The sequence below is a fragment of the Meriones unguiculatus genome, chromosome 2, assembly GCF_030254825.1.
Source record: "Meriones unguiculatus strain TT.TT164.6M chromosome 2, Bangor_MerUng_6.1, whole genome shotgun sequence".
Classification (NCBI taxonomy): Eukaryota; Metazoa; Chordata; class Mammalia; order Rodentia; family Muridae; genus Meriones; species Meriones unguiculatus.
Window position 1 is genome coordinate 29,462,321 of NC_083350.1, and position 430,090 is coordinate 29,892,410.

The 430,090-nt window shown below is 38.9% G+C and overlaps 1 protein-coding gene, 1 long non-coding RNA gene and 2 pseudogenes across 4 annotated transcripts; 3 read left to right on the forward strand and 1 right to left on the reverse strand.

Annotated features, from left to right (window-relative positions):
• Positions 1-1,254: 1,254 nt before the first annotated feature.
• Positions 1,255-2,374, forward strand: LOC132652110 (small ribosomal subunit protein eS12-like; annotated as a pseudogene).
• A 70,634-nt stretch (positions 2,375-73,008) lies between these two features.
• On the reverse strand, positions 73,009-332,015 carry Chsy3 (chondroitin sulfate synthase 3). Of its 3 annotated transcripts, XR_009589791.1 has the most exons (6): positions 330,861-331,792; positions 327,764-328,047; positions 78,607-80,993; positions 76,561-76,693; positions 74,553-74,594; positions 73,009-74,450 (listed from the first exon to the last, which is right to left on the reverse strand). XR_009589791.1 is itself a non-coding variant. In XM_060377234.1 (3 exons), exons 1-3 carry the CDS (start codon positions 331,666-331,668, stop codon positions 79,431-79,433), a joined length of 2,655 nt encoding a protein of 884 aa, XP_060233217.1. In that variant the 5' UTR covers positions 331,669-332,015; the 3' UTR covers positions 78,572-79,430. The 3 variants fall into 3 exon arrangements, 1 of the variants encoding a protein (XP_060233217.1); XR_009589792.1 differs by lacking the exon at positions 74,553-74,594 and having other exon boundaries at positions 73,010-74,450; XM_060377234.1 differs by lacking the exons at positions 73,009-74,450; positions 74,553-74,594; positions 76,561-76,693 and having other exon boundaries at positions 78,572-80,993; positions 330,861-332,015.
• LOC132652111 (uncharacterized) lies at positions 113,318-114,024 on the forward strand. The gene is made up of 2 exons (XR_009589597.1): positions 113,318-113,633; positions 113,900-114,024. It is a non-coding gene; the product is annotated as an uncharacterized LOC132652111 (long non-coding RNA).
• Positions 258,676-263,613, forward strand: LOC132652239 (elongation factor 1-alpha 1-like; annotated as a pseudogene).
• Positions 332,016-430,090: the final 98,075 nt, after the last annotated feature.

The following is a 430,090-nucleotide window of genomic DNA, read 5'->3' on the forward strand; positions in this document are numbered from 1 at the left end:
CTATTACTATGGAACCACTTGGACACTGAATTGCCATGGGCTACATCTGTGCAGGGGTTCTAGGTTATCTCCATGCATGGTACTTGGTTGGAATATGAGTCTCAGGAAAGACCCCTGTGCTCAAATTTTTTGGTTCTGTTGCTCTCCTTGTGGAACTCCTGTCCTCTCCAGCTCTTACTATTATTTCCCACTTCTTTCATAAGATTCCCTGCATTCTGCCAAAGTTTGGCCATAAGTCTCAACATCTGCTTTGATAGTCTGCAGGGTAGAACCTTTCAGAGGCCCTCTGTGGGAGGTTCCGAACTTGTTACCTGTTTTCTTCTTCTTCTGATGTCCATCGTCTTTGCCTTTAGGAGTGGGGATTGAGCATTTTAGCCAGAGTCCTCCATCTTGATTAGTTTCTTTAGGTGTACTGATTTTACTGATTAGCCTGCTCTTTGATCACCTCCCCCTGAGGGGGGAGCAGCCTTACCAGGCCACAGAGGAAGACAACACAGCCACTCCTGATGAGACCTAACAGACTAGGATCAGAAGGAAGAAAAAGAAACCCTCCCCTACCAGTGGACTTGGGGAGGGGAGTGTGTGGAGAAGGGGGAGGAAGGGAAGGATTGGGAGGGGAGGAGGGAGGGAACTAGAGGAGGGATACAAAGTAAATAAAGTATAATTAAAAATAATTAATTTTTCTTTAAAATAGATTAATTTTTCTTCTATTGAAAATAGATTTTAATACACTATATTCTGAATTTTTTTTTCCTTCCAATGCACCTCTCAGGTCCTTCCTACCTCCACTCCCATTTGGATCCACCCCCATTTTAGCTCTCCTTAGAAAGCAAACAGGCATCTAGAGGATAATAATAACATAATAATGTAGTATAATAAAATCAACAAATCAGAATAGGACTAAACAAACTTAAAAAAGAGAACCCAAGAAAAGGCAAAGGAAACAGATACAGAAGCACAAAACCACTCCTCACCATTTCTTAGTTGCCTGTAGTTCCTTGTGTAGGGTTGAGGCTAGTAAATTTTTCCTGTCCACTATTTATTCTTGTCCTATCCATCTCCTGTTTAGGCATAAACTGGTTCTCAGGAGAAATGTCATATAACTAAGAACTTTCCTGTACTATTTAGATGGATTAAGGTTGATAATAAAATAAAGAGCAATGACAAGAAATGCTTTTCCTTCCTACCTCTGTAGTTAGCCGAGTCAGAGGCGTGGGTGCAGTCAGGATTGAGCTTCAGCAGTAACCCACCAACATGATGGAGGGAGGAATTGCTTCGGGAGTTCGAATGGAGCTAATTCTGCTTTTCAAAGGTGCTGAAGACATCCCTCATCTACTAGAGCCCATCACGAGGAGTTCATACAGCTGCCAAAGCCCTTAGCCAGTGCCAAGCCCATCTGTGTATGCTTGCACAGAGTTGTGATGAGCCTATAAATGTCAAATTGGTCTTACTAACTCCCAACTCCCCCTTCTTTTGTATAATTCCATGTACTCTGCCCAAAGTTTGGTTATGATTCTCAGCATCTGCTTTGATATACTGCTAGGTAGAGAATTTCAGAGGCCCTCTGTGGTGGTAGGCTCCTGTCCTGTTTCTTGTTTTTTTCTACTTCCAATGTCCCATTTGTCTTTCTAAGTGAGGATTAATCATCTTATCCTGGATTCTCCTTCCTGTTTAGCTTCCTTAGATGTACAGATTTTAGTATGTTTATCCTATCTTATAAGTCTAGTATCCACTAACAAGAGAGTACATACTGTGTGTGTCTTTCTGCTTCTGGGATACCTCACTCAGGTATCTTTTCTAGTTCCCACTATTTGCCTGCAAATTTCATGATTTCCTTGTTTTTAATTGCTGAGTAGTATTCCATTGTGTAAATGTACCATAATTTCTGTCTCCCCATCTTCCGTTGAGGTACATCTGGGTTGTTTCCAGGTTCTGGCTATTACAAATAAAGCTGCTACAAACATGGTCAAACTAATGTCCTTATTGTGTACTTCAGCTTCTCTTGGATATATGCCTAGGAGTGGTAGAGCTGGATCTTGAGGGATCACTATTCCTAATTGTCTAAAAAATGCCAGAATGATTTCCAAAGTGATTGTACCAGTTCACATTCCCACCAGCAATGGAGAAGAATTCACCTTTCTCCACAACCTCTCTTGTGTGTGTTGTCAAGTTGGTGGTGGCATTTTGTGCTAAGCGGCAAATCAACCTAACAAAGGTTGATGACAAAAACCTAGCAGAATGGGTAGGCCTCTGTAAAACTGATTGGCAGGGAAATCCCAGAAAAGTAATTGTGGCTGTGTAGTAGTTAAGGTCTATGGCAAAGAATTTCAAGCCAAAAGAGGTTAGCAAAGACTACTTCAAATACAAGGAATGAACAAATAAAACTTAGGGCTCATTTTTTTTAAAGAAGAAATGCATTTGTGTGTATTCCCTCTCCCACACTCTCGTTCTCATAGTGTGAATGGAGCATTTCTCATGAACATCACATCCCAATGACTCTTATATGTGCAACTTAAAGGAAAAGACCTAAGCGGTAATACTAAACATGCTCAGCAGCAGCACTGCAGAGAAATCCCGAAGCTAAGGCTTTTCTCTGAGTAAGAAAATGTTGACACCTTAATTATTAATACATCGTCCATGCGTTCTCAACATGGGTGTCAAAGCCAACAATATGTCCAGAGTTTTAAAGGATTTATATAATATGCTCAATGAAGTAGAAATGTTTCTCATTCATTTCAGTTTTCTTTTACTAAACAAACTAACCCAAAAGCATATATTCAGTTGGAATGCTTTTAATGGCTGCTTCTATATCCTTAGGGGTCATAGAACTATTTAGATTGTTAGCTGATAGTGATGTAACTTTGGTAAACGGAATCTAACAAGAAAACTGTCCATTTCACTTAGATTTTCCAGTTTTGTGAGTATAGGCTTTTGAAATAAGATCTAATGGTTCTTTGAATTTCCTCAGTGTCTGTTTTTATGACCCCTTTTAGTTTATGATTTTGTTAATTTGGATATTATTACTCTACCTTTTAGTTACTTTGGCTAAGGGTTTGTCTCTCTTGTTGATTTTCTCAAAAAAAAAAAACAGCTTTTAATTTTGTTTATTCTTTGTATTGTTTATTTTGTTTCTAAGTTTTTTATTTCATCCCTGAGTTTGGTTATTTCCTCTTTGGTGTGTTTACTTTCTTTTTGTTCTAGGGCTTTTAGATGAGATCTCTCTAATTTCGTTGTGAAGGCTCTTAATGCTATGAACTTTCCTCTTAGCACTGTTTTCATTGTGTCCCATAAGTCTGGGTATGTTGTGACTTCATTTTCATTGTATTCTAGAAAGTCTTTAATTTCTTTCTTTATTTCATCCCTTATCCAATGGTCATCGAGTTGGGAGTTGATCAGTTTTCATGAGTTTGTAGGCTTTCTGTTATTTCTGTTGTTTTTGAGCTCCAGCTTTAACCCAAGGTGGTCTGATAAGACACAAGAGGGTATTTCAATCTTCTTTTATTTGTTGACACTTGCTTTGTGACTGAATATATGCTAAGTTTTGGAGAAGGTTTCATGTGGTGGTGAGAAGAAGGTATACACTTGTGTTCTGGTGAAATGCTCTGTAGCTATCTGTTAGGTCCATTGACTAATGATGGCCATTAGTTTCATTATCTCTTTTTAGTTTCTGTCTTGTTTGCCTCTCCATTGGTGAGAGCGGGATGTTGAAGTCACCCATTATTAAAGTGTGGGGTTCAGTGTGTGATTTAAGCTTTAGTAATGATTCCTTTTCGAATGTGCGAGCTCTTGCATTTGGGGCATATATTTTCAGAACTGAGATGTCATCTTGGTGGATTTTTCCTTTGATGAGTATGTAGTGCCCTTCTGATTATTTTTGCTTGAGGGTCTGTTTTGTTTCTTGGGTTAGTTTACTTGGAAAAGCTTTTTCCAGCCCTTTACTCTGAGGTAATATAAATCTTTGTTGCTGATGTGTGTTTTTGTATGCAGCAGAATTATGGATCTTGTTTTCATATCCATTCTATTAACCTGTGTCTTTTTATTGGGGAATTGAGATCATTGATGTTGAGAGATATTAACGAACAATTATTGTTTATTCCCGTAATTTTTATATTGGTGGAGTTAGTGTAAGTGTGTGTACTTTTCTCCTTTTGTTTTTGCTGGAATGAAATTATTTATTTCCTGTATACTCTTGGGTGTAGTTACTCTATTCATTTTGGAGTTTTCCTTATAGTATCATTCATAGGGCTGAGTTAGTGGAAAGATGCTGTTTAAATTTGGTTTTGTCATGGAATATCATGTTTTCTTCATCTATGTTGACTGAAAGTTTTGCTGCTTATAGTAGTCTAGTCTGAATTCCATGGTTTCTTAGAGTCTGCCTGATATCTGTCCAGGCCCCTCTGGCCTTTACAGACTCTGTTGAGAAGTCTGGTGTAATTCTAATAGGATTGCATTTATATGTTGCTTGGCCCTTTTCTTTGTAGGCTTTTAATATTTTTCTTTGCTCTGTACATTTATATTGTTATGTGGTAGAAGGATTTTCCTTTTTGATCGAATCTATTTGGTGTTTTGTAGACTTTTTGTTCATATAGGTTTCTCTTTCTTTAAGTTAAGGAAATATTTTTTAGGATTTTGGGAATCTTCTCTTTTTTTCCTATTTATTCTTAGATATGGTCTTTTTATGGTGTCCCAAATTTTCTAGATGTTTTGCATTAGAAACTTTTTAGATTTTAGATTTTTTTGACTGATGTATCAATTTCTTCTATCATATCTTTTATGTGTGAGATTCTCTCTTTCATCTCCTATAGTCTGCTGGTGATACTTGCATGTGTAATTACTGTTCCTTTCCATCTCTAGGATTTCCTCCGTTTATGTTTTCTTTGTTGCTTATATTTTCCATTTTCAGGTCTTGAACAGTTATTCATTTTCTTCTCCTGTTTGCTTGTATTTTCATGTTGAAGAATGCAAATAGATCCATATTCAAAATTCAAGTCTAAGCAGATAAAAAACCTCAACATAAAACAAGATGCACTCAATATAATAGAAGAGAAAGAGGGGACTATCCTTGAACTCATTGACACAAGAGACAACATCCTGCACAGAATAGCAACAGCTCAGGCTAAGAACAACAATTAATAAATTGTCTTTCAAAAAAACAGAAAAGCTTCTGTAAGGCAAAGGACACTGTCAATAGAACAAAATGGCAGCCTACAGATTGGGAAAAGCTCTTTACCAACCCTACATCCAACAGAGGGCTAATATCCAGAATATAACAAGGACATTTGCTCAACCATATTTGTAGCAGCTTTATTTGTAATAGCCAGAACCTGGAAACAACCCAGATGCCCCTCAACTGAAGAATGAATACAGAAATTGTGGTACATTTACACGATGGAATACTACTCCAATTAAAAACAAAGAAATCATGAAATTTGCAGGCAAATTGTAAGAACTAGAAAAGATCACCCTGAGCAGAAAGATCATCCTGAAGCAGAAAGACACACATGGTATATACTCACTTATAAGTTGATATTCGACATATAATATAGGATAAACATTTTAAAATCTGTATACCTAAAGAAGCTAAGCAAAAAGAAGGATCCTGGGTAAGATGATCAATCTTCACTTAGAAAGGCAAATAGGATGGACATTGGAAGGGGGAGAAAACAGGGAATAGGACAGGAACCTACCCTAGAGGGCCTTTGAAAGACTCTACCAAGCAAGGTATTAAAGCAGATGCTGAAACTCATAGCCAAACTTTGGGCAGAGTACAGAGAATCTTATGAAAGAATGGGAAGATAGGAAGACCTGGAGGGGACAGGAGCTCCACAAGGAGAGCAACAGAACCAAAAAATCTGGGCACAGAGGTCTCTTCTGAGACTGATATTCCAAACAAGGACCATTCATGGATGTTACCTAGAACCCCTGCTCAGATGTAGCACATGGCAGCTCAGTATCCAAGTGAGTTCCTTAATAATGGGAACAGGGACTGTCTCTGACATGAATTCAGAAGCTGGCTGTCTGATCACCTCCCCCTGATGGGGGAGCAGCCTTACCAGGCCACAGAGGAAAACAATGCAACCAGTCCTGATGAGAACTGATAGGCTAGGGTCAGATGGAAGGGAGGAGAACCTGCCCTACCAATGTACTTGGAGAGGGAGGAGATGAGAGAGGGAGGATGGGGTTGGGAAGGGATGAGGAAGGGGGCTACAGCTGGAATACATAGTGAATAAACTATAATTTATTTTAAAAAAACAAGTTTTTTAAAAAAAGAACTCAATAAATTAAACAACAACAAGCAAATAATCCAATTTAAAATGGGGTACAGAGATAAATAGAGAATTCTCAACAGAGGAATCTTGAATGGCCAAAAAAAAAAAAAAAACCCATAAATAAATATTTAACATCCTCAGTCATCAAAGAAACACAAATCAAAATGACTCTGAAATTCCATCTCACACCAGTAAGAATGGTTAGCATCAAAAACCCAATTGAAAGCACATGCTGTTGAGGATGTAGAGCAAGGGGAACTCTCCTCCATTGCTGGTGGGAGTGCAAACTTAGACAACCATTTTAGAAATCAATCTGGAGCTCTCTCAGAAATTTTGAAATAACTCTGCTTCAAGACCCAGCTATACCACTCTACCATACAACAAAGACATTTGTTCAATTATGTTCATAGTAGATTTATTTTAATAGCCAGAAATTGCAAACTACCCAGATATTCCTTAACTGAAGAGCAGATAAAGAAATTGTAGTACATTTATACAATGGAATACTTCTCATCATTTAAAAACAAGGAAATCATGGAATTTGCAGCCACATATATGGAACTGGAAAAGATTTTCCTAAGTGAGGTAACACAGACACAGAAAGACACACATGGTATATACTCACTTGTAAGTAGATATTTACCATTTAATACAGGATAATCATACTACCGTTCATAGACCCAAAGAAGATAACTAGCAAAGAGGGCCCAAGGAAAGATACTTGAATATCACTTACAAACACTAGCAAAGAGGGCCCAAGGGAGGATACTTAAAATCACTCAGAAACGGAAATAGAACTGATAGCAGAAGTGGTTGAAGAGAGGGAACGGGTTGAAGAATGAGCATGGAGAGAAATGAGGGTGTAGATCAGACTGGGAGAGGGGGCAGGAGGACAGAGGGCTTGCAGAGAGAAGAGAAACTATGGGCAGGGGCACCTCTGCAAGAAGCTGGAAACTTATTACAGGTTAGGCTGCAGGGAGGATATGGTGATAACTCTAGCTGAGACGTTCAGTGGAAGGGGTCATGGAGACTGAAGAGGCCACACTCTAAATAGAGGACGGACTGGTTAGGAGTCCACTGGAATGGACTCCTAGTGGAGGGAGGAGAACACCAACCCACTCACAAGTACTTTAACCCCACAATTACCCTGCGTACAACATATGGAGGGATAAAGATAGAACAGAGATTGAGTAACTGTCTAACCAATGCCTGGTCTAACTTGGGACCTACCCATGGCAGAGAGCCATGCTCCAACACTATAAACATTACTCTGCTATGCTTGCAGATAGGAGCCTAGCATAGCTGTACTCTGAGAGGCTGCACCTAACAGTGGATTAAAACAAATGCTGAGATTAGCAGTTAAATACTGGGTGGAGCACAGGCATCTTGTGGAAGAACGGGAGAAAAAATGTAAAGACCCAGAGTGGGCCAGAGCTCTACAAGAAGACCAACAGAGTCAACTCACCTGGGCACATGGGGGCTTATGGAGCACCAACAAGGACCATGCATGGACCGGACTTTGGCCTCTAACCATACACTGGTGATGGGTAGCTTGCCAAACTTGTAGGTCCCTTGAAAGGGGAGAGCGGGCTGTCTCTAACATGGACTGTTTTACCTACTTTTCTACCATATCCTCTTGATGAGACTGCCTCCCCAAACCACAGGGGAAGAAGATCGGTAAATCCTGATGTGGCTTGATGTGTTGGTCTGAGTTGGTAGGGGAAGGTTGCCCTTATTTGAGAAGTATGGGAGTAGGAGATAGGAGGAAGCGAGAGGAAGGATGTGGGGTGTGAATGAGAGGAAAATTGGGTGGGCCTATGATCAGGATATGAAGTGAATAAATAAATTACTTAATTTAAAAAGGCATATATTTGAAAAGAAGTGGCCAAACCTCAGAAATATGAAGAATTATCAACTTCTCAATAAGTAAATAACTCAAATTGAGGCAAGCTATGTGACCAGACAAAGTAAGAGTGGAAAATAAGGACTAGCAAGGATGATGTATAACATCTAACACTCAGGTAATACATATTAAACTCAGTGATGCACACCACTGTGACCGAATTAGACTAAGTACGGTTATAATCAGCATAATAAATTCCAAAAGAAGCCAATCTGTGCCACTAGAATTGTCCAGCATTGCTGATGAGATGGCAAATGGAGAGCAGCTTGACAGCTTGCAAATTAAATATATAATGAATTCACTATCCATACATCCTAAGCATGCATTCAAATAAAATGCAATTTATCTTCATGGAAAAATCTCATAACTGAAAATTTTAAAATAATGCAAATCATTATTTGCATTATTTGAAATAATACAAAATTTTGAAATAATGCAAAAGGTAGATAGATAATGAGCTAACTGGTTACTCAACAATGTAAGTATACTGAACACTGATACAACAAATATGATTGGTGAAAGAAAGCATGTTAGGCTGAGAAAGGCTGAGCTCTGTGTAACTCCTTTTTAAATTTTTCATTATATATTAATTAATTTATTTGTTTGTTTGTTTGTTTTTACAAATTATTCACTTTGTATCCCAGATATAGTTCCTTCCCTCGTCTCTGTCCTACCTACAATCTCTCTTCTCCCATTATGCCCCTCCCTTAGTCCACTGATAGGGAAGGACCCTTCTATCTGACCTTAACCTATCAGGTCTCATCAGGACTGGCTTCACCATCTTCCTCTGTGGCCAGGGGGAGGTGATCAAAGAGCCAGCTACTGAGTCCATGTCAGAGACAGCCCCTCCTCCCCTTACTAGGGAATAGTGCTGGTCTAATAGATGTCTGCATTTAGAAAAATGCAAATAGATCCATACTTATCACCCTGAACAAAACTAAAATTCAAGTGGATCAAAGACCTCAACATAAAACTAGACACACTAAATCTGTTAGAAGGAAGATGTGGGGAAGAATCCTGACTGCACTGGTACAGGAGACAACTTCCTGAACAGAACACCAACAGCATAGGCTCTAGGTCAACAATCAATATGACAACTGAAACTAAAAAGCTTCTGTGAAGCAAAAGATACTGTCATCAGAACAAAATGACAGCCTACAGACGGGGAAAAGATCTTCACCAACCCTACATCTGACAGAGGGCTAATATCCAGAATATGTAAAGAACTCAAGAATTAAATGCCAACAAACCAAGTAACCCAATTACAAAAATGGGGTACAGAGCTAAACAGAGAATTCTAAATAGAGGAGTATCGAATGAGAAACACTACAAGATATGTTCAATGTCCTTAGCTATCCAGGAAATGCAAATCAAAATGGCTCTGAGATTCTACCTCACATCCACCAGAATGGCTAAGACCAAAATCTCAAGTGACAATACATGCTAGGGAGGTTGTGGAGAAAGGGGAACCCTCCTCCACTGCTGGTGGGAATGTAAACTTGTACAACTGCTTTGGAAATCAATCTGGTGCTTCCTCAGACAACTAGGAATAGTGCTTCCTCAAGATACAGCTATACCACTCCTGGGCATATATCTGAAAGATGCTCAACCATACAAGGACATTTGCTCAACCATGTTTGTAGCAGCTTTATTTGTAATAGCCAGAATCTGGAAACAGCCTAGATGTCCCTCAACTGAAGAATGGATAAAGAAGTTGTATAATTCCTTGTTATATGTCATTCCACACCAGAGAAAACCATACTGTGAGGTCTGATCAATATGTGACTGGAATTTTGGATCAGTGTAGATTTTGGCTTTGCAAGGGCACCAGCACTGACATTTACCTAGCCTCAGCATACAGAGTTAACACTTAATAGCATTTCAAACAATAATCAGTGTTAATGAATCGTCACTTGTCTTTACTATCGAATTGTCAAATAGAATCTATGACTATACCATCCTGAATGCATGTGAAATCATCTAATTTCAGAATTATTAAATTGAAATTATAGAATCCAAGTAATTAACACATTAGTGACTAATCTGTTGCATCTTTAGGAGTATTTTCTTTTTTAAAAAATATGTATTTGTTATGTATAGAGTCTGCATCTATGTATGCCTGTACTACAGAAGAGGGCACCATGTCCCATAATTGATGGCTATGAGCCACCATGTCCTTGCTGGGAATTGAACTCTGGACCTCTGGAAGAGCAACCAGTGCTTTTAACCTCTGAGCCAACTCTTCAGCCCTAAAGTAGTGCTTTCAATTAATAAAAACATAAGAACATAATTGTTCATAATTTTAAATCTTTGCTCATTTTTATAATCAAAATACCTGAAATTGGTGAGCAATAACCGACATTAAAAAGAAAGAGAAAAAAAGTTGGAAGAGGGAAAAATAGGGGGAGGAGGAGAAAATATTATGTCTTGAGAGAACACCAGCATACACATTTTGTTTCTCCATCCAGAAGACCTAGTTCTGCTTTTGAAGTTATACCAAGGCACACTTAGTCTTTTATTTAGGGGCAGCATTCTAAAGACTATAGGACTATTAAAGGAGTTGGTAAACAATTGCATTGGGAAACCCTTTGGCGACTCCATTAAGATTATTTAAAATAGATTCTTTCTCGTGATGAGCGGTTTAACTAAGTTACTCCACTTCCTGGCCAGGATGACTCAAGTATCTAGAATGAGTCTATTGAGCTCTTCCTGTTAAGGCAGGAACTGGACGAGATACTAAAGATAGGAGCACACATACCTTTCTGTCTGAATCTAAAAAAGAGGCCTGCATGTAAGTTATGTTATGATAACTATAACTACACACGGGTTCATGTTCTCAGTACCAAGAACACTGAAAAAAGTAAAATTGACTAATACTCTCCATCATTCTTGCTCAGGGAAGAAGAAAGCATTTCACAACAGAAGATGTGTGAGCTAAATCTGTGGAGAAAGAATGGATATTTTCAAGGTGGGGGTGAAGTGATTGGCCTTTAAAGCGGTGAAAGCTCCTTACATTTTTATACAGCCATTAAAACCAAATGGCTGTCCTATACACATCCCGCAGTATACTGAGCTAGAAGAGCAAATGAGAAGCAGTCATGTAGATTTCCTGCAGAATATTTGGGCTATAAGAGCATATGCACAGATGATAAGCATAAATGGATTTAAATCAGGATCCTCATATCTGAATTTGTCTTAATAAAACAGGCACACATTTAAAGACCTGGTACAAAACTGGATTCTTTTTTTCTGGTTCATGATGGGGTATTTCCAATTCCAGTAAATGGTATAGTTGGCAAGGTGGAATTAATTTTGGCAAGATGGTATTAATTTTCATATGAAGACCTTGACATCTGTCTTCAGATTTTGTGAATATTCATTACATCTTAGGTGGAGAATTAGTAAGACATGTTCAAGAGAAGGAAACTTTATTTTCTTCTATTAACATATCCAGGACTTGGTTCTATACCTCTTTCATATATCTTAAAATGGGATTCTTCCAAAACTTGCAACTATGCAGCCTCTGAGAAGCAGGCTTTCTTTGCAGTCTTGGTTTGCTTCACTCACTGTTGCTGTGATATATATATATATATATATATATATATATATATATATATACTACTAAAAGGAAATTGGCAGTAGCAATTCAGGAGGTCCAGGAGCCTGTGATGATACCAAAGAGTTACAACCCCTTAGCTAAGCCGTATTAATGGGATGGGGGTGAAAGCTCATGCCTGGTCATCTTGCAGCTGAAACCCAGGTCTAGTGAGGCCCAGGCACAACAGGCCAGGAGACAGGTCCAGTGAAATGGAAGTCCAGCAGGTTGCAGGTCAATGGTAGCTCCCTGTAGGCATGACAACCCACCCACTGGCAGGCAAACCCCAGGTGGCATCACGCATCACACAAGTTTATTTCATGTGAAATCAGGGACATATAAACCTTGGGCAGTGGGAGGGGTTTCAAGAGTGAATGTGTTTATTCGATGGGGTCAGGGAGTCAGGGATACTTTATTTACTTGGACTGGTTCCGTATCTCATTTACATGCAGCAGGACAATGTCCTAAGACAAGAAGGAGAACATAGTACTTAATTATCCTTTGATGGGAGGAAGAACTAAGCCAAGACACCTAGGCATCTCATTAGCATAGGATGGGTAGCTCCAGGAATCCCCAGGTGTCTACTAAACAGGTTTTTTTGTCAGGATAGGGTCAGATCTGTGATCTTTCTCTGAGGGCTATGTGATGCTCCTTATAAGAACTGCGTTTACAGAATCAGGTGGAAAGAAACCCTGCTGAGGAAAGGGAGTCGGTCATCATAGCCCAAGTGCAGAGGCGATCCTGAAATGTCAGACTTCAACCTTATCCAGCCGAGTTCCACAATAAAATAACAACAACAAAGGATATGAATTTGAGAGGGAATATAATGGAGGCCCTATGGGAAACGTACTGTTGTTAATTTACTAAATGACCATGCTGTCAAACTGCCTTCTACATATTCATGCTTACTCTGGGAATTAATGCTGTTCTAAACCTTGATCAGAGATGCTTCTTTTTAGAGTGTGAAGTGGTTAATGCAGAGACTCACACTGGGTCAAAGTGCCAAGTATAGGTAACTGTGAGTACCCCATCACTTTCCAAAGCTCCTCTGCTATAGGTGGGGTGGAGCTGCTGAATCACTCTCCTTTGAGGACTTGGCCTCTAACAAGTTGCCTGTGCCCCAGTGATTGGCAGTCTATGCATACGTGAGAGCACTATTTGAATTTAAGGGGTTATTAATATTTCCTTTTAAAAAATACATGAAGATTGTAGAATGATGGGGTAAGGGACAATAAGATGATGTGGAGGAAGGCAATGATGAATAAGTATGATCAATTATGTGGTAAACAATGTATGAAGTTTTTGAAGAATAAATTCTACCATTGTAATTTGAAGGAGAAAATCCTCTACTTTTAGTTCCCATGAAGCAACATTCCGTTTTTTTAAGGAAAGCTATCAAAGAGGCTGATTAATGCTTGAAATCTTTTTTTTTTCAGATTTATTTAGAGCCACTAAAGAAATGGCTTAAATGTATACTTGCGAAGAGATGTATTTGCAGCTGTAAATAGACCTGTTCTCATATTCCACTCAAATAAATTTTGTATCCACAGTGACATGTCAGGGGCTTCTTGTTTATTCGCCCATTCAAGTCATTTGTAAGTGAGATGTAGATTAGCTTTATCTAAAGAGTGTGGGTTTTACTTTAAATATACTCATGTTAAGGAGATTAAGGAGGTATCTTAACATCATTGGAGTAAAAGGAGGGGCTTGCAGGGAAAGAGCCTACCCAGCTAAGCTTCCAACTAGTGAAAGGAAATGGCCTAAGAAATTTCCTGCTCCTAGAAAGAGACAAACAAAAGTTGTTGCGGATGAGATTTGACAGGGCTGGGTTCCATCCAAAGCAGGTAGCCAAACTTGGCACTGTCATTCAAGTGTTTCTGGCATTAGAGTCTCTTAGGATATACGAGTGAAGGGTTCATAGAGCACCCTTCCTGGTAAAGGAGAGCTACCAAGGCCAGGAATGTGGCAGGGGAATCACTGAGAGGCCACTGGATGAAGGTATGAGAGTGAAAACTGGATTATGTGGGAGACTCCAAGATGTTAGAGGTGCCTGAGCTGTGAGACATCTACCAAGAAAAGCTGCAACAGGGAGTGGACCAAGCCCAAGAGAGCTGTATCTTGCAGACAGCAAAGCTGAGGAGATGGAGACATCTCAGTCCTTTGCCATCAGACATGGATGGGTGCTTCTCCTACTGGGTTTCACTATTGTTTTGTTCCAGTATTTCTTCACTATGCTCTGATCCTTCCACTTAGATAAGTTAGTATATATTCTGTGCCATTGTATATTTGAAGTATTCAGTTTCTCTTTTATTTTGCAGTGATTACAATTAAGGAATTGCCTTGAGTCTCAGAATAGACTGGACTCTTTGAACATTGTTGAGACTATGAATGACCGGGACCTTTGGAAGTTGTTATAAATACTCTTTGCATTATTATGTGATTGCAAGTCTATAGGCAGCAGGTAGTAAAATGTGCTGGACTATATGGCATGCCCCTCCTCCTGTAAGTCTCAAGCATTTGAATACTTTGTATGCAATTAATGGCTTTTTGGAGAGAATCAGGAGTTTTAGAATTGCTGGAGGGAGTATATCACTGGGGCAGGCTTTGAAGTTTCCAAAGACTTTTACCACATCTAGTTAGTTCTCTGCCTCCTGACTGTGCTTGAGATGTGAGCTCTAACATCTCAAGGTTGGCTGCACCTACCACCTACAGCCTCCTTTTACTCCACTCTCACAGACTTTAAACCTCTGAAATTGTAAATCCCAAATAAAATTTTTCATCTGTAAATTGCCTTGGTCATTGCAATTTTTTCACAGCCGTAGATGAGTAACTAATGCAGACCCCCTCTTCAATTTTTAAAAGAAGGTTAAGAATCAGGATTGTTATTAAATGTTTTTAATTGTTTAGGGGAATGTAGGCCTGAAGCTCTTCGGGTCCCAGCCTTTTGTAGCCTTTTATTATGAATAATACTGGCTTATCTTTTTTTGTAATTTATTAGTAGTCTATTTAGATTTTCCACTTTATCATGATTCTGTGATTCTATCTTGTGAGATTTTATGTGTCAAGGATTTAATCCACTGTTTTGTAGGTTATCCAACTTGTTGGTATGTAATTGTCTACAGAGTTCGTTTATGCTCTGTGGGCTTCTGTATTAACAACTGTAAAGCCTTCTCATTTCTGAGTTTGAGTCTTCTCCTAGTTTCATTGATCTACCCTGTTGTTCTGTGAGGTTATGCTCTGGTATTTACCAGTGATATGCTTCTGCCATTTCCTGGTCTCTACTATTAACACATGACAATTCTGTTGAGTATTTAGTACTCACAGCTGAAGTATTATTTCAGGTCCGAGTGAATAACACAGTTCTTAAAACTATTGGTCTCTCACATTGAAACAAAATGCATTTCAAAGCTTGAGCATATTTTTATTGGAAACACACAAAATAATATGAAGTCTCCCTGGCCACATGGTGAGGCAAGAAAGGGAAGAAGACAGCTAAGAGCACTTGTCTGAATATATGCTGAGAAACATAGCTATGAAATATAATGATGACAGAAACCTGAACACAAAAAGATAAATTTCAAATAAGTGTTGTGGGTTTGGATATTTTAGAAAACAAAACAACAATAGCAGCAGCAAAAAAAAAAAAAAAAAAAAAAAAAAAAAAAAAAACAAAACTAAACAAACAAAAACCAGCACCACCAAATACGAATGTGAACAATCAAGGGAATGTTTTATTTGCTGAGTTTAGCAATAAAGAAATGTCACTTCTTTCATAAGATTCCCTGCACTCTGCCCAAAGTTTGGCCATAAGTCTCAGCATCTGCTTTGATAGTCTGCAGGGCAGAGCCTTTCAGAGGCCCTCTGTAGGAGGCTCCTGACTTGTTTCCTGTTTTCTTCTTCTTCTGGTGTCCATCTTCTTTGCCTTTCAGAGTGGGAATTGAGCATTGATTGTAGCCAGAGTCCTCTCTCTTGATTAATTTCATTAGGTGTACAGATTTTAGTAGGTTTATCCTATATTATATGTCTATATGAGTGAGTATATACCATGTTTGTCTTTCTGCTTCTGGGATAGCTCACTCAGGATGATCCTTTCCAGATCCCACCATTTACCTGCAAATTTCATAATTTCCTTGTTTTTCATTGCTGAGTAATATTACATTGTGTAAATGTACCACAATTTCTGCATCCATTCTTCAGTTGAGAGGCATCTGGGTTGTTTCCCGCTTCTGGCTATTACAAATAAAGCTGCTACAAACATGGTTGAGCAATTGTCCTTATTGTGTACTTGAGCCTCTTTTGGATATATGCCTAGGAGTGGTATAACTGCATCTTGAGGAAGCTCTATTCCTTGTTGTCTGAGGAAGCGCCAGACTTACTTCCAGAGTGGTTGTACCAGTTTACATTCCCACCAGCAGTGGAGAAGGGTTCCCCTTTCTCCACAACCTCTCCAGCATGTGTTGTCACTTGAGGTTTTGATCTTAGCCATTCTGATGGGTGTAAGGTGAAATCTCAGGGTCGCTTTGATTTGCATTTCCCTGATGGCTAATGACTTTGAGCATGAAAGAAGTGGGACATAATAGTAAGAGCTGGAGAGGACAGGAGATCCACAAGGAGAGCAACAGAACCAAAAAATTTGAGCACAGGGGTCTTTCCTAAGACTCATACTCCAACCAAGTACCATGCATGGAGGTAACCTAGAACCCCTGTACAGACCTAGTCCGTGGCAATTCAGTGTCCAAATGGGTTCTATAGTAATGGGAACAGGGACTTCTGACATGAACTGATTGGCCTGTTCTTTGATCACCTCTCCCTGAAGGGGGAACAGCCTTACCAGGCCACAGAGGAAGTCAATGCAGCCACTCCTGATGAGACCTAACAGACTAGGATCAGAAGGAAGAATAACAAAACCCTCCCTTACCAGTGGACTTGGGGAGGGAAGTGTGTGGAGAAAGTGGAGGAAGGGAGTGTTTGGGAGGGGAGGAGGAAGGGAACTAGAGGGGGTTGCAAAGTAAATAAAGTATAATTAATATGAAAAAAATAAACATCACTGGTGACTTTCGCATTATTATTATTATTTTTTTATTTTATGTGCCCGTGGGGTTTACTTGTATGTATGTCTTCATAATACATGAATGAAGTGCCCGTGTAGACCAGAAAAAGGTGCAGATCCCCTGGAGCTGAAGTTATAGATGCTTACAGGCAGCCATGTGGGAGCTGGGAATTGAACCCAGGTCCTCTGCAAGAGCAACCGTGCTTTTATCTGCTGAGCCCTCTCTCCAGCCCAGTCACTAGTGATTTTTAACTGTACTAAGCCTATCTTAAATTGCTAAAAGGCATCGTCTTAAAGGGCAGAATTAACACCTATGTCTCAAAACTGAGAGACTTTAGCTTAACAGAAGCATTAACTGAGAATAATTCTGAAACTAGAGTAAATTTTGTTTTACCTGCAGCTTCTGTAACAGAAAATAATGATTTAGCCCAAATAAATCTAGAAAATTTGTTATTATGTGTAATTATTTTATTAGAGCATGTTTAGAAGTCCCAAATACAGTCTTACCTCTTTAGAGCAAAGACACTGGATGTTTGCCCCACTGAAGGAGTAGAGACTCCTATTTCATCATGGTAGTGGCAGAAATGACACCACAAGTTACCTGAAAATCTTCAGCAGGCTAGACTTTTCTGTTTTGCCGTACCTATTAATTTATCAAATTATTTATACTAATAAGGACTCACTAACTGTACTTACAATACAAACTATATTATAAGCTCTGCTAGTTAGTTGTTATTTTATTAAATTGTTTTGGCTTTGGTCGAACATCTAGATGCTGACACTCCAAAGTGAATGTGACGCAGTGATAATAGGTCCATGTTTTTCTATTCTAATTTACTCCAACTAATCATACAGATTACATCATAGCCATCTTTAATACTTTAGTATGAAAAATTCTATGCAGTATTTTTAAATCTTTCAGAGTTCGTTGGAGCTGGTGTTTTGGATATGGAAGGTCCATGAATGTTACACAACAAAAAGAATAAACCCAGGATGGTGAAGCCATCTGGAGTTCTTGGACTAGAGGAAGATGTCTGCACTGACACATGCATTTTCAGAATGTTGATCTCCACATAAATTATTTTTTGAAAACAAATTTTCCTCATAATATTTAACACATGATGCCTAACACTGACAGGGCTGCCTACACAAAAAGGCGTTCTGGAAAATAGCCAAGACTTTGATCTGTAAATGTTGAAGAGTCAGTGGTGACCTGAGTGCAATAATTGTACTGTCTTGGATATTTTTTTTCATCGGTGGGTTCTGTGGACAAAATGAAATAAACACCACAAAATCTGTCATGCTGCCTGTTTTACATAGGTCCTAGGCAGTAAGTGTTAGGTCTGCGGCATGTTTCAGACTACTGTGGTCATTGGCATGTGTAAACAGGACCTCTAAAGGGACCAGATGATCAGTGGTGATAGACGCATAGAAAGACAGAATATTATTAAGTGTATAAAAAGCACTCTTTGAACTCTTAGCACATTTCAGGCAGTGCTCTGAATCTGTAAAAGTAATCCTATTTTCTTAAGAAGAGGAAATAAAATATCACAGAGTGTTACAGGTTCAAATAAACTCTCAGGCTGTATGTTTATGGAGACATGAAAAGGAATTATTATCTTTTAAATAATCATTTTTAAACGCTTTAAAAGTGAACAATCTAAATTTTTAAATTTTGTGGAAATGACAAACAAGATAGCAAAGATAGTTTGAAAAATTTTTGTTTTTCTTTGAATTTTGTCAACTATGTGAGTTTAGAGAACTTAAAAAAACTCAAATATCATCCACTTTCATTTGTTCAATGACTAAGGTAACTGAAGGTATTTCACTTTCTTAATCAAGAGGATAAAAAGTTTCTATTAAAATATTCTTCTTTTTTTAAATTTTTTAATTCTTTATTAATTACACTTTATTCACTTTGTATCCCCCCTGTGGGTCCCTCCCACCCCCTAGGCATATAGCCAAAAGAGTCTCAAGTGCACAATAAGGACATTTGCTCAACCATGTTTGTAGCAGCCTCATTTGTAATAGCCAGAAGCTGGAAACAGCCCAGATGCCCCTCAGTGGAGGAATGGATGCACAAATTGTGGTATATCTACACAATGGAATATTACTCAGCAATAAAAAACAAGGAAATCATGAAATTTGCAGGTAAATGGTGGGATCTGGAAAAGATAATCCTGAGTGAGCTATCCCAGAAGCAGAAAGATGCACACAGTATATACTCACTCATATAGACATATAATATAGGATAAACCTACTAAAATCTGTACACCTAAAGAAACTAATCAAGAGGGAGGACTCTTACTAAACTGTTCAATCCCTATCCAGAAAGAGAAAGAGGATGGACATCAGAAGAAGGAGAAAAGAGGGAACAAGTGAGGAGCCTGACACAGAGGACCTCTGAAAGGCTCTGCCCTGCAGACTATCAATACAGATGCTGAGACTAAAATATCCTTCTAACCTAACCAACTTGAAGGGAAAGCAGGTAGCTTTTTATTTATTTTATTCAGTGGGCACTACAATAAAATTAGCGCATAAAAACATGCTTTTGTCTGAACAATTAAAATTGAAATTTGGTAAAAGAAATAGAAACCAGATAACATCTTATATAGCAGAAGAAAAGTATAAATCTTATAATTCTTTTTAAAATTAATTTTTATTAACAGTAAATAAAATGTACCCAACACAGAAATGAAAGCCAAATATCTGAAGTGATAGCCATGATAATTAGTTTGATTACAATAGCCACTTTGCAATGTTTATATATATCAAACTATTACATTTACACAATTCAATGTATGCAATTATTTGTTAATACTTATCACAGAAAAGCTGGAAAATGTAGAAATTTAATTGTAAGAGGATATCAGTGTTTTTCAATGGTCAATGAGGCCCAATCTCATGAGAAGATAAAACATTCTAATTTTCTTATAAATGGAAAAGGAGATTGTTGTTGCAGATTACTAACATATTACTGGGCAATTTTCCATTCACTGTGACAAAGAGGTTAGTTAAAGGATGAAAATAGATCTTAGAAACATCAATAAACTCTCTTCAGTGTCTAAGATTTCATACTGATGCTGATCAATTCTTTCCTAATGGAATGAAGGTTAAACCTTTACCTTATGAAGTATCTATTATCAGAATAGTTAAAACTTTAGGGAGATAAAAGTGCCCACTTCTCCCAATCAAAGTTGGCTTATTTAAAACTAGGATGGAATAGAATGGAAGAAGGTTTGCTCATGGCTATCATGATCAGCAACTGCTAAAATAAAACACAAATGAGAAATGTGTTTGTTTGTATACAGTTGGCATTTCTCTAAAGCTGATGAAACATCATAATCTTTTAAAAAATGAAGAATCTGAAAATAATTCCCTTGTAAGGTCCAAGTTCTCATGCCAGAAACAGAGGAGGGTCATATAGGGTCAGGATGTTGAAGATAATTTGAGGAGTAATAGACAGATTGTTACGTTATCAGACATGAGCTACAAAGCAGGTGAATTCTGGAACATGGTGGTATACATGGGCTGCACATTTACACACAATTACCTGCACAGGCTAGCTGAAAAAGATAAAGGGCTAAGGCAAAGAATTAAACTCTGATGTAAGGTCATACTTATCCAAAAATCACACAAAAAAAGTTTTCTTCCATATTACTTGTTACTCTTAGGTACCCCAGTCATCTGATGTCAGCCATTTTGTGCTGACTCATAGCCTATCTGACGTCCAACATTAGGCATCTTGGTCTAGGCTTGGTATTCATGTCACAGCCGTGATTGGCACAGCCATATCCACTGGAATCAGTGAAAGTAATGAAGCCAGCAGAGCTGTTTGAAATACTTGCAACACAGCAGAGCCAAATGTTGCAATCAATGTCATTCTATCTCTCAGTTTTGGGTTTGATCTCCGTATTTTATATTCTTAGGGACTTTATGCATTATGATTGAATTTATGTCTTTTCTTTTTATTATTATTGTTATTATTATTATTATTAATTATACTTTATTCATTTTGTATCTCCCCATAACTCCTCCCTCCTCCCCTCCCGACCCCCCCTCCCCCCCCTTTCTGCATGCAAGCCCCTCCCAAGTCCACTGATAGGGGAGGTCCTCCTCTCCTTCCTTCTGATCTTAGTCTATCAGATCACAACAGGAATGGCTGCATTTTCTTCTTCTGTGGCCTGGTAAGGCTGCTCCTGCCTCAGGGGGAGGTGATCAAAGAGCAGGCCAATCAGATTGTGTCAGAGGCAGTCCCTCTTCCCATTACTATGTAACCCACTTGGACACTGAACTGCCATGGGCTTATGTCAGAATCTTTCTGAGAAAGTTTTACACTTACTTAAATTTCTGCTTTAAATTTTATAAGGCCCTATTTGGAAGACTTCCTTATGCAATGAAGATCATTAAACACAGATAATGACTATTTTTTTTTAATTTTATTTTTCTTCTTAGTTACATTTTGTTAACTCTGTGTCCCAGCTGTATCCCACTCCCTCATTCCCTCCCCAACCCCACACTCCCTCCCTGGTCTCCTCCCTGCCCCTTTCTAAGTCCACTGATAGGGGAGGACCTCCTCCCCTTTCATTTGACCCTGTTATCAGGTATCTTCAGGGCTGGCTGTAGAGTCCTCCTCTGTAGCCTTGTAAGACCTGGGGTCTCACAGCTCAGGAGTTCAATCGCACCCTTCCCAGAAACTCCCCCAGACCAAGACTCGTTGCAAAAGCAAGAGGTTTATTAACCATTGTACAACGGGGTCACCCCTGCTGGTCAGCAAAGAGTGGCACCGGGAGACAAAGGCCTTTAGGTTTTTAAAAGAAAAATTGTGGGAAATTTGAAGTTGCAGTTTTGGCAATTTAGGATTGGATGAGGAAGTTATAAAGTAAGATAATTGGTTAGTCTTAGGTGTTTAAGCTTGGCCAGTCCTGCCAAGTGTGGTTGCAGCTGCAATTTAAGGTGGGGGTGGTTAGCTCATCCTTGAAGATTAGGGGCTACAGACTTTTGGCTGGAGGTCAAAAGTTACTCAGAAGAAGTCTAGGTTTGTTGCTAAGAAACGCTATCTCAAGGACAAGGGTCTGGTCCTTCTTTTGCTGAGTGAAGGTCATTGCTTGCTTGCCCTTTTTTTATATCTGTCCTCACAGAAAGGGTCACATTCCTTCACTGTCTGGAAAGGTACTAAGATGCTTTAGCTTAACCTGAACCTAAAACTCAAAACTATAGGCTTTAGAAGACATACAGTTTACAAAGTTAGTCTAACCCTTTCAGCCTAACAGGACTGCTCCTCCCCTGGGGGGGGGGGAGTCAAGGAGCCTGACCTTGAGATCCTGTTAGAAATAGTCCTTGTTCCCCTTACTTTGGAAAACTACTTGGTTATTGAGCTACCACGGGCCACATCCAAGCAGAAGTTCTAGGTTATATCCATAGATGGTCCTTGGTTGAGTGTCAGTCTCAGAAAAGACCCTGTGCCCAGATATATTTGGTCCTTGTAGAGCTCCTATCCTTTCCATATCATACTAACTCCCCCTTTTTTCATATGATTCCCTGCACTCTGCCGAGGGTTTGGTTATGAGTCTTAGTGTCCACTTTGAAACACTGCTAGGTAGAGTCTTTCAGATGCCTTTTGCGGTAGATTCCTGTCATACCTTCAATGCACATCCCATTTGTCTTTCTAAATGAGGATTGATCATCTTCACCCGTGTCCACTTTCTTGATTATCTTCTTTAGGTGTGTAGATTTCATTATGTTTATCTTATTTTGTAGGTCTATATAAGCGAGTATATTTGTAATAGCCAGAACTTGGAAACAACCCAGATGTCCATCAACGGAGGAATGGATACAGAAATTGTGGTATTTTTACACAATGGAATAGTACTCAGCAATCAAAAAGGAGGAAATCATGAAATTTGCAGGCAAATGGTGGGATCTAGAAAAAATCATTCTGAGTGAAGTATCCCAGAAGGAGAAAGACGAACATGGCAGATAATGACTATTAAGTTAGGTAGTCATAAATGAGTCCATTACTCCAGAAATATTTTTGGGGTATCCTCCCCTAAGCAAACTCAAACAGTATAATCGGTGCAGGGTAAACAGAGACAATTGATAACTTGTGACTAGAATAGGTTACATATCCAAGGTCTCTTTTTACAATATGTTTATAGCTCTGATAATGTAGTTTAAAGATAGGGGATCATACAGAGTACACTCATGGAGAAATAGAACTCAATAAATAAGAGATAATTAAAATAATCTTCTACTTTATAGTGTAGATGATGAAACGACATAATAAAAAAGTTATGTACAATGGAGTAGTACTCAGCAATGAAAAATAAGCAAATTATGAAATTTGCAGGTAAATGGTAGGACCTGGAAAGGATCATCCTGAGTGAGTTGTCCCAGAAGCAAAAAAAAAAACCACACATGATATATACTCACTCTTACAAACATACAACATAGGATAAACCTGCTAAAATCTGTACATCTAAACAAACTAAGCAAAAGAGAGGACCCTAACTAAAATGCTCAATCCCCATCCTGAAAGGCAAAGAGGATGGACATCAGAAGAAGAAGAAAACAGGAAACAACCTAGGAACCTGCCACATAGGGCCTCTGAAAGCCAGAAGAAAACAGGAAACAACCTAGGAACCTGCCACAGAGGGCCTCTGAAAGCCTCTGCCCTGCAGACTATCAAAGCAGATGCTGAGCCTGATAGCCACCTGTTGGGCAGAGTGCATAGAATTTTATGTAAGAAGTGGGAAATAGCAAGAGCTGGAGAGGACAGGAACTCCACAAGGAGAGCAACAGAGCAAGAAAATTTGAACACAGGGAACTTCGCAGAGACTCATACTCCAACCAAGGACTATTCATGGAGATAACCTAGAACCCCTGCACAGATGTAGCCCATGGCAGTTCAGTATCCAAGTGGGTTACATAGTAATGTGAAGAGGGACTGCCTCTGACACAATCTGATTGGCCTGCTCTTTGATCACCTCCCCCTGAGGGGGGAGCAGCTTTACCAGGCCACAGAAGATGACAATGCAGCCATTCCTGATGAGATCTGATAGACTAAGATCAGAAGGAAGGAGAAGAGGACCTCCCCTATCAGTGGACTTGTGGAGGGGCATGCATGCAGAATGGGGAGGGAGGGTGGGATCGGGAGGGGAGGAGGGATGGGTTTATGGGGGGGATACAAAATGAATAAAGTGTAATTAATAAAAGTTAAATAAAAAATTTAAAAAAATCCAGACTGCTAAACTAAAAAAAAAAAAAAAAAAAGTTATGTATTAGTATTTGCTATTCATAAAAAGACCAGTTCAGATGTTTTCTGTTTGTCTGGAGTGCTTTAAAACTGTAAACACTGTCAGCCTCAACGTAGGCTACCATATAATAAATGTGTTCACTTTGGAAGAGACATTCTGTAGATTCTTTGGATCGGAGCTATGGGGCTGATAATAAAACTAAAATCTGTACCATTTGTATTTTCTAATTGTGACTGAACTTATTAACCCTGGACATGTAATTAAAAAATTCAAATATATAATCTGTAATTCTTGAATAAGCATTAGTCTGTCATTGCTTTCTAAATCCTGTATAAATAAAGAAGCACCCGATTGCTAGTCAGTCAGAGCTACAGATCACTCAGACCACTGTGCCTGATTCACTTCCTCCCACAGAGGACACCTTAGGTCCTTTCAAAGAACCCTGTGGACAGGCCCCAGCACATGAAGACTTGACAAACTTGCCTAGATGGCCTTTGTTTCTCTTCAATCTCCTCCTTAAAAATATTTTAAAGCTCATGATTTAAGGTTTAAGGTTGCTATAAGCAACTGTATATGGTTAGCACTCAAGGACAGAGGTTCTCAACCTTCCTAATGCTGCAGCCCTTTAATATGGTTCCTCATGTTGTGGTGACTACTGACATAAAATTATTTTCATTGCCCACTTCATAACTGTAATTTTGCTGCTGTTATGAATCATAATGTAAATATCTGTGTTTTCTGATGGTTTTATGCTACCCATGTGAACATTTGATCCTAAAAGGGTTTGCAACCCATAGGTTAACAGCCACTTCTTTAGGCCTGTTATGAAATTATCTCAATTTTTAGTTAAAGAGTTCAGGACAGAACTGCTATTGTTCTGTCTAGTTTCCCAGTGGGAAGGCTGGGGTATAAGAGGTGATGTAGGGGTACAGGGTAACTGCTGTAAGATTCATCCTTCCAAACTGAGCACTCCTGAGCCTAGCTTGTAAGCCAAGATCTTTACTATAAATTGGCTTCACTGAAGAACTGTTGATCCCTAGACTACTACTCAGGAAAATCCTTTCAGAGTCCTGGAATGTGGCTTTGAAAAAGTCTGTTTAACAAATGTACTAAAACGTTTTTTTTTTTTTTTAATTTGGCTTTTTGTTTTATGTTGTTTTTACCTAGAAATGGGTCAGTTCACCTTTTTGAACAACTGATTACATTCAGACTCAAACTCCTGTGCATTTTTTTTTTCTGAGCCAAATTTCACTTACCAAGGTCAAATGCTAGACAATTAGGGAGAGCCCTGTGCTTCGAAGTCTATAATCATTTGAATTAGCCAATCTAGAAGGAGCCTGCAAAATCCAATTAGCCTCATCTTCCTTGCCATATGTAATCTCATCTATAAGTTCTATTACTGCCCCCGTTTTCAGGGTCAACTCCATATAGCTCATGCCTAGAGGCTTCTGAGTTGTAATGCCATTGTGCTGTACACCTCTAAGGAAAGGATATTTAACAGCTACAAAACAATTGGCCTTGTGTGCAGGATGGCTGGCGCTGATTGCTGACTCAGACAATTAGTAATTCCCAACTCTCCTCTAGAGGCTTAACCTGAAACTTCAGCTCTGGTTTGTTACCTTCATGTGTCTACCAACAGAGCTCGTGTCTGGCAAAACCCATTCCTAAGTTGCCTCACTTTTGGGTTGGTGTTCGCTGTAGGTTGGTCTTTCTGTATTTTAAGGGTCCCCAGTTGGTTGGCTTCCCCACAGAGAAGTAGCAGGTAGATGGGTTCCTTTGCTACTCAGATGATCATGGCAGATGTTGGCTTACCTGGCCACTTTGCTACAGCAAACCCTGCTGCATCCATCAGCAAATTTCAGCCTCCTCAGTTCTTAGTGTTTTAACTCTGGAGACAAGCAGCTGAAGGCTTAGTGCAGAGAGTGCTTCTGGAGCAAGTGGATGGATACTATAGTTCTTCCCTACATACTCTTTCCCCTAGAAACCCAATTGTTTAAATAATACACAATCTAAGCTGACTGTCAGCCCTAGAATAAGTCTCAGAAGTCTTAGAATGGGAACTCTCTGCCAATAAGACAAAGAAGTACTATGTCTTATCCTACAGCACCTGCATTTTTCCTGTGACCACCAATCATGTCTGTACTACCGACACCAGAAAGACTGAGAAACTAAGAAATATACAAACAAACATGCATCTCTATCCATGTCTGTATTTCTTCCACATCTATAATTAAAGCTATGGGTAACAAAGGTCCCTAATTTGATCCAACTAAAAATACAAAATCATCTCTTTACAAAGATTATTTAACAAACATGGCATTAATCAGCTTCTGTCCTTGTACAACACACATTCTATTAAAAATTATTCTCTGACACTTTCATGCATGTATACAATGAATTTTGAAAATTTCACCTCTTTTGCCCTCTCCCACCTCCTTCTCTCTCCTGCTGACATCACTCCCCTTCTACTGTCCCCTGCTACCCCCTTTCTCTCTCTTCCTTGTGATCTTCTGAGTTTAGAAGATTAGATTTGTTTGTATGAGCATGGGTGAGGGATTGAGTGTATACTGAAGCATGGACAACTTCGTTACTACAAATAATATGTCCTTGCTACCAGTTGTTAGTTGCTCAGAAAGGGTCTCTCTTGAACCTTTTCTTCGGTCCATGATGACATGCTGTCTGCCCCAATATTGAGCAGTATTGAGCAGGTATTGTTCTTAACTTTTATATTTGCTAAAAAAATCACAGTATTAGAGATATGTTCCCATATATTTTTTAAATTTCCTGATGATGTGATAAAATACCCTGACAAAAGCAAGTTAGGGGAGAGAGGTTTTCTTTTCATAGCTTATAGATCCAGATTGTAGACCACCATTGCAAAAAAATCACAGTGGCAGGAGCTCAAGACCATTGATGCACCCATAATTAAGAAACAGAGGGTAAGAAATGTATTTGTGTGCTTAGTCAAAATGTGCTCAGCTCAGCCACTCCTGATGAGACCTAATTGACTAGGATCAGAAGGAAGGAAAAGGAAGTCCTCCCCCATCAGTGGACTTGGGGAGGGGCATGCATGCAGAAGGTGGAGGAAGGGAGGGATTGGGATGGGAGGAGGGAGAGAACCACAGGGGAGATACAAAGTGAATAAAGTGTAATTAATAAAGAAAAAAATGTGCTTAGCTCATTTTCAACATTTTAAAAAGTAATCCAAGATCCAAACTGAAGGATTGTGAAGCCCACTTTTCTGTCTTCCTGTATCAACTAACACAACACAATCCCCCACAGGCCATCTTCACAATTCCTCACTGAGGAACTCTGAGTTTCAGGTGACTCTAAATTATGCCAAAGTTGACTCTTAAATTAATCATCATAGTTCCTGATTCATTAAGACACAAACTTAATCCTCAATTTTATTAAAATTACTAATTCCATCTAATCTGCAACCACTAAGTACTTTGCTCTAATACATCTGGAGAATGTAGACAGAAAAAAAAATGTACATAGATAAGCACTGGAAAAGCCAGGTAAGCAGGCATCCCTCCTAGGAAAGAGATGTTTAACCTGTCCTCAGCCTGTAGTCCTGGGAATGGATATAGTTTACAACCTGGCGATCTTTCGCTGTCTGATGAGCCAGGCTTTGCCCATATATTTGAAAAATTATGTTTTTCTTATCCTAGGCCCTTTTCCCTTCAAACCTTGAGCATAGCTTCTAGGCCATAAAACCCATCCTCATGAGAGATATCATTTATGCTTTACAGCAGGCTAAATGACTTCTACGTTATCTTAGGGACAGGCCAGTCCCACAGGCATTATGTTTACCTCAGCCACTCCCTACACCTCTATCTTGAGTGTGGTTTCTAAGTCAACAGAACTCATCTTACAGACAAAGCCACATGTACTTTGTAAAGAGCTTCAAGATAAACATGAGCTTTATTGTATTCACAGGGCTGAATGAATTGTTACCTGAAAACCTTTTTTTTAAATTGTGTTATGCTCACATATAGCAAAAGTATATGAGCTGATGTCAGACTCCAAATAGTCTTGGTCCAGTCCAAGTTACCTAAGTCAGGCTGATAAGTTTCATTGTTACCTCACCCTGATTGTTTTCTCTAATGACTGTAAAGCCTGCAGGGACCCTTCACAGGTGAATATGCTGCCAACAGCCTTTTGACCACAATTTGAGTTCATCTCTGAAGAAAAACACACTTATCTACATTGATACCATAAGGAACTCAGCACCTTTGACCCCCACATGACATATTTTCATAATATTTAGTGTATCTACCCTATTCTGGGAACGTAGCTGTGTGTGGTGATTTGAATGACAATGTTACCCATAAGCTCCTATCTTTGAATACTTGGTCCCCAGTTGGTGGAACTGTTTGGAAAGGACTAAGAGACTTGTTGAAGGGGTGGGGCTTTGAGGTTTAAACAGCCCACACGAGGGCTAATGTCTCCAGATTCCCACCTCATTTTTATGGATCAGATGTAAGCTCTCAGCTATTGTTCCAGCACCATGTCCGTCTTCTTGCTGTCTTGCTCCATGTCATGGTTGTCATGGACTCACCCTATGAAACTGTAGATCTCAACTAAATGATTTGTTTTTTTAAGTTTCCTTGGTCGTGATGTCTCTTCACAACAATAGAAATTAATGAAGACAATGTGATATTGTATCGGTGACACTGTCTGCAGGGTTTTATTTGACAAATTCACTAAAGACATATAAATCCAATACCTTTCAGTCATTTTGGATCCTAGAGGATATCTGTTCCTTATTTATACATTTTCTTAATTACACTAATAAGACTCAGTCCATCATTAGTGGACCTCTCGAAAAATGGGCCCTCACACCTGCCTAGCATTTAATAAACAGGCCCTCACACCTGCTTAGGATTAGTGTTATCATAGATGTCCTTAGAGCACAGAATTTAGAAACTTCACCACCTTTCTAAAGGTTCTGAATCTGGGGTATTTGAATTCTCAAGCTTCTGCGATCTCAAATAAAAGAACACACTAGCCTCTTGATCCTAACTTGTACATATGAAAGCAAATGAAGCTCAGAAGGGGTCTAGTGAATTCTGGAGCAGAAGCAAAAAGTGGAGGAAGCATTGAGTTTTTAAAATCATAGAGTATTTTAGGATAAGTAAATCCACACATTTATGTTTAAAGTATAACTACATAAAGAAGGGCACAGGTCAGACAGACTGGGTAAAAATAAAGTATAGAAGTATGTAAGAGATAATAATGGCCTCATTTAAGAGCACAATAAAGATATAAAGAGCAGAAGTTCCTGAGGTAATTTCTCATGAACCTAGTGAAAAAATTGAAATTGAAACAACTGTGTATTATTAAATGTCAGGCAGGAAAAAAAAACCTGTAGTGACAATTGTCAATCATCAAGAAACAAAGGCCCTTTCATAAGGCTCTTGAGTAATTTAAGCTCCAAGTTTCTACCATGTTTCAAAAAGACAGAGAAGAATCCCTCAGGACATGCCAATTGGTTGTTCCAATCTTGGAATGTAAGGGCAAATTTTATATATATATATATATATATATATATATATATATATATATATTAGAAAAGAAAATGAAAGTTATGATTTAGAGCCTTTGTTGAAGGCATCCACAACCTCTGTCTCCTACAGACTTTTCATACTCTCTTCCATATAGAGCCTTGACAGGAGGGGTGTGATACAGACATTCTATTTAGGGATGAGTGCTACAAAGTGTCTTATTTTCTGCATGTCGACCAATTTTAAGTCTCTGTATTAATTGATTTATGCTGCCAAAAGATCTTTTCAGATGAGGGTTAAGGGATCTATACTTATGAAAGTAAGTCATTAGGAGTGGTTTTATGGATGTATCTAGTAGTGGGGTTTCCCCAAGGGCTATAACATATCTAGAGACAGGCTATTGGCCTCACTGACAGTATCAGCTAGCTACACTATAACTCTGGAGCCATTTAAATTTAAAAAAAAAATTTAAAAAAGTGATTGGTTGTTTCCCTAACATTGGTGCCACTATTACATACATGGGCATATTTTGTAAAGAGGTCATTGTTGTAGCTTGCAGAGTTCACAGCTGGGTGAGACTGATGATTATTTTCCTCCTCCAGTAGCATGCACGGCACTTTCCAGCAGTATGAATGCTAGACAGTGGGGCTGAAGCTTCCAATTGAGTACCAGCTTGATATCTCCATGTTCTAACAAATATGTGGTGTCTTCAGGAATAGGGTCTCAATAAAAATTTTTGGAGAGAGAGTAACCAATAGCATTGGCAATATCCTGGAGTGTTTGGTGATTGTATGGTGTTCTATGGAACCCCACTGGACAACTCATCTGGTACTGGAGGTTTTTATTTGGTTGCATATGGTTTCTAGTTGAGAAGATGTCCCTTACTTTAGAATAACTCCATTTAAACTTATTTTAAAATGTATATTTTTCTGGAAGTTTGTATAGTAGTATTTTTAATGTGGCATTTTTCAAAAGACATGTGGTATTAATTGTCTCTAGTAGTATTACTTAAAAGAATTACTGGAAAAGCCACTGGATTGTTCAATTAAGAAGTTTTCAGCAACTTTGTAAAATTAGTTTCATATAAAATGTTTTCTAGTGGTGGATGGAGAATGATTTTATTCGATAAATATTTTTTAAAATTTATATTTGATTTATATATTCACTTTACATCCTTGTTGTAGCCACCTATCTTCTCTCCTTCCAGACCTACCTTCCAAACTTCTTCCCCTTATCCCCCATTGTCTTCTTCTCAGAAAAGAGGAGCTCCCCAACCAATTCACCTCAGTACAATAAGTCACATTAGTACTGAGCTCATCCTCATCCAATGAGGCCAAAGAAGGCAGGCCCATTAAGGGGAAGTGATTGGAAAGCAGGCAACATAGTCCATGTCATAGACAGCACCCACTCAACTTAGTAGGGGACCCACATGAAGATCAAGCTGCCCAGTGGTTATATTTGTGTAGGGAGCATAGGTCCAGGCCACGCAAGCTCTTTGGTTGGTGCTTACATCTTATAAGGTTAGTTGATTCTGTTGATCTTCTTGTGGTGTTCTTGTCTGCTCTGGGTTGTTCTATCCTTTCCCTCTACTCTTCTTCGGGGCTCCCTGAGCTATGCCTAATGCTTGGTCGTAAGTCTCAGCATCTGATTTGATCAGATGCTAGGTGGGGCCTCTCAGAGGACAGTTATGCTAGGCTCCTGTCTATAAACAAAGCAGACATCATTAATGGTGTCAGGAGACCCATGGGGTGGGACTCAGGTTGGGCCAGGACTTGGCTGGGTAATCCCTCAGTTGCTACTCTATCTTTTTTTATTATCTTTTATTATAATTTATTCAATTTGTATCACAGCTGTGTCTTTCTCCCTCATCTCTTCTCAATCCCATCCTCCCTAACTCTTTTTTCCCTATAGCCCTCCCCTAGTTCCCTGATAGGGGAAGTATTCCTCCCCTTCTACTTGACCCTAGCCTATCAGGACTCATCAGGACTGGTTGCATTTTCTTACTTTGTGGCCTGGCAAGGCTGCACCCCCCAGGGGGAGGTGACCAGAGAGCCTATCTCTGAGTTCATGCCAGACCCCTGTTCCCCTTGTTAGGGAACCTACTTGGAGACTGAGTCTATGGGCTACATCTAAGCCAGGTTTTTTCCTCATTCAGAAGGACAAATGTGATAGACATTGGAAGCAGGAGAAGACAAGGAACAGGAGAGGAGCCTACCACAGATTGCCTCTGAAAGACTCTACTTATTGAGTTATCGAGGCAGAGGCTGAGACTCATAACCAAATGCTGGGTAGAGTCAGGAAATCTTATGAATGAAGGGGGAGATAGAAAGACCTGGAGGGTACAGGAGAGCTCCAAAAGAAGACCAACAGAGTCAAAAATAGAGCCCTGGGGGTTCTGCAGAGACTGATACCTAACTAAGGACAATGCATGGAGAAGACCTAGAACCCCAGCTCAGATGATGCCCTATCTTTAACTCTACACAAAATCATACAATGGAAAAAGATAGTATCTTCAACAAATGGTGCTGGTCTAACTGGATGTCTACTTGTAGAAAAATGCAAATAGATCCATATTCATTAACATGCACAAAACTCAAGTTCAAGTGGATCAAAGACCTTATCATAAAGCCAGATACAGTAAACCTACTAGAAGAGAATGTGGGGATCAGCCTTGAACTTATTGGCATAGGAGAAAACTTCCTGAACACCAAGAGCTCAGGCTCTAAGATCAACAATTAATAAATGGGACCTCATGAAACTGAAAAGCTTTTGTAAGGTCACTGTCAATGAAAAAAAGAGACAGCCTACAGATTGGGAAAAGATAGTCACCAACCCTACATCCTACAGAGGCCTAATATCCAAAATATATAAAGAACTCAAGAAATTAAACATCAACAAGCCAAAGAATCCAAATAAAAAATGTTGTATCAAGCCAAACTCAGATTTCTCACAAAGAAATCTTTAATGGCTGGGAAACACTTAAGAAATGTTCAACATACTTACTCATCATGGATAAATATTTTTGTATTAATGAAAAATATGTCAGTAAGTAGATGACAGAATGTAGGGTGTACTGCCTTTCAATAAAATGTAATGGAAAAGAGGTATAAAGAGGATAAAGGATAAAAGAAGTACATATTTGGCTCTTTTTATTTGGTTTTTGTTTATTTGTTTGTATGTTCTGCAGATGGTCAAAATAAATTCATATGAGAAGTAATCAAATTAATTTTAAAGCAATATTAGCAGCTCTAAGAAGAAGGCATTTTGTAGTCATGACTTTTATTAATTTATTAAATTTTAGATCTCAGACCAAACTACTGTGTAATTATATGAAGTATTTTAGAAAATAGTCCAGACAGTTGTATCAATATCTTAAGTAAAATTAAATAAAATAATAATAGGATAATACACAAAGGCAGAGAAATGGTAAGGTGAATAATCATTTTGTTGCTCTGAAATAAGTCAAGATAAACAATAAAAACATCCATGATCTATTTCAGAATCACTGGCTAAGACTCAATTAGCACTTGTTAAAAACAAGCATACTGAAAGCAATTGAACCATCCACTCAAATTTCTAACTAAAACAGCAAGATTATTGAGGTTGGTGAAGCAAATGGAACTAATTTAGAAGGCATTAACCAACTGCTCCTGATGGAAACTGCATTTGAAAATGCTATGAAATATTTGTTTAAATCATTGATACCACGTAAGTGGGAGAAAATAAATGCTGAACAGCATGTGTGTGTATGTGAAAGGAAGAGTAGAGCCCCAGATGGAATTCTCAGATTTGAAAGAAAGAAGCACAACAAAAACATGGGGAAAGCAAAGGTAGAAGAATGGAAGGTGTTGGGCTTCATGAATAGGGTTTAACTTGGTACAGTTCCTATTTCAAGAAACATTCCACGATATTTGGAGATGTTTCAGCGTGTCAAAATGGGAGACTACTGCTAGGGCAAAGTTAAAAAGATCCATAACTGTTGTAACCTGCTTGAACTCAATAGTCCCTCTGGTTGAGACCTACTTTAGTTCCTAGCATAACTGTTGCTCCTCTGTTAACACCTGCTGTCACCTTTAGCATATAAAAGCCATTTAGCCTCCCAAGTGTCTATTTTAATCATAAAGTGAAATTAAGTTCAAGTTTTCAGGCCTATGTACATGAGACCAGGATACAATTCAATAGTTCAATACTTGACAGTTAGAATAAAACAATAGATGATAAATGCATGTTCTGCTTAAATTAAAGATAAATGTATGTTCTGTTAGAATTAAGACTGCAACATCCTGCTATGTTCCTTACTCCCAGAAAGCTGGAAAGCCTCCAAGAGCTCCTTTATCCTAAATCTTAGTGATCAGCTAAATTGTTTGTCTAGCTACCTAGATACAACACAATACACTTGGAAAAAAAATGATAAAGTTTAGCTCATCAAAATGATGTAATACTGCCATGGGGTACATCTGTGCAGGGGTTCTAAGTTCTCTCCATGCATGGTCCTTTGTTGGAGTATGAGTCTCAGGAAAGACCCTTATGCTCAGATTGTTTGGTTCTGTTGCTCTCCTTGTGGACCTCCTGTCCTCTCCAGATTTTACTATTTCCCACTTCTTTCATAAGAGTCCATACATTTTGCCCAACAGTTGGCCATAAGTCTCAGCATCTGCTTTGATAGTCTGCAAAGCAGAGACTTTCAGAGGCCTTCTGTGGCAGGTTTCTAGGTTGTTTCCTGTTTTCTTCTTCTTCTGGTGTCTATCCTCTTTGCATTTTGGGATGGGGATTGAGCATTTTAGTCAGGGTCCTCTCTCTTGCTTAGTTTCTTTAGATGTACAGATTTTAGTAGGTTTATCCTATATTATATGTCTATATGAGTGAGTATATACCGTGTGTACCTTTCTGCTTCTGGGACAGCTCACTCAGGATGTGATCAGAGCATCCGTGTTGCTGAGTAGAATTCCTGTAAAAGGAAGGGGGAAAAGTGAGCAGCACGAAGCAGAAACAAACATTTATATCTGTGATGATTCCTTACCCTAGAGATGGAAAATTGGTACTCAGTTTTTCCCTTTTTTATTTTTATTTTTTTTTTTATTCTTTCTGTACAGAGAACCAAATTTAAATTGGAAAAACTATAGAACGTTTTGAAAAGAGCAAAATATAGCTAAGAAGGGTTGACCTTACAGATTTAGGTGACCTCCCTCCAAATTCTATTATTTTGCAGTGGGAATATTAGATGATGTAATTACCAATCCTTGCTTACTTCCAAAATTCCTATAAAGATAAAATAAGTTAGCCAAAGGTAGTGGCTCATATTTATGATACTAATGCTTGGGAGGCTGATAGAAGAGGATCAGAAATTTAAGGCTAGCATTGGCCAGATGGCAGGGTTGAGGCCAGTTTGAGTTACATGAAACATTTACTAAAAAAAAAAAAATATGTACACGGAAATTCCAGAAAGACTTAAAATTTCAGAAAACCTTAAAGTTAATAAATTGTGGTAATAGTTTCCAGAAACAGTGCAACAGCTTGTCCCTAATGAAACCCTAATAGTCAACCTCAAATAGCTTGTTCAGTTCATTTTCTCATTTTTATAATCCGCTTATTCTTTCAAAATTGGTTTTCCTCATATATTGTTGACACTAGACCCTTATTGAATTATTAGTTTGTTAACACTTTCCTGCAATCTGCAGATTGCCTCTTTGCTTTGTCAGTTCTCTACAGTTCCGCATAATTTCAAGCTTCTCAATTTCACATAATCCTTTTTTTGTGGCATTGCTTATGTTTTTGAAGCCATATATAAATAGTAATTGTCCATACCAATGCTGTAAAGTGGTTCTCAATTTTTGTCTAGTATGCTTCATAGCATCAAGTCTTACACATACTTACAAGTAATTGGTTTGCACTCTATGTTAGTTTTATGCAGGATGAAAGGTGGAGTCATGATTTCACTCTTCTGTGTGTGAGTGTCCAGCTCTTCAAGTTCCAGTGACTGAGGAGGAGCCCTTTTTCAGTATATGACCTTGGGTACCTCTATTAAAAATCATTGACCTATGGTAAATCATATGAAAAATTCTCAAATCAAAAGTCATCATGGAAATTCAAGCCCAAATTGCATTGAGACACTCCCTCATTCAAATAAGTATGAATATTTTCAAAGTGAAAAAATTGAAAAGCTCTGGTGGAGATATGGAGAAGGGGAAAGACTTAGACAATATTGTTAAAATGCAAGTTAGTATAGTTATTATGGAAAATGACACAGTCTCCTCTAAAATTTATGTTGAGCTACCACATGATAGAGCAATTCCACTACTGGGAATACACAAAGACAAGGAGATCAGCACAGTGAAGAAAATGCTGGTAACCCCATCTTTCTTGTAGCACTATTCTTAGTAGTCAAAACAGAGAATTAATGTTGGTATCAGCAGATGAACTAGCAGTTGTTGTATTAGTTCTTTCAACAATACTATATATGGTAGTATACATACAAAATAGAATATTATTCAACCATATCCTTATATGTATCAAGTTGGGTTACTCTGGAGGACACTAAATCAGACGAACTACATCAGACAAGGAAGGACAGTCACCATTGTTCACTTACCTGGAAGCTAAAAACATCAGTCTCAATAGCAGTAGAATATAGAATGGTGATTACAAGAGGCTGGGGAGGCTGAGGAGGAAAGATAATAGGGGTGAGTTGGTTAATAACTACAAAGTGAAGTTAGAAAACTAAGTTCTAGGTGTCTTGTAGCAAAATGCGATGATTATAGATTTATTGTACATTTTGGAATGACCAGAAGAGAAGATACATGTTTCTAACACACACACAAGATAAATGTTTAAGATTGTGGACATGCTGACTGCCATAGTTTGATCATTGCACATTGTATACATGTATCAAAATATTACCTTGTGCTTGATAAGTATGTAAAATGTTACCAATTGAAGTTATTAATAAACCTAAACAGACTGGCTTTACAACTTTAAAGAAGGATTCATCATCACCAAACATCTCATAGGTTTATGATGGGTGAGGAATCCAAACCAACGGAAAATTTAATTGCTTTATCTTGATTTATAAAAGCACTTGTTAAAAACAAACAAAAACCATCCAAGACACTGAAACAGAAAAAGATAAATGTGGGTTATAGATATACCTACAGTTCAAATAACCACAATGACAAAATATAATTTAAAAATAAGACTTTCTCCTTCTGGGATATTTCACTCAGAATGATCTTTTCTAGATCCCACCATTTGCCTGCAAATTTCATGATTTCCTCCTTTTTGATTGCTGAGTAGTATTCCATTGTATAAAAATACCACAATTTCTGTACCCATTCCACCGATGATGGACATCTGGGTTGTTTCCAGGTTCTGGCTATTACAAATAGAGCTGCTATAAACATGGTTGAGCAAGTGTCCTTTTTGTGTACTTGAACAAACTTTGGGTATATACCTAGCAGTGGTATAGCTGGGTCTGGAGGAAGCACTATTCCTATTTGTCTTAGAAAGCGCCAGATAGCTTTCCAGAGTGGTTGTACCAGTTTACATTCCCACCAGCAGTGGAGCAGGGTTCCCCTTTCTCCACAACCTCTCCAGCATGTGTTATCGCTTGAGTTTTTCATCTTGGCCATTCTGATGGGTGTAAGGTGATATCTCAGGGTCGTTTTGATTTGCATTTCCCTGATGGCTAATGAGGATGAGCATTTCTTTAAGTGTTTTTCTGCCATTCGATATTCCTCTGTCGAGAATTCTCTGTTTAGCTCTGTTCCCCATTTTTTAATTGGATTACTTGGATTGCTGCTTTTCAGCTTCTTTAGTTCTTTGTATATACTGGATATTAGTCCTCTGTCAGATAAAGGGTTAGTGAAGATTCTTTCCCAATCTGTAGGCAGTCGTTTTGTTTTGATGACGGTATCCTTTGCTTTACAGAAACTTTTCAGTTTCATGAGGTCCCATTTATTGATTGTTGCTCTTAGAGCCTGTGCTGTTGGTGTTCTGTTCAGGAAGTTGTCTCCTGTGCCAATGAGTTCTAGATATACTCACTTATATAGACCTATAAGATATGATAAACATAATGAAATCTATACACCTAAAAAAGATAATCAATTGAGCGGACATGGGGTAAGATGATCAATCCTCATTTAGAAAGACAGATGGGATGTGCATTGAACGTATGACAGGAGTCTACTGAGCGCATCTGAAAGACTCTAACTAGCAGTGTTTTCAAAGCAAAGACTCATGACCAAACCTTTGGCAGAGTACAGGGAATCATAAGAAAGAAGGGGAGTTAGTCTGATGGGGAAAGGATAGGAGCTCCACAAGGACCAAATATATCTGGGCACAGGGTCTTTTCTGAGACTGACATTCAACCAAGGACCATGTATGGATATAACCTAGAACCTCCACTCAGATGTAGCCTGTGGTAGCTCAGTAACCAATTGGTTTCCCAAAGTGAGGGGAACAGGGACTATTTCTAACAGGAACTCAATGACTGGCTCTTTGGTCTCCCCACCCCCGAAGGGAGGAGCAGTCCTGTTAGGCCACAGAGGAGGGCTTTGCAGCCAGTCCTGAAGATACCTGATAAAACAGGATCAGATGAATGGGGAGGAGGTCCCCCCCATCAGTGGACTTGGAAAGGGGCACAGTGGAGATGAGGGAGGGAGGGAGGGAGGGACCGGGAGGGAATGAGGGATCGGGACACGGCTGGGATACAGAGTTAATAAAATGTAACTGATAAAAAAAAATAAAATAAAAATAAATAAATAAATAAAATAAAAATAAGACTTAATAGGATTACATTTATAATGCTGCTTTTAAACAAAGTTTTAAGATACATATACTAAGGAAATAAAAAATGAGGACTCAAATCTAACTTTTCTTTGGTGTCTGTTATAAAGCCATGACAAAACCATACACTTCAGACATTACCCCCTATGAACTGACCTTGAAAAATAAACAAGAAGCAATAGACAAACTGAGATTTTTAGTTTATATTAAGATTCATATTAAATGTTCAATAAAATATAACATCAGCTGTTTTAATGAGCTTTTGTTCTAATATTTACAACTGATATCAGATACTAGATAAAGACAGTGAGTGAACAATCTTTTGATGTATCACCTCCAGGACCATGCCCATTGACTAATGGAAAGCACGCAGACCAGCTGGTGAGACTTGGAAGAGAACTGACTTCTAGAAATAAAATTAGTAGGCAAGTTAGTCAGCTATATTTGCTGAATGATCTGGCTAGCCATTTTGAAATTGTGTTGGATGCAGATTTTTGAGGAAACAGTTATTGAGTCTGTCTGTAAGATTGGACCTGCTGGACTATTTGTCTTTGTTGTTTTGTTTGGAGATTGTATGTTTGTTTGTTTGTTGTCTGTTTCTCTTGCTCTGAAAGTATTAACTTTTAAAGGTTTTATAATCCTGCAATAATGTATGTATGGGCTGTGCACTGAGCACAGTTCAGTTAAAGATGACTCTCTGTTCTTTGTTCTAGCAGGTAAGGAACCAAACTGTTATATAAACTTTTATCTACACTGTTTAAAAAAATGGCATAACAAGTCCTGGGAATTTTGTAGCCAATGATTTATTGGACATGCATAACTGATATCCTGGTTAGAGACATGTTTTCTGTCTCAGTCAGTCTTAGAGCTGTTCCCGTATGGAGGTATCAGGAAATTATGTTACCTGTCCTGTTTGAGCTTCATGATTATTTTCCTTCTGTCTACAGCCAAGATCTTCAGGAGGTTGCCTTCTGTCAAATCTGATTTCCATAAGTTTGGATGGAATGCATAGCTTTTTGTTTCCTGATAAGACAAGAGCATTTTCTCTTTCACAATTTAACACATTTCCTGTCTTCCATTTTGGAATTAGCACCTTTATATGTTTAGCTAATTCAGCAGGCCTTTCTAAGATTCAGTGTATCTTAGCAAGTGTGCTACCTGTCTCATTAAAAAAAATTAAAATCAACAAATCATTATTTAACCTATTTTGGTGAGATATCGTATTTCCCTTTTGCATTGTGACCACCTATTAAATCATTGTGAGATCTTCTTACAATTTTATGACCTATAGAAATATGAATTATATCTGTAACAGGTTTCTTATCATAACGTCTAAAAACATTGTATTCCAACGGATAGACATGCTGAAGCACCATCAGCCCCAATTTGCAAAGGCATATCCAAGACTGTCACCATCTCTAATAACTGTGAAACATTAGAATCATGCTTTCCAGAATTTAAGGCAAAAGCCCATTGGATTTCCGAATATGAACCTATGGCATGGTGCATATATTTTAGTTCTTCAAACTCTTCAAAATGGAGCACACCAGCCATTGTATGACCTTGTTCCAAGGCAATACCAAACATGATCTGCATTTCTATTTTAGCATATACTCGTTCACTCAGTAATTGAACCTTGATACTTAACATACAACATCTCATCTGACCATGCTGGTCTATAGCCGAAGCCATTCTACCCAGCATCTCAATGGGCATTGCAATTTTTTAAGCCTTTGTGGGTTTTCCTTATCTAGAACTACATCTTTAGGTATTATTGTAAGTTTGAGATTGAATTTCTATGAAGTTTCCTAGTTTTGCTTCAAAGATTCCTCCAACCTCTGTTCTACGGCCATTCATTTAGGATCTAATTTCTCAGCTCCTTCTTTTTTCAAGTCTGTCTTATTCTGATCTCTCCCAAAGAGGATATACAAAGCTGAAATCATCGTTTATAACAGAAGTTTTGGTTTCTTTGTAAACCCCGTTATGTTATATAAGTATGTTTTTGTTTTAATCCCAAGTACAGAATTCTAGTTTGGGCTTCAGTTTGTCCACAGCTGATAATTGTCTCATTCGTGGTGTGACCTTTGCCAGCTGGTGATAGCCTGCCTCCTGGGGCATGGTGAGGGGCATGGTCAAGAATTATAAGGGATATAAATATGGTAGCACGGGGAGAGAAAGAGGGCATGGCATGAAGTGTTGGCATGTGGCATGTAGCATTTTGGAGAGACCAGAGATGGATGGTGTGGCATTTTGGAGAAATGCTTCATGGCGCAGTGGCTTGGAGATTGCTTGCTGTGCTTGCTGTTGATGGAGATTGGTATAGCCCCATGGATTATACCATTACCATAAACAGCAAGAGAAGTAAGTGGGTCTGCGCCCCTCTTCCCACCTAACATTCTCTCTCCTACATAGGGTTGGGAGTTGGAAGAGAGAGGCTTTAAGGAAGCTCTAATAAAGTACAGTTTTAAAAATGAGTGCTTCGGTCTTTGAAAACATTATTTGTATGGTAAGAGAAACAAATTCAAATGAAATCCAGATGTACTGTGTCACTGTGTCTTCCTCCATTTTCAACTTTGAAAATAACCTTCTTTAATCTCAAAACTTTTCCCTAATGACTTCATTTGCTTAGACCCAGATTCCCCTCTAGACGTTACCAGTTAGGATGCTTGAGGCTTTTTAGTTTGTCTCTGGCTCCTGGTGCCAGAGAGAGGCTTTTTTTTTTTTTTCCTGCTGCCTCAATGCTTCCTGACTCCTCTCCCATTCTGAGAAGTTATTGGGTCCACAAGTGTTTGCTCTTCTGGCCAGTAAGAGTCAGGCCAGAAGGAGCCCCTTCTCAAAGTTTCCACTTTTGGCTAGGAAAGTCTGGCTTTGAGAAACTTGCTGTGTTAAAGAACTACTTCTCCTCCTCCTCCTCCTCCTCCTCCTCCTCCTCCTCCTCCTCCTCCTCCTCCTCCTCCTCCTCCTTCTCCTCCTCCTCCTTCTCCTCCTCCTCCTTCTCCTCCTCCTCCTTCTCCTCCTCCTTCTCCTCCTTCTCCTCCTCCTCCTCCTCCTCCTCCTCCTTCTCCTCCTCCTCCTTCTTCTCCTCCTCCTCTTCTTTCTTCTTCTCCTTCTTCTTCCTTCTTCTTTCTCTTTCCTCTTCCTCTTCCTCTTCCTCTTCCTCTTCCTCTTCCTCTTCCTCTTCCTCTTCCTCTTCCTCTTCTTCTTCTTCTTCTTCTTCTTCTTCTTCTTCTTCTTCTTCTTCGATAAGGCTACCTAAAAGAATGACTTTTGTTTTGTTTCTCTGGGGTTTGTATCAGTTTTTTGGTTTTCTGCAGCCAGTTGGAGGCTTTGCTGCTCTGTGTCAAGAAGCTTTGAATAAAAGCTATGAGAAACTGACTTAGAAACTGCAGTTGCTCTCTTAATGAATAACTAAGAAACTGCATTCTGTTTAATTTTAGACTCTATGTAAAATTCTGGCTAGATTTATGTAAGTTCTGCAGCAACAACATTGGATGCAATATGTTAGGGTAATTTTTATAAAACTATGTTTTTTTCTGAGTTTCATTCTTGACCTAGCTATTACCCAAATAGTTGAGACCCTTTTATATTTGTTTTATAATAAGCTTCACAACACAATAACTGAGCAGTTATTACTATATTCTTAACTCTCTAAGCCAATTTGGTTTCTTCCCAACGTACATCTCAGAAATACTTGCACACTGTAGCTTTTCTTGCAGATCTCTCCTTCTTGGTCTCTCTTGGACATCTGCCTGTGTCTGACTCCCCTAGTTCCTCCTCTGACTCCTCCTTCCCAGGCTGGTAGGAAGTCCAGCCCAATTCTCCCCCTGCTCAGTGATTGGCTATAAGCTGCTTTATTTGCATATCAGGTTACAATTGGGGAGCATTGTTTACAGAACTTTGAGACAGGAGATTCTCAGAATAAAGATTACAAACAGATTTGAGAGGTACAGAAATCATCATTTGAATTACATAATAACCCTATGCCTACAAAATATTGCTATATCTCTGGGATGACACCTACTTGATCATGGTGGATAGTCTTTTTGATGTGTTCTCATATCTAGTTTGCACATATTTTCTTGAGAATTTTTGCATATATATGTATATATGTCCAAAAGGGAAATTGATCTGTAAGTTTTTCTTTTTATTGTATCTTTATGTGTTTTAGGTATCAGGGTTCCCTAATAAAGGAAGTGGGGACTGCATCAGACAAGGACTCACTTGTTGGCTTTTTGATCACTACCCCTTGATGGGGCTGCCTTACCAGGCCACAAGGGAAGAAGATGCAACTTCATGAGCTGGTGTGGATGAGAAACGGAGCTCCCCTTTTTTTTTCTTTTTTCTTTTTAAATTTTTATTTTATTTTTATTAATTACAGTTTATTCACTTTTTATCCAAGCTGTAGCACCCTCCTCTATCCCCTCCCAATCTTACCCTCCCTCCCTCTTCTTCTCCTATGCTACCTCCCCAGTCCAATGAATAGGGAGGTCCTCCTCCCCTTCCATCTGATCCTGTTTTATAAGGTCTCATCAGAAGTGGCTTCATTGTCTTCCTCTGTGGGCTTGCAAGGCTGCTCCCCCCTCAGGTGGAGGTGATCAAAGAGCCAGCGCATGAGTTCATGTCAGAGACAGTCCCTGTTCCTATTACTGGAGAACCCTCTTGGACACTGAGCTGCCATGGGCTACATCTGTGCAGGGGTTCTAGGTTATCTCCATAAATGGTCCTTGGTTGGAGTATCAGTCTCAGAAAAGACCTGTGTGCCCAGATTAATTGGTTATGCTGCTCTCCTTGTGGAGCTTCTTTCCTCTCCAGGCCTTTTTACCTCCCCTTTCTTTCATAAGATTCCTTGCACTCTGCCCAAAGTTTGGCTATGAGTCTCAGAGTGTGTTTTGATACCCTGCTGGGTAAAGTCTTTCAGAGGCCCTCTGTGGTAGGCTCCTGTCCTGTTCCCTGTTTTCTCCCTCTTCTGCTATCCATCCCATTTGCCTTTCTGAATGAAAATTGAGCATATTACCCAGGGTCCTCCTTCTTGATTAGCTTCCTTAGGTGTACAGATTTTAATATGATTATCCTATATCAATATGGATATAGGAAATGGAGGAGGAAAAAGGGAGGAAAGGTGGGATAGGAGGGGAGGAAGGATAAGGCTACAACCAAGATGTAAAGTGAAAAAAAAATAAATTTTATTTTTTAAAAACCCTAACACTACCTGTCAGTTGGGACCTACTTCTTCAAGATTGCAATGTAGACAAGACCAGCAGCTCTTTGAAAATTCCCCAGGAATCCAGCACCAGTTGGGGACTTCTGAGACAAACAAGTACTAACAGCTGCCTGATTCCTTTGTTTCACACATCTACATTTTTAAAACGGGCTTCTGATTGAAGATGATCTATGCAGTGGTGTAGCTGAAATGCATGGGAAATGAAGTCCAAAGAAGTTCAATTATTTTCTAAAGTTGTGTATGACTCCAGAACCAAAATTAATTTTATTTTCCTCACTCAGTGGTAATTGCAGTGTGATAGCATGTATCAGGTTGAATACAGATGATGAAAATGCACTGCATATTTCAAATAGAGGAGAAAAAATACTTTGAAAGTCCATATAATTTTGAAGTGAAGAGTCCTTGAGGAGATCTATGCACATACACTAACCTGAACAATGTATGATATCTACACATTGAAACATCAAAGCCTTACATGGCAATATATAAATGCATATATGTTTTCGTGTTTGCATCAGTTAAAATAAACTAAAAATAAAGCTGCAGTTCAACAATGTGTAACAATCAGAATAAATATACTTGTAATTGTCTGAATTCTATTACAGGTCGGAACACACCTAGAAGCAGATCTAAGCATTTTCGTAGAAAGTGTGACAGTTACTCTGTGTCTATCTGCTTTATATGCTGTCATCTGATGGCAATAGATGGTTCTGAAAAAACAGCCTAAGATAACTTTTGTGTCCAAATGTCATGCTACAGTTCTGAAAACAGTGACCGCACCAGTGATCCCCAGTATGTTATCAAAGTTTAGTGGAAGGGTAAATGGTGACAGCCCTGCAGCTGTCAAGCTTCTTACTATGCAGCCACACCTCAGCAGCTGACAACTTGCCAGGAACATGAGCTTTAACACTCTGCTCCAGCCTCAGCCAACAGCAAGTGTTTGAACGACAGTCTCCAAGCCTGGGAAAGAAATATTCCAATAGATCACATGGAAATATTGGCCTCATTAGCATCAAAAGAAACAGGGAAGTAATATAATATATAATTTCATACATACCATATATAATATATACACATGTACATGTGTTCTGGAGTCAGACATAATTTAAGAAAACCATCAAACTTCTTTGGACTTCATGTCTCATGCTTTTCATCTATACCATTGTGCATATATATATATATATATATATATAATTTATATATATATAATAAATTTATATATATATTGCTAAACATAAGGCTATTTTTAAAAGTGGGTTCTGGCATATTTATAAATGTTTTACAAAGGAAAACCCGTAAGTTGTGTGTTTGTATCTGTGTCTGTGTCCATGTCCATGTCATTGCCTATGTGCCCGTGTGTGTGTGTGTGTGTGTGTGTGTGTAAAAAGAGAGGAATTTAGTAATCTGAGTCATAAAGCCTTACAAGTTCCATGGGTATAGTCAGCAAGCAGAAGATCCAGGGGTGATGACACTGTAGATTGTTTCCAAAGGTTGCCAATCCTGATACCCATGGTATCAATTCAATCTGAAGGTATTAAAAAACTGATGTCCCAGCTCAAAGCATTTAGGCAAGAGAATTATCCTGCTTCCTCAATGTTTTTGTTCTAGTCAGCTCCCAAAGAGAGTTGTTGACTTGGATGCATCCTGTGCTAGGGAAGGGAATATACTCTCTCAATCTATTAACTTCAAATGCTTATTTCATCTAGAAATGTCCACACAGATTAATGTGCAACATACAGAGATGGCATTTTGAGTCACATTACCATGTGAAATTCCTGTCATACTCACCAACTAAAGGAAGAACCTTGAGTATCATAGATGGAGTATTAAGAAAGTAATCCTTTGGGTTGGAGAGTTTGTTCAGATTAAGACTGTGCTGTGCTTGCAGAGGAGCCATATTCAGCTCTCATATTTCATATTGGATAGATCAAAAATCCATGTAACTGTAGCTAAAGAAAATCTATTGTCTTCTTCTGGCTTCTGGCAATCGCGTACACATAGGCATACAGACACACACATATACATAATTAAAAAAATTATTTAATGAAAGTAATCTATTTCATAATCCTACACAGAACTTTAGATAGAACATGATTCATTTAGTTCTAATGCATATTAAAAAACACTGTCAAAGCATGTTCAGAAAGCATCTTCAATATAACATAACACAATATGCAAAAATAAGAGCATTTATTTAAAAAATATCTACTGCAGATGTAATCTCTGTATAAACACTTTGTAAATTAAAGCATGCATACTATGGGACATTGACGTTTAAATTTTAAATCTTAAAATTTTTTAAACAAGTTGCAGGCTCTTTGACTCCCCACCCCCCTAAGGGAGGAGCAGCCCTGCTGGGCCACAGAAGAGGACTTTGCAGCCAGCCCTGAAGATACCTGATAAAACAGGGCCAGACCAAAGGGGAGGAAGTCCTCCCCAATCCGTGGACTTGGAAAGGGGCAGGGAGAAGCTGAGGGAGGAAGGGTGGGATTGGGAGGGAATAAGGGAGCGGGATACAGCTGGGATACAGAGTTAATAAAATGTAACTAATAATAATAAACAATAATAAAAAAGGAGAGCAACAGAACAAAAAGAAAAAACAAGTTTCAATTTGTTTGCAATCTGTGATCCAACATGTCATTAACAACAGATAAAAATTATTATTTTATTTTATATCTTTTAAACTTTGCTTTTAGATTTATTTGTTTTGTTTTATGTTTATGAGTGGTTTTCATTGCATGTATGTCTGTGCATCATGGATGATTCAAAGATCAGAAGTGGGCATTGGATCCCCTGGAACTGGAGTTAGGAAAGTCTTAAGACACCATGTGGGTTCTGGGAGTGGAACCCATGTTCTCTCTGGAAACATGTGTTCTCAACCACTGAGCCATCTTCCTAGCCTCATCATTTTGCTTCTTTTGTCTTGGGGTAATATTATTTAAAAGATGACTTATTAGTGTTAATATTACCAAATAAATATACTCAGGAAGAAAGATAAATCTTGCTGAACTGATTCTATGTTTAAGGAAACAATTGCTAATGTATTTGTAGAATCCTTTCTAGTATTCCATTACACAGTAGTTCATTATACTCACCTATACTCACCGTTAGGATTTATTCATGCTGTTCTAGTTTAGAGAAAAACACAAAATGAAAAATTGCAGTTTATCATCATAAAATCAGCCAGGAAAGCAAAGAGTGTGAAAGCCAGAGGGAATAAAGAACATCAGTAGAACTATCCCTCTAAATCAACTAAGCAAAGATCATCTGAACTCACAGAGACTAAAGCACAATTACTGGGTCTACACAGGTCTGCATCAGGTCTTTTGCATGTATAGTGTCGTGTTTTTATGGAACTCCTGAGTGTATGAACGAATGGATCTCTGATTCTTGTGCTTTTTCTTGTTTCTTTTTTTTCCTTCTGTTGGTTTGTCTTGTCCAACTTTGATGTTATAGTTTTTATTTCTGTCTTGTTATATTTTATTTGTTATGGTTCGTTGTCATCTTCTAGAAGCTTGTTATTTTCTAATTAGAGACAGAAAATGAGTGGCTTGGATGGAGGGGTTTGGAAAGGAATAGGGAGGAGTAGAGAAAAGGGAAACTGTAACCAGGATATAGTATATGAGGAAAAAATATCTATTTTCAATAAAAGGGGAAGAAATGTGTTTGGAAAAAAAAAAAGAAAGAAGAAAGAAAGAAGAAAAGCTGGTTTTGAATTTTTGAGTTGGGCTAATGACATTGCTTTCATGTTGAAAACTAACTTCAGCTCAGAAGACCAGACAAGCTTACTTATGTTCTGCCAAGTGGACTCAGTAATTCTGACACTGCCAAGCCTAAGAAAAATAAACCATACATTGGCATAACTAATTTTGAAGACCTTGAAAAGAAATACTTAAAGGATTTCAAAATGCTGCAATGTTAAACCTAAATTTACCTGATTTTCCAAGACTCATCAGTACCTCAAAATGAAAGCACCTACTCAGTTCTACTGTGCTAACCACCATGATGTGCTTGCAGTTCATCAAACCAGACACAGCAGCTGGAATGCTCTGTCTTTATAATGGAAACTTGTCAGACTTTGTCTAGGATAGCCAGAAACCTGCTCCATACTGATTATATAATGCAGAAACAAAATAGGATGAAATCATAATTTCTCTAACTCTCTCCTTAGGGAAACTTTTGCTTGCTAGTGCTAGCCTGAGTTGGTCTGAAAGCTTATTAAGAGAAAATGAAAGATCTGTAACTGATTCTATTTGTTTTAACTAAGAATAAGAATGTGTTGCTTTTATTCCCTGGAGAAAAAATATGCAGCGACTTGATTCTGCCCTTTCCACTGTAGAAGCCAGAAGCAATTTCCTCATAAACATTTCCATTCTTTTACTCCAAGTCTTCCATAAAGTATTTTAACAGCAGAACGTTCCAGAAAAAAAAAAGCAGGAAAACCATAAATTATGAGCAAAGATACATATTTATATTATTTCAATTGGAAAGCAAATCAATGTGAACTACATGATTTGAGCTTTTCTCCTAAGCTCATGGAGCTATTTTGGTGGCCTGATTCATACAGCGTTGCAAGAAGTTTATGTGAATGTGAAGGCAACCACATTGTCCGTTGGCCGTGTTGTGTTTGGGATGTATGGATTATTCTGACCACATAATAAATTGCAATTTACAGTTTTACATACTTTTATCTACCTCATCAATCACAAACTGATAAGGGTTTATTTATATTTAGGTACAGCTCTTTGACATACCACTAAGAATTTTTTGATTTATGTATTTTTGTGGTGTGGTGGCTGGGGGGATAAAGTCACTTGAAAGTTTTGTTCTTGTTAAGGTTGCATGTTTTGTAATTCAAAGATGAGGGTTTTTATTTTATTTTATTTAATAATTTTTCCTTGAAAAAGCCATTCATTCCTTCTACCTTTTGGCTAAGCATCCAAATACATTCTTTATCCATTGGTAACCATATCTACAGCTAAGTATTTTCCATTCTTTTCAGCTTAGTCATAATCCAACTCTAATATACAGACAGCTAATGACCAAGTTACCACTACTAATACAATAATAAAATAGTACAGGAAGAATAAATCTGAAAACTATTATACATAAGCATGGAGAAAAATTATTGTTACGGTTGCTTCTATAATTGTTCATGCAGTTGGAGTTGGCGTTTATTATTTCTGTGCTTCTTAGCTGCTTAGATTGAGTGACACATACTTTCCCCCTTGTGGGGACAGAACGTTAGTAATTTTTCTTAACTAAAACTGCTTGAAACATTGCTAACATATACAGCTAGAAGTGGGGATTGGAAGAAAGAGCTCTGGATTTCAGAGATGTTTGCTGTCCTTTCACCCTACAGCATTAGTCATAGTCACACGCTGAAATGGATCACTGCAGTCTAGCAATCCCACCCATTGGTTAAGGGCATGAATAATGCCAATGGCTAAACAGCAGCCTCAACATTTAAACACCGTTTTAGCTCTCAAGAAAGCATTCTTACCCTGGAAAGTAAGAATTCTACACTTTCCAAAAATCATAAAATTGATGAAAGCAAAATCTTGTGCACAAGGCTCTTCAGAGACATAATGGAAACTACCAAGTTCCGTATTCTACCTAAGGAAAGGAGGATGCAGGCTACTGTGAGTGAGCATCCTGAAGGATAACAGCTCACTTGCAAATAGTTATCAACTAATTGGTGTAAATTATTTTTAATTTCCCAACTTGTGATTAATTTATCTTTTGTTGGGGGATGTGGTTGAAAGAGGATTTTTCTTTTTTTATATAACTTTTATTTTTTTATATTAATCACAGGTTATTTACTTTGTATCCCAGTTGTAGCCCCCTCCCTCACTCCCTCCTAATCCCACCCTCCCTCATCTCCTCCCTGCCCCTTTCCAAGTCCACTGATATGGGAGGTCCTCCTCCCCTTCCATCAGACCCTAGCTTATCAGGTTTCTTCAGGACTGGCTGCAATGTCCTCCTCTGTGGCCTAGCAAGGTTGCTCCTACCTCAGGGGGTGGGGTGGTCAAAGAGCCAGCCATTGAGTTCATATCAGAAATAGTCCCTGTTTCCTTACTAGGGTAACCTCTTGGATACTGAGCTACCATGGGGTGCATCTGAGCAGAGGTTTTAGGTTATATCATACATGGTCCTTGGTTGGAGAATCAGTCTCAGAAAAGAACCCTGTGCCCAGATATATTTGGTCCTTGTGGAGCTCCTGTCCTCTCCAGGTCTTACTAACTCCCCCTACTTTCATATTATTCCCTGCACTCTGCCAAAGGTTTGGTTATGAGTCTCAGCATCTGCTTTGATACACTGCTACGTAGTCTTTCAGAGGCCCTCTGCCGTAGGCTCCTGTCCAAAACAGGATTTTTCTATGTTGCTCTGGTTGTCCTGTAACTCATTATGTTGATCAGTCTGGCTCTGAGCTCACAGGGATCTGCTTGACTCTGCTAAGTTCTAAGATTAAAGGTATGTGCCACCACTCCCAGCCAATTGTCATGAAATTCTAAGGGATTGGGTTTGTTCTTATTTTGTATTGTTTTAATTTCACAATATAAGTGATATATGAAGGGTCTAGAAATGAAAAATAAGCCATCAGGATTGGCTAAAGTAATGCATTTTTTTCCCATCTCTGATAACTCAGCTGGCTTTTGTAACTGTTGATATAGCTAAATTTCTGCCTGTGCTAATAACAGACTAAACACTTAACAGTGTGGCTACCAGGATCAGCTTTGGTAGAGGAAACTAAGGTTCTTGAGCAGACATGTGATCTCAAGCCTTGCTTCTGAGGCCACTTTTTCCTTCTACCCATCATGCAAATAACCAGTAAGGTATTAGAATGTGTCCCATTTCTATCTGAATATTGACAGTCTTGTAGTAAGTAGGTGTCATTGTTAGTGTTTGCAAAAGACACATATTTTCTTTTACTTTGGGCCAATTCTGAGAGTAACACACGAAAGCACAACAAAATCTTGTTTCTAATCCTTACATCTTATTTCTCCTATGTATATAAATATTCCACCCTTAATTTAGCTACTATCTTTGAATCAGTATACATTCATACTTATTATCATCTCATTTAATATGTCCTTGTCTGATCCAAAGACAGATATCTGAGTATTATCACTTCATTGTTAGCCAGAGATGCTATATAATACACACTATGCCTTTTCTTAGTCAATTATGTATTAAGTATCTTAACATGTGTCCTTAGATGCAGTAGTGAGGTGCAGGGAAGGACATGCTGAATATCATCATTCACTTGCTCAAGCAATTTACTGTGGGAGCATGTTATGTCCAACCTTAAATCTAATACATCCTACTATCAGATAGAATTCTGTCACAGAAAATATAAAGCCATCTCATGAAGAGCAGCTAAATTACTATAATTATTTTATACTGTGATGTGATTTTATGCCATTCACTATTAAGGAAAAAGAGCATCTGTAGAAATAAGAATGTAGAGGAAGGAAGAAGGGAAGGAGAGAGAAAGCTATAGAGATAGGGTATTTAGATAGATGGATAGATAGGTAGATAGGTAGATGGATAGATAGATAGATAGATAGATAGATAGATAGATAGATGATTGCCTAGAGAGAACTACCTGACTCTAAAACTTTAAGTGTTTACGAGCTAATTCTCTTTAGCAACTTCTGTCATCATTAACTGGTCTAGACATTTTGGTCAGTGCTGGACTGTCAGGGTAATTAAACTAAAGACCAGAGTTCTCATTTATGAATTACTCATGAATGAATGGTATATTGAAAATGCTTTCTGATATACCACAAACCCAAATGTTCCATTTTATTCTTTGATGACGGTTTACATACTGCACCTGAATCTCACTGTTTCTGGTAGGCTGGCAGACTGCTGAGCTTCTGGGATTCACCCTCCTTCACTCTATGATCATACAATGATTCTCCCTGTCCACCTTGAGATCTCAGAAAGGGTGTTTCTCAGGACAATCAGCTTCATGGAAAAGAGTGTTTGTGGAGAGAGGTGAAGAGGGAGAGGGGGGGAGTCTGGGAAGGAGACAGAGGAAAAGAAAGAAACTGACTCTGACTTCAGGATCTTGAAATCAATCTTGTTATGTTTCCCTGTGCTTATGTTCTTTAATGGCCAATGAGGATACCAACTGTTTACAAATCTCATTTGGAGACAACTTTGTAGCAATATCGAGTGATTTGCAGTTATATATTTATGGAAAATGTACAGCTCCTTTTGCTTTAAAAATGAGTTTATTGTTTCATGAGAAGAGACATTTTGCTTTGTTCTATCATTTCCAATAGTTTCCCTCAATGTGGTCTGTGAGTAAATAGCTTCCTCCTTTAATGTCTTTGTGCTGTGTGCATGTGTATGCTTGTGGTGTGTTGTGAGTGTGTGCATGTGTGGGAGTGTATGTGTGTGTGCACTTGTGCATGTTGCTGAGGGATAAAAGCCAGAGCAAGATAAAAGCAAAAATCAGTGCTCCATAACTGAGCCAAATTTCTAACTCAGAACTTTATTTTGCATTTTGAATATGGTGTCGCTTTCCTGACAGAACCCTAGCCAGTAGCGCTAACATAAAGAGATTTTATTAATCATGTTCTCAAATATAATTGCACTGAAAACTACCCTGATATTCACATAGTGAAAGATAATTATAACCAGAACAAAGAAGTTAACTAGCACTTAGTAATGACAACCATTACAGGTATAATTCTTAATTTCAAAAGCCAGAAAGGAAGGCTTTTCTGAATTCTAAATGAACGTCTCTCTTATCAGATGCCTAAGAAGTGAACTAAAAATGCAGGGTCAATAACATAACACATAAGGTTGGAAAACATTCCAGGTGATAATCTCAGTACAGGCCTCCTGCCAGCATGGAGGAAGGAAACGTATGCTGAGTCCCTGGAGGAGGAGGTGGTATTTTGGAGACAGACATCTGCTACAAGTAGAAAGGAGAAAAACATACACATGAAGTTCCTGCCTTCTGCTCCCTGTGGGGCTGAGTTTCCGGTGTAATGAGTGGAAGAAACTTTACATAGGTCTTCTGAGGACAGAAAACTCGTGCATTCTACATTATGTGCATTCTACGGAGGTTCTTGCTCCTCAGAGACCAGTACTATAAGCTGCACCCAAGTGAGAGCTGAGACAGAGGTCTAGGCAGAGACCAGAAATCAATGCCGCAGATTCCTAGGTTGTTTATTCTTCACATTGATGTAGGAGTTAAAAAACCATTGAGCAAGTGAGGTCCTGAATGTATATGTATCTTAAATATGGACACAATCATGACAAGGACATAGGAAATTAGGAATTTTCAAAGCTGTTCCTCATATGGGTCAGGCTGGAATCTGGCAAAAATTTCTATGTCTGGTCCAAGTAGCAGTGTTTATTAAGGATTGATCAGTGTGTACAAAAAACTAGCAACACCAGCTTCCTCTTTCAGGATGTTTATATCCTGAGAACACTGTCTACAGAGACTGCCTACTGAAACTAGCTCATCAGTCAGCCTATGCTGTATAATATACACCCCGAAGTTCTGGGTTGTTTCAGTAGTGGGTGTTGCTTGGCTTCTCAGAACACATAACCTTCCTGAAGCCAGATTTTCTTTACCTGCATGTCTGTATGCCTCTCCTTTCTTCATTCCCTTGCCACCCCTAGTCAAGGTTTCAAACCCAAGCTATAGTAGTAAGTTAAGGCACCTAAGTAGTGTTCCATTAGGGAGAGAAAATGACTATGGGAGAGCAAGGAGGACATTAAAGACATGAATGACAAGTATCTGATGTGTGTAGATGTTTAGCTTTACATGGTAGATTGGAATGGCAGGTCCTATCCCACTATGTTGTTATTGAAGCCAAGACCAGAAGCCCTGTTTAATTGTAACATTAGATGTTTTGTACACAGCCAGGGAGATGAGGTAAGAAGAAAAAGGAAGATAGACACCTGAGTAGCCTGGGCTAGGGGGTGGATATGGCTGTGTATCTCTGTGAATGTATATGTTTCTTTGCATATATGTATGTGAAAGATATGTGTGCATATGGAGACCAGCCATCAGCCATGGGTTTTGCTCTAAGAACCATCTACCTTGGCTTTTGACAGGGTCTTTCTTTGATTTTAGAATCACTGAGTTGACTTGGTGAGAGGACAGTGACACTCTGAGATCCTGCTGTGTCCACCTTTCCAGTGCTGGACTCGCCACCATATCCAGCTATTCTATATGGGTGTGCTGGAGCTCAAACTAATGTCCTTATGCTTGGACAGAGAACATTTTACTAACAGTTATCTCACTTAACCCCGCTTTAGATCCTTTTTTTTTTTTTTTTTTTTTTTTTTTTTTTTTAATGATTGACCTCTAGACCAAACATTGCTAGAAGGGCTACAGCAGGCCCAAGCATGACAATTATGGCTCTGGAACATCTTGTCCTTTACCTTGATAAACTCTTAGATTCCATTCCTAAAGGTAGCCACCTTGGTGGCTACCTTTATTTGGTCACCTACTATTCCTGAAGCTGATCATCAAAGCCCAGCTATCAAAGTATTTAACTCCGTCAATCAAAAGCTCCCTTTTGGATACCCTAATTAACCAACCAATCAACAAACCAACTCATCTTAAAACACGGCTGTTGGAGCTACCACCAGGGCATTAGCCATGAGTCATACTGGACAGACTGCTCAGACCCTGAATAATCATTTAGCCAATGTAGCTCATGCCTTAGTTGTACATAAAGGAATTAATGCTCAACTAAAAGGAAGCTTGATGGTGTTCAATCAGAGGATTGACCTCTTGCAGGAGCAAATTGATACCCTATGGCAAATCGCTCAACCTGGCTGTCAATGAAAGTATGCTGGACTTTGTGTCACTAGCATACAACATGAGAATTTTTCCTGTGCTGCAAATCTGTCTAAACAATTGTCGAGCTATATTTTAGGTAATTGGACTGGAGAATTCGATACTACGATGGAGCAGCTGAGAGTGGCCATTGTCACAGTAAATTCTACCAGAGTGGACGCAGGACTAGCCACAGGATTATCAACATGGATTGCTGCAGCCATGAATCATCTGAAGGAATGGGTGGGCATGGGAGTGTTAGCAGGCCTTCTGGTGTTGGTCTCCTTGGTTTGCCTGTGGTATATATGCAAGATTAGTGTCTCACAACAGTGTGATGCAGCCATGATCATTCAGGCCTTTACAGCCATTGAAGCAGGACATTCTCCCCAAGCATGGTTGGATACCATAAAAAGCTAAAATGATACGCTCAGGATGCGAGGCTAAGCACTGCCCTCAGGGTCAGCCGCTTTGGACCCAGAGAAAAGCATGTCTGATTGCATGCGGGTTGATGCCCCAGGTACCGCCTCTGAGAAAAAGGTATTGGACGGGTCTGATGCTCTTTGGGTGGATGACACCTAAATGAACATCTGTACAAAGTCCCAATTTATTTCTAATATCAGAGATCAGACCTCTACTCTTGCCTGATGCGTCTAAAACAAAAAGGGGGCACTGTAGAGAGCTGCGGAATGCTATGCCTTAAAGATGGAGCTGGTTTCCGCCTTCCACCTTCCCGATGGTGAGTGCTCTCTGTCACGAACAACTCCACATTTGGCTAAGGCCGAGGATCTGGCTTGCTTCCATGTATGTGGACCTATCTGCATTGCCCCCGTGGCACGCCTGGGTTGGCTACCCAGAGGCTATTTAAGCTGTGGGCTGGCTTTCCCCGGGGTCCGAGGATTGTTCAATGTTCCTGAATAAACTGCATTGAAAAAAAAAAAAAAAGATAAAACACCAAAGTAGTTTAAATCTGCTTTTCCCTAATTACTAAGGATGCTAAGGAGATATTTTATAGCCATTTTTATTTCTTCCTTTGAGAATTCTGTTTGGTCCATAGCCCATTTTTCAAATGGATCATTTGTTTTCTTGATTTTTTTTTGAGTTGTTTGTATATTCAGGATATTAATTCTCTATTGTATCAATAACTGAAAAGCATTTTATCCCAATTTGTGGGATTCATCTTCACTCAACTGTTTCGCTGCATAGGAGTTTCCATTTTTCTTAAACCAGTATCATTTCTAACTGTATTCCAAATACACATGCTTATAACCACAAATAAATACAGCTCTCATCCCTCATCAAAAAAAAAAAAAAAAACACGGTTTTCACCTTACCTCTTAAAAACTGCTATTTGCATAATGGTTATGTTTATCTTCTGTCTATCCAGAAGTGGTCCTTTGTCCCTCTGGGGCAAATATCCCTTGCCCATTTTTCCCTTCTCCCTCTATGTCCTGTCTTTGTCTCTTATTCCCTGGCCCTTGTCTTTCTAGTGTAAACAAATCTCCTTTGTGCTAAGTTGGTCTTAGTGTGTCTTGTGCTGGTTCGGGTCCTTTCATTACTGAGTCACTTCAGTTGGCATGTCTGTCTCCCATCATTAGCAGAAACTGCAGGGTTTGAGCCACACAACTGATTCATGCAGAAATACATGTCATCACCGTATTTATAGATACTGTTGTGGAGGCTGTAACCAGAGAGAAGGCAAAGGCAAATTTCAGCCTAAGCTGTCCCACTCTGAGAAGGATGCGTGGTTTGCCTATTTTGAAAACAAAAGTGATGACAATTAAATGGGACAGTTATTCTCCTCTTTCCTTCAGTTTCCTAGAAACACATTACAGGGGAGGTTGCTGAGAAGAATAAAAGTCTGTCATGTGTTATCAAGGTAACTGAACACTGTATCCCAACTTCCACTACCTTTAAAGTGAAACTAAAGTATGGAAGATTCCCTTTAATCACATCCTGATTCAAATAATGGAGTTTTCAAAGAGATGTCACCTGAGTGATTTGAAGTTTGAGTTGATGACAGATGATATCTACCCATTTCCATTTTACCTTAGCATTGGGTAACATGTATGTGGAGGATTGTCTTCAACCAAGCTGCTTGACACAGGAAATGGGTTGCACTTAGGAAATAAACAGTGCATATGGTTTTGTTTTCTAGTGTTCTGCTCTACACAAGTCACAGAATATAAAAAATGTTAAAGCATGGAGAAGCAGGGCAATGCCACTAAGAATCAGGATGGACAAAGAATAGAAACAGAGATATATCAATAAATATGTCATTGTAATTGGATACAAATTTTAATACTAATACTAGAAGGATAAAATACTTTTAATTAAAAATTTAATTTTTTTAAACTCGAGTAATAAAATAAGATTTCAAAGGTTATTTTTCTCCCTGTAGCATGCCTGTATGTTATATCATAATTCATTATAACTGAGTAAAGGAGAAGCTGAAAAAATACAAAAGGATAACTAGCATTTTAAAAATTTTTCAACATCCGTAGCAATCTAAGAAATGCAAAGTAAAACTACAATTGAGATTTCACCTCATCCTAGGCAGAATGGCCAAGATAAAGAAGGAAGGGATAAAGAATGTTGGTGAAAGTGAAGAAATGGTAAATTTTTATATTCTCTTAGTAGGAGTATAAATTGATAGTTACAATGGAAACAGGCATGGAGGGTCCTCACAAAATTCCAAGCAAAAATACCATTTGACCCGGTTACACCAGACTTGAAAGTATAACAAAAGGAATCTATATTCTACAGAGATACCTGCTCATCCACATCCATTGCTGCCCTAATCTCAATATCTGGGTCATAGAAACAGCCTCAATACCCATCAGCTGATGGAAAGACAATGACAGGATAGTGTATTTATAAAACATAGTTGTATTCGTCTGAAAATAACATAAAAATAAAATTTTAAGGTATAAGGGTGGAACTGGAAAATATCATATTGAATGAGGTAATCCAGATCAAGAAAGACAAATGTCAGATATCCTCTCTCATGCATGGAGAGGCTTTAGAGTAGGCTGCTTAAGTTGGAATACCAGAAGCCAGAAGACTTAGCAAAGGGCTCTGGGGAGGAAAAGTGGCATTCAGAGAGTGGAGAGTAAAGTTGATATGGAGTGCAGGAAGGAGGTGAACAAAACAAAGGCTTGAGTGGAAAGGGGGATGGGAAGTTAGTAGAGAAAAGGAGCTAGGAGAAGAGATGATTGACATTAGGGAACTTTTCAAAAGCCACAGGAAAATCTACTATTGTATAAACTTCCCAAAAATATATTTAAAAAACAGTTTAATCGGACTTACCCTACATAGGGTTGGAGTATTCTCTCCTCCACAGCCTGTGCCAGGCGTGAGATGCCCTTCTTTAAATTGTTATTAAAAGGGGGCCAAGGAGCCCCGGACAGTACAGACTGTTGTATTGTTGCAATAGGAACTTGATGGTAAGATCCTGTTGCTGAGGTCACCGTGCACCTAAGTCACAGGACATTAAGAATTGATACTCACCTGGACCTTTCTTCCATACTGACTAGCTTTCATAATACCTGTAGTTTCAAAGCGTATCTCTTAAAGATATATGTGTTGATTAAAAATACTGCAAGTCTCTTGTTTTAAGGAAGGTCAGAAATTAAAACAAAGAAGTAAACAAAAAACAAACAAAAAAAAAACCCACAATCATTTCCCAGTAAAATATGTCTGGGAGTTGAATTTATTAAACAGAGCTAAGTGAGGAACTTAGTTTTCATATATTGCAATATTTGAAGAAAGGGAGAATACTTTATAGGCAAATACACACGTTAAGGTAGACAGTTTTATAAACGATACATTTAAGTTTTCACAAACAGAAGATAAAGATTGTGAACTTTAATATGTATGCATGGATAGAAATTTTAAGTGTATATTCCCTTGTTGTTCCTCACTCAGTCCTTATTTCCTGAATACATTAAAAAATAATCCTTGTAATTGTGGATCTTAGCAACACATGGAGAAGAACACTTAATCGTACACATGTTTTGTTATAAGTATGCACTTCTCTTCCTCTTTTGAAGGAGTACAAACTCTTTCAGAGCAATAGATCTTCAATCATTCTTTTATATGTGTAGTACATATATATATGTGTGTGTGTGTGTGTGTGTGTGTGTGTGTGTGTTCCCAGGAGAGGAACACGAGTATAAAATGAACAGAACACAGAAAAATGAGGGGATGGACAGGTGGTTGAAATAATTAGAATCGTCTTATGTTCTTCAACCCAGTGTAAAATATGAAGAGCAGGAAAGTTAGCCTTTGGTTGAGGGTTGATGTGGACCACGGCACACATAGCAACGGATTCCAGTATCCATTTGGAGAGCAATAGCAACTCTTCAGAGCCATTCATCCAAGTTTACTTAAAGAAAAAAAAATGATTGTGATAAACTGTCATAGGCTTGAAAAATATCAGTATTTTACTATATGGAAAGCAATTTATTTCCAAAATTTTATTATAGAAAGTTAAATTTTTAGATAGCATCAATATTAAAAATACATATAAATTAATACTCTTCTGAACTATGAAAATCAAAGAAAAATCAAGAGAGAAATTCACAGATAAAATATAACATTACAGAAATATTCACTGAAGTAATGTTGATTTTGTTTGGTTTTAGAATGAGTCTTATGAATGCATTATAAAAAATCTTTAATATAAACTTTCTGAGGGGGATATTTTATGTATCTGTGATTTTAAAAAATGTTTTTTTTTCCATGTGAAACTGTAAATTTTTAAAAATTCCTTAGACAATTGCTAGAAGCACAAAGCACCTAGTTAAAGATACTCTTGAGATATAGAGTTTCTGTTAAGTTCAAACTTTTGTCTAATCAGACAGTGTGATAGGCAGAGCCTCCTATTGCGGCATTTGCAGCCTGCCAGGAATCCTTTGTTCCTATGAGAGGTTGACAGATGACCTTATAAAGAGGTTTTGAAGGGCTGTTTCCAACCTTGTTCCCTGAGTACATCAGTCCTGTGCTTGAAAATGAATGAATAAATAAATAGGCAACACTTAGTCCTTTTCTTCCATACTTTAATACATCATTTTGTTTCAGTATTATCTAATATTGTCCTTGAAGTTTCAAGCTTTGACGAGAGTCAGTTTTTCACAATTATTTATTTATTTATTTATTTATTTTGGTATGTGCACATGTGTATATCATGGCATCCATACAGATGTCAGAGGACAACTTAGAGGGGTCAGTTCTTTCTACATTGTGAATTCCAGGGATTGAATGCAGGTTATCAGTGTTTGCAGCCAGAAACTATACCTGCTGAACCATCTCAACAGTTCATCTCTTCAATCAGTACATTTATATTTGTTTTAGTTTCTAGTTTTCAGGAGGAGATGAAACATTTTTTTAATTAATATCAAATGTATGATACATGGGGTGGCTTGAGAAGAAATGGCCCCCATAGGCCATAGATTTGAATGCTTGGTTGGTAGGCAGTAGAAATACTTGACAGGAATTAAGAGATGTGGCTTTGTTGAAGTAGGTGTGGCCTTTTTGAGGAAGTATGTCACTGGGGGTGGGCTTTGGGGTTTCAAATGCTCAAGCCATGCCCAGTGTCTCTTCTTGCTGTTTGCCAATCTGGATGTAGAACTCTCAGCTCCCTTTCTAGCATCATGTCTGGCTGCAGGCCACCACGCTTTCTGTTATGATGCAATGGGCTAAACCTCTAAATATTAGTGAGCCCCAATTAAATGCTTTCTTTTCCAAGAGTTGTTGTGGTCATGGTGTCTCTTCACAGCAATAGAGCACTGACTAAAACAATACATTTTATAAGGAACAAAAATTATTTCTAATCATTTTCACTGAGCTATTGTGTTATTTTCTATCATTATAACAGGTACTTAAGATGATCATCTTATTGAAAGTAAAGGGTTATTTGGTTCAGATTTGCAAGTTTTATGCTTATTGATAAGCTGTATTATTTTTGGCCCTATGGGAAGGCAATACAATATTGTGGAAATGTGCAAATCTACTTACCTCCTGGTTAGAAAGAAAACATGCTTAGAATGAAGAGCTCAAATCCCACAATCTTTTTTGAGGATACTCAAATCCCAATGCCCTAAAGACTTCCTACTGGACCTTATGCATAGAGCTCACCATTTCCCAAAAATGTTATCCTGAGGGCCAAAGCTTTAACACAAACACTGATAAATATTTAATATCAAATCTAGAATGAGTAGAATTACATTTTCTCTATTTAGTGACATAGTTGGCAGATAGTATGTGCAACTCTGAAAGCAAGTTAGAGAAGCTTCCAGACTTAGCTTTACTCTCTTGGAATACTTATTTTGGACCTTGAGATATTATGAACAAAGCTAAGCTATCCTGGGGCAGCCATACTACAGTGAAGGAAATCCTACTCAGAGCTGTTGAAATTTTCTTACATTGTAGAATCACAAAATTATGACACTGAAAAGTGTAGGTTTTACATGACTAGGATTTAGGAATAGTAGATTACATATCAAGAGTTAATCAGAACAAAACAGAGTCCAGTGAATTTTTTTAAATATTTACTAGATTATTTTTTATTCTATTTTAGGATTTTATCAGGAAAACATAGGTAGAGCATATGAATGTGTCTCAAACAAAATTAATAAATTATCCTAATTTGCTTTCTGTTGCTGTGATAAGCAGTATGATAAGCAACTTAACTAGGAGAGGAAATAGTTTATTTTGTGTATGCAATCAAATCATATTTGATTACTGAGGTAAGTCAGGGCAGAATTCAAGCATGGCCAGAGATATAAACTCTGCTTAGTGGCTTGCTCATCTTGCCTACCTAGACAACCCAGGAACATATGCCCTTTGGTAGCAATGTCCACAGTGGGCTTGGCCCTTCCACATCAATCATTAATCAAGTACACAATAAGGACATTAGCTCAACCATGTCTGCAGCAGCTTTATTTGTAATAGCCAGAATCTGGAAACAACCTAGATGTCCCACAATGAAGGAATGGATACAGAAATTGTGGTACATCTACGCAATGGAAAATTACTCAGCAATAAAAAAAAAAAAAACAAGGAAATCATGAAATTTACAGGTAAATGGTGGGATCTAGAAAAGATCATCCTGAGTGAGCTATCCCAGAAGGAGAAAGATGCACATGGTATATACCCACTCATATAGACATATAATATAGGATAAACCTACTAAAATCTAAAGAAACTAATCAAGAGGGAGGACTCTTGCTAAAATGCTCAATCCCTATTCAGAAAGGCAAAGAGGATGGCTATCAGAAGAAGGAGAAAAGAGGGAACAAGTCAGGAGCCTGACACAGAGGACCTCTGAAAGGCCCTGCTTTGCAGACTATCAAAGCAGATCCTGAGACTTATGGCCAACCTTTGTGCAGAGTGCAGGGAATCTTAGGAAAGAAGTGGGAGACAGGGAGAAGTCCTGTCCTGGAGGGGACAGGAGCTCCACAAGGAGAGCAACAGAACCAAAAAAATCTGAGCACAGGGGTCTTTCCTGAGACTGATACTCCAACCAAGGACCATGCATGGAGATAACCTAGGAACCCTGCACAGATGTAGCCCATGGCAGCTCAGTGTCCAAGTAGGTTCCATAGTAGTAAGAACAGGGACTGTCTCTGATGGGAACTGACTGGCCTGCTCTTTGATCACCTCCCCCTGAGGCAGGTGTAGCCTTACCAGGCCACAGAGGAAGACAATGAAGCCACTCCCGATGAGATCAGAAGGAAGGAAAAGAAGACCTGCCCTATCAGTGGACTTGGGGAGGGGTATGCATGCAGAGGGGGCAGGAAGGGAGGTATTGGGACTAGAGGAGTGAGAGAAACACAGGGGGATACAAAGTGAACAAAGTGTAATTAAATTCTACCAGAGTGGACGCAGGACTAGCCACAGGATTATCAACATGGATTGCTGCAGCCATGAATCATCTGAAGGAATGGGCGGGCATGGGAGTGTTAGCAGGCCTTCTGGTGTTGGTCTCCTTGGTTTGCATGTGGTATATATGCAAGATTAGAGTCTCACAACAGTGTGATGCAGCCATGATCATTCAGGCCTTTACAGCCATTGAAGCAGGACATTCTCCCCAAGCATGGTTGGATACCATAAAAAGCTAAAATGATACGCTCAGGATGCGAGGCTAAGCACTGCACTCAGGGTCAGCCGCTTTGGACCCAGAGAAGAGCATGTCTGATTGCATGCGGGTTGATGCCCCAGGTACCGCCTCTGAGAAAAAGGTATCGGACGGGTCTGATGCTCTTTGGGTGGATGACACCTAAATGAACATCTGTACAAAGTCCCAATTTATTTCTAATATCAGAGATCAGACCTCTACTCTTGCCTGATGCGTCTAAAACAAAAAGGGGGAACTGTAGAGAGCTGCGGAATGCTATGCCTTAAAGATGGAGCTGGTTTCCGCCTTCCACCTTCCCGGATGGTGAGTGCTCTCTGTCATGAACAATTCCACATTTGGCTAAGGCTGAGGATCTGGCTTGCTTCCATGTATGTGGACCTATCTACATTGCCCCCGTGGCACGCCTGGGTTGGCTACCCAGAGGCTATTTAAGCTGTGGGCTGGCTTTCCCCGGGGTCCGAGGATTGTTCAATGTTCCTGAATAAACTGCATTGAAAAAAAAAAAAAAAAAGAATTGTTACCCCAGATTTCAACATACCCTGAAAATATTCTTCAGAGACAAAGATGCTCTAAATACAACAAAATGAAATGTAAGAAAAAACAAAGAAAAAGAAAAAAGAAAGAAAATGCACCACCTACTTGCTTACAGGCCAGTCTGGTGAGGCATTTTCTCTTCAGAGATGACTTTAGTTTGTTTCAAGTTGACAAACAAACCACACAATTGATCTCTTGTCAAATTGACACATGGGCACACCCAACCTTACCTTTCCTGTTTATCCCCAACTGTTCATGTTAACATCATAGTATATTAACACAGTATGTTAATGTGTAGTCTAACTTTAAAAGTCCCATTGTGTCTAAAACCTTCAACTCCTTAAAAACCCATGTCTCTTTCAGAATTGAATCTATCAGCTGTGGGCTCCTATAAAATACAAAGCAAGTTAACTCTTTTCTTACACCAAGAGTGAAGAACCAAGACACAGTAACAATCAAATCAAAGTAAAACCCAAGTCCAGTAGTATAGACAGGACAGTGTTTGATATCTGGAATTCATTCAGGATCCTCTGGCTCTCCCTTTTACAGTAGATCCAACATTTTTTGTATGTTCAGGCAGGCTCCACACCATACTGGCTACTGTTTGTGGCAGTAATTCCATGGTCCTGCCATCTCCAATCTGCTAGTGTTTTCACTGAAACCAAGGTTACACCTTCATCAGTGGCCTCTTCTGCCCTCTTCAGGGACTCTGACCCTGCCACCTGGTGCCTAACCCCAGCTTCTTCCCATGCCCAGTCAATCCATGCTGCCAAAACCAGTTCCATATGGAAGACTCATACATTAGCAACTTCAGCTACCAGTTTGAGATGAGCTTTAAAGTTTAAATAGTATAGAGGGAAAGCTTTTCAGTCCCTATTGCCAGTGGATGACCAAATAAATGAGATTCATTAGGACAAACCCACACTGATTTAAAGGGTGCAGCCAGTCATCACCAGACTCAAGAGTGAGTTTCCTATTTAGTGTAAACCACTGGATTCAGTCTCTAAGAGGAGGAAATGCCTTCTTTGAAGAGGTCCACATGCTATTTGAGCTCATTAAGAAGGTGACTCTGGACACGGGGTTTAGTTCTCCTATTTCAGAACCTCCAAAACCACCTTTTCAGAATTAGGCTGGAAAGTTCCCCAACTCTGTGACAGGAAGAGAGGAGAACAAGAAAACAGCCAAAGAATAAAGCTCCATCTCCATCCTTTAGTTACTCTCACTCAAAATCAAAACCCAGTGTGGTTGTTCACCCTGTACTATACACGTTCCTGCCCTGTGTTTTCCTTAAGGTTTCCCTGGAAACGTTCCAAGCTGCACAGTTAACAGTACACACACAGTTAGCATTAATTTATTATGTACGGAGTTTGGATTCACCATTCTTTCATTCGGTGGTATTACACAGCAGGATTTCTCAAGCCAAACAAATGCCATGCTATCCACTCTACCAACTTGAAAGACATCATCAAGGCCACTTCTATTGACTGTTGATTTGTTTATGTTCTTATATGTCATAAGAGGTTGGATGTCTTTCCAATATGAAAAAGAAAGGTGGAAAGTTAAACAAGTTATAAGGGTCTGAGTAAGATATGCAAAATGTCAAAGTTCAATACACTGATATCAAACTTTTGATTAAATCAATAGAGTTATTGATCTACTCTGTGTAACAGTTACAATATCTGGCTGAAAACAAAACTATCTGGTAATTTATGTAAGTCTTTGTTTTTGTTTTTTTTTTCTCAAGCTTTATCTAAATATTACACAAGAGGTTAAAGTACCAGACAAGTGCAATTGTCCTCTTGGGTGTTCAGTAACCATACTTTGAGACTATATAGGGTTAAGAAGAAAATTCTCCTCTTGGTGTCATCTGTTCTAGAAGATTGTGGGGCATAATATGAGGAATCAGATATCCTCTTCTTCATGGAGACCCAACTTTGTGAATTCTAGTCACTGCTACTCTACAAAAGGAGTGTCAAGAGAAGGGAAAAGTGAAGCCATGGTCAAACAAAGTCTTTGATTTATCCTCACTCTATAGAAGCCATAAAGAAGAAATATCATACTGATTCTAGCCAAACCTACAGTCATCAAAGTGCTTGTACCCAGGTCCTGAGTTCATCACTTTCAAGAACAGCTTTATACTAATAGATACATGGGAGTTTTCTGAGAATGGCCATCCTGCTCTGTCCTATTCTGTGGTGGCCTCTATTATTTTCTCCATTCCTTCATCCCCTCTGTTCGTATAGATGGAGCTCTAGATGTCTTGCCTCCCAGAATTTTACTGCAGCCCTCTGTACCAGCCCTATGAAATGGCCTTATATAAGTCCTTTGTCTTGCTTCCACATTTTCTAGACCAATTGTTCTCAACCCTAATGGTGCAACAGTTCATTAAAGTTCCTCATGCTGTTATGACCCCCAAACATAAAATTACTCCACTGCAATTTTATAACTGTAATTTTATACTACTGGTATGAATTTTAATGTAAATATCTATTATATCAGATATCTTTAATGCAGGCTCAATAGGGGTTGCAACACAAACGTTGAGAACCACTGCTCTTTCTAGACTATGTCTCCTCTCAGCATGAAGCTGTTAGAGCAGGCATTACTCTTCCCCTTGGCATCAGTCACTGTCTGAGATGGGAAAAATGGGTGAGAGTTGGAAGGGCATGGAAAGACAAGGAAAGCAAAAGTGTGCTTGCTGGGATGGAGGCTTCTTGTTCTCCAGAAGACATTCTGAGAAGAAGAGTGAGAATAACATGGGTAGGTATCTAAACAGAACCAGTAGTTTCTAGAACGGGAATATCCTAAAGGTCCTATAATATACTAAATTCAATATCTTTTTAGTGGACTTCCAGCCTCAGGACTCTCCCATCCCAAAGGGGAAAATTGTTAGTGTCTCTTTCTCCAAGGTTTGGTCTTCTGTCTTTCCAGGCAATTCAAATAGTAGCCTTTGCCACAGAATGGACTCAGCAATCTCCTAGATGACCACCAGTGCTCTTGTTATGCAATCCATCCATGATATCTTCTCAAGCAATGAGAAAGTGCCACCATTTAAAGGTACCTAAAGCATTTCTGCAGAACATTTTTCACCTGGCTGAGAACTGATGAGAAAAGATATCAAAGTCCATAAAAAATGACAAATGTTTCCTCATTGGGGATATATTAATCTCTCTGTTAGTAGAAAAAAACACTTTCATTTAAAGGAAGGTCGAAGACATTCCTAATGTTGAAAATCTGCTATAACTAAAAGTAACCTTTAGCAAGTCAACTTTCATTTGGAATTGAATAATTGCTTCAATTTGTAAATATGGGTATTAAAATTCATATTTTCCCTAAATAATAAAAGTTTAAGAAATGGTTGTATACTAAAAAGCAAGACAAAAAAGTAGAACACACACACACACATACACACACACACACACCTTTTAAGAAAAAAATGCTGATAGTCTTCTGGACAAAATACTGAAGCAGATGTGGGACTTCCATTTTGTTTTTCCTTTAAAGTATATACTATACTGCTTCCTTTGGTTTTCTGAATCAGTAAAAAAGTGTGTCTTCAAAAATTGAATTCCCTGACTTGAAAAGTTAAAACATTGTAAGAAGAAGGGAGACACAATCCTGGTAACTCAGGATTGAGAGAAAAGCCTCAGGATTGAGGCTGCAACAAAAACTAGATAGGGTGTAGTCATTTCCAGCCTGGTGATGAATCCATTCTCATTGGATGCTGCATAACACACCACACACTATTGAATCAGTAAGCGTTGTCCTTGTGGAGTCCACTGGAGTGTCAGCTGAGAATGTTTCATAAAGAGGTCACAGGTTTTCCACGTCTGAGCTTTTTGAGCTGAAAGGACAAGCACTCCAACTCAAAGATAAATAAAGAGCAGACATACTGGAAGTTAAATTCAGATCAAAACTGTAGTGACAGTCTTTTACTCTGGAATTACTTGGACTAACTATGTTAATGATTCTGGAGGCCTTTCATCACAAAGCAAAAACAAACACTCTTTGCACAAGAGCAGTAAGTTCTGTCCCTTGAAGTGTGAATGTACTGTGCAAGCTGGAGAGTCACAAATGCTGGCCTCTCTGAGATACAGGTCTCCCACCTATCTTGAATACATTGGGTAGAACACATTTCCCCATAGGGTCAGACTGTAGGAAATCAATATGAAAGGTAAGGAAGCAACCAGTCTGTGTTCTATGTCAGAAGCTGCATGCTTTCCTGCAGGACAGATACACAGACATAATGAAAACCCAGGAATGGTTTACATAGGAAAACCCCCACCCTTATGGGAAATGTAAGGTCAATTTGGATTTGGTGTTCCTTGACCCTATTGAATCACACTATTATCATTATTCATTTTTTTCTATAATGCCTGGAAAATTAAAAAAAAAATAAAGTTAGTGCAATGTCCTTGACATAGACCTCTGAGATAAAAATCAACACCATTTAATATCATAAAGGAAGGTTGCCTGTTGCCATGATAGAGGAACAGGATCTGCTGCCTGGAGCCTGAAATGAGAGTCATGGAGGAGGAACTTCATCCCCTCTTATGAGAGCAGCAAGCAAGAGTTGCTCATGCAGTCTTCAGAACAGGCTGAGACTGAATAGAGGCTTTCAAAGCCTTGAAAAAGCCCTCAGTGTCCACCTGGGTCATGGCCCTCCCAGACATTACTAAATCATTCCACTTGTATGTGGATGAGGCCAGAAGCATTACATAGGGAGTTCTCATGCAGGTTGACTAGATGTGCTTTATCTGACTTACTGGAAAGTCACACCCTAACTCTACGTATACTGTTCTGTGTTATCCTTCAAAATATTCATATGGTAGTGAAGCAGGGATAGCTCGTACTGGCTTTGACTCAATGCTAAGGTGAAACAGGCTCCAGTTTCAGTTCCAGTCCTAGTAGAAGCAGGGGTAGTTCAAATGCCAAAGTGCCTCAGCCTTGACCATTGGGAACCAAAATTTTAGGGAACTCATTTCCCATGTGGACTTAGACCTAGGCCATTTAAGGAAATTTATTTCCAGATTGGAGAGGCAAGTTGACCCTGGTGCAGAGGTATTCTTATAGAACTGTGGGAGGTAGAACTACTTTTCATGAAACAGGGAGAACTTTGCATAGCCTTGTGAGAAACTTACTGTTTTTATGGCAACCAATCAATTAGGTGTAATTAGAGAAAACTTTCCATGGTCAGGAAAAAAAAAAAAACTCAGAGAAAGGAAAAAAAGAAAACATAGATCAGATAGTTGGTATCAGTCTCTGTTGACTTTACTGCCAACCTTAGTTAGCCTACCTGTTGATTCTTATCCTCATCAGGCTAATGGTGAGACCCTGTATGCTCAACTGCATGTCTATAGGATCAGTCAGAGACTAAAGTCAGTTAATCTATGGGTCTTTAGGACCAACTCTGGCCCCGTTGAACAGGGCAATTCAAATGCTTTGACTCATGCCCATAGAACAAGTGAATGACAGTGGAAGAGATAACAGAGGTTCCTATCCCTTGTGTTCTTACTGAGGCCAATTCAGGTTTAACTATAATTTAATCTCCTTGATGGAGGATTTCATGGAAAATTACCCAGCTCTATTCTAGGAACCCAAGTTCAAGATACCTCAGCTAATTTATCTTAGCTTCTATCAAAGTACCTGCTTGCACAAGCCTTCCTGTCCATATAACCACTTATTAGCTTCTGTTAAAATGCTTGCTTGTGCAAAATCTCCCCCTGTATCTGCTGAGAAAGGTACTCGAATGTAGTTTTTGTCTTTAAACCCCCCTTATTCTAAAGGGTTGGATCTACACTTAAGTCTTTACTTAAGTTGTGAAATACCCGAATGTAGTCCCAGAGGGCTGAAATAAAGACTTTCAATTGGCTATAAACTGTGCATGACTGGCCACTGCTGGTGGGCTTCCCTTAATAAAATGGAACATCATTTATCTATTTTTCAGGAAATTGTTTTTTATTTTAAAAAGCCCAATGCTTACAACAATTTTATTAAATAGTTGTGGGAAGAATTTCAAAACGTTGAGTAAAAACACAAAACTTTTCTAATGTCTTCAGTTTCTGAAGATTCTGAAGAAATCAAGTTGAATGAAAGGATAACTTAGCTATTCTGTCTATCTTAATCAAGCATGGTTCCCAGGACAAGATAAGGAAAAGAGCTACAGGTGACAGTTACTGGTTTTAGAATATTTTCCCTCTAAAGTAAAAGGTAGTAGGCCAAGTCATGGTGGCACACACCTTTAATCACAGTACTCAGTAGAGAAAAGCAGATGGATTTTCCTGAGTTTGAGTCCAGCCTAGTCTACAGAGTGATTTCCAGGACAGCCAGGCCTACTCAGAGAAACAAAAAACAAAACAAACAAACTAAAAAAGAGGTAGTAATATCAAAAGCCATCAAGAAATAAAGAAAATATAATATTATATCTATCTATCTATCTGCCTATCATCTATCTTTTATCATCTATCTCCCTAGATAATTTCACATAGAAAGAAGGAAGATAATAGATTCTTATGAAATTAACCCTCAAGAAATTCATTTTCCATGCCATTATTATTCTTTTGTGTGTGACAAAATTTAAAGGTAATTTTGTGTGTGTGTGAGAGTGGAGAATACTCAAAGAAACTGACTCACAAAAGAACTTCATATACTTAAAGTGTGAGGATGCAAATTGTTTAAGAATATTTGTTGCTTCAAAAACAATTCGATATTTTTCACACAATTAAATCAAATAATAGTTCATTACATATAATAATTAAGTGAATTTAATAAACATCCCTAAATCTAGGAGGGTGGAAGCAATGAATCATACATCTTAAAAGAATAAAGTAATTGATAAAATTACTTATATTTAATAAGTAAACCCTGAAGATTTTGCATGCTAGAAGCACATGAACATGTGATTTCACTACAGTGAACAGGAATGCTCTGCTTTGAAGTCTTGTAGGAATTTGTTTGAGTCTTTTCATGATCTACTACTTCTCTCTTTAGTATTGTGTGTTGATTAATCATGAATTGCTGAATTACAGGTTACAGGAAACTAATCTTTACAACAAGTTCATTAAATAGCCATCGGGAGAATCTCAAAATGTAGAGTAAAAACATAACACTTTCTTAATGTCTTCAGCTTGTGAAGAAAAATATGAATGAGAACCCTCTACTGCAGGTTGAGGCTTTCCACTATTTACACAGGGCTTTGAGCAAAATAAGATGTTATTACAGTATACAGTCCCAAGTAAGGCATAAATGCACATTCAAGAAAAGAAGTAAGGGAAGAGTTGAGAGTAAGGAGAATGGATGGTATATTACTGGCATTGGTACATCTCTCTCCTGCTTGGAATGCTGGAGTATCCACAGGTACAAGGTGGGGAAACGCTCCTACCGCCTGAATTGTTCTAAAATGAAGAAAATGGTGCTTTGAATATATTGTTAGAAGATGAATGAAATTCATTTAGAATGGATCCAGTCCTAAATCAAATGATGACATTTATATTTTGGGTAACACAATGAATTTTATATTTTTGATTAATTTTGCTTGTCTGTACAGTAGCAGCAGTGATGTCTACTTTATATATGATGAGGCTGAAGGGAGAGAATGCTACATAAAAAAAGTGTGAAGTAAATGTGCTGAAAAACTATTCTGTCTGGTGTAAGGTGGAATCTAAGAGTCATTTTGATTTTCATTTCTCTGATGGCTAAGGACATTGTGCATTTCTTTAACTGTTTCTCAGACTTTTGGTATTCTTCTGTTGTGGAATTCTTGGTTTAGCTCCTTACCCCATTTTTAACTGGATTATTTGAATTGTTGGTGTTTAATTTCTTAGGTTCTTTGTATATTTTAGATATCAGCTCTCTGTCTGATACAGGGCTGGTGAAGATCTTCTCCCAATACATCAGCTGCTGTTTTGTTCTATTGACAATGCCCTTTGACTGACAGGAGCTTAAAACTCAAGTGACAACAAATGCTGAAGAGGATGTGGAGAAAGGGAAACACTACACTATTGTTGGTGGGAATGCAAACTTGTACAACCTCTCTGGAGATCAATCTGGTGCTTTCTTGGGAAATTGGGAATAGTTTTACCTCAAGACCCAGCTCTACCACTCCTGAGAATATACCCAAAAGGTGTTCCAGCATACAACAAGGACATTTGTTCAACTATGTTCATAGTGGATTTATTTATAATAGCTAGAAACTGGAAACAACCTAGATATCCCTCAACGAAAGAATGGATACAGAATTTGTGTTACATTTACACAATGGAATACGACTCCATTATTGAAAACAGAGAAATCATGAAATATGCAGGCAAATGGATGGAACTAGAAAGATCATCCCAAGTGAGGTAGCCCAGACCCAGAAAGATACAGTAGTATGTAGTCACTCATAAATGGATATTGGACCTATAGTACAGGATAACAATACTACAATCCACAGACCAAAAGAAGCTAAGTAACAAGGAGGGCCCAAAGGAGGTGCTGAAATGTCACTCAGAAGGGGAAATAGAATAGACAGCAGAAATGGATGAGGAAAGGGACCTGAGTGGGAGATGGAATGGGAAGGGAAACAATGATGAGAATCAGATGTGAGGAGAATGGAGATGGTAGGTGAGAGGGCTGGAAACAAGAACGTAAATTGGGGAGGGGTATCTCTTGGTCAAGCTAGAGGCCTGCTATGTGGTAGGCTCCTGGGAAGACATGGGTATGATTCTAGCTGAATGGGAGGGGGGCATGAAGACTAAAGTGATCACCTCGTAGCCAGGCAGGACTAGTGGAAGGAGATCAACAACCCATAGACAAAACCTGGATCCAAAAACTACCCTCCCTACAAGAAGTGTGGGGATAATGAGGGAATCAAGATAGAGGGAAAGTATAAATAATAATTGGCCCAATCTAAGACCCTCCCCATGGTAGAGAGCCAGCTCTGACACTAATAATGATACTCTGCTATGCATTCAGACAGGAGCCTGACTTGACTGTAGTCTGGAAGGCTCCAGCCAACAGTAGATTGAGATAGATGCTGGAACTTGCAATCATGGGGTGGAACTCGGGGATTCCTGTGGAAATGTTGGGGGAAAGATGGAAGGACCTGGAGGGGACAAGAACCTCATAAGAAGACCTACAGAGACAACTAACCCAGTCACATGGTGGCTTACAGATATTGAAACACCAACTAAAGAGCATGCATTGTCTGTACCTAGGCTCCCTGTACACATGTAAGCCAATGGGCAGCTTGGTCCTCATATGGGGGGGCAGGTGAGTGGGTGGATTGTTTCTAACAAATACTTTATTGCCTGTTTTTGGAACACTTCCCCCTGGCAGCGCTACCTGACCTCAAAGGGATAAAAATATGTGCAGTCCTGATGTGATTTGATGTGTTGGGGAAGGTTAATATGGGGGGGAGCTCTCCTTTTCTGGGGGCAAAGGGAGAGGGGAAGGGGAAAGGAGAGGAGAGGGAGAACTGGCAGGAAGGAAGGGAGGGAGTATCATCAGGATGAAAGTAAATACACTAATATAATTTTTTAATTGTGCTAAATACTAGTTGCTGTTATAATGTCAAACAACAAAAACAAACTTCTTTGGTTTTCTTGCTTGTTAAAATGACCTTTCATGAAATGATACAGGAGAGACAAGTTTGGAGACAACGCTGCTTTTTCAGATTAACTCCGTATTAGCTAGGGACTAGATGTGGAAATGTCAGTGCTTATGAACAATAATGTCCTTCCTTTTTATTAAAATTCTGTTGAGCTTTAAGCTCTGTTTGTCTTGTATAAAACATAAAAATATAAACATTATCAATATAAAAAAACAGTGGAAACTATATAAAAGCAATTTTTGACCTTTTTGGTTCCCATATATTAGCAGTATCTTAATAGAAAACACACACACACACACATATAGTATACAAATATTATTACATTGTAAAAACAAAATAGTTTCTAAAAATACACATTATGTTTTATTCATGAAATTCATTCCTTAATGGAAAAATTAGCTCTGTAAAATTTTGATGCAATACTTTTTTCATTAAATTCAGGATTGAATATTGAACAGATTAATTAGGAAATGATAAGTGTTTAAGGGGGATCAAAGCATTCTAGCAATCTCTGTTCCAGTTTTTAGTCTACATTCTCACCAGAACATATACAATCTTCTGGTCTAGGAGAAGGCATATATTTCAGCACGCTTTCAATAAACTAGGATTGCTAGTGAAGAAAGTTGACAATATCATGTGAATATCATCATTCAAGCTTCTGAGTTACAGAGTAACATGAATTCACAGACCTGGCATGAGAAGCTTGCTGTTTAAATTGTATAATGCTTATATCAAGACATTTCTGTGTGTGATAGACAAAAATGTAAGTATAATACTGAAAGTTAGAGTCAGTCATGAGCGTGCTTAAATACCATGGAAAGTGTGAGGGAAGTGGAGTAGAGGAAAATAATACATTCCGTTACTCTCTTATCTTTAACGTTGTGTTCTCCTTCAACTAGACTTTGCTTTAGAAATAGAAGTTGGAGTAATTTAGATGAATGGGAATAAATTTTAGGAATGTTTGCTAGAGTGGGGATGGACTGATTTTGGAGGTGGAAACAAACCTGAAAGTTGGGGTCATTTATTTTCATTTTTATGTGAACATTCGGCAATGCGTTAATTTAACCAGTATTTGGAGTCTTTACAGTTTTACAGTTTTGACTGGAGAGAGTACTTTTGCCAAATAATTTCTCAATGAAGATTTGCTAATTGTTTAATGTGGTGGGTAGCATGAGTGCTTGCATCTGGGCACCATCCTTGTTGGTACTGCTTTGTGTTTATGTTTACAAGAGGAGGCTCTCTTTTCATGACAGGGCCACTTCATATAGCATTTAATCAGGTCAATTGCAAATGGACAAAGTTCTCTAAAATGTGAGAGCAGAATTCCAAAAATGTGCAAGTATACAGAATGTATCTACAAACTCAATGACAAGTTTTTGTCAACCTTCAGAACTAATATATTGATGGAGTTTTATTGAGATAAAACCAAATATGAAGAGAATTCCACACGTAGCTCAGATGTTGGTGGCTTTGCAGATGAGAACAGAAGAGGGAAATAGACAATTGGATGGGAAATTGAAGTTGACACTAAAATGTCCTGGCAGGCAGGGTGGTTTCTGGTTTGATCCAGATGCCGCTTCATCGCCATCTGGGAGAATGAATCATTGCTGGTATCTCACATCATCCTCACCATCTGTCATGGCAAACTTGGCAGCATGGCTGACTTCTGAGTGAGGCTGTGGGTTGAAAGTAGCTGGACCACACTGGCCAGTTCTTGCCCTATTGATGTCCCTCAAGGATACAGGGACTGTTCATCAGCACAGACATTATCCTCTAATACAGCATGCTAAAAATGATTAAGATGTTGAAAAGAAGGTGTCAGGGGAAAGAAGGAAAGAAAGCAGCAGTTAGAAAAAAAAAATCCCTTTATTGTCCTTGGTGACCTCACCTTGTCAGCTTATCCTGGAACATCTCACAACCCAGGGACTTTCTGAAAATGAAATGCCTTTAGTAATTAAGCATAAATTAGAACATAAGTGTACAAGTTACTGGATTCCTAGCAGTAAAATTTCCACTAGAGTAAAGCATGCTAGCATCTTAGAGTGTGCAGGGCCACAGGCGAGTGACAGAAAGCAAGAGTCAGCAGAACACAGTGCTAACTTGGTCACAAGAGCAGAATGTGGAGAAGGCTTTGTTGCCACATTCAAATCATATACTCAAGGCCAATATGAAGCTACAGATATTTCATGGGCTGCTGACGCCTTGTACTGCTACATTTATTTACATGAACCAATTTGTTGTTGGGAGAGAGAAAAGAGACAGTCCATCGCCAGATTCAGCTCTACCGACAGTATTCTCTGCAGGACAATATGATGAATAGTGGAGTAAACTTCTGAACAATCAAGCTAATAGAAAGGGATTTTGTACACTGAGCCCTGTTCCTAGAAGGAAGTGGTTCAGGGTTAATCTGAGCCAACTAATCAGTTTCTCCTGCCATGGTGCTCCTGTGTATGGCAAAATGTTACTTTATTTTTCTTAATTTTCTTTTTTTTAATTTTTTAATTTTTATTTTATATATTAATTACAGTTTATTTACTTTGTATCCCAGCTGTAGCCCCCTATCTCATTCCCTCCCAATCCCACCCTCCCTCCCTCATCTCCTTCCTGCCCCTCTCTAAGTCCATTTATAGGGGAGGTCCTCCTCCCCTTCCATCTGACCCTACCTTATCAAGTTTCACCATGCCTGGCTGCAATGTCCTCCTCTGTGGCCTAACTAAGCTGTTCCTCTCATGGGGGTGGGGAGTGGGGGATGGAGAGGTCAAATAGCTAGCCATAGAGTTCATGCCTGAGACAGTCCTTGTTCCCCTTACTAGGAAAGCCACTTGGATATTGAGTTGCCATGGGCTACATCCAAGCAGGGATTCTAGGTTATATCCATGCATGGTCCCTGGTTGGAGAATCAGTCTCAGACAAGCCCCTGTGTCCAGATATATTTGGTCATTGTGGAGCTTCTGTTCTCTCCAGGTCTTATTAACTCTCTCTTCTTTCATATGATTCCCTGCACTCTGCTTAAAGTTTGGCCATGAGTCTCAGCATCTGCTTTAATATACTGCTATGTAGAGTCTTTCATAGGCTCTCTATGGTAGACACCTATCCTACTTCTCATTTTCTACTTCCAATGAAAATGTTACTTTATTCTGTATATTTATTATGTATATGTATATTTATTAACTTGTTTGGATTATGAGCACACATTTGCATATTTCATTTCTGCATTAGCTCTCATACTATTAATTGTTTATAATGGGCTCAACTCTTAGATCTTGAAACATTTTGTTTTATGACAGTGTGCTCATCTCACGTCTGTGTGGGAATTACAGGAACAGCCATGGTCACATGCCAGCTTTTCTCAGTGTGGAAACTTTCACCTAGCTGGCTGAGGTGAAACAAAAGGAGAGCTGATGGCAGCATGAATTTTGAGATTTTGTTTCTTTGCTGAATTCCAGTAACTTACATGCAGGCAGATAGCAAAGATTCCCCTCACCCACAGAGCTCTGTACAAAGGATCCAAACAACTGGGAGAGGATTGTGAAGAAAGTTGGAGGATACGGCAGTCTTAGCTCTTCCAGAAGAACATTTGGCAGCAGAAGCAAGTTCAAGGGTGGATCAAATACATCTATGGTGACAGCTGACCTTGGCCCTTCATTGATTACTGTATCCTGCCCAACACCTGAGAAGACATATTTGGCAGAGGCCCAAGGCACCTAGATTCCCATCTGGACATCCTTTAGCTTAAACCTGCAGTCTATAGAGTCCCCTAATTGAGGAGGACTTCCGTTTCTTCTGTTGAATATATAAAATATTCTGAATTGTCTTGAGAGCTGTTATTAGGACTGTGCTTAGGAGGAAATTTCAAGTAAAACGGACTGTATGGTGTTGAGTTGGGGGTCACATACCTGCAGTGCTGCTGAAGGACAGTGGGGCTTTTGAGGTGAGGTCACAGGTATCCAACTAAGAGGATGCTGGGTTTGTATAACATCTTTGTCTTCTGATCACATTCACATTGTAACGTCCTTTAACCTTAACACACTGAGAAAACAGACACCATATAGAACACACTCAATTTTACTAAAAACAAGGCCCTTAAATCTTTAGTCAGGAAATACTGTATTACCTGGAAAAAAAATTGTTAGAAACTCATGTTTAATTATACAATAGATTTTAAGTGCACCTAGATTAGTTGCTCGCTGTGGTTTGTTGTTTTGAATTTATGTTCAGATGAGCTCTCTTCAGCCCTTCTTTTCTTCTGTACAGTTCCACAATTTAACAAGGCCTCAACTCTACAAAGAAGTATGAACAGCTAAGGAATATTGAGAGTGGGAGAAAAAGTCTTCTCTAGGAAAGAGTACACCAACTGGTTACCCAATACCAAATGGTCAGCCCTGAATAAGTACATACAGGTGACATTGTCCAGAGTGAGCAGGTTATAGTTAAGAATATAGGGAGACAAGACATATAAATTTAACAGCCATTAGTGAAAAGGGGGACTGGGAATTTGAAAGAGAGCAGAGGGGTTTATGAGAGAAGGAAAGGGAATTGATGAAATTTTAATGTAATCTCAAAAATGAAAAAAAGAAATAATAAAATTAAAACACTGCCTTGTCCCTTGGTTAACCCTACTGTGTAGAATGTTAAATGAGGTGTTCATGTTTATTATTCAGTAAAAACCCCTCGCATCACTCATTTATATGAAAGAAAAGAGTAGTCACCCCAAATTAACTAATTATGATCATTTAGTAATGATTGTACAAAATGACTAACTGAATGTTAATACATTTGCCTTTTTACGAAAATAAAATGTTCAAAAAAGAGCTGTTACGTAAGATAAGAAAATAAGCTATTAACATAAGCATTTGTGAAAGCCTGAGACAATGTAAGAGCAGAGATCAATTTTAAATTGTTGGTCCTGTCAAGACAAACATTTAAAAAAATGAAAATGTCATTAATTCCTTTCTAGGGAACTCAATATTACTAAGATTGTATGTTTAGACAGGGAAATTTTCATGCTGTTTTTCTCAGTACTAAGTAATGTTATTTTGAAATCTGAAAATATTTTCAGTAAAAAGGGTTTTTACCAGATTAGGACCCTTCATTGTTTTGTGACCTTGTGGATGTCTTTTCAAAATAATGGCAACAATTTGTGAGATTCAAACTCAAATTAATCTTGATGCAACTTGTTATCTTATTTAAAGTGTAAATAAAAGTTAAAGTGTAAATTAAAGTGTAAAATGAAAGTCACTTGCTTCACTTTGTTCACCAAGGGTCAAATGTAAACGATGTATCTTTTCTTCATTAGAAAATAATGACAGGCATGCAGACATGTGGGCCAAACAGTGGTCTGTGTTCTAATAGGAAGGTCTAGGTGAAATGCAAGAAAGCCAGGTAGTTACAGATATTTAAGCATTTTTGTTTGATTTTTATGTAAATGCATTACCTGTTAGCAAGGTGATTTTTTTAAATAAGTCTCTGACTTTCTTCATAGGTATATAGATATCCATTCTCTCTTACATTTCTTAAATATGATAGTGCTTCTCTAGAAAAGAAAACTAATGAATTAGGTCTTTCCCTAGGTGTTTTTTTTTTTTCAGAATTATAAATTCTTTTTTTTATAATTTCCTCTAAGATTATTATATTTTTATATACTTTCCAAGGCATATTCTGAACTACTCTTTTGTGTTTAAACAAATCCCAGGTTTCAGAGACTGATAAAAGCCTCCTTTCCAGATGGTAGATTACCGAATTAAGAATTTATTCTTGTGAATCACTTATGAAGGCTTAAAATAAGGTAGAATGCAATACATTTTTCATGATTCTATGGTATTTTTTTCCATCTAATGAGGCCAGCATGTTTTGGTGAACACCACTTTGAAAATTACATCAAATAAGACAGAAAGGAAACAACAGAGATTTATCGATGTTTTTGAAAAAGAATACGGTTATACCTGTGTTTTATTATAAATAAACAGGTTCAGTCATAGTTTATCTTCTTGCCAGCAAATGAAGGACATTGTTTCATAAAGCTTCTAAAATGTACATGAATATTTCATTAAATCATATTTCCTTGAGAAAATAAAGTTCCTTCGCATTTATAGCAGACAATTGTGAGGAGTTTGCAATTGTAAGACCAGGGTAGCCAGTACCGGTTGCTTGTGGAACAGTACTCCTCAATTTTTAAAACTTTTTCTTAAAAAATAAACATACAATCATAGGTGTTCATTTACTTTAAAAATTCTAACGATGAAGAAAATTATTGTCTATATATTTAAGTCCTTGTATAAATTACAAAACTCAAGTTTATGTCACAGAGTCCCTTCCCCATAGGAAGCATAAAGCACTTTTGTGGTACCTTTCACTGGTAAATGTTTATATCACATTGAAGTTGACAAACAAAAGAAAAGTCAATATTGCATCTTTAAGCCCTAAGAGAACATTCTTCTAAGCTGTCTCCTGTGATGAGTGAGCTTCCAAAGTCATCGGATTGCCATGATTTAACTCAATCTCAAATAAAGTTATATAAAGGTAATACATGTATTGACTTCAGTAGAACTCTGACTGAGATATCAGTGAACTGCAGATTCTTCTTGCTTGAGGTTAACAAACACCCTCTGGAAGATAACCAAGAGTACTTTAAGACCAAGACAACAAAATAAAATTATAACAACAACAATAATAACAATAATAAAATAACAATAATAAAATAAAAATAAAAATAGCCAACACTGAGGTAAGCTCCCCTTTCAAAAGGCAATAAGTGTTGCCTGGATTGTCAGGAGAGAGTTCGATTGTCCCTGACACCCAAGTGTTTTTCTAACCAGAGTTCAGCCAGTTGCATGGTTGAGGCAAAAGTACTTGCTTTGGATCCTAAGCACATTTTATACTGCTTAGGGTCCAAGTGAGGATCACAATGAACTGGATGGAAAATATGCACCACTCCTACTTCTTGACTTCTGAAGGGCTGTAAGCCAGATAGGATAACTTTATTGTAGAGATCTACATCTTCCAATCCCCAGCCTTGTATCGAGGTATCAAATCCACCTGCACCCAGCAGATCGCTTTTGTAAATACAGGTGATTCCGTAGCCATAGTCTCTCCAGAATCCAGTTTCCTTTGAGAATACAAAGTCATCCTCTGTGGGAGGATTTCCCGTATGGGTCACCTTTGGGTCATACTGGCTAAAGATGATGGGGTAGTACACCTGTTGTCCCTGAACTGTATTATCTCTGCATCGTTGGAGGAAGTCTCCTCTGAAAATCAAGTCAACATCACAAAATAGCAGCAACGTGTCATTGTCAAAGTGGGAAGAAGCCATTTCTAGACCAAGGCCCCTGGAAAACTCCCCCTTCATGGGAATCAGCATAATTTCTGAGTCAGGGTACCTGTTCTGATATTCTTGTATCAGCTCAACGTGCCTGATAGTCTCTTGGCCAGAATCCCCGCTAAAAAGGATGATGACAAGCTTTACATTTTGCTTTGGGATGAGACACGTACTCTCAAAATTTTCCATAAATCTCAAGAAAATATCATACCTTCCAATAAGGGGGACAAGAATGTGCACTTTCTTTTCATTGTGCCCTCCCATTTCTTTGGCCTCTTGAAGAGAAGAGAGGATTTTTAGAGAGTTGGATAGAAAGGAGAAAGACTGAGTACCACTGTTGATGTTCTCCACCAGACTGTTGACATCGAATTCTTCCATTTCTCTGAAGAAAGGCTTACTGAACAACTGCTGGAGATAGGCATGTCGCCTCACGGGCACCGTCAGTTTCCTTCCCTTGTGCCTCTTGTACAGGAGTAGCAGGTCCAAAATGTACTCCACCCCGTACATGGGATCAACCCTGCGGTAGCCGTACTGAATTTCCTTGAAGTCAATGAGCCGGCCCCTCGTCTTGGCGTTCTCGTTGATCATTTCCATCACCTGCAGGACAGTGTCATCCAGGGCTGACCTTAGGATGCTGTTGATGCTCTGTCGAGGGGGCTGATTCTCTGCAGCAGAGTAGAGCAGCTTCCCCGTCAGGAATTCCCACTCGATGACCTCATTTCTCTCCCGGGGCTGGAAATGGTTGAAAGAGGGCATCACTCCCAGCTGCTGGTCCTCTTTGCTCACTTCGCTGTTGCTAAGCTTGCTCATGAGCGCGCTTTCCCTGTGGAGCTGGATGGTGCGGTAGCGGAGCTCCGAGATCTTGCGGCTCAGCATGTAGTTATGCAGTCTGTACTGGTACGCGGGCCTTTTGTTTGGATGCAGTGTGATGGCTGCATGGATTTTGCTGTTGTGAAGGTCTTGGATGTAACCCTTGCGATTGTGTTCATAGTTTTCATGGAACAGCTGCTGCATCTGAAAAAAGAAATGTTGGCCGGAATGTGAGATCAAGAGGAAAATGAGCATAAAAGTAAAACACTTAAATGGAGATAGTTAAAATGTGTACCTACATGGCAGTTCATAGCTAATATGCTTTGTAACATTTATTTTTATATGAGACCACAATTTTTATTTCTAAAAGAAATAGGTCATTGTATTTACCATGTACAATATGAGGTTTTAAAAAGTACATGAAGTTAGTGAAGTGACTAAAGCTAGCTAATTAGCATATTTGCTACATCATAGTTACCTTTTCATGAAATCCATCCTTCAGACACACACTGTATTATAATTGACCTCAGCTTCTGTTTTGTATAGCAGAGCCCTTGACCTTATTTCTAGTGTGTCAGTGAAACTTTTATCTCAACCCTCCTGATAACAACCATTTTACTTTCAGATTCTAATTAGATCAACTTTTTTTTTTTTTTAATAAAAATTTCCACCTGGACCGATAACAAATGTCCAGAACATAGGAGGGAATCCTGTAAAGCAGTGGCTTATGTGTTTTCAAATACTTTGCATCTTTGTTTCTCCTGAAACCAGCCCCAAATCATTCAAATATTTCTACAGTCTCCTAATAGACCCTTTAGATGCAAAGAGCCACTGAAGAGGTGGCATAGATATCACTAAGAGGATGTTCACTGAAGAGTAAAACAAAAGGCATGTTGCTCAGCATGGCAGGAACGGGCTCGATGCCAAGTGAGACATGAACATCGGTTAGTGTCCTGGCACACCAGTTTCACTGAGGACATCTCTGGTGAGATGCTGAGATGCACCGCTAACAGCAAGTTATATCCGGCTAAACAAGCCTGACACCCTATGAACCAGAAGAGCATTTAGATCATCCAAAAACAAAAAATAAAAACAAAAACCTAACCCAGAAACAGAAATGAAAACACATATATTTTTTTAAAATTAGCAGCCAAACTTCCAGGTCACACTTATTTCTTTGATAGGAGATGAAGAACTCTCTACCAAACCCATCAAGATAAGAACCAAGGATAGGAGGAAGAAGAGAATGGTGGAAGAAAAAGAGGAGAAGGAAGCAGAAGGCAGCAAGCAGCTTCAGTGTGCATGAGATGTCTGTCAATGAACTGATGACTAAGAAGAAAGGACTACTATAATTACAATCGTAATAATCTATATTATCACTTACATACAAATATAATAAAAGCAATTTAGCTCTCAGAAATAACTTTAAAGAATCAATAAATAAGCTCAAACCAAATAAATGGATAGTGGTGGAGCTGAAAAATAAAAAAAAAAAGTCTACCTATTGATAGTTGTATTGAAAGTAGATAGAAAATCTCACAGAAGACATTGTAGAAAAATAGGAAAACCAGAGAAAATTTAGAAAAAAAAAGATAACAGAAATATAAAATAAAGTTTTCAGAGACAGGCAAATCCCAGCAATTTTCTGGCCAGCCTAGTATTTTATTTCTGTGTAAGGTGATTTCTAGTTCTGTGAGAGACCCTCTTTCAACGCAAGAGGGCAAAACAAGATGGGGAAGATACATAATTCCTGCTTGGACTCCATGTGGATAGGGGTGCAGGCACAGGCCCACCTGCACAAGACACACACACACACACACACACACACACACACACACACACACACACAGCAGAGGAGTGGCAAACCCAAACAAAACAAGAACTGTAAGTTTTACTGACAACGTTAATAGCTCCTAACCAGAAAGGATTGCAATATATTCATAAAATAGAAAACAATACTTCCATTATGTAAAATATTACTGTTTGGAACAACATGGACAAAATTTCACAGAAACCTGAAAGGGGGCTGGAGATGAATTGGGTGGTTCAGCATGCATTGAATAGACTTGTGACTTGGTTTCATCTCTTGCTCCTTTAAAAAAATATATTATAAAATCAGCTACATCTTAAAAGAATGTGTTTTTGTAGACTTCCATTTAAAAAAAATGTGTAGATTAGCAAATGCTGCTATTTGCTAGGACAGTGATGAGAAATCATGATCAGAGACTTGTGAAATGTCCCACTGCCTGGTTGCACATCTGTGTCCACTGCTTGAATTTTTATAGAGCTGTTATTTAAGATAAGCTTGTTTCACTTCAACTGATAAGAACTATTTTAAAGGAGAAGTGTGCATAAATATACAGGCAGGGTTGAATGTATTTTCTTTTATGTAAGCACATAAGCCTGGGTAGATGAAGGGAAGGAGGAGAAAGGAGAGAGGGAGAAGAGGAGAGAAAAGAAGAGATTTTTTTTCTAGAGAATCCTGAAAGCAAAATGTAGTATTATGTCAGAATTCTGCTGTCAGCATTTCATCTGGTTCCTTTTCAATAACTGGGCAATTTTTTTTTTGAATCGACATTATTTAACTTTGAGGCTTAAAACAGTAGATATGTGGAAGAAGATTTTAGATTTGAGTCAAGATGCAGTTTTCTTGGGTTCACCCAAAATATTTTTTCCTGAAAATACATGCTGATTTTCTCATGAAATTTTTGTCAATGATAAGTATAAAAGAATTCAGAATAATCAGTAAGTTGATGTAGCTCTCTTATGTAGTATTGCAATTTTTACCTAAAATTTCTTGAGCGTTTTACTTTATATAATTTCCATGTATTTTTTTTTATTTCTGTGTAAAGTGATTTAAAACCTGAACACATATAGGTCACCTATCATAACATCTTCAAAGGCATTGGCTATTAGAAACTGTTCTCTTTTAGGAATGCTTTATATTACTCAGATATATAAGAGAAAATGGTAAAATGAGTAAGAAACAGAGAGCAGAATGAAGCTGTTAAATTGTAGATGTGTTTATCTGACATTTGTGATGCTAAGGTGAGTAATTCAAAAGTGGCATTTTATTATAGAACAGCAGTCATATGTGTAATTATAGGGCCGGAGAGATAGCTTAGCCATTAGGAATACTTGCTGCTCTTCCAGACTTTGGTTCTCTTTATACATCGATGTTGGACAGCTCACAATTGCCATATGTGTAATAAAAATTAAAACCATGTAATTAGATTATATAATGTTTCCCTGGGCTTCCTATATGTTATTTATTTGAAAAATTTATTTCATAGCAAAAATAAAATAGGCAGAAGAAAGACAGTGATAGGAAGTATTCTTTCTATTTCTTTTCCTTGTGGCTCCTTTGACACTTTTAATAATTCATTATTTGAAAATGTCACATAGTATATTCTTATAATATCATTCCCATCCTCTAACTCCCTCCAGATGCCTCCACCACACTCACCCAACTTCATGTTCTTTCTCTCTTTTCAAAACAAAAAAAAGCCACTAAATACAGAAAGTTCATTTTGTGTTAACCATCTACACCTGGTCATATGGCCCACGCTGGACTGTAACTATTATACACAGTGTCACTCCGGTGAGACAAGTCGATTTTTCCTCTACCAGTGGCTATGAATAGCTACTTGGTTAGGGGTATGACTTTGTGCCCACTTCCCCTTCCTCAGTGCTGGTATTTTTGTCTGGCTTGCCTTTGCAGGACTTGTGTATGGTGTCACAGTCTGGCTGTGTTCACATGAACATCAGCGCTCTCGTATCTAGAAGAGGCTGTTTCCTTGAAGTCCCACTATTTCTGGTTTTTATAATCTTTCTGCCTGTTCTCCCACATAGGTTTCTGAGCTTTGAGTGGAGAGAGAGGTATGATGAATACACACCTTTCAAGTCTGGGCCCTCCAAAGTCTTGTACTCTTTGTCCGTTGTTCATCTGTAGGCCTGTGTTAATTACTAACTACTGAAAGAAGAAGCACTCTCGTGAAGGTTGAGCAAGACACTGATATATGAGGACAGCAATATGCCTTTGGAAGTCACGTTATGGCTATGTTCATTTTGCAGCATACTACTAGAAGGTTTTCCTCTGTGTCCATAACTATCTAATCTCAGGTTCTTGACCCCATTAGCTATGTCAGGTATGTGTTCTATATCATGAAGGGTGCCTTAAATTCAACCCCAAAGTGGATTTAACTCCTGAATATTTGTGCCACCATTGTTTCAGTAAGCATACCTTGCAGGCAGGTCATTATTATATAGCTCATAGGGTTCATAACCAGGTGAGTTTGATTATTGCTTTTCTTCTCTACTAGCCTGTATAGTACCTTCCAGAACTATGAATGCCAGCAAATAGCAAATAGGCTTTTACCATTGAATAAAAGCAACATTTCTCCATCTTCAGTGCTGAAAGCATGTGGTGTCTTCAGGAATAGGTTCTTACAGTCATATTGTACAGAGTAACCACAGTGTTTGGGAATTCTATAGGACCCCATTAACCAATGACTCAGGGAGAGGTAATACATTCCCCTACTGGGGGTTGTTCGGTAGCACTTGGTCTTTAGTTAGGGGTAAGAAAAAAAATTAAAACTAGCTCATTTATACATATTTCAAGTAATATAGTGATTATGATAATGCCTTCAATATAGTGCTTACTAAGAAGCATATGGCTTTTTGTTGAAACATTTTTACTTTCATATTTAGAGAGTACCAATCTATAAAGGATGGACCATGACATTAACAGATAGACTTTGGAACCAGCTGGGATTAAGTGTACATAGGTTCTTGAACACTGGGATCTATTATGTCTAGCCGATTTCATAGTCAGTCTGTTTATTCCTTTATTTTCCCTATACAATGGGATAATATCAATCACTTCAATGCTTACTGAAATTGCATTAAATAAGATAGAAGCATGCATGACTTTTTAGGATTGTAGTCTACCTAGTAGACAGCACTCAGGAAAATAATCATATGGAAATAACTATTCAAGGATGAGGCAACCTTATATTAAAATTGTCCTTTTTTATTTATCTGAGAGTCTTCAGAGAATGAGGCTTGCATCATCAGTTAATGCATGTCCTCTTTATCTTCGTGGTTATCAATGCACCCTTTAAGTTTGGCTACATACAGTTGGTGCTTCAGTGCACTTATCATACTGTTCGGCATATTTAATTACACAAAACAATAACATTGTGAAGATTTTACCAAATTAAAGTTCATGGGGATTAAGTTGTTTAATTAAGAGCCTATTAAGAATAGAGGTAAAAACTAAATGGCACATATGATATTACATATGGAGTAGAGCAAAACTTGAGAAAAGAACGTAAAGTTTAGACTTGGAAACCACAAGGGTTTGCTTTAAATGATTTATCACTTATAATGACTTTGTTGTTCTTTATAGCAGAGCCATGTTACAATAATAAAACCATAGCAGTAATAACACCAATAGCTCTAGCCACCCACAACCTCAGCACCTGAGAAGCTATGAAACAAACCTATTATGAAAACAACAATTATACATGGATAATTTAATATGAATTTATTGTTCCACTTTGCTATATTAAGTTCCCTCTGCCTTTGCTTTAATTACTAATGGAAATACTACACATAACTTATGGAATGATCAGAAATATGCATAAGAAAACTTTAGATCTTTTAGATACACAGAAAAGAGTTGGATACTTATATAAAGTCATTATGAGAATAATGGAGAACTGATTTAATAGATTTTAAAATGATTATAAAAATGTATCCATTTACTAGATACCATTAAATCATACAACTGCAAGAGAAGACTTTCATGGAATGTAAGCCATTTAAAAAGAACAATACTTGCATTTTTCTACAGGTAGACATCCAGTTAGCCCAGTACCATTTGCTGAAGTTGCTATCTTTTTTCCATTGCATTGTTTTGGCTTCGTTGTCAAAAATCAAGTATCCATAGGTGTGTCGGTTTATTTCTAGGTCTTCTATTCAGTTCCATTCATACACCATTATGTTTCTATGCCAGTACCATGCAGTTATTATTACTGTTGCTGTATAGTACAGCTTGCGATCAAGGATGGAGATACCTCCAGATGATCTGTTATTGTTTAGATTGTTTAGGATTGTTTTAGCAATTCTGTTTTTTTTTTTCATATGAAATTGAGAATTGTTCTTTCAAGTTCTATAAAGAATTTTGTTGGATATAGAAATTGTGGTACTTTTACACAATGGAACACTACTCAGCAATTAAAAACAAGGAAATCATGAAATTTGCAGGTAAATGGTGGGAACTAGAAAAGATCACCTTAAGTGAGGTATCCCAGAAGCAGAAAGACACAGATGGCATATACTCACTCGTAAGTGGATATTAGCCATATAATATAGGATAAACATACTAAAATCTATATTTCTAAAGAAGCTAAACAACAAGGAAGACCCTAGGGAAGATGCTCAATCCTCATTAAGAAGGAAAAATATGATACATTGGAAGCAGGAGAAGACAGGGAACAGTACAGGAGCCTACCACAGGTGGTCTCTGAAAGACTCTACTGATCAAGGTATCGAAGCAGAGGCTGAGGCTCATAGCCAAACTCTGGGCGAGTGCAGGTAATCTTATGAAAGAAGGGGGAGCTAGAAAGACTTTAAAGGGACAGGCGCTCCAAAAAAATATCAACAGAGCCAAAAAACAAAACAAAACAAAAAACAACAACAACAAAAACTGAGCCCTGGGGGCTCTGCAGAGACAATGCATAGAGATGACCTAAAACTCTGGCTCGGATGTAGCCCATAAACTCAGTCTCCAAGTGGGTTCCCTAATAAGGGGAGCAGAGGCTTTCTCTGGCATGAACTCAGTGACAGGCTCTCTGATCACCTCCCCCTGGGGTTACAGCCTTGACAGGCCACAGAGGAAGACAATGCAACCAGTCCTGATGAGACCTGATAGGCTAGGGTCAAATAGAAGGGAAGACCTCAACTATCCGTGGACTAGAGGAAGGGCATAGGTGAAGAAGAGGGAGAGAGGGTGGGATTGGGAGGAGGTGAGGGAGGGGGACATATCCAGGATACAAATTGAATAAATTGTAATAAATGATAATAATAAAAAATTTAAAATAAATTAATAAATAACACCACCACCACCACCAATACTGAAAAGGAAATTCACCCAACTCCAATTTCAAACTCATAATTCAGAATGACGTTGTTCATCAAGAAAGTTGGGATTTCCAAGGGTTGCTGGGGATGATAAGAGCCATCTGAAAGCAACTCGTCACAAAAGAGCAAGCAGAGCCTCACCTGTGAAGAAAGCTTCTGCAGACAGAAGAGCTCACAAAACACTAGAAAGGAAATGGTATTAAAATGCTGAGCACAAAATCCTAGGTTTATAATTTGATGAAGACACTTATGAGAAACCCAGATAGAAGCAACCACTGGGTTCAACCTCTGTTGCAGAGAAGTAGAAAAACAGAGCTACAGGAGGTGTGAAACACATAAAACAAGTTTCCATGGAACACATTTACTACTAGACTACTACTAGAGAAAAATCAGTGTCTTGCCTTTGTTGAAATTAGCAAGTATAGAACTGTTTTGAACATATCTCCAAGATAAATCTAAAGTGAATGTCTTGCCTGCCTAGAAGTATTTCTTTGTGAAATGAGTCATTTTTCTAAGAAAGAAAAAATAGTATAACAAATACAAATTCCAAGCTAAAAAATTAAAATGAAGAACTACCACTTCCCTTGTTTTCCCCACTTAAAAAAAAAAATCCATGGCGTTGAGGAAAACAGTTAGCAAGGCGGAAATATAAGATGGTCAGGTGGGATGAGATGTAAGCCTATAGATTTAAACATAACACAAGTAATCTGTCACAGATAGACAAATAAAATGAAAAGAAAGAAAGGTAGGTCCTATAGAATGACTGCAAATGTAAGATACCAGAACACACATTAGAGTGAGGATTCGAGAAGGTGGGTTTTGGTGAGGAGTGGAGATGATTCATATGGTAAAGATGCTTGTTATCAACCATGATGACCTGGGGTTGACTCCCAGGCCAATACAGTAGAAGGAGGAAACAGACTACAGCAAATAGGCCATTGTACTCTTATAGCCACATGCATAAACGTGCACACACACAGAGGAAGAGAGAGACAGAGAGATACATACAGAGAAACAAAAATAAATGCAATAAAACAATTTAAAAAAGAAAATGTTGTTGAAGTAAAAGTATAATATCTATATGCTAAATTCATGTCACTATATTCAAGATGAAATTAACTCAGAATAGTTTTAAAAAGAGAAACATCAAAACCTTTGAGAGACAGACAAAATTTTCCAGCCAACTTCCTTGTAATAAATGGCAGCTTTAGCAGTGATTCCCATGTTTCCTAAATTAAACACAAATAGTAAGATTTTGCAAATATATGCACATAAAGCAAATGAAGGGTGGGAACACTAGAACTGCTACAGATAAATGATAATGGATTCAGGATTGTAACTGCTACAGATAAACAATAATGGATTCAGGATATAATAGAGAACTGAACATTGAAAATTGCAATGGGAAGAAACTGGAATCAACTTGAATAAGAAACCTTAATAGGAATCTGTAGAATAGTAGAGAAAGTAGCTAGTGTTAATGCCATCTGGCAGACCAGACAATTGCTCCTTTGTATGCAAAAAATATGTTTAAAAACATATTTTTCTAAATCTATAGAGTGGCTACTCTTGTCTTAGCACTCAGGAATCATTTGTATTTTTCAGAAACTCTAACCAGGTTTTTTTTTTTCTTCTCTTACCTTTAGTGTGTGTGTGTGTGTGTGTGTGTGTGTGTGTGTGTGTGTGCTGCATATGGAGAGAAGAACTCAGATTTGGGTTTCTTCAATTACTCTTCACTTGTGTATTTTTAAAATAGTACTTTCTCCCTACTCTTTAAAAATAAATTTACACAACAAAGTTAACTTCCAGCCTCCCTAATCTCCCACACCCAGTCTCCCTCCTAATTTCATATCTTTTTTCGTTGTTATTAATAATTCCTTGAGTTCAACCAGTATAAAATGTGTTAGAGAGCATTATGACATTTTCTAAAGAGATGTGTCTTGTGATTCTCCTTCTGCCTACCCTTTGTAACCCCACTTCCCTCTATATAGCTCCCAGTCCCATATTCATTTCACTTTTTCTGACTCATATGTGCTTTGCCCACTCCTCATCCTTTTTTATGACATAGTGTTACTCTCTCGGTCTGTTTTCTAGATATTTAGACTTTCACATGTTTATACAAATACACATATACACTGTAGGCCAAGATAGATGGGAAAACATGCTTATTTCTATCTTTCTGTATTTTTATCACCTCACTTAATAGTATACTTTCCAGATCCATCAATTTTCTGAAAATTTTATGATTTCATTTTTCTTTATAGCTGCAAGTATCCCATTGTGTATATGAGTCACATTTTCGTTAGCCAGTCATCTAATGATGACGTCAAGACTGGTTCATTCCCTTGATCTTATGAACAGGGTGGCGAGACTTACAGTTGTACAAATGCCTCTGCAGCAGAATACAGAATACTGTGGAAATATATTCAGGAAACCCTCCTTAGTTTTTGACACGGGGTCCCTCAATAAACCTGGATCTCATTGATTTGGTGAAGCTGGCTAGCCAATGCCCTTCATAGATTCTTCTGTGTCTGCTCTCCATTGTTCTGCCTATGCTAATATGTGCTTCAGTTAGGGTTTTGCATGAATGCTGGGGAGTCAGATCTTAATGGTTACACAGCAAACATTTTACTCAATGAGCTATCTCTGTACACCTCCTTATTGTTAATTTTAAACATTTTATCAAAGACGCCAAGAAAAAATTAAGTAATGTCATCAGAAGGATGAAGAAAGTTGTTGAAATTAATTAGTATGGTGATATAAGGTCATGCTGATACTCCATTATACTTCTCTCTATATATAAACCAAGGTCACTCATAGAATAAACACAGCAAAAATTAGATGTAACAGTAGAAATTTAAATTAAAGAAAAAGAAGCAGGAATTAAAGGTGCTTTAAAGATTCTATGAAGTTAAACTAAAAGACATAAAACTATAAAACAGTGGCAAAAGGTTAGAAAATGATTTCACCTCACACCCATCAGAATGGCTAAGATCAAAAACTCTAGGGATGGTGCATGCTGGAGAGGATGGAGAAAAGGAAACCCTCCTCCATTGCTGGTGGGAATGTAACCTTGTACAACCACTTTGGAAATCAATCTGGTTCTTTCTCAGAAAATTAGGACTAGTGCTACCTCAAGATCCAGCTATACCACTCATAGGCATATAACCAAAAGATGCCCCACCATTCAACAAGGGCATTTGCTCACCTATGTTCATAGCAGCTTTGTTTGTTATAGCCAGAGTCTAGAAACAACCTAGATGTCCCTCAACCAAGGAATAGATACAGAAATTGTAGCACATTTACACAATGGAACACTACTCAGCAATTAAAAACAAGGAAATAATGAAATTTGTAGACAAATGGTGGGAACTAGAAAAGATCATCCTGAGTGAAGTAACCAGAAGCAGAAAGACACACATGGTATATGCTCACTTACAAAGTGGATATTAGCCCTTATATAATATAGGATAAACATACTAAAATCTATGCTACTAAAGAAGCTAAACAAGGACCCTCAGGAACATGCTTAATCCTCATAGAAGAGCAAGCAGGATAGATATTGGAAGTAGAAGAAGACATGGAAAATTACAGGAGTCTTCCACAGTGGATCTTTGAAAGACTCTACCCACCAGGATATCGAAGGAGATACTGAGACTCATACCCAAACTTTGGGCAGAGTGCCAGAAACCTTATGGAAGAAGAGGGAGATAGAACGACCTGGAGGGAGTAGGAACTCCACAAGGAGAACAACAGAGCCACAAAACCTGGGCCCAATGGGCCTGCAGAGAACAATAATCCAACCAAGGACCATGCATGCAGAGGGCCTAGAACCCTGTTCCGAGAAAGCCCATGAGCTACTCAGTTTCCAAGTAGGTTCTCTAGTAAGGGGAGCAGGGACTGTCTCTGAAATGAACTCAGTGGCTGGCTGTTTGATCACCTCCCCCTGGGGGTTGCAGTCTTGCCAGGCCACAGAGGAAGATGATGCAGCCAGCCTCGATGAGACCTGATAGGCTAGGGTCATGTAGAGGGGGAGGAGGTCCTCTCCTATCAGGGGACTTGGGAAAGGGCACAGGGCAGAGAAGAGTGGAGTGGGTGGGACAAGGAAGAGATGAGAGAGGGGCTGCAGCAGGGATAAAAAGTGAATGAATTTTAATAAACAAATAAATAAATAAAATTTTAAAACAAACAAACAAACAAAAGAAACGAAAATGAGCAGATCCAGCTGGGAGATCTGGACTTACCCATATGACAGTCATTTCAGAAGAACCAACAGAGAAACAGGCAAGAAATTATCAACAACATAACACAAGAAAATCCTCCCAAACTCACAAAGGGGTGGTCTTTCCAAACTGAAAAGGCTTATTCACCAAACCATAATGATGGAACTACTTCATGGAATGTAAATCAATGAAATTTTAGGATCCTTTGGTATAGAATATGCTGAAAGCCTGCTAGGGGAGGAGAAAGATAAAAAGCTTAGGAAAGTAAGTGTCTTCAGACATCTCAAAAAATAAAAGTTAAAACAGGGAAATGATTGTTTCAAAATTTGATGGAACAAGGATGTCATCCCTTAACTGTTTGTCCCCAAAACAGAAGACAAGGTCATGTTCTGAGTTCAAAATAAAATCTCTCTATCACATTTCTCAGAAAACCATTAACAATCTCTTTTACCAAACAGAACAAATGAAAACAGGGACATGAAAGTCAAACAAAATGAAACTGGTTATTATGGAAAAGGTTGTGAGAGGAAACTGTACACAATTAAAGATATTATTTGTCCTTTATGAAGGTACACAGGGCAAGATGGACTTGTGCAGTGAGTGAGAAAAGGTTCTGCCTTATTTAATCACCCTTCATCCATGAGAGCACAACTGAATGGATACATAATTCTCACACAGTAAAAAAAAAAAAAAAAAGACAAAATTAAAACTAAAAAGTTCTAACACAAATACAAATAATATAACACAATATAATTAACATAGTATATGAGAAAAAGCAATCTGATCCATTGTAATCTTCCTTGCCTTCTTCTAGGGATTAAAGAAGTGTATTTAAAAAAAATGGAAAATATAAAATAAGAAAAAGTTCTTAGAAACCATAAAAAACAACAACAAATGTTGATGAGTCAATCAGTTGGAAAAGCCAGGTCTTTTGTTTTCTATTATAAATCTCAAAGCATGATGTTTCAACTACTTTGCATATAACAATAGCAAATTGTATACATGTAAATTTTAACAAGTACTAGCCACACATGTTTTGTTAGAAAACATCTTAGATAAGGTTTGGGGTTTTATGTTGAGTTTTTCATCTTGTGGTATTTGACTTTTGTGCAGGAAAAGAGATAAGAATGTAGTTTCATTCTTCTACATATGGCTATGCAATTTGACCAACACCATTTTAGAGATGCTGTGTGGAAGGTGCTGCTTCCTTGCAGTCATTTGATGGAGATTGCATTGGATCTGAAGATTGTCTTTGGTAGGATGGCCATTTTTATATTTATCTTGCAAAATCATGAGTGTGGGAGATCTTTCCTTCTTCTGGGAACTTCAATAGTGTAAGGGCCAGAGGTGGTAGATGAATACAAGGAAATCACATCTTACAGACACAAAGTAGCTGCACATGGGATTTCACAATTATTCTTACAGCCTGCGAAAGACCTATGGAGGCTCAAGCCAGACCAAATTCCAACATATGGTGGGGTAGATAAGCATAAAGTCCTACTCTTTGCCAAGGATCTATTAGCAACTGATAGTTGCTGTGGGCAGGAGAGAGACAGATTTCTTTGAGTGTAGCCCCGGTAAGTTGATCTCCTCCAGTGGAAGACCATACAGCCAGGAATATACAGACAAAACAAAATGGACTCAATTAGTATTGGGGAGAGGAAAGAAAGAAAAAGAGTCTTAACATTGGGTGGGTAAGGAAAGATAGCCATAGATCTAGAGGAGTTAAAAAAAAAAAACTCTGATAAAATAACAATTTTATAAAAATTGGTTTTAATTTTTCTTTTTTTTCTGCTACTGTTGTTTTTAAAATTAGGAAATGGCGTTAACATGCACAAGTTCTATGTCCATCACCCTTTCCTACTATAGGAAGCTCAAGCATTTTCTTTCCAAGTATCTTTTCCTCTATTCCCTAACCAGCCCTTCTGTTTTACTTTGTTCTATTCTGTCAGTAAAACAAATCACTTCACAAATGAGGTCATGGTTGCAAACCACATGGAAGAACTTCCAATCCCTTAAGAATTTTTAAAAATTCTGCTGCTGCATTTCTTAGTAGCTCTGACCACCTACAGTCTAGTCTAGAAACATTTGCTCTTTCTCTCCTATGAGATTTTAAACATTCTGAAGAAAAGAGCTATTTCTATTTGTTTGTCTCAACATAACTCAGGCAGTGGATGGATGTTCCTAGTAATTTAGCACTCAGTCAGTGAGGCCAGGCCATCAGGGATGGAACTAGTACTGAAGCCAAACAACTATGTGATCTTGGGAATACTACTTACTTCCCCAAGCTTCAGGTTAAACATTCTTAAAACAGGCATGCAAGACCATGTGGCCCACAGAGTACTGTTAGCATTAACTACATTTACCTGAAGCACTTAGAAAAGAACATGCCATATAATAATTGTCATAGGAGTCACCATTTTGATTGTACCCATTTCTGTAGCTATTTGCTTTTCTAATAGTATTTAATGAGGGCATTGATGAGTAAATAAGAATGGCCTTGATCAGATTTTCCTTAGAAAAAGTTCGCTAATCATTTGATTTACCACCTGAAAACTAACAAATTGACTACTTGTATCATGAATTTTTGGTGAGATAAAGGAGAAACAAGAGACAAGGCCATTACTTGGAGAACTGGCTGTGAACATTTTTCATGCTTTTCATTAAGGAGAAATGATGTGTTAACTCTTCTCTCTCTCTTTTTTTCTATTTTTGTTTTTTGTGTTTTCTATAATTTTTTTATATTTACAGTTTATTCACTTTCTATCTCAGCTATAGCCCCCTCCCTCATTTCCTCCCAATACCACCCTTCCTCCCTCATCTCCTCCCAAGTCCACTGATAGGGGAGGTCCTCCTCCCCTTCCCTCTGACCCTAGCCTATCAGGTCTCATCAGAACTGGCTTCATTGTTTTCTTCTGTGGCCTGGTAAGGCTGCTCTCCCCTCAGGGGGAGGTGATCAAAGAGCCAGACACTGACTTAAGAAAGTATTTTATTCCACTAATATCTGTTCTCAGACTATGTTTGACTGAAAAGAAAAAAAAAAAAACCTTTAAATTGCAGTCACTTACATACACCCATAATATGAGATTAAGGAGGGCTGGAGCAAGGAGGCATCCTTATACTAAGCAGTGGATACTCTATAGTTAGGACAATTATGAAGGCTTACAAGACAATAATGAATTATTGACACAGTATAAAACAAGAGTGACTATGTGTTATGGACTTCATAATTAGCCCTTTGAATATTTAAACTTATTTAATTTTCTGTGATTTAGTTATACAATACTATATAACTAAATGGAGAGTATTACTGCCCTAATGCAAATGCCTAATGAGGCATCTTTTATTTTACAATAGAGTGAAATTAGAATTCCTAAGAGAAATAGTGATTTCTCTAATTAATACTATTAATCTCCTTTAAGTACTGGCTTCAGATATTAACAGGAATATACATAAAGCGTGTCCTACTTCTCTGTGGGAAGAACGCCACAATGAAGGCACAGCTTGATTTTAAATCTAAAGAAGTAATTTTAGACAAAATCATTTAATTCTATAATTATAGAAAATAAGTTAAAATCGTCAAAGGATATATGGTAAATTAACAATTGAAAACAGTAAGTTAGTGTAAGCATAACAAAATATGCCCTTTTGCACATCATTTATGTCTTTCATATAAACTGTTGTTTTGTCATAGAGAGTAATGAAAATAATAGCACTTTGCAAATAAGCAAACTTTATCTATACATTTTGCTTTTACAATTCACTGTACAATATGGAGGAAGATTACACGGACCAAAAGACCCATGAGACACACACACACAAACTTAAGAGAAAGAGTTGAATAAGATAAGCTATCAGTGTGCTAATTGTCAAATTTAATTAAAGAGCTATAAGATGCTATCTTAGTTAGGAATCCAATTGCTGTGACAAAACACCAAAGCAGCCTGGGGAAGGCTTCTCTCATTTCACAGATCACAGTCTATGGAAAAGAGAAGTCAGGGCAGGAGCTCCAGGAAGGACCCTGGATGTAGAAACCGAAGCAGAAGCTGCAGTGAACACTGCTAACTGGCTTCCCCTCCTAGTTTGCTCATTTTGTTTTCTTATGTACCCCAGGACTGCTGGCCTGAATATGGCACTGCCCACAGTGGCCTAGCTGTTTCACATCATTCATCCCTTGACAAAATGCCCCACAGGCCAACCTAATGGAGGCATTTTCTCAGCTGAGGTTCTCTGAACCTCAGATGTCTTTATCTTCTGACAAGCTGACAAAACAAACCAAAAGAAAAGAACGGAGCAGAACCCGAATAACACCACAACCCCCCCAAATAACTAGGACAGGTGGCGTAGGAGGGGGCTGGAAAGGGGTATAGAGAATTTGTGTATTGTTTTGATTAGCTTATGTGAATTGATCACAATCTCAGAAAGTTAATAAAATACAAAAAATGAAACAAAGAGTTTTACGTTTTTGTCTCTTCTTAAAAGAGATCACCACACAATATATTTAAGGTAAGTTTTGAAAACCTGAAGCCCAAAGGTTGCACTTGTAATCATGCCAGTGTTTTATTTCTTTTTCATTGGGAAGTCCAGCACTTTGAATATTCTTAAATTAAAAAATATTATGTGGGCAGTGAATTTTCAGTCCTACCAACTTTCTCCATGTTTTTTTTTTTACAAAATTAATTTCTGTTTTCACATATCCTTTATTTATTTATTTTTCACATATCCTTTAAAGTCACAAAAACTTATGTCTTTTTCCTTTGAAATCATGTGACTGCTACACCATGAATCAAACTTGAGAATGCCATCTACGTGATACAAGCACACACACACACACACACACACACACAAGCACAACCAGCTACTATCTGAGAATTCCATTTACTGGGGTTGTCTAAGTCATCAGGTAAAGCACATATAATCAACAAGAATGATAGATGCCAGGAACTGCAGGAAGAGGACATGGGAGTGGATACAGGGTGGGTACAGTGACCCAGCTTTGCAAGGAAGGTTCTAGAAAGGCCTGCTGTATAGCACTTGAAGGCATCTGACGTTACTGAAGTATGCACTGTAAATGTGAAAAAGAGCTCCATTTATTTTACATGATGCTTTATTTCCCAGGGAGAAAATTCATACCGCACTCTGACTAAAATTTTGTCATAAGTATTTAGGTCTGGGTCAGTTTTGTGTATGTGCAAGATCTCTCTCCTTAACAATAAGAGCAGAAAAGATACTCTTCAACCCAGTTTTTCACACTACACCTCAGACAAAGAAAAAAGAGTTTACCAATCAGACAAAGCAAAGAAAGAAAAAATAAATAAAAAAGTGCTGCCGAGAGCACAAAACAGCAGGGCCTCTGGCCAGCTGCCTCAGAGCTCTGAGGGCCTCAGAAGTGTAGCTTCCCACACCCTCCAGCTATGGAGTCCTTTCAGAAAGACTCGTCCTAATCCATTTCAGGGTGAGGACTGTGCTAACTCTGTATGATTCCAAACTGGGCTTGTCTTTTGCTTAATTAGCTAGTTCATTCTTGGTTAAAATGCAAACCATGTATTCACATGGGTGATCTATGCCATTAAAACAGATACCTCATTTTGCTTTTTTGCTACCTATTTTAGTTTCAGAGGTTAAACGAATTTAGGAAAAAAAAATAACTACCAGATAATGAGCAAAATAGTTCACAGATATGCCTAGATATGTTGAAGATTTCCACATGGTATATATTCAATACTGCAGGGAAATATTTCAGCCACATAGCAAGCATCTCAAAAGTATTAACTATCAATAACTTGTGGAGACGTGTCAATGAGATACGTTCTAGGTATCTGATACCTCAGGCAAATACAAAGACTTAGAACCATAGCAAAATCACCAAGTTTATCATATTTCAGTTTATAATAATTCACACTGATGCAATCAATGATGTCATTCTGCACACTTTGAATTGCCATATGTATTCAACCACAATTCAAAAATATTAAATGGAATGACATTTCGTGATGTCCTTCTCTGAGCTAGGAATCATTCCTCTGTCCAGCAGAGCCACTGTGGACGTACTACCTGCCTGCCAGTCATTTGGCAGCTATCTGGATTACGAAAGGAAACCTGACGGTTTTGTAACCTTGGTCTTTGGTAGCACTTCACCTTGATCACAGAGGCACAAGAGCAGCGGCCCTGCCAATGGCAGTTAGACAGGGCCCAGCCACGAAGCACTCCCTCTGTGTGAAAAGACAAATGACCCTGACTTCATAATAAACGAGGGGAAAGTGTGGTGAGGTTAAGAGATGTGCTAAGAAAGAGATATTCAAGAAGGAGATGGTAAGCATACACGGGCTTTACCGCTGAACAGTGAATGCTGAATGTTTACTATGGTGAAAACAGCATTGGATCAGGGAACTTGGGCTGTCTGCAGTTGATGGGTGTCCACTGTTTTTGTTCTTAAAATGCACCTACCAAGGAAAGGATATGGCAGTTTCTATGATCTGTGATATGTTAGGATAATAAAACACTTTTTCCATTCCTAAATTGAAACTACCCTGTTAGAAGTGAACTATTACTCTAGTAAATGTAGAAACCACCATGGTCACAAATTTAGTAACTAAACTTGAAGTTCAGACTATATTAATTAAAAAAGATGGGATAGGACATCAGAAGAAGGAGAAAAGAGGGAACAAGTCATGAGCCTGACCCAGAGGGCCTCTGAAAGGTTCTGCCCTGCAGACTCTCAGTGCAGATACTGAGACTTATGGGCAACCTTTGGGCAGAGTGCAGGGAATCTTATGAAAGAAGCAGGAAACAGTAAGATCTGGAGAGGACAGAACCAAAAAATCTGAGCACAGGGGTCTTTCCTGAGACTGATACTCCAACCAAGGCCTATGCATGGAGATAAGCTAAGACCCCTGCACAGATGTAGCTCATGGTAATTCATTGTCCAAGTGGATTCTATAGTAATAGGAACAGGGACTGTCTCTGACATGAACTGATTGGCCTACTCTTTAATTACCTCCCCCTGAGGGGGAAGCAGCATTACCAGGCCACAGGAGAAGACAATGCAGCCACTCCTGATGAGACCTAATTGACTAGGATCAGAAGGAAGGAAAAGAATATCTCCCTATCAGTGGACTTGGGGAGGAGCATGCATGCAGAGGGTGGAGGAAGGGAGGTATTGGGACGGGACGAGGGAGGGAACCACCGGGGGATACAAAGTGAATAAAGTGTAATTAATAAAGAATTTAAAAACAAAAGATGAGATAGTTGATTTGATGATAATGTATCAATGTATTTCTGCTGCTGTGCCTGAGTGTTTTTGAAAGAAGACAGTTAACACCTATAACTCAACTTTCTTTTAGTTAGATTTTAGCATCACTAATTCTGCTTGTCTTGCAGCAGAAGTATATAGCTTTGGTGTCCTGGTGGTTTTGCTATAGATTACATCTCTGATTTTTCAATTGCTGTGACAAAACACCATGACCAACACAACTTATAAGAGATAGTGCTTGATTTGGGGTTCACAGTTTCAAAGTGTTGGAGTTTATAACCGTCATGGTAAAGAGCTTCTCATGACTCCCAACATAAATCCTATACCTGAACATTGGGCAAGATGGACTTTGATGTTGACAGCCCTCTTTTTTGGTTTGCTAGCTTGCTTTGAACCAACAGCTTGTCCTTGAGTTGGTCTTCTTGAGCAATAAGTAAACTCAAAGTTGTCATTTCCTCTGCAAACCTATCCTGTTACCATCCTCCCCACAATTTGCCTGTCTCTCCAGCAGCTGCAGTCATTCATTCATTTGCAGTTATTTAATTTCTAAAGGTCTCATTTATTATGGATAGGAAAACATCAAAAATGCAAATATAGTTTCTAAGTGAGATACAACACAACACATATATTTTTATTCAGCTGAGTACTTTTGGCAGGTAGTCATTCTATTTACTGGCCCTAAAGACTCACTGCTTTAAATGATCACATGCTTTTCTTTTTCTTTTTTTTTGATTCTTTGAATTGTTCAACTTTATTTTTTTCCCCTAATTTATTGATTTCAGCCCTGAGTTTGATTATTTCCAGCCATCTACTCTTCTTGGTTGTGTCTGTTTCTTCTTCTTCTTTTTTTTTCTCCTAGTGCTTTCAAGTGTGCTGTTAAGTTGCTTGTTTGAGATGTTTCAAATTTCTTTATGAAGGCACTTAGTGCTATGGATTTTCTTCTTTTTTTTTAAAATTTTTCATCAATTACACTTTATTCATTCTGCATCCCCCCATAAGCCCCTCCCTCCTCCCCTCCCAATCCCACCCTCCCTCCTCCCTCTGCTTGCATGCCACTCCCCAAGTCCACTAATAGGGGAGGTTCTCCTCTCCTTTCTGATCTTAGTCTGTCAGTTCACATCAAAAGTGGCTGTATTGTCCTCTACTATGGCCTGGTAAGGCTGCTCCCCCCCAGAGGGAGGTGATCAAAGAGCAGGCCAATCAGATTATGTCAGAGGCAGTCCCTCTTCACATGCTTTTCTTGCTGGCTGGTTCCTACAATGTAGGCCAGGCCTGCTATTTTGTAAAATATTTGTAATTAATCTAAAGGTATAAGCTCTCAAAAGAGCTTGTAAAGAAGGGAACCAGCATGTTTAAAACACAACTATGTCCTTTTAAAAATTGTGGCTACTTTAACGCTTTTCTTTCTTAGTATTTCCTAGTTCCCACCTTGTCAGCATGAGTCAACCCTTTAGAGACATTTCACTTTCATATTATACTAATAAAACTCTACAGCCAAAATCAAGTCTTCCAAAAGGAGAACGTAATTGGCCCTGAATTTGCATTTTCATTAAATAAATGGCTCCACACCATAACGCTTGATCTTACAGAAGTCATCACATGCTGGAATATTCTTAGTCTATACCTTGGAGTCTGTGGCCTAATTGAACTTGAGTCCTTCTTCCTAATGTTATTATACTCATCATTTACATGGGTGGTCGAAGCCCAGATCTGAGGACTAATAACACCTCTCTATACCTGATGTGTATAAATACGTATTTGTTACTTTTTTAAAAATATATTTTCCTATACTGTGGTCCTTTGAAATTCCAGTTTACAGGCTGTTGGGGATGTGCCATGCCACAGTGTTGCTCCAGAAACAACTCCTTCCTAAATAAAAAAATTAAAAAAAAAAACACACATGAGGGTTAGAGGCTCACTCAGCTTGTTTATTCAGTGCTGAAGACTGTACCTGGGGCTTTGTACATACTAGGCAAGCACTCTGTCACATGAGTCATATCCATGAGGTGAGAAAAGCATAAGAGAGCCGTCATACTTCCCATTCTGTGCTACTAAGATATGAGCTGGACTCTCCGAATTTCAACTGATTCTACATCACAGTAGAATTACTAGAATGAAGGACTGCTGCAAGAGCACCTTCAATGGGAATGACTGGGAGTGGAAGGCTTTCACCACCTGTGTGGAAGCAAGAGTCAAGAATCAACACACAAATAGGGTTGCTACAGATATATGTAAATTGATGTGGTACTGTTACTGGCTTTGCAGGATATTTAAGTTGCTTAAGGAAAGCAAAAATCAGCTTCCATACATTGCTCTGTACCCCCATCAGCCTTTGTTTGTACATGACTATCTGAACTAAGATCCTGGTTTTGATATCTGCTCTTTTCATTCCTAATTTGAGCTTGGACAAAGTCTATATTTTTGGGAACACAAGTGCTTCTAGAGTGTTCTCTATGAAGTATGAGACAAGATTAAAGCTGTCCAGCATGAAGTATTATAGGAGTATTGTTACTTGGCTGGCTACAGAGCCATAGGAACAGGAAGTTTGCTGTGAGATTGTGTCTCCTAGAAATATCAGGTTACATATGAAATCAGCAACATGGCTACCTAAACAGACCTTGACAATGACACCAATGGACACGCTAATATGAAAGGGGAAAGCTCCAGGAATCTCAACTCTGGGCAAAGACTCAAAGGAAAAGTGAAGAATGGTAAGAGTGGAAGAAATGCTCTTCCTAAGGAAAGATGCTCCTCCCTCCCCAGCTGGTTACCGATACCAAGTGGTTGGCCATGAGATCTTATACATACTGACAACATTGTACAGTGTTTGTGTGTATGTGCGGGTATGTCTGTGCATGTGGTTGAAAATTAAAGAGGCCATGAGTTTGAGAAAGCAATGACAGGTACATGGGAGAGGTCGGAGGGAAAAATAGTAAAGGGGAAATGATGCAATTATAATTTCAAAATGTAGGAATTATTATAATTAATTCACTGTGTATATGTATAGCAAAGCATCCTATATGATCACATGTATACAATTTGGTGTGCCAAGAAGGAAAAACAACAGCCTCTTATACTGTTTCCTGATTTTTGTTTCAGTGAATTTGAGTTTAGTCTTCATACATATTCTAACGGCACTGAATAAGGACTCCCTTGCCTGTTTTAACTCTGCCTCTGGTAATTTTTGTTTAATTTGGGTCATGGACAACACTTGGTGCTGCACTGAGCCACAGCACTTTTATCCCCTGACAGCCCTAAAACTTGCACATGTTAACTTGAAAAGAAAAAAAAGAAAAAGGCTCAAATTAAGATGCAGCTCTTTATGGTGTAATCAAGGATATAAGTAGTGCCTCCTGTTAGATGATTTTATTAACATTAATGTTTTATAATAATTTATGATGCTATTTAGAGCTGAGCACAGAGCTATAACAACATAAGCATGCTGAGATCTATTACAATGTTTTCCTTAGAAGAAAAATCTTGATTATAGTTCTGTAGACTTCTACAGGGCCACAGCACAGCTTTGGGAATGGATGGCAACAAGACTCTAATTAATATCTTGGGTACCTCCAAGATGGCACTAACTAAAGTAAGTGAAGTCTAATCAAAAGGTCAAGTTTTCTGGAAGTTTTAACCTACATCAACTTGAATCACTTTGCATTTGACCTTTTTAATTATATTGAGGCATCTTTATTCAGGGATCTTGTGTAGTTTATTCTCTTAGGCTCTCAAGTAAAAGCATAGTGGAAGTTTAGTTGTGTTGTGCGGATATGTTTTTGTTGTAGTCCCTTGTTTGGGTTGTGGGAATCTTTGTTCATAGTGGATAACAGCCTAGTAAGAGGGTGAGTAATCCTTGTCAAGAGGAAACTGTCTCGTGCATGGGGCTTGGTTTTTGCCAGCTGAAAAACATCCTGGTATGAACTCTGAGAACTCTGAAAAGGTATAAATAAGAAGAGAGAGGGAGAAAGAGGGAGGGAAAAGGAAAGAGAGAGAGAATGAGTGATAAAGAGAGGGATGCTTCAAATTGCTTCACTCCTAGAGAGAATAGCTGCAGGGAATCCTTCCTGGTGCTTTTGCTGAACCCTGCTGCTGCTTCTGGGGGTCCTTGTTGCTACTTTGGCTATTTCTGGATTGCTAGTTATCCTGACAGCGAAGAGTAGGAAACATGTAGACACGTAGACATCTAAAGAGGTCCACATTACCCGTCCCTATTAACCTTTTTCTCCTACCTAAGATCATGGGCTTGAAAAGAGGTAAAAGTGTTTAAGGACCCTAAAAAAACTAGGTTTTAAAAAATCAAAGCCTGCATATAAGGTTGCCATAACAAAAAGATGTAATTTATGCCAAAGATTAATAAAACAATGTCATGAGACCCAGCATATTTCATGCGGTCCACACAGTCTCTGTATTAGCTCTGGTGAAAGAGTAAGAAGTCACTTAATTTTAAATAAACAGAATTCTTTTCTAATCGCATATAAAGGATGTATAATTGTTCCAGTTGACTGGAAGAAATGAATGAAGTACTCTGGGAATCGAAAGTAATCTACTAGTCAAACATAGACTCTCAAGATAAAGCTGATGGCAGTTGAGAAAAATGTGATTGGGAATGAATCAGCATGAGTCAAATAGTTGGTTGAATTTCCTTTCTTTTTTCCTTTTTTTTTTTTTTTTTTTTTGTTTTCAGACAGTCTTACAATCCAGTGCTTGCTGGCTTGGGAATCACTGTATAGGCCAGGATGGTCTCAAACTCACAGAGAGTTGCCTGTGCCACCCTGCCCAGCCAAAAGCTGTGTTTTATTAATAAGCTTAAGTACACATTATACACCCCACTAGTTAGTGTAGGGAATTTTTTTTTCAGAAAGATCAAGACACTTTATTTATTTATTTTTATTAATTACACTTTACTCACTTTGTATCCCCCCCATAAGCCCCTCTCTCCTCCCTTCCTGATCCCACCTTTCCTCCCCCTTCTTCACGCATGCCCCTCCCCAAGTCCACTGATAAGGGAGGTCCTCCTCTCCTTCCTTCTGATCTTAGTCTATCAGATCTCATCAGGAATGGCTGCATTGTCATCTTCTGTGGCCTGGTAAGGCTGCTCCCCAATCAGGGGGAGGTGATCAAAGAGCAGGCCAATCAGATTATGTCAGAGGCAGTCCCTCTTCCCATAACTATGGAACCTACTTGGACACTAAACTGCCATGGGCTACATCTGTGCAGGGGTTCTAGGTTATCTCCATTCTGTTCCAACACTATTGCTACAAATATTGGCGAACATTTTTAATTTATTACATATAATATTTACAATGGTATTTATTTTTAAACAGATTACTTAAATGAAAAAATGTACATGGATATAGTGTGGCTGATTCATTGCAAAATATTTCACATAAACACAAGTGACTTTGACTCACAAATTCATCTGTAGGTTCAGAGCAATTATCAATTTAATAGGAAATAATTAAATCAATTTTCATAATTACCTCATGCTTATACTACATGTATAATTTTATATGGATGCCTGTGTGCATATATGTATAAACATATATGTGTCTTAATGTCAAATATATGAAAGATGTATATTTTCACTAGTAACAGTCAAAATTTTATTTTTTAATTAAAAATATATTTATATACCCATGAAACAAAGGAAAGAAAACACAGGTTAAGTATTTTTTTTCCTAGGCATATTGGGAAATCCTTTCTAGTGAAAAATAAAATTACAACCAAACCCAACAGATTTTAATAACATATTAACACACAAGATTTTCTGCAATAACCAACACTAAAGGTCTCTTGAAAAAGCCATATGGAAATATGCACATATAGAAGAAGGAGTTTAAATGGCAGATCACCTCTTTTTGACTTGTTGGCTAATGGAATCCCATAAAGACACCAAACATTAATTATCCAAACCAATGCTTTTGTTTGCCTTCAAGCACTTGATGTCAAACCTTGTTGCCAAAGACACTACATACTTATGTTGTAGAACATGGAGAAATCTTGATGGTATTCAATTAGAATACTTATTACTACTAGCTAGAACTCATAGTTCTAGAAGGTGCTATACAAACTAATTGAGGACGAAAAGTAATAACCAATCTTACCCTTCTGTGAACAAGTTACAAGAACCTGCCCGATGGAATTTGACCACTGGTGTAATGGTCATGAATGTCATGAGACCACCCAGCTATGTTTTGACTGTATGTAAGATCCACTTCAGGAGATATAACTCCTATCCAACGCTGTAAATGAGGCCAAGAACCGAAAGCTCCATAGTCCCAGCAGGAAACCTGCTATTCTGCTAACTGGATGAGGCTAAATAAATAAATAAATAAATACCCCAGCTCATAATGCCACAGTGCTGCAGTGCTGTGCCCTTACATAGGTTAGTGCCTTATTCAGCCATCGCCAGAGAAGCTTATTCTTGCTGTAAACGGTAATCAACACAGAACCTCACAGTTGTTTAACATGTAGAGAACAAGAGACTTTGGGATGTTCATCCTAAATGTGATGCCTTCGTTCCACTCCTCCCCTCAAGGCTTAGGGAATTTATGCATAAGAAGGAGTGGAGAGCTCTAGGAGCCATAGGAAGTGAAGACTTCAGGGAAAGATTACTTTGCAGGAACGGCAGGGTGGAAGCAGTAGGAACTCATGGAGACTGACAGCATACCCAAAGCCTGCACAAGCTCCAGGCGATAAAATCCCAGTAGGCAAGAGTATGCCCAGTAGGCAGGAAGTCTCACCCCTAGCCAAGGAGCTATTGGTATCTGATTAGGAAGTTAGTTATGTTCAGTAGGGTGACACTTTATCAGGTACACTCTGTGGCAGGCTCCACGTAAAAGAGTAGCCAGCCATTACAAACCAGGCTCCGTTTTTAAAAAGAGAGTGGAAAAAAGAAACAGGAAGGCAGGTAGGTGGGTAGGGTAATATCTGTGAGAAATTGGGGGAGGATAACAAATACCAAAATATATTGTGTGAAATTCTCAAAGAATAAGTAAAAAATATCATTTAAAAACTAGTACGACAAAGGAAAATCACAATCAGCACATTATCAAAGTGACCTTTGAAGAATACAGATGTTGTGTCTAGTAATGCTTAGATCTACTTTCTAAGTCATTACTCTGCAATTATTCTTTTAACCCTCCTTACCAACTCCAATCTCTTTCCTTCTTTCACAGGGCAGCACTCTGTAGGCCAAGCTGACCTCAAATTCATGATCTTCCTGCCTCAGACTTCAAGGTTCTTTGATTACACTATGCCTGCATCCCTAAATATTCTTGTGGACTCAGGGCAGATACAATGTTCCAATAACCGCCTGTTTGTGGTATGTCTTCTGCAAACTGTCTGTACTCTGCTCTGCATGAAGAAACTGGTGGCTATGATTATCTGACCTGCCTTCCCTGCCTGTGTCATCCACCATCACAGAACAAAGCACTCAGAGCTATGTAGCCTCCTTTTTTCTACAAAGATTTCCCTTTCTCTCATTCTCTGCACTCCAGCCACACTTACATCTTTTATTCTTAGTGCATAAGCCCTGTCCTCTACTTGGCATGGCCTTCCATCCATTGTTCTCACTTTTGTCCTATTACTTCTTACTTGGCTTTAATTTTGTTATGTGAAAGGTACTGCTCTGCCTCCATTAGAAATGGCATAGCCTTTCTGGTACCAGGTGCTAATTCCTAACTAACTCTGGGTTAATTTTCCATTTGTTGCTTTATCAGTGTATATTTCCTTCTCCAAAGAATGCTGCTTTCCAAAGGATTAGACTGTGTCTCCTTCCCTCAGTGCCTGACGTTGGTTTAAGTGCAGGAATAGGTGAACTATTTGAGTGCATATCACATGCCTGTAAACAGAACCAGCTTTTCAGGAAACCCTAATATGCAAAGATCAAATCAGAGTAACTGTGGTCCTTAGGAACCTTTGATAAGCCATCTTAACATTGTGATATATGGAATCCAATGAAAAACTGAATAAAATAAGTATGTATGTAAAATATATAGAGATTTTTTTAGCTTTCTAATTAAACTAAGTAGTAGTGGGTTTTCTCCCCTGAGGCAGATATTAGTTCACTGTCATCCCAGACTTCTTTCCTGAAACTGGTAGCATGATAATCAATTAATTCTATTTCTTTCATTCATTTTTTTTACAATTACTGCTTAATTATATGTTTCTTGCCACTTATTACCTGGACTTTGGTACAAATATGAATAATTACAAAAAGTCCCTCTTATGGAACTAAGATATTAATGCTCAAAGAATTCACAGAGGATACAGACAAACAGGATAAGACAGAATGGGTAATTTTGAGAAAGCTAATTCAGAGGCCATGAGAAACTGTTAATAGGACTCTGGGGTCCCATTTTCTTCTTCTCTCCAATAAAAGAGATTCTGCTTTAAAAGCTGATGGATTTTAGGTTTCTAAGCAATAGCTATAAATGGGGAAAACATGCTTTAAACCATTATTCTGAATCCCCTTTCTTCTAAGGCTCTGACAATTCAAATGACCTCAATTTTATTTCTTTACATTATTTATGTTTGTGGTGTTGGGTATTGAATGTGGAGTCTCACACACCCTAGGCTAATGCTCAATCCACAATCTGCATCCCCAGCTCTGCAATTCTCCTCTAAATCTATGGCTCCTCCTACCACACAGTTGCAGTGTCCACAGATTCTCCAGCACCTTAGCTTTTTGTAAGGCCTCCTAAAGCCAGCCATACCACACAGTTTATGTTCACTACGAAGCCTGGCTTTCAAAATGTTCTTTTATCAAATGATAGGTCTAGTCGCTGAATGGGAATTTCACTAGCTCATTAGTATTCTTTTTAATCCTTCACAATAGTTACATCAAAACCTTACTTTGGTAAATGTATCTTAGTCCAGTTGGTGTTGGGAGTTATTAAAGACAACCAGAAAACCATTAAATGGTGTGGTTCCATAGAAAACAAGGAGATGGCACTGCTTTAGGACGAGAGATTGATTTATCTTAGATGAAGATTTATAACAAATGGAAGTAGCTCTGGAAGGCTCCATGCTGAGAAAGATCCAGAAGCAAGAGACAAGACAAGCTGGCCTAGAGCCAGTCTGCAGGGCTTGTGTCCCTTTGTGAGGGAGTAAAAAAAATGTGAGGCCATCTCCCTCAATAAAATAACTTATTTTTAAAGGTGTATGTGTGTGTATGTGTGTGTGTGTGTTGAGTTTCTAAAAAAGTAAGGACAATTAACAAAGATAAACTTTCTATTTTTTGATAGATAATTTGTGCTTCACAAAAATCACGTGTATTGCCAATAGATTTATTTTACTCTATACACAATCACACAGAAGCTCATGTACATAGAATATGCCCAGGTGTGCACACATATACATGCACCCTTTCCTGAGGCAAGGTCCCGTTATGCAGCCCAGGAAGCACTTGAACTGGGATCTTCCTGCCTCGGTTCTGAAGATCACGTGTATGTACCTTCACTCCACTTCCCATTTAGATTTTTTTATTTTTTAAGAATGAAACTCAACTCACCCATTAAATTTCCTTTCATGTAATCTTTCCTCATTATTTTCTTCTTTTTCATTAACAGGGGCTGGGCATTAAAATATATGCTAAGTGATTTAATTTATATTCTGAGTGCTGTTTTGTACAAGTTGAGCTGATTGAAAAATTACTTGTTTGACGACAAAATAAATTGGAAGGTAATTCATTTACATAGAGAAGGCACAATACTCCTCCATTCACACCACCTGAGTTTAGATCTGAGTTGACTGTGGCTATGTAACTGTATTCCATCTGCGTTGTGTCATCCTTAGGACAATTGGTATCTGACTCATCTATCATCTTCAGAGATCCCAGTTTTAGGGTGTAATATTGGCTGTTTCTAATACCATTGAGAGGAAACATAATGAAAAATAATATACAAAACAAATATATAAAAACTAAAGATAGGGACTTAGGGTATTTACAAGAAGGAATGTGAGGCATCAATTGATATAAGATAGACTCTTAAGCTGGAAGTCAATTGATCAACTCTATGATCGTAGACACAACAGACATCTTTATTGTCTTCTTATTGAGTGAGAAGAATAAAAGCCAAAAGCAAGCTTTGTATGTAATTGTTACAATTAACTCAATCACTGTGTACAATTAATGCATGCCATTTAAAATACAATTAAAATGATATGCATGTTCATACAGAAAATTATGTGAGACAATTAAAATACATTTACATAAGATATAGCAATTAAACGAGCATCTTGAAAAAAGAATGAAAAATGAATCTCAGTTTAAATGTCAGACTTTTTAAACAAAACTTGCTCAACAAAACAGTGAAGAGAGATGTCCTAAGAGGGTGGTAAAGATACAGAAATGAGGAATCTAGCATAGCTGTCCTTTGAGAGGCTCCACCCAAAGGCAGATCGAAAAGATGCTGAGTCTCACAGCCAAACAGAGTGCAGGGAGTCTTGTGGAAGGATGGGAAAAGAATAGAAGGATCCACAAGGACAGGAGCTCCACAAGAAGACCAACAGAGCCAACTAACCTGGGCCCAGGGAGGCTTATGAATCATCAACCAAGGGCCATGCATGGACCCAGCCTAGACTTCTTACACATCCATAGATGATGGGTATCCTGGCCAACATGTGGGCCTCTTAGAAAGGGGAGAGGGGGCTGTCTCTGACATGGACTCTGTTGCCTGATTTTCAATCACTTAACCCTGGAAGGGTTGCCTTGCCAGGCCATAGGGGATGAAGATTCACTAAGTCCTGATGCGACTAGATGTGCTGGTCTGAGTTGGTAGGGGAGAGGTTCTCCTTATCTGAGGAGTAGGGGAGGGGAGACAGGAGAAAGTGGGAGGGAGGATGAAAATAGGAGGGCCCAAAATTGGGATGTAAAGTAAATAAATAAATACGTTAATTATTATTTTTTTTTAAAGAAAGAATAGGAGACTGCAGTGTTCAGCCCCCAAAGTCACACTCCCTTCTCCTGGAGCTCAGTGATCATCATGGAAGGATTGTAAGAGCCTCAAGTTTTAAAAGTCTGACTGTTACAAAATGGCATTTGTAGGACACGAGGGAGTCATAAGCTCTACATTCCATATCTCACATTGTAAGTACATGCGGGACAAGCTCAGTAACTGTGGCTGCCTGCACAAGACGTGCACAGAAGGAAGGTAACCGTAACTCTACCATGAATGGATTGTGGAGGGTCCCATGATGTCCCACCCACAGCTCAGGAGCTGCTGATAGAAGTAGAGACAGTTCTCTTCAGGATGCGGCCCCTAGCAGGCTGTCTCTATTGCAGTGGCATTCTGTTACTAATACCACCATAATAAATGGACTGAGTGGATTACAAACCAAAGAGTATATACAAAGCTGAGAGGCAGAAAGGGTATGAGGGAGCTTAAGGGAGAGTGGGGGGTGATTCTATCAAAGCACATTCTGTACATGTATATCATTCTCAAAACATTGTTAAATAACATGATCAAAGGGGAACTATGTATATGCTTAGGGAAGAAAAAGTTCATGTATATGGGCAGCACAAGAAATCCAGTTAGAAGCAGTTTTTCTTTGGAAAATTTTCAATTCTGAAAGCCATGAGGATCTGAGTGGAGAAGCTATTATATAAGTCTGTGTTAATTTTTAATTATTCAACTGTGAACTCTTATTTATTAAAATGTTAAATTGTGATTCCAAAAGGTAGCTGAGTAACAGACCTAAATGCTAGGTTGCTTTTCTAGTTTAAAAAAAAAATGTTAAGGCTTGTTAATAAAAATAAATTGTAATAGTACTTTTATGGTATTTGGATTAGTAAGAACATTGTCTTAGTTACGGTTTGTATTGCTGTGAAGAGACACCATGACTATGGCAACTTTTGTAAGAAAAAACATTTAATTGGGTCTGACTTACAGCTCAGAGGTTTAGTCCATTATTGTCACCATGGGAAGCACGGCAGTGCCCAGGCAGACATTTTACTGTAGAAGAACCTGAGAGTTTCTACATCTGGACTGGCAGGCAGGAAGATGAAAGTGCCATACTGGCCATGGCTTGAGCATTTGAGACATCAAAACCCTGCCCCCAGGGACATACTTCCTCCAACAAGGCCACACCTTCTAAAAGTGCCACTTCCTATGGACCCATGAAGACCATTTTTATTCAAACCCCTACAAATTTCTATATTGAAGTTGGAGAGATGGCTAGCCACAAAGAGCTCTTACTGATTTTGCATTTCCATGGTGGTTATACTAAAATACTAAACAAACAACCGAACAAAATATTTGGAAGAAGAAAGAGCTGGTTTCTTTAACTGGTTTCAACAGTGTGATGATAGTACAGCAGTAGACGAATAGATCAATAAAATAAAATGGACCATCTAGAAAGAGATCTATCTAGATACATTAGTTTAATACCTCTGTTAAAAAGAACTTTACTGATAACTAGATGGAGAATAAATTGGTCTATAATTTAGGAAAATAGCTCTCTATAATTTAGGAAAATTTAGTTGTCTATAATTTAGGAAAATAAAGTTGATTTTCAACTGTAACACCCACAAATATAAACTTTTAAATAACTAACAATCTGTATTTTAAAAGATAAAATGTAAATGTTACTAGTAAAGAAGACCTCACACCAACTCTGACAGTATCCTTTGTGGTATGCTCTGAGTAATAGGAAAGATTTTCATTGGGAAAAATAAAAGGATTAAACAGTGGAAAACAATCTTCAAAGAGGCTCCAAGAATTCCCTCTGCTACTTTTGGGCTTCCTTTTCTCAAGAAGATACTTAGATTAATTCACTTTTGTCTTTGTCTTTTTTAAAAATTTAATTTTATTTACATATTTATTTATTACAATTTATTTACTTTGTATCCCTGCCGTAGCCCTCTTCCCTCTTCTCCACCCAGCCCCACCCATCCTTCTTCTTCTCCCCCTATGCCCTTTCCCTACTCCCCTGATAGGTGAGGACCTTCTCTCCTTCTATCTGACCCTAGCTTATAAGGTCTCATCAAGGCTGGCTGCATCATCATCATCTTCCTCTGCGGCCTGGTAAGACTGCACTCCTCAGGGGGGAGATGAACAAATAGCCAGCCACTGAGTTCATATCAGAGACAGCCCCTGTTCCCATTACTGGGGAACCCACTTGGAGACTGAGCAGCCAATGGGCTTCCTTTGAACAGGGATCTAGGTCTTCTCCATGTATATTCCTTAGTTGGAGTCTGGGTCTCTGCAGGACCCCAGTGCAGTTATTTTGGCTCTTTTTTCTTTGTCTATGTCTTTTTTTTTTTAAGTCAAGTGTACCAAAGTCCCCAAATATATTTGCCTGATATTTGCAAGGAAGTTTTACATGGTCCTACTTATACTGTCTTCTTCTGTAGACTACAGAGAATGTACATATTCTGTCCCTCAAGACATTCATAAGGTTGTCTTGAATTTCTGTGCTGGATGAATCCTGACCCTGTTACCTGGGTATATGTTCTGCTCTGCCTAATGCAGCTTTTTTTCAGCAGGGGATATTTCTGCATCCCCATTTTCACACCAGGGAAATGTGGGAACCATGACTATGATGAGTTTTAATTAGAATATGCAGAGTTTTTGGAAGATTCTAGCATTTATTAGTAACTCACAATTTTAGCGTTTGAGTAATTATATTTCTGTGATAGTTGATAACCTATTCTGGAAAGAAGGGGAAAATAAGAGAAAGAGAAAAGGAGAAAGAAAGGAAGGAAGGAAGGAAGAAAGAAACAAACAGTGGGAAAGAAATAAACAAGGAATGAGGGAGAAGGGGGAAAAAGAAAGACAAGAGCTTTTTGCCACTTTCTCTCTCCAAAGGGTTAGCTGCAGCTGTCATTAAACCCCTTTACTGGGCAGGCCTCCTCCCCCTCCCTTCCCTCACCATTTGAAGCAGCACTTCCTGGGTCAAAAGATTCCTGAGAGCAAGAGACTTACTTCTGCAGTGGGATGCCGTGGAGGTCCCTTCAGGCAACAGACAGGACATTGCATTTATATCACGGAATGGGACGGCATCAGGAATCTTTTCCTCTATGATGATAAAAGAGTCAAAATTCCCTTTAATTCAGAGACATGAAGCACCTCGAAATACAGAAATTGCAGAAAGAAGCACAGCAAACAGATGAATGGAGTTTGAAAGGGAAGTAGAAAGCCATAAGCAAAAGGAGGGACTTACAAAGAAGAGAGAGCCTCTGAAAGTGAACTGGGACATCAGAGGACACGCGACCCCCTGGTAGGAGAAAAGATATTTCCTATGCTCTAGTAAGGTGGCATGAGGAGGGACACACGCCTGTGTGTGCGAGCTAAGGCTTCTGAGAGCAGGGAGACAAGCTGGTTCCCACCTCCAAAACTCCTTCTAAGTTAGGCAAGTATTGGAACCCGATGGATAAGGCACTTACTATTCCCAGCTTAAGTCTGCTAAGCTGAACTGTGTAAATCTGTAGTTTTGATTTACATAATTGTCCAGGACTGAAAATATTCAATCTGTTCCTAATTTAGATTCAAATGGAGATGCAAGATTTGACAGAAATAATCTAAGCTGAAGTTATCTTCAAGTGGTGCAAAGGAGTTTCAGGATTACGTCCCATAAACCCTGCGCATCTTTTGATGTCCACACACAAAAACACTACTATGAGGAACTTTTAGCAGGGCAAGGTCTGTGCCATTAAGGACTGCTCCACAGCTTCTGTTTCATGGTAATGACCGGCTGGGACTGATTTCCTTGAGTGTGGTGAGTGGCTGATTGTCAGCAATCATCTAAGCTCATTTCTGCCTGTGTTCATTCTGTTGTTACCAGGATCCTAGATTCTCCTAGCACTCACACCTCCAGTCATTTGTACAGATTTGCTGAGAGGAATAAATGACATATGCTAATTCTACCATTTAAAGTTATTAGGCTCAATTTGCATTTTTACATAGAGAATGCATAATTATGTACTGGACGTTTGTAAAATTGTACTCAGGGTTTGGTTTCATTTACTGTGATGACTCCATCAGGAGAACCGGAGGAGGCAAAGGGGGACAAGACAGAAACTTTTTTCTTAGAACTAAATTTAATGTGATTTCAGGTATAACTGGATAAAAAAAATGCTTTTAAATATCTGAATATAGAATTAGGAAAGCATATATATATATATATATATATATATATATATATATATTTTTTTTTTTTTTTATTAACACAGAAAATCCCTGTGGCTAACATTTACCCTTGCAGTTTAGTAGCGCCTTTCAGACTCGCTGTAAAAACTGCGTGATGATCTTTAAAGCCACCCCTACTTCCTTTCATGTGGGAATCTCACCGCCATTGACAAAATTCACACCCCCCCACTTAAGCATCTACTCCATCAAAGGTTGTCTGGGGTACCATGTGAGGGACCTTAAGGTATTTTTTTGTGTAAGTCTCCTGGTTGGTTATAAAATTCATTTTATTAGATCTCTTTAAATTGAGAAATTCCAGGTGGTATTCTACGGTATTCAACTGAGGCTGTATCTTGATACTAGTTCTGTTTGTTCTTGAAGAACAGGAGGACATCAGAGAAGCAGGTTTGGCGTTCTGACTTTTACAGGCCAGTCTCCAGAGCTATGCTCTTCCATCCACCAAACCAAACCACACAAAGTGTAGTATCTAGTACCTGTGCTCAACTCACTTCTTCTTATATACGCTTCAGACATGTCTTTTTACTCAATTGAATTATCACATCCTTTAACTTATAGTCCCTAGCACTAATTCTCATTATTTGTGCTGCAGGGCCAAACTCAAGATTTTATTTTTTTCATGAAGTTCCCTTCATGTGCGACAGGTGAAGTCACTTAAGTTGGCTGCTGTGCAGATTAAAATGGATCCTGCCATTTCCCATATTTCCATAGATTTTAGTTTTCTTAGTAAGTATTAACCAAAACTAAATCCATAATAGAGCTTCATAATATGGCAAGAGAAGCTCAGATGGGTCGTTCTTTTTGCCATTTGAAAACACAAGGTCCCACTCTCTTAACCAATATTTATACTATTTACTTCAATTGTGTTTTGAAGCATGGTGTGATTGCTGTGTATATCTTTACCCAAGTTATTGCTAAAATAAAGAGAGAGGCAGAGGACAATAAGGGGGGGGGGGGAGAGATGGAGAGCCCCAGGTTGGTGCATTACCTTATTTCCTCTACATCTGGAGACCACAAACCAGCTAGTAAATTTGCATTTGAACTTAAGTCCTAGCTGTAATCAGGTAAGTGGTTTAGCTAAGAGATTTAATCATAGGCCTAAATTATTAATCTCTAAACTGAGGACAATACATCTGTATAGCTGTCACAGCAATGATTATTTTCCCATAGAATGAGCAATAAAATGCATTTTCTTGATGATAATATTTCCAGGCTGTTCTCATAAAGGTGCTTGTCAAAAATCTAATTCCACAGCTTTAGTCAGGAGCTCTCTGTAGGCAAGTGCTTCTGTGGGGTGCATTTTGCTTACATATAGACAATTAAGTCTGTAAAACAATCCATTAAATGTGATGAATAGTGCCTGTGAGGGCTGAGCAAACAACTTTCGCAATTGCTAATATAAGTCTTTTTGAGTACTGACTGAGTGCTGATTCCTAGAGACTTCTATACATTCGATGTCCAGGATGGTGCCACAGACCCTCCTTGTCTGCTTTCGATTGGCCATGGTTTTCATTCAGACAACTCCACTCTGTCAGCCCACTCCTCTGATATATAAAATGGTGATAATGATGTTGACCGATCTCTTAGGCATGCTGTGAAGAAATGCTAATTAATGTTCACAAAACACTTTGAAAACACAAATTGCCATTTAAATGCTAAATATGTGTATTCAACAGACGCCAAGTGTCCCTTGGGATTAGCGTGTCCTAGATGCTGAAATGCCTCACAAATGAAGTGTAGAAACCAAACAAACAGCCTGACACCTGCTCAAAATTCATACTCTCTTTCCCACTCTACTTTCAGTAACACTCTTTTTATGGATTTTTTTTTTAACTGAAAGCTAGAAATAAGCAGTGACTTGAATGTCTCCCTTACAGCAAAGCGCAGAGGATGTACTCTAAGTGATTGCTAGAGAGCTAAGCTATTATATTGTTCAGAGGTATAAGAAATGAATGTAGGTGGTATATGCTATAGTACGATAACTGACAATTCCTTTTTTGTAAGACTCGCTGTTGCTAATAAAGGCATAATTGCAACCTTTTCAAACAGGAAGATCGATTGCTTTGGATTAAGACAAACAGCTGAATTAAAACCCTAACCTTCCAGGTTGGAAACAGAAAATCATTTTCAACTGTACAACAGAAGGGACTTGTACAAGGATTCAAAGATAGGAGCCAAGAAGAACCACCCCACCCCATGCTGAGGCAGGGCTGAGGCAGCAGCTGCTGAGCAGAGTCCCACGAATATTTGCTATCCCAAGAACCCTGTCCAAGCCTTCCAGGGCTCCGGGAAAGCCTGCCAAATAGTCCTCCTCCCTGTGCCTCTATCAACCAGTTCATTCTGGGACCCTCCCTCGCTTTGAGGACATAAAGAACATAATGCCTAAACCATCTGGAACCGTTTTACTCCAGTTGTCTTTTTAGCCCACCAGGGGCCTGTGGCAGGATTTACATTTTCAAGGCTTTTCAGTTTGCAGCAGTTAATCATCTTAGAGGATAGGGATGTGCAAAGCTGGCAGTGTTTCTTGGGCGACTTGATAGAAACTCGGTAGAGGGAAGGAAACATTTTTGAAGTGGAGGGTTGCATTAAACATGAAATAAACATTCCACTCCTGTGCTGCCAGTCTAAAAATAGCTGTGGGCCAGATTTTAAAGAGCCTGTTCTATGCCTTCTCCAGTGAAGCTACTTGCATTAGCATTAGCCTGATTACTACACAAGGCGAGGGCCAGATGGCCTGCCCTTGAACTAAAATCAAAGGGCCTTCTTGTATTTGCAGCGGGGGCTTCCTAAACAAGTAATGTCCCTTGGTTATTATATAAGGTGATTTTGGGGGCTCTATTATAACAAACTCTTCAAGCTGAGTTCAGTATTCTGTTTTCTTGGCATAGTGAATAGTTAAAATTAACATTAACTCTCTTGGAAACACCTCATCTCCACATTTTAATGTATCCCAGAGCAAAGCAATCTACCATTGAACCAACGAGTCATATGTTGGGTTTGCTCTTCAAGGCATCATTTGGGGTATTATCTTAGAACCTGTGAGAGATGTGGGCTTCTAAGCCCATTAGGACTAAATGAATCAGAGATTGAAATTTAACAAGATCCCAGATGATTTGGATGCAAATTAAAGCTTCCAAGTACCAAGGAGCTACATATAGTTTCTGCCCAGTTCTTTATGTCCTAAGGAATACCTCCAATAGCCCTGAGCAGTCCCATAGCAGAAACTTTAACTTCTGGTACAGAAGAATATGGAACAGAAAGGTGTTTGATCTTATGCACTACCATACCAGATTTAGTTACAACATTGCTGCTTATTAAAATTCTATGTGTTATATGATGTTCATAAATAAAGAGAATACAAAAATCTCGCAATGCCTAGTTACACATGCACACACTGGCTGATGGATGGATGTAGAGCAATTACATTCAGGAAAGCACCAAGTGTCTCTGAAGGGAAGAATAAGAGCATGGATGGCTTCACTGATCTAGAAAGGTCATCTTGTCCCAGATACAATGTTTTGTTCTCTATTGTAAAGCTTGTGAGGTTTAACTCATGGAGTAGGACACATCATGATATCTCCAAGGGCCAAGAGCAAATGCACTTCAGAGACCAGGTGAAAAAGTATTTGTCCTAAAAGGAACTCCTGAAATTGCAGGCTACTGGGCTCAGTGTTGCCATCTTACCTAGCTTTTATATGTCATCAAGAATCAGTATCTTTATGAGGTAAGCCACTTTTAATGTTTAAAAAGGGGTTGCTATTTATAAAAATAACCAAACACATATCCCTAAAATTGAGCATCTCTATGGGATGAAATATACCAACCAAGTACTAGTGCTTTGCAACCTCAAACATAAAGTCTATGCAGTGGTTCTCAATCCTCCTAATGCTGCTACACTTTAACATAGTTCCTCAAGTATAGTCCCAACCATAAAATTATTTCATTACTGCTGCATAACTGTAATTTTGCTACTTATATGAACTGCAATTAATTACCTGATATACAGAATATCTGATAGGTGCTTCATAAAGGGATTTCAAACTACAGGTTGAGAACCACTGGTCCACACACTTTTTTATGTGAACAGGTTTTTTTATTATTATTTACTTTTATTTTCTTTATTATTTTTTGTTTATTACAATTTATTTACTTTGTATCCTCCTCCTTCATCCACTCCCAATCCCACACTCCTTTTCTCTTCTCCTTCTATGCACCTCCCCAAGTCCACTGATAGAGGAGGTCCTCCACCTTTTCCTCTGACCCTAGCCTATCACGTCTCATCAGCACTGGCTGCATTGTCTTCCTCTGTGGCCTAGTAAGGCTGCCTCTCCTCAAGGGTAGGTGATCAAAGAATCAGCCACTGAGTTCATGTCAGAGACAGTCCCTGTTCCCATTACTAGGGTTTCCACTTAGAGATTAAGCTGCCATGGGCTACATCTATGCAGGGGTTCTAAGTTACCTGCATGCATGGTCCTTGGTTGGAGGAGTAGCAGTCTCAGAAAAGATCCCTGGGCCCGTATTTTTTGGTTCTGTTGCTCTCCTTGTGGAGCTCCTGTCCCCTCCAGGTCTTTCTATCTCCCCCTTCTTTCATGAGGACCCCTGCACTCTGCCCAAAGTTTGGCTATGGTATCTGCTCTGATACCCTATTGGGTAGAGTCATCCAGAGGCTCTCTGTGGTAGGCTCCTGTCCTGCTCCCTGTTTTTTCCTTCTTCAGATATCTATCCAGTTTGTCTTTCTGAATGAGGATTAGGCATCTTACCCAGGGTCCTCCTTCTTGCTTAGCTTCATTAGATGGTGAGGGGTTGTGTCGTGTTTCAGAATTCTCTCAGTGTACAGTGTTGGACCCAGAGAGTGCTGGCAGAGGTTACCGGTGCCAGTTAGTGGCACCATGAGGTGGATGTGCTCTCAGAGCACTGGAGGTGAAAAAGAATCAAACTGTTGGGATGGTAAGGAAAGAGTTCCCAGATTTGGAAATATTGGCTGTGACTTCAAGTTTCAAGAAGTGCAAAAATGAGAAAGAAGACAGTAGGAGGGAGTGTTGCAGGTGAGAAAACTGCACTAGCAAATCGTGAAGGAGGGTGTTGTTTGGATAAAGCATAGGGCGGGGCCAGGTGGGAGAGTATGCAAAGAGGACTCCGTTTACTGAGCTTGAGTTAGTGACAAAAACTGTAGTTTTTCTGTCTCTTCTTCTTCTTCTTCTTCTTCTTCTTCTTCTTCTTCTTCTTTTTTTTTTTTTTTTTTTTTTTTTTTTTTTTTTTTTTTGTTGTTGTAAGATGGGCAATGTCTGGGCTGTGGTAAGTGCAACAAAGAACTTTTCTTTAAATAGTTCCCCTCACATGCTCTGCCTTTGATTTCACTGGGACCAGAGAGCCAGAAGAATAGAAAGCAAGGATTTTATATTTCACCCAATGTAACGCTGTTATAGCTGAGGCTAGCAAGTGGTTTCTTATCATTTCTTCAGTTTCAGAAATTACCAAAAATGAAAGAAGACATTTAACAGATGTTTAAAGGGCATTAAATATTATCATTCAAGCTGACTCCATATTTCTTTGAAAAAAACAGCTGCGCATCTTTCTGGACTGCTTTTAAAGGAAACTGTGTGACTATTGCTTTATCTATAGATTTAATTGGAGGTATTCCATCTGTGATTTTAATTATTTATTTACATCCAACTTTAGCAAAAGAGCATTAATTGGGAACTAAACACTCTCCCTTTTCCACATCATGGATTGACAGGAAAAACTTTAAATGTCCTTTGGTAAGGAAAAATAGCCTATACAAAAATATCTCTAGAATTATAGAGAGGGGAGAAATGATGAAATTGAGCTGAATATTAAAACATCCTGTTAGGCATATTTTATTAAAATTTCCAATCTGTGTTCTGGAAGTCATTAATTTTGCAGTCTATAGTTGTTCTTTCCAAACTTAGAGTGCCAGAATGGTCAAACTGAAGTTTTGATGGCATACCAACAGTTCTGGCTGAGGTCACAAGGAATATAAACTACTTTGGATCTCAGTGTGTTATTTTTTTGTGATAGATATTAGGTACATATGCTTGTATTAGTTCTCTCTCTCTCTCTCTCTCTCTCTCTCTCTCTCTGTGTGTGTGTGTGTGTGTGTGTGTGTGTGTGTGTGTGGTACATGTTCTTGAGTGTGTGGATGCCTCCCATGCATGTTCATATGGAGACCAAAACAGGACTTTAACCGTCGTTCTCTGTGTCTGTGAACCAGAAGTATACTATTTCATCTAGTCTGGCTGGTCAGTGAGCTACCAGGTTTCCGTGAACCCAAAGCTGGGATTACAGACATACATAGTTTTTGCCTAGGTGCTAGGATTCAAACTCAGGTTCTCAAGTGCATTCACCCATTAAGATATTTCTTAAGCATCAGGGTTTGTTTGTTTTTTTTTAATTGTAAGGTGTCTTTTTAATTTTGGTTTTTGAGAATTTCATATGAGTACCGCATTGTGCTTGTTAATTGTTTTCGTCAACTTGACACAAGCTAGGCTTATCTGGTAAGAAAGAACAACTGAGAAAATGCATCCATCACACTGGCCTTAGGCAAAGATGAGGGGCATTTTCTTGATTAGCAATTGATATTGGAGGGCCCACCTCAGTATATGTGGTGCCATGCTTGTACAGGTGTGCCTGGGGGTTACATGATTAGGAACCTGAGAGCAAACCAGTAAATATCATCCCACCATGGTCTAGGCTTTAGTTCCTGTTTGAGTTCCTATCCTGACTTCTTTCAATTATGGGCTGTGGATGCATAAGACAAAATAATCCTCTTTTTCCCATAGTGGGTTTTAGTCGTGGTGTTTATAACAACTATAGAAAGCAAACTAGGATACACACACACACACATACACACATGCATGCACAAGCACATACACATGAACACACACATATATACATATATATACATACATATATATATAATATATATAACATATATGATATATATATATATATATATATATATATATAACATATATGATATATATATATATATATATATATATATATATATATATATATATATATAACTCCAGTGAGGTCCTGCTAGGCCAATTTAGTTTAGTCATGTGTATGTGTTTAGGGATGACAACTTAGAATCGGATAACCTATCAGGGGGTTCATCTCTGAAGTAAATAGACTCTCCTTCTCTCAGGAGTCATTGAGGGAATGGCTAGCTTGTCACCCAGGGGTAGGACCTTGTGACATTTTTTATTCTTTCTGAATAGGCATATCAACAGCTGTTTCCATCATTTAGGTCTTATTTAGACACCCATAGTTTAACACTATTTCATGGCTACAGCTCTCGTGCAGACCCTGGCCCTATTTCCTCTCTTCTGTGATGTTTCCTGAGCCTTAGGTCTAGCAACTGCATTGTAGGTGTACTAATCAGAAATGGGAACTGCATGGCTGCCTACTCTCTACAACCTGACAAGTTATGACTTTCAGTAGTACTCTATCTGCTACAAAAAGAGGCTTCACTGGTTGGATGTGAAACCAATACACATCTGTGGGCATACGAGTAAGTACTTAGAACACAGTTTAAAATTATATTGGTTTAAGAAAACAGCAGCAGTGCATCTTCTCCTATGGTCCATGACATCACCAGCCATGGATAGTTGGCTAGGTTTACAGTATTATCTATAGATTGTCTCCATGTGAGTAAGTCCAATTAGATGGCTCTTGGTTTACTGCATGCTTGGGAATAACTTGCCATGCTCACCATTGTTGTGGTTTTATCATGTGATAGGAAGCTGAAATGCTATCTACATTGCAGTGTCCCTGCTTTTACTCAAGAGTAAGCCTGGTTGTAATTATTTTTAAAGGCATCTGAAGTGATTCTATTGGGAGTAGTCCTTGAATTATGTTTTGAATATTGTTGGGTTGATTATTCTAGACCAGCTCAAGGACACAAGAAACTAACCACAGCTAAGTCTTCAAGAAAATTAAAAGCTTCTGAGATATACACACCATGGTAATGTAGGAGAATTACAGGCTTCATGAAAACTGAACTTTTCTTGATTTGTTCTTTGCCATGATCCCAGTACTCACATCAGCACCTAGCACAGACTTACTCAGAAAGTATTGAATAAACACACACACACACACACACACACACACACACTGAATTAAGCGTGTCAGTGCTTGATTAGTGACATCCACATATTTTAGTCTATCTTCTGTACAAAGGTAAGCATCAGAAAGTGAAGGACATGTCACCGTGAAAAAAAAAATCTGTTAATTAAAAGTGTCACATATGGGCTTCCAATGGTGATAGTACGCAAAGCTTATAGCTGTCCTGGTGTTACCATTATGGTGGGTTTTTTTTTTTTCTTTCTCTCAGAACACCCAGCACTGAGAAACAACCCATGGAAGCTATAACACCACAGTGGATCACGATTAATCAGGCCCAAGTCAGAATGTCGTCTCCAAGACACCACAGGAAGGAACTAGGATTACAACAGTTCCTTCAAATGCCATATGGTTTCAAAGGGAATCATGATGAACTACAGAGCAGCCATGACCCTGATACTCAAGAGCTTGTGAAATGGGTCTGTATTAGTTGTCATACACTGAAACCTATTCCGTGTGGTGTTTCAGATGAAGCTGGAGGTGATGGGAAGAGACACAAACACATGCTTTATGTGAAGAAACCTCTAACAATTTCTCCAGAGTGCATGAGAATATTTCATATAAATTTAAAGTTGCATAAAGCTCAGAGGAAGTTTTATTCCTCTACGGAGACAAGGGCAGGATGGAAAACCTATTCCATTGGCTACTGCAGCAGAACCAGCACTCCTTTCCACCGTGTCTTTTATTAGCAAGGGCATGGGCTAGGAAACAAATGTGGTTTATAGTTCTGAGGCCTTATTCATTCTGAAAGCTAGCACTGTTAGAGCGAACAGTTCACAGAACCCTGGGCACCATGGATGAAAAAAATCCTGGGGCAGTTCACTGAGAATGCCCAATGGTTAGAAATCTATTGGTACTCTGTATTCAAGTGTTCTATGCTAGTGATTAATGTGGGTTTGCCAACACTTCTCTGGTTATCAGTAATATTTTCAATGATTTTTAACACATTGACTCTAGGATCTTTTTTCACTTAAAATAATAATTATTACAAAATTTTGGGAACGTGAAAAATATACTCAGGATTCTAAAAAACATTGACCGTACCAATTAATATTTTTAGGAACTTGCTTTTAAAGTTTTTCTGTGTTATTTGTAAACAATTATTAAAAGATAGACAATTTTATAATCTACTTTCCTCAAATATTTTAATTTATTCATTGAAAATTTTATATATGAATAGAGTGTATTTTGTTTATATTCATTCCTTATTAACTTCTCTTTTCTCCCTCTGGACCCTTCTTTCTAATCAGTTCCTCCTACTTTCATGTGTTTTTTTTGAGTTAATGAACTATTGAATTTAAATAGAAATGTTTACATGAACTTGGCTGTGGGTTTATTGACTAGCACAAGAGCAGCTTCAGAGTGGCTATATCACTGAAGATAAATGATTCCTCCTCCACAATGGCCATTAAGTGCCAAAAGCTCTTCAACTAAGGGTAAAGCCTTATATTTTCCTTCACAATACATGCTGGCATGTTGAGTGGCTTGATTTTCAGGTAATCATAGCTCTGTAGGTTCATTAGGACCATGGCTATGTCATGTCCAGGAGACACGCTGCTCAAATTTCTGAGAATAAGTCACTATTGTTGTTTGCTCAGCCCTTATTAGGATAACTATCTGAAAACTAGGACTACCACCATCACCCCATCAAGACTCAAAAAACATCACAAAAGAGGGGGTGAAAAGAATGTAAGATGCAGAGGATGGGAAGAAGGCCTATGAAATGCTGTCTCGTAGAGGAATTTCAATCCAGCAACATGAATGCTGGAACAGGATCACATCCAAAGACCTTCTAAGACTTCATGATCTGGTTGAAATGCAGACACATGCTTAGTACATACCTTTAATTCCAAACAATGAAAATAAGGTTAATTTATAGAAAGAAGCAGCCATGTTGAAAGTGATGTCCTTTGACAGAATGAGTCAGAGATAGAATATTCCCAACGCATATGAGAATAGAACAGTATAGAGAGGCAACTTAAGAGAGGAGACAAAGAGAGAGAGAGAGAGAGAGAGAGAGAGAGAGAGAGAGAGAGAGAGAAAGGAGGCAGTTTTACTGGAAAAAAAATTGTACAGAGATAGATTTCAGAGATCAAACAAAATAGACACAGGGAAGACAGAAGGAACCAGAGAATGAGAAGAAGCCAGAAGATTAGAACATATTGCCAGAAGTTACTGTGAAGCCAAGCAGAGAAATTCGGTCAGAAACTGAGAGAAGGAAGATTGAATCAGTCATTCGGGAGAGTAGTGAGCCAGAACAGCGGAGTTGAATCAGCCAGTGAGAGATTAGAAAGAACTAAAAAGATTGAGCTTATTCACCAACAAGTCTCAAAGGCTGAAAACATTCTAGGCCTAGATTAGATTGAATAGAGGCAAGAAACTTCCATAACTAGGCATATGTGAGCAGACTGAGGCAGCAATCCTCCAAGACAACAATTACACTTGGTGAATACAAGTTACTTTTACACTCTCTTCCAGACATGACATCATGTGCTTTTAAATGAGTTTGTCTCATGTTATTCATAAACATAATTTTACATTTGCATAATAATTTTAGGTATTAATTATATATATATATTTTAATTACTCAATTTTATATTTCATTAAAGAAATTTGGACATAATACTAGTGTTTTTATCAATAAATATACAATGAAAACTTTGTCCAATTCTTGGGAATATATGTCATACTAGATTTTTTTAAATGTATACTAAAGTTCTCATTCAATCAGAGTCAGGGTCAGAAGCTTTGTCATTTGAGCTATCCAAGCCTTCTATAAAGCTCTCATTCTCTAAATAATCGATTTAACTAAAGATAATATTTTGTCATCATAGGGGTTGTTGCATATGTGGTTCATACGCTCAGCGCTACAAAAGCTAGAGACATCTTTGGCACTTTGCATGTGGAGTGGCATCTTCTGGGAATATTCATCAGGGATCAAACCTCTTTATGACTTAATTTCTTTTTTCCTAAGTATTAACATAAGATCACCATAAAAACTGGTAGTGCTATGGATAACTTGAATAAATAAAAATCAGCTTACATCATCACTAGGAACTTGTATTTTGAAAACTTTGGTTCAGGGAGATGCTCAGGGAAAAATGGTTCCTCACCCTATACATTTTATGACTAGATAAGCCCAAATGGAATGTGGAAATTATCAAGCTAAAGGCTTTAACCTATAGCTTTTATGAATCTAGAGAGCATTATGTAGGAAAACAGTGCTGCCATTAGATAATAAAATGCAAAACTATGAGGTTTTTTTTAGGAAGATTTTCCTTTATCCCAAAATATCTTTATTTATATGAAAATAAGGTTAGTTTATGGAAAGAAGCAGCCATGTTGAAAGTGATGTCATTTAAGAGAATGAGTCAGAGATAGAATACTCCCAAATCACATAAGAACAGAACAGGAGAGGCAACTTAAGAGAGCAGCAGAGAGAGAGAGAGAGAGAGAGGAAGTTTTACTGGGAGAGTGGTACAGAGATAGGTTTCAGAGATTGGCTTCAAAAGTTGTAGGACTGGCAAACATGGAAAAACTTCTGAACAATGCCCATCTTCAAAATGAGGTGCACATGGAAGAAACACCATTAATTCACGTATACACTGAAAGCTAATGGGGCCTTCAGATTACTATTATCAATACCAAGATATCTTTAGATTAGAAAACTTAGCAGTCATAAATCTGTCACATTGTGATACCACCCCCCACACTCAACATAACGGTGTTGAAGTCGGAAAAAGAGGATATTCTATAAGCATTCACTTATTTAAAGATCGGATAGCACAATTCATTTTGGCCATAGAACTGTTAACATGGTTTGTCTTTCAACATGTCTTTGTTATACATCTTGCTTTTTTTTTTTTCATGCTCTCATAACTGCAAAATTCTAAAAGGGTATTCTCTTTCTGTTTCAAGACTAGTTCTGTTAGTGTAGTTATAGCAATGATCAGAAGGCAGAAAAGAAAACATGCAAGCCCTATATGAAGGGCAGTCCCTATACCTTTATCCATAAAGGCTTTTCTCTGTGCTGTAATTAAAGATTTATTTTCCAGGCATGTATGAGGCAACCATAGCAATGCTGATTAGTGAGAAAATAATGTTCACAAGTAACAGTATTGTGTGTTAAATAGAGCTTTAGCACAGCAGAACAGTCAGCACCACCTGCACTCTTCTCTTTAGAGGTGAGTAACTGCCTTTCCAAGACCTCCCGGGTTTTAAAGCATGGGTAATCTTAACCTCTGTCCATTAGTGTTCACCGGACTGCTTCATTTTCCCTGAGAACAGTCCTTCCAATTCAGCTAAGCACTCACCATGGCAGTTGTGAAGGTGAAGGTTGTGGATTCTTCATCTATGGAAAGTAAAGCTTAGGGACTCGGCACCAAAAGACTCAGGCATTCCCTGTACATTAACACTTCAGCACACAGTACCATTCTTTGCATTGGGAACATTCAAATCCTTTCTGCTATCTATTCTGATGTATACAGTTAATTGTTGTGAGCCACATGTATTCTGCAAAGCAGTGGAAGTGATTTATCCTCACAAGCGCATCACTGTAGCCTTTAGCCATCCTCTCCACATACACAGTTCCTAGCCTCTGATGGCCGTTGTTCTACTTTCTTCTTTGGAGACTTTTAGTCTTCTCTATAAATGAGAACATGCACTGTTTTAATCTCCCTTATTGTATTATCTTACTCATACAATGCCCTAATTGTCTACACATTGTTGCATAAAATAAAAATTTACTATTTTATGTGTACTATTACACATACACCACATTTTCTTTGTTTCTTTATTCATTTATCAATCAGTGGACATGTAGGATGATTTCATACATTGACTACTTTTAGCACACTGGTTTTATGTGTATGTACTCCCATTTTTCTGGTGTACAGACTTCTCAATACAACTGAACACTAACAAGGGCAGCTCTGAAAATTATGGTTGTGGATTTTTTCATCTTTGGATGTTACCAATATATACATATATATTGACATCTCACTACTGTTTTAATTGTTATTAATTCCTCAATGATCAGTGACCTCCTAGTGTAACACTTGGCATAAAGTCAGAGCTTCACATAGCATACATGAGACTGACCTAACTGTGATGAATTTTTTTTATATAATTTTGGAAATTTTAACATTTGTATATGTCCAAAAGAAGTTTTGTGAAATGTCAATTCATAGCTTTTGTTCACATTAATTAGATCTTCTGTTTACTGCTTAATTACTAGGGTTCCCTACATAGGTCTGTGTATTAGTCCTTTGTTGGATAAATAGTTCATGAAGATGTTTATCTCATCCAATAAAAGATCTTCTGTGGAGGTATTTCCATCCCTGATCTCAAGCTGAACTGCAAAGCAACAGTAATAAAAACTGCATGGTACTGGCACAGAACAGGGATTGTCTCTGACATGAACTCATAGGCTAGATTTTTTTATCACCTCCCCCTAAGGGGGGGAGTAGCCTTACCAGGCCACAGAGGGAGACATTGCAGCCAGTCCTAATAAGACCTGATAAGTTAGGGTCAGGTGAAAGGGGAGGAAGACCTCCTCTATCAATGGAATTGGAGAGGGGCATGGAAGGACATAAGGGAGGGAAGGTGGGATTGGGAGTGGATGAAGGAGGGGGCTACATCAGAAATACAAAGTGAATCAAATATAATTAATAGACAAATGATTTAATTTAAAAAATCAATGTCTACTGTGATCTTGACTCCTTAAGGTTGTTTTAATGGTATCTTGCCCAGGAGAACTCCTTAGGGCAACTGAATTTGAGTTAGCTCAATTGATATTATAGATACTTTATTTTAAGTCTCACCATCATTCTACTTGAAAAAAAGGATTTGGGTTCCATTTGTTGGTATTGTCTTAGATTTTAAGTTGATATGTTTTTATTCTACCACTTGTCGCCATTTTGGCAATCTCTTATTGACAGCTAAATAAAATTAAGCCTTTTTTTTCTTTATGTGCCTCTCTTATCTCTTCATTAGGTGTTTCTAGGTTTCCTAGCAACCTATGACATCCTTACCTGCCACCCCTGTCAGGTACACTCCAGGCATGTGCCCAATAGAAGGACCCACCAGCCTTTTTCTCTCTCTCATTCCTCTTACTTCTTTATCTATCCACTTATGATCTCCCAACTGTCTCTCTGTCTCTCTCTCCACCCTCATGGCTAACTCAGGCTCTAACTCTCCTCCCTTCCTCTTCTCCCCTCAAATAAACCTCTTTGTATCAGATCTGTTACAGGGCATACAATTCCTTATATATTATAACATTATTATCTATGTCAGTACTTACAAAATGGCACCGAACTGGTTCAGTGATCTGTTTTGTATATTATATATGATTATACCCCTAATCACTTTAAGAAAGTAACTAATTTATAACTATGGTTTAATGGTATATATCTGCAGTAGCATGAAAGAAAATGGCCGACATAGGGTTAAAGGGAATGGCACAATTAGAAGTAGGTATGTCCTTGTTGGAGGAAGTGTGTCAGTAGGGGTAGGCTTTGAGGTCTCAAAAACTCAAGCCAGCCCAGTGTGTCTCAGTCTCTTCCTGCTGCCTGTGGATCCAGACTTAGAACTCCTAATTACCTCCCCAACACCATATCTTCTTATATGCCACCATACTTTCCACCATGATAATAATGGATTAAATTTCTGAATTGTAAGCCAGCTGCAATTAAATGTTTTTCTTCATAAGTGTTTCTATGTTCATGGTGTCTCTTAACAATAGAAATTCTAACTAAGACATCATCTTAATGAGCTAAGATGGCTCTTTAGAATTAAAAGTAGAAATAATCAAGACTCTCATTATTTGCTTATCATTAACAAAATCTAAACTTGATACTGATTAGCATTCTCATGAAAAACACACCCTTTATATAAAAGCACAGATCTAGAGAAATGTTCATTTATATCTTCATAGAAGACCTTAAATAACTTTTTTTATTTTATAACATATGAATTCATCCAACAACTATCAATCAACCATCAATGTACACTGGGTACCAGATGAGGTCAGGGAGGTAGAGGCAAGTTCAGTGATATGTTTCCTGCCTTCCAGCATTTTCTCTAGGCTATTTATTCATAGTTTATTTCAGAATCTCATCAGGGTCATCAATATGATAATTATAAAAATCAATTAGTTTTTGTTATCATCCTTTGGCTTTCAACCATCTGGGATGAGGGCAATAATGATTAAATGGCATAAAGTTTCCAAGATCTCTGCTGTCTTTATCTGTTAAAAATAGATAAGAGCACATAATTAACCCTGTAGAATTTTTGGAGTATCTTCCACTCAAAACTGAGCTACAGAAATAGCCCCATTTGGTATACTTACTATGAAAAAAATTAACAGCTGTACAGGGGGAAATTGTTTGAATTACTGCTTCAGGAGAGGTCTTCGCTGTAAGATTGCTTTTCCCAAATGTTTATTCCTTTTCCAGAATTCAAAATTTACTTATTAAACCATCTATACTTTTAAAGGTAGAAAATATTTTAAAAACTAGACTAAACAACAAAAAAGAGAGAAGGTATCTTCAGGAAATGTCACTTTAGAAATATTATGCATAAAAATGATAAAAACTATATAATAAGATCCATATTATATAAGAATATGCTACATACATATATGATCATATGCCTAGCCTTGGCTACATCAATATTTTGAATATTTCTCTTTTTAGTTTCCTCATTGTTCTACAATAACAAAAATGGTAACACATGTCTGTTTGTATATTTAAAAAAAAATAGTCCCTAGGATTATTGGACAAATATATTGTATTTACAATAACACCTCTTAACATGCTTCTGCCTACCTATTTCATCTTTAACACTATCCATCACCTTCTACTCTTCATAGACTTAGCCTCAGGTTAGCTCCCAAAGAAGTCCTACTTATGGGCATAAAAGATGTAGATGAATTGTTCTGGGCCAGTCCTTTCTGGTTTCTTTATAGTCTTTCAATAAAGCCTGCTACCTGAGATTTTTCCTGGCTGACTGCCTGTGTCTACCTTCAGCCTCATCCTTCCCTTGAACCCATGCTGATATGCTGTCTTTGGCTTATACTCTATGGGCACCTGGCCCTGGCTCTGACCTTGTTCATACTCTTTGCCTCAGCTATTACTCTCCCACTCCAGTCTTCTGCTAAAGTGGCTTCAGTTCTGAAGACAACATCAGTTACTACTGCTGAGAATGAATTATAAGTCTGCTGACTGACATACAGAAGCATTTGTTCATTTTGTTCCATTAGCACACTGTTGATGCACTGGGTTTGTTTTACTTTCTCTCCCTCCATTGCTTTTTTTCTTTTCTTTTGAACTGTGTATCAAATTTTAAAAATAAGAAAATTTTATGAAAATACAAATAAAACTGGATTTCTATGTAGGATGGAAGGTGGAACTGTAGCAATACTGTGTCAGCATCATCACAAGACAAGTGTTCATGACTTTTCAGGCTGCTAATACCTTTTCAAATGATACAGTTCTACTGTAGACTGTCACTTTCCTCATTGAGGTCAAATATAACTGACCGTTATTATGTTTATATTGTAGCTCTTTCTTTACGGAAGACGAACGTGAACAAGAAAAGATTTAACCCGTATATTTAAGATTTAAGTTAACACATTATTTTGTCTCTACTAAAAAAGTAGAAAAAAAGGATTGATATAGCCATATATTAAATATATTTTTTGGAGAGACGGGAAGAGAAAAGGAGAGAAGGGAAGGGGAAGAATAGAGGGAGAAAAAGAAAAGTGTGTGTGAGTGTATATGTGTGTGTGTGTGAGTGTATGTGTGTGTGTGTGTGTGAGAGAGAGAGAGAGAGAGAGAGACTTATATGTGATCAGACATATTTATTACTGAATATTTATCACATGTGTCTGCTATAGCCCCAGATAAACTCCTGCATTCACATTACCTGCCTGATCCCTGTGGCTACTGAGATTTCTGAAACCCATTATGATAGAATTCTTGGAAGAGGGTATTGGAAGTCAAAGAATTTAAAGTCAAGAAGAAACTAGAAAATATTAGGATCTTTATTCGGAAAAGAGAAAACCTGTGCTGGATACAATAATCCCGTATACACCAAACTGCTCTAAAGACTTTCTATTCTATGTAGTATCACAGGACTGAAAGGAAGAGCTGTGGGCAAAGGCGTTTTTATAGGTCAGTACAGACAGGAAGTGTTGTGCGATGTTCTCCGACTGCAGATGCTATGAGCACAGCCCACGGGAACTCCTCTCTGCCTTAAATGTTCATGCCTTTAAAATAGGTGTGAGTCATTAGATCCAAAATTGTGATTTGTTTCCAGTGTTTTCCGGAACACTAGAGAGATGTGCACAAGGCAAAAAAAAAAAAAACGGAAGGTAGTCAATGAGTTTGAGCGGGTACTCTTTGAAGCCAATTGAAATCAATGAGTCTTTGTAATATTTAGCACCTAAGATGAAAATAGGTGAAGGGGGGGAAAACCCTATATTTTAAGGCATTTGAATATTCATTGTTCAAGTACTGCAAATGATGAGACTCAGACTGAAATTTAAAGAAAATTAAAATCTATACTTAGATTATCAACTCTAATTATAGCACTAGACATTTGAAGTTGGATACTGTTGTAATATATGTTGTTGAACTAAACATATGAGGCGTATGAATGTAAAAAAGTATTATGATCTTCCTTAAAATATGTTTATATTTTGAAAATAGAAGCAAGGTAGAAAAATCACAAATTACATCTATCTAAACAACATCATGATCTGTGTCTAGATCTCAGTGATGGAGAATCTACCTAATATCCAGGAGGCCCTGTGTTCCATCTCAGCAATACAAAAGGAAAGCAACATCTGGACTATTGAATTTGGCACCTTCATATTTCAAATGTGTCCTAAGCATCTGTTACATCTTAGCCACAAATCTAGGGTTGCTTGGAAATAAAACATGGCAAGTGGGCAAAAAGCTAGTGTTTGCAGCTTCAAAATAGAGGCTATTGGAAGAGGAATGAGGACAGAGTAATCAATCAGATAAAATCCCAGTGCCACTTGCCATGAAGTGATAAGCTCGAGAGAACTCTATAAAGATAGATGAGAAACAGTTTGTGTGGTGTACCACACATCAAGTCAGATATGTCTTCTCCCAGGATGTAGCCAGTTAAGAAAACATTTTTTGATGTATAATTTTATTTTTTATTAATTACACTTTATTTGTATCCCCCCATAAGCCCCTCCCTCCTCCCCTCCCTATCCCACCCTCCCTCCCCCTTCTTCACGCATGCCCCTCCCCAATCCCACTGATAGGGGAGGTCCTCCTCTCCTTTCTTCTGATCTTAGTCTATCAGATAACATCAGGAGTTGCTGCATTGTCATCTTCTGTGGCCTGGTAAGGCTGCTCCCCCCTCAGGGAGAGGTGATCAAAGAGCAGGCCAATCAGATTATGTCAGAGGCAGTCCCTCTTCCCATTACTATGTAACCCACTTGGACATTAAACTTCCATGGGCTACATCTGTCCAGGGGTTCTAGGTTTTCTCCATACCTGGTACTTGGTTGGAGTATGAGTCTCTGGGAAGACCCCTGTGTTCAAATTTTCTGGTTCTGTTGCTCTCCTTGTGGGATTCCTGTCCTCTCCAGATCTTACTATTTCCCACTTCTTACATAAGATTCCATGCACTCTGCCTAACAGTTAGCCATAAGATACAAGCTGAAGAGGCTGTGGAGAAAGGGAACCCTCCTCCACTGCTGGTGGGAATGTAAACTTGTACAACCACTCTGGAAATCAATCTGGTGCTTTCTCAGACAACTAGGAATAGCACTTCCTCAAGATCCAGCCATACCACTCCTAGGAATATATCCAAAAGCGGCTCAAGTACACAATAAGGACATTTGCTCAACCATGTTTGTAGCAGCTGTATTTGTAATAGCCAGAAGCTGGGAACAGCCCAGATGCCCCTCAACTGAAGAATGGATGCAGAAATTGTGGTACATCTACACAATGGAGTATTACTCTGCAATGAAAAATAAGGAAATCATAAAATTTGCAGGTAAATGGCGGGACCTAGAAAGGATCATCCTGAGTGAACTGTCCCAGAATCAGAAAGACACACATGGTATATACTCACTCATATAGACATATAACATAGGATAAACCTACTAAAATCTGTACATCTAAAGAAACTAATCAAGAGAGAGGACCCTGACTAAAACGCTCAATCCCCATCCTGAAAGGCAAAGAGGATGGACATCAGAAGAAGAAGAAAACAGGAAACAACCTAGGAACCTGCCACAGAGGGTCTCGGAAAGACTCTGCCCTACAGACTATCAAAGAAAACACTTGTATAGAGAAGACTGCCAGGGATATGCCTCTAAATGGGAGTGAGGCTGAAGTTTTAAAGAAAAAGGAGCAAGCTTCATCAAAAGGATGAAGAGCAAGCTTCATCAACCCTGAGTTTGGGTGTGCTAATGGGAGGAGCTAGGAAAACCTTACCCACCATAAGGAAGAGTGCTTCTAAATTTTATTAAGCTGCTGCTGATTTCTAACAGTATATGTTATGTGTAAATGGATCAATCTTCGTGGATATTAGCAATCATGCGCATAATTTCACCACTTTTCTTATGTCGGGCAACACCGCCAATGTCCATTTGCACATATTCATTCAGTCACCAACTAAGACCAGTTCTTAAAACTCAAGGTTCAAACCCAACAGGACTCTCTTCCTCTAACTATAGCCTCTTTCATGCTGTGGCCTGTTCTTGTTCACTGGGAGTTGTCCTCCAGACCAGTGTTACACTGACCCTTCCCGTTCATGATGGATCATGACAGATCACGCTCCCAAATTCTACTTAGGATGTCCATTCCCCTGTCACTGTTGTATTGTCACACTCACAGTTCAATTGCGTTTCTGTCTTTTTTTCCTGTCTTACACCTTACTCCGACTCCTATCTGCCTTCCACATGAATTTCACGGTAAACTGTTTTAAAGGCCCACGTAGTTTTAAAAATCTGCCATTATTTCATTTCCCAGCAGGCAAAGTGCAAATCCTTTATGAGGACTATGAGGCCTGTGGGGTCTCTTCTCTGATACTATTTTTGCCATTTACATGTAGGTCTCTGGCAGGATAGAACCTGACAGTTAGCAGACAGAACACTTTCCTTTGAATCTGGATCATTTTTTTTTTTTTTTTTAATATGGAGAGTGTGCACTGCACTTTTCTGGTAATTTCCCTCTTTTTTCACATTTTCCAGGAATTCTGTATATTTTGGACAGAGCCTGCTGGTCAGTAGGTCCCAAGTATCCATTTGTTGAATGACTCAGCATTGACTTAGGTTTTGTCTGTTCTGTTTCTAGATGAACCTCCATGTATTTTTCTTTCCACCATCCGTGCCAGTGTCTAAGTCTGTCTTCCATCATCTGTTGCCTGGACTATTTCAAGTAGCTTCTGAAATGGCCCATTCTCATCTTTCCCAACTCCATCTGCCACACTGTTGCCAGACTTAGAATCCACTCATTACTTCCCTGCCCTCAAACACAGTTGCTCAAAACTCCGTGGTATCAGGCTTCATGGATTTCTGGATCTTTTGCAACCATATGGGTAGCATATTCCAATGAAATGAAGCTGCTTCCAACTTCCAACTATATTATGTTGCTTCTTGCCTTTCCTAACTTACTCCTCTGCCTGGATCTCTCTCCACTTCTCAGCTAGTTGCATCACCACCTCACTCTTTTCTCTATCTGACTTCATCTCATTTACCGCTAGGATTCCAATAAGGAATTATTTTTTTCTGAAGCCTTCTCCATTTTCTTCCCTGTCTGGTTGTGGCGGATAACATATTCTGGGTTTCACAATATTCAGTGCACATCTGGGCTATCCTGGTCCTAAAATTTCTCAACAAAGTGGCTTGGTTTTTCTCCTTTAACTCTCTTCAAGAAGAAAAGTGTCTAGTAGTTTTCTTTTTTTTTTTTTTTGTGGTGCATTGTGAAATTTATTAATGTTTAAAAATGAAACAAATTCATTCAATAAATATTCAAGAACTTGTAAGTTAGCAGCATGGTACACAGTATGATATTGTAAGAATGCATACATTCCCTGGGCTTTCAGAGAAGATTCCGTAGACATACATGCATTCATGTATCATACAAGCAGACATACATTCATGTGACATACATACACACATCATATGTGCATTCATGTGACATCATGCATAGAGTATCCTAAACACATGATGTAATGCTCACAATTTGAACAACCTTAAATTAATATTTGAAAGAACAAAAACATTCTTAGTTTTGTTTTAACAGGTTATCTAAAATTTTGAGATAATTATATAAGCAAAACAGCAATAGAGTTTGTGGTTTTGTTAGCCTGAAGATTAACTGTGATGGTTAAATAATCTTTTGTATATAATATATATTAGGAAATGTATAATCAAGAGATAGTCCCTCCTGAGGAAAGCTAACTCATTTTTCAGAGATCTGAATAATGAGATTGCCACTACATACAAAGCCTGAGAGATTTCTAAGCAATATTTCAGTGATGGTTCTGACATTCAAGGAAATCAATTCATAGTGATACAGAGAAGTGGAAAAAATTGTGGCAAAAACCCACATAAAATGAAGTGGAATTTAAAAGTGTAAAATGTCAAGAAAGAAAATGACTGACATCAGACCCAAGGTTAAATAAAACACGAAAATACTGCACGACAACAGAAGTAACAGTCTCTCACATGGTGAGGATGCTTCATGTTTTTCTCAATTCAAAAGTCAACATCTGGTGTTTTAAAAAGCAAGTGGGCTGGGTGTGGTGGGTCTCCATTTTAATCTCAGCACCTGGGATGCTGAGACACAGATCTCTGTGAGTTCAAGGACAACCTGGTCTACATAGTAAACTTTAGGATAGCCAGCACTACATAGAGATACCCTATCTCAAAAACAAAACAAAACAACAGCAACCCAATCACACACCCGCCAAAGAAGATACCTCTGCACTTGTTAGACTGCAATAAATTTTCAGAGACATAAAACATACCCCCCCCAAACGTGTATACAACTCCATGAAAGCCTAAAATGAGACATTACACATAACAGGTACTTACATAGATGTATATTTATTTACATGTGTATATGTGGCATATCTATGTTTATATCCAAAGTGGCAATATAATTACCAGTATCTATATGCAAAGATATTCCTGGAAACATTCACAAATAGGTGAAAAGAATGGGCATCAGAATCTGGTTTTGGGAGAGGAAAATACATGTAGTAAAATAGTTGGGTCAAAACTGAAACCTGAAGGTGTAGAGGTACACGAAAGCCGAGATGGCAGTGCAGCTCCACTACTCACCTTGAGACAATGAGATGCTGTAGCTAACCATCGAAATTCTTTGTAAGATGAGAAATGCTGGGAGAAAGACATAGGACTACAACTTCGGTGGAAAATGTGATGATCGGAACCTCCTGACTAAGTTTATGCAGTGGTATCTCTAGTACTTAGGGACTGAAAGGGTAGCCGATCTTTCTTGGAATGGAACCTTTAAATAAAACAGTATTCTCCAATCAACCGGTAAAACCCCTGTTCAAGAGAATAAATGCCTTTGCCAGGTATGATGGAACAGCCCATGAGATTCTGGTTCTATAGTCAATGAGCACAGCAGGCTTGAGAACGGTAGGTATATTCTTAACCATTCCCTGCCATTGACACAAGATCCTGTGTTTTGTGCTTCACCAAAATATGTAACTTCTAAAATATATTTTAATTTATAAGCTCTCTCTCTCTTGAATTTATAAAATTTATGAGTATATATAGATATGGTAAACTTGTTTAAACTTTAAAATTAAAGACTACACATACCAGCTTAATAATGATATGAATACACAAAGAAAGGACCCTCCGTATAATAGTAGACAAACATGGGTTTAGATGCAAGTCTGCACTTACAGGCCTTCGACTGCAAAAGCAGCATTGTTTTGTCAAGCCTCATTGCCCTTTTCCATAACAGCAAATATGTCTCAAGGAGTTGTTTTAAAAGATTAATGGAGAGACATAAATAGCACATTAAGCAGTGCAAATGACATAGTTGATACTAAAATGTCCACCTGTAACATGTTATACATGTTTCTAAATTAGTATGAATCAGTTTTTATAAAACACTGAATCTGAGCACAGGGGTCTTTCCTGAGACTGATACTCTAACCAAGGACTATGCATGGAGATAACCTAAGACCCCTGCACAGATGTAGCCCATGGTAGTTCAGTGTCCAAGTGGGTACCATAGTAATAGGAACAGGGACTGTCTCTGACATGAACTGATTGGCCTGCTCTTTAATTACCACCCCCTGAGGGGGAAGCAGCCTTACCAGACCACAGAAGTAGACAATGCAGCCACTCCTGATGAGACCTAATTGGCTAGGATCAGAAGGAAGGAGAAGAAGACCTCCCCTATCAGTGGACTTGGGGAAGGGCATGCATGCAGCGGGTGGAGGAAGGGAGGGATTGGGATGGGTTCAAGAATCAGGACTGAATGAGGCGAGGAACACATGTGGTCACATTAATGGAATCCACATATCCTAGAAAACCTACAACAGATTTCATTTTTATTGCATGTCCTTGTATATTGACACTCTGTTTGCTATGTACTTACCTTACAAACATATCTCCCCATACTTTTAGAAAACAAATATTTTGCAGTATTTCAGAAATAATAATATCCCATCAATACCAAAATCCTGCAGGTAAAGATATAGATCTGAGGGTCTAGAGGACATGATTTAGTAGGTCAAGTGCTTGTTGTACAAGCACAAGAAACTATAGCAGCATAGTCCTTTAGTCCTGGAACTAGGGAAGTGGAGACAGGAGAGTCCTGGGAATTCACTACCCACTAAAATCTCATCTGAAGTTTTAAGGTGGAGAGTGATTAAGGAAGACAAGTAACATGACTTCTGGCCTCTAAATGTGTGGAAACAGGCAAGCACATATGCAGACACACACACACACACACACACACACACAAACAAACACACATTCACACAATTTATGTCCCAGGATGGTATCTCGGACCACCAGGTAATTATGAATGTCAATGACCAGAATGAGGCCAGTCTCAGTCTTTTGAAAAACATAATTTCATAAGCCTAACCTCAGACACATTTTACCATGCTTGAGGAAAGAGGGCATCTAGTTGGCAGAGGTCATGATAATGACCAAACATCCTATAGTGAGAAAGAGTCACACCCTCACTTACAGCAAATATTATTATTGGCCTAATAATCAGTAGTATCAAGGCCAATAAACCTTCAAATTGCCCAAGAACCAGAATTTTGTACTCTCTCCAAACTTAACAAAATCTATAGTGAATATTTTCTAAGCCACTTTATTATGTATAATTCGTTTAAAGGATTTCTAATAATGTATCATTATGATCATATTAGATATAATGCACTAAGAGTAGGGTGTCTCTTAGAATGTAAGAGAAGCTTCTTTTTCCAGTAAGTGGCTATCACATCATGTTAAATTAGGATTGTTTATTGCTGGTGTGATTTTCATTATTTCTTCTTGAATCCTGAACTCTAGATTTCAGAACCAAGCTTAACTTTTACCATGGCAGTCACAGTTCCTAGCAAGGGATTAGCCTTAAGATAAATGACTGAATATTTAATCAAGTTAATCACAAACCAGGAATGAATCTTGATGTTTCAAGAAGGTACCTCTGACCTAAAAGTTGACCATGAAAAGTTATTTCAGTCAACATGTTTTGCGGAATGTTTGCTATGAAAACTGAGTTTGCAACGGCAAGTGCATCTATGCTCTTGTGCCCTTGTGGGTAAGTAGAATGGAAGAGAGTAAATTGGTATATAATAAGTTTAATTTGGGAAATTGCTGAGAGGAAAATTGAACTCAGCTATCAGGTAAGAAAAATCCAGTGAGACTTGCTTTAAATGGGTAGTCAGGAAGTGTGGGGATTGGGCTAATAGTGGTGACAGCTTAAGAAAGCCATAAAGACAAGGTGTGCTTTCTACAGTAAGATTTACAAATGTGATGCAGGTGATGGGATCAGCACTCACCAAGTCCACAAGTAGAACAGAGCTCCTCTCCTAAGCGAACACATTATCCCAAGTTCTGGGGAACTGCAGTGAGCCAAACACTCAAATGGCTCTTTCACTGCAAGGTTTATATTCTAGTAGACACGGTAAGGTTGATTGGATGGAAAATGGCTCAATTCTTGAGAGTCTTTTAATACAGAGCTTGTACTAGTTCATAGTAGAGGCTCTGGGAACACTGCCAAAATTTAAATCTGGGCTCAGTATTGCCCAAGTGGCTTTGGACTAATTCTTTATCTATAGAATGGAAATATTAATAATATTTACTTAATAATATTTCTGTGATTATATAAAATGATGCATTTAAATATTATTGGTTTTAATTTGTAGGTTGGGAGAGAAAGTAAATTTTAAGTCCAAAGTTAAGCCTTTACAAGTTTTGAGTAGGCAAGAGGCATGGGGGAAGGGGAGGGGAAGGGAGGGGAAGGAGAGGAAGGAAGGGGAGGGGAGAGGGGAAGGGAGGGGAGGGGAGGGGAGGGGAGGGGAGGGGAGGGGAGGGGAGGGGAGGGGAGGGGAGGGGAGGGGAGGGGAGGGGAGGGGAGGGGAGGGGAGGGGAGGGGAGGGGAGAGGAGAGGAGAGGAGAGGAGAGGAGAGGAGAGGAGAGGAGAGGAGAGGAGAGGAGAGGAGAGCAAGGCCTGGGGAGCAGGACTGGAGAGCAGTCAAAGAACAGGGAAGGTATAAAGAACTAGACCAGACAGAAAGAGGAAAACACAATCTGTCTATGAGATTAGCAGAGGGGAAAAGATCGAAAACACTTTTACAGCAGTGGCTTAGAGCAGCTGTGTGGAGGATGCTGTAGACTTGAAAGAGTAAAAGACTGAAGTTAAGGATGATACAAAGGAAACTTCTGATCCTCAGGGAAAGTTAACAATGGCCTGGGCATGGCTGATGCAGAATGGCAGAGAGAGTATGATGCGCACATGATTTCTCTCGCCAGCTGAAGTGTGGGTAGCCGTGCTGACAGTAAAGTGCGGCACTTAGCTAACTTCGGGAGCACTGTCAATGACTGACAAGAGTGGATGCCTACAGAAAAGCTTTATTCTAGCAACATGGCTACTTTGGCAAGAGATCATATCCAAAGACCTAGGTCTGTGTGATCGGGTTGGAAAACATCCCTCTGGCTGTAATAAACACCTTTAATCCCTCTGGCTGGAAAACAAACATACTTTAATCAGTACTAACTTTTAAACAGTGACAATGGAGGGACAAACATAATAATGAATTAGAGAAAGATCTGACTGAGTCAGAGATAGGATACCCCCAGCTCCCACAAGGACAGGAAAAACAGGCTACTTAAGAGCAACACCCAGAGGGTGAGGGATTACAGTGCAATACAGTAGTTTACACTATAGGAATACAGCAGAATTCGTACAGTCAGTACAGTACAGTTTGGTGCAATTAGATTGAGTTAAGAGCAGGAAATTTGGTGCTGTTCAGTTCATGGAGTTCAGAGTCAATTTTTCCAAGGAGAGCAATTCAGTCAGAAGCCAAGAGAAGTTAATTTGAATCAGTCAGCTTGGAGAGGATTTTTGAGCCAAAACAGCTGAGTTAAACCTGCCATTTAGAGTTCAGAAGGAACTGGAAAGAGTGAGTTTATTCAGCAGTAAGCCTTAGAGGCTGAAACATTCTAGGCCTAGGTTAGAAGACAGAGGATAGAAGCTGAAGCCTTCATAGTCCAGGCTTGCAAAAGATTAGATTGTATAGAAGCTAGAAGCTTCCAGGCCTAGGCCTAGTAACAGTCAGATAGAAATGCTCTAGGCTCAGCCCAAGCCATGTATTCGCAAAGCTTGGGTACGGCTCTCTTCCTTTCATCTGAGGAAATAAAAACATTTATCGATGCCAAAGAATGATGTACCTAGATGAAGGGCTACTGCAAGCCGAGTTCTACAAATAATGAACAGAGTAAAAAGCAATGTAATGATAAATTACAGTGTCATCTTAGAACTGAAAGCTAGGAAAGGAACATTGAATAATTCGGGATACACACAATAGACTAAAGAATATACATATAATTATTATATGACATGAAATTCTGGGGAAAGTGGTGCATGAAAATCATAACTACATAAGGTAGGAGGAAGTCAACATGCTTGATTTAGGCTTAGGTCTGATATTAGAGAAATTACAAAGGACGGGAGAGGGAAAATTTTAGGATACATACAGTAGAGCTAAGAAAAAGTTAAATCATACAAGTGAAAATCTGCACCTTCAATCTTTATATAAACTCTAATACACCGACAAACATCTATAATAGATCTTGTTTAACCAATTATACTGATATGCTTCTACTTTCTAATAATATTGCCTTAGCAGTGAACTGACTCTTCTTGGCATCCTAACATTACCATTGAAAGTCAGTTTTTTCTTGCTTAACAGTCAGATAAAGAACATTATATTAAAAACTCATTTTCAATAATACAAACTTCTTTCATGTTTATATAAAATATTTTGATTGTTTTCCCCTCCTCAGACTCTGCCCAGATCTCTCCACATCCCTACCCATGCAAGTTTTTTCTCCCTTTGCCTCTCTCTCCCTCTGTCTTTCTATCATATCATATCATTATCTATCTTTCTATCTATCATGCATTTTATCTAATATTTATATCTCTATCATCTCCTTTTTCTATCCATCCATAATCTATCTGATTTCTTTATCTCTATTAAAGACATCAGATTTATTTTGAATGCTTGTATTACCTCCAGCACTTTTATGTGTTTTTCCTGTGTAGGTCCTGATAGCAATAGAGCTTACACATGCGGTTTCACACACAGGTCAACAAAAGAGATACAACGCTGGGGCTACTGCAGCCTCCCTGGGCTTACTCTACAAGAGAGTGGAAGGGTCCCTTGCAAGGGACAGCTTTTGACAAAACATCCATTGTTCTCTGCATTACAATGCTTTTGTAAGAAAAGTTAGTCATTTAAAGTCGTATTTCCCCCCAAAATTCTGAGGTTTCTGTGTGCATTCATATTACTGTTTTCCAAAGAAAATGAAGAACTGAGCATATTATTGTTTTCATAAACTTAACCAAATAAAAGATGCTTCAGATTTTATCTTTGCCTGTTAAAAAATTCATAGGAGAGGGAAGTCTCGTGTGTTATCAATTTCTGCCAGGTAACAAAACCAACTGCTACAGCTGCTTTCCTAAAACCTGTGGACTCTTAAGTGTGTGCAATGGGATGCATGCCTTGGACAGAACTCCTGATGAATCAAGTCTTTTGTAGCTATTTGAGTTTCAGATCAGTGAAACATTACTTTCACTTAAGCTCTTCAGTTTAAAAAATGGTATCAATTAAGTTAATAATCTCTTTATGTTACATTTATGTAAACTATGGTGGATTTCTGTACCTAAACAACAAAACCGTATATGCTCTTCATAAAATCGGTGCAGATTATGACAGTCCTGACGGGACGTGAAAGGCTAGGGTCAGACAGTAGGTGAGGCAGATTTCCCAAATCAGTAGATTAGGGGAGACAGATAGGTGAGGAAGAGGGAGGGAGGGTAGGACCAGGGGGAGATGAGGGAGGGGGCTAGTACTGGGATACAAAGTGAATAAATTGTAAAATAATAATAATAATAATAATAAAATTGGTGCTGAGTATCTTGAAGAACACTGGCATAGCAAACTTTCTCTGTGCAATCCCCACCCTGCCTAGTTCACATGTGTAACTAGAAGAGAACAGAAAACTGTGTGTGTGAAATTTCTCTAATTTACTGGATAACTACAATAACCAATATTTTTATGTGTGTTCTCTATACAGAGGTGTTAGAAAGAGTTAAAAAGTCATAATAAATTCAATACACACATCAGTATTCACGATACTATCTTAAAGGGTAATGTTTATAGTTGTGTTAGATTTTACATATTCAAGTACTATTTCATACATAAAATATATATATAATAAATGTACAAGAAAGAGAGCAATTAAACATATATGGCCAGGTTGAAGGTGAATGTGTACTTGTGAAAATATATTTATAATCCCTGAAAGCTTTCTACTGAGACCTTTGGTTCATTTGTATGCAGTAAGAAAACTTAACTTAAGATCTACCCTCAGAAAAAAATTCAGTGTACGGCACAGTATTATCTCCAATAATCATGCTGTGCAGTAAATCTCAGGGACATCCACCTTTCAGGACTAAAACTGCCCACACATTGGCTATGACTTTTTATCTTTCACCTCTTCACTTTGCCTTCTGAGCCTGGTAGTTACCTGTCTTATTCTCTGCTTTGTTAGTTTTGCCAGTTTAAATTTTACATAAAAATTAAATCAAAATATTTTAAGCTGACGTTATGTATCTTAATGTCCTCCATGTCCAATGGTGTCACCAGTGACCAAACTTTCTTCTCTGTTCTGATGAACAATATTGTATATGTATATATACATAATATATATATATATACACACACAATATAGCTTTCATCTACTCATTTACTAATGGATATTTACATTATTCCCACATCTTGACTATCCAAAACTATATTTTGAAATTTCGTTTACCTTTTGAAAATATAACTTGTGAGGAAGAAATACTGGTTTTTCTCTGTGGGATTTGTACTGTTGTCACCCACGATATTTGTCCACTCAGAAAAGAAAACGAATCCTGGGTTCTAACTAAAAACAATACTTTGTATTAAAATCTCTGTAAAGTTGGTACATATTTCCTTGAATAACTTTAAGTTACATATTGTCAGTGAGGAGGTAATAATTTAGTACAGACTTCCTTACTTGTTGGATAAGTGCTGAAGTAATTTAAAGCCTATATATTTATAGAAATGAGAACACTAATACTGTGTAATCACAATAAAGCATCCCACACTCTGAATTAATCTTTAGAACAGAACAAAACTTTGTTTGTTCATCATCACAGGGAAAAAAAATATCACTGAAACAAGTTTGCTCTCAGGTTGTCAATAAATAATATGTTGATGCTTCACCATTGTTAAAATTTAAGTCATGATTATATACATAAACTTTGTGACTGTGAAGTTTTCCTAGACTTAACAATAGTCTAGAACAAGAAAACCAAACCATAGTGCTTTTATTCTTGTATGGTAACACATGTCAGGTGGTGAGTGAGTGAAGACATTTCTGTGTTCAGGGACTGCTGATTAAAGGCATGTAAGGATTTAGCAGAAGGTCCATGTGTTTCAAGCCAGCCAGACCTACGATGTGATCCAGAATCTACTCTTACTGCCTGTGCAAGATTCTTTATTCCTCTCCTTTGCTTTTTCTTTATATAATATATGGTCATAAACACTAAGGTTCAGGGGTTGCTTAATAATGAGAAATAACCCTAGGAAATGCATGTCACAACATTGAACATAAAATAGAGGCTGGATTTAGAATGGTAATATTAGTGTTATTACCTAAAAATTAACATTGGGAAAAAGGGAGAAAGTAAATCCGTGATGATGGGCTCTGAAGAGGAGGTGGTGTAAACTCTGCTGCATCAATATGATGACTTCTCTCTTTCTTTTCTTTTCTTTCTTTTTTTTTTTTTTACTTTGTGTATGTAAGAGGGTGCTACATGCCTATGAATTCATAAGACAGCATCCGGGGCCTGGGAGCTGGAGGTGGCAGTTGTGAGCTGCCTCACATGAGTACTGGGAACTGAACTGAAGTCCTCTGGAAGAGTTGTAGATGATGATACTCTTAACTGCTGACCCAACTTGAGCTCCTTTAGCACTTTGTCACATGTATAAGTTGAAAATATAAACTCAAAAGATGAAGATTTTGCTTGGTTCAGATTACGTTCTATCATAGCATTCATATATCAGAAAAAATAAAACAAACAAAAAACAGTCACTGTCTTTCATGAGAGCCCACCATCTTTCATGACTTTCTGAAAAATGCTCCAATGGCTACATAGCCATACTCTCAGAGCTGCAGTTCTGCAGCAAGCTCCTTCCTGAAAGGCATCAGGACTGGCTCTGGGTAAAGTAAGCACTTAAAGGGACTATAAGGCAATAACAGCACGATTCTACAATTTGAGTTTATATGTCTCTCCTTGAATAATAAAGTTACCCTTTTTATCATCTATGTGTTCTGCTTTGCATGCTGTTATAGTCCTGCTATTACCAGATTAAAGGATCAAAAAGCCAAAATAAAGCAGGACGCTTTGGGCCACCCATATTGATTCTTTCCAGAGCATAAAAGCATGAAAACCTTTTTTCAGGGAATGACTGTAGACTCCTTATTTTGTACGCAGAGCTTACAACCTCCAATTCCTTGGTTTTCTTTCTCTTCCACAACAAAATGACAAGCTGATCTTATCATTATGGGAAAAAAAGACAGGATTTACCTGGGAAAGTGACTAATTCTATGCACTTTTGACTGTGAGTTGGCATCCGAATGACTACAAACACAAATCCAACATTGTACAGAAGGACCCAGCGACTGGGAAGCAACAAGATCTGCTACTGCTCAACACCCGCCATATTTTCCTCTGTGAAACCAACAACAGCTGACCTTTCTTCCTCAGGTAAGGTTAATGAGCCCAGCAGGGGCGACTCAACAGGAAATCAATGCACACAAATTCATCAAATATCCACAGTGTAAAGGACTCAGCATTGATGAGACAGCCATACTAGACTGGTGATATGAAATCTGTTCTCAGCAACCTCAAAATGTCGTTATTAATTAGGCTAGCATTCACCAAAGACAAAGACAAGCGAACAAGTATGTAAAAGGCTTTGCAAATTTTAAATTCAAGGAATTATCATAATACCAGACTTGTCCCCAAGAAAAATGTGTGAAGGAAGCAACTGTGAGCTTGGAAGTTTTATTCAGGTGAAAATCCCTGAATAGTTGTGCCTTTTTCATTAGCTAGGAAGTAGAAGAGGTAACAGTCTTGGCATTGCTTTGAACACTGTGAAAGAAAAAATTAGTTTCCTACAATGTAAATGTGAAGCTTTCCATCTATTCAGGGTCATGAGTATCCTTCTTGCATAAGCCTCTCTCCACAAGTATTTGCATTCCTTGGTTTGAGGTTTTCCACCAGTGACTCAACAGATTTAAGTCCAACAAACCTGTTTCCAAGACACCTTTACAGCAGAATGAAGATTTAAGGCCAGAAAGGGTACGAGGTGCTCAATTTCAAACTTCATATTTTTACATTATATTCAATGTTAACTTTAGGCTCATCACAGCTTCAGGGTTGAAAATTCTTATTTCTAGCTGAGAATTTACTCTCCAAATTTTATTATCTGTTGTTCTCTGGGGATGAATGTTGAGGGAGAATCAACTGATGGTTCAGCACATTTATTTTTCTTAAAAGTGTTTTGTGTTGAATTTTTACTGGTATTGAGAACAAAATGCCAAAGGTACCTTAAAAATAAGGAGAGTGACTTAGAGCCAAGCTTAGAGAGGAGCATTTTTGAAGAAAAAAAATGTTGAAACATTGATACCTTTATAAGATGCAGAAACACTATTTCACAGACTGGTTATGGAAACTTCCACTATTTTATCCTCAATGGGAGCATTTCCATGAAGATTTACTGGTAACCAGAGGCAGACAAGATATACAGGTAGCACCTCATTTGACAAGGCTGGCTTAGAGAATGCAAAGCTATTTAAGTTCAAAGACTACCTTACTACCAGGATTTCTCTAACATCACTTAAGAATCATCCAGAAAACACCTCCTTCGGATTCATTGCATGGCTTTTCTATATCTTATATAATCCATTCTATGCTTTTTACCCCACAGCTCTCGGGGCTGTTAACTTCTTTATGTTAGTAATCACTCTTTATACAGAAGTAATTTAGAGTGCCGACTGTATGCATCTATGCCTCATACATGTGCAAGTGTGTATATGGAAAGAATACAATCAGAGGTTCATGGACCCTAATAGCTTTATTTGAAATACCCAGCCTATTTTATGAAATTGAAAACACTGAATTTAGCACCTTAAACATTGTCCTTTCTTGAGATTAAAAGAAAAAATGGTTTCCATGCTAAAATCTCTACTCCTAAAGAAGCTAAACAAGGAAGATTCTAGGGAAGTTGCTTGGTCCTCACTCAGAAGGGAACAGGACAGGAGCTTGCCACAGAGGTCCTCTGAAAGACTCTACCCAGCAGGGTATCAAAGCAAATGCTGAGACTCACATCCAAATTTTGGGCAGAGTGCAGGGAATCTTATGAAAAAAGGAGGAGATAAAAAGACCCGGAGGAGGAGGGGGTCAGGAGCTCCACAAGGAGAGCAACAAAACCAAAATGTCTGGCTCAGGGGACTTTGCAAAGACCAATGCTCCAACCAAGGACCATGTATGGATATAACCTAGAACCCCTGCACAGATGTAGCCCATGGCAGCTCAGTCTCCAAGTGGGGTCCATAGTAAGGCGAACAGGGGCTGTCTCTGACATGAACTCAGTGGCTGACTATTTGATCACCTTCCCCTGGGGAGAGCAGCCTTACCAGGCCACAGAGGAAGACAATGCAGCCAGTCCTGATGAGACCTGATAGGCTAGGGTAAGATGGAAGGGGAGGAGGACCTCCCCTATCAGTGGACTTAGGGAGGGGCATAGAAATAGAAGAGGGAGGGAGGGTAGAATTGGAAGGGGATGAGGGAGGGGGCTACAGCTAGGATACAAAGTGAATAAATTGTAATAATAAAAACCTAAATAAAAGAATTTTTAAAAGAAATGTTTTCAAATTATGGTATTTGTATTTTTAGCATAGCAGCAACTGTATACAAATAATGTTATTTTAAAAATATGTGATGATTCTAATTTTAAGGTTTTTTTCCAAATAAATTATTGCTATTATTATTTTATGTGTTTGGGTGTTTTCTCTGCATACATGTCTTTGTAACACATGCATGTTTGCCACCTATGAAAGGTAGAAGAGGGCATCAGATCCCCTGGAGCTGGAGTTTATACAGTTGTGAGCTGCCATGTGGGTGCTAGAATCAACCCCAAAAATTGTGAAAGGGCATCCAGCCCTCTTAACTGCCGAGCCACCTCTCCAACCCCATTTGCTGTTTAATGACATTTTTACCCTTGCACTTTAAAGAGTGGCTGTCACGACTAGCAATTAAAAAACAAACAAACAAACAAACAAACAAAAAGTAGCCAGTTGAATGGATTCCAAATTAATTTTCCTCCTTCATACACCACACAGGCAATATTTATAGATGACCTAAAAGAGAGCACTCAAAACTTGAATGACCCTTTCCAGATTATATATACATATATATACACACACATATATAAATTGGAAGTGCTCCAAATATGTATCACTTTGTCCAGGGGAAAAAATCTTTTCGGTTCTGGAAGTGGCATACACAGGCCACCCTCTCACCCTGAAGCCAACAGTGGCTGTTGTGTGCCTGTGACTTGAGCACTGTCTCAATGCCTCTCTTTGAGATCTGACACAAATACTGGCTTCAAGATGGTCTTACTAGAAAGCTGAGTGCTTCCTCTGTGCTACTTGCCTCAGGCTGCAAAGGGATAAAAATGCACATTTTATTTTATTTTTTCCTAGAAAGGCTTCTTGAGAAAAACCTAAGATTCGAGGTCATTAAGAAGTAAAAGAAGACCCATACAAATTCACAGATTTGACAGGTTTTATTACCCCTTTGCCTTGTCCTAATAGCGTCTTAAAATCTGCAAAGGGTAAAATTCAGCTCTAAGAATGCATGCAGTGTAACAATCATGGAGGGGGGAAACAACAAAGAGAACTGTGAATTGGAAACCACCCACAGCTTCAGACAGACTGACCTACGTGTGTCTGGAGACTCCCATTTGCACATTGATTTGCTTGTTCACTTTCTGCACATGTGTGTGGAGAAATCCGTTCCATTAATTCCTTTCTCTATTTATTTATTTGTGCACTCATGGATTTTTGGGCACATTTCAAAATTTTCTGACTTTAAAACTAAACACAGGTTTGTGTGCGTGTGTGTGTGTGTGTGTGTGTGTGTTTAGGAGGGCTATCCCAGTCAATGATTATATCCACCCAGGTACAGATTTTCTCCCAAAAGTAACCCCTCAGAAAGTCAGAAAGATCAAGGCTGGCTTTATGGTTGAACAGGTCTAGGCCTCAAAGCCCTAGGAGAACTTCCTGCCAGTGATTTGACAGACAGGAAACAACAGGAGCCAATGCCCTGCTCTTTACTTAATGATGAATACCTCATGGCCAGCTCCTTTGTTTCCAGCCTCATCCATCTCAGCTGCGTCACTTTCTCCAATTCTAACATAAGATAAGCAATCTGGAGGCATTCAGGGCTCAATCAATAATGCTGTTTACCTCAGCACTTGTCCATCATCACTGACAGAGTATATGTGCTTTCTGTCATTTCTTTGGGGGAAAAATGACGTGTTTCAAAGCCATTCAACAAGATTATTGCCCTAACGTCTTCAAAATTAGCATAAATTTTAGGGTTCACAAAAATCAGATAGTGGTTACTTAACTTGTGATTTTCCCCTAGATTCCATTTATTCTAGAGGCTGTGATTTTTTTCCTTTTTTTTTTTTTAATTTGAAATACAGAAAGCTCTGAGAGAAAGTAAAGTTCTCTAATGGATTTATTATCTGGCTCTATGCTGTCAAAACTGTTTACCTATGTAAAAGTGTTCACAACTCTCTTCCATCACTTGGTCTTTATTTGGCATCTTTTCTCTAAATATGTTAGATAAATGGATTTCCAGTTCCCTACTACATATGAAATATGGCTTCATCCTCCTCTTCTGCTTCCATTTATCCACGTAGAGGATGTTTATTTATGCGGCCCATACTGTATGCTGAGAGTGCCACTTAGTTTTAGGGGCTGGCTGCTCAAAGGGTACGCGAACAGCATTGCAAACTGGAAGCGCTGACTGAGAATCCATATTTTCACAAGTCTCCAAAAGCTGACTCATACACACTAAGGTTGGGGAATCACTCTAAAGACACAGTCTCACTCATGAGATTCACAAGGGCTATTTAATGGCATCACCAATGACCATGACCACCACAAACAGAACAGATGGACGTATTTTTCCAAGATGGCTCGACAAGTGGAGATTTTGTGCAAAGTAAAAAAAAAAAAAAAAAAAAAAAAAAAAAAAAAAAGGAACCTTCTCTTAAAAAGTTACCTGCACATGTCTAGATACAAGAAGTAACATCGGGACAACTTTGTACATAGTGTCAAAGAAATAGTCCTCTCCTCACCCTCTCCTTCCTCCCCCTCTTCTTTAATGCTTTTTCACCCCCCAGCACCTGGAAGCCTAAGTAGCATGTTATTGGTCAAGGAACTCAACTCATGTATATATAGATATATGTGTACATGTTTATGCTGTATATGTACATATGTGCTATTATATGGTTTGTTTTTCAGAAATGTGACTCTGGTAGCGATATTAAGAAACAATATTAGGGACTAGAGTGATGGTTCATGGGTAAAGGCCCACATCACTAAGCCTGATGACTTCAGTTCAACCTTCCTGACTCACGCGGTAGAATGAGAGAACCGACTCTTGCAACTTCTTCTCTGACCTCTACAGTAGGCTGCGGCACACGGAAACCCACATGCACACATGTGCACGTGCACACACACAAACACACGAATACTAGTGCAAAATATTAAAAAGAAAGAAAAGCAAAAAGGAATATTGAGACATTTCATATACTAGAGGTATTAAGGCATTGGCAGGAGCAAGGACTCCAAGAGGCAAAGACTGAAACAATCCCTGTAAATGCACAGGCAGGAGTTTGAAAGCAGGACGCTGGGAAGCCCAAGCCTGGGATAGAGATGAGATCTCAGGGATATTAGGGCTACAAAAGGAAAATGACATGGAGGTGGCATGGGAGGCTTCTTCTTGAGGCTAGAAGTTCCTCAAATTTCACATGTTAATGCCATGTAATGACTATTCATATAAAGAAAGCATTTAGACCAGTGTTTGTCAACCTTCCTAATACTGTGACCCTTTAATCCTCCTGTAGTGGTGACACCCAACCATAAAATTATCTCATTGTTCCTTCATAACTATAATTGTGCTACCATTGTGAATTTTAATGTAATGAAATATCTGTGTTTTCCCATGGTCTTGGCAATCCCTGTAAAAGAATCATTCAACACCCAAGGGTTTTTGGCCCACAGGTTAAGAAAAACATCTGATTTAGATGTTCAGTGAGGTCCATTTTTAAGGGTTAGGTCTGCTTACAGTCCTAGCAGCAATGGGATGCCTGTACCAATGGTTTAGAAACCTCTACTACACAGAGATAACACAGTGGCAGTTAGCTCCAGCACGGGTCCACTTTCTAAACACACCCTGTGAAACCTTTGTTTTGCTCTCTGAACAATGAGAAGCCCTTTCCAGGAGGTCACTTTTCTTGGTGGACTCAGGACAAACTGTTTTCCCCGTGAGTAATTTTCAACTGTGTCCCCTTTCATCTTAAGACAGTCCCAGTTTGAAGGTCTAAGAGTCTGTCTCCTATCCTCAAGAAACCTAATAACATGTTTAAGCCACCACTGTATTTGCCGCGTGATGCTCCTTCCTCTTACGTTCATATGAAGGATGAAGGGGAGCACGGGAGGTGGGTGGCTGCTACACACTTGACTAATGGCATACCTGGAGGCCAACACACAACAGAACTCCTATTTTGTGAAACCTTAAGCTATAGAGTCACTTTAGTAAATCCTTTTCCCAGTGTGACTTAAGAAAGAAACTGCTGCCTCCTTTTTAAAGAAAAGTAATGGCTCTTCATTTTAAGCTTACTCGCAAGGAAAGTGATGGTAATTTACAAAATGACTACTGAACAATAACTTACCCTGTAGCTTGCGCTCCGTTCCATCTTCTGAATGTAGACAAGTAGCCTCAGGTCACTGTTGATGCTGTTATTAGCATATGTATAACCCCAATGTTAAAACTGACTGCACTCAGAGTAGTCATGTTCCTTGATAACACATCTTGGCAAATTGTTTTGATAAATCTAACCTCTATTGAAAACATTACAAATGCTTTGACCTACACAGACTGAAATAAAAGCTACAGTTTCATTTCTAATGATCAGAACTTTGTAGAATACAGCAGTATTTCTCTGAGCACTGATAAAAAAATGATCTGGAAGCATCAATATCCAGCAGGTGTCCATTACACTTGATATTATGTAGCTTGTTAGACATCCAGTCTCATTAACAGAATTTTTTGGTGAGCAAGTTGAGAATACATTCTTTTTTTTTTTTATTGAATGTAGTTTCTTTTTTTTTAGATTTAATTTATTTTCTTTTATTTTTTGTTTCTTTTTTCATTTTTTTATTAATTACACTTTATTCACTATGTATCCCCCTATAAGCCCCGCCCTCCTCCCCTCCCAATCCCACCCTCCCTTCCTCTTCTTCACAAATGCCCCTCCCCAAGTCCATTGATAGGGGAGGGCCTCTTCTCCTTCCTTCTGATCTCAGTCTATCATATCCCATCAGGAGTGGCTGCATTGTCCTCTTCTGTGGCCTGGTAAGGCTGCTCCCACCTCAGGGGGAGGTGATCAAAGAGCAGGCCTATCAGTTTATGTCAGAGGCAGTCCCTCTTCCCATTACTATGTAACCAACTTGGACACTGAAATGCCATGGGCTACATCTGTGGAGGGGTTCTAGGTTATCTCCATGAATAGTCCAGTAGCAGCTTTATTTGTAATAGCCAGAAGCTGGAAACAGCCCAGATGCCCCTCAACTGAAGAATGGATATAGAAATTGTGGTACATCTACACAATGGAGTATTACTCAGCAATGAAAAATAAGGAAATCATGAAATTTGCAGGTAAATGGTGGGACCTGGAAAGGATCATCCTGAGTGAGCTGTTCCAGAAGCAGAAAGATATACACGGTATATACTCACTCATATAGACATATAACATAGGATAAATTTACTAAAATCTGTACATCTAAAGAAACTAATCAAGAGAATGGACCCTGACTAAAATGCTCAATCCCCATCCCAAAAGGGTAAGAGGATAGATATCAGAAGAAGAGGAAAACAGGAAACAACCTAGGAACCTACCACAGAGGGCTTCTGAAAGGCTCTGCCCTGCAGACTATCAAAGCAGATGCTGAGACTTATGGCCAACTGTTGGGCAGAGTGCATGGAATCTTATGTAAGATGTGGGAAATAGTAAGAGCTGGAGAGTATGGGAACCTCACAAGGAGAGCAACAGAACCAGAAAATTTGAACACAGGGAACTTCCCAGAGACTCATACTCCAACCAAGGAGAATACATTCTTATAAGCTTTTGCAATCATAGAAAATATGAATGAAAGAGTCAAGACTTTGCTTATTATATGCCAAGATAGCTTGTCTGTGAAAGAAACAGCCAGCTAAAATAGCTGCTTGAGAGGAGACTTGGCGTATTAGTAAGTGTTTTCAGTAAAATCAGCCAAGGAAAAGGCTCTCCATTGAGAATTAGAAACTCAGGCATATATTCCTAGCAGACAATGAGATCTCAAGAGGACCTCTTGCATTGTAAGCCTTCCTTTAACTCATTCCTCCATCACCCACCACCTCATGAACCCGAGGCCCTTAAAGACTGCTGGCCTACAACAAGTCTCCTTGTACACATGAATGCACTTACCACTCTTAACATTTCCTTGTGCTTCACCAAAAGCCTCCGTTTTTACACTCTGCTGGTACAGAAACACGTTCCCCACTGCTTCCTTACACCACTAAGGTAGATTTCTAAATTCTCAGCACACATTCACCCAGCTCTGCACAACTGAGAAGACTGAGAAGAACTAAGACATTTTACAAGAACTAAGATGATTTTATTCCCTTATCTCTTCTTTGAAGGCTGCCTAAGCCCCTTGCCCTGAAATGATGCCAGGTTTTCATACAAGTGGCGATACTTAGTCATCATGGCTATTTTTTTAGTACATTAATGACTCATTAAGTCTCAGATAATTTATGCTAAACTGGAGAGGTGATTTTTTTCCATCAAGGCAAGGCAGCCAAGTCTTCTAGAATTCTGCTGACCAAGCCTTTCAAGGTCTAGATCATTTTGACTTAGAGAGGCATGACATATCTCCTGCCCTCCTGACCTCCACTTTGTGTGCTGGCTCAGACTGCCACAAGAAATCTATAAAGTAGCCAGATGTCCATTTCAAGAGGTGATGAACTAATGAAATCAGGAGAATCAGTCCTGTTTGCATCAATCAATTGCCCACTGAGATATAATGGTTCCTCACAGCCAGTGTATTGACTATTACATAAACAAGAAAGGGAAGCATGGAGCTGTTAAGCTTCTTGCTCATACTGCTGAAGTAACACAGGAATAATGCTCACACATCTTCTTACTGCTTGACGCATTTAAACTCCTTTACAGTCTACACCAAGAATGAGATATCAGATATAAAAATAATATCTGATAACATGTTTTTAAATGTGGAGGTTTTATTCGAATTTTGAATATACTGTTTATAGCCTCATCATGTCAGAAAGGGAACATTGTGTACTCTTTGTCTCATATGTCTGAATTTTAATACAATGGCCAATTAAATCTTAGGCAATAAAATTCTGTCATTTAATGTTAGACATGTTCTTGCCACTTGGGTCAAGTGTCTTAAAACTTCCAAGAAGGAATTTCCAAAAATAAGCCTGGAAGACAAACAGAGGAATCATTAGAGAAATTCTGGAGACGAAAGGAATGTTGATAGACTTAAGCCTTGGGAAAGCACCCTTTAGATCAAACTCTAGAACCTCAGAGGGGAAGAGAAGCATCTTGGAGCTATTCCAGAAGAAAGCTGACAGGAGGCTCTGCCAGATGCCTCAGGGAGGGTGGGACAGATTGCCGTACCCTAGACTGCTTCTCCAAAGAAGAGCCAAGGCCAATGTCATTCTCAAGAGTAGCTCTGTTATTAGTGTCATAGTTTGGTGGACCACGCCCACACCAAGTGTTACTTAACACCAGGAATTTCCCACGCTTTCTTCTCCATATCCTGAAATCTATAGAATAGCTAGTCATAGGCATCAAGTTGAAGGGGGGGGGGCAGTAACTCATGATAGACAATCTGTAAATTAGCAAAGTCTGGACATAGGCCTTGGAGAATCAACTACTACAGAAATAGAGAGGACAGCTAAGGACTGCTTGACAGGTAGGGTAGGAACAGCCCAGTAAGGGGTCAGATCTTGGCCCTGCTACAACACCCACAGAGTTCTTCCTCAATAAAGATAACAAGAAGGAAATAATCTGCAATTCAAACCGTAGTCACGTGGAGACACAAAATATTAAGAGGAATGTCAGAAAGTATTGAAGTGTGGGGATTATGTAAAGGAAAAAAAAACATGCAATGATTTTCAGGAATCTTTTCTGATATAACACTGTAGTCATGGATGTAAATCGATTACAGTTAATAAACAAATCTTATTTATGTTCAGAAAATAATTATGTATTTCATGTGTATGAAAATATAGAAAACAAAGCAAAATTAAAACATAAAACTTTGTTTTAGAAATAGGGTTATTATCCACTTATAAGAGAGTATATACCACGTGTGTCTTTCTGTTTCTGGGATACCTCACTCATGATGATCTTTTCTAATTCCATCCATTTGCCTGCAAATTTCATGATTTCCTTGTTTTTAATTGCTGAGTAGTATTCCATTGTGTAAATGTACCACAATTTCTGTATCCATTCCTCTATTGAGGGACATCTGGGTTTTTTCCAGGATAATGTATGTTACAATGACAACTACATTTGGAGAAACCATCATTTGAGGTTTCAATCCTGCAATGATAATGTGCTTGTTCAATCTTTTTTATTGTAAATTATTTATTGCAGCAAAAAAGAGAATATGAACAAAAATCATGTCTCATGATTCAAGACAGAACAGATAGAAGGCCATTTCCCATGTCCAGACACAGATTGTAATTCTTTTGGTGGCACCAGTAAACTGAGGGTATAATTTCAAAAGTTAGACTTACAATTCATACTGGTTCAAGGACTGGAGAGAACTGTGGAACTGTGTTCCTTCCCTTTCTAGGAATACTTTCAAAAAGGGACATAATTTTAATACAAACAAGTTGGGGAGTTCATAGGTATCTGTTGTAAAAACAGGGTAACAATCATGGCTGGCAGAGCACTCTAGTTGGTTGGGCTCTCCTTCAGACCTGGGTCTCCTGCCCCTTGCTGGGATGCACTGGACTTAGGGCTCAGCTGGAGCCTACTCCACACACAGACACGTAATACAGTAGGAATGGATTCCACCATACACTGGAAACCTAATTTGCCAACGTTTGTAAACAAGCCTGTGTAGGCTTCCAAGGTGTCAGGCCAGTGTTTTTGTTTCATTTCATTCTGGGTTACTATTTACTTCAAAAAAGAAATTTATGGTGACTGAATTTAAAATATTATTTCAATAGATCTATTTTGCTTCTCAGTTTAAATGCCTATTTATTAAATAAATAAATAAATAAATAAATGTTATTCACTCTAAAATATATCACAAAGCACACAAAATAAAAGTTCCTATAGAGGCTGAAACACTTGTGTTTAATAAGAATGTAGGAATGATCTAAATTTGAGGCAAAATATGTTTGGACACTATGTTTAATTTACATGGATTTTAAAGCTTGGATACACTATAAGAGTAATAAATGATTTCATCATTTATTATATCTCCTGTCATGAACACCATCTGATGTTCTATTCCATATTTTTGTAAAAAAATTATCTGATATAAAGTATGTGAGATTTTAATAGCATGATTCATGATTACAGAATTCTAAATATACCTTTTATCCCAATACAGCTGCATAAGGGCTAATACTACTAGCTTAAAATGTGACTTCTAATTACTTCTAAATATTAGCTCCAAATGGTTTCATGATAGTAATTATCTGCATTATGTTGTAAGCTACTGTGCGATTTACTCAAAGAAAAAGGGAAGGAGGATAAATTAACCAAGGGGCCTAGAAGGAAAAGCGATTGGGGTTTTGGTTGAAGTAATGGTGAAAAGTGACTATGGTATCTCTGTAATTTCATTCTTTCACATCTTAATTATTTATTTACTCTGGTGTTCTCAATTTCTCCTCAGGAATACAGTAGTATCTTGCTCAGTTTACACAGGGAATGGTTGTGTTGAATCATTGAATCAACTCTTGTAGCAGTTTCATGAGGTTTGCACTCTTACATCTCCATTAATAGAAGAGAAAGTTGAGCCAAACACTTCCCCTGAGCAGGGCTGGACCTCAGAACCTCTGCCAAGCTGTGGAGTCCCCAAGCATGGTCCCTTGAATTGGCTGTATCAGATTCCTTAGAAAACCATCACTTGTGATTTACTTAAAATAAAATAAAAAGAAAAACAAACAAATAAAAAATAAAAAATAAAAAGAACACAAAAGGCTTGTGATTCCCAGAGCTGGAGCTACAGAGTTGCCCACAAACTTCCTGATACAAAAGTGTCAGATAATGCCCACAGCCCACCTAGCAGCTTCTAAACACTTTCTTGAAGTTTGTCTAATAGGGATGCTGATGAAAGTGCTTTTACTTTAAGTTCAGAAATAACTTTCAGGTTCTAACGGAAGGTTCTCGTGTAGAAATTGCTGGCACAAAAATATTTAGACCCACAGACTTCTAGCCCTTCAGCAGCTAAGTGCTGAAACCAAGGACCTGCATTTCTAAGTGCTCTGGTCTGAGCATGCTTGTGAGCTGCAGGGAAGTCAACTAGCTAGTATGCTTCCCGGCACCTTGGGACCCCATGTATGTGTTCACTAAAAGACGGTGTGTGACATCTATTGCGTGCTATCTTTTACCCACCACAATCTCATTGCATACGTGATATCTGTTACCATTTTCTTTCCAGATAGAAGAAAAATATCATAATAATGCATTGGGTCCTGAACATGGTTGACTATTAGATTTACCTGCTAGCTAAAAATTACTGGTTTCTTTCCTTGGGTTTGTTTGATCTAGCCAGAAGTTTATTTCTTGGGATATTTTAAATATTTCTCTAGACAATTCACCAGAAACTATTACCTTCATTTATGAATAGACAATATGCTTTCAGAATAAAATGGTCATACATGGGATCTATTGTTACACATGGAATCATTGAATAAATCAAAGTTCTCCTGGTCCATATAGAAATGTTTAAACACTTGAGCTTATTCTCAAATGTGTTCACATACTTAGCAACAGCTGAATCCTGATGTAGCTAAGACCTTGGGACAACTCTCACCCCATGTAATAAGGATCTTAAATAAGGATCTCAGCAATTCACTAGTTTAAAGATCTTATATAAATGCTGCACATTTTACCTAGGTTTAACAGTTCCCCATGTTAATCAAGTGTGATGAAGTCTACAGCATGCCAGTGATCACCTATTTTATATTCACCAATCTAGGGCAGAAGAAGTATATGCCATCAGTGGTTTCATACATGCATACATATATGCATTCATATATACATATGTACATATATATACATACATGAAATTAATGTATCTTTCAACTAAGTTGGGGAAAGCACATATATCAGTATCCATACATTATGACGATTATCTCCCAAAGGCTTAAAGCAGATCTTCTATTAAGAGCTGGGTTTCATGTATTGTCATTATAAAGCCTCTGGCAAAAAGAAAGCTGCAGATTAGGCAGCGGTTTATGTTGCTTTGCCTTTGGGGAGTATTAGAGCATCTTTCTCGGGAATCACATGTGTTTTAAAAGCAGTGGCTACCTGATAAAACAGGATCAGATGAATGGGGAGGAGGTCCCCCCTATCAGTGGACTTGGAAAGGGGCACGGTGGAGATGAGGGAGGGAAGGAGGGACTGGGAGGGAATGAGGGATCGGGACACGGCTGGGATACAGAGTTAATAAAATGTAACTGATAAAAAAATAAAGTAATAAAAAAAAAGCAGTGGCTTTCCATAGCTACTCTTTCTTCTTGAGTGCTACAATGGGTATAACAGGAGAAAAAGACAAGCAGGAGGGACTTACTGTTCTCCTAAATGTTTTGTGCCCATCCGCCCACCAACTGCATTTCTTTTAGTAGAGAGGAAACAAAACTCTATTAAAATCTGTACCAAGAAATTAAGTGAAACATAGTAACAACTATATAAAACCCTCACTACTTTGTAGCTTATATTCAAAGTCCTTGCAAATCCCAGGGTGGGATCCAAAACAGCTGGTTTTACCATTGATAACTGACACCTTTTCTCTTTCCCTCTCTCCCTTTTTCCTTTCCTTTTTTTTCTTAGTTTAAAAAATACATTAACTAAATTGTGTGTGTGTGTGTGTGTGTGTGTGTGTGTATGTGTGTGTGTGTGTGTGTGTGAAGGGGCATGCTATGCATACGTAGAGTTTGAAGAGTAACTTGTTAAACTCAGTCCTCCCATTGCATTATGTGGGTCCTGGCATCAGACTTAGTGCCTTAACTAGCTGAGCCATCTCTCCAATCCTTCTTCCTGGTATTTTGAGACAGAATTTAACCATGTAGTGCAGGCTGGCCTTGAACTCATGATAATCCTGTCTTAGATTCCTAAATTCTGGGATTCCAGGCCTGTGCCATCACACCTGGTGGCACATTTCTCTTTCTTAGACTCATCACGGTTTGCTTGGGATCTCCAATTCCAGGACTGATGTACTCTGTCTCTCATGTCTTGGAAGGGATGGTCTTGCAAGCATGTCCAGACTTCCCTTTGTTACATCACCCCTGCTCCTTATCTAACACCCAATTCCATCACATGCTGCAGCATGTTCAAGTACAGGGAGTTTGAAAAGCACATTGTTATTACAAGGTGTAAAGATGTGAGAATCTTAGTCGGGATAGAACCTAAATCTGTGTAAACACACAGTCTAACACTTTTCAAATTCCCAACTAATATTTTCAAATATACCTCTGTAAAAAAGTTTTTTTTTCTTTTTATTATTCTTTTATTATTATTGTTATTTATTACAATTTATTCAACTTATATCAGGGCTGTAGAAAGTTTTGCAAAGCACACACACACACACATATATATATATATGTATATATATATATGTTTTTCAAAATGTTCCTCTCGTTAAAATAGGAAGATCTGTTCTTTATAAAAGAATCCTAGGTCTATCTCTGCTCCATAAAAAGGAGCTTATACTCTGATCAATGAGAGAAAATAAGTGAATAACCTGTAATTAATACAAAAAATAAAAATTTAATTAAAAAGGATTACTGAAATTTGGAAATCAAGGAAAATAAAAATGTTTGACCAGCTACCTGCCTTTGACATTTACAAGTATGAGTTTGTAATGAAGATTCCAATGTTCCTCTTGGCTGGATCCAGATTCAAAGGCATTGATTTAATTTTCTTTTTCTCAAAGCAATTTGTTGAAAGCACTTTAACTTAACTTACTGTTTTTTTCAAATGTCCTCCCTATTACTTTCAATAAGAGATCACCCCCTAGTGGAAATGCAGTACATATTAGGGTGTTTCTGTGCCCTGCTGGGAGAGAGTTAATGGAAATCTATGTTTCTTAAAATAATATTTATGTTCCAAAGCAAAGAGATGATTTTAAAAACAGGGATTTTAAGTTACAGTTAGCCCCATATTCATAAAGAGAGATTTGTAACTGTAGTGTTCCTTGGACTTAAGTTAATAACTAGTTCCTTAAAAAAGTTATTTTTAAATACATTTTGAGGTTATAATATACCAATTAGGGTAGAATATAAAATATATACATGGTAGAGTTTATCTTCTCTCTTCCCCAAATCTTAATAGTGTAAGACAGATGGGTGAGATCCATGCTTTGGATTATTTGGGTCTATACCAGGCAATAATTTGTACAGAATATGAAATATTATTATTGGCCTCAAATTAATTAAATTCTGAGATCTGGGTCTATTCTTGGAGCTTAAAATGTTATTACCCTAATAAGCTTTAAGTATACTAATGTACTGCCTTATTATATCTCCATGAATCCATTTCCAAGTTAATATATGTATATGAATATCCTAACAAAAGCCTAAACAGTGAAAGTTTTCAAAATGCAGTAAAAGTTTTATCATATTTAAAAAGCAAGTAATAAATTTAATCAAACTTCACATTAGTATGTCACCACTCTACCCAAATGTAATACATATGTTTTATGATCATATATGTATATTATATATGTGTGTGTATCTTTAACAATGTTTCATAGACTAAATTAATTAATCAATGCATTTTTCTATTACTCATTGGATCTTGATTGAAAATATAGCTACTGAAAACAGAACATCAAACTTAGATGAATAAGAAATCGCCACTTTAAAAGACAAATGAAAATTGCTTGTACCTTATACAGACTCTGGATTTACCCACCTTCATTCTAAAATATACAATATTCATTTTTCTGAACTAGTAGGAGCTGTGAGTTACTATTGTTAACATTAGCTTTTATAAAATTGTGAATATATCAGATGAGTTTATTCTTTATATAATAATTAGATGGTAAAACAATTCAGATCAGATTAATATTTGTTTTTATAGGAAGAGGATAAAGAACCAAGGCCATTATCCATATCCTACAGGTTACATAGGTGGGACTCATGTTTCTTCAGACAGCATAATGTTAAGTAATAGCCACCGTCAATATCATATTATATAACCATATTAATACCAGTAGTTCCTAATGTTTTAATAAGCAATCTCAGATCTTTTGATAAACTGGACATAAAACCAGAAATGGACCTTTAGGGAGAAAAAGTGATAATAACTGTTATTCAATATTAACTTTTCAAATCATGACCACAGCATAAATAAATGAAAAAATAAAATATGGTGCATATGCACAATCCAATTTTATGCAGCCAAAAGAAAAATGAAATCATCATATTTCCAGTCAAAAGGATCTAACTGGATGTTGTTATAGTAAGTGAAATAAGACTCAGAAAAAGAAAGGCATGTTTTCTCTCATATGTGGAGCTAATGTTAAACGTGTGTGTGTGTGCACATATGTATATGTGCATTTGTGCATTGTCTGTAGTCTCTGTGTTGTCTGTACTCTCTGTGTTTATGTATTTATACATGCATACGTGTAGGTCCCAAACCTTTAAGAAGATAATGAGAGAGACGAAAGCAGTGTTAAGATAGTAGGAAACAGAGAAAGGCTGAAACACCGGTGTAACTGTAGGAAGAGAGGGAACTATCCTCGAGCAGAAGAAACACAAGGGAGGAGAATGAGCAAGGAGACTGGATGAGAAGAAAGTATAATGACACATACACTGTCATGTAGATAAGGATACCACAATGAAACCTAGTACTCCATGTGCCACTTTAAACTGTTTGAAAAATCATAGAGATTTAAAGCACATATTCAAGAAAACTCAGAACTAAAATGATAAACCTGTGTAACCATGCACTCAGACCAGGAGCTTTTTTAATTAGTCTAGTCTACAGATATCCCTGCCTATTCAGTAATAAAGAATGTACATGATGAAGTTAGAGGTAGATGTTATAGCTTTTAGAACAATGACTGCAGAGACCATAAATCTATGTTTATACACAGGCAAACTGTAACAATGAGTCATAAAGGTGAATATTTAAACAGATGATGTTGTCATATCAAGGACAGGTGAAATTGTGCTCAGTTCCTGCTCTTTCTCACTTCTATGCCACTTTGTTTTCTGTCACAAAGTTTGATCACAGAAATATCACAAAAATGTTTATTATCCCTACCAATTAGTGAAACATAAATCAAAACAAATTTGAGATTTTATCTTATTCTAGTTAGAATTGTAAAAGATCAAAGAAACAATTGATTACAAATATAGAGGGGGTATAAGAAAAACAGACTACTCATTGTCTGTTGGTAGGATTACAAATTGATGCGGCCACTCTGAAAATCACTGTGAAGAATTCTCAGAAAATAAACAATGCCTTATAACCCAGCTAAATTACTCTCTAGCATATGCCCAGGGGACTTTACACCTACTCCACAGACCCTTGCTCATCCATGTTTATTGCTGCTCTGTTCATAATAGCTAGGAAATGGAAGCAGCCAAATGTCCTTCAACCAGTGAGTGGATAATGAAATATGGCACATATATGCCTTAGAATACTATTAAACTATGAAGAAGAATAAAATCATTAACTTTTCTGGTAAATGAATGGAATTAGAAAGACCATATTGAGTAAGGTAAAACAGGCTTAGAAAGACAAAGACCACATGTTCTCTCTCATTGAAGGCTCTAGATCCAGATCTTCAGATATGAGTACATATCCTGGAGGAAATTCAGAAATCAGGAAAGTTAAAAGGAACCATTGGCAGAGTGTGGGAGTTGGAGAGCAGTAGAGAAAGGAATAGCAGGCTACAAGTGATCCGATTGAGGAGATAGAAAAAAATGTGGGGGTCCTAATTAGAAAAGGGAATGAGATAGAGAAATACACATTAAGAAGATGGGAAAATAAACAGTAAAGATGTCTGAAACGTCATTAGGAATCATACTATTGTGATATTCATGAAAACTCTATAATACTCTTTCAGTCTCATCTTTTTCTCCCTCTCTGTCTCTCTCACACAAATGTGCGTGCACACACACACACACACACACACACACACACACACAGTGAAATTTTCACATCTGGGATGATAATGCTCCCTCCAAAAGCCAAATATCATATACTATAAACCCCAAACCAGACATAAAAAAGCCTTTTGAGTTGGTGGTCAGGCTATTGCTATTACTATTGTACTTGGTTGCCCCAAGGAGGTGAAAAATAAGTCTCAATTGCTGAGGTTATCATACAATACAGATGCAGGGTCAAGAGGCCCTTGAGCTGGAATTGACCAGAAAGCTTCTACTCTAAGAACTAGATTTCATGTTACCAGAAGGAACTATGCAATCTTCCAAAGGAGGGAATCAACCAACAGCCCTATCTAGCTATGAAACCTATGGACCACACCAACAACCAGCATGGAAAAGTAACACTAAGGGTATAGTAGTGGCCTGCCTACATTGGTGGCAACCAACAACTCTCTAATTGTACTTAATACCCACCTACCAAACAGGGTAACCATGGCTGGTACTGGAAAACCAGCCAGCTACCCAGGGCTAGAGAAGTCTTAAATCTTGGTGGGGAATCTACAATCACTACCTTACTAACTCAGAAAAGTTCTTACCTACATTACAAAGGTTTGTCCTTATACCCACAGACAAATATAGTCTTCATTCCTAATGAGGGAAATTTCTCTTTGCAAAAGACAGAGACTATTCAATAATACCACAACCAATCGGAATACAGACTAGCAGGGTCCAGCCACAAAGGATACACTGACCAAACAACTCCCACAACTAAAACTTGGGAAACACTGATGAATGTTTGATTAATGAATAAATTCAGAAAGACTGTAAAAGCCAGTGGATTAAGAAGTTTACTATGAGAATGTGTCTCCTGGTAATGTCAGAAGATACACTCATAAAATCTTATCAACATGACTGACTAATGAGCTGAACACTAGCCATGCTGAAGTGGTGTGGGTTCTTCTCCTTTGATGGTGGAGATGAGATATCAAAGCAACAAAATGATTCACTGATAAGATTGATTAGTTGCATCATTAGGACTCAGGTAATTCAGGAATGCCAACAACTAGCAAATGGTATTTTATGAAATTTTAAAGCCACTACAAAGCAAAAGAAACAATCAAGTGAAAAGACAACCAACAGAATAGTAGAATCGTAGACAGTCTTTGCTAGTTATGCATCTGATAAAGGGTTAATATCTAGATCATTCACAGGATTACAATTACTAAGTTAGAAATCAACCTGCTGGGTGGTGTCAGCACACACCTTTAATCTCAGCACTTGGGAAACAGAGCAGGAGAACTCTGAGTTTGTGGCCAGCCTACTCTAAAGAATGAATTTCAGGACAGCTAGGGCTACACAGAGAAATTCTGTGTTAGAAGAAGAAGGAGGAAGAGGAGGAGGAAAAGAGAAGGAAGCAGATGTCGAAGCAGAAGAAGTAGAAGAAAGAAGATGAGGAAGAGGAGGAGGAGAATCAACACAGTCAATTATGAATCAATAGACAGTGAAATGAAATGAACATACAATTATACAAAGACAAAGTACAAACAGAACCAGTAAACATGAAAAGAAAAAATAAACTAGTTATCAAACAAATTAATACTAAAACTAGGCTGTCCTCTCCAGGTCTTACTAACTCCCCCTTCTTTCATATGATTCCCTGCACACTGCCCAAAGTTTGGTTATGAGTCTCAACATGTGCTTTGATACACTGTTAGGTGGAGTCTTTCAGAAGACCTCTATGGTAGGCTCCTGTCCTGTTTCTTATTTTCTCCTTCTTCCAATGTCCATCCCATTTGTCTTTCTAAGTGAGGATTGATCATCTTACCCAGGGTCCTCCTTCTTGTTTAGCTTCTTTAGGTGTACAGATTTTAGTATGTTTATCTTATCTTATAGGTCTAGTATCCATTTATAAGTGAGTAAATACTGTGTGTGTCTTTCTGCTTCTGGGACACCTCACTTGAGATGATCTTTTCTAGATCGCACCATTTGCCTTCTAAATTCATGATTTCCTTGTGTTTAATTGCTGAGAGGAATACTTTCCATTGTGTAAATGTACCACAATTTCTGTCTCCATTCCTCAGTTGAAGGACATCTGGATTGTTTAGAGGTTCTTGCTATTAAGCAACAGAACCAAAATATCTGGGCACAGGGGTCTTTTCTGAGATTGATACTCCAACGAAGGTCCATTCATGGATATAACCTAGAACCCCTGCTCAGATGTAGCCCAATGACAGCTCAGTATTCAAGTGAGTTCCCTAGTAAGGGGAACAGGGAAGGTCTCTGACATCAACTCAATGGCTGGCTCTTTGACTCCCCCATCCCCTGAGGGAGGAGCAGCCTTGCCTTGCCACAGAGGAGGACACTGCAGCCAGTCCTGATGAGATCTGATAAGCTAGGGTCAGATGGAAGGGGAGGAGGACCTCCTTATCAGTGAACTTAGAGAGGGGCATGGGAGGAGATCAGGGAGGGAGAGTGGGGTTGGGAGGGAATGAAGGAGGGGGCTACAGCTAGGATACAAAATGAATAAAATGTAATTAATGTAAAAAATAAAAAAAATAATTAAAAGAAACCTACGCTCTGCTCTCACTCAGTGGGAATCTCAGTTAATAAGAAAACAAGTAATCAAAATTGGTAAGGATGCAGAACTCTTCCATAGTGCTGGCAGAGACGTAGTTTAGTCTGGCCACTATGGAAATCAGTTTTGAGGTTCTTTATAAAATAAAAATAGAGCTACCATATGACTGAGCCATACCAATCCTGCACATTAGCATAGCACCGACATATTTGCTTATCAACATTTATTGAAGCACTACTCACAATAGCTAAACTATGAACCCAAGATGGTACCCAACAACTGAAGAATGCACCAGAAACATGTGCGAGCAAGCACATACACACACACACACACACACACACACACACAGGAACTGTTGTCAGACATAAAAAAATAATATCAGTCATTTCTTAATTTTTACATAAAGATACAATTTTGTGTATGTATATTTGACTCAAAAGCAGAAGAAAACCTGTCTAGTGGAACAAGGGTTATGATGAGAAATAGGACTGAAGAAGATTAGGGTAGAATGAGAGAATATTCTTGATGTATGGCATATACTTGTAAAATGATATATGTCCAAGTACCATGCCTAATGAATATGCATGAATGGATATAATATGCATGAACCATTTTTTATGTGAATTGACAGAAGTCCACCTGGTTAAGACATTGCTGAGGCAAGCATGATGGGAAATTATCTCACAATGCTCAACTGACGGTATGCATCACCTGAAGCCATAAAGCAGCATCATCAAGAGCCCTTTGCTAGCAGAAGATGGAGACCCTCAGAGCTAACATCATTTAGGCTTGTTTGCTTTGAGATGGGAAAAAAGAGTCCCAAAAGTTACATATAAGTTCCAGATAGTCACAATGAAAAATACTGACATAAAATTTGTTTAACTTAAATGTTTATTTGAAAAAAATTATATCCTAGCATACTCATTATCAGGGTAATGTCACCCTATAGTTAAGTACATGTAGGCAATTACTGACAGTTATCAACTGACACTTCATCCATAGTGCCTGAATCGATAGTTCACATATGGCCAGGACTGTTTTTATATTTGATCTTTACACTGGATATTTTGGCTAAGGTTCCATGATCATGACAATGGTGCTGACAAAACTTAACACAAGTGACTGAAGTTACTTCAGTGAAATTCTACCAGAATTATAACCAGAAATAAATTGCTTCAAATGTAAATATAGCTCAAAGTACCTAGTTAGTAGCTGCTCTATAGAAATTTGCATGATATGACAGCATTGCTATAAACTATTTTCAGAATAGAAGTGCATGAGATTAAAAGTTATGCTAAATTCTATGGCTCTTTATTCCAGGAATGTGTTACTTCATGCAGGGCTTTCTGAGACAAATAAGAAGTCTGTCTGTCATCCCTGCAAATAGTTGACCTGAAGTGACCTGGGGAATTGCTAGCAAGTACAAATGTCAGTGTAAGACATTAACCTAGTAGCAAGAGTTCCTCGCTCAATAGCCACTTCAATCTCACATTTGCACACTCCTGGTAAGAGTGAAATAGTATTCAAAACAATTGGTATTTGAAAGTAGTGTCTCAGAACCCTAATATTCACATGTTTATATTATTTTGAAGAGAAGAGGAGAGCAAGGCAAAGGGATGGGGAGAGGAGTATACACCCAGGGTGATCTTTCAGGAGTGACTCACACATTATTTTCCTTACTCTGATATTCATACTTTTCACTTATGATTTGCTGCCACAGTGCTGTCACATTAATTGTCTTCAAAGACCTAAGGCCACTCTATCCAAGCACCAGGAATATTTTCCTTGACCTGATGAATTTCACTCAGGCCCCACTGTCTATCAGTTGAGGCCCTGATGACTTGACCTTGCCCTACCTGTCTTACATTAGTGTCCCTGATGACACTTTACAAAGTGCCTTTCCCTTACGATTTTGCTCTTCCACGTTGTGCTGGATAGCTTCATGTCAACTTGACACAAGCTATAGTCAGCTGAGAGGAGGGAACCTTAGTTAAGAAAATGATTTCACAAGATCAGGCTGTAGGCTAGCCTATAGGCTATTTTCTTAATTAGTGATTAATAGGGGAGGGCCAACCTCGTTGTGGCTTCAGTAAGAAAGCAGGATTACTGGATTCGGTAAGAAAGCAGGCTGAGCAAGCCATAGACACCATGCTAGTAAACAGCACCACTCCATGGCCTGTGCATCACTTCCTGCCTGCATGTCCCTGCCCTGTTTGAGTCCCTGTTCTAGTTTTCTTTGATGATGAACAGTGAGATGGAAGTGCAACCCAAATAAAGCTGTTCTTCTACAAGTTGCTTTTGGTCATGGTATTTCATAGAAACCCTGAGTAAGAGACACATAAAGTCTTCCCTTTAGTTGTTCCACATCCTATCTTACGAGAACAGGAGTCCTTGGCTTTTGGCTTATGGTATTAAACCTTTCCTAAAAAGGGTAATATCCACACTAACCCTCAATCTTCTCATTTTTCTTTCTGGGTCACATTACTCTGCACTATAGAAGCACATTATCATGATTGAATGGAATATTTAAAAGCACATTTATTAATTTGGTCACAAGTGTTAATTCATTCCTGGAGTTGTGTATGCATGTGTGAGCACTCTTTGGTAAAAAAGAATTCTCACAAGAAAATATCTCAGCTTCAAAGTATTGAAATATGTGTTTAATCAAAAGTTTTGGTTTTAATCTGCTGGCAAACATTGTAAGAATATTTTTTTATTCAATGTGAATAATCAGGCTATATATACTTCTGTTGGGTTTTTATGGACTATTGATGAATTAGGACAATGAAAGCAACTAGAAGCAAAATTCAACTTAAAAGCAAATCCCCACAAAACCAAGGTGATAAAAATGAGCTTTCAAATTTAACAACCAACGCAACAAATGTATCTAAGTACATGTGAAAGAAATACGCCCAAATTTCAAAGTCCATTGATTCATATTTATTTTGTCTATAATAAAAACATGATTTTTAAAATTAACTAACTTTATATCCTGACTGTAGCCCCCTCCCTCTTTTCCTCCCAGTCCTTCCTCCTTCCCTCTTCCCTCTACACCCCCTCCTCTACTCCTCAGAAAAGGGGAGCCCACCTCACCACCAACCTACCCGAGAGTGCATCAACTCATACCAGGACTGAGTGCATATTTTCCACTTGTGGGCTGGTGGGGCAGCCCAGACAGCGGGAGGTGTCAAAAAGCAAGCTACCTAGTCTATGTCAGAGACAGCCCTTGCTCCCTTTACTATGGAGCCACATGAAGACCAAGCTGCTCATTGGCTACACCTGTGTAGGCATCCTAGGTACAGTTCATACATGGTCCTTGGTTGGTGCTTCAGTCTCTGTAAGCCCCCTGTGCCCTGGTTAACTGGCACTGTTGGTCTTCTTGTGGCGCTCCTGTTCCCTTGCTTCTGTCTTTCCTCCAACTCTTCTACAAGTCTCCCCGCACTCTGCACTCTGCCCAATATTTGGCTGTCAGTCTCAGGATCTGTTTCAATCCACTACTGTAGGGAGCCTCTCAGGAAACAGCTATGCTGGGCTGCTGTCTACAAGCATAGCAGTGTCATTAAGAGAGTCAGGGGCTGGCTTTCTCCCATGGAGTGTATCTCAGGTTGGGCCAGGCATTGGTTAGGTTTTTCCTCAACCTCTGGTCATAGCCGGGAACTAGAAATAACCCAGATGCCCCTCAACAGGAGAATGGATAAAGAAAGTGATACATTTTACACAATGGACTACCACTCAGTTATTACAAACAAAGACATCTTGAAATTTTCAGGCAATTGGATGGAACTAGAAAAAAAAAAATCATCCTGAGCGGGGTAACCCAAATCCCAAAAGACATGCATGGTATGTACTCACGTACAAGTGGATTTTAGCCATACAATATAGGATAATCATACAATTCACAGACTCAAAGAAGGTAAGTAATGAGAAGGCCCTAAGAGAGGATGTTTAAATAAGCACATGATTTAAGTTGTAAGCCACATTAACTATGTAAGACAGCATAAGGCGACACATTATTAATGAATCATTACAGAGCAAACAATCTATCTCCATGAAATTAGGTAGAGTTCCTAGAGGCACATATAAAGCAAAGGCTAGCCAGACTAGGGTGGTGTTCCGTATGCAAACAGAACAGGCATGGCCTGGCTATGTATGGAATGCCTGTGCCCCAGGTGAAGACATGCATAGTGTTTCCTGACGGTTTTACTTTTAAATTAAGTTGCTCAGAAAAATGTTTCATTCCCCGTAAAAAAATATTTCATATATCATCCACATGCACGTATCTGTTGTTTTTTTTTTGTTGTTGTTGTTGTTGTTGTTTTTTTTTTTTTTGTCTACATTCATTCTCTAAAAATCGCTACTCAAAGTTTATGTCTACAGTATAGTCATCCAAATGTTGAAACCCAAATAGGCCAAAATATAAGAAGAGGATAATTAAAATAAATGAACCTGGTGCTCACAAAGATAACATTTGGGCACACCTTCTCAGTCATGCATAGCAGGCATACATTTATCTTATTTTCTTTTCTCAATGTGGTACAATGCCACAGAAGAAAAGCTTGTCTAGAGTAACAAGCTGACTTATAACATTAAGGCGCACTAATTCTAGATCTGCACAGGCCCTTTCCTTTCTGTTCTGGATGTTTGCAACCCATCTTAGGCATAAGTACTTTTTTTTTTTTAAACACAGCTAGAAAGTCTGGCCAGAGGACTTAACACAACCACAGAATATAGTGTTGCTAGAAATTTTCAACATTCTAGAAATGGCTCTGAAAGTGCATGGCTTGTTCCCAGTTGGAACATTTTAATTAGTCTTTGCCATATGTTCCATCTGGCTGAATCTATAGTTGTATCCCACACAACAACACCTCTAGGCACAAGACCGCAAAGCAGTCCTATTTTTCTGACAGGGTATGTGATTCCATTGATGTTGTTTTTAGGCAAATAACTGGCTCTTCTTTTGCCCTTTGAGTTACCAAGTAAACATTTTCATTCTCAAGTAGGATACTCTGCTAGATTCATAACCTTTCCTCAAAGAACAAGCTGCTAGGGAAAATGTATGGGGAAAAGATGTATAGACAAAGCATCAAGTTACTGATTTAAAAAAGCAGATGCTAGAATTTTCCTTGCACACATTTCTGCGTTCTCCAAAAATCAGTCAATGTTTAAAAGCTTGAATGCCTGATAAATCCCATTCCAATTTTGGGTTTTGTTGTGAGGACTATGGGTAGTTATCATATTTTTTATACTCTGTTACTCCTATGATCTCATACCTATCACATGAAATAGTGTACATATGCTTGAACATACTTGAAATAAACTCACTCAGCCCATCTGAATGAAGGTGATCTTCCTTCTGCTCCTGCTCTGGATCACGTCAAAGCCATGTTGGCTATTAAAACAGATAAGGTTACTGCTCAGTTGTTGGGAGCTGATTGTGTTGCTGTTGTTTTGGTTTGTCTTGTTTAGCTTTATAAGAGGAGAATGGTAAAAAAAAAAAAAAAAAGTAAAGGAATATCTTTCTAAATTGTCAATCTAAGAACAGCTTCCAAATTCCATGGTGAATAAATCATGAGCATTTAAATCTTGTTTAAGTACAATGGTATTCAATATTAATAGTGAAAATAAAGGCATGTGACTAATCAGCAGATGATTATCACTTAGTTAAATGGCTTTTAGTAATGAAAATTAATAACCTCAGCACTATCTTGCTGTTGGAATGTTGATTTTCTTCCTTGAGTTTTCTACTGATAGATATTCATTTCAATTTATCACTAATAAGCCAGCACAGACAATTAAGAATTGGTAAGAATGCATCTTATAGTAGCTATGGAGTCCAATTCTTGACAAAATAAAACAACTCACATTTTCTAAAAACAAAAAAAAAAACCAAAATCATCACGTAATTTAAATATAACAAAGCAATATTTTCTATAATTAGTTGTTACTTAAACATACAAAGGCATTAGAAGTCTAGATACTCAAATGGATGGGGTATACACAGATTTCTTCTCTGTCCGGTGATTTGTTCCTATTTTGTACTTATGCTTGTAAAAACTTTTGTCAGCAATCTTTGATTTTTTTTTTTCAAATACAGTGTGTATTTTTAACATCTCTGTGTGGCACTTTATTTTTCTGTAGTAGACACAATTCAAAAATATAATAAATAGCAGATGCCCAGAGCCCATTATGGGTGGGGTGCATTCATTACAGTAGGCTGCTTCTGTTTAGGACAGCCTGATTTTGAACCAGCTCACTGGAGATACTGCAGCAAAATTCAGCAAACCCTGAGGCTTTGCAGTATCTATTCTGAGAGTCTGCATTATAGCTAACTTCATGATTTAAAAAAAAAAGTTTCATACTACGATGGAGCAGCTGAGAGTGGCCATTGTCACAGTAAATTCTACCGGAGTGGACGCAGGACTAGCCACAGGATTATCAACATGGATTGCTGCAGCCATGAATCATCTGAAGGAATGGGCGGGCATGGGAGTGTTAGCAGGCCTTCTGGTGTTGGTCTCCTTGGTTTGCCTGTGGTATATATGCAAGATTAGAGTCTCACAACAGTGTGATACAGCCATGATCATTCAGGCCTTTACAGCCATTGAAGCAGGACATTCTCCCCAAGCATGGTTGGATACCATAAAAAGCTAAAATGATACGCTCAGGATGCGAGGCTAAGCACTGCACTCAGGGTCAGCCGCTTTGGACCCAGAGAAGAGCATGTCTGATTGCATGCGGGTTGATGCCCCAGGTCCCGCCTCTGAGAAAAAGGTATCGGACGGGTCCGATGCTCTTTGGGTGGATGACACCTAAATGAACATCTGTACAAAGTCCCAATTTATTTCTAATATCAGAGATCAGACCTCTACTCTTGCCTGATGCGTCTAAAACAAAAAGGGGGAACTGTAGAGAGCTGCGGAATGCTATGCCTTAAAGATGGAGCTGGTTTCCGCCTTCCACCTTCCCGATGGTGAGTGCTCTCTGTCACGAACAACTCCACATTTGGCTAAGGCCGAGGATCTGGCTTGCTTCCATGTATGTGGACCTATCTGCATTGCCCCCGTGGCACGCCTGGGTTGGCTACCCAGAGGCTATTTAAGCTGTGGGCTGGCTTTCCCCGGGGTCCGAGGATTGTTCAATGTTCCTGAATAAACTGCATTGAAAAAAAAAAAAGTTTCAAATTTTATATATATATATATATATATACACATATATACACTTAGGTACATATATATACACATATATATATATGTATCTATATACACACACATACACACACACACACACACACACACACACACACACACACACACACATATATATATATATATATATATGTTGAGCAGAAACCCGATTGCTAGAGAAAGGGCTAAATGGGCCAGGGTTTTTGTGTGGTTTCTTGAACGGACTGTTGTCCTGGAGAATTTTCCTGGGAAGGGGAATGCTGGGAAGGTTCAACATCGTGGGCAGTGTAAGCTTTCCCAAAACACTCAACCCCACTGAAGCCGAAGTGGAGCTGGGGAAAACCAAACACCAAGCAGAAACCAACTGACTGGTGTGAGGGATTGTAGTCCAGTCTCATAGCCTCAGAAGTTCCATGGCCAAACATGCTCAAAGGCCTCTGGTTGGCTGCTCTGCAGGTTACCAGAGCCATCAGTAGAATTGGTTCTTCAATTGATGAAGGTCACCAGTCATAGTTTCTTGTAGAGTCTGTGGCTCACAGCGTTCCTCAGTACAGCTGAAGACACAATCATACAGCTCCTGGAAGCTCGTCACCGAGATAGAGGCATTGAAAGACTGGGACAGGGAGTCTGTGATGTCTTGAAACACATTAAACTTGACCTGGCCAGAAACCTGGTCCTCTTACTCATGAGGGTTTTCACAATTGCTCATACCTCATTTTCATTATCTTCAGGGCTGTGACATCCTTGTGCAGTGTGGAGACTTCTTCCTCCTGCCTTTTCTTGTCCTTGTGTAAAAGCTGGATATAGTCAATGGTCTTCATGATTTTCACTCAAGGACCTTTGTGAATAATTATCTTTAGAAATATGTCATCTCTTGCTTTTGCCCCAATTCTGGGCTCAAAATTTTAATCATCACAGTTGATGCCTCTTCATGCAGGTATGGAACAAATGAATCAGTAGAATTCTTATCATCACCTTTGTAAGTAAAGACAAATTGCATATAAAATATACCCATTTTCACACATTTGTATATGAACTATTGCATTAATGTACTCACAAAGACAAGGAAATTCTAATCACTTTCATTTTAAACCAAATAATTTCGAGAATTGTATAAGACTTTGCACAACGACAACATCTATGTTAGAATGTGCCTCAACTTTAGTAAAAGAAAACATCACTAACGGTAAACACATGTCTTTGCCTCCGCATTACTGTCAGCACATCATCAAAGGTGACGCGGAGAAGTGGAAGGCACTGCCTCCCACATGTTCTCTCTACTGTCTGTTTGGAAAGGATCATTGTAAATGCCACAAAGAAAAACAAATCCAACATAATTAGTCTATTTTTATCAGCCGTCAAACAAACATTATTTGTCCATCTTCAAACAGGTTTGCAGGAGGCAGAATTTTGGTTTATTTTAGATACATACAGTTGCCTGAGGAAAATAAGTGTGTTAATTTTCCAGTGTATTCTATGAATTAGAACAGGCATGGCTTTGTCCCAGTGCTCTGGGCAGCCACATGTCTAGTCCAGAGTGGTTTCAACCATGCCCTGGGGAATGTTTAGGCCTGTGTAGCCAGACCTGCCCACACAATATTACGAAGGCATTTCTTACAGTCAAATTATAGCTAAGAATGAACATCAAATGTTAATTATTCATCATTCACTCTACTCATTTAAAATATAGAGAACAAATGCTTTCTAATTTGAATTTGAATTTTGCACTTCTAGAATACTGAAGTGATTTATTAATCCTTCTTGTGAAAACCTTGTATGAGTTTGATGTTCTTACTTCTTGATAATGTAGAGTTAAGAATGTGGAGCTCCAGCTAGCAGTAGCTTTCTCCAGGCCCTCCTAAACCCTATAACAGGACCACCAGGTGACAGCATGTACCAGATGCTCTGCTGACGAATATACTTAAAAAACATCTCATTAGTTCTGCCTTAATCAATCTGGTGTAAACATCATTATTTATCCCTTTCTTTTTCTGAAAGCTTCAGAAGTCTCCTAATTTGTCCACGGTCACAGATAATATTGCATACTCAGTGAGATTCTAATCCTTGGCATCTCTCTGCCTGACCTGTGGCTTTCTTACCAAAGCAATTAGAATTCTCACGAGTGCTGAAGCCCACAGAAGGCTCTAACGATTGTCTACAGCTGTGGTGGTACACTCAACACTGGAAATGCGTGTGTCTGCGTCAACTGTGTTCTAAAGCAGTGCGTATGCAAAATTCACTCACTCTGAGTCACTGATGCTCATGCGCTCCTTTTATAACATCACAAGACTACATGGGTTCCATGACCCAGCCCCATAATCAAACCATTTCCTAAGCACCCCTAATTTTATTCATTGTAGAATGGCACTCAGAAGCTAACATTTAAAAAAAATTACTGACATTATAGTAACAATGTACCTGAAAGTCAGTATGGTGAAAACCATCAGAGTAGCTGTTTTTAACTACATTATTCTTCAGATGTAGCTTTTAAAAATACTTTTAGCTAAATTTTCTTTCAATTACATAGTGCAAGTTTTTTTTGTTTTTAGAATGTTTGCATTTGGAATTTCTTAAGAGGTCTAGAGTTTGGTATACATATAGGATAAATAGAGGAAATACCTGCCTCCTCTTCTATTCTTCTATGTGGTACAAGAAACTAGTTCTCACTTGGATAGGTATATTGGAAATCTGCCAAAGACTAATAGAAAGGCTGCCATTATGCACCCGTACGGTGACCTTACTGGGTGTGCAGAACAAAGAGCTAACACAGAGAGCTACTACAATTTTGTATAGAGTATGTCTATTTTTATCATTAGGAAAACGTTAGTAGTGATGATCCAATGTAAAGTGGAAGGTATTAGTGATCATAAAATTTAAAGAAGAAAATAGGTAGGTAGGGAAATAGATAGTAAAAAAAAAATAAAATAAAATAATTTGCGATGCACGCAAGGGTATGTGGAATTCTTCAGTGTCAAAATAGCAACTCTGAAGAGTACACTCCCATAGTTACCGCCAGGGTTGCAGAAGCACATGAGGTGAATATGAACATCTTCCTCTTTGAGAAGATGCTCTTTCCTTAAAGAGTAATGAACCAGAGAAGATATTAACAAGGGCAGACTTTACTGTCCTGTTGCGCCAGCTACTGGGTGACTCTGTGCAACCTACTACATCTTCCCTGAGTTACTTTGTATGTCAAGTAGGCCACATAATACCTAACAATCAAAGTTGCCATAAGAAATTTCACATGTAGGAAGCTAGGAAGCACCTAAGATAAATAAATATATGATGGTCACCATAATTATTCTTATAATATTTATGCATATTTTCTTAGTTACTAGGAATAATCTGGTTAAATAAAAATTATAGTTTCAATATTTATAGTCATGAATAAGTATAGCCATCACTTCAAAGAGCACAGTGTGATAAGAATAGTCAAATAGACTAAACAATTTTTTTTTGCTTTAAAAACATTGAAAATGTTTACATTTTTCTTTGTGTCTGATGCTTATAAGCTGTGGAAGTTTTCATAAGGTTTATTTGTGTTTTCATCAATATTTTTCTTTTAGAGATTTCAGATATCAGCAATAAGAAAATCTTTTAGACAGTCTGTGGAACTTGGCTATCACTGTCACCCCAAGTGGGACAACTTCATATATATATATATACATATATGTGTGTGTGTGTGTGTGTGTGTGTGTGTAATTTTAAGGAAATAAAATTGTATGATTCTGTGTGGATTTTTCAAACTTACTCAGAGTTATTTAAAAACCTCAGTGTTAGGCATAAAAATAAGTATCTCTCTTTATGTTGTTGGTCAAGAGAAAGAATAATAATAATAATAATAATAATAATAATAATAATAAAAGGCCCAAACAGTATAGGTTGTTATTGTTGCCTACGGTTGCCTCCAAGAAATTAAAGGTAAGATATTATTACTGAAGACATCACACACTTTGGACATAGGACTTAGAGAAGTAGAGCGGGAACCAACTTGGAAGATTCTTCTAGAGGAGGAGGACTAGCCCTAAAAATACCAGAAGGTGTTATGAAGCTGCCAAGGGGAAAAGCAGTCACTATCCCTACCGATCTTTAATGCTGATAAGCAGCAATGACTAAAACGGCCAGATATCCTGGAAGGTGCAAGAGCGGTATTAATATCCTGGGGTAACCAACAGCAGTCTAATTGAACTGAATGAAGAGTATTCATACTTCTTACTTTATTACTTATTATTTTTATTTTTTACAATGAATTCATTTTATATCACAAGTGTAAACCCCTCCCTTATCTTCTCCCAGTCCCACCCTCCTTCTGTCTTCCCCACCTATCCCCTTTCCCTAGGCCAGTGAAAGGGGGAGTTCTCCTCCCTGGCCATCTAGCTTATCAAGATTCATCAGTGCTGCCTAGATCTTCTTCCTCTATGGCCTGGAAAGATCGCATCACCAGGGAGAAGCGATCAAAGAGCACTTCTTCTGGAAAGAGAGAGAGAGTCTTACGAAAGAAGTGGGGAATAGAAGGACCTGAAGGGACAGGAGCTCCACAAGAGATCAACAGCACTAAAGTGTCTGAGCAAAGGGGCCCCTAAAGAGACTTGATGGCCCAACCAAGGACCATGCATGGAGAGAACCTAGGCCCCCTGCTCATATGTAGCCTATAGGCAACTCAGTCTCCATGTGGGTTCTGCAGTAAGCAGAGCAGGACCTGCCTCTGTCGTGCCTCTTACTTTAAATCTAGCCAACTATCCATGGCCGGTGAGGTCATGTACCCTAGACCCTGTTACTACCACTTTACCAAATCAGTATCAAGATAACAGTGTTATTGTTGTACCGTTCATGATATACTGTTGGGACAGTCATTACTGTAGTGTATAAGATTTACAGTTGGGTAGGACTATTGATTGGTTTTCTCCCCTTAGTAATTTGCATACTATTCTGCTGAGAGCTAGTCCTTGAAGATGAGGGTTCTGGGTCGATTCCAGAACCCCTCCTAGACCTGTGCCTAAAGAATGTGGTATTTTCAAGAGTAGAGTCTTGCTTTCAAGTTCTCAGAGAAAAAGGGGAGTAACAGCAGTAGGCTATATTGTTTTGAGTCTATCTTGGATTCCCTAACCTGTAACCCAAGAAACATCCACATTTCAGTACTTCAAGGAATCAGAATACTGAATTTTAGAAATAACTGAATAGTAGTTTCCTTGAATCTATCTTTCTAGTCATTTCACATCAGGTGGAAAGCTGAACCTAAGTAGAGTTGAGGTCCCAGAAGAAGTATGTCTTGAAACAACAGTGGGTCATGGTGAAATTTTTCGACTATGGATCACTAATAGGACAAGCCTGCCAATACTTAATGCATTTTGTCATTTATAACTTGGATTTGTCTCCCACACTATTGCTTTTGTGGTGTGAGAAAGTGAGGATGGTGGAAGATAAACTATATCTAGAATCACCATGAAATAATCAGGAGTGACTTCAATGTGTTGAGGGTCTAAACACAGCTAGAGAGTGGCCAGAGGCAAGACAGCAAACACTGTGGGTCTTTACATGGCTTAGTGATTGATGTCTATCAATGCAGATGGAGCAAGAGAATAAAACTAATAGATCATAACTAGTCACTGATTGGAACTATTCAGTAGAATAACTACTTAGGATTCCTATCCAGAGAGCACCAATTGCCATTTGTATCATTGAAAAGAGAAAGAGTTAGTAAAATAGGAACTTTCACTACAATGTGGTCTCATTTTAAACTCAAGGCTAGTTAACCTTGTGATGCATGAGGCCTAGATGTCTTGACTAACTCAACAAATAGGCTGCTGAAAAGATAATTTTTATAAAACTTCCCATAATATCCTGTTTACTCCAAAAATACATTTGAAAAAATGTTTAAAATGCTATATGCCCATATCTAAACTACCACAGATATCCCCTAAAAGATTCTACACAGCAAAGTATTGAAGCAGATAAAGAGACCCACAGCCAAACTTTGGACAGAGCACAGGGAGTCATATGAAAGAGGGGGAAGATAGAAGGACCTGGAGGGGGCACAAGCTCCACAAAGAGACCAACATAGCCAAAAAAAAAAAAAAAAAACCTGGCCTCAGGCAGACTGCAGAGACTGATGCATCAACCAAAGATCATGCATAGAGAGAACCTAGACCTCCTGCTCAGCTGTAGCCCATAGGCAGCTCAGTCTCCATATGGGTTCCCTAGTAAGGAGAGCAGAGACAATATCTGACCTGAACTTGGTTGCCTGCTCTTTGATCACTTACCCCTGGTGGGGCAATCTAGGCAGCTCACATAGGAAGAGGATTCAGGTAGTCCTGATGGGACCTGATAGGATAGAGCCAGACAGTAGGGAAGGTGGACATCCCCTATCAGTGGACTAGGGGAGAGGGTTAAGGGGAGGAGAAGAAGGCAGAAGGGTAGCACTGGGAGGAGATGAGGGAGGGGCTACAACCTGGATACAAAGTGAATAAACAAAAAAATAATAATAATGATGATGATAAGAAAGAAAAAAGAAAGATAAAGAAAAAAGTACTTGCTATTGGAGAAGAGGGCAGTCATTTATCATGGTTCCTTTATGGGGACTATTATATAATACTCTAATGAACTTTTGAATTAAATCATTTTCCTTAATTCTACAAAAGAACATGGATATTTAAGAACCCCTGTTTTATTTATTTGTTCATTTGTTTGTGGTGTTTTTTTTTTTCCTTGTCTAGTAATTCATGGCCATGTTCTTATTTTACACAATTGAACTTAGGCCTAAAGATATCTTATTTGGCCTGATCTTGCCACCCAACATGTAAGAGATGCACAGCTATTTTGTTGATAATGCAATGGATACTTAACATTCTGCCCCATTTCTCCCTTACTCTATTTCAAGAGTAATTCTCTTTACCAAGTAGTTCAAATTAATTTGTTTATACTTAGTATCTCAAAGGTACAACTGGAAACAAGATGTTGCTTTGGGACAAAAATATACATATTCTTTTTGTTTGTTTCTTTTTTTTTCAAACTGAGGACATAGGGATAATTACATACTAAAAAGCACTGAATCACAGTCTGACAGGAGAAAAGCAAAACCCTATATAATTAAACATAAGAAAAGCGAGACTTAGTTATTTTATTTTATTTTTTTAAGTTCAGAAACAGCCAATCTGAAGCATGTGGCACCAGTCCAGACTCAGCTCTGGTAAACAAGAATTACAGACAGAACATCTCCAATGATAAAGAAAAAAATAAAAATAAAAGTTAAGTAGATCTGAAAGATAAGAAATAAGAAGTACTCATGTGTGAGACGGATAGCATCTAGCTGGCTACACCAAAAGAATGCTATAAATAGCTTATCTGCTCACTTGTTTCATAAGCAAATAAATGCAAGTCCAGCTCAATGGTTTTCAACAGAGAAGAGGAAGCATTTTCTTACTAAGTGATCTTCCCCTTCTCTCCATTGGTGCTATCACCCTAATGAGTGTAAAGGTTAAAGAGAAACAGTTTAGAACAGCATGTGTTTGAGTAAATGAACTGTGCGCATTAAAGTCTATGCATGCTGGCTATAGCAACTCAAAAGAGAAGGGGCAGGGTAATGTAGTAATTTACACATCCTCCAGAGTTTAAGGAATGTACAGGCTGGTATTGTCTAACAGCTATAAATGTTTAAATCCTCTAGAGCTCTGCAAAGTCCTATATGGTAAGGGGGGGGGGGGAATGTGATTAGGGAAAAGAGACGGGGACTCTTGAGAAATAAAGCAGTTTTGCTTTCCTAAATGTGACTGCACCCATGTGACTGACAGACAAAAAGAGATTGCTGGGAAACCAGTACTTCCAGAGAGTGTGTTGTATAGTGTTTTTTGGATGTGCCTAAATATAAGAGAGGGTCGAAGACCCCAGCACCATATTACAGAGGTCCTCACAGAAGAACAACAATAAAATCTCAAGAGAAAGAAAACCCATTGGAATGTCCACATCTAGCTCTTAGATGGCACCAAGACCAACACGGGATGAGTCTTTCCTGTGACCTCTTTTCTGCTCTTCTAACCCTCCAAAGAAGAAGCAATGTCAGGAGAGAAGAAAGAGGGAAAAGCAAGGCCTGACTTAAGCAAAAGACAGAATTCTCTATTTAGCAAGACACTGAAAATGTCGATAGTAACACTTAGGGTGAAGATGAAAGTCCTGGAAACTTAATAGATTTTTAGCCAGAAGCACAAAGGCTAGATAATGGAATGAAAGCATATAAATGTGTGTATGTTTCTGTGAGTCCTGCTGTATTCAGGTAGTTCAATAAATCACTTACAACTTCATTTTCACACTAAAGTATAAATACTGGGAGAACAGCATCATTTGTCCCCAGTTGTTAACTGGGCACATGCCAGTAGGAATTGGCCTCCATTTCCCTTGTCATCAGGAATCCATCACTGCCAATCTACAGAGCTTTGCATTTCATTTCCTTGTCAGTCTACATATATCCACACAGAGATAAAGGCATGCAATTCATGTACACATAAACATGGGCAATCTTATTTTCAATGTAGCACAGGTAAAAAGACATCAAAGTCAATAGATACCTGTTGATCTAAAGGCAACACTGTTGACTCTGCTAGAGGAACGTTTGTGACTGTAATGTTGCAAATACACCAAATGCTGAAAATTTAAGTCAAGATTAAATGGATACATTTTTTGTTGTTTGTAAATTAAGTCTATTGATTAGTAAATGAGGAATACCCACTTAAAAGTATCATTTTTACCCTCTGCTTACCACTTGAAGCTTAATCTATAAAAATGAGATTTTGTTGTTGAACAAAATAACTCCATGTCAATCAAAATAAAATACTCTAATATTTAAAAGCCTTCATAATCATGAACTGTGTTGTTCTGACATCAATTTAATTAATTTTCATTTATTGTTATATTTTCAAGGTTATAAAGTTATAAATGCATACATATTGGTAAAACAGTATGTTTCTTTTTTCTACTTAAACATTGAAAAATCTTATATTTTTTCTGGGCAAACAATATATATATATATATATATATATATATATTTGTAGAACACAGTGTAACAGTTTGTGAATTGTTGAAAACATGTAAATATGCATATTTATCACCTCAAACATTTTTCATTTCTTTATGAGAACATTTAAAATCTCTAAGCTAGTTTGAAATATCCCCAGCCATATATACTACTTAAAGGTGTTGAATAAGTAATTTCTCATCTGTTTAACACAGTTAATTTTCTGTAGTTTCAGGTATTAATAACATAGTTACATGATTCTGAACACAGACACGTTTTTATGGACAGATTACATTAACTAGTTTAATATTAGTTGTTTGGCTACCTAGAAGTAAAGAGTGAGAAATAGTGGAGGTAGGCAGGAGGGCTATTTATTAACATAAACACACACTTCTGTTTAGAGGAAAAAAAATCCCTGTCAAGCCACTTACCACACATAAATAAAAAATAATAAAGGAAGGAAAATAGAAATCTTAGCATAAATCTGCTTATGAAAAGGTCAAAGTATATAGTTAAAGATATCTGACTTATTTCCATATGAAAAAAATGAATAACAAGCAATCCAATGACCTTGAACCATGCTATATTTTGCTGGAATTCAGAACTGTATATTTCAGTAATTTATTGCAACATAAATGCATTTTAAAAAGATGCATTGGAAAATCATTAAGATGAAAATGAACATAGAAAAGTTAGCCATTGATTACCAATTCATTTTTTTTTCAAAATAGTCATTTTTATTTTTCATCTAATTATTTAATAATGGCAGATATATGTTACCACATTTAATGATTCAAAATGGCTTTACCATTTTTCTTGTCATATTCATACCTAAGTAATGAAACTTCCTTATCAAATGGTATTGTTAGCCTTGGGGCAGTGGAAATGAGTTTTGAGAAAAGGGAATGATAGAATTACTTTCCTACGCATACATTTCCATAAGATGTTGACAGGGCAGAGATATATATTTCAAATTATAATAGAGAAGCCTACAAGATGGCTTGGTAGATAAAGGTACGTGCCACTAAGACTGATGGTCTGCTTTCCATCTCTGGAATTGATGTAGTGGAAGGCGAGAACTTACCACTACAGGTTTTCCTCTGACCTCCACATATTGAAGACTGAGTTCATTTTACAGCTGATCAAATGTGCACCTCTCACATGTAAAATACAATAATCTAAAGGAAACCAAGCGGTATATGTGAATCACAGAAGTCACTAGTATTGAGAAAGAGAAATAGTCTCATTTGAGGCGAAGGTGGGAAGGTATGTTTTTATAGAGCATTCAGCAGGAACTTCCGCCATTCCTCCTGTCATGGCACTCCATGTGGACTTAGGTCGTGAAGCCTTCCACTGCATTCAATAGGAACTTACCACATTACTCCCGCTGCCACCTGTATTTCTACCCCATCATAATCCTTCTTTGGCAAAACTCTTCAGTACCTCAGGAGAAGTCTTATTGCACAGACCTGGGTGAGTAATTAAATACACCCATTCCTTTAACTGAGAAATTGATTATCATGTATTTCCTGGAGTCATTTGTATAAATACAATAAATGTCATCAGGCACAGGTCTAGAGATGTCTGCCTATCTTTATTCCATGTCCATTCAACCATATGTGCCATTTGGTGATGAAAAATGACATGCTTAATCGAGAAAACCGTCACTGACAAAACTCAACAGGCAAAGATTTTTGTCAAAGAGTGTGTGCATGAGTGTGTGTGTGTGTGTGTGTGTGTGCGCATGCGTGTGCGCCTGCATATGTATGTGCAGGCCCGGTGGGTGTCCATGTCAGGTATCTATTACTACCCATTTCACCTTTTGAGCAAAACCACTCGCTGAAGTTGATTCGTGTAGCCTAGCTGGGCAGCAAGCCTCAGGGAGCCTGCTCCTGTCTCTGCTTCCTCATCGACAGGATGAAATGCTAGCTTTTATGTGAGCGGTGGAAACTTGCACTCAGGATTTCATGCTCATGTGGCACCTACTTTACCTTACTTAGCCATCTCTGCAGCCCTTTGATCGGGTTTCTTTTTTTTTTTTAAATCAAGGGATTAGCATTAATGAAATTTATCCAGATAAGCTTTTGTAAGAATAAGGAGATGATTCATCACTGAAAGCAAAGCAGGATAAAGCATAAAGTGAAAAACATTTTATTAATTCAAATACATCATTTGAAACAAATTATATACTGTGACTTGGATTTCTTGGCTGTGAGGAAAAAAAAACAGAAACTCTTTCTCAATTTTGTCATTATCTAGACTCCTTTAGATTAATTTTCTATACAGAATGCCTGTTTCTAAAAATTTATGAATTCCATGCAGTTATCAGTAAGTTGTTACCCTTTATTCAAAGTTCTTTTTATAGAACACATGAGTAAAAGGTCATCAATCTGTTCCAAAGTTTTGCTTGGATTTTAATTGAAATTCATCACCATAATAATTCACTACACCTTCACTGGGGATGACAAACGCTTATAAATGCCTTATAAAAAAAAGTGGGAGCAAACATGTTAAGGTTAGCACGTTGTGACTTTATGATTTGGTTATTTGCCAGGGTTTACATTAAGGAATTAGATAATTGCTTTCACATCCCTAAATTTTATCAAATTAACTTAAGAAAAAGGTCAAAATATTACGAGCAAAAGTAACACATTCATTATAAAACACTATGGTTTGCAGAAATACACTGTGAGCAGAAAAAGATGCTTCATCTGACGGCTCACAAGAACCAGCCCTTACTTTTCAAACAGCCTGCACTGAGCATGGAGGGGAGGTGGACTAGCACAGGGAAAATGCTAATGACTTACAGAACTGAGAGTGTGGAAGCAGAAGTCCCACCTAGAAGTCCTGGTCACACGGGGATTAGGTTCCTGGTGCAATGAAAGCATGTGCTGTTACCTCAACTTAGTGGGCAAGGAAAGGCTTCCTTGGCCAAGTGCTCTATATGATAAGACTATATCATGCTATATCAGAGCTCTAGGTAGAAATAAAAAGTAAAAACAAAGGCTGATAAGGCTGCTCGCCCCTCAGGGGGAGGTGATCAAAGAGCAGGCCAATCAGATTATGTCAGAGGCAGTCCCTCTTCCCATTACTATGTAACCCACTTGGACACAACTGCCATGGGCTACAATAGAGGACAATGCAGCCACTTTTGATGTGAAATGATAGACGAAGATCAGAAAGGAGATGAGAACCTCCCCTATCAGTGAACTTGGAGAGTGGCATGCATGCAGAAAGGGGATGGAGGGTGGGATCAGGAGGGGAGGAGGGAGGGGCTTATGGGGGGATACAAAATGAATAAAGTTTAATTAATAAAATAAACAAAAACAAAGGCTGAGAACTTAACATTTAGAGCATGCTTATTTCATAGTCTCCTAAAGACAATAGTGTCCTAAAGACACTAACGACCAATGACTTCACTCTGTCTACACACAGATGAAATTCAACATGGCTTGCATAAATAGCTACATGGCATATGGTAGAGGACAGGCAGGGGAACGAGAAATACAAGTGTGTGGGTGTGTGTATGTATTCTCATACATATATGCATGGATATAATGCGTAGAGGTATTCATTAAGGGCTAAGGGCACTTTGCTGGGCAAAGCTATCTCGAAGTTTGTCAGAAAGTACTAATGTTCAGAAGTCATGAAGTCACATTGATTGCTAGAATCTCAGAGAGAAACGTCACCTTTCAAATGCCCACAGTAATGTCCTGACCAACCTCTTTCCTCTTTCTATGGATTTTAAAAAGTACATAAAGCTAGGTAATCAAGACCATTTCCAACCTGGCAAGGACTTTATAGTTTCTGCTTTCTTCATAATAGCCCTGCAGAAAGTAGGATGTTACTCTACTTCAAGTTTTTAAAATGTGTACCATATGCCTGAAGTCAGGGAGGTGTTAAGAGTTAGACACTAGCGCAAGCCTGTAAAGCTGTTCTTAAGCATCACCCTGCTCTGACTTTCCATAAAGCTAGCTTCTATAAAAATCCAAACTCCAATCTACATAATAAAGCAACCACTAAAATCATAAATGAAGTAGAAAAATACTTGCTTTTCAATCCCAGAAGACAATATGCTGCTATTTTCCATATACACAAATATCCTGGAGTTTATCCAAATGTTAAATAAGGTTTTTATCATGATATTTGCCTTTGGTCTTTCAACAGGGAAATTTCCATGTTGAAAAAAAAAAAACACATTCATAAGTGTCTAACTTAGATTTGAAAGGAAATGTTCTCCTCAGAAGTGACTGCAACACCCAGGCTTAAATGTCTATGGAAAGCGATTCTGACCTTAGCTTTGAGTCCAGCACTCCTTACAGCTGATGTCCAGGCGGGGGGTGTGGCAGAAGGGCTATTGTCATGGGTCTAAGAGGCAGACAATAGGGGAGCAAAGAATGATGTTCTGCCTCAGAAAAGGCAGCACTTGATTTTCAGACTGTGCCTTTTCTCTAATGTTTGCAGGAATCTTTAACAAACATAATCTTATCAATCCTTATAATAACCTTGAGAGGAAACAAAATCCCAGCACTTAATGTCCTGCTTTGATGCTTGTAGCATATTGGACGAGTGAGCCCCGAGAGAGGACAATGAAAGAGGAAGAGATGGAGTGTGGGAGACAGTGAGTGGGCATAGCCTGCTGGATTTCACCTCACTCTCTGCACTTCTGCATGTCTTCATAGCAGATAACTACAGCTCCCCTTCTTCTCTGAACCCCAGAAAGCTGATTAAAACTATGAAGCCAGCTTAGATGACATGCACAGGAACTGCCTTTTGTATTTTATGTTTCTAAGGGCCATCCATATACCCTATGGTCTTTAGTACATTGTTTCAATTAGGACCTAGAGAATATTCTGAGTCAGTGATGACTGAGTAAAGCAATGAATTTAAATTGTAACTGTACATTCTGAATACCTGATACAAATTCAAGTGAGCCTCAATGGACAATAAAACTAATGTGTAGACAATGAAAAGTACTAAAGATAACCTCAGAAAAGAATTATTGTAGTCTTGAAGTGACCAGATTCCTCAAGCTGGGGTGGCTTCATAGGGACCATGGCACATGTGCCCAGCATTGTCTTCAGAAATAGACAGACAAAGCCATGGCCCAAGAGCATCACAGTGTAGCAATGATGTAGACTTCATAGAAACTACAGTTGGTGGTCCAAATTTACCAGGCTGCCGGTGAAGCATTTGCTCCTCAGGAGCCCAGGACTAATCAGTTGACCTTCCATATCACATGTTTGGGGTCTGGAATCAGACAGCCTCATTTAAGATCCCACCACAACCATATAAACAATTTCAACTTCTAGGACTTATTTGTGGTCTCTAAAGCTCAGTTTTCCCACATATAAATGGGAACAGTATTTCAGTGTATTGTGGTGGAGAGCAAATGCATGCAAATTGCTTGGCTCTGTGACTGACAAAGATTAAGTATAGACAATAGACAACTGTCATGTATTCAAAAGAGGAGGGTCTTATTTTATGGCATTTTCAGATGGGGGCAATTATCAGCCCAAGTGACATAATGTTTTGAAATATATACTTCTATTTATATGTGTTATATTTAATTTCAGCTAAATATAAAATAACACAGTTTTTAAAGCTTTTCAGACAACTTTGGTGCTGTTAGTCTCTCATCTCTCTTGACCTCCCTCCTCTCTTGCCAGCTGGATCTTTCTCTTCGATTTTCTGTTTTTCCTTCATACGACTATATCCAGCTGTTCCTCTCTCATGTTCCTTGCAGGCATGTTTTTTTTTTTTATATGTTCCTGGTTTCTGTGGTTATTCTGTATTGTATACCCACATCTGAGGATCCAGAGCTATGAAAGCAGATGAGCGAAAACATATAGCCCCTCAACTGGAGGAGGATTGTGCCCGGTACTAGAAACCTATCCAATTCCTGAGGGTTAGTGAGGTCATGCATCTCAGAAGAGATTACGATGGCCATTTTTCTAGACCAGCATAATTCCTAACTACATTCTAAATCTTATCTTTGTACCACAGATAAGTGTAGCTACCACTACTCATCAAACTCCATTCTCTTTACAGTAAAAGAAGGCCATCACAGAAATTCATAACTGGACACTAGAGCGATCAAAAGACTGTGGAAAGGCCAGAGCCAATATATAAATGTACACCATAGCTCCTGTATCTATGGCTAAGAAGGCATCGAAGGGGGACGGGAAAACTGAAAGAGCCAGAGTATCAAGAAGCCTGGTGTGTGACTGCCTGTCTTATAAAGGGATACATAAACAAGACTTAAACAATGAATATCAACAGACATGCAGATAAATAAGGGGTAAAATCTCATGGCTATCCACATCTACCTTAGACAAAGACCTACCACAGCTAGTATCAGTGAGTGCTGAGAGAGGGAGAATTGCTTCTCCCAGGGCTGATGCCCCCCAATTGGTTATCTAATACAACATATTAGCCCTGAAACCACAGATACACAAACAACAAAAATGGACTTATCAAGTTATTTTTATATATTTATGCATAGTTATATATCAGACATGCATATATATTCATATATATATATATATGTACATATATAAAAGAAGGAAAAGTGGTTATCCATTTGAGAGCCGTGGATGACATGGAAGAAGTTAGAGGGAAGGGACTTGGAAGAAGACTAAGGAAGGAAAGGGAAGTAGGAAAGTGATGTAGCTATACTTTAATTGAAAAGTGTATAAAAAATAGAGGAAAAGAAAGAAAAAATAATAAAATATGCACCAAAAAAAACTTTCCCAGCTTCTCCTTCCCTATTTCACTACACTGAATGCACTTCCCTAGCTAGCAGAGGGTGTGCAAAAGTCAGTACTCCATCTTCCCCACACTGAGAGGGTACTGTGTTTGGTCTTCCAAGCTTCTTTAAAAGTCTTTGCTCTTGCTATCCAGGAGCCTTCCTGTGATGTCTTGCTGCTAATAATACAGAATATGGTGCTGCTTATCAACTTTCCTCTTGTTTTCTCAGAAGACACTCCAGCTACATGCAGGTACTCTTTGCAGATTTTTGTCCACCCATAGAAAGGAGTATTTTCCTATTTCAAGTGCTTAACTACAAAGAAAGACCACTGACCACTCTACAAAAGCAACTGATGCCCAGTGTTTGATTTAAATCCCAGCAGAAGTAATGTATGTTCCTTTGTTAATTCCAAGTGTAAACTTTGAGAAAAAGAAGGAAAAAAAATCATATCTGTGTAGCTAAATATATATTATGTCTTTAGAGAACTTTTTAAGTATGCATGTAGGAACATTTCCAAAAAGATTAATCTCAAAGAAATGTTAAATAATTTAAGTGTGAAATTAAGATTAAGCATTCATGTATTCATAAATGTCTATACACAAACATTTCTTACTGTTTTACTTCAGAAGATTCAGGAAACTCAAATGACATAGTCTTTTTTTCTCAGGGTTTTTTAAGCTAAAAAAGGAGTAAAGTTTGTTCTCAAATCATTATAAAGTGATATGGAACGGGATAGAGCCATGGAAGAAATAAAAACTGGGAGTCATGAACTTTCACAAGAAGAATTTCCATGTAGTTGAGAGTGCTGGCTTCCAGAGAAGAGATGAAGGCATAGAGTGAGGAACAGGAACAGCACAAACAAAATAGTAGCCAAGCCATCTGCTCATGGGTCTCAGACATCACTGTGAATGAAGGGAACCCTGGACAGAGGTAGGCGTGTCTGAGGAAAGGGATGCAGTTGCAGATGGGATCTGCACAAGGCAGGGAGTGAGTTGTAGGGCGACAGCCAATGCTGTAGATGACTCCACACAAGGGGTCACTGAAGGACACATTGCTCAATGTCCTTGTGAGCAATGAGGAAGGGCTTCCGTGCTGCAAATATGTCAAGCATTGACAGCTGAGAAGGTGCTGATGCCCTTAGGTGGGAAGATGAGGTAAAACAAGACAACATCTCAAAAAAGATAAAGTCAGGTTGTGCATCGTTGAATTTGAGGTACTGTAAGAAACAGTAGAAATGATCCCAGGTAATATGAGAGGATTCCAGGGCCACCCATGATCTCAGGAGGCATGTGCCAGAAATAACCTTATGTCTCTCACATGGTCCTTTTCTTTCTGGAGATGGCATTGCTTTATTTTTCCCAAGATATTTGTATTTTAGCATTTGTCTTTATTTTATTTACAGAACAAAATGCTAAACAATTTGAGATCATGATTTAAAAAAGAAATCTGAGTCTCAGATTGAGTGGGTTGCATTTATTTATTTAGGAGTATTTCCAAATGCATATATGAAATATATATAAACATAAATAATCTCAATGATTACTGGAGAAAGAAGCCATGACACTGAAAAGCAAACAAACAAGGAAGGTATATGTGAAGTTTTGGAGAAGAAAAGGGAAGGGGTAAATAGTGTGATTGTATTAAAATCCCCCAAAATGAAAAATAAATATAAATATAAAATTACACTCTGCCTTTTCCTAAAGCCTACATTTCATACTCTTGTTTCTTGAGGAACAGGAGTATGAATGAGTGTAGAAAGTAAAGAATTGTAACTACAGAACCTATGACAAATTAGCAGAGGTCAGTGGGCCTGGCCAAATGGGCGTGATTTGGGTAGAATGAATACAATTACATGAGCTGAAGTAAATGAAGTGCACATGAGCACACTAATAGCTTTGAATTTTCATATTGCTTCTTCTGCATTATCACTACATTTCAATTAGTTCTTAAATACTCTGAATATGTAACTGTCCTAGAAGCAAAATTTCTATTTTAATAGATATGGCTCAGGGTAATAATAAAGGTGCTTGTGTTTTATCACTAGGACTCTTTTTTTTTTTTTTTTTAAGCACAGCTACGGTTAGGATAACTAGTATTTTCTTTTTCTGGCCTTGACAAAAAGAAGAGAACTGTGATTTTAAAACAGTTGGTGTAGCATCATGAGTAAGTGCAAGACTCCTCAGTTCCAAGCCCTTTATTCCGATGGCTCCTCATGACAGGCTAGTAACGGAGGGACTCTAATTCCATTCACAAGTGAGCGAAATAAAGATAATGCGACAATTCAAAAGCTGGATTATTGTCACCATGGATCTATCTCATTTAATTATAAGTGTCTGTTTGAGAATTGCAACTTTCTTCTGTTTTTGGTATTTAAGCCAGGATTCCGAACTCTATTCAATAAGTATTAAATTCTAAATATAGTGAGGATATAGCATTGTACATTATGTCAGTCTGAGGTTAATGGAAAAGTGAAGAAAGAACAATCTTATCACCTTTAATAAGCCATTTTTTTTCTCCTGGGAGCATTACCATAAAATACTTTCTTAATTTAATTTTATTTATATACTTATTTATTACAATTTATTCACTTTGTATTCCTACTGCAGTCCCCTCCCTCATCTCCTCCCAGTCCCACCACCCTTCCTCTTCTCTCCCTATGCCCTTTCCCTGGTAGGGGAGGACCTCCTCCTTTTCTATCTGACACTAGCTTATCAGGTATCATCATAGCTTATCAGGTATCATCAAGGCTGGCTGCAGCATCTTCCTCTGGCCTGCCAAGGTTGCACCCTGTACACCAGGGGGAGGTGAGCAAAGAGACAGCCACCCTCAAAAAGCTAAACAACAAGGAAGATTCTAAGGAAGATGCTTAATCCTCATTCAGAAGGGCAAATAGAATAGACATGGGAAGTAGGAGAAGACAAAGAACAGGACAGGAGCCATCCACAGAGGACCTCTGAAAGACTCTACCCGCCAGGGTATTGAAGAAGATACTGAGACTCATAGCCAAACTTTGGCCAGAGTGCTGGAGGAGTCAGGATCACCAGAACGAGAAAAACAGAGTCAAAATATCTGGGTCCCAGGGGTGGGGGGCAGAGGAGCTGCAGGGACCAATACTCCAACCAAGGACCATGCATGGAGAGGACCTAGAGCCCCTGTTCAAAGGAAGCTCTTTGGCTGCTCAGTTTCCAAGGGGGTTCCCTAGTAAGAGGTACAGGGGCTGTCTCTAAAACTACTTATTTTTTAGAACTAATGAGTACTTAAATTCCAGACACCATGGTCCTGTGAACACTACGTACGTGAAATTATGTTTCACACTATGCCACAATTTTATTTTCATTACTTTCTAATTTGATAATAATGAATGTATACTCTCACGGACCTGTATTTTATTCTGATGTATATGATCCTAACAGTTTTATTCTAAGAATGTCCAACACTGGTGCTGGAGAGATGACTCAGTGGCTAAGATTACTTGCTGCTCTTTCAAAGGACCCGAGTTCAATTCTCCACACTCACTCAGGAGGCTTACAATTCTCTGGCACTCCAGTTCCAGGGGACTCCCAACCCTCCTCTGGCAACTGACAGTGCTGCACATATAAACAAGCAGAATTTATGTCATATACTTTGGCAGATAGTAAATTGGCACATTGTTTCTTTTTTACAAAGCCACTTGCATGGTAACACCCCTGGGAAGGTGGTCTTGAGGCCTATAAGAAGGAGTGCAGAGTATATACCTGAGGAGCACACCAGTAAGCAGATCCCTACAGGCACTCTGCCTCCGTTCCTTCCCGGACATCCCCCAATAATGTACTGTGATCAGGACATGTAAGTCAAATGAACTCTTTCCTCCTCAAGTTGCTTTTGAAAATGATGGCTTATTACCTCAATAAAAAGCAAAATAGGTCATCTTGCTTTAAAAATTCTGTTAAGTTGTCCAATATTCAAACATAGCACAAGAATGCAAAGGGTCAAGTGAAAAAAATAATCTGAAATCCCACTTAGAGAAATACTGCTTATTGTAAACTAGCTCTTGAGAACTTGGACTCACATCAGACTGTCTAATTCCTGCTGTCTCCGCCAAAAGAGATGGACTCTACCCTAAAGCGCCTTGAGAAATTCACATAGCAAATAATGGTAAACATTCTTGAAATTTAATAAAACAAAGTGTAACATGAAAATTTCACGAAAGTTAGCCATAATAATATATTCTTGTAATCACAAAACGTGTAAGTTGGAGAATCAAGAATCAAGGCCTACCTTGCCTACACAGTGAGTTTGGAGACAGCCTCAGCCACATAAGACCAAGAAGAAGAAAAAGAAAATTGGAAGATTTTGGTTTCACTAATATTTTGCCAAGGGAGATATCTGTGTGTGTGTGTGTGTGTGTGTGTGTGCCGAATAAACTCTTTCCTCCCCAGGTTGCTTTTGTTTATGATGGATTGTCACTGAAATAAAAAGAAAAATAAGACATCTTTCATTTAAAAAGAACAATCTGTTAAATTCACCAGTATTCCAACATTTTACCATATACATGTTCTTGTGTCAGGTGTGTGTGCGTGTGTGTCCTCGGGTTCCATCTACATTGTTTTCAGAGACAGACTCTTCAGTAGGCTACATTAGTAGCAGTAGGTGGGTTAGGCTGGCTGACCAAGAAGCTTTGCAGATCGCTAACCCAGCATCAAATTCACTAGTGCCTGGCTACACCTTGCCTTTTCAGGTGGGTTCTGGGGATTGAAATCTAATCCTCACATTTCCACAGCAAGCATTTTACTAACTGACCCATCTCCCCAGCATACTTTCAATTTTATTCCAAGTGGATATGCAATAAGCAGATATGTTTATGGAACACAGTGTAATGTTTCAATCCTGGTGCTTGCTGTGGAATTTCATAAGCTTATATATCTGTCCTGATAGCAATTTTATAATTATTCCTGTAGCAAGGATATTGTACATTCTATTCCTGGTGCATGCTGTGGAATTTCATTAGCTTATATATCTGATGTGATAGAAACTTCATAATTATTCTTTTAGCAAGGGTGTTGTATATTCTTTTTAATGCACATCACATTGCTACCAAGTGTGTTCACCATGCACTATAAACCATCATTTAGAATTCCTCCTGTCTAACTGAAACAGTTACCCTTTGACCAACAACGTTCTTTTCCCCACATCTTCTCCTTCCTGCCAACATCTGGTAGCCACCTTTCTTCTCTTTATTAGCTATACTATTTCAGTTTCCAAAATGAATTCATTTCACACAGTATTACCTTTGTGTTTTTAGACTGTTTCACGTAGGAAACTGTTCAACTCATGTTGTCAGAAATGACAAAACCCCAACTCTTGCTTTATTTCTTTGCTTTTATGTTTGTATAATATTCCACCTTCATGGACTAAAAATGTTAATACTGTTAAAGTATCTCTATGACCCAAAATAAGTTACAGATTTTACGTACTTCCTCTAAAATTCCAATGAATTTTTATGCAAATAGAAAAAGAAATCCTAAAATTTCTTACAGAGAAACAAAAGTTTGAATAAGCAGAGTATTCTTGTGAGGAGGGAAGTTCAATAGATATGATAACTTGCCCTTGCCTGATTTTAAAAATCTGCTATAATGCTGATATCTCAAATTTAAATAGATAGATGATAGATAGATAAAAAGAGATAGAGCAATTAAAATATAAAGACAGACACAAATACCATAAAGCCAAATAATGATCTCAGAAGTACATCTACACATACAGAATCAAATTTTTTTTCCATAACAGCCAAGAAAATATATAGAAAATAAAATTTTCATTCCTATGTTTTTAGAGGCCTAGATACCCAGATATAGAAAGATGTAGTTAAACCACTGAGGCACACAGGAAAGGTTTTATGACATCAGTCTACACAATGGCTTCCTAGAAATTACTCCGAAAGTCAGACAGCAAGTGTAAAAACCAATGAAAGGAAACATCAGCAACCATGAAGCTTCCCACGGGACAGCAGACAAGCAGAAGTCCACACCGCAGTCTGAAAAGAGGCTAATACATACAGAAGTCAAGTCTCAGCAAGAAAACAACTAAACCTGATTGAAAATGCAGCCAAAGGATCTGAAAGAACATTTGAAAACTGTTCAGCATCTCAAATCATCAGTAAAATGAAAATCAAAACCAAAACTACATATTACTCGACACCTTTTTGGAATGTCTTGCAGAAAATACATTAATAACATGGACTGGCAAAGATGTGGGAAGAGGAAAACTCTTTTATAGAGTAAATTTGTAGAGATGTTTTAGAAAATAATATAGGGATTCCTCAAAACCCTTAAAGTAGCTGGCATAACTCCAGAAGGCACACACTTGGGTCTGCAGCCAAGTAAGATTGAATCAGGTGTGCAATACTGAAGGGCCATCTGTACTCCATGCTCACTCATGCTCCCAGGTCACCATGAATGAATGAGTAAATGAACAACACATGGTGTGCCTATGTGTGCAGAATAGATGGGGAGGCTTACCCAGTCAGCCACCCTTTGTTTTTTCCTATGACATCAAGGTAAACTCCTTTCCTTGCACAGACATGGACTTTTACTAATGTAATCATTCTGTCCAAACTGTTTGGAAAATGCAACCACTTACTCTCACAGCACACAAATATCAAATTCCTAGGGTGGGTATTGTTTCAATTTGTTTTTGTCATTGAATATCTTGTTTTCTCCATCTATGATGACTGAGAGTTTTGCTGGATATATTAGCCTGGGCTGACATCTGTGTTCTCTTAGGGTCTGCATTATATCAGTCCAGGCCCTTCTAGCTTTCATAGTCTCTGTTGAGAAGTCTGGTGTGATTCTTATGGGTTTGCCATTATATGTTCTTACTTGATCTTTTTCCCTTGAAGCTTTCAGTATTTTTTCTTTGTTCTGTATACTTAATATTTTGATTATTATGTGGTGAGAGGATTTTCTTTTCTGGTCTAATATATTAGGTGTTCTGTAGGCCTCTTGTAATTTTATAGACCTCTCCTTTAAGTTGGGGAAATTTTCTTCTATGATTTTGTTGAAGATATTTTCTGGGCCTTGGAGCAGGTCTTAACTAACTCTCCTTCTTTCATATGATTCCTTGCAATCGGCCCAAGGTTTTGTTACAAGTCTCAGCATCTGCTTTGATATACTGGAAGGTAGAGACTTTCAGAGGCCGTCTGTCCTGTTACTTGTTTTCTCCTACTTCCAATGTCCATCCCATTTGTCTTTCTAAGTGAGGATTAATCATCTTACCCCCTGTCCTCTTTCTTGGTTATCTTCTTTAGGTGTACTGATTTTTTTGCAGGCAAATGGTGGGATCTAGAAAAGATAATCCTGAGTGAGGTATCCCAGAAGCAGAAACACACACAGTATATGCTCACTTATAAGTGGATATTAGATATATAATATAGGATAATCATACTAAAATGTATCTTTATTACTTATAAAACTCTGTGTACCTCACAGTTCTTATAAAAGAGAGAGTGTTGCTTTCCATTAATTGACAAATTTGGGCACATTACTGCATGCTGCACAGCAAAATTGCTATTATCTTTTTCTTTTAATTTTTAAAATGTAGTCTTCTCTCATACATTACATCCTATCTCAGTTTCTCCCTTTACCCAAAAGTCTCCCCTGTTACTCTGTGATGCTAAATGGCAGAGAAATATTCATGAATCAGCCCAGTGATCAAAGCATGTATGTCTTTGAAAGTTCACACTATTTCCCCTGAAATTAAAAGGGAATTAAAGGAAAATGACTTCTGATTCTTGTAAAACACAATGAGGACATGTGGAATTGGAGCAGCTAGAATGTTGCTGCTCTTATGTTTATTCCTCACCAGTTTTATTTTGACTGCTTTTGAGACACATCTTACTTTTTTAATTTTAATTTTTATATTAATAACAGTTTATTTTACTTTGTACCTCAGCTGTAGCCCAACCCTCATTCCCTCCCAATTCCACCCTCTTTCCCTCATCTCCTCCCATGCCCCTATCCAAGTCTACTGATGGGGGGGTCCTCGTCTCCTTCCTCTGACCATTGTCTATCAGGTTTCATAAGGACTGGCTGCATTGTCCTCCTCTGTGGCCTGGTAATGCTGCTCCCCTCTCAGGTGGAGGTGATCAAAGAGCCAGCCATTGAGTTCATGTCAGAGACAGCCCCTGTTGTCCTTACTAGGGCATTCACTTGGGGACTGAGCTGCCATGGGCTACATCTGAGCAGGATTCTAGGTTATCTCCATGCATGGGCCTTGGTTGGAGTTATCGGTCTCAGAAAAGACCCCTGTGCCCAGATTTCTTGGTTCTTTTGCTCTCCTTGTGGAGCTCCTGTCCCCTCCAGGTCTTTCTATCTCTCCTTTTTTCATAAGATTCCCTGCACTCTACGCAAAGTTTGGCTATGAGCTTCAGCCTCTGCTTTGATACCCTGCAAGGTAGAGTCTTTCAGAGGCCCTCTGCAGTAGGCTCCTGTCCAGTTTCCTGTTTTCTCCCTCTTCTGTTGCCTTTCTGAGTGAAGATTGATCATCTTACCCTGGGTCCTCCTTCTTGCTTAACTTGTTTCGGCATACAGATTTTAGTATGTTTATCCTATATGATATGTCTAATATCCACTTATAAGTGAGTATATACCAAGTTTGTCTTTCTGCTTCTCCAATACCTCACTCAGGATATTCTTTTCTAGATCCTACCACTTGCCTGCAAATTTCATGATTTCCTTGTTTTTAAATGCTGAGTAGTATTCCATTGTGTAAATAGCACAATTTCTGTACTCATTCCTCACCACCAACTCCACAATAAAAGGAACTAACATTCATTGGTCACTATTATCTATCAATATCAATGGATTCTACTCTCCAATAAAAAGACACAGACTAATAGAATGGTTGCGAAAACAGGATACAACATTCTGCTGCACCCAAGAAGTGTTGCACACCTCTGCAACAAAGATAAACACTGCCTCAGAGTAAAGAGCTGGAAAATGTTTTTCAAGCAAATGGACCCAGAAAACAAGTCAGGGTAGCTATCCTAATATCTAGTAAAATAGACTTTCAAAGTTAATCAAAAGAGATGAGTAGGGGCACTTCATTCTCATCAAAGGAAAAACCCACCAGAAGGGCATCACAATTCTGAACATCTGTGCCCCGAATAAAAGAGTATCTACATTTGTAAATGAAACATTATTAAATCTGAAATCATACATCGATCCCTTCACTTTTATAGTGGGAGACTTCAACACTCCACTCTCACCAAGGAACAGATCATCTAGACAGAAGCTAACTAGGCAAATAATGACACTTACAGAGGCCCTAAATCAAATGGACCTAATAGATGCCTACAGAACTATTCACCAAAACTCAAAAGAGTATACTTTCTTCTCAGTACCTCATGAAAACTTCTCAAAAACTGATCATATAGTAGGGCACAAAACAAGCCTCAACAGATATAAGAAGATTGAAATAATCCCTTGTACCCTATCAGACCCCCATGGCCTAAAACTAGACCTCAACAAGAACAGAAATAACAAAACTCCTACATATACATGGAAACTAAACAACTCTCTACTTATATTACTTTTTTCTTTTTTAATTTATTTTTATTAATTACAGTTTATTCACTTTGTATCTCCCCCTTGTACCTCCCTCCATCCTCCCCTCCCAATCCCACCATCCCTCATCCCCACCTGTGTCCCTCTCCCAGTCCACTGATAAAGGAGGTCCTCCTACCCTTCCCTCTGATCCTAGTCTATCAGGTCTTATCAGGATTGGCTGCATTATCTTCTTCTATGGCCTGGTACGACTGCTCCCCCCTCAGGGAGAGGTGATCAAAGAACAGGCCAATCAGTTCATGTCAGAGACAGTCCCTGTCCCCATTACTAGGGAACCCACTTGGACACTGAACTACCATAAGCTACTTCTGTGCAGGGGTTCCAGGCCATCTCCATGAGTGGTCCTTTGCTGGAGTATCAGTTTCAGAAAAGATCCCTGTGCCCAGACTTTTAGGATTTGTTGCTGTCCTTGTGGAGCTCCTGTCCTCTGCAGGTCTCACTGTCTCCACTTCTTTCATAAGATTCCCTATACCCTGCACAAAGTTTGGCTATGAGTCTCAGCATCTGAAAGGGTAGAGCCTTTCAGAGGTCCTCTGTGGTAGGCTCCTGTCTTCTTCCCTGTTTTCTCCCTCCTCCAATGTCCATCCTCTTTGTCTTTCTGAATGGGGATTGAGCATCTTAGCCAGAGTCCTCCTTCCTGATTAGCTTCCTTAGGTGTACAGATTTTAGTATGTTTATCCTATATTATATGTCTAATATTTACTTATGAATGAGTATATGCCCTTTGTGTCTTTTTGCTTCTGGGATACCTCACTCAGGATGATCTTTTCTAGTTCCCACCATTTACCTGCAAATTTCATGATTTCCTTTTTTTTTTTTTTTTATTGCTGAGTAACATTCCATTGTGTAGATGTACCACAATTTCTGTATCTGTTCCTCAATTGAGGGGCATCTTGGCTATTTCCAGCTTCTGACTATTACAAATAAATCCACTATAAACATGGTTGAACAGATGTCCTTATTGTATACTTGAGCATATTTTGGATATATGCCTAGGAGTGGTATAACTGGATCTTGAGGAAGCGCTATTTCTAATTGTCTGAGAAAGTGCCAGATTGATTTCCAAAGTGGTTGCATAAGTTTACATTTCCACCAGCAATGGAAGAGGGTTCCATTTTTCTCCACATCCTCTTCAGCATAGACATTACCTGAGGGTAAAGGGCTGGAAGATGGTTTTCCAAGCAAATGGAAACAAGAAGCCAGTAGGAGTAGCCATTCTAATATCTGATAAAATAGACTTTCAACCAAAATTAATAAAAAGAGATGGGGAAGGACACTTCATACTCATCAAGAGAAAATTCCACCAGGAAGACATCACAATCCTGAATATCTATGTCCCAAATACAAAGGCACCCCATTTGTAAAAGAAACATTAATAAAACTTAAACCACACATAGATCCCCACACATTAATAGTGGGAGACTTCAACTCCTCACTCTCAATGAAGGACAGGTAAATAAAACAGAATTTAAACAAAGAAACAATATCTCTAATAGAGTTCATGAATCAAATGGACCTAAAAGACATCTACAGAACCTTTCACCCAAACACAAAAGAATTTACCTTCTCAGCACCTCATGGAACTTTCTCCAAAGTAGACCATATGGTTGGTCACAAAGGTAACCTTCAACAGATACAAGAAGATTGAAATAATCACTTGTATCCTGTCTGATCACCGTGGACTAAAGCTGGACCTCAACAACAACAGAAATAGCAAAAAGCCTACACTCACATGGAAACTGAACAACTCCCTACTCAATGACAGGTGGGTCAGGGAAGAAATAAAGAAAGAAATTAAAGTCTTCCTAGAATTCAATGAAAATGAAGACACAACATTCCCAAACTTATGGAGCACATTGAAAGCAGTGCTAAGAGGAAAGTTCATAGCACTAAGTGTCTTCAAGAAAAATTTAAAACATCTCCTTCAAGCAACTTAATGACTCACCTAAAAGCCCTGAAGGGGGAGAGGCGGGAGAAGCAGACACAGCAAAGAGGAGCAGACATCTGGAAATAATTAAACTCAGGGCTGAAATCAATCAATTAGAAACAAATAAAACAATTCCAAGAATCAATGAAACTAAGAGCTGGTTCTTTGAGAAAATCAACAAGATAGACAAACCCTTAGCCAAACTAACTAAAAGGCAGAGAGACACTATCCAAATTAACAAAATCAGAAATGAAAAGGGGGAAATAACAACAGACACTGAGGAAATCCAAACAATTGTTAGGACTTACTTCATATTACTTTTTAAAAGACTTATTAATTTAATTATGTGTGGGGGTGTATATATACAAGTGAATGCTGGATGCCATGCCACCAGGGGCCAGAAAATGGCGCCAGATCCCATGGAGCAGCAGTTACAGATGGTTGCAACATATGAGTGCAGGTAACCAAACCAGGCTCCACTAGTAGAGCAAATGTGTTCTGAAACACTGAGTTCTTAATACTTCAACAGTACAAACATTGGTAATTTTATCAAAATAGTGATAGCTGAATTTATTTTGCAGTCACTGTAATATATAAGCCAGGGGGAAGCATTTGGCTGCCTAGTTGAACACTGGCCTTAAAATTGGTCTGTCATTTCAACTCTTCAGTTAATCTATTGTGTTAACTCATTTGAGTGTTATAGTGCTGAACTATGAACTCCATAGTTAATTAAACTTTTACAAATGGAAAATGTTTTTTCTTTATTGTTTTAAGCCAGCAAAATCCACAGAACGTTTATTGAGCTGCATCAGGCAAATTTGGCCTTGGGTTTTGCTGCCTCTTCAATTACATTTTCCACCCAAAGGTTAATTAAGGCTTAGACTGACTGATAGAAAGTATGGATCTTTTATGACAAGATGTTTACAGATAGGAAGATATAGGCATGCTTGGCACAGCTCACCTACTCACACATTCATTAAAAGAAACAAACTAATTGAGTTGTAGGCTAGCTGCTGACTCTAGAGGTGTCAAAGCTGCAAACCTGACTCTTTTCCACCAACAGGACTGTTTTACAGTAGCTTTGGAACTTGCTCTGTAAGTGGGAGAAAGATCAGGTCTTTAAGCCAGAACTCGAGAGTGGTGGGCTATAAACAGGATGACTTGCAGGCACCCCACACACCGCCACAGCTGGTGAAGGCTTAGAAAGTATCTCCCTCGGCAAGCTGTTCCGAACTGTCCTTCATTGAGGAAACACTGGGACTTACTTTCTATGAACTGGCTCCATACTTTCTGTCTAGACTTCTGTGGTTTGGCCCTCCTTTGCCCCACTGCATCACTCACGGGTGTCCAGAGAGCGCTCCACACCTTTCCATATTAGGAATAGAGGAGCAGTTTTGTTTCATAGCCCTTTGGGGGCTTTAGGCGTGTGCCTTTTGAGGGTTTTTTTCTGGTAAAGATCAATAAACAGGAAAGTAACACCACAGTGGGGAGGGAATAACCTACAAGTAGTTGGAACATCACAGAGACACACGCCCATCACAGAGACACTTCAAGAATTGTAAAGTCTTCTGAAAACAAATAGACGAGTAGCAAAATTTTCCATCCTATTTTTAAATTCTCTTGAAAAATTCAAGTGTATTCAATTCTTTCACTTACAATTATAGGGCTAATTAACAGTAACTACAGGTTCTCTGTATATGACTATCACACCAAGTTCCTGCCTGAAAGACCAGCAAAGAAATACAAATCCAGTTCGATTCAATATTAAAACAAGTCAGGGAAGGGGTGGAAGCAGGTGCTGAAATTTTAAATTTATACTTAAAACATTTCTTATAGTTGCCTGGACTTATGCTGAGTATTAGGTTATTTATTGGGATGTTTCTATTGAGCGATGAGCATTGCATTTTCACAGACTGAAACTGTAGCTGGCATTCACTTTCTAAAAAGATCTGTGTTATTTGCAGCAGCTATACCACATTAAATCGTTCAGTAATCCTACATTATGAGATGAGTGAAACGTAAGGAGGAGTGAGGTACACTCACTCCGTGCCTTGGGAATCATAATCAAGGAAGAGACTTCAAAGTCAGTTATAATAGCAGCCACCGTCACTCATCCTCACACTTTGTCCTGACCATTCCTTGAACCTCTTGTTCAATCCTGTTTCCTCTGAGGATGATGTATTCCTGGGCCCTTCTCCAGGATGGCTCTTACCTCTCCTCAAAGCTCAGCATCACAAAGTGCAATCTTGAGTATCCTTCTTGTCACCTCTAGCTAATCTTATTTCCTCCAGCATGAAATCTCACCTTCGATTTCTATAGTCGCAGATTGTATCTAAAATCCCAATATCACCATCCAATCTGTCAGTTCTGAGACTCTATTGTTCAAGTCGCAAAAATAAAGATATCTGCTAAGAATTTTCAAGGCAATCCCAGTTCTTTTACATATCAGCACCTACAGCAATCATTCTCTCAACATTGTACTTTTAAGTCTTAATCTCTTCATCTTCCATGATCTAACAAGCTTTCCCTCTGTATAACCTCAGCCGTTCACTCCCAGGCCATTTTCTATGCCTTATTAAAGTCAATTCATCCTTTCCACTGTCTGTTTCCATTAGCCTGTTCTACAGCCTCCATCTGTTCTCCCTCTATCTCGCCAAAATCAGTCAGCCTTTCTAGGACCGACAACCAGTCAAGCTAATCATTGCTCTATTAATGTTTCAGAACCCACAGCCCATCATCACAGTCTCTGTCTTAGATAAACCCTCTGTTCCTTCCACTCTCTTGGTTCATCTGTTCACTAGTAAAGACCTGTGACTAAATCCAATGGTTTATTTGCTTTCTGGTACAGGAGAAGAAAAGAAAAGAGGAGACAACAACAGAAACACACCAAACCCTGAGTCCGACATCTTCCCTTTACTCCAGTATCAGCTCTATCGTTCTAGTCTATCAAGCAACCAGCCCCAGAGTTCAGTTCTCTGGTTATTCCATGTCTTATCCAATCCATCATCAAATTATATTGACTTTCTTTAAAGCATATCCCTCACATTTAACTATTTCTTACTATTCATACCAGCCCAGTGCATTCCATGTGGATTGATAGATGGCTATTCTGTGCTTCTTCTTTTGTCTTCAACAAGCTCTCCTTGCCCTTTGCCCACAAGTCATAGTTGATTTCTTTTGTTATTTTTAGAATAAAACATAACACTCAACATGTTCTTTGATCTAGATTGTCTTTCCCTAAAAACGCACATGGTTTGTACATCAGGTCAGACGTTATTTACATTGTTATGATTTTGAAACTTGGAGCCAATAAATCAGTGACAATATAGAAAGAACACGTGGGCAGTGCTAATGAGAGTGAGACGTAGGGGCAGAAAGATCAAGTAAGGTGCAAGAAGCTATGAAGAATTCAGGGGGAAGAATATCATGGGAACACCTGTGAAGACTCCTCTAATTAGAAGAAACATCTTTACAGACAGATGGATCCAGGGGTTTCTGAGTCAGATCTGATGGCGCTACATGTCTGAGTCACATGGCTTTACAGTTGCACAATCCATGCTTTCCACGGATTGTAAATACACAATACGCATGGGATGTCCCTTAAACACTAGTGTAGATACTGAACAGACTACTCATGAAATGCAGTCCCTTTGGTATCGTTTTGAAATGCTGCTATGATTATAACAATTTAGCAATCCAGACTTTGGTTTATAGGCAAAGAATGTGATGCTTAATAATGTGAATGTGTTAGACATGGTACAAGCAATTTTTCACTAGTAACCTGACATTTTGGCAGCCTCTTCCATAAATTAGTTTTTTTTTTTTTTCAAAGCAAATATTTCTCACCAATGAACTAAGTAACTATGGATATCAGCTTATACAACATGTATGTCTCAAACTCATAGCAGTAAATTCCATAGCAGAAGTCCCCCTGTAGAGGCGGTCCCGTTTGTGTAGCTTGTGTAGAAGCTTGTGGCTTCTGCTTCATTGTTTTCCAAGGTGATTTCCATTTCTGATTGAGAATGGAGGTGATGAAATTCTCAGAGGAGTCCCTGCATTCATAACAGAACAGCAGACAGGATTTGCTCTTGGGCGTGCTATTGAATGTATGTTCACATGGCAAAGCAGCAATCTGAAATAATCCCTGGCTCTCAGCCAGGAAAATTAGAGAAGGTTTCAGGAAGGAGTTATTGAACTGTTACTGGAAAGCTCTATTTGTTTGTTTTCATAAACTAACAATAAAAGTAATTAAAAAAATGTCATACCTAAAGTCAGCAGAGCTTGTGATAACGTGACAAAAATGAAATGCAAGCAGAAAGAGAAATAAATAGGTGTTAATTCACAATGTTCCAGCACAAGACCATGAAACAAGTTCCTTACAGTATCAGGTCACAGAGAGGAATTCAGCACCCCAGGCTGCGCTGTCAACAGCACTGGCACTCATTCACTCATTCATACAGTACCTCATTCACTCTTGGCCTAAGTGGGCACTGTAAGCCAATCAGGGACACCATATTCTACTGGTGCTGAGATTGTGAGAATGATGAGGTTTGCTCCTGCCCTGAATTTTATTTTATTTTTTACCTTGAATAAGCTGAAGGTATTGAAATAAATGATTTCTTATTTGCCTCATAGAAATATTGGATTGTATTATACAAATCACCCAATGTCAATGTTTATGGAGGCCAAATGCAAATAAAAATTAAGAGGAGAGAGTAAGTATAAAGGTAACAGCCAGAATTCTCAAATATGCTTTGTTTGGGCTTGTCAGCATATTGCCTGAAGGTAATTACCTTCTACAGTGTTAAATATTCCAACACAAGTTTCTTTTAGAGAAAAAAAAGTATAGAAATAAATTTGAACCCACAAGAAGGCTTTGCAAGTTCAAATTTCATCTCCGTTACTAATTGTGGCTCCACAGTAGCTCTTAGTATTCAGAAGATGAGTGTCCAGCCTCTCTGGCTCAACCATACTCTATTGTTTGAAGTCTAGCAAATGATTAGACCTAAAATATCCTGGAAAAAAAAACCCACTCAGTGTATTAGTATATACAATCAACATGAATAGAAGCCCTTGGTCAGGGGCTCAATAATCACTTATGCTTCTTGTAGACTATGATTAAAGAGAGAAATACAGCTATGAATATCTAAAATGAAGTTCTGATGACCAGAACTTCACTGATGGAAACAGTGAAAAAGGCTAGTCTGAAGAAGCATGGAGAAATGAGAGCAGATTCTTGGCCCCTTTTGTTGGTGTACTCTCAGAACATGTGTATCCAAGTTTGGGTTTATTTTCCATGGTAGGAGCCATGGAACAATGTGTTAATGCCACATAAGTGAAAGCATATTGGGAAGATCTTAAGATAATACAAAGCAGCATGAATAAGGACATTGTTTGGGATTAGCAAAACTGTGGGTGCTAAACAAATGTGACAAGGGAGGAAACTGTGATGCAGACACTTCATCTCAGAAAGCTGGAATCTCTCCAAACATACAGGCGATGAATAGATGTAATTAAACTATAGTGTTAGACAGCAAATTTAGGAGTACATTAGCAAACCCAATCAAATGTCAGGCCAGAAGCTCATCTTTCTTTTGATCATTTTATTTTAGAAAAACAGTAGCAGTGTCTTACATACTTCACACTCAGCCAGCTTGTCTTGCTCTATGAATCAGAAAGGCTCTCAGAGGGAGTATTAGGAAGATCCCCACAGATTCCTTGGATGTAGCTAAAAGCAAGAAGCTGCTTACTCTAGGATGTATAAAGAACACCTTTAAAAAAACGGTGATACCTTGAAGGACTTCATATAAATACTAGCAAGCCAACTCTACTAGCAAGTAGCATAAAGTCCCCATAATCAGAATTTTCTAAGAAAACAAACAAGTGAAGAAAACTAGACCACATTAAAAAGCCATTTTTAATGTGCAGTAAATAGAGGTTGAAGACTAATCACTAATTCTTCCATGAATATTTAATTAAACATTTTTTAAAAAGGGCTTTTACAAAGCTGGTTCTAAATGCCAATGTTTTTTTATTAGCTAGCAAGTGTTCTTGCTTTAAAATGAAACTATTTTTTTTAGAACAATGAACAGTAGGTTCATATTTGAAAGGCAAGATTCAAACCACACCACACACAAAAAAATAAAAAATAAAAATAAAAACCACTAACAGATTTCTAAATAAATCCAATCTTTTGTAGGCATTTGCATCTGTTGACAAAGTAGTAGCTAAAGAATAGGCTTCTTTTAAGATGAATGAGGTACAGGAAGAAAGTTCTATTCAGATCATATGCAGGAAATCATTGCAAACAGAGTAAAGAAAAGAAGTGGAGAAAACTGCTCTTGCAAACTGATTCATGCAAAGTGCAACTTTACCTCAATTCCTGGCTGTTTGTAACACAATATCCTCCTAGGAAGCTATTCGGGAATGTCCTTGAACTCCATAGAAAGGCAGCATCAATAGAAGAAATGCGAATAGTGTCTCAGGCTCAAAACAATTAGTTGGTAACCCCTCGGACTTTTCTATCTGCTCATGGCCAGTGACTTTGTTTGGACTTTCTAGACTTTGCCATCTAGTTAAAAGAATTCTGGGAACAGCCCTCGCTCTTGGGAATTCTCTCAGACTTGGCTCCAAATAAAGAATCAGACATATGCAGATTTAAACATCATAGATTCGTTATGCAAAATGTGGAGTCAGTGAATAGCAGACAAGCCTTTCATCTGTTTCCCAAATTAACTGAAATTATTTAGACTTTCCTAAATTCTTAACATATGCCTCAGAAATAGCCCTGCTTCGGAGAACTGCCTAAAGCAAGTAAAAAATCATTTCAAAATCACCTTCCCTATCCAAATACTACAGGGATGATCAATGGTGAATTGAAGCAATAAATAGACCTACTCTCTGGTCCTGCCACAGCCACTACAGAACTGTGTAAAAATTCCTTAACTTCTGTCATTTTCAATTTCTTGGTGAAAAATGGACCTTGTATTGGCACACACCAGGCTGTCACAGGAACAAGAGAGTACTTCTAAATCCTTAGGCATGTTTCTCACATGGAATTTGTGTATAAAACTGATGAGTGACATTATTATTAGACAGGACACCTATCATATTATAGACAAATATTTAAAGTATTTAATTAAAATTGTCTGTCTATCAAATGGCAACTGCATCATTTTATCTGAGACTCTGTTCCTGTATTGTTCAAATACGAGACATACAGGCCATAAAGAGCAAATTTCCCTGTAGACATAGACACAATTTTCATTAGAAATCCCATAATTCCTGTATGCTATGATTCAAGTGTCTCCTTCATTTCAGATAGAGCCAATCTGAGAACATTGTTACATTGGACCTTAAAGAACCAATTAGGCCATTAGGGCTCTTGGTTCAAACCAATTAATCCAATTTAAAATGGGGTACAGAGTTAAACAGAGAATTCTCAATAGGGGAATATCAAATGGCAGAGAAGCACTTAAAGAAATGCTCAATTTCCTTAGTTATCAGGGAGATGCAAATTAAAAGTACCCTAAGATTCCACTGCACACTCATCAAAATGGCTAAGATCAAAAACTCAAGTGACAACACATGCTGGAGAAGATGTGGAGAAAAAAGGAACTCTGCTCCATTGCTGGTGGAAATGTAAACTTGTACAACCACTTTGGAAATCAATCTGGCACTTTCTCAGACAATTAGAAAAAACGCTTCCTCAAGATCCAGCTATACCATTCCTAGGTATATATCCAGAAGATGCTCAAGTATACAACAAGGACATTTGCTCAACCATGTTTGTAACAGCTTTATTTGTAATAGCCAGAATCTGGGAACAACCTAGATTTCCCTCAATGAAGGAACAGATACAGAAATTGTTGTACATTCACGCAATGAAATACTACCGAGCAAATAAAAAGAAAAACATGCAATTCGCAGGCAAACGAATGGAACTAGAAAAGATCATCCTGAGTGAGGTAACCCAGAGGCAAAAAGACACACATACTATGTACTCACTTATAAGTGGATATTAGCCATATAATATAGGATAAACATACTAAAATCTATAATCATAAAGAAGGTAAACAACAAGGAGGACCCTAGGGAAGAGCCAAAACCTCATTCGGAAGTACAAACAGGATAGATATCGGAAGTAAGGGAAGTCAGGGAATAGGACAGGAGCCTTCCAGAGGGGCCCTCCGAAAGACTGTCCAGAAGGAGATGCTGAGACTCATAGCAAGAGGGCAGAGTATAGGGAACCTTGTGGAAGAAGAGAGAGATATTAAGACCTGGAGGGAACAGGAGCTCCACAAGGAGACCAACAGAGCCAGAAAACCCGGGCCCAGGGGAGCCTGCAGAAACTGATACTCCAACCAAGCACCATGCATGGAGAGGACCTAGACCTGACCCCTGCTCAGATGAAGCCCATAGGCTGCTCAGTTTTCAAGTGGGCTCCCTAGTAAGGGGAGTAGGGTCAATCTCTGACATGAACTCAGTGGCCAGCTCTTTGACCACCTCTCCCTGGAGGATGCAGCCTTGCCAGGCCATAGAAGAAGATGATGCAGCCAGCCTTTATGAGACCTGATAGGCTAGGTTCATACAGAAGGGAAGGAGGTGCTCCCCTATCAGTGGACCAGGGGAGGGGCATAGAGAGAGAAGTGGGAGGGTGGCTGGGCCTAAGAAGAGACAAGGGGCGGGGCTACAGCCAGGATATGAAGTGAATAAATTGTAATAAATAATATTAAATAAATTAAAAAAATATTGCGAAAAAAAGAAGTTTCCTTTAGTCTTGTACTACTTTGCCCTCTAGCCTTTCCACTTTCTGCCAAGTCCTGACACCAAAAGCATTCTTACCAAGCGCTAAAATCCTTGACCTTGACCTCCCAAACCCCAGGGATGTGAAAATGAATTTCTTTATTAATAAATTATTCTGTTGTAAGGGCACAAAGGCATCCCAGGCCTTTTAGAAATGAAAGCATTGCTTTTCTTTTTTCGTAAAACAGGGACATGGCCTTCCTATATTTTGAGAGAGCAGTATCAATGGAAGATCTCACGTGGAATAAAGTTGTGATAAACGAGAAGAGCAGCACAAAGCTGCTATGCAAGTTTCACAGACATGCAGCAACACTAAATCAACTAGAGGGACGTTACTGTCTGGTGAAAGCTGCTGTACTGAAAGCACCGTTGTCCTTAGGTTGAGGTGTGTGCCCCTAATAACAACTGGTGTCCTGGAATGTACATGAGAAGTTGGCTCTGGGAGCTACTCTGCAAACCTAGAATCAGCTCTGCCAAGCTCCCTCCCTCCTTGTCCCTGGAGTGCTCCTCCTCATCCTCTCCCCACATCAGGTGCCTGATGAGGTGCAGGCCAGGAGACAGTCACAAAACGGTTCCTTAACTTACAGGAATATAATAAGAAAATCTTTTAAAAAAATGTATACTGCCCATATACAAGTGAGAGTTAAGAAATACAGCTGTTAGTGACACAAGTTCAATTTATACTGCTGATGCACTGAATCATAAGATTTTTGAAATGCAAGGAAAGAAAAAAATGCTAAGAAAGGTTACAGTCAACAAAACCCAGGAGCTGATGACTATCTACTGAGTACAAAATTACTTTTAAATAGTGGTCTGGCTTTCATTTGAGAAATAAATCTTATCCGGAAATGTTTTCACAATCTTTTCTAAAGAAGCTGTGGGGAAATAATACATACCTTAAGATGCAGTCATTATTTGTTTTACACAGAATTGGGTTGACTTATAAGTTGTAGCATAACTTTCCAATGAACTGGACCCTGTGTAGAGGTTAGTACAGATTGTATTTATTTTATTGATTTGCTCGTGTGCCAGACTCCCTGTAGGTTCTTCCAGTGAATAATTAATTTTTTGGAGAGATGGCTAAGTAGTTAAGAGCAGTCCTGATCTTGCAAAAGACTTGAGTTTGGTTCCCACGACCCATATCTGGTGGTTCATAGCTGCCTGTCACGCCAGATCCAAGGTGTCTGATTCTTCTGGCCTTCGTAGGTAAGAGTAATAGCATATGCACAGGTGCATGTGCGCACATGAGCGTGCGCACACACACACATACACATACACACACACACACACACACACACACACGATAATGTAAAATGCTGAAACTTTTTTTTTAAACAGAAATTACATTTCTGGCTTATATAAAGATAGCTTTGCTGAGAAAATGCTTTGCTTATTTTTTAATCATGGCATATCCTCTAGATTCATTTCAAATGTTACACAATTAGCTACATTGTCCTTATTATACTTGTGATGCTTTTCTGTCTTAAATTCCCTCAGTACCATGCTCACTCTTTGTTGTGAATGACACTATTTTTCTGTCATGATTGCCATTCATTACTGTATTGAGAATTCTGTGGCAACTCATGATGCCTCATAATTTCCTGTACCATGTCTACCAGGATGGCAGGCAAAAACATGGCCATTCCATCCCTAAAAAAATGTACCTCAAATTCCAGAAATGTGTGATTGTTACCTAATTTGGATAAAATATTTCTTCAGATGTTGCCAAGTTAAGCGTTTTGAGATGAAATGATCTTAGATTATCTAGGTTGGGCCTGGCACTGGTCAGGGTTCTCTTCCTAAACAAAATAGGGAATGAGGAAAAAGAGGGACAAAGAAACAGAGAGGTGGGCAAAGAGAGATTGGGGAGAAAAGAGGTTTTTTTTGTTTGTTTTTTTTAACAAAAATTGATTTCTCTATTTCAAAAATAGTTGTTTCTGTCTTACTGGCAAGTTTGAAATCCACAAGGCAGGCTTGCAATTTGGCTGAAAATTTATATTGAAGCTTTGAGAGCTGATTTTTTTTTTTTTTTTTTTTTAGGGCAGAGGAAGTGGCTGTCCATGTGAACACAGTTCTTTCTTCAACATGAACCATCGTATTTTGCTTTTAATGTCCCCAGTAAAATGCATGAGGTCTACTGGTATCATGGACAGCATTCTACCTTATCATAATATTAATCACCTCTGCAAAATGTCATCCCTTAGTCTTCTGGGCTTCATTGAAAAGCTGAGTGCCCTGTTCAAGAAAACACCAGGCTGAATTTTAATGCAAGTGTCTTGCTAGAGACATACAACAAAGGGCAAACAGAGGCCTGGGATAGTGTTAGATTTGCTACCCAGGAACCTAGCCATAGCCATAGGCAGATAGGTGAGGCCAAGAACCATTTCTCCTCTAAAGACTAAGGGGTCTGCTGATACCTTGATTTCAGACATCTGGTCTCCAGAACCATGAGAGAATGAGTTCCTGATGTTAAAAAGAAATCTGTTTTGTAGTAAAACAACAGACTGGCAGCTGGTATGATAGATGTTAATAAAATCAATGCTCACTTCATATTACATACTTGCTTTTCGTTTAATTAAATGCCTTTATTTCATTGTTTTATGGTTATGTAATTTTTAACTTTCCATGTCTGCTTTTCACCATGCTTATCCATACTTAGAGGACAAATGCTAATTGAAATGTTTTGAAAGCAATGGACATTTTATGTCTAGATTTCATAACATAAAGTAGTAATTTTATTAACAGATACCATTTTTCAAATACAGAAATTATAAGGAAAGGAGAAATCTTGAAATTAAGGTTTTCATCTTGAGTCATAAAAAACATGAAAAATAAGGTCAATAAACAAGGTTTACTTAAAGGAAAGATTCATTAATATTTAGTCTTTGCTAAATGAAATAAAGATGAATCAGTTATAATTAAATTTGTGATACTGAGTGATTAGTAAAAGGAAGGTACACCTAAAACGGATGCTGAGTAGAGGTATTGTGTGTGTGTATTTGTGTGTGTGTGTGCATGGGTGCGTGTGTGTGCGTGTGTGTGTGTGCGTGCGTGTGTGTGTGTGTGTGCGTGTGTGCGTGTGCATGTGTGCGTGTGTGTGTGTGTGTGTGTGCGTGTGTGTGTGTGCATGGGTGCGTGCACACACGTACCTACATGTACGCGTGCATGAACCTACCTGAGCATAAGTCGCCTATAATTTGTAGGTAGATGGAGACACAGGGGAAGAATACGTATTGATAAAGAGAGGAATAAATAAAATTAAGACTAGGTTACGTTCAGAATTTGTTGAACTTGGGATGTGGTGAAGCATCTACATATAAAGAAAATGTTTTCATTTACAGAATGTTACTACTAAAGAAGAAACAGAAAACAAGTTCAACAATTACAGAGGAGTCTATAACTAGACCACTCTTATTTCCATTAAAATAAACAGAAAACTAGAATATGCTTTTGATACAAGGTCTGAAAACAAACACAGATGTCCAAATTATACATGTTAAGCATGTATACTGTACACCATTGATGGAAATGTTAATATTGTGGAAACATGGCATTTTCTTCTAAATGTAGCATATCCTATTTTCTGTGCTTTGATACTGAGCTGTCTGGGGGAAACAAACATCTTTTAGAAACTAAAATGTTACTAAAACTAACATCACCCTGAATAGTAACTGGAGAAATTATTTAGCAACCACCCTGCATGATGTCAGTCAGGATAATACGATATTTCTGCAAACAGACTCAGAAACAGTTTCATTTGGAGCAGTGAGAACGTGAGGTTTCCATGCTCTTGGCTGACTTCGCTAAATGGAAATGGAGGCCACAGCACACACAGCGTTTCCATGCATCCAGTGGTCTTCCGTGTGCTCTGTGAGTATTGGCTCATGCAGTTCTCTTAAAAACCCTGACCCTGTGCTATGGAAGGGGACACTAAGTCATGGGGTAACATGTGGGTACCCAAGGCCACATAGATAATAAGGGCTGAGCCAAGAATTCACCCACAGGACAAATCGCAGACTCTCCTACCCTCTGCTTTCCATACTTTGAAGAAGAAGAGTTATTTACAGTTATCAGCAGTCTCCTTTACTTAGTCCACTCTACCTCCTCATTTTCCACTGAAGCAGGGAGAAGCTAAGAAAGAACAGGATCAATTAGAAAAATCAGCCTTTCCTTTAACCCTCCACTGAGATCAGGGAAGATGCCTCCTGGTAAGTTCTGACATTTCCTTTCATACAAATCATAGCTGTTCTTAACATCCTAGAGTACAGCAACTCTAGAATCCTAAAGATGGGAACTACTGCAAACAGGTCCCCCCAGTCATTTCAACAAAAAGGGCAATGTGAATTAGAGCAGACACTGAAGTGTCAGATGAGTAGCTCAGCTTTTGTTTTCAATTTTTTACCTCTGATGAACCAGAACTTTCTTTACCCAGCTGAGAGAGAAAGCTAAAGTTCTAAACCCATGTCATCAGACACTTTCTGGGTCAAAGAATTGCATCCAACCCAAAGAAGTTGGGATGTTCAGAGGAAAGAATAAAGTTTGAGGTTTTCAATAAATGCCACATAAACTTCAGTACTTAGGTAGGAAACTGTGGACATCCATTTACTCCCACACTGGAGAAACCTAATAATTACCAAATTCTAAGCAATGTTAATATTTACAATCAAAAGCAAAAGAGGAATTGCAATCAATTTTCATTCCTTTTTCAAATTGTTCTATCAGCATTATTTTCAATATACACTGTCCCTTGGTGATGGCAAATAGTTGACACAATGACAGCTCTGCAATTACAGAAGCCAACGTACCACTGCCATCACCTTGCATGAGCTCAGGCATTGAATATGTCATCTCATCAAAATGGCCAGACCTCACTGGCACTCTGTCTAGAAAACAATCCAGTGCTTCTGCAGAGCCTCAGCTCTACTACAAAAAACAGCATTTTGGATGCCATGGGAATTATACACTGCTATCTCTTGAAATCCAGAGGGGCTGGCTGTAGAACCACCACTGCTACAAAAGTCTTCAGGTTTTCAGGACCCTTAAAATGTCCTGGTATTTGCCCATTGCCTCCCTGTGAAACTTAAACCATCTCTAAATTCCTTCAAACTCAATGCAACATAAATGGGAGTTATGCTGATGTTTTAATAGAAGACAAGAAAAGGATGTCTACGTGTTCTTGCAGCAAAGATGCAATATCTCTAGATTATGTCCAGCCCAGGTTTGGTACTACCCCATAAGCAGCACCAGTAGAGTTGAAGGGCACAGGATTGACTGTTAGCCTCTAGAGTATCTGTGCCCTCTCAGCCTCTCTTCTAAAATGCTCTATTTGAGTCTGTGAAAAGATTTGTTAGATCAGGTAAGCAATGGCTGACAAGCTCTGTGTTCTGCAATATTTAGTAAGTACAGAAGAGCCACAGATCTGTGGTACTCTCCATATGTTTCCAACTCTAATTTCAAATTCATTAAGGAAAACTCCAGCTTGCCGGGAGAAATCAAACTTTCCTACTAACGGAAATGCTCACATGTTATAGCCACATACCATAAACCACTATAGAAATGAAATCAAATGAAACATTTTGCCACACTTTTGCAGACTCATGTATAGCAAATAATGACCTTTTTTCCCTTTGAGGAAGAAAATTTTATATTCATAAGTACGCTTGTACACTTTTCTTTGGCTTGCATAAAATCTTAATTGCAAATAAGTATCTGCCACTGAGAAATGCTGATCACGTGAAACAGTTTATATTTATATTTATAGTATAATCTATTCTTAAGCATAGTCTTGCTTCCCATGGTTTATGTTACCCTGTGATCAACTATCAACTGAATCAGTAAATAAAATTTTTCAAAAATAAAGAGTTCTTTTTTTTTTTAATGTTTTTGAGACAGGGTTTCTCGGTGTAGCCCTAGCTGTACTGAAACTCAGTCTGTAGAACAGGCTGGACTCAAACTCACAGAGATTCACCTGCCTCTGCCTTGCAAGTGCTGAGATCAAAGTCACACACCACTGAATCTGGCTATAAAAAGTTAATGTGCTTTAAATTTCATACCATTCTGATAATCACTATGAAAACTTGTGCCATTTTAGTCAAACCATCTTCTGTGCAGAATATTCATTTTTATGTACTGTCCGTTAGACACTCAATAGTTATCCCAATTATTAGATCAACTGTCAAGGTAGCACAGTGTGTGGGTTAAAGCAGACTTTAATTTATAAAGTAAGGGTTCTAAGCGACAAGGGTGAAGATGCTCATAATTCACATATGACAAGAGAACACTTGAAGTGCTTCCTTTAAATCAGAGTTCTCAACTTAAACCTGAAGTTGCTAAGACCTACGTTGAGAACAAGTCCTTTGTCCATGGAATGATTAAGAAAGGAAAAAAAAAAATCTAACTTTGCAGACACCATGACACAGTGCATCATTAAGTACTTATTGATTACAGAAAGGCACTTAATTTCAATGTGTATATATAGGAAAGAAGGGGACATATAGAGATATGGGCACTATTCATGGCTTCAAGCATCCATTGTGGTACTTGAGCTATATACGCCATGGATGACAATGAGTGCTCTGAGAGCCATCACACACACACACACACACACACACACACACACACACAAACACAAGTGATAGAAGAAGTTTCTCAAGAATTTACAGTAAGTACGGTTAATATCACCAGGAAATGTGAGTCTATTCGATCCATATTAGAGAGAAAAGCTCAAAGTGGTCACTGATATCTATATTTCACAGATAAGCTAAATGAAAGAATGTGACAAGCAGAAGAGTAAATTAGAAGGATGGACGAAGGGATTCTCTCAGGAATGGTTACATTCATTAGTAGGAGAAATGGTACAATGAAATAATCACATGCACAGAGTGGAGGGCATGAAGGATGGCCTTCGTTATTTCTGTCCAACTCCTTAAATACATATCACTTCTGTTTGCAAAATGTGGTTTTGGTTTTCAATAATTTTAATGCACACAGCTGTCATTTCTAACTCTACTCCTGAGTTTTGACTATCACTTCAGTATACTGCCTGTCACCCTCTCTGGAAGCTCAAATTCTATATATGGTTTATAGGCACCTCCATGGTTTACCAAACTTACTTTTCTTTCCTTAGCTCCACATGTGACTTCCATTCTGCTATTTATGATGTCTGTCCTCTTTAAATAATATCTCCGTCTTTCACCCTTAATTACCCATCTTTTTTTTTTAATGCCCAATTCTGGCTCAATACTCGTTGTAATTGAGACCATCTTCCTTAAAGAGAATGTCCCTGCCTATCTCTCAGAAACTGATGCCACCCTTGGAAAGCTTTCTAAGCCATGCTGGATGTATACTGTTAGTTTTCCTACCTGGTGTATATATAACGTGATTTTGTTTAGAATGCTGCAGGCTCACTGTAGGCTGAAAAATCAGTAACACAGCAATGTTACCATTCTCAAAGTCATATCATCAGCTATTATAAGGTGAGCCATTTAGAGACAAGCACCCCACACTTCTTTTTACTGTATGTTGTCCAGTTGCGTATCTCTATGTTAACATCCAGATATTACAAAAAGAAACTTCATTAATAAGAGTGGAGAGATGCTCTAGTTTATAGTAATAAAGATAAGAACTTAGAGAGGAAGTTATCTCCTGTGCCAATGAGTTCCAGGCTTTTCCCCACTTTTTCTTCTAACAGGTTTAGTGTGTCTGGTTTTATGTTGAGGTCTTTGATCCACTTGGACTTCAGTTTGGTGCACGGTGATAAGTATGGATCTATTTGCATTTTTCTAAACATGTAGACACCCAGTTAGACCAGCACCAATTGCTGAAGGTGCTATCTTTTTTCCATTGAATGGTTTTGGCACCTTTGTCAAAAATCAGGTGTCCATAAGTGTGTGGATTTATTTCAGGGTCTTCTATTCAATTCCATTGATCCACCAGTCTGTTTCTATGCCAGTACCATGCAGTTTTTAGTATTTAGTTTTTAGCTCTATAGTACAGCTTGAGATCAAGGATGGAGATACCCCCAGAAGATCTTTTATTGCAGAGTGTTGTTTTAGCAATTCTGTGTTTCTTGTTATTCCAAATGAAGTTGAGAATTTTTCTTTCAAGGTCTATAAAGAATAGTATTTCTAATTTAAGACTTATAGCCAAACATTGGGCAGAGTTCAGGGAATCTTATGAAAGAAGTGGGGAAACAGTAAGACTTGGAAAGGACAGGAGCTCCACAAGGACAGCAACAGATCCAAAAATCTGGGCACAGTTTTCTGAAACTGATATTGCAACCAAGGACCACTCATGGAGATGGTCTGGAACCCCTGCACAGAGGTAGTCTGTGGCAGTTTAGTATCCAAGGGGACTCCGTAGTAATGGGGACAGGGACTGTCTCTGACAGGAACAGATTGGCCTGCTCTTTAATCACCTCCCCTTGAAGGGGAAGCAGCCTTACCCGGCCACAGAGGAAGACAATACAGTCAGTCCTGATGAGATTTTGTAAACTAGGATCAGAGGGAAGGGGAGGAGGACCTCCACCATCAGTTGCCTTGGGGAGGGACATGGGTGGAGAAGGGGGAAGGAGAGTGGGATTGTGAAGGGGGGAGAGAGGGAGGTATGGGGGGGGGATACAAAGTGAATAAACTGTAATTAATAAGAAGAAAAAATGAAAAGAGAACTTAGAGGGGGCAGTTTACTACTGTGTCTACTAAGCACATTAATTCTATTAGATTCTCCCTTATGACTTATGACATAACTACTGGCTGTTGGCCTAGCTAAGAGCATGGGTTCCTTCTTGTGGAGCAAGCCTTAAATCCAGTAAGAGAGTGGTTTGTTATTCCCATACCATTTGTCTCATCATTAGAATATCAAATCAGACAAAATTCCAGCAGGGGCCAGGGAGGGAAATCAAAACATCAGAACACTTGCTGAGCAATTGTTGGCAATTGATGGCAACCTTGACAGAAAACGGCAGTTTTCTTTGGAGATGTGCTTCCTAGGAGGTTCCCCATGTTCCAGAACATAGCCCTGAACCCATGTAAACAGAGCTAGTGCTAAGCACACTCGGGAAATCTCAAAACAGAGCACATGAAGTTGGAGGTAACAGAAGGGAAAAAAGGGAGACAGATTTAAAAAAAACAACACTATATTTACGTATAAGGTTCTTAAATGAAAAAAAAAAAAAAGACAAACCAGTCTAAAAACCACCAAAACTGAGGAAAACTCATAAGATAGGTACTTTATAATGGGCATTATTTTTTTTTAAATTTCTAGAGTGAGTTTTTAAAATATGCTAAAATATGTTTGGTAAATTTTCAAACATATCATTTATACTTCCCTCAAAGAAGCAAGCAAATATACTTTTATCCTAACAAATAAAAATGGAAGTGAATAAGAAATTCTCCTTCACAGGCCTCCTAGCCCTGTCCATTCCTCTCCAAGATGTGACTCCTGTTAAGAGTCTGATGTACACTGTTCTGTATCTTTCACTAAGAGATTACGTGCAGACTGTTTTCATTCCTAACAATTACATAGAATGATGCTTTGTAGCAGTTTAAAATGTATTGTTTCTACTTAAGAGCACAGTTACATTTCTAATGCACAAAATGTTTTATTTTGGGAGCTGCATTAACAGCCCCAACACAGACACAAACCAACCAACACAGCTATTGACTCACTGGTGGCGAGACGCACGGAAATACATTAATTCTTCGTTTGAAAGCCAAGTCTGGTGATGGTGCTGCAGTTCGAGCCTTGCATGTCACACTTCATGTGCATCTGAGTGCCAAGACTGAAGATGAGTGAACTCACATAGAGCAAAAGTAAATTCCCATTCTTTTGACAGTCAAGACGGCTGTTCTGTACTGTCTCATTCTATTGATGCCTATCATTAATATTAGTAGCATGAACATTAATGGGCTTTGTTATGATATTTTTATGCACGAAAACTCACTCATACTTACCCTCCTATCTTCCCACACCCAAGCCCTATGAAACTCTCATTCCTCTCAGAAGTATTATTATTATTTTATTATTAATTACAATTAGTCACTTTGTATCCTAGCTATAGCCCCCTCCTTCATTTCCTCCTGGTCCCACCCTTCCTCCTTCTTCCTTCTTAGTGGTAATCTTATTCATGGCAACAAAAATTCCCAGATCTGATAAAACAAATGTCTCACTTTATCTTTTATTTTGAAAACATGCATCAACTTCTAGAGTGAGAACTTTGAGATACAGTAATATACGCATTGATTTAGAATCAAGTAACAAGTGAGGTTCTTCACAAGAGCAGGGAGGGTCCTCTTCCTGCAGCCTTGGGGAGGGAGAAAAGATTAAGCAAAATTGGTTTGACTTACCATTCAAATATTGGTGTGGATATTTGTGTGTTGTGTGAATGTGTGTTGAACGTTTAAAATTTGTTCTCATCATGTTTGAAGCCTACAGCACACTATTATCGACAAGATCACAATGTTGTGTGATATATATATTTTTTAAAAGTATCCTTCCTGTCTAACTGAAACCTTATACCTTCTGAGTATTTCTCATCACCCACTCCTATCCCTTGGTTACCTACCACCAATCAAAAATCTACTTTCTTAATATTCATTCTCAGCACCTCACTCATATGTTAGAGGAGGATTTTGTAAAGGTAAGGACTTAGAGAAAAAAGTACAAACAGCAAAGAATGGAAAGAGATACAGGAGAGAAGAATTTGAAGAGACAAAATTGCAAGGAGAGCAACTTTAATCCGAGCAATTGGGAACCAAAGACAGGTGGGCCTCTGAGAATTCAAGGCCAGTCTGGCCTAAGTAGAGAGTTTCAGGAAACCAACGGTGAGGTCATGCCTCAAACAAAACAAAACAATAAAACTGTAAGAACAGTAGATAAAAGCAGATCCTCAGATGGCAGCGATGAGGACCTAGGAACACACAGGTGTCAGAGAGCAGACCTGGCCATCTCCTTTCCCTCAAAAACAAGCCTCAGGCAAACTCTGTTCCTGTATTGTTTTTGTTATAGTTACCGTTGTTTGTTTTGCATTTTCTGGCCCTTCCTTCAGGGGTTGTCCTTGTACCATATATTTTCATTTGTTTTTAATTCTTTTTTTTTTTATATTTTTTTATCAGTTACATTTTATTAACTTGGTATCCCAGCCATGTCCCGATCCCTCATTCCCTCCCAGTCCCTCCCTCCCTCCCTCATCTCCACCGTGCCCCTTTCCAAGTCCACTGATAGGGGGGACCTCCTCCCCATTCATCTGATCCTGTTTTATCAGGTATCTTCAGGCAAAGCCCTCCTCTGTGGCCTAACAGGACTGCTCCTCCCTTCGGGTGTGGGGAGACCAAAGAGCCAGTCATTGAGTTCCTGTTAGAAATAGTCCCTGTTCCCCTCACTTTGGGAAACCAATTGGTTACTGAGCTACCACAGGCTACATCTGAGTGGAGGTTCTAGGTTATATCCATACATGGTCCTTGGTTGAATGTCAGTCTCAGAAAAGACCCTGTGCCCAGATATATTTGGTCCTTGTGGAGCTCCTATCCTTTCCCCATCAGACTAACTCCCCTTCTTTCTTATGATTCCCTGTACTCTGCCAAAGGTTTAGTCATGAGTCTTTGCTTTGAAAACACTGCTAGTTAGAGTCTTTCAGATGCACTCAGTAGACTCCTGTCATACGTTCAATGCACATCCCATCTGTCTTTCTAAATGAGGATTGATCATCTTACCCCATGTCCGCTCAATTGATTATCTTTTTTTAGGTGTATAGATTTCATTATGTTTATCATATCTTATAGGTCTATATAAGTGAGTATATCCCATGTTTGTCTTTTTTTCTTTTTTTTGTCCCCGTTCTTTAAACATTGTAGATACATCTCAGTAATGATGATTAGGCCATCCTTTGTCTTTCATATTAAAAAAAAATTAAAAAGAAGAAAAATAATGGGTATTCCAATCATTTGTAAGATAAAAACAATTGTATGTTTCAGTATCTGGCAAAGGAAATATTATATTAAAAATACATATGACAAACCATAAAATTTGATATCTGAAAGCATACCTTTTTCTTTAAAAAAAATGATTATAGAAGCAGTATCATGAACAAGTTACACCCAGATTTTTCAGGCCTTACCTCCAGTCTCAAAGAATTACTTAGTAATAATTACTATTTAGTAGAGCTGTGGATATTAAATAAGCTATGCTAAGTTCTGAGAAAGTGCCTGAGACAGCATAAATGGTCAACCTGTGTTGGCTATCACCATAATCCTATATTCCTTCTAAAATAGAACGCTGGAAGCAAGAGGCCTCATAATTTGGGCAGGGGGCAGTAGGGATTATTCCTTGGCGTCTGCAGCCTCAAGTTGGACCATGCCAGCAACTACAGGTAACCTGAACTCCCAGGGCTTATAGACTGAGAATGGCTTAGATTGCAGAGAAGATTAGAAACTGTAATAGATTAGTGGCAGGGCTAGGTAATGTGAAGGCATGGCTTAGCTGGGACTACTGACCCCTTCATCTAGATATGGTCTCCCTACAAGGCTTTGTCTTCTTGGCTGAATGGTTCCTGGGTTCTAAGAAGGTTCAAACTAATAGGAAATGTTCTAAGAACTTGATTGTTTTTAATTGACACAGTTGATATATATTTTTCATGTCCAAGAGAATCCGTTCCCTATAGATTTGAACTTTCACTTTTAAATTTTAAAATTAATGATCACGTGTAGATTTGAATGTGTCTGAAATGAAGGCTTAACCTGCTAAGAATTACAGGGTAAACAACCTAAAAACTAAGTCCACATTACTTGAAATCTTTCATTGGGAATGTGTTGTAATTTCTGCATAGCATTTACAGATTAACAAAGTTTAACAAAGTAAGTTAATGATACTACTATGTGGAACTCTCTCCTAGGTTTCTCTAAAGCATCATCATACTCAGACAAAAAAAAAATTCTCTTCTTTCAAGATTTCTACAGGAAAAAAAAATGGGTTCAGTTCAGATGAATAAATATTTGAGATACTCTATGAGACAAGGGAAATCAGTTAAGTGATATTAGGAAGAAAGTCCAGAGTTGAGAAAAATTAAAACAAATATATATGACAAAAATACTAGAGAACATACTCAGATTACACCCAGAACTGCAATAGTAATACTCTATTTGGCTTGATTTGATAACATAAAAGTGTAGAGTGTTCATCTGCATTCCTTGATTTCTACAGTTAAGATGGAACTAGACATGATTGTTTTGGCTTCAGTGGGAGCTCATTATGTTCTTAGTGAGGCTATTTAGAGCATTTGTGAAGGAAGTTGGCTTTTTTGGAACCTTCTTCATCTCAGCTATGGAGCTGAACATAACAGAACTTTGTATTAGGTCAGAGTATGATCTGGCTCAAAACAAACTGCATGGATTTTTTGTGCTCTCTTAGGTAGGCAACGAATTCAAGTCTGAAATATTTCTGAATATAATTCTTTCCAACAAAGTCATATTTGTCTTTTAATAGATGAGAGTATAGTTTTAAGATCTGTGTGGTGGACTGGATAAGATCTCACAATTTGTCAAATACGCTTCTAAATTTATGATTATTTTTCTTGTATTTACCAGTGTTGTGGAAATCAATATGCTTATTCAAAGAGGATGACAGAAAAACATTTAAATTTTTAATAAACAGAACTTATTTATAATTAACTTGCCATCATTGAGTAAGTCATAAAATTCTTATTTCTATGCACACATTTTTAAGTAACTTAAATCAGTGTATGAGAAGGGTTTTGTTATGACATCTTCATAGATATATGTATCATTGTAGTTTTTCTAATTCATTTTCCTCTCCTGTCTTCACCATGTCTCTGCAACCTCTTGCTGGTCTCCTTCCTTCTCTAAAGTCACATGCATCCAATACCACCCTTCCCTCTCAAGATCTTCCCTCCCATCTCACGATCCTCTTCTAGTGTCCTCCTCACCACACACACACACACACACACACACACACACACTATATATATATATATATATATATATATATATATCTTTAGATGTGTGTATATATATACATATATATGTATATATATATACATACACACATGTACATATACTACACACGCACGTTTAAGAGAGATTTCTGTCTTTCTCATGTAATTGATTATAGTTATGTAAAGTTCACTCCACAGTTATTCATTAAAGTTATAAGACTTGTGTTTATTTACTATATCAACCGGTACGGTTTGTTCTGAAATAACTGTTTAGTATATATTTGAAATAAGCAGATTATATCTATTGTTCTACAAATTTATGAACAGACCAACTATTATGGAAATGTCAAGTTGGAAACATTTTAATAATTAGCCAGTTTTTAAATGATTATTTATAATGACATCCTCCTCAGCTTCTCCTGTAGTTGCAATGGTCCACTTTAGCATGGTTAGAGCACACAAAGCACTTTACTATAAACCAGCCTAACTTTTGTTCCTCAAAATATTAGGATGTGAGAAATCTGAGTGCAAACGTGTACTATTTCCATTTAAATCAATATAATATTAACAGAGGGCCTCCAGGACCAGTGACTTTACTGTAGTTATCTTCTGACATCTAGTCTTAATAGCCTTAGGAAAGTAGGGACTATCAGCTAGGAGGTGAACAGAACAGTAGGCTGAAGTTAGAGCAAGACACAGTGACACACTGAGACACTCAAAAGGAAGCCATTCCCTTAAGCACAGGGAATTAGTGAGAGCAATCTGGTTTCAAGCACCCTTTGGAAGGATTGAGGATTTTTAACCCCTATGAACAGGCTGAGGTATCAGTGTTTCCTGTTCTATGACATAAGAATCACAAATGTGGCTAGATGCAGATTAAGGCAAATTAAAGCATGTTTCAGCACACTTAATCTGAACCCTGTACCCTGTACTGGTACCCAGTATCTAGTACCTGGTATCCTGTACCCTGAACTCTGTACCTTGCACCTGATACCCTGTGCCCTGCACCCTAGCTTATCCAATATTTCTGTAAAGAACACCTGATATTCCATTACACTGGTTCTCAGGTACACAGACAGAACTGGTTCGTGTTGCTGTTCTGATCTTCTTGGGACTTGTTTCATCATCACCCATATCTGTGGTCACCTGTATGAGCCAGGTCTTCAAGATCACAATACTTCCTCTCAGACTGTCATCCCAGCATCTTCCTGTACCTGCTTTCTAATTACCTAGGGCTTCCCTTCACTTATCCCAAACACTTGAATGTGTCCCTCCAATCTCCATGCCCGGCATGACTAAACACTGGTCTAAACTCATTCTTTTTCTTAGTTACTCCTCGAATCAGCTGTAACCCAAATCTGAAATACTCTGAATGCATAGGCTTCTTACTAACACTAGTCAGCATACTTGTAGTTTTTTTCTAGTACTCTATATGTCTCACCTCTAGAAGGGGAGGCAAGCTTTCTTGTCTTGCTACTTTTATTTCTAGTTTATTTGGTCACCTAAGCCACCAAAATGCCATTGCCTGAAACTTCTTTTTCATATCATTTATTTAACTTGTGTCAGTCCTGAAGAAACAGCTAGCTTTTCTGTCATTCTTTCGGTGAAACCAACCTCATTTAAACTCTGCATATCCTTCAGATGGTCATATGCTGGTGTCTTAATTCCTTGACTTTGTCACCTCAAATAACCCCATTAATTTTTCCTGACAGCCTGTCACTGCTGTAATAAAAGCTTAGTTCTAGCTTTCACCCAGGAATATGTACTCTGTCATAGTCTTTAACACTGTATCCTTATTCTATGTGCTTCCTTCTGTTCTTCGACACTGCGCACTCACTGTGTGCATGTCCCCATGCATTTCAGTACTGCACTCTCACTATATGCATGTCTGCATGCTCTGCAGCACTGCTCTCTCACAATGTGCACACTGCAAATTCTTCAGCACTGCTCTCTCGGTGTGCCTGCTTCTCCTTTCCATTCACTCAATCACAGGTTAAAGCGTCAACTGTCTTCACAGGCTGCCTCCTTTTGCACCACACATCATTACTCTCTCAGCTTTCTTTATTTCCTGCTTGGATGCCATGACCAGTCATTACAGTCACGGCCTTAAACATACTTCCAATTGTGTGGTCACCCCAAACACTGCTAACCCAGCCTGAACATGTGTTCCTGTCATTATCTGCATATGTATCAGTGTACCAAATCTGATAGGAATTAGTATACAGCAAGATGCCTCCACACTGTAAACAAGACATGACATTTGAAATTGGTTTTTATGTTTCCTAATAAACCCAATTTACTACTCCCCAAATAATTAATTAGCAGATCTTCTCCCCAAAGTACACCAATTCTTTCCCTTCTCATGCATAGATGAGTTCACAATTCTCATAGTTAATATAACAGTTGTCAGAATTCTCTCAATTATTGAACCTGTCAATCTTCCCACATCTCTCCCATCTTCAAGCCTCCCACTGGTCCCTCCGTCAGTGAAGGTGGGTCCTCTTCTTTTAAACAAGAGCAATGTGTTCACTATGCTCTGGATTCCACCTTATGTTTCTTTTTTCTCTTCTAAGCTCTTGCTGCTACAATATAGAATCTTTATCTTATATCACAAACCCAACATCGAAGCTATTCTAGTCCTTATGCAAAAACATGCTTAAGACATTTTTAATACACATGCATGCATGCCCACATACACACATACATGCTCAGACACAGAAAAGCACTTGAATATACAAAAAATGTTAGTGTATTTTATCTAAAAACCACTTTCCTTCTCCCTCCTTCAAAGCAACTGTCCTTAAATTTCCTCTCCTCCCATTCACAGTTCAGAACACACCAATCTTCTGACTCTCAAACAAACTTCTAAAACTTCTCATCAAAATCTTCTTCAAACCCTGCTGCCAAACTCAGTGATGAGTTCTCAGCCTTCATTTATTTTACAGTTGATCTCTACCCTTCCTCAACACTTGTTTTCTTTGTTTGCGACACTCACTTTGATGGTTCTTATATTACTTTCTTGCAGATTCCTAAGCTTCACTTCCCTGTCCTTTCTCCTGACCTCCAAATAATAAAATTTCTTGATAATTAATCCTGGGTTGTCCAGGATCTCTTAATGAACACTGCCTTCTGAGGCTGTGTTTACTTTTGAAACTTTAAATGTCATCTACATTTGCACTAAGAACAACAACCTTTCAGTTCAAGGCTTTCCAGTTGTAAATTCTGTTCCCAGATTCAGTTCAGCTGTGTGCCTGACATTTTCATGTGCTTTTCTGACCTATGTGTTAGCCTCACTGTGGCCAAACCTAAATCCCAATTTCACTGTAATGCTACATTTCTAATTTAATCTTCTTGCTTCTATCATCACAAGAGATAACAGCAGTATCCACCCAGTCTGCTCAACTAAAAACTGAAATACCCTGAAGGATTTCTCTTCTGTCTCTAAACAGCAAGTCCTACTCTTCTTTCTCCAGCATTTCTCAGTTTGTTTGTTTTTTTTTTATCATAATTTACCATTTGTTTTCTTTAACCCTACTGTTGCTATATCTGTTTGCCAATAGGTCATTCTCTAGAGAAGCTGTTCAAAAGCAGTAACTAACTCCTTTCTGTTGTTGCCTTTAAAACAGCAAGTGGCTTCCCACTACTTATACAATAAAATTTCCATTTGCCTACAAGGCCATGTGAGAAGTGGGTCTGTGAACGTGGAATCATGCTTCAGACCCTTCCCTCTAAGCTATCCACTCACAGCAAGGACCGTGTTCGTGTTCTTCTTCCCTCTTCCTGAGCATGTCAACCATTATCCGAGCTGCTACAGGTTCCTTAGAAAAGAACTTACCTAGACCTCTCCAGTACATTCCCATCCCATGAACTCATTTGTTCTGTCCTATGCATTTGTCAATATGGATAACTAGCTTTATCTAATTTCTTGTTTCTTTAATTTCCCTAATAAGCTTTAAGATTCACAATGGCAGGCATTTTGTATTCCTCTTAATTTTGTGTCCTCAGTGTTTATCAAGAGGAAGTGCATATCATGGATGCTGAGTAATTAATGAATAATAAAATGAAAGAATACATAGACAACCCAATTTGTGTTCAAAGTTCTCAGTTGTTACAGAATCACATTACTGGCAATATATGACTACCACGGTATAAGAAATTATTTAGAATAAAAATAATCCTCAAGAATATAGATCACCATGCACAACACTAAAGTCCAAGTGGATCAAAGACCTCAATATAAAACCAGGCACACTAAATCTGCTAGAAGAAAAAGTGGGAAAGAGTCTTCAACTCCTTGGTAAAGGAGACAACTTCCTGAACAGAACACCAACAACACAGGCTCTAAGATCAACAATCAACACATGGGACCTCATGAAACTGAAAAGCTTCTGTAAAGCAAAGGACACCATTACCAGAATAAAATGACAGCCTACAGACTGGGAAAAGATCTTCACCAATCCTACATCTGACAGAGGGCTAATATACACAATACATAAAGAACTCCAGAAGTTAAACAGCAACAAATCCAGTAATCCAATTTTAAAATAAGGTACAGAGTGAAACAGAAAATTCTCAATAGAGGAATGTCAAATGGCAGAGAAACACTTAGAAATGCTCAATGTCCTTAATCATCTGGGAAATGCAAATCAAAACAACCCTGAGATTTCACCTTTCACCCATCAGAATGGCTAAGATCAAAAGCTCAAGTAACAACACACACTGGAGAAGATGTGGAGAAAGAGGGACCCTTCTCCATTGATGGTGAGAATGTAAACTTGTACAATGACTTTAGAAACCAATCTGAAGCTTTCTCAGACAACTAGGAATAGTGCTACCTCAAGATCCAGCTGTACCACTCCTAGGCATATATCTGAAAAGTGTTCAACCATACATTAAGGACATTTGATCAACCATGTCCATAGCAGCTCTACTCATAATAGCCCAGAATCTGGAAACAACCTAGATATCCCTCAGTGAAGGAGTGGATACAGAAATTGTGGTTCATTCACACAAGCATTGGGAACATTTAATAATAAAGTTGTAATTCAGTATAGCAAAGAAAAAGAAAACAAGACAAAATGCAGTCTTTGAAGAGGAAAAGACTCCTTGTTAACAATGAATTCATGTAACAGAAAGACACCCCTCAGCTTCTGGGCTTTGCCAATGGTAACTGAACATGTTTCAGGTATTAATATGATGGGCCGAGGCCATTCCTAATTCCTACTACTCAGCAACTGAAAAGAAGGAAATCATGCAATTTGCAGGCAAATGAATGGAACTAAAAGAGATCATCATCCTGCGTGAGGTAACCCAGAGGCAAAAAGACACACGTTATATACTCATTTATAAGTGGATATTAGCCATATAATATAAGATAAATATACTGAAATCTATAGTCCTAAAGAAGCTAAACAAGGAGAACCCTAGGTAAGATGCTTAATCATCATTCAAAAGGGAAAGTATACACATCAGAAACAGGAGAAGACAAGGAACAGGACAGGAGCCTATCACAGAGGGCCTCTGAAAGACTCTACCCTAGTATTAAAGCAGATGCTGAGACTCACAGACAAACCTTGGGAAGAGTACAAAGACTCTTATGGAAGAAGGGTGAAATAGAAAGACCTGGAGTGGACAGGAGCTCCACAAGGAGACCAACAGAACCAAAAACAAAAAAAAAAATCTTGGCCCTGGGGGCCATGTAGAGTCCAATGCGCCAACCAAGGAGTGTGTATGAAGAGGACCTAGACCCCTGCTCAAATGTAAACCATAGGCAGCTCAGTCTCCATGTAGGTTTCCTAGTAAGGGGAGCAGGGGCTGTCTCTGACATGGGCTCAGTTGCTCTTTTTTTGATCACTGTCCCCTGCCTTGGAGGAGACAGCCTTGACAGGCCACATAGGAAGAGGATGCAGCCAGCCCTGATGAGACCTGATAAACTAGGGTCAGATAGTAAGGGAAGAGGACCTCCCCTATCAGTGGACTTGGAAGGGACATAGGGAGAGCAGAGAGAGGGAGGGTAGGACTGGGAGGAGAAGAGGGAGGAAGGCCACAGCCAGAATACAAAGTGAATAAATTGTAATAAATAATAAATCAATTTTAAAAAATTAAGGAGTCAAAAATAGAATAAATAGTTATTACAGTAAGTAGCCAATGATTTTCAAAGAGGTTTAAAACTGTTAATTCCATAGTATTGTTTGTATAAACAAAGATGAGTACACACTTTCTTTGTTTTTCTAATCATTTCTTAAGGTAAATCTATGATATGACAGTGAATGCAATACACGAAAAACATTGTATGTGATCTGCTTTCATGATAAAAGATAAATTCTGGGCAACAACACTACAGAGAATAATCATGCTGTCCATATCCTTTCTTTAGTATCTAATCTCCTGGCACATAATAAAAAGCATGTTCTGCATTATTATTGTGTGGTGAAAAGGATTCAAACACATCTACACAGCAAGGCCACAAAACTTGTCCCTCACTTATAATTTCTAAGCCATATCATCTCCACATATCCAAATGCGTTCAAATCCCTCTTACTTTATTAAACTCTATCCTCAGGGTACAGACTAAGAAGTCATTCATCTAGTGTTATAAATTACAATGTTGACAAATGGATGACTTCTTCCAGCATTGGGAACATTTAATAATAAAGTTGTAATTCAGTATAGCAAAGAAAAAGAAAACAAGACAAAATGCAGTCTTTGAAGAGGAAAAGACTCCTTGTTAACAATGAATTCATGTAACAGAAAGACACCCCTCAGCTTCTGGGCTTTGCCAATGGTAACTGAACATGTTTCAGGTATTAATATGATGGGCTGAGGCCATTCCTAATTCCTGGTAATTAAGGGTAGCTTCATCAGACCATGGAACAAAATTAAACAAGCTCCTATCGTGACAGCACTGAGAAACTAGAAAGTCAAGCTTTTCTGAACATTTTTTTTTCAATGATTGTTGAATAATATGTGGCATTATAACAGCAGAAAACGCTATGGGTTACTCACAATAAAAAAGCTAAAATAATGTTTGTTTGCTATATGAAGTATTAAAAACTTTCAAACACACACTATATTTGTGTGTGTATACATATATACGTATACACACACACACACACACACCTATATATATATATATATATATATATATATATATATACATATAGTCAACAAAAGGATTTGATGGTTTAATGGGGATTTTTTAATTTTAAATTGCAAAAGAAATTACAAATAATTCAGGATTATGGTGTATGAATATTTATTTTGCCTTGATCTAATTAAGGATTTGCTTGAATAATTACTGTCTGGAGGGAAATGCATGTATTACGGAGATGCTATGGAACAATAAATTCATACAGAAATTAAAAGATAGAGAAAAATTACATATCTTATCAGAAGAGATTATTAAATATTAATCCTACATTTTCTTTAAAGATTCTTATGAAGCTCTTATACCTTCTTTCATTGTTACCTTTCTCCAAACATCCTACGCACTAGAATTTATGAATACACAAGTATCCTTAATGGGTATGTTAAGAAATCCTTTTAACTTTCATAAAAGAATAGGATCACTGTGTTTAATTCCCATTATAAAACTGATTATTTTTCACCAATGTTAAGATGTTGCTTCATGACTTTCAAAATAAACAAATTAAAAATAATCATAAAGTGAATATTTCATTACCTTTTATATTGGGCATTTTTGTATCACTGTGACCAAACCCTAAAGGAACAACTTGACAGAGGGATGATTATATTAGCTCATGGATTTCATGGTCCAGTACATTGTGGCTCGACCTCATACACTCACACAGAACATCATGCAGTAGAAAGGTGTGAGAGGGGTAATCACTTCAGAGTGGGCAGGAAACAGAAAGGGAGCGAGGGGGACTGCAAACATATGCAATCTTCAAAGTCATTCTTCAGGTGGACTGATTTCTTCAGCTGGACTTCATCTCCTATAATTTCTAGAACCACCCTCTTAAACTAGTACCACAGGTTCAGAACACAGCATCCAAAACATAGGGGTACCACAGACTCAGGTCACAGCATTTAATATATGCCCTTGCAGGGGCCATCTCACATTGAAGTCATAATTTTACACTAGTATTCTATAATCTCTCTCTCTCTCTCTCTCTCTCTCTCTCTCACACACACACACACACACACACACACATGCACACGCCCCCACACCAATCTTTCTAGTGCTTCTTGTTTCTCTTACATTTTAGTAGCGGAGCAGTACAGACGAAGGAACATAGAGGCACTTATAGTAAGTTGGGTTGCCTAGATGCAGGGTCCTGTGCACTTGTCTTTTTGAGGGAGGATTCTCGGGGAAAGGGGATGCAGAGCAGATAGAGGGTTCCAGTGTGGTCTGACCTGGCACCTCATCTCAGTCTGACAGCTTGGGAGAAAGATGCATCCAATTGCCAACTGAATTTATTTTACTTTAGACAAAAGAGCCTCCTACTATCTCCCAGTTGCTGTCAATCATTAAGTGGGGGAAGGAGTGAAATTTCTTTTATGGCTAAGATAATTCCTACTGGGCCCAGCACACCTCTACAAAGTAGGAGGCAGCTTCAAAGCAATCAGTAAGAAGTACTTAGAGAATCCTGCTGCCAGTCACACTGACAAAGCAGGTGCAGGTCTGAGACAGGCCAGCAAGTGGCACAGACCTTCCTGAACTATCAAATCCTGGTCTTCAGTACTAATTGTTCCTGTAAAGAAATAGGCAAAGATTTTACTGCTTGAGCATATTGTTATTCTCTTTTAAAAACCAGGTTGGCATGCTGCATTTTGCCAGTAAAGGACTTCCAGAGTGTTCTATAATGGAGCTGATACAGCAACAATGTAGAAAGAGCTATTTTTCCTCTTCCCTTAAGAAACACTGTCTTCTAAAGTGGTTGTGCGACTTTACATTCCCACCAGCAGTGGAGGAGGGTTCCTCTTTCTCCACATCTTTTCCAGCATGTGTTGTCACTGGAGTTTTTGACCTTAGCCATTCTGATGGGGGTAAGGTGAAATCTCAGGGTCATTTTGATTTGCATCTCCCTGCTGACTAAGGACGTTGAGATTTTCTTTGTTCCTCTGTCATTCAATGTTCCTCTATTGAGAATTCTCTGTATAGCTCTGTACCCCATTTTTTTTTAATTGGGTTACTTGGTTTGTTGGTATTTAACTTCTTAATTTCTTTATATATTATGGATATTAGCCCTTTGTTAGATATAGTGTTGGTAAAGATCCTTTCCCAATCTGTAGGCTGATGTGTTGTTCTGATGTCCTTTGCTTTACAGAAGCTTTTCAGTTTCATGAGGTCCCATTTATTGATTGTTGATCTTAGAGCCTGTGCTGTTAGTGTTCTGTTCAGGAAGTTGTCTCCCATGCCAATGAGGTAAAAACAAACAAACAAACAAACAAACAAAAAAAAACAACAACTGAGCTCTGGGGGCCCTGAAGATAATGATAGCATAACCAAGGACAGTGCATGGAGAGGACCTAAAACCCCGGCTCAGATGTAGCCTGTACACTCAGTCTCCAAGTAGTCTCTCTAGTAAGGGGAGCAGGAACTTTTTCTGGCATGAACTCAGTAGTAGGCTCTCTGATCACCACCACCCCCTTTGAGGAGGGGTGCAGCCTTGCCAGTCCACAGAGAAAGACAATGCAACCAGTCCTGATGAGACTTGATAGGCTAGGGTCAAATAGAAGGGAAGGAGACCTCCCCTATCATTGGACTAGGGGAGAGGCAAGGCGGGAGAAGAGGGAGGGAGGATGGGTTTGGGAGGAAATGAAGGAGGAGGCCACAGCCGAGATACAAACTGAATAAATTGTAATGAATGATAATAATAATAATTAAAAAAGAAAGAAAAAGACTGTCAACATGGGCAAGCTGTAAACTGTGTGCTAGGAGTCCAGCATGCATGCTGCTTAGATCTCTCATCAACTTCATAACAACTGGGGTCATCTGGGACGAGGGAAGTGCAATGGAAAAAATGATTCCAGTAGATTGTCATTTATTTATTAATGGTTAGGCTGGAAGGGTCCAGCCACTCTGGATGGTGCTGCTCTTGGATAGGCAATCCTGGTGTGTAAGAAAGCACTGAGCAAGCCAACAGGAGCAAGCTGGTAAGCAGTGCTACCTCGCTGTTTCTGCTTCAGTTCCTGTCACCAGGTACCTGCTCTGAGTTCCTGCACTGATTTCTTTTCATAGTGCATTGCACTATGGACTCTTCTCTCCCTCAGCTGCTTTTGGTCAGCCGGTTGAGCACAGCAATGTGAAGCAGATGAAAACAGCCTAAGCATCGGTTTCTCTGAAAATCAAACCATTAGCTTATTTTGAATGCCTGTCAAGTTCTGATTTACTTATGTGGCTGTTATATCACATGTCTTTCTTTGACATGATACTGAAAATATTTGAGCCACAGAAGATTTATCATAGACCATTAAATGAGTAAATTCCCAGGTAGGCTGAGACATCTCCATTTCCTTAGTATTAACAATGGTCAAGGAAAGGCAGTTTTGACAGTCTAAACATCTTCACAATTTCAAATACATAGTATTATAGGCATGAGCAATTTGAGAAGCAAAGATACCCTGTCACAACATGGAAATTGGCATTCTAGAGACTGACAGTTGCATAACAACAAAAACAAAAGTCTTCCCCATCGTCTATGTCCTAGACTCTAAATGTGAGATAGTTACTCAGGTTTCCATGAAAATGGCCATAGATTAGCAATTGAAACTTGACTTTATTTTGAGAATGGCTTGATCTAAAAGGTCACACAAGAGCTCTCCCTTTCCCCTGTATCTCTATGCTTAATCAACAACAGGAATGTGGCCAACAGCTCAAAAGCACAAGGACTCGAGGTTAGAGTGCTTCTAATTATACCACTTCCAACATGGAAATGGAGTAGTTTTACATCAATTCCTCTAAAGTGACAAGATTTGAGCATCTTATACTAGTAAGCAAATTTTTACAAAAAAAAGAATCTGGAAAAATGAAATATTATAATGAGTTAAAGAATCAAACTGCATTACCTATGGAAAGTAACAATCGTATTGTTACAACTGTCAAGAAACAAATGTTTCTCTCAAGGTTAAAACATCCCAAATCCCAATGTTGGCAACAAAATTGCTAAACATAAAGTAGTCCTGCAAATAACCTAAACATTTAATAATAGAATGTCAGAAATCTAAGTTTAAGCAAGCACTTAGAGGTTGCTTTTGCTAAAAGGTATCACACTATCATACACCTCATAAGGTTACAGAAACAGGACAAAGATGAGCACGGGGTGGGGGTGGGGGGCTGTGCATCATTCTGTGTCTTCCAAAGGTTACCAAGATTTCTTCCAGGAACACATAGTGACTCCACAGAGCAAAATGGGTTTCCCTTTTGGGTTCTTAGTCTCATTACTAAAATAATCTAGAAATAGACTACAAAGGAAGATGGAAGGCAATTTCATTGGAGGGGAAGCGGCGAACTAAATTCCAGGAGCTTTTGTTAGGGAGGAGAGACTAGGAGACCAAGCCTTTTGAGTTAGGATCCAAGGAAGCCAACGTGTTAAACAATGCATGGTGGAACCTGACAGGGGCTTCAGCTAAAGAGTTATGAGCCCCAAGTGTCAGGAAAAGAATGTCCAGGCTTTGCCATGTTTTATTATTATTATTATTATTATTATTATTATTATTATTATTAAAGGGAGAGAGAAATTGAAAAGTTACACTGTTTGAGTTCTAACTCAAAGTGTTAGAGCTTAACAGTGAGGCCATGAGGAAAACTCTTTAAGCAAGTGCAGGGTCGGAGGAGCTCCCTGAAAGCTAGCATGTTATCTTATTAGAGGGCATAATTATGCCTCCCACCTTGTTAGCATGTTCTTGATTAATCGGTTTCAGGGGGATAAGGAAATAGTGGCACAGACTACCCCCCTAGAGGGTATTTTAATGAAGTAGACAAAATGATGCAGTGTTCTACTCTTCAGAGCAGGTAAGAGTGACATGTTTTTACCCAGGGCCAGAGGCATTCCATTCTTTTACCAGGAGCCCTAAGAAAAGAGAAGTTGTGATATTTTATTTTCTAATGCTTCCATGGAAAGGAGAGATAGGGTCCAAAGCTGACCATGAGAGGATGTCATCCTCACTGCTCTCCGAAGTTACTAATGCATGAATACTACTTAATACTCTGATCTAAATTAAGTAGAAAAACATTCTGTAAATTAAAGCTGTGTTTTCAGCTTTAACAACAGTTAGTTATACTAGTACAAGATGGTTTTTTGAATGCCTATGAAAAACAGCTCTCACCTCAAAGAGAACAAGACATACTTTATTTTTGAGCCAAATAAGAGTGACCACAGCTCAGAAAAAATGAATTCATGTTACCCCAAATACCATTTTCCAACACAGAAATGGTTTGATGACTTTTTTTAATAGATACAAAATAAAATCATAACTCAGGGCACTCTTCAAATATCTTTGTGAGATATAAGGCTGATGGGTTCCAGCAAGGCAAGAAAATCTCTGCAACAATATTCTGATGCTGGTGACCCTCTTAGCTTTTTGCGGGAGCCCTTTAATGCATCTCACCCAGATTCACAAGCCAGTTGCTGGGTGTTAGATCAGACAAAGGACAACAAAGTCATGAATAGCCATATTGGACTTTGGCTCTTGCCAATACAAAAGAAAAAATGAAAGAAAGAAAGAAAGAAAGAAAGAAAGAAAGAAAGAAAGAAAGAAAGAAAGAAAGAGAAAGAAGGAGAGAGGGAGGGAGGGTGGGAAAGAGGGAAGGGAGGAAGGAAGGAAGGAAGGAAGGAAAGAAGGAAGGAAGGATTAAAGAAAGTAGAGGGAATATGAGATAGTTTGCTCTGGAGACAATCTGAATGACCATAGCCCAGGATCACAGATTCAGGTTAGCCCAAATTCCACGTTCTAATGTGGAAGCAGTTTCAATAAATTTTACAGTTTTACACAATAACAAATTTCATAGGTCAACACAAGTTTAAAACACATTGGTGGATATATTAGAGAGGCAGTTATAGCAAAGGGAGGAAGCTCTTCTATAGGCCCAAGATGCTATCTGACTTATCTTTTGGGGTGGCAGAAGCCAGTTGCTCTGCTAAGTTCATACGTCCTAAAGGTTTTTTAATCTATTAGTCTCAAGATATTAGTTCAGACACAGTTTGGGGCAAGAAATTCTAGGGGCTAAAGGTTGCCCAAAATGAGGCAATTAGGCTTTGGCCCTGCAACATTCCAACTGCAGTCCAAATTAGTCTATCAGTCTCTGTGGACATGTCATCTTTTCAGTTCTCAACTATCATGAACCTCTACTCAGTCATGAAGTTTTGTAGGATCTTTGATATAGGGGAGGCTTTTCTCTGCTGAGAACTTCAATTAAAAAATAGGAATGCTGGCTTTGATTTAACTATATTACCAGGGAAATTCACCCACTATGTATGTATGTGTGTATATATATATATATTTACATATATATTCATGTGCACACACAAAGTGACTTTTTCAATAATGCTAAATCTTCCTCAGAGAAGCTTGCTCACAAAGGCAGAGATAATTACTAAACATTAATACCATGCCCTTTCCCTGGGAAGAGGTGTCTAAAGCTATTTCCTACAGATGGTTTCCCTTGCCTACAAAGGGAAAACAAATTTCAGCTACTTGCCCTGGGGATGATGTCATCCTGCTAAATGCACATCTTTTGCATTTACTCTTACTGCATACCACAGGAATTGTGGAAGATCAAATTCAAGTTAACATCCTCTCACAGCCATTTTTAATGGTCCAAGAGCATCAAAAATTAAAGTTCAGAAGGAAACAGAATTCTAAAAATAAATGTATCTTTAAAAACCCAATGATTGCTGTATTTTTAATCTCCTTTCAATTCTCCTTACACCAGCAAATGGCTTTCTTTAAAGGTAGATGGCACGACTCAAATAATTCAGCTGCACAGATGAAGGAGGGTGGGATTTCTCTCCTCTTCTTAGGGTATGACCCTGCTGCCCTCCAAAATCCCAACCTGTGCAAGCCTAGATACCTTGGCAGATATCTCTTTTCTTCATTTTAAAAACTTTAATGATTTTAAGGGGGTTTTTGCTGAAACTAAAAGCTTTTTGCTTGCTCTTTTTTATTTTTTTTTCTTTTAATCCTCTGTCATTTTCTTTTGTTCTCATCAACTGTGGCAGCCTCTGACCTCTGACTGACCTTCATGATCAGTGTCTCTGTGCTCTCCCAGGAAGGAAGGGACTGGACACAGAAGACCTGGATTCATTTGGCTCTCTAGGTCCTCAACCTCCATGGTAGTGAGGTACACCGTGGTCCATTTACCTCATATTATTAGAAGGGTTCTAGAAATTAAAAATGTCCATTTTGAAGCATTCGCTTTCAGATTCCTTTTGATGTCACAAACCGAAGTAATCTCTCTTGCTGCACAGGTTTATCCTTTCCATAGCATCTACAAGTTTTAAGCCTCCCAGTGGCAAGAGGCAGCTTTGGGTCTTTCAGGGAAAACACCGGCTCTTGGAAAAGCAAACCCTAAAGAAGCAGCATTGCTTTTCTCCTCTAGTATCTTTCCTTGATTTAATGTAGCTCTTACTTAGTCACAGCTGCAGTTCCTGGTTTCCACAATGGCTCTCCATTGTAATGACAATGGAAGTATGGAATTATTTCTTCATGTTTCATTTTTAAGGCTCTCTAATACATAGCACACACACACACACACACACACACACACACACACATGAGCACACACACACAAGGGGGTTGTATAGAATCAGTTCTAAGACAAGGAAAAAAGTAGAGCTTTATTCACTGTTGATATACGTTGACAATTTACTCAATGAAGTTTTGTGCACAGGAGAATTTTGAGCTCTGGAAAGCAAGGGAGCCACAGCAAAACACAGCAGGCCTAAGAAGCAGCCTGGACAGCTCAGTCCCCAAGTGGGTTCCCTAGCAATGGAAACAGGGCTTTCTCTGACATGAACTCAGTTGCTGCTCTTTGATCACCTCCCCCTGATGGGGGAGCAGCCTTACCAGGCCACAGAGGAAGACAATGCAGTCAGTCCTGATGAGACCTGATAGACTAGGGTCAGATAGAAGGGAAGGAGGACCTCCCCTATTAGTGGACTAGGGTAGGGGAATGGGAGGAAAAGAGGAAGGAAGAAAGGGCAGGATTGGGTGGGGATGGGGGATTGGGCCACAGCTGGGATACAAAGTGAATAAATTATAATAAATAAAAAAAAATTTAAAAAGCAAAAAAAAAAATTAGTTTTAAGGATGCAGCCTGGAGGCTCTGTGGCCTGGCTTCGTTTCTCTGCAGCCTATATGCATTGCTTTCTGTGCTTTTCAACAATCATTAGCAGTTTAACATAAAACAAGATTTTAAAGCAAAGAACAAAGAAAACTTTGTTTATAAGTAAAATGGCTGCGGTCTACCAACACAGTGTCTCTGCAATCAGTACACATTTCTAAAGCAACTGTGCATTTGGGGCACTTTTAAAATTCAAGGCACAGGAAGACTTGTAGGTGAGTAGAAAGATGCATAAGGTATGCAAGGAAAGTATTGAGATATTTTTAAATGCACGCGAATTTTAAATTTGCTAATTGTCTCAAGCAGCGAAAATAAGATGTAATTACTGCAGGATTCAGAGCAGTTGTGACACTTTCACTCTGTTCCCCAGAGTGCACACTCCATAAGCATTATTTAATTCATTCTCTGCCGTGGCCCAGAAAGAAAGACAGTGTGCACAAATGTTTGTCATTGTTATGTTTGAGTTCATCAGTTGGGAGGTGCTAACCCAATTTCCTGCACTTGCCTGATAGTGTGTGTGGAACCAAAGTTCCACTGCCCAGGATCAAAACAGTGAGTGTGCCTGACACAGGGATGCTCATGAGCTACTCGTGAATGCAATGCTAAATGAACAACTAAATGACCCATCAGGCGTAGGCACCTGCTCCAGAGAATGTCAATATCGCAATCAGCTACATACCTGTTCTTAATTCTGATGAGTGTAAGTTGTCAGTGGAATTCAGAAAAGATAAGAACTTGAAATCAATAGTTTGTTTTCCTACTAGAGACTGAAGGTCTGACCTACATATGAGAATTTTTATGAATTGCATTGATTATTCCTGTCACACAGTAATTCTTTGCTGCTGATCATGGCTTCTTTCTGTTTCATGTGTTTAGAGTCATCACTCATTTCAACTTCAATAATGTTACATATAGCCTGAGGCCATCTGTAAAATTCATGTTGCTTTACATTAAAGAAATAATGCTGTTGGCATTTTTCCTCTTTAGAAACATTTTTTACTGTGAAAACACAAAACTGTATAAATGATTTTCATTGTATTGCAGATCTTTGCAATTTAAGGTAACTCTCTCCTTGTGGTTGTTTACACACACACACCACAAAAAATCCTGAATGCATCAGTTTCCACCAGAAAATCCCACTGGCAGCTTTCACACAGAGGAAGGAAACTGCCCTTATGCTCTGCCTTTGCAACACTGTCAGGAGGGGTGGTTGTCATCACTTACATTGTTATCACAGACTCCTACACCTCAACTCTCTCTGATCCTTCCCTTGCTGTGTTACAGTCAACTCTCAATATATATCACACCACTACTAAGAAAACAAATACATCTGTGCATGCCCATCTAGCTACCTTAAAATTTCTTCTGATAAAATGGCTTATAGGAATTAACTGTTTTATTTTTTCTTTATTAATTACACTTTATTCACTTTGTAGCCCCCTGTGGTTCCCTCCCTCCTCCTGTCCCAATCCCTCCCTTCCTCCACCTTCTGCACCCATGCCCCTCCCGAAGTCCACTGATAGGGGAGGTCTTATTTTCCTTCCTTCTGATCCTAGTCAATTAAGTCTCATCAGGATTGGCTGCATTGTCTTCTTCTGTGGCCTGGTAAGGCTGCTTCCCCCTCAGGAGGAGGTAATTAAAGAGCAGGCCAATCAGTTCATGTCAGAGACAGTCTCTGTTCCCATTACTATGGAACCCACTTGGATACTGAACTGCCATGAGCTACATCTGTGCAGGGGTCTTAGGTTATCCCCATGCATAGTGCTTGGTAGGAGTTTCAGTCTCAGGAAAGACCCCTGTGCTCAGATTTTTTGGTTGTGTTGCTCTCCTTGTGGAGTTCCAGTCCTCTCTAGATCTTACTGTTTCCCACTTCTTTGCTAAGATTCCCTGCACTCTGCCCAAAGGTTGCCGATAAGTCTCAGCATCTGCATTGATAGTCTGCAGGGCAGATCCTTTCAGAGGTCCTCTGTGTCAGGGTCCTGACTTGTTCCCTCTTTTCTCCTTCTTCTGATGTCCATCCTCTTTGCCTTTCTGGACAGGAATTGAGCATTTTAGCAAGAGTCTAAAGTTTCTTTAGGTGTACAGATTTTAGTAGGTTTATCCTATATTATATGTCTATATGAGTGAGTATATACCTTGTGAGTCTCAAGAAGTTAAACAGCAACAAATCAAGTAATCCAATTAAAAAAAATGGTGTACAGAGCTAAACATCTCTGCAGATGTTTCCTCATTCTCAATAGAGGAATATCGAATGGCAGAAAAACACTTAAAGAAATGTTCAATGTCCTTAGTCATAAGGGAAATGCAAATCAAAACGACCCTAAGATTTCACCTTACCCCCATCAGAATGGCTAAGATCAAAAACTCAAGTGAAAACACATGCTGGAGAGGTTGTGGAGAATGTAAACTCTTACAGCCACTCTGGAAATCAATCTGGCACTTCCTCAGACAACTAGGAATAGCGCTTCCTCAAGATCCAGCTATACCACTCCTAGGCATATACCCAAAAGAGGCTCAAGTACACAATAAGGACATTTGCTCAACCATGTTTGTAGCAGCCTTATTTGTAATAGCCAGAAGCTGGAAACAGCCCAGATGCCCCTCAGTGGAGGAATGGATACAGAAATTGTGATACATCTACACAATGGAATTAACTGTTTTTTATTCTGTCTCTGCATTCTTTGGTTCACGATGACCTTTCCACATTAATGGAAGCCATCCCTACCCAACCCCCAGATACATACCTTCTTCATGAATGCTAAGCATTTTGTTTTTTTTTTTTTTCTTTTATGATGTTTGTCTGTTTATTTTTTTCCCAGAAGAACCATTCTCCCTATTTTCCCTTCTGCAGATGCTCATCACCTCATCCTTTTTATTCCTCACTTGTTAGTTGCCACTGGGCCTTTAGTCAGATGCTATTTTTTTTTTTTTTTTTTTTTTTTTTTTAGTGACAACTTGCTGACATGAAATTATAGTACACTGGGAACTTCCGTCCCTCAGCACTTCCCGTCTTGGCACCATGTTCATTTTGTACACCCACAAAAATACTTCTTATGAAAGTATATGCTGGGTGTGTTTCTTGCTTGTTCATTTTTGTTTACCTCACCTTCCCTGAATATAACCCCAGCAGGGTGAATGGCTTGCTCATTTTGCTTACTGTTTAATTCTTACTGAAGAAACTATCTTTGAACCACACTTTCATGTTAAATGGATCTTTTCTCTCTGAATTTGAAAGAAAACCAAGTATATATTACTGATGAGAATGGTGACAATGGCATAATAAAATACTGCTAAAATTGGCCGTTCTCAGATGCCTATTTGGGAAAATGAATCATTCTTTTCTAAAATATGAAGGTGTACCTCTCAAAAGCAGGACAAAGATGAATTCTGAGTAACTTGAGAAGTTTATAGCCTCCAATGAGAGAATCAGCACAGATTAAACTTCTGTCAGTATTCAGTATAAAGGAAATGAAATTTGCTTATATTTTGCTTATGATATTCATAAACAATAGTTTAAAAGCATCCTCATCTTAACTTCTATTTTCACATGAGAAAAGCGTGATCAATACCAGAGCCATTTGCAAGCTAACATCTGTGGATCTTTTTCTGCAGGTACACTTGAGCCAAAAACATAACCCTTAGCTTCTATTTCTCTAGAAAATCTCTCCTTCGTAAAACATTTATTTAAAATGTATTTTCATAATGCAAAACCCATATGTACAATGGTGCAAACAGTTTATTGGCATAGTAGTATCAATATCATCCACAACAATGATGCTAATAGCAAATAACAACCCAAGCAACAACACCGTGATGATAAAAGCAACCGTGCAAGCTAAGAAGGGACTTGAGTGTTCATGGCCAAATGAGTCATTTGTTTAAGAAACTCATGCTTCCACGAACTTGAGTAAGAATGTACAGTTGGATGGAAAAATAACACCTCTACTTCTAAATTGTGTTCCCTCATAACTCAAAGAATTAGATTCCAAAGAATATTTATGAAGTTCCTAAGTGAAATATTTTAGCATCCTCGGTGACTAGGTGAACAAAGACATTGTCTTGTACTTAACAGAGATGATGGTTTATCTGACTCAGCCATATATACACTGACCTAGACAATAATACTGACGACAACTGGACAGGTATGAGAAAATATCTTGGAGAAAAGGGATAGAGAAAACTTACAGAGATGACTTCTGAGCGAGGCTTCTGCAAGAGTATTTTAATAGTGAATGAAGAGTGGGAGAAAAGCCTCCAAAGCATGGAGCAATATGTTAGTGAAGGCTAGAAAGTTTCTGGAAAGCTGTTTATTTTACAGAGATGAAGCTGGTGTACATACAACCAAGAGGTGGCCTATAGAATGGGAGAAAATATTTGGCAGCCATGTATCTGATAGAGGATTAACTTCTAGAATATACAAAGAACTCAAAAAACTAAACACCAGAAGTAAACAATTCCACCAAAATATTGACTCTTAGTTTAAACAGAGTTCCCCAAAGAAACATGCAAATGACTAATGTACATATTTAAAAGTCTTCAATATTCTTTGTTGTCAGGGACATGCAAATCAACACTACTTCAAGAATCTATTATCTGATTCTAGTAAAAATGGCCATTGTCAAGAAAACAAATGATTACAAATGCTGGGTAGAATGTAAGGACAGGAAAATATTTTTACACTGTTTATGGTAGTGAAAACTAGTACCACTAGAGATAAGTATAAAGACGGCTCAGAAAGCTACAGGATTATCATCATGAGCTACACCCACAGCACTCTACACACTATGACAGAGGCACCTTCACATCAGTGTTCATTGCTGTTCTAATCACAAAAGCTAGAAAATGGAGTCAGTACAGAGGCTCAATCGATGAAAAGATAATGCAAATGTATTCATTCATACAATAGAGCTTGATTCAGCAATACAGAAAAATCTTTTATTTTTTCTATCTTATTTATCTACATATTTTTTATTAATTGTAATATCAGTACTAGACAAATATAAACATAGCCAAGATTTTTGTAGAAGTAAACATTTTTTAACTCTGTTTTACATTTATTTATTTATTGTGTGTTTGGAGGGGGTGGTCTATATATAAAGGTCAGAAGACAAAACTTGCAAGAGTCAATTCTGTTCTTCATCCATGGGTTCCAACAATTGAATTCAGGGTGTTAGTATTCAAAGCAAGTGTTTTCACATGCTGACCCATCTCCCAGCCTATAGGAGAAAACATTTCCTAAAAGCAAATAAATATAAAACATAGTCTAAAAAAACATAGTCTAAAACCAAAGTCTGCATATTTAGGAAATCTAGAAACAATGACTCTTGGAACCTCAAGTTATCTAGGCTCTAGAGCTTTATATACCTCAGTTATCCTGATTCTAGAACTCTGGGACCCTCAGAAATCTGGATTCTAGCTCCTCCATTCACCAGTGAAGTTCTTTCATGTGTATAAGAACCAGTTTAAGAATCAAATCACTATTGGGGTTTGTAAGCAATGTGCTCACAAGTGTATCTATAAAAACAGCAGAGTTATTACTATTAACAAAAACCTATCTGAAAGCACCCATCACCTTTACTACTCTTGAGGTTTCATTGGTCCTCAATGGTACATCTAAGGGTCTAGGACCCCAGTAGTTTCTTTTCTTACCCATAATGCCTTTACTTTGTGGGTGTCAACCAAAAGAACCGGAAATGTGTCAAGTGGAGAAAAGATGAACTTAAGAACAAAGCAAGGCAATATGCCCTATCATTTGCAGACTGGACAACATGTGCTGTAGCTGGAGAGGAAAAGAAATGAAAAAAAAAAAAAAAAAAAGACTTTCAATGACTACACTCAACTGGAATGTTTTAATTAGTTAAAGGTGACTAGTTAATTATTAAAAGCACTTGAAATACTATATGCATATCAGCAAAAATGCCAGGAGAGTTTCTCAGTGGATATGCCCCATGCAGATTATCCTGAAGAGGGCATTGGATGCCCATCTGTGCAGACTGTAGAATGCAGACAGCCCCCTGTAGTCTGCCTTGTCTTTCAGGCCAATAGTGCAATCCTTCCAGGATGGCACAGTCCATGGGTAAGCACTGCCACAAGGTCCAGGACACTTCCAAGGCACACTCTGCTCCAAGCTCCTGTTTGGGCTGGCAATAACTGTAAAGGTCTACATGGTCATCACATGACATCCCTGGCCCACTCAACTCCTCTTTTTATTCATGTTTTAGAGATGGTACCTTGGGAAAACTACCACCTCTCCCTTCATGGCAACCCAAATGTGATTCCACAGGCAGATGCCTGAACTTAGGGAATTCCTCTTATGCCGATTGTGTGGTCTTTTTAAATATCCTTGCTCATTATTCAACTGTCACTTCTGAGAAGATGGAGGGGTGAAAAATACAGTGGAATTCTCTCATAAGCCTCATGGAAGATGGTCTTGTCAGGCTTGAAGTGGTGTTAGTGCCCTCCCTCATTTTGGAAATAAAGGGGTACTGTAGCACAGAAGAGCTCTTTTTAAGGGAAGCAAAGCAAAAATTATACCTGTTTATTGTGTCTCAGCTAAAGCTTCCATTTTAACATCTTATGCCCCAGATAAGCACAATCTAACAAAATACTATTATATTAGTAGAACTGGCAATACTTATAAATCAGGATGTGGTGAGTTCTACCATGCAAGCAATGAACAACTCGGAATAAAAATACTTCTTGTCACCTCCGGGTCTTTCTATCTCTCCCTTCTTCCATAAGATTCCCTGCACTCTGCCCAAAGTTTGGCTATGAGTCTCAGCATTTGCTTTGATATCCTGCTGGGTAGAGTCTTTCAGAGGACATCTGTGGTAGGCCCCTATCCTGTTCCCTGTCTTCTCCAGCTTCTGATGTCTATCCTTTTTGCCCTTCTGAATGAGGATTGAACATCTTCCCTAGAGTCCTCCTTGTTGTTTAGCTTCTTTAGGAGCTCCATGAGGAAATCAACAGAGCCAAAAATCCTGGGCCCACGGTGCCCTTCAGAGACCAATACTACAACCAAGGACCATGCATGGAGAGGACCTAGACCCCATGCCCAGATGTAGCCCATAGGCAGCACAGTCTCCATGTGGGTTCCCAAGTAAGGGGAACAGGGGCTGTCTATGACATAAACTCAGTGGCCAGCAATTTGATTACCTCTCCCTCAGGGGATGCAGCCTTTCCAGACCACAGAGGAAGATGATGAAGCCAGTCCTGATGAGACTTGATAGGCTAAGGTCAGATAGAAGGGGAGGCAGACCTCTACTATCAGTAGACTAGGGGAGGAGCATGGGGGGGGGGAAAGGAGGGAGGGTAGGATTGGGAGGAAATGAGGGATGGGGCTAGAGACAGAATGCAAAGTGAATAAATTGTAATAAGTAAATAAATCATAAAAAAGAAAATACTCCTTATTTATCTTAAGACATCTCACATCTCTGTTTGGGAAAGGAGAAGAGGTGATATAAAAAGCTAAGCACCATAACTAAAAGGAATAGAATCTAGAGACATAGCAAATATATTCCAAACCTACATACATGCTGCAGTTGATCATATTTGCTAAAAACAAAGGAGCCAGTCATGAATGAAACACAAAGCTAATATCAGCTTTGAATTTGCCCAATGTTTCACTGGTTATCTATGCTCTCTGATTCATCAAACTACCGATTTAAAAAGTTACACCTTAGGTGAAGGTAATTCTTTCCTCTCATTTACAGTGTCACATATATGGTGGACTTGAATGACCTAAATCAGGTTGTTAATGATATTGTATAAAGCACTTTTCTGGATGTTCACATTGTATACAAGCCATGCACACATCTACTCATTGCTCCTAGGACATGAAGAAGACCTGACTCCTCAGTAATAGTGACCATAAACACAATAAAAGAGTTCATCAAGTACCCCACCACTACCAGGTTTCAATTGGATTTACCTACATGTACATTCATGTAAACATTCATGTATGTATACACACAATAAGCTTGAGAAAGAGAGTCATTTCCATACTTTATATCATAAACAAAAAAGGTAAACTTGCCAGCATTTTTAAAGGTGTTAACAGAACAAAAATTAAAAGCATTTCAATTAATTGTGTCATTATTTAGTTCAAATTTGAATAGACTAATCTACTAAATTGTCAGAAACAAGGCAACATTTTAAAAATTTGTTGGAAATGAATTAATTTTTAGAACATAACCTAATTAAAATGCTCCCCAAACTGCACACAATTTTAAGAGCCACCAGATCCCATTTTCATAGAATTGGTTTGAGACCATGGTTATTAAACATAATTTCCTTATAAGAATGTAAATTGGCAAATTAGGCACACAAATTAGGAGGCACAAATCCATTTACATCAATAAAACTAAAACATATCACTGCTATTTATAGATCCCACCTGACCGTCTATAATAACATTTTTCACTAGTATGAAACAATAAATTCTGTTGAAGGAAATCTTGTTACCAATGTTTTCAGCAGGCAGTCAAGTTACTTAAGAAACCATTATCTTCTTAACTACAGTGAATGCAGAGTACATTGTAGATCTTAATTACTTGACTGCTAGTTTTTAATACTTTCCCAAACAAAGCACAATGTTTGCCAAATGGGAATAGATAATTAAGAAGAGATGCTGTGAACAAACAGTAATTCCTGCCCTCACATGAGAGATCATTTAAAGGATCTAGTGTCCATACAGAGCCCCAGAGTTTCTCTGACGTTCAAAGATACAACGAAAGATCTGTTGCCCAACAACCAAAAAGCAAGGTCCCATGAGATGGCACTTCCACTCATGCCATTGGCATAGGCTTCCAGGCCTCCAACCTCTAAGCCAATATCTGTTACTATGAACTGTGCAGCACATGGTCTTTTGTTACAGCAGCGTGAGTGGCCTAAGATGATACCGTTTGCTTATCTAACCTCTCAGCTTCTTTCATTAAAAGGCAAATATTTTTGAATGGTTAGATTTTTGTTTCTTTTTAAAAGGCACATTTTATTAATTATTTGAGGATTTCATGCATACTTACAATGTGTTTTGAACACATTCACCCACATCACACTTTTCCCCCTCCCCTCCCCCCCCCCCCCCCCCCCCCGCTGGCCAACTCCTTCCAGATCTATCTCAACCCCTTCTCGATAACATGTCATCCTTTCTTTAAATTTTAAGTGTTTGGGGTTTTGTTTTAGATTTTCACAAAAGTATCTCAAGCCTTTCCTCTCCCTCCTCCTACTCTTCTCATGTCACCTTTTTTCTTATCTTATCTGCAATGCAACTCCTACAGGTACAGCTCAAGAAACATTGTGGAAGAGGGGAAGGAAAGATTTTGAGAACCCAGAGGACCAAGACACCTGCTGCTAGAGAGTGTCTTGTTGACATGACAGAGAAACTGCACCTTTGAGATCTCAACAACATGACCATATAAACAAGACCAGCACAGTGACAATGCTAGTTGGCATGCCAACACGGATGGGACAAATTTCACAAGGCCAACTCTTCGATCAAGAGCCACAGATTATCAGTAGCTTCTGGGGGAGGAAGTCTCCAGGGATGAGCTTCTTGATGAATTATCTTATCTCAAGAAACGAGCCCTAAACACATGTACATATGAGCAACAGTAAATGGACTCAATAGGAGTGTATGCCTACATATGCGTAGGTTCATATATATACATACATATACACATACATGTAACAATAATAATCTTTAAAGGTAAGTGCTACATGTGATGGGAATTTGACAGGCTCTCCAGCCTATATGAGTCTACCTTCTTGTTTTCACTCAAGCCGCACTATTCTGTTTTCTTCAGCCAGTTACCCCCACTGTCCCTTCCTCTCCGCTGTGACTTCTTTCCCTTATGCTGTCTTTCCCTGAAATATGCTTTGCTAAAAGTTTGACAGGTTTAATTTCATTAACACTCAAGCTAAAGGTTATTTCCTTAGGAAGGATTTCACTGATCCTGGCTTCAAATCCAAATCGGTGCCTCCTGTGTTTCTGTCTCACACAAAGTCAAATTAATGGTCCCCATAGCTACAGATGACCACGTGAATAAAATACCAAAAATGGCTCTGCGATGACTCTGGAAGTGAAAATCGCGTGGTAGAAAAAAAAAAAAAAATGTCTCAGCAGAATCCTTACCAAGGGAGGAAGTTTTCATTTTCTAGTACATAAGCTGCTTCAGGCCATAAATTAATCATTCATCAAACGTTTGCTGAGCCAATGAATGCAGTTATAAGCTCAGCATAGTGCCAACACTGTCATTCTAGTGTGGTCCTGTCGTAGAGCTGTCTAACTTAGACGACTAATTAGTAAAGTTGGGATTAAAATAATATCTATCTTCTCTTCTGTGGTGTCTTTCAAAAGGCTGAAATGAGATTAAAAATATTCATTACCCAGTTAAGTACTTCTTCAGATCTGACAGTCAACACTAGTCTGTACAGTTAATTCCTACCAAGGACGCAGGCAAGATTGGAATCAAGGCTAGAAGGGCTAGTTCTGTGATTTGTAACACTGTTTGCTTTTAAACTTTTTCTATTTCCAAACTTTGTCTCCACATAGTAATTTGGAAAACAACATTGGGGACCACTCGGGATTGCTTCTCTTACATCTCACAATCTTTCTGAATGGTACTTTGATATTTTGTATAAGCCCCCTGCCCCCGCTATTGACTGCTACAAAGGATTTCTGACTTCTCACCATTTTTCCTTGCACGTAAAAGAAAATTGCTTCTTGAAAATGTCAATAAGAAACCTTTGATAAGCATGATTTAATTAAGGCCACCTTATACTGTGTCCTTAAAGGGGTTAAAATGGGATGAGATGTCACTGTGAAGCCTCACTATTCCACACTGTGAGTCACTGATTCACAATCTGTACAATACTTTTTTCTGCAAATAAAGCACTCTTAAAAATTTGCTTAATGTTCAAAGCAAAACAGATCTTTTCCTTAGTTTCATTAAGTTAAGGCTCAGTGCAATAAAAACTGTTCCAACGGGCTTTGGTATTGGATTGCTTTCCCTAAATTATTACTTTTTAAAATCTTATCATCATGTTCACTTAAATTAGAACTGTAAATCTAGAGAGAATCTTGAAGACAGTTCATTTTTAATGTGGAAATAATTTCAACTTCTGTGGGTTCTGCAGGGGACGGTTCCATGCTTGCACAATTATGGGACTGGTAAGGAGAGGCTAGCAGAGGAGGACTAGGTTTGGAGTTATTCTGGCCACACCAGAGAAGGATGGGGGCATCATGGGTGGTTAAAGGGAGATAGGAATAGCACTCAGGTGGACATTGAATACATCTGTGTCCTTGTGTGTCTGTAGACACTAAACTAAGGTCCTCTCTTGTTTGCCAGCTAAGCTCTCTTCTAGACACCTATTATCCTTACCCTTGATTGGGAGAGGGAATCCACTGTTCAAAAGCTGGGATGCCACTGAAAGCTTATATTAGGAAAATGAGAGACAGTCAGTTGTTCATACCAAAAACGTGCATTTTCTCCTAGAGAACTACTTTCAGAAGAACATAGGATTTACTATTCCAACGCTGAGGAGAGGAAAGATGGCTCTCCTCACGGGCCCATCCCTGACCTGACTCGCATTTCGTCCCTGCACACTTTACTAACACATCGACCAAAGGGTGAGTGTCACAAGGCAGGTAATCTTCATACTGCTGCTCTCCGACTCTCTAAAGACACATCTTGATGATGGCCTTACGCATTAGCCTCTTCAGCTCACTGTCTAAACACATTTTACCAACACTGTGTGCATCTGGGAGCATAAGGCTCAATAAAACCCACCCTCAACATTGGTTTGTCTCCTCTGCTCTAAAGGGTAATCACGCTGCTTTTAAACAGTAATGACCACAAACATCCTATATTCACTCAAAAGTTATTTCCCATTCTATTTTCACATGATACTCGCATTCACAGTAGTTTAATGGAGTAGTAAATTGAAAAGTAAATCCCTGGAAATAAAAGCAATGTGTCAACAAACAAAACATAGACATGATTCTTCACTGCCTTGTGTAATTTTGCAAACACAGACACAAATATGCTCACACACACAAATCTTATTACTTATTAAACTCCATATAATTGAATTCATAAATACTCCTGGTACCTGAAAGTTGTACTGTTTTCTGTAAGACTTGCAGAAAACAAAACCTAAGAAGCAAAATTTACATATTCTTGACTGCAGAGTCTCCCATTTCTAAAGGAAAAATATAACATGAAGTCTTCTTCTGACCTGGACACTTCAAAAGATATTTTTAAATAATTTTGAGAATTCTTCTCTAAGAATATGCAATATCAAGGAGACATTCTCAAGTTCATCATCATTTTAATTCAGCATTTCCCCTTACCAAATATGGACCATAGTTTTATACATTGACTTTCAAGTAAATTAAATTCCATACTTTACTGGAAGTTTCATAGAGTCCTTCTATAAAATGGGAGACACAAAAGCAAAAAGTAAAAAGAACATACACTAATTTCTTTCTCAGTTCATTTGTCTCTTGTATACAGAAGAGCTACTGATTTTTTTTTTTAGTTAATTTTGCATTAAGCCATTTTGCTGAAGGTGTTTATCAGCTGAAGGAGTTCCCTGGTAGAATTTTTGAGGTCACTCATGTATGCTAGCATATCATCTACAAATAGTGATACTTTGACTTCTTCCTTTCTGATATGAATCCCCTTGATCTTCTTTTATTGTCTTATTGCTCTAGCAAGGACTTCAAGTGCTATGTTGAAGAGATACAGAGAGAGTGGGTAGCCTTGCCTTGTCCCTGATTTCAGTGGGAATGATTTAAGCTTCTCTCCATTTAGTTTGATGTTAGCTATAGGCTTGCTGTACATTGTCTTTACTATGTTTAGGTATGTGCCTTGTATCTCTGTTCTCTCAAGAACTTTAAACATAAACGAGTGTTATCAAATGTTTTTTTCAACATCTAAGGAGATTATCATGTGTTTTCTTTTTTTTTTTTCTTTCAGTCTGTTTATATGGTGGATTACATTGATGGATTTCCATATATTGAACCACACCTGCATACCTGGGATGAAGCCTACTTGGTCATAGTGGATATCTTTGATGTGTTCTTAGATTCAGTTAAAAAAAAAAAAGAAATAAAAATCAGTTTTTCCTCAACCTATTTACAGTCAACATTTAGGCTCTAGAGTTTTTAATTCTTTTATCTGTGTGTGTGTGTGTGTGTGTGTGTGTGTGTGTGTGTGTGTATGTGTTTGTATAGACTTGTGTGGGAATGCCTGTGAGCCTGACCCTCAGCAAGTTCTGCGAACTGAACTTTCATCCTCTGGAAGAACATGAAGCACTGTAAAGAGCTGAGCCCTCTAGGCTTTAGATGTTTAGCAGAATATTAGGAGGCACATTTCTGAGATAGAAAATTGAACCCTGAAGCAGCTGAACATCAGGGGTAGCTTTGAGAGATGCTGTCAAGGGGTTTCCATCACCTTTCCATTATCATGTCCTGTTTCTGTTTTGTTTCGTTTTGTTTTGCCAATGTCCTCATTCTGGCCTTTGGCTACATAAATGGACTCATCACCAAGACTGGCCATCAAAATTCTATGGCTCAGTGGCTAAGTCCACTAGCCATTCTTCTAGAGGACCCAGGTTCAGGTCCCAGAGTACATGTGGTAGCTCACAACCATTTGTAACTCCAGTTCCAGGATATCTAATACCTTCTTCTAACCTCTTTGGGCAATAAGCATACATGTGGTATACATACATACATACATATGTTATATGCATAAAATGCATACATAAATCCGACCTAAAAAAAGAAAAAAAAAGAACACTCACTATTTATACTCAATGTAATACATTTATCACTAATTTTTAATGTATTCAATATGACATGGAAGCTAAGGAAACAACGTTTAAATAGTGTGCAGGCTTCTTTGAACAAACAACCATGCCTGCAGTTGGAATGATCAAATTCTATGCTGAGGACACCACTCCTTCAGTTTATCACTTTGCTCTCTAGTAAAATGTACTTTACAAAGCATCTGATAAATGAGAGTTGACTGAACAAAGTATAAAGGAGGAGAAGGATGAAGAGGAGAAGGAGCAGGCCAGATGTCATTGCAAAGAGAAAAAGAACGGAACTGGTTTTGCTCACAGAGACTTTCTCACACTTTCAAGATGCCAGAGCAACTGTGAGCAGCCGCATAACTGGTCATCTGCTGCCTGGGGACATCTTTAGGGTTGGTGTTAACAGTAGACAAAAGGAAGGTTTAGACACGGAATCTAGGAGAATTTCTCATCCTAACACTCCTTATATTTGTTAAAGTAACGTAGGCTTTAGTAATAGGCATTAGCCACGTACGTGCACCATAGAGTGCTGTGGCCCACAAGCATGAAAGCTAGAGAAGATGGGCAAGGAACATGGCTCTTTTACTTGCCCATAGGTCTGGAATATGCTAGGGGGTTCACATCCACCTGAAAGTCCAGTTTAGGAATACCCGATACCTCTAGTCTCCATGGACACCCGATATGGGTGGCATTGCTCATATGAGCATAACTACAAACACACACACACACACACACACACACCACATACACACACATGCACATATACGACACATATACCACACACACATAAAAAAAATAGTAAGATTGAATCTTAAAAAAAAAATGAAAGTCAAAGAATCACCATGGAAGACTCAGATTGCTGAGAATAACAATCTGGTATAGGTTGGAATAGGCACTTGTTTATTTTTTATTTTTTATTTTTTATGTTTTTGAAATAGGCAATTGTGACTCTCATGAGCACAGAATTATTTCTTGCTTCATACTGTTAATCTATCCAGCTCTCACTAAGGAATGTTTTAAAGAGAAAACTATTCCCAGATGAGAGATTTAATTTATTTTTTCAGTAAATGACACAATTTGTTTACCCAAATTAAAAAACAAATATTGACAGTTAATCATTCTTGTGAGTGAATCAGTGCTGCAATAAAAGGAATGTGCTACGATCTAAAGCTTTTCTGTGGATGGAACATGACTACATATCTATGCGGGGTAATAGGTAAACACAGAAATGAGGACTAACTTGCTTCTAATCCTATTGAAATCCTAGTTATTAGAAAAGTCTGGGTAACCCTGAGGAAAGCACTTCAAATCACAACATTTGTCCTTTCTCATTCTGTGAGGATTTCTCACAGAGTTTACAGAGTGTTCATTTCTAATGAAAGAAACATGAGGGGCAGGACAAATTAACTGGAGCAGAAAGAAGCATTAAGGTTTAGTCAAGATTGGACAAAATAAATTTTCATGTGTGTACACGTGTGCTCATGCTTGAATGTGTGTATGCATGTGTGTGTATTTGCATGTGCACATGCATGTGCGTGCATGGACTCCCTTGTGCTAAACAAATCAGACTCTGCTAGTGTTCCTTCCTGGCTAAACAAATAGAAGGCTCCATTACCATGGAAACTGACAGGAAAAGCAATTCACATGTGTGTCTGTTTTCTCCCCACATCCAGAGAAGAAAAGATCAAATTGCATTAATGTGCTTAAGACATTTATTCAGGAATGAATGAAAATATTGGTAATTTTAGAAGCCTTCCAACACTGCTCGTTGATTGCGTAGGGTGCACTAACTCTGGCGGTAGAAAGACAGCAAGCAAACACAGGTACAGTCACAGGAACCAGCACTAGCCATGACCCCTCATCTTAGCAAAGACTAGGCTATTGTCTGCTAACTGATGAATCAGAATGAGATTCTTATTACTAAACACTTCATCCTAATTATATAACAAATGCAATTTTAAAATGGGTGCTGCAGAGATGTTAGTGATGCAACAGCACGTCAACATGACCTTTCCTGAAATGCATACCAGCATTCATTCGCCAAATACACTGACCTAGGCTGTACCCTATGCCATGCTGGTGGTTTGAATGGCTCTCCACAGCCTTGTATCTTTGAATGCTTGGCCTCAGTTGCTGGAATTATTTTAGGAAAGATTAGGAAGTATGGCCTTAATGGAGAGATGTATCATTGAGGCAGGCTTTAAGGTTTCAAACACCATTGCCAGGCTCAGTCTCTTGCTCTCTGCCTTCAGTTTGCAGTTAAGATATACACTCTCAGCTACTGCTCTGGCAGGATGAGTGCCAGCCAGATTGCTGCCATGCTCCCCACCATGGTGGTCATGAACTCATCCTCTGGATGTTTAAGAAAGCCCTCAATTAAATGTTTTCTTCTATAATTTGCCTTGGCTATGATATCTCTTCATAGCCATAGAAAAGTAATTAAGACAACCAAATCCTGAAGACATAACACTGTAAATATGGCTCTGTCTCTTGAGTATCTACAGAAGACTTAAAAAGAAAATCATGCAACTGACTATAAATACAATGAAAAAGGGTATAAAAATAAAAATACAAACAAGATTTGGAGCATCTTACCAGACAGTGTAGAGGACAGTTTAAACAGGCTTCCTAACAATAACAAAAGCACTTCATCAGACAAGTGAGCCTGCTTATGTGATTTCATGTTTAAGGGCTTTGGTAAATGAAAGTACAGAATACAGAATCCAAGACTCTGCCCACCCTTATAAGACTCTTGGATTCTATTTTATTATTATTTGTGTGTGTGTATGAACAGGTATACACATGCACAGCATGTATGTGTGGAAGTCAGAGGTCAATATCACATATCTTAAACCTGTTTAAGGCAAGATTTCTTTTGTTTTTCTGCTGTGCATGCCAGGATAGCTATCCCCCAGGCTTCCAGGGACTCTGCTGTGTTTGCCCACCATCCTGTATAGGAATGCTAGATTATAGATTCTGCTGCTAACTGTTCAGATTGTACGTGGATGCTGGGAACTTGAAATCAGGTACACATGTCTACATGTCCATAATTTTTACCCAAGGGGCCATCTCCTCAGACCATTACATTTTAAATACGTATCTTGGTTGGTTCAGATACACAGGGTCCTAAATGGAGAAAGCCAGAAAAGCAGCACGAAACATCACATGGGGATACAGAAGGCTTTCTGCAACCAAAGCAAAGTTTAGACTTTAATAAGGAGGAGGAGCATGAGTAAGACACTAATAATAATATTCAGAGAAGTGTGTGCGGCAATTTTTTGTTTTAGTAAAACTTTCTGTAAAATAAAAATGTAGCACCATGTACTGCTAATGTCAATAATTCACAGAAACAAAAGTTCTACTATTCTTTAGTGGCATGCTAACTTAACTGTCCATTGCTTGAAGTAGAAACAATCACAATGCATAACAAATCAACTATATTCCCTATTTTTCTTAAACAAATGGGATAGCCATTAACCAATGAAGTTTGGGAAGAGTAACAGTGTTTCTTCTAGGGCCAGTGACGTCAGAACTGCAAACACTCTAAGCAGTATGCAAATGGTGAACCAATGCTTACTAAAGAAAACCTACAACTCTTGAGAAGTTAATCATTCTATAATGTTTTATGGAAATTATCTAAGCTAAGAGGCACTTGAACAAAAACATAAAAATCACTTGTTATTCTTCAGAGTGAATTTGTATAAGCATCTGGGAGACAGAACACAAAATTAATTGGAAAATGCAGTGATCTAAAGATGAGGGATGACAATTGGGCAGACAGGCCGAGAGGTGACAGGATGGAAACAGTAAAAAGAAAGATCAATAAGATGAAGAGTGAGAAAGGGATGAGGCAGAGGATAATCGCTCAGGTATCTGAACTAATGGGGCACAGCAGTTGGTGCTGTCACTCACAGAGATAAAGAGTGCAAAGGAAGAGGTGGCGAAAATGGTTTGTTTTGGAATACATGTTGTTTGATAAAAGAAACTATAAGGGCTGTTTTCAACTAGTGTAACATAGTACCTTCAATGTGACTGTAGTACATTAAGGAACTCTTGTATGGGCTACATGAAGGTGAGAATATAAGATATCAAGAAGACTAGGCAGTCACGGTGTCCTGCCATTTCTTGAAGAAAAGTGTTTGACCTGTAATCTTTACAAAACTCTTCAAAATGACAAGGTGTTTACAGACCTAAATCAACAGCAGCGCAGGTGAGGCTTGGGAAGGGTGAGAGGCACAGTGATGGAAAGGTGCTTCTCCACAGTCACTATTAAGTCTGTTAAATGGTTGGAAGTGAGAGGGTGTTTTCATTTAAAGGAAGTTCCAGTTGCTTGTTAAAATAGCAAGATACAAAATGCCAAGAGGCACAGACACTTTTTGAGTAAATGAGGGCTACCGTACTTCTCCCATATGAATACAATTTTGTTTGGGCACATAAGGCTATGAAATCATAATCTCCCTTTAGGTGAAAAAATAAAATAGTTCAGCTTGAATTTTGTCAGTTGGAAGAAGAAAAGGACTTAAAGGTATACCTCAGGGCCAGCAGTTCCCTCTTACGACAACCTGGCAATGGGCAAGCATTTGGAAGTCCCTGCCATTTTAGCAGAAAACAGCGCCAACTGCAAAGGAAATGTGTATCCCTCAGCCTCTTGTTCCAAAGATAAGCCTCTGTGGTCAACCTCAAGGGTTTCAAGAGGGTTTGACTTGAGTTTCTTCCCTTCCAGAGATCTACTGAAGCAAATGGGAACAGCACAGCTCTCACGTCCTGCAGTTCTAGTGTCAAATCCAGTTAACACCATTGCTGCATATCAAGACACTTTCTCTAAAGATCTTTTTAAATCTTTGTGTGTGTGTGCGCACACGCGCGTGCGTGTGTGTGTGTGTGTGTGTGTGTGTGTGTTGTGGTGGTGGTGTATTCGTATTCATATATGTGTGTATACATGTGTGCCATGGATCGCTCATGGAAGAGGTCAGAGGGCAGAATTCGATGTTTGCTCTCATCTTCTACCTTGTTTGAGACGATGGTCTCTCAGTCCTACATACCCCACCTTAGCTGGATCTAGACCTGCCAAGAGTCCTTCCAACCTTGTTGACGTTATCGGCATGCATTACTGTTCAGGGCTTCACATGCAGTCATTCAGGGGATTCAAACTCTGGTATCCACAATTCCGTGGCAAGTGCTTTAACCCACTGAGCCATCTCACTAGCCCAGCATACTTCGTTTAAATGTATTCCAATGCTATATTGTACAAAGCTCCATATCCCATAACAAATGACAGCTCGAAAAGACTGTCTGAAGCATTTTTTTTCTCAGTCTGTTAATGTTTAATTCATCGAAAAGAAACAAAAAGCAAATAAAGGTAAACTGTGTTCATGGAGAAAATATATAACGTATGATTTTATACAAACAAAAATGTTGTTAAAGCCTGTCAAAGTTTCTTATTGGAGAAAACAGTGTAGCAAAATTTTTCAGACAATTCATTTCGTCACATTGTTTGTCACTACGCTATGACTATCGGAATGAAAAAGTTCCTGCATCAAGAGGTACAGGCTATTAAAGAGCTACGGGAACGGCAGTAGGAACCTTGATGACGGGAGAAAGCCTGGGGCAGTAGAGCGACTAGCTTGTTAGGGAACCTAAGTTTAGAGACGGAAAAACAGCAGGAGGATAATGATCCTGCAGCTGGTGATCTCCAGAACGTCTGGAAACAGGCGATATGCTGCGCCCTCGCTGAGCTCTCTCCAACTCCACACCTGCACAGCATGGATACAGACACAGGAACTTAAGCACCAAATGTCCTGTACTCTCAGAACGCTCCACCAAACCAGCATCAAGCAAAGCCTGTAGGTTTCTAGATTTTTGGAGTTTCCTTCAACCCCCAATGTGAGCATCCTATTCCTGGGCCTCACCTCACCTTTGGTTGGATACTTATAGCACTCTCCCGAAATCCACAGTCATCCTTGGATCCTTACCAGCTGGCTAGCATGGTGTCTCTGGGATCATCCTCTCCCCCTCAATACCTTTCTCTTAACCTGGATCTCAGAAGCCTTAAATAAATGCACTCCCTAACCATGAGAAGCTGGGATTCTAGGTGTAATAGAATATTCTGGTGTTGTGTCTAATCGATGTTCAACCTGATTTCTATAACGCTGGCATTCTAATGTCCCTGCTTTCCTTGACTATCAGAGGAAATACCAGAGTTCTCATTCCTCATTCCTATGCTAGGTAAACCTATTTTTGCCTCATTTTTTTCTCTATTCAGATACTATTAATGAATAAAAATTGAACAGATGGGCAAATATCCTAGTAACTAGAAATTCCATAGATTTACTTTAAAAATTACTTAGTCATTATTAATGAAACATTCCAGTGCACTGTTCTACTGCAAAGGATTTAAACATTTCAACGTAAATAAAATGTATATCACTGACATTCAGATATGTAAAACTCTCATATATTATAGCAATAAGAATATTTGACAGGAAATATGGCAACACTCATCATTTGCCATTCAGCAGTCGGCTTCAAGCTGTGTGTCTAAGGGAATCATTGTCGTCAGCTTAAATGTGGCGCATGGGCGCAGTCTGGAGACTCCCAGAGAGAGAGAACTTCCGCATTTTAGCTGCTTGGTAATTATAATTTGAATAAACTTTACAAACTCTACTGGTAATGTATCATAGTCAGTTTAAAAGTCATATAAATTCTGAAAAAAATCCAATTTTCAATAAATTTGGATGTTCCAGGGTGTATTACAAATCAGGTTTCAAATCAGTAATTTTAGGACAATAAAAATGGTGGCTCCATAAAGACACTCTTTGTACAAGTTTAATACCTAACATGGAATAGCTGGGTCATTTCTAAGTGATAAGATTGAAAATTGGCTAATGCTATCTCAAAAGGTAATTACCCTCCAAAAATATGGGGGGGAAACAGGTACTATGTGCTTCAGAAGTACTGAAGACCAATAGTAATTGTGCATTATTTTTTCTCATTAATGAAAATTCACATAAAATTAGATTCTAAGGCTTCAAATCATCTACGGAAGAACTTTCAAAGTGCACTGCTTTTACCATTGAGGTTACTGTTCTCTTCTGCTTTCCTCTTGTTTGAATTAAATACTGTTTTAATTCCTCTGTTTACTGAACCCAGCCTTGGCTCCTGAGCATAAGAGCCCTGGTCAAGGTCAGTAGCAGGGAGTCATCCCCAGCTGTGGCTGTGACTTGGAGGACCTGAAGGTCAGGGAAGGTAACCCAAGCTGTAGGTTGGCTTTTAAATTATTTTATTTTGCTTTCTTAATGCCTCTATCTCCCTTCTCCACCCCAATCCCTTCCTACACCAGGTAGGAGAGAAAGAAGGTTAGTGGGGAGAAAGGATAGCTCTCTTTAGCTACTTCTTGCTGTTTTAGGGACATAGTTCCTTGGGCCAAATCCAATCTTCATTTCAGAATATCTCTATAGTTTCTTCTGATCAAACTGCATCAACAGCAACTTGGGGGTGAAGAGGGGGCGGGGTGGCAGTAGCAGCCTTTTTCTTTCTCGGAGCCCCCTTTCCTACTCCTGGGCTCGGACATTTATTCCCTCTCCAGAGTCCTCAGAATTAAACAATCTGCAGCTGGCATAGAGCCCCATTAGAGCCTACATAAGGCAAATAGTTTGCTGCTGTGGACAATCTGAATCAGCCCCAAATCCGACACCTGGGATTAAAACAAAAGCATGTTTACATAACATAACTGAGTTTTTTAAAGACACCAAAACTTGCACTACACTGAGCAAAACGGAGCTCCGCACAACCAGGTTAGCTCACCATTTAGCTAGGTAGTCTATTGGAATCAAGGCTAAATGTGCACCCCAGCCCTAACAAAAACACATAAGAACCTAAAGCTATCATTCCTTTGAAAGCCTCCTGTCTGTCAGCGAGAGAAAGAGAGGATAAATAATCCTCTCTACATGTAACAAACCCCATTAAATTACACCATTCCACCTCATGAAAAACTCATTACCTGAATAATGTTTCTCCCACATGCATTGCATTATGGTATTGATAACAAGAACCTGAACTGCCACTGATATCCCACACGGTCCTCACAATCTAATTAGCAACAATCACAGGCAACATTTAACCACACACACACACACACACGTACAAAGTTTTAAACAACTGACACATCTGATGGGTAGCTGGTGAGAGACAGAACAGATAGAACATTTGTGAACGAGAATGTTATCTGAGAAGTTCTTTTAGCATCTATGTTGAAAGCAAAGCAACCCCAAGGCCGGACACTGGGCATGGTAAATGAAGGCACTGGCAGAGCCATTTGGGAACATAGCAGCAGCTGCATAGAAATATAAAAATGTGACTATTGGATTTAACAAAGGCAATGAGGATCTCACATTCCAACTATTGAAAAACTATTGAAAAACATTTATGTTTGTTTAGCTTTCATGTCTCATTAGAGTTTAATTCGCTCTAAGTGGCCCCCTTTTTTTTGTAATATGAGAAGCAGTTCTCTCCTAGGGTAACTGGCAGGACCCTGCATTTGGGAGAGAATGGTAGCTGGTAGGGACTTCCTGGTATTCTGGGAGGAGGGGCCACCCAAGCTCAGCTTCTTGGGGTTTGAACAGAGGGACCTGTAAAATCCCATGAGTTATAAGGTCTGCAGAAGCTGAGCTTCTGGCATTTCCAAACAAGGCATTTACACAGCCAACAACTAACCTCAGACTAAGCTTCAGTCATCTGCTGGTACAGATGACCACTGTATACCCTGGCCATGAGGTTTCCCTGGAAAACCATGGCAGAATCAGGGGTAGACACACATTCTTTTCTCTTGCTGATCTTTGGCTTTGTAGATGTTTTCCAATAAAGTCTACTGCTTATTTGCGATGGGTTTGCTGTCAGAAGAAAGGTGTTGTGAAAAACATTGCTAACTTAGAGCCAAAATAGGAAAGGAAAAGACACCAACATTATCATCACTGGACATGTATATCCCGGTAAGTGCACTATCCCTGGCCATCTGGTCTACAAATGTGGTGGAACTGGCAAACAGACCATGGAAAACTTAAAAAGGAGGCTGCTGAAATGGGAAAAGGTTTGTTCAAGTATGCCTGTGTCTTGGACAAACATAAAGTGTGCTATCACTAGTATATCTCCCTGTAGAAAGTTGAGACCAGCAAATGTTGTGTGACTACCATTAATGTTCCACAGAGATTTTTTTTAATCAAAAACATGTTTATAGGTACATAACAGTCTGACATGGTGTCCTGAATGTTGTTGTTTGGTGCTGGTGAATTTGAAGCTAGCATCTCCAAGAATTGGCAGATCTGTGAGCATGCTATTGTCTTACACACTGACTATGAAACACATAATTGTTGGTGTCAACAATACAGGTTCCATCAAACTACCCTCCAGGCATAAAATATAGGAGGAAATTGTTAAGGAAGTTAACACCTACACCAAGAAAATCAGGTACAGTCCTGACACAGTAGCATCTGTGTCAATTTCTGGTTGGAATGCTGACAACATACTGGAGGTACATGCCAATAGGCCTCGGTTCAAGGGACAGAAAGTCACCTGTAGAGCTGGGAACACTGGTGGTATCACACTGCTGAGGACTTTAGATTGTATCCTGCCACCAGCTCATCCTGACAAACCTTGGCAACTGCCCCTCCAGGATGTCTATAAAATGGATGGTACTGGTACTGTCCTTGAGGGCCGAGTGGAGACTGGTATTCTCAAACCTAGCATGCTGGTTCCCTTTGCCCCCAGCCAATGTCACAATTGAGGAAAAATCTACTGATAAGCACCATGGGGTTTTCAGTGAAACTCTTTCAGGGACAATGAGCTTCAACATAAAGAAGGTGTCTGTCAAAGATGTTAGACGTGGTGACATTGCTCGGAACAACAAAAATAGCCCACTAATGGTAGCAGCTGGCTTCGCTGTACAGATGATTATCCTGAACCACTCAAGCAAAATTAGTGATGGATGTGCCCCTGTGCTGGGCTGTCACACAGCTCACCTAGCTTTGCTGAGTTTGCAAGTTTCTGAGCTTTAAAAAAAAAAAAAAAAGATTGCTGAGCATAGTGACACATGCCTTTAATCCCAGCATGTGCCAGGCAACTCTCTCTGTCTCTGTCTCTGTCTCTGTCTCTCTGTCTCTCTCTCTCTCCCTCTCTCTCTCTCTCTCTCTCACACACACACACACACATTTAATTGCCATTCTGGTAAGAAGCTGGGAAGATGGCTCTAATTCCTGGCATTTGCTGATGCAGCCATTGTTGCTAGGGTACCAGGCAAGCCCACATCTGCCTATAACATCTCTGACTCTCCTTCACTGGGTCATTTGGCTGTATGTGACACGAGGAAGAGAGCTGCTACGGGTATGATCAAAGCCGTGGACAAAAAGGCTGCTGGAGCTAGCAAGGTCATCAAGTCTGCCCAGAAAGCATAGAAGGCTAATGAGTAGTACCCCTAAAAACTGCCACCCCATGCTTCCTCAGTGGAGGAAGAAAGTCTCAGAATCATTTGTCTCTATCGGCTATCTAGGCTTAGTAGTAAAAGTCTGCTTAATGATATCAATGCACTATAGAACCTTTAGGAGGAATTAATACTTTGTGGAACATTTATTATTTATTTGGTGAGAGAGCAAGAGATGAAGTAAGACAGAAGAGAGTTTTAAGTTATTAGTTTTTAAAAATCAATATTTTAAATAAAAAAAAAAAGCAAAAACCCGCCATGAAATTTTGAGAACTGATAAAATAGTTTTTTGGAAAGCAGTCTGCTCCTCCCTACTGTGCACTTTATGGCTTTTACAGTGAGTGAACCCCGTGGCATAGAAAGCAGAGTCTTAGGATTCTTCCAAGCAGCAGCATATGGACACAGAAAGGAAGCCAGCCAGCCAACGATCTTCATGGGCAGGTAACAACTATTTTTACTATTGCAACAGTCATGAGTCTATATAAATGCAGAATATGGGCTTAGAAAAATATCGGTGTAAATAGTAACACTAATTTAAAATCAGTTTCCTAAAGAAAACTGGCACAATTTTAAATAACTCTCACCTTTTATCTTTGGTTGTACATGGAGTTGTATGAGTGGACCAAGTCTTTAAATGTAAATTAATTACAAGAATATAAGCTTTCTTATTCCCCTAGCTTAGACCTTCAGTGAACTACTCTGGTGAGGTATGCTAATAATAGTAATAATTAATAACAAATAATAATAAAATTTCCAAGAGAATTGGGACTTTAAAATGTTGTTTATTCTTTTGAAACAATTGTGCTCTTATTACCTTTTCCTAAACAGAAGCAACATGTCTAAATCCACACAATGTTCACTACTATCCTAAAGCAGCATAATCCATAAGTTCATTCTAAGTACGTATCCTTACACCAACAGAAAGGGCGGTTCTCAGCCGTCACCAAAGAAACTTCTGTTTTTGCAGCAGACTGAAGCTACTGAAAACCAACACAACTGGTCAAAATACAGAGATCAACTGATTGTGAGATGCAGGTCTCAGCTGATACTTCTACTACACAACTCCTACAGCCAAGGCTTAGAGAACATCACAGATGCAGGAACAGACCAGAGGACCAGGAATTCTGCTATGCTGGGAAGCTAAGCCCATTATCTTGACAACATGGCTGCCTAAATGAGGTTGGAGCAGTTCTAATACAAGTAAACATTCTACCAGAAATAGGGAAAACTCCCAGGGCTCCACCCCCAGTTGAAGAGGTACCAGCCAATAACAATTGCTGAGAAAATGAAACCCCCCCGACTGGTTACCAGATACTAGAAACCTATATGTGGAGGAAAAGAAGAATGGACTGAGTAGGTTGTACTTAAGTGTTTGATTATTTTTTTAGTGTGTATATGTAAAAACAATGTTTAAAAAGAAAAGGAACCCAGTGAATTTGGGAGGAAGTAGGGACGTGGAGGGCGTGGGAGTAATAAGAGAGAACGGGAAACAATGTAATTACCCTCTAAATAGAAAATAAAATTAAATATAAGTATGTGCTGATCAACTCTAATCGGACTGGTGCTTATATGACTTGCTGCAAACATTGATTTGATGCTTTATTTAAGTCAATGTAGAGCCAGAAATAGAATGCTTCATTCTCTTCTATTCCATTCACAATTGATGACATAGTAATATACATTGGTAAGACAGAATGAAAAGAACTGTATTAAGTATAATATTTGTCCATGACCTTTGAATTTAAATAAAGCTCACCATTTGTCCAAAAGAGAACAGCCCAATTTGAAAGTTTTGATCAAATTATGTATAATTGCCTTTAAGATACTATTCTATTTTCACCATAGGGACAAAAATGATTCCAGGACTTTGTTCAAATGTGCATTGAACACATGAAAAACTAAGACATGTTCCTTACTTTTCCTATATGTGTAAACACTTTGATTATAAAGAATACTAAGACAACAGTTTAGGGGTATCGATTTTTGCATCAGAAAAATCATTTAGAAGAGTGAGACACGGAGGGGTTCGTTGAAAGTGAATTTCTATCTCTTGAATACATCATGCATAATAGAGAACCTAACAGTAAGTGTTAAAGCCATCAAATAAGAATAAGAATACATGTGGTACTTAAGTCCTATTAAAATGATAAGCCAACTATAGGACATTACCTCTTATGGACATAGATACTAATAAGCTTGACAAAAGACTAGCAAGTAGAGACCAACAATGTGTTAAAAGGATTATACAATACAACCAAGTGGGATTTATTCTAGATATGCAAAGAGGATCCAAGCATCCATTACTGTAATCTATGACAACCGGATTAAAAAAAAATAACCTGCAGAACCATATTAATAGAAAGACAGGAACTGACAAAAATCCAACACTTGCTTATGAGAAAGAGCTCTCAGTTAAATAGGAACAGAGGCAAGCCTCTTAACTCGTTGCAGAATACACTTAAAAAAGCACTTTGCTTCGTTGGCTCTGTTGATATTCTTGTGGAGCTCCTGTCACCTCCAGGTCCTCTTCTCTTTCCTCCCTCTTTTCCATAAGACTCCCTATGTGTTGCCCAATGTTTGGCTGTGAGTCCTGGCATCTGTCTTGAGGTGCTGCTGAGAGCCTCTCCCAGGACAGCCCTGATAGGCTCCTGTCTGCAAGCTTAGCAGAGCATCTTTCATAGTGTCAGGGGCTGACACTCTCCCATAGGGTGGGTCTTTGGTTGTGCCAGGCATTGGCTGGGCATTCATTCAGCCTCTGCTCTATCTGTTCCATCTTTATCCCTGCACATCTTGTAGGCAGAGTAAATTTTGGATCAAAATTTTTATGGGTGGGTTGGTGTTCACCTCCCTCTACTAGGAAACTAGTCTTGTTAGAGGGTGTCCTCTGCAGTCTCTATGGCCTCTGATACTAGGAGTCTCTGCTTGAGTCCCCCTCATATCCTCCCAGGAACCTACACTGATTTAGGTCTCCAGCTTGTCACAGAGCTACCCCCACCCTCAGTTTCTCTTTTCTCTACAGTCCTCTTGCCCATGCTATCCTAGGTTTGTTCTCCACCCTCTTAACTCTCTGCACTCCCTCTCCTGAAGCATCAATCAAGGCTATGCAGGAGCTGGACCTAGGCACCATACAAAGATGTAGCATATGTAGCCTCATGTGGGTCCTCTAGTAAGAGAAGCAGGAACTGCATTGGACAAGGACTCCTTTGCCAGCTGTTTTATTGATTTCCCCTGGTGGGATTTCCTTGTCAGGCCACAGTAGAGGAGAACATGCTCAGTCCTGAATGGCTGGGAAAAGGGGAGGGAAAGATAGGGAGAGTGGGACTGGAAAGGGAACAGGGATAGGGCTGCAACAAGAATGTAAAATGAATATAAAATATTTTAAAAGAAAGGAATAAATGCACTTTGCCATCTAATCAGTAAATGGGGTACTGAATTGAACAACAGTTCCCAAAGGAAGAAATATAAATTGCAATAAATGTTTCAAAAAGTGTTCAACATGTGGCACCATCAAGGAATGGAGATTAAAATTGCTTGGGACTCTACAACATGCAAGTCAAAATGACGATAATGAGGAAAACAAAGAAGGGCTAGTGTGCATGTGGAAAGAGAAGTATTGCCAGGTTAGGAAAGCATACTGTTAAAGATAATAGGAAAATACAAGAGGGCTTCTCAAAATGTAAATTGCATATTACTGGATTCTCAAGTTATGTCATTGCTCAGTATGTACCCAAAGGACTCACTTACTACAGAGATGCTTGCATATCCTGCTTATTGCCGAGTTAGTCACTCACAAGTAGGATGTGGACTAGCCTAAATGGCCATTAGTAATGTGGTCCATCTATAGGATTGAACTTCATTCGGCCATAAAGAAAATCACCACCACTTTGCTAGGCTAATAAAACTTATTAGTGCATTCTGAATCTTATCCTTATACTCACAGATAAGTGTGGCTAGAGTAAAAAAAAAAAATCTAAAAGCCAGAATTCCAGGAAGTCTGCTATGAACGAGTCTTTCCTAGAAATGGTTGCATGAACAAGACCAGAAAACTAGCGATACCAATAGATACGCTAACATGGAAAGAACAAAATTTCATAGGGTCCCATCTTTAAACATAAAACTATAGGCAGCTAATGACAGCAGAAAGAAAATTAGCCTCTCCCAGGGATGATTTTCTTGTTGGCTGTCCAATGCAAAGTGGTTAGGCCTGATACCATATACACAGAATCGAACAAAACAGATTCAGCAGGTTGTATTTATATATTTGTTATATCAGTCTCTCTCATACAGCAACAACCGGAAAGATGACAAAGGTATGTGTAAAAGGAATAAAGCTAAGAAGAGATGACAGAGCACGAGAGAGTAACAGTAGAAGTGACTTCAGGGCAGAAGCTATTTGAAGGGAGGAACAGGCCCAGAAATGAGGGGCGGCAACAGAAGAGGACAGTGTGGAGGAAATCAGAACAAAGCGCAATATATATACACGTGAAAATTCCGTAAGAAAACTTTCTATTTTCTGTAGTAACCAAGAAATTTTAATTCTAACAAAATTAAGTCAATAGGAAAACAAAACCCACCAACCATTATGCTCAATGGTGAGACTCTCAAGGCTTTCTCACAAGCCTCTGGAACAAGTCAACGATGACTTTCAGCATCTACTGGCAGTCTCTAGTAAGGTAACAAGACAACATAAATTAAAAGTAGGTATATTAATAAGAAAAATGATTTTCTCAAAAGGGTAAAGACTGTGTCACCACATGATCAAGTCATATCATTACTGTATGCCCAAAGGACTCAAAGCTAACACAGTGCAGGGAAAACCCTTTATGATGGGAATGCAAAACAGCATAACAACATGGAAGATGATTTGCTGATTTTCCTGAGAAGGTAAATACTTTCTTGCCATGGGATCCAGCAACCACACCTTTGGCACTCAAAATGGCTCCAGGGTCAGATCTGATTGGGGTAGAAAGGGAATGAAGAAAAGACTGACACACAGAAAGCAAGATACCATTTGGTGGTTTCAAGTTCTGAGACACCACAGCACCAAGGGATCTCAGACTGTGTGTCATATGCAGTTGAACAGAGAGGTGGGGTTATTGCATACAGCTGAACAAGATGGCACGGTTGTTACATACAGATAAACCAAGAAGCAGAGCTTATGTTTTGCACAGCTGGATAAAGGAAGTAGGTCTGGCTAATCTTAGTAAGAGTCATCTCTGTAGGGGAGCAGTCTTCATGTTGCAGGTATCCAAAAGGGAGAAGTTATGATGGACATTTTCTGCACACACTGCCAACCCTCACACTCAGTCCCCAGAGGAAGGCTTTGTCATGTCTCTGAAGCGCACTTGAGGGAGAAGGCTTTGCCATTCCTCCATGGGTCTGAGGCTCTGGAGTCTTTAACATGCCCAGTTCATGTCACCACATACAAATTCACACAGGATCTTAATCACACACCGGACTTTCTCTGATCTCTTCATATTATTTATGTTGAATTTTTTTTATTCATATAAAAATCGACCAAAAAGTGATTGAAGCAGCCTTATATATAACTAAATGAACTTAAAAACCATGCCTGTCATTGGTCAAATGAGTAAACAAAAAACTTAGCACTGGGATATATAAATTGCTGCAAAGCAATGTGCTCTAGAGCCTGGTAAGGTGTTACATTCTTATAATCCAAGTTTTTAGGAGAGACAAGTATGAAGACCTGGAGTTAAAGGTCTCCCTCAGCTCATATAACAAGTCCAAGATTTGGGCTACATGAGACCCTGTCTCAAGAGACATAAAAGTGAGTTTTCAGCCTCAGAAGACAAATAACATACACATGGGAGACTCTGGCATGCACGTTAGTACACATACTAAATAACATACACATGGGAGACTCTGGAACACACAAAATAAAGATGCACCACATACACAAAGAGCTGCTGGGTTTCGAACTGCTAAACTTCAGAAGGACAGCTGGTCCTAAATACACAGTCTCATGAGCTTGATTATAGGTATTATATGGTGGTTCCTTAGGATTTTAAAAAGTCAAGTCAGTTTGAAAAGGCAACATATACACTATGATTCCATAAGGTCTGTGCTCTAGACAGCTACAGGCTAGAGGAGGAAAGCAACGAATCAGCAAGGCTCACCAGAGGTTTCCAGACTGGTGAGCAGGATAGGAAGAAGAGCACACAGAGGTCTTTGTGAAGAAATGAAAAGCTTGGTGAGATGTGAAACTATGACATTATACATTTGGCCAAATTCACAGGATAATAATGCTAAAAGTGAGCTCTAAACTATGGATTATAATTAATTCTTTTATTTGGGATTTTAATAAGTTACTAGTTTTTTAAAGATGAAACATAGCTCAATATTATATGAAATATGCCACTAGGAGTGGAACCACAGCAATCTTTTTTTTTTTTTTCAATGCAAAACAGACCATTGAAAGCCAACTGTGTAACTGGAATTCTAATCTTGGAAATAAAAAGAAAAACAAGAATAAATTACTTTAACATTTAATTCACAGCACAGTAAAGTTCTATGTAAGGAATAAACATGTGAACTTTCTAGAAGAATGCTGTGTTTGAATGGAAAATAAATGCTAAGTAACTAAGAAACAAACAACATTAAAAAAAAAACCTTGAGATTTGATGAAAGAATATTCTGGATTGATTCTTCCCATCTTGCCACACCAAACAAAACAAAACAAAACAAAACAAAACAAAACAAAACAAAAAAAACTCCCCACTCAGAAATATACTCCATCATGGTTGGTTGGTTGGTTTGTTTTTCTGCTGAGGTATGCTATTTTGGTCTTCTACTTATGACTACAGTGGACATATTGACCAACCATGAGAAGACAATTATTTGGTATTCCCTCATTCATTTGAAAGACTTATTTTAAATTAAAACAGTAGTCTCAATCATTTTACCAACTTTTTAAATTTTATTTATTATTTTATTAATTATATTTAATTCACTTTGTATCCCAGCTGTAACCTCCTCCCTCCTCCCTTCCCAATCCCACCCTCCCTCTCTCAACTTCTCCTGTGTTCCTCCCTAAGTCCACTGATAGGGGAGGTCCTCCTCCCCTTCCATCTGACCCTAACCTATCAGGTCTCCTCAGGACTGTCTGCATTGTTTTCCTCTGTGGCCTGGTAAGGCTGCACACCCCTCAGGGGGAGGTGATCAAATAGCCAGCCACTTAGTTCATGTCAGAGACAGCCCCTGTTCCCATTACTTGGAAACTTAGCTGCCATGGGTTACATCTGTGCAGGGGTTCTAGCTTATCTCCATGCACGGTTGTTGGTTGGAGTATCAGTCTCAGAAAAGACCCCTTTGCCCAGATTATTTGGTCTGTTGCTCTCCTTGTGGAGCTCCTGTCCCCTCCAGGTCTTTCATTTTACCAACATTTAACTACATTATACATAATTTAAACAAGCTTTGGGTGACATTATAGGAATATATGCAACTTAGTTAATGAAAATGTATCATATTCACAAAAGGCTGCTGGGTTCTAAGCTGCTAAAATTCAAAAGGATAGCAAATAAAGAATTCACATGAGCTTGCTTATATATTATCATATTGTGGTTACTTAGCATTTAAAATATCATTTATCCTTGAAATGGCTTTTAAGATAGCTATTCCATATCACCAACCCGACTGGATTTGGACTCATCTATAAGACATACTTCTGGGTGTGTCTATGTGGAGTTTCAAAAGTTTTAAGGTAGGAGGAAGAACTCACCCAAGACTGGGTCTTCAAATGAATAAAAGGAAGAAGGCAGAAAGCTAGCTGACCCCAGCAGCATTCACTTCTCTGTGCTTCCTTGGTATACAGACAAAATGTGAGCAGCCATTGCAGTCTGCTCCATGCGTTCTGCATTCCGTCAGAACAGACCGTATCTCAGTCAAAACAAAAATCTTTTCAAAACAAATTTCAAGTTGTTACTTGCCAACAACCATTAAAGTAACTAACAAATCTTTGCATTAATTATTAATATATATTCTTGGATTCCTTTGCAGTTTTTTTGTCTTTGGGAGCCAGTTTCCACAAGAAATCCAAAACATTTTGCCCTTAGAATCCACTTTGGATAAATGTCCAATGGATTAACAGTTGGCAAGTTCTGAGACAGCTTCATACGATTCCACATTATTTTAAGACTCTTTTATTTTAAGAGGTATATATACCTCTGTGTGTATACCATTACTTCTCTACACTGTAATATTGTAATGTAAGATGCTAATATTGTGCATCTTACATTAATAATTTTGATTCTTTATACAGGAAACAGAGCAAATATCTAAAGTCACCTGCTATCTAGTAAAATCTAGGGTCACCTGATATCTAGAAAGCAGTTGTTAATCTTTCTGCTGCTGCTCTCCCAGACATCCAGTGATGAAAACATGAGCTCAGTGTTCTGCTCCTGACTTTTATCTCTGCACTGCCTATCATTGCTGGCAAAGGCAAATCTCTTAAGTGCCCTATGGAAGCATAAGAATTGGGAGGGGGGGAGGTTCTCACAGCGGTTTCTCAGCCATAAGGCTTTTATTTCACCAAAGGCAATTCAAAGAGTTCTGCTGTTTTACATTCACAGTTCAAAAGTTAGCAATTGCAGGGTAGGAGTGAACATAAACATATTTTTAGTGCTCTCAACTAGAATGACCGTTCTCTGACAGGTCAAACTGATGTGAAAACTCACAGCATCATCATGCCAGGACAATCCTGCATCACAGCCATTTCAGATCTCAGTACTGTGGTGATAATTTACACACCCAGACTGGCACATTCCATTCCTTGCAGGTGATTCACAGGGAGAAGCAGAGTGTAGCTAACACAGTGTCCAGGGACTCCATTTCTCAAAGGCATCCCCAACAATTAAGAGCTCCCAGAAGCTGCTGTACTTAACAGGGAATATGATTTGCTATCAAATACATTTGATAAATTTGAATTTTTACATATTAAGTGATTTATTATACTAAGGAATTTTTATGATTGCAGAAAACTGAGTAGTAGTCAATCTATGAAGAATTCAGGGCAGACCTCAGAGTATTCCAGACCAAGGACACAACAACAATTTTTAAAAATGAAATAAAATTATTATCCACACTGTTCACTTATTACAAACCTCATTTTCAGATCACTCTGAGTGAGCAAACACCCGTGCACGGCAGAGATGACATTGGGAGCTGTGATCACCATCTCTGTTTCTCTAGTGAGCACTTGTAAAGTAGACATGAGGCTATTTGCTGAAGAAGAGCCATTGCCATCAAGAACTTTTAGATTATATTAAAAGAGCAGGATGTTTTTTTCTACACATGGGGGTGGAGAGGGTTAAACAGGATTTGCTCCATGCATCCTGAAACTTCACAAAACTGTAATCAGGAAGAGATAGAAATTCAGTGTCTTCCTGTCAGCCCCTTTCTATTCTCATGGCTTTTCATCCTTTTATCTTTCTGAGCCCACAAAATCTGTTTAGATGGTGGGATTATCTAGAATGCTTTGATTTTGGAATGGCCAGTTTTTTAAAATAAATTCTTAATTGAAGCAAAAAATAAAATAGGATGTGGGGTATGGGATGAACATATACTAAACTACAAATGCCAAGAAAATACTTAGGCAAAGGAGCAGCTTTCCCTTTCAGGAAAAGGTTGAGTGCTAGAATTTAGTCTAATTCTGTTTACAAAGCAAAATTCTGTTTAAAAGCAGTTGGTCACTCCAACTGCAAGGTGACATAAAAGGCAGAAGCAAGAAAAACACTGTATTAGTTGCTTTTTGTTGCTGTGACAAAACTCTGTGAGTAAGAAGGAGTTTATTTGGCTTATAGTTCTGTGTGGAGAGTCCCTAATGGTGGGGTAAGCATCACAGCAGGTGACCAGAGCAAGAGTCTGAGGCATCACATGAAGGAGAGTGGAACAGGAAGTCGGGCCAGCCTCTAAGCCCTTAAATCACTACCCAGTGACATAGTTCCTCTACCAAGGCTCAACCTCCTAAGGATTACATAACCTCTCCCAAGTAGCCCTGACCACACGGGAATAAGTGTTCAAATACATAAGTCTAGATTGGCATTTGTCATTCAAATAACTACAACTGTTAACCCGAGATATGAAAAAAGTCACACCTTCTTCACCATTGTTCAGTGCAAAGAGTAATCTGTAAAGCTTGATATTGGATTAAACAATAAGAATTGTAACTCTCTGATATGTTATACCTGTCTCTTAGATCACCAAAAGACTGAAAAAAAAAATTGTTTACAATTACAGATGGTGTCCTGATAGTGAGGTATTTAAGTAAATTAGGCATAAATAATCTTTATTAGCTATTAAAGACAAACAAAAATAAAAGCACACAGCCTTTTGATTGACAATCAAAGAAGAGAGTTAGGCTAAATGGAACAAAAAGACAGTACTCATACTTTTAATGATGGTATTATATGTACTTTTCATGTTCAATTAAGCTTTTAATGGATTTTTAACATGAGAAGTTCTTTTAAAAAATGAATCAATCAAGCTTTTGTTGATTGTCAAAATTAAAGTACGAAATCAAGTGTAAGATACAGACTCACACTAAAATTCACTCCAACTATAATACTTGTATCCTTAGCTGTCTGTCTATAATTGACAAGTGGGCATCTGCAATTCGGACTTTCTTCTTATTCTCAAAAGCAGTCCCTCCCTGTCAGTCTCACAAGGTCTCAACCTGAAAGAAGTTAAATGAATATTACTAATGTTATTTAGGATCTATAATCCTTACCTAGAAATAAAGTTTCTTAAGCATATTTAGATAAAAATTCCGATTCTGTACAGACATTTAATGGCACTTGTGTAAAGATATTAAACACCACTTGTGTGTAGACCAGATATTTCAACATAAAACCTTTCAGTTATTATGAACCCTAATCATGACATGTCTACAACCTATTTAGAAATACAGTCACAAGGAGGATAAAGATAAGTGATCATACAAAGGCTTAGGAAGAGAGTTCTGAGGAGCAATAACTAATGGGGTTGAGAATGCTTGAGGTCTTTGGCAATGAAGTTGCCTCAAGCCCAGCATGCAGTTTGAGTAAGATCTTCCAAAGCAGTAAAATCACCCCAAGCACAAAGAACCCTGCTTGCACATTGCCAAGGACCACCAGGATCTTCTGTGAGATAACTATTCCTTAGGACTTAAAAGACAAAGAATGGAGAACCTAAAGATAATACGAAGTGGTTTTAATCCTATTGATAGAAAATGACATTTATTCACTTTAAATAACTGGTATGTCTGAGGGTATCACACAACACTGAGTTCTCTATGTCCAATCACCTATTTGAACTCACTCAAAATTCCCACCTGATTCATAAGGAAAACTCTGCCTCCTGCCAACACAACTTAGTAAAATGTTGGTTGAACAAGGTTCACTGAGGGTTGCTCTAGGCGAAGTAGCCCATTCACACTTGAATTAACTAGAGATGAAGCAATGTGTAAAATAGTGTTGCTAAAGTCCCAGAAGAACCAAAGCTTGGGCAGAAATTCACAGCTGCCAGCAACAATCTTCTTTTACACAGTAAGGTCTCTGGAGACACAGCTCATGGATAATTTTCAACTAGCCATAGTATGTGTAACACCTACAAATGCTTGCTGATTTACTGAATGGGAAATGCAATTGACACTAAGAATATGTCTGTATATTATTTTATGTGAAGATGGCATTTTCCAGAAACTATGTGATATAATAACATAAACTTAGGGTTTAAAAAACACATCAACCCAACACAGAATTTTGCTTACAGCAATATAGCTTTAGGCCAGTGACTTGAGCACACAATTTTCTCTTTTGTAAAATACAGATACTAATGCTCTTTTGCAAAGTGACTGTGTAAATAGATATGTTAACATACCCATATTATAACTTAGTAATATGATGAAATAAATCATTTAAATGACAACATTAAGTGTTATGATGTTAGTCTTATTACCCAGTGACTAGAGAACTTATAATAATAAATAAATGGTATGAGACAATACAATTAGAAACTAAGTCCGTATTTTGTTATTAGTTCAAATATTTAAGATAGAATGTTTTACACTTTTTGACTAATTAAATGATGCACTGAAAATGATCTTTCACTGTAAAATTGCACCACATTTCAAATGCAATCACAAAAATTATTATCATGAAGATTCAAATATGTGGAAAGTTATTTCTATTGTATTATGTTTTAGAGAACAGAAGTTATGAAATTTCCCTTACTTTTAATTATTGGGATAATAACCATCATAGGCTTTCTAAATAGAAAGTATTTTAATTTTCCCAAAATGTTATGTTTTATTTGAAAATAGCATACCAAAGAATTTTATAAGCATATATAAGTACAAATGGTAGCCAACTTTAATCTTCTAGCTTTATGAATAACTGATCTAATAGAGACAGTTTAAATGACAATTAGCTACATAATTTAGAATTGGGCACAGTTACTCCTTTTTATCCCCAATGACACTGAATATTTCATCAGGTTTGGCACTTAACAAATACAAATCATAATATGTTTTCTGCTAGCATATTTTTAAATTTTAAAGTAGATTATGTCACTGTTAACAAAATTATACTCACAAATCATTCTTTGTGAAAAAAAAGAATAATCAAAATTATAGAAAGAAAGTTGCATTTGAAGTGTTAACCAACTCACATATAATAGTGTGGACAAAGAGCAACTATCTCAGAAAATAACAAAAACTACAATTTCCTTTGGTCCAATTCATCAGTTCTGCTTATATAGCTTAAGTGAATGTTAAATTAGTAGTAGGGCTTATTCATTCCTCGCCAATAAGCAGATAAAGACAATTTCATATTAGCATGCCATGTAAGTTCCATTCCCCAAACTCATAAGCTTTTATCATCCATCTTTCCATCCATTCATCCCTTATGATACATATTTTTAAGTATATCTTACAGAGCAGGTATTCGACTATGTTCTGCTTATACAAATGTTTGCATGACAGATATTTTCGAATTGCTTGCAGTGCAGAGGGAAAGACAGACAAGAAGTGAGTAAACAGCCACATGATTATAAGTTGTGATAAATCTCCAGCAAGCGGCAAGCAAAAGTCTGAGGTGAAGCCCTAGGTTAAACACACTATTAAAGCCAAGGGGAACTAAGACTGGCTTTATCAGGAGCCTAAACGCTGAGAAAGATACAGCTTTGCAGATAAACGTGGGTGGAGTGAATCCTTAGTAGACAGATAATATATGGCAAGAACCCTTGCTAGGAAATAACTCAGAATGCTGAGAAAACTCAAAAAATGTAAAGTAAATTTAGCCCATAAATAAGTATATGCACAACGCTGAATTAGTTTTTGGTTGAAAAGTTCTTATTTTCTTCTTGATTCAACAGAAACTGACCTAATGCATTAATTAAAGTAGAACATTGTGCTCAAGCTTAGATTTCTGGCTGACCTTCAACAGCTACAGAAATAGCATTAATGGGTCCCTTACCAAAATGAGTGTAACTAAATAAAAGATGAAAGCTCTTAAGAAGGTGACGAATATATTTCATACACATATCTTGCAAAAGTACTTATATTATGCTTTGAAATTACATATTCTTTGTGTAAAATGAAATAAATTAAATTTTTTGAAGAGAAGACAAACTTTCATTTAAGCCCCAGATCACTCAGAAGCAAAGAAAATAACTGATTCACTCAGGAAGTATTTTAAATTAAATATCTGTAAAGAGCAAGAAAATGAGTGTAGCATGCAATCAGTATACTTAATGACTTAACTACAATTAGCTAATGCTTAGTTGAAGAAAATATTCATCATAAAACATGATCCATTTAATTATACTAAGTAATGCCTCATCATTAACCACTAATGAATAAATCATTGCATTAATAATGTAAATTGCACCAACTACTTTAAATATCGTAGTATTTATGTTGATTTCAGAAAATGGTTCCAAATTTACACCTGTATTCCTTCCCAATTCTCTGTGTGTGTGTGTTTGTGTGTATGTGTGTATCTGTCTGTATCTTTGTGTATGTTTAAGTACAGAAAAAAATCTGAAGTATTATTTTATTAAAAAAAAGGACCTATCAAGACAATGTTCATTTATTTCAACTGACCAACAGATAATAATACTGAGGAATATTATACCAACACTGATCCATATCATATCATATCCATATCATATCCATCAAAATATTCATGGAAATAAGTCACAATCTAAAATGGCGTGAAGAAAACTCACTGATTAAAGATCCCCCAACATTAGTTAAATGCAGGGTCTCAGGTTCTCCTGGAGAAGAGGAGAAGTCTGGAGTGCCGCTGGGAAATCAACACTGACAAGCCTTTCTTTTCACATTAAGGGGGACAGTGCTACTGCCACGCTTTGGAAAGCACTGACTGTTTCAGCATCAAGAAAATGTTCTAAGATCACAGTGGCCTATTCACAGAATGTTCACTGTTTAATAAAAACAACTTTTTTGTTTCGTTTTGTTTCTCAGTTGTTGTGAGCCATGGAATGGTGTGAAACATCTTTTCTCCATAGACACATTTGTAACAGAATTTGAAGGAAACCTGTGAGGACACAGTCAGATCCCATGACTAAACACCTGCCATACCACACAGATAGAGCTTTTGTAAAACCCTTTACCCTGCTTTTTCCAGTGTAACTTTTAAGAATAGCAGCTCCTTGCCTTTCTTTAAATGGCCTAAAGTAGCAAAATGCAGTCTGCACTTAATAGTCAATGCCAGTTCATGAACTTCATTATGAAAAGTAGACTTACCAATGAAAATCAAACAGAAATGACACACACTTCTATACAATTACTTTCCTTTAAAGATAGACCACATAGGGGCTGGGGACACTGCAGTTGAAAAGTGCTAGGACATGAGTTTAATTCCCTAGAAATCATGAAAAGCAGAAAGTCTGGTGTAGTGATGCATGCTTATAATCCGAGAGGTAGGGAAGTGGAGAAAGCAGAATCGCTGGGTGCTTGGCCAGTCTGCCTCTTCTGCTTGACAAATTCCATGCCTGTGAGAGAAACTTCTCCAGATAAAAAGGTGTGTGGTTCCTGAGAAATAACACTTGGAGTTGAAATTTGTCTGGCTTTCACATGTACCTACCCACACATGTATGCGTATCCTCACAAGCAGATGCATGCGTGCACACATTCATACGCACACAGATAAATAGGCCACAGAGGATCATGAATACAATATGGTCTCCCTCATATAGAGCAGCTAAGAAGGTGGTCTCATAGAAGCAGCAAGTAGAATGGTGGGCACCAGAGCATTCTTCTAGGGAGAATGTGCTGCCAAGAGGACAGTTAACAGACACAGAGGTGCAGTTGGAAATGAGAACTAGGATTATTACAGTCAGAAACAGCTAATTGAGCAGTTCAAAATGACTATCAAAGAATGTGCTAATTCTTTCAGTGGAAATGGCTATAACAATTACATGATGTGATCACTGTGCATTAGGTTCTTGTACTTAAAAGTCACACTATATTTAATAAGGAGAGGCCATTAGGTGCCAATTAAAAATTTGGAGAACAATTTTTTAAAAGGCCAAATCAAAAATGCATGGCTAAGTTGTAAAAGCACTCATTATACAGATAAAATTATAAAGTGAGGGTTCAATCAGATTTATTGCATGTTAATTTTTAGCTATTTCTATATATGAGCTTGTTAAAGTGTGTCATTGAACGGAAGTAAAAGCCAAATACAGATTTCCAAATAGTGTATATTTAACAGGACACAATTGACTTGCTGAAATCTCACAATAGGTGTGAAGATTGTTTCTTCATGAGTCATTCTTTTAGGAAACATACTATTTTAATTGCCAGTGGATTTTAAGAGAAGCCAATATCCTACTTGTGGCAGAGGATTTAACTCATAAACCAATCTGTAATTTGTCAAGATTTATTCATATTATATTACATGTGTTCCTTCCTTGTGACTTCAACCAAGCCATCATGCAAACTTAATAAAAATGGCTTAGTAATAAATTAAATGAAAAAATCGAGACATTAATGTCATTTTTAGATGTGCCCTTTAAAAATCTCTTAATGTAGTTGATTCCAAACATTTAGGCAAATTAATGGCAGCCAGATGAAGTGTATGATGCTTGAAGACATGGTCAGGTTTAAGCATGGTTTGTCTTTGAACGATTCTTTCTAGTCACTCACCATCTTCTGTATAATTAATAGCCACTTTCCCAAATCACATGCCAATTAATCGGATGCAGATAAAGGCTTAAAGGTCTGTATTGCAATTCAGCCGTAATGAAAGTCAATATCCCTGTGCCAAGAAGGCCCAGATCGCACTTGGCTTTCTCAGATAATTAGTAAGGTTGTTACAGAACCAAATAGCAGCAGTGGCTGGTAAATAGCAGACCTTTTAAATAAATGTCATATTACCCGGGAAAAGAACAGCAAAAGCTGCTTTTCAGGGTGTACAGAAATAAATTTGTTTTATTCTCTTTAGAGATATTTGAAAGAGAACAGCACAGAGAGAGAGAGAGAGAGAGAGAGAGAGAGAGAGAGAGAGAGAGATGCATATTTACAACAGTACTCCATGGAAAACTCATTAAGCCCTATCATGTAAACATGGGCCTCACCTATGTTTCCTAATTCATCTTAAATCAAATATTGACTTTCTAGACAGATGTATAAGACTATTTCCTGATTTGATCTTTTTTCTTTCAGCTCCTTCTCAGGCTCTAGAAATGTGTCCTGGACACTTTAAACTAGGAGCTGTGTGATATTAGTTTATACACAAGGATGCTGAAGTTAGCTGAGTAGTGAAATTTGACTTTAAACACAAGTGCCTTTGACTCTGAGTGCTTTTTCCATTACAACCTGGTCACTCTACATTGGCTACATAAATAGAAGATGGTCAGAACCATTCATTTATTGCCTTTTTAAATCGCTTTAGGCAACAGTGACACTGGACACGTTGAGGCCCTGAACAAGGAGTCCTTTGACTTTACATAGAAAGTGACTTACAGTGTTCTCAGTGTGAGGGACAGTGTGGTCACTGAGAAGGGGAATAAAGCCCAACATTGGCTCCTACATTGTTACTTCTCGAGGCTTTTTCTCATCTCTTTTACAGGCCAGAAATAAAACCATTTCAGGAAAACTAATCCTTAATAGTAGGTTAGTGATTTTTTTTTCTTTCCCTCAGGTAGACCCTGGCTAAAAGTGAGTACTTCTACAGAGTTGCAAAAGCCCACATTTAGGAAAGAATCTTTGTGAACATGAAGAGTACTGAAAGGCAAATCCTGGAGTTACTGCCATTCTGCACCTCTAAAATAAGCTAAGCCAGAAAATTAAAAAAAAAAAAAAAGAGTATGATTTGTGTTCACTAAAATGTCTGTTCATTACTATGTAATGAAATGCTCTAATCTCTCAGTGACGTGGGTCTCACTGTATTCTGTAATATGCAGAAGCACACAGAAGAGAATGCTACCTGGCCAATCTGCTGGAGATGAGGCCTCTGGCCTATGCAGGCAGTGGGCTTTGCAGAGCAGTTAGGTCTCTGTCATGCACCGATGGCTGCAGTTCAGCTGGGCTCCAGTTGTTCACATGACACTGAGTTATATCAAAGACCAACTACTTGGAATCACCAGGTTAAATAAAAGGAACATACTCTACCCTTTTGGTTCTGGCAAACAATCACTCCTTACTGTTTTAGTAGTTGTTATTCTATAATCATTTCACACGCACACACACACACACACACACACACCATAACTTCTCCTGATTTTGTTCAACCACTTCACCCATTTTCCAACAGCATCCACAAAATTCTCAAAGGCCAGTGGTACAACAATAAAGTAACATCTCTGTCGGTCCTAGGGACAGATGCCACCACTGTCCATGTTGGTTGTAATGCGTTGAAACATATATTAAGCAAACATGAATGTGACGCACATAAGTTACGTTTAATTTTTTTTTGAAACTTCAAATTGGCAGTAATAAAATATTGTAAACCGGCAATTCTCAATCTGTTAGTGGCAATCCCTTTCGGGATCACATATCAGATATAATGCATATCAGATATTTATGTTACAATTTATAACAGTAGCAAAATTACAGTTATGAAGTAGCAATGGTATAATTTTATGGTTGGTGTTCATCACAAAAATGAGGAACTGTATTAAAGAGTCACAGAATTAGGAAGACTGAGAAACTTCCTATAATGATTCAACCTATATTTCGTACAAGCAGAATAAATATATATCAAATAAGATACTTTTGACTGAATGAAAGAAAACTGATTTAAAAAAAAAAAACGGAAAAATCACAATTCTTTGTGTTCTCAGGCATAGCACAGCTTAAAGCCAAAACCAAAAAAAAAAAAAAAAAAAAGCCTTACATTATGAGAGTCATCATTTCTACAGGTTAAAATTTCCTCATAATAATTTGAATTTTAAACACACCAGGTACTAGTACGTAGCTTTGTGTCAGCAAATTGCAAATTAAGGTTCTTTCTAAGGTAATTGGTATTCTGTGCATATTATTTATTAGGCACCTATAGGGATTGTCCTAAATAATTCAAACCCAGAGTGTTAACTACTGGCTGTAAAAACAAGGGGATGATCTTTTGCAGTTTCATAATACCAGCTATGGTAGATTAAGAGCTTTCTGATTCCAATATGTGAGTACACGATTGAGCCACAGTACCCCCACTTGCAGGCTGAGTTGAAATTATTCTTTTCTTTCCTGAAGCTATCTTTACTTTCTCTTATATTTTTCTTCCCAACCTAGAAAAGAAGCCAACTGACCAAACAGAGGAGCCTATGGTGGCCAGAAGGAATTCCACCTCATTTACCTGATAGTCTATTCATGTTAATTCTGGATAAAATGCTTGGATCACCACTCAGCTAGTCCAGGATCACATGGTAATAACTGACCTCTAGTGCACACAGAAAGCCTGTCTCCAGGGAAGGAGACAAGCAAGTGAGTCTGTTCCTGACTGTCACACATACTCGTGAGATGGGAAAATGGAGAGAATGAATGCTACCAGGACTCAGACATTCCTCATCAAAATTGAAACCCAGCACACACAGGCAAACATTTCTTAGAGGTGTTCGACTCTTAGCAAACTCCCCCCACCCCAGAAAAAAAAAAAAGTTTCAGACATGACACCACTTGGGACCGAAAACACCCTAGCCAGTACTATGGAAGAAAATTAAAATGTGGATTTTCTGAGTCAGATAACATTAGAAATACTGGAATGATGACGAAGGGCAAATAATACCAAAAGAAGGTCACAGACTCTGTACATAGAGCTCTGGGATTCATCCCAAACAAAACTGAAAACAGGTCAATGTAACAGCTGAACAGAGCGGTGTTGTGAAAAGCAGCTGAAAATCAACTGCTCAACGTCGTATGCTAGTTATTTTCCCACTAAATCACACTTCACTAATACGTTAATAGTACACACTGTGACCAGAAGAGTGTTAAATGCTAAACTGATCCCATGAGGGCAGCACAGAAATTAGACCATGTGGCTGCTTCACTTGGCTTTGAAACTCAAACACCACAGCCAAATCATGACCTTTCATTTCACTCCTTCACACACAGAAAAACAAAACCAAAAAAATGGTGACCACCTCTACCATAAAGATTAAAATATTAACCCACGTGGTAGATGGAAATAGTATCATGCACACTAAAATAATGTAGGCCTATAAGGTGTTATCCGTTTCTCTGACTTAAGAAAGAAGGTCAGCTCGCATTTTAATAATGACATTGGTTCCTTGTTCTTAGATCATCAGTTACACAGGGCTTTTGCCTCTTTCTCACACCATAATTTTGCTAGCTAAATCTAGCAAAATTGACTTTTGATTGTCCTTATTAATTGAGTAACAATCAATTCTAGTCATTTTGGCTTCACCACTGGAGCGGTTGTCCTGGCAGCAACCTTGAGTTTCCTGACAACCACTCTTGAAACTACCAACACTGTACAACACAAGTTGACTCTCACACAGACATTAGCTGCCCCAGAATGGGTTCCCAAAACAAAGGGTAGGTATACCCCTGACCATGACCAACCAGTGAGTACAGCACTCCAGGAGGTATTTGACCCTTCTATATTATTCCCATATTTCTACAATAACTGCCATTTGAATCTAGTTCTTTAATAATGTCACTGAGAGTCTAGAGACATGGTGTCACCCACAAACAAGAGGAAGCAGGATTTCTTTCCTTCACTGGATAGGAAACGTAAGAATGGCTAGTGGTTAAGGGTAGTGTGCATAAGGTAAGGCTTTGGATACACACAGGGGATGGAGGAGTAAATCTTACAGCCCACAGAAATAAGTTTTGTCCACATCTTGTATATTCTAGAAGCAACAGAAGAGCTTAAAGAGAAGAGAGGTCATTTGTCACTGATATGGTTAGAAAAGATGAAACAGCTGTGATTCAGAAATCAGCCTTATTGAATTTGGGGGCTTTTGAATTTGTCTGGTGTTTAGAGGGGTAAGAGCAGAAGAGGACATTAGGGGGCTGTATCAGCAGAAGGAAGAATGGGCTGACTCCACAGAGCGGGAGATGAAAACATCTCACAAACGGTTCTAGTGTCTCTACATGCAACTGACTTGACAGGAGAGCCATTCGGTGAGATTGGAGGCACAAGGAAAAGGCTGGTGTTAAAGGTTAGGCAATCAATCACTCATGGTGATGGTGAAAATGAGTCCCAGCTGGATGGCAAAAGGCAAAAGGCAGAACAGACCACCTGACTGACTAAGGACACAGAAGACAAAACTCAGACTCAGGGATTGGCAGAGAATGAACAGACTTCCTCTCACATGGGGAACAGGGACCATGTTGAAGGGACAGTCCAGATAGGGATAGTTTCCTGGTTCAAACTGAAGGAGGAAAGGTGAGAACTTCCAACTGATAAACTTCATTTTCATTTTCATAAAAGATGTGGGGTCTTTTGTAGATTAATACAGAGGGAAATAAAAAGTGATAGAGTAGAAGGGTTTGAAACAGTTACTGAAATTATGAAAATATATGCTGCCTTAAGAGGATTGGAAAAAAAAAGCAGCACTACAACTACTATGCAAGTAGATCTCAGATTATGTTTTCATAAGAAATTCCGGGTATAGTGGATTGGTACAGAACACACAGAGGCAGTAGCTAAAACTATGATAATGGATAAGTACATCTTATACTACACAAAAGTATAGGGGTATGACATAATGTACCTAGACTGTGCTCAGACTGTCAATGAGGAGACCATTCCAACCGTCACGCCTGAAAGGGCATAGCATGTGGCCGATATTTTTATTTAAAGCAAAAAGATTCAAGTTGAAAATGTCATGTTATCCAAAAGTAATTTTCTTTATACTAGTACAGTTTCACATACTACTATTTTTATGTATGTGTGATATATGAAAGTGCTCATGTATGCTTGTGAACATATGTGCATATGTGTGTGGATATATGTGTGTGAGACCTGGCCAGAGGTCTCTTTTAATCACTCTCCACCCTGAATTTTGAGACTGGCTCTCTCACTGAACCTGGAATGTTCTGATTGTCTGGCTATCACCATGCCCCACAGATTCTCCTGTCTCTGCCTCCCCAGCACAAACATTACCCATCTGCTACATCACCTTGGTGTTTTACTTAAGTTCTAGGAATCTGAACTCAGAACTTTATGCCTGCATCATGTCCTATCTAGAGTTTCTATTGCTACTGTAAAACATCATGATTAATTAGCCAGTCCCAAAGGTCTATACAAATACAATAAAAATCATTTTGCCTGTGCTGAAAATTATGGTTCAGACCCTTCTATACATTGCTTTGCCTGTGTTTCTCATTATGATAACTGTATTTACCTTGCCTTTAGGGGGTCAGTTTCTGCCAACCAGCCCCTGCCACTGTGGGGATCAATGAAACCGATTACATTTATGTCATCCAATTGAACAGCAGCATCTCCAACCCTAACATCTGACACAGAAGAAGGGCAAAGCTCTTCAAACATGCTGATGGCCCTCTCACCATTTTGCGTCTTACAGTATGTCTTATTTACTTTTCTATTGCTGTGATAAAACATTGTGACCAGGGCGACTTATAAAGGAAAGCATTTACTTTGGGCCTTATGGTTTCAGAGGATTGGCGTCTTGCTGGCAGAGCAAAAGTGTGGTAGGGAGAGTTGGGAGCTTACATGTTGATCCACAAAAATGAGGAAGAGAAAAAGAGACACTGAGAATGGTACAATTGTTTTTGAGACTCCACATTCTATAGATCGATAGATGTCAAAGGGCTTAGATAGCTTGTTAGTTCGCCTTTGTTGCTTATAGCACACTTTCCTCCCTTGGAATGGATCCACTCGCTGTCCTCAGGTCTTCTCGGCTGATGTTTCATGACTCTAGAATTTCCAACATCTGGGGATCTACAATGCAATCCAGGCTTCACATTTACAGCCTCACCAAGTGGCCTCTCAGGGCCTCCATGCTGGAACTCTTCCTAGCTCCATCTCTCTCTCTTTTTCTCTCTCTCTCCCTAACAGACGCACACGCCACACATGTCGCCTCAGAGGGTCTTCTTAAACGAAGAGAAAGAGTGCATAAACCCTTTATTCATGTGTCCTTCATTACTCTAAAGTCAGACAACACTGCCAAGCTTGACTGCAAGCCCAAGCCTGAGGTGGAGCCTAGCCTGCCATATTTGCATTGACTTTCACGTTGCTGCCTTTTAGAAATAGAAAGTTCCTCAGTCCTTTCTTTCTTACAAACTGGAAGCTTATCTAGGTGGGGTTTTGTCCTGATGGTACCCCCCCCCCCCATATTTCAGAACCAGTCTTTCTTTATTCTTCTCATCTCCATCTTGTTCAGCAATAAACTTCAACACAAAGTTCAATTTCCTGGCGCTTTTTTTCACCTCAAACGCTACAATTTGCATTTCCTGATGCATGCCTTACTCTTTTTCATTGTAGACCTGAACACGAGTTATTATTAGTCACCACAAGACAGAGTCAATATTAAGCTCTCTTGAAATTTCCTTTGCCAAGGAAATTAATCTAATACTCTTCAATTTAACCCCAGGCAGACTCTTAGGACAAGGCAGAAATCAGCCACACTCTTTGCCAAAATACCACAAGAACGGTCTCTAGCGCAGCTGCCAATAATCCTTCCCTCTGAAACCTCTGGAGCTGGGAATTCCTTAGTCTACATTGTTCTCAGCACTATTGTCTTCCAAACTCCTATTAGGACAGCTGGTAAAGCCCCAGGATCCAACTGCTTTCTTATTTCCTTGCCAAAGGTCCCTAAGCTTTGGAATTCTTTAAAATAAATAAATAAATAAAAGGCACAGTCAGGTCTTTCACAGCAATGACTCACTCCTGGTACCAATTTCTGAATTAATTTCTATTGCTCTGATAAAATACTATGACCAAGGCAATTTGTTTTTTGTTTTGTTTTGTTTTCCCTTTGGTGGGGGGGGAGGTTATGGCTTTAGATATTTACAGTCCCAGATGGCAGAACAAAGGAAGGAATAGCTAAAAGCTCATGTTTTGATCCTAAAGTTGTAAGCAGAAAAAGAGTCTGGGAGTGGAATAAGTCTCCTGAAACCTGAAAGCCCACCCAGTGATGCACTTCCTCCAACAATCTCCCACTCCTTGTCAAAGAGTCCCGCCAACTGGGGACCAAGTATTCAAATACATGAGGTAAGATGGGGACATTCATCAATTAAAGGAATCAGGACAATTCTTCAGGTCAAGCTCCCTATGCAGGTGACACCAATATGTGACAAGTTGACATTAAAACCATAATACACGGTAAGCACACAGCCTCCCCCTGAGCCCAATAACACTATTCTTAGAGGCCAGTGTGAACAGGTTTCTTATTTCTCTCTCTTCAAATCCCTTTATCACCATTTCAGACCTTTTCTAAATTTACATGTAGTGATTAGGAAGATAAGCATCCCCAACAACTTCAAAAACGCCAGAAATATCCAATTTAAAAGGAAAGGGAAGGAAGGAAACAATTGCTCTTTGGTGTGCTCCTTGCATTAGCTGAAATTTCCATTGACTGTTTTCTGAAAACTCATGTCTGTACCATTTATGGTGAAAAGCAGGATAGCTTTACCACAGTCAACCAAACATTCCAAGTCAAGTCACTCTGGGAAGAATTTCAACTAAGAACAAGCTGTGGAAAGTTTTTGCTGGTTTGCTCATATCCCCTGGTGGACATCGCATTTAGAGTGGCTCAAAGCATAAACTGCTACTTGATAACACAGAACACTAGACGCAAAGTCAAATGACATCAAAGGCAGACTTTTTCACACTGTTTACACTAACATTAAAGAAAAGATGCATATAAACTATTTCCTAAAAATGTGTTAAATAAATAAATTGCAAAAATTATAAAAAGTCACCTGATTTTTAAATAACAAAACAAACTCATTATGTGAAAGAATTAATTAGTATATAAAACAATTGGCTTACTAGTGCACTAAGAGTGAAATATTTATTATTTGCAAAATTGCCGGCTTGCTACATTGACAGTTTTATAATTTTCAAGTAAATAAATACAATGAAAGCTTGAGCTAGAGTTTCAAAAACTCTTCCATAATTTCTATTTTCTCATGTACTTACATCAAATATTCAAATATGTCACTTTCTCACTATAGTTGACGTCTTTAGATAAGATAAACATAAAACATCTTTTAAAATAAAATGTAAATATCTTAGTCCGTTCTGTAATAAAGCATATCCATCTTTAGATTTGTTTTCCTCATTTCTTAAAAAAAAAAACAGTTGCCAAGTAATAAAATCACAATATTAATTACCATTTTAATGGTCATTAAATTTAACAGAAAATATATATCTTTGACATTATTTTCCCATTTTATTATTTATAGACAAAGACATTCAAATAGACTTCAAACTTCAAAAGTTCAAACTTCCTGAATTTGTTTATTCAGCTATATTTAGTGAGTGTCTATCAGGTGCCAAACCCTCTTCTGTGTGGAATGAGTATGAACAGAAGCCTGCAAGCCAAGAGTGACAATACAAGGGCTGTGTTAGGATGGTAGGTCAGGTTCTCCACAAACAGAAAAAGCTAAGGTCTAGACAAATCATTTTGCTATAATGTCATGTGTAGGAATTAAAGAGACACCCCAAATGAACATGCAAGGGACAGATGGAGTCCTGACTGAATGTGCGTTGCAGATATGAGCAGAGTTAAATCAAGGACCCCCAGTGCCTTACAACTACAGGAACATCAAAGCCTTCCCCGAGAGAGGCCCAGAGGAATGGCAAAGTCTTCTCCTGGTCCCAGTGCCAGTGGTGAGAGTGTGAGCAGAAACTAACAACCATAGCCTCCTCTTCAGGGATGACTGTGGCATGAGATTGCTTCCCTACAGGAATTAACTCAACCTCCATCTTTTTTGGCTGTATACCATAAACCCACCTCCTTATTCAGCTATATAAAATAAAAGCACAGGGGTTCTGGGTTGCATTTGGTGCCCTGCATCAGAGAAGGACAGCCCACTTGACCCCAGCTTTTCTACAAAGTTGCCTGGGTGACTGCTTTCTCTATAACCTCATTACTCTTGTCTGATTTCCAGAATCAAGCTTTATGGGATGCAGCAGTCATGATATGGCCATCTGTGACCAAAGGTAGTTTAAGGCTCACAGGTCACAGGACTACAGAATTCCTAAAGTCTGTCTCATACTACCCAACTTTTGCCAAAACAGAGACATGAGAAATGGCTAATGGTAATGTAATAATCAATTATGGTATCAACTAAGTTTGAAAGAGCTGTTATTAAGCTAAAAAAAAATTCTTCAGAAATGAAATAACAGGAAAAGAAATACCTTAAACTTTAAAAACAGGCACTTACAAAGGAAAAACAGCAATTGAAAAAGTTAACATTTGTGACAATTCTCAATAGCATCTTTTCAAATTAGTGATAAAGAAATACACAAATAACTCAGAAAGACTATGAATTGAGACTACTATATATATGTATAACCAATCTCCTTTAACTGCATATTTACGTTGGGTAATGCCAAGCTCAAGTAATATAAATATGTTATTAGTTCTCTCTATTGACAATATTAAAACTAGCACTAATATTCTTCCATGCAAATTAAGAATTTCTTAGTTAGCCTGGGTTATAATAAAGACATTTGTTTTGTTTTGTTTCTGTTTTTCAGGACAGGATTTCTCTGTGTAGCCCTGGCTGTCCTGGAACTTGCTTTGTAGATCAGGCTGGCCTTGAACTCAGAGATTCACCTGCCTCTGCCTTTGGGTTAAAAGGAATATGCCACCAGCACCTGCTGCAGGATGTTTAAGCCCATTGTGAATCCAGAGATGATGAACTGTAAAAACCTGTTTCTAATTAAGGTATGGAGACTCGGTCTTTGATCCTAGGGCTTTCTGTTTACTATAAACAGGTACTTTTGGTGTGGCTCAGCCCTAGCACATACCTTTAATCCAAGAGCTTTTTGTTTATTTTAAACAGGTGGTTGTGGTATGGCTCAGACATAGCACACACCTTTTATTTAAGAGCTTTCTGTAAGTAGAATTAAATAAAGTTAACCCTAGGTCAAGAGGTGGAACAAGCAACCAGCTAACAGGGATTAAACAGAAAGGAGGAGTTTAGGTTGATAGTATTTAAGACAGTGTGAAAAAGGAAAAAAAAAAATTTCTTTCTGGGACTAGAGTAGAAAGGTACCTTCTGGGAAGCTAGATGATTAGGAATGTCAGCTAGGTACTTTGCCTGCCTCTCTGAACTAGTAGGTTTTCACCCCAGCATCTGGCTCCTGAGTTTTTATTGGTATAATCAAATGTTTGTGATTTTCTTTCTTTAAAACAACCACCACCACCTGGCTTTAAACACAAATTTGAGACTAATGGAGAAGATAGAATGTGTTTTTTTTTTCATAATATCAATATCTTAAAATGTAAGACATAAACATGAATATACATGCAATGCCAGAAGCAGCAGTGTGTGGCCGAGGAGAAATGCTCTGGACATTATGAGCAGTATTCTGTTGCAGATAGCAAGTAACAGACTGTAACTGGAATTTGGTGATGAAGTCGACATGGGTTTAGCCAACTGGCCAATGTTGTTTACTTAGCTAGTAGGGAAAAGGTATCCAGAAAAAGAACAAACATAAATAAAAATTAAAATCGTCTTCATGACGAGATTCACATCCAACTAACAGTAACACTCAAACCAGCACATGAAGAAAAATATGGTAATTATCACAGGGAGGGAGGAATCAATCTATGATATGCAAATGTGAGCATATTCATTTGGGGTTTATCCAAGAACACTTCATTAAAAAGGACAAGCTGGAACTTGAATGAAGAGTACATCTTTGCTCTGTTTAGCTAACAAACTTGAGTAACAAGTCATTTATTTAGGCTAGCAGGAAAATACTGAATCCTGCACAGCTTTCCTTCGGAGATTAATCTTCTAAAACTTTTGGCATTCAAACCTAATCTCACCGTAAAGGAGCTACTTCCTAAACAGAAAACACCCAGCATGGTTAACTGAGCTATTAAGTGACATTGTTTTGACTGTCAAAAGACCACCTGCATCTAATTAGACATATTTGCATTCACATTTTTTCCTCTTCAAAAAAATGAGTAAATAAAAAGAAAAGAATCACATTAGAAAAGGAGAGAAACATAAGAATGAACTATGAACTAAATCCTATATAAAGAATAGAAAAAAATTCACATTACTCTTGGCCTTTGGGAAACTCTTGAGGATCATGTGATTTTTTTCTAGTAGTGTTACTGTTTGCTTTATATGTTTATTTTTTTGAGACTACATGTAATTATTTCATTTGTGGATAATTGAAGTAATTAGTTAATAAGAACTAGCAGTTAAGTGATACTTAATAAGCAATACTTTCAACCCGCTCATCTTCTTCTACAGTGTCCCATGCAGGTTCTCCTCCAGGAAAGGGCCCAGCAGGAAGTAGTTCTAATGATCTAGTATTTGGGAAAACCCACATTGTATAATTAGATAACCAAATGAGGCTTTCATTCAAATAAGAACAGACAAGCAAGTACCACCAAATGTCTAAACCAGCATGAAGAAAAAGAAATAGAAAGCACTCACAATTCAGAACAGAGAAGAGAACTTAAACACATGAAGTACAAACCTTCAAAGGTTCACACTTAAGAAAGGCATAATTTTTATAAAGGTAATTGGATGCTCCAAAGAGAAGTAATCAATAAACACTGAAATACAAGATAAAACTATCAATGCTATAATTACATACAAAAGAAATAAGGGAAAATCCTTATCGGAAAATTGTGTTTACAGTGAAATAAGTATGAGCCCTCCATATTCAAAAAAGATTCTTTTTTTTCTTTTTAGTTTTTTATTATATCATTTATTACAATCTATTCGATTTGTATCCCAGCTGTGGCTCCCTTCCTCCCAATCCAACCATCCCTCTTCTCCCCCTGTGCCCCTCCCCTAGCCCACTGATAGAGGAGGTCCTCCTCCCTTTCTACCTGACCCTGGCCTATCAGGTCTCATTAGGAGATTCTTAAAGTTTCAGAGCACCTAAGATGAAGAGAAAAATTCTAGACCTTGTAAAAAAAATTTATTTGCCTGTTTCAATTGTTGCTTGGAGACCATTTAAGTGCCTGTAGCATGGGAGAAGCACAATTTCAAACAACCAGACTGTTGTTCACATTGTAGAATAGAATGTAATGAAAAATAACCTCACATTCTGAACAAATTTATTGTTAAGCTTCAAGTTCTGTGCTAAAATAAAAAAAATGCTAATCAAGAATGCAGAAAGAACAAATATTTTTATGGTTAGAACTGGGAAATATTAAATGAAATAAGCCAGGCACTGAAAGACAAATATTACAGTGATGCCAAAGTAAAAAACAGACCAGATACCAGGACGGAGATGAGTATGGGGGAAAGATGGATGAGAGAAAAATGGCTAATGGATACATCTGGATTCAAGGATTAGCTTCTAATCTTCTATAGAACAGTAGGGGAATTGTGGCTAACAACAATTAGTTAAATATTTTAATTTGCTTTGTGAAGACACAGCTGGGTGCTCCGAACACACAGCAGTGTCTTATGTTTAAAATGAAGTATGTGCCCATTACCTGGATATGAACCCACACTACCAGTGGGGCCTAGTTCATTCTAACTCAATGCTTAGTAAGTATTAATCAACTTTTTTTTTTCTTCTGCAATTAAAGGTACTGTTAGTATGTGTAAGAATTCACTCATTTAAAACTATTTAACCTTATGGTCAAATATTTGACTTTTTTTTTTTTTAAAGAAAAAAGCAGCAATAGAAAGTATGTACCACCCAAGAAAGGATGAGGTAGATAGTTTGGTCAGAGCTAGACCATCAGATCATGGAGGAATACGTTTGACTGGTACAGAATGAAGCAGGGCCCTGGAACAGAGTCTGGGAAAAGCCAATGCTTCACTCAGTACTGTGAAGTTAAACACCCATGTAAATAAAAGTTATTTCATATAAATTATAGTTCTAGAACCTAGCAACTTAATTTTGATTTAAGACACAGAGTAATACACAATTTTCAGTCACTCTAAATTGTCATGTGCTAAAATTAGGAAGAAAAGTTTATAATAGACTTTCAAAAAAAATTAAATCAGAGGGCTGGGGTAGGAGATCAGGGGAAAAGTTCTTGCCTGGCTTTCTCGGAGTACTGGGTTCAAGCCCCCACACCACAAAACTAAACAAGCAAGAACACAATTTAAATTTTAAAAAATAAGGGGAAAAGGAAAGAAATATTCCCTAAATGAACAAGTAAAAGTCTGACTGTAAGTTAGAGCAGACAGTGACCAAGAAATTGGTTAGGTAAGTATTGAGAGGAGATTGAAATAGATATTCAATTTAAAAATTTATAAAGTGCTAGTGACTTAAAAATAAATCCCTGTCTTTCCAAATTTCTTATAATGCTATATTTTCTGAAGCATGGGTTTATCTAATATTATGTTTCTATTCTAATCTTACATACATTAAGGATAGAATAGTCTATTGTGTACCCTATTTAATCTAATAGGGAGAATAACAGTACTATGCAGACACACTGATGAGTGTGTCTGCGTTTCTACCCAGCCTGACAGTTTGGGCTACTGTGTGACTGGGTCCTGATAAAAGCTTGATGTCAGCCTGACCTCCCTCCTGTCTTGCATGCTCACTTGCTGTCTACCGTGTTCTGACGCATAGAGAAGGCCTTGTAGGATACCAGAACTTCTTATTCTCACAACCAGATGACAAAGAAGCTTCTATTGTTGCAAAAAAAAAAAAAATCAAAGGATAACATCATTAAGGACTGCAGATTCTTTAAGTGTGAGCAACTGATTTGAGATTCGGTTTCTTGCCATTTTGCCAGGGTAAGTAATCTAAACTCCAAGGCAGTCACGTGGGGACCATCACTCACTTCCCAGGATTTGATGACTAAATGAAACAATATATTCCTAAACCCAGCCCTGGATCTGGACTTCAGTAGGCATTTATGTGACTTTTCTTCCCTTTATATCTTAGCACTCATCCTACCTTTATTGATGTATCCAAGGAAACTACCACAGAATACCAACTTCTCTTCCCAGAGGATGCAAAACACATATCACTATCAGAACTAAAGTAGAAATAAAACGATCTCTCAGGAAATAAGATCGAAACACCCCATAAAAAGAAATTGCAGAATTTAAAGAATGAGGTGGGAATTTGCATTAAAAGCACCAGATGGAAAAAGGGATCACATCAAATGTGACCAACGAGAGATGTTGAAGCATAAAGAGAAAAATGTAGATGATCACAAACACAAGTTGCCGGCTGAGGACACATGATAGCTTTCAGGGAAGGTGAAAAGACCAATAAGGCATGGACACAGTAGAGAGAACTGCAGGTTTGAAGCACTGAACACAAGGTCAGAAGGAGCCTCTCTGGGCTTTACAAACACTGAGAGTTATTTAAGTTATATGATAATAAAAACAGTACTCAGACTCCTGGTCATCTCAAAACACATTCCAGGAGTCTTCAAGACCCAATCATTATTTCTTGTTAAATTTGGGTTAAATTGTTTTTCCAAATGACTATCGGTCACTTCCCCTGTCAAGTCTGCAGGACAAGGGCTCGGTTTATTGTTTCAAGCACTCTTTCTAAATTTTCTCAGTAAAGACACTCTGGACTCCTCCTCTCTCTAATTTTGTTCACAAAATGGTTCCTTCTTAATAATCTCTAGTTGCTTCATCTCCTTGCACGTCCCCTTTCACTGAATGCTTGCAGGCTGTGTTGCCTACCCGGTATGACAATAAAGTTGAATCTCATTATTCTGTGTTCCGTTTTCCTACGTGGATGCCCCTTTCTGTACCGCCTCGGTTGTATGCCTACTCTGCCTTGTGTAGCCAGTCCTTAGCAGACATAGATGTACCATAGATCACAGCGCCAGCGGTGTAAAGCAGAAAACAGTTCAAAGCAAATGGCGATGTATAGACAGTAATTACATTGTCAAGAAGCCCTAAAACATAATCTCTTTCCGTGGGCACATCCGTCAAGGGGGTTTTGGCTTCTCAGCAGCACTGCGGCAGATTACACAGAAATAGAATCATCAGGGAGAAAGGTGGATCACAGCTGTTCTGTGAGCATTTTCTGAAAAACTTAGAAAGTTTGGATTTGAATAAAGACAGGTTAAGTTTCAAATGATAGTCACAGAATAACATATATATTTGTTCAACAGTCTTTGAGCAGAGACATACTTTAAAATTGATTCCCCAAATCTTTAAGGTCCTCCAACATATCTGAATATCTATTCAACACTATGGGATTGCTCTGCTTCCTGTTTACATCCTTCCAATTGTTTCTCAAAGTTGTCCCCAGAGAAGAGACTCCATTTGATAACACAGTAACACTGCGTGTTTGGATTTCGTATGAGCTTTGACAAAAGCTGGAGAAATAGTAATGACAAGAGCCCTTCAGATATGGAAAAAAGTCTTTAACACCACAGTCATTTCATGTTTTGGTCACATGACTTTGTGTAGACATTCCTTACTTCAGTATAATTATACGCATTGATATATATTACCAAATAGTAAAAGATAATTGAACAGAGGATGTTTGATGTTTAATACAACCCATACTCTTGTGAACATATTGTCATACTAATTTTAAATAGGCAAAACTAACTTAATATACAGAAGCATTTTATAGTTGATGTGGTTTGTTTTTGTTATAAATGTGTTCTTGATGTAGAATCCAAAACTCAGGGTTCCAGGACAAATATCACAAGCCTTTGTCTATGCTACCACCTGGGAGTTTTATGGCTCAAGGCTTTTGTTTAAGTGTTTAGTCTGTTCTGAGCTGATTGCTCTATATGGTAAAATACAGCGATCCAATTCTATTCTTATACATATGTAATATCCAGTTTTTTTTTCAACACTGTGGTTGAAGAGAATTGATATCTTGGCATTTTTGCCAAAGAGCAGTTGACCGTGCATGTTTAGAAAATTCTCTGTTATCCATGGCCCATTGGTCTCTGCATCTGCATCCATGAATGCACCATACAGTGTTGATCAACTTAGCTTCATAACGGAATTTGAATTCAGGAAATGTTGCACTTGTAGTTTTGCTCTTCTTAAGATTACATTAGCACCAGGATTGTTTATGGTTCTACATGAATTGTTCTGTTTCTATGAAAAAGTCTCACTGGGACTTTACCAAGGATTACATTAATTTCACAGACCCTTTGGGGTGATATGGTTATTTTAACATATTAACTTACCAGGGCATGAGCTCAGGATCTCTCTCTACTTACTATCTCTTCTTAACACCTTATATTTTCCAGGGTAGAAATATATCAACTTCCCTGTAGATCTATTCCTAACTAGTATTTTTTTTTGTATTATTGTAGAAACAATTAATTTTCTTAACTTCTTTTCTGAGTTTATTATATATAATATATACTATAGGAATAATATATAATAATTATATATTAATATATGTGTATACCTTATTTTCTGTGACAAAGGCTGCAGCTGTCTCATGTTTTCTGAGTTTATTTATTTATTTATTAGAATCCTCTATTTCCTCTTTAGGGCCTATTTGCCAATGTTTATCACTTCAAAACATGAACTGTAGTGTTAAGCTTTCCTTTTCTAGCTGCTGTTTCATTTATTTCTAAACACAGGGGTCTTCCCAGAGACTCATACTCCAACCAAGTACCAGGCATGGAGATAACCTAGAACCCCTGCACAGATGTAGCCCATGGAAGTTTAGTGTCCAAGTGGGTTACATAGTAATGGGAAGAGGGACTGCCTCTGACATAATCTGATAGGCCTGTGCTTTGATCACCTCCCCCCCTGAGGGGGGAGCAGTTTTACCAGGCCACAGAAGATGACAATGCAGCCACTCTTGATGAGATCTGATAGACTAGGTTCAGAAGAAAGGAGAGGAGGACCTCCCCTATCAGTGGACTTGGGGAGGGGCATGCATGAAGAAGAGGGAGGGAGGGTGAGACCGGGAGGGGAGGAGGGAGGGGCTTATGGGGGGATACAAAGTGAATAAAGTGTAATTAATAAAATAAAATTAAAATAAAAAAAGAAGTTGAGGATAGGTCCCTATTGCCAAAGATAACACATACTTTTGACCCAGGGTTTGGATTATTCAACCTGAAAGCCTCTTTTCTGTGGTCTAAATTTTATAGTACCAGAAAATACTATTCAAGCTGCCACAGAAGGAAAGCAATTAATAGTCCTACCTATCTGTGACACCTGTGAACCACGAGAATAACCAGCATGGCAGTACCGTACAGGTGCAATAAGTGGCTCTCAAGAATCAATAGCTACCTCCCAGGACTTAAGGCCCACTCAACAGGAAGGAAACCATACCTGAAACTAGACACCTAGCCAACTTCCAGGACTATTTTAGTCATGAATCTTAGAAGGAAATCCACCACTATCAGTTTGCTCAATAAGCAAAATTCCATCCTGTAGTCTAAATCTAATGCTTATGGCCACATATAAGTGTAGCTACTATCCCTCATCAAAGAAGGTTCTCCTTACAGCAAATAGAGGTCAGGCCAGAAATTCACCAATGAACACCATGCAGAGAACAAGAGACTATAAAGAGCCCAGGCTCAGTAGATACAGCTATATCACAGCTCTTGCATCTATGGCTAAGGGAGCATCATGGAATAAGGGAAGCAAGACTGTAAAAGCCGGAATACTGGGAAGTCTGTTGTGCATGGCTTTTCTTAGAAAGGGCTGCATGAACAAGACCTGAACAATGACAGTATCAATATACATAAAAATGTAGAGGGTAAAATGACCATGGTTTACACCTCTGGACAGACAGCTAATGACTGCCGAGAGAGGAAGAGACAGCCTCTCCCAGAGATGAGGCTCCTTGTTGGTCGTTCAGTCAATACAAAGTGGTCAGCCCTGGGCCATATATACACAGACAACAAAAACAAATTTCAGTAGGTAGTATTTATATATTTGTGCACACAAACACATAATTAAAACAGTAGTATTAGGGGAAATAGAGGCAATCAAATTTGAAAGTTGGGGAAGGGATGATATAGAGGAAGTCCATGTGGGAGGTGCTGAAGGAAAAGTGAAAGTGGGATAATTAAATTTTAATTAAAATGCATAAAAAGTCAGAGAAAACTTAATTTCAGGCTTACTTTACTCTTCCTTTTGAGCTGAGTTGAGGTATAAAGCTGTTTCCTTCTACTAAGCATTCATAGCTAGTTACTTCCTTCAGAGCTGTTCTTGACACTTCAGTAAGGTTTGATACACTGTGTCCATCTGTATTGGGGATTAATTACAACTTTACCTCATTGGTTGTTGAGAGGCTTGTTTTTTTTTTCCACTTATATGTAAATTTTCCAGTTTTCCTTGTTTTACTGATTTCTAGTTTCATACTTTTTGCATTTGTTAAAATGTTTGCATGGTTTCAAACTTGTTGAAATGTGTTTTTGTGACCTAACATATTATCCATCTTGTGGAATGTTCTAGGTGTGCTTGAAAGGAATGTGCATTCTTCTGTTGGACAGAATATTCTTCATGTGACGTTTCTGCATGGCAAAGGAAAACAGTCAGTACAATGAAAAGTTATGCCAAAGATGTCTTGTTATTCAGTTTTATGAATGAAGAATATCCTGTCATTTGCAAAAAAAAAAAAAAATACTTAGACAACCCAACTGCATAATCTCAGTTACATATGGAATCAAAAATTGTCAAATTGATGAAAACAGTAGAAGAATAGTTACCATTTTTAGATAGTTAGGGAGATGTTGATCAGGTTTGGAATCATCAGGTATATGGCCAATAAGTTCTGGAGATATAATGTACAACACAGTGATCATAACTTAGATTACAGCTAATTACACTAATTGTAACTACTCAACTATTTCAACCTACACACAAAGGCTGTGTAACTTTATAAATGTGCTCAGATTTTTCCTTCATTTAAAATGGATAATTTTGGGGTGTTTGGAGATGGATAGATATGGGTGCAAAGAACTTGCTACTTGAGTGCGAGGACTTGAGTTTAGATTCCCAGAACCCATGGAAAAGTTGGATGTGTTGGTCCATATCTGTAAACCCAGCACTGGGCTTGCGTGGACACAGGAGGATCTCCAAGGCATGCTAGCCATCTCTTCTAGCCAACGCTGAGTGCCAGGTTCAGTAAGAAACCCTATCTCAAAAAATAAGAGAGAACAAAACCCTGGTGTGGAACATGGACTCCACATATACATACACAGGAACACACAGAGAGACATATGCACAAATACAGGGTATCTCTGTGTATCCCTGGCTGTCCTGAAACTCCCTTTGTACCCCAAGCTGCCCTCAAACTCACAGAGATCTACCTATCTCTGCCTCCTGAGGGCTTGAATTAAAGACGTGTACCACCATTCCTGCCAACTTTCCAATTCCCTAACTGTACATTTTACCTTGATCTAAAGTTGCACAGTAATTCTTTGCAAAGACAAATCCTTTAAGAAAAATGATTGCTTTCATAATACCCTAATCTGACCTAAAAATTCTTCTTTAGGAAGGAGCTATAAAATGAAAAAAAAATAAATTGCTGATGATAGCTATTTTTCCTAAATGCACCCATACCCATATATCCAAAGACTAGAAAAATAGGTAGTGAATCTAACAGGAATATTCATAAATGTGAGAAATCTAGGCTGGTCCCTCTTTGCACTTCAGCTCATCAGTCTGCTCTTCTGTGATGCTATTCAAGTCACGCTAAGAGTGGGAAGACTTAAAAATAAGTCTGTGGTTAGAATGATATCTTTATAGGTTCATGTCTTTCAAAGTCACGAATTTTTTTTTTTCCTGAAAAAGTCAGAATTCAATTCTACATAAAAGAAAAGGAAGAAAGGAAGGGAGGAAGGACTAGTTATTTAAAATTTTTAATAACACAAGCACATGCACAGAGGAAGGGGCAAAGAGGGAGAGAGACAGACAGACAGACAGACCAAGACACTGAAAATCCTAGCAAAGTAGGGAAGCAGTAGTCATTACAGCATAGTTGGTTTTTTTTTCCTTACTAAAAAGGAAAAATTGGATAAAAAAATGAACAGTGTTAGCCATCCTGTCATCCACAGGGTTTTATGCTAAATAATGGGGAGAGAAGCATCAGTGAAAACTCCTAACTGCATCTGCCCATATCACCTCCCATACTTCCAAAAAGCAAAATACCGTTAGTTCCCCTTTCTTTGCCTGCATCCTTAACGTGGTATTTCTTACCTGTCTCCATCAGAAGTATCCCAGTGGAAGACAAGGCACATATCCTCTCAGACTACCTGAAGTGAATCTCATTTCTAAAAATAGTATCATTCTTCAGTTTAAAATGTTCAAGTCTTAAACAGATTAAGAAATGAATTTCATTTCTTACAATGGTCTTTTCTTTTTCTCAAAACTTTGAGAACTCTGAAAACGGAGAAAATAATGGTGTGTTTGTTCTGTAAGCTTTCTTGGAGTGTTCAGACCAATCGGTAAAGAAGAGAATAGCAATTTTTAATTTTAGTTTTCCTAACTTCCCATGCATTCTGCATTTTCTACATGTTCAGTAGTACTCTTGTCCAAGAGTTTCTCACTATATTTCTTTCTGAGTACTAACTAGGGAAGCTGCTTCCAGAAGGCTGGAGAAAGTCCGACTGGGATTACTGAAGTAATGTAGTTCTTAAACTAGCATCAGCTTTACTGATGAGAAAGGGTCTGATACATGGGCTTATTCCATTTCAATTTCCAATAAATTACTCTTGGTTAACCAAAAATTATATATATATATATATACATATATATTTAAATATATATAAATAAATGAGGGAGCAGGATACAGCTGGGATACGGAGTTAATAAAATGTAACTAATAATAAAAATTTTTAAAAGATTAAAAAACATTTATATTATTAAATATAATTATTAAATATCAAATATAATATGTAATATATTATAATATGTACATACTGTAATATGTAATAATATATAAATATGTAATAGAAATATTATAATTATTAATTATATTATATGATATATACTATATCATTATTAAATATATATTATACTATTTAATAAATAAGTTATGTAAAAATATATAAATGTTAAATATATTACATATAATGTATTTTCTAGCATAGAATATTAGTGTAGCAAGACTTTATTTGACATATTCATTTGCCAAGGAAATAAGATGGGCCACATACTCTTTCAACTTCATTCTGTTTTCCGCTGACACAAATATGGTACCTATTTATAAAGTACAGTGTGCCACCGCAACATATATAGATACTGTGTTCTAACCAAGTCATGGAATTGAGCATTTCTGTGACCAGAGCCCTGAGAATCCTCTCAATTATTTTGAAATACCCACTTCTATATTGTTGTTGTTGTTGTTATTTTACAATATATTCATTTTGTATCCCAGTTGTAGGCCCCTCCCTCATCTCCTCCTATCCCATCCCCCTTCTTCCTTCCTCCCCTATCCCTCAACCCCTAGTCCACTGATAATCAGCTCCCATGTCATGACAACAGGAACAACCTCCCAACAATGATTTATTCACTCCCACATGAGCCTCTAACCTCTACCCTCTCTTGCACTTGCAATCATTTTCAACCTACAGCCCATGTTCTGGATAAATTATGAATGTAGATATTGTGAAGGCTATGAAGAAGAGGAAAATACAGTATAAATATTTGACAGCAAAAATTCTTGAGCACACATTGTTGAATTGATTTGCTGTTAATTATGAAGAGGCTTCCTGAGCTGATAGAGGCACAGCCTTTAGGTATAAATGGGATGAGACGGGAAAGCAGGAAAAGCTGAAGAGAGGAGAGAGGGATTCAAGAAATTCAGGTGGCTTTTAAAAATTTAGCAAGATGTTGACCAACATCCCTTTCTAGTTCAGAAACAGGGAGGAGAAGAAAAGAGAAAGAAAGTATACCAAATAAAGGGATATGTTTCTTCATGTAGGAGATAAACAAAGACATCTTGGATGGCACTTGAGGGACAGTCTATACAAATGGAGCTAGAGGGAGATTCCAGACCAAGATGAAAAGGTTAAGACATCCCAGTGGGAAAAGGAAGAGGCTATAGATAGTGTACACCATGGGGACAAAGTGAGCTATAAAGCTACAATACAGACAAAAGCTTTCCCAGATGGTCCTTGCTCATTCTTCATTCTTTTGTCTGAGGAATTCTCATCTTCTATCTGTCAAAGAACAGCAAATGGAAAGCAGTAGTCATGTCCACAGCACTACTTGCTGCTCTGGTATAGAAATCTCACCCGACAGAGCATGTCAGAACCAGCCACTCAGTTCCTAGTAATGATAACACAGAGAAGCAGACCGAGGTTGGCTGTTTCCCTGTAGTCAGGAAACCACAGAGGTAGCTACTTTTGGGTCCAGACAGTAGCCCTTCAGTGGTAACTGAAGTCCGGTGGGTGGTCAGCAGTGGCTACAATCCTGAGCTAGGTATGAGCTGCAACCTAACCCTGGACCCTATCCTGGCAACTGGTACTCAGCATCACCCTTGGGCCATAAAAGCATTCATGAGCTGCCCATGATCCTTGGATGAATCTCACTCTGTGCAAATCACCTTTTGCTGGTCCTTTTGCTTTCAAACAAAAAATCCAAGGAAAAAGCACTCCAACTAATACCAAATGGTCACTTCTTAAAACATATATACATACTAAGGCATGAGCTACATTGGCTAAATGATTATTCAGGATCTGAGCAGTCTGCCCAGTATGACTCATGGCATGTCATGCAAAACCACAAAGCAACTATAATATGCAATATAGAAAATGAAAGGCCAAATAACACAAATTAATTCTCCAAATCTGAGCCTGACTCAGAAGTCTTATTTTGTTTTAACATCTAATTGCCACCACAAGGTCTGTGAAAGGCCCCTTAAATTTTTAAGTAAGAACCGAGATGTTGCTGAATTAATGGCTTAAAACATGGTAAATATAAATTATCGTGAAATTGATACTTGCTGCAGCTTTGAGTTCATAGTTTTCTTTTTATAAACCATGCTATATAAAACACCCTGTAAATTTTAAAAAGACCCAAAACCTATACAACTTAACAAATGTCTAAAAATTTAGAATAGACATTCAGAAAGGAAGGTATGGATCCCCATATTAAATTGTACAGTTTCTTTTTTTTTATTTTTTCTTATCAGTTACATTTTATTAACTCTGTATCCCAGCCGTGTCCCGATCCCTCATTCCCTCCCAGTCCCTCCCTCCCTCCCTCATCTCCACCATGCCTCTTTCCAAGTCCACTGATAGGGGGGGACCTCCTCCCCATTCATCTGATCCTATTTTATCAGGTATCTTCAGGACTGGCTGCAAAGCCCTCCTCTGTGGCCTAACAGGACTGCTCCTCTTGGGGGGTGGGGAGACTAAAGAGCCAGTCATTGAGTTCCTGTTAGAAATAGTCCTTGTTCCTATATTGAAACTATTTCATGCACTTATCCACCACCAAAACTAAAAAAAAAAAAAAAAAAAAAAAAATCTGTGGCAGAATCAGAACTAGAGAAACAATTAGCTTTATAGCCTCTTATAGCCTCTTTTATAACTTATGTCCATAATCTTCATTCAACCTTCCTCCCATCCTCCTCCTCTAGTATTTAGTCTTTCTTGTTCTCTTTTCCTATTGTGCTTTATCGAGGTGTTCGCTTGCTTATATATATATATATATATACATATGTATATATATATGTATATATATAGCTACAGTAGCTAGATTTGACATATGAGAGATAACAAGCAAGGTTTTATTGGGGGAATTCCATGACTTCACTTAATGTTGTACATTCTAAGTCCATCCATTTTTCTTTAAAGAGAACTCCATACCCTACCATATATGTATTATATACTCTAATGTTTATTGTTGCTTTATTCACTACAACAAAGAATTGGAATCAATATAGTTGTCAATCAACAAATAGATGGAAAATGAATTTCTTTTAAAGCTTCAGGGTTTTTGTTGTGTTTTCTTTTGATTCCTTTTGTTTTTCTTCTAAAACTTATCTTATGGGTCAACATATGGGATGTTTACCCAAGCTACTTCCTAGATGTATCTAATAAGAAATTCCTCTGCAGCTATTTGATCTTTCAAAAACACTTGACAGGACACCTTTTTTTTTTACTATCTTTGCTGAGGAATACTGTCTAAACAAAGATCAGGAAGCTGTGAGCTATCACAGTCAACACCTGGCATGCAGCAGCTTCAGCCTGGAGTGTGAGCCTTGGACCTGAAAAATGATGACACCTGTAGACATGGTAATACAAACTTAAGGAAAGCTCCGTCAGGAGGGCTCAACCTCCAACAAAGACCTACAGGCAGCTAAGAAATGCTGAGGGAGAGAGAAAAAGTGTTTCCCAGGAAAAAGCACTCCAACTAATACCAAATGATCACTTCTTAAAACATATACATACTAAGGCATGAGCTACATTGGCTAAATGATTATTCAGGATCTGAGCAGTCTGCCCAGTATGACTCATGGCTAATGCCCAGGTGGTAGCTCCAACAGCCGCCAATGAGATGGTAGTAACAATGGTGGCTGTAGTTCCAAGATCCCTTTTCTGTCTGAAGAGAGTCATAGCGTGAGGGGCATCAACGGGCACAGGCACCCAGTGAGGCATGCGAGTAACCAGGGCATACCTAAATTTACTAGCATTCCAGCATTGGGCAAAAAAGCAAGTATCATTACCACAATTACTTGGCTCTATCTGGCTAATAATGAATAAAAATGGGGGATATAGACAAACAGGTGTGGGCTTATAGGAAATATTATGAGAAGCCTTAACCCCCTCATTGGAACATCCTGCTTCAGTTCTAGAACTAGCAGTGGTGGTGTCCGAGGTCTGAGTAGGTTCAGGAGACCATTGCCCCCAGGGGCGGGACGTGCTCCATGCCAATTGACTAACTCCATGTTTTCCTCCACTTTTGAAAGTCATAAGCAGGACATTCTCCCCAAGCATGGTTGGATACCATAAAAAGCTAAAATGTTACGCTCAGGATGCGAGGCTAAGCACTGCACTCAGGGTCAGCCGCTTTCGACCCAGAGAAGAGCATGTCTGATTGCATGCGGGTTGATGCCCCAGGTCCCGCCTCTGAGAAAAAGGTATCGGACGGGTCTGATGCTCTTTGGGTGGATGACACCTAAATGAACATCGGTACAAAGTCCCAATTTATTTCTAATATCAGAGATCAGACCTCTACTCTTGCCTGATGCGTTTAAAACAAAAAGGGGGAACTGTAGAGAGCTGCGGAATGCTGTGCCTTAAAGATTGACTGGTTTCTGCCTTCCACCTTCCCGATGGTGAGTGCTCTCTGTCACGAACAATTCCACATTTGGCTAAGGCTGAGGACCTGGCTTGCTTCCATGTATGTGGACCTATCTGCATTGCCCACGTGGCAGGCCTGGGTTGGCTACCCAGAGGCTATTTAAGCTGTGGGCTGGCTTTCCCCAGGGTCCGAGGATTGTTCAAGGTTCCTGAATAAACTGCATTGAAAAAAAAAAAAAACAACATATATATACAAGTAACAATATACAGAAAAAGCAGGTGGTGTTTATGTATTTAGGAACATTTAAACACACACCAAGAAAGATTTTTTTTTTAAAGCCATGAATGTGAAAACCATCAGGAAGAGTGTTTTAAGGAAAAAACTGGAGGAAAGAAAGGAAAGAAGAAAGTGATATAACTATAATATAATCTAAAAAAAAAACGTTAAAAAATTATGTTTTTAAACAGGCATGTGATCCAATCAGTATGGTACAAACTAAATAAATCAGGAGACTATGCCTACTTAAGCCCTAAGTAAAAAAATTCTAGATTTTCATTTTTCCTTCCGTTTTATCCATCAGTTCCATTTGGGAATAATTTCTTGCAGGCAGCTATGTTTTATTCTTGCTGTGGGTGAACGTACTCTGAAAATTCAAACTGTGTCAAATGAGTATTTTGGCTCAATGATACATTGCCAAAAAGAACCTTTTAATAGAATGAGAAAGCATTCCCAAGACAGATACCTGTCCTTTATTTCAGACAAGAAAACAAACACTATGAGATACGGTTCTAGGGTGAATCCAATTTAGAAGCACATGACAAATATATAAACCACCAAAATTCAGCAAAAACAGTTCTCTGTACTTCATATTTAATATATGGCTTTCTACAACAACTAGAATTAGGTGATCTCATGCTTATAGTTTAAGCAGTAAGGGGACCTCTCAAGCTATCTGTGCTTCTACGCCTACAATCTCAGAGGCTGGGGCTGGGAGGTCCTGAGTTGAGACCGGGCGGAGCTGTATATTGAGGACTAGGCAAGTCCGGACTATTCAGAGAGATCTTGTCTACAATATAAACAAGTTGGGTAAGGTGTGTACTCAACGGAAAATAGACCAGAGGTAAAAGAGGAGGCTCAGTGAGTACACGCTTGTAACACAGACCTGACAACCCGAGTTTGAGCCCTAGAACCCATGTAAAGACAGAAAGAGAAAACCAACTATAGGAAGTTGTTCTTTCACGCCCCTCCCCCCCTCCCCTGACAACACACATACACACCATGGCAAGAATGAGTGTGACCAGACACCCAAGAACAAATATTTCAGATATCATCACAAATGTGAATTTCAATGGGTAAATTAAAGTATCCTTACAATAACACAAAAATATAACTGTACTGGAGAAACATGGCCAACAGAATCCTGTTTCTCCTCAGGAAAGATCCACTTCATATACTAATTAAAGCAGCTCTTTTTTCAGGAGTTTTTATTCCTTTCATATCCTAGCTTTCAGCATGATTCACTTACTGGGAGGGTCTCATTCATAACATGAGGAAGAATTTCTTTCTAAATTTTGAAGTGTTAACTTTAAACTGAGTATTCTTAAGATATCTCTGTTAAATTATCAGTCCAAGACCAGACTGGGCTTTTTAGACAGCCCATCTCAAATAAACCTCCAATGCTGCTGACAAAAACTTCCTACCCATCTTCTGAAACCTGGAATTACTCCTCCAGAATGTTCCCTAAATACTGTTTCAGTCATTTCCCTCAAAGTCTATTGTACTCTGAAGATGCACTACTGTAAAGAAGCCTATGCTGTCTCCAGCATCCCGTGCAAGCAGACTGCTCAATATTTGTGGCATTCTGATCATTTGACAACACTAGCTGTGTTCCTTTTTTTTTCTTAATTTCTCGGATTACAAATAGGAATTTTAAATATCATCCATAATTATATCACAAATAACAAGAGTTAGGCATGATGGTGCATGCTTGTAGTCTCAGCACTCAGAAGGCAGAGGCAGGAGGAACACTACAAGGCCCAGGCCAGGCAGGACACACAGTGAAGCCTTGTCTTCAAACAAAGAAACAAAAAAACAAAACAAACAAACAAACAAACAAATAAATAAATGGAAAGAAATTGCAAGGTTCCACCTCTATGTTCTAAGTGTAATGAGATTCTGTGCTGGAAAGAGATACATTATTCTTTACATTCACCCTTTACAGTTACCTACAGGTCATCGTATACTTAGTTATACTTAGTATATCTCTCACCCCTCATCAAATATGTTTTTTTAAGGAGATAGAGATCACTACAGAGACTCAGGACTAGTAGTCAAACTAACCAGAGCAACTGACCGTGGTGTGCACAACTCCATTGGATGCAGAGGTCGCTGCAAACACCATGGTCAGCAGAGTGTCATCCAAAGGAGGCAAGAAAGAAATTCATTTCAACACAAGTCAGTAGCCAGCGATGGTTCAAACTTCAAGAGTCTGGCAATAGGTAGTTTATTTTAGGTAAATATAACCACAGCACACTTTGGGGAAAATCGTTTTCTAATGATAATTAACTCAATTCCTTTTGCCCAACAAAGCTTAAGACATAACTCTACTGAAATTCTTGTAAAGTACAAGTGACATCTTCCATTAAGATAAGTCCTATGAATGACTAAAGAAGCAGGCTCAAGGTAAGCAATGATCTTGGTAAGGATCTCCAGGAGAATAATGCTACAGATTGACTAAGATAAACATGCTTGAGTTAAGAGTCTGAGAGAGCATGTGTACAGATAGGATAGAAGTCACCAGGCTATTAATCATCTCTGCTCCAAGCCTTCTGGTCAGAAAATAGTTCAACAGGAAATCATCTCGCTGAGGAGATAACCCTGGGTGTTGAACATTCCTGGTTTCTGTAGTGCTTATCTGTCAATACAAGTACTTACTTGCCTCCTACAAACTGATATGTCTACAATGTAACCAGTACACACATGGCTCAAAGAAAATAACAAAAAAGAGAGTGGATAGATTTCAAGAGCCAGACAACCAGTATATCTGTCCCTTTTAGATGTGAAAGACAATGAGTGGCTGCTGGGAGAAGGAGAGTTTTTTCCAGGATGAGCCTCCTGAATATCTAATCCCAAACCATAAATGCATGTACATATAAGTAATACTAATAGTATCAGGAGAAAATACACATTATGTATACTTAAGAACATGTATGCAACAATAATAAAGGAGAGGTCACCAACTTGAAAGAGGTAATATAAGAGATGTTGGACTGAGGAATGGAAAGGGTAGAAATTATATAAATATAGTACTTATGCATGAAATTCCCTAAAAATTAGAAAGAGAGAAAGAGAGACAGAGAGAGAAAGAAAGAAAGAAAGAAAGAAAGAAAGAAAGAAAGAAAGAAAAGAAGAAAGGAAGGAAGAAAGGAAGGAAAGGAGAGATGGAGGAAGGGAAGGTAAGAAGGAAGGAAGGAAGGAGGGAAAGAAGGAAGGAAGGAGTTTATGTATCCATTATATTCTTTCTTCATATCAATAGGGACTGGAGAAGGATCTCAGCAATGAGCCATCATATAGCTAATCTACTATATTAATGAGTCTTCTCTGTAGGAGTAAAACCAGAGAAACATATGCCCAAAATGTCAGCCCCCCTTGCCTCTCTGAGTGTGTCTGTCTCTGTCCTCTCTGTCTCTCCCTCTCTCTCACTTTCTCTCTTCATATATGTGTTCTGTTCTGGTAGAAGTATGTGAAGGAAGTCATCCCTTCCTTTCAGCATAAGGATAGAGAAGCTGTCTGTTCAGACATGCAAATTTGTTATAGAACAAAACACTTGTTCTCCAAAAAACAACCATGACTCAATTTGTTTACGAAGCAACACTGAGCTGGAGATTTCTGTTGATTGACACACATGCCCACAAATACTGCTAAAGGCCATTTACAACAAAATCAATGTAGATGAAACAGAGTTAACTCAAGTGGATTGGGAAACTGAAGAGACTTGATCAAGAGCTATTCCACCTAAACAGTGTAAATGAGCACTCATTTGCACTCGATGCCCTCTCTCTTGGGCTTCCTCGCTGCTGTAGACTTCCATTACTTTCTCTCAACTGCTCAGGTCTTTGTAGTCACCTCATCAGTCACTCTGTACTGCCAGAACCTTGACAGTGCCCTGTTGCTGTTGAGATCTGCTTCTATACTGTTCTCATCTGAACACTGGTGTCTTAAATTGGGGCATGGCTACACATGGGATCATATAACTGTGTGTGGAAGTTAAAAATAATCCATCAATTGTAAAATTTTTTCTGAACCTGTTATACCCCAGTTGATTCAAAAGGACACATAAGGAACCTGAGATGTTTCTGACAGTGTGTGGAAAGAATTCATTGCAGCCTTGATGCTAAATATACAACACTCACATTTTGCACTGTGTAGGCCATGATGCCGGAAAGTTCCTGAAACACCTTAGCTCAGAGACTACTATAAAATGAATTGCCATGTTTTTAATGATCTCGTAGAAATATAAAGGTTTATGAGAATAAAGGCTTTTAATATTTTCCTATTATCATTCTTCCAAATGTAACTATCAAATGTCTCTGAATGGTGCTGTTAGAATGTTTGATTTTGAAAATTGCCTTTTGAGTTGCTGACATGAGGTGTCATAAGAAATCATTAAATGTACTTGGCTAGAGATTAAGAAAGAAGGAGGATCAATTTCTGAAATGGCCTTTATTATACTTCTGCCATTTGGTACAGCATACAAAAAGCAGTACTAACGACTATAAAAATCAAAATATTGAACAACTCTGAAAAGTATTAAATATGTTCTATATTCTACATTATCAAATATTCAGCCAATATTTTATTCTTTTTTTAAATTAGCAAGCACATTCATTTTAATGTGCAAAATTGCTTTGGTCTTTAAAGCTAAAAAAATTATATATACAAATTAATTCATTTAAAATAAATTTGTGATTTATTATCACAAAATGTTTGGTTGATACAACTACATAATCAGATACACATGAAAAGTTATCATTAAGAAGTGGTTATGCATGGGAAAAGTTTAAGTTTAATTTGTTTACCTTGACTGTGCTGCTTCAGATTCAATCTATCCTATCACATTCCATCTGTGCTTGGGAGGTTTCCCTATTTATTTTTCCAAGTTAAGATCAACTTACCCAGGAAACTCTCTTGACAAATTTCATGGTTTTGAGTGATAATTAAACTAAACGTCCATAGCTCTGCTCTGTGCGTTCTGCTGTTCATATTCATGTTTGTTGGTCCTCTACCCTAAGGAGGCCTTGAACAAAGCATACGAACTGCTTACACTGCTCATTCAGATATGTCCTATTGCTCTGACAGCCCTACTGTGTGTCTTTATATTTTCATGAAGCTTTCAGAAATAGGAGTATGTTTCTAGAGGGCTTAAATAAATTTTAATCTCTTTTGGCATTGTGTGAGAAGCTAAGCGTACGTCCAGCACTTACCAGAGCCTTCTCACAATTATGATTAGAATTGAGGTCATAATAAGCCTATTTGTCTTTAGGGAGTTTTACTAGGATTTATTGTTTGGCTTACGTAAAAGACATTCGTTCTTAAAAACTAATAGTTATGAAAGATTCATTGTGAATGATTTAAACAATAGTTTGTCTAAGGTGATAAGTGTTAGATATTTCATTTTGTTTTGTGCTATTTAACTAGCCCTGATAGCTTTGTACCACATAGATGTATTCATGCAGTAAATGAGAAGTCCTCATTTCAATATACACTTAGGGGAAGAGCAGGAGCTACTTTATATATAAAATGCTGAGTTCTCACAATACACGACATTAAGCAAGATTGTCCTGTGATACACATACCCACCTGCACCCTCTTCCTAAAGTACAGATGGAAATTAAGATCATTTAGATAAAACTGACAGCCTGAATTCTTATTTTTACCCTGACACCCAATAAAGGAGAATTCTTTGTTTCTATTGAAAATTTTGTCCTTCTATATAATTTCCTGGAAGCATACTAAGAGGCAGAAAGACAACAGCACTCTCAATCTCGTGTATCCACGCCTCACAGATCTATATTGGAAGGAAAGTATTTATCTTCAAGAGGTGAACATGACTAATAGAAAAAACTAGTAGAGGACATGACTAGTAGAGAAAACTAGTAGTAGTACTACTTGACTAGTAGTACAATCACTGGCTGCTGCTCTCCATTCTATCTTTCTGGTCTAATTTTCCTCACTCATGTGCTGTCTTCCCAACTTCCTCCAAAGGTGTGTTCATATACTGCTGACTTTGTTTGACCATTATGACAGCAGCTTCAAACTACAAATCCAAGGCTGATCCTTGAACTTATAGTCAGGACGTCAGTGTAACAATTTGACCAGGATCTGGCCATTGGAATCATGTAACTCAGAGTTCAACACAAGACTCTGTCAATTCTTAAGCTGTATGAGCTCGGATAGTTGGGAAACTTCTGGTTTGTACCAGCACCTGTAGCATAAGATACAGCAAGCAATGTTTCCTTGAAGCACAGCTCAGAAACCCTCAGAATCCAGAGTATCCACTAATGAATCAGGCACACAGCGAATGCTGAAAGGTTATGATAATTATCATTTTTATATGCTCATAAATGTTCAGATTTAGGTTACTGTTCATCATAAGCATAATAGACTTTTCAATTAATTAATAGCATCGTTTTATTCTACAATGACAGACAGTAGTAGATCTTCATATGACCACAGCAAGTTACAAATTGACTTCTGGAAATTTTGTAATGCTTTTTTATGTTATAATGATTTACTATTCAAGTTTCTAATGTCCCCCAAAATTACACGATCCTTGAAGTGTCAAAATAACAAAATAATCTCATCTAGATTTACTTTAATAGTAACTCTAGCATACAGAAAGAACACAGTTTATCAAAACTACTGTATAATGTCACTGGAATTACCTTCTAGTTTTTAAATAACAAAAATTTATTAGATCCCTCTAGAATCAGAGCTGGATTAATTCAGCAACAATAATTATATTACATAGGGGAAAAAAACTCCAATTCAAATGAGCTAAGGGAAATGTACTGTTCATAGTTTTTTTTTTAATAATCTACAATCTCTGAATACTAACTACATATATTATCCTGTAAGAATTATGTGTCATCAACACTACAAAGGATTCATTCTGCACAGATTTTCTGTGAGTTTGTGACACACTGGGTATCTATTCTAAACGCATGTGTGTAACACACACTAGAACTTAACGCGATTATGGAAAAGGGGAAATAAACAAGCACTAATCATTCTACTTCTGTAAAAAATTAAACAGAATCTTTGAAATGACAAACCCTTGGCATGAAAAATTAGATGAAAGCAGGTGTTGTTTGAAAAATTCAAACATGTTCCCTCAATTAGGAATTTTAAGTATCATGACTGATAGTCTTATACAAAAATCCCTTATAGTTGCCCATCTATGACAAAACTCTGAAAACTGTGATTAGTAATCCTCAGACACACTCCCACCGTCTGCCAAGGTGGGAAAAATTGATTTCATTCATGATCAGCTGTTTCAAGTGATATATTGAGGAACTATACACTAGTGCAACTCAGATCAGTTTAGCTGTTAAAGCACAGCATCCGGAATGCAGCGCCTAGGTCATGTGCCCATCTGTCAGAAGTCTCCCAGGAGAGACAAGCATGATGTAGAACTCACTGGCTGAAGACTGGGTCAATGCAGCTGTATTTCACCAACGAAATCAATCCAAAACACACTGTGACAAAATTAAACATGATACTGGAGTTTAAAACCATGAGCACTGAAAACAGACAGCTGATATGAGAGGAGTATTTCAAAATGAGGATTAGGGATGAAAAACTCAGAGCTCAGTTAAAATTTAAAAACACATAATTTAAAATTCATTCAAACTGGGGCATAAAATTTTCATATATACCTAAATTGATAATCAGCATCAATTAATTAGGATAGAAGCATCATAATTACATCATCCTATAGCTATGGCTACATATTTTCATTAATAACTGGAATTCCTTAGACTGTGTGGTCCCCAAGAACCTAATTTATATTATTAAATGTTCTTCAAATGAAACAAATCTGTTTTAGTGGATTTGAAATTGTCTTCACAACTGACATGTCGTTAAATATTCTATGGAAAACACCCCCTGCACTGGATAAACATCTAAGTGGTACGGCAAACAAGGAGAATCACAACCAAAGAACAACCAAAGAACAAAACCTTACAACCAAAGAACAAAACCTTTACGGAGACTACTGCAAAATGGCGTCAAGAGAAAGCACTGATCAACACAGCTTTTAAGACTACACCCAGTAGGTCTTTCTGTCAGCTTTCAAGTCAGAAGGCAGGCATTCTTTCTGAAATCTGATTTGTCACAGCTTCGTGAATTGTTAAGATTACTTAATGAAAACTGAAACCAAGGAAGATGAAGATCAGTTCTGAGAAAAGTGGCATGCTGAACAGCCACAAAAGAGTCGAATGCATATTAAATATTAATCCATGTGACTGTGTGGATAGGAAATCAAGGAGAACACACTAATAGTAATAGAATGAGTAATTAGTCTAAAGTTATTAGTTCAAATTCATTTCAGTCAAAGTACTAAACTAAGTGACCACACCAAACAGTACCATATGCTCATAAATCGAGATGTCAGTTCCAGAAAGGGAGACATGTATTTGTCCCTTTTGTTTGTTTGTTTAACTCCCTTCCTGAAACCAGACATTCCACAAACAGAAGTTACCTCTAATGCCATACAGAAAATTATCTTCTTGGGATGCACTTGGTAAATCTTTCCAAAAATTAATAAGACATAGTGGAAAGGCCAACACTACCTTCTCGGAATCAAACACAACCTGTATCAAACACAACTTGTATCAAACACAACCTGTGAAAGTGGATATTTGCACGTGATTTTTGAGGGTGCTGCAGAGTCCATTTTCTTTTTATTCTTCCAGAAACTTGCGCAGTTCTCAAAAAAATAATAATTCAATCATTCGGAACATCTAGGCAGCAATGAAATAGAGTGGGGATATTTGATACTGATAAAAGCGTAACTCTCTGTTAATCCTTTTTTTTTTTTTTTTTTTTTTTTGGTCTCCATAACAAAATGACAGAAACATACATGACAATTACAGTTTGAAAGGAAGATTAATTTGTCTCACTCAGTTTCTGAGCTTGGGCCAGGAATGAGACAACAGCCCAGAAGAAGAGAGGGAGGAGGGACCAAAGGCATGCCTCATTGAGGGGCCTTCCCACCAGAAGCCACCTCCTCTAGAAAGGTCAGCTACAACCCATTTTTAGAGAACCCATTTTATTTTTAATTTTATTTTTTTCTTATCAGTTACATTTTATTAACTCTGTATCCCAGCTGTGTCCCAATCCCTCATTCCCTCCCAGTCCCTCCCTCCCTCCCTCATCTCCACCGTGCCCCTTTCCAAGTCCACTGATGGGGGGACCTCCTCCCCATTCATCTGATCCTGTTTTGAAGATACCTGAGAACCCATTTTTGAAGCTAGTGCCCTCCTGATCCAATCACCTCTCAATAGCGCCACCAGCTGGGCACTCAGTGCCTGAGGCTTGTGGAGGGGATGCTCGTTCATCAAGCTTACAGCATCCAGCAATGACCATCACTGAAAAAAAATTAATGTTCAGAACAATGTGTATGTATTACTTCTTTTACTTCCCATAGGGAAAAAAAGTAACCAGGGGGAGAAACTAAATCAAAGTTTTCTGACATTCAAGAGAAACTGGAAATAGAGAAAAGAGTCTTTGTTAAAAAAAAAAAAAAGTGTTATTGCAAAGGAAAATCCTATAAGGTCAGATGGATCAAAAAAACAGAAAGAATTTTCATTATAGAAATCTGCATACTTCCGACCACTTTATACTATTGCTGTTTTCATGCTACAATATTCGGTATTCACATTTGATTTAAATAAGTTTAAAACAAATGTTCATTGAGAGTAGACCTGTCACGCTATGCCCACGACAATTCTTCCACAGTGCAGTCTCTCAGACTTCCACTCTCAAGCACTCCTCCCACTTCAGGCCCTTGCCTTGAATCAAGGACCCACAGGTACTCGTCACCCAGGTCAGCGACAAGATGATCATAATACAATGCTTGCTTTACCTAGAAGTGAAGTTTGATTCGCACAAAACGTGTGCATTATTTGTGGGTCGGCACCCATGTCTCAGTAGCCAGAAGACTTGTTCAAGGTATGTGGGACTCAATTTTCCCTGTGAAAGTACTCGCAGAGAACTTCAAAGCCACATGTGATGCCTGCTCCCCTCTCTTCTCCACTCTGAACTCTCGTTTTCACTCTCCTGAGCTTCCCCTGACTGCCAGAGGGTTCTCTGCTTACCTGTACATGCTGCTTTGCTGGCAGTTTTTTCTTCTGTTGCCACAGCGCTCACACATGATCTTCTCACTGAAGCCCACGTTGGCTTCCTGTATAGAGCTGTGTACTACAAACACACACACACACACACACACACACACACACACACTGCCTTTCTAGGCCTTTTGATGCTTATTTATCAGGATTCTACATGTTTGCTGAGACACCAACAACTGGAAGGATGCCTAGGTTGGGACTGTTTGCAGAATAAATGAATAATGGATTGAGCTTGATGTGCTGTAAGCAGACATTCTCCTGGGTTCTGCCAATTCCTGAAACACATTAATCACCCAGACTTGTGCACCCCATATACCCTACCTCTAAGAATCCTATCACCTTCAAGCCTAACAACCCAGGTGCCACATTAACCTTCCCCCCAGTCTACAACTGCACAGCTGGATTGGTACCAGTGCTGCCAATTCTCTGTCTTCACTATCTTAAGTTCACCATGCCCATTTCCTCTTTGGCTTTTTCATTGGACTAGGGAAGGAGCATGGGAGGAGAAGAGGAAGGGAGGGCGGGATTGGGAGGGATCAAGGGAGGGGGCTACAGCTGGGATACAAATTGAATAAATTGTAATAAATAAAAACATTAAAAAAGATTCATCTCACGCTGTCAGCAGTTACAGCTGCACCGCCTAAGACACCATCCTTAAGCACAGGCCCTCTAAGGCCTCTAAGGCATCCTCCCAACTAGAGCCATAAAGGAAAACATCTGTGTGATACTCTCCACTTAGAACTTACCATAGCTTTCTGTTACCCAGGGGGTTGATTTTCTATACCAGCTGCTCACCAACATCACCCAGAAGGATTCTTATCAGTCTCATGCCCTCCTCCACAGTATTCCATGAGATTCTAAGACCCACTCACACATATACAGACACATCAGAACCATTGAGTATGGTGTGTAAGTCCTTTATACCTGGATTCCGCTACAGCTTTTAATCCTGAATTATCCTATCTCAAGATGTGCTTTAACCCAGACACACTATTTGATATTGCGCAGCCTTCCTTGCTCTCCCTATCTGCCAACTGTCCTGTGTAGTACTGAAGGTCTGAGGGATGTACTGCATTTTCCAGTTCTCTGGAGCATTTCTTTCCTTTATGTATTATACACTTTGCACCACCACAGACATCAGTACAGTGCCGGGCAAAGAAATATTTGTTGGTGACAAGCAGGTGACATCAAATATACATTTAAAGATTTTTAAATCTATAACGTTAGCATTTCTGCAACTTATCGTACAAATCACCCTGACACCCTTTGGTTTTCAAGCACCAATCCAATGCAACAAGTCAATATTACTGCAGCAAAATCATGGAGAGCAACACACAAGTATTGTAGAACTCCGCTGTTGCATATCACTCAGATACAGTCATGAAGAGCTGTAATTCCTTAAGCACTGAATACGTGGAAATAGTTTTAAGGATGTCTGAAAATCCACGTTGATGTTTTTTAAAAGCAAGATTTGAGCACAGTCATTAGATGAGAAGGCATGCAGCAAGTAAGTGATGCATGCAGTAAGAGATAGTTTTATATTATTGCCTTAAAATCTGGGGACTTGCCGTTTTAAACAAATGAGGGACAACGCTGTAGAAGTGTTTGTTAGTCTCTACAATTCCAAGAAAGAAGAACTAAAAATAAAATTGGCTAGATATTTAAATATGAAAGTCAACCTAAAAATCCATTCACAGCGATGTCAACACGATGTCCATCTTAGTCCCTTAGGAAACACCCTATGACCACCTTAGTCTCCGGGGAAAGGTAGATCAATCTCCATGCTGCATGCATCACATGTAAGAGATTCTGATATGTTGGACCAATATCCAATAGTGGTTGGGTCCAATATCACAACTATTTTCAAAGTCCCTCAGAGAATCTCGTTGCACAGTCAGAATAAAGAACCACTACACTGGGGCTGAAGAGATAGTTCATTAGTCAGGATTACATGCTGCTCCTACAAAAGATCCAAGTCCAGTTTCTATCACCCATATCAGGTGATTCATACAAGCCACCTGTAACTCCAGCTCCAGATGATCCGATGCTCTCTTCTGGCCTCTGCTGGCATCTACACTCATGTACGCACACTCACCCAGAGATGAAAGTAAATATAAATCTACAAATAAGTAAGTAAATAAATAAATAGATCACTGAATCAAGACTCTCCCTACTATAGCAGAGCAGACCTTTAAGAGACTCATTACAACTAAGCTCCTTCCAACTGACATCACCCCTTCTTATGGGGGATAAGGCATGTGAGCACTGCCATTGGGATACTAGAAATACGTAACATGAATGTGTGGCTTATTGTGCGCTGAGCAGGATTCTAAAGACTTTCAATTTATTTACCTTTTTTATTCCCCACAGTGACTTTGTAAATTTAGCATTACTTTTATGACATTTTGCTTCTTCAAAAAACAGATAACAGTACTGCTTAACAGTTCTAGCCACTACTCTGAAATGCTTCTATATGCATTGAGCCATTTAGATGTCCCAGAAGTGTGCTTAAGTAAATATTATTGCAATTCCATTTGGTAAATGATGATTGAAAGTGAAAAAAACCAAGAGATACAATAACTTGTCCACAGCCATACAGCAGTGAATGGCAGACTAGGGTCTGGGGCAGAGATAGTTCTGCTCTAGAAGTACTTTGCAATTAGTAGTGGCCAACAGAAACAAAGGATATTAACAGATAACGAAGTTACTAAGTGTAACTTATTGATATCATCTGTGAGCTAAGAGATACAAGAATGATACTATCTTTATTATGCGACAGATTACCACAGTTGGACTCAACTGGAGATTCCATGGTGCAGAAAGAAAATAATATTAAGAAACATGTCTAAGATGAGAGCCCAGTTCTACATCAGACCTGAAGGCAAGAGGTGAGTTAGAAGCCTGAATCTCCCTCCTGGTTCATACCATAAGACAAGAAAGGTAGATTCACGACATACTGCCTGTAAAGGAGGCTCCACAGGTATATTGGAGCAAGCAAAATAAGCTGGCCCTCTGAGCAAAACATTTTAAACCTGCTTTAACAAATATATTTTCAGGAGACCTACTCACGTATGTTAAATACCCTTATTTCATTAAGAATTCATCTTGGTGTTAATAGGATCTTACCTCTTAAGTAGAGCATTTTTTAAAGTATTAACCTTTTTAGATTTTGATTTGTGTTTGTAAAGTGTATCTCAAAATTAATTTATTATTTATGAAAAGACAGCTCTAATGATCAGCTCACACTTACATAATGGTGGTTTAATTCTAGGCTCAGTTGTTTGGAATTCCACTCAAGCTCACCTGAGCTCATCAGGAAGGATGGTTGCCTTGTCCTAGATGTGGACAAATGCTCCATCACAGCAGTCCCTCACCAACCCTTGATTAGCTGTGTTGCACAGACATTTTTCCACCAAACCCACAGCACACGAACTCCAAGTTTTTAACAACAGCAAAGAAAAATATACATCTCTTAAACTATCTGTCTGCCAGGCTAGTAGAAAACATTTGAGACAAGTGTAGCAGCCTCAGAAGAGTCTCTGATGAACATGCCTTAAAAGATAATCAAGCAACACACCAAGCTGTGGTGTGCTTGATGGGAAACTGTTGTCTTTCCGGAATTGGAATTCCGTTTGCAGGTTCAGCCCTCTGCCTGCTAGCCCCAGCTTCTGTTGAGAGAAGCCATGTGAAATACCCAAGTGAGTGCATCTGCGAGCCGAGATGCTAAGGATGCCCTCTGCTTATCTCCACACTCTTCCCTCCCTCTCTTCTCTTTGTTAGGTCCTAATATCCAGCATTGTCATTTAATGTTCAGAAAATAACAGTCAACGTGTATTTTTATAGTAGTGTCCATGTTTTTCTATGGTTTATTTTCCTTTGATTACTTTTTTAACAGTTATTTTCTTATAATGTATATTTAAACCATCTCTTAGTGATAAGATTTTATAAATAAATAACTTTCCGATAAAAACTAATGAAACCAAAAAGGATAGTTAAAAAAAAAAATCTTCATGAATTAGTTGGCCTGCTCTTTGATCACCTCCCCCTGAGGGGGGAGCAGTCTTACCAGTCCACAGAGGAAGACAATGCAGCCACTCCTGATGAGATCTAATAGACTAAGGTCAGAAGGAAGAAGAGGGAGACCTCCCCTATCAGCAAACTGATAGGACATGCGTGGAGAAGAGGGAGGGAAGGTGGGATTAGGAGGAGAAGAGGGAGGAGTTTATGGGAGGATACAAAGTGAATAAAGTATAATTAATAAAAATTAAAAAAATATTCAGATACTATTGAACACAAAGAACACAAAGAAGGAAGAACACAGCTGTCAAAATTACAATCAGTAAGTAACTATTTGAGATTCTCAAAACAATTAAGAAATCAATTTCATTGTCTATTAGGCCCAAGACAATGCCTATTGGGTTTTAAAAAATAAATCACTTTTATTCAGTTCATTCATAAACTTGTAGCACAGTTTCAGAATTGTTAATGTCCAGTATATTTCCCAGACAGAATAACAGTAAACACAGGTCATGATTGACACTGGGTTTGTGGGGCTGGAGAGTCTGAATTCCCACCTTTCTTGGCTGGTTTTAGTATCTGACAACATTAAATAATGACTCACAGATCTTGGCACTTTTCGTTCTGTATCAATTAAGTTTCTTGAACAAAATGTCTCATTAAAAGCTATACCATTATACACAAGAAATATGGCATAACACAAATAAACTACACTTTGATATCTGATGCATTTCTTTGTATTTTGAATACTTGCTAAGTAGAAAAACAGCTGAACTAAAAATGTATCTCTAAGAACATAGCGGAACCAGAAACTGACAAGGTTTTGTTGGTGGTGTTCTTTTGTTTTTTCAAGAAATTGGAATGTTTGTGACTTATTAGGGAAGAAAAGTATTAAAACTGAAAGGAGTGTCATGCTATCATGCAGTTTGTTTCCAGTTGTCTGGAGGCATCTTTCAAAGTTAGTAGTTTCTTCAACTGTCAGAAAGCATCAATTTAGGATGCGTAAGTTGTCTCAGTTCAGGTGATAAGGGAGCAGTTAGCAATGGAAATGAACGAAGCCTCTAAAATGCCCTGTGTTTTCCCATCCCTTCAAAAGGTGATTTTATTTTGTACAATGAAGAAAACAGTGTGACAGCAACAAAGTTTCATGAAATCAGTTCAGAATGATTTCGTCTGACAAATGGGATGGGGGAGCAAAGAGCAGATGTGAGAAGCTTGCTGTTTTTAGGAAAGTCCAAACACCAAATAGTGACTGAATCATACCAAAAACAAACAAATAAAACAAAACAAAAATTACTTCTGAAAGACTGAACTTTAGATAAAGATCCTTGTTCTGAAGACATCAAAGATGCTGATAACAGGGCTAACCCATCATCAGGAAGGAAGTCACCTGTCATTAGGGCAGGGAGATGGCTCCATGGTTAAAGTACTTGCTGTACAAGCATGAGCAGCCAAGTTCAGGTCGCCAGACCCAAAACAAAAGTCACATTTGGCAGCACGTTCTGTGGCCCCACTGTTCAGAACTAGAGGGTCAGAGTAGCCTAAATGGTGGTGAACTTCTGGTTCAGTGTGAGATCGTGCCTCAAAAAAATATGGTGGCAAACATCTGAGGGACACATCCAACATCAACCACTGGCCTCCACACAGAGACACACAAGTGAAGGCACTGTTGTACACAGCTGCACACACCTGTACACACTCTTTCATACCAGAGAAGAAAGAGAGAGGGGAAAAAAGAAAAGGAAGGATAAAAGCAAAGAAAAGGAGAGGAAAGGAGAGGAAGACATAATCACTCACAAAGACCAGGAGGAAGCTAAGAAGCATCTTAGAAAAAGTGGGACAGCCGGATAGGAATGGCACAGAAACTTTAAAGCTAAAGGATGCTATGAAGACTTTAATGCAGTCCAATGCTGCAGCACTCTGGGTGTTACTTAGAAGCCAGGAAAATTCATGAAACACATCCTTTTGTAAAATAACATAATTCACTATGATTTTTATAGCCATTAATGGGCCAAAAGTGAACATAAGACTTCTTACATAAAATTAAACATAAAAAGAGTTGAATAAAATACTTTTTCATCATCGGAAATGGTTCTTTAAAGCCACATCTTTAATCAGTGTAGAACTGGCCCCTGAAACAACAGCTATCTATGTGATTATCTATATATAGATGTGTGTGTGTGTGTGTGTGTGTGTATTTCCATTAGCTTTATCTTACTACAAAAATCAAAATGAGGAAAACTATCTTCAGTTGATCTCTGATGGCCAAAAGTAGACCTTACAGGGTGAGAACAATTACTGAAGTTAAAATTATTTTACTGAAGTTAAAATTATTTTAATGCCTAAATATAAGTGATAGTACTAAAGTAAAAAAATTCAATACTGCTAATAAACTAAGCATGAACATATAAAGAAGCTAATTTACAATAAAAATAGAAGTATATGTGTATACATCTATACATATACATATATATACATATATATATATAGGATATGTGTACATATGATACACAGTTTTAATGGGAATTTCTGAATTTTTTTAATTCTTTTACAAAATGTGCCAATGCAATATTATGAAGGTATCTCTTACATTCTAAAAAACTGGAACTTTTTCTGGACCTCAGAGGCAGTGTTAATAATACACCTTAAAGTTACTTAAGATCACTAGTCTAGCTTGCTTGGTTAGAGTTATACCAAGGTACTTTATGTTATTTGAAGGGTATTATTACCCTAATTTCTTTCTCAACCCATTTGTCTTTTGTGTACAGGAGGACTTCTTCTTTTTTTTTTTTTTTTGTTTTTTTTGAGCTAATTTTGTATCCACCAAATTTGCTGAAGGTGTTTATCAGCTGAACAAGTTCTCTGGTTGACTTTTTGGGGTCACTCATGTATACTATCATATCATCTGCAAATAGTGATACTTTGACTTCTTCCTTTCCGATTTGTATCCCTTTAATCTCCATTGCTTGTCTTATTGCTCTAGCTAGGACTTCAAGTACTATGTTGAAGAGATATGGAGAGAGTGGGCAGACTTGCCATGTCCCTGATTTCAGTGGGATTGATTTAAGTTTCTTGGGAATAGGACAGGTGCCTTCCATGGAGGACCTATGAAATACTCTACCCACCAGGGTATTAAAGGAAATACTGAGACTCATAGCCAGACTTTGGGCAGAGTGCTGGAAACATTATGGAAGAAGAAAGAGATAGAAAGACCTGGAGGGGACAGGAACTTCACAAGGAAAACAACAGAGCCAAAATAGCTGGGTGGGTCCAGGGGGGCCTGAAGAGATGGATACTCCAACTAAGGACCATGCATGGAGAGGACCTAGACCCCCTGTTCAGAGGAAGCCCATAGAGTGCTCAGTTTCCAAGTGAGTTCAGAGGGGTGCAGAGGTTGTCTCTGATATGAACTCAGTGCCCTGCTCTCTGATCACCTCCCCCTGGGGGGGGTGGGGTACAGCCTTTTTAGGCCACAGGGAAAGACAATGCAGCCAGTCCTGATGAGACCTGACAGGGTAGGGTGAGATAGAAGGAGAGGAGGTCCTCCCCTATTAGAAGTCTAAGGAAAGGGCATAGGGTGAGAAGAGGGAGGGTGGGTGAGTCTAGGAGGAGATGAGGGAGGGGGCTGCAGTGGGAATACAAAGTGAATAAATTGTAATGAATAAATAAATTAAATTTTTTAAAAATATCCTTTACCCTACTATGTATTCAAATTGCTTAACTTGTTTTTAAGAGACCAGTGTAAAAACTTTCATACTTGCCTTTGGTTTCCCATGTAAACAACCTAAGAGAACATATAGCTGTCATCTTAAATTATGTACTCCTCCGTGCTCCTGATTCAGGTAATGCCTGTGGATCATTTGCTGAAAGCAGCAAATACAGAAGCCGAGAACAACTTCCTAAAATTGACCATAAAGGTTGAAAGGGACCGTTTATGGATATTGGTTGATAAACAATGATGCTTGTGATCTGGGTCAGTTGGGATCATTTGGTGCCAGTGATTTCATCCCTTGTAAAACTCCTTTAAAGAGGTTTGTAAAGCAGTGCGTCTCAACCTGTGGGTCTCGACCCCTTGGAGGGTTAGAATGGCCTTTTCCCAGGGTTGTACATCATATATCATGCATATCAGATGTTTACTTTATAATTCATAACAGTAGCAAAATTTCAGTCGTGAAGTAGCAATGAGATAATTTCATGGTTGGGGATCACCACAACATGAGGAACTGTATTAAAGGGCTGCAGCATTAGGAAGGTTGAGAAGCACTCCTGTAAAGTATCCTCCCATTCCTTCCTTCCGTGATGTTCTCTGTGCTGCTCAATAGAGAGAGAGAGAGCAAAGTCCTTTCTTAGGGAAAGACACACATACCAGACGAACACATATACAGATGCAGATTCAAATGATAGACAGACAGACGATAGACAGGCAGAGGGAGCATGAAGTGGAAAATCCAAATCTAGACTTGCACTTGATTAATCCACTCCTAGGGGAAGCACTATTCTTTCTCTCCTTACTGTGACACCATGCATTATGGGTGACCCAGAGTTAACCACAACTGTGTATAATCTGCACAACAAAGTATTTAAAATACAAATTTTATTCTTACTGCCAGAAGTCCTTCATCTTATGAAAAAATAAAAACTTGTAAAATTTGTAGCCTAAGGGTTATCTGGCTCAAAAAAAAAAAGAGTATTGTTTTTATCAGCTCAGGCCAGGCATATAAAACAAATACCCACGGAAATCCTGGTGTCCAATGAGACATGAAAAGAACTGAAAACCACCTGCCTCTGCTGAAGAAAACAGAAAACAAAACTAAAACCACAAAACTTTAAAACTTCCATTGCCCAGGCACTATTGAGGGTCTTAAACACCCGAGATCAACAGCAGCTAAGCTGAGGTTCCACCAGACCAGATGTGATATTATCCAGCAGGAGGTGCCAATCAATTCTAGTACAAAGTGAGTTCAACAGACTCACCTTTTTACAGGCTCCAATTTATACTCAAAACCCCAGGTATGAGTGAGGACAACAGCAACCTGGGAAGCTGTTAAGTATTAACAACTTGGAAAACGGATATCCAATCCTAAGCCAGAAAGTATCCACCTGCACTCTCCAATGGCACTTTGTATACCATGAAAGAGGAGGTAGGTGGTGGGGAAGGGAGGAAGGGTAGAGAGAAGAAGAGAGGAGAAGAAAAGAAGGAGGAGGAAGAAGAGAAGAAAAAGCCAACTGACAGAAAACCAGGATCTGATCTTCAGACACTGAAGTTACTACACATTAGTGTCGAGTCCCAAGATACAGCAAGAGAAGTTTCAGCTGCCTCAAGAAATGAATTCCTGAAAACTAAACAGATTGCCCTGCCGAAGACCACTTGGGTTGTTTTCAGTTTGGGGCAATTACAAATAAATTGCTATAACGTTTAAATAGAAGTTGCTGTGTAAATGTGGGTTTTAATTTTTCTAAAGATGTTTACTATTGTTCCCTTTTCTTTTGTTTTGTTTTTCTGGGAGAGAGAGAGAAAGAGGAATCCCTAGGTGCTTCTGGGAGTGATGAGAGAACAGCAACTTCCTTTCCTATTGAGACTTAGAAAGACTCAGAAACAGAACAGAGCTCTAGAGATGATTCCAGGAATTATCTTGAATCCTTTTTCTTTAAGTAGATATAGTCTAACCTGTTTAGGATTCTTGAACAATGCACTTTGAAATAATATGTTCCACACATTGTCCTCTAATTTGGTTACATTATAATGCAATTCAGAAGCATTCTGAGTTTCACGGTCAGTTTACTGTCATTGGATTTTTTTAATATTTCTAAAATAAAACAAAACAAAACAGTTTTCCAATTCTTCGCTAAAAAACTCATCAAAGCATTGAATATCTAACGAAAAGTTTTAAACTTTAGTTTGACTCTTTGGATACAAATGAGTCAATGTTACTAATGACTGTTTAGTAAGTGAAGTTTATGAGTCCACATTACACAGTTCCCGACCTAATACGATTTGCCATGATGAACAACACTGAGACAATAAAAACCAGGATGTGTTGATAACCCGCCACAGGCTCAACACTGTCTGAAGGCCTTGACGCTGGTCAAGGCCAGAACAAAGGTTGAAACGATCTGGTTCAAGCAGATTCTGAAGTCACTGATGGACAAGTGTCATTCCAAACATACTGCAAAGGTTACTGGGAGTATCACCAATGTACAGCCTATAAGAGAGGTTGCACATCCTTTGAGCACATTTTCTTGTCATAGAACATTAATATATAAAGCATAAAGACCAGACTTTCATAGAAGAAAACATGGAAGATAATAAAACATATTGTTTGCTAAAAACTTTCTGTTTAATTTAAGGCGATAATTTATCAAAAAAAAACCGCGTATTTCCCATTTTTGTTTTCACTCATCCATTCAAATTGGCTGTAGCATATCTTCACATAAAATTAACTGAATATATATTTATACATTATTTGTTGTTTCACAGATTTCATAGCGGAGAGAATTTTTTGCTACTGAGTTTAGTGAAGTTACCTTTTGTGGTAAAAAGCTATAATGTTTTGTTGTCAATCTTCTTCTAAATACTGTTTTAAGACAGAGTTTGACTATGCAGCTCACACTAACCTCAAACAAATAGCCTTCTCTCTTCAGGCTTGCAAGTGTTACAGTTACTGGAATGGGTTACCAAAGCTTTATGACAGCTTTATAAAAATTTTAAAAATGCCATTTTATTGTTAAAATGAATTACTTGTATAATCGTTTTAATTTGAGTAATATAGATTCCAAATACATAATTATCAGTAAAATTCTCTGTATGCAATAATGATTCAAAATATATCAGTGAATTGTATCACAAGATTTTTTTAAAAAAACCAAATAAGAAATATTACAGTGGGGTGCAGTGGCACACGCCTTTAATCCTGTCACTTAGGAAGGCAGAGGCAGGAGGATCATTGGTCTACAAAACAAGCTCAGGATAGCCAAGGCTACATAAAGAAACTCTGTCTGGAAGAAAGGAGAGAGAGAGAGATTATACCCCTGAAACAAACAAAAAAAATTAAAGGAACCATGTAACTTTGTGGCACAATCATTTTACGTGAACAATACTTTCATTAAAAGTATCTTCCACACTAAATTTCTGAAACTTTGAAGATCAAGAAGTTAAAATGCAGTTTGTGTCCACTGGGTAAGTAAAATAAGGTTAAACTCCAAATATCTGCAAATCAAACTGCATTAAAATTGCAATGTATTATTTAAACACCAAATCAATTGTTACTAAGATTACCTTTCAGGAAATCCATTTTAAAGGAAAATTCACTTGATTTCAAAGCCAAATTCTAAAGGGGAAAAATCCACAAATACAGTATGTACACCCTCAGGCATTTTCCCAGATTGGCCATACACTTTATCAAATAAAGTGGTTAAAATGTTGGAAATGAACCTATCATGAATGTCATATTGTTGTCCTTCCCCTAAGTGTTCAATTTCAACTTGAAGGTTCTCAGGGAACCCACACATAAACCCTGTGAAAACAAAGGGATGTTATCATATAAATAAAGAAAAAAAAAACACAAGTCAACAAAAAAATAATAAAAATTAAAATGGAAAGAACTATAATTAGCCTTCTTGTTAGATTCAGCAAATAAATATACATGCATATGAACACCGAAAAAGCAAATAAATAGGAGTGGGGAAATTGTATCCGGGGGAGATGTAACCAAAAATCTGCTTAAAGTTAAGGTTCATGCTAACAACAAAACCCCATAGAGGCTTTGAGTCTAATATGAAAGATGCAGCCCATAAGCATTTCCAAATCTGTAAATCAGCTACTATGATTTTTAAGCAAATAAAGAGAAGAGAAGAATAGACAGGATGTGACGTGGTGTGCATCTCTAATACACTAAATCTTGCTACCCCTCAAGGCTTACCTCGTAAGACCAGACACACTGAGTCCCACCAAAGCGGCGAACACACCTTCCCACTTCCACGTCCTCGTGAGTTGTGTACATCTCTCTGAGGCATTCGCCAATATGTGGTACCATCCTCCTGAGAACTTCTCTGCTGAAGATCATGCCAGGTCCTCCCATGCAAAAGTTCTCCCCAGGCTCCAGCCCCAGCTTTCCAAGTTCTTCAGTATTCCCCAGGCCAGTCTGTCCCAGGTAAAGAGGCTTGCTGCTATTTAGGGACCTAAGGAATTCTTCTAACTTATCACCTACAAAGAGAAAGCCAAGAGTCACCCCCTGTCCTCATTTCACAGGCAATTACCATGTTCAATGGAGTGAAAGTACTTCCACAATTTCCCTTGACTTCCTCATACATGCTATACCATTGGGAAGAAGAGACAATTCTTCTTTCTATCATTTTAAAAACACAAGCGTACGGTCATTTCTTAAATCTTAACACAATTTTAACAACTCTAGTCATCATCAAGTTTGCAGCAGAGGAGATGAAGATAAGGGGAATAAAGACTGTTTGTTAGTACATTTGAAGTAACAAGAACTCCCAGAAATATAACATAATATCAAATGCTGGTATTTGGCGTTGTTTGGGCAATCTGTTGCTAGCCAATAAATATTTTCTTCACGTGCATCTTTGGAACTATAGCCTTATGTGTCTGGGGGTATTGCCACATGCATTTACAAGGAGGCCAGAGTTCAACCGTAGGTGTTCTGCCTCTGGTTCCAAGTACCTTGTTTTTGGAGACAGTGTCTTTCTGCCCAGCCTGGGTGTGTTTTTGGAGAGTGTCTTTCTAACTTGCCTGGGGTTCACCAAGTAGACTAGACTGGCAGGCCAGAGAGATCCAGAATGTTCTACCACGTCTACCATGTTCTGTTTTGTTTTGTTTCTTTTTCCAAGGTTTTGTGGGATGCAGCTGTGGTACTGATGCCTGCAGGGCGGCAAGCATTTTACCAACATACCTACCTCCATAGCTCTAGTACCCAACTATCTTTTATACTAATTGACTTGTTTGGGTGTTCTCATTAATTAAACTCCAATCATATACAACCTACACTATTTAGTAGGTGATTTAAATGAAACTTCATCTTGAAATTGAACACGGGAAGGCATTATCTCAGAGGAAAAAACCATACAATTGAAATAATGTAACAAATGGTGGGAAGTTTATCAAAAGATAGGATTTGAAATTAAATTCTACAGCTCTCAGAATTCAAAGCATTTGATATTTTATATAGCAATACATCAGAATAACTAGTCACCCTCTTCACAATCTTAGTCAGTCTTGGCACTCTTGTTTCGATAAACAAGGCATCTGTGGCCACTATCTCCATCCTGTGTCTCACCCTCTAGCTCTCAACAAGGATTTAATATATATATATATATATATATATATATATATATATATAATATCTATATATAATATAGACAATAACTATAAATATATATAAATAACTGGGTTCTGAATACAAAGTGCATTTTATCTTTAATAGACAGAATATGACATTTTAAAGATTTGAGGGATGATACACCAAAGCTTTAAAACAAATGACAGAAGGAGGTCCTATCAATGTACACTGCAAAGTACAACCTCTTTGCAAGGAAATCTTTGTGATATTTGATGACAAATAGAAGATAAATATCCTCACTGAAGTGGCAATGCCTTAAAAGCTGTGTTTTTCTTTGATTCAACCATAAACACCACATTTGAGGAATACAATCATAACAGACTTGTTTGCACTTATGTATGAAAATCTCTTCTTTCAAACAGCACCACATTCACCACAGTGAATGCTTCTCCCCATTCACTTAAACTCAGAACAACTTTGTTAGCAGGACATCAACTCTATGCCTCAAAGAAGACCTTCAGATTTGCATGTCCTTGCATTCTGGGAAGGGTATTAACCTTGCCATGACAAAGTCATAGGTCTACAGCAGCCAGCTCATGCTGAGGAAGGGCTGCACTCCTTAGATCGACAGGTTAGGGAGCATGAAAGGCAGAGATGCTCCTCCAGGACAAGCCCATTTCTTTCTATGCAATCTTTTTTCACCTTTTCCACTATCTGAACCAAAAAGATTGGCTCCTGTGCTCTAGGGAACCTTGAGCTTAGAAATTCTCTGGCCAGAACAGCAGAGAATCTGCAGGGGGAAAAAAAAGCAAAACGAACAAACAAACAAACAAAACTACCACTTTCTTTAACATGGACAAAGTTTCCTCATGCCATGGCTGTGCGGTGTGGTTCTGGGTAGTTCTAGACTCTGTCAAACACTGCAGCCACCAAGATGAAGAAGAATCTACTGGGAAGCTCTACTGTTACTGTGTACGACGCAGCTTGCAGCTCCCAGGGTCTGTAACAATCCAAAGCACTTTCTCTCCTCTTCTCTACCTGACCTTTGGGCCACCGGGTTTTTATTAAAGTGTGGCCACAGCTAGGCGCTGGCTGGAAGGAATGGTACCCCGCACGGGGCTGGTGGGTGCATCCAAGGTCTCAGTGTGGAGCAAGTTTCTAAAAGCCACAGAATGTTCAAACACGGGTCTGGGACAGTAAACGATGGCTAGCCAAACCTCAGCTGTTCTAAAACTGCTCTAGATCAAGCTGAAACAAAGGAGCAGGGGAGTAAAGCAAAAAAACGCAAAACCTCCAGCCTCGCTGTCGCCAGCATCCTGCATCTTGCTCTCCTCTAGCCAGGACACGCCCCTCTGGAGAGGTCTGGGAAAGTATCACCTACCCTACCCAGGCTTGGAGGAGGGGCGGGAATGGCTTTAGGGTTAGCTCTAAGGTCCCTTTCTTTGCCTTTCCAGTTAAGAGACCTGAGCCAGAGGGAAGGAACAACTGCAAGAGCGAGGGAAGTGAACACAGCTGAGCAGGTCTGAGGGGGCCAGACTGCAGAAGAAGAGGAGCAAGCTAAGAATGGTGGGCGGGGGGGGGGGATGCGAGGGGTGGGGATAGCAGGCCCAGGGGCTACAGAAGCCCAGAGCAGGTGCTGGCAGAACCGCAGCAGGGGGGCTGGGGTTGACGGCAGTGAAGGGACTCGGGGCAGGGGAAACCGCGAACCCTGGGAGGTCACCTTTGATGTAGACATCGTCGTCCGCGCGCATGAACCACTCATACTTGTCCAGGTAGTGGTCGTGCATGTACTTGATCATCATGAAGGACTTTTTCTGGGGAGGGTAGGAATCGTCAACCCCAGGCAGCTCGATGACGGGTAAAGGCGGCGGGGGCTGGCCGAGCGCGGCACCAGGAGGCTGCTGGCTGGAAAAGAACTCCACGCGGCCAGGGATGAAGCGCGCCCAGGTCCGCTGCGCGGCCAGCGCGCGGCTGCCCAGGTACTTCTGCGCGGTCATCACACCCACGTACAGGAAGTCCCCGGGTCCAGAGGTCGGGGCAGAGGCTCCTCCGTCCCCGCTGCCGTTGTGGCTGCTCCCGGGCCGGCCACCCTTCCGAGGGCCAGACGCGCCCCCGTCCTCCTCCTCGGGTTCCCCCTTGGCACCCGGAGCGCCAGGAAGCGCCGTCGCACCTTCGGACTCCTGTCCTCGCCTCCTCTGCGGCAACGGAGCTGGCCGCTGCCAGGGGCTGCTCCGAAAACTGGGACCTCCGGGCGCCGTCTCCAGCCGCTGTGGCCCGGGTAGCTCGTGGCTGGCAGGGGGCGGCGACTGCTCCAGCCGCGGCCGGGACTGGGGCTGGGGGAGCGGCTGCTGAGCGCCGGCGCGGGGCCCGGTAGCCAAGCGACCGTAGTAGGAGCAGAGGCTGGAGCCGCGTCTCCTCCTCTCGCTCAGCTCCGCCACCCGGGGGGCGATGAGCCAGGACGCCGCGGTGAAGCCCAGGACCAGCCCCAGCGCCACGCTCACCCACGGGCGGCGGGAGCGCACGGCCATCGCGGCGGCTCCGGGCACGGACGCAGAGTGGGCGCTGTCGCGCGTCCCCTAGGGCTGTCTGCCGCCCCTGCTGGCTCCCCGAGCCCCCCGGCCCGGGCCGTGGAGAACTGCCTGGGCGCGGATGCGGGCTGGCTATCCGCGCGCCAGGCTGCGCTGCAGCTCCGGGCGAGGCGGCCGCTCTCTTTCGCGCCGGGGCTCCCGCCGAGGGTCGGGAGTGAAACTTAGGCAGCGGCGGAGGTGGCGGCGGCGGCGGCGAGAGGAGCTGCAGGAGGAGGAGCGGCGGCGGCAACGCGTCCGCTTCTCGGCTGCCACCCTGTCACAGGCGCGCCTGGTCCCTCCTCCTCCAGCAGCCTCCGCCCTCGCTCCCCGCCTCCCTCCCTTCCTCCCGCCCGCCGGCTGCCGGGCTCCGGACCGGCCCGAAGGAGGAGCCACTCGCGCCGCGGTTGCCAGGGTTGCCAGGCATGGGGAAGCACGGACCGCCGTATTTCCCCGCCACCCGCCCTTGGACGCCCCCCAGCCTGTGCCTGTGCCCCCGGCCTCATCTCCGGAAGGAAACGACGCCTGTGCGGCCACCTCCGGCTTCCAGCGTGGCTGTCCCCTCATCTCCCCTCCCCGGACACCGATCTGGGTCCCGTCCTGCTCCCGCCCTCTTGACCAAGCTTCCCGGGTCTGGGGAAGGCTACGCTGCTTGCGTTGCGTCTTTCTGGTGGGTTTATCCTGGGAACTCTGATTCCCGAGCCCCGAACACGCGCGTACTACTGTGGTTGGGCTCTCGGCCCATTGCTTGTGGCGTCCTAGGGTGACCCTCTCCCACTGCGCCCTGCCCGGGGTCCGCGGAGCCACTCTGGCGGTTTGGGTTCTTAGTGGCTACACTTCTTGCCACTGTGCCGCACCCACTTTCTCCACTCAGTGCCAGGAAACCAACGGTCAGCCCCAGCCTAACTGCCCTACCTGCATCTTTCCCCCTCCCTCCCCTGCTCAAAGCATTAGCAGCACTCGAGTCTCCTGAGAAAATGTGAGGTTGGAAAGTAAGCTTTCCGAAGGCTGGGGGAGATGAAGGTAAACGGAGACCTGGGACTAAAGAGGGAGGGTACTCAGTCCCCGAAGAACTTGGGACGACTGTCCTCCACCTGTTGACTTGGGAAGTGTGGGGCTGGCCCATCGTCTCCTCCTCCTCTGCTCTCTCCGTAGTCTCTTGTGTGCAAATAAGAGGATGAATCATTTTCTGTCTGGGAAGACGGCTAAGTAGGACCGGCAAGTGATTACAAAATGTGAACAAGTCAGAAAGCCTCAAAGCTGCAAACTAAGGAAACGCACACTCAGGCAAACTTAATCATAAAATAAAACAGAAGGGTTTTGCCTGTCTTGAGACACCGACCGAAGCCAGTTCATCTCTCAGGAGGAGCATCTCAAAATGGGTTAAGGGGTGTTGGCCCAAATCACTTTAATAATGTGAAGAAATTATCTGAAGATAGGTAATAGTTTGAAGGAGAGGTTTCAAATTTGAGGTTTGTGTATCTAACCATTCACAATCTGGTGTGTCTGACAACCCAGACCTTTTACTTCTCTTCAAATTTCCGTGCTCTGCTTTATACATCAGCCTCAACGGGGATGGTATTGAATGGCAGTAGGCGTGATGGCTCAGTCTAGCAAGATGCTGGCAGCATTTCTGGAACAGTAAGTCTGCCTGGAACCATTGCAGAAGGGTTCTTTCCATGCCAATCACTGGCTGTGCAAGAGCCCAGGTGACGAAAGGTTGCTTCTGTTTGTCAATGAACCTCCTTTCCTTTCCACATCTGAGGCTTGCCCAGGGACTCATGGGAATGGAGACTATAAGAATCTTTTTAATGTCGAACTTCAGCTAGTAAACAAAGCTAGCCAAGCAAGCAGGACTCTTCTGGTTTAACAATATATCTCTGCCCAAACATATTAATTTTCATGCAAGTGTTACCTCATAGACTTCAGCTAATAATGGACACTCTATCACTCTCTAACTGACCACATAAGATTTTGGAGTACTTGAAATGCGGCTTGGTCTGACTGAGGAAATGTATTTTCAGTTTTATATAACTTGAAGTAACTCTGCTTTAAATAGCCCCGTGTGGCCAGCTGCTGCCGTGATGGGGCGCACACTTTCCAAGTTTCCCAATTACCTGCGGTCAGTGGTTGAGAACCAGGTCTGCTTATACATGAGCAACCTCCCCTTCTAACTCTCTGCTGCTCTTCATCTTAATGGGTGCTGCTCATGGGTTGACCTTCAAAGCCATTCATTCTCATTAGGCACAGATAACCCACTCAGGAGCTATTTAGAATGATTGAAAAGAGAGTTAACTCCATTTATTAGTTGGCTTAACAAGCATGTATAAGCCACTGCACACCACTTAAAGTGGAGAGCTCTGGACTTGGACACTTGAGCTAGGAAACTGCTGTCTCCTGCCACGGAGGTTATTGTGCTGACAAGGAGTCTAGATGGGCGAAACACCCCATTGCAAAGCATCATAGTGTTGATGAGGAATGAGCTGTGGGAACACAGTCTTCTGGGAGTATATTAGGGCTTTAGTACCTCAGTTTGCGAATCAGGAAGACACAAGAAGCTTTTTGTAAGAAATGAAGGTTTTGAAGCAGGATTCAATGCTACCTGAGTGCTTTGGGGAGCCTGCTTAAAAATCCTTTGAGCTTCAGGTTTCTCTCACTCACGAACATCACATGTCTGTGAGAATTCATCAGAACACGGAATGTGTTTAGTGCAGCCGGTAGGTCACTGCAGACCCAGGAAATGTTAGTTCTTACCCATCGGATCTCTTCAAATACATCACTTTTGTATTTATTTTCTTGTATTAAGTGTGTGTGAACCTGTGTCTGTGCCTGTGTCAGCGTCTGTGTGGATTCTCCCTGTCAACCATGTGGGCTTCAGAGATCAATCTCAGGTCATCAGACTTGGCAGGCTTTACCAGTGAACCACCTTGTCAACCATTATTATTATTCACATTTCATTCCTTCATTTATTTAACAAGTATTTAGTATCCATTGTGAACCTGAGGCTGGTATCAAGAAATGGTGGTAAACAGACAAGGCCCTGCTTTTATGGGGCTTGTATTGTACTAAGGGAATATTAAAAGCGCTAAATAAGAACGTATGTAAATAAATAAGCATGTTGCCTGATGTAGTCATGTCTTCAAAGTGGGGAAAGATAGCAATGATATGCATGGAAACGAGACAACTAAAAAATGAAGTGTTACAATCATTTCTGAAAATTCTATCAAAAATGGGCACAAATAAGGGAACTAACCATCTGGATATCTGAAGGACTTTGGGGCAGAGAAACTCCCTAGCACCAAACCTCTGGGACAGGCACAGCATACTGAGGATCACCAGAAACTAGTGGTGCTTACAAACAAGAAGCAACTGTTAGCCTACTAAAAAAATATCCAGAAATTTCCAAAAAACTAATATGAACTCAAAATGCAAGATATGTCATTAAAATGTTCAGCAGTCACATTTAAATCTAAAGTAGTATGATTATAGTTCATGTTCTTAAATTAACATATCCAAAATTCCATTATAATGTTATCAATATAAAATTACTAGGGAGATGTTTTACATTTCTTTGAGTGACACTGGTTTTTTCCAGGCCATTGTAACATGTAACAATTTGTATGAACAGTTAGCTATTGGCTAACAGTGGAGAGTGTGTATTTAGTGTCTTAAAAACAGTTGTAAAATCTCTGGATTTACTCTGAGTGGCAATAGAGATGTTACGTAGAGCAATCTCACAGTCATTATTTTTATTTTATAAAAAGAAAACTACGTTTTAAAAATAAGTTCGCTCTAATGCCTATGGGGAGAAAAGTCTAGAAACGAAGAGGTTTGTTATGGAAGGCGTTTGCAACATTTCTCCCGGCAGCTGGGTGAACAAAACAGCACCAGAGACCATGCCTAGCCTGTGTGAGGCCAGGAACTCAATTCCAAGCCCGGCAAACATTAATACTTTTAGCAAATGTGAAAATGAAAGCACCCTTTTCTTCTTCACCCACAGTGTCTGTACTTCTTTCTTGTTTGAAGGAGAAGCTGTGAGAAATGTTCTTTTAAGTTTTATACTTTAAATTACATTTCATTTATTCATGGGGGCGCCAGATCTTATACCGTGGTGCTTGTAGAAGTGGAAGGACATGAAGCACAAGGTTCTGGAGCATGAACTAGTGCCATTTGGCTGTCGGCACCTCTAATCTTCCCACTGAGTTATTGTGCAAGCCTGGAAGGATTTTTTATTAATCTGAATTAAGTATTAGGTTTATTGAGATTCCTATAGTTACTTATTTGATATTTCCCAAAGTCAGTGAGACAATTTTATTTTATTTTTTTTTTGTCAAACTTCTTTTAATCTTGAAGATACATTACTTTTAGGATGTATTTTCTAAGATTTTTTTTTAAATTAAAAACAATCAATATACCTCTTTGGGCAAGAGGTGTTAGTTACAGGGATATTTAAAGGGAACTGTCACCCAAGAGCAGGAGATAACTCATGTAGAGGAAAACATGATTGCACGGAAAGAAGAACAGCTTGTTTGCTGGATTAAAGAAAAGAGTGTATGAGTACATGACGTAGGTATGGTGTCTCTGGCTGAAGGTCTCCAGTACCTTTGCCATTCTTCTCTGCACAAGAATGTCTCGATACGTAAACTAGCAAACCACCAGCTAAAAAATGTTAAAGATTAAAATCATAATCTTTAACAAAGAAAATCACAAAATTGAGTCTCCGTCCTCCTTAAACAGGGTTAAGTATTTCAGAGGTGATCATGGGTGACTGTTGTGACATATGGATTAATCCACAGCTCCTTAGAGGTACAGTTACTGAAATATATTATCATCTGGATTCAGCGTGCAGGTAGAATTCATGACGGAAGGGTAGGGTTGGATAACAGTGTTGTCAACCCCTGAAGACTAAGAGTGAAAAAGGTATGCCTGGTCTGAGGACATTCCCTTGAGCATCTGAGTACTCCCAGAGAGTTAGCACCAGCTGCTAGAAATGAGTTTGGGAGAGAGTGCCTACTTCTCGTTATGCTGAAGGTAAATATGTAAATGAATGGTTCAACACATACTTCTGAGGTTCTGACCAAGCTGAGGCTGGCACTGGCATTTTGATTTGGGATTCTATTGAGCTATTTCAGATGTTAGCTTTTTTTTTTCCTTGACAGATCAAGAGTGAATTGATTTCATTTGTGTGAAGCAACTGTGGCATCTAGTGGTTAGTAATCATAATGGTACTACAGTTTGCTGCTAAAGGATAAATCATGTCAGAAGTACTTTTGACAGTGAGGGTTTTTATAACCACAGGTAATAAAATAGCTATTTTATTATAGGTTTATTCCTTCAGAAATTAGCACAGAAGGGAATGATCAAAGTTTACCTAGTGGAAAAAGAAAAGGTAATTATTTAGAGCAGATTACAAATTGGCCCGATGTTAGTCTATTCTTAGGTAACCTAAAGAGAATGCTGTGAATAATTTTTACAGTGAAAAGATATTGGATTTTTAGAAAGAGAATATTAATTCTTAATTCTATTTTTACATATGATAAAGCTATTAGGGTATGCTTTTTTAAAAGAATCTTTGTTTTCAGAAGCATGTACTCACATGTTTGCAGATAAGTTGGTATGATGACTTTGATTCAAAAAATATTGGCTGAGGTGACCCTAACTGGATCCTGACACTTGTGGTCCTTGATGATTGGGGGTGGGGGCTTAGTATTGGGGAATTTCACCTTTGGAGAAATTTGGAATTCTCCATAATAAGCAGTTCACAGAAAATATTTCATTTGTTTACAATTAGTGCAAATTCAACATTTGTTTTTTCAGTAGATTTAACTGATGGAGATAACATAGCCACCTGCTCGAAGGATTGCTGCAAAGGTCATTTGACAAGAGAGTGAGAATGCCATTGGTGTTGGTTTGAATGAGAAATGTCTGCCAAAGGCTCATGTACTCAAACACTTGTCCCCAGTTGGTGGCCCTTACCAGGTAGTGGATCCTTTTGTAAGTGTGGCGGCGTTCCATGCATTACTGGGGGAGGGCTTTGGGAGTTTATGGTTGTGTTGGTAAGACTTTCTTTCAGCTTGACACAAATTGGGGGGCTCCTGAGAAAAGGCACCTCAGTTGAGAAAATGCCTCCAACAATTCTATCCACTAGGTTTATCTGTGGAGCATTTTCTTGATGAATGGTTGGTATGGGAGAGTCCAGGCCACCTCTGAGCCTATGGGCCTGGCTTGTATAAAAAAGCAAGTGTAGGCAGCCTGGAAGCAAGCCAGTAAGGAACATTCCTCCATTGGCTCTGTTTCAGTTTTTGCCCTGCTTGAGTTTTTGCCTTGGCTTCACTGAATGATAATGGACTGTGATCTGGACATGCAAGTCAAAAATCCCCTTTCTCCTTAGGATGCTTTTGGTCATGATGTTTATCAAAGCAATAGGAATTAGGGACAATTTTATCAAAGCAATAGGAATGGACTGGGACAAGAACCCTGCCTCACTTCCTGTTTTCTTATTTTGCTTTCTCTGTCTGTTGCTATGACTCCTCTGCCATGATGGACAACATCCATCTGGAGACAGAAGTTCAAATAAAGCCCCTCTTTCTAAAGTTGTTTTTGGTCATGTTTTTTTTTTTCACAACAATATAATGATAACTAACATCACAATGTCATTTAAGAAGAGATCAAGAGACATCCCAAACAAAAGAAAAATCTTGTCTTCCATAGTCTCTTTACCACAGTGATAGTCTCAGCTGTACGAAAAATGCCTGACTAAATTCTCACAAAGAAAATAGCACCATTTCTGATATGAGGATTGTTTTTCTAAGTAGAAATAACCTTTAATTATACAGTGAGCTGAAAAAATTTTAGAGAGGACTTAATCAGAATATAAATTTATTCTCAAAATTTTCTTTCACTTTCCTCTCTTTGTTATTCTCCTAAAATACTAATAAGCTGCAATACAGTATCTTAATCTTAGTATTTTAAAAACATTTGTGCCGCCTTCCTCTGTTCAATGTTTAATCCTGGCTGCTTACTTCTGCTTTCTTATTTTGTGGGACAAAGCTATGCTACAGAAACACAGCATTTAGGCATATCACATAAATTTTCTGGTAGACACATTGTAAAAAGTAAAATTAATCTTAATATTTTATTTTTGTTTACTTAATATTTCTGTCTGTAGGCAATAAGACTTAAATCCAGTTTTTAAATAAAAAAGAAAAACTTAAGAGTTACGGAGACTGAATAGGACACCCTTTAAATAGACAGTACTTCTGTTGGAGGAAGAGGAACAGCAACCTACCCACAAAAACTTCAACCAAATACCTTGCCTACTAGATGTGCATGGATAAAGATAGAGCAGAGATTGAGGGAATGTCCAAACAATGCTTGGCCCAACCTGAGATCCACCCCCTGAGAGAGAGCCAACCCCTGATACAATTAATGATATTCTGCTATTGTCACAGAGAGGAGCCTAGTGTAGCTGTCCTCTGAGAGGTTCCAACCAGCAGCGGATGGAAACAGGTGCTAAGACTCAAAGCCAAACACTGGGAATCTTGTGGAAAAGTAAGGAAAGGCTAGAAGGACCTGGAGGTGATAGGAGCTCCACAAGAAGACCAACAGAACCACCTAACCAGAGCCCAGAGGGGCTTGTGAAGACTGAAGCACCAACCAAGGACCATGCATACATTGGTCCTAGGCCCCCTACACAGATGGAGCTGATGTGCAGCTCAAGCTTCATGTGGGTTCCCTAGTAAGGGGAGCTGGGTCTGTCTGTTACATGGACTCTGTTGCCTGCTCTTTGATCACTTCCCCCTCATGGGGTTGCCTCACCTGGCCTCAGGGGAAGAGGAAGGGCTCAGTCCTGAATCAACTTGATGAGCTGGGGGGGGGGGTGAGGGAGGGGGCTCTCATTTTCTGGGGAATAGGGGATAGGGAGGGAGGGGTGACAATAGGGAGGTAAAGTGAATGAATTAATGAACCAATTTTTGTTTAAAAAAAGAATATTTATAAAATTGGTTGTGCTCTTTTCGAAGATATCCACATGAGTATATTTCCCAAGGAAACATAACAATGCAATTGTGTGTGTGTGTGTGTGTATGTGTGTGTGCATTGATCTTATGTGTTCAGTATCACATTATCGTTACAAAATAAGTATGAGAGGACAGATTAGAGCCTGTCCTCCTTGATCACAGTTCTTAGTAAATTCAGGACACTTTACTAGGGATGCAGGCAAGCTCAGGCATCACATCTTTAAATAGACCGTCAAGGAGTCATGCCTCAGGCTTACAGATTGAACATTCTGCCCAAGATTCTACATCTCGAGTGAGGCGGGCATGGCTTATAATTAATTAATTTTATGGTGACTGCAGACAACATGACTCTAATTCAATTTTGTAGAAAACTACTAATGAACTGAAAGTCTCCTAGTCTTGAAAGTTAAGCTTTATGGTTATGTTACTACTAGAATGACAGCTGTTTCACTAACACTCTTCACAATATTTTGTTGTTTTTAGAAACATATTAATTTCATAATTAATTCATTTGTTCACATTAATATGTAACGACTGTTCTTGTATATTAATTAACAGATTAATATCTTTTTCTAATTTTTAATTTCTAAAGTATTTCAATCCTTAGCTATTTTAAATTATTATTATTATTATTATTATTATTATTATTACTCTGTGTGTATGTAGATATACGCATGTGCCCTTGGAGACCAGAGATATCGGCTCCCACTGGCGCTGGAGTTACAGCTGCCAAACATGGATGCTGGCTTTCAAATTCTTGTTCTCTGGCAGAGCAGTCCACGCTCCGCACTGCTGAGCCATCCATGTGGCATTTCTCATCAATTTTTAAGAATGTAAAAAGTATTTTTTTTGAAGTGATTGGGAAAACTGGTCTAAAAAAATTCCTTCATGTATCTTTTTCCTCTCCTGGAAGCAGTACGAAAATTATCCAGGAAGAAGAGTTAAGAGCTAGTTAAACTCGGCTTGTGCTTACAGTCTCAACACTGGACCATAACACAGGAGAAATCTGAGGCCAGTCTGGGTTACAGTCTGAGAACCTGTATTGTTACTGAAGAAATGGAGGTTCCTTCCCTTTGATTCCTAGACTCATTAGTAAAGAAATTTAGAAACACACTTGTGAGGAAGCTCAAAGACAATTTTATTAGAGCTTGAAAATAAAACAACAGGACAGAAAAGGCAGCTACTGGGAAAGATAAAGGTGGAGAAGAGAAAGAGAAGATCCACATCATTTGTAGGTAGCCAGAACAGTCTTTCTCTCCATCTCAGAAGAAGGGAGTAGCTCCAGAGACAAAGAGTGAGACAAAGGGTTCCAGTGCCAGGAACAGCTTTGCTGAGTATCACAAAGAAAAGAGACAGAAGGAAAAGGAGAAGTTACACTTTACTGGGTTAGAACTCGGAAGAAAACATAGTCTCTGTGTGCTTCTTGCAAATGTCTACATGGAGAAGCAGCTTTTTGGAAGGAAGATAAGCACATTATCTCATTAAAGGAATAACTATTCCTCCCATTTCCCTAGCACGCCTGTCTCTGAATTAGCCTTCCTGAGTGGAGGAGACCACAGTACATCATGTTCTAATTTTAGAGCACTTGAGATGTCCCATCTCCACACAGGGCCAGGGGAATCCCCTTCTTTGAGGTATAAGTAATGGCAAACCCTTTTAGTGTTACTAGGGAAATGGAAGGTGGGGATTAAAGCTCTGTGGCCTCTAAGGCTGTGTAAAATGTCCTCCCCAAGAGCTGAGAGGGTACAATTATTTAAGAATCAGAGCAGGGAAAAGTACCTAAAAATATTGATGGCATTTCTGACCTCCACCCAGGACAGGACCAAGAACATCTTGACTTGTTGTCAAAAACAGGAATAGAGACTCTATCCCATTTTAAAATTTCCTGTTCTCAACAGTATTAAAAAGTACATTAAAGGGACTGCAGAGATGGCACAGTGGTTAAGGGCACTGGCTGTTCTTCCAGAGAACCTGAGTTCAATTCCCAGCACCCACATGGCAGCTCACAACTATCTGTAACTCTACGATCTGACACCCTCACAGAGACATATCTGCATGTGAAGACACCAAATGCAAAAGAAAAAAAGGTTAAAATACAGAACAAGCAAACATATGAATGAGAGTACTTTGTTGCTAGCTTTGCACTCAGAATCTCGGCTGACTGATGTAACAGCTTCTGTCTCATACAGTATTCTGTCAAACACAGTTAGCATTTGTTGAAATTTTCAATGTTTTAAGAACAGTATGTCAACCACAGGTTTAGGTTTTTACTGTTTGCATTCAAGGAATTCTGTAGCTTGGTTTCTGTTTTGTTCTTGCATGGCTGTTGAAAGGACATGGCAAGGATGAACTCACAGGGGCATTAATTTCATTCTTTTCTGATTAAACTCTGAGAGTCTAATTAAACCCTGACAACATAGTACTCTCCTGCACAGATTTGAGGACATGTTTTCAGTTCAATGAAATAATAATACATCATTCTCAAATTTGAGCCATTTTGGCTTAAATATCAAATGGAAAAAAAAAAAAACCAAGGTTACTTCTAGAGTAAACACAGTCACAAATTTACTGAGGCGGGAAGATAATACTACCATATTAATAACATGAAAAGAGCAATTAAGTCCACTGTTAGTAATAGAAGGGCTACTAAACTTAAAGGAAAAAGTGTGAAATTGTTTGAAATGGTAAAATCGGTCTCATAAAGGACTGCACATGGTCCACGATTTGAGAGAGGAGGCTGGGGAGGTGGGAGGATGGGGTGATGGGTAAAGTAATTGCTGCACCAGAAAGAAGACCTCAGTTTGAATCCATAGCAGTCACAGAAAAGCCAGGAGTTTCTGTAACCCCAGCTCTGGAGGATAAGAGGTTACAGATACAGGGAGAACACTGAAGCAGACTGAGCAAGCAGTCTAGCATAAACAGTAACCAGATGCAGTAAGAGGCTTGATCTCAAGGAATAAGCTGGAAAACACCCAAAGTCAACCTCTAACCTCCACATTCCTATAGTCATGTACATACCTACCTACCTTTCTGCCTACATTCATACATACATACATACATGCACATGCATCATGCACACACAGAATTTTTTAATTAAAAAATATAATGCAGAGGAGGAAGGCATGTGATGTAATCCTTCTTTTATTGGTACCTGTGTGGGAAAGGGGGTTAGGGGGGAAGATTTTCCAATAAGAACAAGTATGAGCCTCCTGGTTATGTGACTTATCAGGAATGCTTTCTGGCTTCATCTCTTAACTAAGCACAAAGGGATTCAGAATGACATATGGCCGAGGCACACCCAGAAATGAGTGAGGGTGTGGAGTATAGCATTCCCAGCTCTCTGGTGCTGCACTCAGCACACCCTCCATTCAAGGCAGCATTTCTTTCCCCAACTTCCATTTCCTGTGTCTGCCTTTACAGAAGCACAACCAGGAACAGTAGCAGTATCATCTGAATCTAATTAAGTTTGGGTTTTAGTACTAATGGCACAAAATTTGGATTTCTGAATGCTTGAACGTGGCATACTCATCAAAGTCAGCTCAGAGCTTGTCCAAGCATATGCCAGCTGGCGATGACAACTTAAAAATAATGAAAATGCTGGTACCAAGGTAGTTAACAGAATACCTATGTGAATATTTCTAATTCTTGATTTGATGAAACTAATTATTAATCTAGATCCCTACTGAATCAGGAACTCTGAGGGTGAGAGCTCCGAAAGCATTATTTGCTTACTTGATTCTTTAGCTACTAAAGTTCATGAACTACTGAGTGAATTTTCCTTAATGACTGGAGTAGTTAAAATCCTAAAACATTAAGTTAAACAAGGTGAAGTCAAGACAAACTCAAGGAAAAAAAATATAGATCCATGTCTAAATTCTAGGGCTTTTTTCTTTTCGTTTCTTCTTTTCTTTTCTTTTCTTTCCATTAAATGTTATTCAATCTCTTTGGTCTCCCCAGAAAATAGGTTTTAAGAACAAACAGTTCTACATTAGCAGAAGAGATATAAGCAAGAAAAAAGAATCAGGGGAAAAATTAATGACTGAGTACAGATTTTGAAGCCTGCTACCTTGGTAGATATCATCATTCGAATGAGAATGGCCTCCATAGGCCATATTTGCATGTTTGGTTCCCAGTTGGTGGAATGTTTAAGAAGATGATGCTGTGTGACCTTGTTGGAGGAGGTGTGTCACTGAGCACTGGCTTTGGGGTTTCAAGAAAAGCTGTGGCCATTCCTAGTTTCTTCCGCTGTCTCTGTCTCTGTGTCACTGTCTGTGTGTGTGTGTGTGTGTGTGTGTGTGTGTGTGTGTGTGTGTGTGTGTGCGCACATGCGTGTGCCTCGTGTTTTTACATCAGATGTAAGCTCTCATCTACAGCTCCAACTCCATGCCTGCCTGCATCTGCCATGCTTTCCACCATGATGAACCCAGACTCACCCTCTGAAACTGTAAGCAACACTCTAATTAAATGCTTCTTCTTTTATAAAATGCCTCGGTCATGAATCTCTTCACAGCTATAGAACAGTAACTGAGACAGTAATAACTAAAGTTGTATTCCAATTTATAATTCTGCTAACTGTATAGAACACAGAACATGGATTATTCCATTGTAGGAGAAAAGGCTGGGGTGTTCATTGACAAGCACATCAGTCATTGACCAGTCACAGCTGCTTCTGGGAACATTCACCTTCACTTACACAGTTCACAGAGCATCCCAAATGTCAGAAAAAGCCCCTTTGAAAACAGTTAAAGGGGAGGTAGTTTAGCTGGGCACAGTGGCTCATGCCTATAATCCCAGCATTCAGGGAGGCAGAGGCATGCTGATAGCTGTGAGTTTGAGGTCAGCCTGGTTTACAAAGCAAATCCAGGATAGCCAAGTCTACACAGAGCAATCCTGTCTTGAAACAAAACAAACAAATAAACAACAAAAGGACTGGTAACTGAAAGATTGCTGACATCATTGCTGAAAGGTAAAGTCATGTGAGCTGGGCTCTGATCATCTCAGTTTTCACCCAGAAGTTAGTAATCACAGTCACTCCTGCAACCACACTTCTGGAATTTTTACAGCACTGCACTAACTCTCTCTGTAGCAGCTCTAATATATTTATTGCAAATTCAGATTTCTTTTAGTTGAGGATTGGATCTTCCTTTTGCAACCTTCAAAGATCTATTTGTCTTGGTGATTCCTGGGTGCCTTTCCCCTTAAACTACTGTTAACTTTTTGATGAGGAGCCCACAGTGACTGTCTCACCAGGCTAGGTTTTGAGAATCCCCTTTGGCTAGCTTTAAAATCTTTTTTACAATGGAACATTTCTTTCTCTTTTGGACATACAACTTCAACACATCTTAGCTTGGGTATTTTAGCTTTGTCTCCTTCTTCATCACCAACTGGATCCAATAATCATTCCTTAATACTATCCAATTTCTAATCCATCTAGTCCATAGATTCACTATTGATTTGTGACTCTTAAACATTTGTACATCTCTTTTTTTTAAACAAACTATATTGTGTCAACAGCAGCAACAAATACTAACTGTGTCATTCGCTCTCTGAGATTCAACAACTAAAGAACATGTTGACCTCCTTACTGTTGTGAATTTTAATCCAGCAATACCACTGCTCTGGAAAGGGATCACATCCAAAGGCCTAGGTCTGTATGATCTGGCTGGAATACACGACTTTACTCTCTCTGGCTGGAATACAGACACCAATTTAGTAAACACCGTTTTAAAATTAATATTATGAGTATTTTTCGCCCCTCAGATACACTGCACACTGGCCACTGCCATCTTGGGAACTCCTAATAAACACCTTTAATCCCAAACAATGACATTTAATTGAGGAACAAAGTGACAAATTAGAGAAATATTTGACAGAATTAGTCAGAGATGGAATGCACACAACTCTCAAGAGTAGAGAGCAGCAGGGCGCAGTACAGGGATACAGTGGTCTGTGCGGTCCGTACAGTACAGTTCACTACAGTTTGGCAGAATTCAGTGCAGGCAGTTTGGAGCAGTTCTGTTCCGTGTAGTTGAGTTCGTGGAATTGAGAGGCAGTTTCTCCAAGCAGAGCAATTCAGAGAGAAGCCCGGGAAAGCCGATTTGAATTAGTCAATGTGAAGAGGAGTTTTGAGGCAGAACAGCTGAGTTGAATCAGTCAGCCAGAGTTCAGAAAAAGAGCAGAAAAAGAAAAGTGTGAGTTTATTCAGGAGTTAGTCTCGGAGGCTGAAAACATTCTAGGTCTAGGTTATCAGACAGAGGCTGGGAGCTGAAGCACCAAGGTCTGGGCTTGCAGAAGATTGTACCACTAGAACCTTCCAGGCCTAGGCTTAGGGGTAGTTAGGTAGAAACGCTCTGGGACCAGCCCAAGAAGTGTATCAGTAAAGCCTTGGTACAGCTCTCGTTTCATCCCTCATCTGAAGAAATAAAAACATTTGCAGTGCTGTCATGTACCACGTTTCTCTAGACACGCACTATGCCCTGTGAAATGGTAAATCGACTGTAGACTTTAGAGGGTTGTAAACACAGGTTCATATTTTTCTTTAGGGATATAATTGACTCCATAAATTCTATTGTGTGTGTTTTTTTTAATAGTAGGATTTTAGTACATGTCTGTCTTTTGCTGATGTCAACAATTGGTATTAGATTCCTTCACTAATCTAATAATTATCTCATTAGAAACTCCAAGTGGACATATTCTAATTGTTCTTCCTTTACTTATTGAAACACTTCTGTAATTAAAAAAAAAGAAAAAGGTTACCGTAAATTTACCTAGTCAGACAATCTATACAAAGGGTGGATTTTTGCTCTCTCATCCTTAATTGTTAATGCACTAAAGAATTTAAGAGACAAGATTAGACAGAATTTGTTCCTACCAAGAGCAGACGAATTTTCTGCTATTCTAGCCCAAATCCCATAACTATATTCAAATCTATGTAACACACAAAGCTATGAATCTGTAAAGAACAAAAGAAGCTATAGTTTTGCTTTGTAATTACTAAATTATACTTATAAAATTTATTATACTTCTAAAATTTTCAAGCAAGTGGACAATTGAGTAAAGGTGAAGAGTTGCATCTCTAGATTATATGTTTCTTAGCCTCCAGAATTCCTGGTGATTTATGTGAAGATTACTTATGAATTATAGAATATTTTATTTTGCATTAAATAAGACTTTGGTAGAATTGGATTTGAAAAAGGAAGGACTCGGCTGAATGTGGTTTTCGCATGATGAATGCTGATGTGGTCATTTTCAGTGGTTTTTTTTTTTTTTTTTTCAGTTCAGCTGTGGCTTGGCATCTGTTGCTACTAATGTCTGTGCCTCTTTTCTTCTTGCATTACTCACTAATAATCCAGCAATGCCAGACATCACAGGGCCTACCCTGCAGCCATGTTCTCCTGCTAGACATAGAGTTTCTGTAACCCCTTCACAAGAATTTCCATTCTGCTGTTGTCACCTATGAAAAGTGGATATTGATGGGGGTAGAGCAGAGATTTACAAACTGCATCCCACAGGCTGAATCCACCCTTCTGCCTTATTTGATACACCCTACAAGTTTAAAATGGGCTTTCTTTACTTTGTTCCCCAAATGTTTTGCACTTTAATAATACTTTTGCATTTTAATATTTACTTAAGGTCATTCATTTTGCTTCCTGACTTTTTTAAAAAATCTTAAAACATTTAATATAAGCTCTTTCAAAAAATGTTCAGCAAGCCACAAATTACAGCTGTGATTTTCAAACTATTTCCAGTAGAAGAATTTAGAACAGGAAGGAAGAAAGATCTCATTTTAAACTCTGACTTAAAGCAAAAGAATGTATAATTACTTAAGTGACCTTAATTATTTTTTAAATAATTGTTCACTAGAAAATTTCAATCCAGATCAAGTGTGCTGCCTTGATGAGCATGATAGACTAAGGAAGGAATGGAAAATTTGACATTGGGGATTGTAGATGACAATTACAGTATTAGGGGAAAAAAATCAGCTTACAATTTATTCTGTGAATTTTTTTTTTGTTGTTGTTGGAAGGTTCAAAAATAAAATCCTGCTTCAAGCAGATAAGTGATTATGAATAGCAGCATTTTTTTAACAGCTCACCTTGCAATCTTAGGACTTTTTAAAATCAAACTGATTCAAATAGTTATAAAGAGAAATAGAAATTTTTGATTCTATACACAATGTCAGAAACAGCTCTAATCATCAAAATGCAGCAATCAGGCAAGAAACACCAACAATTTGGAGGGAGAGATAAAGCTGAGCACACTCTAGCATCCCCGGAATTTTCTTGGAATGGAGCCACTTAGCCAGTCACTATGAGATGCAGGTACCCACCAATGAGTTCGCTGCTGCAGTCTTCTGTTGGTGAACAAGGAAGAACTTGAGTTGCAAACATAGAGAAGAAGAACCTTCTTATTTGAAGTCCCTGACTTCAAACATTTAAACATGTGCACAAGTCCAGCAGTTGAAGCTTATTGAAATCATAGTTGGATTAAAGTTATTGTAATTGCACTCACATTTTATAAGAGACTAGGGTAGATTTGTAAATAAGCTGAAAATTAAGTCCAGTAAAATTTAGCCTTGGAAAACCTGTATTTGTCTATAACATCTATTATCCGTGGTCTTGATAGGCACCCTTATGTGGTATGTTTAATGACACTGAAAGAGCTTGGCTCAGATAAAGCACATTTTGCTTCGTAGACATTCTGCCCTTTAGAGAACCCACCATGTACTTGAAGTGATTAAAGTGCCAGTGGACATATTAAATGTTTGCTGCATTTGGGCTCTAACTTCTCTTGAAATAGGAGATATTTGCAAGTTATCATGTTATTTAATTGAATGCAACAAGACAACACTAAAAAGTGATTGATGCAAAGTATCTGAATAAGAATGTTAGAATATAACTCAAACGTGCATGTGCACACAAACCACTTTGTATGAAGATATAACCATGACACTTGAGCTTTAATGCCAGGGATCACTTCTCCTAGTCATCTGTTCAGCAGAGATTCCCAAGCACCATCCATGTGGCACTAGATGCTAAGAATTCTTATTTAGGTAAAGCAGATAAAACGTTCCTTGACTTATGCCATAGAACTTACACACTGGTTGGAAATGACCAACAAAATGGAACACCATGGAGGTTAAGTGGATAAAGAAACAAAGAAATGCAGTGAGATGAAGTCAGCAAGGAAAAGAATGTGTATGCCCTGTAGCAGCAACTGCTGGCCAATGTACGGTTTTCCCTGGGCTGCAGAGAGTGCAGGCCCAGAGCAAAAGAGGCCTTAACCTCACTCAAGTTTTAACACATTCTTTCAGGAAAATGGCCCCATAGAGTCTCTGAAAGTTAGGCTCTTCTATTTGTAGGAGATACACACAGACAGACAGGCACAGACATGTACACAAACACACACACACACACACACACACACACACACACACTATCCCTTCATGACCTAAAACTTTCAGGTTTGTCAGTTGTTTTCCTAGTATTAGAAATAACTAACAGGACTACTTGAGAAGTGGAATCGCAGTCAGACATTTCTAGAACACCAAGGCCTTCTGATGGACATAGAAAACATAGGCTTGTCTCGGGATTTAGAAGAGATCTACAACTTGCCCTCCTAATAGTCTGTGGTACTCCAATTCCAGCTACTGACTCTTTAGCTTGTTCTCTACTGTTTTAAAATATTTATTTTGCTCTTCTTGTTGGTCATGTCTCCTCATCCCTTATCTAGCTGCTGCTTAGAGATGCTGTTGGGATCTATATTAGGCAACAGCCTCAGGTCAGTGCAGATGAGATGTGTTTGATGAGTATCACTCCAAGAGGTTAAAGTTAACAAGCTTTCCTTATCACTTTGCAGTTTTACTTTGGAGGCATTTCTATCGAACCTGCCATGATTCAAGCTGCAGATCTTGATTATGCAATGCGACATGAAAGCTTTTCTCTTTTGAGGCAGCACTTTATCTTTATCTTCAATATTTCTCCTTCCTCTTATTTCCAGCTGTGAGTCAACCTATTTGTTTCTCTTGATCCCAGACATTTTGCAGAGTTGGAAGAAAACTCCTCTTGAGGAAAACCGCCATCCTTAGCTTTTATAAAATACTGGCACATGAATAAGATCTTTTGGGCTCATTCTTACCAGGCAAGGCAACGGATTTAAGATCATTTATATATATATATATATATATATATATATATATATATATATATATATATCAGCAAGATTTGTGGGTCCCATGACCATTAGCTGCTGGGATCATTCCAAGAGAATGTACGGAACATGCTAGGAAGTATGTATCCTATACTTCATGTTATCAACAGAGACTGGAGTCACGAGCTGGGAGGGAGGAGGTTTTTATAATTTATTTATTTATACTAATTACAGTTTATTCACATTGTTTCCAGCTGTAGCCCCCTCCCTCATCACCTCCCAATCCCACAATCCCTCCCTCAATTATCTCCTCCCATGCCCCTCCTCAAGTCCACTGATAGGGGAGGTCCTCATCCCCTTCCATCTGACCCTAGCATATATGGTCTCATCAGGACTGGCTGCATTGTCTTCTTCTGTGATCTGGTAAAGATGTTTCCCCCTCAGGGGGAGGTGATCAAAGAGCAAGCCACTGAGTTCATGTCAGAGACAGTCCCTGTTCCCATTACTAGGGAATCCACTTGGACACTGAGCTGCCATAGGGTATAACTGTGCAGGGGTTCTAAGTTATCTCCATGCATGGTCCTTGGTTGAAGTATCAGTCTCACCAAAGACCCCTGTACCCAGATATTTTGGGTTCTGTTTCTCTCTTTGCAGAACTTCTATCCCTTCCAGGTCTTTCTATCTCCCCCTTCTTTCATAAGATTCCCTGCACTCTGCCTAAAGTTTGGTTATGAGTCTCAGCATCTGCTTTGATACCCTGCTGGGTGGAGTCTTTCAGAGGTTCTCTGTGGTAGACTCATGTCCTGTTCTGCTTTTTTTCTCCCTCTTCCTATGTCTGTCCCATTTGCCTTTCTGAATGAGGATTGATCATCTTACCCAGGGTCTTACTTCTTGCTTAGCTTCTTTAGGTGCATAGATTTTAGTATGCTTATCTTATATGTCTAATATCCAGTTATGATTGAGTATATACCATATGTATCATTCTGCTTCTGGGATACCTCACTCAGGATGATCGTTACTGTTAAGGGAGGAGTTTTTGAGCTCCTCTGGAAATAGTCTTGCCAGCAGTACAGTTATGTCCTGTGCACAACATAACTTTAGGAGTATCCCATTGATCCACCATTCTGTTTCTATGCCAATACCATGAAGTTTTCATTACTATTGCCCTGTAGTACAGCTTGAGATCAGGGATGGAAATACCTCCAGATGATCTGTTGTTGTACAAGATCATTTTGGAATTCTGTGGTTTTTGTTTTTCCATATGAAGTTGAGAATTTTTCTTTCAAGGTCTGTAAAGAATTGTGTTAGTATTTTGATGGGAATTGCATTGAATCTGTAGACTGCTTTTGACAGAGTGGTCATTTTCACTGTTAATCCTCCCAATTCATGAGCATGGGAGATCTTTCCATCTTCTGATATCTTCTTTAATTTCTTTCTTAAGAGACTTGGAGCTTTTTTCAAACAGGTCTTTCACTTGCTTGGTTAGAGTCACACCAAGGTACTTTATGTTTTTAGTGGCTATCATGAAGGGTGTTGTTTCCCTAATTTCTTCCTCAGCCCTTTTGTCTTTGGTATATAGGAGGGCTTGTAGAGAAAGGGAACCCTCCTCCACTGCTGGTGGGAATGTAAACTTGTACAACCACTTTGGAAAGCATTCTGGTGCTTTCTCAGACAATTAGGAATAGTGCTTCCACAAGATCCAGCTATACCACTCCTAGGCATATATCTAAAAGATGCTCAAGAACACAACAAGGACATTTTTCAACCATGTTTGTAGCAGCTTAATAATAGCCAAAACCTGGAAACAACCCAGATGCCCCTCAGTTGAGTAATGAATACAGAAACTGTGGTACATTTACACAATGGAATACTACTCAGCAATTAAAAACAAGAAAATCATGAAATTTGCAGGCAAATGGTGGGATCTAGAAAAGATCATCCCGAGTGAGGTGTCTCAGAAGCAGAAAGACACATACGGTATATACTCACTCGTAAGTGGATATTAGACCTATAAGATAGGATAAACATACTAAAATCTGTACACCTAAAGAAGCTAAACTAGAAGGACATTCTGGGGTAAGATGATCAATCCTAACTTAGAAAGACAAATAGGATGGACATTGGAAGTAAGAGAAAACAAGAAACAGGACAGGAACCTACCATAGAAGGCCTCTGAAAGACTCTACCTAACAGTGTATCAGAGCAGATCCTGAGACTCATAACCAAACCTTGGACAGAGTGCAGGGAATCATATAAAAGAAGGGGGAGTTAGTAAGACTTGGAGAGGATGTGAATGCCACAAGGACCAAATATATCTGGGCCCAGGGGTCTTTTCTGAGACTGATACTCCAACCAAGGACCATGCATGGATATAACCTAGAACCCATGCTCAGACATAGCCCATGGCAGCTCAGCATCCAAGTGGGTTACCCTGGTAAGGGGAATAGGGACTGTCTCTGACATGAACTCAGTGGCTAGCTCTTTGACACCACCCCCCGAGGGAGGAGCAGTCTTGATAGGCCACAGAGGAGGACATTGCAACCAGTTCTGATGAGACCTGATAAACTAGGGTCAGATGGAAGGAGAGGAGGACCTCCCCTATCAATGGACTTAGAGAGGGGCAAAGAGGAGATAAGGGAGGGAGGGTAGGATTGGGAGGGAATGAGGGAGAGGGCTACAGCTGGGATAACAAAGTAAATAACCTATAATTAATATATAAAAATGAAAAATTATAAAAAAGAAAAAATATATTAAACTATTGTCTAAAAGATTAATTATTGCCCAACACTAAAGTACTAAATTAGATCAAAGTCCAAATTTATCTATTAATGCATTTAACCCTTAAAAGTTGATACTGGTCCCGATGTCATACCTTTAGAGCTGAACATGTGATTTTTCTTTTTCACATTATTCCTCTAATTCTGGTGCATCTTGATGCATAACTAATCTGTAAAAGGTCTTATGATTTGCATTTGATGTGGGTTTAAGGAATACGTCTCTGTCTTTGTTTCTGATAGCCAAAATGACAAAGACAGCATTGACCTCATGGAGTTTTCTGAAGTTGCTACAGTCATTCATAACATCAGTATATATGAATGAACACTGGGGGCATTCAGTGCTGTTTTATAATTTTAGTTTTTGCATGACTAGCGTCCTTTTAAGGAATCATCTGACCTTCTGCAGTATTCCTGTTCAGTCTCTGTGACGTAGGTGGAACTGACTATCTTTAGCCATAGCAAAGCTCTGGCTACCACTCAGCCTCAGTCATGTGACCCAACCAAGGATACCATGACCCTCCCACAGGTGACTGTTAAAAGAATATTGCTTTCCCTTCTCCATGAACACTGACTTCAACGGTTTCTGGAGTCTTAGCTGCAGAGAGTCACTTCAGGGAAGCAAGAGTGAGGGGGGAGGGATTGAGGGAGGATGGGAAGAAGGGAAGGAGAAAGGGGGGAGAGAAAGAGAGAGAGAAGGAGCTGGAGGCTAACTAACTATCTAGCCCATGATAAACACTGAAGTTGTTTTGTTTATACACTAAGCACTTTGCATACTAATAAAACTGGTTAAGAACAAATAGATTTAAACAGGCAAACAACAGATGAAAAATTTAATTTTAAAGGCAAAGGAGAGGTAAGGACTACCTAGAACACTGAACTCAAACAGAGCTCAAAAAAAAAAAAAAATAGTAACACAAAAAACTAAAGACCTAAATAAATTTTGGGGATTTGAGGAAACCAACAATGAAACAACAACAACAAAAACCAAAATAATAATAATAATAAATAAAAATAAAACCCACAAAACTGTGAATCAAGGGTTGTCAGCCATTGGCCCAGACTCTATTTATTTTCCTTTTTAAATGGAATCTATGATTCTGGCACTAAAACAAGAACTCTGTGCATAGAATCAAACCAGCAAATAGTCTAAACTGCCAGAATTTTTGTTAGCAGTTTCAGTACTTGATCATAAATTTCCCTGAGTTTTTTCTTCTAGCTGTAGTGCTAACAGGTTGGAAAAAAAAAAAAAAAAAAAACCTTCAACATTAAGTTTCCAGTTTTCTTGGAGTTTTGTACACACGTAGCAGACATTTCTACAGACATGTTGTAATAGATATTTAATGGAATGAAGTTCCAGGTGAGGCTTCTATTTAATAGATGAGGCAAATAAAATGAAGGTTTCAAATTATATACATTAAAATAAGAAAATTAAATACATGGCAGAAATAATTATATTGAAATTATAATTCGTATTACAATGTAGTGTCTCCTTTTAAATGTAGCTCATTCCTAGACTTAGGTTAAAATGTAAAACTGCAAACTGAATTAAAAATAAAACAATAAAATTTGAAAAAATCATCAAAATGTGCAATATTGTTTTTTTTACAAGTTTTGGTGTTTTTTTTAAATCGATATACTCACTTATATAGACCTATAAGATATGATAAATATAATGAAATCTATACACCTAAAAAAGATAATCAATTGAGCGGACATGGGGTAAGATGATCAATCCTCATTTAGAAAGACAGATGGGATGTGCATTGAATGTATGACAGGAGTCTACTGAGCGCATCTGAAAGACTCTAACTAGCAGTGTTTTCAAAGCAAAGACTCATGACCAAACCTTTGGCAGAGTACAGGGAATCATAAGAAAGAAGGGGAGTTAGTCTGATGGGGAAAGGATAGGAGCTCCACAAGGACCAAATATATCTGGGCACAGGGTCTTTTCTGAGACTGACATTCAACCAAGGACCATGTATGGACATAACCTAGAACCTCCACTCAGATGTAGCCTGTGGTAGCTCAGTAACCAATTGGTTTCCCAAAGTGAGGGGAACAGGGACTATTTCTAACAGGAACTCGATGACTGGCTCTTTGGTCTCCCCACCCCCGAAGGGAGGAGCAGTCCTGTTAGGCCACAGAGGAGGGCTTTGCAGCCAGTCCTGAAGATACCTGATAAAACAGGATCAGATGAATGGGGAGGAGGTCCCCCCCATCAGTGGACTTGGAAAGGGGCATGGTGGAGATGAGGGAGGGAGGGAGGGAGGGACTGGGAGGGAATGAGGGATCAGGACACGGCTGGGATACAGAGTTAATAAAATGTAACTGATAAAAAAAAATAAAATAAAATATTTATTTGATAATGAAAAAAAAACAAAAAAAAAAAGAATTTATGTCATAAAAATAAAGCAGCTGTCAGCTGTTTTTGAGATTTCCTTTATCACCTATAGAATATTGCTGCCATTTTTTTCCTCAAAATAAAATTTCAAGAAAGACAACATGGCTTGGATTAAACAGTATTAAGAATAGAAAATAACTTTGTATTAAGCTATGTAACTACATAATAAATATTTTAAAGAACAAAAAAAAAAAATTTTTAGATTTTTCATTAATATGAGTCACAGTAAGTAAGGTTTCAAATGTAAAGACAAGATGTGACCGACCATCTGTTGCACTAAATTATAATACATGAATGTAAATAAAGTGACTGAATATTATTTAAATACCATTGTTATTAATCATTGCTTTCCTTGCAGTATCAACAGAACGACTATTTAAACAAATCTGAACAGTACAATTCTCACATTTATCTGCTGTTTTTAATACTATTTCTAAAATGCAAGGCTTGGGATATTCATAATTATGTGCATTAAGCTTCTCAATCACCAGATAATGACTGTAGCATTAGCTTCACACAGATGGCCAAAGAATGCAGAAATCTTCCGTTTTCTGTTGTTCACCTTAACTCTCCATGAAAGGCATTCAGGGATATTTTAACAGTGGGTCATTTTCTGTTGCTTTAAGCAGTGTATTTCAAATTTTAAAACCTCTCCACCACATTAATATTCTCCTTAAAAGTTAAGCTGCATGCCAACTTCTGTTTCCCTTTCCTTTTCCTGCTTTAACGGCTGGAAGGGTGGAAGGGGACCATAGCTCTTTGGCATGGACTAAGGCTAACCTGGGTTTGGGGGGGTCTTTTTTTTTTTTATCAGTGTCTGTTGTGAGAGACTAGCAAGGATACCAAGATCCTTTGCACTCATCTCTCCACAAATGCTTTACTTACCTCAGGGTAGTGAGACGCCAGGCTAATCTGGACTCCCAAGACTCCAGTTAGAGAACAAGGCACAAGATGTTCTGTTTCCTCTTTCCTTTCAACATGGCTCCTATGCATCACTATGACACACAAGGTACCAGCAGAAAAGGAGAGGACAGGGTCTCCACAAGGAGAGCAACAGAACAAGAAAATTTGAACACATGGAACTTCCAAGAGACTCATACTCCAACCAAGGACTATTCATGGAGATAACCCAGAACCCCTGCACAGATGTAGCCCAGGGCAGTTCAGAGTCCAATTGGGTTACATAGTAATGTGAAGAGGGACTGCCTCTGACATAATCTGATTGGCCTGCTCTTTGATCACCTCCCTCTGGGGGGGAGCAGCCTTACCAGGCCATAGTAGAGGACAATACAGCCACTTTTGATGTGAACTGACAGACTAAGATCAGAAAGGAGAGGAGAACCTCCCCTATTAGTGGACTTGGGGAGTGGCATGCAAGCAGAGGGAGGAGGGAGGGTGGGATTGGGAGGGGAGGAGGGAGGGGCTTGTGGGGGGATGCAGAATGAATAAAGTGTAATTGATGAAAAATTAAAAAAAAAAAAAAAGGAAGTCTTGGTGAAGACACTGACCTCTCCATTTCCACAGTCTCTATTGCCATCTTTCCCTACCCAGGGTCTTAAAGAAGGTTGGGCTCCTTTTGGTCTCACTCCTTTCTTTCTGACATTGGCCACCCTTACATCATTTTCATGCAGTGCCTGCAATATTAACGTTTTTATGATCTGCTCCACATGTTCTGGCCCATGACAACTTAGTGAAATCTTCTCCATTTGCAGTCTGCTTATGGAGCATATAATGTTGATTCTCTTTTTTCTCAGCTTTTCCCCCGTAACAGTAAGAACATGTTCTAAGGAAAAACTTATGCAGAGAAATGGATGACAAAAAAAAATCACATGAATGGAATTTTAAAAAGAAACATACAGAATCACTTCAAAATCTATATTTGTGTTTTAGCCAGAACAGGCCATTCCATCATTTATGTAGAGGTGAAAGGTCAGATGCATTGTGTTATGATCAATGGAGCATGGAGTTAAATGTGCATATGCATCAAGTAGGCTTATAGGGGAGTAGGGAAAATAATGTAAATTGTAACATAAGCTTACCCATCTGAAAATGGAAAGGGAGGAGAATGACTATATGGGAAATGCTATACATGAAAGTTTGGAATTATGTGCTTGTATTCTGGGCAACATTAGGAAAATACTGAACTATAGTAATCAAAAGGTAGTTTTTAAAATGTTATATCTAACACATCTAGCAAGGAAGTTCACAAGTAAATAATGGGATAAATAATTTTATTTTATAAGTAAGGCATACAAATGGGGTGTCTTCTTCTCAGAGAATAAAATACATCAGACAACCCTGTGACTGCTTTGTAGTACATACAAGCCAGGAGAAATATCTTCTCTCTGCATGACTGCTTTGTTGTCTTTAGTATTTTATAAATACTTTGTGTTTGTATTATCTTTAAGTAATACTATACCCAGATGAAACTGTGATGAATGTGAAAATTAATCCTCATAACACATAAGTGCAACTGATTTCCAGATATGGAGAGAGTGGTTGTAGGATGTAGTATCTTGTTATTTGGGAAAATTGTCTTCACTAGATGATGGATAGTCACATTGTGATGTTGGGAAAGGAGAAAAGGGGGATTTCAAATTTTGCATGAAGTCATACATGGACGTTACATATTAAAATGTGAGCTTCCTACTTACATTCATTCCATGTTGCTATAGCAAATTATTTGGAGGGTTTTATAAAGAAAAGAAGTTGATTTAGCTCATAGATACTGAGGTTCAAAAGCATGTTACTATCTTGGCAAAAGCCAGCTTGTTTGTTTTACAAGCATGGCAGAGAAACAAAAGCTAAACGGCCATAAGCAGAAAGGACCAGATATGAAAGGTAGCTTTGTTTTATAACAACCCGCCCATCCCTCGATACAGGAACTAATCCTGTCCCAGGTGGTGCCTTCACAATCTGGTTCTGGTACACTAGGACCAAGCTTTTCAAAGCTCTGTAATCTCAATGACATCATATTGGAGACCAAGGGTCCAGTACATGAACTTATAGGACAAACAAAGAACTTGCACCCTAAAGCCCATCCTTGGAACACTGGGGCTGAACCTCCTGCTGCTTTAGAATTGCTTCCTTTTCAATAAGTTTTAGTTGGACACAAGAGAAAATCACAGGATGTAGGAGAAGAAAAAAACTGCCACATCCTGCTTGCCTGTACTGGCTTCCTGTCCAGCAAGGAGCCCGGAATGTTTTCCATACTGGTGTTTGAATCAGTTATTGTCCATCATTTTATTATTATTTTCCCATCACTCTATGTTTTCCTCATCAGCCTTATTTTTTTGTTCCAAGCTTCTGGCACTGGCCTAGCAGGGCCTTGCTCTGACACAGCAGAACAGGCTCCATGAAGTCCCCCTTTCAGCTTCTAATTTTAAAATTCCCTTTGTCTTCCAAATCCTGAGGTGTCAGCTGCTTCCCGTAGTTAACATGCTTCTGATAGTGTTAGTGTTCCTTTTGCATGGCTAGTTAAAAATATTTCTGTAAAATTCTCTCTTTGGAAATATGGAGATTCTCTTTTAGAGAAATAGACTGATAAAACAGTAGTATTTTGTCAAAGTATGTGGGCTGAAAGTATTTGCTCTGTATTTAACAGAGCAATAAACAATAAATACTCTATGTTTTCTAAATCCTTATACATGTTAATTACTTTGCTTCAAGATAATAAGGTAGCATATCATTGGTAGAGAGGTATCACTACACTAGGAAAAAAAAATAAGGCATAGAAAAATAAGTAATTCTCCTAAGATCACATGGCCATTAAATACTAGAACCAGGTCTTCAGAGTTGAAATCTGTCATAATCTTGCGTTTTAGCTGGAAATGGTCATGCCGGTGTACTTGTTTAAAGTCCTAGCAATCAAGATTCCATGTGAAAAATGGGACCTGACCCAGGCATTCCAAACAGCAAACTGTTTTCTTTGGTGCGTATGTTTTTACAAGCCCATGGGTAGAGAGGGAAGGACAAACATGTCACTAAACTTTGACTTAGAAGGTTGGCTATATGTGAGGTTACTCCTGACACTGCAATCCAGCATTTGGGCCAACAGTGACAACTCAAAATTCTAGAAGCCTTGTCGTCACCATTCACAGTCATTGTCAAAACCACCTCAGAGCAGATGCTGTCAAATGCCATCTTAATTCTTGCCATATTTCACTTTCCCATTTTTACTGATTTAGACTCACAACTAACATGAAATCCCTTCATACTAGATGTATGGTAATCTAATCAGTACTCACACCAAGATCCCCACATCTGTATTTAAGGGACACGTGACAATGTCTCCTACATGGAAAAAGAAGTCTGTGTATAAGATTAGGTTAATAGTCTGGGTAATTTATCCTAGATTATTTGGGTGAGTCCAATATAATCAAACTGTCCTCTTAAGAAAGAAGGAACAGGGCCAGCTCTGGGCAGGAGCTTAAAGGATTGCTGCTTTCACAGCTGGATTGGTCAGTATGGCTCCACTGATCCTTCAGCCAGACAGGACCCAGAACCACCCATGATCTATGCACCCATGCTTGCACACACCAGTGGTGGGTCATATAGATTAAGCTAGCCCTTGAGTAAGCGTGTGTGGTGTTTCCCTATCAGGTTAATAGAAGCAGGAAGGCTCACCCTAATGTGCACAGTGCCTTCTTGCCTTGAGCCAGACGTAAGGACGTCCAAGGAGAAAGCTGTTCCCTTGCTGTTTTCTCTTGGCTTCTTGATAGTGTATAGCTGAGCCTGATGCTGTCATCCTTCAGTGTTGAACTTCCAACACTGACCTAGGCTTATCAAAAATGTTCCAGTTCTTCTGCACCATATTGGGGCTGCTGAAAACACTTAGTTTGATGGACTGAGAAGTTACCTGACCCTCGGTTTTGCCATTTGAGGCAGCCATTGTTAGAGAATCCAGCCCATAGCATTTAAGCCAGCCTAGTGCATGTCCTTTAAATCTACACATTCTATTTGTTCTGGTTCTCTAAAGCAGTCATTTTCAACCTGTGGGTCCCAGGCCATTCAGGGGAGGTCACCTATCAAATGTCCTGCACATTAGATATTTACATTATGACTCATAAAAGCAGCAAAATTACAGTTATAAAGTAGCAATGAAATAATTTTATAATTGGAGGTCACCACAACATGAACTGTACAAAAGGGTTGCAGAACTCAGGAAGTTGAGAACCATTGCTCTGGAGAACCCCAGCTAAAACAGATCATGAGCCTTGGAATGCTAGACAATGACAAAAACAAACAAACGAACAAACATGAAAATAGAGGTGCCTCCCTAGAGTCTGAGAAAGGAATCAAGCCTTGTACGTTAGTATGTCTAGTCTTTGGGATCCTAAAAGAAGAGATATGACATGAGCTACATTGGCTAAATGATTATTCAGGGTTTGAGCAGTCTGCCCAGTATGACTCATGGCTAATGCCCTGGTGGTAGCTCCAACAGCCGTCAATGAGATGGTAGTAACAATGGCGGCTGTAGTTCCAAGATCCCTTTTCTGTCTGAAGAGAGTCATAGCGTGAGGGGCATCAATGGGCATAGGCACCCAGTGAGGCATGCGAGTAACCAGGGCATACCTAACTTTACTAGCATTCCAGCATTGGGCAAAAAAGCAAGTATCATTACCACAATTACTTGGCTCTCTCCTTGGTTTGCCTGTGGTATATATGCAAGATTAGAGTCTCACAACAGTGTGATGCAGCCATGATCATTCAGGCCTTTACAGCCATTGAAGCAGGACATTCTCCCCAAGCATGGTTGGATACCATAAAAAGCTAAAATGATACGCTCAGGATGCGAGGCTAAGCACTGCACTCAGGGTCAGCCGCTTTGGACCCAGAGAAGAGCATGTCTGATTGCATGCGGGTTGATGCCCCAGGTCCCGCCTCTGAGAAAAAGGTATCGGACGGTCTGATGCTCTTTGGGTGGATGACACCTAAATGAACATCTGTACAAAGTCCCAATTTATTTCTAATATCAGAGATCAGACCTCTACTCTTGTCTGATGCGTCTAAAACAAAAAGGGGGAACTGTAGAGAGCTGCGGAATGCTATGCCTTAAAGATGGAGCTGGTTTCCGCCTTCCACCTTCCCGATGGTGAGTGCTCTCTGTCACGAACAACTCCACATTTGGCTAAGGCCGAGGATCTGGCTTGCTTCCATATATGTGGACCTATCTGCATTGCCCCCGTGGCACGCCTGGGTTGGCTACCCAGAGGCTATTTAAGCTGTGGGCTGGCTTTCCCCGGGGTCCGAGGATTGTTCAATGTTCCTGAATAAACTGCATTGAAAAAAAAAAAAAAAGAAGAGATATGAATTGTTTTAAGTGCTAAGTCTGTGGTAATCCATAACAGTAGCAACAGGAAACTCAGTGCGCATTTCCAGGAACTAGGTTGCCTAAAACAGAATATCAATATTGTTAGGTTAGATGCAAATAGCTGGGGAATATGTCCAGGATAGCCCCGCTAACGCCATGCTCCTGCTTTTCTGATCAAGTAATTTAAGAACCCATCCTCACATACCTACCTCAGAGGAGGTTGTTACTGGGTCTTTAAACAAAGCTGAGCCAGTGCATCATTACAGACAGAGAAGCGTACCTCTGCTGACAAAGAAGACCCTGTAAATTTGGTGTTCTCCAAGTTCTCAGATCCATTCCAGTACAGCCTAAACCCAACATTCCAATTCCCAGATTTCCATCGCTCCACTATAGATTCCGATACTCTCACCAAAAAGCCCAAAAGGACTCAGATAATTCTATGACACCCAGATACGACTGGCGGCTGGTACTATCCTGGCACCTTTATTGTGACTAGGTCTGTATCCCAGGTCTCCGCCAGCATGCTGTGTTTTACCTTCTCCCTGACTGTTAATCAACTGCGAGCCCCCTCTTTCTCTTTAATATGGAATGCCACACACCTTTATGAAGTAGTTCACATGTAATATCTTTCCGGAGTTCTTTCCTTTGTGGAGGTTGGCTCTATGCTGGCGACTCTATTTTGTGTGAGTGCGGTGAAGCAGGGCACTCACACAGCCCAGATTCAGGGAAGCAGCTTCGTCTCAGATAGGCAACTGGGAACGACAGAAGCTGTTTGTGTGGAGCTACAGCCCCATAAGGCTCAAGCAGCAACACGATTTCTAACAAGTACTAGTTCTGTGCAACACAGTTGAGGAGCTTGGACAATCTTTTGTTCTGCGATGTTCTACTCCAGAAGCCACAGTAATTGCTAAACTGAAAGTGTTACAAGGGCTTCTTGTTCTAGCAGGGATACGGGCACTCATCTGTCTGGACTAGACAGTTTCTTGTCTACTGGGTATTGACCCCGAGAACTGCATTAGGAGATGAGGAAAGCTGGTTCTGCCCAGGCAAGACAGGGGCTGGCTTCTCGCCTGCTTCCTCAATCTTCTCTTAGTGTGGTCTTTACTGTGCTTATGCTTTAAATTATTCTAACATTTGAGAAGCTTGTCGCTGCTCTCAGTCCCTTTTAGGTAAGCTTAATTATTCGGTTGTGTTTTCCAAAGCTTTGTTATGGCTACAAACCCAATAACTTACAGCTGGATGAATTAAAAATAACACAATAGGTGAACTTAGTGGTTTTGTCAATACTTAAATGAAAGAAACATTTGCGATCACCAGGGAATTTTGAATTCTTAGCAAACTGCAGTGCTTTACCTGAAGCTATAAGTCTCTGGTGGAAAGAATCGCTTATAAAAAGCATTAGTGAGCATTTGCTGAAAATTACAGGTGAGATTAGAGGAAGTTAAACTACTAACATTGTGATGAACTTTTTTTTTTTTTTAGATTTTCTTGGTGCTGTGAATAATCACCGTCTTGAGCAGTCTATGAAACACAGCTCTCCCATTTTCCACACCCCTTCCTTTATTTTATTCTGAAGAACTGCTTCTTCTTTCATAAGATAGCTCTACCAAGGTATCTTGCTACACAAAGCTGCTTTCCCTTACACTTAAATTGTTACAATATGCCAACAAAATAGAAACACATTGATATTCATAGCTGCATCAGTGGCTTTGTCTAAATTGTGGAGGATTATGATAATATATTGCCTTAAGTATACTCATTATACTATTTTATTTACCCTTTGTCATTATATATTTGTTGTTTTTTGAGATAATTTTTCTCTTGCCTTACTATTTCTTAATTCTATAATATACACAATCATTATTTATTAACAGTTTCCAAACTCCAATTATCTTCCCACTGTGGGATAAAATGGATATACTTCCACTAAATGATTTCATATTTTTCATTACTTGGGTCTTCCTTCATATAACCTTAGATGCCTTAAGAATTTGCATAATAACACTATTTGGAAACTGTTTAAATCGTAGTAATTTTTTTTCTGATTCCATGTGGTGAATCTTCCGACATCTCCTCAATCTTCCTGCTTCCTCCACTCCATTACCTTTGTGTCACCGCAGCTTTGGTGCCTGTTATTTCTCTTTTCTGTTAATGACAAACATCCACGGTTGGTGAAACACTGGGTAAACACACACAGCATGAAACAGGCTCTGCATTCACCACCAACCTCAAGCACAGCAATAGCAAGGATCAAAGTGAGAACTGGGTGAGTTGTACCAACAGGGAAAAAAACACTGACATTGAATATATTCTGAAGATTTGTGTCTCTGTGTGTTTATGGCTGTGTGTGTATGTGCGTGTAAAAGAATAAAGAAACACAAACATCTGGTATTACAGAAACAATATAGAATCCACAGGGCTTACCTATATCCCTTAAGTGACATTTAGAACAATAATTATGTTAACATAAAAATTCCCTAAAATTTTGTGTTACATTTCTGTTATGCAAAGACCTAGCTCTGACTAATAAGATTTTCACTGTGATTGTTACATATACATTTTGTTACTCTGGAGATTTTTAGGAAATAATGTACTTACTGAACTTCTCAAAGAATATATCAACACATGTCATTATCAACTGCTTTGTAAACTATTCAATCAAACATTTCCTTGAGTTTTTTCAGTACAGAAATCACAATCACAAAAAGTTGTCTTCCTTAAAAGAAACAAAAACAAACAAAAGAAAAAATGACTGAATCAAGAAATTAATTCATTTCTTTTAAATTCTCCAACTTCATGGAGTATAGTATAGGTTTCTAAAAGTTTTTCTTATAATAGTCTTTGTTTCTTAGTTGTATGTTAGTTCCCGGAGAATACATTATTATTTATATTAACTACATCAATTGAAAAATATGGCATGTGGAACAGTAAAGCCTAAGAACAGGAAGTTAGCTCCTAGTGACATAAAACTCTCTAACAGTACTTAGTGGAAGAATAAAAGGATTGGGAAAATAAAAATCAACCTAGTGCATATGATTGAAAAGGAAATTACTATTATGATATGCATTTTTAAGAACAGATGGGATAAAGAAAAATGTTACCACTCCCATTTATTATTGTCCTCTTTCACTACTGTAACCATGTGCTAGCACCCCTGCTTTACAGGGATGCTCTTCTCCAGGTATAACCGGGCACTAAAGCCACACTGAGACCCATAAAGCAGGTTTTAGTGCAGGGCTTATCAGAAAAACAAAAGGCTGAATCAGGGTAATAAAAATTCACTTTCCAGTGGCTTACTTGGTTTGCTGCTTTTCAGCTTCTTTAATTCTTTATATATACTGGATATGAGTCCTCTATCAGATAAAGGGTTGGTGAAGATTCTTTCCCAATCTGTAGGCAGTCACTTTGTTTTGATGATGGTGTCTTTTGCTTTGCAGAAGCTTTTCAGTTTCATGAGGTCCCATTTATTGATTGTTGCTCTTAGAGCCTGTGCTGTTGGTGTTCTGTTCAGGAAGTTGTCTCCTGTACCAATGAGTTCTAGGGTATTCATCACTTTTTTTTCTAGCCGATTTAATGTGTCTGGTTTTATGTTGAGGTCTTTGATCCACTTGGACTTCAGTTTTGTGCAGGGTGATAAGGATGGATGTATTTTCACCTTTCTACATGTAGACATCCAGTTGGACCAGCACCATTTGTTGAAGATGCTATCTTTTTTCCATTGTATGGTTTTGGCGTCTTTGTCAAAGATCAGGTGTCCATAAGTGTGTGAGTTTATTTCTGGGTCCTCTGTTCGATTCCATTGATCCACCATTCTGTTTCTATGCCAGTACCATAGTTTTTAAAACTGTTGCTCTACAGTACAACTTAAGATCAGGGATGGAGATACCTCCAGAAGATCTTTTATTGTAGAGGATTGTTTTAGCAATTCTGGGTTTATTGTTATTCCATATGAAGTTGAGAATTTTTCTTTCCAGGTCTGTAAAGAATTGTGTTGGAATTTGATGGGAATTGCATTGAATCTGTAGATTGCTTTTGGTAAGATGGCCATTTTTACTATGTTAATCCTGCCATGCCATGAGCATGGGAGATCTTTCCATCTTCTGATATCTTCTTCTAATTCTTTCTTCAGAGACTTGAAATTTTTTTCATACAAGTCTTTGACTTCCTTGGTTAGGGTTACTCCGAGGTACCTTATGTCATTTGTGGCTATTGTGAAGGGTGTTGTTACCCAAATTTCTTTCTCAGCCCTTTTGTCTTTTGTATACAGGAGGGCTACTGATTTTTCTTAGTTAATTTTGTATCTGGCCACTTTGCTGAAGGTGTTTATGGGGAACAGAGCTAAACAGAGAATTCTCTGTAGAGGAATATCAAATGGCAGAAAATCACTTAAAGAAATGCTCAACCTCATTAGCCATTAGGGAAATGCAAATCAAAACAACCCTGAGATTTCACCTTACACCCATGAGAATGGCCAAGATCAAAAACTCAAGTGACAACACATGCTGGAGAGGTTGTGGAGAAAGGGGATCCCTTCTCCACTGCTGGTGGGAATGTAAACTTGTACAACCACTCTGGATATCAATCTGGTGCTTTCTCAGACAACTAGGAATAGCACTTCCCCAAGATCCAGCCATACCACTCCTGGGCATATATCCAAAAGAGGCTCAAGTACACAAAAAGGACATTTGCTCAACCATGTTTGTAGCAGCTTTATTTGTAATAGCCAGAAGCTGGAAACAGCCCAGATGCCCCTCAACTGAAGAATGGATGCAGAAACTGTGGTACATCTATACAATGGAGTATTACTCAGCAATGAAAAATAAGGAAATCATGAAATTTGCAGGTAAATGGTGAGACCTGGAAAGGATCATCCTGAGTGAGTTGTCCCAGAAGCAAAAAGACACACACGGTATATACTCACTCATATAGACATACAACATAGGACAAACCCACTAAAATCTGTGCATCTAAATAAACTAAGCAAGAGAGAGGACCCTAACTAAAACGGTCAATCCCCATCCTGAAAGGCAAAGAGGATGGACATCAGAAGAAGAAGAAAACAGGAAACAACCTAGGAACCTTCTACAGAGGGCTTCTGAAAGCCAGAAGAAGAAAACAGGAAACAAACTAGGAACCTACCACAGAGGGCCTCTGAAAGCCTCTGCCCTACAGACTATCAAAGCAGATGCTGAGCCTGATGGGCAACTGTTGGGCAGAGTGAATGGAATTTTATGTAAGAACTGGGAAATAGTAAGAGCTGGAGAGGACAGGGTCTCCACAAGGAGAGCAACAGAACAAGAAAATTTGAACACAGGGAACTTCCCAGAGACTCATACTCCAACCAAGGACTATTCATGGAGATAACCTAGAACCCCTGCACAGATGTAGCCCATGGCAGTTCAGTGTCCAAGTGGGTTACATAGTAATGGGAAGAGGGACTGCCTCTGACATAATCTATTTGGCCTGCTCTTTGATCACCTCCCCCTGTGGGGGGAGCAGCCTTACCAGGCCACAGTAGAGGACAATGCAGCCACTTTTGATGTGAACTGATAGACTAAGATCAGAAAGGAGAGGAGAACCTCCCCTATCAGTGGACTTGGGGAGTGGCATGCATGCCGAAAGGGGAGGGAGGGTGGGATCGGGAGGGGAGGAGGGAGGGGTTTATGGGGGGATACCAAATGAATAAGCTGTAATTAATAAAATAAAATAAGATAAAATAAAAATAAATAAAAAAAATTCACTTTCCAACACAACAGTAGACCACCAAAGTTAGAATACCACCAAATGCAATGTCCAAGTCTTATTTCTCTTCTTGTCTACAAGCATCAGAGATGAGTTATAGTTTCCTCTTTCCCTCTTGCAATATGCTTTTTGGGTGATTGCTTTCCTTTGGATATTTAGCTATGTCCATTACACAGAAAATGACTTCGTTACCACCCTTTTCTTCATTTTGGAAATGCCAGAGCAAAACTTTCCCAAGTTTTCTGCATCATTAAGTTTCCTATTTGGTCTACCAGAGAAAAGGGCGTTGAGTTAAAGTTAATCTTGGAGAACACGATCTTATGAGGCACCAGTTAATCTCACATAGGCATTTTGTTTTTACTGTTTTGCAAAGAAGCATTGTAGCTTAGCCAACATGAGCACTGAATACACTGGTCCGTCTTCTGCTGCCCACTCACAGAGGATGCAGGTCTCATGGTTTAAATACCATTTTAGGAAACACTTGGACTCTGAACCTTCTCTATTTGACATAGATTAAAGAGAGGATTAATATTCCTTTCTCCCTAGGGATGATTCTCTTTCCCTGCTGGCTTTATCAGTGAACAGAATAATATGACTGCATTAACCATGTGGGTTTGTGGTCACTCCAGCTCCAGCAAAGTTAATGAGAAGCAATGTTAATGACGGTCAGCCTTCTAGATATGCAGACACACTGGCTCAATCTGATCCTTTAATAGATCTTTTCTCTGGTGCGATTCTCAGTCTACATTACAAGCTTGAATTCTCCCACAGCCAATATTGAAGATACAAACTAAGCAGATAGCCCGCAAACCTAGTCTTTCATTGTCTTTGATTTACTCTGTTCCTCATTTATATGTGTTTATTTTCCCATTATACCACCATCTTGAATACAGAGTAGATTTTCTCATATTTAGGGCATAACAGTTGTTGAGGTATAACTTGATAGAAATCATTTTTTCTACATCCCTTGCTAGATCTTTTACCTTGGTCAACAAGTCTGGTTACCTAGGTTATTTAGTTCTTGAGTACCTTAGATTATTATCCTTGTAGTTTTTTACACTTTTCTTTGTGCTCACATCATGGAATAAATAAATGGTTTGTGGGTGAACCTTTGATTTCCAAATAGTCTGCATTATCTCAACTATGAAGCAGAAACCCTTATCTTCTCGTGAAAAGCAGATCATGATAATTTGGTGTAACAAGTCATTTCTTTGCCTGATAGTCTGTTGGTAAATAAGTCTACAATAATCAAGCTAGTATCATAGCTGTAGGACTAGACTCTATTGACCGATAGACACAATCCCACTTACTGAGGAACCAATTCTCCAGTCTAGAGAACTTTAACCTATAGAGACAGAAAGCACGAAGTCCTTGGATGGATCACTGGGAGTTAAGATTCAGAGGGTTATTCAAGCATCCACATTAAGTCTTAGGTCCTGAGTACATTCCTTTTTGTACTTACAATGATGAACCACATAATGGCTGTTATCTCACAGTATGTACAGCATCCTGAAGGATAAGGGGTTGACTCCAAGCCATTAAGGGTGGCATGCCTATGCTTGTGCTTTAGATTAGCTTTTAAGGAGTCATTCCTTGGCGTGAATAATAAATGCCTTAGGATCCATGAATATTTACCCACTGTCACACCCACTTTATACAAGGCCATGTTATGTGAGATGCCAGGATGATAAATCAGAAACTCTGAGCCACCATATAATATTGGTAGCCAAAGTACTATGGGATTGAATGGAAGAAGCCATGTCCATATATCTACCAATGCCAGTAAATGAAAATATTTGTGTATATTTTTTTTTCTTGATTGAAATGGGTCTGATTTACTCAGCTTGCCACCAAGTGGCTGTTTCTTGAAGAATAGTTCCATATTGAGAGTTCAGCATTAATCTTTTCTATTGAGAGGTTAACATTAATCCTTGGTAGTAAATATGTCAGCCTCAGCAAGAAGAAACACATACATAGCCTTTATGGCCGACACTCTGACTACCTCATTTAAATGCCAATTTCTCAAGCACTGTGCCGCCATGGACAGGACCTGAATGCTTTTCAATATGCAAAACTCAAATCATCCTATTCTATTTGTTCAGAGCTTCCTCTGCAGTGTGGGTGACATTGGCGTGAGAGCAAATGGCTGCCCTTTGCATTCCTGTCTAGTAGGTGTTTTCATATGTTTCAGGCTTGCCCTTCTCAGGTGACTGCAAGTGATTAGTCATACCTTCAAGAGTATGACCTTCTATCTCATCATTTCCTTCCACATTTACCTCTCAGCCAAGGATGACACTGAAAGCCATAATCTCTCTCCTGTTTGTAAAGATTAGACGGGTACATCATAGAGGAAAATAATGGGAGCAGCATTATGCCCTTTAATAATTTTTCCATTAATTAATTTATTTAATCACTTTACAGCCTGATTGAAGCCCCTTCCCTCTTCTCCTCCCAGTTCCACTCCCACACCCCTCCACCATTTTCTCTTCCCCTTATCATCAGAGAAGTGGAGTTCGCCCCCCCCCCCCCGCCGCCCCATGGATATCAACCCATTCTGGCACATCAAGTTGCAACAAGACCCAAATACATCCTTTCCCACTGAGGACAGTCAATGCAGCTAAGCTAGAGGAAAGGAATCCAAAGGCAGACAACAGAGTCAGAGACAGCCCCTACTCCTACTGTTAGAGGATCCACATGATGACCAAGCTGCACATATGCTACATATGTGTAGGAGGCCAACGTCCAGCCCATGTATGGTAGTTCAGTCTCTGTGAGCTCCCATGGTCTCAGGTTAGTTGACTCTGTAGATCTTCTTGTGGTGTCCTTGACCCCTGTGGCTCTCCCAATCCTTCCTCCCACTCTTCCAGAAGACTCTTCAAGTTCTGCCAATTGTTTGGGTGTGGGTCTCTGCGTCTGTTTCTATCAGCTGCTGGGTGGAGCCTCTCAGAAGCTAGGCTGCTGTCTGCAATCATAGCAGGGTATCTTTAATAGTATCAGGAATCAGCTCTCTCCTGTGGAGTGGGTCTCAAGTTGCTCCAGTCATTGGTTGACAGTCCCTCAATCTCTGCTCCATCTTTATCCCTGCACTTCTTGTAGGCAAGACATATTTTGGATCTGAGGTTGTATGGATAGGTTAGTGTGTCCCTCCCTTCACTGAAAGTTCTGTGGGATGTTGGGGGTGGTGACTTCAGGTTCCATGTGCCCTGGTGCTGAGTCTCAGCTAGGGTCACCCCCACAGACTCCCTGGAGGCTCTCCTGTCCCAGAGATGCCCCACTCAATGATTTCAGCTCTCTCTCTCTCTCTCTCTCTCTCTCTCTCTCTCTCTCTCTCTCTCTCTGTGGTCATCCTCCACAACCCCCCACTACCCAACCTCTACTCTTCTCATGCCTGATCCTCGTCCTGGTTACCACCTCCCATCCCCTTTTTGCATCCAGTTCCCTCCCTCTGTCTACTTCAGCTGTCTATTTTATTTCCCCTTCTGAGTGAGATTCAATCATCCTCCCTTGCGCCCTCTTTGTTACTTATCTTCTTTGGGTCTGTGGATAGTAGCGTAGTTATCCTGTACTTTATGCCTAACATATACATACAAGTGAGCATATACCATGTGTGTCTTTCTGGGTCTGGATTACCTCACTCAATATGATATTTTCTAGTTTCATCCATTTGCTGGAAAATTGCATGATGTCTTTTATTTTAATAGCTGAGTAGTATTCCATTGTGCAAATGTACCACAATTTCTTTATCCATTCTTCAGGTCAGGGACATATAGGTTATTTCCAATTTCTGGCTATTACAAATAAGGCTGTTATAAACAAATTTGAGCAAGTATCCTTGTGGTGTGGTGGAGAATCTTTTGTGTATATGCTAAGGAGAGGTATATCTGGGTTTTGAGGTAGAACTATTCCCATTTTTCTGAGCAACCTCCAGATTGATTTCCAAAGGGGTTCTACAAGTTTTTACTCCCACCAGCAATAGAGGAGTGTTCCCCTTCCTCCACATCCTCTTAAACATGAGTTGTCCTTGAGTTTTTGATCTTAGAAATTCTGACAGATGTAAGATGGAACCTCACAGTCATTTGGATTTGCATTTCCCTGATCACTAAGAATACTGAAGCACTTTAAGTATTTCAATAAGTCATTCTTTAAGCCATTAGAGATCACTTTGTTGAGAATTCTGTTTAGCGCTGTATCCCATTTTTAAATTAGGTTATTTGGTTGTTGGTGTTTAGTTTCTTGAGTTCTTCATATATTCTGGAAATTAGCCCTCTGTTGGATGTAGAGTTGGTGAAGAGTTTTTTCCCATTCTGTAGGCTGCTGTGTTGTCCTATTGACATTGTTCTTTGCCTTGCAGAAGATTTTCAGTTTTATGGAGTCTCATCTATTTTTTCATTATTATTATTATTTACAACTTATTCACTTTGTTTCCCAGTTGTAGCCTCCTCCCTCATCTCCTTACAGTCTCACCCTCCCTCTCTCTTCCTCCCCTACAACTCTTCCTTAGTCCACTGAAGGGGAAGTCCTACTATCCTACTGTCTGACCCTAGCCTATCAGATCCCATCAGGACTACCTGGATCCTCTTCTTTCTGTGGGGTGGCCAGGAAGAAGTGATCAAAGAGCAGGCAACCAAGTTCATGTCAGAGACAGTCTTTTCTTCCCTTAATAGAGGACTCACATGGAGACTGAACTGTCTATGGGCTACATCTAAGCAGGGGATCTAGGTCCACTCTATGCATGGGCGCTGGTTGATACATCCGTTTTTGCAGTCCCCCATGGGCCTTGCTTTTTTGGCTTTGTTGGTCTCCTTGTGTGGCTCCTGCCTCCTCAGGATCCTTTTTTTATTTTTTAATTTATTTTATTATTAGTATTAATTACACTTTATTCATTTTGTATCCCCCCATAAGCCCCTTCCTCCTCCCCTCCTGATCCCACCCTTCCTCCCCTTTCTGCATGCATGCCCCTCCCCAAGTCCATTGATAGGGGAGGTCTTCCTCTCCTACTTTCTGATCTTAGTCTATCAGATCACATCAGGAGTGGCTGCATTGTCCTCTACTGTGGCCTGGTAAGGCTGCTCCCCTCTCAGGGGGAGGTGATCAAAGAGCAGGCCAATCAGTTTATGTCAGAGGCAGTCCCTCTTCCCATTACTATGTAAGCCACTTGGACACTGAATTGCCATGGGCTACATCTGTGCAGGGGTTCTGGGTTATCTCCATGAATAGTCCTTGGTTGGAGTATGAGTCTCTGCGAAGTTCCCTGTGTTCAAATTTTCTTGTACTGTTGCTCTCCTTGTGGAGTTCTCAGGATCCTTTTATTTCTCCCTTCTTCCATACAATTCCCTGCACTCTGTCCAAAGTTTGGTTATGAGCCTTTATATCCCCTGCTGGGTGGAGTCTTTTAGAGGACATCCAGTCCTGTTCCATCTCTTCTTCCATCTGTTTCCAGTATCTATCTTGTTTTCCCTTTGAATGAGAATTAAGCATCTTCCCTAGGGTCCTCCTTGTTGTTTAGTTTCTTTAGGTCTGTAGATTTTAGTATGTTTATCCTATATTATATGTCTAATATCCACTTATAAGTGAGTATATACTGTGTGAGTCTTTCTGCTTCAGGATGATCTTTCTGCTCAGGATGATCTTTTCTAGTTCCATCCATTTGACTGCAAATTTCATTATTCCCTTGTATTTAATACCTGAGTATTATTCAATTGTGTAAATGTACCAAAATTTCTGTATCCATTCTTCATTTGAGGGACATTTCGGTTGTTTCACATGATATTGATATAAAAACAGAGAGGTTCATCAAGGGAATTCAATCCAAGACCCAGAAATCCATACAACTGTGGACAATTGATTTTGACAAAGAGACAAAACCATACAATGGAAAAAAGAAACCATCTTCAATAAATCTTGCTGGCCTAACTGGAGCTCTAATGAGCAAGAATGGAAATAGATCCATATTTATTACCCTGCACAAAACTCAGGTCCAATTGGATCAAAGATCTCAAGATAAAACTGGATACACTAAATCAAGAGAAAGTAGGGAATAGCCTTGAACCCATTGGTATTGGAAACAGCTTTCTGAACAGAACACCAACAACTCAGGTTCTAAGATCAACAATTAATAAATAATATCTCCAAAGTGGTTGTACAAGTTTACATTTCCACCAGCAATGGAGGAAGGTTCTTCTTTCTCCACATCCTCTCCAGCTTTTATTGTCACTTGAGTTTTTGATCTTATCTATTCTGATGGTGTGAGGTGGAATCAGAGTCCTTTTGATTTGCATTTCTTTGATGACTAAGGATGTTGCACAATTCTTTAAGTGTTTCTCTGCCATTCAATATTCCTCTGCTGAGAATTCTCTGTTTAGTTATGTACCCCATTTTTAATTGGATTTTTTGGTTTGCTGGGGTCTCACTCCTTCAGTTCTTTATGTATTCTGGATATTAGCCCTCTGTCAGATATAGGGTTGGTGAAGATCATTTCCCAGTCTGTAGGCCATCGGTTTGTTCTGATGACAGTGGCTCACAACCATCTATACAGGGATCTGATGCCCCCTTCTGGAAGAAAGGTGTACATGCTGATAGAGCACTCATCTATACTAAATAAATAAATACATACAATAATAAATCTATCACTAAAAAAAGAGATTGATCTAGAAAAAAAGAAAGAAAGAAAGAAAGAAAGAAAGAAAGAAAGAAAGAAAGAAAGAAAGAAAGAAAGAAAGAAAGAAAGAAAGAAAGAGAAAGGAAGGAAGGAAGGAAGGAAGGAAGGAAGGAAGGAAGGAAGGAAGGAAGGAAAGAAGGAAGGAAGGAAGGAAGGAAGGAAGGAAGGAAGGAAGGAAGGAAGGAAGGAAGGAAGGAAGGAAGGAAAAGGAAAGGGACACTGAGGAAAATTCAAAGAATCATCAGGTCTTATTTCAAAAAACCTATACTCCACAAAATTGGAAAATCTAAACAAAATGGATGATTTTCTTGTTAGATTCCACTTATCAACAGTAAATCAAGATCTAACAAACAATTTCAATAGAATTATAAGCCCTAAGGAAATAGAAGCTGTCTTTAAAAGTCTGCCAACCAAAATAAAATCAAATAAAAAAAAAAAGGAAAAGAAAAGGGCCAGGGTCAGATGGTTTTACCCCAGAATTTTAGACTTTCAAAGAAGAGCTAATACCAATACTACTCAAACTATCCCACAAAATAAAAACAGAAGGAACATTGCTAAACTCAAGGCTACAATCGCCTTGATACTAAAATCACACAGAGTCGACCGAGAAAGAGAATTTGAGACCAATCTCTTTTATGAACATTGATAATAAAATACTCACAAACTGAATCTAAGAACACATAAAAAATGTCATTCACCATGATCAAGTAGGCTTCCCAAGGATGTAGGAATTGAAAGAAAGAAAGAAAGAAAGAAAGAAGAAAGAAAGAAAGAAAGAAAGAAAGAAAGAAAACAAAAGCATGATCATCTCACTAAATGCTGAAAAAGCCTTTGACAAAATCCAATACCCTTTCATGTTAAAGGTCCTTTTACACTTTTTAGAGTTTACACATTAAACACTTTTCTTCTCCATAAGTCTGTGTGTTTGTGTGTTGAACTGATTAAGAATTTTATGTTCTCCATACAATGGTGCATTGTTCTGAGTGAGTATCCTGGGAAAATTCAGTGCGTTTAGAATCTTTGATTTGTCCTCCATTCCCCCTCAGTCTAACAGGACAGAGAGGTTAAAGAATACTTATTAATTGGTATAAGAGTACTCCTAGCTACCCAAATTATTCACTCACAAACCAAGAAAATGGCATATTGTTTCCACTATGAGACATATCTTAAGATGGGCAGTGTTTTCCTTCAGCCTCTGATTATTACAGGGAAATAAAAAAACACAGTAATATTGTTACTTTTTTTCTGGTGGTGTCTCAGTTGTGAAACTGTTTTAAATTGCCTGTGATTGGAATACCTTCTTTTCTCCCAGGTATGTGTGTTATTCTGAAGAAATGGTGGTGAATTCCTCAGGACTGTTGGAATTACTGTGTAAATATATGGTAGATATTTCAGAATCCTTTTTTAAGATTTAGTTTTATTTTCTTAAATCTTCAAGTGACACATTTGAGAATAAGTTCAGGCCTGAATACTCAGCCAAGAACACGAGTTTGGGGTTTTTTTTTCCTATAGCTGACATAAATCTTCTGTTTCTTAATTCTTGCTCTTTTTTGTTATAGATATGAATTGTTGAGTCTCCACCTATCTTTACCTAGAACAGTTTTTGTCTTTAGGGCATTTATGGACTTTGTATTCCTGGTTGTCTGTTAGCACTTCCCATTGAAGTAATTGCATCAATCTTTATTATAACTTGGTGTTGCACTTGGCCTTGGCTAGTCTAAGATCTTGTCACTCAGGGAGCCCAGTCTTATAAGATCCATGTTATTCTTCAGTTCCCCTGAAGAGGAGATTCATTGCTAAAATATTCGGCAATGTTGGTGTTGTTTAAATTTCACTGGGTTAGAGCAATAGGGAGCTTCTGCTGTGGCCTTAGGGGAACAGAGTCCATTATTCTGTTGTGTTTATAATAAATTGCTTGTTAAATGACAAGTTCAGTCATCATCTTGTGTGATTTTTTTTAGACAATATATTAACAATTTATTAAAAATGGGTGCAGATGCCACCAGATGATACTAGCCTTTAAACCACAAGATGATTTAATTCCTAGCATATTTTGGTTCTGACATGCTTTCTTATGGATATTCTGTTTTCTTCAAATGGTAGTATAATTTTCCTCCCAGCCCATAGTGAGACTAGATCTAGTTGGTGGTCTAGAAGCAAAAGGGGGTGGGGGTTTGAGGAAGATTTTAATGAGGCTTAGTATCATTTTCAGAGAATATCCATTATGATATTCAGGCAAGGAGAGATGTTACCACAAGCAAGAGAAACTGCTGCTGCCTAATAAAGCTTAAGGCAAAAATGAGAATCTGGGTATAACTAGAGGAATCAGAGGCCCTTTGTAGGTTCCTGGTCTCATAGATAAAATAATTCAAAAAGAGATTCAGAAGGGAATTTGAGGATGATGAATTGGAGGCAGACAGAAAATAGGGTAAGTTACTAGAATGAAGATATAAGGAGGAGGAAACAGAAGGTTAACAGCAAGAGTCTATAAGCAATGCCATCAGGAAGAGGATGTTTGGACTTTCATACATTCACGTCCTATTAAGGCAATAGTTATTCCTCCAATGTTCTTGTCCTCAGCTGTGTCATAATTTTTTTTCACCTTTTTCTTTATTTTGGTCTACTTTGGGTCAGATTTCCTCTTTAATGCAGGAGGCCTCCAACCCTGCTCGAACAAGGAAAGCACCTTATGCCTACATTCAAAGAATATTATTTTCCAATAACTCTGCCATTTGTAAAGGTGGGAAGGGGCTGCTGATCATCAGCCATACTATTTGTTTCAGAGGATCTCAACATATAAAATTTATATGGCCAAAGGGAATGCAATGGAAGCTACATGTCTACACGAAAAAAGAAAGTTATCAATTACATATCATATCATTTTTTTGTCAGTGGATTCTGCCATATTGATATTCATGTCCCAGATGATGCCTAGGGGGCAGGTAGGTCTCTTTTCTTGAGTGTATTCAGGTAGAACAGGTATAAGAAAAAATTTTAGGAAAAGAGATCTATGTGTTGAAGATGTTATTCAGCCAGCTTATATTGCAACGGAAAGCCTGCCTACATTTGAGTGCCAAGAGGCTTAAATAAGCTAGTGTTTAATAATAATAATAATATTTGGTGCATAAATGTTTAATATCCTGCACCCATGTGCACATACCACACACAGACACACATGCATACATATAATTCAAACTGGGCGTATTAACAGTAAGGGGAAAATCTCATGGATCCGCAATGCAGAGAGTAGGATAAATAGTCTTCTCTAGGGAAGAGGCCACAAATCAGTTTGCCGGTGATCAGTATACATACAGTCTGATCAAGTTGTAGTTATATATTTAGGAATATACATGTGTGTATGTGAACAATAAAGGAAGTAGAGGCCATAAGTTTGAGGAATGGCAAGGAGGGGATTTTATGGCAAGGGTTGGAGAGAGCAACGGGAAGTGGAAAATAATGTAATAAAAATTTAATTTAAAAAATAAAATAAATCATTAAATTATGCAAGGAGAGAGATAGCTAGGTAGTTAGGAGAACTTGTTGCTCTACTGATGGTTCCCAGCACCCAAAATGAGTCACTCACCACCAACTGTTACTCCAATTCCAGGGGATCCGCTGCCCTCTTCTGGCTCTGTAGGTGTCCACGCTCACATGCACACACAGATGCATACACATACACATAATTACAAGTATAAGAAATATTTAAAAATCATTAACACATGGTTTGTTATTATCTTTATCACCTAGGATGTCTTTGCTGTAGTTATTGGAAGTCTGTCTTGACATAAGTGAACTAAGGATTTTAAAAGGCTCAGCTTGAAGAAGAGACAAATATCTTACTATTTTTCTTTTTTAGCATAAGAAGGAATAAGGCAAAATTTGTGGACAGTTCAAATTTAGAGACAGTTTTTACAGGAAGCAGTTCACACTCTCCTTCTTGAAAGGATAGGAACTGTTTATGAAACATGTCAGAATCTTTTTGTGAAAACTTTGGATGAAATGAGCATCCCACTGAGACAGCTCTCCGTGGAACTAAATACTCTGACAATCTTGAACTGAAACAAGACATCCTTCCTCCCTTCCTCTGTCCTTCTCTTCAGTCTCCTCTTGTCTAATCACTCTCTTTTCCTATTAATGTCCTTACCAGAAGAACACAGCTTATTTAGAACCCTTTCCTTCTTGAAAAGCATGAAATGAAACTTGGACAGATACTCTTTTTTTTTTAAGTGTAGTGGTTTTATTTATTTTTTAACACCTATGATGTTGAAAATGTATGAAATCAATGTAAAACACTCCTTCCTTGCTTCCCTAACTTTTGAATGATGGAGACAGAATCTCCTGTACATGAAGCAATGGATGAGCATGTTTTGAGACCTGCTGTTCAACTAACCTAGCTCCCCTGCTATGCACTGAATTCGTTTTGCTTCTTCAAAATGAACTGCCCACGACCCTTGCACGCCTCATTCCCAGTTTCCGGAGGCAATCTAAGCTGATAAGATGACTGCATGATAGAAAATAGACAACATTGCAATATACCCTCTGGTCAGAAAAGCTTTTGCGGGACAAGGGACAGATAAGGATATTTTGCTGTCAGAAGGGAGCAGGGGTGAGAGGAGGGAGGGAGAACATGGGAAGGAGGAAAGAGAGAATATTAATGGGAGGAAGAGGAGAGATAGAGAAGCTTGAGGAAGAAAGGATAGAGGGAGGAGAGAAAAGTGTTTTCCAGGGAAGAAAATAAACATCTTCAAATAATAATTTATTTTGAAAATTAAATGTTAATAAGCAAACCATACTGTAATGGCTCTCACTAGCTACTGACACATTTGAGTGGCTACAGCCTGCTGCTCTGTAATAATGACCCAGAAGCCTCCACTGAGTATGGTGTAGCAGGGAAGACAGAAGCAGCAGTACTATATGCATGGATACCTTCAGGATACCAGAGCAGCCTACGACTTAGCAAATGGATGTTTGCTATCCTGCTGACAGGCCGAGAGAAACTGCCTTCAGTGTGAGTTTTGAAGCCCAATAGGAAATAAAGCCTGCTATTAATTGAGTCATACTAATATTCTCAGGGTGAGAGAGACATGATGGAATTTTTCTCTACCTGCTGAGCTCACTCGGCATTTTTTTTGTGTGTAGGGTTTGGTGGTTTGGCCAGACAGTTGATTTTCTAAGACACATCTGGCAATGTCATTAGCAGTTATTTCTGAATGGTTCGGCTGTTGCCAAAGAGGTCTGCTAGTTTAAAACAGCCAGAATGCCATCTTGGGAAAAATTACCCTTGCAAGCTGTTGTATAAAACCCAGGCAGTTGTCCTGTATAAACGGATTTTAACAATGCACATAAGAGCCTCCGAACGTTTGTGCCTTTAATCGGATTTAGGCCACTGAAAATTACATTACAGAGATTTTTTTAATATTTATTTATTTATTCACTCTACACCCTGATCTCAGCCTTCTTCCCCCTCTTCTCCTGGTCCTACCTTCCCACCCTCTTCCCTTTATTCCCACTCCCCTTCTCCTTAGAAAAGGGAACCTACCTAGACCAACACATCCTGGCATCGCAAGTTGAATCTAGATTAAGCATATTCTGTTCCACCGAGACCAGACAAGGCAGCCTGGCTAGGGGAAAGTGATCCAAAAGCAGGTAACAACATCCATGTCAGACAGTCCCGGCTCCACTTGCTAGGGGACCCACATGAAGACCAAGCTGCCCATCAGTTACCTATGTGTTGAGGGCCTAAACCATGTATGGAAATTTTTGTTTTCTTTTATTCTATATTTATAATATACTGGTTACAGGTACCAAAATGCTCCTAAGTGCCAAGGTTCTTCTGACAGACTTCTGCCTTTGAAGAAAACTAAGCATCTAACAAGAGTTTTCCCTTAAAATCTTAGTAGATGAAGGATGAAAGTAAAAGTCCTCATTCGGTTGGTTGTTCCCTTTCATCTGACCCTGGTCTCAGTTAGGGTCTTTTGGTTGTTCAAGTTAGAGAAAGTATTTCCAGTAATGACTCCTTTCCAGGTAGCTGTTAGAAAATATTAACCACTCTCCTTTTATTTACACTCTAAATATACAAGCTTTTTATCAGAGACAAATTGAATGTGCTCAGAGCATTTTATAAAGCATACCCATTTTGACAAAATTAAAGGCTAGAGTCTGAACACTCTCATATATGGATCTGTCTCCTAATTCCAATAACCCTCTGAAATAGGTGTTATTTTTATCTTACTCTGCAGATCTAGAGCTAGGGCACAAAGAGGTTATGCAACCCTCCTGAGTAGGTGACAGAGAAAGGCAGATAAGGGAAGTTGGTGTCAGACTCTGTGCTTTCGGCCATTACTGCACCTGGTGCACTTTCCTTGTGTACAACAGAGAAGGAACTAAATACTCTGACAGAGAAGGAAAGGAAGACATATCTCTTCATACCCATGTCTTCCCCTTTCTTCTCTGATGTCTGAACACAGGTCAGATGCCCTCAGCTTTAATCTCTGTGCTCATTTCTAAGGTGACATAAAGAATGCCAGGATTTTAATAGTTTCCTCCAATAATCCTTTACAGCTTCCCATCACAATGATAATCTCAGAGCTTTGCAAGACCCTGCAGTTCAGGTGTTGGCCCTTTCTCCATTCTCATGCCCCTGCAGTGAACTCACCACCACCCTCTGTAGTTTCTATAGTGGCTACAGGCTTTTTATACCAGCTGTTTCCTTTCCCCCATTACCTGTAAGACTTCCATGATTCCCTAGGTCTTCAGTGTGAGTTTCTTAGAGGTGGTCTTCAGTTCTACTACCATCGAGATGGTTTATTCCATTTTGTTTTTATCACTGTTCTATTCTCTTCAGAAATGACCAGAGTTTGTTACAACAGTTGTGTAGAAGACACCATCTTCCTGGTAAGTATCCATCTCACAAACCACAGCGGCTGACTCGTGGCAACCACCACCAGGTGACACCCTCATCAAAGGAAAGACTTTTGACCTTTGAACCCCTGCTCTGGCAGTTATTTAGTGGTTTCATAATTTCCCCTCTGTATTTTTGTTGTTGTTTTGGGTTTTTTTGTCATTACCTTTCTCAAGTCACGTTTTTAGTTAGCACAATGAAACGTGTTTCATTTTGGCATTTTCCTAAAATGTTGTTATGCTTTGTAGTTACTCCTATTACCTACAGATTTTAAAGTTCAGTATTTTGAACTCGTCTTCGTCTTAAACTTTTGATTCACAGAATGTCAAGCTTTATATCTTACCGTCTTGGATTTCATTAAATAATCTAAGAAAATTCAACACACGTGTATGAAATAGGCGTTTCACAGTTCTAATATTTACAAAGATGTAAAATTTATTGATAATTACTGAGCTGACCAGCCTGTTTGTATCAGTTAATTGCCAAGACAACCCTCCACAGACCTGCTCATGCGACAACCCGCTCCAGACAACCCCAAGACGGAGACCTCTTTTTCAGGTGACTCCAGGCTGTATCTAATAGACAGCTAAACCAGGATGGTGGCACACAAGACTGACAGTCTGAGAATTCATGTTTCTGGGTCAAAACACACATTTATAAATTCGTGAAAATATTAAATAACAATTTCCAAACCAAATTACTTCACTTTTCCAAGTCAAATAGTAAATCCCCTTTATTGGTGTAACATAATTGAAAGTGCACGGTATTACAATCAGACTGATTTGAAATAAAACCCCAAATCTGACAATTTTTTTGACATGTATCCTTAGCCAAACTGCATTAGTTCAGCTTCCTCTTCCATAAAGCAGAATCATGAGGCCAGAAAAATAAAACTCTTGAAGTTTCCCTGTCTTTCTTGAGCTAAAACCATTCACTAAGACTTAGTTTTCAAAGCAAAATCCAGTTGTGAACTGAGAGGGTTGGCCTATACCCATAATCTCAGCTACTCTGGAAGCTGAGATAGGGACTACCACACATTCAAGGCCAGCTGGGGACCACAGAGGCCCCATACTAGGGGATAGGCCACCACAGCTAGAGAGCCTGTGGCGCATGTGCTGGCTATGAAATGTATAAGCACCGAAACCAACAGGTGTGCTGTTTTCAACACGAACAGTAAAGAATAATTTTCCTTCACTTACTCCAAAACTAAAGACTATTTGTGAGTCCCTTTAAAATAGGAAACCATGGAGGAAGATAAAAGTTAAAAAGGCTTTCTACTTATATCTACAAAGAAAAAAAAAAAAGCGTGTGTGTGCGCGCACACGAGAGAGAGAGAGAGAGAGCTAGCTAAAAACATACACTCTCTCACACACAGAGAGAGAGGGCCTCTTGGAGACTGTTTTTCCTGCTCTAATACTGAGCAGAAATACTGTTTAGGTTTTAGTTCACTGGATAATTAGAAAACAAGAGGTTTTACTGCAAGAGAAGGTAGGAAAAAAAAAAAAAAAAACACTTCTGAATCCAGGCAGAGGCAGAGGCAGAGGCAGAGGCAGGCAGCAGGCAGATCTCTGAGTTCAAGGACAGCTTGGTCTACAAAAGTAAGTCCAGGACAGACAGGGCTGTTACACAAAGAAACCCTGTCTTGAAGACCAAAAAAACCAAACCAAAAAAATCAAACAAAAGCCCAAACAAAACAAAACAAAAATCTTCTGCAACAATAGAACAAAAGGGGGGAATCGCCCGTCGTTTTATTAGTTTGGGCAGTTAGGCAGATCAGGGAGCTCTCTTGTAGTTCATATCGCAAGACATTACATGGAACAACCTGGAGACAAACTATGAAAGCCTTAACAGTAAGTTAGTCCGAAGCCAGAGCTGCTGGGCCCAAGTCATGAAGATGAGAATCACAAAAACCCAAGATGCACAGTCGTTTATGCCAATACTCTGGTTCCTTTCTATTGTATAAAAAGATGGATTACTGTGAATAATATTTATTTTGGTTCTAACACAAACTATGAAATGTACCTAAGGGCTGGATTTTCATCTTGACCTTGCTAAGAGAGACTTTCAATATAAATCACTAAAACCTGGCTTTGAATCTCCTCATCTGTGAAATTAGAAGGTTGGATTAAATGAGCTTTTAACTCACAACTTTCATTCAGCTGTTAAATTCTCTGATTCCATGTATTAAATATTTTAGTCAGTGTGGCCGTCACTCATTCATCAAACAATCCACTTGCTATCTTTATGTCAGTCGAGTAGATACAATTCATTCACTAACAAACTTTGAAAATTCTTGGTGCTTCTACTGCAGGCAGGATGGTCACCACAGATTCGAGGCCACCCTGGTCTATGTAGTGAGTTCTAAGCCCATCAGTGCTATACACAGCCCAGAGTCCTCTTGAGATAGCTTGTGAGCGATGAGAGAGTTTTACCTGCTGTATCATTTGAAGTGACTGACTTGCTCCAATATGGCAAGTATGGCAAGCATGGCAAGCAGAACCTTGCCCTTCTCTCCAATTTCTTCTATCTTGCTAAAAGACAATTAGATTACAGTCCTAAAGCTACCCACAAAGATCTATTCCCTTGTTTGGCCACTTCTTCCTCCTGACACTTACTACCAAAGTCCAGCTATCAAAGTATTGAAGACCAGGAACCAAAACCCCTCTTTGTCTCACCTTATTAACATGCCCAATTAAAGGCAAACACCTCATGCTAACCATACTAACATGGGGTTTCCAATTTAGCCTTTATAAACTGCCATTTTCCTATGTGCAACATCTGTCTCCTCCCTATGCAGAGGAAGTTCTTCATTCCACCCTGGTACAAATACCCCTTACCCCACTCCTTGCTCCTTTCCTCTCCTCTGTTTCCTTCCCCTTCTCCTCTTTATCTCCTTTATCTGTCCCTCATTCCTGCCCTCTGTCCCTCTGTGGCAAATATGGCCTGACAGCTTGGTCTTGGAGGTTCTGAGCCAAAACTTTCCTTTCATCATTTACACCTACAAGGATGAGGACATGCAAACTATGCTGGAAACAGAAGAGCACATGAATGTTAGAGAAGTTGGTACTCATTTTTACCTACCGTATATATATGAGGTTTAGAGATTTCACTTTTATTGTCAGTACTGGAGATATGAAATACCACAGTAGATAGACATGCTAATGTGGATCTGGAGAGAACACAAGGTCTCAACCCTACACAGAAAACTCTTACACAGGCAACAAGGGAATGCTGAGAACGGGAGAAAGTTTCCTTGGGAAAGAGCATACTGATCATCCAACTGACTCAATATCAAATGATCAATGCTGGAAAAAAAATACCTGCAAGTAACATTATACAGATTAAGCAGGATGTAATTGTGGACATACATGTATATACTTAAACTTACATGTATGTAATAACAGTTAATAAAATAAAAGATGCCGTGAACTTGAAAGAAACCAAGGAGGTGTGGAGGAGAGGGCTTGGAAAGAGGGAAGAAATTATGTAATTATATTAGAATTTAAAAAATACAATAAAGACAGTTGCACAGTCTTCCTGGGAGTCAAAAGCATTTTCTCCCTGTGGTGGTAATCAAACCTCACACCATCATATCTGACAGTAGGAAAGAGGGCACATTTACTAATATAAATGTTGTTCTTTAAAATGCTAGATAATGGCAAGGGAGTAAATGCTTTATGGAACTAATTTATAACAAAAAATGTGGCAAAGACACCTACCCTGGAAAACAGCCATCACTTTTGGTGCCTTCCTCAATCACCAAAATGGGCAATAATGGATACTGATAAAGTCTTACCTGAGTAGAATCACCAAACATTTTACTTTCCAGTCTCTGCTTATGAGGAAACCTGTGCTTGCTGAGCCTGGATCAATTCAAGAGTCATGTTAATTGTGAAGAGAAGTGTAACAGGATACAGTTCTGACATCCAAACCTGAAACAGTCTCTCTCTCTCTCTCTCTCTCTCTCTCTCTCTCTCTCTCTCTCTCTCTCATATATATATATATCATGTGTGTGTGATACTTTGTAGTATAACATTTCCTTATAGCTGGGGAGAGTAAAGAAACAAGGGGCCCACAATACGCCTGCTGGTAAATCTCTACGAAGGCTATAGCTACACAGTTCAGAAGCACCCCTCTCTTTTCATCTTGAGGCTGCTGTTAGTGTGACCAGGGAAAGTGTAATGGGTCACCACATATGTCACCTCGAACTTTTTTTTAAAAGCAGATATCCTGCAATTCATATTTGTTACCGTTGAGTGAGATGATGCAAACCTGCAGATCCAGGGCAGAATGCATACATACATTATGAGATTCACAAAAGGGAGCTTGGCATTGTGGAAGATCTGAGCCGTGAGAAGAAAGACAGGGATGATCAGGAGCTGGAATCAAAGCTTAAAGACATTTAACTGCTGACTGAGTGATGAAAAGGGGTAAATGAGACAAGCAGAGGAGGAAAGCACAAATGGCCCTTTAATGGCATTGTTTTATTGCAGTTGAAAGGATGGCAATGCAATGAACAGAGAAAGATGAATACACAGTCATTTTTAGAACCAATTTATTGGAATGATTTCCAATGTTAAATGGTTACAAAGTCTGCTCTGGGATTCAATTCTTCACCTTGGAAAAGCATTTCAGATGGCTCTCTAATTGCCTTGCTATCTTATTTTATAAGTTCTTACATCAAAGCATCCTGTATTATTTTCCATTTATTCTGCTAAATGACATTTCTGGCACTGAAGCACAATTTTAGTAAATGGTCTGCTCTCTAAAATAGACTCTATTTCTTTTTAATCATCTAAAGTGTTAGCAAAGAACAACAAGATAGAAGAAACACAAGAATGCCATGATTATAGCCTGGATTTCTCCAAGCTATAAACAAGCAGGATTGACCCAATTTTGCTTTAGGAATTTGCACTAATAACGGCTGGGCACCATACAGTTATTTTCTTTGGAAAAAGCAGTGTCCATGTTCCTCATCAGAGAAAAACGAGTGTCATACTTGTTCTTGCCATCTGATTGTCTCTGTTTTCCTATGGAGTCTGGTTTACATATCTGTCTTCAGCCTTCTGGACCCTTTGATAGGGATCAAATATTATAGTCAAGATCTCTTCTGCATGGCAGACCTGAAATCCTATTCATATAGTTGGCATGTCTCTTATAGTTGTCTCAAAATCACTTTGGACTCAGGATGACTAAATTGAATGCGTGATCAATCCCCAAAGCCTGGAATTCAACAAAGGACAACATTATCTATCAAAATACACAGACCAGACCAGGAACACAGATAGCCATCTATAAATATGTTATCATACATGCATATCTATCTTATCTTTAGGAAATCGGATTGCTTTGACATATTTATTATCAGTATATCCATTTCTTTCATTACTTGTGGGCCCAGGAATTTTGTGTGTGTTGGGGGACGGGGAGAGCCCAGAGCAGGAGTGGGGTTGAGGTGTGTCCAAACCCCGAAAAGTTCATTCTGAGATTGGCAGGACCTTCCCCCACACACTGCCCCTGCCCCAGGCCTACGTGCCCTGGTGACCTTAGGTCTGTTTCCCTACCCTTGCCCTCCTGAGGAGATCATGTAGCCTGGCAGCCAGGTTAAACTCTTTCCCTTATAAGGCAATCTCCAGCAATACCTGGAATTTCTCCTTATGCAAAATTATGCATCCTCAGAACCCTGGCCCTGGCCAGTGATGTCACTCTGATAGCCCTTACCCAAAGGTTTAAATAGCCTTTGCCCCCTTCCAATTAAATGAGCTGAAGCTGTCTCCTGAGAAGTCTCTTTCCCATCTTACTCACCAGTGGCCTTAGGTCTCTTCACTCCCTGTTCATGCCTGGCTTCCCCTCTCAGAATCCACCTGTTAGAATTGGGGGCTGTCACACTGTTATGGGGGTTGGGGGCTGGCAAAGCCTGGACAGCAGCTGGCACTGCAGCATTGTGGGGTCCCAGAGACCACCAGGATGTGCAGGGAAAGGTGAGTGATCAACTTCCCCAGGGACATTGATCGGCTCTGCCTGATTTTGCCTTCCGTCAGGAGAGCTGGCAGTCTGCTTTTTCCTTCTTTCTCTTACTTCATGCTCTTACATGGGACTGGGTATGGTGATTCCTTCTGGCCAGGGCTACTCCTTGGCATTGTTAGAAGGACCCTAACCCTCTGCCTAGACCTTAAAAGCCCACTTTGGTGTTGGCAATAACACCCTATCTTCATTTTTAAAGGAAATTAAAAAAAAATTACACATTACATACACATCCACAGTTGAGCCGTTAGGGTGGGTCCAGTTTCTCTGAAATTTGCAGGGAGGCTTGCATCTGTGACCTTGGGGAATCCCCTGGCAGAGCTGCACAACTGGCTGGGAAAGTTCTTCTCTGATCTCAGGGTTCCACACCTTTGCAGGCATGGGAAATACCTCATCATATCAAAAGTAGCCCTAAATTAGAGGGCTGCAGGGCCCTGATCAAAGCCAATGTCATGAAACTTACCCAAAGGGAAGCCACCTCCTGCTGGGAAAAGGTCCTTGAGGCAGCATCCTGGATGGTGGCAAGTGAGTGACTTGGGCCTCTTATCTCTCCTGCTGCAGAGAAAGCCAGGAAGGAAAGTTTCCCTCCCTAATGGTTTTCTGCTTTCTGCCCATTATAGCCACTCTCTGCCAATGTGTGAGTCCCCACAAGCCAGGGCCCACCAAAGATGCTTCTCCCCACCCCCATCAGATGACTCTAATGAGGATGAATGCCTTGAGCACCATCCCATTGCAGACAGTTTAGCCTTACAGAAAGCCATAGAGAAATTTGCCAAGCAATTGCTTCCTCAGGCTCAATTGCTTCCTCAGTCTCGGTATCACAAAGCTAGCCTCACCCAGTCTGCCTTCTGCCGCCCCCCCCCCCCCGCCCCGCCTCCTTACGCTGTATCACAGAACAGTCCTCCTTCTGACCCTTCCTCCACCATCCAGGAGCGATTCAACCTTGGGGACCCACTGCAGGTCTGAAAGCCCAGGAATTTCTGGTTAAGCTTCTAAACTGGTATCCTTACCAGGCTGAAGACTTAACAGAGCCCAGACAGGCATTAAAAGACGATGTTATCCATGCCCCTTGGACTCAGTCTCTTAAAAGTCAAATTGCCACTGTAAACATAACCCAGGATTGGCATTATCTGCTATTCCTCCGTAGCTAGCCTGGTTCTTCGGAAATGGGAGACTCTCAATCTACAGAGAGGAATACTTCCAGCAGGTCAGGTGGAATCAAGGCCGAGTTAATATTACATGGGGCTATGATGAGTTTGTATGCCAGGGGGATGGAGGGCTTTTCAATGGGATCCCAACTGGCAGCCCAGCCAGAAGGATATTCAACCAGGCTTGCCCCTGTGAACCTTAAGCCTGAGACAGAATCTCACTGCCCTCCAGCTCTCAAGATCCCACCTCCTACCTGCTTTACTTCTGCCAAAAACATAAGACACTCTCCCTGACTTTATTCTTAGAACCATAACAAGCTTAGAAAGACCCTTCAGCCAGTGACCTCCTTCTTCAAAACATCATTTGGGAGGGCATGACTTCTGAGTACAGGCTCACTGGCCAAGACCTCAAAGATGAACCTACAATAGATGGATTGTAGCCATTTCCACTGGAGGAGAGATTGCCCCTCCTGTTATGACAATGGTGGCAGGTCACCGAATCCTTTAAACTTAAAGCAGGGCAACCTGGCCCTGGCAGTAGAGGAAAAACTGCTCCAAAAGAGGCCTTATTGGTTTCCAGCAGCTAAGAAGGTTCCTACCCAAAGAGAACCATGAAAATAGATGACAGCCCATTCAAATGCCTCATTGATAGTGGGGCAGATAAGACAATTTTAAGATAACAGGAAGTCCCACAGGACTAGGAACTACTTCCTGGACCTCAGCTTCTGGGCATAGGAGGCTGCTCCCATGCTTTTATCACCAAACAAACCTACAAATGAGAGGACCTGGTAGGTCTATTGGCATGATACAGTCTTTTGTGGCCAACATTGCCATCAGTCTTCTAGGAAGAGATATCCTGAAATCTCTGAAAATTATTCTCACTAGTCAACCAAAAGAAAATTACAATAGTGTAAATGATTACACCGCAACAATAATTATACTCATAAAGACTTTAAAAGACCTTCTCCTGGTTCACTCCCAATTCTAAGGGCCACTGTTAAATAACACTCCGTGCCACAACTGGCTCTCCAGCAAGCCCATCGGGGTTGAACAATGGCCTCTATTAAGGGAGAAACTTGAAGTTCTCACACAGTTAGTAAAGAACAATGCCAGCTTTACCATATTCACCCTTCCCCCAGTTCATGGAACATGCTTGTGTTCTTTATTAAAAAAAATGCTCAGGGGGGTAAAGACTGCTAGAAGATTTAAGCAAAATTAATAATACCTGCAGGTTTGGGGGACCCCATTGTATAGTACCATGTTAATTTCTTTCATAGTACTTAGAAGAGCATGCGTTTTCTTGAAGAACTGCCTCATCCTATGTCCAGTGCTTAAGAGAATGTGTAGCATACATTATTCATTTCATGTTTTACTCAATAAATAAATATGTGAGTGTCCCAGCCATTGTGATGTGTTTGGTTGTGGCCTCTGCTGGTCAGCACCGTGGAAGTTTCAGTCAAAGGAGAGGAGGGCTGCCAGCCACGTATTTTATCTTAAAGTCTGGCAGTATGGAAATATTTACATTTTGAACTTTGGAGAAAAGAACCATGATGAGCTGAACATTTGGGACTCATCGAGAATTAGTCAGAAACTGTGGAACTAAATCAAACCAGATGTTTGACTCTGCCTATTGGTAATTTCTACTTCCTAATGGTTTAAAGACCAAAGGCTGATTCTGACTCTCACATTTTGGGTAGGCCAGAACCTTAGTCTCTACCAGATGCCCCTCACCATGACCCACCACTAGTTCCCTCTGCTTACCACCCTGTCTTCTCCTCCACTTCAGCCCTTAGCCACCCTCAAGATTCCAAATTGTTCCTATGAATATCTTAGTCAAATCCTTCTTCTCTCCTCTATCAGTTTACCAAATTCTTCCACCCCTCACTAAATTCAGATGCATAGACCCAAGTAATCAATTTCTGTGAACAATTATATCTTAGGAGTTAACTAAAATACAATTTCTTCTGTGCTAAAAGAGCAGTTAAACAACTGGAGTCAACAATTGGAAATTTAGCTGAGTGAGGTAGTACATGCCTCTAATCCCAGTACTCAAGAGTTCGAGGCCAGCCTGCTCTACAGAATAAACTCCAGGACAGCTAGGGCTACACTGAGAAACCTTGTCTTGAGGAAAAAAAAACAAAAAAGAATTGGAAAATTGAAACTACCATTAATTAAGTTCTCTTACATATATCCACATATTTATTTTATGTACAGTGATTTTTATTATTTTACTAATCTTTTTGCCTAAATATTACATTTTACAGATGAAGAGGCAGATTTATAATAGTTCAGTGACTAAGTTCATCAGATAAGAAAGTATAAGACTCAAAGTCTTCTGCTTTGCATACCTGTGCATTTGAAGAATGGTCTAATGCCAGCAATGGACAACTCTAGATGATCAGCAGGAGTAAGAATTCAGTCACTGTATAACAATCAGGGTAAAAGCAACAGGAAGTGAAACACATATATCATATATAAGGGAAGGAAGAAAGACCTGTAGTGCACACATTTAAACATTAGTCATTCTCTTCCTTTTTTTCACCTGTTTTCAGTAAAACGCTGGTTTGTTGTGGATAATTTATACATTGTAGAGATAAAAAGCATAAAAAAATACCACAGCCTTACAATTCCAAAGGTGACATACTGATTGCAAGTGAGCATACCTCTTGAATTTCTCATAAATTATTGTATTTTATTTTCTGACATTTTAACCTGTTTACTAATTTATCTTTCCCTGCTTCAAAATTTAATGTAACAGCTATCCTATAAGGCCTTTTTGGAGGTGTTGCACAAATGTCAGAGAGTTTTGAAATTTTATCCATCAGCCATTAAACTCCCTTTTCTTTTATCCAATGCATTCTGAAGTTTGCCACTTGGGACTTGTTCAAGCTGAAAAGAGTCTGAAGATTTTGGCAACCTGTCTTCTCTATTTGCTCTCTGAGTTTGGGCAAATATGAGATGACTCGGTGTTTTCAATTCCTTGAGCAAATTATATCAAGTTATAGATGGCTTTCTCAAGCTCTTTCCCTACCAGGCTTTTTGCCAACATTCTGAACAATCTGTCAAAACTCTTCCCAACAATGCTCTTCTTGGTGATGGCATATGCCCATTAGGGTGACCTGTCCTGGCATGACAGGAAGAGACTTCAAATAGATACCAAAGTAATTTAGCATCATGGTCATATGAGTGAGGCCCTAGCTACTACTCAGGTTTGTACTTACTGATCTTAATTTTAAGTCAGAACAAAGCTGTACATGGCCATGCATGTGCCCATAATGACAACATGATAGGGGTGATGACAAGGGGGTGGCTGGGGGTTCCGTCTTCCAGCCCAGCTCCATGTTCAACAGGAGACTCAGCCTTAAGGAAAATAAAAAAAAAAAGACAGAGTGATAAAATAGGAGCTCTAACATCTAAAACCCTCCTCTAGCCCTTGAGCTCAAACAAGTATGCACATACATAAAATACTCTCTCTCTCTCTCTCTCTGTCTCTCTCTGTCTCTCTCTGTCTCTCTCTGTCTCTCTCTGTCTCTCTCTCTCTCTCTCTCTGTCTCTCTCTCTCTCTCTCTCTCTCTCTCGTGGTATCCAACTGAACACCATCTTTGTCCTCTTCTAGTCCTCTGTTTTCTGGTGTTGAAGGAAACCAAACCCAGCATATTGGCCTCACTTACAATACACAAGGTGGACATAAGAGCAAGCTACTGCCAGAGAACTTTTGCCAGAAAGTTGGGAGAAGACACGTGTGTTCTGATTTACGCCTTTGCTAATGTGAGAGACCCAGACAGATTCCCACCTCAGCCTCACCAACTCTCAGTATAATGAAGGGAGACTTCTGCCACCGATGTTAAATGGCCTTTCACAGGGAAGCAGAGATGTGTTGAGAGATATTAAGAGATAAGAATTTGCACTTGCCATAGAGAAATCAATAAAAATCAGTAACAGAAAGCAGGAATCACTGTTCATTGTTGGAAGTTAATATAGATGAAAATACGCATGAAATGTTTTATATGAAGATTATTTACATGATTTTAAATGTAGATCATTGAAAATCAGAATATGTAACAGAGGACTATATGCTGAGCTTAAATATATGTACATTTCAGATTTTTTCTAAAGACAAGAATTTATAAATCCTTTGGGTGTTCAAGTCAGAGATACTGGTCTTGACTATCTAATGCTAGTACTGATTGCCCATTTTGGCAACTTAAGAAAGGATTACAAGCAACAACCTACCTCATAGGTGACACTTTGCTCTTTATGATTAAGATTCTGGGCCATGATGTGAATCTATAGGTAACAACAAGCAGAAAACAGCTGAGGGAATGAAATTCTAAGTGAAAAGAAGATAGTATATTCCAACCACATAAAAGTCCTGGGTGTTTAGTAATCTGGAGCTAAAACTGAGACAATTCTCACTAGCCTCTACAGATCCAGCTAGCATGAAAAATAAGGTGAAACACATGCCTAGAATAAGATGAACACTATTACCTGTAACAAAATGTTTTAAGCCTGCTATAAAACTCAGGACTTGAAATGCAGTTCTACAGTCAAGGATGAGCTAAATATCATTAATATGCATAAATATGCATAGAAGGTGTGCATGAAATTCCACTGAGTAACATGTTTCTAAAATCAGTATTAGCCACATGATCCCTCACAATTTATTCTCAGACATCTATCTGCATGCTTCAGCATATTCTTCCAAAATGGGAAATGATGCAGTTTTATAAAACTAAAAATGTGAAAAGATATATATTCTATCTTTTAATGACCTCCTTTAAAGCAATTATATTTTTTTTTTCTTACTGGCTTGCAAAAACGAGCAAGTTTATACTTAAGAATACTCTCATTATGCCTTGTCATGAAGAAACAGAACTAAACCTTCACATAGAGTGATTATTCTAAAGTCTTGCTGTTACTTTTGCCCCAGACTTTCACCTGTGAAATTTTGTAGTGCCAATTAGAGAACACACAAAAAAAGATTAAGTAGGTCACTCCTTCTGATTTAGAAATTTTTCACTTGGTATTTTGCTAAGAACATGTACGCCTGTGTCTGTCTGTGAGGCTATGTTAGAAGTGTTTCTCAGAAGCATACATAGTTTCAGAAAAAGGAAAAGAGTGTTCTTTTTAAACAACGATATGGGATCAAAGATTAAGCTGTGGCATGGTGGGAGACTAGAAAAGGAAGTAAGGAATAACTGGCAATAGCCCCAAGAGAACACCAGTGACATACTAGTGAGAGGTGAAGCTTTCCTTTGAAATGGAAACAACAGCTTCACAGACTGGGGAAACATGTAGGGAACAAATAGACTCCCTCTGGTAGCTTCTCAGAGGCTGTGAAATAGAATCACGTATAAAGAAAGAACCAGAGCTCATCGTGAGCTGTGCAGGTTATCATGAATAGCTCTGGCCAAAAGAAACATGTCTTTCTGCCTCACGGGTGTCCACAGCTCACTATAGTTCACATCCTCTGCAATGTTAGTTGTCCTAGAGTAAACGATGGATTTCCTTAAAACACAACTTAATATTTTTTAATTAGAGGATATTCCACTGAATTTCAAGAGAACTAGAACTGAAATTTTGTGTTTTGATTTGTATTTTCCTACTAATAATGTTGATCATTTTTTTCAGATACTTGTTATTTATAAATTCTATGGTGAACTACTTGTTTAAAACCTTTGCTTATTTAAATTACATGATTTGCCTGTTTCTTCTTGGCTTTCTTGTTATTATATTTTCAAGAAAATAACTAACATTAGCAAGAAGATGGAACCACTGAAACCTTTGTACATCATTGGTTGGAGTGTAAAGTGCTGAAAAATAATTTGGCCAGTCACAGTTGCATTGGCCTATCAACTCCTCTCAAATAAATAGTCTGAGGATTGAGAATACATTCAGATAAAACATGCATGTTTCATAATAGCCCTACAAATATATATTACTTAGGGCTTATTTGTAAGTCAGTAGGCAACCAAGATTTTCTATGCTTATCCAATGCCACATTATTTCAGAATAAAAAGAAAAGGACTGTTCATACTGTTATGTGGAAAATCAATACGTATCCTAGGTGTAGTAGTCACTTTTGTGCTATGACAAAACACCAGACAAAAGCAACTTAGAGAAGAAGGATTATTTTGACTGGGAGAGTCCATCCTAGAAAGGAAGACATGGTGGCAGGAGCTGGTATTGCTTGTCACAGTGTTTCAACTGACAGGAAGCAGAGAGAGGAACCTTGGCGTCCTACTTGCTTCTTCCTACTCATATGAGTACCTCAGTCCATGGGAAGGTGCTGACCACACTCAGATTAGTCCTCTTTCCTCAGTTAAATTGCTCTTAAACATTGTCTTAGACACACTAAGAGGTTCACTTCTGAGTTTATTCTAAATTCAGTCAAGTTGACAATGAAGATTAACTATTACAATTTCACTCTTTGCCAACTTGAGACCCAAATACATCACTTCAATCATAAACTTTCACCATAAAGTCTCATTTTCCCTCCTAATATAATCTATTTAGTCCATCTCTAATAGCTCCCATATTTATTAACAGTCCCGACAATTCAAAAGGGCAGAGTCTCAGTTTCTTTGAGACTCAAGATGGTTTCTTAACCATGAGCACCTAGAAAATAAAATAAACTGAAATTATATATTTCTTGTATACAATGACATGGAATAGACATTGACATTTCAAAAAGGAGGAATGGGAACACAACAAGGAAAGGTCAGATCAAAGCAAACAAGATTAAATCCCAAAAGGGCAAACACTAAATCCTCTATCTCCGTGTCTTGTATGTGGGACTTGTGATGGAATCACCTGGGCTTCAAAGGACTTAGAAAGCCTGGCCCTTCCAGCTCCTCAGCCTATGGCACATGTGGCTGCTTTTTTGGGACAGACCCACTTGGTACTTTCAGCTTTATGAGATGCCTTCTTTCCATGTCCTGAAAACTTGAGTATGGTTGCATTAAAAAAATGTATTAATTTACTTAAGGAAAATTTCAAGTCAGGATAGTATTCAGGCTCTCACTGTCCTTGACAATGCTCTTACCTATGTCTATACTAAGAGAGAGTAATAAATAGAAAAGATAGATATGAAAAAATGTACAATCAGCAGGGAAAGGAGAGTGAGGGAGCTTAAAGGCAGAAACAAGTAAAATATGGAAAAAGCAGCTGAATCATGGTTCCATACTGTTCTGTATTTCTCCTACAAACTAGTTTGATGGCCAACGTGTTCCATGGTCACTTTTATCACAGTGGTTCACTTCTCAGTACCAGCTTTCAATATCATTCGTTTGCCTTGTTTCTGTGATTAAAATATCTGGCAAAGTCATCTTATGGAGGGAGGGTTTATTTTGCCTCACAGTTCAATGGAATGTACTTAATACCAGAAGGGAAGGAAGAGTAACAGGAATAAGAGGCAGCTGATTTCATTGCATCCATAGTCAGGAAGCTTTCTCTTTTGTATTATATTTTGGCCGAGTCCCAAAGGTGGGTACCACCCACGTGAAGCACAGGTCTTCTTTTCTCAGATAAGATTTCTGAGGAAACTTTCATAGACACAGCTGAGATGATGACAGTCCCGTAAATACATGTGTTGATTCACGAGGCATTGCGGAGACAGGAATCAGAAAACCTATTGGAAGCCTACCTCACAGAGAACAGAATTTTATGAAGCTTAGTAATGCTGAAGAGGCAAAATTTGGAGTAAATGCCTAGACATACCCTACAGTTTTCCCAGGGGCTCCAGGCTTACCCCTAACCTGCTAAATTACAGCAAACTTCTTGTACTGAGGTAATTATGGTAAATCACTAAGTCAACACACCTCTCTAACAAATGACATGCATCTGGATTTTCAAAATAATACAATATTTCTTTTTTAAAAAAAAATAGCGGGCTAAGGACTTGATCAGGCCCTTCATAAATAAGTCTATGCCATAGTGAAACGCGGGCAACTATTGAATGTTACAAAAGTTCAAATTTAATTCATACCACGTTAGAGATGTTGAGTAGATTAACTATAATGAAAATGGCAGCTAGTGTGAAGGATTTTCAAAAATTAAATGCAAGAGAAATTTCCATACACTGCCGATGCATTTGCAAATAGATACTGAATGTAGGTTCTGAGACCAGTCTACTCTGGTGGGGTCTCCTTTGGGACCTCGAACAAGCCATTTTTAACTCTGTGTGAGAGATTAAGGAATTCTCATCCCTGTAACAGCACAGTTTTGCTTTACTTTTTCTCCTTTTGTTTTGGACCTCTATTTATCAAAACATGCACAGAGATACACAAAGAAGCATTATCAACAGTAATCCCAATCTGGAATCTATCCATATATATATATATATATGGATATATATATCCATATATAATATATATATATATTATATATATATTAGGAGGCTGTCTAAAAAGACAGGGGCATGCATGGTACCACACACTGCTGGTTCTTAGCTGGGAGTCATATTGTGCTCCAGAGGGTGTTTGTCAATGCCTAGAGTGTACTTTATCGTCATGACTGAGAACGCTAATACTTCCAGTAGGCAGAAGCCACATTTGCTGTTAAACTTGCTACAATACACGAGATGTTTATGCAATAAGAATTACCTGGCCACAAAAAATATCGAGGTGTTGAGAAACACTACTCCATTGCAAATGACCAAAAACTTCGTAGCTTAAAACAATACTGGTACATTCTCCTAAACATCTGTAGGTCAGAAGCCCAACACAACATTAAAATCAGTATTTTTAGGCCTCTATTATTTCTAGAGGCTCTGGGGAAGTATGTTTCCTTGTATCTTCCAGCAGCTTGAGGGTAGTCCCTTCACATTGCTGTATTTAATACTTATTCCTTGATTCCTAGACCACTCTGTCTTGGGTAACCAGGATCCTTCCTTTCACATCCTTACCTACTGTCTGCAAAGCTCTTCCACTTTAACATTTCTCATTATTGCAGTTGAGTTCATGTGGATTATCCATAATACACTCTATTTAGGGTCTACTAATTAGCAACACAAGTAAGTTCTATCTTGCCATATGTTGGACCATACCCATGGGTTATGGCACTTCAAATGTTAATATTATTGAAGGCTGTTACTACCACGCACTAAGCAAAGAAAACTTGTTTAAGTGCTACATATATTAATTAGCATGTGTTTAAATTTTACAAAATAATGTTAGTATGTTTATAAAAAATTCAAGTTATAACAATATAAAATATCATGACAGAAATTAGAATAACAATTTCCTGATTGAGCAACTGGCTTCCTCAACACAGCAACTGTAGGAAAATGTAGTAGCAGATTCCTGGTTACCCTAAAGCATCCTGAGTCTACGTTTTCCTGGACAGGACCAGGAAAGCTGCTTCTTTGTTAGCAGATTCTGTGGATTGCTTCCAGAATTTTTCTACATTTGATTTCCTCCACCCAAACATTCAGAATGTGCTATAAATCTCCCAAATAAATCTCTTCCTGCTTAAAGTTGCTGAAGTGGATTATATTTCTTGTAACTGATTTTTTTTTTTTTGAATTATGTGGCACCCACAATAGATTAGCAAAAAGCTATTTGTCAGGCAATTTGAAGTTTAAAGCTTTACACTGATATTGCATAAATGGTTTCTTTTAACTCCTTGTAATCACTGAGCACTATTATAGTCTATCATAGGTGATAAAATGAGTATCAGAAAGGTTATGGCTCTTATACACAGCCAGTCTTCGAGATGCAAACCCAAAGCTTTTTAGGCCAGGACCTTGCTGCAGTCTCCTGCTTGGTTTCATTAACCTTTCAAAATTAAATGTCCCATCCATTGAACTCTCATGAATTTTCTTCCAGTAAGTATTTTAATATTTCAAAGGAGCCCTCAGAGCTTAATTTATTTCTCCTTCTCCTTCTTCTTCTCCTTCCTCCTCCTCCTCCTCCTCCTCCTCCTCTTCTTCTTCTTCTTCTTCTTCCTCTTCTTCTTTTATTTAATGAGTTATCAGTCAGCACCAATAGGTTCTATTGGCTACAAACAATAGAACCCACTATGGCTAGTTAGCTCAGAGTAGTGGTGCACCTAAACTTACCAGATGGCCAAAAGCTTCACAAGGGTGCCTAGAAAAAGAAAAGGAAAAAAAATATCAAAAGCAAGATTTTAGCAGCTGAATTCCAAAGAAAAATGTAGCACGAGGCTTTTGAGGAAACCAGGTGGCATTCTGTCTTGGATGCTAATTGCCAGAAAGTGGCCATGCTGGCATTTCTGGCAGCACTGGCCATACTGTATTAGAAACTCTGGCTAATGCTGCCTGGGAGCCCACCTCCTGCATGATTGGCTTGTAGGACGCCTTTCTCCACTGAAGGCCCAGCAGACGTTTCTTATTGCTACATCCACGTTGTCCTTCTGTCCTCTCTGCAAGTAAAGATGGGGCTTCTGATGGCCACACAAAGGGCCAGAGAGCACAATGACACCCCCGTCCCCACCCTGTCCAATAGTCATACAAAGATAACAGGCAGTAATGAATGCGAAGATGTCCACCATAAGCAGGTTAAAGTTTGCTTTCTAGGCTGTTTTCTATCCACTCATCAGAAGAATTAAGCGTTTATTTATCTGGAGTCCTCAGTAAAGAGCTAGCTACCCCCCTCTAACAAGTTTGCAAGCCCGTGATTGGTTCTTCCCATTTTAAACTATGTTGCTGGTTTGTAAGGGAAAAAAATGGTTCTTAAATGAAAGATTATAGTAATGAGTATTCACTTTGCTAACCATCCATCTCATAAATGGATAAAACAAACGATCATTAGCATGCTGCTAATTTCTCAGTTGTGCACAATTTGGCATTATTTCGAGCCTACACAGACTCCTGTGTGCTTTGTGTTTATAATGTGATTTTTCTTATTCACAGATGTTTGAGTAACCTCATGAGAATAGCTGAAAAGTTATGAATGGGATGTTTAAATTTTAATCAGAGTACTTCTAAACCAGATTCATCTTCAGAATACAGAATTTTCTCCAATGGCTTTACTTCATTAATGCTTCATAGATACTTAACAGATCACATACTTTATACTAAGGATTTTGACACTACTATGCCCACAGGCAGATGAAATAACTGCATCTTAATTGTCAAAAACCAATCATTTCTTTGGAATTCTCACAGGCAGTGATTCTCCTCTGCTTTATTGGCTTCAAGAACCTTAAAAATAATACGGTTAGTTCATCACCCTCTCTTCCAGTGAGAAACACGGAACATATGCTCTTCTGTCGTTTAAGAATGACCAGCACCTTTAATAAACTTTCTCCTTTGTTTGCTTATCATGTGATTTTAATGTGCCTTGATCTTCTTAACATAAGAAAATAGCCATTTACACCCATTGATTAATAAACAGGAAAGCAGGTAATTGGTGAGTTGATTGCATACCAGTATATAAGGAGTTCCTGTGATTTTTCCCTCTAACAACTGCTGAGAATATATATAGGAACTTATTAAATATTCTACTCTACTCTACATAATTGTAATTTTACAAGAAAGGCAGACACGTGAGGATGATTCTCTGCTAGCTAAATATTAATATTCTGTCTTTTAAAAGACCCTCTCCCACCATGCACCCACCTCCATCCCAGTTCTCATTTCATCTCCTTTTCTGTTTCTAAACAAACACAGGAGAAGGCAGTTGCCTAGGCCTTTTCATTTTCCACTGTCCACTAAACCAGCCCTTCTCACACAGCCCTGGAGTCTCTCTGAGATCAGTAGAGCCCTTTGTTGCAACATGAGATTTCCTAAGCATTTGATGCCTTGTCCCAATGGTCACTGAAAACATCACTCTCTTAGTTTCTGTGATGCTTTCCTCTCCTCAAGCACTCTGTATTGGAACATCTCATTTTTTCATTTTTTTAAAATTTATTTTTACTTTTTATTAATTACAGTTTATTCACTTTGTATCCCAACTGTAGCCCCCTCGCCCATCCCCTTCCAATCTCACCTGCTCTCCCTCTTCTCCTCCCATGCTCCTCCTTCAGTCCACTGATAGGGGAGGTCTTCCTCCCCTTCCATCTGACCCTAGTCTAACAAGTCTCATTGGGGCTGGCTGCATTGTCTTCCTCTGTGGTCTTGCAAGGCTGTCCACCCCTCAGGAGGAGGTGATCAAAGACCAGGCCATTGAGTTCATGTCAGAGACAGTCCCTGTTCCCAACACTAGGATACACACTTGGACACTGAGCTGCCATGGGCTACATCTGTGCAGGGGTTCTAGGTTATCTCCATGAATGGTCCTTGGTTGGAGTATCAGTCTCAGAAAAGACCCCTGGGCCCGGAATTTTTCTCTCCTTGTGGAGCTCCTGTTCCCTCCAGGTATTTCTATCTCCTCCTTTCATATGATTCCCTGCACTCTGCCCCAAGTTTAGCTATGCTTCTTAGCTTCTGCTTTGATACCCTGCAGTGTAGAGTGTTTCAGAGTCCCTCTGTGGTAGGCTCCTGTCCTGTCCTGTGTTTTTCCTTCTTCCAATGTCCATCCTGTTTTTCTTTCTGAATGAGGATTAATCATCTTACCAAGGGTCCTCCTTCTTGATTAGCTTCTTTGGGTGTACAGATTTTGGTATGTTTATCCTATATTAAATGTCCAATATCTACTTATAAGTGAGTACATACCATGTGTGTCTTTCTGCTTCTGGTATACATCACTCAGGAGGACCTTTTCTAGTTCCCACCATTTGCCTGCAATTTTCATGATTTTCTTGTTTTTAATTGCTGAATAGTATTCCATTGTGTAAATGTACCACAATTTTGGAATCCATTCCTCAATGGAGGGACATCTGGGTTGTTTGCAGTCTCTGGCTATTAGAAATGAAGCTGCTACAAACATGGTTGAGCAAATGTCCTTGTTGTGTACTTGAGCTTCTTTTGGATATATGTGTAGGAGTGATATAGCTGGATATAATTGTTTGAGAAAGCACCAGATTGATTTCCAAAGTGGTTGTACAAGTTTACATTCCCACAAGCAATGGAGGAGGGTTCCCTTTTCTCCACATCCTTTCCAATATGTGTTGTCACTTGAGTTTTTTATTTTTTATTTTTTTATTATTAGTTACATTTTATTAATTCTGTATCCCAGCTGTATCCCACTCCCTCATTCCCTCCCAATCCCTCCCTCCCTTTCTCTTCTCCTCCCTGCCCCTTTCCAAGTCCACTGATTGGGGAGCACCTCCTCCCTTTCATCTGACCCTGTTTTATCAGGTATCTTCAGGACTGGCTGCAAAGTTCTCCTCTGTGGCCTAGCAGGACGGCTCTTCACTTGGGGAGTTGGGGAGTCAAAGATCCTGCCTTTGAGTTCCTGTCAGAAATAGTCCCTGTTCCCCTTATGATGGGAAACCAATTGGTTACTGAGCTACCACGGGCTACATCCGAACAGAGGTAGTTATATCCATACATGGCCCTTGGTGAAAGACACACATGGTATATACTCACTCATATAGACCTATAAGATATGATAAATATAATAAAATTTATACAACTAAAGAAGATAAACAAGAAAGAGGACCCAGGGTAAGATGATCAATCCTCACTTAGAAAGACAAATGGGATGTGCATTGGATGTAGGAGAAAACAAGTAATAGGACAGGAGCCTACCTACCGCAGAGTGCCCCTGGAAGAATCTACCTAGCAGTGTATCAAAGCAGATACTAAGACTCATAACCAAAACTTCAGCAGAGTGCAGGGAATCATATGATAGAAGGAGTTAGTATGACGTGGAAAGGATAGGCACAGGGGTCTTTTCTGAGACTGTCATTTGAGTTTTTGATCTTAACCATTCTGGTGGTTGTAAGGTGAAATCTCAGGGTCGTTTTGATTTGCATTTCCCTGATAGCTAAGGATGTTGAACATTTCTTTAAGAGTTTCTCTCCATTTGATATTCCTCTACGAAGAATTCACTGTTTAGATCTGTACCCCATTTTTAAATTGGATTACTTGATTTGTTGCTTTTTTAACTTCTTGAATTCTTTATTTATTCTGGATATTAGCCCTCTGTCAGATATAGGGTTGGTGAAGATCCTTTCCCAGTCTGTAGGCTATCATTTTCTTTTTTTCTTTTCTTTTTTTTTTTTTTTTTTTTACAATAATCTCCTTTGCTTTACAGAAGCTTTTCAGTTTCATGAGGTCCCATTTATTGATTGTTGCTCTTAGAGTCTGTGCTGTTGGTGTTCTCTTCAGGAAGTTTTCTCCTGTGCCAATGAGTTCCAGGCTTTTCCCCAATTTTTCTTCTAACAGGTTTTGTGTGTCTGGTCTTATATTGATGTTTTGATCCACTTTTATTTGTTACACATGTTTCTTTTTTAATTTTATTTTATTAATTATACTTTATTCACTTTGTATCCTCCCTCCTTCCCTCCCGGTCAAACCCTCCCTCCCCCTTCTTCACGAATGCCCCTCCCCAAGTCCACTGATAGTGGAGGTCCTCCTCTCCTTCCTTCTGATCTTAGTCTATCAGATCACATCAGGAGTGGTTCCACTGTCATCTTCTGTGGCCTGGTAAGGCTGCTCCCCCCTCAGGGGGAGGTGATCAAAGATCAGGCCAATCAAATTATGTTAGAGGCAGTCCCTCTTCCCATAACTATGTAACCCACTTGGACACTGAACTGCCATGGGCTACATCTGTGCAGGGTTTCTGGATTATCTCCATGCCTGGTACTTGGTTGGAGTATGAGTCTCTGGGAAGACCTCTGTGTTCAAATTTTCTGGTTCTGTTGCTCTCTTTGTAGAGTTCCTGTCCTCTCCAGATCTTACTATTTCCTACTTTTTACATAAGATTCTATGCACTCTGCCCAACAGTTGGCCATAAATCTCAGCGTCTGCTTTGATAGTCTACAGGACAGAGCCTTTCAGAGGCACTCTGTTGCAAGTTCCTAGGTTGTTTTCTGTTTTCTTCTTCTTCTGATGTCCATCCTCATTGCCTTTCAGGATGGGGATTGAGCTTTTCAGTCAGGATCCTTTCTCTTGATTAGTTTCTTTAGATGTACAGATTTTAGTAGGTTTATCTTATGTTATATGTCTATATGAGTGAGTATATACCATGTGTGTCTTTCTGCTTCTGGGACAGCTCACTCAGGATGATCCTTTCCAGGTCCCACCATTTACCTGCAAATTTCATGATTTCCTTAGTTTGCATTGCTGAGTAATACTCCATTGTGTAAATGTACCACAATTTCTGCATCCATTCTTCAGTTGAGGGGCATCTGGGCTGTTTCCAGCTTCTGGCTATTACAAATAAAGCTGTTACAAACATGATTGAACAAATGTCTTTTTTGTGTACTTGAGCCTCTTTTGGATATATGCCTCGGAGTGGTAGGGCTGGATCTTGAGAAAGCACTATTCCTAGCTGTCTGAGAAAGCGCCAGATTGATTTCCAGAGTGGTTGTACAAGTTTACTTACCCACCAGCAGTGGAGGAGGATTCCCCTTTCTCCACAACCTCTCCAGCATGTGTTGTCACTTGAGTTTTTGATCTTGGCCATTCTAATGGGTGTAAGGTGAAATCTCAGGGTTGCATTTCCCTAATGGCTAATGACGTTGAGCATTTCTTTAAGTGTTTCTCTGCCATTCGATATTCCTCTATAGAGAGTTTTCTGTTTAGCTCTGTTCCCCATTTTTTAAGTGGATTACTTGGTTTGCTGCTTTTCAGCTTCTTTGGTTCTTTATATATACTGGATATGAGTCCTCTGTCAGATAAAGGGTTGGTGAAGATTCTTTCCCAATCTGTAGGCAGTCACTTTGTTTTGATGATAGTGTCCTTTGCTTTACAGAAGCTTTTCAGTTTCATGAGGTCCCATTTATTGATTGTTGCTCTTAGAGCCTGTGCTGTTGGTGTTCTGTTCAGGAAGTTGTCTCCTGTACCAATGAGTTCTACGGTCTTCCCCACTTTTTCTTCTAAGTGATTTAATGTGTCTGGTTTTATGTTGAGGTCTTTGATCCACTTGGACTTTACTTTTGTGCAGGGTGATAAGTATGGATCTATTTGCATTTTTCTACATGTAGACATCCAGTTAGATGAGCACAATTTGTTGAAGATGCTGTCTTTTTTCCATTCTATGGTTTTGCATCTTTGTCAAAGATCAGATGTCCATAAATGTGTGGGTTTATTTCTGGGTCCTTTGTTTGGTTCCATTGATCCCAGTACCATGCAGTTTTTAAAACTGTTGCTCTATAGTACAACTTAAGATCAAGGATGGAGATACCTCCAGAAGATCTTTTATTGTAGAGGATTGTTTTAGCAATTCTGGGTTTCTTGTTATTCCATATGAAGTTGAGAATTTTTCTTTCCAGGTCTGTAAAGAATTGTGTTGGTAATTTGATGGGAATTACATTGAATCTGTAGATTGCTTTTGGTAAGATGACCATTTTTACTATGTTAATCCTGCCAAGCCATGAGCATGGGAGATCTTTCCATCTTCTGATATCTTCTTCTAATTCTTTCTTCAGAGACTTGAATTTTTTTTATACAAGTCTTTGACGTGTTTGGTTAGGGTTACACCAAGGCACTTTATGTCATTTGTGGCTATTGTGAAGGGTGTTTTTTCCCTAATTTCTTTCTCAGCCCTTTTGTCTTTTGTATACAGCAGGGCTACTGATATTTTTTTTTTGAGTTGATTTTTATCCAGCCACTTTGCTGAAGGTGTTTATCAGCTGTAGGAGTTCCCTGGTAGAGTTTTTGGGGTCACTCATGTATACTATCATATCATCTGCAAATAGTGATAACTTGACTTCTTCCTTTCCAATATGTATTCCCTTGATCTCCTTCAACTATCTTATTGCTCTAGCAAGGACTTCCAGAACTATGTTGAAGAGATATGGAGAGAGTGGGCAGCCTTGCCTTGTCCCTGATTTCAGTGGGATTGCTTTAAGTTTCTCTCCATTCAGTTTGATCTTGGCTATAGGCTTGCTGTATGTCGCCTTTATTATGTTTAGATATGTGCATTGTATCCCTGATATCTCCAATACTTTAAACATGAATGAATGTTGGATTTTGTCAAATGCTTTTTCAGCATCTAGGGAAATTATCATGTGGTTTTGTTTTTTTTTTTGTTTGTTTGTTTTGTTTTGTTTTGTTTTTGTCTTTCAATTTGTTAATATGATGGATCACATTGATTGATTTCCATATATTGAACTACCCCTGCATACCTGGAATGAAGCCTACTTGGTCATAGTGGATGATATCTTTGATGGGTTCTTCTACTCAGTTTGCGAGTATTTTGTTGAGTATTTTTGCATCAGTGTTCATAAGGAAGATTGGCCTGAAATTCTCTTTCTTTGTTGGGTCTTTGTGAGGTTTAGGTACCAAGGTGACTGTGGCTTCATAATATGAGTTTGGTAATGTTCCTTCTGTTTTTATTTTGTGGAATAGTTTGAAGAGAACTGGAGTTAGCTCTTCTTTGAAGGTCTGTTAGAATTCTGTGCTGAAACCATCTGGTCCTGGGCTTTTTTTGGATGGGAGACTTTCCATGACCGCTTCTATTTCCTTGGGTGATATAGGACTATTTAATTGATTTACCTGGTCCTGATTCAGCTTTGGTAAGTCAAATAGGTCAAGAAAATTGTCCATTTCATTTAGATTTTCAAATTTTGTGGCATATAGACTTTTGAAGTAAGACCTAATGATTGTTTGGATTTCCTCAGTGTCTGTAGTTATGTCCCCCTTTTCATTTCGGATTTTGTTGATTTGGATGGTGTCTCTTTGTCTTTTAGTTAACTTGGCTAAGGGTTTGTCTATCTTGTTGATTTTCTCAAAGAACCAGCTCTTGGTTTCATTGATTCTTTGAATTGTTTTATTTGTTTCTAATTGATTGATTTCAGCCCTGAGTTTGATTATTTCCAGCTGTCTACTCCTTTTTCGTGTGTCTGCTTCTTTTTTTTCTAGGTTTTTTAAGTGAGCCATTAATTTGCTTGAATGAGCTGTCTCAAATTTCTTCTTGAAGGTACTTAGTGCTATGAACTTTCTTCTTAGCACTGCTTTCATTGTGTCCTACAAGTTTGGGTATGTTGTGTCTTAATTTTCATTGAGTTCTAGGAAGACTTTAATTTCCTTCTTTATTTCTTCCTTGACCCAGCTGCCATTTAGTAGCAAGTTGTTCAGTTTCCATGTGTGTGTAGGCTTTTTGCTATTTCTGTTGCTGTTGAGGTCCAGCTTTATTCCATGGTAATCAGACAGGATACAAGGGATTATTTCAATCTTCTTGTATCTGTCAAGGCTTGCTTTCTGACCAACCATATGGTCTATTTTGAAGAAGGTTCAATGCAGTGCTGACAAGAAGGTAAATTCTTTTGTATTTGGGTGTAAGGTTCTGTAAATGTCTGTTGGGTCCATTTAATTCATAACCTCTGTTAGAGACATTGTTTCTTTGTTTAATTTCTGTTTTGTTGACCTGTCCTTTGTTGAGAGTGGGGTGTTGAAGTCTCCCACTATTAATGTGTGGGGATCTATGTGTGTTTTAAGTTTTATCAATGTTTCTTTTATAAATGTGGGTGCCCTTATATTTGGGACATAGATGTTCAGGATTGTGATGTCTTCCTGGTGGAATTTTCCCTTGATGAGTATGAAGTTTCCTTCCCCATCTCTTTTGATTAATTTTGGTTGAAAGTCTATTTTATTAGATATTAGAATGGCTACTCCTGCTTGCTTCTTGGGTCCATTTGCTTGGAAAGTCGTCTTCCAACCCTTTACTATCAGGTAATATCTATCTTTGTGTCTTAGGTGTGTTTCTTGTATGCGACAGATTGCTGGATTTTGTTTATGCATCCATTCTGTTAGTCTGTGTCTTTTTATTGGAGAATTGAGTCCATTGATGTTGAGAGAGATTAATGACCAGTGGCTGTTGGATCCTCTGATTTTGATGTTGGCTGTGGTCATAAGGTTGTGTGCTTGGTTGCTTTTTGTTTTACTGTAGTGAGGTTAATTATTTCCTGTGTTCCCTTGAAAGTAGCTAGTTTTCTTGGGTTGTATTTTCCCTTCTAGTGTCTTCTGTAATGCTGGATTTCTGTGAAGGTATTTTTGAAATTTGTTTTTGTCATTGAATATCTTGTTTTCTCTGTCTATGAGGACTGAGAGTTTTGCTGGGTATAGTAGCCTGGGCTGACATCTGTATTCTCTTAAGGTCTGCATGATATCCATCCAGGCCCTTCTGACTTTCATAGTCTCTGTTGAAAAGGCAGGTGTGATTCTAATGGGTTTGTCATTATATGTTACTTGGCCTTTTTCCTTTGCAGCTTTTAGTATTTTTTCTTTGTTCTGTATACTTACTATTTTGATTATATGTGGCGGGAGGATTTTCTTTTCTGGTCTAATTTATTGGGTGTTCTGTAGGCCTCTTGTATTCTTATTGGCCTCTCCTTTAAGTTGGGGAAATTTTCTTCAATGATTTTGTTGAAAATATTTTCTGGGCCTTGAAGCAGGGAATCTTCTTTTTCCTCTACTCTTATTATTCTTAGGTTTTGTCTTTTTATGTTGTCTTGAATTTCTTGGACGGTCTGTGTCAGGAATTTTTTTAGATTTAACATTTTCTTTGACAGATACATCTATTTCTTCCATTGTATCTTCCACACCCAAGATTCTTTCTTCCATCTATTGTAGTCTATTGGTTATGCTAATCTCTGTTGTTCCTCTTTTCTTCCCTAAGTTCTTTCTCTCCACAATTTCCTCCATTTGTGTTTTCTTTAATTTTTCCAATTCTATCTTCAGATCTTGAGCCATTTGTTGATTTCCTTCACCTGTCTGACTGTATTTTCATCTTTTCCCTTCAATTCCTTCAGCTGTTTGTTTGAACAATCCTCTTTTTCTTTTATTTCTTTCAGTCATTTAAGCATTTCTTCTCTAAAGGCCACAAACTGTTTGGCTGCAACTTCCTGTATTTCTTTACGAATGGCCATAATCTGTTTGTTTTTTCTTCCTCTATTTCTTTACACATTTTATTTGTTTCCTCTGTTATCCTCTTCATGAGCATAGATGTTAGGTGATCTTCTTGAATTTCAATTATGCTGTGGTGTCCAGGGCTACTTGCCCCTGGATAACTGGGTTCTGGAGATGCCATATTGGTCTTTCTTTTATTGGTTGAGCTTTTATGCTGCCCTCTACTCATTGGGCTATTGTAGGTGTTTGGAGTTAGTTTCTGGTTTTTCCTGGAATCCTGTGGTGGAGAGAATCCCCTTGGTAGAAAGATGGTTTTTCCTAAAAGAAGCCTTCTCAGCTTTTTGGGTATAGTCACTGGATGGCCGGTGTTTTTCAGGAGTTGCCACTGCTCACCTCAGGCATAGAGACCTGAATGGTAACTGTGGTCCTTGTTAGTCAAGAGGGCTCTCCTCTCACCTGGGGAAGTCCTGAAGGCAGCTGCTCTGCTTCTGGGTTTCTTGCTGTAAATTTAGTGATCTGCTACTGTAACCTGTGTGTCTTGTGGTTTGGTCAGTTTTGTTAGGGATAACTAGTTGCCCCTTGGAGCAGCATCTGGGGTTTGATCTTGGGGTTTCCGGGCTTTTGTAGGTCTGAGGTTGGGACTCTGTGCCCCAGTACCCAAGCGGTAATCTGTTGGTTGGGTACAGCTCTCCTGGTAACAGCAGGCTATCTGGTGCACAGCAGGTCCTTGGGTTGGGCCAGTCTGTGGGACCTTTTCCAGGGATATACTGAGTGGCCTAAGTCCGTCCCCTTTGCTTTGTTCCCTATGAGGATTTCCCCCAACAATGACTTCCAGTCTCTGGTGCTCTGGGGAGCACAGCTCTGTCTGTGCCAGAAAGCTGGGTGTACTGCAACTATCTGTGCTTGGGGCTGGAGCCCAGTTCAGTGATGGCGGCTCGTACCCGCTGGTTTGCGAGACTTTTTCCAGGGAAAGACTGGGTGACCCAAGTCAGTGCAGTTTCCTTCCTTCCTTCCCTGTGGGTTTTTCTTGCGACTGGGACTCCCCGTCTCTGGTGTTTTTGTGCCGACTGATCAGCCTGGGAAGGTGATCAGGACACACAGGCGTGTGGCTCTGGTCTGGTGACCTAGTGCCTGCACGACCAGGAATCTTTTCCGGGTTCTGGCTGGGTGACCTGAGAGTGGACTCGACTGGTTCCCACACCATGGGGGTTTCCTCTCACATGGGAAACATGATTGCTGTTGTTTTAGGGCCCAGAGTTCAGTCTCTTGGTTGCTGTACAGAAAATGTTGTCCTGCTCCTCAGTGTTCTCCTGGCGCCACCGTCTCGTCCCTCTCCCAAATGTTTCTTTTAATGATTTCAGGCTACAGTTTTTTGAGAGAGAGCCCTAACTTTCCTGTTTCTCTGGACATACCTTGTGCTATCCTGACTGCACATTCTGAAACAACTCACAAGGCCCCATTCAACCAATCCTTGAATGTTTGTGTCCTGAGCTCCTCAGTACCATGTCCCACTCATATAGTAATTTTTGTCCAGTTTAGTCTCACCAAGACCCATCCTACTCTTGAATTAGTCACAATTTGACTCTTATAGCAGAACACTAATTTTCAAACTTTTAGTACATGGGCAGCTTTGCAGTCATTAACAAGGGTGAGCTCTTATAGGGCTTTCTTAGATATTATTTTTTATATTGTCCCACAAAGGCTTTGAGAATTTTAAACATTTTTTTCATTTAAAAATTTAAATAAACATATTAACAGGCTTATAATAAATAATTATTATAAAAAATAAAACATCTGGCAAGAAGAATGCCATCTTTTAGGGGTTTTTTTTTTTGCAAATTTATGAATACATGCATGAACATAAGGCAAGCTGATTTTCATATTTGTTTCTCTGTTTGATACAGGAAATTCTATTGTATGTTATCATAAATAAATGATACTCAAAATCTAAATAACACTCAGTACTATAATATTACTTTTGTTTCATTGACTCTCCAAATAACTTCCAAGATTCCCATATCACATCTGAGAGCAGATGGTGTTGGTACAAGAAGCCAGAGGCAGAATAGCTGGTTAGATACATGGTAAGTAGATACATGGGTAGTATGAAGCAGAGGGCCAGATACATTCACAGCGCTGATAAAAATGAAGGTGGTGGGCGTGGGACTGAGAAGACCCATGTTGATTTCCACCACTGACATGGTGCCTCACGACTCTTGTAATGCTGGTCCCGGAGGATTTGATGTCCGATTTTTTTTTAACCCCCACAAATACTATCCACATGCAATGCACATGAAGGCAAAATACCACATACATAAAATAAAATTAAAGTTAATGAAGTGAGGATGAGTGAGGCTGGGTTCAAAGTGAATAAATAAGATATAGTCAGCCAGTGGAAACGGTTGATCTGGTGAACCCAGGTAAATTGCAGAGTCGAGGCAGTGCAAGGAACCAGACAAGTGGGAAAAAATATCACTACTGACTCTGGAGTGTTGAGATGGAGAGAGCGTGCCACAGCAGGAAGAGTTGCTAAGGCACAGAAGTTAGAATCCCTTTGTCCTAAGGAGTCAGGCCACACAATGAACAGCAGCAGAAGGAAACACAAGCAAGGAACAAGGACACACACAGGAAGAATGGAGGAATTTTTACTGTCTCAGTAAGAACCTATTATATTAATTATAGCATCCTAGTCACTTTTCTTTTGCTGGGAAGAGACACCATGTCCAAAGCGACTTATCAAAGAAAGCATTTTTACTGGGGAGCTTGTTTATAGCTTCGGAGGGTGAGTGTATGATCAACATGACAGGGAGCTGGCAGCAGGCTGGCAGGCATGGCTCTGGAGTGGTTGCTGGGAGTTTACATCTGATCCTCAAGTGTGAGGCAGTGTGAGAGCTAACAGGGAATGGTTTGTGGTTTGGTCTACCACAAACCATTCCCTGTTAGCTCTCACACTGAAACCTCAAAGCCCTCCCCCACTGGCATGCCTCCTTCAACAAGCCCACATCTTCCAACCCTTTCTGAATAGTTCCACCAAATAGGAACCAGACATTCCAATATGTGAGCCTATGAAGGCCATTCTTATTCAGCAAACCATATACAGTGTACATATTTTTGAAAATTAAAAATCAGCTCAAGGTGGGTAACATAAGGGTTAAAAGGCTTTTGTAATATAAAGCAGTGCATTTTAATTTTGCTATCTAGCGGATGTGGAAATATTGGCTAAGTGAAGTTCAGGTTTTGCTGTGGTCCTTTACCCTAAAGCTTCCATCCAGATGACTCAAAGAAAGTTTTCACTTTTTTTTTTTTCAGGTTTGTCTGAATTATCTAAACAAAGAAATTGCTAACTCAGAAATTCACCAGGCCTTGTAGGTTTTGATGAAACCATCGGTAATGTATTGAACTGCGAAACAGCAATAGCATCTTTCAGGCTAGCTTCCCCAGCATTGGTCTAACAGTTCTTTTCACAAATGCCTTTAGCTAGATTGACTGAGCTCTGGCTTTAAAGGTAGAATGCATACACTGTACATCCAGGCACCTCAGTATAAGTTTCAGCTGTGACTCTTCTTGGTTTTCACCTTGAGTACAACGGGAGTTAACTAAAACCCAGGGACTTAGGTTCACCTGTGAGGTTTTATTTTTTCCCTCTTAATTAAATCATTTGAAGTTGGAAGGCCCACTTTTAATCTGGATCTTTTAAAGTGGGATGGTCCATCTCTAATCTGGACCACACCTTCTGGTGGTAGGTAGCCTATATCAAAGATGTGGAAGAAGGAAGGAAGCTCTCTTTCTCTCTCTCTCCCTGCCTGCTTTCTCACTCTTGCTGTCTTGTCCATTCCTTCACTGCAGTTAGAGCCTACCTTTTCAAGACTCCAGAGATACTAATAAATCCCTTTTCTATATCTATATACTGATTCATTCTTTCAGATCTGTTCCTCTAGGGAACCTTAACTAATACAAACTAATAAAAGAAGTAAATTAATTACTACTTAACTAGTAATTCAATTTCATTTACATATTTCTATGTAAATAAGAGTTCTTGGTCGCTTCCATGTGTAGTATACAGTCTTATGTGTATGCATGTAGTACTGTATTTTATCTCCTCATCTACCCTTCCTGCCAGGTGGCATGGAGTTTGCTCTTTTCCTACTTTGTTTCATTTGGTGGAAATTGTGGGCTCGAATCTATACCTCACCAACACAGTGAGGTAGAGAGTAGCCAATCTCTGCTAATAAAGTACCTGAAACTCTTCTGGTTTTTCTATTCTCTAAGAGCTGATGTTTCAATTTCTTTTTGATGCTGAGGGCTACGCATTTCTGTATCAGTAACTTATCCTCCCACGATGTCAGGCAAAATGGTTTCTGTTAATTATCAACAAAGTAATATAAAAAAAAATTAATAACAAAAGTTGGATTCTGGACAAAAAGCCTTGAGAAAATGCTGTCTGAATGTGGTTTGAAATAAGACAGAGTGAATGTACGAGAGTTCCATTTATAGAGACCTGAAGGGGAAGCTCCTAGTGGTGTCTAGAATCAACAAGTCTGTCACCTGGAGGAATGCACGTGGGGGTAGGATGCCTAAAGGTGGTGAAGGCTGCCAGACAGGAGGGAAGAACAGTCCATCTTGATGTATGTTAGTCCATTTTTCTTTCAACTTATTACAAAATGCCCTAGGTGTTCTATTTTTATAACGTGAAGAGGCTCATCTAGCACAGTTATGGAGATTGAGAGCAAGGATCTGGCATTGGTTTGGCACTGGTGAGTATCACATCTGATGGTGAGCATCATCACAGCAGTGGGTATTACGTGTAATAGGAAGACTGAAAAGAAATGACATCCTAGATCATCACATGGCGAACCTAATGACATGTGACCAGACCACACCAGTTATGATCATGCTACTTCCGAATTCCACCATCCTGGGGACCAATACTGAAACACCAACCTCTGGAAAGACTCATCGAATTCATTTCCATGTCACGGCATGATGGTACATGGCAAATTAAAATCCAGGAAACAAGTTCACTCTGTAAAAGGCTTAATCAGGACACATAACAAAGTTATCAGCCTTCCTTGAGCAGTGATTAAAGAAAGTTACTGAGAGTAGCAGTTGGCCAAAGATCACTGAAAGTCAAAGTGGAACATTGATTTTTTTTTTTTTTTGGAGTCACTGAGTTACATAAATCTTTGTTCTGATAAACCTTCCAAACCCCTTAAGTGGAAGATAAAGTAAGAGTGAGGTTTTTACACATGAAACAAGGAAGTCTCGCGGGGTTTGGAGACACTATCTAAACTGATAGATCTATATGGTGTCCTAGTGCTTATCCCTGTCCTAATGAAATAGCATGTACTCCTTTGAGAAGTAAAACCCCCATTATTGCCTCATTGCTTAAGTTAGACTGTTAAAACATCAGCTTTGCTTAGGTAATAAAATGAAAACCTAAGGGATAATGTTTCATATAATTCTCTGAATTCAAGGTGCCTAAGAACCTATATAGAAATGTGTCTTGTCAGCTGGGTGTGGTGGAGCACACCTATAATCCCAGCACTCAAGGAGGCAGAGGCAGGAGGATCTCTGTGAATCCTAGGCTAGTCTGATCTACAAAGTGAGTCCAGGACAGCCAAAGTTACACAAAGAAACTGTCTCAAAAAATAAACAAAACAAAACAAACAACCAAAAATGTGTTTTGTCAGTGCTTAAATAAAATGGTAAACATTATGTTGGATTATAGTATTTTTTTTTCAACATGGGTATGTGAACTCAGAAGAGTTTTTGAGTATGACATGATAGCTCCATTTAGATCTAGTTTTCTTGATAAAAAAACTACATTAAACATAGACATGGAAGCGCAAGAATTATAAGAGAAAATCTTGGCATAGTTTGAAGATATACATAAAATAATCTAGAAGCAAAAAAAAAAAAAATGGTAAACTAAATCTCCCATGCTTTAAACAAACACAAACAAAAACCTGCAAAATTCTTAACCTAACCATCTTTCCCAGACATTTTCTGCAAACTAAACCTTTACAATTAACTTTCCTGGCTGATCCTCTCTGGACAGAAAGAGACAGCTACTGAGATGCCCTGAATGGTAGTCTGTGAGCTTGTCACAGATGATGGGTGCCTGGTATACAACACCTAGCTCAGGGAGGAAGGGCAGGGAGTGCTAACAGTGCAGGCTAGACATGGACTTCACTGCTCTACCCTGTGTGTGTCTTCTCAGGAAAGTTGCCTTCAGAACTTATCAAAAATGAAGACCCATTCAGGGTCCTCTGAGTCTTACTCCTTCAGAAAAAAAATTTGAAGGCATTACATAGAAATAGTAAAGTAATGGTAATATATATATATATATATATATATATATATATATATATATGCTTTCTGTTAAGTGCATAATCTTCTAAATAATAAAAGCTAATAATAAAATATTTTACGAATATAGGATGAGACATTGCTTTCTTCCTATAATCTCTGAGGTCCCTCCATACTTAGGACACTCATGGATTTAAGGAATGCTTTTACTTCAGTTTCTCAATAGGGTCTAAGAAGAGATAGGAAGGTTTTTCTCAGAGCTCATCCAATCAGAATATATTTCATTCACTTCAAAGCAAACCTTTTAGTTTTATATTCAATCTAAAAGTAAGTCTGACTTCACATTACATGCAAGGAAATTGTGGATTCAGTGATATTTATTGCTGTGCCTTCAAACAGTAAGGGACTCTGAGTTACTTTTCTACAGTAACATGAGAATGGGCAGAATCCAGAAGGCAAAAATTTATTACTTAGGTAGAAAAGAAGTGAGGATAAGTACCAGCCAGGTAGCAAGTTGACACTAAAGCTTTAACATAAAATTCCTAATGGATTTCTTTTATTTTTAAAAAATGGATTCCTTCTGTTTACAGTGTGGATGATAGAAAATTTAACCTAGGCAGGTTGATACTAAGTTTGTGATCATATAAAAAATGCACAGTGCTTCAAAATAAAAAATAAAAACTTAAAGTTTTGACTCAGCTGATTTTGTCACCTGAAAGAAAAAAAAAAAGATTGTTCCCTTTTCTGTCCCCAGAAGTATATTTTTTATATTCTAATCTTCTTCCCAGGAGACAACCGGACATGGATCCTGAAAAGAATAGTGACCCATTCCTCTGTTAGTCGTGACAGGATGCCTGACATAGACAACCACAGGAAGCAGGGGTCATGGCTGAGGGAACATTGTCCATTGTGATGACCACATGGCAGTGGGTAGCTGAAATGTGCCTAGTGCTTGCAATGAGTCCCATCTTGGCTGATCAGGAAGCTAAGAGCTCACCAGATACCGGCTGCACTACAACCCTTAAACCCCATCCCTCTGACCCTTTGTTCCCCAGCAAGGGTCTGAGTTCAGAAGTTTCCACAGGCTTTCTTATGGTACAACAGGTTAGAGACCAAGTATGCAAACATGTAAACCCGTGAAACACTCTATTTTAAAGAGTTTATAACATGAGGTCTTAAACTACATTTTAGGACACTGTGTTGTTGAACAGGTTTTTCAGGTCACACCGAAAGACTCATTCGTCTGTGTGACTGAGAAGCCCCCAGGGTAGCTCCTCCGTGGATGGTTGTACTTTAATCTAACACTTCTTGCAAGCATCAAATTCTCACCTTGGGAGTCCTGCTTGAAAGTCCATGTCTGCTATTTCCTCAGAGGACTTAGGAGCTTTCAGTACCATTTCTCAGAACTCAGTCCTCTCGTAGCTGACATCTAAAAATTGAAAATAGCCTTTAAAATACTGGGTGAGAGTTTAACTCCTGCTCAATCTGATCAGAAACTCTTATTATTTTTGCTCTATGCAAGGTAGGAGGGTAGCCAATATTGAAGGAACCCACATTCTAGAAGTACCATGATTATATGTGGCTTACAGGGATGTGGGAAATGTTATACAACTTATGTGTATACAAATTAAAATTATACATGCAACATGAACAAAAAAATTAAATATCGGTCACAGTTTCTTTCATACTTTGAGTGTGTATATATTGCAATCATCATCAAAAGGGATCAATGATGCATTTGATAGGGTAATTACAAGCTTGCCTTTATAGGCACCATGAGGGTAATACATTGTCATAAATAACAATGAAGACAACAACAAAAATACTATTAGGGAATTCTAGAGGAGAGAAAAATCAACTTAGGTTCAATATAGATAAGTTGTGAAGAGCATGACATTATATGCAACAGCAGTCTGTGACCTCCTTTCTCAGTTAGAGAGAAAAGCAATTAGACAAACATTGTCATTTGACAGCAAAGGACATATGAGGTGATTCTTGGAAAATATCTGGAAGAAATAATGCAAAGGAGAATTTTCATGTACACTGATAAGAAAATAACATTAGAAAATTACCTCTTTTATCTCATTACTCTTAATTTTCATCAGTGAATCAATAGACCTCACAAATGTCAAACAGCAAAAAAAAAAAAAAAGAACACACACACACACACACTCAGAATCACAAATAGATAACAGCCAAGGTCACTAACTAACAAAGTTGGAAGCAGAGATTAGGAGGGGGGACTTCACACCCTAAATGCATGAGCTGCCTGTGAATGGAGCATGAGCATCTCCCTGTGTGGGCCAAGGGGGTATTCGTAGAGTCTGTGGACCCACCATTGGCTCATCACACACACACATAGTCCAATAACTGACTAATCTCAGAGAGTTTAACACAGCCAATGCCCATTTTCTGCCATCGTCTTAAAAAATTCCCTAGACTAGTATTTCTTAGTCTTCCTAATGGTGTGACCCTTTAATACAGTATGTCATGTTGTGATGACCCTCAACCATAAAGTTATTTCATTGCTATAATTACTGTTATGAATAGTATTATAAGTTATCTGATATATAGGATATCTGATACGTGACCCCCAAAAGGGTCGTGATCCATAGGTTGAGAACTGCTGCTCTAGACAATAAATTTTAATGACTTTTTCCTCTCTGAACACCTTTCTCTCTTGGGATGTTCTGTAACCTTTCCTTTATTTCTCACCTTCTGTTAATTTCTCACTTCTCTGTCTTGCACTTTAGTAAATCTCACCTTTACTTTGCTTGCTTCCATGGATGTCCGTGCTGTTAATCTTCATTGGCAAGAAACAATGAACTTCACAGCCACTGGCATGATGTTTCATGATGCTGAGTTTCTGACACCCTAGATCCTTGGATCAGTCACAAGAATGTGGAGAAAGGAGCTGCTGCATTTAGAAAAGCTGAATCACTAATATGTATCCATTCATATGTTTGTGTGTATATGAGAGTAATGATGTTGATTCTCATAATAATTCAAAATATCTTTTAGAATCATCTTATGTGTTAATAAAACATTTTATACTCACTTCATCTTTTTTGTTGATTTATCACTTCTAGCTCTTTTTCCTTTATATGTATTTTTGCTAATTATCCTATGTTTTTATACATATATTATTTGTATCTATACTTCAGGTATAGAATTAAAATTTATTAATAATATGTTTCTACTTTTTCTCTTTTTTATCTCAATGAGAGGCAAAGGATTTTCTCTGCATAATTTGAATAAAACATCTTTCATTTTCCTTTAGTCTCAAGACATTTTTCTGTGTTCAGAATTCTGGCTTGATTTTTTTTCTTTTACTTGCAGTGCTCTGAAGATGTCAAGACATTGTATTCTAAAACCTGAAGTGTCAGCTGTAAGCATTGCTGTAATTCTTAGCAGTGTGCAGTCTGTCTTTGCTCTCTGGCAGAGTTCAGTTACTTAAAGCCTAAGTCAAAAGAAGTATATGAGTATAGTTCTTTTGTTTATGGAGTATATGGAGTTCAGAGAAAAAGATAGGCATTGGAATGGCCATTGGGAATTGTCAGCAAGTAGAATTTAAAATTATATATTCAAGATTACTACAAAAGTTAGGGTAAGTGAGAAGCTATGAATACAGAGAGAGGAACATTTGCTCACATGTGGAGGCTAAGGAACATGAGGAGCAGACAGTCTGCTTTGTACAAAAAAAAAAAGAAAGAAAAAGAAAAAGAAAAGAAAAAAGCTCTTGTAATATTTCAGAAAGAATCGTGCAAGCAAAGGATCTTGACCAAGTGAGAGACTGAGCACTGTCCCATTGGGCAATACAGAGGTCAATGCAATTTTAAATGAAATGAGCTGATGTGAATAAAAATTCACATTTGGTTTAAAGAAAGCAAAGAAATGTGCCTTATCTGGTACAGGATTTAAAACAAATGAAGTTTTGGGTTTGTTTGTTTGTTGGTTGGTTGGTTGTTATTTTGGTCTGTAAGCTGGGTTTTGTTTTTTGTTGTTTGTTTTTAAGATGAAAGATATTTTAATCTACTAAGAAGAAGGATGTAACAAATAGTTTTTCTATGCCCATCCTTGCTCTGAATAATGACAAGGAGGCCTACTATATTTATTATAAGCTTAGGACACGGTAGTCAGCTATTCTAACCCAATAATACTGGCCTGGTCCATGTCCTGGCATTTGCCCCATTTTCTGCCATCTCATTCTAGTTGCGGAACCTGCTTCTTCATTTGTGTCTTGATAGTGACTCTCTGTAGTCTCCACCTGGGACCTCCTCTCTCTCTACCTGGAAGTCCAGCCTCCTAATCCTGGCTCAGATTATTGGCCAACAGATTTTTATTAAGACCAATCAGAAGGTGATAAAGAAAATGCTTACAAAACATTTGAAACAGAACACACTTCATAAAAAATGACAATTTTAAAGTCTGGCCTGTAAATTATCATTTCACTAATAATATAAGGATAGTCTTTACACAGTGCACAAAAACATCTCTGCGACAGAAGATCAAGTCAGGAAAGTGATTTTACCAAGGCAAGAAATAGAAGAGAGATCTGGGTTAATAGCAGGGGTGCAAGTCTTTGAGCAGAGGGAACTGATACCATTTACAGAGGAGAGACTGAGACTGGCTTAAACCAGAGAGATCTCAAATTCAAAATGGTGGGGAACAAAACCCATAGGAGTCATAGGAGGGAGAATTGCAGTGAAAGCTTGACAATGTCTCATGCATGCTTTTGTTTCTTACAGAAGCAAAAATGATGTCTTGTTTGCAAGCCATTTCCAGAATGTATGACTTACTTGCCTCTGTACTATTAAATCATGGATAGGATATCCATTCTCCTAACCTTCTTGATGAAGACCTCAGAGAATCCACCCTCAAGAAACGTTCTAAGTGTCCTTCCATTGCCTTCCTGGCTGCTGAGGTACCAGCATCACTTCACCTACATTGTACTCGGGCAGGCTGTGCCTCGGTTTGATCTATTGGTGGGGCATTTGCTGTCTTCTTGAAAGGTGAAAGTGGTTTATTCTAAATAATAGTTAGCAGTTGGAGGAGTAGAGGTACGAGGAGTGGGATGGTTGTGATAGTAGTTATTAGGTTGCAGATAAATAGTGAAAAGGGATAGTTACAAGAGGTTAACTACTCCAGGAAGTAGTTACCTGGGGAAAGCAGGTAGTAATTTTAAATGCCATTGTTGTTCCATTTTACTTATCCAATAAAAGAAACAAAGAAAGTTTGTGTTGAAATATGTATTCTGGCTTTGATCCTTGATTATATCTTTTTTAAGTAAAATAGTCTCCAATCTTTTCTGGGAGAGCCTTTGTGCTATCAACTGTATTAGAGTTGTTTTGGTCCCGGAATTCTGTAGTTCCGTATCTCCCAGGACACAACACCACCAGTCTGGAAGTGCGCTTTTCCATCTAAAGGCCCGAGCATCCAACCCAAAGGCCTGTTTCCTGGGCAGAAAAGGATGAAGTGTAAAGTCCTGGGTTCAGTTTCTCTTAGGAAAGAGTGTAGCTGGCAGAACGAGACCCCTTGGGCAGGACTTCCAGTTTTAACCTGGGATGTGGAAAAGGGTTTTTTCACAGTGTGACAGTTGGCTAGCTCCTTTAATGGAATTGCTAGTACCAGACAGCAGAGACAGGAACTTGAAGTTCCAAAGCTAAGGCAGATAGTGACAGGAGTCCGGTTTGCCTCTGGCGGACAAAGTAGCGGCTTTGATAGCCTGCTTCCCCAGCTGGACCCTGGGATGGGTGGAGAGAGGGGAAAGATGGCGACAGAGACCTGTGCCAAACCCTAGTAAACAGCAGATGCCCACGGTGGTTGGCGAGCCTTCTGTGGTGGTCTCGGTGGTCCCACCGTTGGCCTACGATGGTCGCTGTGGTGCCCAATCACAGCCTGGCTGGAAGTCAAGCCCAGCTATGAATTTTTGGGGAAGAAAGGAGAGGACTTTCTTCCCCAGTGTTACAGCCTAGAATAACAAGCTCTCAGACAATCTTTAATGCGGTGGATTGAGCGCTTTATATTGTGAAGAGGGACTTTAAAAATCTTGGGCAGTTGGGAGGAGCTTGAAGGGGGTGAGTTCATTTGATTGGCTGGGACTACCTCCTGAATGCCAGATGTAGTAAGTATGGTCTGAGGAGGCAGCAAGCAAAACGAGTGCACAGGATACAATTTTAGAGAATTTTAAATGAAAATATGGCGAAAGACATTTTAAAATATCCGGTGAAATAGTTCTCAACACATCTGTTGTATAACGATGGTTGTGGTAAATAATATATAAACTAAATGTGAGACCTTTTAATGTTTTAGAATTTAAGAAAGGTCCAGAATATTTGCCTTAAATATATTTGCGGATGGAAAAGCAAAACTATTTCCGAAAACAAAAGACACGGTAGTCTAAAATAGCTTAGCTTTCATCTACTTTTGAATGGCAGTTCAATTAAGTCTACCTGTAAGATATTTGGTGTAAGTACAGAACTTTCTGGGAATAAGTATAACACTGCTATTGAAGGATAGATACGTGACAGGAATAAAAAAAAAGCCAAGCTTGGGAGTGCATAAATCTATGAGATTTTAGGTTTTAAACACTAATAGATCCTTGTGTTTTACATTAGATTCAGGATTCCATCACCCACCAACTTCTTCACGAGGCCACTGTTACTCATACGTGCAAACCAGCCCAGCTCCTGGCTAATTTTGTCTCCCTGGGCCTGCACTTGCCTCTTTGTCAAACACATTTTACTCAGCATTTCCCAAAATGGTTCTCCCAACTTCAGGGAAAATCTACAAGCTTAGCACTGTCTGGGTGAAGGTGATGAAATCGATCCTTTCCTTAGGCATAGGCTCCATGAAGAAATGGCATAGAAGTAAAAGAGATTACAAAACACCCTCTCATAAGACAGCGGGGAGAACTGGGAAGGGATATTTATTGGTAATTCTGGAATTATCTGTTTTTCCCCCTATGACTTCATCAGTCTGCATGGTGAGCTATGGAGACTTCCACAGGGAATGGAGGACAGCAATCTAAAAGACTTTCGGAGAAACAGCTCTCATAACAAAACAAAGCAGGTCGGAGGTAGCTCACAAGAGAGCTGTCAGTTTCTCCTTCCAGTTAACCTTCCTGGGTTTAAAAAAAAAAACAAAAACAAAAACTCAATTTCCAGACAGACACAGCAAGGTGAAGACACAGCCATGCTTCTTCAGAAGGAAGGAGAAATAAATTGTTTTCTCCTCTCCTAGGGAAATGAGAATGTAGAAGCAGAAATATGTAATTCAGCTTACCTAGAAGGAGATATTTTAAAAAGATGGAGATGGATTTACCATGGAGTTTGAGAGCAGAGACTTCAGAAATGCACCCCCACATTGTGAATTCCAGGGAGAACAATAGAGATGATAAAACTGGATTTAAAATACCTTGCTCTTGCCTGAGACTTCCTGTGCCTGGGGGAGGGGATTTGGAAGGGTCTCTAATCTTGCTGCCTCCAGAACAGACACAAGTAACCTGGACACTAGACTAGTGATGGCACCCAGAGGTTACCAAACACAGGCCAAACACAGATCAGACTAAAGGCTATGCATTTCTTATATATGTCCTTAGATATAAGGTGCTGACAGGAAGCTTGCTATATTGTACAGGGGCCAATGCCACCCACCACAGCGATAAAAATAGGTAAAAAGACTCGTTTCCTTCACCAATGACACCCGATAGGCGCAAACCCTCTCCAGGGGAAATGGTACAAACAGGAGAATGAAAATCTGAACTTCGTTTAACCTGAGTTATTGAGTGATCCTTGGGCGTGGTGATTGAATCGAATTGGCACAGAATGCCATATTTATTTATTTATTTTAGGGATAACACAGTTGTTTTACTTGGCATTGAAATTAGCAACTAGAATTTCAGCACAAACTTGACTTAAAACGAATCAGCTTTGTATCATAAAGATCAGCTTTAGAGGCAGACTCACATAAAAGCTGCGCAGAGGTACAAGATCACGGTAGTCGCCATCATCAATAGGAGACCTCTAAGGTTCCATTTAAAATCATCACTAGTGCTGGTTCAATGTTTTAGATACACAGTAGACAGAAAATAAAGATGGTCTTTAAACATTATCAGGGTTTAACTGCTCGTGATTTTTATATTTTCACAGAGAGTGGAACGGAAGGAGAAAGGACTTTAACAAAGAGGCGACTTGTATGTCAGTGTCCTCCTGAGCCACCTCGGGCCCTTCAGCTCTGATCTTCAGCATAAGAAAGAGGGGAGGTTACGCTTTCCTTATCTTCTCTCGAATTTGAAAGAATCAGTCAAGGAGCTGGCTAAACATGAAGGTTCGTTTTTTAGCAAGCTATCACTTAATTCCGAATGAAAGCGCTGCTGAGGACTTGGTTAATGAGTGCTGGTACCCAGGTTGAACTTCCTGAATCTGAAAGCCTCTCAGTGTGGGACTCCAATTACTGTCACTTTCTGGGCTGATGCACACTGGACAATCCAGGACGGCTCTTTACACCCACTCTAAGGCTTCATCAGCACGATTAATCATTCTTCTTTTAGAAGTTCTCCAGTCATTAGCCATGGTTTTCTTTTTTTTTTCCATAATTTTATTTTTCTCATTAGTTACATTTTGTTAATTCTGTATCCCAGTTGTATCCCTCATTCCCTCCCCAGTCCCACCCTCCCTCCCTTATCTCCTCCCTGCCCCTTTCCAAGTCCACTGATAGCGGAGGACCTCCTCCCCTTTCATATGACTCGCTTTTGTCAGGTATTTTCAGGACTGGCTGCAAAGTCCTCCACTGTGGCCTAACAGTTCTGCTCCTCCCTTGGGAGGTGGGGAGGTCAAAGAGCCAGTCATTGAGTTCCTGTTAGAAATAGTCCTTGTTCCCCTTACTATGGGAAACCAATTGATTACTGAGCTATCACGGGTCACATCTGAGCAGAGGTTCTAGGTTTTATCCTCTCATGGACTTTGGTTGAGTGTCCATCTCAGAAAAGACCCTGTGCCCAGATACGTTTGGTCCTTGTGGAGCTCCTATTCTTTCCACATCAAACTCCCCTTCTTTCATATGATTCCCTGCACTCTGCCGAAGGTTTGGTTGTGAGTCTTAGTATCTATTTTGGAGCACTGCTAGGTAGAGTCTTTCAGATGCTTTCTGCGGTAGACTCCTGTCATACGTTCAATGCATATCCCATTTGTCTTTCTAAATGAGGATAGATCATCATACCCCGTGTCCGCTGTCTTGATTATCTTCTTTAGGTGTATAGATTTCATTATGTTTATCCTATCTTTTAGGTCTATATAAGCGAGTATATTCCATGTTTGTCTTTCTCCTTCTGGGATACTTCACTCAGAATGATCTTTTCTAGATCCCACCATTTGCCTGCAAATTTCATGATTTCCTCCTTTTTGATTGCTGAGTAGTATTCCATTGTGTAAAAATACCACAATTTCTGTATCCATTCCTCCATTGATGGACATCTGGGTTGTTTCCAGGTTCTGGCTATTACAAATAAAGCTGCTACAAACATGGTTGAGCAAATGTCCTTATTGTGTACTTGAGCAAATTTTGGGTATATGCCTAGCAGTGGTATAGCTGGGTCTTGAGGAAGCGCTATTCCTAATTGTCTGAGAAAGCACCAGATTGACTTCCAAAGTGGTTGTACCAGATTACATTCCCACCAGCAGTGGAGGAGGGTTCCCCTTTCTCCACAACCTCTCCAACATGTGTTGTCATTTGTGTTTTTCATCTTGGCCATTCTGATGGGTGTAAGGTGAAATCTTAGGGTCGTTTTGATTTGCATTTCCCTAATGGCTAGTGAGGTTGAGCATTTCTTTAAGTGTTTCTCTGCCATTCTATATTCCTCTACAGAGAATTCTCTGTTTAGCTCTGTTCCCCATTTTTTAAGTGGATTACTTGGTTTGCTGCTTTTCAGCTTCTTTAGTTCTTTATAAATACTGGATATTAGCCCTCTGTCAGATAGAGGGTTGGTGAAGATTCTTTCCCAATCTGTAGGCAATCGTTTTGTTTTGATGATGGTGTCCTTTGCTTTACAGAAGCTTTTCAGTTTCATGAGGTCCCATTTATTGATTTTTGCTCTTAAAGCCTGTGCTGTTGGAGTTCTGTTTAGGAAGTTGTCTCCTGTGCCAATGAGTTCTAGGCTGTTCCCTACTTTTTCTTCTAACAGATTTAGCGTATCTGGTTTTATGTTGAGGTCTTTGATCCACTTGGACTTTAGTTTTGTGCAGGGTGATAAATGTGGATCTATTTGCATTTTTCTACATGTAGACATCCAATTAGACCAGCACCATTTGTTGAAGATGCTATCTTTTTTCCATTGAATGGTTTTGGCTGCTTTGTCAAAAATTGAGTATTCATAGGTACGTGGGTTTATTTCTGGGTCTTCAATTCGGTTCCATTGATCCTCCTTTCTGTTTCTATGCCAATACCATGCAGTTTTTATTACTATTGCTCTGTAGTACAGCTTGAGATCAGGAATGGAGATACCTCCAGATGATCTGTTGTTGTATAGGGTTGTTTTGGAGATTCTAGGTTTTTTGTTTCTCCATATGAAGCTGACAATCTTTTTTTCAAGGTCTGAAAAGAATTGAGTTGGTATTTTGATGGGAATTGCATTGAATCTGTACATTGCTTTTGGCAGGATGGCCATTTTCACAATGTTAATCCTACCAATCCATGAGCACGGGAGATCTTTCCATCTTCTGAGATCTTCTTCAATTTCTTTCTTCAGAGACTTGAAGTTTTTCTCAAACAGGTCTTTCACTTGCTTGGTTAGTGTCACCCCAAGGTACTTTATGTTATTAGTGGCTATTGTGAAGGGTGTTGTTTCCCTAATTTCTTTCTCGGCCCTTTTGTCTTTGGTATATAGGAGGGCTTCTGATTTTTTTTGAGTTGATTTTGTATCCAGCCACTTTGCTGAAGGTGTTTATCAGCTGAAGGAGTTCTCTGGTTGAATTTTTGGGGTCACTCATGTATACTATCATATCATCTGCGAATAGGGACACTTTGACCTCTTCCTTTCCAATTTGTATCCCCTTGATCTCTTTTAGTTGTCTTATTGCTCTGGCTAAGACTTCAAGTACTATGTTGAAGAGATATGGGGAGAGTGGGCAGCCTTGTCTTGTCCCTGATTTCAGTGGGATTGATTTAAGTTTCTCTCCATTGAGTTTGATGTTGGCTGTAGGCTTGCTGTATATTGCCTTTACTATGTTTAAGTATGTACATGGTTTTCTTCTTAACGCGACGGAACAGTCCTTGAGGCTGTGCTGGCAGTGGGGTGGCACCTTGGCGCGCGGCTGCCATCTGGTGGTAAGAGGCGAACTACAAGACAGTGGAAAATTAGAAGCTATCTGTGCTGCTTTCTTTTTCTTTTGGGTAAAGATGAGACTTTGAGCGTATGAATAGTGTAAATTAAGAAAGGTGCGTTTTTAAGGCAATGCACAAAGACGGGGAAATCCAGGCTCAGACTCTGCTGGGAGGCAGTGCCTTGGAGCCTTACCTGGCAGTGAAAATTCTATCTTCCATTGGAAGCCTTCGACGCAGATGTAATTGTGTGGATTGTGGGAGGCTGGATTTTCTTTCAAGTAGATTTTATGTCTGTTCACCTCTATCTGGGCTCTGGAATGAACTATATAGGAGGAGATATCTAATTGTCAATTTATTATACAGGAAAGTCAGATAAGTTATATTGTATGTTCTTCTTATACTGTGATAAACAGAAATTCTGCCAACACCGTTTACTAAGAAAGAAGTAATTAACCCACAGACGTTCTTAATGTTAGGATTTTAGAACAAAACCCGCTTCTGGGTTGCCTAGCAACTTAGGATATCATCATGTGTGGCTAGCCAGGTGGCCACACCTGGAAGGCGTGGTTACCTTGCCCCTTAAAGGGATGACAACCGACACGTGGTCTCTGTCTTGTTCTCTTGGTCTTTTTCTCTCTTGGTCTCTCTTGGCCTCTTGACTTTCTCTCTTTCTCTATCGGGACGCCCCCCTCTCTTTCTTTCTTTCTCCCCATCATGTCCTGCTCTCCCTTCTCTCCCTCTCTTCACATCCACCTAATAAACCTCTTTCATAGAAGATCTGCTGTCACCCTCATCATTCATTAATTGGTCCCAACACTTAAGGGTGGGGTCTAGTGCTTGCTTTTCACTTTGCAAAGAATCTATCTAAACAGAAGTGGCACAGCTTGATGGAATTCGAGTATGCTGTTGTTGTAAATGAGGTTGGATTCCTGCTCATTTTCTCTAGTAATTCCTGCACGTTGGGGCTGAAGGAGAACATGGAAATTGTGTGAGTAGCTATGGGGATGAGAGGATATAATCGTCTCTTTTGTTATCAGCGGCTGAAGTACATGAAGTCCTCATTACAGCTACAGGAAAAATAAAATTTACATCAGACCACCAGGAATAGTTGAAGGGACTGAGTGTCTCCAGTTTATGCTCTAGCAAGCCTTTACCAGCACCAAAACTCAACACCCTTCCTTGAAAATTTGTTCTGTGTGCATTTCACAATGTTGCACATGAAACGAAATGTGATTGTGAGAGGGGAGGAGCCTTTGAAATAGCAACATGACCGTTGGGTTTTTATCAGCTGCAGTGCACATTTTTTGAAGGTGAGAAGCAAGGGCTCAGCCGGGTGAGTGGACACCAGCTGAGGGGCTGTGTGATGCCTTCTGTGAGTGTTGGAGAAGGAGTTAGTAATCCATGATACTTGTTTCAGAACTGGGAAATGCCAGGGCCCATTAGATGGCTCAGTGGCTAGCAGGAGGGAATGGAGTTTGAAAAGCCAGGTGCAGCTGTGCGTGCCAGCGGCTCCAGCACTGAGGCAGAGATTTGGAGGCAGAGATAGGTGGGTGAGTCCTGAAAGCTCCCTAGAGAGCGTCATATTCAGTGAGCATCCATGCAGAGAAGTGTAGAAGAAGACACCCAACACCCCATAGTGGGGGGCAGGGGCAGGGTACCCCCCCAAGGGCAAGCCCTTAGTAACATTCTTCTTCCAGCTGGAAGTGTGGGGCAGACATCTGATAAAAATGCCACCTGCTGAAGACATGGGCTTAGCACGTGTTTCTTTGAGGAGAACCTTTTATATTCAGATATTCAAAAATATATATTCAAATCTTTGTTTTTAAAGTACACTTTTTTCATCCTGTCTTTAAAATCATACCTTTGTTTTATTTCATTTGAATAACAGTCTTTTCTTCCTTCCTTTCTTTCTTTCTTTCTTTCTTTCTTTCTTTCTTTCTTTCTTTCTTTCTTTCTTTCTTTCTTTCTTTCTTAATATGGGGCCAAACCTAAAAATTAATGCCTACTTGGAAAAGCATCATACCATGAACCTCTACCTCCATCCTTGAGTTTGGCTTCTATATATTAATATATGCATTTTATCAGCACAAATACGCAATTTTCTATGCACCCCTGTATGTCTCCAGACTGCATTTTGTCAGTATGTTAGAAATGAAGGGAAAAGGCCAGGTGTGGTGGCCCACACCTTTAATCCCAGCGCTCAGGAGGCAGAGGAAGAAGCAGGTGGATCGATATGAGCTCAAGACCAAGCAAGTTCCAGGACAGCTAGGACTACATAGAACCTCACCCCACCTCCACCCCCATCCCCTTCACTGAAAAACAAAACAAAAAACAAAACAAAACAAAGAGGGAAAAATTAAGCAGGTGGGAGACAGCATATGTGTGAGTCGGGTTTGTAAGGCAGAGAGACATGGAGCCAGGGTAAAGCTGAGCACCTAATGTACTCTAGAAGGCCCCACTCTGGATAGGAGAGGGCCCTATTTCCACTCTGACTTTTTCCGTCCGTTTGCACAGAGGGAAATTTGATCAGGTACATGAGTCACCATGCCCATAAAATGAGTAAAGAGCAGCCACTCTGGCGGAAAATGGCTTCAGTCTCTGAAGCCCTTCCCACTTGCTTAACACTCTCACCTGAAGGCGGGCCAGAGCCTGTGCTAAGTGACTGTTTGGAAGGAAACAAGAACCTCGCTTTTAAAAACTGTGGATGTAAGAATTTAGAGAGGTTGAGATTTAATGTCCCTGTCTAGCTACAACTGGAAAATAAAAATTAAAAAAAAAACTCTTATATATGACAAAATTACATTTATTCAGTAATATGAGGCGAAATTTTGAATACTCATACTAAATTATTATTTCTGGAAGAAAGGGAATGGGGAAAACTGTATTTTGACAGAATTAGATGGCTCAGCGGTGAGTGTTTGCTGTGAAAGTATGAGCGGTGGCGTTCAAACTCCCTGAAGCCACGTACAGGGCTGAGAATCTCCACTTACCTGGCCTGCAAACCCCGCCATGTGGAACCTGGAAGCTACAGGCTGCTGCCTAGTCTGTAGGAAAAGACTCTGGCTGGAGGGAGTGAGGTAGAGGCCAATAAAGCAGGGCGCCTGGCATAGTTCTGTGGACTCTGCATGCACGCATGAGCATGTTCATACATGCGCGCGCGCACACACGCATACATATTTACTAAATAAATAAGCAAATAAATAAATAAATTAGGAAAGACTCCCCTAATATAGACAGCTACCAACACACAAACACAGAAGACCATAGGCAATGTGAAACCAATCAACAAAGGTGTAACCATTTGAGGAATTAGTCACTATCCACGGGAGCCGTTCTCCGCCTGTGGGCTGCTAGCCGTTAGGCATGTGAGAGTTGCCATAACCCACCGGAGAACACAGCTGTTTACAACAGTAGCAAAAACACAGTCACGAAGTAGCGGCGAAAATGATTTTACGGTTGGGGGCCAGCACCATCGGAGGCACTGTACCGCGGGGTCGCAGCGTCAGGGCGGGCTAAGGAGACGTCCAGTATTCACAGAGGAGGTGTAGCTGGATGTAGCGTCTACTCCGAGGTTCTCGCTCTGTCTTTGTCAACGTGACTCGCGGCCAGTCACGTGCCTTTTCTAGAAAGAAGAGACACTGTCAAAAGTCGGCGTTCCAAAGGGCAGAGCTAGCTCCCAGCCCCTTAGGTGTGCGCGCAGGCTTCATCAATGCGACCTCCAGGGGGCAGCAGCTCGCTCTAGTTCACGGAGGAGCCCTGGAGCCTTGCGTCCCCATACGCCACTCCTTAAGGTTTCCACTAGGTGGCAGCAACCGGAACATAATTAGGAAAAAGAAAATCTGTTCATAGATGGAAAAAAAAGTTTCAGTCTTTCTGTTTATGTCTGAGAGCAGCACTTTTAAAAAGTGTAAACATTCTAATTTTTTCCTGCAAATTGTGACATTATTAGCTTACAGGATTTCAACACAGTAACTTACTATGCAGGAATAAAACACAGACAAGAAAGCCTGTTTTTGTGGCGGAGCCTTCCAAATAATAAAAGGGCTTTTTAAAAATGTAATTATTATGTTACTATTAAGAACTTAGGCACTCAGATTTTCTTAACCTAATCTAGGGGTTAAGAAAGAGACTAAAGCAGTGGTCCTGACAAAGGGACATATTATTTATTGACCAGGGCTGTGTGCGGAAAGCTGTATTTTAAAAAGCTTAAAAAAAAAAAAAAAAGAAAAGAAAAAAGAAAAAGAAAACAAAAAAAAACAGTGGACCTGGATCAAATGTTCCCAGGCAAGCCCAGATTTGAACATAAGTCTGGATCGAGCCATTACTGATGTCCTTTCAATGACCTTACACTTTTTTCCCCCTGCTGGAGCTTTTTTTTTTTTCACAAGGGGAATTAGAAGTGCATGCAAGTTATAAATTTGCATGCAAACAAGAACACACTCCCCTTATGACTTTCCCTTATGTGCAGACACATACCATTAATTCAGGGAGGAACAATATTGTATTTTGAGTCCAGTTACACTGAACGCTAGCAATGGAGATCGGTTTAAAAGCAAAGCCATAAATTCACTCATGCAGAAGAAATGAGTGTCCAAAGGTATCATAAATAAAAGGAGAGGAAGGCTGGAGAGTAGAGGAATCATAGGTGCTTGACTGGTAAGGAGAAAGGGGAGCTGTGTGGGGGCAGGGCAGGCCAGGAGCTCACAGGAGCTGCCTTCACATTTCAGCGGTTACGCATCCCAATGTGTTTGGAAAGCTTCATCAAG

Coding starts and splice junctions, on each gene's coding strand:
- Chsy3 (XM_060377234.1), bottom strand. CDS start 331,668: ATGGCCGTGCGCTCCCGCCGCCCGTGGGTGAGCGTGGCGCTGGGGCTG. Junction 328,048..330,860: donor CGACGATGTCTACATCAAAG/GTGACCTCCCAG, acceptor TTCTCTTTGTAG/GTGATAAGTTAGAAGAATTC. Junction 80,994..327,763: donor AGTGTGTCTGGTCTTACGAG/GTAAGCCTTGAG, acceptor TTCTTTTTTCAG/ATGCAGCAGCTGTTCCATGA.